The 513681-nt window shown below is 44.5% G+C and overlaps 8 protein-coding genes across 16 annotated transcripts; 5 read left to right on the top strand and 3 right to left on the bottom strand.

The window, feature by feature from the left end:
• Positions 1-31060: 31060 nt before the first annotated feature.
• On the top strand, positions 31061-67234 carry MAP3K14 (mitogen-activated protein kinase kinase kinase 14). 3 transcript variants are annotated; one of them, XM_077252658.1, is made up of 16 exons: positions 31061-31232; positions 42936-43186; positions 44393-44465; positions 44847-45039; positions 46308-46799; positions 47709-47846; positions 49593-49722; positions 53363-53494; positions 54032-54136; positions 55337-55500; positions 56186-56336; positions 62407-62646; positions 63545-63642; positions 63772-63901; positions 64303-64403; positions 66207-67234. In XM_077252658.1, exons 2-16 carry the CDS (start codon positions 42952-42954, stop codon positions 66423-66425), a joined length of 2601 nt encoding a protein of 866 aa, XP_077108773.1. In that variant the 5' UTR covers positions 31061-31232; positions 42936-42951; the 3' UTR covers positions 66426-67234. The 3 variants fall into 3 exon arrangements, with proteins under 3 accessions (XP_077108773.1, XP_077108775.1, XP_077108774.1); XM_077252660.1 differs by lacking the exon at positions 31061-31232 and adding an exon at positions 40214-40244 and having other exon boundaries at positions 66207-67233; XM_077252659.1 differs by lacking the exon at positions 31061-31232 and adding an exon at positions 41722-41850 and having other exon boundaries at positions 66207-67233.
• A 5368-nt stretch (positions 67235-72602) lies between these two features.
• EFCAB3 (EF-hand calcium binding domain 3) lies at positions 72603-170551 on the top strand. Of its 6 annotated transcripts, none has more exons than XM_077252657.1 (11): positions 72603-72748; positions 77474-77534; positions 89302-89701; positions 103145-103224; positions 103530-103834; positions 132724-132867; positions 143331-143402; positions 150341-150461; positions 154979-155133; positions 155221-155408; positions 170420-170551. In XM_077252657.1, the coding sequence occupies exons 3-11, from the start codon at positions 89396-89398 to the stop codon at positions 170492-170494; spliced, it is 1446 nt and encodes a 481-aa protein (XP_077108772.1). In that variant the 5' UTR covers positions 72603-72748; positions 77474-77534; positions 89302-89395; the 3' UTR covers positions 170495-170551. The 6 variants fall into 6 exon arrangements, with proteins under 6 accessions (XP_077108772.1, XP_077108769.1, XP_077108770.1 ...); XM_077252654.1 differs by lacking the exon at positions 170420-170551 and adding an exon at positions 156507-156963 and having other exon boundaries at positions 155221-155378; XM_077252651.1 differs by lacking the exon at positions 170420-170551 and adding an exon at positions 156507-156963 and having other exon boundaries at positions 72604-72748.
• Positions 170489-267786, top strand: LOC143765708 (myosin light chain kinase, smooth muscle-like). 2 transcript variants are annotated; one of them, XM_077252650.1, is made up of 18 exons: positions 170489-170623; positions 218052-218174; positions 221122-221298; positions 222594-222710; positions 222996-223127; positions 240823-240858; positions 242587-242714; positions 251121-251274; positions 258244-258549; positions 259108-259210; positions 259417-259620; positions 259696-259913; positions 261390-261513; positions 261650-261802; positions 263593-263713; positions 264776-264860; positions 264955-265086; positions 266230-267785. In XM_077252650.1, exons 1-18 carry the CDS (start codon positions 170536-170538, stop codon positions 266478-266480), a joined length of 2652 nt encoding a protein of 883 aa, XP_077108765.1. In that variant the 5' UTR covers positions 170489-170535; the 3' UTR covers positions 266481-267785. The 2 variants fall into 2 exon arrangements, with proteins under 2 accessions (XP_077108765.1, XP_077108764.1); XM_077252649.1 differs by lacking the exon at positions 170489-170623 and adding an exon at positions 190647-190825 and having other exon boundaries at positions 266230-267786.
• A 7401-nt stretch (positions 267787-275187) lies between these two features.
• FMNL1 (formin like 1) lies at positions 275188-350498 on the top strand. The gene is made up of 26 exons (XM_077252648.1): positions 275188-275688; positions 300505-300588; positions 314717-314800; positions 316050-316126; positions 326302-326382; positions 326984-327121; positions 327270-327366; positions 327865-327941; positions 328346-328439; positions 328514-328588; positions 333776-333886; positions 334057-334206; positions 338000-338101; positions 338212-338428; positions 338505-339119; positions 339219-339343; positions 339443-339645; positions 339734-339968; positions 340443-340511; positions 340595-340675; positions 343443-343572; positions 343765-343928; positions 344933-345034; positions 348620-348706; positions 349255-349375; positions 349894-350498. The coding sequence occupies exons 1-26, from the start codon at positions 275530-275532 to the stop codon at positions 349992-349994; spliced, it is 3579 nt and encodes a 1192-aa protein (XP_077108763.1). The 5' UTR covers positions 275188-275529; the 3' UTR covers positions 349995-350498.
• A 41288-nt stretch (positions 350499-391786) lies between these two features.
• LOC143765706 (protein HEXIM1-like) lies at positions 391787-393511 on the bottom strand. Its single transcript, XM_077252646.1, has one exon. It carries the CDS (start codon positions 393028-393030, stop codon positions 392128-392130), a length of 903 nt encoding a protein of 300 aa, XP_077108761.1. The 5' UTR covers positions 393031-393511; the 3' UTR covers positions 391787-392127.
• Positions 393512-412935: 19424 nt separating this feature from the next.
• Positions 412936-414862, top strand: LOC143769146 (uncharacterized). Its single transcript, XM_077257725.1, has 2 exons — positions 412936-413776; positions 414194-414862. Exons 1-2 carry the CDS (start codon positions 413408-413410, stop codon positions 414722-414724), a joined length of 900 nt encoding a protein of 299 aa, XP_077113840.1. The 5' UTR covers positions 412936-413407; the 3' UTR covers positions 414725-414862.
• Positions 414863-428498: 13636 nt separating this feature from the next.
• LOC143765705 (uncharacterized) lies at positions 428499-434188 on the bottom strand. The gene is made up of 9 exons (XM_077252645.1): positions 433004-434188; positions 432842-432913; positions 431208-431294; positions 431046-431117; positions 430210-430296; positions 430047-430118; positions 429835-429918; positions 429538-429748; positions 428499-429456 (listed from the first exon to the last, which is right to left on the bottom strand). Exons 1-9 carry the CDS (start codon positions 433487-433489, stop codon positions 429296-429298), a joined length of 1332 nt encoding a protein of 443 aa, XP_077108760.1. The 5' UTR covers positions 433490-434188; the 3' UTR covers positions 428499-429295.
• Positions 434189-470252: 36064 nt separating this feature from the next.
• ACBD4 (acyl-CoA binding domain containing 4) lies at positions 470253-507842 on the bottom strand. The gene is made up of 11 exons (XM_077252644.1): positions 507551-507842; positions 493509-493733; positions 492051-492171; positions 490813-490897; positions 490137-490257; positions 486175-486327; positions 485615-485712; positions 485404-485530; positions 483957-484153; positions 482193-482243; positions 470253-471638 (listed from the first exon to the last, which is right to left on the bottom strand). Exons 2-11 carry the CDS (start codon positions 493588-493590, stop codon positions 471531-471533), a joined length of 1143 nt encoding a protein of 380 aa, XP_077108759.1. The 5' UTR covers positions 493591-493733; positions 507551-507842; the 3' UTR covers positions 470253-471530.
• Between the last annotated feature and the right edge of the window lie 5839 nt (positions 507843-513681).

The raw sequence follows: 513681 nt of genomic DNA, 5'->3' as shown, positions 1-513681 counted from the left end.
ATTGTGGTATTTACTATGTCATTTCAAGTGCTGAGATATATATATATATATATATATATATATATATATATATATATATATATATATATATATATATATATATATATTACCTTCATGCATATGCTGTTCTAGGGAAAGTGGAGTACTGAAGTTGCCTACTAGATGGGGTGCCCTAAAGTAGTGTACATGATATCTAATAGGAGGAGTTAGCTGTGATTAATACATGAGCATTTCCTGAAAGAGTTTAGTGAAGATTGGGAGCTGAGACAGCTCACAGGGCCAGGGAGCCCCAGGCGTCCCAAAGGGCTTAAGAGCCCGGGACAGTGCAGCAGCACCGCAACATGTGCAGTCAAGGGTCCAGCTTTCCAGAGCCAGTGGGTCGGAGTGTTACAGCAAAAGAGGTGCAGTAGGATAAAGATGCAGATTGCTCCGAAAATGTGGCAGCTAACTACATGGGCTGAATCCCTTCTGTCTGGGGTGAAACAGACGAGGAAACCCCTAAAAGTAGTCATGCTGGACAGGAAGAATGCTGCAGTACCGAACGGTTCAGTACGACCCAGGGAAGCACGGAAGGAATAAGAGAAGGCACAGGGAAAGTAACAGATGTGAACGATGCCGTGTGTTGACGCTGTAACTGATGTGGACGTGCAGCAATTGAAACCAAGTAAAGTTCTCCGTTTATAGTTTGAATTGGACTCTGTCTCTTTGTGTTCTACAACTCCAGCAGCCGAGCTTCGGCAGCCCCGATGGGACCCTGACGGTGCAGCAGAGAGTATACAAGAAAAGGGACATTGTTTATATGTGATGGGAGGCAAGGGTACGCTTAACCAGAAATACTCAGCCACGACTACAGCCCTGGCTCTGCCCCTCACAGCCATATATGCCACCAAGCAGCGCAATCGATGACCGTTCAGTCCGCATCACATGACCCCGGCTGATGCCACCACTGATGTCACATCAAGTTTCAGAATCCTTTGCATCACCCAGGCGTAACCCAGTCACAGGTACCCCCCTCTGATTGACCGGACTTTAACCGCACATCACATCCCATTATCCAGTGCGCGCTTGCGGACAATGAAGGAGAGAGGGAAAGCGCGAGCTGGATACCAGGCTGTGACATGTGGTGAAACTAATGCCTCCCACAGCCGAGCCAATCTGGGGGGTTGCCTGGAACTGGGTCACCCCTGGATGATGCAAGGGATTCTGGAACTTGACATGATATGAGCGGATGTCAGCAGCGGCTGCCGCCGGGGTCTCGTAATGCGGACTGAGCGGTCAGTGATAGCGCCACTCAGAGGCACAAGGTTTGAATCGATGGGGGCATTATACAATGTAGTGGACGACCTCTTTAAATAATGCCATCTAATTACCTGCTGATTGCACACACTCGGCAGACATCATTAGATGTGACCTCACCTACCCTTAACTACAGTATGTGTATGCAGCGCCCCAGAGTCCTGGTCGTTGCAGTAACGTCACTCTGCCGCTAAGGGGAGTGATGGTACATCTGATGGCACTAAAAGAGTTCACCTGACCAGGTATCACAGTCACACATTACACTTCACACTCTGGCCACCAGGGGGAGCAAAAGGTTCTATGTATTAGGCCACTCCTCACACTCAGGTAAAACTGGGGGTTGGATAGGAAGTTAGACAGAAGCTGACTGGGTTTTGCCCAGGTAACATCTAGAGAGAGAAGAGGTTGCTTGGAAAGACACAGGGAGGTCCCTGTCAGGGGTGGGATCCTGACAGTGGCATAGCACAGGACAGATCGTTACGGAGCCGTGCCTGCACCTCATTGCGGCGGCATCTTAAGAAAGGACACGAAGCAAAGTATATTGTGGAGAAGTGAGAAACGAGATCACAGCACAAAGGCGATAGAACCAGAAGGAGTCGTGCCCCGAGATCGGCAACATCCTTCTGAGGCGCGTAGCTGGCGGCCAGAACGCCGAGGAAGTAATAGACTCTACGCATTACTTTGAACTACGGCAGGGCAGTTAACTCTAGGTTGGCTGTCTCACCTTTTCCCCTAATGAAGACAACGGAGGCAATTGTGGGAGAGGGGCATCTCTAGGGTCCCTATAAAATAACTCCAGGCCTACCCCATCATACGGGTGCATCCTATCCATATCATCTGGGGGACGGAGAGAGAGAACAGAAACATACACGACAGTTGTGAGGACTATCCCGTGGTGCTCAGCAGGGAGGTACTACAACACCCAGGCGCTAGTAGGAAGGCTACTGATTTCCACCTGCAAAGGGAACTCTGGATGTGCCTTCAGACCGGCCAGTCTCAGCCAGCCCTGTTAGCAGTGCTCTGGATTGCGGATGCCGAAGCCTTCAGTAAAAAGGTAAAGAGACTGCAATCCTGTGTCCTCGTCATTTACTGCGACCTACACCGTCACATACATCTTTAATTGGGCGCCCCCTTAGCAGGGCCACGGACCGGGTCAGGCCACCGTGACATCCCCAGAACCGAGAGACCCGGTACCGAGTACCCCGCTGCCCTGAGTTCGGGGGCCGCTCCATGTAGCATATATTATTATTATTATTTATTTATATAGCACCATTGATTCCATGGTGCTGTACATGAGAAGGGGTTACATACTAATTACAGATATCACTTACAGTAAGCAAACTAACAATTACAGACTGATACAGAGGGGCGAGGACCCTGCCCTTGCGGGCTTACATTCTACAGGATGGTGGGGAGGGAGACAATAGGTTGGGGGTTGCAGGAGCTCAGGTGAGGTGGTAGCTTCGGTAGTAGTGAGGAGGCAGCGGGGTCAGTGTAGGCTGTAGGCTTTCCTGAAGAGGTGGGTTTTCAGCTTCTGTCTGAAGGATCCGAGGGTGGTTGATAGTCGGACATGTTGGGGTAAAGAATTCCAGAAGATGGGGGATATTCGGGAGGAGTCTTGGAGGCGGTTGGGTGAGGAGCGAATAAGTGTGGAGGAGAGAAGGAGGTCTTGGGAGGACCGGAGATTACGTGAGGGAAGATATCAGTAGATTAGTTCAGAGATATATGGAGGAGACAGGTTATGGATGGCTTTGTAGGTTAGTATAAGTAATTTGAACTGTATACGCTGAGGGAATGGGAGCCAGTGAAGAGATTTGCAGACGGGGGAAGCGGAGGAGTAGTGAGGAGAGAGATTAATTAGTCAGGCAGCAGAGTTAAGGATGGACTGGAGAGGTGCAAGGGTGTTAGCAGGGAGGCCACAGAAAAGGATGTTGCAGTAGTCAAGACGGGAGATGATGAGGGCATGCACAAGCCTTTTAGTAGATTGACAGTTGAGGAAAGGACGGATTCTGGAGATATTTTTGAGTTGGAGGCGACAGGAGGTGGAGAGAGCTTGGATGTGCGGTTTGAAGGACAGGGCAGAGTCAAGGGTTACTCTGAGGCAGCGGACTTCCGGTACAGGGGCAATGATGTCGTTAATAGTGATAGGTAGGTCAAGTAAGGAAGGTCTATGAGATGGAGGAAAGATGATGAGTTCAGATTTGTCCTCATTCAGTTTGAGGAAATGAAAGGAGAAGAAGGAGGATATGGCTGATAGACACTCTGGGATTCTGGAGAGCAGAGAGGTGACATCTGGGCCAGAAAGGTAGATCTCAGTGTCATCAGCATAAAGGTGGTACTGGAATCCATGGGACTTTATGAGTTGTCCCAGGCTAAGTGTATAGAATGAGAAGAATAGGGGTCCTAGAACAGAGCCTTGGGGGACTCCAACAGAGAGAGGGTGGTGTTATGGTTCTCAATGGCAAGAGAACATAGCCCAGCATACATAGGAACTAGCTCTTGGAAGGATGGAAACTTAAACTGACCATGAACTAAACCTGCCGCACAACTAACAGTAGCCGGGTAGCGTAGCCTGCGTTTTATCCCTAGACGCCCAGCGCCGGCCGGAGGACTAACTAATCCTGGCAGAGGAAAATATAGTCCTGGCTCACCTCTAGAGAAATTTCCCCGAAAGGCAGACAGAGGCCCCCACATATATTGGCGGTGATTTAAGATGAAAATGACAAACGTAGTATGAAAATATGTTTAGCAAAATCGAGGTCCGCTTACTAGATAGCAGGAAGACAGAAAGGGTACTTTCATGGTCAGCTGAAAACCCTATCAATACACCATCCTGAAATTACTTTAAGACTCTAGTATTAACTCATAACATCAGAGTGGCAATTTCAGATCACAAGAGCTTTCCAGACACAGAAACGAAACTGCAGCTGTGAACTGGAACAAAATGCAAAAAACAAACAAGGACAAAAGTCCGACTTAGCTGGAAGTTGTCTGGTAGCAGGAACATGCACAGAAAGGCTTCTGATTACAATGTTGACCGGCATGGAAGTGACAGAGGAGCAAGGTTAAATAGCGACTCCCACATCCTGATGGGAACAGGTGAACAGAGGGGATGATGCACACAAGTTCAATTCCACCAGTGGCCACCGGGGGAGCCCAAAATCCAATTTCACAACAGTACCCCCCCCTCAAGGAGGGGGCACCGAACCCTCACCAGAACCACCAGGGCGATCAGGATGAGCCCTATGAAAGGCACGGACCAGATCGGAGGCATGAACATCAGAGGCAGTCACCCAAGAATTATCCTCCTGACCGTATCCCTTCCATTTGACCAGATACTGGAGTTTCCGTCTGGAAACACGGGAGTCCAAGATTTTTTCCACAACGTACTCCAACTCGCCCTCAACCAACACCGGAGCAGGAGGCTCAACGGAAGGCACAACCGGTACCTCATACCTGCGCAACAATGACCGATGAAAAACATTATGAATAGAAAAAGATGCAGGGAGGTCCAAACGGAAGGACACAGGGTTAAGAATCTCCAATATCTTGTACGGGCCGATGAACCGAGGCTTAAACTTAGGAGAAGAAACCCTCATAGGGACAAAACGAGAAGACAACCACACCAAGTCCCCGACACAAAGCCGAGGACCAACCCGACGCCGGCGGTTGGCAAAAAGCTGAGTCTTCTCCTGGGACAACTTCAAATTGTCCACCACCTGCCCCCAAATCTGATGCAACCTCTCCACCACAGCATCCACTCCAGGACAATCCGAAGATTCCACCTGACCGGAGGAAAATCGAGGATGAAACCCCGAATTACAGAAAAAAGGAGACACCAAGGTGGCAGAGCTGGCCCGATTATTGAGGGCAAACTCCGCTAAAGGCAAAAAAGCAACCCAATCATCCTGATCTGCAGACACAAAACACCTCAAATATGTCTCCAAAGTCTGATTCGTCCGCTCGGTCTGGCCATTAGTCTGAGGATGGAAAGCAGACGAGAAAGACAAATCTATGCCCATCCTAGCACAGAATGCCCGCCAAAATCTAGACACGAATTGGGTTCCTCTGTCAGAAACGATATTCTCCGGAATACCATGCAAACGAACCACATTTTGAAAAAACAGAGGAACCAACTCGGAAGAAGAAGGCAACTTAGGCAGGGGAACCAAATGGACCATCTTAGAGAAACGGTCACACACCACCCAGATGACAGACATCTTCTGAGAAACAGGAAGATCCGAAATAAAATCCATCGAGATGTGCGTCCAAGGCCTCTTCGGGATAGGCAAGGGCAACAACAATCCACTAGCCCGAGAACAACAAGGCTTGGCCCGAGCACAAACGTCACAAGACTGCACAAAGCCTCGTACATCTCGTGACAGGGAAGGCCACCAGAAGGACCTTGCCACCAAATCCCTGGTACCAAAGATTCCAGGATGACCTGCCAACGCAGAAGAATGAACCTCAGAAATGACTTTACTGGTCCAATCATCAGGAACAAACAGTCTACCAGGTGGGCAACGATCAGGTCTATCCGCCTGAAAATCCTGCAAGGCCCGCCGCAGGTCTGGAGAAACGGCAGACAATATCACTCCATCCTTAAGGATACCTGTAGGTTCAGAATTACCAGGGGAGTCAGGCTCAAAACTCCTAGAAAGGGCATCCGCCTTAACATTCTTAGAACCCGGTAGGTATGACACCACAAAATTAAACCGAGAGAAAAACAACGACCAGCGCGCCTGTCTAGGATTCAGGCGTCTGGCGGACTCAAGATAAATTAAATTTTTGTGGTCGGTCAATACCACCACCTGATGTCTAGCCCCCTCAAGCCAATGACGCCACTCCTCAAAAGCCCACTTCATGGCCAAAAGCTCCCGATTCCCAATATCATAATTCCGCTCGGCGGGCGAAAATTTACGAGAAAAAAAAGCACAAGGTTTCATCACGGAGCAGTCGGAACTTCTTTGCGACAAAACCGCCCCAGCTCCGATTTCAGAAGCGTCGACCTCAACCTGAAAAGGAAGAGCAACATCAGGCTGACGCAACACAGGGACGGAAGAAAAGCGGCGCTTAAGCTCCCGAAAGGCCTCCACAGCAGCAGGGGACCAATCAGCAACATCAGCACCCTTCTTAGTCAAATCAGTCAATGGTTTAACAACATCAGAAAAACCAGCAATAAATCGACGATAAAAGTTAGCAAAGCCCAAAAATTTCTGAAGACTCTTAAGAGAAGAGGGTTGCGTCCAATCACAAATAGCCCGAACCTTGACAGGATCCATCTCGATGGAAGAGGGGGAAAAAATGTATCCCAAGAAGGAAATCTTTTGAACCCCAAAAACGCACTTAGAACCCTTCACACACAAGGAATTAGACCGCAAAACCTGAAAAACCCTCCTGACCTGCTGGACATGAGAGTCCCAGTCATCCGAAAAAATCAGAATATCATCCAGATACACGATCATAAATTTATCCAAATAATCACGGAAAATGTCATGCATAAAGGACTGAAAGACTGAAGGGGCATTTGAAAGGCCAAAAGGCATCACCAAATACTCAAAGTGGCCCTCGGGCGTATTAAATGCGGTTTTCCACTCATCCCCCTGCTTAATTCGCACCAAATTATACGCCCCACGGAGATCTATCTTAGAGAACCACTTGGCCCCCTTTATGCGAGCAAACAAATCAGTCAGCAGTGGCAACGGATATTGATATTTAACCGTGATTTTATTCAAAAGCCGATAATCAATACACGGCCTCAAAGAGCCATCTTTCTTAGACACAAAGAAAAAACCGGCTCCTAAGGGAGATGACGAAGGACGAATATGTCCCTTTTCCAAGGACTCCTTTATATATTCTCGCATAGCAGCATGTTCAGGCACAGACAGATTAAATAAACGACCCTTAGGGTATTTACTACCCGGAATCAAATCTATGGCACAATCGCACTCCCGGTGCGGAGGTAATGAACCAAACTTAGGTTCTTCAAAAACGTCACGATAGTCAGACAAGAATTCAGGAATCTCAGAGGGAATAGATGACGAAATGGAAACCAAAGGTACGTCCCCATGCGTCCCCTTACATCCCCAGCTTAACACAGACATAGCGTTCCAGTCGAGGACTGGGTTATGAGATTGCAGCCATGGCAATCCAAGCACCAACACATCATGTAGATTATACAGCACAAGAAAGCGAATAATCTCCTGATGATCCGGATTAATTCGCATAGTTACTTGTGTCCAGTATTGTGGTTTATTACTAGCCAATGGGGTGGAGTCAATCCCCTTCAGAGGTATAGGAGTTTCAAGAGGCTCTAAATCATACCCACAGCGTTTGGCAAAGGACCAATCCATAAGACTCAAAGCGGCGCCAGAGTCGACATAGGCATCCGCGGTAATAGATGATAAAGAACAAATCAGGGTCACAGATAGAATAAACTTAGACTGAAAAGTGCCAATTGAAACTGACTTATCAAGCTTCTTAGTACGCTTAGAGCATGCTGATATAACATGAGTTGAATCACCACAATAAAAGCACAACCCATTTTTTCGTCTAAAATTCTGCCGTTCGCTTCTGGACAGAATTCTATCACATTGCATATTCTCTGGCGTCTTCTCAGTAGACACCGCCAAATGGTGCACAGGTTTGCGCTCCCGCAGACGTCTATCGATCTGGATAGCCATTGTCATGGACTCATTCAGACCCGCAGGCACAGGGAACCCCACCATAACATCCTTAACGGCATCAGAGAGACCCTCTCTGAAATTCGCCGCCAGGGCGCACTCATTCCACTGAGTAAGCACAGACCATTTACGGAATTTTTGGCAGTATATTTCAACTTCATCTTGCCCCTGAGATAGGGACATCAAGGCTTTTTCCGCCTGAAGCTCTAAATGAGGTTCCTCATAAAGCAACCCCAAGGCCAGAAAAAACGCATCCACATTGAGCAACGCAGGATCCCCTGGAGCCAATGCAAAAGCCCAATCTTGAGGGTCGCCCCGGAGCAAGGAAATCACAATCCTGACCTGCTGAGCAGGATCTCCAGCAGAGCGAGATTTCAGGGACAAAAACAACTTGCAATTATTTTTGAAATTTTGAAAGCAAGATCTATTCCCCGAGAAAAATTCAGGCAAAGGAATTCTAGGTTCAGATATAGGAACATGAACAACAAAATCTTGTAAATTTTGAACTTTCGTGGTGAGATTATTCAAACCTGCAGCTAAACTCTGAATATCCATTTTAAACAGGTGAACACAGAGCCATTCCAGGATTAGAAGGAGAGAGAGAGAGGAAGGCTGCAGTATAGGCAGACTTGCAAGTGATTCAATTGAAAGTACACTCAGAACTGAAGGAAAAAAAAAAAAAAAAAAAAAAAATTTTTCAGCAGACTTCTTTTTTCTCTTCTTTCTCTGCCAATTAATTTAACCCTTTGTTGGCCGGTCAAACTGTTATGGTTCTCAATGGCAAGAGAACATAGCCCAGCATACATAGGAACTAGCTCTTGGAAGGATGGAAACTTAAACTGACCATGAACTAAACCTGCCGCACAACTAACAGTAGCCGGGTAGCGTAGCCTGCGTTTTATCCCTAGACGCCCAGCGCCGGCCGGAGGACTAACTAATCCTGGCAGAGGAAAATATAGTCCTGGCTCACCTCTAGAGAAATTTCCCCGAAAGGCAGACAGAGGCCCCCACATATATTGGCGGTGATTTAAGATGAAAATGGCAAACGTAGTATGAAAATATGTTTAGCAAAATCGAGGTCCGCTTACTAGATAGCAGGAAGACAGAAAGGGTACTTTCATGGTCAGCTGAAAACCCTATCAATACACCATCCTGAAATTACTTTAAGACTCTAGTATTAACTCATAACATCAGAGTGGCAATTTCAGATCACAAGAGCTTTCCAGACACAGAAACGAAACTGCAGCTGTGAACTGGAACAAAATGCAAAAAACAAACAAGGACAAAAGTCCGACTTAGCTGGAAGTTGTCTGGTAGCAGGAACATGCACAGAAAGGCTTCTGATTACAATGTTGACCGGCATGGAAGTGACAGAGGAGCAAGGTTAAATAGCGACTCCCACATCCTGATGGGAACAGGTGAACAGAGGGGATGATGCACACAAGTTCAATTCCACCAGTGGCCACCGGGGGAGCCCAAAATCCAATTTCACAACAGGGTGGGATGAGGAGGTAGTGTGGGAGTCCGAGACTCTGAATGTGCGGTTGGAAAGGTATGAGGAGATCCAGGATAGGGTGAGGTCCTTGATGCCAAAGGAGGAGAGGATTTGTAGTAGGAGGCAGTGGTCAACTGTGTCAAAAGCAGAGGACAGGTCTAGAAGTAGGAGTACAGAGTATGGTCTGTTAGCTTTGGCTGTAAGTAGGTCATTACTAATTTTGGTCAGGGCTGTCTCAGTTGAGTGATGGGGGCGGAAACCAGATTGTAGATTGTCAAAGAGCAAATTAGATGAGATGTGGGAGGAAAGTTCAGCGTGGACGTGCTGCTCTCATTCGCTTCCAAACTCCTGGAGCAGCACGTCCACGCTGAACTTTCCTCCCACCTCTCATCTAACTTGCTCTTTAACAATCTACAATCTGGTTTCCGCCCCCATCACTCTACTGAGACAGCCCTGACCAAAATTAGTAATGACCTACTTATACCACCAGATTCTGGCCATTGTCACACACGACCGTGCCTGGCTGTAGGTTCAGCAGTGTCAGCCACAAATCTGACTGCTCTTTCAGAGCTGTCTACAACTCTTCAGCATTGTGCGGTTTGTCAACTAAGCAGATTAGCTTCAGCACAGCCTGTTGCTGCTTGTGACTGATGTTCTCATTTCAGAGATGGAGGCTGAAGAGGAGGAAGAGGAGAAGGTGCAGGAGCTGCAGACTGTGGGGCAACCCTGATTGACGAAGGCCCCTCAATCCTCAGTGTCGGGAGGACGTGTTGCATCCCAAGGTCTGACTGGGTCTTGGCTTCCACTATGTTAACCCAGTGTGCCGTCAGTGAGATATACTGTCCCTGCACACAAGCACTTGTCCACGTGTCCATGGTTAGGTGGACTTTCCCAGTAACAGCATTGTTGAGGGCCCGGTTAATGTTGTGGGACACATGCTTGTGTAATGTCAGCAGCCGCCATCAGGTTGCGGAAAGCTTCCATCTCCACGAGCATAAAAGGCAACATTTTGAGTGCAAGCAGATGAGCAATGTATGAATTTAGTACTGTGGCCGGTGGGGCATTCGCTGCATATTTCTGCTTGCGTTCCAATGACTGGGGTATGGACAACTTAAGGCTGTGCCGGGACAAGGATGTGGACATGCTTGATGATGGTGCTAGTTGACTCTGGGCAACGACAAGTGCAGGACACGAGGCATCTTTGCATGCACCGTGGACAGGGGATTGGCTTGCACGCACAACAGTGGAACAAGCAGTGGTGTTACCCGCAGACACTGTTCCTGGACCCTGGGGTTCACCCCCACAAAGTCAGGTGCTTTGCTGCCATGTGCCTGATTATGCAGGTGTTGGTCAGGCTGGTAGTTTTGCTGCCCCTGCTGATGCGGGCATGGCAGGTGGTGCAAATGGCCTATTTGGGGTTATCGGCAGAGGCTTTGAAAAACAACTAGACTCGTGAAGACCTAACAGTTGGAGTGGCATCTTCCGTCATGTTGGTGTTACAGGGAACTGATGCACGCCTTCTGTCTGCAGCCACCACACTGCTTCTTCCTGCCTGTTGGGGTGCTATGCCTCCTTCGCCATGTGTGCTGCTGTCCTCACTCTGCATGTCCTCCTGCCAGGTTGGGTCAGTTACTATATCATCCATCACCTCGCCTTCCACATCCACACCGTGGTCCTCCTCCTGACTTTCTGGCAATTGTATCTCATCATCGTCCACCTCTTGTGACACTTTTCCACCATCGCCTTCGTGTGACCGTGGCTGCTCAAATATTTGGGCATCACTACATGTGATCTCATCTTGCCCCGCTTCAAGTGGACCAGCTGAGAGTCCCGAATCTATAAATGGAAAAGTGAACTGCTCTTTGGAGTGTCCAAGTGTGGGATCAGTTGTCTCCAGGCACTCGGCATGGTGGGAGGAAGGAGGATCAGGTTCAGTAATATGCTGTCCAGACTCACAGCTACTCAGACTTGACCGTGTGGAAGACGTGGTGGTGGTGGTGGCAGTGGCAAAGTGACTGGAAGCATTATCCGCTATCCAACCAACAACCTTTTGACACTGCTCTGAGTTCAATAGTGGTGTGCTGTGGTCCCCTAGTAATTGGGACAGGAAGGTTGAGCGAGGAGATGTGGGTGTTTGTTGTGGCCCAATTTCAGCTTACACATGGCCTTGGCCTCTGCATGCACCATCAGCATTACGTCCATTTCCCTGTCCCTTGCCACGTGCCTTGCCCATTTTAAATGGACTACTTCAATATTTTCCACGTTCACTACAAATGGCTGAATTTGTAGCAAACTTATGTGATCAGTGTGTATAAAAACCACAGTTTAAATTATCTGGACTGCAGGTTAAAAAAAAACAACTGTTGTTAATAACTAGGGTAAGGCACAGCAAAAACAGTTCAAAGGAGGCCTCAAATGCCACAATTTTTAGCCCACAGATAGAAGAGGCGTTTGACAGAGATACCACACTATTCAATATGTGAATTGAACAAAACCTGACATCATTTGTAACACCCACTAGCACCTCCACAGGGTGCGGATGCCAAATACAAAACTGGCCAGTAGGACAACTCCCATAGTCATGCAAACCTATAGAGAAACGGAGTATGACGCCCCCAAATAATAATTGATCAAGTGCAAAAACTAACAAACAATGAAAAACTTTATTATATAATATAAAAAAACAAATACACAAAAATATCCAGAGAAAATGACAGGCAAATGGTGATGACACAGAAACAATGGAAGCAGCAATACCATATACAAGTATCAGCACTCTGTAGTGTGCAAGTAAAAGTAACAATTACAATATAAACTCCTTAAACCCAAGATAGCGAAAACTAGATGAAACCAGCATAGAAAGCATTGCCTTTCTGGGAGCCCCAAGCTTGCGGGATTTATTGGGCATGTTCGTTTGTAAATATGCACTTTGAGTAGTATTGGTATTATCTACTACCTTATGGATCTGTTATAGGCACCTGTTGATTGAAACTTATTTTGTATACTGACTAAAGTGCTGGTTTCATCTAGTTTTCGCTATCTTGGGTTTAAGGAGTTTATATTGTAATTGTTACTTTTAAGTACTCCATCATTAGTAGAGTGCTGTTCTCATTGTGGCATTTGCTATTTCGGTACTCCATTACTCCGGAAACTGAACATATGTTCTATTTTCTTTATCTTGGACAATATTGATATCAGTACATCTCATTCACCTACTTACCTTATATTTTTCTTCTGCTTTTTTGCGTGGGGGCATATCCTGGTTCATCTTTGGATGCCCTAGGTACAAAATAATTTTTCTTGTACGCATATTTTTTGTGGTTTTTATTATCTGATATTTTTGGTGTTTGGATGTGTTGGGACACTTCTTTATTTTTTTCTCCCTATTTAGGGATTTTGCAGGGTTCCTAGGGTCAGTCGACGAGGAGTGGGGGCGCCTACCGCTTCACATTAGGGCGCCTACCCCCACTGCCAGGCAGTATTTTTCCGATAGGGAGTTTGTAGTGTTTTCCTAGGGTTCCTGAACCAGGGATTACTAGGGACTCTGTGAGGGCAAGTCGACGTTGAGTGGGGGCACCTACCACAGTAAATTAGGGTACCAACCCCCGCTGCTAGGCAGTATTAAGCGCAGGTACTCCTTAGGACCTTATAGGTACACAATTTGTTGCCTTTTAATATTTTTTTGTTTATCTTTGAAAAGAGGTTTTTACTGTCTAGTAATAAAAGTTATATTTTAGGAATCCTTGTGCTGTTTAGGTTTTGTAGTTTTCGAGGCTTCTGACATATATTGTTTTTTGGTGTTTTTTCATGATCTTAATATCCAAGAAGTCAATTTCACGTGCTGCCAATTTATATGTCAGTTTGATGTTACGGTTATTATGATTAAGTCCACGGATGAAGTCCAAGAAGCCCTGCTCGGGACCCTGCCAGATGATAAAGAAGTCATCAATATACCTATACCAGCACTGCGCCTGGGAGGCGGCGCCCGCGCCATCCCCAAAAATCTCCCTCTCCCAAAAACCGAGAAAGAGATTAGCGTAATATGGCGCGCACGCCACGCCCATCGCAGTGCCACGGCATTGTAGGTATAATTTGTCTTTAAAGGTGAAATAGTTATGCGTCAGGACAAATTCCAATAGCTCCAGGATCAGGGACCGCAGATCCTGGTCCAAATTACTCATGTCAAGGAAGAAAGCCACTGCCTCTAGCCCATCCACGTGACCAATGCTGGTGTAGAGGGATTCTACATCCACTGTTGCTAAGAACATACCAGGCTCTAAATGAAGACCGTCGAGCTTCCCCAGGACGTCCGTAGTGTCCCTGACATAGGAGGGCAGCGTCTCGACTATGGGGTGCAAATAGTACTCAATGAATTTACATATTGGATCGCAAAGCCCTCCTATGCCAGAGACAATCGGATGCCCAGGGGGGTCAATTTGATTCTTATGAATCTTTGGTAGCAAATAGAAGGTAGGGACCACCGGATTCTGTACGCACAAACCCTCCAGAATTTTCTTGAGTATAGTCCCCTGTGACAATGCCCTATCTAGAATCTCAAAAATATCTCTAGAGAAAGTCATCGTGGGATTAGATGGTAAAATGGAATATAAATCCCGATCTCTCAATTGATGTAGGGCCTCCCTTTCGTACTTAGATGTTGGCCAGATGACCACATTCCCCCCTTATCTGCTGGTTTAATAACAATATCCCGTATAAGCCCCAACTCTTTAAGAGCTAGGCGGTGAGCCCGTGTCAAATTGTCTCGTCTATGAGTACTAGATACTAGAGAGTGATTTGAGATCATCTAGGACTAATTTGTTAAAGATTTCAATCGACGGGCATAAAGGGGGGGAATGTGGTAGATCTCGGCACAACAGAAGTAGGAAAGGTACCTGATGAACTTGAGGAATTCTCACGTTCTAGTTCCTCCAAAATAGAGAGAACTTCTTGTTCAGTCACAGTTTCAGAGGCGGTACTATCTGCCGGTTTAGCATGAAGTTTCCGTAGCAGAATTTTTCTCAGAAACAGCTGGAAGTCCTTCATCACTGAAAAATAATTAAAATTATTAGTAGGAACGAAGGTGAGACCCAAGCTCAAGACCTCTAATTGTGCCTTAGTTAACACGTGTGTGGAAAGGTTAATTACCTCTAGTGCGCTATTTGTTTTGGACTTCTTTTCCCGGGACTGGGGTGGAGTTAATTTTCTTTTATTATAGAATTTCCCCTTTTGTGGTCCATATTTCCCCATATCAAGCCTTTCTTGGTGGACATTTTGTAACAAACCACTCGTCGAGGGTTCATCGTCCATTGAGGAGGCAGAGGAGAATGAGTTACGATGGTTTCTAGATACCGATTGGCTGGAATTCTGTTTTTTCCTCCATCTGAATACATAGTTATTTTTATAGTCCACCATGTCCCGTTGGTACTTTTTTGTTTTAGATGCCACTATTTCTTTCTCCCATTTCTGGAAGTCATTTTCAAGTTCTTTATTCAAATTTGACATCGCCTCAGTGGATAATTTATTCATAAGGGTATCTTGTAAAGTATTAATCTCCAACTCCACCTCCTGAATTGTTGTTGTGTTTGATTTGATTAGCAGACTCATATAACCCCTAGAGCAATTCAATATGTGGCCTGTATATTTTTAACTTAAACAGAAAAATACTGTACAGAACTAGGGTAATACAAGGTGAATGTAGGCCTGAAATGACCAAATTTGTAGCCCACAGATAGATAAGTTAGATAAGTCGTCTGACAGAGATACCACAATGCTCAATATGTGGCCTGAATTTTTGTTTTTTTAACAGAAAAATACTGTATAGAACTAGGCTATCACACTGCCAAAAAAGTTGAATGTAGGCCTGAAATGCCCAAATTTGTAGCCCACAGATAGATAAGGCGTCTGACAGAAGTACCACAATGCTCAATATGTGGCCTGTATTTTTTGCCTTAAAATAGTGTATAGAACTAGGGTAACAGACAGCAAATACAGTGGAATGGAGGTCTAAAATGCCCAAATTTGTAGCCCACAGATAGATCAGGCGTCTGACAGAGATATCACAATGTTCAATATGTGAACAAGCAAAAAAAAGGAGGGGGGCTCTGGATTGCTTTGGAATAAAATAATAAGCATTAAGATGCCAGAAAAATTCTTCCTAGCCACTAATACCTGGGGCTAGGCATATATGTAATAGGCAGCAGCAGACAGTAAAGGAATGGACCTTCTTGATGTATGCAATGACATCTATATACCCACATACAGTGTCTGCATGCCTTGCACTGATAGGTATAGGGCCACATACACTCCCCTGCCTACCTAGCACTGCAATCTATATACTCCGTAATTAGTCCTTAGAAGGACTGTTAGTTTAGCTGGATTTGTGTCATATCTGATAGTATACCCATACTAACTGATAAACCCCCAAATCTGACCCTAACTAGGCAGCACCTGTCCCTACACTGTCTGATCAGGAGCTGAATTCGGTGAGCAGAGTGGCTCCAGGTCTCTTATAGACCTGATGACGCTGTGGGGCTTGCCAATCACTGTAATGCCACAACTAAGATGGCTACGGCATTACTGTGTGTGGCAGACAATCCCTGCATGTTGATTTGCTCTGTAAAGAGTGCCAATCATGCAGGGCAGGGACCCGAGCTCCCGCAGAGCAAACCTGGAAATGCTTGGTACTTGCCGAGTACAGCGATGCTCGGGTGAGTAACGAGCATTACCGAGTATGCTCGCTCATCACTAATCGGGTCCCTGCTTATTCGGCAAGCTATAGCGCTTACCGAATAAGCTACAGTGGGAACCCGGACACATGGAGAGCGCCGGCTGATCAGTTGTACGGCTCCATAACTACATGTGTCGTTGCTGTGTCACAGTCACGACACATGCATGGGGAGCCTGTGTGTTGGGCTCTCCATGCATGTATTGTGACTGACACAGCTGCGACACATGCAGCTGTGGAGCCGTACAGCTGATCAGCCGGTGCGCTCCATGTGTCCGGGTTCCCACTGTAGCTTATTCAGTAAGCACTATAGCTTGCCGAATAAGCAGGGACCAGATCAAATTCACTCATCTCTAGCTGTAGGCACCGAAAGTGAACTAATTTTTTCTATATATCCATGCCGAAACATATTTTTGCACTTTATTAGATAAAAATAATTCTATTTGAAGAATACATTTGTAGAGTGTTTTAATTTATAGTGGAACTTAAAAGTTTGTCATTTTTTTTACATTTTAAAAATTAGAAAACGGGAAATGCTAAAGTTTGGGCACCCTTGGAGATTTGTATGCTCAGAACTTTGACTATGGTTTCAGACCTTAATCAGCCTGTTAGGGTTATGGCTTGTTCACTATCATCATTAGGAAAGGCCAGGTGATGCAAATTTCCCAGCTTTATAAAAACCCAGCCTCCTCTAACCTTGTGCCAAAAAACAGCAAACTGCCTAGCACTCTGAAAATGAAAATGGTGGATGCCCACAAAACAGCAGGTGTTTTCAAGTTTCCCTTTCCTCAGTACGAAATGTAATTAAGCAATGGCAGTTAACAGGAACTGTGGAGGTCAAGATAAGGTCTGGGAAAACAAGCAAAGTTTCAGTGAGAGCTGCTGGTAGAATTGCTAAAGAACCAAATCAGAACCCCCACTTGACTGCAGAGAATTTTAGGAAAAGAACATTTCGAATACCATTGAGCATCAATCATGCGTTGGGGTTATGTTGCAGCCAATGGCATGGGGGACATTTCAAGGGTGAAGGGAAGAATGGATTCAATGAAATTTCAACAAATTCTTGATGTAAACATAACACCATCTGTAAAAAAGCTGAAGTTAAGAGTATGGCTTCTACAAAAGCATAATGATCCTAAACACAAGTCAAAATCCACAACTAACTACCTCAAGAAGCGGAAGCTGAAGGTTTTACAATGGCCCTCATAGATCCCTGATCTTAACATGATTGCAAATCTGTAGCTAGACCTCAAAATAGCAGTGTATGCAAGATGACCCAGGAATCCCTCAGAACTGGAAGAATTTTCCAAGGATGAATGGGTAAACATTCTTCAAACAAGAATTGAAAGAAAGAGAATTGTGGACGTTGACAAGTCTGGCTCATCTTTGGGTGCAATTCCAAGATACCTGAAGGTGAAGATAATGGCAAAAGCTGGTAAGATTGTATCATTATCCACAGTGAAATAAGTACTGTATCAACATAGGCTGAAAGGCCACTTTGCCAAGAAGAAGCAATTACTCCAAAAGAAACATAAAGCCAGATTAATGTTTGCAAATGCACACAGGAGCAAACACCTTAATTTTTGGAGACCTGTCCTATGGTCTGATGAAACTAAAATTTAACGTTTTGGGCATAATGACCATTGTTATGTTTGGAGGAAAAAGGGAGAATCTTGGAAACCTAAGAACACCATCCCAACTGTGAATCACGGGGGAGGCAGCACCATGTTCTGGGATTGTTTTGCTACAGGAGGGACTTGTGGACTTCACAAAATAGATGGCATCATGAGAAAAGAAGATTAAATGTCAATACTGAAGCAACATCTCAAGACATCAGCCAGGAAGTTAAAGCTTGGGTGGAAATGGGTCTTCCAAATGGGCAATGACCTGAAGCATACTGCCAAAATGGTAACAAAGTGGCTTAAGGATACCAAAGTCAATGTTTTGGAGTGGCCATCACAAAGCCCTGATCTCAATCCTATTGAAAATTTATGGGCAAAGCTTGGAACCTAGCTACAACCATTTACTGTACAAAGAAGTCTAGCCAGAAGTGGCCTTCATGGAAGAATTGCTGCCAAAAAGCCATTCATTCGACATGTAAACAAGGACAAACAACCAGAGGCGTAGCAAGGGTTTTGTTTCGGGGGGGGGGGCAAAACTTCTCAGTGTGCCCCATCCAGGTAACCTTGATTACAACTCGGTGATGCACCCTAGTAGTGGAGGAGAACCTCAGCAGATGACCGGGCTATTACTGAAAATAATCTCTATATAAAGACCAACATTGATATTACCACTATATGGTCAGTGGTAGATACCAGTCCTACAGAACATATGAGAGATCACAGCATAGTTACAGATAGTGACTTACCGCTGACGTTTTTTTCTGATGGAATCGTTCACTTTCCCCGTCTTTTCCATCTGGCCCAGACTGACATGATCACTGAGCACGGTGGCTTAGTGGTTAGCACTGCAGCCTTGCAGCGCTGGAGTCCTGGGGTCGAATCCCACCAAGGATGACATCTGCAAGGAGTTTGTATGTTCTCCCTGTGTTTGCGTGGGTTTATTCTGGGCACTCCGGTTTCCTCCCATACTCCAAAGACATACTGATAGGGAGTGTAGATTGTGAGCCCATCGGGGACAGAGATGATAATGTGTGCAAACTGTAAAGCGCTGCGGAATATGTTGGCTCTATATAAATAAAAAGATGTATTTATTTATTCTTCCAGCCAGGTCTCAGCTGCAGTGAATACAACAAAGACACGTTTCACTTCTCATATTCCAGGCCCATCACCATCTATTCCCAACCTGCACAAACTTCTCATCTTGCTGATATCCCAATGCTGAGCCGCTGTTGCCATATGTGTCCCTATTACTGCACCTACTGTGTGGTTCTCTGTGCCTTCTAAATTCTAAAGCAACCCGCTATAATATAGTAATGCCGGGTGCAAGTGCCCTAGAAAACAGTGCCCATATTTTGCCCCAGAGAAAGTAATATTGCCCTCTGTGTGCCCTTTTGATAGTCATAATAACCTGAGTTCCCCTACAACAATAGGCCCACTTTACATTTAATAATGTCCCGAGTCTCCGTCCCTGTACAGCTCCCCTATATACAGTATGATGCTCTCTTATACACAGTATAATGCCCCCTCAGTGTATAGTACCAGCCACACAGTATACTGACCCCGTAGTACCCCCAAACTGTTTGATGGCTCCAACAATGTATGATGGCCCCCCTAGATAGCCTCCAAATAGTACAGGGTGGGACATTTATATGGATACACCTGGGTGGGCCATTTATAAAGTTGCATTCAAAAATGGCCAACTTCAAAATGGCTGCCATGGTCACCACCCATCTTGAAAGGTTTTCCCCCTCCCATATACTAATGTGCCACAAACAGGAAGTTGATATCACCAACCATTCCCATTTTATTTCAGTGTATCCATATAAATGGCCCACCCAGGTGTATCATTATAAATAGCCCACCCTGTAGTATAATGCACTCCTTTAGGCCTCCATATAGTATAAAACACTCACCATAGGCCTACTCTATATTGTATAATGCATCCCCCATAGGCAGACTCTATAGCATAAGGCAGCCCCTGTAGGCAGACTCTATAGCACAAGGCAACCCCCATAGGCAGACTCTATAGCATAAGGCAGCCCCCCATAGGCAGACTCTATAGCATAAGGATGCTCCCCATAGGCAGACTCTATAGCACAAACTCTGTAGTATAAGGAAGCTCCCCCATAGGCAGACTCTGTAGCATAAGGAAGCCCTCCATAGGCAGACTCTGTAGTATAATGAATCCCCCCCATAGGCAGACTCTGTAGTGTAAGGAATCCCCCCATAGGCATTGCCTTTTTTTTCCCCTGACTGAAGGGAGACACTGCCCAGATGCTCCTGATAAGGACTAAGGTGCCAATCCCCTGATGAATCACAGTGTTGAAGAAACGTGTCGAGAGGCACACAGGGTCATTTCAGGGCTGGCTAGAAACAGGGTTTGCTGTGGATTGCCCTTGTAAGGGTGGGAGTCATTGGGGTACCAGGGTCAGGCAAAATCAGGGACTGACAGGGATTATATTGGGACCCAGACTCCTCCAACTGCGGTTAAAGGAGAAAAAAGGAAAAGAAAAGAAGCTACAATTGGTGAGATTGTTCCTTTTTCTCTCTACATTACACATGAAAAAATGTATGGCAATCTAATTACTTATTCATTTTTTCTCATATAAGGATACATGTGAATAATATAGACAAGAATAACCTAAGTTGATTTCCCCAAGGTGGGGTTTTGGGTTCTATATTAATTCACGGAATATATGTGAGGTGAAAATATTCATTTACTCTTTATCTCTGACAGAGAATTGGGATTTGGATTATATTCCCCAAACAGGCGGTTGAGATATTCAATTATATCTGTGTGTGTGATGGTTTATTGGTCAATTTATTTTTATGGAGGTTTGGACCTCTTTTTAGAAGACTAACTACTAAAAGTTATGTTTTAACACCACATTTTGATAATTTGCTAATATTCCTATGATCTAGCATACCAGAGGAGAGAGAAATGGGGTCCCCTGAGCTCCCACGGTACCTTTGCCATCCTCAGACACACCTGCCTCCTGCTCTGTCCCTCAGCCCTCCCCGTCATCTTCCTGGAATGAAATGGCGGGTGTATGTGCGGTGCGCACACCGAGATCTGCTGGCCAGCACCCGGAAACATTAGGAAATTTTTCCTATTGGCTCATTTTGATCACAGTGATAGACCCTATCACAGTGATCAAAATAAAAAAAAATAGTAAATCAAACTCCCCTTTGTCACCCCCTTAGTTAGCTAAAAGTAATACATTGTTTTTTCCATTCTCTGCAGTTAGGATTAGGGTTGGAGTTAGGGTTGGGGATGGTGGTATGGTTGGGGCTAGAGTTAGAGTTGGGGCTAGAGCTAGGGTTACAGATGGGGCTAGGGTTAGGGTTGCATTGGGGTTGGAGTTACAGTTGTGGTGTTGGGGTTAGGGTTGTGGTGTTTGGGTTAGGGTTGTGGTGGGGTTCGGGTTGTGTTGTTGGGGTTAGGGTTGTATTGGGGTTATGGTTGTGGTTAGGGGTGTGTTGGGAGTTAGGGTTGGGGTTAGGGCTGTGTTAGGGTTGGAGTTAGAATTGGGAGGTTTACACTGTTTAGGCACATGAAGGGGTCTCCAAATGCAATATGGTGCCCGCCATCGATTCCAGCCAATTTTGCGTTCAAAAAGTCAAACGGTGCTCCCTCCCTTTCCCCCACATACGGGGTATTGGCGTACTCAGGAGAAATTGCACAACGAAGTTTGTGGTCCATTTTCTCATGTTACCCTTGTGAAAATAAAGACGTTTGGGTCTAAAATAAATTTTTTGTGAAAAAAGTTAAAAGTTAACTTTTTTCTTCCACATTGCTTTAGTTCTCGTGAAGCACCTGAAGGGTTAATAGTAACATACTAACATAGTATTTAAGGTTGAAGGAAGACTTTAAGTCCATCTAGTTCCACCCATAGCCTAACATGTTGATCCAGAGGAAGGCAAAAAAAAACATGCGGCAAACACTAAGCTCCACATTGGGGGAAAAAAATCCTTCCTGACTCCACATACGGCAATCAGACTAGTTCCTTGGATCAACGCCTTATCAATGAATCTAATATGTATAACCTGTAACATTATACTTTTCAAGAAAGGCATCCAGTCAAATTCTTAATTTTTAGTAGGGAATCACTTATTACAAAATCATACGGCAGAGCGTTCCATAGTCTCACTGCTCTTACAGTAAAGAATCCGCGTCTGTTATTATGATTAAACCTTCTTTCCTCCAGACATAGAGGTTGCCCCCTTGTTCCCGTCTCAGGACCAAGAGTAAAAAGATCATTATAATGGTCTTTGTACTGTCCCCTCATATATTTATATATTGTAATAAGATCACCCCTTAGCCTTCGTTTTTCCAAACTAAACAGCCCCAAGTGTAATAACCTAACTTGGTATTGCAGACCCCCCCAGTCCTCTAATAACCTTGGTCGCTCTTCTCTGCACCCGCTCCAGTTCAGCTATGTCTTTCTTATACACCGGATACCAGAACTGTGCACAGTATTCTAAGTGTGGTCGAACTAGTGACTTGTATAGAGGTAAAATTATGTTCTCCTCATGAGCATCTATGCCTCTTTTAACGCATCCCTTTATTTTATTTGCCTTTGTAGCAGCTGCCTGACACTGGCCACTAAATGTGAGTTTGTCGTCCACCCATACACCCAGGTCTTTTTCATTGATGGTTTTGCCCAGTGTTTTACAATTAAGCACGTAATTATAGATCTTATTTGCTCTACCCAGAGGCATAGCTAGGGGTTCAGCTTAGGGGGGGGCGAAACATGTGAGTGGGCCCCTAACAGGCAGACATATCATTAGTGCAAACTATGCAGCAGCACATGGGCCCAAGACTTAAGGGGGCCCATTTCTACCTCTAAATAAGGTGCAATTTTGTATTTTTAGAAATTCTTGGGCTGCAAAGGGCCCATATATTGTTCTTGCACATGGGCCCTTTTCTGTCTGTGTCCGCCTGTGGCCCTTAACCAGGTAACCATGATTGTAACTACGGTGGGTATAGGGGAACCTAAGGAGATGACCACACTGTTATTGAAAATTAATCTCTATACAAAACCCAGCACTGATATTACCGCCATACGGTAATACCATATAGTGGTAGATACCAGTCCTGAATGACATAGAGAGATCCCAGTACAGTTATAGATGGTGACTTACAGAGGACGTTCTTTCCGGTGGAGCCATTCACTTTTCCCATCTTTTCCACCTGGCCCAGACTGACAAACTGTGTATACTATTACTTCCACATTTTTCAGTCAGCGCTCTGTGTATAGAGAGTGGCGGCTGTGGCTGTAACTGATGCCCCGGGACAGACTGACAGCCGGTACAGCACTATCTGCCACCCAGTAGTTAGGCTTCAATGCTTCATAAGTGCCTACTTAATATTTAGGAGTCCCCCTATGTACAGTAATAATGGCCCCAGCATCGCTGATGAGAGCAGGAGGTCATGTGACGATTTTCTTCTATTGAGAGAAGTCAAACTTGTCTAGTCAACACGTGCAAATAGCAAACGTGGTCGCATGACCGCTTGATCACACCAGTGATCTTGGGGTCTCATGACGGCAGGTGCACCCCATCATGATTTGGCAGTCTGTAGAGTGACTGCAGACAATTATCCCAAGCCTTTAATAAATTAAAGGGAACCTGTCAACCCCCCCCCCCCCCAGGGCCTATTAAGGTAAAAGAGCCACCTTCTTCAGCACTAAGGCTGCATTCTGTGAAGGTGGCTCTTATGTTTTTTATCCCTAATAATGCTGAAATTTTCACTTTTATAAATTGTGCGCCATACCTGTATTGAGGGTACGTTTTCTCCCCCTGACTCAGCCGCCTCGCAGCCGTTCATCATCCCACCGGGCGGCGCCTCCTTTCTGTCTTGTGCCGTTACCGGCGCTCTGCAATTATTTCTCGGGCATGCGCCGTGCTCGCTGCCCTGGAACTTATATCAAGTGATGTAAGTAGATCGCACCTGCGCACAGCGCCAGATTCCCAGCTCCGCAGTGTGAATAAATCATAACACACTGCGGGGCGGGATCTCGGTCCTCCGCTACATGCAGGTGTGATATCAGTACATCAGCTGATGTGAGTTCCAGGGCAGCGCACACCCGAAAAATGAGGGCCCAGGCATCGGCGGCTGGTGGGATGATGGACGGCTGGGAGGCGGTTGTGTCCGGGGACAAAAGACGTACCCTCAGACTCAATACAGGTATGGCGCGCAATTTATAAAAGTGAATATTTCAGTATTATTAGGGATCAAAAACATAAGAGCCCCCTTCACAGAATGCAGCCTTAGTGCTGCTGAAGGTGGCCGGCTCTATTACCTTAATAGGCCCTGGGGGGGTGACAGGTTCCCTTTAATAATTTAATTATAAGCAATGTATTCTTATAACATAGAATGCAGCCCGTGGTTACTGTATCGTTATACTTGTTAGAGGGCAGACAGACGGACGTATTTCTCATGTGAGGATCGCATCACAATCCTCGGACTGACCGTCGGCTCTCCTGACCTGAGGCTGACAGTTGCATAGTAATCTATCACGCTGTCAAGCTTATGTCAGGAGGGGTGTCAGGGCCAGTCCGAGGATTGCAATGCGATCGTCGCATGAGTTATACAGTGTCAGTCTGCGACCTTATGTTAATACTTATCCTTGTTATAGTAATACTAACCTTCTTTGCTATGCTTGTGTAGCGCCCCCACTGCCGCAGGGCCGAGGGGTACCCGGTACCGGGCCTCTGAGTCTCTGCTTCTGGGGTTGTCACGGCGGCTAGGCCCCGGTCCGTGACCCTGCCGTGGGGCGCACAGTGAATAATAGGTGTGGATGTTGGTGGTGCAGTTGTGAAGTGCCGGTCGCAATAAATAACGAGGACACCAGGTTGCAGTCTCTTTACCTCTTTACTGAAGGTGTTGGAGACCTCAGTCCAGAGCGCTGTTAACTGGGTTGTCAGAGACCGGCCGGTCCAAAGGCACATCAGGAGTTCTCTTTACAGGTGGGAATCAGTGTCTACCTTCTAGCGCTGAGTGTTGTAGTTCTTCCCTGCTGAGCTCCCGGGATAGTCCTCACAACTGTTTCTGTCTGTCTCTGATGTTCGTTTTCTCCGTCCTCCAGATGATATGGTAGGACGCACCCGTTTGACGGGGTAGGCCTGGAGTTCTTCCGGGACCCTAGAGTCGCCCCTCTCCCACAGCTGCCTCCGTTGTCTGCTTAGGTGTTAAGTGAGACAGCCAACCTATAATTGGCTGTCCGGCCGTGGTTTGCAGTGTACTTAAAGTCTCTTACTTGCTCGGCGTTCCGGCCACCGACTGTTTGCGCCTCAGAAGGATGTTGCCTCGGTCTAACAGCACGACTCCTTCTGGTATTAATTCCTCTTTGCTGTATTCCCGTTGTTCACTGGTTTGTTCTGCTCTGAGGAGTCTGCCAGGATCCCATCCCTGACAGGTCCTCTCACTAGCTCTTCCCAGCTACTTCTCCCTGTCTTCCTGTCCAACCCCCAGTTTTACCAGAGTTGTGAGGAGTGGCCTACTAAATAGGACCACCCCCCTGGTGGCCGGAGTGTGAAGTGTGGTGTGAGTGTACCTGGTCAGAGAAACTCCTTAGTGCAATCAGACGTACCATAGCTCCCCATAGTGGCGGAGCCACAGTACTGCAACAACCAGGACTCTGGGGTGCTGCACTTGTTTTACTAATACTTATAAAAGACCCAGCTCGCAATAATAAAAAGCCCCCGACCTCCCCATCTCCAGCCCCCAAGACAGCAACTATTAGGGTATGTTTCCACGTTTTGCTTAGGTTTTTGCTGGGGATTGGACGCTGTGTACATCCGCAGCGTCGAAACCGCAGCTTCCAGATGTTACAGCATAGTGGAGGGGATTTTATGAAATCCCATCTCCACTATGAGTACACAGACGCAGGAGGCAGACCTGCGTAACCGGACATGTGGCGCGTCTTTCTAGACAGCAGCATGTCTATTTATCTTGTGGAGATGCTCCGTCTCCACAAGATAAATAAAACTCTCTATGAATAGGATGCGGTGATTCCTCATGTGTTCAATGAATATATGCGGAATCACCGCGCGTACAACACAGGGGCAGTGCTTTGGGCGGAGCGGGGAATCTGCTGCATCCAAAGCGCTGCCAATACACCTCAAGGACACATACCCTCACATATGATGGAGTGAATATCTCATAACATTAAACAGTATAACAGTGCCCCCTCACCCACGTCAGCCCTCACAATACCCTCAAACTCTCCCATTCACCCCAGTACCCTGTCCCCCTCCCACAATACCACCAGCCTCTCTCATTCACCCCCACAGTGCCCTGTTCCCCTGCACACCCACAATAACCCCCATCGTTTCACATTTACCCCACAGTGCCCTGTCCTCCTCTCCCACTTCAGCCCTCACGATACCACAATCCTCTCACATTCACCCCCACAGTGACCATGCTATGCCTAAATCGAATTACTCTAATAAATTCCATCCCCACTTACTGATGACGTTTTCAGGCAGACAGTGAGGAGAACCAGGAAGTGTCCAGATAGAAGGAGGGCACTAGGACCCAGCTGCCTCAGCCAAACCAAGCGTGCACACACTGCACACACAGCCAGAAAGTATCTGCAGCTGCTGCTGCCAGCCAGGAAGAGATTCCTCAGGTGACACCACATTGCACTCTGCACGGAGGGAGGCTCTGCAGCCGGCATTGTGCTGCTCTCTCCCTGACACCTCAGACTGGGCAGTGGATCTCCCGGAGGGCCCCTTGAGGTGACTGGGCCCGGGGCAATGGCCCCCTCTGCCCCCCCAGTAGCTACGCTACTGAAGGCAAGGAATGAAGGGAATGAGGAAGATGCAAACAGGGGTATACAATGGCAACAGACAATTTACAAGAGTTATGAACTTTAACTTTTCCGTAAAACAGCACGGTGCTACAACTATTGCAGACTCAAAATATGTCTAACAAGCAAATATGAACAATAAACAGGTGATGATGCTACTCTACGTATAACGTCCCTGGCTTTACTAAGCAGGCCACACGGCTCCCGTGTACCCGCTATTGAAGCCTACACTAGGCTCTGACAGGTGCACCAAACAGGAACAAACTCACGGTGATGTTGGAGAATCAGCTCCAGTCCCGGGGGGTCCCCAGCAGTCTAATATGGTGGTGCGCACGGCTTTCTGTCAGCTCTGTGAAACGTGGTCTTCTCCTTGCTTCTGGATCCTAGGGATGCTCCTGGAAACTGTAATTCCCTTTCTCTGTATCTTCGTGGCTCTCTTGCAGCTTTATCAGGACACAGTTCTTCTCTCTTTCAGCTATCAGCACAAAAAGTCCTCTCTGAAGCAGCCTCAGCTCACACACGCTGCTCCAGCTCCACACCTGCACTCTGCACAGACTAGTTCATTCCAATGATTATTGCAGGGGAGAAGCAGAACATTCCATCATGCCAGACAAGGGGGTGCAGCCTCTTAAAGTGACAGCGTGTTCCTTACTGTCCATAACAGCACAACCCTCTTACAGAGGCACCTACTTTTGCCATGAAAAACTGGGTAAGCTTATTGACTCGAGTAGAAGCCGGGTATGCATTGTCCCCTCATCCCTATTGTGGTGTGCATGGCTCCCCCATCCCTGTCCTGGTGTGCTTGGCTCCCCAGTCCCTGTCATTGTATGCATGGCTCCCCAGTCCCTGTCCTGGTGTGCATGGCTCCCAGTCCCTGTCCTGGTGTGCATGGCTCCCCAGTCCCTGTCCTGGTGTGCATGGCTCCCCAGTCCCTGTCCTGGTATGCCTGGCTCCTTATCACTATGTATGATTCCTGTTTAAAAAAAAAAGCAACAAACCATCTTATTTACCTGCCTGTGCTCCCCCAGTGGCTCTGCATCTTGTTCCGGCTTCCAGCAACTCTTCCTGCCGAGCAATCACGTGGCCCCACTCATTATGGTAATGCATATGCATGCAACGCACATTGGAGTGAAGAGACGTGCATATTCATTACCTTAATGAGCGGGGCCACGTGATCACTCAGCTGGAACAGCTGCAGGCGCTGGCGGCCGGAACAGGATGCAGTGCCAACACCGAGGTAGGTGAGTATGATGAGTGCTGGAAGCCGCTGGCACTGTGCGCTATTACAGCAACGGCACAGGCTTTAGCCACAGCCGCCGGCTCCGGCCCGCTGCTCCCCCGGTCCTCCTCCCCCACCTGCTTTCTGGGACCGTGACTTGTGTATAAGCCGAGGGGGGCGTTTTCAGCACGAAAAAGTTCTGAAAAACTCAGCTTATACACGATGTAAGATTGTGCTTACTGCATGTGTTGGGGGACACTCGCTTAGCAATGGGATTCAGTCACACAGGCATGTTTTTTTAACACAAATACAGTCCATGCGGTTTATTATAGCATCATAAACCGGGTTATGCACAGTTCGTTATAAACTCCATAGACCACAACAGGCACCAACTGGTGACATTAAGTTGCAGCTTTGACTCAGATATTTCATATACGGCTTTAACTCACAGTTCAGACACTACACCCCCCAGCCCTCCTTGACTAGTTCCCGAGGGTGTCCGTACGCCGTGTCAATGTCCGTGTCATATAGCGCACACGACATTGGTTCACCATCTCTAAACACGCTGGACCTCACTTCATCCAGTTACAGTGGGAGACCTCACAGTTCATCACTATCCATGGAACACAACAAGCACCAACAGTCTGTTCCACTAGCAGATACGTCTCTGCCGTTATGATAGCCCCCTTTCCGGTGTTACCTTTCTGGTGCTCCTGCTCCACACGCTGACCTGTCAGTCCTCTCTCTAAGGGAAGCTGCCTTACAGGGTTCACCAACTTGCCTGGCAGGCACACATCAGTTAGTCCAGAGCCACCAAGGTCGGTAGCTTCCCCAACACAGACGGTTCAGGTCCACGGTCTCTCAGGTGCTTCAGGAAGACTCCACTCACAGGAGCTTCCAACACAGACTGTCCAGGACCACAGTCTCACTGTGCGCTATTCAGGACATCCATCCCACCTGGGACCGTCCAACACACTAGCATGTGCTCTTCAGAACTCCTACTCCCAGGATATCCAACACAGGTTCAGTCTCACTGTGCGCTATTTAGGGCGTCCATCCCACCTGGGACTGTCCAACACACAGGCATGTGCTCTTCAAGACTCCTACTCCCAGGACATCCATCACAGGTTGTGCTCATCAGGAAACCTACTCCCAGGACTTCCAACACAGGCTACTCAGTGCTCTATTCAGGACGTCCGTCCCTGCCGGGGACAGTCCAACACACAGGCATGTGACCTGTCTGGGTGCTATTCAGGACGTCTGTCCAACACCCCAGGCCACCAGGTCCAAAGCCCCACCACGTGCTCTTCAGGGAGACGACACTCCCAACACATAGGCTCTCCAGGACCTTCCAGCATAGACCATTCAGGTCCACACTCAGAGACATACAGGACCCATGTGACCCACACTCACATTATACACCTGTAACCACTCCCCTAGATAGGAGTGTGTGTGTGTCTAGTTTGACACACCCATCTGTCATAACTAGCCCAGTAAGTCTCCCTTCACAACTATACAAAAACCTGTGGGAATACAGGTCCCAGAACAACAAAATTACTTCAGACTTACCGCGCAGACTCCCTCTGCGATACATATCGGCCACTTACAATTCTGCCAGTCGCTGTTTCACCACCATTATAACCACAGATACGCCTCCGTGCATATCCCGAGGAGGACACATCGCCCCCTAGCTGCCACAGGGGTCACTGCATCACAACGAGTATATACGGTATTTGCTTTAATTCCTTAAATGCTTTCTTTTTGTCACTTATTGCTTCCCTTACAGCTCTATTTAGCCATATTGGTTTCCTCCTATTTTTAGCATGTTTATTCCCATAAGGTATATATTGTGCACAGGTCCTATCGAGGATGCTAATAAACGTTTCCCATTTTCTTTGTGTATTTTTATGTCTCAGGATATCGTCCCAATTTACTGCACTAAGATCATCTCTCATCCGTTGGAAATTTGCCCTCCTGAAGTTTAGTGTCCTTGTAACCCCTCTACTACACATCTTATTAAAGGATATATGAAAACTTATTATTTCGTGATCACTATTCCCCAAGTGACCCCCAACCCTTATATTTGATATGCGGTCTGGCCTGTTGGATAATATTAGGTTTAGCAGTGCCCCCCTTCTTGTTGGGTCCTGAACCAGTTGTAAAAGGTAATTGCGGTTTTGCTCACCTCAAGGAGTGCAGTTTTAGAATGGTGTCACTTTTGGGTATTTTCTGTCATATTGACCCCCCAAAGTCACTTCAAATGTGAGGTGGACCCTAAAAAAATGGTTTTGCAAATTTTGTTGGAAAAATGAGAAATCGCTGGTCAACTTTTAACCCTTATAACATCCTAACAAAAAAAAATTATGTTTCCAAAATTGTGCCGATGTAAAGTTGACATGTTGGAAATGTTATTTATTAACACACTACTCTGTGATTTAAGGGCACAAAAATTAAAGATTTGAAAATTGCAAAAATTTTCAACATTTTTGCCAAATTTCCGTTTTTTTCATAAGTAAACACAAGTCATATCGAATGAATGTTACCACTAAATGAAGTACAATATGTCACGAAAAAACATTATCAGGATCCGTTGAAGTGTTCCAGAGTTATAACCTCATAAAGTGACAGTGGTCAGAATTGTAAAAATTGACTCGGTCACTAAGTGGTTAATAAAACCTGACTAAAATAACAAATATTGATAGATACAAAGAAAAAAAGCCTTCCTCAGAGAAACTTGTTTCTGGTTCCTCCAGAAAAAAATAATCCATGTGTTCTAATAAATAAAAATAATAAATTAATTTCTATAGAGCCAACATATTCAGCAGCACTTTACAATTAGGACTAGTACAGACAATAAATACAATACAAAGTAACACATGGTTCACCAGTTACAGGAGGAGTGAGGCCCCTGCTCACAAGCTTACAGGCTATAAACATTTATTGCATCATCGAAAACTGCACACTTATCTTTCTGATTCTGTAGAAAAAAAAAACAACTTAAAAAGTTGTTGCTTCCTATTAAGAGTGTAAACTTTTTGAATAAGTATTAAAGTGTTAAATTAACCACTAAAGTGCCGAGAGCCTACAGATTCATTGGCTACTGTCTTTTTCTCAGAAGCTTAGCCTTTGCCGGGAAATTCCATGAGTCTGTTGGCCAATCAGCGAGCAGAATAAGGTCTTGAGGGCAGGGGAGAGTGAGATCATCATACATGAGAAGAGGAGGAGGAGGACTGAGCTGTGACTGAGGAAGGAGAAGAAGAAAAAAAACCTCAAACTGTGGTAGGGGGTAGGAAGTGGAGAGTATAGGCTGGATGCATGCATACAGTGTGAAGAAGAGGCAAGTGTCAAGCTCAAGGACATAAAATACAAAGAAGCTGGTAAGTGCGGGTAGAGGTTATGTATGGCCGAGGGGTGTGACTGTAGGTCTGGAGCTTGAGGAGAAGGACTGGGGTTTACAAGGAGACTTTGTACGGAGTAGGTGTGCGTGATTGAAAGCGTGTTCTCGTATGCACCAACAAGCGAGAATTACAACGCTACGTTCAGGATTGTCCGAAGTCTGGTACTGGAATAATGAGCCTGTTCTTACAGACCAGGTAACGCGTGACCTCCGTGATCCGTGTGTTCACCCCGTAAAGATCACTTCTGCCTGTGCATGTCTAGGACTGGCGTGTGTATACCTGATCTCTACATACCAGTCACGTCTTCCTGTACACATACGAGATCGATGGCTTTCGTGGCCACTTCTTCTTTCTCATCGCTATGTTTTCTTTTCTGATTTGTACATGATACACTTTAAGGCTATGTTCACACGTTGCATTTTTCGCTGACAAAAAAATCTCGTGGCAGTAAAGAAGCTGCTTACAAAAGGAAGGTTTTACTGCATTTTTGTTGTCTCTTGTGCATGCTGATAAAGTTTAGTGCCCCCTCCCCAAAAAAATCATGATATAATGTCCTTAAGGTTTTTGCACCAAAAATGCAGCAAAACCTGATACCTGCGGTTTTTGTTGCGTGATTGCACTTACTCATTGTTTTCTACTATGGGTAAAAAAACGCTAAAAGAAGTGACACGCTGCAGTTGGCAAAAAAGCAGCAGGTTTCCAAATCAAACAGGAAAAAAAAGATAATGTGTGTGCATGAGATTTCTGAAATCTCATAACTTTTGCTGGTACTGTAAAATGTGCATTAAAATTTGCGTAAAAAAAAAAAACGCAAAATGTGATCATAGCCTTATATGTGCAATTATAAAAGTAACAAAAAAACTGCATTTTTATATGTACAAAGTAATATTTGAGGCTACTAATGACAATGGTGGATGCATATGTACTATCAACATCAGCAACTATTCTTAGGGTAGAATTTATTATGACAGAAGGATATTTCAGCAACTTTGTTGTTACTTTATGGCTTTACTGTATTTGATTAATGGATTGTATCTTATAGCCTTACATGACGCACTCAATCCTTAAAGGGGTTCCTCAGGAAAAGAAAAAAGAAAATACAAAATGTCATCATGGCTAAATGATATCCAGTAAAGCCCCCATAGTGGTTATCACCTTTCTCCTGTAGGGGTTAACACACCATCACCACATTACTAGGATAGGTGATGAGTTGCTGATTGTTGGCTGGGGCCTTCGCTGATCCTGCTGATCCTGAGAACGTGGCTCTAAAGTCCCCCATTTGAATGGAGTGATGATCCCCCATCATTGTATATGGTAGTAAAGCACTCAGGTGTCTTGTCAGTGTCTTGTCAGTCACATATGCTGAAGCATTAAGGTGCATGCCTTCTTGGAATTAGTGGCGATCCTAGAGGTCGGACCGCCAACCATGACTTGATGTGAAGACTAGTAAAAAAGATATGGTGGGCCAACCCGTTTAAAAAAAATATGGATATGTCGTGATCGGTAGCATAACTGTATTTCTGTATAATGAGGCAGATTTGTTAAAGTCAACAGAGACAAGGTGACATCTTGTATTGGGCTGTAATGTTGGTCTTTTTGGTGGCCACCCAATTTCCTTAGAAATGGATGGAACCGAGATTGAATTCACATGATGTACCCTTGTGGTAGTACTGTGCGGCAAGATCAAGAACCACGTGGTAAATACGCAGGTGATATACCACAAATCGCAGTGGGTTTGTGGCAACTACAGTGGAAACATGATTTTTATGTGCCTCACCTGCACTGTCCACAAAACTGTGGCAATTAACAGTAAACCGAAAGAGATTTTTTGAGCAGTTCTTGGCTGTACAGCACAACACGGCCTAGGGCAGGCGACATGTGATTCCAGCATCAAGATATTTCCGAAGTGATTCTTAAGAACTTGACAATTTGATAAATGTCATCCTTAATATATGTCAACCTTTAGATGACTAAAACTGTGTAGGGCTGTATCTTAGTGTCCATCTAATATCAAGAGGCCAATACATTGGCAAGCCACTTTTAACTCCATCTATCCCCATAGATGAACTCTAGAAATGATCAAATCAATTTGTAGGACCCTGATGCATGTACAACGTCACGTTAGGCCTACTAATCAGAAGAGGTGTTGGGGATTCCGGCTGGTAGGTAGTGGTTCGCAGATCTCACATCCGGCGGTTATGATCCAGTGTCAAGGCCTATGGTCCATGGTTCTGCAAATTGATTTGCTCATTTCTCACACCACTGAGCTGGCCCCATATCACCAATCCCATGGGCTCTTACAAATACCAACACTTGCTTCCTTGAGCAGTATGCTCCCTTATAAAATATAACTTTTTGTTTGTTTCTAAGGGTATGTTCAGATACGTCAGACTATTTTTGTGATTGATCCATGTATCTGAAATACTAATTATTATTAATATTATTATTATTATTATTATCTAAATGGGGGTTACATAAATCCATACATCAGCTGCTGTAGTATCCTTGTTCACATGTATGAGACTAAGGTTGGGGTCACACTTGCCTGTGCAATGCGAGAAACTCACGCATCAATACCCGGTACTGCCGCCGGCACTCGGGACCGGAGCGTTCAGCTGCATAGAAATACATGCAGCCGCACACTCCAGTCCCGAGTGCCGGCGGCAGTGCCAGGTATTGATGCGAGAGACTCGCATGAGTTTCTTGCATTGCACTCGCAAGTGTGACCATGGCCTAATAGCCATTATGTAACAAATCTGCTAAAGGTGAACATACTCTTACATGGAGAGTTTCCTTTTATTAGTAAGTGTGGAGGGATCAGTTGTTTTGTCACTTAAAGTCACTGTACTTGTTTATTGACCGTTGTAAAAAAAAATTGCAACAGCACCTGCTTCCGTGTACATACCGCCAAACCAGATACGCTATCAGTGATCATGGTTACAGCAAACTGTAATTGTTCTTATCAAACAATGCTTCCAGAGCAGAGGTCTGCAAAGTCTGGCTCTGCCAGAAATATCCTATATGCTATGCAAGTGGTACCTGTAGAAGAGCCTTCATGAAAGCCACTAGGGTACACTTACAAAACACAGGAGGCATAAAACTAGTACTATTACACATAGTGACTGATCAGAGTGCAGGTTTGAGTTTTCTTTAACTGGTTGATAAAGGAAAGCGGCAACATAGATTATAAGAAATATGGGCAAATGTAAGGATCTAAGCTACTTTGACAAGGACCAAAATTTGATAACTAGACGAAAGGGTCATCACCATAATGACAGGTCTTGTGGGGTGTTTCCAGGACACAGTGGTTATATCAAAATGGTCCAAGGAAGGATGTGTTCCCAGTACAAAGTGGTTATTACCTACCAAAATGGTCCAAGGAAGGATAACTGGCAACAGGATCATGACTATCCCAGAATCATTCAAGCTTGTGGGAGCTAAGGCTGGTCTGATCCCACAAAATAAATACTACAGCACAAATTTTTGTCAATTGCTGTAAATGTTGGCATGGAAGTCAAGGTGTTGATGCATTTCAGCTTACTTGCATACCTACAGAATGGTCAGAGTACCTATGCTGTCCATCACCGAATACACAATATTAATGTGAGCCATCAGAACTGGATCATGGAGCAATAAAAGAGTCTTTTTCACATATTGTGTATAGTCAGGAGCATATTCATCACAGATAGCACCAATATAAACCATAGAAAGAAAGGAGGCCAAGGAAGTGTGATACTCAAGATGATGTTCTGCTGACCACTGCCCTACAGGAATTTCTGAACGTCAGTGGCCTCTTTTAGCAGAATATTGACTCCTGTCATGCTGCAAAAACGGTACAATAACATTTTTTTTTAAATGTGGCATAGAGCTCAAGACGACGACTCTGTCTCCAAATTCATCAAATTTTAATTAAATTTAGTGTCTATGGTATGAGCTGGAAAATATAAGTCCCTCTAGGCCACAAACCACCACTTGCAGGACTGAAAGGATCTGCTTTGTGCCAGAAACCACATCTTCAGAGGTCTTGTGGAGTGCATAGAGCTTTTTTTGGTAGCATGATAGGGACCTAGACAATATTGGGGAAGTGGTGCAAATGTTATGGCGGGTCAGTGTACATGTGCAACATACAATAATTGGACAGTTTATTACGTAGTTTCAGTGTATATATTAACCTGAGAAGCTTAGGAAGCCAAACATGATGGGAATTTATATTCTGGAGTCCAGTTACATAGCACCATCAAATTCTGCAGCCCTTTACAGACATTATAAGCACTGTGCCCATTGGGGCTCACAATCTAAACTCCCTATCAGTATGTCTTTGGAGTGTGTGAGGAAACCGGAGAACTCGGAGGAAACCCAGACAACCACGGGGAGAAAGTACAAACTCCTTGTAGATGTTGTCCTTGATAGGACTTGAATCCAGGATCCCGGCGCTGCAAAGCAGCAGCTCTAACTATTCAGCCACCATAATTACAAGGACTTCATATTCCCTGCACGATAGTGCTTAACCACAGCGCCATTAGACCTTACTTTTGAGAAGGTCCCACTGTTCTGATGAAGGCCTTGTAATCAGCCGAAACATCAAATCTTTCATACAGTGGATGATCCTGTATAAATAAATATTTAGAATTGAGAGTCCTCAGTGGTTGATACCTTTTAATGGCTAACTGAAAAGATGGTAACAAATTGCAAGCTTTCGGGACTACATACGTCTCTTCATCAGGCAAAGACTAAAACAAATTCTGAAGAATCACATATTTATGCACAACATAGTATAGAAAAAAAAAAAGGGAGAGGGGAAAAAAAACTATGGATAAGCCAGGTGACATGAAGCAGAATTACCATGAGATGTTTAGAATTGAGAGTCTTCAGTGGTTGATACCTTTTAATGGCTAACTGAAAGAAGCCTGTATAATTCACTTGTATAATCGTTCTTATTATCAATGGTGTCCATAGCAGTGGTGACCACTTCAGTGATCAGACATTTACTACCTAACCGGTGTCTTTCATGGAAAAATCCCTTTAATACTTACAGAATTCATCTAATACCTAACCTAAAGCAAATAGTATTTCTGTGGGAGGCAATGACCAGTCCACTCATGTGATTGCGTGAGGTCAAGGTGGCATTGGCCAAGGTGATACATTAGAGTGGCATCAAAGGACAACTTCATATGCATATTAGTCACCCGCCTCATCTTACATGGCAGTGAGCATAACCCTCAACCAATTCCTTTAGGCAACAACTATTTGGATGGCAATGACTAATGTTCCAGAGGTGGTAACAGATCTGTAACAGGGTCATAATTCAAGTTAAATCATCCATAATCATATTTCCTGTACATCAACATATCCATCATCCATTTTTCTTGCTTCATAGGTATGGACATATTTAGTTAGAGGTAATTAATGTATGCAATCTAATTTGCATAAGAAACTCTGGGAGTTATCACTGCACTCCTTGCAACTGTCTCCAAGGTGTGAGATTAATAGAGAAACAGTAACTGGAAGAAAATACATACATGTAAAAATTCGGTCGAGGACCATGCAGAGGTCAGACCCCGGCAGTTTATCTTCGCCCTGCTCTGTTAGACTGACAGGTCTCTCTCTATACATACAAAGTGAAAGACATGTCAGTCATGGGGAACAGGATGGAAGTAGTCACTTGGCCGACTAAAACATACTTGACTGAAATGGCAACACGGGATTCTGATTAACGTGGATCAAACAGCATTAATTGGCTTTCAGGTTTACATTGTTGTGACTCACAGAAGACACCCAAATCTATGATGTCCAGATACCCTACTAAGGCCATGTATAGATTTTGTTAAGATTTAACAACTAAGTCTCTAAGGCCCTAATTCATCGCAAGGAGGATAAGGGGTGACTTTTCTTTTTTCTCTTGTCTGAAGTATTCGTTGCCGTTTTTTGGGCCAAATTTTTCAAGATGGCCCAAGCTGGTTAGTGAATTTTACGCAAACATGCCTATTTTTACTTTACGTTTTTAGTTCATTTTTAGAAGCAAATAAAGCCTTGGGAATCCATTAAAATGTCACACGTTAGTCTAAAACTGGGCAGAAATAAACTCAGACCGATTCTGTACGGTGGTAGGGCACCGGAGTTCAAGTGCGCAAAAATTTTGCAACATTTTCAAAAGCTGCAAATGATGAAATAGACTAAAATATGTGGATAAGAAAAACCTCACCCATAATGCCGAACATAGAAAGAAACAGATGAAACCAAGTAAAGTTTACTTAAAAAAGGCACAAATTAAGGCGCAAACATAAAAGTCACCACTAAAACTATGCAAAGATAATAAAGGATTGGGGCCTAAGGCCACGTTCACACGTTCAGTATTTGGTCAGTATTTTACCTCAGTATTTGTAGGACAAAACCAGGAGTGGAACAATCAGAGGAAAAGTATAGTATAATAGAAACATGTCACCACTTCTGTATTTATCACCCACTCCTGGTTTTCACTCACAAATACTGAGGTAAAATTCTGACCAAATACTGAATGTGTGAACGTGGCCTAAGTCTCTAAAATGTTCCCAGGATCCTTTTACTCAGTTTGTAAAGATGTACAAAATATTACACAATAACATGCTGTTACTTTTTAGATTTAATTCACCACTTTAAATGGCCATTAGAATAAAGTGTAGGGAAGATGGGATCTGCTTTTCATTAAAAAGCCTCAATGAAAAAAAGACGGGTCAGTAAGGGGCCCAGGCATTCTGAGTTACTTACTCATATGAAACATATCCTGCTGTCTCGCTGACTAATCTCCGTACCGCTTGGCAACGAGAAGAGATGGAGGAGGAGGGATCCTGAATACTGTTACACGAGTACATGTACAGGGATACAAAACTAAACATCCAAATTTAACAGCATTCTTCACCTAACACCCAGCATTGGTTTAATATAGTTAGCTTGTGTCCATTGTTCCTCTACTACTTAAACAGAATTTGTCACCAGGTTTTTGCTACCTAATCTGATAGCAGCACAATGTAGAGGCAGAGATCACGATTCCAGCGATGTGTCACTTACTGGGCTGTTTAGTGTAGATTTGATAAAATCAGTGTTTTATCAGCAGAAGATTATTACTAGGGCAATGGAAAACCTGCTGACATGAAGTACAAACATGCCCCAACACTGATTGGCAACTTTCTGCCTATGCACATTGTACACAGAAATCTGCCAATCAGCATTGTCAGAGGGGTTATAGAGAGCTCAGCATTCAGAGAACTGCTCGATCTGAAGCAGAGAAAACAGTTTTTAATCAAAACTGAAACACCTGGAATCAGGGTCTTTGCCCCTACAGACCTCAGATGAGGTATCACAAATTTGGTACAGATTCCGTCTAAATGTACCCCTTTGGGAGGTAAACTGTTAAGGGGAAGTAGTTAGCATATGCAAATGTTGCCTAATCAAGAGGCTGACTGTGTAGTACTTGGTAGAGCAGAATCCATCAGAGCATGAGTCACACTTTGCTGATGCTCTCCATCCTAGCTGATGGGGCAGAAGATTATAGTTCCAACCATCAGTGGTACAGTACCAACATCAAATTGACTGAGTTAGAAAAATATCGCCCTGATTCATCAAAGCAATTTCGCCAGAATTATGGGGTAAATTGCTTTGAAAAGTCACAAAATTTTGTCGCAACTCTGAATTGTGCAAAAATTTTGCTAATTTTTGTATTTTCATGTCAATTTCTCCCAGCTCCTCCAAAAAGGGCGAAACGGGGGCATGGCATGGGCATGATGGTACAGCTTGTCTATTTCATGACGTACTGTGGCGTTCTTTACGATAGAAATCTTACTCCAGTCGGGGATTTGAGGAAGATTTCTGGCGCAGAACATGGAGGTGCACGCCACTCGTCAGATGCTCCAGATTCATGAGGAAACGTGCACCTCTTCAGGAATCGGGAGCGTCCAATAACTTCTCAATCTTGCTAAAAGTAGATACAGCTTCATGAAGGTGTCTTCTGGGGTGCGAAAATGCGATTCAGGTGATGCCACTGTACGTAGCGCTTCTCTGCCTCCTGCTTCCTGTTTATTACACAGATACACTTTCCAGAATAGCAGAAAATATTTTTTTTTCAAGAACTGCAGCTCTTCGCCTAGGAGGCAGAGAGAGGGGGCGGGAGGCAGTGAAAGGCGTAGTATAAGCACTCACTTAACTTTTTCATGTCACCCTTCCGGATGGTAAACTAAAACTGCATCTAGCTATATCTGTTGCACTATCTCCATTACGTTATTTAATCTGGACTTTTTGAAGCTTCAGATCTGATACCACTTTAAAAAATTATGTTACAAAAACGGCAAAAAATGGATACTCTGTATAAAGATGACACAATAGATACAAATATGGATTTTTCCCTCCTTGGTCACGTCTTGTACCTACAGCAAGCAACACATCAATCCCATCTTGGGATTGTGCAGAGCCCCAACAGTTCTGCCATAGTGGGGTTCATGGCAATGCAGTGGCCTCCCTCAATGGTAGCATGCCAGTAGTAGTTTCCTAATTTTACGTCATCTTTCAGAGTTGTCCCGGTAGCCCAAGAAATGATTTAACAACCCAATGACTCTGTGGGATCTTTTACGTTCTTCACTTTAGCCTTTTCACTTTTTTTGTGCGTAAATGAAGAAACTGTCAGATTTGTACCATAAAATGCAAAAATAAAATAATATTAAAACAATTATGATAAGAAAAAGCATCAGAAGCAACTCAGCTAAATATAGAATAGGAGAACAGGATAGAGGGGTGGGAGCAAAAGGAAAGCCAGAAGAGTTAGGTGGGCTGAGGAGTAACGGGAAAAGAGGAGAGGTGCGGCAAAGGGGGGCTGGAGAGGAGGAGACAGGCGAGCATGGAAGAGGGAGGCCCTGTTACTGGCAGGCTTCAGTGACCCTCCTACAGAAACTGAAAGTACCGTAGTTGCTTTATAGTTCTTCAACTCTAGTTTCCAGCACATGGATTAAGCAGACAGCTGCGTGAGTAAGTGCATCTGTTTACATGTACTGTTGGTGGGCTTGGGGCAGGTGTGTTTTTTTGACCACAAGTGTTGATGTAAAATACTTATGAGAATCAGATGATAATATAGTTCTACCTTATATTGATACAATCAGAAAATGAAGTCATATAGTGAATAGCTTTTACCTCTGCAGCAGAAGGGCAAGGAGCACATAATGTAGTAATGTACATCCAACTTATTACGGGGTCTTCAGGAGCTGGCACTATTATTTAAGCAACATGGGGTTGGAACAACCGTAGGGCACCTGCGACCGGCAGTGTGTAAGCACCTGAAGGTTCGCATTGTGCCAGGTACGTTTTAGGCAACAAAAACCTTCCCTGAGTCCATGTCATGTGTAAGGTCATCTATACGATAGAATCAATGGTAATAAATAATAATAATAATAATAATAATATGTGTCTACCCACACACTAAATTGCTTGAATTTTCAATCATGAGCATTTTCTCCCCTATCCATGAGCGAAATGTATGTAGCGGTATAGAGAGCCTGTAGGGTTGGTTTTGTACATTTATTGATATATGCACTTGTTTCTTTGTTTGTTGGTTATATTCTCTATGCTTCGTGCATTTAGACAATGAGCAATTCATTATATTTAACCAATGCACAACGTTAACATTTCTGTCTCGTATGAATTCTTTTCCATACAATCTGACCCGTTTTCTATCCTTGAGTTATTCCACCTTCATATGTGTCTGTTTTATACAATTTTTTTTATGAAATTTGCTATAAAATCACTATTTTATAGTGATCTAGTGTACACAACTAGTGATGAGCGAACGTGTTTGGATAAGGTGTTATCCGAGCATACTTGGGTGCTAACCGAGTGTCTTCGGATTGCTCGAGTCCCCATGGCTGCATGTCTCGGGGCTGTTAGACAGCCACAAAACATGCAAGGGTTTCCTAACAAATGGGCAATCCATATATGTGTTGTGGCTGTCGAACAGCCGGAAGACATGCAGCTGCGATGACTCGGACATATTTTTCGAGCACCCGAGCATACTCGGTAACCCCTTCTCCAATCACTTTCTCTCATTACAATTCACGAAGGGAGTCCCTTTACCTTTTGGGCCCCTGTGCATCTGTACAGGCTGCACTAATATGTCCACCCCTAATATACAGTATCTGTGCTTTCAGTGTAAAATATGAGAAATGTTTGAGTTCTGTATCATTTACTACGAGAGGCCAAGTTTTTTTTTTGTAGGTTTTCATACCACCTAAGACATAGAACGTATTGTACACAGATATATAAAATATAAGCAGATTTAGATCTGTGGGTAATTTTCTTATGGATTGCAAAAATATATTTAAATTTAATATATATTTTAATTAGTTAAATTATATGGTATCCTTTGAAATTCATGAGCTCATTTTGCATAGGGTTTCCCTTTTTATCTTGAAAGGGTATACAAAATGTCCAAAGTGAAATGAGAGTCCCAGACAATGAATTTTGCCAAACCAGCAATGCAATTGTGGATACCATTTACACTGCCGGATTTGCTGTGAGAATTTTCTATCAGTGTGGAATTTACTTTTAACCACAGGATACTTATGAATCATTTATGAAAGAGGTAACGTAAGACGTGTAGAATGCTGCTAATGAATCCACGATAAAATGAAATGCAGACCATCAGGGTGTCAAAGCTACCTGGACAGAATCAGAGACCCCAAAAAATAAGGGATGAGACTAACTTGGTCTTTGCCCTCTCCTGGAGCGCCGTAGCAGCCGCTGCGGTTGGACACCCTTCTTGTCAAGCGACAAAATTTACTTTTTAATATGAACTGAAGATTTAAAGAGGTAGAAAGGGCGTTCTTGACCCCAACAGGCATAATTCACTGTCATCCATGTCATGCAAGGAATAAGTCATATATTTATAGAATGTCAAACGTATAGGAAGCTGTGACCTTGAAAAAAGCATAATTTCCAATCCAAGTGAAGCAATATATGATTTCTCTCCAGATTATGGCAATTTTAGGATTAATAAAAAGTATTTAAACTATAAATTAGAAGAACTGCCCATTGAATCCTCCTTATGAATATGGAGAAGTAAGTGCGTCCTGCACCACATGCTCCTTAATATCATGTTACAACAATAAGGAAACGAAAATTAATTTTGGCAAAACCAGTCCATCCAGTTGTACCAGTTCCGGCCTATCTTATTACTGGAAATATTTGCATTGCACCACAAGGGAGGAGCGTAAATCAGTTACCAATATGTACAGCTGCTTTTAGCTTTTGGTACAGGTTTGCTTCAGGTTTATTTGGCAACATAAAGAAAGAAAACAATAGATACTAAACTGGAGACCAAAATGGTGTTTGATGTAGACGTGATACAAAGTTTAGCACTTTTTGGTTGATTACGAGGGCAGAGATGGTTGTGTTTCTTCTAACGACCCATTTTATAATCCTTCTACTTGTCTCCGTTTTTACATACTCCCAAGCTGCTCCCATATGTCATTGCTGCCAGTAATTTCCTGCTGTAACCACAAATAATTCAGCAACTGTGATGAGCTGCAAGTGGGTATATCCACCACACTGCGCTAAAGATGTAGATGGACACAACACAAACCGAAACCATGTAAAAGAAAAATTATCAAATAAAAAGTCTTTTGTCCGAATGAAAACTGCATGCCTCATACTATCTTTTATCTTTAGTCTAAAGAAAACAAACATGGCCATAGACTGCCACAACGGTCAGCGACAAACCTCCACCAAGACCCCTGTGCACTCCCTCAAGGTTATTAAGCCTCTGGAGCCAGTAGTAAAAACAGAAGTTGAAGCAGGAATACCCACAGCTCTTCTCCAGAATAAGGATGGACACTGGGCCAAACTACTGCTGAAGGGCACCGCCACCGAGACTAAAGAGAGCTCTGCATTGGGAATCTCCATCATAGCACAACCTGAATGTGAGATATAGTCATATTATAAGTCAGATATTTAATCCAAATTCACTTCATATCTTACATAACTTGTTATTTTTTAATTCAAAGTTACAGCTTTATTTTTCAAGTAGTCTATGCATAACTATAGTACCCTACTTATTACTCCATATAACCTCCTATATCTCCATATAACCTTCCCTATATCTCCTCCTATTACTCCTTATAACCTCCTTATATCTCCTCCTATTACTCCATATCACCTCCCTATATCTCCTCCTATTACTCCATATAATCTCCCTATATCTCCTCCTATTACTCCATATAACCTCCCTATATCTCCTCCTATTACTCCATATAACCTCCCTATATCTCCTCCTATTACCCCATATAACCTCCCTATATCTCCTCCTATTACTCCACATAACCTCCCTATATCTCCTCCTATTACTCCATATAACCCCCTATATCTCCTCCTATTACTCCATATAACCTCTCTATATCTCCTCCTATTACTCCATATAACCTCCCTATATCTCCTCCTATTACTCTATATAACCTACCCCTATATCTCCTCCTATTACTCCATATAACCTCCCTATATCTCCTCCTATTACTCCATATAACCTCCCTATATCTCCTCCTATTACTCCATATAACCTCCCTATATCTCCTCCTATTACTCCATATAACCTCCCTATATCTCCTCCTATTACTCCATATAACCTCCCTATATCTCCTCCTATTACTCCATATAACCTCCCTATATCTCCTCCTATTACTCCATATAACCTCCCTATATCTCCTCCTATTACTCCATATAACCTCCCTATATCTCCTCCTATTGCTCCATATAACCTCCCTATATCTCCTCCTATTACTCCATATATCCTCCAAATACATTTCCTGGAATTAAACCTCTTCCTAAAGGCTCCTTCTCACTTGCGCCAGACTCGGATGAGTCTCACATGTTAATACCCGGCACTGCACCTGGCACAGAGGAGCGGAGCGTGCGGCAGCATGTATTCCTATGCAGCCGCACGCTCCGATCTGAGTGCCAGCAGCAGCGCCGGGTATTAACATGTGAGACTCATCCGAGTCTGGCGCAAGTGAGAAGGAGCCCTAATACTCTTTTATTACCCCATGTACCTTATCCCTCTTAGACCTTTCAGTCCTGCCCTCACTATTACTATATACATCTTGTAAACAGAACTTTTCCTCATCACATTCCAGGTGAGAATAATCAGGAGATTTGCCCGACTTCCCAGGAAGGTCCCTTGTACATCACAGAGTCCAAGCAGTACAGGTAATAAATGTGCATATCCTCCTAATAATCAGAGAATGTTATAGTCTGAAATTGTGCTTGATGTTAGTTTAAAATTCATCCTGATAATTGGAAAAAAGGATTTTTATCCCCGAGTACTTTTCATTTGAAAGCACATTCCCAGAAGGATCTTTTGTCCTTCTTCTTGGATTCATTGGGTGTTTTCGGAAAGTGTGAATGACTGTAAGGGCCAATATTTGCTAAAATCTGTACAGCTGAGCCAGGCTATTGTTCAATACAGGGTGGTTCAACCATCAACCTACTTTTATCTAATCATGTATATGGGTTGGTCACCTTTACTTTGTCCCCTAGAGGATTACCGCTCCCTCTGAATTTTTCACACTGCTGTTTATCGTTTTGCAGCTTAGCAGAATTCAATGAGCATATTCCAAATAATGTGGTAAATGCAACTGAAGGCAAATTGGCAAAGCTACCGCCATTTCCAAAAATCAAGAAAAAGAGGCGGAAAAGAAGTGTTAAGAATAACAACGCCAAATCAGCCAGAAAAAACCAGACCACTCCAGAACAGGAGACCCGAATACCCATACCCGTACAGGTAATGTCAGATCTTTAAGTTAGATTTTAATTTATATTTATGTTTTTTTTATTAGTGATTTAATTTTTTCAATAACAATCTGATATAAAAATAGACACATCAAGCAAATTTTCTCATTGGCCACTAGGGCTAGTCTAGAGACTCATACTTCCTGTTCTTTCAGGAAATCCACATATACAGTACATTAGCAGCTATATTCTGTCTTAGACCCTGTCTTTTGTATTGAAGCATCTAATAAGCGGGTGCAAAGGCCAATGTGAAAGTGATCTGCGACATCACCTCTTGTGAATGGTGAATGTTTTGTTATCAGCTATATATTAAGGTATATAAACCTGTAATCCTGTTTGTGATGATAATGAAAGCTCTGAAAAGTCATCTGTAAAAAAAACAGGGAGTTTGAGTCTAAAATAGCCCCAGTGTCCAGTGAGAAAATTGATTAATATCCATTATATATTTTTTAATGCAGATTGTGATATACCAAGAAAAAAAATTTCAAAAGCTTTAAAAATATAATTACCTGTAGTCTAAAAACCTGATTTAAACAGTACATAATTTTCTTATGGTACATTACCATAAAAGAGACCATTTCACTGGATTTGTTAAATTAAACTGAGTACCTCCTCCCAGGGGCGGACATACCGCCGGTGCAGCTGCACAGGGGCCCAAGCTATCTGTGTCCGCCCCTGCCTCCTCCAATTGGTGCTGTTGCACTGATTCTGGAGCAGTTTTTCTTCTGTGCCCCAAAGTTATGTCCCCTATCTTTCACCCAATGGGGCGTATACCACAGACTGTTTCTGTCAGTGTGGTCGGGTTTTGTCCCAGGAGAAAAATGTAACGCCCACTTAGAGGTCCTGTGGTATACATCAAGTAGTTTTATTTCCATCTAATTTCTCAGAGGAGCATTACGTGGCCTAAAAGTCTCCCTATGCCAACTTGGCACTGTCCACAGAGAGAAATGTTACCCTTTAGCTCTCCTGTTAGAGGCCTCTGAACCAGCCAAATAAGACCTCCTGCTTTGCACTGATGTGGGGCAAATGCCCAGAAACATGTGTCTGAAAAAGGAGTTCCTCGCTTGGCTTCTCACCCTATGTCCAATCTCATTGAACGATCGATATTGACTTTTAGCATTGCTACATCCAAGAGATGAAATTAAAGTTTAGACCCTCTGAAGAGGCTAATAGTAACATAAAATGTAGAAAGTTTTGAAATTGAGACTGTTGAATTATTTTTGCTAAATTTTAAATATTGTGTTTTCCGGGTTTCTATAGGATGAAGAATCTCTGTCAAAACAGTGGCATTCAAATGATGAGCAGAATTACAACTTCATCCCTCAACCAGATAAAAACATTCAGTATCCCCCTGTGAACTCACAGCCCTGTGCTGCTGACAATCATAAAGTACTCCACAAGCTGATCAGTCTATCCCAATGCATTTGCCACGTGGGTGCTGGAAAGCTTCAGCCACAAACCAATACTCTATTAGATGTACCACAACAGCGAGATCGAGTATCAGACATTATTCGCGCTTTAGGACATGACGATTATGAAGAAAAACATTTCTCACAATGGGGTTCCTCCAAGTTTACCAACTCCTGTATGGACTCAAAAACCCAATCTGTGGAAGAGGGGGTATTAATGGCTCTGAAGGATAGTGTGAGCTGTGGAGATGCCTACAACTTGTGCACATTAGCCAAATCCTGGAAGAAACACGATGATCAGGATGAACTGGATGTGGACAATGAAGGGATCCTATTGAAAGAGGTATTTCACACTGTTTATAAACACTGGGGTTGTCCAAATTGTATTTTATATTTAAAAGGGTCTCAGCATGGTGCAAAAATTAATAAAGTGTTCTTAACTACCAATGCCCGCCATTCCTCTAATTATGGTACAAATGTCATTGATCGATATCCTTGCTTCCTCAAGGATGTGTATGTTACCACTGCAGTCAATCAATAGCCACAGCAGAAACCAATTGATACCTACATTGTGATTGGCTTCAGTGGTCACATGTCTGTACAACCAGAACTGGATGTACAAAGCCGGTCTCTGTAAATCCAATTTCCTAGATATCACTAAAAGCTTAAAGGGGTTGTCCACTACTTGGACAACCCTTCTCACTTCCTCATGTAAAATAAAAATACCTCTGGCTTGTGCTATCATCTTTGGAACATCATTGAGTCTCCCGGGGCTTGCATAACATTATGTCACGTGAGCCCTGCAGCCAATCAGCGTCCACTAATGGGCTCTTACACTCATTTCCTTCAGACGTAACGGACATGAGCAGCAGTTCTCAGTTCTTCACAGTTTCACCCAAAGGAAGTGAGAGTGAAGAGACCCATTAGCGGCTGCTGATTGGCTGCACAGCTCATGTGACATAACAATGTCCCAAAGTCAGCGCCGGAGGTGAGTACAGGCTGTTCTTATTTTACATGGGGAATATAGCCATTGAGAAGGGGTTCTCCAAGTATTGGACAACCCCTCTAAAGAGTTATTTTCAGTTCCGTATACAATGGCATATCTTTAGAATGTGCCATGATTTAATCATCACTGGAGGTCTGACCTCTGGGATCTCCAAAGATCTTTCTAATGAAGGTGGCATTGTTAAGTATCCCATTCACACTACAGAAACTGCTTCACTACATAACTTACACGATTTATTCTCTGTAGGAACTGAGAATGGAAGATTATGAGTACAGAACGGACACCCACTGGACAAAGAGCAAAGAAGTGCTAGGCAGTGGAAGTTTTGGAGATGTTTTCTTAGGAAAGGACAAGAAAACTGGATACCAATTTGCAGCTAAAATAGTAAGTATGATCTGCATATTAATCCTAAATGTTATATGGCTATAAAATAGCGGCTGCAAGGAGCACTTTGGTGGACTCACGGCATCCCTTTATTAGGATAAGTTCCCATGATGAGTTTTTGGTGATGTATATTTTCGCTAAGTAAGGCCGGCGTCACACTGGCGAGTTTTACGAACGTAAGAGCGCAGAAACTACGTCCGTAAAACTCGCATAACATACGGCACAATTATTCTCAATGGGTCTGCTCCTATCAGCCGTATATTACGGTTCAGTATTATACGGCTTTCTACGGCCGTACAAAATCGCAGCATGCTGCGTTTGTCAGCGTATTGCGCAAAAAAAAATCGCCAATGAAAGTCTATGGGGGCGAGAAAAATACGGATTACACACGGACCAGCAGTGTGACTTGCGAGAAATACGCAGCGGTGTTAGTGAAAAGTCGGTAATTCAATTGCCGGCTTTTCATTTCTCCTGCACAAACCCGACAGGATATGAGACATGGTTTACATACAGTAAACCATCTCATATCCCCTCTTTTTTTGCATATTCCACACTACTAATGTTAGTAGTGTGTATGTGCAAAATTTCAGCGCTGTAGCTGCTAAAATAAAGGGTTAAATGGCGGAAAAAATTGGCGTGGGCTCCCGCGCAATTTTCTCCGCCAGAATGTTAAAGCCAGTGACTGAGGGCAGATATTAATAGCCAGGAGAGGGTCCATGGTTATTGGCCCCCCCGTGGCTAAAAACATCTGCCCCCAGCCACCCCAGAAAAGGCACATCTGGAAGATGCGCCTATTCTGGCACTTGGCCACTCTCTTCCCACTCCCGTGTAGCGGTGGGATATGGGGTAATGAAGGGTTAATGCCACCTTGCTATTGTAAGGTGACATTAAGCCAGATTAATAATGGAGAGGCGTCAAATAATTTCTCTGGCGGAGAAAATTGCGCAGGAGCCCACGCCAATTTTTTCCGCCATTTAACCCTTTATTTTACCAGCTACAGTGCTGAAATTTTGCACATACACACTACTATTAGTAGTGTGGAATATGCAAAAAAAGAGGGGATATGAGATGGTTTACTGTATGTAAACCATGTCTCATATCCTGTCGGGTTTGTGCAGGAGAAATGAAAAGCCGGCAATTGAATTACCGGCTGTTCACAGATATCGCGCTGAATGAAATCTAAATACAGAATATATATATATGTGTCTCAATGACATATATATATATATATATATATATATATATATATACACTGTATATATGTTTTCCCAAACATTTGAGCACATAAATCCATTAGATGTCTGTTTTGCAAGCCTGCGCGAAAATCTCGCAGTACGGATGCCATACGGATTACATACGGAGGATGGCATGCGCAAAATACGCTGAAACACCCTGACTACGGATCAATATTTTGGGAACATTTCTCCGTATTACGGCCGTAGTACGGACGTATAATACATAGCGTATTGTCTTACGCCAAGTGTGACGCCGGCCTAAAAAATGCTGAATTTTACAATTCAAGCAAAGTGAATGGGATTTATAGAAATATCCTTGCGCCAAGTTTTGTGTGCTGATTCTCCTTTTTTGCAATTCAAAATAAGGGTGACTATTCCATACACGAATATCACAAATCATAGGCATATTCATGTGGTCTAAACACTTGCCTTTGTGCAAATATGAAATACAAGTTTACATTTGTTCACTTGCTTCAGGTACAAATTTTTCTTCTCATCTTCCTTTTTTCAGATTAATGTTAACAGTTTTCGACACGAGGAGCTGACATGCTGCCTGGCTGTCAATTCTGAAAAAATAGTCCCAGTGTATGGGGCAGTCCGAGAAGGACCCTGCATCACTGTGTTTATGAAGCTTATGGATGGTAGGTTTCATTCAAGACTGCCAACAATCTTCTTTATAAGCAAGACAAGTTGAAATATGTGGAGGCCTTGGTTAGCTGTTTGTAAGGGATTTTATAAACTATCACTAAGGCTAAATGCCAAAATACTTAAGTCATTGCATCAAATGTTGCCTGTTCTGAATGTTTTATAGCATGGAATAATTAAAAAACAAACCAAAAAAACCCACTTGTTTCAAAGGTTTTCTTCATCCATAGGCATAGCATATTGTATCTAATAGAAAATGTGACCCTTACTACTACGTAAGATGTAAAGCATACTGCCAGTAACAACTTCACGGTGGTTAGATACTCATGCACAGAACTTTTCATGCAAAGTCATTTGTGCTGCCGACCTCTCTTTTCCCCAGATTTACTAAAGATGTATCATTGTCTACCATTTTACAGATACTGAGGGGCTGCAGCCCGGTCACAGCCAATATCTTATATAACACTTAAACCCCCTTTTTCCACATCCATGTCTGAACATACTAGTGCAGATCCTGCCTTGATCACTAGGCAGCACTGCACTAATATCGCGGTTACTGCTGGACGTTGACAGTATGTGGCAGTTTAGCTTTTAGATTGCTGAGACTAGTTGTTCCTTTCTGGTCCACTTGTGTTTTGCTGCAGCAAGCTGGTAATGTAATTAGCTCTCTGCTGGGAGCCATGGCTGGGATTCCTTACTTTATAAACACTGAAGACAGCCCCAGCTGCCAGTTACTTAGTTCAGCTCAGACCTGGTCTTTCGGATCCATTGTGCCTTTGTGCTAATGAGCATATCCTGTTTTCTGACCTTGTCTTGCATTTTGTTCACCTGCTTGCTTTCTGATTTTGTCAAGTAAATCAGTGGTCATTTACTGGTCTGCTTAGACAGGATGGCCGCACTTCCAAGCACACTAAAAAATGGTTAATATCTGTTTATTGCAGCACATCACTTGTTTACACAGGACTGGGTGCAGCTGAAAATTATGATTTTTAAGCTCGCTTGAAAACCACCACCCCTGATGAATGAGCATTTTGCTCATGCAACAAGTGATTGCCGGTTTGTTTCAACAGGCCGATAATTCTTAGGAATGCTCATTCACAATTATCGGTTTGTCTAAATGGGTCTCAATCTTTAACGTTTATATACAGCAGAAGTAGACTACAAGACAGTACACAGGACTATAAGTCAGATTATTACCGATTTCTTGTAGTGTCAGTTTAACCTATGAACCAGACACAGATAAACACTTAGTTACTGGTTTATTATGTATTAACTGCTAGATAACAAAATGAATCACCGCTGAAATCTAGTGAGTCATAAACATTTATCAGCCTTTTTTAAAGGGACATTATCACAAAGAGACAGGCGGTTTTATTTAAAGGGAATCTGTCAGTAGGATCAACCATTGTCTATATGGGCATGTAGGTCATAGGAAGCTGAATAACATGATACCTTGATATCTGCGATCCAATGTCTTATTCCAGAGAAATCTATTTTTTTTAAATTTGTAAATAAGCAGATAAGATCTATGGGCCAGACAGTGATCTCACTGGGAATCTGCCTACAGAGATTATTATAAATGAAAGGAGGCGTTACCAGTATGAGACATGTAAAGCAGGAGAGCAGACTGTCAGTCATTACATGTCTCACACTGGTAACTCCTCCTTTCATTTAACCCATTTCTGCCATCGGACGGAATAGTACGTCCGATGGCAGAACCCCCGCTGTGATGCGGGCTGCGGCTCACATGTGCCCGCCATAGGCGTGGACGGAATTGCGATCCGCCTGTGCCTATTAACTAGTTAAATGCCGCTGTAAAACTCTGACAGCGGCATTTAGCAAGCACTTCCGGCCATCCAGCAAGAAATGCGCTCAACGCTGACCCCTGTCACGTGATTGGGAGTCAGCGGCACATCGGCATGACAACCAAAGGTCTCCTGGAGAACTCTATGGTTGTTGATGCCAGATTGCTGTGAGCGCCACCCTGTGGTCGGCGCTCATAGCAATGCTGTAATTCAGCTACATAGGGGCGATCTGAGCATCGCCTCTATGTGTCAGAGCCGATCAGGCTATGCCAGCTTCTAGCCTTCCATGGAGGCTATTGAAGCATGGCAACAGCAAAAAAAAATGTTTTTAAAAATATGAAAAAAATAAAAAAATTTAAATCACCCCCCCTTTCGCCCCATTCAAAATAAAACAATAAAAAAAAAATCAAACCTACATATATTTGGTATCACTGCGTTCAAGAATCGCCCGATCTATCAATAAAAAAAGGATTAATCTGATCGCTAAACAGCGTAGTGAGAAAAAATTCAAAACTCCAGAATTTCGTTTTTTTGGTCGCTGTCACATTGCATTAAAATACAATAACGGGTGATCAAAAGAACGTATCTAGACCAAAATGGCATCACTAAAAATCTCAGCTTGGCACACAAAAAATAAGCCCTCACCCAACCCCAGATCATGAAAAATGGAGACGCTACGGGTCTCGGAAAATTGCGCATCTTTTTTTTTCTTTTTTTTTAGCAAAGTTTGGAATTTTTTCACCACTTAGACAAAAAATAACCTAGACATGTTTGGTGTCGATGAACTCGTAATGACATAGAGAATCATAATGGCAGGTCAGTTTTAGCATTTGGTGAACCTAGCAAAAAAGCCAAACAAAAAACAAAAAGTGTGGGATTGCACTTTTTTTGCAATTTCACCACACTTGGAATTTTTTTCCTGTTTTCTAGTACATGACGTGGTAAAACCAATGGTGTCGTTCAAAAGTACAACTCGTCCCATAAAAAATAAGCCCTTACATGCCCATATTACTGGAAAAATAAAAAAGTTATGGCTCTGGGAAGGAGAGGAGCGAAAAACGAAAACGCAAAACGGAAAAAAGCTCCAGGAGTTAAGGAGTTAATAAACTTTTTATGGTAAATACCGATCAAAAATACTGCTGTGTGAATATATATATATATATATATATATATATATATATATATATATATATATATATATATATGCAGGTGTATAGTACTGCCTAACCAAGATACGTAGACGGAGAAATGATCCAGCTCTCGGCATGCTGGATGTCAATAAAACAAGTAAATTCTTTATTCCAATCGCTTTAAAAGTAGGTAGGTGTCCAGTAGATGTTCGTAGGTATACACCTTAATCCATAGTAGAAGAAAAAGAGGAAACATGGGGAAATAATATAATTACCAGATGCGTTTCGAACAACACATGTTCTTAAAACTTGGTATGTTCGAAACACGTCTGATGATTATATTCTTTCCCCATGTTGCCCCTTTTTCTTCTACTATGGATTCAGGTGTATACACCTACAAACATCTACTGGATACCTACCTACTTTGAAATCATTTGGCATAAAGAATTTGCTTGTTTCATTGACATCCTGCATACACGGAGCTGGATCATTTCTCCTTCTACCTTGTATCGAGCGTCTGCATGGTCGCTGATCACGGACTCTCAGATTCATCACAGCTGGTGGAGGGTGATCTACCATAGTTTTCCTTTTAATAGGCAGCGTTCACTGTTCTGTACGTTGTGGATTAGGCTTGTTTTGCATTGTGTGCTACAAAAAGCTACTGAAAAACCTTGGAACAAATTTGTGTCGATGTTTTTTAGGTGGATCTTTGGGCCAGCTGATCAAAAGAAGTGGTTTCTTGGCAGAGGATTGGGCCTTATATTATACAGGACAAGTGCTGCAAGGCCTGAAACATCTTCATGCTTCCAATATACTCCATGGAGACATAAAAGGTCAGTATCTCATTTTAGTCTTGGTCTCTTGAAGTTTTATTACACTTATCTTTACTCTCCTCTGAGAGGTTAGAAGGCATTATTGTTGAGCTGAGATGTATTGCTAGTGTTTCTTCAAGTTTTGGGCTCCTTCAGCTTAAAAGGTGTCCAAACACTAACACAAGAGATATTCAAGGAACTGTCTTCTGACTGCTTGCTAATCATACACAGCTCTCTAGGCCTAGTGTTCATGTCTATGCATGCGGAGAGGGAAGAAAGCCACAGGCCACATTTCTCCCCCAATATCATCTGTTGGTCCCTGCACACATCAGAGATGGCTGGTGTTACCGAAAACAGCGGTCACTTTGACCGACTTTACTGTTTTGGGGGCCTTTAGGTTTTGTGATTTCCTGATGACATCTCTCCGTTGAAATGAATAGTACTGTAGCGCACAGATGGACTTGCTATTTACTAATGAGAGAAAGACATTTTTAATTGCTCTTTCTTGTATTCTCCTATTTCTGCCTAATTTCTTCTATGAAAACTTTCTCTTTACAGCGGACAATGTACTCCTGACTGATAATGGAAAAACAGCATATTTGTGTGATTTCGGGCATGCAGCACAATTGCCTCCTGGAGGTTGCAAGACACAGTTATTGACAGGTAGGTGGCAGTGATAAAAAAAAATGCAAATCACGAAATAGAAAAAAAAATACTGAAAAATGACTAGAAAACAAACTAGAAGAACCTCACCAGTGAAAGAAAATTATGTAACTATTGAAATACAAGTTGACTGCCATCCCTCCGACCGCCTAATAAACATTCATGCTCAGTCTATACTATTAGTTGAGTGTTTAAAGGGACTGTGTCACTAGCTTTTACCTACCCCATCAGAGAGCAGTGTGATATAGAGGCAGAGACCCTGATTTTAGTGGTGTCACTTACTGGACTGCTTGCCAGAGTTTTGATAAAACCACTATTTTATCGGCTACAGATTTACCATTTCTCTGAATACTGAGCTCTGTATAGCCACGCCCACACTATTGATTCACAGCTCTATGTACACTGTGCATAGGCAGAAAGCTGGTGGTTGTTTGGGTGAATATGGAGGACAACATGGCAGCAGGCTTACTGCTGATACAGCAGTGATTTTATAAAAACTACAGCAAGCAGCCCAGTAAAGGATACATCACCGGGCTCAGGGTCTCTGTCTTTACATTATGCTGCTCTCAGGTTAGGTGGCAAAAACCTGGTGACAGATTCTTTGTAAAGGAGTTTTCTAACTGAGAAGAAGTTATCACCTTTCTACAGGATTCACACCGACTGGCAAAAAGGGGAGCTTCTTGTTAGAATAGAGGGGCAGTGGTCATGCTTGAGTGGCATACAGTGACAGTGGTCATGCTCTAGTGGCATAGAATGGCAGTGGTCATGCTCGAGTAGCATAGAAGGGCTGTGGTCATGCTCGAGTGGCATAAAGCGACCGTGGTCATGTTCGTGTGGCATAGAGCAGCCGTGGTCATGCTCAAGTGTCATAGAGCGGCCATGGTCATTCTCAAGTGGCATAGAGTGGCAGTCAGGTATGAACACTGCTGTTCCATTCTATTCGGGATCAAACTACTCATGTCTGTCCATCGGTGGGGTTCTCAGCAGTCGGACCCCCACCAATATATAAGTTAGCACCTGTCTAGTAAATAGGCGTTAAGTTCTTTTCTGCTGCCAGATACAATCTGACATCACATCATGCAAGTGTGTGAAAATGAGCAAGAGATTAGAAAGTACGGTATATTTAATTAGAGTGAAGATAAAATTATTACATGTTTGGCTAAAATGAGAACATAGTAATTGTACTATTGTGTCCCATAGGTGACTATGTCCCAGGCACTGAAACACACATGGCCCCTGAACTTGTGCGTGGGGAACCTTGTGACACAAAAATGGATGTGTGGAGTACATGTTGCATGCTTCTTCACATGTTGAATGGCTGGCATCCGTGGAGCCGTACCCACAAAGCACCCTTATGTCTGAAGGTAAGTCCACTATATAAATATCAGACAATAAGTCATACTGAGCAATGAAGGCTATGTAACCATTTCATATTACAAAACATCAAGTCTGAAAATCGACTGAATAACTTACCTTGTGCCGATCCAGAATTACAGCTTCTATTATACTCCAGAGCTGCAATCACAATTCTGCTCATTGTAATTGAATCCAGCTAACAAACTGACCCATCTCTAGCAGCTTAGCTGATCTTCTACAATGCAAAGGGTCAGTCAGTGTTTCTGATATCAGATCACTCTACAATGGCAACACTTCCCAGAAAGCAAATCACCAGAGCAGGAGATGTATAGCCTTTAATCCAGCACAGAATGCTGGGAGATTTCCAATATGAAGCCAAGAAAATAGAAAATACAGCTCTGGAGTGCCAAACATTCTGTAAAGCAGGATTAGTGCTATGGAATGTAATTGAAAAATCTTCTAAACTTTTTCTGTTTGAAATGATGCCTTAAAGATTTATTTTGTAAATGGTTTTATTTATCACTTATCCATATAACTGATGAATGTGATAAATGTATAACTGATGGGCCTCTGTGACTATCCAGTGATCCCACGAATACAAATCGGACCACCAGAGAACTTACAGTTATCTTCTATCATGTGGGTAGCTCATACATATAGTAATGTAGCTCGCTATTCTTTTTCTGTCTTTAGATTGCCACGGAACCACCACCATTGCAAGAAATACCCCCAAGCTGTAACTATCTAACCTGCAGTCTCATAGTGGATGGACTGCAGAAGGATCCTACTAGCAGACCAGATGCGGTCGATCTCATCCAAAAAGTGGAAACTGCAATTCAAAAAAGTAAGCACTGTACTAATGCTTAGTTGATATGAAAACAGGTAAACCATAGCATGAGACTACATGCTGTTAAAGGGAATATGTCTCAGATTTTTAATCTGAGAGTAGCATAAAGTAGGGGCAGAGACCCTGATTCCAGCGATGTGTCACTTACTAGGTTGTGTGTTTATTAAAATCAGTGTTTTATCGGCAGAAGATTATCACTACAGGACTAGGTGTCTTGTGCCTCTTAGTCAACTGCTCTGTGTAACTCCGCCCCAGCACTGATTAGCAGCTTTCCCCCTATGCACAGTATGCCAATGAGTGGTGTGGGTGGGATTATACAGAGATCAGCATTCAGAGAATCGGTAGATCACCAACAAAAAAAAACAGCGATTGTGTCAGTTAAGCTCATTAAGTGATATATTGCTGGAATCAGAGTTTCAGCCCTAACGTCTCGCTGCTCTCAGATTACATAGCAAAAACCTGGTGACAGATTCCCTTTAATACGTAGAAGCAACATTAATTCTGAGAAAGGAATCTATGTATTAACCAATTAACGACCGCCGATACGCCTTTTAACGGCGGCAGTTAAGGGTACTTAAACCACAGCGCCGTTAATTAACGGCGCTATGGAAAAAGTGAATAGCGCCCCCCAGAGTCGGATTTTCTCTGGGGTCTCGGTTGCCGAGGGTAGCCGAGACCCCAGAGAACATGATTCGGGGGGTTTTTACCGACCCCCGAGTTGCAATCGCCGGTAATTAACCGTTTACTGGCGGTCGCAACAACAACAAAAAAAACGCGATTTGCCATTTAATTTCTCTGTCCCCCGATGTGATCGCACATCGGAGGACAGAGAAATAGTGTCCCCGATGGCCCCCAATAGCCCCCCAATACTCACCTATCTCCCCCGGTGCTCCTCGTGGCTCCCGATGGGCGCCGCCATCTTTATTCCAGGAAAAAATGGCGGGCGCATGCGCAGTGCGCCCGCCGCCCGGCACCCGGAAGATCTTTGGGGTCTCGGCTGCCGGGGGTAGCCGAGACCCCAAAGAACATGATCGGGGTCGGTTTTTACCGACCCCTGCTTTGCGATCGCCGGTAATTAACTGTTTACCGGCAACCGCAAAAAAAAAAAAAAAGCGATCTGTAATTCTCTGTCCTCTGATGTGATCGCACATCAGAGGACAGAGAAATAGGGGGATTCGGGGACCCTATCATACTCACCCGGTGTCCCTGAGTCCTCCTGCGTCTCCTCTTGCCGGCCGGCTTCTTCCTCTGCAAAGAAAATGGCGGGCGCATGCGCAGTGCGCCCGCCATCTGCTGCCATCTGCCGGCCGGCAGGAGAGACGAGTTGGGGCTAAAATTAGGGTTAGGGCTAGGGTTAGGGCTAGGGTTAGGGTTAGGGCTAGGGTTAGGGTTAGGGTTAGGGTTAGGGCTAGGGTTAGGGCTAGGGTTGGGGCTAAATTTAGGGTTAGGGCTAGGGTTAGGGTTAGGCTACTTTCACACTAGTGTTTTTTGGCTTCCGTCGCAATGCGTAGTTGGAGAAAAAACGCATCCTGCAAAAGTGCTTGCAGGATGCGTTTTTTTCTCCATTGACTTGCATTAGCGACACATTGCGACGGATTGCCACACGTCGCATCCGTCGTGCGACGGATGCGTCGTGCTTTGGCGGACCGTCGGCACAAAAAAACGCTACATGTAACTTTTTTGTGCGACGTGTCCGCCATTTCCGACCGCGCATGCGCGCCCGGAACTCCGCCCCCGCCTCCCCGCACCTCACAATGGGGCAGCGGATGCGTTGAAAAAACAGCATCCTCTGCACCCGTTGTGCGGTGCTTACAACGCTAGCGTCGGTACGTCGGCCCGACACACTGCGATGGGCCGAGTACGACGCTAGTGTGAAAGTAGCCTTAGGCTTCTTTCACACTTGCGTCGGTACGGGGCGGTCGCAATGCATCAGCCCGATGTACCGACGCACGTTGTGAACATTGTGCACAACGTGGGCAGTGGATGCAGTTTTTCAACGCATCCGCTGCCCAGTCTATGTCTTGGGGAGGAGGGGGCAGAGTTACGGCCACGCATGCGCGGAAATGGCGGACGCGACGTACAAAAAAAAGGTTACATTGAACTTTTTTTGTGACGACGGTCCGCCAAAACACAACGGATCCAGTGCACGATGGACGCGACGTGTGGCCATCCGTCGGTAATACAATTCTATGGGCAAAAAAGGCATCCTGTGGGCACATTTTCAGGATCCGTTTTTTGTCCAAAACGACGGATTGTGACGGATGCCACACGACGCAAGTGTGAAAGTAGCCTTAGGGTTAGGGTTAAAGTTAGGGCTAGGGTTAGGGTTAAGATTGGGGCTAAAGTTAGGGTTAGGGCTAGGGTTGGGACTAAAATTAGGGTTAGGGTTGGGGCTAAAGTTAGGGATAGAGTTGGGATTAGGGTTAGGGTTTGGATTAGGGTTGGTATTAGGGTTACGGTTGGGATTAGGGTTACGTTTGGGATTAGGGTTGGGATTAGGGTTAGGGTTGGGATTAGGGTTAAGGTTAGGGTTGGGATTATGGTTAGGGGTGTATTGGGATTAGGGTTAGGTTTGAGGTTAGGGTCGAGATTAGGGTTAGGGGTGTGTTGGATTTAGGGTTTTGATTAGGGTTATGGTTAGAGTTGAGATTAGGGCTGTTTTGGGGTTAGGGTTGTGATTATCGTTAGGGTTGTGATTAGGATTATGGACCGGGTTGAGATTAGGGTTAGGGGTGTGCTGGAGTTAGGGTTGGAGTTAGAATTGGGGGGTTTCCACTGTTTAGGTACATCAGGGGGTCTCCAAACACGACAGACAATTTTGCGCTAAAAAAGTCAAATGGTGCTCCCTCCCTTCTGAGCTCTGCCGTGCGCCCAAACAGTGGTTTACCCCCACATATGGGGCATCAGCGTACTCGGGATAAATTGGACAACAACTTTTGGGGTCCAATTTCTCCTGTTACCCTTGTGAAAATAAAAACTTGGGGGCTAAAAATCTTTTTTTGTGGGAATAAAAATATTTTTTATTTTCACTACTCTACATTATAAACTTCTGTGAAGCACTTGAGCATTCAAAGTTCTCACCACATATCTAGATAAGTTCCTTAGGGGGTCTAGTTTTCAAAATTTGGTCACTTGTGGGGGGTTTCTACTGTTTAGGTACATCAGGGGCTCTGCAAACGCAACATAACACCCACAGACAATTCTATCAAAGTCTGAATTCCAAAATGGCGCTCCTTCTATTCCGAGCTCTGCCGTGTGCCCAAACAGTGGTTTACCCCCACATATGGGGCACCAGCATACTCAGGACAAATTGGAGAACAAATATTGGTGTCCAATTTCTCTTGTTACCCTTGTGAAAATAAAACTTGGGGGCTAAAAAATCTTTTTTGTGGAAAAAAAAATATTTTCTATTTTCACTACTCTGCATTATAAACTTCTGTGAAGCACTTGGGCATTCAAAGTTCTCACCACATATCTAGATAAGTTCCTTGGGGGGTCTAGTTTCCAAAATGGGGTCACTTGTGGGGGGTTTCTACTGTTTAGGTACATCAGTGGCTCTGCAAACGCAACATAACGCCAGCAGACAATTCTATCAAAGTCTGCATTCCAAAACAGCGCTCCTTCCCTTCCGAGCTCAGCCATGCGCCCAAACAGTGGTTTACCCCCACATATGGGGTACCAGCATACTCAGGACAAATTGGACAACAACTTTTGGGGTCCAATTTCTCTTGTTACCCTTGTGAAAATAAAAACTTGGGGGCTAAAAAATCTTTTGTTAAAAAAAAATATATTTTTTATTTTCACGACTCTGCATTATAAACTTCTGTGATGCACTTGGGCATTCAAAGTTCTCACTACACATCTAGATAAGTTCCATGGGGGGTCTAGTTTCCAAAATGGGGTCACTTTTGGGGGGTTTCTACTGTTTAGGCACATCAGGGTCTCTCCAAACGCGACATGGCGTCCGATCTCAATTCCAGTCAATTTTGCATTGAAAAGTCAAATGGCGCTCCTTTGCTTCCGTGCTCAGCCATGCGCCCAAACAGTGGTTTACCCCCACATATGGGGTGTCGGCGTACTCAGGACAAATTTTACAACAACTTCTGGGGTCCATTTTCTCCTGTTACCCTTGGTAAAATAAAAATTTGGAGGCAAAAAGATCATTTTTGTAGAAAAAATGCGATTTTTTTTATTTTCACGGCTCTACGTTATAAACTTCTGTGAAGCACCTGGGGGTTTAAAGTGCTCACCAAACATCTAGATAAGTTCCTTAAGGGGTCTAGTTTCCAAAATGGTATCACTTGTGGGGGGTTTCCACTGTTTAGGCACATCAGGGGCTCTCCAAACGTGACATGGCGTCCGATATCAATTCCAGCCAATTCTACATTGAAAAAGTAAAACGACACTCCTTCTCTTCCAAGCTCTGCGGTGCGCCCAAACAGTGGTTTACCCCCACATATGGGGTATCGACGTACTCAGGAGAAATTGCACAACAACTTTTGTGGTCTAATTTCTCCTGTTACCCTTGTGAAAATAAAACTTTGGGGGCAAAAAGATCATTTTTGTAGAAAAAATGCGATTTTTTATTTTCACGGCTCTACGTTATAAACTTCTGTGAAGCACTTGGGGGTTCAAAGTGCTCACCACACATCTAGATAAGTTCCTTAAGGGGTCTAGTTTCCAAAATGGTATCACGTGTGGGGGGTTTCCACTGTTTAGGCACATCAGGGGCTCTCCAAACGCGACATGGCATCCGATCTCAATTCCAGCCAATTCTGCATTGAAAAAGTCAAACGGTGTTCCTTCACTTCCAAGCTCTGCGGTGCGCCCAAACAGTGGTTTACCCCCACATATGGGGTATCGACGTACTCAGGGGAAATTGCACAACAACTTTTGTGGTCTAATTTCTCCTGTTACCCTTGTGAAAATAAGAATTTGTGGGCGAAAAAATCATTTTTTGTGAAAACAAATGCGATTTTTTATTTTCACGGCTCTACGTTATAAACTTCTGTGAAGCACTTGGGGGTTCAAAGTGCTCACCACACATCTAGATAAGTTCCTTAAGGGGTCTAGTTTCCAAAATGGTGTCACTTGTGGGGGGTTTCCACTGTTTAGGCACATTAGGGGCTCTCCAAACGCGACATGGCGTCCGATCTCAATTCCAGCCAATTCTGCATTGAAACAGTCAAACGGCGCTCCTTCACTTCCAAGCTCTGCGGTGCGCCCAAACAGTGGTTTACCTCCACATATGGGGTATCGGCGTACTCAGGAGAAATTGCACAACAAAATTTGTGGTTAAATTTCTGTTTTTACACTTGTGAAAATTAAAAAAAATGGTTCTGAAGTAAAATGTTTGCAAAAAAAAGTTAAATGTTCATTTTTTTCTTCCACATTGTTTCAGTTCCTGTGAAGTACGTAAAGGGTTAATAAACTTCTTGAATGTGGTTTTGAGCAGCTTGAGGGGTGCAGTTTTTAGAATGGTGTCACACTTGGTTATTTTCTATCATATAGACCCCTCAAAATGACTTCAAAGGTGATGTGGTCCCTAAAAAAACCATGGTGTTGTAAAAATGAGAAGTTGCTGGTCAACTTTTAACCCTTATAACTCCCTAACAAAAAAAAAAATTGTTTCCAAAATTGTGCTGATGTAAAGTGGACATGTGGGAAATGTTATTTATTAACTATTTTTCGTGACATATCTCTCTGATTTAAGGGCATAAAAATACAAAGTTTGAAAATTGCAAAATTTTAAAAATTTTCGCCATATTTCCGTTTTTTTCATAAATAATCGCAAGTAATATCGAAGAAATGTTACCACTATCTTGAAGTACAATATGTCACGAAAAAACAATCTCAGAATCAGCGGGATCCGATAAAGCGTTCCAGAGTTATAACCTCATAAAGTGACAGTGGTCAGAATTGTAAAAATTGGCTCGGTCATTAAGTACCAAATTGGCTCTGTCACTAAGGGGTTAAACATGCCACTATTAGAAAGAATAAGACCTGCCTGCATAGACCATATACCAGATATAATGCTTTAATAAATTACAAGTCTTTTTTCTTCTAGTTGGAGGTCTGAAATCATCATATAAAACAGAATACAAAGAACCTCGAATGTTCCCTCCTCACACCGTGACAGAGGTCCTGGAGGTCTCCACTTATCAGCTCAAGACTTTTCATGAAGAAGCCATGACTGTTCAGGACTACAGTACTCAGCAGATAACAGAAGATGCCTCCTTCACAAGTCACAAAAGTCTGGAACAAGCCAGGATATCATGTGAAATGGAGATTGAGCGTCTAGAACTAGGTAACGCTCTGAAAATGATGCTTTGCGCAAACTATGTTCCCTTCATTATTTCCATTACACATGCTGTACTTATAGTAGCACCCATGCTTGGTATAGCTGTTTTGTCCCAAATACTTCAATGGGATGAAGGAGAAATACCAAAATCTCCCACTGCTTAAAGCTTGGCCCAAAAGATCAGTATAAACAATGAGGGGACGTTGCTGATAAGTGGAGGTGCAGAGAGTCAGACACCTATGATCCAATATTGATGGCCTATTATATGTGTGGTAGAGCACCTCACTCAGCTGGACACAGAAGTATCTCTGGAACACTGTCTCTTTAAGAAAGTACTTGGTTTATTGTAGCAGCATAAACCAACCTTAAAAGTAAACACAGCCCTCTGGGCAAAACAAAGAAACAAAAGAAAGAAAACACAGTCCTTTTTCCTAGCGGGATCAGACCGCTAACAGGCAGCAATGTACACAGTTCAGTTAGGGCACACAGCTCCCTGAAGTCCTATCTCTCCAGGAACCACTGAACACTGGAAGCTCTGCCACTAAGCCATTTAAGCCCTGACTTTGTGACTCCATCATGTGACTGATCACATGATTCTGACATCACACAGGTCCTGGCAGTTTTTCAGGAGGTGATACATGGACATTCTCCCTCCCGCTCTATGAATGACCACTAAAACCAACCCATTATGTATATGCTGGAGGAAACTAATCTGGTTTCACATCACTGACGCAATCATGCGCAGTGACATGTATCTCCCCTCCATCACTTCACCAGTGACTCTGTCACATATGGTATAGATAGGGCACAATTTTTCTAAAAAAAAAGGTGGATATACACACCAATATATACTTGTGTAACGATCAAAATATTGCTGCTTGATGATGAATTCCTCTTTCCATAGACCTGTACATGGAGAATCTTTCTCAACCTTACTCCCTTGAGGAACAAGAGCACATGTTTCTGAGTGAGACCAGCCTGGAGCCTCTGCCCAGTCGCAAGGTACTTAGTAAAAACTACTCTATCGTAAATGTACAAGTGACCATTTTTCTTGTATTATTGCCCACAGGCTTGAGATACAATCACAAACGCTCATTAACCACCAATCTTTATTTTTACTGATTATTGCAGGACTCCCTGACAACTTTGGACACTAAAAGTTCTGGGATTTATTCATGGGACAGTCAGATGGAACCCTGGAGTTTACATAGTGACTCACTCTTCAGCGGAGGAATCGCAACTACTCCCAGCTGGTTCAATGGTAAGTTGAGATATTTCTAATTTCTGAGGGTACAATGCATAAAGAAGAGAATTCCTGGGTCATGCACAGCCCCTGCATACAGTTGATGTACGGTATATTCGCATCTCAGATACTTAGCTATTTCTGGGACTTCATCTTTCACACATCCTCTGGCTATGCTATAAATGTTCGAGAAGTAAATATTCCCTTTAATAGAATCATAAAATGATAATTTCTTGAGAAGGCAAGATGGCACTTACTGTACCACATTTATATAAATGGCACCTGCAAATTGACAATTTTGAGTTTTCGGCCCTAATAAATGCATCACAAAAAACAGTGGTGCTTGGACAAAACAAATGTTGCACTTTTTTATTATTTTGGTACAGCCAAACTTAATAATCTCATTTTATATGTTTTAGGGATAAAAGTCCATCTGAAGGTCTTCAATGGAGAGACACTGCATATCTGGGAGTCTGGGAGGACCAAATTGGGAGACCTGGCAGTTGGGATCAGCAGTCAGGTACGCCGCACAGTGGCATATGTCACCCACTGACTCCCATGTTAAAAAAAAAAAAAAGCCTCACAGTATGCTGTTTTTGCCATAGTCCACTCTTTTGCCCTCGGTTGTGTAATTGGGGGACTATGGATATGGTCAGTGCATGTGCCGGGAACGTTCCTTGTGCATGCACTGATGGGGTTCACATAACCTGAACTGAGCATAGTCTTGATAGTGGTAGAGTACTATGGAATAACAGTTTGATTGTAAGGGTATGGAGAGAGAGAGATTTCTCAGTCCGCCAGAAACAGCTTTTTTACAGATCCAGAAAAAAATGGATGAAACGTGTGGTCATCAGGCACAATCCAACGCTAATACAACTCGATGAGAATAAAAACGGATCAGTTTTTTTCAAAACTCGCCAGATTGTGCCTGACGGCAAAAACCTGATGTGTAAAAGTAGCCTAACAGAGCTAACCTGTAGTGTGACAGTGAAGCTACCACAGGTGGCAGCAGAATAGTCAAAACAAGCAGGGTCAAATCCTAGACTGTAGCGCAGTACCAAAGGAAAAAGCAAACTCGAGGTCAGAGACAAACCAGGAGGTCAGTAACAGTCAAGGGGAGAAGAAGCCAAAAGACAAATGACCAAAACAGGTCATTATACACGCCAAGTCAAACCAGGGAATCTGCACCCTAAAGGGAAACACTGAGTCAAGACGGGAACAGGGGAAAACAGAGACACGGGTTCAGACAGCGAATGCAGCAGGACAAGTCGTAGAAATCAGAGTCAGCTACAGCAGCACTAGGCAGAAACTATAACTGACATGATCTGCAGGACACAGCGGGGCTAAATAGCATACCTGAGATTAGAATGAGGCTGAGAAAAGTTAACCCCTGACATGATCAGACTGGGAAAAGGGAAGACAGGACTCAAAACCCGGTCTGGATCATGACAGTATGTTCACATATAGGAGAACTGCAGAGCAAATTTTCTGCAGCAATTTCGCAATAATCCACAGGAAAATCTGCAGCTGCAAATTCCCACAAAAATGAATGGATTTTGTTGCTGATTTCTTTGGAAAATACAGTGGAACATGTAAGATATTAAAAAAAATCACTATACTTACCCTCCCTGGTGTAGACATGGCTTCCATGCATGGTCTCATATTGGTCGTTATTCTCCTATTATGAGGCCTTGTCCAAAATGACTGCTGTTGCTGATTAGCTGCAGTGGTCACATGGGATGATACGTCATCTCAGGAGGCTGACTAGTACAGAGACCAGCGGGGGGACTATAAAAGGGAGCCACGTAAGTGCCAGGCAAGGTAAGTAGAGTGATTTGCTTTTAGACTTTGTGAAAACTGCACGTTTGTCAAAACTTGTAGATTTTGCTTCTGAGTGATGGGTAATCCACAGCAAAATCTGCTGTTGAACGGAAGATGAAAAATCCAACAAATCCACAGTGTTAATTGAAGTGTCACAAAGCTGGTCAACTTACTTAGGACATCAATATCATTGAACTGGTACTTTCCAATGATTAGCTGTTAGAGGTGCTGGCGCTGGCAAGGTATACACTTTGAACGTAGTTGCATGGGACTGAAGAACAGCTCCAGCTTCCGGGTACTGAAGAACAGCACCTATTCCTTTGCATAAGAGCTGTTCTGCAGTACCTAGCAGCGGACACTACACATTGATCACAGCAGCACAATGCTGTACCATTCAAAATTTACATCCAGCCACCAGTGAAGCCTTTAATATTGCTTTCATTGTGAAGTCCTCGTTTATTACATGTTACTAACAAGTCTATAAATTCTATCTATTCTACAGATTCTTATGAAATCCTTCACAATAGTGGACTCAAAGGGGACGCCAATCCCTTGGGACACAGATATCGCAGACTGTGGAATTGAACTACAATGTTCTTTAACTCATGATCGGGGAAGCTGGCTATGGCGAGTGAACAAAGGGATGATAGAAGAAGGGCATACAAGGGAGGTATATACAGGCGGAGGGACGGAAACCATAACTTCTCCAACCCCAGAGTGAACCCAATGACTGAGGGGCTACAAAACTCCTTTCTGACACCAAAACATGTGCCTTACTACTTGTCCGGGGTCCTAGATCATGTGCAGAATACACAAGATCATGTTTTGAAGTCAAAAAATGTAGTAACTTTATTTTCAATAAAAAAGTATATTTTCTTGTACATTCATCCAGTGAAGCAACCAAGCAATCAACACATCAACCACAACTGGTTCTTCATGATGTTGGGAGGTCTCGTTATCATGTGGTAGCCCATGGATAGCACTTTTGTGGGGTTTATGCAGGCATTAATAGCACAATGTGGAACCCCCCCATTCAGAGTGCATTAATACAAATTTTATATTCATTCATTCTCCTCAGGGTGAGACCTTATCCCTGCACAAGACACTTTCTCTATGTGGTGAAGAGGAAAAGTGACTAAGTGAGGTTACAGTAGCTGAGGTCTTCTGGACCTTTTCATGTTATATACAAATTATTTGGTTATTTTCTTCATTGACACCACAGTGGTGTATATAAAGTAGAGGGGCCCATAGCAAAGATCATATAGGCCTAATAAGACAAGCAGTGTATCTAGAGCACCAACTTTACGTTACGTAAACTCCACATGAGGAACCTCTACAAAGGCTAGGCCTGACTCTCATCTGGTTGAGTTTCCAGGATTGTTCCGGCAAAATCAGGACGGTTGGCAATTTTGAGAAAGGTTAGAAAATATCTGTAAGGTATATAAAGTGGATGAAAGAGCAGTGACTGGATGAATTATTGTAACTGCATCTCTGTAAACCCTATGCTAAATAAAAATCACTCTGACCACTACTTTGCTTCTGACTTTTGTACATTCTGAAACATCTTAGTTGTGTATTATTTAATATATTTCATAGAAGGGGCAGAGAAGAGAAATGAAATGATGCAAGGAAACCTCATTTTGGGTCTTATTAACATGGTGCTGCTTTGATGACATCTTCTTTCCGTGAACTAAGCCCCGTTTTTATAACTGATGGACTATTTTATATATACACAGTGTAATTTATAGAAAAAATATTATACAAGTCATACTGGAACATTTACAATATTTGTTTTTTCATCGTATGTTTGGATTTTTTTTTTTTAAGTTTGGATGCCAATTTTTATGATACTCATGTTAGTAATACTAAATAAGCACAGGAAAGCAAAACTATGGGGCAAATTGGAGGTTGTCCCATGAACAAAGTACATATTATATGAATTAATAGATCTTGGAATAATAGCTTCCACAATTGGATGTGTTTAAATAAAATGTTCCTGTGCTGAGATAATCTTATACTTGTGCCCCTGCTGTGTACTGTGTAATGCCTGTGTCTGACCGTGCAGGAACATGGTCTGATCATACCGGAGCTCCTGGGCAGGGGAGGAAGCAAAAGAGGGGATAGAAACAGGACAGCACGGGATCACAGCTGAGATAGCAGCTGCTGCTTTCTGTGAGGTTAATCATATTTTTAACCCCTTTACCCCCGAGCCTGTTTTCACCTTCCTGACTAGGCCACATTTTACAATTCTGACCAGTGTCACTTTATGTGGTCATAACTCTGGAGCCCTTCAATGTTTCTCAGTGATTCTGAGAATGTTGTTTCGCGACATGTTGACAGATAATACCCAAGAGTGATGCCATTTTAAAAACTGCACCCCTCAAAGTGCTCAAAACCACATTCAATAAATGTATTAACCCTTCAGGTGGTTCACAGGAATTAAAGTAATGGGGAAGGAAAAAATGAAAATTTTGCTTTTTCCTTCAAAAAGTTGCTTTAAACCCAAATTTAGCATTTTCACAAGGGTAACAGGAGAAAATGGACAATGACTCCATTTTGAAAACTACACCCCTCAAGGAACTTATCTAGTGTGGTGAGCACCTTAAACCCACAAGTGCTGCTCAGAATTTAATAATGTTAAGCCATGAAATAAAAAATGACATTTTTCCCGCAAACATGTTGGTTTGTCTCCATTTTTTTCATTCTCACAAGGGTAATAGGAGAAAATGGACTGTACAATTTGTTGTGCAATTTCTTTTGAGTACACCAATACCCCTTATGTGGTGGAAACTACTGTTTTGGCACATGGCAGGACAAAACAGCATAAATCATCCCAAATTACCCCATTTTAGAAACTGAGTACACAGATACCTCATACGTAGTCAAAAACTACTTTTGCACAGATCAAAGCTCATAAGGGAAGAATCATCATATTGGAGTTCAGATTTTGCTGGAAAGGTATGAGGGTGCCATGTCACATTGGCCGAGCCCTCATGTGATCCCTTTCTCTCAGATGTGGAGGAGATGGAAAAAAAAATGCTCCATCGTCTCCATTCTGTCAGTCAATGGAAATTGGATCGCACTCGGAGCAAAACTATAATCTGCACAAGCCCTAAGGGTTATTGCCCCCAAAGAATCAAGTTATTATCCCCTATCCAATTGAATGAAGGGCTCTGGGACCCCGAAAACGGGTGCTGTGTGTGAATACGATTTAGGAGATGAAAAGGAAAGTACTTTCTTCTCCCCTCTGAACTGGAACTGGAGTATAAGTTGGTATGCATGCAAAATTCAAAAAAGTCATCCCGCCTGCTCGACCCTTATTTACATTGATGTCACTTTGACACATGGTAAGGTTTTAATGCTAGGAGGTTAGGACCATCTCATTTGGGTACACCTTGATGCTGGTGGGATGAATTTTACGCTTTTTTAATCAAAAACTGTGTTTACTAATTACCCTGTATTATTTATATGCACTATTGCTTTTCAATAGGCAAATTTTGGTGGGATTGTCCAACTCTTGTTAAACAAATGGTGTTGGGGGATATAAGGATTGCCTGATTGGTCTGATTTTAAATTCCAAGCCCTTTTGCTATTGGGATAAGATGATGCCATAGGTGTTTGGAAGGGACTTTCTCTGCACTCTTCAATGAAAACACATGAACGTTTGGCCAAGCTGAACACTCATGTTTATGGAGGAGTTGGAATGATAGCTGCCTGTAGAAAACATGAATATGATCAGTTTAAGGCCATCTTTAGACAAGCACAGTATGTAACAATCAAAAAAATACATAAGAACACAACAACAAAAAATAAGTTTGTGAAGGTTTCCCTAATCTCACAAAGCAGAATATACTTTTGGAGAGACTGGCTAGAGTGCCTACAGTTACATATATATAATAGAGCCATTGGCACTTCATAAGTACCATGGGTGGACATTAATAACTACACAATAGGGTATGAGATAGAAGATGCATGAAAATCAGAGGGTATATATATTTATGTGCATCAGGCATTATAGTCATTGTTTTATAATTTATTATGCCTGCAAACATTTTGTACACCACAAATTTACCGGACAGTAGTTATATGGACCCACCTTTTTATTCTTCTTATATACTGGTACCACATCAAGCTATGTGCACAAAGGTGACACTGGTAGAGTTTCTGAGTTTTTCCAGGCAAAGCCACTTCAGTAAAATGCCAGCGGCTTAGTCGGCGGTGTTGCTTTTATCCTTGCTGCATTTGACGCCAAGTCACTTCTCATGGCCAAGCTGCGAGACGGCATAGCCAAGAAGTCAGAGGTCGAAAGCCAGGAAGGTACATCATAACCAGAATGAAGAGACAAAGGTGTGGTCAGGCAATGTTCTAAGGTCAGAATACTAGGAGGATAGTGGATCAGAGCAGTAGGGGTTAAACAGACGGATGGTCATAGCGAGGTCCAAGATCAGGCAATGAAAGATCACAAGACACAGGGAGACAAACCACACATTAGCTGAATGTAAGTCTGGCAGAGGTCTGGGAGTAACAGCCCAGTTAAGTAGCCTGGGGATCACCTGGGACAATGAACACTTGGAGACAGCCAGCGCCTCTCAGATTGGATGGCTGAGCTGTCAATCAACACAATCAACACAATGAGAGCTCAGCGCACCCCTGCATCAGACTGGTTGACTGAGCTGTCAATCAAAGTACTCACTGCTTCAGCACGCCTCTGTTCCAGATTGGACAGCTGAACTGTCAGTATCTGTGTAAGGATTCTGGACTTTCCTGGTGCCTGTTCGCCCTGATCCAAGATGGAGTCTTGGATCTCGCCCTGTCATGGAACTTCCTGTCTGTCCCGATTATTTAAGTCCGGGTTATGTGTTCTAAGGTGCCTGAGTATTTTGTGCTGCTGGCTCCTGAGCTTCTGCCCGTTTGCTGGTGAACTCCTTGCTTCTTCTGCTCACCAATCGGTGGTCTGCCTTTCTCCATTCAGCTACCTCTCGTCTCTGGAACTTCTGCGACGGGCTGCGCACCAGTGGAAGTATCTTCTTTGTTTGCAAAAACTTTTCCCTGTGTTGTGCCTCTTTGCACAACCACACCAGTATGATTACAGTGCAATGATGCCACTCGTTTTTCTTTACTTAGCTGCTTTTTTCTTGCCATAATACAAATTCTAACAGTCTATTCAGTAGGACTATCAGCTGTGTATCCACCAGACTTCTGCACAACACAACTGATGGTCCCAACCCCATTTATAAGGCAAGAAATCCCACTTACTAAACTTGACAGGGCACACCTGTGAAGTGAAAACCATTCCCGGTGACTACCTCCTGCAGCTCATCAAGAGAATGCCAAGAGTGTGCAAAGCAGTCATCAAAGCAAAAGGTGGCTACTTTGAAGAACCTAGAATATAACACATAATTTCAGTTGTTTCACACTTTTTTGTTAAGTATATAATTCCACATGTGTTAATTCATAGTTTTGATGCCTTCAGTGTGAATGTACAATTTTCATAGTCATGAAAATACAGAAAAATCTTTCAATGAGAAGGTGTGTCCAAACTTTTGGTCTGTACTGTATATATAGACTGTATATATGTTTTCACGAATATTTGAGCCCATGGATCCATTATATGTCCATTTTGCAAGCCAGCGAGAAAATCCCACCATACGGATGCCATACGGATGTCACAAGGATGCTTACATGCGAGAAAATCGCATCCTCGCACTGCACACAGATCACTGTTCAGGGAACAGTTCTGCAATTCTTGTCCGTGTAAAACGGTCCAATATTTTATACGTTGTGTGTAACTCCAGCCTTAAAGGGATAGTCGTTCAAATTTCGAAAATTGCAATGTTTAAAAATTTGTTGTCAAATTTCTGATATTTTTATAAATAAGAGCAAAACATATGAACTTAAATTTACCATTATCATAGTATAATGTGCCACGAAAAAACAATCTCAAAATCACTGAGATTTGTTGAAGCGCACCAGAGTTAATATTACATAAAATGATGTGTCAGATTTTAAAAAATAGGCCCGGTCACTAAGGCTAGGTTCTGTGCGCAGCGTATCATCTGCATGCGCAAACGCATGCCAAAACGCATGCTTACACCTCATCATCTTACGCATGACACAAAAAAAATTGTTGCGTGTGCATGCGTTTGCGTTTTTTTATGAGCATGGTAAAGTTGGTGACATCATTTCATGGAAATGCGCAGTCTAAAGCACGCATGCGTACGCATCTCCTTGCGTACCAAGGCATTTCCATAGACAGTAATGCGCTTTTTGACACTCATCCGCAATCATACGCATGATTACACAATATTTGACGCCTCAAAAAATGCAACATGTTGGGTTTGCCAGAAACTGATGCATACCGCGAAATGACGCATGTGGATCTATGCGGATCATACGCTGCTCACAGAAATGCTAAAAAAATGCACAAAAAAAGCCTGTGAAAGAAGCCCTCTGTTACATTTATGCTGGGAATTAACCTAGATGATATCCTGAACGTATCTGTATCCTATAACGGTCCGTACATTTACAAAAATAAGTGTCCTTTGGGCATACATTGGGAGCCATTTTTTTCTTATGTCTTTGATATTCACTTATACTTCCTAACACAAGGGGGCACTGTGCTGTATATGTGTTCATATGGCAGCCATATAATGTATGGCAGCACAGGCCAGGCTATGGCTGGCACTTATAAGGTAACTCTAGCTGTCAGCTTGTTGGGCAGTGGCTGGCACTATCATTTCCGTGAGGGCACTATGTGATATCAGTATGGCCCCCAGAATAGTGCACTGCCGGGTGACGTCACACGACCTAAGGTTCTCTCCGTAGCAGCAGCAGCCGGAATAATACCACGTGATCAGGAAGTACGCAGTCTACTGCCGTACACCATTCCTGCCAGCAGGGGCGCTGTGAGCTGCAGAAATCATAAAGCGGCGCGATCCAGTGAGTCGTTCTGTCATCCGTTGCTGGGCAACAAGCGGGTCAGGCCGCAGACTCCCCGAACTGCAGCACACAAGAGCCGGGGTAAAACTCGCAACATCGCCTCAGGTGTGACACATGTGGCCCTTATTTCCCTCTAATTTGTGCATGTTTCGTTAGGTAGAACTTTTCACCTCCTTCCCCAAAACGTTTATGTTCACACAAAACAATTTTCTGTCAGATTTTGGGGCTGTAATCCACGTATAAAACTGATTCCTATTGTTTTTAACAAAATTCTGTAGCTTTCAATTTATTTCTAAAATCAAATTATGGAAAAAAATCAAAGTGACGTTGCTCACCGGTGCAGTTTCCGCTCACATTCCCTGTAGGCGGCCTGAAGTGTATCAGCACCATTGCTAAACTGTAAGTGTGATTAGGGCCGGTTTTAGGCAAAGTGGGGCCCTAGGCAAAGTTTAAAATGGGGCCCCAAATGCTAACATATTGCACATCACACAGGAGCATTTCGGTTGTATTTACAAGCGCGGAGTTCAGGCCGCTAAACGAGTTTGATCGACAATACTGAAGTCGTTGGACGCTTGTTTCCCGGCCTCTTTCCACCGTCTGAGAAAGAATGATGGGGACAGAACGATCACTAACAGATCACCAGACAGTATCATGTTATCAGCAGCACATCTACAGTTTACACCGGCGATGTGCTGCTGAGAACAATGATTTTTATTCCGGCATAAACAATCCAATCACCCAATGAATACGCAGCATTTTGCTTGTTTAGTATAATACACCCCATACTCCTCCATATATTGTAATGTGACCCATAGTCCTCCATACTGTAAAATGCACACCCCATAGTCCTCCATATAATATAATGTGCCCCATAGTCCTCCATATAGTATAATACACTCCTCATAGTCCTCCATATAGTATAATACACTCCTCATAGTCCTCCATATATTAAAATATACTCCTCAGTCCTCCATATAGCATAATACACTCCTCACAGTGCTCCATATAGTATAATGCACCGCCATAGTCATCCATGTAGTACAATTCACTTCCCATAGTATTATGCACCCCATAGTTCTTCATATAGTATAATGTATTCCCCATAGTCCTCGATACAGTATAATTCAGCCCACATATAGTATAATGCCACCACCCCACAGAGTATAATGCAGCCACCACACAGAGTATAATGCAGCCCCCCCACAGAGTATAATGTAACCCCCCACAGAGTATAATGTAACCCCCCACAGAGTATAAATGTAACCTCCCCATAGAATATAATGCAGCCCCCCCCATATAGTATAATGTAGCCCCCTCATAGAGTATGATGCAATCACCCGTTATAGAATATAAATATAATACAGCCCCCCATAGAATATAATGTATCCCTGAACAGGATATAATACAGCCCACCTCCCCATAAAATATAATGTAGCCCCATCAAAGAGTATGATGCAATCATCCCTCATAAAATCTAATAAAGCCCCCCACAGAATATAATGCAGCCCCCCATAGTATATAACACAGCCTCCTCCATAGAATATAATGTATAATGTACCCCCCAAATATATAACACAGCCACATAGTATATAACACAGCCTCCCACATAGAATATAATATACCCCCATAGTATATAGCACAGCCCACATAGTAGTATACAGCACAGCCCACACAGTTGTATACAGCACTGCCCATACAGTAGTATACAGCACTGCCCACACAGTAGTATACAGCACTGCCCACACAGTAGTATACAGCACAGCCCACACAGTAGTATAGAGCACAGCCCACACAGTAGTATACAGCACTGCCCACACAGTAGTATACAGCACTGCCCACACAGTAGTATACAGCACAGCCCACACAGTAGTATAGAGCACAGCCCACACAGTAGTATACAGCACTGCCCACACAGTAGTATACAGCACTGCTCACACAGTAGTATACAGCACAGCCCACACAGTAGTATACAGCACTGCCCATACAGTATACAGCACAGCCCAAACAGTAGTATACAGCACAGCCCACACAGTAGTATACAGCACTGCCCACACAGTAGTATACAGCACTGCCCACACAGTACTATACAGAACTGCCCACACAGTAGTATACAGCACAGCCCACATCCCCCCTTCCCTCCCCTCCTCTCCCCTCCCGAGAATGGCCCCACAGTCCAGTAAAAAAAACCAACAAAACACAAGCTCCTCACCTCTCCTCATACCCGCGCTGCTCCCTGCTCCTGACGCGTACCTGCAGTGTCAGAGGCAGAGCAGGGAATGATGGGAGGGAGCGTCAGGTGACGCTCTCTCCTCCATCATTGCTTTGAACTGTACCGGCAGACGCCGGTATAGTTCAATGCGGCGGGGGAGTCGGCGCTGGCGGCAGGTGGGCCCCCCTACCTCACAGGGGCTCCATAGCGGCTGCGTGACTTGCCGCTAGCTGGGGGAGCGGGGGCCCCAAGCAGCTGCCTGCCCCTAACACCTGCCCTGAGTGTGATGCAGACAAGGGTCAGCTTCACATTTGTGCTGCAATGGAGAAAGCACTTCAGATTTCTCTACCACTGTCACTCACAACATTTCTGGGGCCTTTACACCCTCTCAGTAAGGAGTCCGTCCACAATCCCTGTTGTTCCCCCAGAAGACCCTGCTTTCCCAGTAACACCTCCGTCCACCCTCGCTCTCCCAGTAACACCTTTGGGCGCCCCTGCTCTCCCCATAATGCCTCCGTCCATCTCTGCTCTCCCGGTACCATCTGCAGCCACCTCCACTCTCCTGGTAATGCCTCCAGATTTTCCCCCTGCTCTTCCGGTAACGACTGGACATTCTCACTCTCCAAGTAATGTCTCCAGGCACCCTCACTCTCCTAGTAACACCTCCAAGCACCCTCACTCTCCCAGTAACGCCTCCAGATGCCCCCACTCTCCCAGTAACACCTCCAGACGCCCCCACTCTCCCAGTAATGCCTCCAGACTTCCCCACTCTCCCAGTAATGCCTCTGGATGCCCCTACTCTCCCGATAACACCTCCGGACACCCTAGCTTTTCTGGTAATGCCTCTGGCCAACATCGCTCTCCCGGTAACACCTCCAGACCATCCCTGCTGCCCCAGGAATGCCTCCAGACACCCCTGATTTCCCAGTAACATCTATGACTGTCTCCACTCTCCTAGTAAGACCTCCACCCACCCTTGCTCTCCTAGTAAAACATCTCTGTCCACTCTCTCCCAGTAACACCTTTGGATGCTGTCATTCTCCCAGTAAGGTCTCTGTCCGCCCTCGCTCTTCCAGTAACACCTTTAGGTGCCCCTGCTCTCTCGGTAATGCCTCCATCCATCTCTGCTCTCCCGGTACCATCTGCAGCTGCCTGCGCTCTCCTGGTAATGCCTCCAGACCCCCTTTCTGCTCTTCCGGTAACAACTCTGGACATTCTCACTCTCCAAGTAATGTCTCTAGGTACCCTCACTCTCCCAGTAATGCCTCCAGACACCCCAACTCTCCCAGTAATGCCTCCAGATGCCCCTGCTCTCCCGGTAACAGCTCCAGACGCCCCCACTCTCAGGTAACACCTCCAGACACCCCCACTTTCCTGGTAATGCCTCTCGCCACCGTTGCTCTCCCGGTAACACCTCCAGACCATCCCCACTCCCCCGGAAACACCTCTGGACACCCCTGCTTTCCCAGTAACATATACGACTGTCTCCGCTGTCGAAGTAAGACCTCCATCCACCCTCCAATTAGCGTCTCTTTTTTTTAAGGCAAAAATGCTTACAACAGACTCAAAATGATGAGGTTTGCTTAAGGCTTTTTTTTAAATGGGTTGTCCAGCCCAAATCGATAAGTCTGCAGTCTGTGTGCCTGCAGACCATTGAATCCTGGCCAGTGGGCGCAGCCTCGCTTCCATACACTTGTATGGAGCGAAGCCATGCCTTCTAGTCGGTCACTAGATTGGGCACGGCCTCACTCAATACATGTGTATGCAGCAAGGTAACGCCCTCTAGACAGACCCTGGCTGGGAGTATATATAAAGTATACATCCCCGGGAAACCGGCAAACTCCACAGCCTTATAAATGCTTATGAGACTGTTGCGTTTAGGTCAGGGGACCCACGGCCAGTCTGAACTGAATAATTCAGCCTAATGCATAGAGCGAAATATGAGGTAGGAGTAGCCCTTTAAAAAAAGATGTCAACAATTAGAAAAACATACCACCTTTCTGCCACACCTGTCCAAAAGTTCAGCCCTATTCAGTTAAGTGGAGCAGAACTGCAATATAATGGATAGGTGTGGCACTATTTTTTGTTAAGAATGAAAAATACTGTATGCTTCATTTTAAAAATTCAAACCCCCAAGCTATGATCTTTGAAACCATATTGATATTATATGTTTGCATAGACATCTCTCCTCAGGGACCTTGTTTGTACAGGAATTACAGAAACCATTCAGTAATCGAAGTCTTCAGCCAAGTCCTACTAAGCAAAACCCCTTTCAATGAACCATGGGTCAATATGAATTGGCGCCATCGTATCCTAAAAAGCTGTCCAAAGATTCTCAGCACTTACATCATTTCTTGTTAACCCAGCCTATTCAGAACCTATATATACACACTTGCCGTTATCAGAAGTCACACAACCTATGAATAGGCAAAGAAACCAGGGTTCCCAGAGAAAACCCATGTTATAGCAGGTAGACCCTACAGCTCAATGTAGATGTTGTACTTTGTTGGCTTTGAATCCGGGACCCCAGCTCTTCAAGGCAACAAACAATTGTGATTGAAGGATAGAGGGTCCAAGAGATGAACGTGGTTTTCCTGTGTAACCTGTATGTTTATTTTCAGGTATCTGAAAACATCTAAATTCCTGTAACTTTATCGTGAATAAAAAGAACTTTCCAGAAGAGTAAGTAGTAGTAGTAGTCAATGCATTATGAGTATTTACTGGTAATATAAAGAGAATTTAGTGTTTTCAGTGGTTATGATATTTACTGTACAATATACAGCCTATTGTTACCCTCCATCATAAATAATAGTTCTTGTGCAAAGAAATAAAGGGGTTGACTTCTATTTTCTTTCCAACGACTGGATGGGCACGGCATGGCCATATATATACTGCATATATATGACCAACACTTTTGGCCACGACTGTGTGTGTATATGTATATATTGTAGAGGTTCGGACTCACTCAGCTGTGGTTGAAGTAGGCACAGGAAGCAGTTTTGTTAAAATGTCCAGGCAGGTCTATTAAGACTGCATAAACCGCTCTGGAAACCAAACAAAGGAACAGCCTTTTCCGGCACAGAATGAAAACACAAATTAAAAGGTCCATACAATATTGCGGGTTCACCCACTCAGGATAGTGTCCAGTTCTTAAGGCCTTAGCACAGGCCAACACACAGGTGATCCACACCTCTCCAGACCCAGGCACCGAATGAGACACTTGGTCTCAATTTTATCTGCCAAATCACTCCACCAGGGTGGGGATATGTGAGCACTCATTCCCACCATCTCTTTTGACTGCTTGTAAAACTCGAATGCCATGTACGAGCTGGAGCATCAACGAAGCTACCAACTTTCTGAGCTTACATTACCGAAGCTACCAACTTCAATGATACATCACATTGTATGATTTTAAATAATTAAATTGCATTTTATTGCAGGAAATAAGTATTTGATCACCTTTCAACCAGCAAGAATTCTGGCTTTCACAGACCTGTTAGTTTTTCTTTAAGAAGCTCTTCTACTCTGCACTCATCACCTGTATTAATTGCACCTGTTTGAACTCGGTATGTGTATAAAAGACACCTATCCACACAATCAATCACACCAACCTCTCTACTATGGCCAAGACCAAAGAGCTGTCTAAGGACCCCAGGGACAAATTATAGACCTGCTCCAGTCTGGAATGGGCTACATGACAATAGACCAGCAGTTTGGTGAAAATGAAACAACTGTTGGCACAATTATTAGAAAATTGAAAAAACACAAGAAGACTGTCAATCTTAGGCTAAGTTTACATTAGCGTCTCTGTCGCAGCGTATCATCTGCATGCGCAAACGCATGCCAAAACGCATGGTTACGCTGCATTTTTTATCCGCATCAGTTTACGCATGATGCCAAAAAAAGCTGCGTTTGCATGCGTTTTTGCCTGCGTTTGTATTGATTGTGTGCATGCGTACGATATTTCCAGGAGGGCGTGTCTGAATGGGCATGTCCTGGACATGCGCAGTCCGAAATACGCAAGCGCATCGAACACATGCATACGCACATCCTTGCGTACCAATGCGTTCCCATAGACAGTAATGCGTTATTTGTGCTAATTTGATGCCTCAAAAAATGCAACATCTTGCGTTCGCCACACACCGCAAAATGATGCATGTGTATGCATCCGCATGCTAATGCATGTCCCTGCGTACACAATGTTAAATATATGTACACAAGACGCTTTCGGATCGGTACGCAGGTATGCGCTGCGCACACATACGCAAGTTTGAACCCGGCCTTACTCGGTTGGAGGCTCCAATGTAAGATCTCGCCTCGTGGGGTAAGGATGATTCTGAGAACAATCAGGAATCAGCCCAGAACTACATGGGAGGACCTGGTCAATGACCACAGTCTCAAATATTACCATTACTAACACACTACGCCATTGTGGATTAAAATCCTGCAGAGCACACAAGGTCCACGTGTTTATGCCAGCACATGTCCAGGCCTGTTTGAAGTTCGCCAATGACCATCTGAATGATCCAGAGCAGGCATGAGAGGTCATGTGGTCACATGAGACTAAAATAGAACTTTCTGGTATTCACTCGCCGTGTTTGGTGGAAGAAGTAGAAAGGTGAGTACAACCCCAAGAACATGGTCCCAACCATGAAAAATGGTGGGGGAAACATCATACTTTTGGGGTGGTTTTCTGCAAAGGGGACAGGACGGTTGCACCGAGTTGGCGGGATGTATGGATGGGGTCATGTATCGCAAGATTTTGGCCAACAACCTCTCTCCCTCAGTAAGAACATTGAAGATGGGTCATGGTTGGGTCTTCCAGCATGGCAATGACCTGAAACACACAGCCTGAACAACTAAGGAGTGACTCAGTAAGAAGCATTTCAAGGTGCTGAAGTGCCGTAGCCAGTCTCCAGACCTGATTCCAATATAATATCTTTGGACAGAGCTGAAACTCAATGTTGCCCAGCGAACAGGAAATGTCTGACCTATGTAATTGCAAACAAAAGTTTCTATACCAAATATTAAGTTCTGTTTTTCTACTGTATCAAATACTTATTTCTTATTTCATGCAATAAAATGCAAGTTAATTATATAAAAATCATACAATGTGATTTTCTAGATTTTTTAAGATTCTGTCTCTCCCAGTTGAAGTGTACCTACCATAAAAATTATAGTCCTCTCCTTTCTTTGTAGATGTGAAAACTTGTAAAATTGGTAGTGTATCAAATACTAATTTTCCCCACTGTATATATACACACAGTCATGGCTGAAAGTGTTGACACCCTTAAAATTGTCCTATAAATTGAAGTCTTTCTCCCAGAAAATTATTGCAATTACACATGTTGTTATACACATGTTTATTTTCTTTGTGTGTTTTAGAACAACAAAAAATTAGAAAAAAAGGCAAATTGGACATAATTTCACACAAAACCCCCAAAATAGGTAGGACAAAATTGTTGACACTCTCCGCTTATATATTGGTTGCACACCTTTTGGAATAAATAACTGCAATCAATTGCTTCCTATAACCATCAACAAGCTTCTTACACCTCTTAACTGAAATTTTGGACCACTTTTTATTTGAAACTGTTCTAGGTCTCTTGAATTTGAAGGGTGCCTTCTCCCAATAGCAATTTTAAGATCACAGGTGTTCAATGCAATTTAAATGTGGACCCATTGCTGGCCACTTCAGAATGCTCCAACGCTTTGTTTCCACCCATTTCTAGGTGCTTCTTGAAGTATCTTTAGGGTCATTGCCCTGCTGGAAGACCCATGACCTAGGACACAAACCCAGCTTTCTGGCTGGCTCTGGGCACTACATTGCGACCCAAAGTCCTTTGGTAATCTTCAGATTTCATGATGCCTTGTGTCATGATCCCAATGGCAGGGAATTTGTCAACATAACACGGGCAAAAACAGGACGAGCTCTAGGGTGATGGAACCTGAGCTGACCGCGATCCTGAACCTCAACACTCAACTAACAGTAGCCGGGGAACGTTCCTGGGGGGCCCCTAGACGTCTCGCGCCAGCCGGAGATCTAGCTTCCCCTATCAGAAGAATCACTGACCTATCTTGCCTCCAGAGAAATATTCCCACAGAAATAGCAGCCCCCCACATATAATGACGGTGAAATGAGAGGAAGGCACAAATGTAGTTATGAAAACAGATTCAGCAAAATGAGGCCCGCTTAAGCTAGATAGCAGAGGATACAAAAGGTGAACTGCGCGGTCAGCTTAAAAACCCTTCAAAATACCATCCTGAAATTACTTGAACTCATGTGCCAACTCATGGTACATGAGTGGTAATTTCAGACCACTAGAGCAACCAGCAGCAGAGAATTACATATCTGCAAGCTGGACTAAAAACATGAAAGCAAACATGAAACAGGGAAATCCAGACTTAGCTTGTCTTGAAGGCTTTAGGAGCCGGTAGCAAAGGTAACAGAGACACACTGATACATTGATAGCCGGCAAGGGAATGACAGGAAAGCCAGGTTAAATAGGAAACACCCAGCCTCTGATGGACAGGTGGAAACCAGAGACCGCAACCCACCAAAGTCACCCAGTACCAGTTGTAACCACCAGAGGGAGCCCAAAAACAGAATCCACAACAGTACCCCCCCCTTGAGGAGGGGTCACCGAACCCTCACGAGAACCCCCAGGGCGATCAGGATGAGCTCTATGGAAGGCGCGGACCAAATCAGTCGCATGAACATCAGAGGCGACCACCCAGGAATTATCCTCCTGACCGTAACCCTTCCACTTAACCAAATACTGGAGTTTACGTCTGGAAACACGAGAATCCAAGATCTTCTCAACAACATACTCCAATTCTCCCTCCACCAGCACCGGAGCAGGAGGCTCAACCGAAGGAACAACGGGCACCTCATACCTCCGCAATAACGACCGATGGAACACATTATGAATAGCAAACGATGCTGGGAGATCCAAACGAAAAGATACAGGGTTAAGAATCTCCAAGATCTTATAAGGACCGATGAACCGAGGCTTGAACTTGGGAGAAGAGACCTTCATAGGGACAAAACGAGAAGACAACCACACCAAGTCCCCAACACGAAGTCGGGGACCCACGCGGCGACGGCGATTAGCAAACTGCTGAGCCTTCTCCTGAGACAACTTCAAATTGTCCACCACCTGATTCCAAATCTGATGTAGCCTGTCCACCACCACGTCCACTCCAGGACAATCCGAAGGCTCCACCTGACCAGAGGAAAAACGAGGATGAAACCCCGAATTACAAAAGAAAGGAGAAACCAAAGTAGCAGAACTAGCCCGATTATTAAGGGCAAATTCGGCCAGTGGCAAAAAGGCAACCCAGTCATCTTGATCAGCAGAAACAAAACACCTTAAATAAGTTTCCAAGGTCTGATTAGTTCGTTCCGTCTGGCCATTCGTCTGAGGATGGAATGCAGACGAGAAAGACAAATTAATGCCCATCTTAGCACAAAACGTCCGCCAAAATCTAGACACAAACTGGGATCCCCTGTCAGAAACGATACTCTCCGGAATCCCATGCAAACGAACCACGTTCTGAAAAAACAAAGGGACCAACTCAGAGGAGGAAGGCAACTTAGGCAAGGGTACCAAATGAACCATCTTAGAAAAGCGGTCACACACAACCCAGATAACGGACATTTTCTGTGAGACAGGGAGATCTGAAATAAAATCCATGGAAATGTGCGTCCAAGGCCTCTTCGGGATAGGCAAGGATAACAACAACCCACTGGCCCGAGAACAGCAAGGCTTAGCCCGAGCACACACCACAAGACTGCACAAAGGTGCGCACATCCCTTGACAAGGAAGGCCACCAAAAAGACCTGGCCACCAAGTCTCTAGTACCAAATATTCCAGGATGACCAGCCAACACAGAAGAATGGACCTCGGAGATGACTCTACTGGTCCAATCATCCGGAACAAACAGTCTTTCTGGTGGACAACGATCAGGTTTATCCGCCTGAAACTCCTGCAATGCACGTCGCAAGTCTGGGGAGACGGCGGACAATATTACCCCATCCCTAAGGATACCAGTAGGCCCAGAATCTCCAGGAGAGTCAGGCACAAAACTCCTGGAAAGAGCATCTGCCTTCACATTCTTTGAACCTGGCAGGTATGAAACCACAAAATTGAAACGAGAAAAAAACAACGACCAACGGGCCTGTCTAGGATTCAGACGCCTGGCAGACTCAAGGTAAATCAGATTTTTGTGATCAGTCAAGACCACCACACGATGTCTAGCACCCTCAAGCCAATGACGCCACTCCTCAAATGCCCACTTCATGGCCAAAAGCTCCCGATTACCCACATCATAATTGCGCTCGGCGGGCGAGAATTTTCTAGAAAAGAACGCACATGGCTTCATCATCGAGCCATGGGAACTTCTCTGTGACAAAACCGCCCCCGCTCCAATCTCGGAAGCATCAACCTCAACCTGAAAAGGAAGTGAAACATCTGGTTGACATAACACAGGAGCAGAAGAAAACCGGCGCTTAAGTTCCTGAAAGGCCTCCACAGCCGCAGGAGACCAATCAGCAACATCAGCACCCTTTTTAGTCAAATCAGTCAAAGGTTTAACAACACTGGAAAAATTAGTAATGAACCGACGATAAAAATTAGCAAAACCCAAGAACTTCTGAAGACTCTTAACAGATGTAGGTTGTGTCCAGTCACAAATCGCCTGAACCTTGACGGGATCCATCTCAATAGTAGAAGGAGAAAAAATGTACCCCAAAAAAGAAATCTTCTGGACTCCGAAGAGACATTTTGAGCCCTTCACAAACAGAGAATTGGCCCGCAGGACTTGAAACACCTTCCTAACCTGTAGAACATGAGACTCCCAGTCATCAGAAAACACCAAAATATCATCCAAATACACAATCATAAACTTATCCAGATATTCACGGAAAATATTGTGCATAAAGGACTGAAAGACTGAAGGAGCATTAGAAAGTCCAAAAGGCATTACCAAATACTCAAAATGGCCCTCAGGCGTATTAAATGCGGTTTTCCACTCATCACCCTGCTTTATCCGCACAAGATTATACGCACCGCGAAGATCTATCTTAGTGAACCACCTAGCCCCCTTAATGCGAGCAAACAAATCAGTCAATAATGGCAATGGATACTGATATTTGACTGTAATCTTATTCAGAAGGCGATAATCTATACAAGGCCTCAGGGAACCATCTTTTTTTGCCACGAAAAAAAAACCTGCTCCCAGAGGGGACGAAGATGGACGAATATGTCCCTTTTCCAAGGACTCCTTAATATAATTCCGCATAGCAGTGTGCTCTGGCACTGACAGATTAAATAAACGACCCTTAGGGAATTTACTGCCAGGAATTAATTCTATAGCACAGTCACAATCCCTATGAGGAGGGAGCGAATTGAGCTTAGGCTCCTCAAAAACATCCCGATAGTCAGACAAAAACGCAGGGGCCTCAGAAGGAGTAGATGAAGCGATTGAATTCAGAGGTGCATCATCATGAACCCCCTGACATCCCCAGCTTAACACAGACATTGTTTTCCAATCCAGGACTGGATTATGAGTTTGTAACCATGGCAGACCAAGCACTAGTACATCATGTAAATTATACAGTACAAGGAAGCGAATCACCTCCTGTTGAACGGGAGTCATGCGCATGGTCACTTGTGTCCAGTACTGCGGTTTATTCATAGCCAATGGTGTAGAGTCAATTCCCTTCAAAGGAATAGGAACTTCCAGAGGCTCCAGACTAAAACCGCAGCGTTTGGCAAATGACCAATCCATAAGACTCAGGGCAGCGCCCGAATCCACATAGGCATCAACGGAAATGGATGACAGTGAACAAATCAGAGTTACAGACAAAATGAACTTAGACTGCAGAGTACTAATGGCAAAAGATTTATCAACCTTTTTTGTGCGTTTAGAGCATGCTGATATAACATGAGCTGAATCAACACAATAAAAACACAATCCATTTTTCCGCCTATAATTTTGCCGTTCACTTCTGGACTGAATTCTATCACATTGCATAGTCTCAGGTGCCTGTTCAGAAGACACCGCCAACTGGTGCACAGGTTTGCGCTCCCGTAAATGCCGATCAATCTGAATGGCCATAGTCATAGACTCATTCAGACCTGTAGGCGCAGGGAACCCCACCATAATATCCTTAATGGCCTCAGAAAGACCATCTCTGAAGTTTGCAGCCAGGGCGCACTCATTCCACTGAGTAAGCACCGACCATTTCCGAAATTTTTGACAATATACTTCCGCTTCATCATGCCCCTGAAAGAGGGCTAATAAAGCCTTTTCAGCCTGAATCTCCAGGTTAGGTTCCTCATAGAGCAATCCCAGTGCCAGAAAAAACGCATCCACACTGAGCAATGCAGGATCCCCTGGTGCCAATGCAAATTCCCAATTCTGAGGGTCGCCCCGCAGGAAAGATATTACAATCTTGACCTGCTGAGCAGGGTCTCCAGAGGAGCGAGATTTCAAAGAAAGAAACAATTTGCAATTGTTCCTGAAATTCAGGAAGGTAGATCTATCTCCAGAAAAAAACTCTGGAATAGGAATTCTAGGTTCAGACATAGGAGTGTGAACAACAAAATCCTGTATGTTTTGAACTCTTGCAGCAAGATTATTCAGGCTGGAAGCCAAACTCTGGACATCCATGTTAAACAGCTAAGGTCAGAGCCATTCAAGGGTTAAGAGGAGGTAAGAAGCAGCTAGACAGCAATTAAGGGCTAGGCAGCAAAACTCTGAGGGAAAAAAAAAAAAAAAATTCCCTTCAACACTTCTTTTTCTCCTGCTTCAGCCCAAACAATTAACACTTTGTGGGCCGGCTATACTGTCATGATCCCAATGGCAGGGAATTTGTCAACATAACACGGGCAAAAACAGGACGAGCTCTAGGGTGATGGAACCTGAGCTGACCGCGATCCTGAACCTCAACACTCAACTAACAGTAGCCGGGGAACGTTCCTGGGGGGCCCCTAGACGTCTCGCGCCAGCCGGAGATCTAGCTTCCCCTATCAGAAGAATCACAGACCTATCTTGCCTCCAGAGAAATATTCCCACAGAAATAGCAGCCCCCCACATATAATGACGGTGAAATGAGAGGAAGGCACAAACGTAGTTATGAAAACAGATTCAGCAAAATGAGGCCCGCTTAAGCTAGATAGCAGAGGATACAAAAGGTGAACTGCGCGGTCAGCTTAAAAACCCTTCAAAATACCATCCTGAAATTACTTGAACTCATGTGCCAACTCATGGTACATGAGTGGTAATTTCAGACCACTAGAGCAACCAGCAGCAGAGAATTACATATCTGCAAGCTGGACTAAAAACATGAAAGCAAACATGAAACAGGGAAATCCAGACTTAGCTTGTCTTGAAGGCTTTAGGAGCAGGTAGCAAAGGTAACAGAGACACACTGATACATTGATAGCCGGCAAGGGAATGACAGGAAAGCCAGGTTAAATAGGAAACACTCAGCCTCTGATGGACAGGTGGAAACCAGAGACCGCAACCCACCAAAGTCACCCAGTACCAGTTATAACCACCAGAGGGAGCCCAAAAACAGAATCCACAACAGCCTTGCACACAATCAAGGCACCCCGTGCCAGAGGCAACAAAACTACTCCAAAAACATCTTTGAACCTCCACCATATTTGACTGTAGGTACTGTGTTCTTTTCTTTGTAGACCTCATTCTGTTTTTGGTAAACAGTAGAATGATTTGCTTTACCAAAAAGCTCTGTCTTGGCCTCATCTCTCCCCAAGATGCTTTTCCATAAGGATTTCGGCTTCCTTACGTACATTTTGGCAAACTGCAGTATAGCTTTCTTATGTCTATGTGGCAGAAGTGGGGTTCTCCAGGGTCTTCTTCCATAGCATTTAATTTTTTTCAAATGTCGACAGATAGTTCACATTAACACTGATGCACTAGGAGCCTGCTGGACAGCTTAAATTTCTTTGGATCTTGATTAGGGCTGCTTATACACCATCCGGACTATCCTATGTTACAACCTTTAATCAATTAGTCTTCTCCCCTTTTTATCTGGTTTCGGGCATGATTTTCATGTTGCCCATACCTGTTACTTGCCAAACGTGAGTTTGAGCGAGCATTTCATGCTTGAAACAAAGTTGTTTACTCACAGTTTTGGAAAGGTGCCAACAATTTTGTCCGGTTCACTTTGTCCGGGCCTCTCTGACCTGAGGGCAGACAAAGTACGCCTGCGCCGGAGCTGCAGCATAAAGACAAGAAGAGGATGTCATTGTAAGAAGATGGGAGGCCCCGGACCGGACCGCGACGCCCATCGTACTGGGACTGCCCCTGGGTGAGTATAATCTAACCTCTTTTTCTCATCTTTCAGGATACATTGGGGGCTTATCTACAGCATTCCAGAATGCTGTAGATAAGCCCCTGATGCTGGTGGGCTTAGCTCTCCTTCGATTTTGGGGGTGACAGGTTCCCTTTAAGGTTTTATGTGAAATGATGTCCAGTTAAGGCTTTGTGTGAAATGATGTCCAGTTTGCCTTTTATCTCATTTTTTTGTGTTCTTCCAATACACACATAGGAAATAAACATGAGTATAACAAAACATATGTAATTGCGATAATTTTCTGGGAGAAATACTTAATTTTCTGGAGGATGCTAAAACTTTTGGCGATGACTCTATACTGTGTATGGACCCACTGTGCCACAGGACCAGGCTTACCTTGGAGGAGCATGGCTAAGCGGCTACCTGGTTTTCCCTTGAGCTCCTGATGGTGGCGTCAGACTTGAGCTGTAGGTAGCCTCCAGGTACTACTCCTTGGCAGTCCCCGATACAGCCTGACGGCAAAAACCTGATGTGTGAAAGGGGCCTTAGGATACCCATTTAACAATGCTGGTATTGCTAAATGCAGGAAAGGTTGTATACTGTAGGTGAAGATACTATTGGCTGTACTCTGGCATCCATGAAAATGGAGAGAACAGGCACCAACTGAACTAAATCCTATTGACTCATATTGACACAAATTACTTGCCTAGCAAATTTCTCAAATCTGTCAAAGATGTTGTTTCCATTGCACCTTTGGGATCCTTTGGCTTGTAGGGTCATAACAGAGCTGTGTTTTTCAGGAGACTTAACTTAGTGAATGTAACAGAGTCCAGTAGTTGTAGCATAACTGGATTTCTCAGGAGACTCACAGGATGAATATAGTAGAGTCCAATGAATGTAGCAGTGTTGGGTCTATAGGGACACTCATTTACTAAAGACCTTAGTAAGACCTTAGACCGCAACATCGGAGGTAATGCACACAGGAGCAGAGGGTACACAGCAAGACTATGATGAAGAGCACAGCGCTGGAGGTAGGATTTTTTAGTTAAAGTTCAGTTGCAATAGTTGACTTTAAGAATAAAAGTTCCACTGTTATTTTACAAAATGTGATTTTTAGGTTTGCAATTCTGTGCCGATTATTTTTTTAATATCGAACAAATTCAGTAAAATAAATTGCATTTATGAAATATAGTACAGCCAATTTAGATTAAAGAATAGAACCATGGGTAGTCCTTTTAATTAAATAGTTATCACATCACCACTAAAATCTATTAATGAATCTGAACAAATCAGTTTCAGGCCTACTTCACACATCTGTATAAAGCAAGTATGTGAAAAACCTGTGACGGTGTCATCAGTGTTTTCCATCAGTGTGTCATCTGAGTGTCCTTGTTTACTATCAGTGTGTCATCATTGTTTTTCTGGTATGGATAAAGTTAGAAGTACGTTACAAAACTTCTCCTATACTTTGCAAAGTTAAACATGGATGGCACATGAGGCCTCAGTCTGGGAATTTGCAATCTCAATCTCGCAATTTAGATGCAAATAAATTAAAACCCAAATTTCTCCTCAAAGTGGTTTTCCAAGAATTTTCAAAAGATGCAATAGACTAGGGAATGTGATAAATAGCCATTACTAACCCCTTGACTCCCCTACTGCTCCAGAGCTGCTGTCCTAGCAATACCTTTCAGTTCTAGAAGTGAGGACTTACCATGCATCAGTCACATGATCATTGCACGTAAAAACTGACCATACTGCCGAGGCAAGTGATTGGTTGCAGCAGTCACTTTCGGTCACTGTTGCTGTAGTTTAGATTGGAGACCAACTTTTTGAAAAACTGATCTGTGTCTGATGCCCAAGGCTGTTTGTTAAGAACAGCCTAAACATTGGGTATCTACAGCGCAAAGAACAACAATCTTCTTCTGGAGCAAAGCCAGCAAAAGACAGTTCACGAAAAGAAGTTCCTTAAATGAGAAGCCTTAAAAGCATGGAAACTGTTAAGGGGTAATAAAGTATTTAAAAATGAGTATATGGGCTTTCTCTTTATCTATTTTGTAGTATATTAAGTTTTATCCTTATTTTGTAGTCAATGCGATTGATTGATTGTTTTTGGTTACATAGGGATTCATCGTTTTACATCTCAAGCAGCTTGGACAACGTGTGGAAAACAAGAACAAATAAGATTGAAAAAAAAAGTAATACAACAAAGCGAAACATGAGCAAAATAATACAGTTGTGCTATAGAATTTGTAACAAAAAGAAAGCAAAATTGACAACAGAGGCTCTACACTTTGAGGGGAAAAAGGACAGCTCAGTGCAGCTACACCACGATGAGAAGACCAGAACAGCTTTGTCAGGAGGAGCACTAGAGGAATGTAAGGAGACTGCAGAGGACACCACAGCTGAGATCATAGATACACCTATAGGGAAACATGAAACAGCGAAAACTATCATCATGGACAAGAAACAAGCCATATATTTCCACGTTAACAAAAGTGAGCTGGAAGCTAAGGAAGATATGGTAAGTTAAGAGGAATCTTAAAAGGCAAAGTCCAACCTGCAGATGTAAAGCCATCATCATTGATTGCCCAAGAATAAGCTGTGGAAATAAAGCACAAGCCAACAGTCACAGAATTAACAAATTTCATGTGATAACTTACTTCTAAAGACTGTAGGCCAAGACGCAGAGCCACAACTTCACCAGGTATTGTCTCAAGACCCAAACGCTGAAAATGAAAAGATCCCAAACACTCAGCTAAAATTGATTTTTGACTAATACACAATTTAGATATATTCCAGGTATAAAAGAGTAAAAGCATAACACTTAAAGATCTAAAGACGAAGCACAAGATAATAGGTGCAAACATACATGCACAGATTAAAAAGTCTCCAGAACAAGACGAAATTGAAAGCCTAGGATAATGGACTAAAAATTGTGGTAAAATAAACATGGGAATGTTGAAAACATAGATACAAAAATTGCAAAAGCAAATGCAAAGGCCCCCAAAAAATAAACAAACGGATAGCCAACCGCAGATAAAGATTCACCTATAAAAAGAATGGTAGCCAAGTATAACCTGATCCCTTTGTTCACAATGTGGAATCGTGGTATGAATCTGTAATACAGCACCAGTATAATTACATGGTATGTTAGTGTGCCTTCAGTCTTATTTATACAGAAGCAGATTCAGAGATTCAGTGAGAATCTATGCAAGAAGAACTTCCATACATACAGAGCCCGGTATGGGTTGGGTTAGCTTACTGAGCTCTGCTGCATTGCTAAATCTAAAAACTCTGATTATGTCAGAACAGCACCCAATAAACTATGTGATACATTGTTGGATTCAGGGTCTCTTTGCGTACATCATGCTGCCAACAGATAGGTATCAAAAACCTTTAAGGTGAATCTGTCAGCAGAATTTTGCTAAGTAATCTAAGAGCAGCATAATGTAGTGACAGAGATCCTGATTCCAGCTATGTATCACCTATTGGTCTGCAAGCTGTCAGTTTGATCTGTTTTCTCTGCTGCAGATTGAGCTCTGAATGCTGAGCTATGTATAATCCAACCCACACCACTGATTGGCAGTTTTCTGTTTACACTGGATATTGACAGAAAACTGATAATCAGTGGTGGGGACGGGAATACACAGAGCAGTTGACTAGAAGCCCTGTAGTGATAATTTTTAATACACTGACTTATTTGTATTATTTTATTGAAACAGCAACACAAAGCCTAGTAAGTAACACATCACTGGAATGAGGAGGGGGGGGGGTTCTGCTCTCAGATTACAAAAAAAAAATCTGCTGAGAGATTCCCTTTATGAGTCAACACCTAGCCAAAGGATAGAAGGATAGGTGGTAAATAGTTTAGTGGGAGATTGACTGCTGGTACCCCACTAAGGGCTCATACTCACTTGCGAGAAACTCGGATGAGTCTCGCACGGCAATACCCGGCACTCAGGAGCAGAGCGTGCGGCTGCATGTATTACTATGCGGCCGCACGCTCTGATCTGAGTGCCGGGTATTGCCGTGCGAGACTCATCCGAGTTTCTCGCAAGTGAGTATGAGCCCTTATCCTGAGAATTAGGCTCTGAAATGCAAGCATGCATGTTATTGTTCCATTCATTCTCTGAGACTGCCAGAGATATCCAAGTGCAGTGCTCAACTATCTAGAAAGTATCATAGAAAATAAATGCGGTGATGGCGCATGTGGAGCGCCTGCTAGGGCCTAGGGGATACTCCCTACTGGACCAGTTCTGTTCATAAAGGGGTGGTCACAGTGGCAGTGACCCAGTCTGTGGCCCTGGGCATCCAATAAAAGGGGATGTGAATGGGGAATAAAGTTTATGAAACCTGTGGTAGTCGGTCAGAGATGACCGACGCTGCTTAAAGGGGTCCTCTGGGGATGACGGTACTGCAGCAGGGATGGTATGACTTTCCACAGGTGAAGCATAGTCCCAGGGCTCCCTGAGTAGTGGGTACAGATGACAGACGGTGTAGTGCCGGAAAAAATTAGAGAACACAAGGTTGCAGTCGCTTTACCTTTTACTGGTAGTAGGCAGCCACAGTCCAGGGTATGGATCACAGGTGATGATGCAGTCTGGCCAGCATGGAAGCGATTCAGAGATCCCCTTGCCAGGTGGGCTTGGAAGCCTTCCTTACTGCGCTGTGTTGTAGTTCCTTGCTGCCTAAGGCTTCACACAAGGTCCTCACTTTCTCTCTGTCCCTTTAGGTAGGACACTACCCGTATGGCAGGCAACTTGAGCCTTTTTACAGGTGTCTCTATGATGACTCCGGGCCCTATGTGCTGCTGTGCCTTCGGGTGTAATGGTGGACAGGCGACTTGCAATCTCCTGACTTCCGATTTCTGCTGTGAGGCATACAGTTACTCGCACAATCTCGGTCTTCCGGCCACAGGTTTCATGCGCTTCAGCGTGGAGGAAGCTCAGTTACAGCTTCCCTACAGCTATTCACTTCTCCTTTGCTTCTTTCACCTTCACAGTTTTCTACAATCTGTTCTGTTCCTCTCTTCTCTTTCCAGGAGCTGCAGAACCTCGCGTCTGCACGGCCTAAACTTTCCTCTCAGGAGCTGCAGAACCTCGTGCCTGCACGGCTCCAGCTCTCTTCCTGAATGTCTCTCTAACTCCTCCTCCAGCCAGAATATATATCTAGGGAAGCTCCCGTAAAACCGGGTCTAGAGCTCCCCCTTCTGGCCTGGAGTCAGAACATGTTGCATGTATGTGCTACCTGTTAAAGGGATCTTTCCTCTCTTTCAGGCATGGCATCACCCTCCCCGTGAGGAAGGCAATACCAATGTGACAGCCGAACCCCCGGGGTGTCACACATGATCAGCCACCACTCTTTTTCATCAGGCCACTTCAGAGCCCACTCACTGGATTGGTGGGGGTCCAAGTGGTTACCTTGCCACTAATCTGCAAGTTATCACCTATCATTGGTGATAAAGGGATAACTTTTTATGATGGGGTTAACTTTGCAAGCCTGAGATTGTCCATCATTAACCCCTTCACGACATCCACCGCACATGTACGGCGCAGTGGGAGGTGCGTTCCCGCAAGCCGCCATACATATACAGTGCGATGAGCGTGTGTCAGCACTATATGAAAGCTGACACCCTGTGGCAACGTCCACTGTCAGTCCTAGCACCTTTGTTTAACCCCTTCACGACATCAGACATATCCATACGTCTACATTGGTCAGTATAGATACAGCCAGGCAATGATTGCCGCTGGGTGTTCAGCGATTCTGACAGCTGACACCCGGCCCTCACTGCCAGGAGCCATGTCCGCATTGCTCCCAGAAGATTAACCCCCTAAATGCTGCGATTGATATCGAACACTGCATTAAGAAAGCAGAGGGAGAGAGCCCCCTCCGGCAAAGATTCCCTATAATGAGGTAGATGTAGGCACTGTGGACGCAGTCTGACTTGTGCTCCAGCAGTGTCCGTCTTTGTAGGAATGCATAAAAGTGCCATCGGCCACAGTTTTGTGCACTTCTGAAAAGAAGGACACTGCTGAACAGAGGCCAGACGGAGTCCAGAGTAACTCTGCTACCTCATTATAGTGAATGGATCCTTTGGGAGTTCCATCTGAATCACATCACTAGGAGATTTAGATGGAAACCCAGATTAAAGTGTTATGTAAAATGTTCCTAACAAACGCTTCAAATCGATCTACAAAAATGCCCTCACTCGGGTCCATCGTATGGCAATGGAAATATAGGGGGCTTCCACGTTACTGGTAGTACAAAGGCTGGAAAAGCAAAATGGCTCCTCACCCACCAAAACAAACTCAGCAAATTCTGCACTCCCAAATCCAAATGCCCCCCTCCCTTCTAATCCCCAGTGTTTGGCATTTTTTTTAGCTATAAGAGCCTACCTAATTTATTGGTTCGTGAAGCTGGGCATAATGTACTGGTCACTATGATGTACTGGGCACTACAATGTACTGGAGACTACAATGGCAGTTTGCAATTTTCTTTCAGCAACATCCACTGCTGGGAAACATCCATGGGGGCAAAATCATCTCTACACCTGTTGATAATTTCCTAAAGGGGCATAATTTCCAAAATGGGGTCAATTGAGGGTGGATTCTGCTCTTCTAGCACTTATGGGCTCTGTATGTAAAGTCCACAAACTATTCTAGAAAAATCTGCTCTCCAGGAGGCAAATAGCTCTCCATCTCTCCCAAATCTCGCTGTATAGCTAAGCAGTTTTGCACAGGAACATATGGGGTAATTCCAAGTTCAGCTGAAATTGTGGGACATGTTTTGGTGCCATTTTTACCCACTTCCACATGTGAAACTGTAAAATCTGGGACTGAAACAACATTTTGGTGGTAAAAATTTTAATTATTTTTCTTCACTGCCCAATGGTATAAAATTATGTGTCAATATGAATTCATTGAGAGGTGTAGTTTGGAAAATGGGGTCACTTATGAAGATGTTCTGCTGCTCTAGCATATCAGGGGCTCTCCCAGTGGGTCATGGCACCCGCAAACCATAACAGTAGACTCTGCACTATAATATAGCACTCTCTCCTATCTGAGCTTTGCATTGTGCCTGAAAAGTATTTCCTGATTACATGAAGAGTATAGGCGCACTCAGACATTTTTACAACAAACTGAGGTACTTTTTTTCTATTAACTCTCAGAAAAATTAAAAACTTGAGGCTAAAACTAAATTTTAGTGGTAAAAATGTAATTATTCCTTCACTACCCAAAGGTATAAAATTCTGTGAGACATGTGTGATTTCAATATGATCACTGCACCCGTAAATGAATTCATTGGGGGCTGTAGTTTATAAAATGTAGTCAGATATGAGGGGGGGGGGGTTCGGCTGTTCTGGTAACACAGGGGCTCTGCCAATGTGACATGGCTCCCTCAAAAAACATTCTTTGTGCCCAAAAAGTAGTTTTCCTCCAAATATGGGGTATCTGTTTACTCAGCAGAAATTGCACAACAAATTTTGGGTTCCATTTTCTCCTGTTACCCTTGTGAAAATAAAAAAAATTGTGGCTAGAATAAAATTTTTGTGGAAAAAAATTATTATTTATTTTCAAAGCTCAACGTCATCAACTTTTGTGAAGCACCTGGGGGTTCAAGGTGCACACCCCACATCTAGATACATTCCTTGAGGGGTCTTGTTTCCAAAATGGGGTCACTGGTGGGGGTTTCCATTGTTTAGGCACATATGGGGCTCTCCAAATGCAACATGATGTCCACTAATGATTTCAGTAAATTTTGCGTTCAAAAAGCCAAATGGCACTCCTTCTGTTTTGAGAACTTCTGTGCACGCAAGCAGTTCCCCCCTTATGGGGTATCGGTATACTGAGGAGAAATTGCACAATAAACTGTATGGTGCAATATCTCCTGTTACCCTTGTGAAAATACAAATATTAGAGCTAAAATAACATTTTTGTAGGAATAAGGTGATTTTTTATTTTCATAGATCAACGTTATAAACTTCAATGAAGCATCTGGGGGTTCAAGATGTTCACCACATGTCTATATACATTTTTTGAGGGGTCTTGTTTTCAATATGTCACTTGTGGGGGGTTTCCACTGTTTAGACACATCAAGGGCTCTCCAATTGCGACATGGCATCCTCTAATGATCCCAGCTAATTTTAAGTTCAAAAAGTCAAACAGTGCTCCTTCTCCTTTCCCTTTTGAGCCCTGCCGTGCGCTTAAACAGTAATATTCCCCCACATATTGGCTACCCATGTACTCAGGAGAAATTGCATAACAATTGTTGGGGTTCATTTTCTCCTTTTACCCTTGTGAAAATAAAGAAATCCGGGTCTAACGTAAAATTGTTGTGAAAAAAGCTGTGTTCATTTTTTCCTTCCACATTGCAAAAATTCCTGTGAAGCACATGAAGGGTTAATAATCTTCTTGGTGTGGTTTTGAGCACCTTGAGGGGTGCAGTTTTGAGAATGGTGTCAATTTGGGGAATTTTCTGGCATATAAGACCCTCAAAGCCACTTCAAATGTGATGTGGTCCCTAAAAAAATGGTTTTGTAAATTTTGTTGGATAAATGAGAAATTGCTGGTCAACTTTTAATCCTACTAGCTTCCCAACAAAAAAATATGTTTCAAAAAGTGGGCTGATGTAAAGTAGACATTGGCAAATTTAATTTATTAACTAAACATTAACTAAACATTAAATAAATGATGTAATTGTGGTATCACTGTAATCATACTGACCAGAAGAATAAAGTTGACTAATCACTTTTCCCACATAGTGAATGGCGTATAAAAGCCCCCCCCCCCCCCTAAGAATAATTCCTGAATTGCTTATTTTTGTTAATTTTGCCTCCCAAAAATCGCAATAGAAAGCTATCAAAAAATTATATTTGATCGAAAATGGTACCAATCTGCCATATGACTCCATTGGCAGAAATCTAGTAAATGTATAGCTCTCAAAATATGGTAATGCAAATACTTTGATTTGCAAATAAAAGCGTTTTTTAGTGTGTGATGCTAGCCAAACGTAACAAAAAAATGATATAAATTTGGTATTGCTGTAATTGCCAGGGTTATGGAGTCAGTAAGCCAGATCTCAGACTCCTCAATTTCCTTGACTCCCGACTCCACGACTCCAACTCCACAGCACTGGCTCACCACTGAGCATGTACATAAAGTTCAGCACAGATTAATCTGAACTAAAAAGCCTAGACCTTAGATCAGAAATAGAACAGACATTTATATGACATTTCATAACTTTCCCAAATTCTTATGAAAAACTTTACATCACATTCTGCATTAAACTACTGTTCCCAACTTATTATATATTTTGAGTTGTCTATTCACTGCACAAGGAACTGTGTAAAAAATAAATAAAAACAATTCTTGACCGCTGTTGATTTGTTACGGTATTTTCGGACCATAAGACGCACTCCCCCCCCCCCCCAAAATCGGGAGGAAAATGGGGGTGCGTCTTATGGTCGCAATGTACCTTTAGATGGGGCATCGCATGAGCGGCACTGCAGGAGCTGGGAGCCTCCGGCGGTGGAGCAGGAGCCGCCAGCGGTGGAGTGGGAGCTACCGGCGATGGATTGAGGCCTCCAGTGGAGAAGTAGTAGCCGACAGGGGTGGATCGGGGCCGCCGGCGGTGAAGCGGGGCCTCCAGCGGTGGAGCAGCAGCCGCCAGCGGTGGATCGGGGCCCCCAGCGGAGAAGCGGTAGCCGCCGGTGGTGGATTGGGGACCGCCGACGGTGAAGTGGGGCCTCCGGCGGTAGAGCGGGGCCTACGGCAGTGGAGTGGAGCCGCTGACGGTGGACCGCGAGCCGCCGGTGTTGAAGCCATGGACGTCTACGGCCACGCTATGCTAGACAGGAAGTAGGGGTTCTCCAAGCCGGTCACATGCTGCAGTGACGTCATACAGACTACAGAGGCCGGATTAGCACAGAACTGTGTACACAGTGCAGTTCCTGTGGCCCTGCCTCTTCATTTACTGTAGTACTGTCACTGCGGCTTGTGATCTGGATGGGAGAACACCTACGGTACTTCCTGTCTAGCGTGGTCAGAGACGTGACGGTAATTTGGACGAAAAGTGAAAAAAAAGTAAAAGCACTATCACTATTGTGGTGAACTATAACTCCCAGCATGCTGCAGGACATGTTGGGAGTTATAGTTCTCCAAAGCACTTGACATATCAAATGTGGCACCTATGAGATCTTATAGGTGACATGTCTGCTGATACAGACTGTCCACAGTCACATACCGGCAGCGCTTTGAATGCAGCACATGCCCGCTCTGTCCAAAGCGCTGCCCCCTTTTGTACTTGCGGTCATTCCGCATGTGTTCATTGAAGCATGTGGAATCACCTCATCTTATACATTGGGTGGTGCGTATCCGCAAGATACGGTAAATACGGTAGACATGCTGCGGTCTATAAAGATGCGCCGCATGTCCGTTTACGCAGGGAAGCCAGAGGCGTTCCTGTACGCATAGTGGAGATGGGATTTCATAAAATCCCCTCCACTATGCTGTAACATCTGGACGCTGCGGGTCGGATGCTGAGGATTTAGGTTTCCATGGTACCCTAAGTGTAGCAACGAGCTGTATGAGTTTAACCACTTTTTTCAGAGAAAAAAAAGTGGCTAAAGTCATACAGACATTGTTACGCTAATACACACTGCCTATGCATTGGACAGCCCGTACTTTAAAAGCCACCTGGAGATTACCGTAGTCAGACACGTGGGTCCCCCGCGGCTTCTCCCTATCCGCTCCCATTGAGTGACAATTTTCTTTCTGCATGCACGTACAGGAAGAGACCTGTCAGTGATGGGCAGCAGGAGGGGAAAAAGTGCCGTACAGTACGGTGTGTTTTTCTCTGAAACGCCGTAGTATTTCAGAGTGAAGCATACCGTACCTGGCTTAGATCATACAGCCAGTGTCTGCTACATGCTGTCCGTGGATTAAGGTAGCATGTATCAGCTGTCAGGTTCCCTTTTAGGTCGGGATCACACTACCGTGTGTGATGCGAGAAACTCGCACAAGTCTCTCACACCAACACCCGGCACTCGGACCGGAGCTGCGGCTGCATGTATTTCTATGCAGCCGCAGCTTCGATCCCGAGTGCTGGCGGCAGCGCCAGGTGTTGATCCGAGAGACTTGTGCGAGTTTCTCGCATCACACATGGTGGTGTGATCCCGGCCATATAGTGTTTATGGTACTGTACTTCCGCATTGGGAGGTGAGCAGCATTCACACATGGACAGATGCATGATTGGCAACCACGGTATCATGCAGGCAGGGGTGGATTAAGGGTAGCCAGGGCCCCGGGCTGTTCAGACACTGTGGGCCCCCCCCCCCGGTCATGTGACGGGGGTCATTATATACCTGAACCAGATTATTCCAGAAAAATGGCCGGGCCCTACTCTACTGTAACCTATTAAATATTTGTTAAAATATGCAATACAATTTAGGTATATTTTGATCAATATCACATACAAAGAACAAATACCACCGCACCATGACCAGACCACAAATTACAACCACAGTGATCGAATAATATCACATACAATGAACAAATACCACCGCACCATGTCCAGAGCACATATTACCACCACATAGTGACTGAATACTACAATACTGATCAGTAATAAACCCCCCCCAAAAAAAAACAAAAACAATACTATACATAAGTGCCAGTATTCACAGGAGATCTGTACTTAGTATGCAGTGTCTGTGTAGAGGTAATACAGAGATCACTGGTGGTATTATACACAGGAGCGCTGTATATAATGTATAGGTAATACAGTGATCACTGGTGTGACATTGTACACAGGACCTCTGTATATAGTATACAGTGTATAGTGTCAGTGTATAGGTAACACTGACTCACCAGTGACGTCTCTAGGTGAAGTCCTTCATCTTTCATCCAGCACAGACCGCCATCACTTCTTCCAGCCAGGACTCGTTTCTGCAGGAAATAACACAGTTATCTCAAGCTTCGCTTGCAGAACACATTACTTAATTTTTCACAACTTCTTCATTACACCACATGAAGAAAAAAAGGCGATATAGTGTCACTCTGCACAGTAACAGGACCCCCCCCATTTAAAACAGTATACTCAAAGAATAAAATAAATACATCACTGCAGTAATAATATCCCTTAATTAGCCCCTATGGTAATAATATTCCCCATCCTGGCCCCGTTTATCTCATTCCTGGCTCCAGCCATATGTTCTCCCATCCTGCCCTCATGAGTATCCATTCTACCCCATATGATCTCCCCATCCTGCCCCATCTGTCTCCATTGTATCCATCTTGCCCCATCTGTCTCCATCGTATCCATCCTGCCCCATGATCCAATCCTGCCCCATGTCTTTCATTCTGCCCCGTGTCTCCAATCATGCCCCGTATCTACATTCTGCCCATGCCTCCAGTCCTGCCCCCAGTGTGTCCAGCAATCTGCCCCAGTGTGTCCAGCATATTACCCCCAGTGTGTCCAGCATATTACCCCCAGTATGTCCAGCATATTGCCCCAGTGTCCAGCAATCTGCCCCAGTGTGTCCAGCATTGCCCCCAGACAGTGTGTCCAGCAATCATCTGCCCCAGTGTGTCCAGCAATCATCTGCCCCAGTGTGTCCAGCAATCTGCCCCAGTGTGTCCTCCAGCATTGCCCCCAGTATGTCCAGCAATCTTCCCCACGGTCTCCAGCATTGCCCCAGTGTGTCCAGCTATCATCTGCCCCAGTGTGTCCTCCGGCTCCAGCATATTGCCCCCAGTCAGACAGTGTCACTGACTGTCCAGCATTCTGGCCCGCCCGGATTGCCGTTAGGTTAGCAAAAAACAAACAAAAAAAAATGGGTTCTCCTCACCTGACCAGCGCTCCAGGCGGCGAGCTCCCTTCAGCAGCGCGCACTCACCAGCGACTGACAATGACGTCAGAGGCCGGCGACGTGTGCGCTGCTGCGCCTGCGGCCGACTTCAGCTGCCAGCCTCCAATTGGCTGGCGGCTGTTGTTAACTATTGACGTGAGGGCGCGCGCCCGCACATCAATAGGAAACCGCCGCAGCGCCGGTAGGGGCCCGGTGAGCAGATGAGACGGGGCCCGATGAGGGCCCCCTCTCTCTGCCCACCGGGCCCATAAATGATACACCAGTCAGGGCACGGGCAGTAATGCCCTGATGGCGGCGAGCAATCTGTGCGGTAGCCCAGGGCCCCCCCACACCACTGGGCCCTGGGCTACCGCCCATATTGACCCTCTTATAATCCGCCCCTGCATGCAGGTGTCTTGGTTGGTTCGCTTTGATGGTAGGAGGTCAGCACTACTCACTTCCCAATCCAGAAGCAAACGGTGCCAGAAAAACCCTTTTGACCCATCAAACAATACAAGATTTCACCAATCTGTGCACATGCTTTTTTCTTCCCGCCAAATAAAAAAGTGGTTGCAAAATCATAAGTACCATATCGTATCATCCCCCAAAAGAAAAAACAAGAAATTCAGCAAATTCTGCACTCCCAAATCGAAATGCATCCTCCCTTCTGAGCTCCAGTGTGCCTAAACCATATTTAGCATCCACATGTTATCATCTCTGTAGTGATGAAAGCCCGCTTAGCTTATGGGGTCCATGACTCCAGAAGCACAAGCTTGGCATGATGTAAGGGCGCTACAATGTATGGGTGCTTGTAATTTTCACACAACAACAACATTCACTGCTGCTTGTTTCTGGCAAAATGTCCATGGAGTCAAAATCGTCACTACACATGTAGGAGTGTAGTTTTCAAAAAGGGAGGGGGATTCTGCTCTTGTGACACTTGGGGCTTTGTTTATGGAGTCCGTAAACTATTCAAGTATAATTTTTTCTCCAAGAGTCAAATAGGGCTCTTCAATTGTGACATTGCATTCACAATCTCTTCCTGCCAAAATTCAATTGCCGCTTCTTCCCTTCTGAGACCTGCTGTGTGCCCAAACAGTATTTTTCCACGACATATGTGGTATTGATGAACTCAGGACAGATTACACAACAACGTATTTGGTCCATTTTCTCCTGTTACTCTTGTGACTATGAAACATTTGAGCTGAAGACAAATTTTTTCAGGAAAAATTTAGTTTTTCATTTTCACGGTTCAACGTTATAAAATTCTGTGAAGCACCTGTGAGTTCAAGGTGCTCATCCCTACACATCTAGTAAAGTTATTTGAGGGATGTAGTTTCCAAAATTGGGTCACTTGTGGGGGGTTTCCACTGTTTAGGTACATTAGGGGCCAGGGCCAGACTGGGACTAAAATTCAGCCCTGGCATTTGAAGTTACACAGGCCCACTTGTCACATGGTGACTGTATAATATCCTTGTACACTTGTAGGCAGGGCTGGTTTTAGGCAAAGTGGGGCCCTAGGCAAAGTTTAAAATGGGGCCGCAAATGCTAACATATTGCACATCACACAGAAGCATTTCGGTTGTATTTACATGCACTGAGTTCAGGCCGCTAAATGAGTTTGATCGACAATACTGAAATTGTTCAACGCTTGTTCCCCGGCCTCTTTCCACCGTCTGAGAAAGAATGATGGGACAGAGCGATCACTAATAGATCACTAACAGATCACCATACAGTATCATGTTATCAGCAGCACATCTACAGTTTACAGCGGCGTTGTGCTGCTGAGAACAAGGATTATTTTTCTGGCAAAAACAATCTGAATATGCAGCATTTTGCTTGTTTAGTAAAATACACCCCATAGTCCTCCATATATTATAATGTGCACCACAGTCCTCCATATAGTATAATACACTCCCTATAGTCCTCCATATATTAAAATACACAGCTCAGTCCTCCACATAGTATAATACATTCTTCATAGTCCTCCATATAGCATAATACATTCCTCATAGTGCTCCATATAGTATAATGCACCGCCATAGTCATCCATGAAGTACAATTCTCTTCCCATAGTATAATGCACCGCATAGTTCTTCATATAGTATAACGTATTCCCCATAGTCCTCGATACAGTATAATGCAGCCCACATACAGTATAATGCAGCCACCACCCTACAGAGTATAATGCAGCCACCGCCCTACAGAGTATAATGCAGTTGTGTTATTAATTTTGTTGGAAAAATGATAAACCGCTGATCTACTTTTAACCTTTCTAACTTCCTAGGTAAAAAGACTATGTTTAAAAAATGACGCTGATGTAAAGTAGAGATGGGAAATGTTATTTATAAATTATTTTGCACAGTATGACTAATTGGTTTAAGGATATAAAAATTGAAAGTTTAAGAATTGTAAAATTTTCAAAATGTTCACTAAAAGTCGGATATTTTCACAAACAAAAAATCTTTCGACCTTAATTTACTACTACCATTAGGTACAATGTGTAAAAAAAAACAGTCTCAAAATCATTGGGATTCGATGAAGTATTCCAGAGTGATAACCTCATAAAGTGACACTGATCAGAATTGTAAAATAGGCTTGGGTGAAGGGGTTAAACCAGAGACCTTACAGTTTCAGGTGGACGGCTTTTATTAGGGTTTTCCCAATAAATATATTTATCGGCTGTACACAGATTAGGTTATAAATGTATCATCCCTGTGACTTTTAATTTTGGAAGCCCCTATGTGAATGAATCAACAGTGCAATTTACTTTTATGGGACTGATGTAGATAGCCACTATATCAGTTTTTTAGAAGTGAATGTGCATGCTCACTATAGCTCCTTTCAAACAGGGCACTTATAAACCCCAATTCCTCAATTCCTGGGATTATTTTCTTTGCATATTCTTATTGTTGCCAAATCTCCTTTCACTGTTCTGAAGTTTGTTCTTTCACAACTCAGCATAGATATGACACATAAGACATTTACTGTTATTTGTATAAAAACTTGGTCATTTTTAACCCATTTCTGCATGTGTTATTAATTAGTAGTATTTTCTATTTTGGTGATGAGAACATGTATTATAAATGTAATTTTGTGCACTTTTATTATGACAAGGTTAATGATATCATTATGAAGACTGGAAAAACTGCTTTAGGAGAAAAAGAAATGACACCAGTGGAGCAAATGAAAGCAGCGTGAGTTATAAGAAAAAAAATATATTTTCAAGCCGATTATAAAAGCATAACTTAAAAACCTAAAAGTCAATGCACATGGTCATACTACGGATCTGTGCTGTATAGATTCTGGTATTCTGTGCCCATGCTTTGTGGATTCACACTGTAGCTCTCCAATGCAAAATTGACAATATGGACCTCTACCTACTAAGGAGCATTAATAGTATTGGCTTCTTAGGCACCAGGGCTTTAGCTGTGATAGAGCAGCAGATTATCTATAGCACTTCAAATCTTGCTCCAATTTTCAATATCATTATTTTTTCTAGGAAGAAAAAATCATCCAAGTCTTCTGTTAACATCCTTTCAGAACAAAGAATTCGTTACCGAAAAGCTTCAGCCAAACGTGGCTTTTTGAATAAGTCAACTAGAGAGGGGAAATGGTGGAAAGTGTCAAAGGCGAAAAACTACAGGTTTACTGGCCACAAAGCACCAGGAGAACAAACCATTCTTGTACAGTCACAACCGGAATTGTTACAGACAACGAAAAACATACAGCATGATGTGTCACCAGAGATGCTGAATTTCAGTGAGATAGTTCCAGACCTATACCTTAATTCTCATTTACTAGAAGGTAAACATTTTGCTTTCATAGTGGTATGTTATGCTATTTGGTTATATGAAACCATTGCTAGAGTAAGCTAACTACAAATGAATGCATTTAAAGGAGTTGTCCACTACTAGGACATCCCCTTCTTGAACTAAATGTTTGGCCCCGATAAAATATTAAAGCCTGTACTCACCTCCCGCCCTTCCCGCCGTTTTGGCACTCGCTTTCCCCGGGACTGTGATGCAGTGTTGTGACAAGTGACGCTGGTGCCCAATAAGTGTTGGCGTTACTGTCCCCGCCTTCGGACAAACTGAACATGAAGAGGAAGTTCAGGCTACAGCTAATCCCTGGCTTCCTCTGAATGTTCAGTTCATACAAAGGCAGAGACAGTGACGCCAGCGCATCACAACCCCGGGGACAGCGAGTGCTGACACCGCGGGAATGGCGCCGACACTAGAGGCGAGCATAGGCTTTATTATTTTATTGGGGCCGAACATTTAGTTTATGAAGAAGTGGCTGTCCTAGACTAGTGGACAACCCTTTTAACTTTACAACTGAATTAAACTGGAGTCACTACATAGTGGCAGTTGCATTTAGCCACTATGACAGTGTCATCAGAATCACGGTTTTTGAAAGCTATTAAAAAGGGTTTTGTGTCGCTAGTCACTACTCACAGACAAGTTATGAGCAGGGTAGTCCAGAGGTCCAGAGTCAGATACAAAGATAACTCATTTTAAACTAAGGGGAAAGACAGAGGTGTAGTCAGGTTACAGTCTGAGGTCAGAATTCCAGGAAGTTAGCATATCAAAACATAGGGTATAGGAAAATAGATAGGCAAATCCAAGGGCAGCAAAGATCAGAATACAAGAACTAAGAGCACAAAGCAAACACACACCACTTGAGCTCAGCTACAACTGGAAGTAATTGGAGTTAGAGAGCCAGCTAAATAGCCAGGTAATCACTTTGAACAGGAGACACATGGATGAAACTTCCGCCCGCCCCAGCACTGATCAGTGGCTGGACTGTCACTCAAAACACTGACAACTCAGCATGCCCAGCCTCCAATTAGATGGTTGGGCTGTCCATTACCATACTGACACTTCAGCACGCCCCGTTTCTAGATTGGACAACTGATCTGTCACTCATTGCGGCTCATTTTTCATTATGCTGACCAGCTTTGTTTTCTAATTTTTTCTTGACGCTGTAAGTGCCTGTGGTCAGTGGGATTACCATCTATTACAAGGAGGAAGGTAGTGCTATAATTACTGTGTTCACTCAACTGAAATCGGCGAGAGAGACTACACTAGATCCCACTGGAGACAGGGAGGAGTGAGAGCAGGGACCATGTGATGCACAGGGCGGGAGACAGGGGAGAAACCCTCATGTTCAGAGTATCAGACCTCACATAAATAGGCCATAAACCTTGGGTATACGCTCATGCAATTTTTCCTGAGGCTGGTTTACAGATGCATTTTTTCTATGGACGTTACATAGGCTGGAATCTTACAGAATATAAATGGATTGCACATCATTTTTAAGAATCCTTTTAGTATTGCAACCTCCACCATAGGCACTTTAACAGATGTATGCCCTACATTTATTGTACATCCCCACTTCCAAAAAAAGTTTGAGTGCTGTGTAAAATGTAAAGAAAACAAGAATTGAAAGATTTAAAAATCTCTTACAGCCATATTTTTTCCCATCTTTAAATAATTGGAAGAGGGTTAGTGAAAGGCTGGAAACGTAATTGGTACTAAGGAAGAACGGTTGCTGGAGGGTTAATTTCCAAGTCATGAGACTGTATATAAAAAGCATGTTAAAGAGGCATGTTATTTGATCACTGTGTGGTCTGGTCATTCTGTGATGGTATTTTTCCTTTGTACACTATGTGATATTACTTTGTCGCATGGTGGTGGATTATATAGTCCAGTCATGGCATGGTGTTATTTCTCCCTTGCATGTGGTATTATTTGGTCGCTATAGGCTTTTAATATGTGGTCTGGTCATGGTGTGGTGGTATTTGTTCCTTGCATATGGTATTATTCAGTCACTATGTGATGGTAATATGTGATCTGGTCATGGTGTGACGGTATTTAACCCCTGTTTCTGGTATTATTTGGTCACTATGTGATGGTAATGTGGTCTGGTTATGGTGTGGCACTATTCGTTCCTTGTATGTGGCATTATTCGGTCGCTATGAGATGGTAATATGTGAACTGGTCATGGTGTGACAGTATGTATCCCCTGTGTGTGATATTATTTGGTCACTATGTGGTGGCAATATGTAGTCTGGTCATGGTGTGAATTTATTTGTATGTGGTATTGTCACGCCGCTCTGTCTGTATCTGGTTTTCAGCGTGACAATTCATGTCTTTGCTTTAACGCTTTGCTCCTTTCCCCCAATTGAGCTGGGATACTGTTGACTGTTACCTGTATGGAGCCTGCTTATTTCCCTGCTCTGCTGCATAGCCGTACATGGGTGGTTAGGTCTTTGCTCTGCTGCATGACCATCCACATGTATGGTCCCTGGTTGCCACTGTGGAAGCTGTCTGTGGGTTGTGAGGTCATTTGCAGCTGGTGCATGACTTTTCCCGTGTGTCTGGGTATGCAGCCGCTGCCAGGTGCCCTGAGCCTCAGTTCCTGCACTGATTGTGCTGTAATGGTTTCTGTTTGTGCTAAGGGCGTGCGCGGCCACACCTCCCCTGCTTTTATTAGGGTTAGTGTGTGTACATGAAATGCTGTCCCCAGCCAATTGCTGAGGGGCAGCTCCTATATATAGTTCCCCTGCCCTATGGGCGGGGCCTGAGCTACTCACAAAGCTACTGAACTTTGCTATGTGTGTTTTGTGTTCCTGCACTCCTCCTGTCTATGTTTTGGTGCCAAAGTCCTTGCCTTGATTCCTGTTATGTCCTGTTCTGGCGCCTGTCCTTGAGGCGGTATATCCAAACCTGAATCCTTGATCCTGTACCTGTCCTGTACCTGACCCTGTCTAAACTGTGTCTGCTGTGTTATGTTCCTGGAATCCCTCTGCGTCTGGAGCCTCGCACCCAGTGACTTTGAGTCTCTTGTAGATGCTGAGCATCTACTACTCTGTGCTCTGGCTACCATGCGGTGCTAGCTCCTGGCAGGCCCAGCAATCCTGCAGTTCTAGCACCATACTGCTTGAGTTCCTTCCTAGGTCCAATGCCCGGAGCCTGACGACCGCAGTCTGGAACCTGATGACCGCTGCCTGGAGCTTGGAGTCTGACTGTGGTGGTGCCTGTAGGTCGTGTCAGATGTCCGGAACCAAACGACTCCTGTCTGATGTCTGCTGGTGATCCTGTGTCCAGATGTCCTATGTCATGTCTGTACCCTGATGTCCTGCCTGCGTCCTGAAGACCTCGTGTACCCTGATGACCTGATGTACCCTGACGTCCTGATGACCTCATGTACCCTGATGTCCTGACGTCTTGTCTGTGTCCTGATGTCTTGCCTGCGTCCTGATGACCTCATGTACCATGATGTCCTGCCTGTGTCCTGATGTCCCGCCTATGTGTGCCCGATTCATCCGTTGGTGCCTTGGGGTCCACTGAGTGGTAACCTTCTGGTAGGTGTGGAATCGGGAGCCTGGCATAGTCATGTTTGGTTTATGTACTGTGCGACTTTACTTTAGTAAACTTTACTTTCTCTATACCTGAAGTTGTGCGGTGTAATCAAGTCCTACGTGTTTCTTTCCTTGTCCACATGCTCAGCTGCCACAGAACCCCGGTCTCTGCCCTTCCCTAGTTCAGGTAGGCCCGGGTCCTCCTCTGCGGTATAAAGGGCCCGTATTGCATTCTAGGGGGATGCACGCCCCATGCCGTCGTGGTCGGTCGGCGTGGGGGCGTCTGTGGGCTGGGCCGCATTAGCGGCTGCAGCTTATCATGACAGGTATTATTTGGTGATTATTTGCTTTAAATATGTGGTCTGGTCATGGTGTGGTGGTGTTTCTCCCTTGTAGGTGGTATTATTGGTCTTGGTATAGTGGATTGTGTTGTGTATGGCAAACATTTGTTCTCTCTGATATTAATTAGGAGAAGATTCTTTATTTCCATGAGAGATTAAATACTTGGAACACAGAGGCAGAGATGCACTTACAGGGGTTCTCTGATGGTAAAAAGTAATCACCTTTCCACAGGATAAATGATAACTAGTGAAGAAAGGCCGTACTGGGCCTCCGGCCCTCAGGGGAGGCCGCCATGACAGGGTGACGTGGGACAATAGGGAGCTCATAAGAAGGTTGGGGGTTATAGGGTTAACAGGAGCCGAGGGGAGGGACAGAGTTTTTTGAATTTGAAAAGGAAGGAGGGTTCGGACACAGGGCAAGGGGGAGGGACCTTATAAAAGGTAGTGGCCACGTGAAGGGGGCAACCATTTTGGGTACTCACCAGCTAGAGAAGTGAAGCTCCGCAGTACTCAAGCGATGGATGTTGAGGCCTTGCTTCAGCAGCTCCGGAGGGAAGCAGCCACACAAGGGACGGATTGGTTGCAGGCTTCAGTCAATAGCCTGCTTCAGGGGTCGGTAGCCAGAGCCTCCATCGCCTCTCCAGCAGGACTCCGGCCGCGGAGGTCCCGGCCTCCGGCGCGCCTTAGCCCTGAGGCTACCCCCCGGGTCCGGCGCCGAATACGGAGCCCCTCCAGGGACCCTCCAGCCAGGGCCGGTGGTCGCATCCCCCCTGCTCCCCGCTCTCAGGCTGGGAGGAATCCATCTGTTAGGCGGGACCTGCATCAGGGGCCGGGTTCCCCCCCCCCCGCAGCACAGAGACGTCAGGAGCCTGGACCAGGAGCGGCGGGTGCCAGCGTCCTCGCTGGCCCTGCTCGGCGTGGAGGAACGCGAGGAGCCAGGGGGCGGGCCCCTGTGCGGCGACGTCCCAGCGGCCGGCAGCAGGCCGGCCTGTCTTCAAGCACACCGGATGGAGCGGTGCGCCGAGGATCCTCAGCCCAGGGGCCAGTGGGGGCGGCTCCGGTGAACAGCGGGCAGCGATCGGCTGCCTCGGTCGGCGGAGATGCAGCGTCGCCGCTCGCCCAGGACAGCAGGCAAGATGGCGCCGATGCAGGAAGTGCGGCACCACGAGGAGCAGGACTTCGGCAAGATGGCGCCGGATTATGGGGCCCGGCGCCTGCGCACCAGCACCCGGGACTTCCACAATATGGCGGCGCCCTGTGGGGACCTCCCCAGGATGGAGGCGCTCTGCAGTCTACGGCGGCAGCTCCGAGGGGCCCTGCAATTCTTGCCGGTTCGCCTGCTTCTGGCGGTGGGCAGCCGGTGAGGCAGGTTGACCCGGGAGCTGCGGAGCCACCAGCGGACAGACACAGCTTCGGATCTGCACGCCTTCATCAGGACCCAGGACCTTCGGCTGCTGGGTTCACAGCGCCCAGGCAGCCAGGTGAGAGCCAGCAGTTTCCTATTTTTAACCCCTCTGTAGCTCCCAGTGATAGTAGGGGTCAGGAATCTTTTCTGGGGGGGGCTAGTGGGGGGATGGGTTTGATATTACATGGCCTTAGAGATCTAGCTAGAATATGGTACGGGGGCCCTCAGGGAGGGGGGTCACCTGCGGCGGCATGGTTAGGGATTGCGGAAGGGTCAGCGGGGATAGGGGGAGTAACAAGTTCTGGGGTAGTACCGCATTCTGGGGGCCAAGGCACAGCGGTATCGGCTGCATTAGGGGGTAGCAGCAGTGAGGCAGAAAGGGGATCAGGGTCAACTGACACGGGAGGTCTTAGTGAAGGGGTTAATAAGGATAAGGAAAGTGAGGAGACGGTGCGTTTGGATGATTCCGCTAGGACTGAGGTATACGTTTGTTTTGAGGGGCCATTGGGGTCACATTTAAAGGAGGAGGTAAAAGAAAAGATCTGGAAGGGGGATTATGTCGATATATTTTCTTTATTGCCATTGGAAAGATTTAATTTGGATAGAATACGGAAAGATGATTCTAAGAAAGATGATGAGGAGAGGAGGAGGTACCGTCTGATCCCTAGATCATTTTCTAATTGGTTACAGGCGTTTGCCATACTAGCGAGTGTGATAGGCGAAAAGGCACCCGAAAATTGTTCGGGACTTTTTTGTTATATGGACGCGATTGGAGAGGCTTACAGGGTATATGGCGGAGTAGGATGGTTAAGGTATGACGAACAGTTCAGGCAGCGTAAAGCGGTACGACCGGGTATGCGTTGGGAACATAAGGATATAGCGTTATGGATGAGAATTACCGCACCGGTTAGAGCGAATCAGGGATCTCAGCCATTTCAAGGGGGCGCCGGGAGTTCAGGACAGTCAGGACACTCGGTCGCGTTGCAGAAGGGACTGTGTTTCTCCTTTAATGAGGGGGCATGTAGGTTTGGGAGCAAGTGCAAGTTCAAACATGAATGCTCAACTTGCGGGGGCACACATGGGGCGGCTAGATGTTTCAAGGGGGGAAAGACAAGAGGGGGAGACGGTGCTGAGAAAAGGGGAGACACCAGTGCGGCTGGACGCGATGGAAGTGTATCTAAATAGATACCCCGATGTAGCAGCAGCGTCACTTCTAAGGGAAGGTTTTGGTTACGGTTTTAAAATTCCGTTTATTGAACAGGAGGCTTGTTTGTCTAGGAAGAATCTAAAATCGGCGTTGCAATTTCCTAGCGTTGTATCGGAAAAGTTACAAAAAGAGATTGATCTGGGTAGGATGGCCTGTCCTTTTCCAACGGCTCCGATCAGTAACTTGAGGGTGTCTCCGCTAGGAGTGGTCCCGAAGAAAGAGCCTAATAAATTTAGGCTTATTCATCATTTATCTTTCCCGAAAGGTCTGTCGGTGAACGACGGTATTGATCCTCAATTGTGTGCGGTTTGTTATACGTCTTTCGATGTAGCGATGAATCTGGTACGGTTATGTGGTAGGGGAGCTTTGATGGCGAAAACAGATATTGAGGCGGCGTTTCGCCTGTTACCAGTGCACCCGGAGAGTATGCACCTGTTAGGTTGTTTTTGGGACGGTGGTTTTTTCATTGATCGTTGTCTTCCCATGGGGTGTTCGCTATCTTGCGCATATTTCGAAACGTTTAGTACATTCTTGGAATGGGTTGTTAAGGATGTATCTGGTTTGAATTCTTGTTTGCATTACCTCGACGATTTTTTGTTTGTAGGCCCGCCACAGTCTGCAGTTTGCTCGATTTTATTGCGCACGATGGAGAGAATAGCAAAGGTTTTTGGTGTTCCTTTGGCGGCCGATAAAACTGTTGGGCCAGTGACGTCACTAAGTTTCCTAGGCATAGAGATTGATTCCGTGGCAATGGAATGTAGATTGCCTGATGACAAGTTGGTTGCTTTTCGGGAGGAGGTTGAAAAGGCAGTTACCCGACGGAAGATAACGTTACATGATTTGCAATCTTTGTTGGGCAAGCTGAATTTCGCTTGCAGAATTATGCCAATGGGCCGCGCGTTTTGTCGGCGTTTGTCTTTGGCGACGGTGGGAGTGAAGTCTCCCCTGCATTTCATCAGACTGTCTAAGGAGTTGAAGCAGGATTTGAAGGTGTGGGCTCTTTTCTTAGAGGAATACAATGGCAAATCTATTTGGATTCAGTCGGTTGAAAATGCGGCAGATCTAGGTTTTTTCAATATCACGGTCAAACGGTAGCAGCGGAGTGGCCAACCAATTGGCGCGAACGAGGTTTGTTACAAAACCGGGTGCTACTTCAGTTGTTTCCTCGAGTAGTGGCGTTGTCGGTCTGGGGCGAGACAGTGAGGAATAAAAAGATTTGTTTCGATTGCGAGCATATGAATGTCGTGGAAGCCATCAACACGTTATCTTCGGCGTCTCCGGAAGTCGTTAGGGTATTGCAGCACCTGGTCTTCTTGGGTTTAAGGCTTAATTTGTGGATTGTAGCGGAGTATCAGTCAAATGGGCTTACTAATGCTGATGTTGTTCTTTTCCATTTACAGTGGGATCAATTTCAGGGGCCGAGGCCTTACTTGGACTTAGTGTGCCGGGAATGTCCAGCGGAGCTGTGGAACCTGCCTTTAGGGCCGTGAGGGATCTACTTGCTAGATCGCTATCAGATAGGTCTTGGCTGCAATATGAGCAGGCTTGGAGGATTTGGGAGAACTGGAAGTTGTTTTATGGGTCCGGGATGGACGACGAGAGCAGATTGTTGTTGTTAGTTGGTCATGTGTGGGAATCGGGTTGGTCGGTGTCTAGAGTGAATAAACTTCTAGCTGGTCTAGCGTTCGGTTTTAAGGCTAGAGGCTTACCGGATGGGACAAAGTCGTTTTTGGTGATGCAAGTGGTAAAGGGTTTGAGAAAAGGGCAGAGGTCGTTCGACGGTAGACGACCGGTGTCGTTTGAAGTGCTGTTAACAATTGGAAGGCAATTACGGGTTGTTTGTTTTTCGGATTGGGAGGTGGTTTTATTTCAGGCGGCCTTTTCTTTGGCGTTTTTTGGTGCGTTTCGTGTGGGGGAACTTGTTAGCCCTTCGAGACGTAAGGGTGGTGGCTTACGGAGGGAAGACGTGGATGTTACATCTGACAAGGTGGTGGTGTTTATCAGGTCATCAAAGACGGACGTGACTGGCAGAGGTTGCAAATTAGTGTTATTCCAAGTCCCAAATTGTTCATTGTGCCCGGTAACCTGCGTGGGTAAACTGATGGGAAGAGAGGGGGTATTATCCGACCCTCTGTTAGTGCATGCAGATGGTTCTTTCTTGTCGCGTTTCCAATTTGTTACCGTATTTCGGAAGTGTTTGGTGGCCGGAGGAATTGCACCCAATAAATACTGTGGCCATTCATTTCGAATAGGGGCTGCTACGGAAGCAGCCAGGAGAGGATTGGGAGAGGAAGTGGTTAAAAGAATTGGGCGGTGGGAATCAGAAAGATTCCGGTCTTACGTTCGCCTGGATATGGTTTAAATTCGTGGGGTCTTGCTTTCGGTAGAATCTTCTTGTACTGATCGGTGTTAATGTTTATTCTCTTACAGAACATAAAAGATTGCTGGTGTGGATTATGGGACACTCATTTGTGTTCTGGGCGGCGGAGAGGGCAGCGGTTCGTCCTGATGGCCGGCAGTTGGGTTTTTCACGGGACGTCGCGACCCTGAGATGGATCGGGAAAAGGGGAATGACTTGGAGTCAATTTCTGCCCGAGTTTCACCGTTTCGCGCGTTGGGATCAGGTCCCACAAATTTTAGTTATTCACCTGGGGGGAAATGACTTGGGGAAAAGACCGTGTAGGGAACTTATAAAAGACATTAAGTTCGACATGTTGAGGTTATGGGCAATGTTTCCAAGGGTTTTGGCGGTCTGGTCGGACATCGTCCCGCGGAAGGTTTGGAGGGGAGCTAGATCACCGGAAGGGATAAACAAGGCGAGGATCAAGGTGAACAAAGCTGTTTCGCGGTTCATGGCAAGGAACGGGGCGGTAGTGGTGCGACACATAAATCTGGAATCCGGCACGGGAGGTTATTGGAGGTTGGATGGGGTGCATTTGAACGCGGTTGGTACCGATATGTGGTGTCTAGCGGTCCAGGAGGGCATCGAAACAGCTTTGAAGGTGTGGAGGGACATAAATGGCTAAGGGTTTAGTGCATTTATGTTTGTGGCAGGGGGTGGTGGTCCTCGAAGTTGGTGGAGGTGGAAAATGGCGGTTTGATGGGGGGGGGATCTCAATAGGTCCTGGACTCCCCGGGGTGATTTGAAATCGGAAAAGTGGTATCGTTAATCCCGTGGAGGGGATTATTAGGGGACCCACATGCAGGTGTGCGGTTTTTGGCCTGACGGGTGGAGTTTGCCTCCGAGCTGGTGCAGAGCGGCTGGGGGTAAGGCGGATATAAGGCCAAATAGGTGGGACGGTTGGCAAAATCATTTATACAGTTTTTTCGGGCTTCGAGGATCATCCACTTCCAGGGTTTATTGTTATACCATTTTGTATGTTAAATGTTAAATAAACGGCTGCTGTGGCCAATTAATCCAACCCATTTGTCGTGTGTTTTAATAGGGGGTATTCTTGGGCCGCATGAAAAGGGGATGTGGCCGTTATCCCGGGGGTGTCATAAGGTAAGGTAAAAAGGTTTATATTACAGCTCGCAGGAGTCACGGATGCCCGTTGTCATGTGTAAAACCCTTGATGTTTGGGACTGGTGAGTTCAGCCGAACAGTTTAAAAAAAGTTCTGTTCAGGTACCAGAACAGTACCCAGACCCCATTCACATGAATGGGAGGCCCGAACATCCAGTGTTTTCCACGCATGTGCATAACTGCCTCTGATCGGCGGTAAGCAGAGGTGTATCTAGGTTTTCTGGCACCCGGGGCAAGAATTCCATCTGGCGCCCCCTCGGAGCGCTGCACACTTTATTTATTTATTATGCTTTGCTTATATAGTGCTATTATTCTGTAGCGCTTTACAGACATTGCTGTCCCCAGTGGGGCTCATAATATAGATTCCCTATCAGTATGTCTTTGGAGTGTGGGAGGAAACCGGAGAGCACGGATTAAACCCACGCAAACACGGGGAGAACACACAAACTCCTTGCAGGTGTTGTCCTTGGTGGGATTTGACCCCAGCACTGCAAGGCTGCAGTGCTAACCACTGAGCCACTGTGCTGCCCTAACTTACAGTCACATGCCGACTAGCTGCTCTCCCTAATTCTGTAAATGTCCAGTGGAAAACTGAAAGAAATATGAAGAGAAGCTCGTTGTCACATGACCATAAGCATGAAAATCGCATATGAATGAAATGGCTGGAGCCAGTGAGCAGAGCTAAATCCTGAAAGTGAGTATATTACATGCTGTTAGGATTGGCTACAAATCTTTATTTTATAAATAACAGGATTGAGATGAAATTCTGCAGTCACTCTAAGGCTACTTTCACACTAGCGTCGTGCACTGCACGTCACTATGCGACGTTGCGGCACACCAACGCTAGCTGTGGAAGCACCGGACAACGGGGGCAGCGGATGCTGTTTTTCAACGCATCCGCTGCCCCATTATGAGGTGCGGGGGCGGAGTTCCGGCCGCGAATGCGCGGTCGGAAATGCTACAGATGACGCACCAAAAAACGTTACATGTAGCGTTTTTTTTTGGTGGCGATGGTCCGACGCAAACGTCGCACGACGGTTGCGACGTGTGGCAATGCGTCGTACTGCATCGTTAATAAAAGTCTATGGAGAAAAAACGCATCCTGCAAGCACTTTTGCAGGATGCGTTTTTTCCCCCAAACGACGCATAGCGACGTGCAGTGCACGACGCTAGTGTGAAAGTAGCCTAAGTGACTGCAGGCTTCTGAATTCTTACAGCTCATGCACTGCACACTTTTAGGATTCTCCCTTGCCGATGGCAAGAGTGGACGGTCATGTCAGCACACATATGCGATTTGAATACTTCAGGCCACATTCCAACTAGACTTGTCCGGCCTCGTTCAATTCATTTTCATTAAGTAAGGCTATGCATGTCTTGTCAGCACGTGACCGCATGTATGTAAATTACCGGCACAAAGGAATCCTGACAGTGTGCAGTGTGAGAATTCAAAAGTCTGCAGTCACATATAATGACTGCAGACTCATCACAAACCTAGACAACCCCTTTAACCCTTCATGACCCCAGCTTTTTTCGGTTTAGCGTTTTCGTTTTTCGCTCCCCTCCTTCCCAGAGCCATAACTTTTTTATTTTTCCGTCAATATGGCCATGTGAGGACTTATTTGCGGGACAAGTTGTACTTTTGAACGACATCACAGGTTTTAGCATGTCGTGTACTAGAAAGTGGGAAAAATCCAAGTGCGGTGAAATTGCAAAAAAAGTGCAATCTCACACTTGTTTTTTGTTTGGCTTTTTTGCTAGGTTCACTAAATGCTAAAACTGACCGGCCATTTTGATTCTCCAGGTCATTACAACACCAAACATGTCCAGGTTATTTATTATCTAAGTGGTAAACAAAATTGACAAACTTTGCTAAAAAAAAGGCGCAATTTTCCGATACCTGTAGCGTCTCCATTTTTCGTGATCTCGAGTTCGGTGAGGGCTTATTTTTTGCGTGCCGAGCAGACATTTTTAATGATACCATTTTGGTGCAGATACGTTCTTTTGATCGCCCGTTATTGCATTTTAATGCAATGTCGCGGAGACCAAAAAGAGTAATTCTGGCGTTTCAAATTTTTTTCTCGCTACTCCATGGGAGGCTAGAAGCTGGCATAGCCTGATCGGCTCTGCTACATAGGAGCGATGCTCAGATCGCTCCTATGTAGTAGATTTACTGCATTGCTTTGAGCACCGACCACAGGGTAAATAGACCCCTGGTTGTCATGTCGACGCATCGCTGACCCCCGATCGCGTGATGGGAGTCAGTGATGCGCGCATTTCCGGCCCGATGGTCGGAAGCGCTAGTTACATGGCGCTGTCAGCGTTTGACAGCTGCATTTAACTAGTTAATAGCAACGGGTGGATCGCGATTCCCCCTCCGCTATTGCGGGCACATGTCAGCTCTACAAAACAGCTGACATGTCCCAGCTTTGATGCGGGCTCACCGCCGGAGCCCGCATCAAGGCAGGGGTTCTGACCTCGGACATATTATCCCGTCCGAGGTCAGAAAGTTGTTAATGTTCCTAACATAAAGAAAAATATGAGAATTAGTGTCACAAAAAAATTTACATCCAGGTACCTTTTTTAGATGAACGACTCCAGAGACATCTCTTTCGTTTTATTTTCTTTTTGTCCAGAAACCATGATGGCTCTTCTCTCTCACAGCTCGTCTCCGCAGACTTCCATCTTCTCCGGTCTTGTGCAGCACATCCCACACGACGCCCTTAAAGATAGCAGTGTCATTATAGTGTTCCCTAATAAAAATATTTGCCCTACACTGAGCCCCTGAATAAATAATTGCCTCTCACTATATACTCTGTACAAAATATGATCCCCACCTTGTCCCTCTTATGATACATGCCTGCCACACTGCCCTCTCCTTTCTATATAGGGGCTCCTCTTCACTCTATGTCCCCCCTATAGGGCCTAGTCTCTATACTGTGGCCCCTCACCACACTCCCCCTCCATGGCTGTGACCTTAAACTTTTCCCCCATGCTACCCCACCACACTACTCAGTCTTTATTCTGTGCCAACTCACACTTCCCCCATACTGTCTCCTCACATTATTCCCCTCAATAGTCTCCTCATACATTTCCCCTTGCCTCCTCATGCTGTCTCCTCTCACATTCCCCCTGCTAACCATACTGTCACCTCACAAATCCCTCTGACTCCCCATACTGTGTCTGCAGCCATCACCCCCTTCTGTGTCTGCACCAATCCCCCACTCTCCATTCGATGTCTGCACCTATCTCTCCCAATCACCATACTGTGAATGCACCTATCCCCCCCATACTGTTCCCTCTCACATGCCCCCCCATCTCCCCACTTGCCTCTCATACTGTGGTTTCAAATATTTCCCTTTTTCCACATTGAGCCTGCACCTGTCCCTCCCTTGCTCCCCAAACTTGTGTCCTCAAAGCACTACCCTTAGTTACACTAAATCTTCCTCCCACAGAATAAATCTTGCCCCCACAGAATAAATCCTCCTCACAGAATAATTCTACTTCACAGAATAAATCCGCACAGAGTAAATCCTCCCCCACAGAATAAATCCCCTCCCACAGAATAAATCCTCCTCACATAATATATCCTCCTCACAGAATAAATCCCCCCCACAGAATATATCCTCCTCACAGAATACATCCCCCGCAGAATAAATACTCCTCACAGAGTAAATCTTCCCCCCACAAAATAAATCCCCTTCCCATAGAATAAATCCTCCTCACAGAATAACCCCCCCCCCCCAACAGAATATATTCTCCTCACAGAATAAATCCCATCCGCAGAATAAATCCTCACAGAATAAATCCCTCACCCCCACAGAATAACCCCTCAACAGAATAAATCCCCTCATAGAGTAAGGCTATGTGCACACGATGCGGATTTTGCAGCGGGTCCGCAGAAGTTTCCCATGGTAACACAAACCCCACACATCATCCATAAATAAAAACACAAAACACAGTAAATTACTTTGGAAAGAAATTGGCCGTGGCGTTTATTTTTGGGTAACCAAATAAGAAATAATTTAATAAAAATTAATAAACCAAAAAACTCCATTAAAATATTACCATATAACAGTATAACTTCACCAGAAATAACGTCCACATCCACCCGAGAGCGGGCGATTTACCCCACAAAATAAACGACACGACAAAAAATATTTAACAAAAAAGAGGGAGGGAGGGTGGGATCTTCAGAGCTTGCTTGAGGTAAACTGCGCTGAGGGACCCCGAAACAGCAGTTTTATAGGTCCAGGATTCTTCCAGGTAACAGAGTTTGATCAATAAAAATCCGTAAAAATTGCGGGAATAATTCCTGAGGAAAAAACTGGTTTGAACCAGTAACAAACCTGCTCGTGTGAGACACACAGCTTACCAAAGAGAACCAATTAACCAAACATATGCCAGAAACTAATGAACAGACAAAAAACATGTAAAACCAAATGCTAACGTGGTGGCTATGTTCCCATGTGCCCCCCCTAAGATCTCACTAAGGGGGGGGCGTTCATGGTAACACAAACCCCACACATCATCCATAAATAAAAACACAAAACACAGTAAATTACTTTGGAAAGAAATTGGCCGTGGCGTTTATTTTTGGGTAACCAAATAAGAAATAATTTAATAAAAATTAATAAACCAAAAAACTCCATTAAAATATTACCATATAACAGTATAACTTCACCAGAAATAACGTCCACATCCACCCGAGAGCGGGCGATTTACCCCACACGCCGAGCCTTATAAAGGCAAGGCCCCCCCAAAACGCCCCAGCCAATTCTCGACAATGGCCTGCATATCCAAGTTGAAGATATCCAGGCCAATGTCGGACAAATGAACAAGGTCCGTCCTATAAAGACCGGGAACTCGACCCTCCAGGTCGACATGCCTGAAAGAAAAGCCTTGAATTAATGGCATAAAATTGTGAATATTCCTGTTTACTCGCTTCCTAATTCTCTCGAGGAATGAAGAACTCTTCTGGAACCATAGAAATCTAGGAACAACTTCGGAAAATACAAATGTAGAATTAAAAAACTCTGCTTTAAGTAAACACAAATCCCTCTTAATGCAGGAAAGGAGGTCGAGAGTTTTCATTTTTCCAATGTCATTACCGCCTAGATGAATAATTACTAAATTAGGATATGGCCTTATCTCAGCTACTTTATGAATTTCATGGATCAAGTTGTGCCAGACCATTCCTCTCCTGCTATGCCAAAAAATTTGGATGAGGGAATTATCAAAGGATAAATTTTCAGTGTAACACCTTACGAAAGCCCTCTTCTGGGCCCAATGTATAAACGAATGCCCGATTATCCAGATAGTGAAAACACCTGAAAGATGAATAATATGTTAATTATACAATTCAGGACGTACGTATAATTTAAAGCGGCTAGATTCCCATCTCCCAATTTTCTTTATGCGAGATTCACTAAGCCCGATCATTGAAGCCTCAGTAGCTGCTCCAATCCGATAGGAATGGGAAGAAATTTTTTGGCCTCCCAAACCCAAATAATTTAACGATTTCTTCAAAATGAAATTAAATTGAAAAATAGTCGCCGGTTCATTATTCATATGTAAAAAGAACGAACCATTGGAATTAGGACGGAGGGACAACCATCTCTTCGCATTTGCAACCGGGCAGATGATAGAGTCCGAGATAGCATTGAGTTTCACCGATGCGCCTCTGCCCAGTTGATCCGTTTTGGATTTTTGAATAAATAAGGTCAGGTGGTGACCGTGAACCGAAACATGCTCAAATGACAAACCGGACGGGGATGATTTTTTGATTGAAACAACTTCGCTCACCCTAAGAGCCCCAAAAAAAGCAAAACAATAGGCAGTAGAAAAAAGAGATGTTTCGAAAAAATCAGAACAAACCGACGGCAAAGATAGGCAAATGTCCTTCAGTAAGTTAACTGAAATCGGACGACGCGAATCGGGTAAAAATGTAGCCTTCCTGAAACCTTTCAAAAATTGTTTTACTACAAAAAATTCCGATAACGGTCTTCTGCCTAAAATTTTTAAGAAAAATGAAATACCCGCCAAATTTTTTGAGATAGCTGAGAAGGAAAGGCCATTCCTTACTAACTGTTCGGCAAAACATAGAGCTATTGAAGGGGTAACTTCATGACAAGAGTAGTTATGCTGATGACAAAATCTGACCCACATATGCCACGCGGCTGAATAATCAGCCCATGTTTTATGTGCCAGCGAAATCTTCACACATGCAAGTATTAGACTTGGATTAATTCCCATAACTGGCGGGGACAAGTTAATCTTCCCATGTCCAAATCTGAAATTCGTCCCAAGGGTCGAGACGCCTGGCGGTGACAAATAAGCTGAGCGTTATTTATGCTACTAGAAGTGGAAAAAATAGCTTTGAGCCAGATATTAAATTTAAGACAAAGAAAGGTCAGATGTCTGAGAATAGCTGCAGATAAATGGTTTTTTGAAGAGAGTGTATTTAGCATGAACACTAGGCCCTGCTTGTTAGAACCGAAAATAATGCGTTTGTTGGCAAAGTGCTCACCCCAAAAATGGAGAGCTACAAAAATGGAAAAAAGATCTAAAAAAGCTAAGTTCCTAGTAATCTTGTCAGCGACCCAAGAATTGGGCCAAGATTCAAAAATCCAAAAATTCGAAAATACCAGACCCATTCCAAGTTGTTCATCAGTAAAGACAAACAAGCCAATTTCTTCAGAAGAAACAAAGGGAGATTGCCAAATATTTATACCATTAAATTCTGAAAGGAATTTTGACCAAATTTTTAAATCGTCTTTAGTCTCTTTGGAGAGACGAATATGTGCATGGGGAGAAGAGTGCCCAGATGTGAGATCATACAGGCGCTTGGAAAAACGCGGCCCATAGGAATAACCTTTAAGGCAAAATTTAACATTCCTAACAACGACTGGAGCTCCTTCAGTAAAACCTTATCCTTAACTAAAAAACTAGCAATAATCGCACGTAACCTATAGATTTTATCGATCGGAAGGGAACATGTCATGGAAACTGAATCGATGTGGATACCAAGAAACTCCAAAGAAGTGCAGGGTTCAACTGTCTTCTCCTCAGCAATCGGGACACCGAAATTCTCACAAATTTTCCGAAAGGTGCATAAGAGTGAAGAACAGGTATCAGAATCCACTGGGCCAACAAACAAAAAATCGTCGAGGTAATGTAAAACTCCCCCTTTAGCTACCGAATGCTCCACCACCCAGTGTAAAAACGAAGAAAATGCTTCGAAATAATAACAAGATAAAGAAAAGCCCATGGGAAGGCATCTGTCAAAAAAGAAATTTTTGTCAAAAACCAAACCCAGGGAATTAAAACCCTGTGGATTGACTGGCAATAACCGAAAAGCAGACTTTATGTCTGATTTAGACATGAGTGAATTCCTCCCGAACCTCTGAAGAATTTCAATTGCATCATCAAAGGACGAATATTTCACAGAACATATATCGGTGTTCACCTCATCATTAAGGGAGGCTCCCCTCGGATAAGACAAATGATGTATTAACCGATAAGAGCCAAGTTCCTTCTTAGGAACTACTCCAATAGGAGAAATCCTAAAATTTTGAAACGGAGGAGATTCAAAAGGGCCAGACATTCTACCCGATTCAATTTCTTTAAACAGTTTCTCTCTTACAATTGTAGGGAATTCGTCAGCAGAAGGCAAGTTCTTAATTATTTTACAACCTTCTCCCTTGAATTGAGGAACGAAAAACCCTTCAGAAAAACCATGGAAGATAAGGGAACTAATCTGTTGATTTGGAAAAAGACCTAGCCACGGTACCATGTTTGGAAGGTTCACTGGGGTCAGCGCCTTTTGAAATGGATTCTTTAATGGACCCTTGCTGACCCGACTGGAATTGTTTCCTATAGCACTTTGACATTGGGTGAGTGCCCCCGCAAAAAGAACATTCGTGCCGAAAGCGGCAATTAAGGGACCATTTGCAATTACCTTCATTGAAGGCAAAGCAAATACCTTTCTTTGGAGGGGCACTTACGTTCTGTCTTGATGCAGGAAACCTCTGAGGCAACATCAAGTTGATCCAAAGTCCAATATCTTTCTTTCCCCATGCTAAATTGGGATACATGGCAAGTTTTTGCCTGAATGATTCGTCATATTGGAGCCATGCCATACCCCCAAAATTTCTGTAGGCTTCTAAGATGGTATCAAGGTGCTGAAATAAGCCGGAGCAAACACTGGGAAATCTTTCCCCTAGGACTGCAGCATATATACAGAAGGCTTGCAGCCAATTATTAAATGATTTAGGATTATAAGCTTTCCTCTTATCCTCATTATCCTCTTTTTTATCGTTCCTGTGCTGCTGCTCTTTAGAGGAGGGTAACAGGGAAAAAATATCCATGTAATCCTTCCTCCAAATTTGCTCTTTTACCGAAGGGCTGAGGTGAAAACCCAAAGGAGTAACCTCACAAGTCATGGACTCCTTTAGCAATATTTCTGGCAAACCTGGTTTCAATACAACACTTCCAGAAACAGATTCATCCCTAGCAGCACCAGGACCAGCAATTGGGGGAAAAGAACTGGTAGAAAAACATTCTAAAATAACCTCCCTAACTACTGATTTAAGATTAGATGAAGAGACAAACGATGGCACATTTAACACCTCACCCTTGTCCTGATGCACGACCTCGTCCTCCATGAAGACCTCTGCACTCGGGTCCCCATGAGTTGGAGAATTCTGATGAGATGGCTGGCATTGATCTTGATCATAATCTGACGCTGGTGATGCTGACCTCCATGAAGCTGCCGCAGCGGCAGCTGCGCTCACCTGCCTTGATTGAAGACCTCTGGCTGGTCTGCTGGCTGTCGCTGCAACTCCCTGGGCCCCCGCAGCTCTTTTATGGCTGCGGTGGCTAGATGAGCCTTTCTCTGTATGTTCTGTTTCCGGTTTCCCGGAACAAAGCGAGCGCCACCTAGTGGAGGATCCGGCGGCTGGCACTGTAGGTACCTGCGACGTGGGCTGCGATCCTCTGAGTTCCCGCGACGGGCTGCGGGACTTCCGGCGCGACGGCCTCCTGCTCCTGCTGCGTGGCTCCGGCCTCAAATCAGACGCTCTGGAAGATGGCGGCGGTGAGTATGGGCTCCTGGGCCGGCGGCTCCTCGCTGAGCTGTGGCATGGAAGAGGCGGTGGCAGCAGTTCCTGGGGTACCGGAGGGCAGAGCGGAGATTGTGGAACAGAAGCTGAAGAAACCCCCGGGGCTGAGGAAGGATTCCTGGTAGGTTGTAAAGAAAGACAGCTCTGTAACCATTCTATTCCTCCTTCACTCTCCGCCCTGCAGAGTAGTTGCTGCATCAGCTCGTCCATCCTGTGATATCTTCTATCTTCAGAGCTTGCTTGAGGTAAACTGCGCTGAGGGACCCCGAAACAGCAGTTTTATAGGTCCAGGATTCTTCCAGGTAACAGAGTTTGACCAATAAAAATCCGTAAAAATTGCGGGAATAATTCCTGAGGAAAAAACTGGTTTGAACCAGTAACAAACCTGCTCGTGTGAGACACACAGCTTACCAAAGAGAACCAATTAACCAAACATATGCCAGAAACTAATGAACAGACAAAAAACATGTAAAACCAAATGCTAACGTGGTGGCTATGTTCCCATGTGCCCCCCCTAAGATCTCACTAAGGGGGGGGTGTTCATGAGTTTACAGTACAATGTGAACCTATGGGAAACCGAAAACGCTGTGCCCATGCTGCGGAAAAAAACATGCGGAAACGCAGCGTTTTACATTCCGCAGCATGTCAATTCTTTGTGCGGAATCTGCAGCGGTTTTACACCTGCTCCATAACAGAAAACCGCAGGTGTAAAACCGCAGTGGAATCCGCACAAAAACCGGGGTAAATCCGCCGTAAATCCGTTATAAATCCGCAGGAAAAATGCAGTGTTTTTGCCCTGCGGATTTATCAAATCCGCTGCGGAAAAATCCACAGAGGACCATTCTACGTGTGCACATACCCTAAATATTTCCCCACAAAATCCTCACAGAATAAATCCCCCCACATTTAATCTTCGGTGTCTTCAGCTCCAAATTGGAGCACTTACCACCGATGCTCTTCGCGCTTCTGGGCGCGGCAAGTGAAGTCAGCAGCGTGATCATATGACCTGATCACACTGCTGATGTCGCTCTGACCCGGCTGTCAGAGCCTCAATTGTACTTGCTTCTGTAAGACACAAGTACAATTGAACACTGGTAGCTGGCGCGCTGCAGCTTCTTTGTGCTGGAAGTCAGCTCGACAGCCAGCTCAGAGAACTGCCGACTCCCAGTCCGAGGGGTGGCAGAACGCAGCTGCCAGGAGAGACAATTCGGACTGCCACATTAGGCGGCCCGACTGCGCCCCTCTGCCAGCTGTGCTCGGGGCTCATGCCCCTGCTGCCTCCCTAGATACGCCTCTGGCGGTAAGATTAATACAGCCGGTCAGAGAGCCGCGGCTCCCACACTGTCAGATGACAGTTTGAGCCCCGCATCTATGACCGGAGATAAAAAAATACTAGCATACAAGTATTATACAGCTGATGCAGGCCATTATTGTTGTGGCAACCCAGCTGTAGTATCTGTTCACCTTAATGACCGCCCTGCCTTCTGCTTCTACCATGTCTGGCCAGTCCTCCTGTGGACAGTCAGCCTCTCCGGGGGAACCACCTAATACTCCAGTTTCTGATGGAACTGATAAGCTCCAGCTTTCACTTCCGTCCCACTACGATGGAGACCCCAAGGAGAGTCACGGCTTCATAAATCAGTGTCTGATCCATTTCACACTCCACGCTCACCTCTTTCCTTCTGGCCAGATCAAGAAAACATTTATCATCTAAGCTGTGTGGATAAGCCCTGGCCTGGGCAAACCCTATTTCGGAGCATGAAGGTCTGGAGACCCACAATGTTGGGAGGTTCCTGGAGATGTTCTGAGCGGTATTCGAGGTTTATGGATGCACCTCCTCTGCGGCTTCATCATTGTTGTTTCTTTGGCAGAGCACAATACAGTGACCCAGTATGCCTTACTTTTCCATACCTTGACGGCGGAGATGGCTTTAAGAGACGAGGCCCTGGTGGTGAGCTTCTGGCAGGGCCTGTCTGGTCCTATCAAGGATGAGTTGTCTGGCAAAGACCTACCATCCTTGCTGGGCACCATTATACACCTAGCCACTAGGCTAGATGTACTGTATGCTTCCATGAGCGAGCTCATGAACAAGCTTCGGCATCTCCTCATGCCAGAAGACCACCCAGACTGGCTCGAAGATTCCAGTTCTCTTTGATACTGCAAATCACACCACCAGCTACTGACCTGATGCAGGTTGAGTGGGACAAATGTTCTGCACAGGAACAACAGTGGAGGTATAGAGAGAACGTTTGTATGTACTGTAGAGGCAATGGACATTTTGTTCGCCAATGTCTTGTGAGACCGGGAAATTACAGCATCTAGGATTGGCCAGAGAGATGACCCTAGGTGAGAGTAATAGCTCGCTAAAGCTACTGACCAAAATTACCTTGACTTGTCAGGAGAGGTCCCTCTCTGCTGCTGCCCACTTGGATTCCGACTCCACTGGTAACTTCATTTATCTGGATCTGGTCCAATGACTTCAGCTCCCAACACAACAGCTAGATCATCCCCTGACTGCTGCCTCCATTGTTGCACAACTAATGGTAGAACATGTTCAATTCATCAAGTTGCTAGTCATTCTGTGGATTGGACTCCTGTATAATGAGAGAATTTCCTTCTATGTGCTACCCAGATCTGTGAATTCTGTTCTTCTTAGCCTTGTATGGTTACGTCTACACGCACCAGTTATTAACTGGTCCACCGGTCAGGTACTTCATTGGGCACCGCAGTTTGCTTCCAAATGTTTAGCTAAGGTCACGTCCAAGACTCCGGCTCCTGTGCATTCAAACCTTGCTTTGCTGATCATCCATTATCGTGCCTTTGCAGATGTATTCTGTGAAAAGAAAGCTGAAGTTCTGCCACCTCACAGGCCTTATGACTGTGCCGTTGATTTTTTTCCTGGCAGTTCACCACCATGGGGGCGGGTATATCCCCTATTCCTACCGGATACTCGAGCCATATCTGAATACATCCAAGAGAATTTAGGATGCATCCAGTCCTCTTCTCCTGCCAGCTCCTTCTTTGTGACTAAGAAGGATGGTTCCTTACACCCCTGTATACACTGTCGAGGTCTTAGCAAAATCACTATTAAGAACAAGTACGCCCTGCCTTTGATTTCTGATCTATTTGACAGAATCTAGGGAGCTAAGATCTTCTTCTCTAAATTGGATCTGCGAGGGGCTTATAACTTGATTTGTATTCATAAGGGCAACGAATGGAAAACGGCCTTTAATACCCATGACAGTCACTACGAGTAGCTCGTTATGCTCTTCGAGCTGTGTAATGCACCCGCCTTGTTTAAAGAATTTGTTAATGATATCTTCATGGATCTCCTCTATGTTTCCGTGGTTGTGTATTTGGATGATATTCTGATATTTTCCCTTGATCTACCTTCCCACAGAAAACAAGTCTGTGAAGTTCTGCAGCACCTCCAGGACAACAATGTGTTTGCCAAATTGTCGAAATCTGTCTTTGAACAAATCTCCTTGATTTTCATCGGCTACATTGTTTCCAACCAAGGTCTCGAAATGAATTCAGAGCAGGTTTCTGCTGTTCTTTCCTGGCCTCATCTCAATGTCTGCATGCCATCCAGCACTTCATGGTTTTCGCCAACTTCTACAGGCAATTTATCCTGCACTTTTCCTGCCTTATGGCTTCTATCTCTGCCTTAACCAAGAAAGGGGCCTATGCCACAGACTGTCCTGAGTCGGCTGTGTTGGACTTCCAGTATTTGAAAGAGGCCTTTGTGAGTGCTCTGGTGCTGCATTACCCCAATCTCCACAAGTAGATGCTTCATCTATCAGTGCTGGTACAGTGCTCCTGCACAGAAATTCTTCTGGGAAGTTTACCTCTTGCTTTTTTTTCTCCAAACTGTTTTGCCAGCTGAGTGAAATTATACTTTTGGGGATCATGAACTTCTGGCTATCAAGATGGCACTCGACAAATGGCGACCTCTACTGGAGGGTGCCAGCTGTCTGGTAATAATATGCACAGACCATAAAAATCTGACCTTCCTGCAGTCCACCCAGGGGTTGAATCCTCTTCAAGCCAGGGGGGCACTCTTCTTTGCTCGTTTTAATTTAAAATTATATTTACGTCCTGCGGATACCATTTCCCAATGATTTGATGTGACCGGTTTCCTGGAGGAGCTTCAGCACATCATTGACCCAGCCAGGCTTATTGAAGTAGCCCCAGTCCTTTTAAGACACTTTCCTCCTGGCAAGGCTTTTGTCCCTACTGCTAATAGGAGGAGAATTCTGTCTTGGGATTACAATTCCAAGTTGGCTGGCTGTATAGACATATGCAAGTCTACTGACTGATTGCTCTCTGATTCTGGTGGCCCTCACTGGTAAAGGATGCCCGGAACTTCGTAATCACCTGTACACATTGGGCCAGGAACAAGTCCTCAAGCAACAAGCATGTTGTTCACCTTCTGCCACTGCCGGTTCCTTCCGCTCCCTGGCAACACTTAGCCACGGATTTCATCACAGATCTTCTCTTTGAGATTTGGAACACCATTTGGGTCGTGATGGTTTTGCAAAATGGCTAGTTTTATACCTCTAGTTGGTCTTTCTTCGCTCCTAAGCTCACCACGCAGTTCTTTCAGCACATTTTTATCTCCATGGCCTTCCTCTCCGCATAGTCTCAACTCGTGGAGTTCAGTTCACTTCTAAATCCTGGAGAGCTCTTTGCAAGTTGCTGAATATACAGCTGTATTTTTCCTCCTCATACAATCTACAGACCAATAGTCAAGTGGAATGGGTAGATCAGATTCTCCAGAATCAACTTTGCCACTTCATCTCTGCCTGTCATGATGACTGGGTACAACAACTACTCCTCTGGGCATAGTTTTTCTACAACAACCACGTTGGGGAGTCTGCCGAAGCATCTCTATTCTTCTTTATTTATCCCAGCACCCTCAGATGCCATCGCCAATGTCCGCTTCCTCTGGGGTACCTTCAACTGATTCTTCTTATGGCAACTTCCTTCAGATCTCGCAGCAGATCCAGGCCTCCCTCCTTAAGGCTTTGTCCAAGAAGAAATCTCATGCAGACAAGAAGAGAGGTTCACCGACCCGAAGATAAAGTTTGGCTGTCATCTCGTAACATTCGCTTGAAGGTATCTTATAAGCTCGCTCCTCTGCATTTCTGGCAATTCAAGGTTCTCAGAGAGATCAATCAGGTGACCTACAGACTTCAGCTTCTGGTGAGCCTGCGGATCCTCAATTCCGTCCATGTCTCACCCTTAAACCGCTTCTCCAAGCTCCTTACTCTTGCCTCTACACCTGTTCCTCAGGGTCCTCCAGATGTGTTTGAGGTGAAGAACAAGAATATTTGGAAGAGGGCCTTTTTTATGGTCAATTGGAAGTGTTTCGGATCCAATGCCCCTACTATTCTTAAGCATTTTCTCCATCTGATTAGCCTAAAGAAGAGGGGCATAGGGGAAGTACTGTCATGGCGGTAACTCTCATAACTCTTCAGCAGCGCCCTACTCCCCATGGTCACCGCGTGGCTTCTCTTCATGGCATTCTGTCTCACTGAGATTATCTTTTGCAGCACTCCTCAGCACTGCTGCTTCTGCAAGTGGCTTCCATTTGGCTTTAAGGTGGCATGGCCATTCTCTGCGGTGTCCTGAAAAGATTAGGTTCTCTTGTCTATCCGTGGCAGCAGGGTCTATATTAGGCAGTTCCTCCCACCACTCTCTGCCCGAACATTGGTTACTAGTGAGTTCATCTGCTAGTGTCCTGTTTATGCATTTGTTTGTATTGATTCTCTTGTTATTGACCCGACTTTTATGCCCATCCTGTCTGACCCCTCTGTTTCTGACCTTGGCTTTGTACTTTGATCCTGTGCTGTCTCCCCTGACCTCAGATCGACTGACTACACCTCTATCTCACCCTCCTGTACCTCGTACCCACGCCTTTGACCCTCCTGTCTGTCCTCACCATCACAGATTCTAGTTAAGACCCGGAAGTCACACCCCTCCAGGGTAAACCCACTCCGTGGCAGAGTGGGTCCACATCCACTAGCCTTACAAACATTTTGTGCATTCTAAAATGAAATATCAAGCAAAGGCCAAGTACTTTTGGGCAGCGAGAATCCTACATCAGACAAGAATGCGTCAACATTCCTTCATGAAAATGTAAGCAATTTGTCTCTTCATTTCCCAGATGTTTACAAACTTTTGTAAAATAAAGAGAGGATGCTTTATAATGGTAGACATGGGCCTGTCACAAATTTGTTCACGTGTTGCTGCCATTGATTTCTAAATAAGTTAATTTTTTCTAGTGAATTGGAAAAATGTATAATGTTCACCTCGTGATCTGTGTTCTATGCTCTGTTCTGAATATAATACAACTATAAGAGAGTTACACAGTGTCCAGACTATTTTGGAATTGGAGTTATAATACATCAATTGAGCTGTGGCCACCTCTAATTCTCAACTTGTTTGTTTGTTTTTTATATATAAACACCCTCATCAAAATGACCAATCAAATAAAAAAACAACATTAATAGATTAATTGAAAGTGGAATAAGAATACTGGAAATAGGAACTTGAATATACTTGGTGAAACAATGGGAAGGAATTGTTATCTCATATTACGTCAGTTTTCATGCATATTTACTCTGGAATGAATAGTTTTAAAACTGAGCCCTAATTCATGAAGGTACAGTGGGTACGGAAAGTATTCATACCGCTTTAAATTTTTCACTCTGTTTCATTGCAGCAATTTGGTAAATTCTCATTAATGTACACTCTGCACCCCATCTTGACTGAAAAAAAACAGAAATTTAGTAATTTTTGCAAATTTATTAAAAAAGAAAAACTGAAATATCACATGGTCATAAGTATTCAGACCCATTGCTCAGTATTGAGTAGAAGCACCCTTTGGAGCTAGTACAGACATGAGTCTGTTAGGGCTGGCGGAACACACCAAATTATTATAAAGATAGTAATAAGTTCACAGCCCGGGGTCCACTGTGCAGAGATGGAACCTGCTGCTAGGTAATGGAGAGACACAAAGGAAACACTGTGCCCTGTTAGCAGTCAAAGGATACAGCAGATGGACTCTAGTGGGATCCCTGAAATTCACCCCCACTACTCTGGTGATTGAACTCGCTCTGACCCTCGGTGGCTTTTGAGCCCGCTCCTGAGGACGCCCTGAGTCAGATGCTGTGATCAAGCGGGAATTCCCACCCTACACTGACCAGTAGTATTAATGTAGCTGAGAAGCCATTATTAGGTGCTGACTGCTTGCTCCACTCACCCTAATACCCAGACAACAACCAAAGGGATGGGGATCATTTAGGAGCATTCACCAGTATCAGTCTCTCAGCTCACACCTACATAGACAAGTCTATACTAGCGCATTGCCGAGAGGCCATGCGAACCGTTTATAGTCGCAGCCTTCCAGGACCTTCCTGGTGGTCCAATCAGAGCTGCTACAGGACCCGGGCATGTGACCTCCGACCTCCAATGAGAGGTCGTCCCACGGGCATGCTCAGAAGATGAAAAGCAGGACTTAGTCCCTGGAACATCTGCTCGCTGCCACAAAGGCTGAACGTGGGACGGCAGCTGTAACCAGATGCACAGTATCAGCTTGAGCCAGACTCTGGGACCGACGTTTCCGCTGAGCAGACTCCACTGCGCATGGGGAAGAATGGGAGACCACAGTGGACATGGTGCGAGATTCCCCCTGTTCAGCGGCGGGAACTCAACATCTAACAGAGTCTTCAGGGGAATGATGCAACAAGTTTTTCTCTCCTGGATTTGGGGATCCTCTATCATTCTTCCTTGCAGATCCTCTCCAGTTCCGTCAGGTTGGATGGTGAACGTTGGTGGATAGCCATTTTAAGGTCTCTGCAGAGATGATCAGTTGGGTTTAGGTCAGGGCTCTGGCTGGGCCAGTCAAGAATGGTCACAGAGTTGTTCTGAAGCTACTCCTTTGTTATTTTAGCTGTGTGCTTAGGGTCATTGTCTTTTTGGAAGGTGAACTTTCGACCAAGTCTGAGGCCCAGAGCACTCTTGAAAAGGTTTTCATCCAGGATATCTCTGTACTTGGCCGCATTCATGTTTCCTTCAATGACAACCAGTTGTCCTATCCCTGCAGCTGAAATCACCCCCATAGCATGATGCTGCCACAACCATGTTTCACTGTTGTGATTGTATTGGACAGGTGATGAGCAGTGCCTGGTTTTCTCCACACATACCACTTAGAATTATCATCAAAAAGGTCTATATTAGTCTCATCAGACCAGAGAATCTTATTTCTCATAGTCTGGGAGCCCTTCATGTGTTTTTTAGCAAACTATGCAGGCTTTCGTATGTCTTGCACTGAGGAGAGGCTTTTGTCAGGCCACTCTGCCATAAAGGCCCGACTAGTGAAGGGCTGCAGTGATAGTTGACTTTGTGGAACTTTCTCCCATCTCCCTACTGCATCTCAGGAGCTCAGCCACAGTGATCTTGGGGTTCTTCTTTACCTCTCTCACTAAGGCTCTTCTCCCACGATTGCTCAGTTTGGCTGGACGGCCAGGTCTAGGAAGACTTCTAGTGGTCCCAAACTTCATCCATTTAAGGATTATGGATGCCACTGTGCTCTTAGGAACCTTGAGTACTGCAGAAATTATTTTATAACCTTGGCCAGATCTGTACCTTTCCACAATTCTGTCTCTGAGCTCCTTGGCCAGTTCCTTTGACCTCATGATTCTCATTTGGTCTGACATGCACTGTGAGCTGTGAGGTCTTATATAGACAGGTGTGTGTCTTTCCAAATCAAGTCCTATCAGTTTAATTAAACACAGCTGGACTTCAATGAAGGAGTAGAACCATCGCAAGGAAATGGACAGCATGTGACTTAAATATGAGTGTCTGAGCAAAGGTCTGAATACTTATGACCATGTGATATCTCAGTTTTTCTCTTTTATTAAATTTGCAAAAAATTCTCCATTTCTGTTTTTTCAGTCAAGATGGGGTGCAGAGTGTACATTAATGTGAAAAAATGAACTTTTTTGAATTTACCAAATGGCGGCAATGAAACAAAGAGTGAAAAATTTAAAGGGGTCTGAATACTTTCCATACCCACTGTATGTAACACAACGGTTCAAGTAGGACCAGTTGCTGCCATATTCAACCTGTATGTGCCATGTAGAGACACATAATGTACCCAACAATAAGCGTCTACACTACAATTTTTGTATGAAGGTCTACCATCTGGTCCAGATGATGTTGGGGTAGGGAAGAATATGGCATTTTATTTGAGCATTCCAATGCATTGGGGAGTCAGGAGGCATAGCCATCAGCCGAATAATCGCTCAGCCTAAAACTACTAATGTGTATGGCCTGCTACACTAGAAGTCCCAGAGAGGTGTCATTTCACATTTCTACCTTTGGAACCAATGGAGCTAGAAATTTCTGGGACTTCTAGTGTTAATGATGTTGGTCTGCCCTAGTGACCAACTCACTAAGAAGCATTACATTACATAAATCAAAGGGCCTGACGTCATTCAGGTCTTCAAGAAAATGTAAGAAAAAGCCAACATAGCCATGACACAAGTAGATCCATTATCACAACTTGTAGGTCGCATGACAATTTGAGTTATATGACTTTCCTATTGTATGGCACACAGAATACGATACGCCATCTCTGTTTTTACATTTGTAAATCATTGCGCTATGCAAGAAAGATCACAAGTCCCTGTTGTAGTTTTTTGATTTCCTTTCTTGCCACTTATAGCTTTCCAAGATGCTTTTCAGTTTTTTCGTAAGGATAAAACTAATCGTGTGGACATGAATGACCTGCAATTCTCACTAAGTACTATGAGGATTTACTTAACTCATCAAGACGCTTTTGAGGCCTTGAAAAGTGCAGATATTGATGGTAAGTACGTACTCACACTGATATTCTATATGTCAGATCATTTGTAGAAAATTTGGTAGAACAGTACCAGCAGAATAGAGCTAAATAAATTAATTTTACACATTGATTAAATGATTTAAACTAACAATAAAAGGAACCTGTTAGTACATTTTTACATATAGAAATAGCATTATGGCTGTATAGGTGCTTATCCCCAATAAAAACTATACCTTTTTGTAGATATTCAAATCAACATACGTCCAATGATACCCAGGGCACTTCATCAAACTGAAACAACATATCCCATATCAATAAATGTATAGGATAAGGAAGAGATCCCAACCAATATAATAAAAATAATATTTATTAATTAATTAAGCCACAATGACAATGAACAACATTAATAAAAAAGCAAAATGCCGTTTAGGGGACGCTAGAATACATCATGAAAAATTTGTCATGGACAAAAGGGGCAAGAGCAAATGTAAAGGAATTATCTATATATTATAGCAACTTATTTTATGGTATACAGTACTAGTATTCGCATATAATCATGCATATAAACCCCTTTTTTTTTTAAGACAAAAACAGTGATCCTATTTTATACACTTGTAAGGTATGACCAGGCAATGTATCCAAACAGATTATAACAACAATCCTGTGTTAGGTAACATCAGGAGACATGTCACTACAGATTAATTACATTATCTCATTCAAAATGTGTGCCACGTAAATTCACCTAGTGTAAGATAGTATTAAAATTGATAATTACCAGATGTTAGATGGTGATCCTAGCGTCCCCTCACCCCGACGCGTGTTTCGCCGCCAGCTTCTTCCAGGGGCGTGTCAGGGTGAGGGGGACTGTGTATTTATATGAACGCCAGCCTATCAGCGGGTATGGGAGCCGGTCAGCTGATGCAGCGCATAGTGAGTCCTCCCTGCCTCCTCTGACGTGCTTCCTAGCGATGCTCAATGACACGCACGCCTCAGTCTGCGTGTCAGTGTAAGAGCATCTCCCGGAAGTGATGGAGGCCGGGCCAGACGCGCATGCGCACAACTTAGTGGCATCACCAGAATCGCCGATAGCTGGTGAACAAAGTGTGGACTAATAATTCAGAAGACTAAAAATAAAGATAAACCTGGTACCATTTTACAATATTCAGGAGGCTCATGTGTGCAGAATACTTATATATAGTTAAAATTAGCAATTAAGCACGATTAAGTTCCTTAAAGTGACAATGCATATCAAATTTGTGGGATAATAAATTAATAAATTCCTATATCTAATGCAATACTATGTGATTACATAACAAATGAAATAAATGCAATAAATAAATAAAATAATCTCTATAAAGTGACCTAGTCCATTCATTTATAATTAATTAGAATCATGTATAGTGATAATATAAAATACAGAATTTATATCATGTGATAAAATAATTAATTTACATAGTAATAAAGTGCAACAATTTCCAATGACATCAAATATTTAAAAGCTCTTATTCCCAGGATTCATTCTTCTTGTAGGGAGGACCAGTGATAGACAATTCATGTCCAAAGTCCCAAGGGACACACTCAAATTCACATAGGCGACTCAACTCTGACAACTCATATAACTAAAGAGATAAAAGAAAAAGATTAAAATAAAAAACAGATGTCAATAAATATTAATATAACACGGAAATGATAACCCCTCCCCCCTATATAAAAAGGATGCCAATCATAAAAAAGCAGAAAAACCCATATTCTCATTCAGTCCAGCCGGACTGAGAGTACCCAGGCGATAAACCCAGCGACATTCTAATTGTGCAAGGAACTTTCCAATGTCTCCTCCCCTAACTCCCAAATCCACCTGGTCAATAGCTTTAATGAGCAGACCATGAGGGTTGCATTTATGCTATTTCTTAAAATGTCGTGGTAGTGTCTTTAGTAGAACATCATCTTCAGCTGTAACCGCTTCTTCAATATCCAGAACATGTTCTCACACAGATTTTTAATTCACTCGTGGTCAAACCCACATACACTTTCCCACACGGACACTTTGCATGATAAACCACCCCCTTAGAGGTGCATGTAAGATGTTTGCGGATGTCTACTTTTTTGTAGATATGCAATGTACCAGTTATGAGAAATCTAGTTTAGAAGTGTGTAAATGCTCTTGACAGAAGCTAAGTGCATGAACAAACTCCCTGAGCACTTACAGCCTGATTTGCATACAATTTTTACACTAGATATATTTAATGACTGGCAGATCAGATCTCTACAAAAAAGCATAACTTTTATTGCAGGACAAGCATCTATGCACCCATACTTGTTTGTTTCCCACAAATGGACATACCAGTACATCATGGCAATCGTGCTAGTACAGGAGCTGTGGCAGCATGATCCCCACCAGGAGCTTGGCTTAAGTGATAGCCGATCCTCATATTCAGTAATTCCCGTGCACTGTATTTGGCCGAATAAAAACAAGATTTTTTACTTCACTCAAGTTTGGATGCTGTCCTCCTATTCTACTGATGATTAATTTTTCCATGTGAGCTCCTTGTAGATTGGGACGCTGCATCTATGTGGGTATGATGACCGGGTTCATAGACGTCGTTATAGAGTGCTGCGGTTAACTTTCTACTTTCAGCCAATCCCTGGCTGTCACGGCTAGGCCATTTAACCTTCTAAATGCCGTGATCAATAGCAATTGCAGCATTTAGAAGGCTGGGAGAGGGAGGGTCTCCCTCTCCCTTCAGATCAGCGCCCCCACAATGTACTGTAAACACAGACCTCGAGGTCTGCCAGATACGGTATCCTTATTAGACTATGCCAAGACATGTCAAGAGCATGGCGTAGGAGGCTTCTGTCAGTGTAACACTGACAGGTATAATTCATTGCAGTGCTGGTGCATTGCAATTAATTATACCAGTGATTAGAGTAATAAAAGATAAATTCCCATAGAGGGACTAAGTTAAAAAAAAGTTTAAAAAAAATTGTACAAATATTTTGCAAAATAATCACAAAATAAAATATTACACTAATAAATACATATATTTATGTAAAAAAAAACAAAAAAGTACACATATTTGCTATCACAGCATTTGGAACAACCCAATCTATAAAACTGTAACACTATTTAACCCCTTGAGAGAACACCGTAAAAGAAAGAAGTGTGAAAAAAAACTAAGCTTTTTCATCATACCACCAAAAAAAAGTGGAATAAAATGCATTCAAAAAGGTAAATGTAAAGACAAACTGTATTGCTGAATGTGTTATCTTGTCTCACAAAAAAAAGCTTCCATACAGCTCTGTCAGTGGAGAAATAAAACAGTTATAGCTCTCGGTATATTGATATGCAAAAACAATTATTTTTTCTATAAAATAGTTTTATTGTGTAAAAGCGGCAAAACATTAAAAAATTATACAGTATAAATGCTTCATCACTGTAATCTTACTGACCTGAAGAATAAAGCTGAGTTATCGCTTTTACCAGTCGGTAAACGTCATAAAAAATATAAATAATTCCTGAGTTTTTGTTCATTCTGCCTCCCAAAAATTAGAATAGAAAGCTATCAAAAAATGTTGCCAGAAAATGGTACCAATAAAAGCATCAACTCGTCCCGCAAAATACAACCCCTCATTTGACTCTGTCGGCAGATATAAGGAAAAGTTACAGCAGCTCTCAAAATGTGACAATGAAAAAACTTTTTTGCAACAAAAAAGGTTTTTTTAGTGTATGATAGTAGCCAAACATAGAAAACGGATATAAATCTGGTATTGCTGTAAACGCACCGATCTGAAGTACTGCACTAGGAACGACGTAAAAAATAAATAAAATCAATTCATGACTCGCTGTTGATTTGTTTATTCTGCCACCCAAAGATCGTAGTACAGTAAGGCTTGTTTCACATTTATCCTGTGATCTATACTGAGCGCCCACACGAGGGTTTCCTTTTAAATATTTGAAATGCGTGATTCAGATGGAACCCTGGAGGAAGATTCCCTATAATGAGGCAGATGGAGGCACTGTGGACGCTGTATGGCTATGATCCGGCAGTGTCTGTCTTTATAAGCGTGCTTAAGCAGTCGGCTACAGGTTTGTGCACCTCTGAAAAGAAGGACACCACTGAACTGAGCGCAGATGGAGCCCAGAGTAACTCTGCTGCCTCATTATAGTGAATGGATCCCTATAGGGATTTCATCGGAATCACATCACTCAGCGATTTAGATGGAAACTACCATGTAAGTGCTCAAGGTAAAGCGCAGGATAAATGTGATCCTAAATGTTATGTAAAATCTTGCCGATAAAAGCTTTAACCCAATCCACAAAAAAAGTCCCCACTCAGGTCCGTCATTTCTCAATGGAAATATGGGGGGCTTCCATGTTACTGGTAGCACAAAGGTGGGCTGTGGCTACTTGCCCCCCCCCCCCCCCCCACAAAAAAAAGAAATTAGCAAATTCTGCACTCCCAAATCAAAATGCCTCCTCCCTTCTGAGCTCCAATGTGCCTTAACCATATTTAGCGTCCACATGTTAGCCATTTCTGTAGTGATGAAAGTCTGCCTAATTTATGTGTGCATGTCTACAGAAACAGGAGCTGGGCCTAACATATGGTCACTACAATGTACTAGGCACTACAAAGGCAGATTTGCAATTTTTACTCAGCAAGGTCTACTGCTGCTTGTTTGTGGCAAACACCCTTGGAGTCAAAATCATTACATTTGTAGATGATTTCCCAGAGTAGTGTAGTTTCCAAAATGGATTCACTTGAGGAGCGATTCTGCTCTTCTGGCACTTAGGGGCTCTGTATATGGAGTCTGCAAACTATTCAGCAATAATTTGTTCTCCAATAGTCAAATAGCACTCTTGCCTCCCAAATCTTAAGAAAGAGTAAAGAGGCAATGTAAAGATAGAAAACAACAGTGGAAAGAAGGATAGAAACTGTGTGGAAAATTCTTAAAGTCATAACTGAAACGTTCATAAAAATAAGTAAAAAATGTTTTTTTAAATGGTGGTCTCCCTCATTGAACTGTCCAAAACCTGGTCGTTGCAAACCAGGAACATCAGTTACTTGCGACCTGTGTGGGTGTAGCACCCTTATATGATTTTTACATTATTAACTAGCATTTTATTGCATGAAATAAGTATTTAGTACAATAGGAAAACAGAACTTAATATTTGATGCAGAAACCTTTGCAATTACAGAGATCAGACATTTTCTGTAAATTTTTACCAAGTTTGCACACACTGCAGAAGGGATTTTGGCCCACAATTCCATCCAGATCTTTCTGGTTTTGAGATTGTTTCTGGGCAACATTGAGTTGCAGCTCCCTTGAAAGATTTTCTATTGGGTTCAGGTCGCTAGACTGCCTAGGCCACTCCAGGACCTTGAAATGCTTCTTACAGAATCACTCCTTAATTGCCCTGGCTGTGTGTTTCAGGTCATTGTCATGCTGGAAGACCCAGTCATGACCCATCTTCAAAGCTTTTACTAGGAGAAAGAGGTTGGGATTGTGTTCTTAGGGTTGTATTCATCCTTCTTCTTCTTCTAAGCACAGCAAGTGGAGTTGATACCAAAAAGTTCTATTTTGGTCTCATCTGACTATATGACCTTCTCCTATGCCTCCTCTGGGTCAAGCAGATGGTTATTGGTGAATTTTAAATGGGCCTGGACATGTGCTGACATGTGCAGGGGACCTTGCGTGCCCTGCAGGTTTGTAATCCATGATGGCGTAGTGTGTTACTAACGGTAATGTTTGACACTGTGTTCCCAACTCACTTCAGGTCATTGACCAGGTCCTCCTGTGTAGTTCTGGGCTGATTCCTGACCTTTCTCAGAATCAGCCTTACCCCATGAGGTGAGACCTTACATGGAGCCTCCGACCAAGTACGATTGACAGTCATCTTGTGTTTTTTCAATCTTCTAATAATTGTGGCAATAGTTGTTGCCTTTTCACCAAGTTGCTTGCCTATTGTCCTGTAGCCCATCCCAGCCTTGTGCAGGTCTACAATTTTGTCCCTGGTATCCTTAGCAAGCTCTTTGGTCTTGGCCATGGTGAAGAGGTTGGAGTGTGATTGATTGAGTGTGTGAACAGGTGTCTTTTATACAAGTACCAAGTTCAAACAGGTGCAATTAATACAGGTAATGAGTGCAGAGTAGGAGGGTATCTTAAAGTAAAACTAACAGGTCTGTGAGAGCCAGAATTCTTGCTGGTTGCTGGATGATCAGATACTTATTTCATGCAATAAAATTCAACTTAATTATTTAAAAATCACACAATGTGATTTTCTGGTTTATATTTTTAGATTCTGTATCTCACAGTTGAAGTGTAGCTATGATAAAATTTACAGACCTCTCAATTCTCTGTAGGTGGAAAAACTTGCAAAATCGACAGTGTATCAAATACTTATTTTCCCCACTGTATTTAGGGTATTGATGTACTCAGGAGAAATTGCACAACAAAATGTGAGGTCCATTTTTTCCTATTAGCTTTTATAAAAATTTAAAATTTGGGGCTAAAACAACATTTTAGTGGTAAAAATGTAATCATTCTTTCTTCATCACCCAATGGTGTAATATTCTATGAGGCACATGTGTCAACATGCTCACTGCACTCCTATATGAATTAATTGGGGGTTGTAGTCTGTAATATGGTTTCACGAATGGGGGGGGTTCCGCTGTTCTAGGACCTCAGGGGCTCTGCCAATGTGACATTGCACTCTCAAAACCATTCCAACAAAGTCTGAACTCCAATATGGCGCTTATTCTCTTCTGAGCTTTGCACTGTGCCACATATGGCGTACTGGCGCACTAAGGAGAAATTTTGTAACAAATGATACCATTCATTTCCTTCAATTATCCCTCTTGGAAATTGAAAACTTGGGGCCAAAGCAACATTTTAGTGGAAAAAAATTTTAATTTTCTATTTACTCAGCCCAATGTTATGCAATTCTGTGAATCGCCTGAGGGTTATAAATTCTCACTACACTCCTATATGAATTCCTCAAGAGGTGTAGTTTCCAAAATAGGCTCATTTGTTGGGTTTTCTGCTGTTTTGGCATGTCAGAGGCTCTTCAAATGAGACATGGCATCCGCACTCTATTTCAGCCAAAATTGCTCTCCAGATTTCAATTGACATTCCTTCCCTTTCAAGTCGTGCTGTGTGCCCAAACAGTAGTTTTCCACAACATATGGGGTATCAGTGTACTAAAGAGAAATTGCACAACCAATTGTATGGTCCATTTTCTTCTGTTAACCTTGTGAAAATGAAAAATTTGGGGTTTAGAAACATTTTTGGAGGAAAAATTTATTTTCTCATTTTTGCAGCTCAACATTATAAAATTCTGAGAAGCAACCTGGGGGGGTTCAACCTGCTCACCACACCTCTAGATACTTTTCTTGAGGGGTGTAGTTTCCAAAATTGGGTCACTTGTTGTTTTTTTTTTTTAGTGCTTAGGCACATCAAGGGCTCTGCAAACAGAACATGGCGTCCGCTATCTATTCCAACCAATGTTGCACTCCAAAAGTGAAATAGTGCTCCTTTCCTACCAAATCCTGACATGAGGCTAAACAGTAGTTTTCCACCACATATGGGGTATTGGCGTATTTAGGAGAAATTGCACAAAAATTGTGTGGTCCATTTTCTTCTGTACCCTTATGAAAATGCTAAATTGGGTGCTAAAGCAACATTTTGTGGAGAAAAAGTAAAATTTTCATTTTTTTATTCCACCTTAGTTTATAATTCCTGTGAAGCACCTGAACAGTTAATAAACTTCCTGAATGCAATTTTGAGCACTTTGAGGGGTGCTGTTTTTAAAATGGTGTCACGTTTGGATAATTTATATCATGTAGGCTCTTCAAAGTCACTTCAAATGTAATGTGGTCCCTGAAACAATTGGTTTTGTAAATTTTGTTGGGAAAATTAGAAATTGCTGATAAACTTTTAATACTTGTAACTCCCTAACAAAAATAAACTTTGTTCCAAAAATGATGCAGATTTAAAGTAGACATGTGTTTAATGTTACAGTGGCATGTAAAAGTTTGGGCACCCCTTGTCAAAATAACTTTTATTGTGAACAATTTAACAAGTTGAAGATAAAATGATCTCTAAAAGGGCTAAAGTTAAAGATGCCACATTTCCTTTGTAGTTTAGGAAAATATATATATATTGTAATTTTTTTTACATTTTAAAAATTACAAAAAGGAAAATGGGCCGATGCATGGTTAGTACCTAGTAGCTCCCGCTTTTGAAAGTATCACAGCTTGTAAATTCTTCTTGTAGCCAGCCAAGTGTCTTTCAATTCTTGTTTGAGGGATTTTCATCCATTCTTCCTTGGAAAATTCTTCCAGTTCTGTGATATTCTTGGGTCATCTTACATACACTGCTATTTTGAGATCTAGCCACAAATTTTCAATGATGTTCAGGTCAGGGGACTGTGAGGGTTATTGTAAAACCTTCACCTTGCACAATTTGAGGTAGTCTATTGTGGATTTTGACATTTGTAGAAGCCATCCTCTTTTCAACTTCAGCTTTTTTACAGATTGTGTTATGTTTGCATCAAGAATTTGTTGAAATTTCATTGAATCCATTCTTCCCTCTACCCGTGAAATGTTCTCCGTGCCACTGGCTACAGAACAACCCCAAAGCATGATTGAGCCACCCTCAAGCTTAATGGTAGAGATATATTTTTTTACTCCACACAAACCTTTGATCATTGTGGCCAAATAGTACTATTTCAACCTCATCGGTCCACAGGATTTGTTTTCAAAATGCATCAGGTTTGTTTAGATGTTCTTTTGCATACTTCTGATGCTGAATTTTATAGTGAGGATGCAGGAGAGGTTTTCTTCTGAAGGCCATATTTGTACAGGTGTCTCTGAAAAGTAGAACAATGTACCACAACTCCAGAGTCTGGTAAATCTTTCTGAAGGTCTTTTGCAGCCAAGAAGGGGTTCTGATTTGCCTCTTTAGCAATCCGATGAGCAGCTCTCACTGAAATTTTGCTTGCTTTTCCAGACCTTATCTGGACCTCCACTGTTCCTGATAACTGCCATTTCTTAATTTCATTTCAAACTGAGAAAAGAGCAACTTGAAAAAGCTTTACTATCTTCTTATAGCCTTCTCCTGCTTTGTGGACCACCACTATTTTCATTTTCAGAGTGCAAGGCAGCTGCTTAGAATAACCCATGACTGTTGTATTTTGGCACAAGGTTAGAGGTGGCTAGGTTTTTATAAAGCTGGGAAATTTGCATCAACTGCCCTTTCCTAACGATGACAGTAAACAAGCCATAACTCTAACAGGCTAATTAAGGTCTGAAACCAAAATTATTTTAGCACAGAAATATCCAAGGGTGCCCAAACCTTTGCATAGGCCCATTTTCCTTTTTGTAATTTTTAAAATTTAAAAAATAACAATATATTTAATTTTTTTGCCTAAAATACAAAGGAAATGTGTCATCTTTACCTTTAGGCCTCTTAGAGATCATTTAATCTTCAACTTGCTTAACTGTTCACAATAACAGTAATTTTGACCATGGGTGCCCAAACTTTTACATGCCACTGTATTTATTAACTGGTTTGTGTAATATAACTCTCTGGTTGAAGGGCATAAAAAAGTAAAAGTAAAAAAATTTAAAATTTCCTGAATTTTCGCCAAAAATAACGATATTGTCTCAAATAAATGTAAAAAATATGAACCTAAATTTGCCACTAACATAGTACAATGTGTCATGAAAAAACATTTTCAGAATCATAGGGATACATTGAAGCGTTCCAGAGTTATTACCTCATAAAGTGACACAGGTAAGAGTTGTAAAATTTGGCCTGGTCAGGAAGATGGAAATAGACTCGGGGGTGAAGGAGTAATATTTACGTATTTAAGCATTTGTTAGGCACTGCTTACATCAGCATCAGGAGGTAAGAATAGGACAGAATATTCATTAGGATAGGACAGTTCAGACTCAGGATAGGGAATAATCATCCGATCGCTTGTGTTCCCAAGACCTACATAATGGTCATAATAATAGGAATACTATGTCCCTTGTAAGAATTACGGTAAGTGGTGGTCCTGCATGCTTGACCTCCGCTCTGAACTTATAACCTCCATTTTTGTGATAAGTGGAGCTGCCAGTAGTGGGACCGACCGCCACCGATCAGACACATATATCCTGTGGATATGTAATACATTTTTTCTAGATGTCCATTGCAGTTAGTATTTTTTGACAGTACAGAATCACTCACACTTCTTTTCCTGTTATTTTAATATCACCACTTCATGGGTAATTTTTTTTATATTTCTGCTTTGAAAATTTTTCTCTTCGGTATCAGGTATTTGAGATTTCTGAACTATTTTAAGCCAGACTAGAATTATTTTTTCTGTTAAAAAGAAAACCTCCAATTATTTTCATTAGATTTTTTAAATCCTTGAACTATAAGGAGCTGCCGAAAGGGTCAGGAACTGATAATCAAATCTGATAGAATTTTATGTTTCCATTTAGGTGATGGGAAGGTGAATTTTTCTGATTTCCTTGCAGTTTTGACAGACAATCAGCGATTTTTGATAACTATTGGTGAGTTCAGTTTTATATATATGAATTTATTGAATTGTGTGCAGAAGACAAAATAAGGAATACTTTATATGGGTCCTATCAAATCCAGGATTGAGACTAAGTAAACAATATCATTTATTTAGGGCAATACATTTCAATACAAAATTTCTGTTTTCAGCATTATATTGATATGATGAGGGGAAGCATTGAGTGCTGATATTCTCACAACTCTTCACTCTCCTAACTTTATCCCCAAGTAAAGGACACTGCCTATTTGTATTATTTATTTGTATTGTATGCAGAGGTAAGTTTGAGGATTTCTTTTTAGCATCAATTTTATTTCCTATCGTTTGCAGACAATATCTAGAGATAAGAGATGCCTCTAATGCTACAAAACCCTTAGGTGTTGTGAATTTGGATTCTGGGCTCCCCCGGTGGCTACTGGTGGAATTGAACTGGTGTTTTCATCTTCTCTGTTCACCTGTTCCCATCAAGATGTGGGAGTCGCTATATAACCTTGCTGCTCTGTTAGTTGCTTGCCGGTCAACAATGTTATCAGAAGCCTCTCTGTGCTTGTTCCTGCTCCTAGACAACTACTAGATAAGTTGGACTCTTGTCCATGTTTGTTTTTGCATTTTTGTTCCAGTTCACAGCTGTAGTTTCGTTACTGTGTCTGGAAAGCTCTTGTGAACAGGAATTGCCACTCTGGTGTTATGAGTTAATGCCAGAGTTTTAAAGTAATTTCTGGATGGTGTTTTGATAGGGTTTTCAGCTGACCATGAAAGTGTCCTTTCTGTCTTCTGCTATGTAGTAAGTGGACCTCAAATTTGCTAAACCTATTTTCATACTACGTTTGTTATTTCGTCTTAATTCACCGCCGATACATGTGGGGGGCCTCTGTCTCCTTTCGGGGTATTTCTCTAGAGGTGAGCTAGGACTAATGTTTTCCTCTGCTAGCATTATTTAGTCCTCCGGCTGGTGCTGGGCATCTAGAATCAACGTAGGCATGCTACCCGGCCACTGCTAGTTGTGCGTTAGGTTTAGTTCATGGTCAGCTCAGTTCCCATCTTCCAAGAGCTAGTTCCTATATATGCTGATGCTATGTTCTCTTGCCATTGAGAACATGACAGTTTGACCGGCCCACTAAAGGGTTAAAATCCTTGGCTGAGAAAGGAGAGAAATAAGAAGTCTGCTGAGAATTTTTTTTTTTTTTTTTCTCCTTCTAATCTTTGAATGGCTCTGTGTCCACCTGTTTGTAATGGATCTTCAGAGTGTAACTGCAGGTTTGAATAATCTCGCCACGAAGGTACAAAATTTGCAAGACTTTGTTTGTCATGCACCTGTATCTGAGCCGAGAATTCCTTTGCCGGAATTTTTCTCGGGGAATAGATCTGGGTTTCAGAATTTTCGAAATAATTGCAAATTATTTTTGTCCCTGAAATTTCGCTCTGCCGGAGACCCTGCACAGCAGGTCAGGATTGTGATTTCCTTGCTCCGGGGCGACCCTCAAGACTGGGCTTTTTCATTGACACCAGGGGATCCTGCGTTGCTCAATGTGGATGCGTTTTTTCTGGCCTTGGGGTTGCTTTATGACGAACCTCATTTGGAGCTTCAGGCAGAAAAAACTTTGATGTCCCTATCTCAGGGGCAAGATGAAGCGGAAATTTACTGTCAAAGATTCCGTAAATGGTCTGTGCTTACTCAGTGGAATGAGTGCGCCCTGGCGGCGACTTTCAGAGAGGGTCTCTCTGATGCCATTAAGGATGTTATGGTGGGGTTCCCTGTGCCTGCGGGTCTGAATGAGTCCATGACAATGGCTATTCAGATCGATAGGCGTTTGCGGGAGCGCAAACCAGTGCACCATCTGGCGGTGTCCACTGAGAAGTCGCCAGAGAGTAGGCAGTGTGATAGAATTCTGTCCCGAAGCGAGCGGCAGAATTTTAGACGGAAAAATGGGTTGTGTTTCTATTGTGGTGATTCTACTCATGTTATATCAGCATGCTCTAAGCGCACTAAAAAGCTTGATAAATCTGTTTCCATTTGCACCTTACCGTCTAAGTTTATTCTATCTGTGACCCTGATTTGCTCTTTGTCATCTATTACCACGGACGCCTATGTCGACTCTGGCGCCGCTTTGAGTCTTATGGATTGGTCCTTTGCCAAACGCTGTGGGTATGATTTAGAGCCTTTGGAGACTCTTATTCCTCTGAAGGGGATTGACTCCACCCCATTGGCTAATAATAAACCACAATACTGGACACAAGTAACTATGCGTATTAATCCGGATCACCAGGAGATTATTCGCTTTCTGGTGCTGTATAATCTACATGATGATTTGGTGCTAGGATTGCCTTGGCTGCAATCTCACAACCCAGTCCTCGACTGGAGAGCTATGTCTGTGTTGAGCTGGGGATGTAAGGGGGCTCATGGGGATGTACCTGTGGTTTCCATTTCATCATCTATTCCCTCTGAAATTCCTGAGTTCCTGTCTGACTATCGTGACGTCTTTGAAGAATCCAAGCTTGGTTCATTACCTCCGCACCGAGAGTGCGATTGTGCCATAGATTTAATCCCGGGTAGTAAATACCCAAAGGGTCGTTTATTTAATCTGTCTGTGCCTGAACATGCTGCTATGCGAGAATATATAAAGGAGTCCTTGGAAAAGGGACATATTCGTCCATCGTCATCTCCCTTAGGAGCCGGTTTTTTCTTTGTGTCAAAAAAAGACGGCTCTTTGAGACCATGTATCGATTATCGGCTTTTGAATAAAATCACTGTAAAATATCAATACCCATTGCCGTTGCTGACTGATTTGTTTGCTCGCATAAAGGGGGCCAAGTGGTTCTCTAAGATTGACCTTCGTGGGGCGTATAATTTGGTGCGAATCAGGCAGGGGGATGAGTGGAAAACCGCATTTAATACGCCCGAGGGCCACTTTGAGTATTTAGTGATGCCTTTTGGTCTTTCAAATGCTCCGTCAGTTTTCCAGTCCTTTATGCATGATATTTTTCGCGATTATTTGGATAAATTTATGATTGTGTATCTGGATGATATTCTGATTTTTTCGGATGACTGGGACTCTCATGTCCAGCAAGTCAGGAGGGTTTTCCAGGTTTTGCGGTCTAATTCTTTGTGTGTGAAGGGTTCTAAGTGTGTTTTTGGGGTACAGAGGATTTCCTTTTTGGGATATATTTTTTCTCCCTCTTCCATTGAAATGGATCCTGTCAAGGTTCAAGCTATTTGTGATTGGACGCAGCCCTCTTCTCTTAAGAGTCTTCAGAAATTTTTGGGCTTTGCTAACTTTTATCGTCGATTTATTGCTGGTTTTTCGGATATTGCTAAGCCATTGACCGATTTTACTAAGAAGGGTGCTGATGTTGCTGATTGGTCCCCTGACGCTGTGGAGGCCTTTCGGGAGCTTAAGCGCCGTTTTTCCTCTGCCCCTGTGTTGCGTCAGCCTGATGTTGCTCTACCTTTTCAGGTTGAGGTCGACGCTTCTGAGATCGGAGCTGGGGCAGTGTTGTCGCAGAAAAGTTCTGACTGCTCCGTGATGAGGCCTTGTGCCTTCTTTTCCCGTAAATTTTCGCCCGCTGAGCGGAATTATGATGTTGGGAATCGGGAGCTTTTGGCCATGAAGTGGGCTTTTGAGGAGTGGCGCCATTGGCTTGAGGGGGCCAGACATCAGGTGGTGGTATTGACTGACCACAAAAACTTGATTTATCTTGAGACCGCCAGGCGCCTGAATCCTAGACAGGCGCGCTGGTCATTATTTTTCTCTCGGTTTAATTTTGTGGTGTCATACCTACCGGGTTCTAAGAATGTTAAGGCGGATGCCCTTTCTAGGAGTTTTGAGCCTGACTCGCCTGGTAACTCTGAGCCCACAGGTATCCTTAAGGATGGAGTGGTATTGTCAGCCGTTTCTCCAGACCTGCGGCGGGCCTTGCAGGAGTTTCAGGCGGATAGACCGGATCGTTGCCCACCTGATAAACTGTTTGTTCCTGATGATTGGACCAGTAGAGTCATCTCTGAGGTTCATTCTTCTGCGTTGGCAGGTCATCCTGGCATTTTTGGTACCAGGGATTTGGTGGCAAGGTCCTTCTGGTGGCCTTCCCTGTCACGAGATGTGCGAGGCTTTGTGCAGTCTTGTGACGTTTGTGCTCGGGCCAAGCCTTGTTGCTCTCGGGCTAGTGGATTATTGTTGCCCTTGCCTATTCCTAAGAGGCCTTGGACGCACATCTCGATGGATTTTATTTCAGATCTGCCTGTTTCTCAGAAGATGTCTGTCATCTGGGTGGTGTGTGACCGTTTCTCTAAGATGGTCCATTTGGTTCCTCTGCCCAAGTTGCCTTCTTCTTCCGAGTTGGTTCCTCTGTTTTTTCAAAATGTTGTTCGTTTGCATGGTATTCCTGAGAATATCATTTCTGACAGAGGGACCCAATTCGTGTCTAGATTTTGGCGGGCATTCTGTGCTAGGATGGGCATAGATTTATCTTTTTCGTCCGCTTTCCATCCTCAGACGAATGGCCAGACCGAGCGGACTAATCAGACCCTGGAGACATATCTGAGGTGTTTTATGTCTGCTGACCAGGATGATTGGGTTGCTTTTTTGCCATTGGCAGAGTTCGCTCTCAATAATCGGGCCAGCTCTGCCACTTTGGTGTCCCCGTTTTTCTGTAATTCGGGGTTTCATCCTCGATTTTCCTCTGGTCAGGTGGAATCTTCGGATTGTCCTGGAGTGGATGCTGTGGTGGAGAGATTGCATCAGATCTGGGGGCAGGTGGTGGACAATTTGAGGTTGTCCCAGGAGAAGACTCAGCTTTTTGCCAACCGCCACCGTCGTGTTGGTCCTCGGCTTTGTGTTGGGGATTTGGTGTGGTTGTCTTCTCGTTTTGTCCCTATGAGGGTCTCTTCTCCTAAGTTTAAGCCTCGGTTCATCGGCCCGTATAAGATATTGGAGATTCTTAACCCTGTTTCCTTCCGTTTGGACCTCCCTGCATCCTTTTCTATTCATAACGTTTTTCATCGGTCATTATTGCGCAGGTATGAGGTACCGGTTGTGCCTTCCGTTGAGCCTCCTGCTCCGGTGTTGGTTGAGGGTGAGTTGGAGTACGTTGTGGAGAAAATCTTAGACTCTCGTGTTTCCAGACGGAGACTCCAGTATCTGGTCAAGTGGAAGGGATACGGCCAGGAGGATAATTCTTGGGTGAATGCATCTGATGTTCATGCCTCTGATCTGGTTCGTGCCTTTCATAGGGCCCATCCTGATCGCCCTGGTGGTTCTGGTGAGGGTTCGGTGCCCCCTCCTTGAGGGGGGGGTACTGTTGTGAATTTGGATTCTGGGCTCCCCCGGTGGCTACTGGTGGAATTGAACTGGTGTTTTCATCTTCTCTGTTCACCTGTTCCCATCAAGATGTGGGAGTTGCTATATAACCTTGCTGCTCTGTTAGTTGCTTGCCGGTCAACAATGTTATCAGAAGCCTCTCTGTGCTTGTTCCTGCTCCTAGACAACTACTAGATAAGTTGGACTCTTGTCCATGTTTGTTTTTGCATTTTTGTTCCAGTTCACAGCTGTAGTTTCGTTACTGTGTCTGGAAAGCTCTTGTGAACAGGAATTGCCACTCTGGTGTTATGAGTTAATGCCAGAGTTTTAAAGTAATTTCTGGATGGTGTTTTGATAGGGTTTTCAGCTGACCATGAAAGTGTCCTTTCTGTCTTCTGCTATGTAGTAAGTGGACCTCAAATTTGCTAAACCTATTTTCATACTACGTTTGTTATTTCGTCTTAATTCACCGCCGATACATGTGGGGGGCCTCTGTCTCCTTTCGGGGTATTTCTCTAGAGGTGAGCTAGGACTAATGTTTTCCTCTGCTAGCATTATTTAGTCCTCCGGCTGGTGCTGGGCATCTAGAATCAACGTAGGCATGCTACCCGGCCACTGCTAGTTGTGCGTTAGGTTTAGTTCATGGTCAGCTCAGTTCCCATCTTCCAAGAGCTAGTTCCTATATATGCTGATGCTATGTTCTCTTGCCATTGAGAACATGACACTTAGGGTACCGTTACACTAAACGATTTACCAACGATCACGACCAGCGATACGACCTGGCCGTGATCGTTGGTAAGTCATTGTGTGGTCGCTGGGGAGCTGTCACACAGACAGCTCTCCAGCGACCAACAATGCCGAAGTCCCCGGGTAACCAGGGTAAAACATCGGGTTACTAAGCGCAGGGCCGCGCTTAGTAACCCGATGTTTACCCTGGTTACCATCGTAAATGTAAAAAAAACCAAACAGTACATACTCACATTTCGGTGTCCGTCAGGTCCCTCGCCGTCTGCTTCCCGCACTGACTGTGACTGCCGGCCGTAAAGTAAAAGCAGAGCACAGCGGTGACGTCACCGCTGTGCCCTGCTTTCCGGCCGGCACTCACAGTCAGTGCGGGAAGCAGACGGCGAGGGACCTGACGGACACCGGAATTTGAGTATGTACTGTTTGTTTTTTTTTACATTTACGATGGTAACCAGGGTAAACATCGGGTTACTAAGCGCGGCCCTGCGCTTAGTAACCCGATGTTTACCTTGGTTACAAGCGAACGCATCGCTGGATCGGTGTCACACACACCGATCCAGCGATGACAGCGGGAGATCCAGCGACGAAATAAAGTTCCAAACGATCTGCTACGACGTACGATTCTCAGCGGGGTCCCTGATCGCTGCTGCGTGTCAGACACAGCGATATCGTATGGATATCACTGGAACGTCACGGATCGTACCGTCGTAGCGATCAAAGTGCCACTGTGAGACGGTACCCTTATTGTCTATGAAGATAAAACAGAGCTATTATCACTGGTGGGAATACGTGACCATGCTTGGAAGCACATATTACCCTGCAGTTCACACTTGCTTTTGTGAATGGTTTAGTATTTGTTGTTGTTTTTATATATATTCTATGGCTTGTGTTGCAGACAGAAATCTGCTTTTGCCAGTATCTGAACAGGAGTATTTGGATACAGTTTTATTTGATGCCATCTCCAGAATGTTACAAAAATCTTGTCTTCCTGCAAGATCCATTGCTGAAATAGCAAAGTGAGTAGAAAACTGACTTTTAGCAATTGTAGATTTCTGTTAAAAATTAGCAGGATGCTGGTCCATCAGCCATGTTGATAGTTCACAGATCCGAACTGGTGATGAGCACTAAGGGGCATGAGCCCGCTGTCACAATGGACCACCTGGCTGATTTATGCGTAGTCCAGCCACACTACATTCAGAAGCTGGCAGGACACATAAGGTGCAGCGTTTGAAAGCTTAAATATTTATGTCTCGAGAAGCTTCAATAATGATGTGTCTGCCTGATAGAAAACTGCCTGATAGAAAACTATTGTGTCCAGCAGGTAGAAGCATCAAAGATTGATGCCAGAAGCATGTGGAGTACAAGAAAGTCCCCAAGCCTCCTTGATATAGAGGAGAAAATCATTTAGTGCTTATAATGGCATTTATATTGTGTATATACGTGTGTATGTAGTATAGTGTATATAGTAGCATGTACAGTGGGTACGGAAAGTATTCAGACCCCTTTAAATTTTTCACTCTGTTTAATTGCAGCCGTTAGGTAAATTCAAAAAAGTTCTTTTTTTTTTTTTTCATTAATGTACACTCTGCCCCCCATCTTGACTGAAAAAAAGAGAAATGTAGAAATGTTTGCAAATTTAAAAAAAAAGAAAAACTGAAATATCACATGGTCATCATAAGTATTCAGACCCTATGCTCAGTATTGAGTAGAAGCACCTTTTGAGCTAGTACAGCCATGAGTCTTCTTGGGAATGATGCAACAAGTTTTTCACACCTGGATTTTGGGATTCTCTGCCATTCTTCCTTGCAGATCCTCTCCAGTTCCGTCAGGTTGGATGGTGAAAGCTGGTGGACAGCCATTTTCAGGTCTCTCCAGTGATGCTCAATTGGGTCAGTGGCTTGGCCAGTTAAGAATGGTCACAGAGTTGTTCACTCCTTTGTTATTTTAGCTGTGTGCTTAGTGTCATCGTCTTGTTGGAATGTAAACCTTCGGCCAAGTCTCAGGTCCAGAGCACTATGGAAGAGGTTTTCATCCAGGATATCTCTGTACTTGGCCACATTCATGTTTCCTTCAATGACAACCAGTTGTCCTGTCCCTGCAGCTGAAAAACACCCCCATAGCATGATGCTGTCACCACCATGTTTCACTGTTGGGATTGTATTGGGCAGGTAATGAGCAGTGCCTGGTTTTCTCCACACATACCGCTTAGAATTATCACCAAAAAGGTCTATCTTCATCTCATCAGACCAGAGAATCTTATTTCTCATAGTTTGGGAGTCCTTCAAGTGTTTTTTTTAGCAAACTGTATGCGGGCTTTCATATATCTTGCAATGAGGAGAGGCTTCTGTCGGGCCACTCTGCCATAAAGGCCCTACTGCATATCTGGAACTCAGCAACAGTGATCTTCGGGTGGCTTCAGAACAACTCTGTGACCATTCTTGACTGGCCCAGCCAGAGCCCTGACCTAAACCCGACTGATCATCTCTGGAGAGACCTGAAAATGGCTGTCCACCAACGTTCACCAACCAACCTGATGGAACTGGAGAGAATCTGCGAGGAAGAATGGCAGAGGATCCCCAAATCCAGGTGTGAAAAACTTGTTGCATCATTCCCAAGGAGACTCATGGCTGTTCTAGCTCAAAAGGTGCTTCTACTCAATACTGAGCAAAGGGTCTGAATACTTATGACCATGTGATATTTCAGTTTTTCTTTTTTAATAAATTTGCAAAAAGTACTACATTTCTGTTTTTTTTTCAGTCAAGATGGGGTGCAGAGTGCACATTAATGTGGAAAAAATGTACTTTTTTGAATTTACCAAATGGCTGCAATGAAACAAAGGGTGAAAAATTTAAAGGGGTCTGAATACTTTCTGTACCCACTGTATGTTATAACAGTAGCACCATATAGACATGAATTAGGTTTAGATAAAAGTTAGAGAAATACTCTACATAACGGTGTGCACACCTGATATCATATAATATGCAGAAAGTGTATTGAACAACAAGACACATCGTTAAAAACATTTAAAACCAATGAATAATACATAGGACATCCCCAAGCAACAATAAGCCCACAGCAGTCCCTACAGACCAATGTTATGAAGAATAATATCCCCAAACAATAAATGTGGCCTTCAAGAAGGGGTTCATACGTCCTCTTGATATAGAATGAAAAGCAATATAGCCCAGTGTAGAGGTTACAGTATGACAGTCCTACATTCGATGGGCATGACATTCAACTAGTGCATCCTAAAAACTTCTTGTGCAAATGTAGCGCCCCCACTGCCGCAGGGCCGAGGGGTACCCGGTACCGGGCCTGTGAGTCTCTGCTCTGGGGTTGTCACGGTGGCTAGACCCGGTCCGTGACCCTGCTGAGGGGCGTACAATGATAGGTGTGGATGATGGTGGTGGTGCGGTGCAGTAAATAACGAGGACACCAGGTTGCAGTCTCTTTACCTCTTTACTGAAGGTCTCTGGGTCCTCAGTCCGGAATATGGTTCACCAGGCTGCGCAAGTCCGGCCGGTCCAATGGCACCTCCAGAGTTCTCCTTGCAGGTGGAAATCTGTGCCTTCCTGCTAGCGCTATGTGTTGTGGTCCTCCCCTGCTGTGCTTACGGGATAGTCCCCACAACTGTTGTGTCTGTTTCTCGTGTTCCCTCACAACTCGATTAGATGATCTTCTGCTAATCTTCTGTCCCTCCCAGGTGTTATGGTTGGGACGCACCCGTATGACGGGTAGGCTCGGAGCTCTTCCGGGACCCTAGAGTCGCCCCTCTCCACAGGTTGCCCCCTATGTCTGCGTAGGTGATTTAGGTGAGACAGCCCGCCTGTGACTGACTGTCCTGCCGTTGGTTTGAAGTATTGCCTGAAGCTATATATATAGAAATACTTCCTCGGCGTTCCGGCCGCCGGTTGTGCGCCTCAGTAGGATGTTGCCTCGGTCTTACAGCACGACTCCTACTGGTATTCTCCTTCTTGCTTTGATCTCGTTTCTCACTCAGCACAATATTTCTCGCTTCTGATCCTTTCTTAGGGCACCGCCGCTATGCTGAGCAGGCACGGTCCCGTGACGTTCTCTCTCATTGCCAGGCCTCTGTCAGGGTCCCAAACCTGACAGGGACCCTACCGAATCTTCCCCCACAACACCCTCTGCCACAAGGTGTTGCCTGGTTCCAACCCAGTCAGCTTTCTGTCTAACTTCCTGCCTGACCCCCAGTTTACCCACACGGTGAGGAGTGGCCTAATAAATAGCACCCTTAGCTCCCCCTGGAGGCCCGACTGTGAAATGTATTGGTGTCTGTGATACCTGGTCAGATGAACTCCTTCAGTGCCATCAGACGTACCATAGCCCCCCTTAGCGGCGGAGCCACAGTACTGCAACGACCAGGACTCTGGGGCGCTGCACAAACAGTATTGGATGACAAATGAAGCAAATAATATCCATGAAACTGCAAGTAGTATATACTACACATGCAAAAAATCCCTGGTGATAGAGCAATGGTCCAAGATGATACAAAGGTAACAATTTAGTCAGTGTGATATCCCCATTATGGCCATACATTTTCTTTATTGTGCTAACTCCTGCTGACAGGTTCTCTCTAAACTGCTGGAGCTGCACAGTATTGCACAGCTATTACATACAACAGATCAACAGTGCTCATACAGGAATCGATACACTGGGCCACCAGCACAATACCACAAAGGATTAGGTACATGGGTACACTCAACTTCACGGAAAAGGAGACAAGGTGTGGGAGGAGAAAAAAGGGTCAATCCTGATAAAACGGTGGAAATTCTGCATTCAGCCACCACTTGGGTCAGCCGTGCTGCATGTATATTTGTACAGCTAAGGCTACGTTCACATTTGCGGTCAGCGCCGCAGCGTCGGGCGCCGCCGCATGCGTCATGCGCCCCTATACTTAACATGGGGGCGCATGGACATGCGTTGTGCTGCGTTTTGCGCCGCATGGCCGCAAGCGTTGGACGCAAGAAACGCTTCAAGTTGCATTTTTTTGCGTCCAACTTGCGGGCAAAAACGACGCATGCGGCGCAAAACGCAGCGTTTTAGCGTGCGTTTTGCCGCGGTTTTGTTTGTGTTGTGCGCTGCGGCGCCGACGCTGCGGCGCACAACGCAAATGTGAACGTAGCCTAACAAGGAGAGCTGTAAAAATCTGCATGTTGGGAGTTCCCCCTAGTGGCGACTGCAGGCAATTGATGTGTAAAGGGAAGTTATTCAGTGCTGAGCACTATTGCAGCTGATTGGCCTGACTGACTGTATGGAAGATACAACACTGAGGTTAACATCATTTAAAACCCTACGAATGGTGGAGTATGAGCCCTGATCCTCATAGCCCATTTATCTTAGATTTTACAAGGTGATGACCCCAAGCATCTTGGCTTCCTGAAAACCAACAAGTGGGATATTGGGGTATCTCCGTCATTTTAAGCTAGATTTTAATTAATTGACTTATCTGTGTGAAGACTCTGACTCACCAAAAAACTCTGTTCTAAATCCTTATGATTTACTTTAACAGATACTACCAGGAAAAATTTGAAGCCATTCCACCATTCCCCAAGAAAGAGAGGTCAAAGTCCCACATAATAGTAAATTTAGCCAGTGACGCACGCATCATGAGCATGACAGACAAACAACTAGTGCAGTACCTTAAGAAGATCAAGACAAATAAAGGTCATTACATGGAGAAATGCAGGTAGCATGATGTATAATTTTGGGTGTATACATGAACTACCTAATATTCTACTGTTTCATGTATAGGTTCATGTTCTAGTAGCCCCTATGATGTGATACCATGTGTTCCCCTGAGCTCAAGGAAAGAAACAAAACTCTCTGGACACCCACAACTCCACAGGCTGATGCAGAAAACCATCTATAAGAGACATAAAGAAATCTCAGACGTGGACATGCAGAAGGATGTAAGGGGTAGGAAGCTCCGTGGCATTCAGGTTTGTCACCTTAGGGCTTGATGCTGATTTTGGCAAAGCCAACCTTTGTTACATGGAAAGGATAAAACACATCAATCTATCAAGTTCCTCCTATTATTTCCATGCAATTCTTTTTGTAAAAAGCACAAAAAAGTTCTTGGTCCGTAGATGCAAATTTGTAATTATGTAAAGCAAAAACGTCCCTTCAGACTTCAGATTAAAATGAGAGTCGAGCAAAAAGATTTGCAGGACCCTGGTCCATCAGTCATGTTGGCAGTCCATGACAGTTGGACCAGAGCCCTGCAAACCTCCCCCTACCTGCTAACATTCCCAGCTCCTTCTCTGATTAGTAAGCCTAGCTCGATATCATCTTCTCAGTGAGTATGACGTTTCACCGGGCCTACTAATCAGAAGAGGCATCGGGGATGACGGCAGGTAGGAGGAGATTCGCAGGGCTTTTCTGGTCTGGCAGGCATGGATTACTGACAGTCAGTGGACCAGGGTTTTGCATATCTTTTTGATTAGCTTTAAATAAAACCCTTGATTTTCTTTACAGGAGCAGGACCACACTTGTCCATTGGTTTTGTCTATAGCTCAAGCCTAGTGACTAGTAATTGGGTGACTTTCTATATCAGACGTAGTCTATATGCAAGAGTAAACTGCTTCTGGGAAAAAAATAAAAGGCCTTTCATTATTTTTATTTATGAGACAATCACAGACAAACTTTTAAAACATTGGATAATACATAGAATATGAATGATTCATGTATTTTCATCTTTATCCCATTTTACGTGGACATCTGTATTCCAGGATGTAAACGTAAAACAAACCTCATTCCAATTGACCTGAGATTACCTACAAATAAGATACAAAAGCTGGACATGAATGACCATGACTGGTCCGATGCGGGGAGTCTCATCTGTACATGCGACTGGCATTGCAGCTCAACCCTACTCAGGTGAATGAGACTGAGCTGTAACACCAGACAGAGCCATGGGCATCATTCTGTCACAACAAATATACCAACTTTATTTTCACTGCTTCTCATATTTCAGCTCAGCTCGATCTAAATTCACTATCGTTTGCCATAACCGATAATGTTTCCTTGCTTGAGTATAGGTGGACCTGGGAAAAAAACCTTTCTTGGAAAGAGCTGTTCGGAGAAAGCAATCCACTACTCTCCATTTATGGGATAGGATTCAGGGAGAACAGATCGAACAGGAAACCAGAAACCCAGTATTTTACGACACGTTCTCTACCTACTCTTGGTCTTGGGATGCCCAGCGAGAGCTTTTAGCAAAGAAGAAACTGTATCAAAGGGAGACAAAGAAACAGTGGGAGACAGCCTCGGCACCTCTTGGCCCTGGCATACAGCAGAGCCACGTGGAAAAGAATGCTGAGCATAGTATATGGGAGAAGAGTGATGAGCAGCGCACAGACATCCTTAGTAAATCATCCCTGGACTTTCACCAGAATCCAAATGTGATTGAGAAACCTGAAAAAAAAGACTTTGTGCAAGAATGAACAACCACCGTCGTGTGTACCCACAGCTTAAGTTCAATAAACAGCATGTTCAGCAGCATAAACTTTGATTGAGTTTTTTCTGCAGTGGGATGCTAGAAAATTTTTTGGGAAAACAGTAATTATTACTGCAAGTTCATAAACCAATACGTGCAAAGTGCACGTTGGCTGTAGGTAGATGCACCGAGTCTTGTATGACTTCGTACTACAGGGCTGCAGTGACTCTGTGCCACCATGTTATTGTCTACTGTGTGCCGAACGTACAAAGCTATCGAATGGATAACAAAAAAAAACAACAACAGAAAACACTGCCTGAGACCAATCAAAAAAACATCCAAAAGAATGATGAACATACAGCTCTGGCAAAAATTAATAGGCCACTGCAAAATTTTCAGTTTGTCTCATTTTTCTTTTTATAGGTATAATTTATAGTAAAATATAAATTGTTATTTATTCTATAAACGTCTGACAACATATCTACGAATTTTCAAGCAATACATTTTGTATTTATTTTCTAAGAAAAATGGTCAAAATAAAAAAAAAACCCAGTGCTTTCAGACCTTAAGTAATGCAAAGAAAACAAGTTCATAATCATTTAGGAACAACAATACTAATGTTTTAACTCAGGAAGGGTTCAGAAATCAATATTTTGTGGAACAACCATGATTTTTAATCACAGCTTTCATGCGTCTTGGCATGCTTTCCACCAGTCTTTCACACTGCTTCTGGCACAAAAATGTAAGCAGTTCTTCTTTGTTTGATGGCTTGTGACTATCCATCATCCTCTTGATTACATTCCAGAAGTTTTCAATGGGGTTCAGGTCTGGAGATTGGGCTGCCCATGACAGAGTTTTGATGTGGTGGTCTCTTAATTTTTGCCAGAGCTGTATATAGAGGTCTATAAAAAAAAACTACATTGCTGTGCATGAGTTCTATCTTTTGTTACTTGTTTTACTCGCTTCAGGGTTCAGGAACTCTGGAGTGGTAAAAAGAAGTGTCATGTTCATTCTTCCAGCGACTTCTGATAAGAAACCATTTGCTCAGCTCTTTTAATAGAATGTATAGTAAAAAGCTGCCAGCAGTGAAGACTACAACAAAACCACCAGCAGATCTGCTTGAGGAAGAAGCCACCGGGTTTTTCCTGAAGCGACTTTATAAAATTCCGGCAGCACAATGTGCATATACCCCATGTATGGTTCCATAATAAATTGAAAGCATGCAGTGGAACATTAAGACCCCATGCACTTATATGTACACAAATGTATACAGCCATATACATAAGGGCTTAGGGGTAGTTACAGTTTCGTTAAAGTGTACCCATAGTAATAAAAAAAAAAATTTGATATGTCATAGAGTACACTGAGACTAATGTATTTTTGGTTCTGTCCACTTGGAGAAAATTTATAGTGAGAAAACCCTTCCAGTTCAGCCTATATTCCGTCAGAATAAATCCCCAGATTTACGTCCTTCTAAAGAACCTAATAACTGTAAGATACAATATTGTTACGCTCCAGGAAGACATCCAGGCCTCTCTTGAACCCCTCAACTGAGTTCGCCATCATCACCTCCTCAGGCAAGCAATTACGGATTCTCACTGCCCCAACAGGAAAGAATCCTCTTTAGGCTGGTTTCACACGTCAGTGGCTCCGGTACGTGAGGTGACAGTTTCCTCACGTACCGGAGCCACTGACACACGTAGACCCATAAAAATCAATGCATCTGTGCAGATGTCATTGATTTTTTGCGGACCGTGTCTCCGTGTGCCAAACCCGGAGACATGTCAGTGTTCGTGGGAGCGCACGTATTACACGGACCCTTCTCCATGTGCAGTCCGTGTGGCGTGCAGGAGACAGCGCTACAGTAAGCGCTGTCCCCCCCACATGGTGCTGAAGCTGCGATTCATATCTTCCCTGCAGCAGCGTTTGCTGCATAGAAGATATGAATAATAGTGTTTAAAAGAAAGATCTATCTGTCCGCCGCCCTCCCACCCCCTGTGCGCTGCTTCCTGGTCTGGCCGCCCCTTCTACTGTATGCGGTCACATGGGGCCGCAGATTAGAGTCATGAATATGTGGCTCCACCTCCCTTAGGGGTGGAGCCGCCTATTCATGACTGTAAATGAGCGGCCCCACGTGACCGCATACAGGAGAAGATGGGGCCAGACCAGGAAGCAGCGGCACACGGACACGGATAACTCCGGTACCGATTTTTTCCGGTACCGGAATTATCTGGACGTGTGGGACAGCCCTTAAACAGTAAAGAATACTCTTTTAGGCACACGTTCAGGATTTTTCACGTTTTTTTCCTGCTGTTTTCCACGGAAAAAAACGCTAAAAAAGCTTACATAAGCATCCCATCATTTTTAATGCATTCCGCAATTTTTGTGCACGATGCATTTTTGCAGCGAAAAAAAACGCATTGCGGTAAAAAAACACAGCATGTTCATTAATTTTGCGGATTTTTCACGTTTTTGCCGCTATATTATTGCATTGGGGAAGCTCCGGAAAAATGCGGTAAAAACAAGGAAAAAAACGCGAACTGATTTCTTGCAGAAAAAGTTCGGTTTTGTTCAGGAAAATTCTGCAGAGATTCCTGAACGTGTACACATAGCCTAAATGTTATCAAAGTGTTGATTTGAGGGAAAGGGAAGTTCAAAATGAATTACTAGACATATCCCACTAATGAGTGCAGCAATTTTGGGGAAAAATAAAACACTTTTTTTTTCAAAACCCATAGGCTGGCATAGGGAAAGACAGAACAAAAGCCTATCTTTAGTAAGTTAATATCCCATTTACACACAATTACCCTAAAGGATATGAACAGCTTCAAAGAAGTTTTATTTTATGCATGTATTTTTGGCTAAAAATAATTTTGAAATGGAATTCATTATAAATATTGGCTTCTACAGCCTTTGTGTATCATAGTACAAAACATACTGCAGAATTAGTTAATAGTCAAATCTGTCAGGTCTCCTTAGAGCAGAGCCTGCAATGTTAACCTTCTCTTCTCCTCAACCACTGTCTAAGCTGATGTATGACCAGTTACAAGTTGAACTTTGATGCTGTCATAAATAAGCTTAGAAGATGGTTCAGGAGAGGAGAGATAGAAGTTGTTGATCGTAGTGCCACATTAAGCTTTCTGATGAATTCACTGGTATCTTATTTTAGAGTCTGTTACTTGCAAAACTGAAAACTGGCCACAGTAGGAAGGGGTCAAAGATCCTGATTACTAACAAACTGAAAACTGTTCAATAGGTTCACATAGAAATCTCATGTCTAGTTTTACTCCTTTGTTCACTTAACAAGCATTTTTTATTTTGCAATTCCTCTTTTCAGTGACTAACTAGAGTTCTATGGGGCCAGTGCAGAATTTGGACCTGGGCCCCCACTAGCATATTGGGCAGATGTACGGGCCCATGTGATTATGTGTCCCATCCTGGCCCCTATCCTGTAATAAGGACCTTAGTTCTGGCCCTTGTTCTGTAATAATGGCCTCTTCCCTGGTCCTATCATGTAATAATGCCCATCATCCTAATCCCTTCCTGTAATAATGTCCATCATCCTACCCCCTTCCTGTAATAATGCCCCCTGTCTTGGGTCCCCACTCTATAATAATGTCCCATGTCCTGCACTTCCATTCTGTAATATTGTACCCCTTCCTGGGCACCCCATTCTGTAATAATGTCCCTGTCCAGTGCCCCCATTCTGTAATAATGTCTTCTGTCCTGGTGCTCTCCTCCAACGCAATTTAGGGGGAAAAAAATAAAGATTTTTCTCACCTGACTCTACTTCCACGGCGAGCAGTGTCCTCTTGCTGATCCATAGTTGGTGCAGGGAAACAGACAGCACATTACAGTGACATCATGTACAGCCAGCGATGGACCCACCAGAGTCAGCTCTCAGCCCCTGATTATACAGTGGCATCAATAGCTATTGCGGTGCAGGGAGCTGGTGGCTCTCTGCACCGCAATACCTTAGTCCGGGGACACACATTCATCTGAAGAAGACACTAGTGTCAGCAGGTTCCCTCACTCCACAAGCACAGTCGCTTTCTGTTATTACAGTGATGTGCTGCAATGTTAAAGCCAGGGGGCATCCTTATTCCACAGGCAGTGTGACTGTGAATGAACCAAGGTATTCAGCTTTTATTCTTCTTCCCTGTGCTCCGTTCTTTGTCATGATGGCATATTGGAGGCCGAAGAGGAGGAAGCAGAAGTATTTCTTATGTATAAACAGAAATATTGCTTCCTACTAATAAAGACAGAAAATAAAAACATAAATTTACATTCTAACACATTGAAAAAAAGAGAATAAGGGAAGTGTGCCTTAAGCATCATGTACACAGCAGACAAAAGTGCACAAAGGCTGAATGAAGCCACATTCGATGCCGTACATATAAAGGATCTCAAACAAAAAGGCAGCACACTGTAGCACCATAGCATTTAAATATGAAATATGAAAATTGAATTGCATTACTGCATTAGAAATATGAAAAATATAAAAATCTGAAAAATGAAATATGAAAAATTGAGAAAGTTTAGCGCATAAATTGGCCAATTCATGTGTACCTGGAAGCCATGATAAGGCATTTCTCGTTTCCAGGACCTAACAATGCCTTTCCTCACTAAGAAAAAAGTATTCATCTGTATGGGAACATAAATCCTCTGTTAGACTAAAATCTCTCTCTCTGTGGAGGGGTAGTGGTCCTGCTGTGATTAAAAACACCTGTGGCTAAAAATATTTAGAATTGAGAGTCCTCAGTGGTTGATACCTTTTAATGGCTAACTGAAAGGATGGTAACAAATTGCAAGCTTTCGAGACTACATACGTCTCTTCATCAGGCAAAAAGGCAGAGTGCTCATTCAGAAGGCTAATAAATACAAACTTCAAAAAACTGACCGTCACATCCAAATATATAAAGGAGGCATAGGCACTTGTATGCTGTGTATGTTTCTCAGTACAGCCCCATATTATAGAGATAGCTCTACAATACAGTGTCTGAAAGAGCATGGCATCATTCCTTTTTCTGACTACATTGTACAGAATGACCAAAAATTTCTGCATGGCTTTGGAAGAAATCAAAAGGAATATGGGAGTAGAACATCATAGAAGTCTATGGTTAGTGTAATATGGTTCTGTACAACACAGAAGTTGCCTGAAAAGTTCTTGAATGTATCTATGTGCAACAGTGGGGTTTGAATAAGGCTGAAGTCATACATTCATGAAACACGGTCGGAGTGCGGACTGTGATTGACTGCTGGTCTCCTGACCCCAACATAACAGTCTAATAAGCCGTGTTCAGGGCCGGCCTTTGCCCTGTGCGTCCTGTGCGGCCGCACAGGGCGCCAAGGCTCGTTAGCATACAAGGGGCGCATTTGAGCTCAGCAGATTAATGTCACATTACATCACAATGTAGACGCTTAATGGCCTGAGGGCGCCCGCACCTCTTGTGGCGCCCCCCGCCGCGCCATTTGAGCTATCTGTATCTGCTGCTCGCCTGCTCCTGCCCAGTGCCGCCCGCCCGGCGCCCGCCCTGTCGCTCGGCTCTCTGCGTGTGACGTAATGTCACACGCGCAAGCCGTTCTCCCCGCTGGGCAGGGACAGCACGCAGAGGAACTTTAGTTCCGCCTTCTGCTGTCCCCGGCGGGAGAGAACGGCTGCACAGCGTGTGACATGATTACGCCACACGTCCCCGCTCGTGCCCCGCCGCTCTCTTCCCGGCACTGAAGAGCAGAGCAGAGGTGGACCTGAGGAGCCAACTGTTACTCAGCCAAGCAAAGCGTGAGCAATAACCACCTCACATGGCCTCCACTATGCTGGCGGTCGCCCCGGGGGGGGGGGGGGGGGGGGGGGGTTGGGGTGCAGCTTGCTTTTTTGCAGTGTGCGTGTGTGGGGGGGGGGGGTTGGGGTGCAGCCTTATTTTTTGGTGTGTGTGGAGGGTGGGGTGGGGTTGGGGTGCAGCTTGCTTTATTTTTTGCAGTGTGTGTGTGGGGGGGGTGGGGTTGGGGTGCCGCTTGCTTTATTTTTTGCAGTGTGCGTGTGTGGGGGGGGTGGGGTTGGGGTGCAGCCTTATTTTTTGGTGTGTGTGGGGGGGGTTGGGGTGCAGCCTTATTTTTTGCAGTGTGTGTGTGTGGGGGGGGGCGGGGGGGGGTTGGGGTGCTGCTTTATTTTGCAAACGTATTATGTGTGGGGGGGGCGGGGGGTTGGGGTGCAGCTTTATTTTGGAAACGTATTATGTGTGTGGGGGGGGCGGGGTGGGGTTGGGGTGCAGCTTTATTTTGGAAACGTATTATGTGTTGCCGCAAGCAAGGGGCCCATCCGCAAGCATGGTCGCTGTGACTGGGTCCGGACACTGTGGCTGGGCACCATTGCTGTGACCCTTTTGCTGTGGGGCCCATTGTGTGGCTGGGCCCTGTTGCTGTGGCTGGGCACTGTGCTTGTGGTGGGGCCTAGCCACAGCAATGGGGCCCAGCAGCAAGCACGGGGCCCAACAGCAGCAATGGGGCCCAGCCACAAAAAAAGGGGACCAGCCGCAAGAAAAGGGCCCAGCGACAGCAATGGGGCCCAGCCACAAGCACGGTCACTGTGACTGGGTCCGGACACTGTGGCTGGGCACCATTGCTGTGACCCTTTTGCTGTGGGGCCCATTGTGTGGCTGGGCACTGTGCTTGTGGCAAAAATAAAAAAAAAGGACACACCATGGATGCGGGCGGGCGGCACTGGGCCCCCCCAAGCCACGGGCCTGGGTGCTTCCGCATCCGTCGCATCTATGGTGTGTACGCCACTGCATATGGCTCTAGGAACACAAAAGGGTGTTTAGCCTGATTTTCAGGCGTCCTATGGGTCTACCATGTAACATACTACCATGTCCAGGGCAGAAGGGGCTAAAATAGCCCTATGGTGCCTAACCTAACCATGGCAACCGGGGGGGCAATTGGGGGTTAGGTGCATTGCTCAGGAGCCACCCTACTCTCACTTCCTCCCGCTCCTCTCTGCTAAATGTATTCATCCATCCTTCTCCTTCTCCTTCTCCCCCTCCCACTCTTCCCAGACTTTGTGCAGTGTACAGTGGCTTACTTGTTTCTAGTTACTTATCACCTGCTCACCTCTGCCACCTTAGGTTTAAATGAGCAGATAGATGGTTATAGTAGCATGTGGACTGCACTAATAAGACTTTTGGTCCACACCTAACCTTTTCAGGGAAGAATAACATTTGTCAGGCAAGATGAGCCCTAAGAAAGCATCTGGTGCACAGAACAGAAAGCGAAAGGCCTTAGCAGAACAGGCAAATCAAAAGCAAGCAGGGTCTTTAAAAAGACTGTTCGAAAAATCTTCTGAACATGGTGGCACCAATGTACCGAGCACTGCTGAGGAATCAACATCAGATATTCCACAGCAAGAATGTGAAATAAGGAGTGGTATGGATACAATCCCATTGGAGCCAGGGGAACCATCAACGTCATTGAAAATTAGGATCAGCGAAGTTGACCAAGAGTCTACCATAGCAGACGTTTATGAGGTTGCAGTAGAACAAGATCAGTCTACCACACCAGCCCTCACATCAGAAGGGGATAACACATGCCAGCATGTGGAGGGCATTGATGAGGCTGAAAGCAGTGAAATTTCTGCAATCATTGACTCAGATCCTGCACTTTGGCCTACATTAAATTCTTCATCAATTGATCTAATCGTAGAAGCAGGCCCTGTGCAACTTAAAAATATAGAATTTAAGAGAGATGAGAGGAATCGACATTTTTCAGAGGACTTTTACTCTAGAATTTTGGACAATGGCGTGAAACGAGCAAGAAAGTGGTTGGTGTACTCCAAAAGTTTGAACAAAGTATTTTGCTTTTGTTGCAAACTGTTTGATAGAAGATCCCGTACGGCACTTGCATTGGATGGATCACAGGATTGGAACCATATGAGTCAGATGTTAAAGGCCCATGAAACTTCCATTAACCATTACTCAGCAGAAACAAAGTGGATAGAAGTTCAGCTTCGCATGAAAAACAAAAAAAACAATTGACCATCAGTTACAGAGCAGAATACAGAAAGAGCAGCAGCACTGGAGAAACGTACTGGAAAGACTCATGCGTATTACTCAGTTGTTGGCTGAACGGAACTTGGCATTTCGAGGATCTTCTGATCGTCTATACACCGCAAATAATGGAAATTTTCTTGCTATAGTACAGTTATTAGGAAATTATGACTTTGTAATGGCAGAACATCTGCGACGAGTCAAGTCAAAGGAGACATCTGACCACTACTGTAGTAAAACTATTCAAAATGAAATAATTAATTTGATGGCCAAAAAGGTTATTAGTGAAATTCTTGAAAGATGCAAAAAGGCAAAGTATTATTCCTTAATTCTTGATTGTACAACTGATCTAGCCCATCAAGAGCAGATGTCTTTTACCATCCGTTTTATTGATGTTAAACTTGGGTTATGCCAGATCAGGGAACATTTTCTTGGATATGTTGCTGTAACAGACACAACTGGTAGAGGATTATCAGATATTATTCTTAATTTCCTAATTAGCAAAGAGCTAGATATTGATGACTGTCGTGGCCAGGGCTATGACAATGGTGCCAATATGGCAGGCAAAAATAATGGTGTTCAAGCCAACATACTAAAAAAAAATCCAAGGGCGTTTTTTGTACCATGTGGATGCCACAGCCTCAATTTAGTGGTTGGAGATGCAGCAGAATCTAACATAGATTCTATAACCCTGTTTGGAATTATTCAGCGTGTATATACTATTTTTGCTGGGTCAGCCAAGAGATGGAAGGTTTTGACAGACCATGTATCAGGTCTTACTGTAAAACCTCTATGTACCACAAGATGGGAATGCCGGATAAACTGCCTCAAACCACTGATCCAAAATCTAGCAGGTATACAGGAGGCATTATTTGCCCTTTCTGAAGACAGCAGTACAGAGCCAAAAACAAAACATGATGCTCTAGAGTTGTCCCAACATATCCTTAATTTTAAATTCATGGTGTCCTTAATTGTGTGGTATGACATATTATTTCAAATCAATATTGTGAGCAAAGCTTTGCAAAACCAGACCGCCAACCTCATCACAGCAGCAGACATGATTGAAAAAACCCATGATTTTCTTAAGAAATTCAGGGAGAATGGTTTTGAAGGCTCTTTCCAAAGAGCAAAGAATATAGCAGAGGAAAATGGTGTGGACCCCATATTTAAGAGTACCTCACGTGTTAGAATTAAAAAACCCACTTTTAGCTATGAAGGACGGGATGAACCAATTGTGGATGCAAAGCAGAAATTTAAGGTTGAGTTCTTCAATGTGTTGGTGGATACTGCTTTAAATTCAATGGAGGAGCGTTTCCAGCAACTCAGTATTCATAATAAAAAATGGGGCTTTTTGTACGATATAAAGAGCCATGAATCACGGGAAGACTTGTTGGCACATAGTGTAGAACTGCAGAAGTCTCTGACTTATGGCAATAAGTCTGACATAAATGGTGCTGAACTTTCTGATGAACTCTGGCACATTCGGAATGTGCTCCCTGATGATGTTGAGACTCCGCTGCAGATACTTGGTTTCCTCACCAAAAATGAGTTTACAGAGCACTTTCCACAAACCTGGACTGCACTTCAGATTCTGTGCACCATCCCGATTTCTGTGGCCTCAGGAGAGCGCAGTTTTTCAAAACTTAAGCTCATTAAGACATATTTAAGGTCCACTATGACAGAGAGCAGGTTATCCTCACTTGCAGTCTTGTCAATTGAAAATGATGTGTTGGCATCTCTAGACTTAAATGAAACTATTGATGAGTTTGCCAAAGTAAAAGCACGGAAAGTTGCTTTTTAAATCAGTTTATGTAGCACGTTATTATGTTCTTGTTGTTGCTGGATTACAGTATAGTGCACTTTATTTTTATTTTTTTGTCTTGAAGGTTGAAAATTGTGCACATATTTAATGACAGTTTTTCTCATGTATGTTGCATATTTATTATATTATTTATATTTGATATTTTAAGATATTTTATTTAGTATTAAGGTGGATCAAAAGTCATAGAATGACTCTTGGTCCGCACGGCACCCGACCTGCTGCCACCCGTCCGGAACTCTTCTCCATGCTGGCCATCATCTCTGCACTCCAATTGGCTGTCAGCGTTGGGCTGACAGCCAATCAGAGTGCAGGGCGGTGTTTGGCCTTGCAGGCCGCCGCTCTGCACTCTGATTGGCTGTCAGCCCATATGGCTTTGGACCAAGCGTCATTTTTTCCTTTTGGTCCGCTTTAAAGCACTTTATAATTCCCGTTATTGCAATATTAGTGTTTCTTCAAGTGTTTTGCAGGGAAACACAAGTTTTCTAAGTAAACGTGTTGTTGTGAATATTAAAGAGTTATTGTTTTCTTTCAAAGTTTGGAGGGGGGGGGGGGGCGCCTTCCTGCAGTCTCGCACAGGGAGCCTTTTGGGCTAAGTCCGGCCCTGGCCGTGTTTCACACATGTCTGAATTTGACCTAAATCTCATTCACAGTCTACAGCGTAAATTAACTGATGCAGTGGATTTTCCTTTTTATTGCAGATATTTTTCAGTATATCCGCAACTGAAAACAGAGCACAATTTAATGCAGATTTTGCCACTGCGTAAACTCTGTAAATACCTTCCAAGCCCTAATGTTATTTCACATGTGGTATTTTTGCAGCAGTTTTTGTTCACGCAGCCTATTTTCTGCGCAACTTACAGTATGTAGCGTTTCACAGCACCAGCATAATCAATGAGATTTCTGAAATCTCATGCACATGCTGAGCTTTTTTTCCCTTTTGAGCTCTGCTGCACTTTTGCCAGGATACATCATGCCAATTCTTTCTGCCTTTTTGCAGTGGTTTTTCCACTTGAATGGGTAAAAAAAAATGCATGTAAAAATGTATGTATCGTACACAGGGGTGGATTAAGGGTAGCCAGGGCCCCGGGCTGTTCAGACACTGTGGGCCCCCCCCCGGTCATGTGACGGGGGTCATGATATACCTGAACCAGATTATTCCAGAAAAATGGCCGGGCCCTACTCTACTGTAACCTATTAAATATTTGTTAAAATATGCAATAAAATTTAGGTATATTTTGACCAATATCACATACAAGGAGCAAATACCACCGCACCATGACCAGACCACAAATTACAACCACAGTGATCGAATAATATCACATACAATGAACAAATACCACCGCACCATGTCCAGACCACATATTACCACCACATAGTGACTGAATACTACAATACTGATCAGTAATAAAAAAACAAAAAACAAAAAAAAACAATACTATCACCATAAGTGCCAGTATTCACAGGAGATCTGTACTTAGTATGCAGTGTCTGTGTAGAGGTAATACAGAGATCACTGGTGGTATTATACACAGGAGCGCTGTATATAATGTATAGGTAATACAGTGATCACTGGTGACATTGTACACAGGACCTCTGTATATAGTATACAGTGTATAGTGTCAGTGTATAGGTAACACTGACTCACCAGTGACGTCTCTAGGTGAAGTCCTTCATCTTTCATCCAGCACAGACCGCCATCATTTCTTCCAGCCAGGACTCGTCTCTGCAGGAAATAACAGTTATCTCAAGCTCCGCTTGCAGAACACATTACTTAATTTTTCACAACTTCTACATTACACCACATGAAGAAAAAAAGGCGATATAGTGTCACTCTGCACAGTAACAGGACGCCCCCCCCCCATTTAAAACAGTATACTCAAAAAATAAAATAAATACATCACTGCAGTAATAATATCCCTCAATTAGCCCCTATGGTAATAATATTCCCCATCCTGGCCCCATTTATCTCATTCCTGGCTCCAGCCATATGTTCTCCCATCCTGCCCTCATGAGTATCCATTCTACCCCATATGATCTCCCCATCCTGCCCCATCTGTCTCCATCGTATCCATCCTGCCCCATCTGTCTCCATCGTATCCATCCTGCCCCATGATCCAATCCTGCCCCATGTCTTTCATTCTGCCCCGTGTCTCCAATCATGCCCCGTATCTACATTCTGCCCATGCCTCCAGTCCTGCCCCCAGTGTGTCCAGCAATCTGCCCCAGTGTGTCCAGCATATTACCCCCAGTGTGTCCAGCATATTACCCCCAGTATGTCCAGCATATTGCCCCAGTGTCCAGCAATCTGCCCCAGTGTGTCCAGCATTGCCCCCAGACAGTGTGTCCAGCAATCATCTGCCCCAGTGTGTACAGCAATCATCTGCCCCAGTGTGTCCAGCAATCATCTGCCCCAGTGTGTCCAGCAATCATCTGCCCCAGTGTGTCCTCCAGCATTGCCCCCAGTGTGTCCAGCAATCTGCCCCACGGTCTCCAGCATTGCCCCAGTGTGTCCAGCTATCATCTGCCCCAGTGTGTCCTACGGCTCCAGCATATTGCCCCCAGTCAGACAGTGTCACGACTGTCCAGCATTCTGGCCCGCCCGGATTGCCGTTAGGTTAGCAAAAAACAAAACAAACTGAGTTCTCCTCACCTGACCAGCGCTCCAGGCGGCGAGCTCCCTCCAGCAGCGCGCACTCGCCAGCAACTGACAATGATGTCAGACGCCGGCGACCTGTGCGCTGCTGCGCCTGCGGCCGACTTCAGCTGCCAGCCTCCAATTGGCTGGCGGCTGTTGTTAACTATTAGGAAACCGCCGCAGCGCCGGTAGGGGCCCGGTGAGCAGATGAGACGGGGCCCGATGCGGGCCCCCTCTCTCTGCCCACCGGGCCCATAAATGATACGCCAGTCAGGGCACGGGCAGTAATGCCCTGATGGCGGCGGGCAATCTGTGCGGTAGCCCAGGGGCCCCCCCCCCCACACCACTGGGCCACCGCTCATATTGACCCTCTTATAAACCGCCCCTGAGATTCGTACACAGTGTTTTTTCTGTCCACCACTCACATTTTTACTGCAGAAAAAATGCAACATGTGGAACAATTAGAGAAAAAGTATAATAGAAACACGTCACCACTTCTGCATTTATCACCCACTCCTGGTTTTGGCTTACAGGTACTGATGTAAAATACTGACCAAATACTGATAGTGTGAACGTGGCCTCATATGCATTTTTTACTCAGATGAAATTCATTTGCTACGGATTGAAAAATCCACAAAACAAATGCAACATATGGATAAGATTGAAAAGATCTTAACTAATCTGATAGGACTGCATGCCTTTGAGGATTTTCTGTCCTTGTACATTTATATGCTTCTGAGTTCATGCAGAAATTGCTGACCGCATTGTTACACAGTCCTGAATGATCACATTTAATAAGCACGGTACATTGTTTGTTTTTTTTTGGGGGGGTGTAGCTATCACATTGCAGAAAATTGTTTGTGTAAAATTAACTTAAATGTGGTACTTCTCAATTTAGGAGTAGAGCATTAAAAACATATCACATTTTGAAGTAAAATAAAATTTATATATATTGTTATAGGGGAAGATGTAACTTTGGAATGAAAATAAATAATATAGCATTGATTTCATGCCTGCAGGATAGCATTAGAGGTTATAATGAGTGGTATCGCATTGCACCTTATCAAATCACAAGAGCGGATGCATCCATCTGACATGGCACTCCTCCTCACTGCTGCAAGTTTAGGTTCTGTTTATGGATAAGATCCCCACCCTCCATCGACAGGTGTGCCATAAATACCGAAGATACCACGTGGGAGCTGTCGCTATATGCCAGGAGAGAGGTGAGCGGTTCTATCATGTGAATATAACCAAAAGCAATTCATGAATGTTCCCATTAGCCCCCTTTCTAGTGCTCTTCCATTAGATTTATGACACTTAGGCTCTGTATGCACATAGTATTTTTGTTGAGTTGTAGGAACAGAAACTTAGCTAATTGGGTTAGTAAATTACTTTTTTTTTTTTTGTGGCTTTTAGCATGTTTGTCATTTACCTGTATTTTTTTTAGCACATTTTTGCCGCTGCTTGTTTTTTCCTCAATTTTTTTTTTTTGGGGGGGGGGTTTGTCAATTCCTAAATAAAACGACTTATTTTTGAAACTTTCCATGCTGCATTATCTAGCTTTGATAAAACTTTATTAATAAGGCTATGTTCCGCCTACATGTATTTCAACTCTAGAAATGTAATAAGAACGCGTATGCAAACAAAATTCATATTAGGCTATTATGGCATGCGTTGGCGATGCGCCCGATAATGGGGGTTAATGGCAGCGTTAACAGACTGTGTTACATCGCTTTATGCCGTGGTGTAACGCAGTCTGTCTAACAGACTGCCATAACGCAATGAGAACCCCGAAGGGGTCATTCATATGTCCATTTTTTTTTTTATTTTTTTTTTTTTTTTATCTATAAAAGTCAATAGAGCCGTTCACATGTCTGTGTTTCTTATTTATTTATTTTTTAAAGATCCATGCAAACTAGTGGAGGCATGTCTGACCTTGACCAGAGTGTCATATCAAAACTGCACATCTATGGTTCCGTTAAGAAAAAAATCCGACCATTGGGATCCTCCAATTTTTTTTTTATTTTTTTTTCTTCACATGAATATTCTAATCAACTGACTAACATTGATCATAGGGCGGCCCATTACTAAAAAGCAATCAGCTTCACAGTAGCCGTGACTATTATGATGTGTTTGCGTCTTGGCTGCAATTGGCGACCGCTATATTTGACCCTTCTATGCAGCAGGAATCACACATGCAGGAAAATCTTAACAAAAAAAAATAAAAAGCCCGGCTACTTATCCTCTAAAAAATGTGCAGATAAGCTGCCATATAGTTCAGGTTTTACACATATTCAGCATGTCCAGTTCTGATCCACAAGAACTGATGACTGAGACCAGCACTGAATGAAATGGAGAGGCTGTGTGGATCTGATAAGAAAAGGATCTGTGAACTCTATGGGTCAGCATGCTGTCCATATTAAAAATGGATGAGAAAAGTGTGAATGTAGCCTTTGATAACATAGAGCCTTTTCTTGGATTACATATGTACAAGGATAATGTCTAAGCAATTCATCTCTGTACATAGGAAGCCGCATGGCTTCAAATGGAGGTCCTGTAATTCAGTATTTAGGAGCCGTATGACCGTGTACAGACTGAGGGAAGAGTCAGACGGCCGTTTTTCTTGGGCGTGGATCACAACGCTCGCACAAGCCGGAGCAGCCGCATAGAAATACATGCTGTGACGCTCGGGTCAGGAGAGCGACTGTCTGCCTGCGTTGCGATCCTTGTCTGAGTTGTTATATAGCAGTCTGACTCTTCGCTAGAGGCACAGTTTTATTTGATGCTTGACCTCAAATAGGTTTAAAAAAAAAAAAAAAAAAAAAAAATATGCCTCTTTAGTTGTTGTGCAACTACAACCCTCAGCATGCCCTGACACTGAATCCTCACAAGTAACGCATGTCGATGTGTTAGAACGAGTTACCTGTATTTGAGGTGCTTGGTGTTGTTTTTATGCCATCCGGGCTTTGATGATCAGTGAAGCCTAATTAGAAAGGCATCAGCCTGAGAAAATAAATATACTCCCAATCCACTGAGCGCTCCGACAGGTGACTACACCTGCACAGAATAACAAACCCAGCCCCTGCTTTATGTACAGGCATGACCCTGGCCTGTGGGCATGATATCCTGCTGATATCACTTACTCCTACACATGATGGAGGCACAATGTGTGATTTGTGCTATGGATCTGAGGTAACCTGAGCAGCGCTGCTGTGGAAGTGTACTTTCTGGTAGCAACTAATCAAATGAGGAGTCATCTTGGACCACCAATAATTTCCAGAATATGACATCTCTATAGAAGGCACAGACCTGTAAAAAAAAAAAAAAAATGGTCTAAATTTCATCAGTATTTTGGATCAGATTTTCATCAGTTTGGTCCGTGTCAGTTTTTACAATGAGATTTAGGTCTCCTTCATATGTCCGTATAAAGTACATGAGAAAATACCAGTACCTGTGTCATTAGTTTTTGTTTTTTTCCATCACTGGTTGAATTTTTTTTCTGGTATGGATAAAAGAAATATATTACAAAGCTTCTTCTATACTTTGTGATGTTAAACAAGTACAGCACATGGACTGTACAAAGTGCCATCCATGTGCTGTAGGTACTTTTCACTGACCCACTAACTTGAATTGGCCCTTGTCCTCCATGCTGCCGGAAATAAAATGGACATGGTTTGCATAGACATACAGATGTGATGCGAGCAATCCTATATAATAATCGCCAGTTGGGACTTCCATCCGCTGTCCCCGAATCCCATAAGGCATCGCGGCAGTGTCACTTGCGCAGGCACAGTTTGTGGTTGTGAGGTCACGAACTGCGCAAGTGCATGAGTGTGTGCAGCGGCATGGCCTGTGTCGCTGCACACGGGAGGGGGAGGGGAGCTGCTCCAAGTCGTCCTCCCTCCTTATTGTGCGCATTTGACCTGGGGACTGTCTGGACTGTGAGGCATGATCTGGCAGGAGACACGGCAGGGCCCGCCGCTGTGCTGCCTCCATTGTGTTATACCCCCAGATGTGATGTAGGGGAGGGGCTAATGTTACATGCCCGATGCAGCTGCTGATCTCCACTGCTTTACACCTGCATGGAGCATGTGCCAAGTGGTGGACAAAAGTCAGGGCACGCACCGACCCCTGTAACAAGTCACAGCCAGAAACGCAGGCAGCGGCTCTTCCATATAAGAGCCAAGAAACCAGTCACTGATCCGATACATAATCTGTAATAAGGCGCCACATGTGGAGTAGAGGTGTATGTAATATATACTGTGTGCACAGGGTGATCTACAGCAAGTGTGGGAGTAACCCCGAGCTGGCCGGTCCACCCTGATAATATCCAGTCACTGATCTCTGTACATCTCTATGTATAATCACCAGTTGGGACTTCCGGCCGCTATCCCTGAATTCCATAAGGCACCGCGGCAGTGTCACTTGCGCAGGCGCAGTTTGTGGCAGAAGTGACATACACGTCTCCGCTATTCCCATGCAGGCACAGTAACAGCCGCGTCGTTACTACACATGCGCAGGAATAACGGTGACGTGTATGTCACTTGCGCAGGTGCAGTTTGTGGTCGCAAGGCCACGAACTGCGCCTGCGCCAAAATGCAGAGGGATGATATAGAACAGATTTGTTGGAAAGCGCAAACGGTGTGAGGCATGTCCGCCGCTTCTGTCAGCATCACTAAGCATACACCTACATTAATTTCACCGCACTCCCGATGCGACAGCATCGGGCCTATTTCTAGTTGATTATAAAAGTGTGTACATGAAAAATGCCACACGTACTGGAAATGCAGATGTGTGATGGAGGCTTTGTGGCGCCTGTTGAGATTTACTTTTCTTTTTACTTTTCATTTTCATTAGATTTTCTTCAATGTGCTACCCGTGTATCCGTTATCTATTTACTTATGGTGCATAATAGAAATCTAATCCTCTGAGTGGCATCTGATGTTTACTGGACGTGTGGGATCTGACCTTTTTTATTTTTACCTTGAGTAAAAAAAAAAAAAAAAAATTCAAAACCTTGACTTGAATTGCAAGGTATGTAGCTTCTTCTTGGTGGACAAACTCCTTAAAAATGGACATGGCACTTCTTTTAAACACTTGGCATCTTTGAAAGACTGAAGTGTTTAAAAAAAACCAAAAACATTCAAACGGCTGAACCGATCAAGTCATTTTCTCATCTAATATATAATTGCCTAGAATACTACTTCCTGCAATTTGTGCCAACTTCCGTGGCTTTGTCCGGAGCTAATGTCCGGAGATAAGTGACGTCACCAGTGTCCTACACCCAGGCAGAGCACAGTGGCCCCAGGCAGCATATGGGGCCCAAGGCAGAGCACAGGGGCCCCAGGCAGCATATGGGGCCCCAGGCAGAGCACAGTGGCCCCAGGCAGCATATGGGGCCCCAGGCAGAGCACAGTGGTCCCAGGCAGAGCACAGGGGCCCCAGGCAGCATATGGGGCCCCAGGCAGAGCACAGTGGCCCCAGGCAGAACATGGGGCCCCAGGCAGCATATGGGGCCCCAGGCAGAGCACAGGGGCCCCAGGCAGCATATGGGGCCCCAGGCAGAGCACAGGGGCCCCAGGCAGCATATGGGGCCCCAGGCAGAGCACAGGGGCCCCAGGCAGCATATGGGGCCCCAGGCAGAGCACAGTGGTCCCAGGCAGAGCACAGTGGCCCCAGGCAGAACATGGGGCCCCAGGCAGAGCACAGGGGCCCCAGGCAGCATATGGGGCCCCAGGCAGAGCACAGTGGCCCCAGGCAGCATATGGGGCCCCAGGCAGAGCACAGTGGCCCCAGGCAGCATATGGGGCCCCAGGCAGAGCACAGTGGCCCCAGGCAGCATATGGGGCCCCAGGCAGAGCACAGTGGCCCCAGGCAGCATATGGGGCCCCAGGCAGAGCACAGTGGTCCCAGGCAGAGCACAGGGGCCCCAGGCAGCCTATGGGGCCCCAGGCAGAGCACAGGGGCCCCAGGCAGAGCACAGGGGCCCCAGGCAGAGCACAGGGGCCCCAGGCAGAGCACAGGGGCCCCAGGCAGAGCACAGTGGCCCCAGGCAGAGCACAGGGGCCCCAGGCAGAGCACAGGGGCCCCAGGCAGAGCACAGGGGCCCCAGGCAGAGCACAGTGGCCCCAGGCAGAACATGGGGCCCCAGGCAGAGCACAGTGGCCCCAGGCAGAACATGGGGCCCCAGGCAGAGCACAGTGGCCCCAGGCAGAACATGGGGCCCCAGGCAGAGCACAGTGGCCCCAGGCAGAGCACACACCAAATCGGAGGCCGAGGGGCCCCGCCCACCAAATCGGAGGCCGAGGGGCCCCGCCCACCAAATCGGAGGCCGAGGGGCCCCGCCCACCAAATCGGAGGCCGAGGGGCCCCGCCCACCAAATCGGAGGCCGAGGGGCCCCGCCCACCAAATCGGAGGCCGAGGGGCCCCGCCCACCAAATCGGAGAGCCGAGGGGCCCCGCCCACCAAATCGGAGGCCGAGGGGCCCCGCCCACCAAAAGTAAGTGCGGCCCCAAAAGTAAGCGCGCCCCCGGGTGCAAAAGTAAGTGCGGCCCCAAAAGTAAGCGCGCCCCCGGGTGCAAAAGTAAGCGCGCCTCCGGGTGCAAAAGTAAGCGCGCCCCCGGCCCCGGGTGCAAAAGTAAGCGCGCCCCCCAGTCCCGTGTGTGAAAAGTGCTGCTGTAAAGCTGGTAGCGCTGTTCAAGCACCATGTATTTCCTTCAGGAAATGCCCATCTAATATATAATTGCCTAGAATACTACTTCCTGCAATTTGTGCCAAGAAAGAACATACCAATATACATAGTTATTGATACATATTATTTATTATTTACATTATTGTTCTTAAGCAAAGAACCGTTGTTGTGGCATTTGCCACAACACGCAAAGTTGTTGTCTGATGTCTTTCATCACTCCCCTCATAAGCATGTTCATGGATCCTGTGTAACTGTACCTTAAATAACAAGAATTGTCAAGAGCTGGTGAGTGCAGCCATTTTTTCTTTCTTACTATTATTTATTAATTGTATTATTCTTACATTTGAATAAATAAAGTATATATGGATTCTAGACTCCCGATTCTTTAGAATCGGGCTGCCATCTAGTACAAATGAATAAGACCATTGTTGTGATCGTTTTGTTAGCGATGTCTTTTTAGATCCGTTCCACAAAAATTCAAGGTTTTACCTGTTTTTCTACAATTATTGATAACTTTTTGAAAGTTGGGCATGGCTTAGTGGTATAATATTGGGTGCCTGTTTTTCAGCTAATATATTTATTACTTTTGTAAGAAATGTGACTTTTTGATGCCGACAAGTCTGAGGTTTTTTGTCACATTGATGCACGAAAGTTAAAGAAGAATTTAACGCCAGCTAGTTTGATTTCATTTATGGATGTTCAAAAAACCTTATTGGTATTTCCAAAAGATGATGGAAAAACTGTAATGGAACCACTGTGTGTGGATGCACCCAGATAGGGTGTGGACATGACTGACTGATTTGTTTAAAAGTCTAGAATAAACCCGGCACTCAAATGTCGTGAAAAGAAGAAACTTCAATTTATTTTGCGTCCAGACATAGAACCAATTGTTGAACGTTTTCGGTCCAAGATGGACCTTCCTCAGAACAGTTCAATGTAATCTGGAGTATTAAAGCGAAACGTATGGCCAGATGAGGGAATCCCTCCAAAATTTAAGCTGTCCGCAATAATAAGTGCAGTATAAGGACCCGGGGCTGCTGGTGTGCTTTGCCGCTAGGAGATGGTCAGCACGTTGTGGAGCTCCAGCGCTGGTGGCATTCTATGTCGCCTGGACAGCGACATATATTATGTTTGTATGAAAAATTTCACAGTTTGACATTAAATGAGTCACAGGAGAATTTACAAAAACATACAAATCACTAGACAGTTGCTACATGGTGCCAAAAGATGTCCTTGTACAAAATCTGTCCCTCTGTGCCCCAGTATAGTTGAGATATTCATGCACATGCCTGGATCACGTCCTGAACGCTACAAGTAATAATAAATTAACAACTATTAGCTTAAACCTGTGTAACTAATGCTCAGATGTTTGTGTCTCTGGGTAAGCCTAATATTCCATGCATGACCTTTCACACAAGGTCTTTACATCTACTCACAGTGCAAGTGATATAAGGCACCACAATTAAATTCTGTACAATGGAATTAAAAATGGATACTTTGTTGATGTGACTTCTACCTGCAGATCATGACTCTGTACAGTGTTTTCTAAACGCAATAACTGCGTAATGTGAACAGTGTCTTGCTGTTTTATACAAGTGTTGCCATGTGAAGTGTAAACTGTCCTACAAGGTTTTTGTTTGTTTGTTTTTTGGTTTATATTGTGTAGTAAGTGATACAATGTGAATTGCCTTGTATTATGGTAATGTATAGTGCAGGATGAGACCTAGTGTGATATGCTTAGTGCCTACTGTTAGAAGATGGTGACTGTAGTTAAATAGTGATGTTAGAATGTAGCTGAAAGGTTGTCTGCCCAGCAACAGACTACAGGACAGTTGATTTTTGGGACTAGACTATAATGGGAGGGTCCTTGTAAAGAAGATTACGCCCTGATAATAGATCATATAGAGATGAATTTGTTGGTGACAAAGTGAAGTACAAGGTGCAATGGGCTGAAGCAATGACTAGTACATATTCTGGGCGATATGGGTCATTACAAGACTGCCTATTAGTGATGAGCGAGTGTACTCGTTGCTCGGGTTTTCCCAAGCACGCTCGGGTGACCTCCGAGTATTTTTTAGTGTTCAGAGATTTCGTTTTCAGCACCGCAGCTGAATGATTTACATCTGTTAGCCAGCATAAGTACATGTGGGGGTTGCTAGGTAATCCCCACATGTAATCAAGCTGGCTAATAGCTGTAAATCATGCTGCTGAGGCAATTAAATCTTAATCTCTGAGCAGTCATGAATACTTGGAGACCACCCGAGTGTGCTCGGGAAAACCGGAGCAACGAGTACACTCACTCATCACTACTGCCTATGTTTCTGCAATGTCTGGAGTCTATGACTTCATAGAGGTACTATGGAGAGTACCTTAACCACGTCTGTACAGCAGAAGATGGATGAGGGAAAGGTAATGGATCTTGGATATACTGTTTGAATGGGAATCCCTGGGGCTGACAGGATCAGTGGATGTAGGGATAGTTCATGAAGAACAGAAAGTAAAGGAAATGTACTGTATTACTGAAACCAGAAACTTGGGGTTCTGTGCCCAATACTGCGTAATACAATCTACAGTACTTGAATTGTCCTGTTAATTTATGCATTGAAACGAGCTGGGTGTCCCCTGAGTTTTGTGCGGTTGTTCCTGAATGTTGAGAATTGAAGACAGTGGAGGCCTGCACCCTACACGAGATGGCACACTGGGACACTATTTTCCTGTGAAGTACCAGGGCGTTATGGAGCAGCAGCTTGACCGTGGCTACCGCCCTCTGGAACAACTGCACTTTAGGTTTTTTGCCAGCCTTATTCAGATGAATAAAACATTAACAAAAATTTCTTCAGAAAGTCTGTCGCATGAGATTATATCCATAAAGGGTTTCCCACAAGTGAGATCTCCAACTTATTCAAAATAAATGTCTGATTGTTGGGAGGACCAACCAAGCACAGGGCTACTTTTGTTAGCTCCTTCAGCTGGGTTTACATAGCTTTTGCCATTGTGATTAGTGGCTCCATCGGGGCTTACATCCCAACCACCGCAAAACAGGATTTGGGCAGATGTGCTGACAGTACTATTGACACTGATGATGCACAGAGCCACTGTCGCCAATAAGCAATCTACATGACAAAAATACAGTAATACCAAAAACTCATTGAAACCCCATGACGGGGGTGAGAGGAGCAGTCTCTGCAAAATCTTTGTTAAAGTAATCTGGAGATCATCATTTGCCTCCTATATGTATATTGTCATTGTTATCACAGCCATAGCAATGCCACCAGAAAGTAAGTACACCCCCACCTCTGTACAATGACCAAGGAAATAATATGAACATACACTGAGGGATTACTGTAAATGTTTTTGGCGTATGGTGGCAGGAGAGACGTTGTCCCTCCTGCCAGAGGTTCTCTTTGATAAGGTATTTTAAAGGCCTTTGGGCAGACTGGTATTTGGTTCTTTTAATGACTACAGTGAAAAAAGGGGATGTAGCTGTTATCACTGTGACAATAGCTACTGTGGTATTTCCTTGTTTGCTTCCCTACCTCATAAAAGTCACTGCCACCAAATATGTAGTAATGCACCAGCCTTAAGTCATTGCGAGAAGTTGGGGGCTTCCGGCTCTTGGTTTACTTAAGTCCACCCTCTAAAACTACAGTCACATAATCAGCATGGTGACTCAGTGGCTAGCACTGTTACTTTACAGTTCTGGTTTCAAATCCCACCAAGGACAACATCTGCAAGGAGTTTGTGTGTTCTCCCCATGCTTGTGTCTGTTTCCTACAGGTTCTCTGATTTCCTCCCACACTCCAAAGGCATCCTGGTAGAGAATTCAGCTTGTGAGCCCCATTGGGGACATTGAAGTGTCAAATGGAGCGGAATAAATGGTGATATATAAGTGAGGGAAATAACTGTATTTTTGGTCCGAGTGCTGTTTGTGAAAAATCTGACATCACACACAGGACTATGACCAATGTTATTCCATAAGGCTGTGCAGATGAAAAATTGTACAAAGTTCATCCAGAAAACTAACAATTTTCCTTGATATTGTCATCCGTGAGTCTGTTTTTGTTATTTTCCAAAATCTATGCAAAAAACTGCAACATTTGAATAGATGTAAAGGAGGCCAAAATAACAAGGCATGAGTTTCATGCAAGTAATGTGCAGATCACACGATAGCTTGTTTTTAGAGCTACCATACATAGAAAATGTTTTGGTTTTATTTCCCCTCTGGCTGGCCTCCACAGAAGCATGGAGACCTATCCAGCATTTTTTCGAGTGTTGGATCAAAGTCGCCAATGCAAGTCTTTGGATCCATCAAAAAAAAGATCCAACAGCACTCAGATGCCATCTGTGTGCTGTCCATTTTTCATGGACTGTTTGATAGATGTTTTGAGAAACCTCCATCGTGTTTGCTTTTTTTCTTCTATCCTAAAACATTGATGAAACAGTGACCAACCGCTGAAGGTAAAAATTGACACTGTCCAAACTCTGATCAAAAACACTGAGGAAAATTGACCCTTTTATTGCGTACAAGAAAAGTCACTGAGTCCTAAGGCTGTGTTCATAGTTTAGTTTTTAGGTGTGAAAAGCTAAAATTCTCTTGGCAAACCCTACCTAATTCACCTCTGAGAAATCTACGTTGCTGCTCATGAGTCTTTTCAGCGTGTGTGTGTGTGTGTGTGTGTGTGGGGGGGGATGTGCAGTGACAGTTCTTTTGAAACCACTCTTGATAGAATCTTCTCTAAGTTAGCACTGTCCAATTTAAAAGGCTGCAAAGAAAGTTATTCTGGAAAGGAAATTTTCCTCCAAAAAAAGGAGCATTTTCTGAATCTGTTACATTAAACGATCACTTTCAGGTATGGAAAACACTTTTTAAATCATGTGAATAAGGGCTCGCTCACATTAGCGTATAATACGGAGCATCACATTGCACTCTGACCAATGTTCTTCAATAGTTCAGTACTCCTCTGAAAGATTTTAGTTTTATTTTCCCTTCTCCCATGACAGCACCACCTGAGAGGGTATCTGCCCACAAGGAAAAGAAACCTACTGAACAAAAAGGTAGTACCTCTCCTCCGCATCAGTTTGGTTTCCTGTCCTCATGGGAACCTGCAGAGAGAAGCAGTACTTAATTTACCGAAGAGGGTGTCCAGGACGAGGTAAACCCTGCTTCCCAGCGGAGGAGACTGACAGGCTGGTCAGGGCAATAAGGTCTACGATGGGCATTTCTGATCCCAAGACTACCAGAACAGTCCAGGACATTATGTTCAATGGCCTGGAGCAGAGGAAGAGACTGTCCTCTCCAGTTAATGGGAATATCAAGATGCTAATTAGTTGAGAATAGAAAAGGCCACAAAGGAAAGGTCCACTACCATCTTCTTCAAAAAGGAGATATCCTTTTAATGAAGAAGAGGTGGGCATATGGGAGAAAACCCAAAAGATCGACATCACTGTGGCAAAGTCAGTGAAAAGATCAACGTTGCCCATTGAGGACCTAGGTGCTCTCGGGGATCCCTTGGATAAAGTCAGAAGTTTTTCTAAAACACAAGCCTGGGAATCATCGGCAGGCTCATTAAAACTGACAATAGCGGCAACCTACACGACCAAGTCTATGATGGTGTGGCTACAGCACCTTGAAGGCCATCTTAGAGACAACACCCTGAGAGAAAAGATCCTGGCGGACCTTCTGATGTTGCAAGGAGCAGCTTCCTCCTTTGCTGATGCCTCCACCGATTCTGTTGGATTAGCAGCCAGATCGGCAAACCTGTCCAATGCTGCCCGCAGAGCCTTATGGCTCAAAAGCTGGCCGGGAGATGCCCAGTCTAAAACTATACTATGCTATGAAGTGAAATATCTGTTCGGTCAAGCCCTGGACGATACACTAGACAAAGCAGCAGATAAGAAAAAAGGCTTCTACAATGTGTCCTGTTCTCAGTTCAAAAGCTCATTTCGTAGGAGAAGGTATAGCAGGAATAGACCCTCCAAGGAACAGGGAGACTGGAAGAACAAGAAACTGAGGAGCAAGGGTTTCATGTTTGGGGCTTGCTTGGCGAGGGACCGAAAGTCCTCCCAAGTGATGGGTTGTCCCACTTCCAACCTGTCTGGGAGGAAATCTCGGCCAATGCCAGGGGGCTCAGTATAATAAGATCAGGTTTGAGACTAGAGTTGTCATCCACTCCCAGGCACAGCTTCAGAATCTTGTCCCCCAGATCCGAGAAGAAACAATAGGCCCTAGAGGCGGAAGTATTACTGTTACTGCAAAAGAGTATTGGTGGAGGTGCCTGCTCAGCAAAAGGGGAGGGGGTTTTATTCTCCCCTGTTTCTGATAAGGAAGCCCGACCAGTCGTTCGGGACAATTATCAATCTGAGGTCTCAAGTTCCTGGGCTACAGACCATTCAAGATGGAGTCAGTAAAATCCGCAATAAAGAGCTTGTTCCCAGGCTGCTACATGAGTGACATAGACTTGAAGGATGCATGCTACCATGTCCCCTTCCATCAGGAGGACCAGCAGTACCTGCGGGTAGCAGTGTATATAGGCAGACAACTCAAACATTTCAAGTACAGGGCTCTGCCCTTTGGTCTGTCCATGGCCCCAAGAGTCTTGACCAAAATAATACTGGCGGTGACTGCACATTTGCGGGAAAGGAACGTGTTAATAGTGCCATATCTGGATGATTTTTTTTTTTTTTTAGTGATCATCAGAACAGAGGACGAATGCAGTTCTCAGCTAAGGCACATCCAAGCCACTATCTCAGTCTCACTATCCAAGCCATTATCAGGTCTCAGTTGGATGATAAATATCGAAGTTGAGGCTGCAGCCCTTGAAGGTTCAATCCTTCTTGGGGCTTATTATGGACTCAGAGGCAGGTCTGTCTCCTACCAGAGAAGACAGACTTGTAGCCTTGGTATCAGCATTGACCAGGCCGATCATGTCCCTGAGGAAAGCTATGTCCCTACTAGGATCAATGATGTCATGCATTCCAGCAGTACAGTGGGCCCAGAGCCATTCCAGGGCCTTAAGGCCCCGTCTCACATAGCGAGATCGCTAGCGAGATCGCTGCTGAGTCACAAGTTTTGTGACGCAACAGCGACCTCCATAGCGATCTCGCTATGTGTGACACGTACCAGCGATCAGGCCCCTGCTGCGAGATCGCTGGTCGTGTCGGAATGGCCTGGACCTTTTTTTGGTCGTTGAGGCCCCGCTGACATCGCTGAATCGGTGTGTGTGACACCGATCCAGCGATGTCTTTACTGGTAACCAGGGTAAACATCGGGTTACTAAGCGCAGGGCCGCGCTTAGTAACCCGATGTTTACCCTGGTTACCAGCGTAAATGTAAAAAAAAAAAAACAGTACATACTCGCCTTCTGATGTCCGTCAGGTCCCTTGCCGTCTGCTTCCTGCTCTCACTGACTCCCGGCCGTACAGTGAGAAGTGAGAGCACAGCAGTGACGTCACCGCTGCGCTCTCACTGTACGGCGGCACTCAGTCAGAGCAGGAAGCAGACGGCAAGGGACCTGGACACCGAAAGGCGAGTATGTACTGTTTGTTTTTTTTGGTAACCAGGGTAAACATCGGGTTACTAAGCGCGGCCCTGCGCTTAGTAACCCGATGTTTACCCTGGTTACCCGGGTGCTGCAGGGGGACTTCGGCATCGTTGAAGACAGTTTCAACGATGCCGAAGTCCTTCCCCTGATCGTTGGTCGCTGGAGAGAGCTGTCTGTGTGACAGCTCCCCAGCGACCACACAGCGACTTACCAACGATCACGGCCAGGTCATATCGCTGGTCGTGATCGTTGGTAAATCGCTATGTGAGACGGGGCCTTTACAGCAGGATGACCTAGAGGGAGAAAGGAAGCTTGCTAGGCACTTAGATGGGAAGATTATGCTCTCCCAGGAAGCCGTAGACTCCATGACCTGGTGGCGGGATCAAAGGAATCTGTCGCGGGGAGTTCATTGGTCCTACCGGATATCAGATGTGACAGACGGATGCAAGCACAGAAGGATGGGGCGCACATCTCAGGGACCACATACTCCCAGGGGTCCGGTCAGAGGCAGAAGCTGGTCATCCCTCAAACTACAAGGAGCTGCTGGCAATAAAGGAAGCAATAATAGGGTTTCTTCCCCATTTTAGAATGAAACCAGGTTCGCATAATGTCAGACAACCGAACTTCAGTTGCCTATATCAACCACCAGGGGGGCACAACATCCGGGGCACAACATCCCGGCCCCTATTGCGGCTAGCCTGAGCAATTCTCGAGGTCATGGAGGAATATCCCCTACAGCTATCAGCTCTGCACATAAAGGGGAAGGAAAATGAAGAAGCGGATTTCCTCAGGCGGACAACCCTAAAACAAGGGGATTGGGAACTGGATCCGTCAATTTTTCAGCAGATGGTGGATCTTTGGGGTAGCCAGAGATTGTCTTCCTGTTGGCAAGCAACTCTAAGATCTTCTGCTCTCTAGACCCAAGAGAAAAGCCGTACGCAGTGGACGCACTACAGATCCCTTGGAGTTTCCAGCTGGCTTATGCATTTACCCTGTTGAAATTGATTCCAGCAGTTCTGAGGAAGATTTGGGAGGAAGGAGTAAATGTCATCCTCATTGCTCTGTTTTGGCCCAAGAGGCCATGGTTCTCATGGATCAGGAAGATGTCCTTGTCAGATCCCTGGATTCTCCTGGACGTTCCGGGTCTCCTCAGGCAGGGCACAGTATCACATCCTCAGAAGTCAGGTCTACATTTGACGACCTGGATTTTGAGAGGGCACTGTTATCACAGAGTTCTCCCCGGCCTTAATCGCTACCCTGATGCAGAGTAGGAAGCCTGTACCAACTGGATATATGGCAGGATATGGACTAAGTTTTTAGCTTTTTTTGGGGGAAGGGACAGTCTGTTGGGGGTAGGATCCCAATTGGAGCTATATTGGAGTTCCTTCAGAGGGGCATGAAGATGTACCTAGCCACCAGCACCCTTAAGGTGCAGGTATTTGCCTTGGTGACCCTATAAAACTATAATCTAGCGGTGGATAAGTGGGTGGCTAGGTTCATTAGAGCAAGCCATAGGTCAAGACCAATGCCAGGTCCAATGATGCCGCCTTGGGACTTGAATCTAGTTCTTGAGGCCTTAACAAGATTGTCCTTTGAGCCCGTTCATGAAGTACCAGCTAAAATTCTGATACTAAAAACAGTGATACTAGTGGCCCTGACGTCAGCCCACAGGTTTAGTGATTTACGGGCTCTATCCATTAATCATCCTTTTATGCAGGTGTTGGATAAGCTGGATCTGGCCTCAAGATTACTCTATCTCCCCAAAGTGGCCTCAAAATTTCATAGAAGTCAGGAGGTAGTTCTTCCCTTCTTCTGTAGAAGACCAAACACTGCAGAGGAATGCAGTCCTCACACACTAGATGTAAGGAAGGTCTTGACACAGTATTTAGACAGGACAAGGCAATGGAGGAAGAGTGAGGCCTAATTTGTCATTCCAGGGGATCAGGAAGGGGCTTAGTGTTATATTGGGGACCATAGCTAGATGGATCAGAGACGCCATTAGCTTACCATACATCTCTAGTAAAAGGCCGCTTCCTGAAAACCTGAAGGCCCATTCAACCAGGGCCATGGTGACCTCCTGGGCTGAAAGAGCGGAGGTGTCAATCGACAGAATATGTAAGGCGGCCACGTGGTCTTCCCCTTCCACCTTCTATAAACACTATCACCTTAAACTGTCCTCCTCAGTTGACCTATCCTTTGGGAGAAGGGGAAAAATCTTAGTTACTTACTGGTAATGGGATTTTAGGCTACGTTCACTCTTGTGTTGCGGGGCTTTGCGGACAGCTACGTACGTCCCTGAAGCTCCACCCACTTCCGCACTTCTTTGGTTTAGGTCCACCTACTTCTGCATGTGTCTTGCGTACCTATCTTTAAAATTGGATACACAGGACATTTTTTTTTGCGTTGCGTTCCCGTGTGGTTGGCGGGCACGTCAAAAAGATGCATCTGCATGTCATGAACCTAAACTGGAGTGTGGAAGTGGGTGGAGCTTCAGTGAGGAAGTATGCAGCCGTCCGCAAAACCCCGGTGGGCAAGTGTGAACGTAGCCTTACAGAGCCCATGACGGAACCCTTATATTCCCCCCCCCTCCCCCCCGCTTTGTCACTTGTGTGCACTTTTAAGGGTGTTAAGAAAAATATATTTAGTGGTTGTGTTACGATTACGAACTGTCTGGCGGTCCTCTCATGTTCTGAAACCCAAACTGATGCAGAGGAGAGGTACCGCCTTTTTGTTCAGTAGGTCTCCTGTCCTGGTGGTGCTGTCATGGGCTCTGTAAAATCCCATTACCGGTAAGTAACTAAGATATATATATATATAATATTTTTTTTTTTTCTTACAATACAAAGGAAATGTGTCATCTCTAAATTTAGGCCTTTTAGTGATTGTTTAATCTTCAACTTGCTTAACTGTTCACTGACAATAATTTTGACCAGGGGTGCCCAAACTTTTTCATGCCATTAGTTTAAGGTATAAAATCCTGATGACCAGTTCTCGTAACAATGCCTGCAGACGAACGTATGATTTTAATTTTTTTTTTTCCCATCAAACCGAGAAACAAAAATCATTCATATGAACAGCACTATTGAATAACATGGGTGAATGTGCTATATTAAAAATGGGATAGCACTAGAGATGAACATTTTGTTCGTCCCACGTACTCCGTCCTGTTTTAGGCCCAAATCCTTCTAGCATTATAAGCTCAGGATCTCGTGGCTAGGCATCCTCTCCTAGGACCCATTTCCAGACTCGCTCTGCCTTTTAGTAACCCTGTCTTCAGTCTAGTCTCACTTGGTCACCCCAGAATGTGGCACTGCTCATCTTTTGGTCCACTCTCTATGCACTCCAGGCCCTATCTGACTTTCTGACAGGAAACTCTCACTTCACCTGTAACTTAGCCCCTCTCACTCTGGGCTAGTTCCAAATATTAACTTTAACTATCCCTATGGTCAAACTACACACATTACTAATTCACATAACCTTATATATTACACTATACATGACATTTTACGTTACATTACATAACACATTTTAGTAATAAAACTTGTTTCTTCAGAGGGAAACGTGGGCAGCATATCCATACCCTTATACATGAGCCCAAAGGGGTGTTCATATCTGGGATACTTGACATATTGTTAGGATATGCTATGCATTTCCAAAAGAATGCTGCAACGCCATCTATCTCAAGAACAGGGCTCTATTGCACTCTGTTAGGAAAGGAGAGGTGGGTGCGCGTGCAGCAATTCTTGAACGTACCATATAAACAGGAGCTAGGTGTTGGCGGCACAAATGCAGCCCTCCCCATTCTGACTTAAGACAGGGCCCAGTGCTCGAAATATATTCAAATGTCAGTAGTGAACCCACATCTATTGAACACTTATGCTATATCCTGTTAATATGCCAGAAATCCTACCTCCCGACTTTTGAAGAAGGAAAAGAAGGACAAAGGCTGCTGCGCGGGCAGTGGCAAATTTTAGGCCACGCCCCAACCACACCCATTTCACAACTAGTCACACCCATGTCCACGCCCCAACCGCACCCATTTTGCACTGCTGATCACACTGACTGGTACTGAGGAAGAGAGAGACCAGAGAGAGAAAGAAAGAACAGAGATAGAGAAAAGGAGAGTGGGGGAGAGAACAGAGAAAGAAAAGGTGAAAGAGAAAACCGAGAGAGAAAGAGTCTATAAAGATACAGCAGCCCGGCTCCCATTGTAATGCCCACCTGAGCCTCCCGATGCAGGACATATCATGATCCGCTCACATGGCCGGCATCATTCCAAGGCGATCCTGCTGTCGGAGGACACGGTGATGAATCTGAAGCATTCCCTGAAGTGCCTCCATGGTTCCGTCACAATCTCCTCCCGAAATGACCTCACTTCTGGTCAGCTTCCAGCACATCACTTCCGGTGGAACGTCACATGTGAGTTTTAAAGTGCTCCTCGGGGCTCCGCCGTGTACTCCTGTGTCTGCGGGAAAAGTAAGCTCCCGGCCGGGACAGCAGGGTAGATTATCAAAATCGGGACTGTTCCTCTGGATCCGGGATGGTAGGGAGGTATGCAGAACTGTCTTGAATCTGGATAACCCCTTTTAAAATGGTGAAGTGTGTTGTTCACATACAGAGTTCAGCTCTGCTCACATCTGGGTTGAAGGCTTTGATGAAGACTGGCTAAAATTACTGTGGGAAACAGTAAAGCACGCTGCGCTATTCTGTCCGGTAATATGCACTGATCCCATGGTGGTCCATGGAGTCTGCCTGGCACCCACAGGATCTGTGAAGCGGAGCATGTGGAACTTTCTTAATTTCTATATTCTGTTCCTATAGTGAAACAGAAATCTGGAAACAAGAATGCAGGTGTGAGCAGAGCCTATTCCCTAAGGCAGGTGCTGCTGCTATATTGCAGTATAAAGCAGATTTTTTTTCTTTTTTACTTGCCTGTTACCATGTGACTCAATTTACCGGATTTCTTATGCTTTGCTTGTTGGGTTACTCCATTTACTTTTCCTGTGCTGTGATTTAGAAGTGGCGATCTTTTGCTGCATGACCTGTCATGGCCAAAGTCTCCAAATAATCCCAGTGTGAAGGATATGGGGGGGGTATTTAATGACAGCTAACAACCCTCCTTCAGCGTATGCAGTTCAAACAGGACACCTGGCTTAGCAGGTGGTCCAGCCACACCAGCAGGTATCAAAGATCATATGAGATGGAAGCCTGTGGAGCCCACGCTGTGTAACTGCTTTGTCCAATCAGGTAGGATTTTATAAAGAGTTTTAAGGAGAATACGGAATTATCGTACATCATAGCCACATGCCGAATGCCTTCCAGGGTCTCAATCCGTTCTAGCACCACTGGGTGGGGAGATGTGCAGAACAGCTAGTAGAAGCCAGGTAGCAAAGCAGTATTTGGACTCCAAGTGTAAAGGGGCCTTGGCTGGATCCGATGGTGCCAAAACCACTACCCTATGACCTTCCATAGAGCAGTTATGATTCATCTTGGGTTTTGGAGTTTCAGCTGCCAGAGCAAGTGGGAGGGAGAGTAGGGTCATCCTATGGGGTGGGGAAGGGAGTGTCTGACCAAGGGGATAAGTGCACATGCGACGAAGTGAGCCTTTGTTCTCTGCCAAGGGAGGTCACACAGCGTGTTGGGGAAAAAAAAATAGTTGGCGCCCACACCTCCCATGTGCCTATCTGCATCCAACGGCCGAACATCAAGCCGGTAACTGACTTTTGTATTATCTGCTTAAATTTTTTGTACTTCACCTGTATTTGCATATCTGACTGTTGTGTGTATTGTGTACGGTCTAGTGTGCTCTTAAGGTGATTTAAATATACAATTTAACCTTGGGCTGCTCTTTTGCCTCGATCCAAGAATCCACAAGTGTTCTTGGTTTTAACTTTTCATGCTACCGGGGCTGGTTTCCGGGCCAATATAATCCTGTTAACAGACAGAATTTATATCGAATGAGGAACTGGTGGCAGTACCGGGCTAATAAGCTTCTGTTTTACTGGTACTGAAGAAGGGGGCCTGTCAGGGCTGTGAGCGAGTGTGGTGTCACATCAGTGACTGCATGAGCCACATCCTCTCGTTTCCTGTGCCTCTGGGCTCATGTGGACAGAGGGGGTCTGTGTAAATGTGCCAAGCTGACCTTGCGTGTCCCCAGGGGGTGCAAAATGTCACGTTGGTGCAGGTGAGGAGACCACATTACATGATCCCTCTTATGTAACAGTGACATCAGGAGGGGTGGCGAGGCGCGGATTCATCATGCCAGCCTAGTGTTAAATCTCTACATCATATAGGACATGCTGTAGATTTGTCCGTGTCATTCCCTATATCGGTGCATCGTAGCTGGGTTGCCAAATGTCCAGAAATTCCAGGACAGTCCATGAAAATAGGAAACTTTTTTACCCTGTCTGTAAAATAAAATTTATAGCGTTCCTGTTTTGTTTGTTTTTTTTTGAGGCTGAAAAGTTCTACTTATCATTTTTACAGTAAATGCAGCTGGTGTCTTCATATCAGAAATAAGAGTAAGCAAGGGCTGAAGACATGAATCACTTATCAATAGTTTAAAGGTTTTTCATTGTGACCATAAAAAAAATCTGGCTGTCCCCCAAAAAATAAAAAGTAAAGTTGGCATCCCAGATAGTCCGTGATGATCCTAATGAACATGCGGTCCCTTTACAATGGTGGTCCGGGCGTTGCAGTTGTGTCCTTATTATACCCATGTGAGTTCAGCCGCTTTTTCCCGGAAATTCTACTAAAATGTTGGCACCTGTGCCAACTATAAATGAGTGTAATCTGTCCCTGGTACTGGGGTGACAAGGTGTAATCTGATCTTCGTGTCTGTTGCCTCGCATGAAGCCATGGACTATGACAGGTTGGTATATGTCTATGACAACATGTGTAACAGGGCTGCCCCTGGGGATGAAGCTTCTGCTGGGCTCAGCCCTGTTTCTTCTGCTGTGTGTACAGTGATTGGCGGTGAGCGTTCCCAGCCACTGTGCCCTCATAACTAGTTCCTCAGAGAGTTGTGGTGACACTCCAGGCAGCCTGATGAGCCAGGAGAAGACAGGAGCCTCCAGGACCATGAGCTACACATCCACCCTGAGGATCCAGCTGGGGAGCCCCTCCTTGAAGGGCAGCAAAGAGGGGCAAGCACAACGTTCAGAGCACGGCTGCAGAGGTCTACAGCACATAGGTGAGTACTAGAGACCTGCAGATGGAGCAGACTTAAGTGCAGTAAATCCCCTTTTTCCTCCTGGTAAGCTACATATTAACCAAAAACCATAAAGCCATTTACTTCTCCATCTTTGTGGGCTCAGTGATGGATTTATAGGGCATAATTCACGCGTGGGACTTATATGATGTCTTTGTAGCTGTCATGTGCTTGTTGATGAAGCTGTTTAGCCCCATTCATTTTTTTGCATTTTTTTTTCTGCTGGTTTGGCTGTAGTTTTATTAGCAGCATGTCGGAGGGTTGTGCGCTCGCCATCCCAGATGTTGTAAAGGCTGTGTTCTGTTTTACGTCGTGGTATGACGTAAATTGAGAATGTTTGTAGGTGCATACCGACCATGAAGAGGTGTATGGCAGAGTTCACCCCTTTTTTTTTTTTCTCCCCCATTTTGAGTAGAAACACCATTCACGCCAGGAATGGGTCTGGTACATAACGGATGTAACAGCATCTGAAGGATCCGGTTGACTATAATGAGGTCCGTCTAGATTCGTTTATGGTGTCCATAATCTATAAAATGCATTAGTTCTTCCAATAAAATGACCAACCCAATACCAAAAACTAGACAATTTCCTTCTAGTCATTGAGGTTTGTCTGGTGCCAGCTTCACCCATTTATATATCGGATCCATTTTCCACAAATTCTTCTTCACAAACTGAATTGCAAACTGCAGGTGTGAACGCAGAATTAGAAAGGTCTCTTATTTAGTGAGGTGCGCCAAATAGATTTGCACTTGTAAGTGAGCGCATTAATATGGCCTTATGGATGGATCTCCATCAGCATTTGTAGCTTCTGCATGTCACATTTGGGGAAAAGCTGTGTCTTTTGGGGTATGTGCACACTGCATTGTATAGATGGCGCTGAGTTTTTGCTTTAAAAAGACTCCTCAGGAAACCGCTGGCAGCTTGAAGAAGCTAAAAGAAGTGACCTGCCTATTCTTTGAGTGAAAAGACGGAACATCTACACAGTGCGGTAGTTTGACATTGCTATCCATATCAGCGTGGCAGCCATTTTCCAATGGGAAATCTGGGAGTTCCAAGGGAATCTGTCAAGTTTTTGCTATCCCATCTGAGAGCAGCATAATGTAGGGGCAGATACCCTGATTCCAGCGATGTCTTACTTGGCTGCGTGTTGCAGTTTTGATAAAATCACTGTTCTCTGTTGCAAGTCTAGCAGTTCTCTGAAAGCTGAGCCCTGTATAACCCCGCCCACAGCACTGTCAGCTTTCTGCCTATGCACAGTGTACACAGAAAGCTGCCAATCAGTAGAGACTGTGTGGTTATACAAGCTCATGAATAAGGAGGGCTACATGGTAGAGGTTTGCTAGTCCTCTAGTGATGATCTCCTGCTGATAAATCTGTGATCAAAATTTCAGCACGCAGCCCTGTAAATGAAACATTGCTGGAATCAGGGTCTCTGCTCCTACATTATGATGCACTCAGATTAAGTGTTGAGAACCTGGTGTTATTGTTGTTGTTTTTTTGTTTGTTTGTATAAGTACACGTTCTGTCCTTGGAAAACACGGAATGAACACGTATGTGAAATATCTTTTACAGAAGTGTAAAAGTGTGTCGGGAAAAAAAGTTCAAGGGGGGGGGTTAAAATTAAAATTACAGAACGCCATCTAAATGTTTATAACAAATGCACAAAAACATTTGTTTTCTTCATACAAACTCAAATGAAGCCAATGGATATGCCAAAAGTGTCACAATTTCAACCGTCTGATGGAGACCAGTCCTTATTTGTTCGCCCTCCAAAGCTTTATTTTTCTTTATTTTCTTTAACCTTTTGATTTCTGTTTGTGTGATGCCGGGTGCGTGTTTTACCTTTTCCTGTTTGGAAAGGAACCATGTCCCATAACCAGTATTTCAGAGGGCTGTGGCCATAGGGGCTGCATTTATCCTGTTCATATCAGATTTTCTACCTTCTAGCCCTCTGGCTGTGGTGGCGCTCCCCCCTGTGTGCTTCATGGCCAGATGTGATAGGAAGGACCTGAAATCTGAGAAGCTTGATATGGAATGGCTTTCTTGTACGGTGTACCCATGTGTAACGATGTGTAGACCCTCTGTCAACATTGGCCAATATTAATTCTGGGTTAATGTCAATTTTTCTGGACTAAGCATGCAGGTTCTTTATGGAAGGGGTCTCTGGTGAGATTTATCTACAACTAGTCTGGAGTTCTTTCACTCCACTGTTGCCATGTTAAGGGAAGGACCACAAAGCCTGCAGTTGCCCTTGAATGTGCATAGGGAAAAATATTACATGACTGCCTGAAATGCCTGTTGTCCGCATACAGTGCCATTCACTATCACTCTGGAACAAACCACATACCTGGAACAAAATCTTCTGAATTTTTTTTATGTATGGGTGAGTGCCGTAATTTAATTTCTTGTACATTAGTGTGAGCACCATCCCAGTGGATGAGGTAACATATTAGCGTGAAGTGCTGATATTATTTTTTAGAATTTCCATCCTTCACACTTACAAAATTTTATAAAAAGGAGAATGGGCCAATGCAAAATTTTGAGCGCCCTTGGAGATTTGTGTGCTCAGATAGCTTTGACCAAGAGTTCAGGTCTTAACCCCTTAATGACCCCAGCTTTTTTCAATTTTGCGTTTTCGTTTTTCGCTCCCTTTCTTCCCAGAGCCATAACTTTAATTTTTCCGTCAATATGGCCATGTGAGGGCGGGACGAGTTGGTTTTAGCATTTCGTGTACTAGAAAATGGAGAAAAAAATTACAAGTGCAGTGAAATTGCAAAAAAGGTGCAATCCCACACTGCTAGGTTCACTAAATGATAAAACCGACCTGCCATTGTGATTTTCCAGGTCATTACAAGCTCATAGACACCAAACATGTCTAGGTTATTTTTACCTAAGTGGTAAAAAAATTACAGACTTTGCAAAAAAAAAAATAAAAAAAAATAAATTGCACAATTTTCCGTTACCCGTAGCGCCTCCAGTTTTTGTGATCTGGGGTCAGGTGAGGGCTTATTTTTTGCGTGCCAAGCTGACGTTTTTAATGGTAACATTTTGGTGCAGATCTGTTCTTCTGATCACCCGTTATTGCATTTTAATGCAATGTCATGGCGACCCAAAAAAGTAATTCTGACATTTTTAATTTTTTCTCGCTACGCCGTCTAGCGATCAGGTTAATCCTCTTTTTTTTTTTTTTTTTTTTTTTTTTTTTTTTTATTGATCAGGCAATTCTTAACACTGCGATACCAAATATGTGTATGTTTGTTTGTTTTCTTTTTGTTTTTTTATTTTGAATGGGGTAATTTGAACTTTCATATTTCTTTATTTTTTTTTCATATTTTTTAAAACCACTTTTTTTTTTTAATTTTTTTTATTTACTTTTGCCATGCTTCAATAGTCTCCATGGGAGGCTAGAAGCTGGCATAGCCTGATCGGCTCTGCTACATAGAAGCGATGCTCAGATCGCTCCTATGTAGCTGAATTACAGCATTGCTATGAGCGCCCACCACAACCATAGAGATCTTCAGGAGACCTCTGGTTGTCATGCCGACACATCGCTGACCCCCGATCACGTGCCGGGGGTCAGCGATGCCCGCATTTCCAGCCTGATGGCTGGAAGCACTAGTTAAATGCTGCTGCCAGTTTGACAGCAGCATTTATCTAGTTAATAGCGGCAGGTGGATCGCGATTCCACCCGCCACTATTAAGGGCACATGTCTGCTGTACAAAACAGCTGACATGTCCCGGCTTTGATGCGGGCTCACCGCTGGAGCCCGCATAAAAGCGGGGGTTCTGTCCTCGGACGTACTATTCTGTCCGAGGACAGGGGTTAATGAGCCTGTTCAGGGTTAAGGCTTGTTTGCCTTCATAGTTCGGAAAGGCCAGGTGATGCAAATTTCCTAGCTTTATAAAAACCCAGCCTCCTCTTATCTTGTACCAAAAAACAGCAGTCATGGGTTCTTCTAAGCAGCTGCCTACCACAATGAAAATGGTGGAGTCCCACAAAGCATTTTCAAGTTGCCCTTTCTACAGTTCGAAATTAAATTAAGAAATGGCAGTTGACAGCAACAGTGGAGGTGATAAGGTCTGGAAGACCAAGCAAAATTTCCGTGAGAGCTGCTCATGGGCTTGCTAGAAAAGCAAATCAGAATCACCGCTTGACTGCTAAAGACCTTCAGAAAGATGTAGCAGACTCTGGAAGATGTAGTGAATTATTCTACTGTTCATCGACACATACACAAGTCTGGCCTTCATGGAAGAGTCATCAGAAGAAAACCTCTCCTGCACTATCACCATAAAATTCAGCATCAGAAGTATGCAAAACAACTTCTAAACAAGCCTGATGCATTTTGGAAACATGTCCTGTGGACTGATGAGGTTAAAATAGAACTCTTTGGCCTCAAAGATCAAAGGTATGTGTGGATGGATTAAAAAGGGTGCAGAATTTCAGGAAAAGAACATCTCGTCAACTAGTAAGCATGGGGGTGGATCAATCATAATTTGGGGTTCTGCTGCAGGCAATGCCAAGGGAACATTTCACGGGTAGAGGGAAGAATGGATTCAATTAAATTTCAACAAATTCTTGATGCAAACAGAACACCATCTGTAAAAAAAAAAAAAAAAAAGATTGATCCTAAACATGTCAAAATCCAGAACAGACTACCTCAAAAAGTTGAAGGTTTTACAAAGGCCCTCATGTTCCCCCGATATGAGCATCATTGAAAATCTGTGGCTAGACCTCCAAAATAGCAGTGCATGCAAGATGACAAAGAAATCTCATAGAACCGGAAGAAATTTCCAGGAAAGAATGGATGAAAATCCCTCAAGAATTTAAAGACTTTTGTCTGACTATAAAAAGCATTTACAAGCTGCAATACTTGCAAAAGGGAGTGTTACTAGGTACTAACCATGCAGGGTGCCCAAACCTTTGCATCAGCCCATTTTTCCTTTTTGTAACTTTTAAAATATAAAATGTGTATTTTTTCCTAAAATACAAAGGAAATGTGTTATCTTTAACTTTAGGCCTTTTCAAGATCATTTCATATTTAAGTTGCTTGACAAAAGCAGTCATTTTGACCAGGGGTGCCCAAACATTTACATGCTACTGTATGTATTAAGGACTGGAGAAGATTTATATGATACAAGGAACAAAGGCAAAAAACCTGTTTGACAAGAGTCTGCCCCCACTTGTGTAACTCTGGTCTGTAATTAAGGGGTTTTCTGTTCCTTAAAATCATTTAGGAACTCCATAGTAACCTGTCATTTACCGTGATTGAGATTTGGAGTCTTTGATTAAGATTGACCTCGATTTCTCAAAAAAAAAAAAAAATTGGTCAAAGAAATTCTCAAGATTAAAACTCAAAACGCCTAGAAAATCTGCAATCTGCTGGCACTTGCACAATCCTGAATTTTTGGGTTTCAATGGAGCCAAGCAAACCACCTGCATGGTGCATCTCGCCCTCCTAGCTTGGCTATTTATTAGGAAGTGTTGGTAGATGTTTTCTTTCCTTTGTTTTATTGCAGCCTCTAAATTGCACATAAATAAACCTCAGATAACAAAAGTGATGTGCCACTCCATACATTGGGCTAATCTGCTTATAGAAACATAAGATTTTTATTGATGGGGCTTAAAATTACAATATCATGATGTGATGAGTGGGCATTCTCTGGACCCTTTACTGGTCAGTCTGTCCATCTGGGCACACGGAGGCTGAACTGCTGTGCCAGGCACAGCGTGTACAGAAGAGTCAATGTGCCAGGATAGACAATGATGGGTGCACGGCATCTTATTCTGTTGTTCTGGTAGGGTTATGCAAGTTAGGATATTCGTCTCCCAGAAAACCTCCATTTCTGGCGAGTTTAATGTCTATGGGTCATGGTTTTAGATCCCCTGTCAAGGACTGCCATGAAAAGAAATCTGAATCTGATGGATCCCCCATGTACCTCCAACTTAGAGGGTATATCTCTAATCCTACCATATCTTTATTACATGATTGCATTTTTTTTTCTTTTTTAATTTTGCGGAATCATTTCTGTAACTTTATTCCTGCTATTTTTTTTCCAGTAACTTATACTAGAAATTGATTAAATTGCTATCTGCGGGTTACAAGTTGGAGGAGGGTTCCTCATACTATCATTATCCAATCAGTGCTGCCCATGTCGTGTAGACACACCCCTTTGACAAAGGGGAAAATCTAACACCTAATTGGATATTTAACCATAAATATTTATGGAATTACAAAAACATGAGAAAAGGTGCTCTATAATTCTTATTTCATGGAAAATACAAGTGGTTTCTAAAGCAGACTTGTTGGAAGTTGACAGGTCTAATTACAGTATATGTCATAAGTGTAGCTATGAGTTCTACAAACCAAAAGCTGGGGGCATTGGATCACTGCCTGCATCCCTTGCTGTAGACGGGTAATTGAAGTGGGTTAGGTGATGAAGAGCAGACATGGAGTGAGAGTACACAGAGTAAATAACAGGTAGGCGTCAATGTTGGACGACCATGTGGGCCAGCAGATGGCCTTGTATGCCTCCACTAGCACGCAGGTGTTTAATGCATGGGTGTCCATGCTTTCACCTCGTGTAGTCTGTACTGCACATTTTAATTATAATTCTAGTTTCTCAGAATTCATGGATACATGCATAATCTATTCACATCTCTGGGTGAAATGGCAAGTTTTTGTAGCTTGCAGCCCACAGGAACGCAATATCTCCCTGATTTATGGATATATCATATTGATGTATGATATGTATAGAATACTTGAAGGATGTTTAGGAAGAGGATGGCCATTTGTTTCTCTAAAACCTAAAGATGTGAACTGGAATATAAGGTGGTATGCATGCAACATCTAGGCGCATGTTCACACTGGCCACTAAACAGACAAAACCTAAGATCAAAATAAAATGAGCAAATTCTCTGCAGTAAAATAAGGCATTTGTTGTTATTTTTATCTTGGGTTTTATATTGTTCTTCTAGTAGGTTTCAGGGGGAAAATATGACCCAGAGCAGAAATAAAGGCTAAAACTGGAGGATTGCTGACAAGATTCTATTCTAATCCACTTGCCTTCAGGAGAGGGATCAGTGAGGGGTCTGGAGAGCCTCTTTATAACATGTCATCCAAGGAATATCCTTGTCAGACCCAAGGAGATGCAAGTATTGCTCATCTGTACATATCTGTTCATATGTACTGGGAATTCACCTCTGCCAGAAGCTCTAAGGCCGGCCTCACACTTGGCGTAAGACAATACACCACGTATTATACGTCCGTACTACGGCCGTAATACGGAGAAATGTTCCCAAAATATTGATCCGTAGTCAGGGTGTGTCAGCGTATTTTGCACATGGCATCCTCCGTATGTAACCCGTATGGCATCCGTACTGCGAGATTTTTGCGCAGGCTTGCAAAACCGACATCTAATGGATTTATGTGCTCAAATGTTCGGGAAAACATATATACAGTGTATATATATATATATATATATATGTCATTGAGACACATATATATATATATATATATATATATTCTGTATTTAGATTTCATTCAGCGCGATATCTGTGAACAGCCGGTAATTCAATTGCCGGCTTTTCATTTCTCCTGCACAAACCCGACATGATATGAGACATGGTTTACATACAGTAAACCATCTCATATCCCCTTTTTTTTTGCATATTCCACACTACTAATGTTAGTAGTGTGTATGTGCAAAATTTCAGCGCTGTAGCTGCTGAAATAAAGGGTTAAATTGCGGAAAAAATTGGCGTGGGCTCCCGCGCAATTTTCTCCGCCAGAGTGGTAAAGCCAGTGACTGAGGGCAGATATTAATAGCCTAGAGAGGGTCCATGGTTATTGGCCCCCCCCCCGTGGCTAAAAACATCTGCCCCCAGCCACCCCAGAAAAGGCACATCTGGAAGATGCGCCTATTCTGGCACTTGGCCACTCTCTTCCCACTCCCTGTAGCGGTGGGATATGGGGTAATGAAGGGTTAATGCCACCTTGCTATTGGAAGGTGACATTAAGCCAGATTAATAATGGAGAGGCGTCAATTATGACACCTATCCATTATTAATCCAATTGTTGGAAAGGGTTAAACACACACACACATGATTTAAAAGTAGTTTAATGAAATAAACACAGCGGTTGTTGTAATAATTTATTGTTCTCTCAATCCATCAGGAACACCCTCGCTTGGAAAAATAAACGCACAAGATACATACCTTCTGGTGAACCGTCTCGTCCCACGAGGTAATCCATCTGAAGGGGTTAACTAATATTACAGGCAGGAGCCCTGCTATTGCAGCGGTGTGCTCGTGCCTGTAATTCCCCGGCGAATGAAGGAAATGTAGGTCATTGACCTACATTTCCTTCAGTCGCGGTGATGCGCCCCCTGGTGGATGTCCTCATATGACCTGGAACGTGGGAAAAAGTTCCCAGGCTGCAGTTCATGAGAACATCCACCAGAGGGCGCCTCACCGCGACTGAATGTAAGTATAGATCACTCTGCTTTCCTTTCAGCACCCGGGGATTACAGGCACGAGCGAGTGGTTTATCGCAGCTCGTGCCTGTAATATTAGTTAACCCCTTCAGATGGATTACTTCGTGGGACGAGACGGTTCACCAGAAGGTATGTATCTTGTGCGTTTATTATTTTTCCAAGCGAGGGTGTTCCTGATGGATTGAGAGAGCAATAAATTATTACAACAACCGCTGTGTTTATTTCATTAAACTACTTTTAAATCGTGTGTGTGTGTGTGTGTGTGTGTGTGTGTGTGTGTGTGTGTGTGTTTTTTAACCCTTTCCAACAATTGGATTAATAATGGATAGGTGTCATAATTGACGCCTCTCCATTATTAATCTGGCTTAATGTCACCTTCCAATAGCAAGGTGGCATTAACCCTTCATTACCCCATATCCCACCGCTACAGGGAGTGGGAAGAGAGTGGCCAAGTGCCAGAATAGGCGCATCTTCCAGATGTGCCTTTTCTGGGGTGGCTGGGGGCAGATGTTTGTAGCCAGGGGGGGCCAATAACCATGGACCCTCTCCTGGCTATTAATATCTGCCCTCAGTCACTGGCTTTACCACTCTGGCGGAGAAAATTGCGCGGGAGCCCACGCCATTTTTTTCCGCCATTTAACCCTTTATTTCAGCAGCTACAGCGCTGAAATTTTGCACATACACACTACTAACATTAGTAGTGTGGAATATGCAAAAAAAAAGGGGATATGAGATGGTTTACTGTATGTAAACCATGTCTCATATCCTGTCGGGTTTGTGCAGGAGAAATGAAAAGCCGGCAATTGAATTACCGACTTTTCACTAACACCGCTGCGTATTTCTCGCAAGTCACACTGCTGGTCGGTGTGGAATCCGTATTTTTCTCGCCCCCATAGACTTTCATTAGCGATTTTTTTTGCGCAATACGCTGACAAACGCAGCATGCTGCGATTTTGTACGGCCGTAGAAAGCCGTATAATACTGAACCGTAATATACGGCTAATAGGAGCAGCCCCATTGAGAATAACTGTGCCGTTTATTTTGCGAGTTTTATGGACGTAATTTCTGCGCTCTTACGTCCGTAAAACTCGCTAGTGTGAGGCCGGCCTAATAGATCAGTTCGTGAGCAATAACTGTATCTCATCCCTTTTTTATTTTATGCTATTTTTGCTATTATGCATGTCTTTGTTTCACCTCTTGTAACTTTTATTTTTTTACTTTTTTTAACCACTGTACTTTTTTGTATGTTAAATAAAAAATTGAAAAAGTTTGTTCCTCGTTGCGCTAATGTACTGATGATCTCAAGGAGAGAAAATACCTTACTTGTGTAGCCTTGTAGCCAGATCGCAAGTGGTGAACCATTCAGGAGCTTATAAAAGTTGGGTGTCATGTATACCAGGGTTTCCCAGTGCATCACTGGACTGGTAAAACAGCAAGTGGTAGCAGCGTAGAGTGTGCTGTGGATGTGGGAGACAGTCTGTGATGCCCTTAGCTCATTGTTGGGCTGTTGCGATATGTGAGTGGGAAGCGGATTCCCCCTTGACGGTCACATCCGAGGCACGTGTGTCGTGAGCGAGTGGCGATGGTGACAAATGTTTATTCAAATCATTAACATTTCTTACGTATCCATAAGAGGTACCCCATATCTGATAATGTGGCAGCCATCATTGCATCCAAATGAAAAAAAGTGAGGAGAGCCGTAGCAATTTACATGTGCAGCTCTATTCATTCACATTGTAATGCAGCGGCTTTCATGACAGCGGGGGTAATGAGCCAGTGACTCAGGTTAGTACAACTTAAATGTCTTTATTTTGGCAACTTACAAAAATAACTCAACCTTAAAGCTATGTGCACACGTCCGGATTTCTTGCAGAAATTTCCTGAGCAAAACCAGACATTTTCTGCAAGAAATCCGCATGCGGATTTTTTGCGTGGATTTTTTGCTGATTTTTCCGGAGGTTCTGGGACGCAATAATATAGTGGGAAATCCGCAAAATAATGAACATGCTGCGTTTTTTCCACGATGCGTTTTTTTCACAAAAAATGCGGAATGCATTCTAAATGGGATGCATATGTATGCAGAGTTTAAGCGTTTTTATAGCTAAAAAAACGCAAGAAATCCTGACGTGTGCACATACCCTAATCCGTCGGTTTGCAGCAGGATCCTCCCTAACAGTCTGTATCAAATATGTTGCCGTGGGTGCATCAGTGGCTTTGCTTTCTCTGGCCTGTGTTCAGTCTCACACAGACCTGACATACATAGTCTCCTGTTCTGATGTTTGCAAACCAAACACTTACACCCAAATCTTAACTTAAAATTTAAATGGGAACCGTGGGCATGGGCCACTCTGAAGACCCAGAGTGGAGGGAGAGATCCGCCCCACTACCATCCAAACCATGTCGGGTATTCTTAAAGCCGGTTTCACACGTCAGTGGCTCCGGTACGTGAGGTGACAGTTTCCTCACGTACCGGAGACACTGACACACGTAGACCCATAAAAATCAATGCATCTGTGCAGATGTCATTGTTTTTTTGCGGACCGTGTCTCCGTGTGCCAAACACGGAGACATGTCAGTGTTCGTGGGAGCGCACGTATTACACGGACCCATTAAAGTCAATGGGTCCGTGTAAAACACGGACCACACACGGGACGGTCTCCGTGTGCAGTCCCTGTGGCGTGCAGGAGACAGCGCTACAGTAAGCGCTGTCCCCCCCACATGGTGCTGAAGCCGCGATTCATATCTTCTGTGCAGCAGCGTTTGCTGCATAGAAGATATGAATAATAGTGTTTAAAAGAAAGATCTATCTGTCCGCCGCCCTCCCACCCCCTGTGCGCCCCCCCCGCTGTTCTGAAAATACTCACCCGGCTCCCTCGCAGTGTCCTGTGCTGGCTTCAGCTTCTCCTGTATGCGGTCACGTGGGGCCGCCGATTAGAGTCATGAATATGTGGCTCCACCTCCCATAGGGGTGGAGCCGCCTATTCATGACTGTAAATGAGCGGCCCCACGTGACCGCATACAGTAGAAGGGGCGGCCAGCACAGGAAGCATCGACACTCACCCGCCTCCCTCGTTGGCTATTTTCAGAACAGCGGGGGGGCGGCGGACAGATAGATGTTTCTTTTAAACACTTATTCATATCTTCTATGCAGCAAACGCTGCTGCACAGAAGATATGAATCGCGGCTTCAGCACGATGCAGTGTACCACACGCGTGGGTACCACTCGCTCCGTGTGGTACCCACTCGGCACACGGGCGGCACACGTGTGCCGCACGTATGGCCTATGTGAGCTCACGGGCACACGGACACGGATAACTCCGGTACCGATTTTTTTCCGGTACCGGAATTATCTGGACGTGTGGGACAGCCCTAAATCTGATTTGGTCAAATAGCTTGACAAAGTCCACACTCTCCTTTATTTTGCATTGTAACCACCGCTGTGGCTGTAATTACAATGCTCTCTAGCGGGTTTGGTATGCCTCTATGGGCATCCTGAAGGACACAACATCCTTCTTATGATTGCCCCTCACTGCCTCACGACCTCTATCGCAGTTATGGAAACATGGAGACTGCCATCTGGTCACCTAGAAGTATGAATATGCCATAAATGTAGGAGATTAGACAGTCCCTTTAACGTTTACTGGTGACTTGGCGGAAAATGCTCCTAAAGAAAAATGATTTGTTCTGTTTTTTTTCTTTTGTGTTCCTTGTTTCTGATTCAGATCTTGGTGTGAAATCCTGTCCACTGAATTCCAGGAAAAATTATTTTCCTTTTTTAAAGTCCACTGTGAGAGGGGAAAAAACAAGTTAGGACTTCCTTAAAATCAGTGCACAAATCTGAAATTCTTTTGAAGATTGAAACATTCCATCATGTACAAAGGGAGAACAAAAACATCTCTATAAAATGGCAGAAAAAAGTGTAAGGGGAATGTAAAAAGCCTGTGCATCGGAAGTGAAATTGCATTGATTGAACTGTCTGAACTGAGTTAATCGTGAATTAATAAAGATAGAAAATTTCGGACTTTATCTTGAACAGCTAACGCAATTACTGTAAAAAAGAAATTAGAGGAAAAAGGGAAAAAAGGGGGTTGAGTGTGATACACAGATCATTGGCACATACTTTCAGTTAGTGGCATGCTAGGCCCCTTGCGTCCTGGAATGTGATTTCCTTTTAAAATACTTTTACTTTCATGGTTTTCACTTTAACAATAAAGGTCATGTCCTAGGAAGTCATAATTCTATATACATAATTTTTTTTTTTTTTTTACTAGTTTTCAATCATTTTTATGACATGCCACAGCAATGCTATGCAAATTAACTCTGGCTGATTTTCTTTTTTTTTTTTAATAGGAATGTTATGCATACAAAAACTATTCTAAAATTATTAGGCAACACGCACGCGGAGTTTTCTAAGGAGTCTTTCGGTGCTGATCAGCCCCAAAAAGAGGGGGGAGGGGGAACACTTCAAAAACTCTTCCTATTAATCTCTATTGAATAACCACTTTTTCTCTGTCCCCCATGACGGCACCACGGAGAGAGGGGATCCGCCCACCGAGGACAGGAAACCTACAGATAAAAAGGCGGTACCTCTCTCCCGCATCAGTTTTGGTTTCCTGTCCTTGACGGGACCTGCAGCAGATCTTACCTCAGATCGTCGTTGGATTCCGGGGCCAGTCAGACCGGTTCAGGCAGCGGGGGTTCCCTGCCTCGGCTAGGCTGGGCAACCCGATGCGCCACCGCTGGGATCAGTAGGTCTCTAGGGTGAGCGGGGGGCTGCAGCAGCAGCGCTGCGGCTCCTAGAGGAATCCTCACTGCGTGGGGGTTCCACATGGCACACACCCGCGAAAACCACGGTGAGGGGTCCCTCCATAAGGTGGTGCACGGCGCGACAATGCGCGCGTGAACAGCGCTCCAGGAAGCATCAAGCGGCATGGTGCCGCACTTCCGGGTTGGTAACGCGCATGCGCGGGTGCCGCAATGCCTGCTGGTCGAAGCAGGGCATTCTGGGCGGCGCAAAGCTTGCTGGGACGGCGCGGTGCATGCTGGGATTCGCGCATGCGCAAATCTAGCATCGGGGAGCGCGCGGGAACCGGCGCGCTGACTATTTAAATGAGTCCTGTCTCCCTGGCTAGTTGCTCCATTGGAGTACAGCCAGCGTTCCTCAGCAGCCATGAGTGACCCGGAATTGCAGGGCTCACCAGCGCAGCAAACGCAGGCACCGCAGCAGCAGCAGCAAAAACGCCGGCAGCAGGGGCAAGCTACCTCTCATGTCCAGCGGCGTGCAACTGGAGCACGGTCTGGATCTCAGCACAGCAAAAATTCTAGTGCTACATCCGGATCGAAGGAGCACCATACTGTCGATACGGACCATCCACAGCCGGTACTGAGGGTTCTCAGGTGGTGAGTGATCTCCGTGAATGCTCCGGCTAATAGAGCCTACCTTTCTTTTGTTGTTCTAGGGAAGGAAGAGCGCAGGGAAGTCCAAACATAGGATCTGCGCCCTTTGTAAAGAAGATTTACCTGCCTCCTGGGAAAAAAGATTATGTAAATCCTGTATGGAAGAGACTCTATGTGAAGGGCTTCCAGGGTTCGCCACAGAACTCAAAACATTAATTAAAACTCAGGTGGAAGATACCTTTAAGTCTCTCCAGGAGGGTAAAAAACGTAAAAAGATTAAACAAAATATCCCTATATCTGACTCTAGTCCCTCAGATAGTGGGGAGATTAGTTCAAATTCCTCCGATTCTTCTTCATCATCCTCTTCATCATCCTCTTCTCAGAGAGGTCGTAGTTGTTTCCCATTAGAAGAAACAGACTCCCTAATTAAAGCAGTCAGAAGTACCATGGGCCTCGCTGATTCCCACACTAAAAAATCAGTCCAAGACATCATGTTCGGTGGACTGGAGCAGAAAAAAAGAAGGGTGTTTCCCCTTAATGACAAAATACAAGCCTTAATAAATAAAGAATGGAAAAAACCTTTAAGAAAGGCCCTACTTACACCCAAAAGGAAATACCCTTTTGAAGACCCTGCATGCTCCTTTTGGGAAAAAGCACCTAAATTAGACGTGGCAATCGCTAAAGCGTCAAAAAAGTTTGCCCTACCTTTTGAAGACATGGGGGTCTTAAAGGATCCCATGGATAAAAAAGCGGATGCTTTCCTAAAAAGTTCCTGGGAAGCAGCAGGAGGGGGCCTAAAACCAGCGGTGGCCGCAGCTTGCACGTCCCGCTCCCTTATGGTGTGGCTTGACCAGCTGGAATCCCAGCTCAAAGATAAAGCATCCAGAGACAGTATACTGAATACCCTACCAGTAATGAAAGGGGCAGCCGCTTTTCTGGCCGATGCGTCGGCAGACTCAATCAGGCTTTCGGCCAGGTCAGCGGTGTTCTCCAATGCAGCCAGAAGAGCCCTCTGGCTCAAATGTTGGCCCGGAGACCTCCAAACAAAGGCTAAACTTTGTAATATTCCTTGTGAGGGAGAATTTCTTTTCGGCTCTACTCTGGATGATATTTTGGAAAAGGCAGGGGACAAAAAGAAGTCCTTTCCCGTCCTGCAATACCCATCTTATAAACGTCCTTTTCGGAGTAAAAAATTCTTCCGTAGGAAGCCACCTAGACCGCAGGACAGATGGGAAGACAAAAAGAATAAGAGCAAAGGGTTTATCTTCAACAAAAGCCCCACCGATCCCAAAAAACCATCACAATGAACTTTTGCCCCAGGTGGGAGGAAGATTGTCCCTCTTCCTTTCAGCCTGGGAAAAGATAACCAGCAGTGCCTGGATTCTGGATTTGGTACAGTCGGGACTAAAATTCAAATTTCTTACGTTCCCTCAGCCATCCTTCCTGGTGACATCCCAGAGAGCTTCTCCACAGGAGCGGATAGCTCTGGAACAGGAACTCGCAACATTGCTAGACAAAGGGGTTCTTCTGGAGGTCCCCCCCCCCGAGAAAGAGGGAGAGGGTTCTACTCTCCGATTTTTCTCAGGAAAAAGCCAGACGGATCTTTCAGGACGATTATCAATTTAAAAAATTTAAACAAACACCTGATTGTGGAACCTTTCAAAATGGAGACAATAAAGACAGCAGTCAAAATGTTGTTTCCGCATTGTTTCATGGTAGTGCTCGACCTAAAGGACGCATACTACCACGTCCCCATTCACAAAGACTTCCAAAAATTCCTCAGGGTGGCAATCGAAATAGGAGGGATGGTAAAGCACTACCAGTTTACAGCCCTACCATTTGGTCTCGCAATAGCCCCAAGGGTATTTACCAAATTGATAGCCGAAGTCATGGCAGACCTGAGGAAACAAAACACCCTAATCGTCCCATACCTGGACGATTTCCTGATAATGGGCAACTCTCCCCAACATTGCAAAAACCAGCTACAGTTAGTTATGGACTCTTTGGAAAGCTTGGGGTGGCTCCTGAATCTGAAGAAGTCCAAACTAATACCGAGTCAGATTCAGGAGTACCTGGGGATCACGTTGGATTCCATCTCCCAGGAATGTCGCCTACCCCAAGAAAAGATCCAAAAGGTGGTGGGGTTAGTGTCCAGGGCAAGAGATCTTCCCTCTATATCACTTCGAGAGGCAATGTCTCTCCTCGGGTCCATGACGGCCTGCATTTCTGCCGTCCAATGGGCCCAGGCACATACAAGGGAGCTGCAATGGCAGACATTAGCGGAAGAAATTTTCCTGAAGGGAAATTTAGAAGGTCGGTTCACCTTCTCATTAAACACAATTCTCTCGCTAGATTGGTGGACAAAAGACAGCAACTTGGGCCGAGGTCTACCATGGGTGATTCCAGTGTCAAAAGTGGTAACCACAGACGCAAGTCCCTTCGGGTGGGGGGCTCACCTACACGATCTAGTGGTTCAGGGGACATGGTCAGACGACGTAAAAGAAGCATCCTCCAACATGAGGGAGTTACTGGCAGTAAAATTCGCTCTTACAGAATTCCAAAAACCCCTTCACTCACATCATGTAAGACTGTTTTCAGACAACAGAGTGGTAGTGGCCTACATAAACCATCAGGGGGGAACACACTCTCAACCACTGATGGAAGTCACACATTCAATCTTACAGATGGCCGAGGAAAATTTAGCATCTTTGACGGCACTTCACATAAAAGGGGTGGACAATGTCAAGGCAGACTACCTAAGTCGGGTCTGCCTAAAACAGGGGGAATGGGAACTGAACCAGTCCATATTCAATCGGATAACGGAGATGTGGGGGGTTCCGACAATAGATCTCTTCGCGAACAATCTAAATCGGAAGGTGACCCCCTTTTGTTCCATAAACCCAGCAGGGAACCCGGTGGCGCTGGATGCTTTCATGATTCCTTGGAAGCACAAGCTAGCATATGCGTTTCCCCCTATCACACTGATACCAGCAGTTCTGAGGAAAATAAGGGAGGACAGCGCCCGGGTGATATTGATTGCCCCTTACTGGCCGAAGAGAACTTGGTTTTCCTGGGCCAGAAGGATGTCCATAACAGACCCTTGGATACTCCCAGACCTGCCCAATCTCCTATTCCAGGGACCAGTAACACACCCGCAGGTAGCGAGGTTACACATGACAGCCTGGAATTTGAGAGGGGGTTACTGATAGAGAAAGGTTTTTCTCAAGGTCTAGTGTCAACCCTCTTAAAAAGTAGGAAATTAACAACTACTAGACAGTATGGTAAAATCTGGAAGAAATTCCTCTCTTCCTCAGGGGCAAAAATCTCCGAAGGAATCCCTCTCAAATTAGTGTTAGAATTTCTGCAAAATGGGCTGGAAAAAGGCCTAGCCACTAACACACTAAAGGTTCATATTGCCGCACTGGGGGCACTATTTAATTACAATCTAGCAAAGAATCGTTGGGTGTCCAGATTCATTAAGGCGGCAGAAAGATCTAGGCCTCTACCCTCACGTAGAGCCCCACAGTGGGACTTAAATCTAGTTCTTACGGCCCTCACCAAAGCACCCTTTGAGCCCTTAAAAGAACTTCCCTTAAAGATTCTATCCTTTAAGACCTCCCTCTTGGTAGCCCTCACTTCAGCCCGAAGAATTAGCGACATACAAGCCTTGTCAGCCGGGCCACCCTTCACGCTAATATTGGAGGACAGGGTGGTGTTAAAAACTGATCCAGCATACTTACCAAAAGTGGCCTCCCGGTTCCATAGGTCCCAAGAGATCTCTCTTCCCTCCTTTTGTCCTAACCCTAAAAACGAGGGGGAAAAATAACTACACACATTGGATGTTAGAAGGTGTCTCATCCATTACCTGGAGGCTACTAGGGAGTGTAGAGAGGAAGGTTCTCTCTGTGTGTTTTCAGGGCCCTCGGAAAGGCAAGAAGGCCTCCAAGGGTACGTTGGCAAGGTGGATCAGAGATGCCATCAACCTTGCCTATACTTCAAGTGGGATGCCAGCTCCAGGGGAAGTTAAAGCTCATTCAACTAGGGCGATGGCGGCTTCCTGGGCAGAGAGAGCCGGAGCGACAATAGACCAGATATGTAGAGCTGCTACTTGGTCTTCACCCTCAACTTTCTTTAGGCACTATCGGTTGGACTTAAATTCTTCTTCAGACCTTACCTTTGGTAGAAGGGTTCTGGAAGCGGTAGTCCCTCCCTAATGTAGACAGTCTCTGCAATTCTCTCCGTGGTGCCGTCATGGGGGACAGAGAAAATAGTAGTTACTCACCGATAACGGTGTTTCTCTGAGCCCATGACGGCACCCGTACATTCCCTCCCTCACGCGTGGGTGTGCACACATTTATAATGTTTAGTTATGTATATAATCTATAAGCACGCGGTATCTTTATTAAAGGTTTAGTAATGTAGTAACATTTGTAATCATTAACCTGATGTTCCCTTTATGCTCTGTAAACAAACTGATGCGGGAGAGAGGTACCGCCTTTTTATCTGTAGGTTTCCTGTCCTTGGTGGGCGGATCCCCTCTCTCCGTGGTGCCGTCATGGGCTCAGAGAAACACCGTTATCGGTGAGTAACTACTATTTTAATTGTGTTCTTTTTGGGTTTGTTTTGTTTTTTATTGGCTTCAGGTTTCCCAAAAAACTGGCAAGTGGTTAAAAGTAGTAGTGACCTGACAACATCTAAATAATTTTCGCCCTACAAAGCCTCTTAGCTTTCCCTTTGACTTCTATTGTAAAAGTCATCAAAAACACCTTGGCGTGTGTGTTTTTTTTTTTTGTTTTGTTTTTTTTTTCTTTGCGTTTTTGCCTCCAAAATGCTGTTGTATTCTTTTTTAAATGTACTGAGAAAAAAGAGTGAGAAAATAACCCTAAAAAAGCTTAAATGTTAAGCTTTTTGACTTCACATTGTTAAGTTTGGAGCAGATACCATAAAGAGTCCACCTCAGAAGTGACGTGTCATGAGGTTTTCTGTACTCGATGGGGTGAGGTAGGGTGGTGAATAATAAGACAAAAACTCTCCATATTAACAGCGAAGCCTATATTCCATTGACATGAACAGAAGTATTCAAAGAGTGCTTGAAGTGGTTTTTCATGTGGATTTTGGAATGGACCTGCTTCAATAGCAGCCAAGCCTTACTGTGAATTTGTGCGGCTCACAATGTTATACACTGTAATAATGTAAAGTCTCCAGGAATGGCTCGAAGGCAGGTGTGGGCAATTGGTTTTCCCAAGAGGCCACCTGAGAAACTGACTGTTGTGAATGGCACAACCAATAGGCTGCATAATTAGTCGTACCCACGACAAGCTGGGGGAAGTGGAGTAACTGCTTAACCTATTTTCATGCAGCACAATCCATTGCACAGCAAAAATATTTATTGAAAACCCACTACTAATCAACCAATTTTAAATGCCCTTAGACTGCTGCAGATGTGTTTTCCAGTTATAGATTTCTGTCTTTCAATGGACTGCGCTGCGTTAAAATAAAATAATGAAATCTGATTGTACTTGCCCTCCACAGTTCACTGCCTTTCAGCTGTGAGCAGACGTGAAATCCCGACTACCATACAGTTTACCATTGCAATCGATCATGTCGTTCAGCAGTTCATTCTGTCTACATTTGCACAGCTGCTGAGCTCCGTGATTGGAAGCAGCGGTGATGTAAGCAGTAATCGTAAAACTGCAATGATAAAAAAGTTTACTTGTCCCCTGTAGCGGCACTGTTTAAAGCAAATGATCCCTATATATAATATAGTATATAAGAGTGGATGTACAACATTAGACTAAAAACACATGTACATATTAATTCCATAATCATACTTGTACCAAGATATTCGGACCTTATGCATGTGACATGTGGATCCATGGATGTGGAATAAGGCTCTGGGATCCTACAGTCAAGGTGTGTCCCAGTCCTGGTATGCTGCTGAGTATGTGGTGCTTCCCACTTTCATTTGGCCTGCAGGCCTCTTCTGAGCCCAGAAATCCCTCTTCTGGAACCAGGGCAGCAAACAATCCTGGAGACACGTGGTTAATAAAAAAAATTTCCCTTAGAGAATGGCAACCTGTACCATTTTTTTACAAGCCGGTTTAGATAAGACCCAACGGGTTGTCATCTTTCCCTCAGGTACCGGATACAACTTTAGCCCTGGTTCTCGGGATAGGTGGCATATCCCTCTCTCTGGCTTTCCTAGCCCTTGGGGATCATCATCTCCTCTAGGAGCATTTCTGGATTGCAATACCTTCTGCCCCTTGTAGTCTGAGTCCATGCTTTCCTGTAACTTAGCAAGCTGAGTGTGCCCCTGGCCCCCCGACATCCACCTTGAGGTTGCCCTTGGCTGTTAGATGGAAGCACATGAAGGGTATTTATGGCAATCTGCTGCCTTGAATGTATTAGGCTCCTATTATCCCTAGCAGCCCACTATTCCTGCTGCATATGCACTCCTGCCCTCGCATTAACTGACTGTCACTTGCTGCCTCTGTTTCTAACACTCAGTTCCCCCTCCCATCTGGGTTGGCCACTTCAGTTAACAGTGTCCCAGCCAACTGCAGCCCCAGGGGGTATTTTACTTGTACCACATGAAAGTACATAAAACACATTTAACTCTTGGGGGTGTAGAAGCAATCCGTGAGCTCATACCACCGTTACATTCCCACACACTTTGATCATGGTCATCTCTGACCATGTTGGACCTTTAAAAAGAAACAATAGGGTCTTATAATGCATTGTCTCTGCTCTATCACACAACAGACTGTAGGTTGGTCCTGTCATCTTCTTAAATCCAGCCCTTTTCGGTAATGACCCCGGAACAGTGTCAAAGTCCAGTTATATCAACAGTCCCTTATGCTAATGAGTCGCCCACCAAGGCCGTGGGGTACTCTGTACCTGGTCCGGTCGCTCTTAAAGGGCATGTCACGGTGGCTGCGACCCGGTCCGTGGCCCTGGGACTCAATTAAAGAGGAACGGTCTTTAAAGGGGTATTGTGAAAGTCTATTCTCGTGACTCCACCTGTGGTTCTTGGTCAGTAGGGACCGACGCCGCTTAAAGGTCCTCTGGGGTGATGGTTGTTATGACCCCAATGGCGAGGGTCTCAGAGGAACGTGGAAGTCTGCAGAATACAAAAATCCAGCTCATAGGGCAGTGGTAACTGGGTTGACCATATATCTACTCCTAACGCCAACACTAGAAGTAGCCGGGGATCATTCCTACGTTGATTCTAGATGACACGCGCCAGCCGGAGAATCTAGCTACCCCTAGTAGAGGAAAACAAAGACCTTTCTTGCCTCCAGAGAAGGGGACCCCAAAGCTGGATAGAAGCCCCCCACAAATAATGACGGTGAGGTAAGAGGAAATGACAAACACAGAAATGAACCAGGTTTAGCACAGAGAGGCCCGCTTACTGATAGCAGAATAAAGAAAGGTAACTTATATGGTCAACAAAAACCCTATCAAAATCCACACTGGAAATTCAAGAACCCCCGAACCGTCTAACGGTCCGGGGGGAGAACACCAGCCCCCTAGAGCTTCCAGCAAAGGTCAGGATATAGATTTGGAACAAGCTGGACAAAAATACAAAACCAAAACAAATAGCAAAAAGCAAAAGGCAGACTTAGCTGATATAACTGGAACCAGGATCAGTAGACAAGAGCACAGCAGACTAGCTCTGATAACTACGTTGCCAGGCATTGAACTGAAGGTCCAGGGAGCTTATATAGCAACACCCCTAACTAACGACCCAGGTGCGGATAAAAGGAATGACAGAAAAACCAGAGTCAAAAAACTAGTAACCACTAGAGGGAGCAAAAAGCAAATTCACAACAGATGGTATGGCGGCTGGATGGTGATGCTTCCCACAGGTGAAGCGGGCTCCCCAGGTATATGGCAGGGATTATGTGTTGCCAGTAAATAACAGATGACTCAGGGTTGCAGTCTTTACCTGGTTTACTGTTGGTAGCAGGCCACAGTCCAGTGCATCAGCAACAGGTACAGAAGGAGTCCAGGCAGCCCGGAAACAAGAAGTCCCCTTGGCAGGTCAGGTTGGGAGCCTTCCTCTATGCCCTTGGTTTCTGGTACCTTGCTGTCTGTGGTTTGCAGGCAAAGTTGTTATGGACTGGTAATTTAGGAGCGACATGCGACTAGCTCTGAGCAGGTGGTAACTATACAGACCGCAGTTCCTGATCTTAACACAACACTAGCAGTAGCCGTAGGATGTTCCTGTCACTCCCTGGACACCTCGTCACAGCCGGAGAACTAGCTACCCCTAAAGGTAGGAATAGGAAAGCTATCTTGCCTCAGAGAAGATCTCCAAAGGATAGGACAGCCCCCACAAATATTGACTGTGAGAGGAGAAGGAAATGACATACGTAGTATGAAACAAGATTTAGCAAAGGAGGCCACTTCTAGCTAGATAGAATTAGTACAGGACAGAACACTGTGCGGTCAGTAATAAAAACTAGAAAAAGTCTACCGCAGAGATATGCAAAAATCTCCACACCTGACTAAAGGTGTGGAGGGCAAAATCTGCAGCCCAGAGCTTCCAGCTTAGCTGAATAGATCCATACTGATAAGCTGGACAAATGAGCAAAACATAGAATGTGCTGAGCAAATAAGTCCACAACAAGTGGACTGCAAAAGGACAAGCAAGGACTTATCTTTGCTGAACTGGACAGAGTGTCAGGGAAATCCAAAGAACAGTGGCTCCAAGCAGGAACAATTGACAACTGGCATTGATTGAGGGATAAGGCCAGACTAAAATAGCCGAGCCAGAAAGACGATCAGTGGAAGCAGCTGCTGATGCTAAATCCAAGAAGCAGCTATACCACTCAAAACCACAGGAGGGAGCCCAAGAGCAGAATTCACAAAAGTGCTACTTACAACCACCGGAGGGAGCCCAAGAGCGGAATTCACAACACAAAGTATTCCTTTCTCTCTCCTGTCCTGGGACAGAACCTGCACGGCAGGCAGCTTGAGCTGTACTCTTGGGGGTCTCTGACACTGTGACTCCAGTCTCTATTTGCTGCTTTGCCTCAGGTATCATGTGGGCAGTATACTTCTAGTCCTATGCCTTCCTGCTCTGCTGTGGACCTTACAGCTATCCACAACCTCGGGCTCCCGGTGCCCGGTTTCTGTACTCTGGCTTTTAGGGGCCTAATCGTCGCCTCCTTGAGCCCCTCAATCTCTCCTCTGCTCCTTTCATGTCTGCTCCAGACTGAACTCTCTGGTCTCTCTGGACCAACTGACTCCTCCTCCAGACCAGGATCTTTATTCAGGGAAGCAGCCCTAAAACTGGGTTTTGAGCTACCCCTCCTGGCCTGGATTCAGAAGGGGTGTGTGTGTGTGTGTTTGTGTGTGTGTGTGTGTGTGTGAGATTACCTGCCAAAGGGATCTCTCTTGTCTCCAGGCATAGCATGACCCTCCCCGAGAGGAAGGCAGCACTACTGTGGTACCCGAACTCTTGGGGTGCCACACGAACACGTTCATAGCCTCCAGTTGCGACACAGTCCAGAGGTACAATCCTGCTTGAAAAAGATTGTAATAACTCGAACATTGTCTGCTTCCACTATTCCAGCAGAAAAAGGTGCAACAAAAAACAATATGTAACAGTCACTCAAAACAATTATCCACTTGAATTTTGGCAGCTTCTGGCCCGTAAGTGAAAAGGAACCTGGTTTTTCCTTATATGAAAACTCTCTAAAAAGTCCTGAAAAAGCCCCAACAGAGAAGCCACAATTCAACAATTTTCAGCAGCTTCCTCCAACTCTGACTAAGGCCTGTTTCACACGTCAGTCGCTCTGGTACGTGTGGTGACAGTTTTCTCACATATCGGAGACACTGACTCACGTAGACACATTAAAATAAATGTGTCTCTGCACATGTCAGCATGTTTTCACGGACCGTGTGACCGTTTTAAAAACACAGAGACATGTCAGTGTTCGTGGGAGCGCACGTATCACACGGACCCATTAAAGTCAATGGGTCCGTGTAAACACGTACCGCACACGGATGCTGTCCGTGTGCCGACTGAGGACCACACGGACAGTGCAGGAGACAGCGCTACAGTAAGCGCTGTCCCCCCTGCGTGTGATGCTGAAGCCGGAATTCATTCCTTCTTCCCAGCAGCGTTCGCTGGAGAGAAGGAATGAAAAATCATTGGTGTTTTTTTTTTTTTTTTTTTTTTTTTTTTGTGTGGTTAAAATAAAGTTCCCGGTAACCGCCCGCCCGCTGGAAATAAAATACCCAGCTCCCTCGATGCTTCCTCTCAGCGTCGCAGCTTGTCCTGTATGAGCGGTCACGTGGTGCTGCTCATTAGTGATGAATATGCGGCTCCACTTCCCATAGGGGTGGAGCCACATATTCATCACTGTAATGAGCGGTACCACGTGACCGCTCATACAGGACAAGCTGCGACGCTGAGAGGAAGCATCGAGGGACCTGGGTGAGTATTTTATTTCCAGCGGGCGGGTGCACAGGGGGTGGGAGGGGGGAGGTTACCGGGAACTTTATTTTAACCACAAAAAAAAAAAAAAAAAAAAAAAAATTTCATTCCTTCTCTCCAGCGAACGATGCTGGGAAGAAGGAATGAATTCCGGCTTCAGCACCCAAAGCAGGGGACAGAGCTTACTGTAGTGCTGTCTCCTGCACGATCCGTGTGGTACTCAGTCGGCACACGGGCGGCACACAGCTGCCGCACGTGTGCCACACTGATGTGCCACGTGAGCACACTGACACGGATAACTCCGGTACCGTTTTTCCGGTACCGGAATTATCTGGACGTGTGAGACTGGCCTAAAAGAGACCACCTGCCCTGTCACCTGATCAGGGTTTGGCTCGGGCCTTCCTCCACTCCTCCATAAAAGCAGCCCAAGCTATGGGAGATGATGGGCCCCTTCCACTTCCATGACTGGTCTGGGAATTTTTCTGGACCGGGGTCTGCTTGTGCTGACGTAAAGTTGGCATGTGGGAAATGTGATTTAATAACTATTTTGTGTGACACCACTCTCTGATTTTAAGGGTACAAAAATTAAGTTAAAAAATTGTATTCCTTTTTTTGCCAAATTTCCATTTTTTTTTCATAAATAAAAGCAAGTTATATCACATTAATTTTTTACCACTAACACGAAATACAATGTCACGAAAAAAGAGTCTCAGAATCAGTGGGATACATAGAAGCGTTCGGGAGCTATAACTTCATAAAGTGACACTTGTCAGAATTGTAAAAATTAGCTTGGTCATTAAGTACCAAATTCTCTCTCTGTCTCTCTAAGGCAGGGCTCCCCAACCTGTAGCTCGGGAGCCACATGTGGCTCGCGGCCCCATGAATTGTGGCTCGCGGCCCCATGAATTGTGGCTCGCGGCCCCATGAATTGTGGCTCGCGACTGTCTCCCAGCTTGATGCATTAGGTCCAGGTCTAGTAAACAGGTATGAAGACTACATCTCAAAATGGTGAATTTTGTGAGTAGCCCTGCACAGAATTGCAGATCTGGATGCACATTTACTGGTCTTAGGGGTTTAGAGATGTTTTAGGTATGGTACGCTGGTGGTTTGTACTACATGTTAGAGGAGGTGCTGAAAGCTGGATGTGACAGTGTGTTGGGAGAATACAGAATGGGGGTATTGTGGGAACCCCTGGATCTCGGTGTACTGCTCTGGAGTGATTTCTGTGGAAATGCTTTGGTTATCATTATACCTGTAATGGGGGCTTTGGTTGACACTAATTTGAAGGGGGTGGGAGCTGGATGTGGCTCGCGACCCTCTCTCTAAGCTGAATGTGGCTCTCAAGGTCAGAAAGGTTGGGGACCACTGCTCTAAGGGTATGTGTCCACGTTCAGGAAACTGTTGTGAATTTGGTTTCTGGGCTCCCCCGGTGGTCACTGGTGGTACTGAACTTGTGTGCTTCATCGCCTCTGTTCACCTGTTTCCATCAGGATGTGGGAGTTGTCTATTTAGCCTTGCTCCTCAGTCATTTCTATGCCGGCCAACAATGTTACCAGAAGCCTTTCTGTTGCATGTTCCTGCTCCTAGACTACTATCAGCTAAGTTGGACTTGTAGTCCTAAGTTTGTTTTGCATTTTTGTTCCAGTTCTCTGTGATTGTTTATTTCTGAGGCTGGAAGCTCTTGTGAGCTGGAATTGCCACTCTGGTGTCATGAGTTGATATTAGAGTCTTAAAGTAATTCCAGGATGGTGTTTTGAAAGGGTTTTCAGCTGACTGTGAAGTTCCCTTTTCTGTCTTCCTACTATCTAGTAAGCGGACCTCAATTTGCTAAACCTATCTTCATACTTCGTATGTCAATTTCCTCTGAAATCACCGACAATATATGTGGGGGCTACTGTCTGCCTTTTGGGGAAAATTTCTCTAGAGGTAAGCCAGGTCTGTATTTTCCCCTGCTAGGGTCAGTCAGTTCTCCGGCTGGCGCTGGGCGTCTAGGGATAAAACGTAGGCACGCTACCCGGCCACTGTTATTTGTGCGGTAGGTTTAGCTCACAGTCAGCTCGAGTTCCCATCTTCCAAGAGCTAGTCCTTTTTGTATGCTTTACTACGTTCTCTTGCCATTGAGAACCATGACAGGAAACGCTGCGTTTTTGACGCAGCATTGAGCAGCATGCATAAAAAACGCAGCGTCCAGATGTTACAGCATAGTGGAGGGGATTTCATGAAATCCTGTCTCCACTATGCAGTAAAAGACGCATGCGGCACACCCGAGAAAACTCACATGCGGCGCGTCTTTTAAGAACGCAGCATGTCCTTACATTGCAGAAAAAACTCAAGGACAACGCAGGTGACCTGCCAGTGACCTCAGGTGCAGATTTGGTCAGGATTTTACCTGCATAAACTCCTGACCAAATCCGGAAGCAATCCTGAACGTGGACACATACCCTAAGGAGTTAATGATATGGTAAATTGATTGGTGCCCATTTTCTCATGTTTGTTTGTATACATTATTATGAGGGTTTTCAGATCATTTATTGCTACCCCTCCCCCATGCAGTTTTAATTACAAGCGTCAGGCTGATGTTTGTTTTCACATGGGGATGTTATGGTGGCAAATATATAGAAGATCCATCAATGTCAAACCAGGAAATTCTCATTCATTATCTAATTGCTGGATATACTTACACGGGGTAATGATTGTAAATGCTCTATCAGTGTTTCTCTCCTATGCATATTGGAGCACTGTGAGCGATATTGCAAGATTTACAAATATTTGGTAAATAACTGTGACGTGCACTGGAATTCCTGACCAGATTATTTTTATAAGCTCTTGCCTTTTTAATGTGTATATGGTTTTTTTTTTTCCCCCTTCTAGACGTGTTTTGTGCATCTGTAGAGAAATCAAAAAGAATGGTTTTGCCTGGAGAGATGCACATGAAACTGGATAAAAACTGGGAGAGTAAAGTAGTCAAGACTGCAGAGGACACTAGACGAGAAGGTATTGGACCTCCACCTGCATCAGTGGCTTAGGAAATGGTAACCCTAACTGCTCCACCTTCTCTTTTTTTTTGTCTTGTTTCGGAAACGACTCCCCCTTGTCCTTGGGCTGAAATTGCAGCTCACACTAGAGGAAAAAAGGCAATCAAGTTTGTCTAATCCCATACAACTCTTTAAAGGGGATGGCTTACCCAACTTATCTCCTATTCACAGGTTACATGATAAATTAAGGATTGCTGGCTGTCCAACTGTTGGGACCCTCACAGATAAGAACAGTGCTGTAGAGTTCCCTCCATTTCAGTGGAGTGATGATCAAACATGCAGACCGCAGCTCATTCTTTGTCCATGGGGTTGGGATTGACCAATACTCTAGTGCTGAACTGGGCTATCTTCATCAGTTACTTGGGCAGTCAGCGTAGTGATGGAACACGACCATCACGCCATTCAAAGCCCAGTCCTTGATCATCAGCAGAACGGATAGTTAATGCTGGTATAAAAAATCTATTTTGTTGGCAGAACGCACCCTGTGTAAACGGTGCTGTCAACAACATGGGTGCTGTATGGGGACAGAATGATCGTATTAATGGTCGCTCTGTTCCCATCATTTTGTATTGCCCTCTGTGATTGGACCCTTTTATAGGTGCGCCAGTCGACTAAAATATTTGCTCAATATATAAGCCAAAAATAGCCTGTGTAAATGGGCTTTAACCCCTTTACGACATGCGTTGTACTAGTACTGCACATGTCGTGTCTCGCCCTTTGATGTGGGCTCTGACGATGAGCCCACATCTTTCCTGGCACATGTCAGCTGTTTTGAACACCTGACATGTGCTTCTAACAGCCGCGGGTGGAATCGCGATCCACCCACAGCTGTTAACCCCTTTCTGCCATTGGACGGAATGGTACGTCCGATGGCAGAACCCCCGCTGTGATGCGGGCTTCATCAGTGAGCCCGCATCAATGCCGGGACATGTCAGCTGTTTTGAACAGCTGACATGTGCCCGCTATAGGTGCAGGCAGAATTGCGATCCGCCCGCGCCTATTAACTAGTTAAATGCTGCTGTCAAACTCTGACAGCGGCATTTAACAAGCGCTTCCAGCCATCGGGCCGGAAATGCGCGCATCACTGACCCCCGTCATGTGATCGGGGGTCCGCTATGTGTCTGCATGACAACCAGAGGTCTCCTGAAGACCTCTATGGTTGTTGATGCCAGATTGCTGTGAGTGCCACCCTGTGGTCGGCACTCATAGCAATGCTGTAATTTAGCTACATAGGAGCGATCTGGGCATCGCTCCTATGTAGCAGAGCCAATCCCATGGAGGCTATTGAAGCATGGCAAAAGTTAAAAAAAAAAATAAAAATGAAAATATGGAAAAAAATATGATATGAAAGTTCAAACCTCTTCCCTTTCACCACATTCAAAATAAAACAAAATAAAACAGAAAAAATCAAACATACACATATTTGGTATTGCCGAGTTCAGAATCTCCCAATCTATCAATAAAAAAAAAAGCTAACCTGATCGCTAAACGACATAGCGAGAAAGAAAAATTCCAAACCCCAGAATTGTGGTGTTTTTTTTTTTTTTTTTTTTTTGGTCGCCACGACCTTGCATTAACCTCTTTCTGACCTCGGACGGGATAGTACGTCCGAGGTCCGATACCACGCATTGATGCAGGGCTCCGGCGGTGAGCCCGCAAAAAAGCCAGGACATGTCAGCTGTTTTGAACAGCTGACATGTGCCCGCAATAGCGGCGGGTGAAATCGCGCTTCACCCGCCGCTATTAACTAGTTAAATGCCGCTGTCAAATGCAGACAATGGCATTTAACAGGCGCTTCCGGCCGGGCGGCCGGAAATGAGCGCATCGCCGACCCCCGTCACTTGATCGGAGGTCGGCGATGCGTCAGAATAGTAACCATAGAGGTCCTTGAGACCTCTATGGTTACTGATGCAGGCCTGCTGTGAGCGCCACCCTGTGGACGGCGCTCATAGCACACCTGCAATTCTGCTGCATAGCAGCGATCTGATGATCGCTGCTATGTAGCAGAGCCGATCGCGTTGTGCCAGCTTCTACCCTCCCATGGAGGCTATTGAACCATGGCAAAAGTAAAAAAAAAAAATGTGAAAAAATAAAAAAATATAAAAGTTTAAATCACCCCCCCTTTTGCCCCATTCAAAATAAATCAATAAAAAAAAAAATCAAACCTACACATTTGGTATCGCCGCGTTCAGAATCGCCCGATCTATCAATAAAAAAAAGATATTAACCTGATCTCTAAACAGCGTAGCGAGAAAAAAATTTGAAACAACCAGAATTATGGTTTTTTTGGTCGCCGCGACATTGCATTAAAATGCAATAACGGGCGATGAAAAGAACGTATCTGCACTGAAATGGTATCATTAAAAACGCCAGCTCGGCATGCAAAAAATAAGCCCACACCCAACCCCAGATCACGAAAAATGGAGACGCTACGGGTATCGGAAAATGTCACAATTTTTTTTTTTTTTTAAGCAAAGTTTGGAAATTTTTTTCACCACTTAGATAAAAAATAACCTAGTCATGTTAGGTGTCTATGAACTCATAATGACTGGAGAATCATAATGGCAGGTCAGTTTTAGCATTTAGTGAACCTGGCAAAAAAGCCAAACAAAAAACAAGTGTTGGATTGCACTTTTTTTTTTTTTGCAATTTCACGGTACTTGGAATTTTCTCGTTTTCTAGTACACAACATGGTAAAACCAATGGTGTCGTTCAAAAGTACAACTCGTCCCGCAAAAAATAAGCCCTCACATCGCCATATTGACGGAAAAATAAAAAAGTTATGGCTCTAGGAGGGAGGGGAGCGAAAAACAAATGCAAAAACGAAAAAGGGCTCCGTCATTAAGAGGTTAAATGTATGGGTCCATGAGATGTATCCTCCTAACTTCTTTCAATCTTTTATTCAGTGTCTGAAATTACAGTGACCTCCAGAAAAATGCAGCCTCCAACCTGTAACCTCCAGGTGGTGAAAACCACTGACAAATACCTGACAGTCATGTTTGAGCTCTGCCCTCAGAATGGAGGCGGTCTATGTGTGCGAAGAGTCAAGTCTCCAGTGCCAATCCTTTCCACATCTCCCAATGGTGAGAACCTACATTTATATACCAGATTAATTTTTTTTAATATATAGTATTTTAAGGCATAGTGCGTAGTGTAGGAAAATCTCACTGTAAGGCCTCACTGAGTCTTCATTTTTTTTATGTGCGTGTCCTATCTATGTTTTCCATAGATATCGCTCATACATCTTAGGGTATGTGCACACGCTGCGGATTTTGCTGCAGATCCGCAGCGGATTTGATGCTGCGGATCCGCAGCAGTTTTCCCAAAGTTTACAGTACCATGTAAACCTATGGGAAAAAAAACCCGCTGTGCACATGCTGCGGAAACGCAGCGGATTATTTTCCGCAGCATGTCAATTCTTTCTGCGGATTCCGCAGCGGTTTTCAACATGCACCAATAGGAAAGTGCAGTTGAAAACCCGCAGAGGAATCCAAAAAATTACTGCACTCTGATGCAAGCCATGTGCTGTTCGATATCATTTTTTTCTTTTTTTTTTTCTTCATGTTTGTGTGGTAGGTGAAGCTTACGGAAACGTCTTGTATACATAAAAAAAAAAAAAAAAAAAAAAAATGGTAAAAATGACCATAACTAATCACTAATGAAAAGCGGATCCAAAACAGCGTAAAAGTGATCTGTTTTTAGCGAACAAGAAAAATCCGAGGTCTGAATGAGCCGTTTTAGTCCCCTGCAGTGCCCCCAGCAGAGAAATGAAGCCTTGCACTCTCCTTCTGATAAATGGCTTTCATGTGTAATACAGGTCAAGACACGTTCTTCAGATGTTCTCATTAGGATCTGGAGATGAAGATCCTAAATGGAGGACAACTCCCCATATTAGGTTTACTGATAACTTTTATATGAGAATAGGGTTTTTTTTTGTTGTTGTTTAAACTGGACAACTCTATAAAAGCGAGAGGACACTTCTCTTTCCAGATACGATGATCTTGGTCGCCATAGTATAGGTGCAGGAAGATCAGAGGTTCTGTAAAGTTCCCATTTTTTGTGACTGGGACCTTTTTTATTAGCACTACACTATTTTAAAATGAAAAAGGAACCTCATACGGTTTCTTATTGTTATATCTACAATGATCTCACCAGCAGCTTATGTCGCTTGTTCTCTGGTCACCCCACATAGATGTTTGCTTTCCTCCTCGCCCTCCTCAGCCCCTCCTTAAGAATTTCCTTCCCTCAGGGCATACAGGTTACTTGCAAGCCTATGAGGGGAGATGCATATCTGTGGCCAGCAGTCCCTTATACTAGACTGGGAGCACAACGCCTAACTCTCTGCCATTCCAGCATTTGACCTCTAGTGGTTTTTCAGCTACCAGTCGGCTAGTTACAGACGGACCACTCGCTACCGTACAAGAGGCGTCTGAACCAGAAAGCTGCCCTACTGCTACCCCAGAGATCGAGAAAGTTAAAGCCACAACTACAAAAGGTAAAGTTTTTATGTTTGTGATTTTTCTGCTTCGATGTCATAAATCGGCCATAATCTTTCATGGGCCACGTTCACACGTTGAGTTTTTTACCTCAGTATTTGTAAGCCAAAAAAATTGTGTGAACATGGTTTAACGGTTACAATTTTTTTTTTTTTTTTACATTGTTTTATAATCGATAAAATTTGTACAAATGTCAGATATTGCATTGACAGTCAACCAAGATAAAATATTTGATTGCATGTCCGAAGTCCGGTAGGAAGTGACTTTCCTGTTTCTTCTCATAGCTTGGGAGAACAGAGAGAGAGAAGGAAAGCGAGCGTCTTGTACTGCACTCGAGTCTCCGCACAAGAGCATTCTTAGTAACTTTCGGTCGGTGTCCTTCAGCCCTGAGCCCAGTGCCAGCAGTCCTTCTACAGGTAGGAGCCTATAGTAAATGTGGTGACCGTAGAGGTGTGCAGAGTTTATGAGGAGTAAGGGAAAGGGTTACTATAAGTAATCTATAGCATGTTAAGTGACAAGTTTATAGGGACAAGTCCCATTTTATCTATTGCTTTCCTGTGGTTTGGATGGGCAATAGTGACTAAATGCAATTTTTTGCATTTTTATATAGTAGAAAATCCTTGTAGTATGAAATAACTTTTTTTGTTTCTTTTAAATCTAAACCGATAGGGCCTATTTCCAGAGCTCTTCCTGCAGAACAGGACCCCTGCAGTTTAAAAACTGAGTGTAAAGTGAGAAAGTTGATAAGAAATGTAGCAAAGATTAAAGAGGTTCTCCAGGCGATTTGATATTGATGTCTTATTTTTAGGATGGGTCAACAATACTGGAGCAGTGGGGGGTCCGACACCCACCGATTAGCTGCTATTGGCTCTGGAAGTGGCAGGATTTTAACATTGACAATATGGCTCCTGGACTCTTGAATAGGAGCTGTTCTTACCCGGCAGTGACCGCTACACATCGAATGGAGTTGTGCAATGTAGAAATGTCTACATCCAAGCACTGCCAGAGTTATAGCCGCTGTTCCTTGACTGTGATAGGTGACTGACCTCCAACAATCCTAAGGATAAGTCCTCAAAGGCATGGATCACTTTTCACTGGTCTGATCTACAGTATTCTTATCTAGCACAACCTTTTTTTATTTTTACTTTGTAGTGTTGTACTTGTGAGCACATCACCTGTTTTATAGAGGCACATACATCTTATTTCTATATGGAAGATAAAAATGGTTGTTTTGGGTATGTGGGATATTCTACACTAGGGTTCGGCCATTATACAGGTACCGTGCAACTGGCTGTGCCGTGTGCATGAGCCTGGTATTTATATTCTGGATCTGTGCTATACACCGGCAGATCAGGGTGCAGTTTGCCCAGTTCTGTAAAGGGGTAATCTGCAATGTTTCCATCCAGAATTAAAGAGGCATTCCTGTTAGACAGTTCTGACAACTGCATTGCCGATGGTACCAGTCTCACGTTTTATATCTGCAATTGCTTGTATCCATAATAAACCTTTAGTCCCCCGAGGGCCGTAAGCCGCTCATCTGCTTCGTGATTTGATATGTTTTCCTTTAATTACCAAATATTTATTTTCATGAGAGTTAATTATATTATTTCATGGTGTCGCACCCTGGTGAGGAACAATAAACACTTCTCAAGCAGTAATACAATGATGTAATATTCTTATTGATCTTGAAATGAATATTCTCCATGGACAAAAATGTGAGGCTGATATTCAGGAATCTTCTGGGACTTCTTCCATAGATGACTTCAACCCTTTCAAAACCTAGCGATTTTTGTCGTTTGTTTTAAGGGACAAAATTTTTTTAGATTTTTCTGTCCACATAGCCAAATGAGGGCTTATTTATTGCAGAACAAGTTGTAGTTTTGAATGATCTCATTAATTTGTGTACTGAAAGATAAGGGGGAAAGAAAAAATTCCAAATGAAAATGATGAGCGAGGGAGAAAAAAGGCCCATAATTCCACTTTTTTTTTTTTTGCAGTGGGGGTCACAATGATTATAGGAATAGCAAAAGTATAAGGCTACTTTCACACTAGCGTCGGCCCGACGTACCGACGCATACTGTGCAAGCGCCGCACAACGGTGGCAGCGGATGCTGTTTTTCCAAGCATCCGCTGCCCCATTGTGAGGTGCGGGGAGGTGGGGGTGGAGTTCTGGCCGCGCATGCGCGGTTGGAAATGGCAGACCGTCGGCATAAAAAAACGTTACATGTAACGTTTTTTGCTGCCGGCGGTCCGCCGCAATACGATGCAACCGTCGCACGACGGTTGCGACGTGTGTCAATACGTCGCAATGCGTCAGCAATGTTGGTCTATGGGGAAAAAACGCATCCTGCAGACAACTTTGCAGGATGCGTTTTTTCGCCAAAACGACGCATTGCGACGTAGGCAAAAAAACGCTAGTGTGAAAGTAGCCTAAGGCTTTTTAATTCTAAACTTTGTAAAAAAAAAAAAAAGTCACCATATCAGTTTTTTTTCCCATTGAGTGAGCTGTGTAAGGAATTATTTGCATGCTGCACTGTTGTTTTTATTGATACTATTTTTGATTACATGCAACAATTGATTTTTTTTTTGTGGGGTGGGGGTGGGGGAGGAACAGTGACTGAGGGGGGGAAAAAAGCCAATTTTTTTTCCTTTTTTATGTTTGATAGACGTTTTAAACAACTTTATACTTTGATATATTTGACTTTTACAGACCTGTAATTATAAATTGGGGTTTTTTTTTAGCCCCCATAGAGGACTTGAAACCACAATCATTTGATCGCGCATCCTAATTTCAGCAGCATTTCAACATATAGTATAACTGCCACTCTCCTATGAAGCTTGACTGATGCTAAGTTTCATAGAATGGCGCTAGATGGCAGCCGCACCCTCTCCAGATGACTTTCCAGGTGACAATTGCATCGCAGTGGACTGATGGAAGCCAGTGCGCAAGCTCAACAGTAGGTAGGCCACTGGAATTCTGGGGTCAGTGATTGACAGTGGCATTTACGTGGTTAAATGACTGCAGATCAGAGCTAGCCCTGATCACTACAGTTAGAGGCAGCGGCTCTCTGTGAAACCAGCTGGCGTCTGCCCATTGTGGAAGGGGCTCCACTCCAGAGCATGCTCTGTACATCCTGTATACTACCTTTGATGACCATATAGGTTACCAGTTGTGAAGGCCTAAGGTTCCCCGTTGCACAGCATTTTACCACTGATGAGTTCTGGTGGCCATACACATATGATTGTTGTCAGCCAAACCCACAGTGGGGGGACTTCAAGCTCTTCCCCTTCAATGACAGCTGATTGAGGTGTTGGATTTTATTATGCCCAAACATTTTGTCCTCAGAGAGGATAAGCATTCTCTGAGTGCCTGGCATCAGTTTTCACCACTCTCCCTTTTTCTGATTACACGTATGGTCAAACATGCATGTTTTTGAGGTGGGGTTTGGAGTGATCGGTATACAGTTCAGCATCTAAAGTCTAAGTCCCTTGGCTGATCTTGAGTTGCAGCCCAGAGAAGCATTTGTAATTTTACCAGTTGCTGACTGAATCCGTGATCACTGTGCTTTGTTGACGCACTAGTAGACCAGAACAGTTGTCCCACTGACACTTTGCCCTATACAACCTTAAAAATCTATAATCACTTTTATAAAGCTCTATGAGGTTCAGATTTTGGATAAAACGGATCAAACTCTAGCTTGTGGACAATAAATGCCTGATGGAATAAAATAGTCAAAATCAGCCTTTTAGGGCTCATTCATCTCAAATCTTTGGCTGGCTTTAGCTGAGCTCCTATTAAGCAATGTTTTCTGCTCTACAAAGTTCTTGAAGATTGTTTCCCATGTCAGATCACACGATAGTGTGGTGTAAACATTACACTTCCCAGAACACAAAACATTCTCTAGAGCGCAGAATGCAGAACATACTCTATACAGATGCAAAACGAGCCAGGGTGGCTATAAGGCTGGAGTCACACTAGTGAGTTTTACGGACGTATGAGCGCAGAAAATACGTCCGTAAAACTCGCCAAACAAACGGCACAGTTATTCTCAATGGGTCTGGTCCTATCAGCCGTATATTACGGCGACGTATTATACGGCTTTCTACGGCCGTAGTAAATCGCAGCATGCTGCGTTTGTCAGCGTATTGCGCAAATAATACGCCAATGAAAGTCTATGGGGGCGAGAAAAATACGGATTCCACACGGACCAGCAGTGTGACTTGCGAGAAATACGCAGCGGTGTTAGTGAAAAGCCAGTAATTCAATTGCCGGCTTTTCATTTCTCCTTCCCCAACCCGACAGGATATGAGACATGGTTTACATACAGTAAACCATCTCATATCCCCTTTTTTTTTTTTTTTGCATATTCCACACTACTAATGTTAGTAGTGTGCATGTGCAAAATTTGGGCGCTGTAGCTGCTAAAATAAAGGGTTAAATGGTGGAAAAAATTGGCGTGGGCTCCCGCGCAATTTTCTCCGCCAGAGTGGTAAAGCCAGTGACTGAGGGCAGATATTAATAGCCAGGAGAGGGTCCATGGTTATTGGGCCCCCCTGGCTACAAACATCTGCCCCCAGCCACCCCAGAAAAGGCACATCTGGAAGATGCGCCTATTCTGGCACTTGGCCACTCTCTTCCCACTCCCCTGTAGCGGTGGGATATGGGGTAATGAAGGGTTAATGCCATCTTGCTATTGTAAGGTGACATTAAGCCAGATTAATATTGGAGAGGCGTCAATTATGACACCTATCCATTATTAATCCAATTGTTTGAAAGGGTTAAAAAACACACACACATGATTAAAAAGTATTTTAATGAAATAAACACACCGGTTGTTTTAATATTTTATTGCTCTCTCAATCCATTTGAAGCCCCTCGCTTGGCAAAATAATAAACCCACAATATACATACCCTCTGAAGAACTGTCAGGTCCCACGAGGTAATCCATCTGAAGGGGTTAAAATATTTTACAGGCAGGAGCCCTGCTAATGCAGCTGTGCTCGTGCCTGTAAGCCCCGGCGAATGAAGGAAATGTAGGTCAATGACCTATAGTTACCTTCAGTCGCGGTGATGCGCCCCCTGCTGGATGTCCTCATATGACCTGGAGCGTGGGAAAAAGTTCCCAGGCTGCAGTTCATGAGGACATCCACCAAGGGGCGCATCACCGCGACTGAAGGTAACTATAGGTCTGACTACATATAACTTTACATGTAAGCATTATCACTATTTCTCTTAAGGCATCATTATACTTTTAAGTGCTATGGGTGAACGTTCCCTTTAAGAGGGGACCAAGTCTCTATGAGGTAGTGCAACTTCTCAAGCTGCAAGTCCGTGTGCAGCAAGGACTCCAGTACTGCTTCCAGGAACAGTTTCTTCGCAAAGAGTCCTTTCCTTTATAAAACCAGTAGAGGGCACCTTTAAGAAGGTGCAAACTATTTACAAGGAGTTTGTAATCATGCAGTGTTCATGATCCAGCAGTTCTTTCAACAATGATAAAACAGGAAATCAAAAACAAAAAGCAGAAGAAGGGATCCCGGGTAAACAAAGGGATCCCTTTAAGAGTTAACCTGATCGGGTCATAAGGACCCCCTGACGAAGGAAAAGTGTCCGAAACGCGCGTTGGGGTGCGCCAACACGGGACCCGGCCATCCTAGAGGTAATAGATTGACAACTATTGGTTGTCCCCTCCTGCCTGCACACATATGTGTGGCTTTGTTGTAGCACTGTGCACTTTATTGCTGTCTCTTGGCACTATATATACACATACAAAGGAAATCTTTTTTTGGGCACTATTGCACCTTAAAGTAATTGTTTTGTGCAGTCTAGCACACTATATGGTGGTTATAGTAGCACTATTTTTGCACTTTAACCCCTTCCCGACATTTGACGTACTATCCCGTCGAGGTGGGGTGGGCCCGTATGACCGCCGACGGGATAGTACGTCATCACCGATCAGCGGCGCTCACGGGGGGAGCGCGGCCGATCGCGGCCGGGTGTCAGCTGCATATCGCAGCTGACATCCGGCACTATGTGCCAGGAGCGGTCACGGACCGCCCCCGGCACATTAACCCCCGGCACACCGCGATCAAACATGATCGCAGTGTACCGGCGGTATAGGGAAGCATCGCGCAGGGAGGGGGCTCCCTGCGGGCTTCCCTGAGACCCCCGGAGCAACGCGATGTGATCGCGTTGCTGCGAGGGTCTCCTACCTCCTTCCTGGCTGCAGGTCCCGGATCCAAGATGGCCGCGGCATCCGGGTCCTGCAGGGAAGGAGGTGGCTTACCGAGTGTCTGCTCAGAGCAGACACTTGGTAAGCCTGCAGCCCTGCACAGCAGATCGTCGATCTGGCAGAGTGCTGTGCACACTGCCAGATCAATGATCTGTGATGTCCCCCCCTGGGACAAAGTAAAAAAGTTAAAAAAAAAAATTTCCACATGTGTAAAAAAAAAAAAAAAAAAAAAATCCTAAATAAATAATAATAAAAAAAAAATATATTATTCCCATAAATACATTTCTTTATCTAAATAAAAAAAACAAAACAATAAAAGTACACATATTTAGTATCGCCGCGTCCGTAACGACCCAACCTATAAAACTGCCCCACTAGTTAACCCCTTCAGTAAACACCGTAAGAAAAAAAAAAAAAAAACGAGGCAAAAAACAACGCTTTATTACCATACCGCCGAACAAAAAGTGGAATAACACGCGATCAAAAAGACTGATATAAATATCCATGGTACCGCTGAAAACGTCATCTTGTCCCGCAAAAAACAAGCCGCCATACAACATTATCAGCAAAAAAATAAAAAAGTTATAGTCCTGAGAATAAAGCGATACGAAAATAATTATTTTTTCTATATTTTAGTTTTTATCGTATAAAAGCGCCAAAACATAAAAAAATGATATAAATGAGGTATCGCTGTAATCGTACTGACCCGAAGAATAAAACTGCTTTATCAATTTTACCAAACGCGGAACGGTATAAACGCCTCCCCCAAAAGAAATTCATGAATAGCTGGTTTTTGGTCATTCTGCCTCACAAAAATCGGAATAAAAAGCGATCAAAAACGGTCACGTGTCCGAAAATGTTACCAATAAAAACGTCAACTCGTCCCGCAAAAAACAAGACCTCACATGACTCTGTGGAGCAAAATGTGGAAAAATTATAGGTCTCAAAATGTGGAGACGCAAAAACTTTTTTGCTATAAAAAGCGTCGCTGGTTTCACACTTGCGTTTTTGTCTGCAGCGTTTTTTGCACAAAAAAACGCATGCGTTTTTTCCCTATATTTAACATTGAAAACGCATGCGGTTTTTTTGTACGCGTTTGGTCGCGTTTTCAAACGCATGCGTTTTTTTTCTGCATGCGTTCATTTTCAGAAATACAACCTGCAGTATTTTCTTGCGTTTTTAAGCACATGCGTTTGTTTGCGTTAAAAACGCATGCATTTAAACACACTGAAAAGCCACCCACCACCATCAAGGTGATAAAGGGATCCAAACCCTAACCCTAACTCTACCCCTAACCTCACCCCTAACCGTTTAATGAACATTTTCTGACAGTCATAGTGCCACGTATTTCAGTGCCACGTATTTCAGTGCCACGTATTTCAGTGCCACGTGTTTCAGTGCCACGTATTTCAGTGCCACGTATCACATATTTCAGTGCCACGTATCACGTATTTCAGTGCCACATATTTTAGTACCACGTATCAGTGCCACGTATTTCAGTGCCACGTATTTCAGTGCCACGTATTTCAGTGCCACGTATTTCAGTGCCACGTATTTCAGTGCCACGTATCACGTATTTCAGTGCCACATATTTCAGTGCCACGTATTTCAGTGCCACGTATTTCAGTGCCACGTATTTCAGTGCCACGTATTTCAGTGCCACGTATCACGTATTTCAGTGCCACGTGTTTCAGTGCCACGTATTTCAGTGCCACGTATCACGTATTTCAGTGCCACGTGTTTCAGTGCCACGTATTTAAGTGCCACGTATCACGTATTTCAGTGCCACGTATTTCAGTGCCACGTATTTCAGTGCCACGTATCACGTATTTCAGTGCCACGTATTTCAGTGCCACGTATTTCAGTGCCACGTATTTCAGTGCCACGTATTTCAGTGCCACGTATCACATATTTCAGTGCCACGTATTTCAGTGCCACGTATTTCAGTGCCACGTATTTCAGTGCCACGTATTTCAGTGCCACGTATTTCAGTGCCACGTATCACGTATTTCAGTGCCACGTGTTTCAGTGCCACGTATTTAAATGCCACGTATCACGTATTTCAGTGCCACGTATTTCAGTGCCACGTATTTCAGTGCCACGTATTTCAGTGCCACGTATTTCAGTGCCACGTATTTCAGTCACGTTTAGGGTTAGGGTTAGGGGTAGGGTTAGGGTTAGGGTTAGGGCTAGGGTTGGAGGTAAAGTTAGGGTTGGGGCTAAAGTTAGGGTTGGGGCTAAAGTTAGGGTTAGGGTTTGGATTACATTTACGTTTGGATTAGGGTTGGGATTAGAATTATGGGTGTGTCAGGGCTAGGGGTGTGGTTAGGGTTACCGTTGGGATTAGGGTTAGGGGTGTGTTTGGGTTAGGGTTTCAGGTAGAATTGGGGAGTTTCCACTGTCCAGGCACATCAGGGGCTCTACAAGCGCGACATGGCGTCCAATCTCAATTCCAGCCAATTCTGCGTTGAAAAAGTAAAACAGTGCTCCTTCCCTTCCGAGCTCTCCCGTGCGCCCAAAAAGGGGTTTACCCCAACATATGTGTTATCAGCGTACTCGGGACAAATTGAACAACAACTTCTGGGGTCCAAGTTCTCTTGTTATCCTTAGGAAAATAAAAATTTGGGGGGCTAAAAATCATTTTTGTGGGAAAAAAAAGATGTTTTATTTTCACGGCTCTGCGTTATAAACTGTAGTGAAACACTTGGGGGTTCAAAGTTCTCAAAACACATCTAGATAAGTTCTTTGGGAGGTCTAGTTTCCAATATGGGGTCACTTGTGGGGGGTTTGTACTGTTTGGGTACATCAGGGGCTCTGCAAATGCAACGTGACGGCTACTGACCAATCCATTTAAGTCTGCATTCCAAATGGCGCTCCTTCCCTTCCGAGCTCTGTCATGCGCCCAAACAGTGGTTCCCCCCCACATATGGGGTATCAGCGTACTCAGGACAAATTGGAAAACAAATTTTGGGGTCCAATTTATTCTGTTACCCTTGTAAAAATACAAAGCTGGGTGCTAAAAAATCATTTTTGAGAAAAAAAATAAAAATTATTTTCACGGCTCTGCGTTATAATCTGTAGTGAAACACTTGGGGGTTCAAAGCTCTCAAAACACATCTAGATAAGTTCCTTAGGGGGTCTACTTTCCAAAATGGTGTCACTTGTAGGGGGTTTCAGTGTTTAGGCACATCAGGGGCTCTCCAAACGCAACATGGCGTCCCATCTCAATTCCAGTCAATTTTGCATTGAAAAGTCAAATGGCGCTCCTTCCCTTCCAAGCTCTGCCATGCGCCCAAACAATGGTTTACACCCACATATGGGGTATCAGCGTACTCAGGACAAATTGCACAACATTTTTTGGGGTCCAATTTCTTCTCTTACCCTTGGGAAAATAAAAAATTGGGGGCAAAAAGATCATTTTTGTGAAAAAATATGATTTTTTATTTTTACGGCTCTGCATTATAAACTTCTGTGAAGCACTTGGTGGGTCAAAGTGCTCACCACACATCTAGATAAGTTCCTTAGGGGGTCTACTTTCCAAAATGGTGTCACTTGTAGGGAGTTTCAATGTTTAGGCACATCAGGGGCTCTCCAAACGCAACATGGCGTCCCATCTCAATTCCAGTCAATTTTGCATTGAAAAGTCAAATGGCGCTCCTTCCCTTCCAAGCTCTGCCATGCGCCCAAACAATGGTTTACACCCACATATGGGGTATCAGCGTACTCAGGACAAATTGCACAACATTTTTTGGGGTCCAATTTCTTCTCTTACCCTTGGGAAAATAAAAAATTGGGGGCAAAAAGATCATTTTTGTGAAAAAATATGATTTTTTATTTTTACGGCTCTGCATTATAAACTTCTGTGAAGCACTTGGTGGGTCAAAGTGCTCACCACACATCAAGATAAGTTCCTTAGGGGGTCTACTTTCCAAAATGGTGTCACTTGTAGGGAGTTTCAATGTTTAGGCACATCAGGGGCTCTCCAAACGCAACATGGCGTCCCATCTCAATTCCAGTCAATTTTGCATTGAAAAGTCAAATGGCGCTCCTTCCCTTCCAAGCTCTGCCATGCGCCCAAACAATGGTTTACACCCACATATGGGGTATCATCGTACTCAGGACAAATTGCACAACATTTTTTGGGGTCCAATTTCTTCTCTTACCCTTGGGAAAATAAAAAATTGGGGGCAAAAAGATCATTTTTGTGAAAAAATATGATTTTTTATTTTTACGGCTCTGCATTATAAACTTCTGTGAAGCACTTGGTGGGTCAAAGTGCTCACCACACATCAAGATAAGTTCCTTAGGGGGTCTACTTTCCAAAATGGTGTCACTTGTAGGGGGTTTCAGTGTTTAGGCACATCAGGGGCTCTCCAAACGCAACATGGCGTCCCATCTCAATTCCAGTCAATTTTGCATTGAAAAGTCAAATGGCGCTCCTTTCCTTCCGAGCTCTGCCATACGCCCAAACAGTGGTTTACCCTCACATATGGGGTATCAGCGTACTCAGGACAAATTGTACAACAACTTTGGGGGTCCATTTTCTCCTGTTACCCTTGGTAAAATAAAACAAATTGGAGCTGAAATAAATTGTGTGTGAAAAAAAGTTAAATGCTCATTTTTATTTAAACATTCAAAAAATTCCTGTGAAACACCTGAAGGGTTAATAAACTTCTTGAATGTGGTTTTGAGCACCTTGAGGGGTGCAGTTTTTAGAATGGTGTCACACTTGAGTATTTTCTATCATATAGACCCCTCAAAATGACTTCAAATGAGATGTGGTCCCTACAAAAAAATGGTGTTGTAAAAATGAGAAATTGCTGGTCAACTTTTAACCCTTATAACTCCGTCACAAAAAAAAATTTTGGTTCCAAAATTGTACTGATGTAAAGTAGACATGTGGGAAATGTTACTTATTAAGTATTTTGCGTGACATATGTCTGTGATTTAAGGGCATAAAAATTCAAAGTTGGAAAATTGCGAAATTTTCAAAATTTTCGCCAAATATTCGTTTTTTTCACAAATAAATGCAAGTTATATCGAATAAATTTTACCACTAACATGAAGTACAATATGTCACGAGAAAACAATGTCAGAATCGCCAAGATCCGTCAAAGCGTTCCAGAGTTATAGCCTCATAAAGGGACAGTGGTCAGAATTGTAAAAATTGGCCCGGTCATTAACGTGCAAACCACCCTTGGGGGTGAAGGGGTTAAAAAGTTTTTTTGATATTTTGCGATTTTTAGCGCTTCTTATACAGAAGCATAGCACATTTTTTTGCACTTTATTTCCTTGCAATTGAGCCTTGGTATTTTTAGAGCAGTGTGGGTGAGGGACTACAGATAATATAAAAGATACTAGGATATCGTGGCCTGCATATTATATGCAATTATTTTTTGGTCCTGTGTTTTGGTTTTAATATGATGTAGTTTTATGATATTTTACTATGTGTCGTTACTCCTGTTAAATGAATTATATATTCAAATAAAGATCTTTGTTCTGATATTTTCTGGTAATCCTTAGTAGGGTGTTTGGGCCTTTTCTTCTGATCGGGTCATAGCAGCAAGAGGATAAATAGTTAACTATTTACATGTGATGAAGCATTCTTGCTTACTCAGTTTCTGGCTGGCCAGGAGGCGGCCTCCTCCCGGGCCTCACCGGACAAACGGGCCGTGATGGTGTAGCAAAGACCGGTCCCAGTAACGATAGGATCCCTCGTCGGGACACCCTCCTCGCTCGTGGGTGAGCACGACCCATAGCCACACGGTGGGCCTGGATTCCCTGGGGTTCCGCGGGGGCAGGTTCCGGCACCTTCCCTGCAGGAGGCCCGTCCTCCGACGTTCCGGCAGCAGCCTGGAGTGCGACGCACCGTTGGACGCCCCGAGCTATCCAGCCAGTTTCCCTCCTCCATCGCGTGTAGGTTACTGCATCCCCGGGCTCCAGGTCGCGGCCATACCTTCCTCCGCAGGGCTCCACTTCTTTCCGGTCAACACGGACCTGCAGTGGCTCTCCAATTTCTTGGATGACTCCCCTTCCTTCCCGGGAGTTGAAGAACACCACCACACCCCAGTGTGACGGCGGAGCCTCCTCACAACTCGTCAGGTCGACCTGGGCTGCAGGTTGGGGTCTGTTCCGCCATGCCGCCATCAGGCGCCGCAGGTGTTCTGCCTCTGGCAGGATCCTCAGTCCCTGGGCCTGCAGCTCACACTCTGCCGCGGCCGGGATGGAGGAAGCAGGGGACACCGGAGTTAGGCGGACCTCCGTAGGCTGGCCCAGTCGAGCGGTCACACGAGCGTCGGCCTCAAGGCGACGTGCTATCTGCCGGGCCTTGGCTACGGCCACACACTCCTCAGACGGCGGCCAGTTGGGTCTGCCCATTGGTAGCTCCGTAAGGGCCAGTCCCTGCAACGATGGCGCATCTGGGGCTGTGTCGGGTGGTGCAACCTCATGCTGGGTCGGGTCGTCCCCGCGCGGTGCTCCCGGCGTCGCCATCTTTGCTTCCTCTCCAGTGTCTTCTTCCCGCGGTCTCTTTCGTGGGCGGCCCCATCTCCCTGGTCCCCATTCTCCAAAGAGGATCAGAAGGCGGACCTCGGCTGTTGACGGACACGTCCTCAAGATGCAAAAATGTTTGGACTGGGCGGCCATTGTTTTCGCGCTCTTCAGCTTGTCCACGCCTACTCCACGCCCCTCTTCTTCTCCTGCGCTCTCCTCAGCGCTGTAATGGCGGCGGTTTTTTGGCGGCAAGTGGCACTGCACAGTCTTTGCAATAAGTCCCAGTCCAAGCACAACTAATCAGTTCCAAGGCACACATGACCTGATTCTTCAGGCTTAAGTAGATCCTGTTCGTGACGCCAAGTTGTAGCGCCCCCACTGCCGCAGGGCCGAGGGGTACCCGGTACCGGGCCTCTGGGTCTCTGCTCTGGGGTTGTCACAGTGGCTAGACCCGGTCCGTGACCCTGCTGAGGGGTGCCCAATGAAAGGTGTGGATGGTGGTGGTAGTGCGGTGCAGTGCTGGTCACAGTAAATAACGAGGACACCAGGTTGCAGTCTCTTTACCTCTTTACTGAAGGCTCCAGGATCCTCAGTCCGGAATACGGTTAACCAGGCTGCGCAAGTCCGGCCGGTCCGATGGCACCTCCAGAGTTCCCTTTGCAGGTGGAAATCTGTGCCTACCTTCTAGCGCTTGTGTGTTGTGGTCCTCCCCTGCTGTGCTTACGGGATAGTCCCCACAACTGTTGTCTGTTTCTGAAGTTCCCTCACAACTCGATTCTGATGTTCTTCTTCGTCCCCCAGATGATATGGCTAGGACGCACCCGTATGACGGGTAGGCTCGGAGCTCTTCCTGGACCCTAGTGTCGCCCTTCTCCTGTTGTTGCCCCCTGTGTCTTCGTAGGTGATTTGTGTGAGACAGCCCGCCTATAGCTGACTGTCCTGCCGTAGGTTTGAAGTATTGCTTGGAGCCTAGTACTTCCTCGGCGTTCCGGCCACCGGCTACGCGCCTCAGTAGGATGTTGCCTCGTTCTTACAGCACGACTCCTACTGGTGTTTCTCCTTGTTGCGTTGATCTCGTTTCTCACTCAGCATAATAAACCTCGCTTCTTGTCCTGTCTTAGGGAACCGCCGCGATCAGGTGCAGGCGCGGTCCCGTAACATTCTCTCAGTTCGCTAGGTCTCTGCCAGGATCCCACCCCTGACAGGGACCCCCCTGAGTCTCTCCCCGCAACACCCTCTGCCACAGGATGTTGCCTGTTCGATTCCCAGTCAGCTTCTCTCTAACTTCCTATCCAACCCCCAGTTTTACCAGATTGTGAGGAGTGGCCTAATACATAGTACCCTTAGCTCCCCCTAGAGGCCAGACTGTGAAGTGTATTGGTGTCTGTGATACCTGGTCAGGTGAACTCCTTCAGTGCCATCAGACGTACCATAGCCCCCCTTAGTGGCGGAGCATCAGTACTGCAATGACCAGGACTCTGGGGCGCTGTGTATATATCTAAATCCATTAGATGTCGGTTTTGCAAGCCTGCGAGAAAATATCGCAGTACGGATGACCTTTTGGATTACATACGGAGGATGCCATGCGCAAAATACGCTGACACACCCTGCCTACGGAGGACATACGGATCACTATTTTGGGAACATTTCTCCGTATTACGGCTGTATTACGGCCGTAAAAAACGAACCTTATTGTCTTACGCTGAGTGTGACTCCAGCCTAAGGCCTCCAACCTGCACAATTTCTAGTGCTGCTGAAAACCTCTCCTTATTATATGTAAGTTGAGCACTGGATTGTATATATGTAAGTTGATTGTCTGGATGTGCCCCTTGCCTATTGCTTGGATGGGTGCCTTACCTAGTGTCTGGCACAGTCGGTGGACAAAGGACAAGGCACCGAGATCTCCTCCTCAGTGTTTCTGTGTTGCGCAATGTCAGCGCTGGTTGGTTCTTTTCTTCTTTTACCATCATCGAGGTTCCAGCGGACCTGACTTGCATGCAACAGCTTCAGGTTTAACTTGATGAATGTGACTATAACTTCCATGTGCCTGTTGGACAAAGTAGCAAGAAAAACCATGGGTTAAAAATGGCCTTTGATGTGGAAAAATGGCCATAGATACTCATGGCTTTGAGCGTCACCACTGTCTTGGTGCACTTTGTAAATCCAAAGCTGCTCAGTTTCAAGTAAAGTATATTAAAATGTCAATATTTTATTCCAAAATGTTTAAAAGTGATAACACCAATCCATAAAAATTCCATACTACCAATGCGTGTCTAGCATCAAGTGCCTTTAGTGCTTAAATGGAACAGTATTCATCTTTTTGTACACCTTTTGGTTGCAATTTAACACAAGTGGGATAGTTAATCTACCGTATATGAAATTTTGTATTCAACACACATTTGATTATAGTGATGGAATCCAATCATGAGCACACCCCAGTGGTATTGGAACTCTAGAAGGAAGCCACCATAACATTAAGCATTAGAAAAAAACAACGATTTTTAAATTACATATTTAGTTGAGGGGGGGGGGGGGTATAATGCATAGTACTATCTGAAGAAAAAAAAAAAAGCATTAAAAAAAAACACATAAAAGAGCTCTAAGAAATGCTCAAAATACACAAGAAAACGCATGCACAAAAATGTAGTTTGTATCTTTCCTAGTGTGTGGATGCTCCCCTTGCCTATTGCTTGGACGAGCGCCTTACCTAGCGCCTGGACAGGCACCTTGTCTAGTGACAGTATATCCTATAATTAATGAGTAATGTCTCTGCTTGTGAAGAGTAACATGGCATAGCCATGGCATGCTCCTTTGGGAAGCATTTCATGGCCTATAAGTCTCCTTACAGAGGCATGTTGCTCTCCACAAGGAGAGACGTTACCCCTTATAGCCCAGTCAGGGGCCTGTTATACAGCCAAACTATGCTTGGCCCTGAGGGGCACAACATCCCAAAACTCAAGTCTACAAATGGAGATTCTGGTTCGGCTTTTATCCTATGTCAAGTGGCAAGGCTCGTTAAAAGATCGATATTGGCTTTTAGGATTGCTACTTTCAATAGGTGGCACTAGAGTCAAGTCCTCTTCCTCTCTTAAGAGGCAATTTGCATGTGCCAATAATAAAAAAAATATCAGTGTGCAGGTCAGATTTGAGGGGAAATGGTCCCACCTATGACCTGCTGAATTAACTTCACATAACCTGTGCCCTTTTCCATCTTAAAAATTGTTTGCTTATGCTCGGACAATGCACGTTCTTCTCCTGATAACATGGATAAGATCATGTTGCCTGATCCTGAATCTATGTAAAAAAATGCTAAAGTTCAATTTCTTAACTTGTTCTGGTCTGTTCTGAAGAGCCTGTTCTGACATCATTTCGTCTGGACTTTGACCTTTTTGGACTTTGACCCCTGTAACTGATTTGTTTGTAGATCACTGGTGTTGGAATTTTTGCATTCTGTTAATACAAACTTGTTCTTGGCATCTCTGGTGTTATCTGATTATATTGATCGGTTGCTAACATTGCACTTGATTGCACAGGAGACTTTGATTTATTTATTTTTTTCTTCCACTGAATATTTAAATAACGGTGTCTATTGTATGGATACATTTTAACTGTAGAGGAATGTGTAAAAAGTAAATGTATATCAGGGAGATTACTTGAGACTGGATGAAGTGGAATATTGTATTGTCATTCCATGTCTCTCAGAAGATATGCTCTTTTGACCACCTTCTGGTGGCATGTTTTGTTTTTTTTTCCCTCTGCATTATGCCTCTTGCTTATGATTGGTCGACTACATGAAGGGGAAAAGTACGCCCCCCCTCTGAGATGAATCCCCCCCCCCCCCTTTTCACGCTCCCTTTGATTTATCATAAACTATAACCTAAACTTTACAAGCGAATACTTCTGCAACAGAGCGAAGAAATGTTAAAATATAAAAAAGATGTTTTATTCAGCTCTGCGACCACTATTCCTTGTTCTGGCCAACTTAACATGCTGAAACTGGTAAAAGGTCTTCTTTTTAAAATAAATTGTTATAATAATTGTAACATTTAACTTTACGGGTTACAGAATGTCAATTTCAGAATTGAGGGACACAACCACCCAAGACTGGCCTCCTTCAATTCAGTCTAATCCCTATTTTGGTTGTGACGACCAGGTTTTTGTTGGGTGTATAGTATGAGAAATGGTATTTCTGTTCTTGGCATAAGTCAAAGGAAGATGTTCTTGGTGGCATAAAGTTGACTGTTTTTCCATCTGATGTTCTCTAGATCCGTTTTATGAATTTGCATTCAATGTAGATTCCCTAGTTAGTTATGGAAATCTAGAAACCTTGGGGTGACATTTCATTCTTGATAACATGGAGGGTCGTCGGTTAATTACAGGGAGAATTAACATAAATTTTTACTAGATGACTTTTTTTTTTCCTGCTTACCCAAAGGTCCTGGAATATAACCGAACCCATTAAACCCAAGTCCCTAAGCTTAGGAGTCGAGTAGTGAGGTAGCCAGCACATATGAGACCTAGTGCCCCAGGGAAGCCAAAAGCTGCTTTTGAACAAAGGAATAAAGGAACACTTTGACATGCGGATAATCGGTACAAACAAGATGCTCATTGCCTGAGTGTTGGGCTCTCCATGCATGTCCTGTGACGGTGACACAGCCGCGACACAAGTAGCTGCGGCACCGGACAGCTGACCAGCCGGAGCGCTCCATGTATCCAGGTGCCCTCTACAGCTTATTCGGCAATAAGCCCAATAAGCAAGGACCCAATCAAATTCGCTCAACTCTATCGAGCAGCGCTGCGATCAGTCCATTTAAGTGGGCAATAAGATGCCAGTATTCTGAATGGCACTTGGTAGTGTATAGTCCTATTAGGCTATGTTTACACATCAAAAATATGAGACCGGTTATGGTTTGAATTTTGCTCTGAAATCCACATCAAATCGGCTTTCAATCTGTCTCCTTATGAGTGAATAAGTATAATCTGTATATTTATTACGGTATATTCTATGGACCTCACTGGGACTGGCCAACCTTATAGTGTGTGTGTGTGTGTGTGTGTGTGTGTGTGTGTGTGTGGGGAGCCTCACTACTCTCCCATAACGCGAGATATTACAGAGATGAGGATTACTTGATCCTTCTTTTTTTTTTTTCTTGTAACTCATACTTTGGGTAGAGGAATAAAGTACGAAACGAATATGCTTTTTTTTTACAAGGTCTACACAAATGTCCCAATGTGCATGTTAGGATGAGTGCATACTTAATGAAAAAGCTGGGAGCTAAGCAAAAAAAACAAAACAAAGACATTGTGGTGTTTTATTTCTTGTTAGTTTGTGTTTATTACTCATTCCTAGGAGTTTAAGATTAATTTTATATTACACTTTGTGTTCCAGAGCCGGTTTCTCCAAAGAGAAGGCCTCACAGATCCGGTAAGTTCCCACTTAGTGTTCTGTTGTCATCTTCTAATAATTTTACCTTTTTATAAGAGCTTTAATGGATTTTTCACCAGGTTTTTGCTACCTCATCTGAAAATAACGTGATGTAGGTGCAGAGACCCTGATTCCAGCGATATTACTTATTTACTGGTACTTTACTGATCTAGCAGTTCTCTGAATGCTGCGCTCTGTATAACTCCGACCACACCCCTGATTGGTAGCTTTTCTGTGCATAGGCAGAAAGCTGCCAATCTGTGGTGGTGGTGGTGGGGGGGGGGAGAGTTGGACTACATGGCAGCAGAGCAAGTAGTCTTTTTTTTTTTTAAATAAAAACTACAACAAGCAGCCTAGTAAGTGATACATTATGTTACTCTCAGGTTAGATGGCCTAAACCTGTCCTGACAGATTCCCTTTATATGGGTTGATCACTACTGGACAAAAATGCTGGCATCAAAATCCAGAGGATGCAGCATTCACATTTAACCAACCCAAAAGAAACTGCTTTGTGTGCTTTTGACAAAATGTCTGTGTCCAATCACAGCCCATAAGTGAATGGCCCCTTAATGTAGCCAGCTCTTCACAATATTGAAATTCAGGTGTAACTGCAGTTCTCCCTCTCCACACACCCATTGTCATAGGCATATGATCTCAAACACTTTGTTCCCGCCATAATGTACGGAATGCTAATCAGGGAAGAATCTAATCTGCAACTATATTAACATTATATTAATAATAAAGGTTCAAATACCGCTGGGGAAGTTTAACCCAGAAGTGCACTTGGTAGTATTACTTGCTAGTCATACAAATAAATGGCCTTTCTTGGATTAGGGTCCACATGTCCTAATATACCCTTTAATGAGATACAAATAAAAATGCAAGTTTCTCTGAGTATCTAAACTGTAGGGTTAGCTTTTTTTGTTTTTTTTTAATATTGCACAGCATGACCTTCCACAGCATATACAGCTGTGCTTACATAATGTTGTTACCGTGTAAAACAAAAGAGGAGCTTAAAGGGTGATGTGAAATATAAATTAATTTTAATCCTAAATCCCAATCTATTTAATGCCACAATCTAACTATTTTCTAATATACTTGAATTTAAAATCCTTCCCTAACTATACTAATGTCTTTTTCTCTACTTTTTGATGACTTTGAGGATCCCGGTGCTTAGGCTGACCCTGCGCAAAGTTCACTGTATGATATGCATAATGACTGTGCGCTCCCTCACCACCTCAGATCAGTAGTAGTAGTAATTTGCTGGCAACAGAGCGCACTGTCAATGCAGGTTGTAAGGATACCTTGTTTGCAGAGACCAGCACCACCCTCACAAATAACTTCACTTGGGGAGGTGGTCTCTGCACACCGGGTATTCTGACAATGTGCTCTGTTGCTGCTGATCTGAGCTGTCGAGAGTGCGCTATCCTTGTGCAGGGAATAGCCCAGACCCTGAAACACAAGTCACTGACTCTTTGCTTCAGGAAGGGGGCAGGAGCAGCAGCTGTGACAGTAATCAAAAAGTAATTGGGGGAGGGGGGATAAAAGCACTTGGTGTAGATAAGGAAATATAGGGAATTTTTAATTCAAGTACATTAGAAAATAGTTGTAGATTATGGCATTAAATGGATAGGGATTTAGGATAAACATTAATTTCTATTTCTGACCACCACTTTAAAAACATAGTGGTAAAAAGTAGTGAAAAATAACCTGCCTATATCCTCACAGGGGATAGTTTAAGAATCCTGGAGGCTCTCTCCCATGTAGAAGTGAAGAAAGGGGAGCAGGCAGAATTGCGCTGTTCAATCCAGGGAACCCCACCACTGGCTGCCTCATGGGTGCGGAACAAGAAACCGGTATGGAAAACTGAATGTGTGATTATAGCTGGGTGTGAGCGGACTGTATATGGCGTTTCACTGGAGACACGTTGTCGTTAGGCTGGAAACTGAAAGTGATTGTATCTCCATATCAGGAAATTGGACATATCTCTGTGCTTCTCAGTCTTCTTCCTTCCTTCAGCTGCTACAATGTGTATTCAGTACAGTGGGTTTTGTCAATTTAGCTGTGGGTCCAATTTTGGCTTTTGTATTGGGACTCGGAGCTTTGAACGTGTTGCAGGAGATTAGAAAAAAGGGTCCTGGTGCTTTTCCACTATTTGGATGCAGTTACCATCCCTAAACTAATGGCGGTGCCCTCCCTTCCATGTATCAACAGCTTGTTGTTTATTATCCCCAGATAGGAGAAAATGGGGTCCCAGAGGCTGCATCCCTAAAAAAGCTGAGCCATCCGTACTATCCTGTCCCACTTTGTCTGACCACCACCTGGGCAACAAGGAGGGTGCTCCCTTAACACCAGCAGAAGCGGTAACAATGGGTAGTGCCACAGAAAGATGGTTTGATCTCTCCATGGACACCACCAGGAGCACCATGGATGAGTGATTGCACCTAAGAGAAGTACACAGGCTCTTCACGAATATTGTTCATTACAACACTCCACCTAATAGCTTCAGGGTGGCAGTGGGGTCTGGATAATGGAAAAGAACAGAGTCTGCGATTCCCACAAAAAGGCTGAAGTCCATTGATTGAGTGCTATGCAGCTTTATCCCGTTCACTTCAATAAGGTTAAGCCACCATATTGGATACAGTCCATAGACTAGAGTGGCGTCATGCCTGGGAGGCAGGAGGAGAGAACCTATATTATTCTTTTACATCCCCTATAAGACATACACTTGGCTTTTTGAGAAGAATTTTCAGAATTCTTTTCTAAAAATTTTCTTTGAAAAGAAAAAAAAAAAAATCATAGACCTTGTGAATCCTACTACTTGAGCTGGTAATTAATTTTAATGTCGTAAAAATGGCAGTGATGTGATATATATTGCGAAGAAAAATAGCAAAGGGACAGATCGCCCCAAAATCTCTCTTATTCAAATGGCCAATAGCATAGAGAAAACAAAAATATAAAAGTTAACTTTTATTATAAACTTTTTTTTAAAAACTACCTCATAAAAACTAATCCAAGTGCAAAATTCCTAAACACTTGGCCATATGTGTCCAATTGGACCAAACAACATAGGATCTTGTGTAATGGTATTCAGGATTTCTATTTGGTATATTTGTAACCAGTTCCAATTTCAAACTACATTAAGATTAGATGTCAAAATCATATGTTTTTCTTAGACTGTGTAAAAGGGATCTTTTTGTCATGTACAACATTCAAGTTACGCCAATCACAGTCTCTATGTGGACTAGCTTATTTGGGTAGGTCCACATATACCCATAATATTTTGCAAAGCAAATAAGTTGGAAAGATCTCACCCATTAGTAGCTCTGGTGCCGATCATTCATTCTTCCCCTCCAAATAATCGCTCTGCAAGCTGGGAGAGATGAGGTCCTCTTGCCCTACTTTGCCCTGTATAGGCTATTGCGGCCCTGACCCCAAATTGCTCCCGCCCTTACAAGGGCAGTCCACAGCTGACCCTTTTAGCAAATAGCCCTAACCATCCCTGTACATCCCGACGCGTTTCGTCAGTGTATAGACTCTTCAGGGGACCTCACACTACGTTAGGGTACATAACTAGCTAAGAGAAAAAACAGCGGTCTTTCCTCTTTAGTTCATGGGCTTCGCGTGGTCATAGCACGCCGCCCGCCCCGTTCACTTAAATAGGTCTCATCCTAATTGGTCAGGAAATCCATCATGATGAAACCTCCAATCATAATGACTCCCCCATTAATCATTCCGCCGCTTCCACACGCCATGAGTGCTCCTCTACGTGTGACAACAAGATGGCCGCTATACAGGTCCTTCTCAAAAAATTAGCATATAGTGTTAAATTTCATTATTTACCATAATGTAATGATTACAATTAAACTTTCATATATTATAGATTCATTATCCACCAACTGAAATTTGTCAGGTCTTTTATTGTTTTAATACTGATGATTTTGGCCTACAACTCCTGATAACCCAAAAAACCTGTCTCAATAAATTAGCATATCAAGAAAAGGTTCTCTAAATGACCTATTACCCTAATCTTCTGAATCAACTAATTAACTCTAAACACATGCAAAAGATACCTGAGGCTTTTAAAAACTCCCTGCCTGGTTCATTACTCAAAACCCCCATCATGGGTAAGACTAGCGACCTGACAGATGTCAAGAAGGCCATCATTGACACCCTCAAGCAAGAGGGTAAGACCCAGAAAGAAATTTCTCAACAAATAGGCTGTTCCCAGAGTGCTGTATCAAGGCACCTCAATGGTAAGTCTGTTGGAAGGAAACAATGTGGCAGAAAACGCTGTACAACGAGAAGAGGTGACCGGAACCTGAGGAAGCAGTGGACTGAGTCTGGTGTGGAAACATCCAGAGCCACCGTGCACAGGCGTGTGCAGGAAATGGGCTACAGGTGCCGCATTCCCCAGGTAAAGCCACTTTTGAACCATAAACAGCGGCAGAAGCGCCTGACCTGGGCTACAGAGAAGCAGCACTGGACTGTTGCTAAGTGGTCCCAAGTACTTTTTTCTGATGAAAGCAAATTTTGCATGTCATTCGGAAATCAAGGTGCCAGAGTCTGGAGGAAGACTGGGGAGAAGGAAATGCCAAAATGCCTGAAGTCCAGTGTCAAGTACCCAGTCAGTGATGGTGTGGGGTGCCATGTCAGCTGCTGGTGTTGGTCCACTGTGTTTCATCAAGGGCAGGGTCAATGCAGCTAGCTATCAGGAGATTTTGGAGCACTTCATGCTTCCTGGCACCTGCTCACAGTGCCAAAACCACTGGTAAATGGTTTACTGACCATGGTATTACTGTGCTCAATTGGCCTGCCAACTCTCCTGACCTGAACCCCATAGAGAATCTGTGGGATATTGTGAAGAGAAAGTTGAGAGACGCAAGACCCAACACTCTGGATGAGCTTAAGGCCGCTATTGAAGCATCCTGGGCCTCCATAACATCTCAGCAGTGTCACAGGCTGATTGCCTCCATGCCACGCCGCATTGAAGCAGTCATTTCTGCCAAAGGATTCCCGACCAAGTATTGAGTGCATAACTGAACATTATTATTTGATGGTTTTTTTGTTTGTTATTAAAAAACACTTTTATTTGATTGGACGGTTGAAATATGCTAATTTATTGAGACAGGTTTTTTGGGTCATCAGGAGTTGTAGGCCAAAATCATCAGTATTAAAACAATAAAAGACCTGACAAATTTCAGTTGGTGGATAATGAATCTATAATATATGAAAGTTTAATTGTAATCATTACATTATGGTAAATAATGAAATTTAACACTATATGCTAATTGTTTGAGAAGGACCTGTACTTCCGGTTCACAACCTGTACGCCGCCATACTAGCATTACTGACTCACCATGGTTACCATTCTGCCGCTTACTCACGCACGCCTCTGTGTGGCAGAAGCACGGCCATAGTGTTTCCGGTACACGACCCTCATTGCTCGACATATTAACATCTGTCAGGGGGGTAATACAAGTTCCATTAAATTTATGGGTATTGAAAAAGTGGCAAAACCTTTGAGAGGTGGGAACTGGGACAAAAAAATACTGCAAAATGAAACCAGATGGATCTTCCACCTAAATACAGTAACTCCAAGGGGGCTCAATGATCAACTGAATTACACAGGTCAACAAAAAAAAAAATTTTTTCTGGTGTCCAAAATATTTTAATGAATTTGGGGTATTTTTGGGGTGCTGATTCTGAATATGCTATCAGTTTTGCCAGATTGGCTCAAGTTTTTGAGATTTTTGGTATCTCATTTATAGCACTTGTTGGTAAATGCGACGCATCATCTCATTAATTTCTTTGGATTAGTACTTGAACTGAGCAGTTCTCAATATAGTTTTGTGTTAATTAGTGTTCTAAAAGTTTGTTCATAGCTTGATTTTTGCACTAACTTTATGTTGTTGTCTGTTTTCCAGTGAAAAGCATGAACTCATCAAGAAGAAGTTGTCTTAACGATCCAGACTCATTCTGTTACATTTGTGGTGAATACACACTGCCAAAACATAGAAGAAACATAACAGACTTCGTAAAAAAAAGTGTATTTTGCCTATTTTGGGGTTATGCTTGGGGACCAAGACAAGTTTTGGGCACCACACATAGTGTGCAAAGCATGTATCGAATTATTACGAAAATGGAGCAAAGGACAAAGAAAAAGCTTCAAATTTGGTGTTCCAATGGTGTGGAGAGAGCCAAAAAATCATCATGATGACTGTTATTTCTGTGCAGTACAAGTGCAAGGATTCAATAAGCATAAGAAACGAAAATGGGAGTAACATGGAATCTGCAAGAAGGCCTGTCCCTCATTGTGAAGATGTGCCTGTACCTGTGTTTACCATAAATAACAGTCATCATGATGATTTTTTGGCTCTCTCCACACCATTGGAACACCAAATTTGAAGCTTTTTCTTTGTCCTTTGCTCCATTTTCGTAATAATTCGATACATGCTTTGCACACTATGTGTGGTGCCCAAAACTTGTCTTGGTCCCCAAGCATAACCCCAAAATAGGCAAAATACACTTTTTTTTACGAAGTCTGTTATGTTTCTTCTATGTTTTGGCAGTGTGTATTCACCACAAATGTAACAGAATGAGTCTGGATCGTTAAGACAACTTCTTCTTGATGAGTTCATGCTTTTCACTGGAAAACAGACAACAACATAAAGTTAGTGCAAAAATCAAGCTATGAACAAACTTTTAGAACACTAATTAACACAAAACTATATTGAGAACTGCTCAGTTCAAGTACTAATCCAAAGAAATTAATGAGATGATGCGTCGCATTTACCAACAAGTGCTATAAATAAGATACCAAAAATCTCAAAAACTTGAGCCAATCTGGCAAAACTGATGACATATTCAGAATCAGCACCCCAAAAATACCCTAAATTCGATGAAATATCTTTGGCACCAAAAATGCTGTTGACCAGTGTTATAGTTGCTTCATCTAGAGTTCAATTAGTGAAGGTCAGGCTTGCAATACCCTATAGCCATGAGACTGTCAAGACTGGAATTTGGGAATTAAAACTACCTGGCAGAGCCAATTTTGAAAATTACACCCACTTAAGAAAAACTATATTGATGGAGTATAACACCTCCTTATTTTCGGATTGAATTTGATTTTTTCAGCCATTGGCGGGTCTAACAGTATAGTCCGATGAATCATCTTTAATAAGGTCTTTTCCATTTTACAACTGGGATTTTGTGGTGTAGAACTCCTCTTTATGTAGATATTTAGATTAAATGTAAATGTAATTCCCCGCTGTCTGAATTATCCCCGTAGATAAAGAATCGGCAATGTGATGTCATTTCTAATGGCCGTAATAGATATCTATGTGGAGCGCAAGTCGCGTTCCAGAACAAACATCCGGAATTGAAACCCGGAAGATGTGGTAGCCGTATTTGAATTATATGCTTACGGGGAATGGTAACCATGGGGATTCTGCGATGCCAGTATGAGAGTTTCCGGGGCGTGTACCGGAAACACTATGGCCGTGCTTCTGCCACACATAGAGGAGCGCGTGAGTAAGCGGCAGAATGGTAACCATGGTGAGTCAGTAACGCTAGTATGGCGGCGTACCGGAAGTATAGCGGCCATCTTGTTGTCACACGTGGAGGAGCACTCATGGCGTGTGGAAGCGGCGGAATGATTAATGGGGGAGTCATTATGATTGGAGGTTTCATCATGATGGATTTCCTGACCAATTAGGATGAGACCTATTTAAGTGAACGGGGCGGGCGCGTGCTATGACCCCGCGAAGCCCATGAACTAAAGAGGAAAGACCGCTGTTTTTTCTCTTAGCTAGTTAGTTATGTACCCTAACGTAGTGTGAGGTCCCCTGAAGAGTCTATACACTGACGAAACTCGTCGGGATGTACAGGGATGGTTAGGGCTATTTGCTAAAAGGGTCAGCTGTGGACTGCCCTTGTAAGGGCGGGAGCAATTTGGGGTCAGGGCCGCAATAGCCTATACAGGGCAAAGTAGGGCAAGAGGACCTCATCTCTCCCAGCTTGCAGAGCGATTATTTGGAGGGGAAGAATGAATGATCGGCACCAGAGCTACTAATGGGTGAGATCTTTCCAACTTATTTGCTTTGCAAAATATTATGGGTATATGTGGACCTACCCAAATAAGCTAGTCCACATAGAGACTGTGATTGGCGTAACTTGAATGTTGTACATGACAAAAAGATCCCTTTTACACAGTCTAAGAAAAACACATGATTTTGACATCTAATCTTAATGTAGTTTGAAATTGGAACTGGTTACAAATATACAGTTAGGTCCATATATATTTGGACAGAGACAACATTTTTCTAGTTTTGGTTATATAGACAATACCACAATGAATTTTAAACAAAACAATTCAGATGCAGTTGAAGTTCAGACTTTCAGCTTTCATTTGAGGGTATCCACATTAAAATCGGATGAAGGGTTTAAGAGTTTCAGCTCCTTAACATGTGCCACCCTGTTTTTAAAAGGACCAAAAGTAATTGGACAGATTCAATAATTTTAAATAAAATGTTCATTTTTAGTACTTGGTTGAAAACCCTTGGCTGGCAATGACTGCCTGAAGTCTTGAACTCATGGATATCACCAGACGCTGTGTTTCCTCCTTTTTGATGCTCTGCCAGGCCTTCACTGTGGTGGCTTTCAGTTGCTGTTTGTTTGTGGGCCTTACTGTCTGAAGTTTAGTCTTTAACAAGTGAAATGCATGCTCAATTGGGTTGAGATCAGGTGACTGACTTGGCCATTCAAGAACATTCCACTTCTTTGATTTAATTAACTCCTGGGTTGCTTTGGCTTCATGTTTTGGGTCATTGTCTATCTGTAGGATGAAACGACGACCAATCAGTTTGGCTGCATTTGGCTGGATCTGAGCACACAGTATGGCTCTGAATACCTCAGAATTCATTCGGCTGCTTCTGTCTTATGTCACATCATCAATAAACACTAGTGACCCAGTGCCACTGGCAGCCATGCATGCCCAAGCCATCACACTGCCTCCGCCGGGTTTTACAGATGATGTGGTATGCTTTGGATCATGAGCTGTACCACGCCTTCGCCATACTTTTCTCTTTCCATCATTCTGGTAGAGGTTGATCTTGGTTTCATCTGTCCAAAGAATGTTCTTCCAGAACTGTGCTGGCTTTTTTAGATGTTTTATAGCAAAGTCCAGTCTAGCCTTTTTATTCTTGATGCTTATGAGTGGCTTGCACCGTGCAGTGAACCCTCTGTATTTACTTTCATGCAGTCTTCTCTTTATGGTAGATTTGGATATTGATACGCCGACCTCCTGGAGAGTGTTGTTCACTTGGTTGGCTGTTGTGAAGGGGTTTCTCTTCACCATGGAGATTATTCTTCTATCCTCCACCACTGTTGTCTTCCGTGGACGCCCAGGTCTTTTTGCATTGATGAGTTCACCAGTGCTTTCTTTCTTTCTCAGGATGTACCAAACTGTAGATTTTGCCACTCCTAATATTGTAGCAATTTCTCGACTTGTTTTTTTCTGTTTTCGCAGCTTAAGGATGGCTTGTTTCACTTGCATGGAGAGCTCCTTTGACCGCATGTTTACTTCACAGCAAAACCTTCCAAATGCAAGCACCACATCTCAAATCAACTCCAGGCCTTTTATCTGCTTAATTGAGAATGACATAACAAAGGGATTGCCCACACCTGTTCATGAAATAGCCTTGGAGTCAATTGTCCAATTACTTTTGGTCCCTTTAAAAACAGGGTCGCACATGTTAAGGAGCTGAAACTCCTAAACCCTTCATCCAATTTTATTGTGGATACCCTCAAATGAAAGCTGAAAGTCTGAACTTCAACTGCATCTGAATTGTTTTGTTTAAAATTCATTGTGGTAATGTCTATAACCAAAATTAGAAAAATGTTGTCTCTGTCCAAATATATATGGACCTAACTGTACCAAATAGGATCTTGTGTAATTGTATTCAGGATTTCTATGTTGTTTGGTCCAATTGGACACATATGGCCAAGTGTTTAGGAATTTTGCACTTGGATTAGTTTTTATGTGATATATTTTGCCAAATATGTGCTCTGGATGTGTTCTTTACTTAGAAATTGTGAAGGGCATGACGAGGGAAATGACACCGGGGTGAAGTGTTAATCTGCCTTCCTCTCCTATACACACAGGACATTGGGTATAGAGAGATTAGGGTAGCTCCTAGATATATCCGTACCATTTTCCTCATCTTCTCCTCTCATAATCCTGTAATTTTTAAATTTTTGAGGTTGTTGACAGCCCTCGTATTTCTGTACGGACATCAGAGACCGAGAGCTGCCTGGTGATTAAACAAGTGTGTGAGGAAGACGGCGGGAACTACACACTGTGCGTGCAAGACCAGACCGGGAGCATACAGCATCACGCAAGCCTCGCTATTGTGGGTGAGTAAGGAGAATGGGGCGTGGAGTCAGATGACAGGAGTCAATTCTACACTAGAAAAGGTGGCGCTGTCTGAGGCAGCTCATTGGATAATGCAATCTGTAGGTATTTAAAATGTGGATATTATTATATTGCCTTAAAAGAAAAAACCTACATTGGTAACCTTTTTCACTTTTCTGTCCCATGTCTGGCACATCAAGAAGCCATTACAATATGTAGTCCACAAGAAAGGAGGTGTCTACCACTTATAAACTGATCCTTGAAAACTTCATTCTTATTTAAAGCACTCCCGTCAAAGTGTTTATCTTTTTAATATATTGCAATTCTCATACTATATGGCACTGTGTACTTAAAATGGCTTATTAACCCTTATTCCAGCTAATTCATCTGTTCTCCATTAGGTCTGTTCTGTAACTTCACTTGATTAAAAACTGACTAGTTAAATCATTCTAAGCTCTATGTAGCAACAGGAGGTCAATTTTGCCTCTTTGACTAATCAGTCACAGCAAAAGTCCCTGACAGGGGCAGAGCAGCTGGGTCAGGAGTTGAAGAGGGGAATGATAAATGCAGGGACAAGAAACTTCCTGTTTCTACATCGAGCAGAGAAAGGAGAGGAGTTAGCTAGGTAGAAAGGTAAAATGAGCAATTGTAAGTACACAGTGCTATATAATATGATGACCCCCTTCATGACCGGAGCTTTTTTTCAGTTTTGAGTTTTCATTTTTCACTCCCCTTCTTTCCAGAGCCATAACTTTTTTTTTTTTTTTTTTTTCCCGTCAATATGGCCATGTGAGGGCTTATTTTTTGCGGGACGAGATGTACTTTTGAACGTCATCATTGGTTTTACCATGTCAGAATTTTTTTCCCCATTTTCGAATTCATGACATGGTAAAACCAATGATGACGTTCAAAAGTACATCTCGTCCCGCAAAAAATAAGCCCTCACCCGACCCGAGATCTCGAAAAATGGAGACGCTACGGGTATCACTTTCACCACTTAGATAAAAAAAAGAACCTAGACATGTTTGGTGTCTATGAACTCGTAATGACCTAGAGTATCATAATGGCAGGTCAGTTATAGCATTTAGTGAACCTAGTAAAAAGCCAAACAAAAAAACAAGTGTGGGATTGCACTTTTTTTGCAATTTCACTTAGAATTTTTTTCCCCATTTTCGAATTCATAAGTGAAATTGCAAAAAAAGTGCAATCCCACACTTGTTTTTTTGTTTGGCTTTTTACTAGGTTCACTAAATGCTATAACTGACCTGCCATTATGATACTCTAGGTCATTACGAGTTCATAGACACCAAACATGTCTAGGTTCTTTTTTTTATCTAAGTGGTGAAAGTGATACCCGTAGCGTCTCCATTTTTCGAGATCTCGGGTCGGGTGAGGGTTTATTTTTTTCCACCGAGCTGACGTTCTTAAATTATAACACTTTTGTGCAGATACGTTCTTTTGATTGCCCGTTATTGCATTTTAATGCAATGTTGCGGAGACCAAAAAAAGTAATTCTGGCGTTTTGACTTTATCGGTACGCCGTTAAGCGATTAGAGGCGATGCTCCTTAGATTGCCTCTATGTAGCAGAATTACTGCATTGCTATGAGCACCAACCACAGGGTGGCGCTCATAGCAATCCGGCGTCAACAACCATAGAGGTCTCAAGGTGACCTCTAGTTGTTATGCCGATGACCCCCCCCCATCCTGTGACGGGGGTCAGTGGTGTGCATATTTCTGGCTCGATGGCCAGAAGCGCTTGTTAAATGCCGCTGTCAGTTTGACAGCAGCATTTAACTAGTTAATAGGTGCGGGCCGATCACGATTCCGCCTGCGCCTATTGCGAGTACATGTCAGCTGTTCAAAACAGCTGATATGTCCCAAATTTGATGTAGGCTCACGGCCAGAGCCCACATCAAAGCGGGGGTACTGCCATTGGACATACTATCCCATCTAAGTAAGGGGTTAAAGGAGGTTTCTGGGACTTTACAAAAAATGTATCTATCTATCTATCTAAGCACTAAGGGTATGTGCACATGTTGCGGATTCCATTGCGGATTTTTCCGCGCGGATTCTGAAAAATCCGCAGGTAAACCGCCCTGTGTTTTACCTGTGGATTTACCATAGATTTTGTGCAGATTTCACCTGAGTTTTTACGATTATGGAACAGGTGTAAAGCGCTGCGGAATCCGCACAAAGAATAGCATGTGCACCACGGATTTGGTTTACATGGTACTGTACAACGCATGGAAAACTGCTGCGAATCCACAGTGTCAAATCCACAACGTGTGCACGTAGCCTAACAGTCACGTAATTGCAGCTTACCTGCCTGTTATGCCCTGCGTCGAAGTCCCACCCCGTCGACAGTGGAGCAGAAAAGAAGCCTCTGCTCTGTAGATGTGATGTCGGCAGAGGCCTCTGAATCCCCAGCAGGAGTGTTTCTTGCTATATGCTGGGGGAGAATGGTGCTGGGCACAAAAGGCAGGTAAATTGCAAATACCTGCCTGTTAGGGCTTTGATACATTTTTTTATTTATTTTTTTGTTGTAAAGTCCCAGATACTCTTTTTTTAAGAATATAAAAACTTTCATGGGAGTGCTTCTTTAAAGTTCAATGTAATAGTCACAGAATGTCATCTTGTTCTTCGTTTGACATCACCGTTCTGGCTTTGCGTTTTTTTGTCAAGCCGAACTATTCTGCTTTGGCCTGGTTATTTAGATACAGGGCTTGGGGAGTAAACTGAATCTAACTGAATCTTTTAACCTTGGTTAAATTGGTTAATTTTTTTGTTATTAGAGTAGATGGACATCCATCTGCAATTCACTTAATTTCCTGGATGGTTAGTGCAGCAAGCTACTTTATTCTGAACATGCAATGGAACCAAGAATAACCTAAAATTCTATGGGGGTAGGGTTATGGCTTTTGGGTAGAGATCCCGACCTAAATAACACGTGGGAAGGTGTGATTCATGATTGGGATGGTTGATATATTTCAAAGGAATTACAGTGCACCTCTAAGTGACTGCTTTGCATCATCCTTTGACTATCTCACCACCATGGTTTGCTTTGATGTGTCCTCCTCTGCAGACTGATGATGTATCTCCACCTCTTCACATTCCTCCAGGTTGTTGTCTATTGCCTTCATTATTCATTGACTGCATGACTAATTACTATGGAGTGGTATGCAAAACTGTGTGTACAGTGCTCAGCACAAATGAGTACATCCCTTTTTGAAAAGTAATATTTTAATCATTATTTGCGTCCTTATGTGGGACTCAGAGTGCTCCTGGTGTTGAAGCTACATTTCATTGATGGTATCATGAATTCGTAGATGTACTGCTCTATACTGAGGCACAATGCCAAGTGTCAGATAAAAGCACTCCGCCACTGGACTCCAAAATAGTGTTTTGTGAAATCACACTTTTGTATCAGACAGTCTGGTGTACAATTTTTGATGAATGCCAGAAGACTGTTATCTGCAGGGGCGTAACTACCGCGGTCGCAGCGGTCGCCATTGCGACCGGGCCCCGCAGGTCAGGGGCCCAGGGCCGGCCCCTGACCTGCGGGGCCGGACTGGCCATCGGGCACTTCTGGCACATGCCAGAAGAGCCGGTGCCAGTAGTGGGCCGCCCGCTGTACTGTTCCCCCCGCCAGTGCCGCCGCCGCATTTAACTATACCGGCGTCTATGACACCGGTACAGTTCAATGCAATGATGTCGGAGAGAGCGTCTCCTGACGCTCCCTCTCCCATCATTCCCCGCTCTGCCTCTGACAGTACACTGCGGGTGCGCAATGACGTCATATCATCGCGCACCTGCTGTGTCCTGCGCAGACTGCAGCCACCGAGACAGGAGCAGGGACGAGCAGCGCGGGCAAAAGGAAATGTGAGGAGAGTGGTTTTTTTTTTTTTTTTTACCGGACTGTGGGGCCATTATCGGGGGTGGTGGGATGAGATGTGGGCTGTGCTCTATATACCCCTGTGCGGGCTGTGCTCTATATACCACTGTGCGGGCTGTGCTGGATATACCACTGTGCGGGCTGTGCTGTATATACCACTGTGCGGGCTGTGCTGGATATACCACTGTGCGGGCTGTGCTGTATATACCACTGTGCGGGCTGTGCTGTATATACCACTGTGCGGGCTGTGCTCTATATACCACTGTGCGGGCTGTGCTCTATATACCACTGTGCGGGCTGTGCTCTATATACCACTGTGCGGGCTGTGCTCTATATACCACTGTGCGGGCTGTGCTCTATATACCACTGTGCGGGCTGTGCTGGATATACCACTGTGCGGGCTGTGCTGGATATACCACTGTGCGGGCTGTGCTGGATATACCACTGTGCGGGCTGTGCTGGATATACCACTGTGCGGGCTGTGCTGGATATACCACTGTGCGGGCTGTGCTGGATATACCACTGTGCGGGCTGTGCTGGATATACCACTGTGCGGGCTGTGCTGGATATACCACTGTGCGGGCTGTGCTGTATATACCACTGTGCGGGCTGTGCTGTATATACCACTGTGCGGGCTGTGCTGTATATACCACTGTGCGGGCTGTGCTCTATATACCACTGTGCGGGCTGTGCTCTATATACCACTGTGCGGGCTGTGCTCTATATACCACTGTGCGGGCTGTGCTCTATATACCACTGTGCGGGCTGTGCTGGATATACCACTGTGCGGGCTGTGCTGGATATACCACTGTGCGGGCTGTGCTGGATATACCACTGTGCGGGCTGTGCTGGATATACCACTGTGCGGGCTGTGCTGGATATACCACTGTGCGGGCTGTGCTGGATATACCACTGTGCGGGCTGTGCTCTATATACCACTGTGCGGGCTGTCCTGGATATACCACTGTGCGGGCTGTGCTCTATATACCACTGTGCGGGCTGTCCTTGATATACCACTGTGCGGGCTGTGCTGGATATACCACTGTGCGGGCTGTGCTCTATATACCACTGTGCGGGCTGTGCTCTATATATACCACTGTGCGGGCTGTGCTGGATATACCACTGTGCGGGCTGTGCTCGATATACCACTGTGCGGGCTGTGCTCGATATACCACTGTGCGGGCTGTGCTCGATATACCACTGTGCGGGCTGTGCTCTATATACCACTGTGCGGGCTGTGCTGGCACCCAACACCATGTTGCAGTGCAGGAGATTCCTGCAACAGTCCGAGGCGTATCTAGGGGAATGTGGGTGGGGGGGCCCATTTGGAAGTTCGCACCGGGGCCCATAGCTTTGTAGTTACGCCACTGGTTATCTGCCTAACTGCATTGTGCCAGCTGTAAAGTTTGAGGCGGGAATAATGCTATAGGGTTGTTTTTCAAGTATTGGCCTAGACCATTAGTTCCTGTAAAGGGAAATCTTAGAGGTTGTCTACTGCTTTATCAGTGATGACCTATCCTCAGCATCAGTCAGGGTTCGACATTATGCACCCCCACCGATCAGATGTTATCGATGCCAGCGGCGGCCACCCGCCGGAAGTGCTCAAATGCAAAACTGTTCCGTCTTTTGATAGTGGCCACAGCCACTAAGTACACATCCGTCTAATATTCAAAGGAATAGGAGGTGGATGTGCAGTAACCATCCGCGGCCACTATCAGAAGATGGAGCAACTTCACAATTGAGCATTTTCGACACAGAACAGCTGATCGGCAGGGGTGCCAGTTGTCTTATCCTGACTTCTCAGACATTGATGACCTGTCCTGAGGATAAAGTAGTGGACAACCTCTTTAATACATCAGTATCCAAGACATTTTGGACAATTGGGCCTTCACCAAACTGTTGTCACAAAGAAGGAAGTGACTTTTCTGCTCCCCATGATTGTGCCCAGTGCACGAAGCAAGGTCCTTAAAGGCATGGTTGGAGAAGCTAGCTGTTGAAGAACTTAATTGGTTGCACAGAGGGCTGACCTCAACCCAATCCAACCCCTCTTGGGATGAACTAAAATAAGATTGTGAGCCTGATTATCTCCCCAACAGTCTCTGACCTCACAAATGCACTTCTGGAAAATCTTGTAGAAAGCCTTCGCAGTGTGTCACTGGGAATTTTTGCTCATTTGTGTAGAAAAGTGGACGTGGACAAGGGCAGTAAATACTGCGGCCTTTTTTTTTTTGTTTGTTTTAAATTCTTGAATTTTTGGAGTAATTTTTTTTTTTTTAATTCCTCTTTTGGTGGCTTTGCTTTTAATTTTAGTGTGAGGACCCTTGGTGCTGTTTGCAAGCTTGCATATCTTGACCAAAATATCAACCAATACCTCATATATTATGTACATTATTTTGCATTTTTCAGGGTGCAGCCAAGCAACTAATTTTTGGCCTTGTAAACTAGGGTGTCTGTTCTCATGAGGTGCACTTAGATAATGATGGGGAGCCCGCCAAATATAATAGTATGTGCGTCATTAATAGGCTGTAAGCCAGACACTGTGCACTACCTGTGTGTGATCAGAGCCCTATACAAGCCACTTTTGTGCAATTTAATACTAGGCAATCGCCCCCTCCATGAATTGGTAGGTTCAGTGGTTGTCTCATCAGTATTTTGCATCGGCATTGCCGCCATCTTTACTATATGGGTTTTCTGCATCCTGAGTCTGCAGGCACTCTGTTTCTGCACAGTGCTGAATTGTGACAGTGTGTGATGCACACATTTTCATGATAGAAAAGAAGATAGATGAGTCCAATCAACGCATGACTGCAGGTAGAAACGTTGCCACGTGACCTCTCATCCTCCCTCCCTCGTGGCACTACTATTCATCGCGCCTGTGATACAGCGCATACGTGTCCTTTTTCTATGGCTGAGAATGGAGCTTGGACCTCTTATTTTCAGTAATGGGACTCGCAAAAGCAAGACCTCTGTCTAATTTTTGTGGACTTTCAGATTTGTTCAAAATGGCTTTTTAACGTTCATTTCAATGTGTTAACCAAGAATCCCTTTTTTTTTTTTTTTCTATTTTCTCTGGTACAGATCGCCCATCTCCACCCTCAGGGAAGCCCCTCATCTCGGCCTTGCAGCAGTCCTCTCTCACGCTCTCCTGGTCGGGGCCAAGCTATGATGGTGGCAGTGCAGTTCTGAGATACAGTATAGACGTAAAGCAGGTTGGAGAGGTCAGCTGGAGGCTACTGACAGATGCCTGTACCAGCACCTCTTTTCATGTGAGGGAAGGACTGGTGCCTGGAGAACGATACCAGTTTCGAGTGAGAGCCGCCAACGTGTATGGAATGAGTGAAGCCGGAGCTGAGTCTGACGCTGTTATCATGGCGTCTAGTGGAGGTAAGACATACAGAGGTTGCTCTACTAAGATGAACTACTCTGGGCAAGAATTCACTACCAGCCGATTACAAAAAGGCAATGTTTGAGGGCCACTGTGGTGGCTATAGGCCCAGGACAGAAGCCAGTTTGTTCTTTCAATTTCTTTGGTGTATAAAATTAGAAAAAAGGACTGCTTCCTTAATAAACAGTGCCCCCTTTTGGCAATAGGCTTTGTCTGTTATTGCAGCTCACAGCTGCGGCCTGGAGCTTGAATGGGGCAAAGGTCCCTTTTAGCCAGTAAGCAAGGAACAAAAAGACATCTGTGGTATTTGGAGTTTTTAATGCTCATGGATCCCAATAAAATATCTCCAAATTACGCCAGTGCAGAACCATGGATGCAAAAGGGGGCTATGCAAATTTGACAGCCATAGTGGCTTTTCAGGCTTTTTTTTTATTTTTTATGTAGCACGTGCATGGATTTGAGAACCTCACCCAGATATATAGGCTAATCAAGGACATTTCTGTAATCTATCTGCCTCTTACAAACTCATTCTAGTATTGATCTCTATTTCTTCACAGATGGAGATCATGAGTGTGAGGAACCCACTGAATACACAGTAGTCTCAATAAACACCACTGACCGGGTGGATGATCTTTATGTTAGACTGGAAAAGCTAGGAATGTAAGTGAAGACCGGAAGAACACTTCTTTGAAGTCCTTATGGATTTTCATTGTAATTCCAGTCACAATCCTAACCAAGTGAACCTGCAGGAATCTTGTGCCATCTAGTAGCCATATTTTGAGTAGAAACTCTTTCTAATTACAGGTAACTGAGCGGAAAAATGTGATTCACGATTGAGTATAGTGCACTTGTGTGTTTTATTTTAGGGGAAAATTTGGCCAAGTCTACAAGCTGCAAGAAAAGACCAGTGGCAAAATCCGGGCTGGGAAGTTCTCTAAGGCACGGATGCAAAAAGATATAGCAAATGCTCGGGCAGAGGTTGAGTTGATGAATAAGCTCCACCACCCTCGTCTGGTGCACTGTGTGGCGGCTTTCCAGGAACCTGGCTGGGTGATCCTGGTGCTTGAGTAGTACGTTCGGTCACATCGCTCCTTCCTTTCATTGATGTCTATTCTTGTTTTAACTGTCTTATCTCTGTCTCTCAGTATCGCAGGTGGCGAGCTGTTTGAGAGGATTGTTGCGGATGATTTTGAGCACACGGAGATAACAAGTATTGAATATATGTCACAGATTCTCGGTGGGGTGGGCTATATGCACCAGCAGAGCATCGTCCATCTGGACCTCAAACCAGAGAACATTGTCTGCGTCAGCAAAGTTAACGCACAAGTCAAAATCATTGACTTTGGCCTGGCCAGGAAGCTAGGTGAGAGATTTCAGTCCTAGGTGAGCCATCAATATGGCACATAGGTTCAGTAGTGAGCATTTTGCAGGCACTTTTCTATCTGTAAGATAAGAACTGGGTACTTCTGCTATGCCTGCCAGTGCAGATACATTCATAGCCATTGAGGAAGTCACTCGTAAGCTGTTTCGGATCATGTATAACTGACAAATATAATGAATGGCCAAAAAATGCTGAGTTATAGTATGAAGCTTTGCATATTTATTTCCCAAAGCAGCATTGTAATGCCTATAAGTCTCCTTACCCTGGCATGTCACTCTCCACAAGGACACAAGGAGAAACTTTCCCCCTCAGCGTACCAGCAGAGGCCTCATACAGCCAAATCAGATCTCCTGCTTCGCACTGAGGAGGATCAATGCTCCAAAACGCGTGTCTGCAATTGGAGTTTCTGGTTTTGGCTTCCTATCCCAAGTCATGTGGCAAGACTCGTTAGACGATCAATATTCACTTTTAGGATCGGTACACCCGATAGATGGCACCAGAGATCAAATCCTCTTCCTTCTGAAGAAGCTATTTGCAATATAAGAGACAGTAATGGTCGGTTCCCGGGATTGCTAGGACAAGGCAACGTGAACTTTTATGTGCAGGTCTTGTAGATAATTTTTTTTTTGTTTTCCTTTTTTTTTTTCCCAAGCTGCAGACATATAGACTAAAGGATATATGCAAAAGGAACATAACCATCTGCACATTTAATTGCAAAAATCCTGCCAACTTGTCACACAACTATTCCTTTGCAATTCCAAGACGTCTTTGGCATAAATTTACATTTCTGTGCATTTCAAATCCACAGCAATGTTAACCCCATTCCCCAAATAGATTGGACTGCTGCGTCCTATGTCAGGTATGTGTGTGGAGCAGGCACAGGAGCTGAGCCTGGTCCATACATTGCGGGTGCAGTTGTTACATAGCCGGCATGTGCCTCCTAAGCTTGGCTCCAATTGCTTTTGTTAACCCCTTAAATGCTACTGTCAGTTTCCAACAGCAGCATTTGTCATCGGTCTGGTGGAGGTTGAGGGGCACCATAATGTGCTCCTGTTGCTCTTCTTCCCCATGACTCGATAATAAGAGGAGTTGATGGCTTGTCTTCTTAATGACCCCATTGCTGCCATGGTGGTACCCCTGTTAGGCCCAGCCAAAAGCAATTAAAAAAAAAAAATACATGTTTGAAGCTCTGGATTTGTAGTGATCTCGAGAATCCTGTTGATGGGTCATTTTTGCTTCAAAATGAGAGCCTTCTAAAAAAAAAAAAAAAAAACCCAAAACAATGGCAGATTGGCACATAACTGGACCTCATCTCTTAATTAGTAAATTGAAATACTTTATTATTAGTTTACTCTTTTTACAGCTTAATTGTGAGCGTAAGTTGCTCAGAAGAAAGTATTTGCTCTAAGAAACTATAATGTCTACACCCGGATGGTCTGATATTTTTGTGTTTTTTAGAACCCGGCGTGCCATTGAAGGTGTTGCAGGGCACAGCCGAGTTTGTGGCGCCTGAAGTTATTGCATTCGAACCAGTTGGATTCACCACTGATATGTGGAGCCTCGGAGTAATCTGCTACATCCTGTAAGTTATTCTGCGGAATGGTTTTCTGTAGACCATTCTCCTTTGATTGCTGTGAATGCTGGTTGTAAAATGGCCTATCAAAATATATTTTTATTTTCTCAGTTCTCTAAATTTAAATGTTTTCATTAACTTTTAGCTTGAGTGGAGATTCTCCTTTCCAAGGCGAGAATGACATGGAGACACTGCGGAACATCACCTCCGGGAACTGGGAATTTGATGAAGAAACGGACGCTCTGTTATCTGACTCTGCCAAGGACTTCATCCGGCGACTACTGCAGAAGAACATGAAGTAAGCAATTTGCATTAGGAAGATGAGATGTGGGAGTAAAGTCGGTAAGGTCAATGAAGCCGAGCAAATCAATGCACAGATGGAGACTTGCAACAGATAAAAATAGTTTCAATAATGCTGGCCTGTACTATCGACTTTGGGAATGTTACATTAGTGGAATTTTTTTTTAATAATAATTATATTTTTATTGAAAGTTTTTCATATTTAACAAGCGACAAACCTCAAAGAATTTAACATTACAGTATCAGGGCCAGAAATACTAAACATTCAAAATACATGGCAAAAAAAAAAGAAGAAACCGCAAATAGACACAAATACAATAGAAAGGGGAGGAAAAGAGAAAAACCTGAAACGTTCAATGGTAAGATGCAAAAAAGTATCCCGTGGGGTTCAAATAAGATTGAACCTCTTAACATCAGGAAATTTGAATATTGTTCTTAATTCTATCTTACATCTGAGCACACAGATCAAAGATGGAGCAGTTTGCTTCCTGTGATAGGCTAATAAACAACGCGCTGACATCAATATACGCAGGAGCAACCCGGTGGTCCTCTTGGGTATAGTTTTGGACTTATTAAATATTTTTCCCCATGGTACATAAGATTTGTTCAAACCAATGTTTTTTGGCTTGTTTTAATTACCATGTTCACTATATGGTAAAACTGACCTGGCGATTCTGCAGATCAGTACGAATACGTAGATGTCAAACGCGTAGTGTTTGTTTATTTTATTATTGAATGGGTGAAAAAAAATAAAATTTGAGATTTGTATGAATTTTTTATTTTTTTTTGCCAGTTCCCGAAACCCATAGCGGTTTCACTTTTGCTAGCTATACGGCAGTGTGCGGGCTTATTTTATGTGTTCCAATATGACGTTTTTACTGATATCATGTTGGGGTAGATATGGTTTTTTGATTGCCTTTTATTGCAGTGTTGTGGTGACCAAAAAAACCATAATTCTGGCTACTTTTTTTTGTTACACTGTTTACCTGTTAGATTAATTTATTTTATTCTTTGATAGATTGGACTTTTACGAACACAACAATATCAAATGTGTGTTTTTATTTTTTATTTTTTTTGTCTTATTTTCAATGGGGGAAAAAAGGTGGTTTGTATTTTTGTTTGTTTTTTTGTGTATTTAATAGACACCTCAAGGAGCTTGAAGCTGCGATTGTCTGATCTATTGTGCTATACATAGCAGTGCATCAGCAATGAGATGGGTATAGATTATACACAGTGTGAAGTTTGGTCATCCATTTTTGAACCCAAGGTTAAGCTCATTGAGCCCTGAACCTTGCTGATCAATTATGTCTGCATATCTGCTGTGACTGGCGCAAACGTGCTCATCTGCATAGTGGACAGGACCTGTCTACAATTTATATGCATTAGTCTGCTCCGTAAATCGGACTTGATGTCCATGTGAGAAAATGCCCATACGCTACAGTTGGTCCATGTGCTGTCTGTTATGCACAAGAATTGAACATACCCTAAATAACACCATTATATTGTGTACAACTAACCATACCATACTGCCTAATATACACTGCCCAATCCATGTACTAGGGAATGTAGTTGTCTCCACTATAGCAGTTTTTCCATAGGTACGGGTGAACGGAAACTATCCTTTGGTCCTATGCCAAGGCTATCAGGACCAATGGTGCTCCCTCCGGTAGTGATAAGATACGCCCCAAGTGTAACAGTATCTTATCTTGGTGAAGAAACTATTGTAATTGACTTTACTGCCTAAAATCTTGTACAGATCATACATTATTGATATCGACTCTTTGCTAGATCTCGTCTTACAGCAGAACAAGCCATAGATCACCCCTGGATTAAGGACAAAGCCATTTCCAACAAAAAAACTCTGTCAAAGGAAAGAATGAAAAAGTTTTTGGCCAGGCAAAAATGGCAGGTAAGTAGTACAAAGGGTAGAATGGAGGCAGGGGCAAGAAAAAACAAGTGAAACATAGGCTTTAGCACCCTATTCACATCAGACTAAGGTCAACTGAACTTGCCAATATTGATGGGTTTGTTGGAACATCTAATGTGTATGGGGGGCCTCCAACTCTTTCCCTGACAGATGATGTTGGGGATGATAAGGATCCGGAATGTCCGATTTTGGAATGCCGATCCTTTTGTTCTCTAAGATATGTCTGGCAGTGGCGCTCTCATGGAGAATGCATCAGCGCTTGGCAGAGCGCATGCTCCTGTGTATGGGAAAGTCAGATCGGACCATCATTTTTTTTTTTTTTACCATTGTGTAAGTGTATGGGTGCCTTACAAAGTGTGCGTTGACTATTCTGTGAGACATGCAGTTTACCACTTAGGGTTCTGAGAACATGTACGGTAATCTAATTAATGCTGTATATTTTCTTACAGGAAATGGTGTATTGCTATCTCTGCGCAACTCAGATCTACATAAAAATTATAATTACAGACTAACTTTAGATTAGTAGTAATGTACCTCGGAGCTGGATTCATAATACAGCATGTCTTCTTGCTAAGGTCCATTTAGATTGCAGATTTCTGCTCATAATGAGTGCCGGTTGACTAAATACAAATCAATCTGTGTTTTATTTAATGGCCATTCACATGGGCCGATGCAAACTGTATGGGGAGAAAATGATCGTTCTGTCCCCATACTGCAGGAATGCTATTGGCAGCACATCCCATATTTATGTGGGAAGATGGATTGCTGCAAACATGATTTACAGGACCACAAATGATCCAGTCAGCTGATGAACGAGCATTTTGTTTGTATGTGCAGCGCATTTACGAAGACTAGTGCCATGGTTATAGTGGCTATAAATGACATAAGGTCACCTGCTCTTGTATAAATTGCACGATAACATGAAAATGGATTTTATTTGGCTTCCGGTATCCTAAATGGATGAAAAATGGACTCCAAACTTTCATGTAATATTAGCCTGAGTATGGTGAAAAACCTTTTGTAGTAATGCAATCTCTTCTGCAGAAAACTGGTAAAGCCGTCTTGGCTCTGAAGAGGATGGCGATGCTGAGCCACAAGTCAGATTCCAACTCCTCCCCAACCACAGACGGTAAGTCATAATTTTATGAGGGGGGTCTGTCTGTCCGTCAAGTCCTCTCGTTTTACTTCTCAACCACTTATTTGCTTCTGTTGTGTTATTACAGATGACTCTGAAAGTAAGAAGGTGTTCAGCTTCCTGCAGGAACAGCTCCAGAGGCCTCCTATCTTCTCCTCCTTTCTGCAGGACCAGTCAGAGGTTGTAGGAAGTTCTGCTCGATTCCATTGCCACATTGAGGGTAAGTTGATGGCGATTGCCTTGTGACTATCTACATATGAAAAAAAAATTATATAAATTAATATATAGATATATATCTAATTAGGCTGTGTACTTATAATCAGGGTTTTATTCACAGTGCAAACGATCCCTGGTCCATAGTATTAGAGTTGTAGTTTGGATCACAATTTCTTATAGCCTTTAAAGGGATTTTCCAGTACTACAATAAGAGGAGAGCTGTGTTTAGTAGAATAGGCCATTGGATAGGTCATCACTATCAGATCAGTGAGTGTCCTACCCCTTTAATCGTCTATCACCCCATTATCACCCCCCACTGATCACCACTCAGATGTAAACAGTATAGAGAGGAACACCAGAGCTCCATCACCCTGTTTAGTAGCAAGTCCCAGGTGCTACAGATCCTGAAGCTAGATCATCGATATGGTATTGGAAAGCCCCTTAAAATTGTAATGGGATTATTGGTAAAGTTCCTGATAGTCCAGGGCAGTGACCATTCTTTTGAGGGAAATTCTAGGGAAGGCGGCCTTGTCCAATTGCCCTTTTTTCCACCTTTAAAATGTACCTTTATTAACAGTGGCCCTGCATAGATTCCTACCAGGTCAACATCTGCTTAGAAATTGTATATTTCCCATGTTTGTGGGTATACTGCCGTCTTCTAAAATCTACAGAACAGTTTACATTTGCCTGTGTGAGAGGTGGGATGGTCCCACTGGGATTAGGGACTGATGGAAGGGATTAGTCTATAGAATATGCTAGAACTTAAAAAAACACTACAAAATAAAGGTGCATCTAGTAGAGCTAATTTTGGCCCATCAAGGCACCTTTTTTTTTATGAGCGCTGATCGACTATATATGAAACCGCTGGACAAATATGGGCACAGATCAAGTGCTAACACGATCGTTCGGTGCTCATACAGTACATGTTACCGGCAGCACTTTCCCTGTATTCCCTGATCCAACCACCCAAGCATTTCTTGTTCATTAGGTAATCATCATGTGTTTACAATGGCCGATAATCCGGAACTGGTGACACCATTTACGCTCATTCAAAACTTTATTTTCTTGTGTAAAAATGCATCTTAGGAAAATCATTTTTTTCACCCTTTTTTTTTGTCCCCTCCCCATACTTTTTTCTTCAATCTAGGTTTCCCAGACCCCGAAGTCTTGTGGTTTTTCTCTGGATCCCCAATCCAGGAGTCTAAGCGATTTGAGATTGAGTATGAGGAGTCGGGGAGCTGCACCCTTATTATATCCGATGTTTCGCCCAATGATGCTGGGGTGTATACATGTCAGGCCTCCAATTCCCATGGACAAGCAGAAACATCAGCCAAATTGACTGTCCACTGTCTACGGGCGGAGCGTTCACCAAGGGATGGGACTGTGAAGTTTGCCTGATCTGATGGATGCGGCAAATTACAACCGAACGTCTATCTCCTACCAATGCCAGACCCAGCGCATTGGGTTTATAGATCTGGCCACGAGGAGCCACTACTATACTAATGTGTTATTGGAGAAGGCCATGTAGTGTCATAGCCAGCAGGTGTATATAACAAGAGTGCATGATATACATATACAGCAGACCTCTCAGCGCATTACATCTACTGCACATTGCATGTGAGGAGCACTAATTTATTAAAGGGGTTGCAAGCATTAGAAGAACATGGCAGCTTTCATTCAAAATCAGCAACTCCCCTAACCAAGGGTTGGGCCTGGTATTACAATTCAGCCTAATTGAATTGAATGGTGCTGAGCTGCAATACCACTTACAACCCCATGATCAGGGGTGGCACTGTTCTTGAAAGAAAGTCTGCATGTTTTTCTTATCCTGGACAACCCCCTTAAATCAATTTGTATCTTGCCTATGATCATCCTATGTTGTGCTACATGCAGTATGTAGATGTATTCACGAATATTCAGAATGGAAGTTCTCTTCCCTGCAGACGGTCCTACCTTTGTAATTTTCAGGACAAAATGGAGGACTAACCTACAACGTCCTGTATGTTTGCTTGGGATCTTCTCATAAAGGAGAGGGCCTGCAGAAATGGTGTTCCCCCTTGTTAATGTACTGTCACATTCAGCATCTCGGCCTTGTTTAAATGGAGAAGCGGTGCAATACCAAACAAAACCTAGAGACTAGAGAGGCGCTATACTTTTTTTTTTTTTTTTTCGTTTGTTTGTTTTTTTGTGTGGAACTTTCTTTGTAATTGCAGACCACCATTAAAAATGTATTTTATCTGATTACTAAAATGTTGTGATGGGGGATTGTGGGGAGTTGAACGTTTACTCCTTCTCTGATGCCAAGATTGGTCTCAAAGTTTTGGAGACTGACTGGTAACTAAAAAGGCACAGCCTCCGACTACGTTCACATTTCCATTCGCGCATTTCGTTTACAGGAACAGACTAACGGAAAAACAGAATTTATGTACAAAATGGAATATGCAAAAGGAAAGGTCAACTTGGCCTAAAGACTGGATTGTCGGGCAAAATGTCTATATCCAAGCTGTCTCTGACTACTGACATTTGTAAAAAAAAAAAAAAAGTGCCAAATGTTGTTGTTCTTTCTATGATCATTTGTGTGTTTTATACCAGAACTGAATGTGACGTTTTTGTCTTCATTTTCTACTATGAGTGTCAGTGATTTTACAGTTTATTAAAGAATAATATAAAGATAACTGAGTGTAAAGTTCATTAAATAGTAACCCCTGAAATGCTTCGACCAAGTTTTTGCGACCAATAATAGCAAACTGATGCATATTAAGAACGGCTGCCCTCTAGTGGTAACATCATGCAAGTTAGTAATATTATGGTCTGCACCCTGGTTGAAATAATTGAGGATGATGGTAAGGAACAGTCCTATCAACGTATTTTCATGAATGACTACAGCACTTAAGATGAATATTTTACTGAAAAGTACTTGCAATATGGAAGGCAGTAATTCGGATGCTTTGGGATTCACAAACCCACGTTTTTCTCTATCCCCATGATGGCACCACGGAGAGAGGGGTCCGCCCCCAGGGACAGGAAACCTACAGGTGAAAAAGGGCGTACCTCTCTCCCACATCAGTTGGTTTCCTGTCCCTGACGGGGAACCTACAGCACGTACCTGAAGGATTCTTCGTGGAGTTCCAGGGGCTGATGCAGTCGACTTTCTAACAGGGGGCGCCCTGTTACGGCTGGATCAAGCGGTTTTTTCCTCTCTTTTTTCTCCCTTTCCTGAAGCACCACCACAGGGGTCGGCGGGCCTCATGGGTGAGTGGAGGAAGGCAGTGAAAGGATCCAGTCTGCCTTCCATGAAAAAAAAAAAAAAAAAAAGAGAGGGGGGGGGTAAGGAGCAGGTGACGGCGGTCACCGGAGGACTCTTAATGATAATATGGAGGTAGCGGCGGCTATCTTTCCATAAAAGGCCAAGTAAGACGGGCCAGAGGACACCGGCGTAATTACCGGTAAATCGGTGTGGGCGTCGGTAATGGAGCGCTGGTGCGCTCACCGGCGCCATCATCGCGAAAACGCAGCGCTACTGCGCGCGCGCCGGCGTCCCAGTACATTCATTCCCTCATGTGAAGCTGGCAGAGAACCGGAAGTTGGGCGGGCGCATGCGCAAACAGTCACTTCCGGTTTCGCCGGCACTAATGCATAAAAGCAACGCCAGCACAGGGAAAATGGTGGCAAATTCAAACTCCAAGTGCACCTTACAGTGCGGAGGCCACCATGAGCGAAAGCGAGCAGCAGGTTATGCAGGAAGCCGTCCAGCGATCTCCTGAGCAGGCACAAGTGCAGCGGCGTCTGCACCCACAGCAGCAGCGCAAAGGAAACTCGTCCTCTGTACAGCGCAGCAGCAGCGGACGATCAGAGTCTCAACGCAGTCGGGGGTCTGCAAAAACCACACGGCCGGCGACGATTCCAGCGGATACAGTCACCAGGCCTGAGACGGTATCTCTGATCCACAGGGGGTGAGTGATCTACGTGAAAGTGCTGACTTTAATGTAGGGCTCTTTCTGTTCTAGGGGAGGAAAAGTACAGCCAAAACTAAGCACAGAGAATGTGCCATATGTTCAGACGAGCTGCCTTCCTCCTGGGAGAAGAGACTATGCAGCGTCTGTATAAAAAAGACGATTCAGGAAGAAACCCCATCATTTGCATCCGAATTAAAGTCACTAATAAAAAGCCAGGTGGAAAGTGCCATTAAAGGCATTAAAGCCACAAAGAAAAAACATAAGAAAACACCTGAGTCCCCCGTATCCAGTGCGGACGAGTCAGAGAGTGAACTATCTGACTCGAATAATTCGTCAGATTCTGACACCTCTTCAGTATCCTCTGAGGGGGGGCGCAGTTGCTTCCCTATCGAGGAAACAGACGCTTTAGTGAAAGCGGTCAGAGCAACAATGGGTCTAGTGGAGGAGCGACCTAAAAAAAAAAAACAGCGCAGGACATAATGTTCAGCGGTCTGGAACAAAAAAGAAAAAGAGCATTTCCAGTAAATGAGAAAATTCACTCTCTAATTAAAAGAGAGTGGAAAAAACCAGACAAAAAAGCTCTCCTCACCCCCAAAAGAAAATACCCGTTTGATGACCCAGCCTGCTCATCCTGGAGTAAGGCACCAAAATTAGATGTGGCCATAGCAAAGGCCTCAAAAAAGTTTGCCCTACCTTTTGAGGACATGGGTACCTTAAAAGATCCGATGGACAAAAAAGCCAAGGTTTTTCTAAAAAACTCTTGGGAAGCGGCAGGAGGCGGACTTAAACCAGCGGTCGCGGCCACCTGCACAGCTCGCGCGCTAATGGTGTGGCTTGAGCACTTGGATTCCCAATTAAAAGGAAAAGTCTCTAGAGACACGATTCAAAAATCAGTGTCCGTAATGAAAGGTGCAGCAGCCTTTTTGGCGGATGCATCTGTAGACTCAGCCAGACTAGCAGCCAGGGCTGCCGCCTTTTCGAACGCCGCAAGACGTGCCCTGTGGCTAAAATGTTGGCCAGGGGACCTTCAGACAAAGACAAAACTATGTTCAATACCCTGTGAGGGGGAATTCTTGTTCGGCACAACGCTAGATGACATCCTCGAGAAAGCCGAGGACAAGAAAAAGTCTTTCCCTGGTTTCCCCAACCAATCATACAGACGTTCCTTTCGGAATAAAAAATTTATGCGGAGAAAACCTCCGAAAGGGAACAAAGAAACATGGGAGGAAAAAAGAAATAAAACCAGAGGGTTCCTATTCAACAAACCCACTCCCGACAACAAGAAAACTCAATGAAGGTGTCCCCCAGGTTGGCGGGAGACTAACAGAGTTCCTCCCAGCCTGGGAAAAAATTTCAAGCAGCCCCTGGATACTAGGCATAGTACGAGAAGGGCTCAAGCTAAAGTTCCGCATTCCCCCCAACAACCTCTTCATGGTGACACCACAGAGACAGTCTCAAGAACAGTCGGCTCTTCAGGAAGAGATTCTAGGCCTAGTCCAGAAGGAAGTCCTACAGGAAGTCCCTCACCAGGAAAGAGGCATGGGCTTCTACTCTCCCCTCTTCCTCCGAAAGAAGCCAGATGGATCATACAGGACAATAATAAATCTCAAAAAGTTAAACAGTTTTCTCGAGATCCCACACTTCAAAATGGAGACAATAAAATCTTGCGTAAAAATACTCTTTCCCAGGTGTTTCATGACTGTTCTAGACCTACGAGATGCATACTATCATGTACCGATCCACAAGGATCATCAAAAGTACCTCCGGCTGGCAGTGAATATCCAGGGGGAGGTGAAACATTATCAGTTTCGGGCCCTCCCTTTTGGGTTAGCTATCGCACCCCGGGTATTCACGAAACTAATGTCGGAAGTGATGGCTCATATACGAGAGCAGAATATCCTGATAGTCCCATACCTGGACGACCTCCTTGTGGCAGGGACATCATTCCATCACTGCAAACAGCAGTTGGATTTGGTTATGACTTCTCTGTCAAGCCTAGGTTGGCTGTTGAACCTTACCAAATCCAAAGTAGTCCCATCACAGGTACAGGAGTACTTGGGGATAGTCCTCGACTCGACCACACAAACGTGTTATCTTCCTCAGGGGAAGATTCAAAAGATGACACAGGCAGCGGTACAGTTGTCATCATCCCCAGTCACCACACTCAGGAAAGCCATGTCCCTGCTGGGCTCCATGACATCCTGTATCCCGGCAGTGCAGTGGGCACAATGCCATTCCCGAGACTTACAATGGGAGACTTTAAGTTCAAGCCTGTGTCTGGGAGGAAATTTAGACGGGCGGTTAAGCATATCACCAACTACGATACACTCCCTACAGTGGTGGGCAGATCCGATAAATCTTACCAAGGGGGTCCCCTGGTCACTACCAACAGAGAAAATCCTAACGACCGATGCAAGCCCCTGGGGGTGGGGTGCTCATATAGACGGTCAGGTGACACAAGGGAACTGGAACAAAAATCAGGAGCTAACCTCATCAAATATGAAAGAACTGCTAGCGGTAAAACTCGCCCTAATACACTTCCAAAACATCATCCGCTCCCACCACGTAAAAGTCTTTTCGGACAATCAGGTAGTGGTAGCATACCTAAACCACCAAGGGGGCACCAGGTCACAAACACTGATGGAAGAAACCCGGTCTATCTTCTACATTGCAGAACACAATCTGAAGTCCCTAACAGCCCTTTACATAAAGGGTTCAGAAAACCAGACCGCAGACTTCCTCAGCAGAACACGCTTGAGACAGGGGGAGTGGGAGCTGAAACAGTCGGTATTCAACCAAATAGTGAAACGTTGGGGAGAGCCAGAAATAGACCTATTTGCGGACTTTCAGAATCGGAAAGTGAGGAAGTTCTGCTCAATCGACCCCCGGGGAGGGCCAGTAGCTCTGGACGCTCTCACAGTCCCCTGGAACTATCGCCTCTCCTACGCGTTCCCTCCAATATCCCTCATTCCCCTAGTCTTGAGGAAAATTCGGGAGGAGGGAGCAACAGTGATAATCATAGCTCCATTCTGGCCTCGCAGGATATGGTTTTCTTGGCTGAGAAAGATGTCCTTAGACAGTCCGTGGGTTCTACCAGACACGCAAAATCTGTTATCCCAGGGCCCAGTGTGTCACCCCAATGTGAAAAGCCTACATATGACAGCCTGGCTTTTGAAAGGAAGCTATTAAGCAGCAAAGGGTTTTCATCCAACCTGGTGTCCACATTACTACAGAGTAGGAAACCCGTAACCACCAAAATATACGGCAAAGTGTGGAAAAAATTCATGTCTGTATCAGGGGTTGACCCAGGGGGGGAAATCCCAATAGATAAGATTCTCGAATTCCTGCAAAAGGGTTTGGAAAAAGGGCTAGCTACGAGTACTCTAAAAGTTCAGGTAGCAGCCTTGGGAGCACTATATAATTATGATCTAGCCAGAAACCGATGGATCGTGAGATTCATCAAAGCCTCGGGTAGATTAAAACCGGTTCCTTTGCATAATGCCCCTCCATGGGATCTAAACCTTGTTCTAAATGCACTAACCAAATCTCCTTTTGAGCCCTTGGCAGACGCACCCCTAAAGATTCTATCTTTAAAAACAACACTCTTAGTGGCCCTAACCTCAGCCCGTCGCGTTAGTGACATACAAGCATTGTCCGCGGGCCCTCCCTTCACTCAAATTCTTGAGGACAGAGTCATTCTAAAAACGGACCCGGCTTACCTCCCAAAAGTCGCGTCTCAATTTCACAGGACACAAGAGGTCTCCCTGCCCTCATTCTGTCCCAACCCCAAGAATGAGGGAGAAAAAACACTACATACCCTTGATGTTAGGAGGTGCCTACTCCAATACTTGTCAGCCACTAGAGAGTGCAGGAAGGATAGGGCTCTGTTTGTCTGCTTCCAGGGTCCACGGAAGGGACAGAAAGCGTCAAAAGCTACGCTAGCGAGGTGGATAAGAGATGCCATCGCCCTATCCTACTCTTCCAGCGGGACGGCCATCCCGGAGAATATAAAAGCGCACTCGACCAGAGCAGTGGCATCATCCTGGGCGGAAAGAGCGGGCGCTTCAATACAACAGATATGTAGAGCGGCCACTTGGTCTTCCCAGTCTACATTTTTCAGACACTACCGCTTAGACTTGACCTCCTCTGATCTCACCTTTGGTCGAAGGGTTCTAGAGGCAGTGGTCCCTCCCTAAAAAATTACAATCTATGTAAATCTCTCCGTGGTGCCATCATGGGGATAGAGAAAATCGTAGTTACTTACCGATAACGGTATTTCTCTGATCCCATGATGGCACCCGTATATTCCCTCCCTTTTCACACACAGGTGTGCACACTATAATGTATAGTTAGTTACCTTTAGTCACGGTGCCTCTGTTAAGTAAAAAATTGTTAAGTTTAATTTGTGTAAATATCAAATTGCAGCTGAAGTTCTGTATAAGGCTCTGTTAACCAACTGATGTGGGAGAGAGGTACGCCCTTTTTCACCTGTAGGTTTCCTGTCCCTGGGGGCGGACCCCTCTCTCCGTGGTGCCATCATGGGATCAGAGAAATACCGTTATCGGTAAGTAACTACGATTTTTCGGACCATGATGCACAGACTAGCTGAGGGTCTTGTGATCCTACCTCTACAGGATCATAAGAATATATATGAAGCTGCTCAATTTGGGTAAGGAGACAAGCAAATTCTTTTTTTTTTTTTTTTTTTTTTCTGGATTGAAACAGAATGACTTTTCTTATGATTGTCTGCACAAACTATTTTTCACCTCTATAAAGTTCTGTATTACATCCTTTTTATATGCCAGCATTTTAAAATATAGTCCAAATATGGTTTACTATATTAATAATTGCAATAGATACAGAAGACAGATGTCGTATAGATGGTGTCGGTATGGTATCTGGTTTTTAATGCACCCATTGAGTTTAATGGGCGAGTCTGATCAAAAAAAAACCCAGATCAAACTAGTGCATGCTGTGACTTTTTTGTGTATATGTATGTACTATACATGGGTGATACATACATAATTATATATCACAGACCATTGGCCCTACCAATTTCTTAAATGCTGGTATTCTAAAATAATGTAAAAGAAAAACCACATTGCAGGCAGTCGCACGTTCAAGTCCCTTTAAAATGATAATTTAAAAAAAATATGAAAAATGAAAACTATATTTAAAAATAAATGTAAAAGTTTAAATCTTCTTACTTTTCACAAAAAAAGATTAAAATATGAAAAATAACATTAAGTATCGCCACGCACATGTCCGAACGATTAAAAGCATATATTTATCCCATATTCTGAATCAAAGAAATGCCAAAAATAGTCAAATTAATGTTTGGGATATTTTACCTCTTATCTTTTTATCCCATTTTTACCAGATAGATGTATGAACACCAAACATGGTACCAATAAAATGTACATCAAAATTAAAGCTCTTGGAAAAACAAAGGACAAATTGAAAGAGGGGCTGCATGTACTTAGTGCCTGGGTACCAGTACAGAGATGCAGCTGATCTCAAAGTTGGGAGGGTTTTATGAGAACAGTAGAGTTTTTCATATTTGACTACGCTTAGCTTGTTCACAACCAGCTACAGCATTCATCTTGCTTCTTGGGAGCATAGAGATATGGCCAGATAGTTTCTGTTAATTTGTGTCTTTAAGATTTTTAGAGAATCCTTTTTTTTTTTTGTACTTTTATTTACTTCCTATCTGTAAAATGTTCTGCAAATTAAGAAACCTCAAGCTTTCCTAGCAGGGTTTTAGGGTTAACAGATCCTGAATATTGAAGGTACGGAGATCCTATAACCTGTTGTGGTATTTGGTTTCAGCACATGCACCTTGCCTTTCTATCACCGCATACACCATTCTCTGTGTCTCCACCTCGCTCCCTGCATTGATCTTCTCCTGCTGTATACTACTATTCCTCTATATACTTTTTAGACAGCATCCTTTGGACTTCGGAAGAAAAAATTAAGAACCTAAACCAACTATCCTTCCTCTCTCTCAACATCTACCATCTGATTTTGAAACCTTACTTCCTCCTGCCTTGTGGTCAGCTGCGTCGTACGTCTTCCCTCCTAAACGTCCAATAAAAGGGCCAGCCACACAAGCAAGTTCTAGCAACCAGACAAGAAGTGAATCTTGACACAGTAGAGAAGAACCTCAGCATGAAAGGAGAGGGCGAGACACATTACGATGTCATTTCTGCTTCTGTACCTCAGTAAATCACTTATTTTGCTTGCAAAAATCTATTGCCACACCTTCCTTCCTTCTGCTTGTACCCTTTGGTCGTTGTGGCAAGCATGTGATGCATAGAAGACGACCACATAATCGGAAGTTGGGTGTGTCCATGTCAAACCTTACTGCTACTTTGTAGTAAGTCTCCTGTACTTTATACATCTTCTCCTTGTCTTCACATAACCCTTGTCCCCCATCACTGTAAGTATCAAGGCTGGAGCTAGGAGCGTGGAAACAAGGCGCAGCTTGGATTATGGGGAACGCAGCTGGGACCCTGGATATGTTCCAGGCCCGGGACTCAAAGACACAGCCAACAAATGGGACTCCACCTCAAAAACAAAGAGAAGGATCATCTTCCAAGCTTCCAAGACCAAATTCGGAAGAACTGGAAGAAAAATTCAATGTGGTGCTGGTAAGCAGACCTTATAAATAAAGCTGACTGTATGTATAGATTTAAGGGTGTGAAATACGATATAGAATGGATGGAGGATCTGTAGCTTCATATCTACTTGGGGTAAATTTACTGTATGTCTATATGTAGTGTTAAGAGATAAGCTGAAGGAAATTAGATTCTCAAATTAATTTCATCATGCTTGGTTCCAAAAATACAACCTTGTGAACAATATAGTTCATGCGTTCTTGTATCTCCTTGGGTTGTGTAGCGCACCAGTATGATGCAACATGCTTCTAAACTTCCAACCATTTTCACAGTAGTCTTACTTACATGTGATACACATTGCTTCATCATAAAATGTGATTTTGAAGGGACAATTCCAATCTGTTCAGAACACTGGTTATATTGATAATCCAGCCAAAACACTCCAGGAAGAATAATGGTACCCAGGGACCATTACAGATCCACACCATAAAATGACCACTGATGGACAACAGACAAGCTGTTCGGCAGTTTATTACTGGTCGGTTTAAACAGGCCAATTAACATTTTAGGTCAGGGAATAGTCACTAATACAATTTGCTTTGCTTCTTTGTCAGGTGGTTACTGGAAGATTGACTTGTAATAGCTTATTTCCTAGAACTGTGATCTATAACCTGTGGACCTCCAAGTGTTTAAAAAAAAACTACAACTATTGTTAGGTGTCTCTCTGGTAGAACCACAGGTTGTCCTAACATGAATAGAAGTTAACCTTTTGCTTGCAATTCCAGCAGCATGAACCTTTTTATATTTTTAGGATTTTTCCTGAGAATCCACAAAGAGATAAAGGATTGTATAAACTAGAGTAAAATAGCAGGTGCATCAAAGACTAACTTCTCACAAGGAGGCTTTTTAGCCAGATACTTCCCCAGGGGAACCACAATGTAAATGCATAGTTTGCCGGCTGCATCACTGCTGGTGCCCGTTAATTTCCAAGATGCTTCACACCACATCTCTGCAAGCTCTAATAAGGACTGAAAAAATGGGCTGTCCAAAATTTGCATTGCTATTGGGTTCATAAACCTTTCACATGGCTTCCAACATATCCAACAAAAAGTGCCCTGATTTCCTGGCACAGCCCCAAGCACAATACCACAATCAAACTAGTATTATGTTTAGTTTTGGACGTGATACTATATACTTAGGCGGTTGAGTTGAGGGGCATTAATCTGTATGTGTGATCAATGGGATTGCAAGAATTAAGTTGTCAGACGGTGCTGTAGAGGAAAAAATACTGTCTGCAAATTACCGTAAGCATAAAACAACTTGTAGTCAGAGCTGTACTAGCCCTCCCATCACCAATGACACATGCCATTCAGCTTCTTACACACTCCAATCACTTCCTTTTTCATTCTCTCACACTGGTACTCTACTCACAAAAAGGGACTCACCCCGTCCCTGATTCCCTGATTTTTACCTACCTTTGTATCTTGTCAATCCTTTTCAAATGTATTTCATATCTAACCACAATCTACCATACTTACAAACTCTCATGTTCCCCCTAGTTCAGAAACTAGCACATCCACATAGGAATCTTACAATCTGACGGTCAATATCACGGCGTCCCTCCAACTGCACACAGCAGAAATTGGCTTACTATCACCCCTGGCATACCAAACAAAAATTTGAAGTGACCATATATGGCATTCCCTTATGGTCCATTTACACTGCACAATTATCGTGAACAGGTGTTCCTAGGAAGAAAAATGCTAATTTGTTGGGCAAAATGACCTTTTGCGCTGCAGAAAAAATCCTCGTTCTCTGCAGTGTACGTCGCTCTGTGTAAACAGGACTTAAGCTGATGAGAACAATGTCCACCCATGCGCACTGAGTGATCTATTACAGATTGTTCAGCACAGATTGCCTGTATGAACAGGCTAATAAAGTGAACTTGTCAGCAGGATTTTGCTAAGTAAACTACAGGCACTGTTAAGTTGGTGCTTTTACACTGATTAAAATGATACCTGAGATGAAGAAATCAGTCTTTTGGTTCTTGTGTAATCAGTGTTAGAAGTTTTCAGTTAATGATATTACCGTGCTCAGGGGGTGGCCTGTGGGCAGGTCTTATTATTCCTCCTCTAAGCCACAGAAACCAGGGAAAGACCTGCCCACAGGCCCGCCCCAAAGCACAAACCTGTTCCTCATTATTGAGTGCGAGAGAGACAGTCTGTTCTTCGGGACAGGCCTGTGGGCAGGTCTACACAAGAACCACAAGACAGATTTCTTCACCCCCAGGTATCATTTTTATCAGTTTAACACTGCCAACCTGACAATGCCTGTAATTTACTTAGCAAAATCCTGCTGACAGTTTAGGTTTAAATAACCGCCGATCAGTAAATACTATCCAACTGTAACTCTGGTATCTCCCATTAACACACCAGTTCCTCATATTGCCCACCTCAGGACTTTGCCCTAGGATCCCTCTTCCTTTCCATCTAAACCTTGAGATGTCTCATATCTGCTGCCCAGAATTCCATAGTGTCTATCAGCCATATCTATCAGCAATATCCTACTCCTCCTTCCACTTTCTCAAACTTCTTGTGGCAAAAATTTAATCTATCTTTACATAATGTCCACCACATACTGACTCCTCAAATATTGCAAATCTGCTCTTTTCCTAACATTGAATCAACAAACATGGTAGTGCATGCCCTCATCTCACTCCTTGACTATTGAAGCATCCTCCTCAGTCCGTTCATTTGCTAGCCACAACTCGGAGAATTCAGTTCAAATGCTGCACGAAAACTCATCTCCACGCAAAAGCTTACAACCTGCAAGAACTCTGCTGCAACCACAATGCCATATGAGCAGCTTGTACCCTCACTTGTGGTTCCTTTTAAGACTGTGGACAGTCTCCGGTCACTATACCAGTGTGCCAGTTTGTAAGATGTCCATATCCAGTTCATAAACCTTAGGATAAAAAAATTGTCCAGTAGTCACTAGTGACTATTGGACAATTTTCTATGCTAAAGTTTATGAACTAGATATGGACATTTATCTTTCCATTTTATAGCCATCACACACGTGAGGGAGTTGGGAGAGATGGCTTTTCACCTTTGGTGTCTGTGCTGGATAAATTTTGGGCTCTTTTTTTCCGGTGTCTAAAATGCCACTGATATTACAATTTTCTCTTCGCCACGACAGCACCCACTGAGAGAGGGGATCCGCCCCTAGGAACAGGAAACCCTACGGAGAGATAAAAGGGGCGGTCCCCCTCGCTCCCACAGTTTGGTTTCCTGTTCCTATGGGAAATCCACGGAGAAGAGGATGCCTAGCCTGGATGCCGCTTGCGCGGTTTACCTGTGAGGACGGCAAGGGCTCCAGAGCTGGAAGCAGCGTCGGGGGTCCTGGTGTCAGCTTCCCCCCTCTGCTGGCAGACGCTGTGAGGCCAGGGCTGGAAGGTGGCTGGCTCACAGAAAGTCATCCGGAACGTCTGCGGGGAGTTAGCGCTGTAATTGGGAACGCTGCGCCGTCCTCGGCGAGCGCTTATACGGCGTGGAGCCCCAGTATGCCCCCCGGAAGTATAAGCTGAAAAGCTTCCGAGGAGAGGGAGGAGACGGCGCCGGCGCTGGTGCCGGTGACAGCGCGGGCATATGGAATATGGCCGCGACCCGGAAGTGATTAGCACTTCCGGGTTCAACAGGAAGAAGATGGCGGCCCCCATGTGAAAAGGACGCCGGCGGTAACGCTCCGGCGTCCAATATGGATTCGGCACAGGACCCTGCGATGTCTTCTATTGAGGCCACCGCAACTACTCCTCGCAGCCATGCCAGCAGCAGCAGCCGATCCAAGCGGAGTGGATCTTCTAAAAAGAGCAAGCCTCTGCAGTCTCCTCCCCGTCAGCCGGTACCTTCACAGACGCTTCACTGGGGTGAGTGTACATCTACCCTATTAAGCTGATTGCTGTCCCCTCTTCTCTAACACTCTAGGCAAAATGTACTGAAAAAACGAAACACAAACAGTGTGCGATATGTCTTCAGCCCCTTCCGGATAGTTACACAAAGAAACTTTGTAAACCATGCATTGATTCCACCTTACGGGAAGAGGCCTCGGTTAAATCTGAGGACATTAGAGTGTTGATTAGAGAAGAACTACAAGCCCTGCATAGTTCGGGAAAAGAAACGCGTCCTAAGGGGACAAGAGAGTATGTTTCACCCATATCTGACCAATCTTCCGAATTAGAGAATGCAGATTCGGATGTTTCTAGGGATTATGTTTCCTCGGATGAGGATCAAGATACGTGCTTCCCCACCGACAGTATAGATAACCTGGTGAAATCCGTCTGTAACACTATGGGCATCGAGGATTCTAAGACCCCTAAAACACAGCAGGACATAATGTTCGCTGGGCTGTCCGAAAGGAAAAGACCCTCCTTTCCGGTAATAGCAGCAGTTAAAAATTTAATTAAAAAAGAGTGGGAAAGCCAGGGGCAGAGGGGACTACCACCATCTTCAAAGAGACGTTATCCCTTTAATGATGAGGAATTCTCGACCTGGTCAAAAGCCCCGAAAGTAAACGCAGCAGTGGCTTCCACATCTAAAAAATCCCTGCTACCTGTGGAGGATTCAGGTTCACTACAAGATCCTTTGGACCGCAAAGCCGACTCTCTCCTTAAAAGAGCGTGGGAATCTTGTGCGGGAGCCCTAAAACCGGCTGTGTCAGCTACATGCACCGCTAGGTCCATGCTAGTCTGGCTAAATGACTTGGAAGAAGGACTTAAAAACGGTCTCTCTAGAGACAAGTTGAGAGCCTCTATACCTTTAATTAGGGGTGCTACAGCCTTCCTGGCAGACTCATCTGCTGACTCAATACGATTAGCGGCCAAGTCGGCGGGGCTGACTAATGCAGCACGTAGAGCCCTGTGGCTTAAGGGCTGGAAAGGCGATCCCCAGACAAAATCCAAATTGTGTGGTCTTCCATGTCAGGGTGAGTACCTATTTGGTACTAAGCTGGACGAGATCCTGACCAAAGCAGGGGAGAGGAAAAAGGGCTTCCCTAATAATAATTACCTTCCATCTTATAGGAGGGCGTTCCGAAAGCCCATGTTTAACAAGAGGAAGGATTTCAAGAGCCAAGATCGCTGGGCCACTAGAGACACCAGACAGAGAGGAGCACTTTTTGGGAAGCGCCCTTACAAAACTGAGGAAAAACCCCGTTAGAACAGATCTGCCTGTCGGAGGTAGATTGTCTTCCTTCTCAGATCAATGGCAGAAAATAACTTCGAACATTTGGGCAAATAGTATCATCGCCTTCGGCCTAAAATTAAAATTTTCCCGAGTCCCGCCGGACTCCTTTCTATTGACTTCTTTAAAAACCCAGTTACAGCAGGAGGCTTTGGAGCAGGAGGTATTGAACCTTCTAGCCAAAGGGGTTTTGGTGGAAGTCCCATTTCTTCAGCAAAAAAAGGGGTTCTATTCCCCTCTATTTTTAATCCCAAAGCCAGATGGATCTTTCAGAACCATATTGAACCTTAAAAAATTGAACACCTTTTTGCAGAATCAAACCTTTAAAATGGAGTCTATCCGATCCACCATAAAACTGTTGTCTCCCCATTGTTTTATGACGGTACTCGACCTAAAAGATGCGTATTACCATCTGCCAATTTTTATAGAACATCAACAATATCTCCGCGTGGCGATTGTGTTGAATGGACGTATACGACACTTTCAGTATACAGCAATGCCCTTTGGACTATCAATAGCTCCAAGGGTATTCACTAAGTTAATGTCGGAAGTAATGTCATACCTAAGAGTAAAAGATACCCTCATAATTCCGTACCTTGATGATCTTTTAGTGGTAGGAAGTTCCCCGTCACAATGTCACCAACGATTGTGTAATATGGTCTCGTCCCTGCAGAGACTAGGGTGGTTGGTGAATTGGGAAAAGTCTAGACTTCTTCCAACTACTCGACAAACATTCTTGGGGATTATAATAGACTCCATAAGCCAAAAATGTTTCTTACCACAATCCAAGCAATTGACAATAAGAAATAAGGTACAGTCGGTAATAGATAAACCTCTAATATCTTTAAGACAAGGCATGTCCCTCCTTGGCTCCTTCACGTCATGTATCCCAGCAGTACCATGGGCCCAATTTCATTCAAGGTGTTTACAATATGCAATTTTACATGAGGAAATAAAATTACAAGGTCATCTAGACAGTAAAATTTCCCTTTCTGAAGACGTAATTAAATCTCTATCCTGGTGGCTAGAACCAGATCACTTGGTTAGTGGGGTCCCCTGGGTAGTTAAACCTTCAAACACAATATTCACGGATGCCAGTCCTAGTGGTTGGGGAGCACATATGAGAGATCAGGTAGCCCAAGGTCTATGGTCGGTTACGGAGTCAGACGACTCGTCTAATATAAGAGAGCTAAAAGCTATCCATCACGCTCTTTGTGAATTCCTTCCGCAGCTACACGGAACACATACAAGGATTCTGTCAGACAACATGACATCAGTAGCGTATATCAATCATCAAGGAGGAACAAGATCAGGAACACTCATGTCTATAGCCGAAGACATCCTAACTATAGCCGAGAAACATCTACTATCTCTATCAGCACTACATGTCAGAGGAGTGAACAATTCAAAAGCGGACTTCCTCAGTCGCCATACCCTCCACCAAGGGGAGTGGGTTTTAAATCATCGAATCTTCAAAATGATAACCGTAAAATGGGGTTTACCAGAGGTAGATCTCTTCGCTACCAGAGACAACAGGCAATTAAAAAAGTTCGCTTCAATGTTCCAATCCGACAAACCCGATTTTCTCGATGCTCTCCAGGTACCCTGGACATTTCAGAAAGCGTATGCCTTTCCTCCTCTGATACTTCTACCAACAGTAATCAGGAAGATAAGAGAGGACAAAGCCAATATAATCCTGATTGCCCCATTTTGGCCAAAGAGACCATGGTTCTCCCTGCTCAGAGCTATGTCCATCTCAGATCCATGGATTCTCCCAGAGGATCAGGATCTTCTTTTCCAGGGGCCATTCAACCACCCTCATGTGAAGGGTCTACGGTTGACAGCCTGGAATTTGAGAGGCAATTGTTGAAATTAAGGGGTTTCTCTGATCAAGTAATTAATACTCTATTATTAAGTAGGAAAAGATCCACTACTTCTATATATGTAAGAGTATGGAGGAAGTTTCTAAGTCTTTATCCATTGGCCTTGTCAAACGAAATTCCTATACTTAACATTTTAGAATTTCTCCAGAAAGGACGTGACTTAGGTCTTTCAGTTAATACCTTAGGCTACGTTCACACTAGCGTTGTGCGCCGCTGCGTCGGCGACGCAACGCACAACGCACGCAAAAACGCGTCAAAACGCACGCAAAAACGCTGCGTTTTGCGACGCATGCGTCGGTTTTTGCCGAAAATCGGACGCAAGAAAAATGCAACTTGCTGCGTTTTCTTGGTCCGACGCTTGCGGCAAAAAAGACGCATGTGTCGCACAACGCAACACAAAAAAACGCATGCGTCCCCCATGTTAAGTATAGGGGCGCATGACGCATGCGTCGCCGCTGCGTCGCCGACGCAAACCCGACGCAAATTAGCTTAACGCTAATGTGAACGTAGCCTTAAAAGTACAAGTCTCTGCTCTAGGGGCATTGTATAGTCACAATGTAGCGGGTGATAGGTGGATAACTAGATTTATTTCAGCCTGCCAGAGGTCAGAACCAGTTCAGATTCCCCGCATACCGCCTTGGGATGTTAATCTAGTCCTTGAGGCCTTGACAGGTCACCCATTTGAGCCACTACACTCAGCTCACATTAAACACGTTACTCTCAAAACTACTCTTCTTGTCGCATTAGTATCGGCAAGAAGGGTAAGTGACATGCAGGCACTATCAGTAGATCCTCCCTTTCTGTCGATATTTCCAGATAGAATCGTCCTGAAAACAGACCCTTCCTACCTACCTAAGAGATGTACTAAGTTTCATAGATCTCAAGAAATTCTTCTTCCTACTTTTTATGATAATCCTACAAATCAGGAAGAGGAGAAATACCATACCTTAGATGTGAAAAGGGCTGTAATGACTTACTTAGACAGGACTAGCGCCTGGAGGAAGAGCAGGGCTCTCTTTGTTTCCTTCCAGGGTCAAAGGAAAGGAGCTGGTGTCACAAAAGGCACATTATCTCGATGGATTCGGGAGACGATATACCTGGCCTATTCATCTAAAGGGGAAGATCCACCCGAGACTGTAAAGGCACACTCAACCCGGGCAATAGCATCATCCTGGGCAGAGCGAGCAGAGGTTCCAATAGAACTCATATGTAAGGCCGCAACCTGGTCTTCGCCTATTACCTTCTATAGTCACTATAGATTAGATCTATCTGCTTCCACTGATTTGTGTTTCGGTAGATCAGTTCTTAACACGATAATCCCCCCCAAATAGCTATCTCTGAAAGTCTCTCAGTGGGTGCTGTCGTGGCGAAGAGAAAACACCGGATTACGTACCGGTAATGCTCTTTTATAGAGCCACGACAGCACCCCTTCACTTCCCTCCCTTATATATTAGTTTACATATGAGCACTGATAAGGGTGATTGGTTCTTGTAAATATACGTGATTAAGTCAAAGATGAAATGTTAATATAGAATGACCTACTAAAACTTGTGGGCGGTTCCTCGCAATCTCTGTAACCCAAACTGTGGGAGCGAGGGGGACCGCCCCTTTTATCTCTCCGTAGGGTTTCCTGTTCCTAGGGGCGGATCCCCTCTCTCAGTGGGTGCTGTCGTGGCTCTATAAAAGAGCATTACCGGTACGTAATCCGGTGTTATTTTACAGATGATCAATGACATTGAGTAGAAAGATGGCTGAAACACCACCAGTTATCTATTAGTTATTTTTACTTGTAACTTGGAAATTACTTAGTTAACATGATGTTTATATTTTACCCTGTATGCTACACAAGTCCTTTTAAGTCGCTGTTTGCCAAATAGTAAAAAAAAATCACATTCAGAAAGCTTAGATACCTGTTCACCTTGGATATTTTTCAGCTGATTGTTAAAGTGGCCATACAAACTAGATAGCTGTCGGTAAACCATTTTCCCGCCCATGCATGGGAAGACTCGTCTCCACTCCTGTGTACTCTTAGTGAGCCACTGCCTGACTTCTCTTCCTGGCTGCGGCTTATCTCCCTGCTGAACAAAAGGAACAACCATTTAGTGATTGGATCCTTCTTTTCCCCAGCATTAAATGTCAGGGACAGTCAGAAGGTCCCCAAACACGTAAAATAGGGCAATCCCATCCAAATATGTCAGGTTTTAGATAATCAATTTGTTTGTACGGCATGTGGGGGCTTTTTTGGAAGGACTTTTTTTTTACTGTGTCTTGGATATTCTGGGAGAGTAGCACACTCTGATAGGGGCCCAACTGTACACTTATTGCCTACATGCACTGGCTTGGAAGTTGCATCTTTGTTTTTATCCCAGTCTTAATTTGTGACTTATAAATGTCTTACGATTGTTAAATGCTGCAATCTCATTGGTTTGTTAAAATGATTTTGCGGATTGGTTCTAGAATCCTAGCAGATTGTGGAATATTTCTTACCAAACAGATGTTGGGTGTGACCATAGATAGAGCAACATGTCGTAACGCACCCATCTGGGCCTCTGTTGTTGATCACTTTCTAACCAGCTGGAAACTACGTGTTCAATGACTGTGCTAAATATCCCTAGAGGTCATCATTTCATAGTCTGTAAATCATGGGGACACGTGATTTTGACGCTATGTTTAAATACAAATTAAAATAATACAGTAGTGTCACAATCTGTTGACAAACTACATCACCTATCGGGACCATGGCCATATTGCAGCCTATACTTGGGACAGTGCGCCCAATATGATCCAACCATAGCAAAATTTTATTATATTCAACATTTGTTGTCTTCAACCTGGAAATGGACATGTTGGGAGTTGTACTTTTGCCAGTGCTGTAGAGCTAGTGTCGGAAATCACTGATTTATACTTGGATCATATTGGAAGGGGTAGTGTTCTGATTGCTGTACATGATTATAATACAATTATATCAGGCTTTGTACTGTAGATAGAATACTACACCCCCAACATTCACCATACTTGCTAACATTGCTGAAAATATTGGCACCCTTGAAATGGTTCCAGAAAATTGAGTATTTCTCCCAGAAAAGTATTACAGTTATACATGTTTTATTTTATTTGTGTGTACAGGAACAAGGCAATACAACTGAGGGAAATTAAGGCAAATTGGACAGAATTTCATACAAAATCCCAAAAATGGACCAGACAAAATTGTTGGCACCTTTCCAAAATTGTGGGTAAACCATTTTTTCAAGCATGTGATGGTCGTTCAAACTCACCCTTGGCAAGTAGTAGGTGTGGGCAATATGAAAATCACATCTGAAACCAGATAAAAAGGGGAGAAGTTGACTCAATCTTTGCATTGTGTGTCTGTGTGTGTGTGCGCGCGACACTAAGCATGGAGAACAGAAAGGGAAGAGAACGGTCTGAGGACTTGAGATTGTTGAAATTGTTCATCTATTTTGGTTCTCAAGGTTACAAGTCCATCTCGATGTTCCTTTGTCCACAGTGCGCAGCATAATCAAGACGTTTTACAACCCTTGGCAGTGTGGCTAATCTACCTGGACAGCAGAGAAAAACTGACGAAAGGTTGCAACACAGGATAGGCTGGATGGTGGATAAGCAGCCCCAATCAAGTTTCAAATAAATTCAAGCTGTCCTGCAGACTTGGTTCACACCAACACTGATGCAATCTGTTGACATTTGAATAAAATTAAACTCTATTGCAGGAGACCCAGGAGGAACCCAGTGCTGACATAGAGACCTAAAAAGCTAGACTTCAATTTGCCAAAATGTAAGCCAAAATAATTCTGATAAATCGTCTTGTGGACAGATGAGACCAAGCTTTTTGGTAAAGCACATCACTCTACAGTTTAGCGAAAACCGAAAGAAGAAAATAGCACAGTACCTACAGTAAAATATAGGGGAGATTCAAAGATGTTTTGGGGTTGTTTTGCTGCCTCTGGCACTGAGTACCTTGACTGTACAAGGCATCATGAAATCTGAAGATCACCAAAGGATTTTGGGTTGTAATGTAGTGCCCGGTGTCAGAAAGCAGAGTTTGCATCCTAGGTCATGGGTCTTCCAGCAGGATGATGACCCCAAACATACTTCAAGAAGCACCAAGAAATGTATGGAAACAAATCTCTGGAGGGTTCTGAAGTGGCCAGGAATGAGTCTGACTCTGTATCTCATTGTACACCTGTGTGGAGAGATCTTAAAATTGCTTTTTGGGGAAGGTACCCTTCAAATATGAGAGACCTGGAGAAGTTTGCAAAAGAAGAGTGGTCAAAAATTCCAGTTGAAAGTTGTAAGAAACTTGTTGATTGATGCAGGAAGCGATTGCAGTTATTTATTCCAAAGGGTGTGCAACCAAATATTAAATTGAGGGTGCCAACAATTTTGTCCAGCCCATTTTGGGGGTTTGTGTGAAACTATGTCTAATTTGCACTTTTTGGTTTGTTTATTTTTTACTTCAAACGTGTATATCAAAATATCTGTAATTGCAATCATTTTTGGGGAGAAATACTTCATTTTCTGGAACAATTTCAATCATGCAAACACTTTTGGCCATGACTGTATGTCCTAGTTCACTCACATTTGGAGAAACCAGATCCCGCTGTGATCATGGGACCCGATAAAAATTTGCCTTGTGAAGGGCATGAGATTTAATTTCTTATCTCTGAATGTGTTGAAGTGTGCCATGGTATAATTTTAGGGACCAGTAGGATCTAGCAATAATATAAGTCTACAAACTCCTACCCATGGCACAGTTGTAGGTATACCTACCTACAAAAAGAGATCTTCCAAACTCCTGGTTATCAAGTCTCCTAGGTGCCACTGCAACCTAGAGACAGCTGCACTTCTCTTAAGTATCTTGTGAATGATGGTGGACTGCACCGTCCTTCGACAAAGCTTAAACACACATTCACAGGGTGTGAATCAAGATATGGACTGATAAAAATACATGGTTTTAAACCCTTTTTTCCCCCCTCCACCAGTGCATTTTATTACATTGACTGGCATCCATAAAATTTGGCGTGCATGGTTAGTGAGGGTGTAAAGGTGGCAGTTCCACCCAAGCCCTAGAGAACAAGGAGGCCTAAATGCCACATAAGCAGGAGCCAGTATTACACATGGCTTGTGATGGGTAGGATTACAGTTACAGATTTGGGGCACAGAAGCTTAAAGTTATGTCTCTGTCCCCACCGTAACTAAAATATGACAAACTGACTTTAACGTACAGTTTAAGCAGGAAAGCGTCCTATAGAGGTTTGGCCTCCAAACTGAAATTGATATGGAGGTTAGTTTGAGGTTACACAGAAATGCTTCATATATAATTGATGCTGTCATTCATCTGCTGTTTTGTATTATGCTGGGAATGTTGTGTGCAGTTTGTAGAAGGCAGCGTGTAAAGCCGGTTACTGTGTGTGATATGGTCTTAAGTTTGTTTTATAGGGATGCTCCACTTTTGTGTGATTTTTGCATGAAATGCGAAGCATAAAAAAATGAAGGTACACTGCAATACATTGTAATGTAATCTGTAGAGACGCCATGGCAGCGGTGGGTATTTTAAGGAAGGTGAACATGCTGGATATTGGTGGCATTCGATGGACTTTATTGACTAAAATTGGTCCTTTTAGGTGTCCCACATGGGGCCAGTCAATATACCATGCAAAATTTTTCTGTATTTTCATGACTATGAAAATTGTACATTCACACTGAAGGCATCAAAACTATGAAGTAACACATGTGGAATTATACACTTAACAAAAAAGTGTGAAACAACTGAAAATATGTCTTATATTCTAGGTTCTTCAGAGTAGCCACCTTTTGCTTTGATGACTGCTTTGCACACTCTTGGCATTCTCTTGATGAGCTTCAAGAGGTAGTCACCGGAAATGGTTTTCACTTCACAGGTGTGCCCTGTCAGGTTTAATAAGTGGGATTTCTTGCCTTATAAATGGAGTTGGGACCATCAGTTGTGTTGAGCAGAAGTCTGGTGGATACACAGCTGATAGTCCTACTGAATAGACTGTTAGAATTTGTATTATGGAAAGAAAAAAGCAGCCAAGTAAAGAAAAACGAGTGGCCATCATTACTTTAAGAAATGAAGGTCAGTCAGTCTGAAAAATTGGGAAAACTTTGAAAGTGTCGCCAAGTGCAGTGGCAAAAACCATCAAGCGCTACAAAGAAACTGGCTCACATGAGGACCGCCCTAGGAAAGACCAAGAGTCACCTCTGCTTCTGAAGATAAGTTTATCCAAGTCACCAGCCTCTGAAATCGCAGGTTAACAGCAGCTCAGATTAGAGACCAGGTCAATGCCACACAGAGTTCTAGCAGCAGACACATCTCTACAACAACTGTTTGGGCTCATTTTCACATGCGAGGCACACATCCGTATCTCGCATGTGGAAACCAAGCTCTGGCGCCGGCACTTTGGAGCGGAGCTGTGCAGCTCCATGTGTTCCTATGCGGCCGCACGCTCCGCTCTGGAGTGCTGGCTCCACAGCTTGGTTTCCACATGCGAGATACGGACGTGTGCCTCGCATGTGGAAATGAGCCCTTAAGAGGAGACTTTGTGCAGCAGGCCTTCATGGTAAAATAGCTGCTAGGAAACCACTGCTAAGGACAGGCAACAAGCAGAAGAGACTTGTTTGGGCTAAAGAACAGAAGGAATGAACATTAGACCAGTGGAAATCTGTGCTTTGATCTGATTAGTCCAAGTTTGAGATCTTTGGTTCCAACCACCGTGTCTTTGTGCGATGCAGAAAAGGTGAACAGATGGACTCTACATGCCTGGTTCCCACCGTGAAGCATGGCGGAGGAGGTGTGATGGTGTGGGGGTGCTTTGCTGGTGACACTGTTCTGGATTTATTCAAAATTGAAGGCATACTGAACCAGCATGGCTACCACAGCATCTTGCAGCGGCATGCTAGTCCATCCGGTTTGTGTTTAGTTGAACCATCATTTATTTTTCAACAGGACAATGACCCCAAACACACCTCCAGGCTGTGTAAGGGCTATTTGACCAAGAAGGAGAGTGATGGGGTGCTACGCCAGATGACCTGGCCTCCACAGTCACCAGACCTGAACCCAATCGAGATGGTTTGGGGTGAGTTGGACCGCAGAGTGAAGGCAAAAGGGCCAACAAGTGCTAAGCATCTCTGGAAACTCCTTCAAGATTGTTGTTAGAAGACCATTTCCGGTGACTTCCTCTTGAAGCTCATCAAGAGAATGCCAAGAGTGTGCAAAGCAGTCATCAAAGCAAAAGGTGGCTACTTTGAAGAACCTAGAATATAAGATATATTTTCAGTTGTTTCACACTTTTTTTGTTAAGTATATAATTCCACATGTGTTAATTCATAGTTTTGATGCCTTCAGTGTGAATGTACAATTTTTGTAGTCATGAAAATACAGAAAAATCTTAAAATGAGAAGGTGTGTCCAAACTTTTGGTGTGTGCGTGCGTGTATGTGTGTATGTATATATATATATATGTGTATATATATATATATATATATATATATATATATATATATATATATATATATATATATATATATATATATATATATATATATATATATATATATATACAGGCATAAATGTACTCATATATGCCCTCGTAACCTGCAGGTAGACAAAACTTCTATCATGGAAGTCGTCCAACCTGTGCCTTTCCAGTTGTAATGGAGCTATAGCAACTGCATCTGTATGGGGGATTCTAGGAGTATTAGTTCCACCAAATGTTGGACACTTTTCACCTACATAAATATCAAATCTAGTGCAAGAACTTCAAATATGATGTAATATTGCATTGTAATCACATACATGTGTATGGAGGTCATGGGACAAGGCTGACGAGGAGACATGATCGGTCTGCCTGCATATTGGCCAATATTTCCTTCCTGCATTAGTGACTCACTGAGTGTCGCCATCAGGCAGCTCAGTCTCCAGATGAAATTAACTCCAGATCTCTGAATGGCTGGTTAATGTAGCCATATAATATAGGGATGTGGATGACCCAGCAGAAGCAGTACTTGTCTGCAAAGATCTCTCCAATTCCTTACAAGTCCTGTCCTCCTTAATACTTGTCAGGAGATAAAAATACTACATCCATTTCTTAAGGAGAATCTGTCAGCAGATTTTTGCTGTGTAATTTGAGGACAGTATGAGGTTGGGGTTAAAACACAGATTTCAGTGATGTCACAGGTCAGGCTGTGTGCTGTTTACTTTCAATGAATGTGTTATCACCTGGTGATTATATTGCCTGGGCTACATTACCTATAGCAACATGTGCATGCTAGTCTGACTCCGCCCCATCCTGTGATAAGCAGCTCACTATCTATAGAGAAAGCTTGGTTTGGAAGGGGGCAGCTTTCTCAGCTTTACTGCATTGCTAAATCTAAACCTGTGTCTGAACCGTTGCACCCAGTAAACTACATGATACATGGTTGGATTCATGTTCTCTTTGCCTACATCATGCTGCTCTCAGACGAGGTAGCAAAAAAAATCTGCTGACAGATTCTCTTTAATTGCTCTTTTGAGCTACAGATAGAATGACCAAATTAAGTGTCCATATTCCACTAGTGGGCAGAATTCAGAAGTCCATGAAACAGTTAGGTCTCCTGACCCAAACTCGGCAGCATTATGGAATTGCACCTGAATTTTAGGTAAAACAAAATGATTGCTTTCTTTGAAAACCAAAAGTGTCACCACTGTCCAACGTAGTGTGCAGTTATTTAGGGACGTTACAATTTGAGTGCCACTAAGGCGAGAAAGAAAAGCAACTCTTGTTTTTGCTTCATCTAATTTCCATATATTAAAACATAACTTTTAATAATCCATTTCAAAAAGAAAAACCAAGCTGGTAGTCTAAGAAGTCAGTACGAAACTCTGTGATCCAGATTGTGAATACATAGAATGTGCTATTATCTTTAACTACATTAAAAACTTATTGAGCTGCCCTCAACATGTTTCGCCTATGAAGGCTTTCTCAAGAGGAGCTATGTGGCAATGACCAATGGTGAAACCTGCCAGTGGGGCAGCGCATTTATTTTGTAAAGATACGCGGTGGTTTAAACGTATATGTTTATTTTGCAAACACATTCTATGAAAGGGACAAACTACTAACTAATAATATGAAACAGCTACAGATAATATTACATTATATGTATTGGGAATCTAACTAGATCACTGAACTCTGCAGTGACTGTTCTTAAAGTATTACCTTGGTTTTCCTCTTAACTTTTAGTTAAAGGAATGTTTTAATACACAAAGTTTTGAAACTGTCACAAATTTTGCTTTTTACAAATCTCACTGCTTCACGGTCTTAAGATCTTTTAGGTAGATGTTTCTATAGTTACTAAAGGGGGCTTCACCACATAAAATAACTTTACCCCAGTCCTCTGCAGTCCAAACCCTGTACTTCCTGACAAGTTATTTTCTCTGATGAAGCCCCATCCAGACTGTTTGGGACATCAGGAAGAATGAATGTCCGGAGAAGAAAAAGTGATCACTACCATGAGTCCTGTGCATGTCAACAGTAAAGCATCATGAGACCACTCATGTGAGGGGTTACCTTTAATCCAAGGGCTCACTCACCATTTTGCCTAAGATCACTGCCATTAATAAAAAAAAAAAAGTGAGATCTAAATATCAGAAACTGTGCTAAAATCCAAGCACAGATTGGGCAAGAACGGGTTTCCTTTGTTGGAATTTGGCCCAGAAGCTGATATCCAGCTGCCAGGGCAAAGAGCAAAAGACTTGAAAAATAAGGGGCAACACTTTAAATAGTGAGTCTTTGCATACATTTGTCAATAAAAGTTTGAAAACTCATTAAATATATAACTGTTCTTCAGTAACCATGTAAATATCTGACTAAAGTATTTTATAACACTCAAGCAGCATACCAGTACTTTGTGAAAATTTTTATTTGTTTTCCTGCATGGTGAGCTGACATTTTAATTGATACCCATTTGAGGTACATACATTTTGATCCCTTTTTTAAGGGAGGTAAGGTCCAAAAAAAAACACAATTCTGGCATTTCTATTTTTATCCTCAAAGGGTATGAGTTGAAACAAATGTCTTTCTTTTTTTAAAATTATTAATAATAATAATATAATCAAAAAATATATATATTTTCTATTCCTTTCACGGGGGTTTAACCTACAATGGTCTGATCGTTTAGACCAGGGATCCCTAACCTGTAGCTCGGGAGCCACATGTGGCTCACGGTCCCATGAATTGTGGCTCGCGGCTGTCTGTCAGCTTGGTGCATGAGCTCCAGTTCTAGCAAACAGGTATGAAGAGCACATCTGAAAATGGTGAATTTTGTGAGCAGCCCTGCACAGAAGAGCAGATCTGGATGCACATATTCTGGTCTTAGGGCTTTTGAGATAATTTAAGTATGGTACGCTGGAGACAAGATGATACCACCTGTCAGAGGAGGTGTTTGAAGCTGGATGTGACAGTGTCTTGGGAGTGCTTTTTAGGAGAATACTGAATGGGGGGTATTTTGGGAACCCCTGGACCTTTGTATACTGCTTTTGGGTGATTTTTGTGGAAACGATTTGGTTACCATTATATCTGTAATGGGGGCTTTGGTTGCCACTATTGTGAGGGGGGCGAGAACTGAATGTGGCTCGCGACCCTTTCTCAAGGCTGGATGTGGCTCTCAAGGTCAGAAAAGTCGGGGACCTCTGGTTTAGACTATATACTTCAATAACACAGTATTGCAGCATATGAGACAAATCACAGTCTTCTATTAAGTTCAGCCTGAAGCAAAGGAGAGCCAAAAGAGTAGGGGAGGGGCCTACAAAGATTTAATGCTACTAACATAAATACAGATGTAGTAATCCATAACTTGTCAGACAGTACACTACTTTATTAACATAGCGATGTAGCTTGTCATCTGACAAGTTATGGATTACTATCTTTGGACAGGATCAGAATCACTATCAGCAGAGGGATAGATCACTAGAACCATAATCAGTACATGAATGCAGCAGCAGAATCACCATCGCTACATGAATGCTGCAGCAGAACCACCACCAGTACATAAATGCAACACCAGAACCATCATTAGCATACATACACAGCACCAGAACTACCATCAGTACATGAACACTGCACCAAAACCACCATCAGTACATTAAAACAGAATCACAACCATCATCCATATATGAACACATCACCAGAACTATCATTTATACATGAATCCAGCATCAGAACCACCATCAGTTTACGAATACAGATCCAAAGCCATCATCAGTACATGAATACATCACCAGAATCACAATCTGTACATTAATACAGAACCAATCTTAGTACAATTGCAATTTCAAGCCCGCTACCACCATTCTTTGTTTTCTTGTCCATCTTGTCCAGACTCCTTTGACGTTTCACAGCCACAGCTTGTCTCTGCAGATGTTCCTCTTCTGCAGTGTTCTGCAACACATCCCAACACAGTGCTCTAAAAAATAACAGTATTATAATGCTCCATTATAAAAAAAATCTGCCTGTGCTGTGCCACTAGATAAATAAATGTGCTTTACTGTGCTCCTTGCACAAATTATGACCCCTCCCCCACACTGTCACTCTTATAGTTCATTGTCGTTATCCGGTTCTCTCCCACAAAATATTGCCTCCACACTTTCCGCCTTTATGAACTATAACCATGTCCTCTCTTATGAGCCATAACTACTACACTGTTCGCCCTTACAAATGATTACAGCCAAACTGTCCTAGGGAATGAACTGTAACCTACACACTGTCCACCTTCATGAACTATAACCTCTATACTTTCCCCACTTCATGCTGTCCCCTCTCTGGTTAGCAATATCTCCCACCGCCCAATCTTCCCACTGTCCCCTCACACTGCTCCCCATGTTGCCACCTCTCCATACTATCTCTCTACACTGTACTCCATGTTCATTAACCCCTCTATATATTTTGCTCCTCTTTCACACTATTCCCTCCATAATTCCTGTCTTCCTCATGCTGTTCTAATCACCACGCTGCTCGCCCATACTCTGCCCCTCTCCATACTGTGCTCCCCTCAAACTTTCCCCACCACGCTTACTGTCTCTTCATACTTTACCCTCACACTAAACCCCCCTTCTTTTACAATGAAAGTTGCTTGTTTTTGTTTTTTTATCTCCACTACAATATAAATACCATCCCTTCTTTTTTGCCACCTCTGCAGCGCAGAAGTGATGTCAGTGGAATGATCAGGCAACCTAATCACATTGCTGTTTTTGAAGCAGAAGACGCTTTAGGAAAGTGCTGGAGTGTTTTCCCTGAAGTGCCCTTTCTGCCACCAGAAGATTGGTCCAGAAGAATAGACCAGTCCCTTCTTTCAGCCGTGTCACAATTTTAGAAGCCTGAAGCTGTTCAAATAAATTAGAAAAGTCAGAACATATGCTTGGCAAGTCATTTTGACATTTCTGTGCACATGTTCACTTTTTTTGTGTTTACTTAGCTCTTTTTCAGGTGCGTTCATGAACACATACCCAAAGGGTTTTATGTCACTGCATATGTGTGGAATTTACCTTACTTCTTTCTCACTGGTTATTACATTGTACATTATGAGTGTTCACTCTGTTTTAATGGAGAGCAGCTCTAAGGCTGCGTGTCCACGCTCAGGATGGCCGGCAGTATCGCCACTGCGGCGAAGCCGCTCGGCGCTAAGCCCCGCCCCCTTTCTGGGACGCGATCATGCCGGATGTGTACAGTACACATCCGGGATCATCGCACCCCTCGCCATAGGGCCCTGTGATATTACCTGCGGCGACGCAGCGTCGCCGCAGGTAGCACGGACATGCTGCGATCTGAAAAGACGTGCAGCATGTCCGGAGTCGCAGGGCCGCCGCGTGCGGGTTTCCACGCATAGTGGACACGGGATTTCACAAAATCCCCTCCACTATGCTGGAACATCTGGACGCTGCGTGTTTGACGCTGCAGCGTCAATCACGCAGCGTTTACTTACCGTGGACACTCACCCTAACTGATGAGTATGTGGTGGGCTTGTGCTTTTATCCAGGAGACAATCTCAGCACGCAGAGCTGCAGTATTATGGATATGGTAAAGGAAAGCGAACCACAGATATTGCTTCCCTGTAGTTCTCTGCCGTTTTGAACGATCTGTTGAACAGTCTAAGTTCTCCTCATTTTTTATACTGAAGGGGTCTTAGCTTACAGACACCCTTGATCTTTCCTGTTTTCTATTAATGAGAACAGTATCCATCAAACAGTAGCACTACAGACACTTAAAGAGTATTGATACATTCTATTACCACTATCGGATACAGACTCAAACTCGGCAATTTAGTAATGTCAGTGGCGGTTGCTTTATTTTTGTCTAATTTTTTGCATTGACTGTTTACGCCTCAGCCCTTCCCCCTTAACATAACTCAGCCACAGGAAGATGACGCTACCGGACTATGAAGCAGGAAACCCACAGGGAGGAGGAACAAACTGACACCTGCTTCAGAGAACTCTGCAAACAGATATACTGAATACAACTATGTGCAGAGACCCACCTAGAGCCTTCATAGTCAGGGGTAGACTGAGGGTGGCCTGAACCCCGGACATTATGGGTCATGTCCACTGTAACACCTACACAAGTCATTAAACCCTTGAATTGGGATAACACATTATATGTGTTTGTTTTGTTTTTTTTACTGTTGCAGGCCTTGCCCTTAAAGAAGCCTGTCATTTTTATTAAATCGCTAGCATACATGAAGAGAAGCAACGTTGTAATGCATACTATGAGAGAAACCACCTCCTGGACTGATCTTTTACTGTCAACTCATGGGTAAAATGTGTATTCAGTGGAGACAGATTTTGCCATTACTGAGATAGGAGATGGCAGGTAGTGCTTTTAAAATTCTATGGAGAAGGGAGAGGGATTAGCTGGAGGCTGGCACAAACATGCTGCTGTACCTTCTCTATAGAACTTTATGAGCACCAACTGTCATCTTCTATCTCAGTGATGGAAAAATCTGTATTCACCGAAGCCAGATTTTACCCTTGAATTGAGAATTTTGAGGATGAGAGATCAGTCCTGGAGACGATAGAAGCAGGTTTCTCTGATAAGATATGGTATGCTTATTTTCACATGTACTAATAATTTATAACATAAGAATTAAAAATGCAGTTACTCATTAAACCTTAACAGTTTTTTTCTCTTTTATTATAAAACAAAATAATTTAGATATTGAATTGTATAAGATGATCCTTTTTGAAAAACAGAACCAACAATTATTACATCTAGATAATATACAAATGCATCAAGGGGTGTAGCTATATAGGGTGCATAGGTAAGTCAACCTGGGCTTTGGTTTCTAAGGGGCATTAAATACTCCTCTGTGATATAATAGAGAGTATTATAAATGACATATGGCAGGGGGCTATAATACATATTTTCTGCCCTTCAATTGGCTCTAGACCTGATTGTCAACCTATGTAACGTAAAGGGACTCTGTCAGCACAGAATGACTGTTCAAACTAAGTCCCACCGCTCTGAGCATCACGGCGGGGCCAAACATTTACATGCACCTTCCCACCTGCTTGTTTCCCTATATCTCCACCCTCCCTCCTTATCTGATTGACAGCTCTTTCTTCATAGGGCCAGAGAAGGGAGGAGATAGGTGGAAACCAAGCAGGTGGGAAGGAAGATAAATGTCTGGCTCCATCGTGAAGCACCGAGCGCCTGGACTTGGCTTAAACAGTCATTCTGTGCTGACAGCGTCCATATAAACACCCCATACACATTAGACTAAAGTCGACCAAGTTCACTAATAATGGTGGGATCAGACAAAAGTCTAATGTGTATAGGGCCCTCCCGACTACCCTCCAACAGATGATGATGTGCTAGATATACAGCGAGTACGGAAAGTATTCAGACCCCTTTAAATTTTTCACTCTTTGTTTCATTGCAGCCATTTGGTAAATTCAAAAAAGTTAATTTTTTTCACATTAATGTATACTCTGCCCCCCATCTTGACTGAAAAAAACCCCGGAAATGTAGAAATTTTTGCAAATTTAATAAAAAAGAAAAACTGAAATATCACATGGTCATAAGTATTCAGACCCTTTGCTCAGACATTCATATTTAAGTCACATGCTGTCCATTTCCTTGTGATCCTCCTTGAGATGGTTCTACTCCTTCATTGGAGTCCAGCTGTGTTTAATTAAACTGATAGGACCTGATTTGGAAAGGCACACACCTGTCTATATAAGACCTCACAGCTCACAGTGCATGTCAGACCAAATGAGAATCATGAGGTCAAAGGAACTGGCCAAGGAGCTCAGAGACAGAATTGTGGCAAGGTACAGATCTGGCCAAGGTTACAACAGAATTTCTGCAGTACTCAAGGTTCCTAGGAGCACAGTGGCCTCCATAATGCTGGCCATCCAGCCAAACTGAGCAATCGTGGGAGAAGAGCCTTGGTGAGAGAGGTAAAGAAGAACCCCAATATCACTGTGGCTGAGCTCCAGAGATAGGGAGATAGGAGAAAGTTCCACAAAGTCAACTATACCTGCAGCCCTCCACCAGTGGGGCCTATATGGCAGAGTGGCCAGACGGAAGCCTTTCCTCAGTGCAATACATATGAAAGCCCGCATAGCGTTTGCTAAAAAACACATGAAGGGCTCCCAGGCTATGAGAAATAAGATTCTCTGGTCTGATGGGATGAAGATAGACCTTTTTGGTGATAATTCTAAGGCTGGGTTCACATTGCGTTGGTGCAGTCCGTTCAATGCATGCGTTAAACGGAGTGCACCAACGCTAGTGCCTTTTAAAGATCGTGTTATGCGATCACGATAACGCAGATGCTCCACCTACGCTATCGGTGACGGACACGGAAAAGCTGCAGACCGCGCCCGCGGGTCCATCACAGAATGACGGCACATCGCTAACGCATGCCGATTATGACATGCGTTAGCGATACGCTACATAATGGCAGTCAATGGGTGCGCTAATGCATCCGTTACATAGCGTTAGTGCCGCTGTGTAACGGATGCCTTCAGCGCATTGCCATTGACGCAATGTGAACCCTGCCTTAGGCCCCTTTCACACATAAGTTTTTTGCCATCAGTCGCAATCAGTCGAATTTTGAAAAAAACTGATCCGTCGCACATTGTGAAAAACCGATGTGACGTATCCGTTTTTTCACCGGATCCGACTACCTGATCCGGCTAATTGGACCCTAAAAAAATCGGAGCATGCTTAGTTTAAAAAAATGAAATCCATTGCCGGATTCCATCATTTGACGGATCCGGCACCATAGGCTTCCATTCTAGCAAATGACAGACGGCGTCGGATCCATCGCTGTCCATTTTTTTCGACGAACACAAAAAACGTTACTTTGTCTCCGGCCGCCGGACAGACAATCTTTGGCGGATCCAGTGAACGACAGATGAAACGTGAGGCCGTCCTTCGCTAATACAAGTCTATGAGAAAAAAACGTATCCAGCAGCATCAGTCGCTGGATCCGTTTTTTTCAAAATTCGACGGATTGCGACTGATGTGTGAAAGGGGCCTATGCGGTATGTGTGGAGAAAACCAGGCCCGGCTCATCACGTGCCCAATAAAATTCAACAGTGATTGTCATTGCAGGAAACATGAATGTGGCCAAGTACAGAGATATCCTGGATAAAAACCTCAACCAGAGTGCTCTGGACCCCAGACTTGGCTGAAGGTTCACCTTCCAACAAGACAATGACCCTAAGCACACAACTAAAATAACAAAGGAGTGGCTTCAGAACAACTCTGTGACCATTCTAGACTGACCCAGCCAGAGCCCTGACCTAAACCCAATTGAGCATCTCTGGAGAGACCTGAAAATGGCTGTACACCAACATTCACCATCCAACCTAACGGAACTGGAGAGGATCTACAAGGAAGAATGGCAGAGGATCTCCAAATCCAGGTGTGAAAAAACTTGTTGCATCATTCCCAAGAACACTCATGGCTGTACTAGCTTCAAGCCATCCACAACCTGTCTCCTCCATACATCTGTGACATGGTCTCCCGGTACTTATCTACACACAACCTCCGATCCTCTCAAGATCTCCTCCTCTGCTCCCCTCTCATCTCTTCTTCCCACAACCTCATCCAAGACTTCTCCCGTGCTTCCCCCATACTCTGGAACTCTCTACCACAACACATCAGACTCTCACCTACCATAGACACCTTCAAAAAGAACCTGAAAACTCACCTCTTCCGACAAGCCTACAGTTATGAATAGTTATGACCATGTGATATTTCAGTTTTTCTTTTTTAATACATTTGCCAAAATTACTACATTTCTGTTTTTTTCAGTCAAGTTGGGGGAGCAGAGTGTACATTAATGAGAAAAAATTGACTTTTTTAAATTTACCAAATGGCTGCAGTGAAACAAAGAGTGAAAAATGTAAAGAGGTCTAAGCACTTTCCGTACCCACTGTATATCACCTCTGTCCTTTTAAAACATAGTGGGGATATGAATAGTGAATAAATATTTGCTAACATCTGGCCCATTGTGGCCTCTGGCCAAGGAGGAGGAAGTCTATTCTACAACGACAAACTGTACAAGATACCAAGGCGACAAGTACAGCGGCAAAGAATTTCTATATCACAGGCTGACAGATGGATGGAAGATACATTAGATATGAGATCTCAGATTAGTCACACTAATAAACTGTATATATTTACTCCGTGTCTACAATATCTGCTTTCTCTTCAGAACGCCATGAATCTTCCACCAGATAAGATCAGTGTTCTTCGGCAGTATGACCAAGACAAGAAATGGGAGTTGGTGTGTGATCAGGTAAAGGCTGTGTTCATAGATGGTAGCCAAATGGAGAAGAATGAACTGAGTGTGTATCAGAGGTCATGACTCCAGCTCTATGGATGTCAACAATTATCTGGTGAAGAATTTGCGGTAGTATGAACTCTATATCTATATATATGAGGCATCGTGATTACTCGCTAATCCCGCCCCCTGCACAGTAGCTCCGCCCCCACTACATCACACATAATCCCGCCCCCACCCCATTACCACACACAATCCCGCCCCCACCCCATTACTACACACAATCCCGCCCCCACCACATTACCACACACAATACCGCCCCTCCACATTACCACACATAATCCCGCCCCCGCAACACATTACCACACATAATCCCGCCCCCCACCACATTACCACACATAATCCCGCCCCCCCACATCACCACAGATAATCCCGCCCCCAACACATTACCATACATAATCCCGCCCCCCTACCACATTACCACACATAATCCTGCCCCTGCACAGTAGCTCTGCCCCCACCACGTCACCACACATAATCCCGACCCCCACCCCATTACCACACACAATCCCGCCCCCAACACATTACCACACACAATCCCGCCCCCCCACCACATTACCACACACAATCCTGCCCCCCACCACATTACCACACATAATCCCGCCCCCCCACCCCATTACCACACACAATCCCGCCCCCCCACCCCATTACCACACACAATCCCGCCCCCCCACCCCATTACCACACACAATCCTGCCCCCCCACCCCATTACCACACACAATCCCGCCCCCCACCACATCACCACACACAATCCCATCCCCCACCACATTACCACACACAATCTCGCCCCCCCACCACTGTACCACACACAATCCCACCCCCCCAAATCACCACACATAATCCCGCCCCCCCAAATCACCACACATAATCCCGCTTGCCCACCACATCACCACACATAATCCCACCCCCCACCACATCACCACACATAATCCCGCCCCCAACACATCACCACACATAATCCCGCCCCCCCAACACATCACCACACATAATCCCACCCCCAACCCATTACCACACATAATCCCGCCCCCCACCATATCACCACACATAATCCTGCCCCCCAACACATCACCACACGTAATCCCACCCCCCCGCCATATTACCACAGATAATCCCGCCCCCAACACATCACCGCACATAATCCTGCCCCCCACCACATTACTGCACATAATCACACCCCCCACCCCATTACCACACATAAAATTACCGCACATAATCCCGCCCCCACTCAATAACCGCACATAATCCCGCCCCCCACCCCATTACCACACATAATCCCGACCCCCACTACATTACCACAGATAATCCCACCCCCCCACCACATCACCACACATAATCCTGCCCCCCACCACATCACCACACATTATCCCGCCCCCACCACATCACCACAGATAATCCCGCCCCCCACCACATTACCACAGATAATCCCGCCCCCCACCACATTACCACACATAATCCCACCCCCCCACCCCATTACCACACATAATCCCCCCCCACCCCACTACCACACATAATCCCGCCCCCCACCCCATTACCACACATAATCCCGCCCCCCACTACATTACCACACATAATCCCGCCCCCCACTACATCACCACACATAATCCCGCCCCCCCCACATCACCACACATAATCCCGCCCCCCCACATCACCACACATAATCCAGCCCCCACCACATCACCACACATAATCCCGCCCCCACCACATCACCACACATAATCCCGCCCCCCACCACATCACCACACATAATCCCGCCCCCACCACATTATCACAGATAATCCCACCCCCCACCCCATTACCACACACAATCCCGCCCCCCCACCCCATTACCACACACAATCCCGCCCCCCCACCCCATTACCACACACAATCCCGCCCCCCACCACATCACCACACACAATCCCACCCCCCACCACATTACCACACACAATCTCGCCCCCCCACCACTTTATCACACACAATCCCGCCCCCCCAAATCACCACACATAATCCCGCCCCCCAAATCACCACACATAATCCCGCCCCCCCACCATATCACCACACATAATCCTGCCCCCCAACACATCACCACACATAATCCCACCCCCCCACCATATTACCACAGATAATCCCGCCCCCAACACATCACCGCACATAATCCCGCCCCCCCAACACATCACCACACATAATCCCGCCCCCAACCCATTACCACACATAATCCCGCCCCCCACCATATCACCACACATAATCCTGCCCCCCAACACATCACCACACATAATCCCACCCCCCCACCATATTACCACAGATAATCCCGCCCCCAACATATCACCGCACATAATCCCGCCCCCCACCACATTACTGCACATAATCCCACTCCCCCACCCCATTACCACACATAAAATTACTGCACATAATCCCGCCCCCACTCCATTACAGCACATAATCCCGCCCCCAACCCATTACCACACATAATCCCACCCCTCACATCACCACACATAATCCCACCCCCCACCACACATAATCCTGCCCCCCACCACATCACCACACATTATCCTGCCCCCACCACATCACCACATATAATCCCACCCCACAATACATCACCACACATAACCTCGCCCCCCACCACATTACCACAGATAATCCCGCCCCCCACCACATTATCACACATAATCCCGCCCCCCCACCCAATTACCACACATAATCCTGCCCCCCCACCCCATTACCACACATAATCCCGCCCCCCCACCCCATTACCACACATAATCCCGCCCCCCCACCCCATTACCACACATAATCCCGCCCCCCCACTACATTACCACACATAATCCCACCCCCCCACTACATCACCACACATAATACTGCCCCCCCACCACATCACCACACATAATCCCGCCCCCACCACATTATCACAGATAATCCCGCCCCCCACCACATTACCACACATAATCCTGCCCCCCACCACATCACCACACATTATCCCGCCCCCACCACATCACCACAGATAATCCCGCCCCCCACCACATTACCACAGATAATCCCGCCCCCACCACATTACCACACATAATCCCACCCCCCCACCCCATTACCACACATAATCCCCCCCCACCCCACTACCACACATAATCCCACCCCCCACCCCATTACCACACATAATCCCGCCCCCCCACTACATTACCACACATAATCCCGCCCCCCACTACATCACCACACATAATCCCGCCCCCCCACCACATCACCACACATAATCCCGCCCCCCCACATCACCACACATAATCCAGCCCCCACCACATCACCACACATAATCCCGCCCCCACCACCTCACCACACATAATCCCGCCCCCACCGCATTATCACACATAATCCCGCCCCCCCACCACATCACCACACATAATCCCGCCCCCCACCACATCACCACACATAATCCCGCCCCCACCACATTATCACAGATAATCCCACCCCCCACCCCATTACCACACACAATCCCGCCCCCCCACCCCATTACCACACACAATCCCGCCCCCCACCACATCACCACACACAATCCCACCCCCCACCACATTACCACACACAATCTCGCCCCCCCACCACTTTATCACACACAATCCCGCCCCCCCAAATCACCACACATAATCCCGCCCCCCAAATCACCACACATAATCCCGCCCCCCCACCATATCACCACACATAATCCTGCCCCCCAACACATCACCACACATAATCCCGCCCCCCCAACACATCACCACACATAATCCCGCCCCCAACCCATTACCACACATAATCCCGCCCCCCACCATATCACCACACATAATCCTGCCCCCCAACACATCACCACACATAATCCCACCCCCCCACCATATTACCACAGATAATCCCGCCCCCAACACATCACCGCACATAATCCCGCCCCCCCACCACATTACTGCACATAATCCCACTCCCCCACCCCATTACCACACATAAAATTACTGCACATAATCCCGCCCCCACTCCATTACCGCACATAATCCCGCCCCCAACCCATTACCACACATAATCCCACCCCTCACATCACCACACATAATCCCACCCCCCACCACACATAATCCTGCCCCCCACCACATCACCACACATTATCCTGCCCCCACCACATCACCACATATAATCCCACCCCACAATACATCACCACACATAACCTCGCCCCCCACCACATTACCACAGATAATCCCGCCCCCCACCACATTATCACACATAATCCCGCCCCCCCACCCAATTACCACACATAATCCTGCCCCCCCACCCCGCCCCCCCACCCCATTACCACACATAATCCCGCCCCCCCCACCCCATTACCACACATAATCCCGCCCCCCACTACATTACCACACATAATCCCACCCCCCCACTACATTACCACACATAATACTGCCCCCCCACCACATCACCACACATAATCCCGCCCCCACCACATCACCACACATAATCCCGCCCCCACCACATTATCACAGATAATCCCGCCCCCCACCACATTACCACACATAATCCCGCCCCCCACCACATTACCACACATAATCCTGCCCCCCAACATCACCACACATAATCCCACCCCCCACCACATCACCACACATAATCCCGCCCCCCACCACATCACCACAGATAATCACTCCCCCACCACATTACCACACATAATCCTGCCCCCCCACCACATTGCCACACATAATCCCTCCTCCCCACCCCATTACCACACACAATCCCACCCCCCACCACATCACCACAAATAATCCCGCCCCCAACACATCACCACACTATTGTTATTAACTTCATTTTAAGTTAATTTACCACCTGCGTAAGCGCTATTGAATGTTGTCATTATTTACTTTAGTTTAATCACCAGCAGCGTTAGTTAGATAGCAATGAGCATGCCGAGTGTTAGCTGGCTGGAAACAGCTAGTTCTAGAATAAAACCGATAGATCAGACGTTGAGTATTCGACTGTGTGTTTATAGAATAGTTGACACCAGAGTTATAAATTGTCATGTGGTAGAAGACATCGTTCCAGGGTTAGGTTATGGAAGACAGTCCACAAAATTTCTACTTAAACAACAATTGGGAGGGGGCTCTCAAACCAGGTAACACATGTTTACAATGATAGAGGCAAACTCTAATTATAGTGAGCACTTCCGCAGACAACAATACTGTTACTAAGGCTTCACAGTTTGCAACACAGACAGGTTTCTCTTTTCACATTTACATAACTGCGCCCCATCTATTTCCAAAGTAGATTAGTTCTCCATCCTACCAATACCACTGTTGTGGCCCATGTTGTATTGTACGATTCCCAAAATACTATACTGAAGAATATTTGCTGTTACTCTAATGACCTCTTTGTGCCCCTAAACATTAATGAAGCTCTACATTGCCTTGAAAAAGTATACATACCCCCTGAACTTTTCCATATTTTTTCATGTTACACCCACAAATCGAAATGTATTTTATGCAATCTGACAACACAAAGTAGCAAGTATTTGTGAAGTGTAAAGGAAATGACACTGGGTTTTCTATTTTAAAAATATAAACTGAGATGTGTATTGTATTCAGCCCCCCTGAGTCAATACTTTATAGGACCACCCTTCACTGCAATTACTGCTGCAAGTCTTTTTGACTCTGTCTCTACCACCTTTTCACAGTTACAAACGTTTGCCCATTCTTCTTTCCAAACTAGCTCTAGCTCAGTGAGACTGGATGGAGACGTCTGTGAACAGCAATTTTCAAGTCTTGCCACATATTCTCAATGGGATTTAGGTCTGGACTGTGACTGGTCCATTCACACACACGAATATGCTTTCATATGAACCATTCATTTTAACTTTGACAGTATGTTTAGGGTCATTACCCTGTTTCAAGGTGACCCTATGCCACAGTCTTTTGCAGCCTCTAACAGTCTTTCTTCCAGGATTGCCATGTATTTAGCTCCATTCATCTCCCCATCAACTCTGACCAGCGTCCCAGTTCTTGATGAAGAAAAGTATCCCCACAGCATCATGCTGCCACCATGTTTGATGGTGGGGATGGTGTTTTCATGGTGATATGCAGTATTAGTTTTCCATTATATGTTGCGTTTTTCATTTGGCCCCAAAAGTTCAACTCTAGTCTAATCTGACCACAACACATTCTTCCACATGCTAGGTGCACGCCCTACATGGCATGTGGAAGTAGGTGCTCTGGCCAGATGAGTCCAAAGTAGAACTTTTTGGGCTAAACTTAAAAAACTATGTGTTGCAGAAAGCTAACACTGCACATGTGTGCCCCTTCTGTTCTGTAAACTGAAGACTGAAAGCCACCTGGGGCCTACAAGAAAGATAACAGATTTTAACTGTATCAGTATCCTGCAAAGTCAATATATTTGAAAGCAGAGCTAACTCTGTGAGGGGGCCCAGGGTGGCTGCCCTGTTATCTTGCCTCCTCCGTTAGTTAAGGTACCGTCACACTCAGCGACGCTGCAGCGATATAGACAACGAGCCGATCGCTGCAGGGTCGCTGTTTAGGTCGCTGTAGAACCAAACACAGCAGCTCCACAACGATGCAGGAGCGATCCTGTGACGTAACGGTGACTCACTTATCGTTCTCACAGGTCGTTAGCTCCATGTTTAACATTGCTGGCATCGTTGCTTTTGCTGTCAAACACGACGATACACGCCGATCTGACGACCAAATAAAGTTCTGGACTTCTAGCTCCGACCAGCGATATCACAGCAGGATCCAGATCGCTGCTGCGTGTCAAACTCAACGAGATCGCTAACCAGGACGCTGCAACGTCACGGATCGTTGTCGTTCTCGTTGTCAAGTTGTTTAGTGTGAAGGTACCTTTACTGTATATGTTTATACAGTAACCATATAGCCCAGAATTCATCACTCCCAGTGGTTCACACTTGACAATTAAAATGGGAAAAAGAAAAATGCAAAGGAAAAGAAAGTCATGGATTCACTAAACAGGTTAGCCGCATTTCTTCCTCTTGTCATGTTATGATGATAGTTCATAAGTATTTGGTGCCTCCAGTACATGGAATATATTCCCCTTACACTTCTCTACATTGAATTTGCAACACCAAGAAGGAAACGTCATGGACTTATGGAAATCACAGGATGGATAGACATGTTAATGATATGCAAATGATGAAAAAATGAAAACAAAAATTTCAAAACATCTTGATTTATTCATTATCGAATATGAGTAGAAATCCCGCACACTTACATGTCTTAGCTGCTATCAATGAGGTTATCAATGGTTGTCTGAAGAATGTCATGCCATGCTGAACGCACTTGGGAACACAAACCATAAAGATCCGCTGCTGGCAGCTCCCTTTGCAATTGAAGACCAAAGACATCCCAGATGTGCTCAATGAGAGACAAGTCCGGAGATGCTGCAGGCCATGGCAGCACGCTTAGGAAATGCAGGTTGTTCATAGTAGCACAAGTAACATGCAGTGTGAGGGTGTTGTGTTGAAAAACGGCTCCTTTGACACTTTTGAAAAGGGACCGTATCACTGGTTCCACTACAAAATCAATGTAACGCTGAGTGTTGTGAATTTGGATTCTGGGCTCCCCCGGTGGCCGCTTGTGGAATTGGACTTGTCATCCTCTTTCCTGTTTCACCTGGTTCCATCAGTAGTGGGTGTCGCTATTTAAGCTCATTTCTCTGGTGGTTTCTTGCCGGTCATCAATGTTATCTGATGCCTCTCAGTGCTTGTTCCTGCTTCTAGACTACTACTAGATAAGTTGGACTTTTGTCCATGTTTTGTTTTGCCTATTTGTTCCAGTTCACAGCTGAAGTTTTGTTACTGTGTCTGGAAAGCTCTCGTTGATCAGGGATTGCTACTCTGGCGTTATGAGTTAATGCCAGAGTTTAAGGTAATCTCTGGATGGTGTTTTGTTAGTGTTTTTCTGCTGACCATGAAAGTATACTATCTGTCTTCTGCTATCTAGTAAGCGGACCTCAAATTTGCTAAGACTATTTTCCTGCTGCGTTTGTTGTTTCATCTGAACTCACCGTCATTATATGTGGGGGGCTACTGTCTTCTTTGGAATATTTCTCTAGAGGTGAGCCAGGTCTTATATTTCCCTCTGCTAGCTATTTAGGTCTTAGGCCAGAGCTGGGCATCTAGCGATAAATAGGAAATGCTACCTGGCTATTTCTAGTTGCGCGGCAGGCTTAGTTCATGGTCAGTATAGTTCCATCTTCCGAGAGCTTGTCCCTCTATAGGCTTGCTATGATCTCTGCTTGCAGAGATCATGACAGTTTGACCGGCCAATAAAGTGTTAAAGACCCAGGTTGAGAAAGGAGAGTTATAAGAAGTCTGCTGGAATTTTTTTTTTTTTTTTTTTCCTCCAGTCTGCCTTGCTGCAGTCTTTTTTCTCTCTCTCCTCCTAATCTCTGTATGGCTCTGTGTGCACCTGACAATAATGGATCTCCAGAGTGTAACTGCGGGTTTGAATAATCTCATCACGAAAGTACAAAATTTACAAGATTTTGTGGTACATGCTCCGGTATCTGAGCCGAGAATTCCTTTGCCGGAGTTCTTCACAGGGAATAGAGCTAGCTTCCAGAATTTCCGAAATAATTGTAAGCTTTATTTGTCCCTGAAGTCTCGTTCAGCTGGAGACCCTGCTCAGCAGGTTAGGATTGTGATTTCCTTGCTCAGGGGTGACCCTCAAGATTGGGCCTTCTCATTGCCAGCAGGGGATCCTGCGTTACGCGATGTGGATGCGTTTTTTCTGGCCTTGGGCTTGCTTTATGAGGAACCTCATTTGGAACTTCAGGCAGAAAAAACTTTGATGGCACTATCTCAGGGGCAAGACGAAGCTGAAGTTTTCTGCCAAAAATTCCGTAAATGGTCTGTGCTTACTCAGTGGAATGAGTGCGCCTTGGCGGCAACTTTCAGAGAAGGTCTCTCTGATGCCGTTAAGGATGTTATGGTGGGGTTCCCTGTGCCTGCAGGTCTGAATGAGTCCATGGCAATGGCTATTCAGATTGATAGGCGTCTGCGGGAGCGCAAACCGGTGCACCATCTGGCGGTGTCTATGGAAAAGACGCCAGAAAGTATGCAGTGTGATAGAATTCTGTCCAGGAGCGAGCGACAGAATTTTAGACGGAAGAATGGATTGTGTTTCTATTGTGGGGATTCTACTCATGTTATATCAGCATGCTCTAGGCGTACAAAGAAGCTTGATAAGTCTGTTTCCATTGGCACCATTCAGTCTAAGTTTATTTTGTCTGTAACCCTGATTTGCTCTTTGTCATCCATTGCCACGGACGCCTATGTTGACTCTGGCGCCGCTCTGAGTCTTATGGATTGGTCCTTTGCCAATCGTTGTGGTTTTGATTTAGAGCCTTTGGAGACTCTTATTCCTCTGAAGGGGATTGACTCCACCCCATTGGCTAATAATAAACCACAATACTGGACACAAGTAACCATGCGTATCAATCCGGATCACCAGGAGATTATTCGTTTCCTGGTGCTGTATAATTTACATGACGATTTGGTACTGGGATTGCCATGGTTGCAGTCTCACAACCCAGTCTTGGACTGGAGAGCAATGTCTGTGTTGAGCTGGGGATGTAAGGGTATTCATGGGGACTTACCTTTGGTTTCTATTTCGTCGTCCATTCCCTCTGAAGTCCCTGAGTTCCTCTCTGATTATCAAGACGTCTTTGACGAACCCAAGCTTGGGTCGTTACCTCCGCACCGTGAGTGCGATTGTGCCATAGATTTGATACCGGGTTGTAAATATCCAAAGGGTCGTTTGTTTAATCTGTCTGTGCCGGAACATGCTGCTATGCGGGAATATATAAAGGAGTCTTTGGAAAAGGGACATATTCGTCCATCTTCTTCTCCCTTGGGAGCTGGGTTTTTCTTTGTCTCAAAAAAAGACGGCTCTTTGAGACCATGTATTGATTATCGGCTTCTGAATAAGATCACTGTTAAGTATCAATACCCATTGCCATTGCTTACTGATTTGTTTGCTCGTATAGAGGGTGCTAAGTGGTTCTCTAAAATTGATCTTCGTGGGGCGTATAATTTGGTGCGGATCAGGCAGGGGGATGAGTGGAAGACCGCATTTAATACGCCCGAGGGCCACTTTGAGTATTTGGTCATGCCTTTTGGCCTTTCTAATGCCCCTTCAGTTTTCCAGTCTTTTATGCATGATATTTTCCGCGATTTTCTGGATAAATTTATGATAATATATCTGGATGATATTCTGATTTTTTCTGATGACTGGGACTCTCATGTCCAGCAGGTCAGGAGAGTTTTTCAGGTTCTGCGGTCTAATTCTTTATGTGTGAAGGGGTCTAAGTGCGTTTTTGGGGTCCAGAGAATTTCCTTTTTGGGGTATATTTTTTCTCCCTCTTCCATTGAGATGGATCCCGTCAAGGTGCAAGCTATTTGTGACTGGACTCAGCCCTCCTCTCTTAAGGGTCTTCAGAGATTTTTGGGCTTTGCCAACTTTTACCGCCGATTTATTGCTGGTTTTTCGGATGTCGTTAAACCACTGACTGATTTGACCAGACAAGGCGCTGATGTTGCTAATTGGTCCCCTCATGCTGTAGAGGCCTTTCAGGAGCTTAAGCGCCGTTTTGCCTCTGCCCCTGTGTTGCGTCAGCCTGATGTGAATCTGCCCTTTCAGGTTGAGGTTGACGCTTCGGAGATCGGAGCTGGGGCAGTGTTGTCGCAGAAAGGTTCCGACTGCTCCGTCATTAGGCCTTGTGCCTTCTTTTCTCGCAAATTTTCGCCCGCAGAGCGGAATTATGATGTTGGGAATCGGGAGCTTTTGGCCATGAAGTGGGCGTTTGAGGAGTGGCGCCATTGGCTCGAGGGGGCTAGGCATCAGGTGGTGGTATTGACTGACCACAAAAATTTGATTTATCTTGAGACTGCCAGACGCCTGAATCCTAGACAGGCGCGCTGGTCTTTATTTTTTTCTCGCTTTAATTTTGTGGTGTCATACCTACCGGGTTCTAAGAATGTTAAGGCAGATGCCCTTTCTAGGAGTTTTGACCCGGACTCTCCTGGTAATTCTGAACCCACAGGTATCCTTAGGGAGGGAGTAATTTTGTCGGCCGTTTCTCCTGATCTGCGGCGGTCCTTGCAAGAGTTTCAGGCGGATAGACCGGATCGTTGTCCGCCTGATAGACTGTTTGTTCCGGATGATTGGACCAGCAGAGTCATCTCTGAGGTACATTCTTCTGCATTGGCAGGTCATCCCGGAATTTTTGGTACCAGGGATTTGGTGGCAAGATCCTTCTGGTGGCCTTCCCTGTCACGAGATGTGCGAGTCTTTGTGCAGTCATGTGACGTTTGTGCTCGGGCCAAGTCTTGTAGTTCTCGGGCTAGCGGACTGCTGTTGCCCTTGCCTATTCCTAAGAGGCCTTGGACACACATCTCGATGGATTTTATTTCAGATCTGCCTGTTTCCCAGAAGATGTCTGTCATCTGGGTGGTCTGTGACCGTTTCTCTAAAATGGTCCATTTGGTTCCTCTGCCCAAGTTGCCTTCTTCTTCTGAGTTGGTTCCTCTGTTTTTTCAGAATGTTGTCCGATTGCACGGTATTCCTGAGAATATTGTTTCTGACAGAGGTACCCAATTTGTGTCTAGATTTTGGCGGGCATTCTGTGCTAGGATGGGCATAGATTTGTCTTTTTCATCTGCTTTTCACCCTCAGACTAATGGCCAGACCGAGCGGACTAATCAGACCCTGGAGACATATCTGAGGTGTTTTGTCTCTGCTGACCAGGATGATTGGGTTGCTTTTTTGCCATTGGCAGAGTTCGCCCTCAATAATCGGGCCAGCTCTTCCACCTTGGTGTCCCCGTTTTTCTGTAATTCGGGGTTTCACCCTCGATTTTCCTCCGGTCAGGTGGAATCCTCGGATTGTCCTGGAGTGGATGCGGTGGTGGAGAGATTGCATCACATCTGGGGGCAGGTTATGGACAATTTGAAGTTGTCCCAGGAGAAGACTCAGCGTTTTGCCAACCGTCATCGTCGTGTTGGTTCTCGGCTTTGTGTTGGAGATTTGGTGTGGTTGTCTTCTCGTTTTGTCCCTATGAGGGTCTCTTCTCCTAAGTTTAAACCTCGGTTCATCGGCCCTTATAGAATATTGGAGATTCTTAATCCTGTTTCTTTCCGTTTGGACCTCCCTGCGTCCTTTTCCATTCATAACGTTTTTCATCGGTCGTTATTGCGCAGGTATGAGGTACCTGTGGTACCTTCAGTTGAGCCTCCTGCTCCGGTGTTGGTTGAGGGTGAGTTGGAGTACGTTGTGGAGAAAATTTTGGACTCTCGTGTTTCCAGACGGAGACTCCAGTATCTGGTCAACTGGAAGGGTTACGGCCAGGAGGATAATTCCTGGGTCAATGCATCTGATGTTCATGCTTCTGATCTTGTTCGTGCCTTCCATAGGGCTCATCCTGGTCGCCCTGGTGGATCTGGTGAGGGTTCGGTGCCCCCTCCTTGAGGGGGGGGTACTGTTGTGAATTTGGATTCTGGGCTCCCCCGGTGGCCGCTTGTGGAATTGGACTTGTCATCCTCTTTCCTGTTTCACCTGGTTCCATCAGTAGTGGGTGTCGCTATTTAAGCTCATTTCTCTGGTGGTTTCTTGCCGGTCATCAATGTTATCTGATGCCTCTCAGTGCTTGTTCCTGCTTCTAGACTACTACTAGATAAGTTGGACTTTTGTCCATGTTTTGTTTTGCCTATTTGTTCCAGTTCACAGCTGAAGTTTTGTTACTGTGTCTGGAAAGCTCTCGTTGATCAGGGATTGCTACTCTGGCGTTATGAGTTAATGCCAGAGTTTAAGGTAATCTCTGGATGGTGTTTTGTTAGTGTTTTTCTGCTGACCATGAAAGTATACTATCTGTCTTCTGCTATCTAGTAAGCGGACCTCAAATTTGCTAAGACTATTTTCCTGCTGCGTTTGTTGTTTCATCTGAACTCACCGTCATTATATGTGGGGGGCTACTGTCTTCTTTGGAATATTTCTCTAGAGGTGAGCCAGGTCTTATATTTCCCTCTGCTAGCTATTTAGGTCTTAGGCCAGAGCTGGGCATCTAGCGATAAATAGGAAATGCTACCTGGCTATTTCTAGTTGCGCGGCAGGCTTAGTTCATGGTCAGTATAGTTCCATCTTCCGAGAGCTTGTCCCTCTATAGGCTTGCTATGATCTCTGCTTGCAGAGATCATGACAGCTGAGCTGTTAATTACCTGGGATGAAGTCTAGAGAGGTCCAGCTGTCGAACATTATACCACCCATAACATAATCCTAGGTCGTCTGGTCAGATTTGAAGAACTGCATATGGTGATCCATCCAAATAGAAAGAGTCAGAGTCTTCACAAACCATAAGAGGGCATTTGCACGACATTGGGCTATGAGCCAAATGTCCAAATACAGGTGTTCCTTTGACCTCACACCAACGATCTCAAAGGCTATCGTAGTGCACAGCAAGACCGAAATGGAAATCTATCCTCTTCAGTGATGAGTCCTGCTGTTGTCCTGAATGCAATAATAGACAGTGATTGGTCTGGAGACCACGTCAGTAATGCCATGAAAAGGCCTCCATGAGGGGACATGAAAGTGTCTCAAACGATGTTTATAAATATGACACAGGCCACATGTTATTCATGTTTCTGTGAGCGCCCTGCATGGCCTAAACGTGCTACCATGGCCTGCAGCATCTCCAGACTTGTCACCCTTCGAGCACATCTGGGAAATTATTGGTCGGCAATTGCAATGGGAGTTGTTAGCAGCGATCTTTATAATTTGCGCAAGTGAATTCACTTATTTAACGGGGTGGTTGGATTGTCTGCTGTAACTCATTGTTATCACAGCGCACTGCCCTGTGTGATTTAGGACATGAGCTGCTGATAACAAAATGCAGTATGTCGACAGAACGGTCATATTAACGATCATTCTGTTCCCATCAGTAAATGGCGTATGGCAATCTGTGCTCAGTAACGGGCTGAGAACAGCCCATCTGAAAGCACCTTTATTTACCTTATTTTCATTCTCTGGCACACATTGTAACAGTGGTGGACATTAGTGATAGCCTTAAGTTTATTCTCCAATATTTTACCATCAGGAAAGATTCCAGGTGAAGAACCCACCAGCTGCTTACATAAAGAAACTGAGGAGTTGTGGGGATACAGGCGGGATCAGTCAAAAGGTAAGAAACAGACAATGGACACACCTTCGTTCTCTCTATACAGCAAGAGGAGTAGACGATCTCGCGATTCTTGGGGGACCGGGGTTTTGACTGAACTGAATAAGGCTATTTTGGACTTCCGACTTTCATGCCCCAAGTAAGAAGCGCGATATCCAGATTTGCTGCAGGTCTACTGGCTGGAACTCAACAGCCTCTTAAGCATGTATGACGCTGTTGAGGTTGAATCAAGAGACCTGAGGACGGTCCAGACATCGAGGACAGAACTTGGACTATGAAAGTGGGATGTGTGAAACCAGCCTAGGTCACATCATTGTGAGCACTACACTGTTCTATTTAAGTGACAAACAAGAGATTGAAGCCCCACAGTAAAAGATGACCAGGGCTTCTTTTTTAACATTGGGGCAGTTTACGACCTTCCTTCCCCTCTCACTTTAGGGAAGTTATTGGTTTATGATATATCAAAAGTAGCCCTCATTATATATAGCCAACTAGTTCCTGCCTTAGTCAATTCTTCTATGACACTATAGAAGCATGAAAAAGGGAGCTTTAATTGCAGTAATAGGAACACCTCATATGTTCCACATATGTAGCAAAGGTGAATCTCATTTAAGGTACTGTGAAAACCTCCTGCACAATCTAAGCTCCGAGAGTTGAGGATAACCTCTCACTTTGACCATGGTCCATATTATGGGTCAGAAGAAGCTGAGCAGATTGTTCTATAGATTTGTGGGAAATTATATGGTATAACTTTTATTTTATTCACATAAATTTCTACTTGTTCTGAGCTAGAACTCAAGTGGGTGGTCTTGCTCAGTGATTTACCACCTTCATATTAATGTACACACCAATTTAGCTCTCATATTGATTAGGACTACTACATGATTAAATAGCAGGGACAAAAATATAGTACAGGGTATAATGAATTCTATCCCATAAATCGATGTATCAACTTACTCTGCTCCTCCAGCATTATACTAGTTGGGTAGGAGCTGAGCTGCATTTCTTGGCAATGGCCTTTAGCCAGTGAACACAGTGTGGTGAGCCAAGCGGAGCTGTTCTGGCCACCTGAGCTTAAAACGGCTATTAGTTGGGGTTGCGGGATGGTGACGCCTACCACTCTGATATTGATGACATAGGTAATCAAAATCATAAGCTCAGACAATTTCGTTATTACAAAATCCTTTTGGACAACCCTTTACTTTACTCAGTATTTGGATAAATTGAAATTTGTATAATTTGTTTATTTTAGTTTAAGAGGAAAGACCGGGAAGAATCCACCAAAGTTCTTCGAGAACTGGAGATCTCCCTGAGGACCAATCACATTGGGTGAGTTTTCATGTTGCAATTTTTCATGATATTAATAGTAGACTAATATGGTTTGTTTTATCCGTTCGCTTTCTCTTATTACAGACATTATATTGGCATTGCTTATATAGCGCCATTATATTCTCATTATCGTCGCTGTCCCCGATGGGCCTCACAATCTAAATTCCCTATCAGTATGTCTTTGGAATGTGGGAGGAAACCGGAGAACCCGGAGGAAACCCACACAAACACTTTGCAGATGTTGTCCTTGGTGGGATTTGAACCCAGGACCCCAGCGCTGCAAGGCTGCAGTGCTAACCACTGAGCCAGCATGCTAATCACTGAGCCATCGTGCTGTATGAGATCATAAATCCTACAAATGATGTACTACACTTCAAGATAGTAAAAAATATATTATTTATTGGGACTATTAAAAAGACATATATCACATTCAAAAGCATGTATGCCAGGAAAATACAAAACCTATAAGTAGACTAATAAGGGTATAATAGAATGCCAGATCATATAATTAATGATGAATAAATTATGCTGAGTTATACAGAAAATAATATATGCTCAATTTATCAATTTACACTGTAGGTGCAGGTATGTACATCTATACATGATACTCTATCAAACTGAGTATGATCATTAGGATGATAATTACCTAAACCACAAGAGAAATTACTGCACCCCGACACGCGTTTCTCACATTGTATCTCAACTGTGTGAGATTGGTCAAAATTATTTTTTCCTCCAGAACCCGTGTTGTTCTTGTTTGCAGACTGTGTCTAGTATTGCAGCTCCGACCCATTGAAGTAAAACCAGTATAAACCCAACTTAATAAGAACAGCGCCATTTTTGAAGGGGAAAAAGGGCAAATCATTTTTATTCTAAACCACATTTAAACTCCATAATTAATCTTTAGAATGAATCAATTGTTTATTTCATTATAATGCATCTTAAAGCCAGTCCTGTAAAGTAGGAAGTGGGAAAATCTTTGTTACAGAATGGAGAGCATCGGTAAGCAGCTGCTGACTGATTTTTATAACCAACTGAAAGCCAGGACTTATAATTGTGAGTTAGGCCGGCCTCACACTAGCGAGTTTTACGGACGTATGAGCGCATAAACTACGTCCGTAAAATACGCATTACACACGGCCCAATGAATCTCTATGGCCCAGCTCCTATCTGTAGTATATTACGCATCCGTAATATACGGTCTTGTACGGCCATAGAAAATCACAGCATGCTGCGTTTGTCACCGTATTGCGCAAAAAAATCGCCAATGAAAGTCTATTAGGGCGAGAAAAATACGGAATCCACACGGACCAGCAGTGTGACTTGCGAGAAATACGCAGTGTTGTTAGTGAAAAGCCGGTAATTCAGTTGCCGGCTTTTCCTCTCTCCTTCACAAACCCGACATGATATGAGACATGGTTTACATACAGTAAACCATCTCATATCCCTTTTTTTTGCATATTCCACACTACTAATGTTAGTAGTGTGTATGTGCAAAATTTGGGCGCTGTAGCTTGTAAAATAAAGGATTAAATCGCGGAAAAAATTGTGCTCCCACGCAATTTTCTCCACCAGAGTGGTAAAGCCAGTGACTGAGGGCAGATATTAATAGCCTAGAGAGGGTCCATGGTTATTGGCCCCCCCTGGCTACAAGCATCTGCCCCCAGCCACCCCAGAAAAGGCACATCTGGAAGATGCGCCTATTCTGGCACTTGGCCACTCTCTTCCCACTCCCGTGTAGCGGTGGGATATGGGGTAATGAAGGGTTAGTGTCACCTTGCTATTGTAAGGTGACATTAAGCCAGGTTAATAATGGAGAGGCGTCAATTATGACACCTATCCATTATTAATCCAATAGTACGAAATGGTTAATAAAACACACACACATTATTACAAAGTATTTTAATTAAATAAAGACACATGTTGTTGTAATATTTTATTAGACTCTTAGTCCACCTGAAGACCATCGTCCTGAAACAAAGTTAAAAAAACAAACAACAATATTCCATACCTTCCGTCGTTATGTCCCACGATGTAAATCCATCTGAAGGGGTTAAATCATTTTACAGCCAGGAGCTGTGCTAATGCACTCGCTCCTGCCTGTAAAACCCCGGGTACTGAATGGAAAGCTGGGTGATCTGTAGTTACCTTGAGTTGCGGTGAGGCGCCCTCTGCTGGATGTCCTCATGAACTGGAGCCTTGGAAAAGTTCCCATTCTCGATTTCATATGAGGACATCCAGCAGAGGGCGCATCACCGCAACTCAAGGTAACTACAGGTCACCCTTCTTTCCATTCAGTACCTGGGGTTTTACAGGCACGAGCGACTGCATTAGCACAGCTCCTGGCTGTAAAATGATTTAACCCCTTCAGATGGATTTACATCGTGGGACATAACGACGGAATGTATGGAATATTGTTGTTTGTTTTTTTAACTTTGTTTCAGGACGATGGTTTTCAGGTGGATTAAGAGTCTAATAAAATATTACAACAACATGTGTCTTTATTTCATTAAAATACTTTGTAATCATGTGTGTGTGTTTTATTAACCATTTCGTACTATTGGATTAATAATGGATAGGTGTCATAATTGACGCCTCTCCATTATTAATCTGGCTTAATGTCACCTTACAATAGCAAGGTGACATTAACCCTTCATTACCCCATATCCCACCGCTACACCGGAGTGGGAAGAGAGTGGCCAAGTGCCAGAATAGGCGCATCTTCCAGATGTGCCTTTTCTGGGGTGGCTGGGGGCAGATGTTTTTAGCCAGGGGGGGGGCCAATAACCATGGACCCTCTCTAGGCTATTAATATCTGCCCTCAGTGACTGGCTTTACCGCTCTGGCGGAGAAAATTGCGCGGGAGCCCACGCCAATTTTTTCCGCAATTTAACCCTTTATTTTACAAGCTACAGCGCCCAAATTTTGCACATACACACTCCTAACATTAGTAGTGTGGAATATGCAAAAAAAGGCATATGAGATGGTTTACTGTATGTAAACCATGTCTCATATCCTGTCGGGTTTGGGAAGGAGAAATGAAAAGCCGGCAATTGAATTACCGGCTTTTCACATATCTCGCGCTGAATTAAATATAAATACAGAATATATATATATGTGTCTCAATGACATATATATACACATACTGTATATATGTTTTAACGAACATTTGAGCACACAAATTCATTAGATGTCGGTTTTGCAAGCCTGCGAGAAAATATCGCAGTATGGATGCCATACGGATTACATACGGAGGATGCCATGCGCAAAATACGCTGACACACCCTGCCTACGGATGACATACGGATCACTATTTTGGGAACATTTCTGCGTATTACGGCCGTAATAAACGGACCGTATTCACATATGCTGAGTGTGACGCCGGCCTTAGGGTGCGCTGTGCATAATGAACTGATCCATCAGGAAACACAGCATATGGGAACTGCTATGTGTTAACCCAGCCTTAAAGGGAATCTGTCACCAGGTTTTTGTTAGCCCATCGGAGGGCAACATGATGTAGGGGCAGAGACTCTGATTCCAGCGATGTGTCACTTACTGGGTTGCCTGCTGTAGTTTTGTAAAAAAAAATCACTAATTTATCTGCTGCTGAGCTCTGTAAAACCCCGCCCCCACGATTGATTGGCAGTTTCCTGTGTACTCTATGCATAGGCAGAAAGCTGTTAATCAGTGGTGGAGGCAAGGTTATACACAGCTCATGAATATGGAGGACTAAGTGGCAGCAGGTTTACAACTCCTCTAGTGATAATCTCCTGCTGATAAAGCAATAATTTTATCAAAACTACAGCAATCAACCCAGTAAGTGATACTTCACTTGAATCAGAGTCTCTGCCCGTACATCATGCTACTCTCAGATTAAGAGGCAAAAATCCGATGAGAGATTTCCTTTAAAGGTGTTGTGCAATAGTGATGGCACGATTGTAACATGTCACCGCTGCAGCCAGTCACTCATCTTAGCAGTTCAGCCAATGTATATGGCACATTCCGCTGAGCTCAGGGATTGGCAGCATCACTGAGGTGCACTGTAGTTCTGGCATCACCAATGCTGCGAGTACATGGAGACGGGAGTATCGGCAGAGAGCCAACACTGGAGCCGGGGAGGGTGATTACTGGCTGATTTTGCTATTTTCACACTACTCTGGTCAAGAAAAGCCAGAATTCTCTATGTGGAATACCCCTATATCCCCTTAATCTGGAATATCACAATTGTGGCAGGTGTGCTGCCATTTTTGGATTCCGGACATTTGTTTAGCTCTATTAATCAGAGTAAAAAGTTGCTGTAAAGAGTGTATTTCGTTCTGGAGGACCCGACACATCCCTGCATTAAACTGACAAGCTGTTGATTTTAATCAGTAGCATGTAATGCCTAATTTTTCCTGTGGCGGCGCTGCAGGAAAATGGAATACTTGCTGCCTGGTTCCCCTGCAGATTACAGCTGACCACTGGTGGTGCAGCATTGAGACACTGTATGGACAAGTGATCGCAAAAAAAGATATAGCCCCTGAGAGAGGAGAGTAAGCAGAACTCTGTAGAACTGGCGCAGGTATTATCTGTTTGAGGATGTAAGTAACAGATGAGTAACTTCCAGAAACAAGTTATCGGCTTATTACTTCTATTTTCGGCGTTTTACCACATCGGGTTATCACGCAGACATCCTTTCAGTGAGCGAATGTTATAGAACCTTAAAATAAGGATTATTCTAAAAATGAGCTATACCGAAGGGGAAGTCGATGTACATGTGGTCTGAGTCTGACTTCTATCATTTGTGAATTCTGTATGTCCAATAAAAAGGAAACATTTAGTCATTTTGTTTCTTATTTTATATCCATAATTTGGATGATTTCTAAATGATTTACAACCAGTCTTTACTTAAAGGGTTATTTCTGGGACTTAAATATGCTAATGATAGATCATGAATATTAGATTGATTAGGGTCCTGTTCCCAGAAACTCCTAAAGTCAACTTATTGAAACCCATGGTCCATTGACCATGAATGTTACGGCTTGATCTTTCCCATGCGCGTGAGATAGAAGTTGCAATACCACTAATGGCCACTACACACTGCATAATCACTTCCAGTGCACCGTGGTCCTATTAGTAGGTTGTCGGTTGCCAGACACCCACCAATCTGATATTAATAATAATAATAATCTTTATTTTTATATAGCGCTAACATATTCCGCAGCGCTTTACAGACATTATCATCACTGTCCCCAACGGGGCTCACAATCTAAATTCCCTATCAGTATGTCTTTGGAATGTGGGAGGAAACCGGAGAAACCCACGCAAACACAGAGAGAACTCTTTGCAGATGTTGTCCTTGGTGGGATTAGAACCCAGGACTCCAGCGCTGCAAGGCTGCTGTGCTAACCACTGAGCCACCGTGCTGCCCATGGAGAACTAATCCTAAATGGATGTTCCAGCTTCAGAAAACCCTGGTCACCTACCCGTGGTTTGTTTTAAAAAAATAAGCTTTACTAACCCTCCCCAGGTCCAAAAATGCGTCTCTGCTGCTGCTCCCAGTGTCTGTCATCATCTGCTAGTTGTCAGTGCTGTGGCTAAGAACTCGTGCTGTCAGTGCAGGCAGAGCCGCTGAGCTCACTGATTGGCTGCAGCGCTGCTGGCGTGATGTTAGCGCTGCAGGCAATGACAGACCCTGAAAGCAGCAGTGGAGCCTCCACGCTGGACCCAGGGACTTGGAGTAAAGGAAAAGCCACTTTTTTATTTTGCTTTTTTAAACAAACTGTAGTGGGGAACAGGGATTTTCCAAAACAGAAAAACCCCTTTAGGCTACGTTCACACAATGCGCTTTTGGTGAGTTTTTGATATTGCAGATTTTCTGCACCCATTAAGTAAAATAGGTTACTTGCATTTTAAAGTAAAAAAAACTAATTGTGGGAATGTAGCCATAATGAAAGGCCATCAATATTAAACCATACCTCACTTTCACAAGAAAAATAATTCTAGTACAGAAACTTTTTTTGCTAAATCACTCTATAAGAGGATTTTGCTGTTCACCAAAGTGTGAATCTTCTGAAGTTTTGCTGCACTAAACTAGGCAGTGTCTTACTCGTTGTTTTTACCTACTGCCTTCAGCGCAGGAGCGAGCACTGTAATGTCCGATGATACTCGCTCCTGCATGGTAGGGAGCAGGAGCAGGACGTTGCTTAGTTTAGTGCAGACTTCTGAAGGATAAACAGCAAAAACGTCTAACAGCATGATAAAAAAATGATGATACCTGAGACCCTGATTAGAGTGATATGTCACTTATTGGGCTGCTTAATATACTTTTGATAAAATCACTGTTTTATCAGCAGGAGATTATCACTAGATGATTAGTAAACCTGCTGCCATGTAATCCTCCATATTTATGAACTCTGTATAACTCCGCCCCCACCTCTTATTGGAAGCTTTCTGCCAATGCACAGCGTACACAGGAAGCGGGCAATCAGTGGTGTGGGCAGGGTTATACAGAGCTCAGCTTTCAGAGAAATGCTAGATTTTATCAAACGGACAGCAAGCAGCCAATTAAGTAATACACCGCTGGAATCAGGGTCTCTGCCCCTACATTATGCTACTCTCAGATAAGGTAGCAAAAACCTGGTGACAGATTCCCTTTAAAGTCTCTGAAAACCCCTTTAAGGGGACTCTGTCAGCACAGAATGTCTATTCAAACCAAGTACAGGCTCTTGGTGCTTCACAGTGAAGCCAGACATTTATATACACCTTCCCCCCGCTTGGTTTCCATCTATCTCCTTCTTTTTCTGGCTCAATGAAGCCAGAGCTGTCAATCAAGGAAAAGGGAGGGTGGATATAGAGGGAAAACAAGCAGGTGGGCAGGTGGAAAAATGCACCTCATGATGCACAGAGAGGTGTAACTTAGTTTGAACAGTCGTTCTTTGCTCACAGAGTCCCTTTTAAAGGGACAATTCATCCTTTCCTAAGTTATGGGTGCATATAAAAAGATAACATTGGGGTCTCAACCACCGATCATTTCACTCAGTGAGTGGATTCTATAGATCAACCCCTTTGGCACTGTGCAGAGATTTCTATCCTAAAAATCTAATATTACTCTAAGCTAATGCCATTCAAGTCAATATCTATCACTTTTTGAGAAACAGAAATCTGGGCAGAGGCAAAGTGGTTTAAAATCTATAGAATCCCTTCATTCTGGAAATAAGTGGTGACCTGAGATCACTGTGATATGATATGTCATAGAAACAGGAAAAGATAATTTGGTCTGGATTTCCCCTTTAAAATACAGTATACAGCTCTGGCAAAAATTAGGAGATCACCACATCAAATCCCTGTCATGGGCAGCCCAATCTCCAGACCTGAACCCCATTGAAAACCTCTGGAATGTAATCAAGAGGATGATGGATAGTCACAAGCCATCAAACAAAGAATAACTGCTTAAATGATGCTATACAATGCTCAGTGAAAATAGGTTTAATTTATTTAACCACATTGTGACTAATCTGCAGGATGAGACATTAAACTTTTTACTTGAAAAACATTGATTTCTCTTGTACAAAATCATTACATGACATTTTTGAGCAGTACACACTGATAAAGGGGTATTCCCAGCTCAGACATTTATGGCACATGTTGCATGCACGCCACTCAGTATAGAGAGGTAGTACAAAGGAACATGATTTTACTCAGAGCAACCATTAATCGAAGTCTTACACAGTGGATGTGAGGTCACAGTCTTCAGACATGCAGTTAGATTACACTGTCCTAGCAGAAGTTGATCACACAGTTTTATTGAAGCTTCATTCCAACACACCGAATAACTTTTCTTCATACAATGTCCATACACAGTGTAGTACATAATACCTTCTGATGCAGTGAAGTGGGGGGGGAGGAAGGGTGATGAGTCCAGTGCTGTAGCTCTCTCACCTTCTTATCTTGAGGCAACAAAGATTGCTCTTTGCTGTCCTGAATACTTTTATGATTTCAGCAGTCACTTCTCTGAACAAGCTAGTCTCTATAGCATATCTCAGTCTAGTCTGACAGGACTCTTTCCCTGGCACAGCTTTCTCTTGGAGGTCCCCAACACATCAACAACTTTCCCAAAATCCCTTTGTGCTGACCTAACTACTCCCTGTATCCTGTAACAACTTTAACCCCTCTAGTTGCTGGTTGATTCTCAATCATAAATTCAGCTTCTACTTGTCACACAGATCTATTCGTCTCAAGAATTGGATTACCTGTATCCACTTTCTGGCCACTTTGAATAGAGGGGTTGCCATGCACGCATTCATCGTTCCATTCAATTCTACTTTGGTGCTTGAAAGTTTGTGAACTTTTCAGTATTCTTCCTATTTCTGCATAAATTTGACTTACAACTATACTAGATTTGTACACAAATTCTATAAGAGGAAAATAAGAACAAAATGAAAAAAGGAGTCCAAAATATTAGACTTTGTCATTTTTTTCATGGAAAGTCACAAGTCTGTTAGTGGGAGAAGTATGTGAACCTTTGCTCACATGCCTATTCTGTACAGAATCAAACTGTCCTAGCTCGGCTAACAATTCCCCTGCTTCATTTCTCCTCTGGTCCACAGAGCAGCACCTTTCTTCTGGTCTGCTCTGTTGATGGGGTGCAACTACAGATGTACTGCTGTTTGACAACTGGCTCCCCGCAGTTAAGTAACTGGGAGTCAACTGTCAATCAGCATGACATCGATAGAGACGTCCTGTTGACAGAGCAGCGTGGAAGAGAAGATGCTGCTCTATCAAACTGACGTCAGTGGCTGATGAAAAATTTCCAGTAAGAATGGTCTGTGAAGGCTATGAGCCGGCAGAGATCAGCGCTAGGCAGAACAGGCATGTGGTTAACAACTACCTGCCTATTCATTCTTAGCCCCATACGCAAAAATAATAAAAGTTCCAGACAACCCTTTTAAGTGGAAGGAGTTGTTTAGAATGGCCAACTCTCTAGACAATGCACAAAAGAAATAGAGTTTGGATGACCCATGTTCTGAAGATAGATGCAGGCCCAAGAGATGAGACTCTCATCTACTGTATCAGACATTGATGGCAAATACCTAAGATTGGAATACCCCCTTTAAATTATAAAATATTTTATATACATGTTACTTTTCAATTACTGGTCCTGTGTTGCAGTCTTTTATTATACTCCAGAGCAGCATTTACAATTCTGCTCTAAAACATTAACATGTTTACAGACCTATCCCTTAATGCAGGGGCTTTGTTTTCTTAGAAGGCAGAAGGAAAGAATTTAACATAAATGTTTATGTCAAAATCATTTTCATAATTTGGGAAAAAATCATTTCTACAATAAAAAGGGAACTTCCCCGTTCATCCAGTATTGCTGCTTGTTTATGTGATCTTTGTACAATGTGGAAGTCAGAAGAGTTACAGGTTCACTTAAAGGAAACCTGTCATGTAAAATAATGCTATTAACCTGCAAATATGGGGTTAATCAATAGATTAATAGCAATCTGAAACTGCAGCAAGATCCCAGTGGCTTTAACCGTGCCCCCTGCACTGACTGACGGTCGACTCTAATGCTGAGCCTATTCAGAAAAGTAGGAAGAAGACTGCCAATGTTGGGTGAGAGGCAGGGATGGATTGTGACTATGCAGGAGTGATAAGAGAACTTTGTTCAGGAGATGAGATGGAGATGGAGGGCAAGGGAGATGAGCAGCTAAATGCTGTAAAGAAATGAATGGGCTGGATTGAGCTGAGTGTAATATTAAGAGTTAATTCCTTTCTTGGAATGTACCTATTGTGCATACTCGGCCAGGCTCTGGTGGCCGAGCTTCTTGGAAACAAGCTTTACACAATGTAAGATAAAAACAATCAAACCAGGAGAATTGAAAACAAATAAAAAAAAAAACCAAGTTAATTGCAAACGTGCTTATTTTCAGCAAAGCAATTTAATAATAGGGATACCTCTTTAACTTCTATTCATTGCAGCTGCCATAAAGCACAGACATCATTCAGTGCTGTCTATAAATTCAAATTCAGAAAGGAAGCATATTACTCCAATATGCTCATTCTCAGGGATGTTTTATCAATAAAAATATTCCTAGATTGCACAAGCTAGCCATAGATTAAAAAAAAAGCCTTATGATAAACCACCGTTCATACATACCTAAAATGTAAAATTCTGGTTCAAATCACAGGTGGGTGGAAGAATTTCTCAGCAAAGAGGTTGGCGGTCTGGATGCTTTGGTGGAATACCTGTCCTATGCTCAGGGCTTTCCGTAAGTCAAAAATATTCTGAATTGTATTTATATTCTCAAGTTTTTCTATTATGTAATAACTGTGATCTGCAAGTTACATTTCATACATACTGGGTGTTATACAGGAATCAAGAGAACAGAATGCTGGGGTTGTTATTCCTTCGGCCCCTCCACACCTACGGCCACAACATACCACAACGCCGTTTTAAGGCATGCAAGGATGTCACTTTCTACTCAGTGGCCCTAATAGTGTTATATGTAGTAATTAAATTGTAAGCGCTTGTTATGTCCATAATATATCTAGATATGAAAGATGCCTCATCCACTTTGTATTCTTGATTCTCAGCTCATCTGTACTTCCATCATGTTGGCTCTATATCAAATTGTGTTAGGGTGTTATGTTTGGCGCATGGTAAATCATCTGATATATGTACTGAATATGAAGACACCCTATACCACACCAAAAATAGCAACCAATATCTGATGATGGTTACCAAAAGGGCATCATTGAGTGTTTGGAGACCTATGGCCCTGTTCAACATAAGCACCAAGTGAATTCCTTGGCAGATACACCAAATGAGGAGTGTCTTACATAATGTTAATAATCCTTTATCTTTTATAGGTATGATCTAGATAGCTCTGATAATGGCACACTGGAAAAACCCAAAGCCTTACAGAGATCCATGGAGGATATCAACAAAAGCAGCGCATCTTCTTCCCCTTCAAACACTCCTTCAAGAGCTCGAAACCGGACAACCAAGTATTATTTGTTACTATATTCTTTTTTTTCTTTCTAATTACATGTCACCAGTGGTTGTTTGCTTTTCTCTATGACTGGCCATGATGTTCTGAAATCAGTATTCATAGCATTAGAACATGATTTACCCTTGCACTCTGTATCCTACCAGACATAACCGCGCCACAATGAGAAACTCTCGACATGCGAACATGAAGGATGATATACACGTGTGTATCATGTGTTTGCGGGCGATCATGAACTACCAGGTGAGCACGATTTAGACACACATTTGGTAACATATACTATGTAGTTTACACCAGTTTTGTTGAAAATAGCACAAAAAGTTGCACATTTTTGCACAAAATTGTCACAAGTCATGACTTACAACTTTTTTTAGCGCTTGACTTATTTAAAAAGCTCTGAGAAAAGAACGCATAAGTTTCACAGAGTGTGTGCAATCAACCAAGATTAAGACTTAAATTTTGAGATATATTAACAGAAAAGCAAACATAAATTTTGGCACAAATCTTCATGGCATGGATTTCCTGATGAGTAGACCATTTTAAATGCCTGAATGTTATATTGGAGTGATTTGCGCCTTTTAATACATATGGTGCATATCACTCCAGATTTATTTTTTTCTTAGACTGGCATTAGGTCCACACTTATTCCGACTTACAATTCTATGCGGAAAATAACAGGATCAGCCTCCCATATATATGGTGACATCTTGGCCTCATAGCCTCCCTCTTCTTTATTTTCAGTTGGGCTTCAGCATGGTTATGTCTCACTCATCTTGTGTCAAGCAGATTACCCTCAGCCTCACCAACAAAAATGCCCGGTGAGTAAAGGCAAGCCTTTTTTTATCTAAAAAAAAAGTGATATCATGTAGGGTCATGGTTCGAAACCTAGACCTAGTTGAGAACCACAGTGTTTTCAGATCAAAAATTGGTCATTGAGAATTTAGGTCCCATTTATACAATACAGTTTCTTATGAATAACATTTTCTTCGAAGACTTTGTTAGATGATGGACAACCTCTTTAGGATACGATGGACATTATTTCTGCCTTAAAACCGATCACAGTTGCGTAGGTTGCATCTGCTATTATAGCTCAATGCTATAAGAATGAATAGCAGTCACACAACTATGACCGCTGTTTTTGGACCAAACTCGTATTACAGACACCTCCTTCAGTAACAGAGAATGACAATGCTTTATTATCCATCATCTATTTTGTTTCCAGCACTAAGGCCCTAGTCCTGGAGCTGCTGGCTGCGGTGTGTCTAGTCCGTGGAGGACATGAGTTAATTCTCTCAGCTTTCAACTACTTTATGGAGGTAAGAAGAAGAGGCATCTGTGTAATCCTACATTAAAATTTCTATTCTGCGTTCTGACCTTGATTTTTGTGCAGGTATGTGATGAAAGCTCAAGGTTTGAAAAGCTGATGGAATATTTCAGAAATGAAGACCACAACATCGATTTCATGGTGAGCGTTAAAGCTTGATAACAAATGTGAAATTGGGCCCTTTTCAAATGATGGCCACAAATGGACAAGGTGTGAATGCACAATTACACACTGTACTTATCTAGCTTTAGTTTTTTTTGTACTTTGTACATACAGGCATGTGGCTCCCATTTTTTGGGCTGGGCATTCTATCTAGGTATATAGCTTTCCACGGGCAGGTATTAAAACAGTTAGGTCTGGGTCCTGCTCGACCCTTCTCTATTTTGAGGCATGTTTGCAAATAGTGAGATGAATTACAAGAGGTAGGGGGACCATCCTGATTGGGTACACCCAGGAGTGGGATTCAGCCTGTTCTTCCTGGTTCAGTGGAACCCCTAAAATAGCAACCAGTTCCCCAAATCCAGAAGAAGCAGTGCAATGATCCAGTTCCAAAGTCTGATGCTATAGCGGCACGTGGTTACCGGTGGCTGCCGGGCAGAGGAGTGCACTCTGCTCCATCTCTCTCTGCAGTGAGGACCAGAGCGAGGGCGGTGCGGTCTTGTGTGGGCCACGGTGAATTTGCAGCTGCAGGGTCTCTGTAATCACAACTGTGCTTATGTAACAATAAGCAGTGAAATCCCTGAAGAACCCTTGCAAGATGTGCCATTAATGAGCAGCGACTGCCATCTTCTGGCCAGGCGAAATAAACCGGAACTAACCAGTTACTCACTTCTTTTCTATTGGCTGGCAGTTAATGGTGTCCTGTCAGCCAATCAGAAAAGCAAATGTTACTGTTTGAGGGGAAGGGGTAGGAGGAGCATGGAAAAAACAAAGCAACAATTGGATATGTGCACAGAGTGACAGATATAAAGGGGTGGAGGGCGGTTTAGTTCTGGCAGCCATTTTACAGGATATACATAGAATGTGAACAAAATGGTTCCTGTAAAAAATTATTTATGTGTGGTCCAAAGCAGCTGTCCCTAACCTCATTATATTAAATGTGTTGGAGTAGAGCAGCAGAACCAGGGACATAGTTACTGAAAGGGTATAAGGACAGGGATGGCCCTGGACAGGAGGGGAGCATTATTATAGGAAGGGACCCAAAACAGGGAGATTAGGCATTATTACAGGAAGGGACACAGGACTGGGGGATTAGGCATTAGTACAGGAAGTGGCCCAGGAATGGGAGATTAGGCATTATTACAGGAACGGGCCCAGGACTGGGTATTAGGCATTATTATAGGAAGGGGTACAGAACTGGGGGATTAGGCATTATTACAGGAAGGGGCCCAGAACTGGGGGATTAGGCATTATTATAGGAAGTGGTCCAGAACTGGGGAATTAGGCATTGTTACAGGAAGGGGCCCAGGGCTGGCTGATTAGGCATTATTATAGGAAGGGGCCTAGGAATGGGGGATTAGACATTATTATATGAAGGGGCCCAGGACTGGGGGTTAGGCATTCTTATAGGAAATGACCAAGAACTAGGGGATTAGGAATTATTATATGAAGGGGTCCAGGGTTGGGGGATTAGGCATTATTATAGGAAGGGGCCCAGGATGGAGGGGGGCACATCCTTTAAGTTTGTTTCTATTTAAAAGGTTCAGTTATATTTGATAAGGACCTCCTCAATTGTAACCTCCTCAATTGTAGTCATGTTTTTAATAAATATTAAAGATGGCCCGCAATTTTGTCCAAATTTTTAATTTTGGCCCTCTGTGTATTTGAGTTTCACATCCCTGCATTAGAGTTTCCGCTGAACCTGTTGGTATCGGCAGGTTCGGACAACATTAGTCTAATGTGTATGGGGGAAGGGATATAGACCCTCTACTACATTAGGTTTAGCAAAGCATGACACAGTTTGCTAGAAAACATACAAGAATCATAACTCCATCCCCTCAGGTCCAGCACGAAACATAACACAGCCTTAGCTTTGACATACACTGTGTTCCAAATTATTATGCAAATTGGATTTAAGTGTCATAAAGATTTAATTGTTTTGTTTTTCAAATAAATTCGTGGATGGAATTGTGTCTGAGGGCTCAATGAATCACTGAAATCAATCTTAAACACATGTGATAATTCGTTTTCCAGGTGATTCTAATTAAAGGAAAACTACTCAAAAATGATGTTCCACATTATTATGCAGGTCACAGGTTTCAAGCAATATGGGAAATAAAAGGATCTCTCTGCTGCTGAAAAGCGTTAAATAGTGCAATGCCTTGGACAAGGTATGAAAAAATTAGATATTTCACGAAAACTTAAGAGTGATCATCATACTCTGATGAGATTTGTGACTGAAACAGAGCACAGACAGAGTTCATGCAAACAAAGGCATAATGAGGAAGTTTTCTGCCAGACAAATTCATTGGATTAAGAGAGCTGCTGCCAAAATACCATTACAAAGCAGCAAACAGTTATTTGAAGCTGCTGGTGCGTCTCGAGTCCCTCGAACCTCAAGGTGTAGGATCCTTCTATGGTTTGCTGTGGTGCATAAACCTACTATTTGGCCACTCCTAAACAGTGTTCACAAGCAGAAACAGTTGCAGTGGGCCCAGACATACATGAAGACTAATTTTCAAACAGTCTTGTTTACTGATGAGTGTCGAGCAACCCTGGACGGTCCAGATGGATATAGTAGTGGATGGTTGGTGGATGGCCACCATGTCCCAACAAGGCTGCGACGTCAGTAAGGAGGTGGAGGAGTCATGTTTTTGGCTGGAATCATGGAGAAACAGCTGGTAGGGCCCTTTATGGTTCCTGAAGGTGTGAAAATGACCTCAGCAAAGTAAATAGAGTTTCTGACTGACAACTTTCTTCCATGGTCTAAAAAGCAGAAACGTGCCTTCAGGAGCAAAATCATCTTCATGCATGACAATGAATACCTCTGAGTCATTGGCTGCTATGGGCATAAAAGGGGATAAACTCATGGTGTGGCTACCATCTTCCCCTGACCTCAATCCTATAGAGAACCTTTGGAGTATCATCAAGCAAAAGATCTATGAGGGTGGGAGGCAGTTCACATCAAAACAGCAGCTCTGGGAGGCTATTCTGACTTCATGCAAAGAAATACAAGCAGAAACTATCCAAAAACTCACAAGTTCAATGGATGCAAGAATTGTGAAGGTGATATCAATGAAGGGCTCCTATTTTAACATGTAACTTGGCCTGTTAGGATGTTTTGGGAGTTAAATAGCTTTTTTGTTCAGTGAATGTGACCTCCTAATGCTGCAAATTCCACAAATGAGCATTTTCAGTTCTTAAAAACATATCAAATGTTTAGAAATACTACTGTGCCTAATAATTTGGAACAGTGCATTTTGAGTTTTTATTCATTTTGGAGATTATACTGTTATTATTGGGAGGTTTCTTCAATAAAATTCGATGTATACTCTAACGGGTGATGACTTTTATTAGACTGACTGTCATTTGCACTGACCATTTAGGAAAATCTGAGAAAAATGTCATTTGCATAATAATTTGGAACATAGTGTAGTGTTCCTTTTTAGCATGTTTTACTAAAATGCAATTCTTATCTAATTTTCATGAATACCTATTATTATAATTATTATTATACATTTTTATAGCGCCATTTATTCCATGGCACTTTACTTGCGAAAGGGGCAAATATGAACAGGTACAATAAACATGAGCAAAACAATACACTTACAAGTACAGAAGGAGAGATGACCCTGCCCTCGAGGGCTCACAGTCTACAGGGGATGGGTGAGGATACACTAGTAGAGAGTAGACTGCGGCGGTTCAGTAGACTGAGGAACACTGCAGGTTGTAGGCTTGTCGGAAGAGGTGAGTCTTCAGGTTGTTTTTGAAGGTTTCCATGGTAGGCGAGAGTCTGATGTGTTGGGGTAGAAAGTTCCAGAGTATGGGGGAAGCACAGGAGAAGTGTTGTATGCGGTTGTCGGAAGTAGAGATAAGAGGGGAGTAGAGAAGGAGATCTTGAGAGGATCAAAGGTTGCATGTAAGTAAGTAGCGGGAGACCATGTCAGAGATGTATGGAGGAGACAGGTTGTGTATGGCTTTGTATGTCATTGTTAGGGTTTTGAACTGTAGCCTCTGGACAATAGGAAGCCAGTGAAGGGCTTGGCATAGAGGAGAGGCTGGGGAATAACGGGGAGACAGGTGGATTAGTCGGGCAGCAGAGTGTAGGATAGATTGGAGGGGTGCCAGAGTGCTAGAGGGGAGAGAGAGTAGGAGGTTGCAGTAGTCGAAGCGGGAGATGATAAGGGCGTGCACTAGTGTTTTTGTGGTTTCATAGTCAAGGAATGCACGGATCCGGGAAATATTTTTGAGTTTCAGTCAGCAGGAGGAGGCAAGGGCTTGGATATGTGGCTTGAAAGAGAGGGCAGAGTCGAGGATCACCCCGAGGCATCAAGCGTGCGGGACTGGGGCAAGTGAGCAGCCATTGACATTGATGGATAGTTCTGGTGGAGGGGTAGAGTGAGATGGGGGAAAGTTGATGAATTCTGTTTTGTCTATGTTCAGTTTTAGAAAGCAAGCAGAAAAGAAAGCTGAAATAGCAGACAGACATTGTGGGATTTTGGTCAGTAAGGAGGTGAGGTCAGGTCCAGATAGGTAGATCTGCGTGTCATCGGCATAGAGATGATGCTGCAGACCGTGGGATTCTATGAGCTGTCCGAGGCCGAAGGTATAGATGGAGAAGAGTAGGAGTCCTAGAACTGTGCCTTGGGGAACAGCAACAGATGGGGGTGGGAAGGAGGTGGTGTGGGACAGGAAGACACTGAATGTTTGGTCAGTTAGATATGACGAGATCCATTATAGGGCCAAGTCTGTGATGCCAAGAGATGTGAGAATCTGTAGCAGGAGGGAATGGTCCACAGTGTCAAAGGCAGAAGACAGGTCCAGGAGAAGGAGTATAGAGTAGCATCGCTTGCTCTTGGCAGTTAGTAGATCGTTGGTGACTTTAGTTAGGGCAGTTTCAGTTGAGTGATGAGGTCGGAAGCCAGATTGTAACAGGTCAAAGAGGGAGCAGGAGGAGAGGTGGGAGGACAGTTCAAGATGGACATGCTGTTCCAGTAGTTTTGAGACATAAGGGAGAAGAGATACCTATTAGCACAATATTGAAAAAAATAACAAAAATAAAAGAAAAATATATATAATCCCTTATCAATGTAAGCTGTGGCCTGATGTGTCCAAAATGTCAATTTGTTCATGAACATATATTGTTTAACTTGTTCTCTCCTTTTGCAGGTGGCATGCATGCAGTTCATCAACATTGTGGTGCATTCTGTGAAAAACATGAATTTCCGGGTTTACTTGCAGTATGAATTCTCCCTTTTGGGGTTGGATGAATACCTTGAGGTCGGTTCCCGCATATTCACAATATAATACATTTACAAGTAATGGACAGGACATGTTATGGTCGTAAATGTAATTAGAGTTATATAATTGGCTTATAGAAAGGAAATTTCTTCTGGAAGTTTACTGTCCTTGTGTCCCTTAATCCTCAGGGTTTTTCTTCTATATTTCAGGGTCTAAAGCATACAGAGAGCGAGAGGCTCCAGGTCCAAATCCAGGCTTATCTTGATAATATCTTTGATGTGAACAACCTCCTAGAAGATACAGAGAACAAACATGAGATGTTGGAGCATGTAGAGGACCTACAGGGAGATGTAGCACATGTAAGTGATGTCAGGAGGACCACCATTCTACAACATAGGCACGGTCTGCAGCTACATTCACAGTTGTGCTGAAGGCTGCTTTGCTTATATATTGCTTTGTGGACATGGTTTCTTACTAGCAAGGTCAGCTACGCATTTGAACAAGCAGAAGATATAGAGCGATTTAAAAGGATCGTCCATATTAAGACTGGGGTTGAAGGGTAACTTTGGGAGCAGCGCACTAGAAGATTGCTGTATGCCACTGTAAGGTACACAGGGTGGTAGTCATGGGCGAGGGGCTGCTGTGTTCCTACACCCTGGCACCCCATAAGTAAATAGTGTCCCATTTCCCTTGCACTGTGGGTGTACGTTATAACTCTCAAGGTTTTTCTAATACACTTATTACTTGCCCTGCTCCTGTAAGCTCATCTATCTGGGTTATATAGCCTTCTGTTTTGATTCTGGCTCTGCAAATTCCAATCTAGAGACTGGAATCGGACGAACAGACCAGGGCACGTCACAGGTGGGGGTTGGGGCTACATCTATTTGAGTGACACCAGTCGAGCACGCATGGTCAGATCAGACTTCACTCTCCTCTCTACTTGGAGATGGCACTTCAAAGCATCAGCAGACGCAGTCGGCACCACACATGACCAAGCTTACAGGTGCCGTCCCTTAAGCTGACAAGCTTTGTGATATACTTTCTAATGATCAGCAATCATAGGGATTGCCAGCTGAATGGATGGCAATGTAAAGCTGGTAAATCGATGCAGTAACACAGAGGCGCAGAGCAAGGCTTAACAGAGGTATGGTAAAATTAACACAGGAGGAATTCTCTTCGCAGGGAAAAAAAGGGTTTTAAGCTAAAGAACAGGATAACTTAAGGCCACAGTCTATGCATTTAACTGTTTGACTTATCATGAGTCCGATGCTGATCACTTCTCCAAAAACGAAAGTTGAATGCCAGCTGATGCCGGCGTTACGACCTTCAGGCTTCCCCGCCCAACAAATCCGTGTGCACTCTCCTGGCGGCAAAGGGCAGTCACCGGCCTGACCTGTTGAGCCCCTAATCCATCACGCTGCTCTGCAGCCGGGAGTGTTTTACCACAATCTCCCGCTCGGCATGCTCTGCAATCGGGAGTTCTGCACAACACTCTCCCACTCGATTTGCTCTGCAATTGGGAGTCCTGCACAATACTCTCCCGCTCAGCGTGCGCTGCCCTTAATCCCTCTCACTAGTGTGCGGACTAACTCTACCTGCGGCACACAACAGGTGCCTCCTCTCTCTCCTCTCTGGAGAGAACTTCTCCTGTCTTCCCGTGCAAAACCCCTGTCTTCCTCTCGCTTACCATGCCCCCCTCCCTCAGCAGGTCATCAGTCCTCTCCTTCTCTAATTTCCGTCCCCCCCATGCAACAAGAGGCGTGGCCCCAGCAGTTCCAGATACGGTGCTCGGCCAGCACCCTCAGCCCGGTCTTCTTCCTTACAGCACTTCAAAGCAGCATTCAAGCAGAGAGGAGAGTGAAGTCAGCTCTGAACATGCGTGCTCGACTGCTGTCACCCACCTATACGTATCACCGCCTCTACCAGTTACATTCCCTGTTTTGCTTGTCCGATCCCAGTCCCCATATCAAAAGCAGCAGAGCCATAATCAAACCAGAAAGCTATATGACCCACAGAGATATGAGCTTGCAGAAGCAGGGCAGGTACTAAGTTTATTAAAATATGGCAGTTGGAAAGCGTTAGGACTAGTGATGAGCGAATGTGCTCATTACTTGGGTTTTCCGAGCATGCTTGGGTGGTCTCCAAGTATTTTGGGCCTGCTCGAAGATTATGTTTGCGTCATCACAGCTTCATGATTTGCGGCTGGTAAACAGCCTGAATACATGTGGGGGTTGCCCGTTTGTTAGGAAAACCCGAGTACCGTGTACACTCGCTCATCACCAGTTAGGAACAATGAAATGGGGTGAAATTAGTAATGGAAAATCTATTTAATAATGTCCCCTAAGTTCCCCCATGTACAGCTCACCTACACATAGTATGGTGTCCTCAGTGCGCCCCCAAAACAGATTTGAATGCTCATCAAAGTAGTATTCACACTGTATGATGTTCCCCTCTGTAGTCCCCACACTTTGAAGGCCCTCACAGTTGTCCTCACACTTTATGATGGCCCCTACATTAATCCCCACTTTAAAAGCCCCAACATTAGCTTCCATACTGTATGAGGGCCCCCACAATAGTATTCACACTATATACTGACCCCCACATTAGTCCCCAAGTTATATATTGGCCTTCACATTAGCACCTATACTAAATAAGGGCCCGCCACAATAGTCCCTACACTATATGATGGTTCCCACATTGTATAACGGCCACCACACTTTGAGGACCCCCCACAGTTGGCCATAAAATATATGAGAGTCCCACTCCCCACCATACAAGGGTCACCCTCAATATATAATGCAACCATAATTACACAATAAGTTTTAAAATAACAAAAAATCATATACTCACCTAATCCAGGATCCTGGAGAGTCCACCGGCAGACCAGCGTGTAGTTGTCCCTACTCTACCGCTCTCATACACAGCAGGTTGATGCAATGGCCAAGGTGCCAGCACACTTACAGAACGTCAAAGTCCCAACATGCGACTCTGCACGCCGAAACAGTAAAGTGTAGCGTAGAACCGGGTGGGTTCCTCTGAGCGCAGGCCCCGGGCCACTGTGCACTCTGCTTCCCCCCCCAGGTAGCTACACTACTGGCGGAAACATAAGCCACCAGCAGAGAAGACTCTGATGAAATACCTACCGTAGTTGTGCTACAAGCAGACATTTCACTTTCTGAGCTCCAAAAGCAGCAAATGGAAATATCTCCATAATGAAGGGACATAGCACAACACGGAAACGAGCCACAGACTCCTCAGAGCTGCTCAAGGAATTTTAAAATGTATTAAATGCAATTGTTTTGAGCAAGTAATAGGTCTTCTTTAAGGCTGCCCTAAAGGAATATTGATTGCATGAGGTATGGTTCAAGCACCGATTAAAAATGTTTCCCTACAGTAATGCCTATAAATCCTGACGACAACACATCTCTTCCTGCCTCTGGAATATGCAAGTGGTTGCCATTTCTCCATCTAATGATAGAATAGCACAAACATGAGACCCTTTGGAAGCACTGGTGCACCAAGATTCACCAACTTTTTGGAGAACTGTAGTTTGCAGAATTGAAAATTCAGCTCTGGAGTACATGGTTATAGTTACACATGGCAGAGTATTGTAGAAATCTTTAGCTAGCATGGGTTCACAGATGCAAATATTATTTCTGCATAATGATTTTCTGAAAGACTCATTCAGCTAAATGGATCCGTTCTGTTGTGCGAATTCACTATAAAACTGATGGTAACTTGTGATCGTCTACTGCAGTGCAAAAAGTTCAATGTTCTGAAATCTGCCTTCTCCACTCAGGACTGCAATCTGTATTCATGCAGTACTCGGGATGAAGGGGTTGTACACAGAGTGAATATTGATTGCAATTCCTACTTGAGGAAACAGTTGCCAGAACTGTTCAGAAAAAGGAAGTCTGAAAGAGACTCTTATAAGTTTACTCAGTTATATAGAAATAACAGTTTCATACTATGCACATAAAAATATTCCAGTTTGCATTTTACTATACTACCTACAGGGCTTTCAGGTTTTTTTTTTTTTTGTTTGTTTTTTTTTTTTTGTTTTTTTTTGGGGGGGTGTATTGTGAGTGGATGACACCATTAATAACATGAGGTTTGCAATGTGGTTGTAAATCTCTGCCCCTCTCTCTTTAGCTGACGATAAAGTTACAGCAAACAGAGAATGAGTACATGAGAAGGGTGGCAGAGCTGGAGAAACAACTGGACCAAACTCGAAAAGAGCTGCGTAAATCAAAGGTAACTGTAATTTATATTAGGGCATGACCATTTGACATCATCACGCGACATCCTGTGTCATCATAAACATGAGTCCTTTACCATTAGAGTATGCCTCTATTATTCTGCAGGAGACACGTCAATCACAATCCTTCCTCCTTAGTCATCAGACAGTTACAACCTTGCAGTCAATTGACCAAGGAGAAGGAGTCCTCTGGGTAGAACCTGCAGGAGACACCTGCACAGAGGAACCATCATCCGTTGGTTACAACATAGGGTCTCCTGTTACCACCAGTGTATGCCCAGCTTCACCATCAACCATCAGGTTGACTATAGTATCGGAACCAGGTAAGTCACATAATACACATTAATTGTCTACATTACTAAAAAATATGAAAGAGTTACATTGTGTGTTCTGTTCCAGATATCACTTCTCATAAGCCAGAAGAATCACTTGACACCCATGTGTCCACATTACCATTATTAACAGCACTGGAGTCAGACATCCCGACTGCTTCACCTGCTCCTCTACTTCGAGAGCCAGAGTACAATGAAAACTCTGCTTCCAAATCACATACAGTATCATGGTCTACCACAATACCTGCTGCTCCTCCACTTTTTGGATACAAGAATGAGGATGAAGATGCTATCTGCTATGCACCAGAATTAATGCAATCTCAGGCTGTACTTAGTGGTAAATCTAGAATTCCCTCAACACCTTCTGATGCTACAGATGGTACTTCCGCACCACCACCACCTCCACCGCTACCACCATCCCCACCACCATGCGGACCTCCCGCTCCACCACCACCACCTGGTGCCCCACCTGCTCCACCACCCCCATTTGGTGGTCCACCTGTTCCACCACCACCTGGTGCTCCACCACCAACATTTGGTGGTCCGCCTGCTCCACCACCACCACCTGGAGGCCCGCCTGCTCCACCACCACCACCTGGAGGCCCTTCTGCTCCACCACCGCCCCCTGGTGGACCTCTTGCTCCACCGCCACCTGGCATGCCTGCTCCATCTATGCCTAATGGTAAGATTAGGAAATTTTGGAGGTCAAATTGCCAAATTTGTTGCAATTTGTTTTGATTTATTCAATCAATTTTCTTATGTTCCAATGTCCTATTCTTAGGTGTCAGCATAAAGAAAACAATCCAGCCAAAATACAGAATGCCTGTTCTCAACTGGGTGGCTCTAAAACCCACACAGATCAATGGAACTGTATTCACACAGCTAAATGATGACAAGGTGCTTCAGGTATTGAAAATTCTACTACTTCACTTTGATAGATGGATAATAAGATCATCGTAGTTACTTTACTCTTTAATTGGTGTTATATTTTTCCCTCATTATCAGGAACTTGATATGAGTGACTTTGAGAACCAATTTAAGACCAAAGCCCAAGGTACAGGTCCAAGTAAGTTCTCACAGAAAGTCGGTTCTGCACAGAACAAGCCAAGTAAAGTGTCTCTCATTGACCCAAATCGAGCCAAGAACCTTGCAATTACTCTCAAAAAAGGAGGTTTGACACCCGAAGCCATCACTGCTGCCATTCAGTCGTAAGTGGTAAAAAAAAAAATAAGGATGCGACATCATCTGCAGGTTAAAGGTTTCCCCATCTTGGTACTAATAACTCTCTGACTGTAGGTATGATATGGAGGGCCTTAACGTGGACTTTCTGGAGCTCCTTTCCAGATTCCTACCAACAGACTGGGAAAGACAGCAAATTTCTCGTTATCTGAAGGATGAAAAGCCTCTTGACCAGTTGGGGGCAGAAGACAGATTCATGGTTCATCTTTGCTCCATACCTAGGCTCTCTGAGAGGGTGAACACCATGATCTTCATCGCCAGCTTTCCAGACACCACTGCACGCCTCACACCGGTTAGTGCACATGGCCTTATGTAAAAGACTATTTGGAGGATAGTAGCGACTGATTGACATTGGATATATCTACAGTATGTTCTAGTTAACTTAAATTAGAGAAAGGCAAGGGTCTGTGTGTTAGAAATTCGAAGACTTGGTAAAATGAAAGCAGATTGAAAGTGAAAAGGCAACTATCAAAGGGATAGCTACATCTGATGCATGGCATAGCCATAAGGTTTGCCAAAAGAGTGAGAAAACAGAGGTTTCAAGTGAAACTGCCTGAAATCCAACAGGAGGACTGGTGTCCTGGGCCTCCTGTCCTCTAAACTCTGTGTGACCGCTATCAGGGTCTTTAGAATGCTCCCAGAGTTCATCTGGAATCGCTCAAACTTTAAGAGATGAAAAAATAATCAATGAAATAAATAACCTAAACAAATACAGTAGATAAAATTTAAATAAGACTAGTGACGTTCCACTTGTTCTTTTCTCTAGCAACTTAATGCCCTCATAGCGGCATCGATTTCAGTCAAATCTTCAGAAAAGCTAAAAGGGATCCTGGAGGTAATAATTGACAATTATACATTATATGCCCACTACCGTTGCCTGTCTTCTTTAACAACTGGGTTGCTTAACTTTTTTGGCAGTTGGTTCTGGCATTTGGCAATTTCATGAACAGCAGTAAGAGAGGAGCAGCATATGGATTCCGGCTCCAGTCTTTGGATGTGGTGAGTTCTTGTGCTTGGATGTTCACTAGTGGGTAATCTTGGCATGATCCTGTGATATATATGTTCTGGGCCCATACTCTACTTTGTGTCTCTCTACAAAATTTAAGGAATCGGATATTTTATTTCTGTTTAAAAATACACAGATTAGAACCCAATTCCGACAGAGTATATTTACGTGGTAGAATTACATCATGGATGGGCCCTTAAGTGCCTACAGCACCATAGGTGTTCTGCTGTCCCCTATAGTGCAGAGTATAACTTATGAGGCCTTACATGACTTAAATCATAGCAGCACCTCATGAAATACATAATATTGGGTAGAATTCCAAGCAATACATTTTGTATTTATTTTCTGAAAATGAAAAATGGTCAAAATAACAAAAAAAATGCATTTTGCTTGCAGACCTCAAATAATATAAAAAAAAAACCAAGTTCATAATCATTTAGAAATAACAATACTAATCAATATTTTGTGGAATAACCATAATTTTTAATCACAGCTTTCATCTGTCTTGGCATGCTTTCCACCAGTCCATCACCCTGCTTTTGGGTGACCTTATGCCACTCCTGGTACAAAAATGTAAGCAGTTCTTCTTTGTTTGATGGCTTGTGACTATCCATCTTCCTCTTGATTACATTCCAGAGATTTTCAATGGGCTTCAGGTCTGGAGATTGGGCTGGCCATGACAGGGATTTGATGTGGTGGTCCTTCATCCATACCTTGATTGACCTAGCTGGGTGGCATGGCGCATTGTCCGGCTGAAAAAAAACAGTCCTCAGAGTTGGGGAACATTGCCTGAGCAGAGGGAATCAACTGTTTTTCCAGGATAACCTTGTATGCGGCTTAATTCATATGTCCTTTGCAAAGATTAACCTGCCCAATTCCAGCCTTGCTCAAGCATCCCCCCAGATCAACACCTAGTTCTTTAATGGTTAGACAGAGACCTAAAGAGGCATACAAGCCACAGTGTCTTGCACTGTGAAATTTGGTGAAGGATCACTGTTAGCCGCAGCCACCGGCTTCCTGCAGTGGCTGGGCGATCACGTGTGCACGCTACTAAAGAGAATGAATATTCACTGCTCTCCTCTCCTAAGAGGGTGGGGAGCAGTGAATATTGATTCTCTTTAATAGCGAGCACACGTGATCACCCAGCCCCTGCAGGCAGTCGGTGACGGCAGTTACTGTGCTCCCTATTAAAGATCAATGAATATTCACTGCTCCCTACAGCCATAGTCCCTTCAGTGCAGTGGAGGGACTATGGGCGTGGGGAGCAGTGAATATTCATTTCTCTTTAGCAGTGAGCACAGGTGTGTGCCAACTCCTGACTCCTGTGACACGTTGCTCTGCCACTGCCGTTCTCTTACCTCCCCCATCCACAGCCAGTACATCCGAACTACAAGACACACCCACCCTCCCATTTTCCTCCAAATTTTTGGAGGAAAAAAGTGCGTCTTATAATCGAAAAACACGGTAAATTGCATTTTACTGTATGAAATAAGTATTTGATCACCTGCCAACAAGCAAGAATTCTGGTTCTCGCAGACCTGTTAGTTTATCTTTAAGAAGCCCTCCTACTCTGCTCTCATTACCTATATTAATTGTACCTGTTTGAACTTGTTAGATGTATAAAAGACACCTGTCCACACACAAACAATCACACTTCAAACTTTCCACCATGGCCAAGTCGGTGAGAAGGTAACAACTGTTGGCATAATTATTAGAAAATGGAAGAAATACAAGATGAATGTCAATCTTCCTCAGTCAGGAGCTCCATGTAAGATCTTACTTCGTGGGGTAAGGATGATTTTGAGAAAGGTGAGAAATCAGCCAGAACTACACGGGAGGACTTTGCCAATGACTTGAAGAGTGCTGGGACCACAGTCTCAAATATTGCTGTAACGCACTACGCCATCATGGATTAAAATTTGCAGGGCATGCAAGGCCAACCTGCTCATGTCCAGGTCCATTTGAAGTTCGCCAATGACCATTGGCATGATCCAGAGGAGGCATGGCAGAAGGTCATGTGGTCAGAGTAGACCAAAATAGAACTTTTTGGTATCAACTCCACTCACCGTGTTTGGTGGCAGAAGGATTAGTACAACCTCAAGAACACCGTCCCAACTGTGAAGCATGGTGGGGAAACAGAAACATCATTCTTTGGGGTTGCTTTTCTGTAAAGGGTCCAACAACCTCTTTCTCTCAGTAAGAGAACTGAAGATTAGTCGTGGCTGTGTCTTGCAGCATGACAATGACCCAAAACACACAGCCAGGACAACTAAGGAGTGGCTCCGTAAGAAGCATTTCAATGTCCTGGAGTGACCTAGCCAGTCTCCAATAGAAAATCTTTCACTGAAACTCGGTGTTAACTAGCAACAACCCCAAAACCTGAAAGAACTGGATAAGATCTGTAGGGAAAGAGTGGGCCAAAATCCCTGCTGCATTGTGTGCAAACTTGGTCAAAATCTACAGGAAACGTCTGACCTCTGAAATTGCAATCAAAGGTTTCTGTATCAAATATGTTGTTTTTCTATTGTATCAAATAGTAATTGCATGCAATAAAATGCAAATTACTTATATGAAAATCATGCAATGTGATTTTATGATTTTTTTTTAAGATTGTCACAGTTGAAGGGTGCCTACTATAAAAATTACAGACCTCTCCATTCTTTTTAGGTGGGAAAACTTGCAAAATCGGTAGTGCATCAAATACTTATTTCCTGCACTATATTGTAGTTATGTCTAAAATTCTTTTTTTTTCCTTTGTAGCTTTTGGATACCAAATCCACAGACAGAAAGCAGACATTGCTGCATTACCTGGTGCGAACAATTAAAGAGAAGTATTCGCATCTGGCCGATTTTCAGTCAGAATTGCACTTTTTGGAAAAGGCTGCTACAGGTATATTTGGAATTTTGTATAAATAAAAGTTTTTGTACGTGAAACAAGTCCCCGAATAACACACAGAGCTTATCAGGCAATCCCTCATCAGTATAAAGTGCTGTGAAATGTTTTCCTACCTACTTGATCTCTAATGCCCACTTCAGCCCAGAGGAAGTCCAGATGACTTTATTATGTGCATTCTCTCCTTAGTGTCTCTGGATGCTGTGCTGTCCAACGTCCGCTCACTCCAGACTGGGATGGAACAGGCCCAGAAAGAATTTACAAAGCAAGATGACAGTGTCACCCTCAAGGAGTTTCTGAAATCCAGCATGGATGTTATGTCAAGGCTTGCAGCTGATTCCAAGACGGCGCAGGTAACTACAGGCTACACACGTAAGAAATACCAAGGAATGTACAGCACTCCTGTGATGGTCGGTGCACACTTGTTGGAGGACTTGGTCCTATACATCCACTATACCACAGATCCAAGCTAAACACTAGAAGATTATCTTCTAGGGTGTAAACACTACATAAGGGCGTCATACATAAGGGACTGTATGGGGTCCTTGGACACAGGGGAGTGGGACCCCAAACAAAGTAGAGGAACTGCATTTTTAGCAAGGAGGTTGGTGAAGAATTGTCCCATGAGCATGAGTCATCAATGGGGTAACAATTGGGAAACAAATACCAGACTTCTCTCTCCTGGGCAGCAAAACTCAACAGAGATCAAAATGGGACCCTAATATGGTGTAATGTGGTCCTCTAGTCTATGTATGCTACAGATTATCTAAGTTTGACTACCGGAATAGGAAGCATTGATAATTCAGTGATGGTTTTGGGGCCTCCTAAGAGCCAGAATGGAAGAAGGGCGAAGAAGACAGACAGGAGCATGTAAAGGCCGCATGATACACCTAGAACTCGTGCTTATAGTCAGTCCGTTTGTATATCTGTTTCTTAAACTGTAATATGTGTGTACTTTCACTGCTTGAATCCCAGGACCTGCTCTTCTACATGGCAAACTACTTAACAGGCCATACACCTTAGATAGCTATCTGCCAACAGTCATTTCTGAAGTTTCCCCACCACATTTACAACAGTTCTTAACGGAAACAGGGCTGTAAATGATGACAAAAAGGTATCTCCCATGAGAACAAATGGATTTGGCATATTAAAGTCCAACACTGCCAACCCTTCTTTCTTCCAGCCTTCTTCTCCCTGGTTATCTGCCGCTGAGGAAGAAATCAGTAAACCCATACACAAACAAAACTGACAAATAATGCACATGGCCACTGTAAGAGACAGGGTTTTATGAACTAGTGTAAGAAACAATGTCACAATGACATACATTTAATAAATATTTGTTATTTTTCGCTTTCAGGAAGCCTATGAAGCAGTTGTTGGATATTTTGGTGAGAACAGCAAGACCACTGGCCCATCAGCTTTCTTCCCCATCTTCCTACGCTTTCAAAGAGCATATAAGGCAAGAATATTTTTCATACAGTGGTGACTAAACCCCCTAAAGACACAATATTGAAAGATTTAACAGCCAAGAACAGATGGTGTAAAATTGGGTTCATATTTACCTCACGTAAAATGGCTACTGGCCAAGAGTGCCACATTTTTTCCTAAAATTAATTTTCATGCTAAGTATGTATATGTATTACATTTACCCGGCAAAATTTTTGCTTTCTTGGCCTTTTTTTCAGAGAATATGAATAATAACATTTTATCCACACACACTGATTACAAGCAAACAGGTCACAGGTGAGAATGTTACCTTTAGTAGCCATTCAATCCCATTTGTGTCAACTTCTGTGCATGTTATCAGGCCAAAATCACCAGGGTTTGTAAACTTTTGATCAGGGTCATTTGGATGTTTTAGGTTGTCACTATGATTTAAAAAGAGAAAACACAGTAGTTTGACAATAAATGGCTTCACCCAACCACTAACCAAAAAGCTTTGGTGTTATCATGCATATTCTCGGAAAAAAGGTAATGAAAGCATATGTAAACTTTTGAGCACAACTGATTATTTATGTATATATATAATCGTCTAAGGTCCACTTCCGTCTGTTTCTCTGTCACGGAAATCCCGCGTCGCCGATTGGTCGCGGCCGGCTGGGTGCGACCAATCAGCAACAGGCACAGTCTGGCCGCGAACTGGCCTCCCTACTCCCCTCCAGTCAGCACCCACATAGCATTTTCGCAGTCCGTTAATGCTGCCATTAACCCTGTATGTATGACCAACTTTTTACTATTGATGCTGCCTATGCAGCATCAATAGTAAAAACATATAATGTAAAAATAGTTAAAAAAACCATTATATTCTCACCTTCCGGCCTCCGCGGCAGCCTTTCCCGCTCCTTGTGATGCTCCGGTCCCAAGAATGCATTGAGGCAATGACCCCAGATGACGTAGCGGTCTGGCGGCATGAACTCATATGAACTGTAGCGTGGGAAAATATTCAGAAACTTTCTCATATCCTGTCGGGTTCGGTAGTGATTTAGCAAAAGCCGACAATTGAATTACCGGCTTTTCTGCTATCTAGCTCTGTATTAAATATCTATATATATAATCGTCTAAGGGGCACTTCCGTCTGTTTGTCTGTCTGTCTGTCACGGAAATCCCACGTCGCTGATTGGTCGAGGACGGCTCTCTGTCAGTGCCCCCCGGTACTCGGTCAGTGCCCCCTCCAGTCTGCGCTCACACAGGGTTAATGGCTGCGTTACACTGCGTTATGCCGCAGTGTAAAGCAGTCCGTTAACGCTGCTATTAACCCTGTGTGACCAACTTTTTACTATTGATGCTGCCTATGCAACATCAATAGTAAAAAGAACTAATGTTAAAAATAATAAACAAAATAAAAAATCATTCTATTCTCACCTTCCATCGCCTTTCCCTCTGCTCCTCGCGACGCTCCGGTACATGCATTGTGGTCTTGCGAGATGATGACGTAGCGGTCTCGTGAGACCGCTACGTCATCATCTCGTGAGACCGCAATGCATTCTTGGGACCGGAGCATCGCGAGGACCATCGGTAAACGCCTGAGCTGGATCTGGGGGCTGACGGAAGGTGAGTATATAACTATTTTTTATTTTATTTTTTAACAGGGATATGGTGCCCACATTGCTATATACTACGTGGGCTGTGTTAGATACTGCATGGGCTGTGTTACATACTACGTCTCTGTGCTATATACTACTTGGCTGTGGTATATATTAGGTGGCTGGGCAATATACTACATCGCTGTGCTCTATACTACATGGCCTGTGTTATATACTGCATGGGCTGTGTTATATATTACGTGGCTGTGCTATATACTATGTGGCTGTGCAATATATTACGTGGCTGTGCAATATATTACGTGGCTGGGCAATATACTATGTGGGCTGTGTTATATACTTCGTGGGCTGTGTTATATACTATGTCTCTGTGCTATATACTACGTGGCTGTGGTATATATTACGTGGCTGGGCAATATACTACATCGCTGTGCTCTATACTACGTGGCCTGTGTTATATACTGCATGGGCTGTGTTATATACTACATCTCTGTGCTATATACTACGTGGCTGGGCAATATATTACGTGGCTGGGCAATATATTACGTGGCTGGGCAATATACTATGTGTCTGTGCTATATACTATGGGGGCTGTGCTATGTACTACGTGGCTGGGCAATATACTACTTGGGCTGTGCTATATACTATGTGGGCTGTATGCTACTTGGCTGTGCTATATTTCTCTGCTGTATCTGTGCATCATGAATCGTGGTACGTGTTAAAGAGGGGGGCCCACTGAGACTCTTTTGCCCGGGGCCCTCAGAAACCTGGAGCAGGCCCTGGCTTCACTGATTGTTCACGGCTGGGCGTGACCAATCAGCGACAGGCGCAGTCCAGCCGTGAATTGGCGCGGAATTTGAACCACACTTCGTTAATTGGTCACGCCCGGCCGGCCGAATCCTGTGTATAAATTGCATTATTCTGAAAATTTCATAAATAAACTACATACATATTCTAGAATACCCGATGCGTTAGAATCGAGCCACCATCTAGTAAATATATATATATATATATATGTGTCTCACTATTCTATTCTAAGCTGTCACTGTGATTTTACTGTACACCGCACTGAATTGCCGACTTTTCTAAAGGACACCGGTGCGTATTTCTCACAAGTCACACTGATGGTCCATGTGGTATGCGAGTTTTTCTCACACCCATTGTCTCTCAATGGCAATTCTCGGCTGATATACGGTGAAAATCGCAGCATGCTGAGATTTCTTTTTCATGTATAATACGGCCAAGAAAACAACGGATGATGGGAGCTGCTCCATAGATTAACATTGGTCCAAGTGCTATGCGATTTTTTTATCGCATAGCACTCATCTGTATTACGGTCTAGTGTGACTCTGGCCTTACAGTCCGTATAACTGCAGGGATCCGCCAGCTCAGAAAAATGGGTTCAGCGCTCTTTAGCAAGAGCACACCTCTGTAAGTCAGCTTCACTATCAGAGCACACACAGAACAAACATTCAGTCCAGAGACTTCACCTTTACCTCCTGGATCACACCCTATGGCAGAGATATGGTGAACAGCTTTACTCTTTAAAGAAAACCTGGCCATGTCATGGCTGATTAACCCCTCTCAGCACATAACATGCTGGAGCAAACTTCCAGGTACATATCACTAAAGCTAATAAACTCAGTGAAATGTATCTCCCCTTAAGTACATTCCTGTGACTACCTCATTAAGCAGTTGGGTGGGCTGATCTACCACATATAATTATATATATATATATATATATATATATATATATATATATATATATATATATATATATATATATATATATATATATATATATACATACATACATACATACATACATACATACATACACACACACACACACACACACACACACACACACACACACACACACACACACACACACACACACACATCGATGTAAGATTTCTAATTCACTTGGGTATTTGTCTTTTTTTAATTTTTTACCATGGAGCTGCACATCTCATTTGATTTTCCCATTTCGTCTCCTTTAGCAAGCTGAGCAGGATCTGGAAACGTGGAAGAAGCAAGAAGCAGCAGTCACTGAAGAAAAGACTCAGGCTCCAGACAAACCAACCACGGTATGTAATTGGAGAAGTTATTTATCATGCTTGCCTATATATCGCCATCATATTCTGTCCCCACTGGGCCACTGGGGCTCACAATCTAGATTCTCTATCAGTATGTCTTTGGTGTGTGAAAGGAAACTGGAGTACCTGGAGGAAACCCAGGCAAACACGGGGAGAACATACAAACTCCTTGCAGATACTGTTCTTAGTAGAATTTGAATCCAGGACCCCAGCGCTGCAAACCAACAGTGCTAACCACTGAGCCACTGTGGTTAGCAAGGTATTATGTCCTTAAAAATATAACATTGACCAGTCACTATTCACATTGGTTATCCAGTTGCTCTAAAGCCATTGTCTCCGAGCTGTGGAATGACTATAATGCTCAGTATGACGTGGTACTATTAGGGCATGCTGGAGTTATAGCCATGTACCTGCTGGAGACAAATGTTGTATAGGAATGGAAACAGCTAGAAGGTAAGAAAAGTATTGCATTCCGTAGAATGTTGCATGACTACCTTTTTAGGATAAAAAATCTTAATGTGTATTTTTTCTGATTTCAGTCTCCACCAACTAAATCCTTAAAACCACAGATCAATCTGATGGCAGAGTTGAATAAGAAGCTGCAAATGAAAGAGCCAAGAGTGTATGAGGAAAACTGGGTTATAGAAGACATCATAACAGGTGAAGATATTTGGGACTTCATTACTAGGTCACAGACCATAGGCTGTGTGTGTGTGTGTGTGTGTGTGTGTGTGTGTGTGTGTGTGTGTGTGTGTGTGTGTGTGTGTGTTTGTGTGTATTACGCTACAAATCTTACTTACTCCAGTAGAGTTTGGAGTAGGATTTGTGGCGAGGTAAACGCCACTTGTCCGACGCTACTGGTTCATGCGCCTTTTTATGAATCCGGGACGTCTGACTCTGGCACATCTCCTCATCAAGAAAGACGTGACTTGGCGGTCTTGATGAATCGAGCCCATGGACTTTACACTTGCAAACTTTTGGTTAACAGTTATCACACTAAGCCTAATATTTGTGCACCATTTTGAATAATTTGTCACAAAAACAGTCAGCGAATACAAGAAAACCGACTTAAAAAAAAGAATTGCATATACGGTAATTGGGCGTTCTGAGTATATTTTTAGCCATTTAAAACAGTCCAGAATTTTCATGTTGTTCTTCACCATTTTTCTTCCTATCAGATCTGAGGAACCAGCCATATAGAAGAACAGACATTTCCAGGAGAAGCGGGAAGAAGCCAAACAGTGGGACGTCAGTGACCACTACAGACGTACCAGTCTAAGGCCCAGGACAGGGGAATATATGGAGTTTCTGCAGCAGGGATCCCATTCCAGTTCCCACCAGATGGACTTGGTGTAAACTTTCCCAAAACTATTAAAAAAAAGCCAAAATCCTATTTCACAAACCCTGATCTGGAAGACAACTCGATACTGGACTCGATACTGAATATAAGCCAAATCTATTCTGTTAAAGCAGAGTGGCTGATCTGACAGGGGACGAAGAATAGGATCAAGCACAAAATGATAAACCCGTGCTTCCCTTTATAACTCACATTGATGTTAATGGGGTTTCCAGATCATAAAGGCAATTTCCTGACACTTAATGTAAAACTTCCAGAAATAATCACTTTTATTGAAAGAATGTGGAAAAAAAAATATCTTTACTCTCTTCAGACACTCAGGAAAAGCAGTATCTATCCTCAGCCAGAAACTGCGACCAATCTTTATGGATTGCTAATCCCATCCACAAGAAATGGGTTGGCACAGGGGTCCTGTAAGGTGCGAAATTATTTTATCATCGGGAAAATTGCAAATACATTTGGAAAAGGCCATCCAATGTGTCATGATGACCCCGATCACACGATATTACAGTTTACACATCTTCCCATGGCCTTTTATTGTGTACCCTAGTGTAAATAGGACAAGCGGCTTTATATTTCGTGCGGTATTGTATCTACCCTATTCTGTATATATAGCATATTGACTCATATGGCATTCATTGTGCCCCACTACTTTTTAGGGGAGATGTTATACATATTGGCTTTTGACTATAGGCTGCAGAGATTAACAGGTTCTAATTCCTTGCATATGACCGCAGCTAAACTCCCTTTTAGTGACAAAAACACACATCCTGCAGTCACCACTAGGGGGAGCACATTGTATGCTGTGATATTATGTATACAGTTTAACATTATGCCACCAGCATAGTCTAGTGGTGGCTGCAGTCAGCAAGTTAAAAGGTTAACATCTTTAAACGGACCATTATCATAAAATTGTTTTTATGTTAAAGGTGTTGTCCGGCCTTACTTAATGCAAGTGCACAATCTTGTCTATAATTTTAGCATGGAGACGTGAATAGCACCATAGACTAGCCGCGATAAAAATGGATACAAGACGTATGTCTGAATAAGGCCTAAATAGGATAACTGACTCCACCAAACCAATAACTGCCTCCACTTCCACCTGTCTTATTGGCATGTCAGCATGTGGTCAGTATTTGTCATCAGTACTTATTAGTCAAAATCAGGAGTGAGTCCTACATAGGGAAAGTATATATGAAAGATTCACACCTCCATCTCTTATGTGTGTTGGATCCACTCCTGGTTTTGGCTTACAGACAGTGATGAAATACGGACAATAAAGTCTAAACTCAAGATACATAAAGAAATAGTTCTAGTAGAGAAAAAGTACAACATTCTTGTCTATTCAAGGTATGGCACTATGATATCATAGGTGAGCAGACAGCCTCACAGTGCTGTGGCAAATTCACATTAGCCAGTGGGGCTACAAGTGACAGATGCTGCCAAGTATATTAGAAGAACCTCATGGTACGTTCCCACGGACATTTAAATAACACAGGGGACTTAAAAAAACAAAAACTTCAAAGCCATCCCACCACGACAAGGTGTACCCAATGGGGACAGTACCTAACTCTTGGAGTTCACCTCACTATGTGTCAGCAAACGTCATAATAGATAAGGGCAGAGTAGGACTTGTGTCCCGACTGTTCAGACACCTGCCTATGGAAAGCTAGATAAACAGAATTAATAGCCCAAAACAGAGGCGCCACATGTCTTTTTGTACATAGTACAAAAAACTAAACCAAAACCTAAATAAATTGACCCAAAGCACACATTGGAATAAGTGCAACTTGTAAGTGCACGTTCACACTGTGGCCATTTAGCAAACAGAAGCTAAGATAAAAATCAAAATGAGCAAATAATTGGATACACCTTGTCATGGTGGGATGGCTTTTACGTTTTTTGGATCAAAATAGTGATAACTAAGTACCCCATGTTATTTACATGTACTACTACTATTTACCGTACTTACGTGCTCATTTTGTCTTTATCTTAGGTTCTGCTGTCAGGGAGATTAATCCTGTGGTTAATCATAATGCGGAGCATTCTGTATATTGCACGCTACTAATATAAAAACCATCAGGTTTGGAACGCTTAGGCATTGATGCCTGTAAACCTCTGCCGGCTATACCTGTAGGCCTGCAGAAGCCGTCTCTAGCTCTCTAGCGGTTACAAAACTAAAACTCAGAGCATGTTAGGAGTTGTAGTTTTGCAACAACTGGATTAGATCTATGTAGCTTATTATACCCCATATACCTTGTACAGGTCTATTATATACCATGTATTCCATTACACATTGACATTGCGCTTGGGCTTAGATCATCAATTTGTCATTCTCCTTGTATATCAGTGTGGGGGTTTATATCACATTTTTGTATTAGTATGTATATTAATACAATAAAAAATGCAAAAACAACATTCTGAATAAAACCAATGCAATATTTTTATGCTCTTGCTGTGAACATGATATCAGGAAGGAAGGAAGGAAAAAAAAAAGTCAAGATTTCCACTTTTATTTGATTATATCATTTATAGAGGCCAGGAAGGTGTGGGTGGTAGATCACAGGAGCCTGAAATTATGATGTTAGTCTATCAATGGCAGCGAGGCATAAATCATGCAGAGGCCGCTCACTGTGCTACACATATCATATTAGATATACAAGTGCTTCTCACTGAAATAGAATATTATCAAAAAGTTATTTTATTTCAGTTCAATATAAAGAGTGAAACTTGTATACTGTATAGAGTCATTACAAACAGAGAGATCTATTTCAAGTGTTTATTTCTGTTAATGTTGATGATTACAGCCAATGAAAACCCAAAATTCATTATCTCAGTAAATTAGAATACTTTATAACACCAGCTTGAAAAAATGATTTTAACATCTGAAATGTTGGCCTACTGAAACGTATGTTCAGTAAATGCACTCAATACTTGGTCGGGGCTCCTTTTTTGCATCAATCACTGCATCAATGCGGCGTGGCATGGAGGCGATCAGCCTGTGGCACTGCTGAGGTGTTATGGAAGCCCAGGTTGCTTTGATGGCAGCCTTCAGCTCTTCTGCATTGTTGGGTCTGGTGTCTCATCTTCCTCTTGACAATATACCATAGCAAGTTTGCTGGCCAATTACGCACAGTGATACTGTTGTTTTTAAACCAGGTATTGGTACTTTTGGCAGTGTGGACAGGTGCCAAGTCCTGCTGGAGAATGAAATTTCAATCTCCAAAAAGCTTTTCAGCAGAGGCAAGCATGAAATGCCCTAAAATCTCCTGGTAGACAGCTGGCTCTCATTGGTCTTGATAAAACAAGGTGGACCTACACCAGCAGATGACATGGCTCCCCAAACCATCACTGATTGTGGAAACTTCACACTAGACCTCACTAGACCTCAAACAGCTTGGATTGTGTGCTTCTCCACTTCCTCCAGACTCTGGGACCTTGATTTCCAAATGAAATGCAAAATTTACTTTCATCTGAAAACAACACCTTGGACCACTGAGCAACAGTCCAGTTCTTTTTCTCATTGGCCCAGGTTGTCTATTGGTCATGAGTGGCTTGACACAAGGAATGTGACACTTGTAGCCCATGTCCTGGATACGTCTGTGTGTGGTGGCTCTTGAAACAATGACTCCAGCAGCAGTCCACTCCTTGTGAATCTCCCTCAAATTTAATTGCCTTCTGTTAATAATCCTTTCAAGGCTGTGGTTATCCTGGTTGCTTGTGCACCTTTTTCTACCACACATTTTCCTTCCACTCAACTTTCCATGAATATGCTTGGATACAGCACTTGGAACAGCCAGCTTCTTTAGCAATGACCTCTTCTGGCTTATCCTCCTTGTGGAGTGTGTCAATGACTACCTTCTGGACATCTGTCAAGTCAGCAGTCTTCCACATGACTGTGGAGCCCACTGAAAGAGACTAAGGGACCTTTTAACGCTTAGGAAGCATTTGCAGGTGTTTTGGTTAATTATTCTAATTTACTGAGAAAATGACTTTGGGGTCTTCATTGGCTGTAAGCCATAATCATCAACATTAGCAAAAATAAACACTTAAAATAGATCACTCTGTTTGTAATGACTCTATATAATATATGAGTTTCACTTTATAAATTGAAGAACTGAAATAAATTTACTTTTGATGATATTCTAATTTAGTGAGAAGCACTTATATATATATATATATATATATAAGATCATGTTAAGTGTGCTTACAAAAATGAATTAAATATTTCAAATCAATGTCAAAGTTAGAATCCCTCCTCCCTACTCATGATGATGCTGCCCAGCTTGTGCATAATGCCCATGATTTTGTATGGTTTGTTTTCTTGGATTCTAGATGAATCCATCAGATTGTGTGTGTGTATGGAAATAATATCAGCATTAAATCCAGGGGTTAATAGCAGTAAACACATATCGACAGACACACTGTACAGCTCTACACAAAAGTAGCCATGTAGGCTCTGTACATAGAGGGTTGCTGTGTGCATAAGGCCCAAGGTCAATGTCATGTCCTTATGGGTCTGCATGAATTCTAGTAAATGCTTTCTGTATCCCAACAGACTGTTGCCACGATATTTGTGGCTGACTGCTGTACAAGAAATTTCAGTAGAGTTGGTGACCCCTTGTGCTTCCATTCTATAGACTTGTTTGGTCTCCGGATTACAGGGGTTAACTCATGTTACATCACCTGTAATAATTAGAGAATAGTAGTCTATTTGATTTTCTCTAAGCATGTCTAAATTCTCTTGGCTAGATTGCTAGCGACATGTTTTTTGCTCAGGTGTCAACATTTGTGGCACATTTTGATTATGGTCGACATAATCAAAACATCATGACAACATGAATGATATTGGAAACTGTGCCAACTGAGAATCTCAATTCAAGAGAGAACACTGACTGATTTCCAAAATCATGGCCTCCACATTTCCTCTGAAGAAGGTTCAACAGGTTGCCCTGAAAGTGGGTCATCTTCAATTGATTCTCTACCCTATTCAAACGGCTTGGCCCAAAACTTTACTTGGTAGTAGGAAGGTACATCATCCAGGGCCGGTTTTAGGCAAAGTGGAGCCCTCGGCAAAAGTTTAAAATGGGGCCCCAAATGCTAACATATTGCACCAACAGAAACATTTTGGTTGTAGCTACATGCGCTGATTTCAGGCCACTAAACGAGCGTGTTCAACAATATTGAAGTCATTCGCCACTTGTTTCCAGCCTCTTTACACTGGCTGGGGACAGAATGATCACTAGTAAATCAATCTGTCCCCATACAGTATCATCTTAGCAGAATATCTGCAGTTTTAACTGGGCGATGTGCTGATGAGAATAATGATTTTTGTTCCGGCATATACTGTACATACATACACCGTACATACACACAGATACACATACCGTACATACACAGACATACACCTTACATGCATACACACATACAGTTATATACACAGATAGTATACACATACCGTACATACATATACCATACATACACACAAATACACATACATACACCGTACGTACACACAGATACACATACAAATACAGTATATGCAAACACATACATATACCATACATACACACAGATACACATACATATACCATCATACATACACATACCGTACATACACACATGCATATACCGTACATTCACACACATACCGTACATACAGATACACACACATATACCGTACATACACAGATACAGTTATATACATATAGTACACACATACCGTACATACATATAAAATACACCCAAATGCACATACCGTACATACATACATATACCGTACATGCATACACACACATATACCGAACATACAGATACACATACACGTACCGTACATACACACATACAGTATATACACATACCGTACACACATATACATACACATATACTGTATGTACATGCACATAAACATACATATATACCATATAGCCATACAAATTTATTTCACATACACACATAATGTACATGCATACACACACAGCCATACAACTATACCATACATACACACATATACTGTACATACACAGATACACACACACAGATAGAAACATACACATACACACAGATGCACACATACATATACAAGCATATACATACATACATACTAATCTTGTATAGGTGATTAGATGAGCCCTGCAGGTCAGTTCAGCTGGAGAAGGCTGCAGACCCCACTGTGGGGGATGGGGCACAGAGCAGACAGCACCTGATGATAAATTCCCAGTAAGGGAGGAAAAGACTCAAATTCAAAAAGTTCCATGACTAAAATTATAAAGAGATAAGTTATAAAGAGCACTATAACTGCACATTACTTTTCAGGTCACTTCACAGCATACATTTTGCTGCCATGCTGTCCCCTGCAGTGAGCTCATCCCCCATCTCTTCTCTGTGAGGAGACGCTGCAGCCTGCTCTGAACAGAACAGTGGAGGGAGCAGAAGACCCCCTGTAAGTCCTGCTCTTCCTCCACTGATGTCCCTGTGTGCTGTGCAGCCGGGGCCCCTGACTGTAGGCGAGTACTCACGATTGGGACGCTCCATGCAGGGGGACAGACGGCAGCCAGTGAGCGCTCTCCTCAGTCTGGTCACTGTGAGGTAAGGAAAGCGTTCATTGGCCAGCGTCTCTCCCTGCATGACACGCCCCCTTTTTGATCTCCTGCACTTCGCGCCCCGCTCTCTCCCCGACACTCGGTGTTCCATGATTACAGGAGGGAGTGAGAGGGGCCCGACCCTGCATGATACCGGGCCTGCCTGCAGGGGCCCCCTCCACCTCTGGGCCCTGGAGCAGTGCCATCAACAGTATGTCTGCCCCTGGCTGGGGGCCCCTAGGGCAGCGGGGGCCCCAGGCAGCTGCCTAGTCTGCCTGCCCCTAACGCCGGCACTGACATCATCACCATATACAGCAATCATCCTTTCATGGATTTCTCTAGGCTTCTTTTAGTAAGGAATTTAATCACAGAACTAAACTCCAGATTATTATTTATAATTATAGCGCCATTTATTCCATAAAGCTTTACATGTGAAAAGGGGTATACATAATAAAAAACAAGTACACTAGTCTTGAACAAAACGAGTCACCGACTGGTTACATGAGACAACCCTGCCCATGAGGGCTCACAGTCTACAAGGGATGGGTAAGGATACAGTAGGTGTGGGTAGAGGTGGTTGAGCAGCGGTATGGTGGAACGAGGGTTACTGCAGGTTGTAGGTTGTCAGAAGAAGTAGGACTTCAGATTCCTTTTGAAGGATTCCATGGTAGGCGAGAACCTTGATGTTGGGGAAGAAAGTTATATAGTAGGGGTGATGCACGAGTGAAATCTTGTATGCATAGCATAATTCTGCCAAGACGTCAGTCTGCCCTGTATATCATATAAGTGTATCATACAAGTGTGGATCTCAGAATTAATCCAGAATTGAACCAGAAGGGAACTGATGGTAACTGGATACAGTCACTGTAAACAATGTTTCTGTTTGTTTTCACTCTCACCCATATAATCCTTCACTTTCTGCTAACTCCCCTAATCCCTACACCTAGTAAGGAACTGTCCATCTCTTCTTCAATCCTCCTCATCCATCTCACCTCCTCCTCAGAACTGTTCCTGAACATACAATCCTCTATCTCCAAACAGACAGCCCCCTCATGCCCTCTCCTGCTCCCACCTGCTAGTGCTTTCTCTGCTCCTCCTCACTGCCGGTGATATTTCTCCAAATCCTGGTCCTCCTCACCACATTCTCACAGTCATTTCTTCCACCCATCCACACTCTATCACAACTTTTACAACCTTATACCCATTCGCCCAGCCTCTGCTTCCCCAGTCCCACTAACAGGAGCACCATGGAACGCTCGCTCTGTCTGCAACAAACTTTCCTACATCCATGATCTCTTCATTACTCAAACTTTCCTTCCTCGCCATCACCAAAACCTGGCTCACCCCCTCTGACACAGCCTCTCCTGCTGCACTCTCGCATGGTGGATTCCACCTTTCTCACCCCCCCCCCCCCCCGCCCCAGTACCAAGCATGGCGGAGGAGTTGGTTTTCTCCTGTCAGATAACTGCTCCTTCACCCACATCCCACTGCCACCCTCCCTTCCTTTGAAGTGCACTCTGTGCGCATCTACTCCCCCTCTAACCAGCTATCATTTACCACCCCCCCAGGGCCAGCCACCACCTTCTTCAACCATTTCAACACCTGGCTACTTAATTTCTTCTCAGCTGACATTCCCACTATCATTATGGGTGACTACAACATACCCATTGACACATCCCTCTCAGCTGTCACTAAACTTCTACAGCTCTGGCAAAAATCAAGAGACCACTGCAAAATGTTCAGTTTGTCTGATTTTTCTCTTTATAGGTATATTTTTGAGTAAAATGTAGATTGTTTTTTCAGTCTATAAACTTCTGACAACATGTCACTGAATTTCCAAGCAATAATTTTTGTATTTTTTTTCTGACAAAGTAAAATGGTCAAACCAAAAAAACAAACAAACAGTGCTTTCAGACCTCAAATAATGCAAAGAAAACAAGTTCATAATCATTTAGAAACAACAATACTAATGTTTTAACTCAGGAAGAGTTTAGAAATCAATATTTTGTGGAATAACCATGATTTTTAATTACAGCTTTCATGTGCCTTGGCATGCTTGCCACCAGTCTTTCACACTGCTTCTGGCGCAAACATTTAAGCAGTTCTTCTTTGTTTGATGGCTTGTGACTATCCATCTTCCCTTTAATTACATCCCAGAGGTTTTCAATGGGGGTTCAGGTCTGGAGATTGGGCTGACCAAGACAGGGCTTTGATGTGGTGGTCTCTTAATTTTTGCCAGAGCTGTATCTCTCACTTCCTCCTTCAGCCACAATCAATGGTCTTCTGCAGCCACTTACAAAGATGGCCACATACTGGACCTCATCTTTACCCACCTCTGCTCCCTATCTAACCTCTCTAACTCACCTCTACCTCTTTCTGAGCACAACCTGCTTACATTCTCTTCCGTCTCCCCTCCTTGTCTACAAACCCCACTCCACAAACTTACACACCCTTGCAGAAATCTTAAACACCTCGATCTACACTCACTGTCTGAATCCCTTCTCCCTCTTACAGACATAAGTTCCTTACACAATGTGGATGCCGCTGCTGCTTTATATAACACGACAATAGCTGTAGCTCTGGAATCGGTTGCCCCTCTCACACATACCAAAGCTCGCAAAATCTGCAGACAGTCCTGGCACAATAGCCTGACCAAAGAACTGAGACGGGCTACCAGGGTTGCTGAGCGGAGATGGAAAAGATCACACTCCAATGAGGACTTCATTGCATTGAAACAGTCCCTCACTACTTTCAAGGCTACACTCGCTGCATCAAAACAAACATACTTCTCATCTCTCATATCCTCCATGTCTCACAACCCTAAACAGTTGTTCAACACTTTCAATTCTCTCCTCCGTACCCCAGCACTCCCTCCCTCTCCACTCACATCGGCAGAAGACTTTGCCCCATTTTTCAAGCAGAAGATTGATAACATCAGAGACAGTTTTGGTCAACAACCCCAGAGCCCTTCCTCCTAACTGCTCAGCCCTCCTGCTCCAAAACCAACTTCTGCACCATTACAGAAGATCGACTCTCCACTCTACTCTCAAGATCACATCTCACCCCCTGTGCACTTGACCCGATCCCAACGCACTTCATCCCTAACCTCACCCACATACTTCATCCCAACCCTAACCCATCTCTTCAACCTATCACTAACAACTGGTGTTTTCCCCTCAAGCTTTAAACTTGCCTCAGTCACACCTATCCTCAAAAAGCCCTCTCTTGACCCATCCCCTGTGTCTAGCTATGGCCCCATATCACTTCTCCCCTATGCCTCAAAACTACTGAAACAACACATCCATCTTGAACTGTCCTCCCACCTCTCTTCTTGCTCCCTCTTCGACCGCTTACAATCTGGCTTCTGGTCACATCATTCCAATGAAACTGCCCTAACTAAACTCACCAATGACATATTAACTGCCAAAGCCAAGCGACTCTACTCTGTTGGAGTCCCGCAAGGTTGAGTCCTAGGGCCCTTGCTCTTCTCCATTTACACATTCAGCCTGGGACAGCTCATAGAATCTCATGACTTTCAGTATCACTCTTAGGCTGGTGACGTACAGATCTACATCTCTGAACCAGATATCACCTCCCTACTAACCAGAATCCCACAAAGTCTGTCTGCTATTTCATCCTTCTCCACTAGATTTCTAAAACTTAATGTGGACAAAACAGAATTCATCATCTTTCCCCAATCTCACTCGACCCCCCAATGGACCTATCCATTAAAGCAAATGGCTGCTCACTCTCCCCAGTCCCACAAGCTTGCTGCCTCAGGGTAATCCTTGACACTGATCTCTCCTTCAAACCACATATCCAAGCCCTTTCCACTTCCTGACGACTTCAACTAAAAAATATTTCCTGGATCCATATATTCCTCAACCAAAAATCTGCAAAAGCCCTAGTCCATGTCCTCATCATCTCCCGACTACTGCAACCTCCTGCTCTGTGGCCTCCCCTCTAACACTTTCACACCCCTCCAAGCTATTCTAAACTCTGCTGCCGGACTAATACACCTGTCCGCTATTTCCTGATCTCTCCCCTCTGTCAATCCCTGCACTGGCTCTCCATTACCCAAATACTCCAGTTCAAAACCCTAACTATGGGATACAAAGCTATCCACAACCTGTGTCTTCCATACATCTGTGACCTCGTCTCCCGGTACTTACCTGCATGCAACCTCTGATCCTCACAAGATCTCCTTCTCTACGCCCCTCTTATCTCCTCTTCCCACAATTGCATACAAGAATTCTCCTGCACATAACCTCTACTCTGGAACTCTCTACCACAACTTATCAGACACTCACCTACCATAGAAACCTTCAAAAAGAACCTGAAGACCTACCTCTTAAGACAAGCCTACAACCTGTAGTAACCAAACCAAACCACTGCACGACCAGCTCTGCCCTCGCCTATGTATCCTCACTAGTGATGAGTGAGTGTGCTTGTTACTCGAGATTTCCGAGCATGCTTGGGTGTTCTCCAAGTATCTTGGGCATACTCGTAGATTATGTTTGTGTCGCCGAAGCTGCATGATTTGTGGCTGCTAGGCAGCCTGAATACACGTGGGGATTCCCTAACAAACAGGCAATCCCTGCATGTGTTCAGGTTGTCTAACAGCCAAAAATCATGCAGCTCTGGCGACACAAACATAATCTACGAGCACGCCCAAGATACTCTGAGAATACCCGAGCATGCTCGGAAATCTCGAGTAACGAGCACACTTGCTCGTCACTAATCCTCACCCATCCCTTGAAGATTGTGAGCTATCGCGGGCAGGGTCCTCTCTCCTCCTGTACCAGTTGTGACTTGTATTGTTTAAGATTACTGTACTTGTTTTTATTATGTATACCCCTCCTCACATGTAAAGCGCCATGGAATAAATGGCGCTATAATAATAAATAATAATAATATACGATTGTGGGAAGAGGAGATAAGAGGAGATCTTGTGAGGATCGGAGGTTGCATGCAGATACTCGTAAGTACCAGGAGACAGGTTGTGGATTGCTTTGTAAGCTAAGGTTACAATTTTGAACTGGAGTCACTGGGCACTGGAGAGCCAGTGAAGGGATTGACAGAGGAGGGGCTGGGGAATAGGTGGAATAGTTGGGCAGCTGAGTTTAGGATAGATTTGAGGGGTGTGAAGTGTTAGAGGGAAGGCCACAAAGCAGGAGGTTGCAGTAGTCAAGGCGGGAGATGAAGAAGGTATGTGTTTTTGTAGATTCTTGGTTGAAGAATGTGCAGATCCGGGAAATATTTTTGAGTTGGTGTCAGCAGGAAGTTGTAAGGGCTTGGATGTGTGGTTTGCAGGAGAGTTCAGTCACGGGTTACCCCAAGTCATCGAGCTTGTGGGACTGGGGAGAGTGGGCATCCATTGACTTTGCTTGATAGGTCTGTTGGGGAAGGGAGGGTGGGTGAGTGAGATGGTGGAAAGATTATTAATTCAGTTTTATCCATGTTAAGTTTTAGAAATCTAGCAAAGAAAGATGAATGACATTCTGGGATTCTGGTTAGTAAGGAGGTGATATCACGTCATCTGTGTGTCAACAGCATAGAGGTGACACTGAAAGCATTGGGACTCTATGAGCTGTCCCAGGCCGAAGGAGTATATGAAAAAGAGCAGGAGTCCTAGAACTGAACCTTGGGGAACACCGGCAGATAGGAGTCCAGATGATGAGGAGGTGGTGTGTGAGTGGGAGACACTGAATGTCCGGTCTGATGGGTATGAGGAGATCCAAATAGGGCCAAGTTTGTGATGCCAAGAAATGAGAGAATCTGTAGTAAGAGGGAATGGTCCACTGTCGAAGGCAGATGACAGAGAAATGTTGCTTGGATTTGGCAGTTAGTAGGTCATTGGTGACTTTAGTCAGGGCAGCTTCAGTGGAATAGTACGGTTGGAAGCCAGATTGTAAGCAGTCGAAGAGGGAGCGGGAGGAGAGGTGGGAGGACAGTTTAAAATGGACATATTGTTCAAGTAGTTTTGAGGCATAGGGGAGAAGTGATATGGGGCGATAGCTAGACACAGAGGATGGGTCAAGAGAGGGCTTTTTGAGGATAGGTGTGATTGAGGCATGTTCAAAGCTTGAGGAGAAGACATCAGTTGTTAGTGACAGGTTGAAGAGATAGGTTAGGGTTGGGATGAAAACATTGGTGAGGTTTGGGATGAGGTAGGACAAGATTGGGTCAAGTTCACAGGTGGCAAGTGATTTGGGGAGTAAAGTTGATCTTTCATAATAGCGGAAAAGCTGGTTTTCAAGGAGGGGGCTGAGTAGTTATGATGAGGGGCTGAGGGGACTTCAGGCAAAAGCTTAGCCTGATGTTGTCAATCTTCTGCTTGAAGAATGAGGCAAAGTCTTCAACTGAAATGAGAGGAAAGTGAGGAGGCTCTAGGGGACAGAGGAGAGAATTGAAAGTGTTGAATAGCTGTGTAGGTTTGTGAGACGGAGGATATAAGAGATGAGAAGTATGTTTGTTTTGCTACAGCATGGACTTGAAAGTAGTGAGGGACTGTGATTGTGATGAAGTGCTAGTTGGAATGGGATCTTTTCCATCTCTGCTCAGCAACCCTGGGAGCGCGCCTCAGTTCTTTAGTCAGGTTGGTGTGCCAGTGTTGTTGGTCTATTGTGCTAGCTTTGGTATGTGTGTGTGTGGGGGGGGGACTGATTCGAGAGCTGCAGCTGTTGTGGTGTTATATAAAGCAGCATCAGCATCTACATTGTGTAAGGAACTTATGTCTGTAAGAGGGAGCAGGGATTTAGAGTGAGTGTAGGTCGAGGTCTTTGAGATTTCTGCGAGGGTGTGCAAGTTTGTGGAGTGGGGATTGTGGACCTGGAGAGGAGAGGGAAGAGAATGTAGTAGGGATTAGGGATCCAGCGGTGCAAAATTACAGAGTCTCACCTTTTCACTGACTCGTCGAGATTAGAGGAACTGTGACTTCGGCGCTTCTAGGGCAGACTACCCCCACCTGTGGCATGCACATAGAGGAAATAACAACAAGCTTAGGAAGTTGACAGCCCATTGAGGTACCTGACTAGGTGACCGGAGAGTCACAACCTGGTTTCTCTGAACATCTCCATGGAACCAGGTGACTGGTGGGTCCCAATCCTGTGTTCTCCAAACATATCAATGGGGTTCAGGTGACCAGTGGGTTGAAACCCTGGCTTCCCCAATCGTACCCATGAGTTTAGTGATGGTCAATGCAGCAGATCTGTATTCTTCCAGCTGGGGCCATGGTCCCCTAAGCGGACATCCTGTAGAATATTAAATTTGTGTCCCTCGCGATTGGGCCATGACATCCTTGCTGCTGTCTTATAGTGTGTTCCTGGCTGTGGTTTTGTAAAGAGTCTCTGGTTCTCCTTGCAGAATGATAGAAATTGTTTATACCCACATCTGTGTTTCAGGTCATCATCCACATGTCAGGGGGAGCTGGGATGAGTTTAACTCTCATTGTTTGAGTATTTATACAATGTGCAAATTTTTTCCTCCGTTTTGCAAGTCAACAAGCCACAGGGTTTCACACAATGGTCAATCAACAGGTTATCAAACATCGATTGTTCAATGACTCTGCATCTCTCTATTGCAAAGATTGCAAACAATAAGCTATAGGCGCTGATATAATAGGCAAATAGCAGCCATTCAAAAATATAAAAAATTAACATTTAAGACTCATATGACAACAGTCTATGGTTTTTGACCAACTGAAAATAGAAATCTGGATAATTAAGATCAAATGCGGTGTCGTCACAGGGGGGTGGTGCAGTGGGGTAGTGCAGTGGTCAGTTTAAAAAAACATACCGAGTTAATGCACACAGGAGAGGTAAGAGGTATCACAGAGTTTGAAAAGCTGGATGACATACCTAGAGGAAGAATAGATAAATAGACATGCTGATTAGAGTGCGATGGTTACAGATGACAATTATGAGATCTCTCACTTTCTTTGTAGAGCCACACTGTACTGTACTTGCCATCCTGTCACTTCCAATACTTTCATCAGAGATAAAAATCCAGTGACCCCAACGTATTGTTATCCCGCTAAAAATCACTTTTGAGGCCACATCTAGAGTATGGGATCCAGTTCTGGGCTTCACATTTTAAAAAGGATATTCAGAAGTTAGAGTCAGTTCAAAGGTGGCAAACAAGACTATTACAAGGGATGAAAGCCCTTTCATATGGTGAGAGGTTGGAAAAGTTGGATTTATTTAGCTTAGAAAAAAAAACAAGACGTCTCAGAGGAGATCTGATTTATATGTATAAATATGTGTGTGGTCAATACATCGGACTGGCACACAACTTATTCCTCCAAAGACCATACTAAGGACCGGAAGGAGTGGAAGAAGGTGATTTTGACAGCTAAATAGGAAATGGTTCTTTACAGTTAGAGCAGTCAGACTGTGGAGTGTCCTACCACAAGAAGTAGTAATGGCAGACCCTATACAGAGGGTAAAAAATGGCGGGATGATTTCATGATTACATATAACATTGTGGGTTATAGATAATTTAGTGACAAAATGTATAATTAGTGAATAAAAGTTGAACTTGATGGACCTAGGTCTTTCTTCAACCTATGTAACTTCTAATGTGCCTGCTGCAAGTCCAGACATGTCTCAACATGCAGAAAGCAACTCAGCACATACACTGGCATCATTATCAATAGTTAATAATGTCTTTGATCGAAATCATATTATTCATTATAATGCCCCAATAATGGACCAAAATCCCGGACTGATCATCAATGTCATAAATAACAAAGCAAATGAGGCAAAACGCTAATCAAGCCCAAAAGATATATGAAAATATACAAAAAAATAGAATTATTCTTACCGTTAATTCGGTTTCTAGTAACCCACCACGACAGCACACCTGGAGGATGTTACCCCTTTCCTAATAGGGACAGGAAATGACAAAGAGGTTAAATAACCCCTCCCTCATCCTCCCCTCAGTGTTATTATAAAGGACCACAGGAGAAGTAATGCTTCAAATTATATTTATGCTTTCCAGAACGCATATTAAGCAAAGGGAGGGATTACTCCTGCTGTCGTGGTGGGTTACTAGAAACCGAATTAACGGTAAGACTAATTCTATTTTCTCTAGTAACCCCCCACATCAGCACACCTGGAGAAGTACCCAAGAGTAATATTTAGGGAGGGACTATAGCTCTAAGGACTTTTTCTCCGAAGGCTAAGTCTTCCTTTGACATCAGGTCTAGCCTGTAATGTTTGGAAAATGTATGGACCGAGGACCATGTAGCAGCTCTGCAAATTTGCTCGATGGAAGCACTGGCTTTCTCGGCCCAGGAGACAGCTGTTGCTCTGGTAGACTGAGCTGTGAATTTTTCTGGCGGTGGAAGGTCTTGGATCTGGTAAGCCTCCAAGATTGCTCTCTTGATCCAGTTGGCAATTGTAGATTTGGAAGTCTTCTTCCCTTTATTCTGGCCGTGAAGATGAATAAACAAATTCTGATCCTTTCTAATTTTGTCTGAAACTTGAAGGTAATAAAGTACCATTCCCCGAACATCCAAAGTATAAAACTGTTCTTCTTCCTCATTCTTTGGTTCCTGATAAAAGGAGGGGAGAATTATCTCCTGCCACTTGTGGAAGTCAGAGACGACCTTTGGGAGAAATGATGGATCCAATCGCAGGATAAGTCTGTCTTGTAGAATCTTCATGTAGGGCTCATTGATTGACATGGCCTGTAGTTCACCTACTCTCCTGGCTGTAGTTATTGCTATCAGGAAGGTGGTTTTCCAGGCGAGTCTATCCATTCCTACTGATGACAAGGGTTCAAAAGGTGGGAGTGTAAGTCCCTTCAGGACTATATTGAGGTCCCAGGATGGGACTATATTTATGGATCTTGGAGATATGCGGGATGCTGCCCTCATAAAACTTCTTATCCATCTGTGTTCGGCTAAAGGCTGGTCAAAATACGAGCTCAGGGCCGCCACCTGTACCTTGAGGGTGCTGGGTCTGAGACCTTTTTCTAGCCCATCTTGTAAAAAATTCAAGATCCTGGCTAGGTTCGGCCTGTCTGGGTTAGGCCGCTCAGGAGCACTCCATGTGATAAAGGTCTTCCATATTTTCTGATAGATGGAATTGGTTACTGCCTTTCGGCTTTTCTGTAGCGTTCTAATGACGTTTTTTGACAGCCCTCTGGTCCTCAGAATTGAGAATTCAGAAGCCAGGCATTCAGGTGTAATCTCTCGGGATCTGGATGAAGTATTGGCCCCTGATAGAGAAGGTTCTTGACCGGGGGTAGTGCCATCGGTCCATCTACTCTTAGGCTGATAAGGGTCCCAAACCAGCTTCTTTTGGGCCAAAATGGAGCCACTAGGATTACCCTGACCTTTTCTGCCCTTATCTTTTGTAGGACCTTTGGTAGAATTGGTAACGGCGGAAAAGCATAGGCCAGTGAGAAAGTCCATGGCTGGGCCAATGCGTCTACACCTAGCCCTGGATTGGTTGGATCTAGTGAGAAAAATTGGTCCACCTTTGTGTTCTGACTGTTTGCGAACAGGTCCACTTCTGGCTGTCCCCACTTTCTGGCCAAAATTTGAAAAATTTCCGGGTCTAGACCCCATTCTCCTGGATGGATCCTTTCCCTGCTCAGGAAGTCGGCCTGTATATTTATTTCCCCTTTTATGTGTAGGGCAGAAAATGAGAGAACATGTTCTTCGGCCCAGGAAAATATTCTGGTTGATATGGCCTTTAGATCCTCGTGTCTTGTACTTCCCTGATGGCGAAGGTGGGCAACTGTTGTCATGTTGTCCGAGTAGATTTTGATATGGGAATTTTGAACAAGAGTTACTGCTGCTTTGAGAACTTCCTCTACCGCTTTTAGTTCTCTGAAGTTCGAGGATCGTTGGCTTATCTCGTTTGGCCAGTCTCCTTGAAATATGTGTTGGGCCACTGTAGCTCCCCAACCTCTTTCGCTGGCATCTACTGTTATAGAGATTGCTGGATCCTGCGACCAGGGAACTCCTTTGATTAAGTTCTCCTTTCGTAGCCACCATGTCAATGAGGACTTTACGTGCGGTGGTATTCTGATCTTTTTGTCTAGAGAATCTGGGGATCCGTCCCAGTTTGACAGAATATGAGTTTGGAGTATTCTGGTGTGGGCTTGTGCCCATGACACCATCTGGATGCATGATGTCATGGTCCCGAGAACCGACATGGCCCATCTTAAAGATACTATCTTCTTGTCCCGCAACATTCTTATTTTTGCTATAAGCAAGGTCCGTTTTTGTTCTGGTAAGAAAGATGTTTGGCTGTGAGAGTCTAGTAGGACTCCTAAAAAGACCTTTGTTGTTGACGGAACCATATCCGATTTCTTGTGGTTCACTATCCAGCCTAGGGACGATAAGATCTGGACTGTCTTTTGAAGGTGTTCTTGTAGAATGGGAACTGCGGGAGCCACTATCAGGAGGTCGTCGAGGTATGGAATTATGCATATTTGTTGACCTCTGATGTAGGCCATTACTTCGAACATAATCTTTGTGAAGATTCTTGGGGCTGAGGATAGCCCAAACGGGAGGACATTGAATTGAAAATGGTCTATGTTTTCTCCCCTGGCGACTGCAAATCTTAGGAATTTTCGATAAGTTGGATGGATTGGGACATGGTAGTATGCGTCCAGTAAATCTATAGTTGCCATGACGAAATCTTGTCCTATGAGGGGTACTGTAGATCTTACTGATTCCATCTTGAACCTTCTGTAAGCGACGTATCGATTCAGGGGGTTTAGGTTTATTATCACTCGATGAGACCCATTCGATTTCTTTATTAGGAATAAATTTGAATAATGTCCTCTGTTCCGCTCGTTCTCCGGGACTGTGGAGATCACATTGTTGACTAGGAGATCTTGTACTCCCGCTATCAATGTGGATTGTAGCCTTGGTGTGGACAAAGATGTTGTCTTTGACATCTTTTGAGGATATGAGACAAACTCTATTTTTATCCCGTCTCTGACTGATCTTAAGGTCCATTGGTCTGAACCGATTGTTTGCCAGTATGGGAGGAAGTTTGAGATACGACCCCCCACCGTGGTGGCGTCATTGTTTTCTTTGATTTTCGGGTTGAGGAAGAAAAAGATTCCTGTCTTTTTCCCCTTTTGGATAACTCCAACGCCCCGACTTACCCTTACCTCTGTATTGAGGGGTATGCTCTTGTTGAGAGCGAAAGGGTCTCTTTCTAGGGTTTCTAGGCTCTGGCAATGTCTTCTTTTTGTCTGAGGCTTTCTCCAGCAGATCATCCAGGGCAGGCCCAAACATATATTTTCCTTTAAAAGGAACAGAACTCAGCCTCATCTTCGAAGTCATGTCCCCAGACCAAGATCTCAGCCAGAGTGCTCGTCTTACGGAATTTGACAACCCTGATGATCTTGCTGCCACCCTCACTGATTCAGCAGAGGCATCTGCTAGAAATCCTGTCGCTTTCTGGAAGATAGGTAGGGAGGCTAGAATATCCTCTCTGGGAGTGCCTGAGGATTGGTGCTCTTCTAGTTGTCCCAGCCAATGGTGCATTGACCTAGCCACACAGGTAGATACAGAATTGATGTTCAGTAAGGACGCTGATGTTTCCCATGATTTCCTTAGTAGCCCGTCCATTTTCCGTTCCAGAGGATCTTTCAACTGGGAGGCATCTTCAAATGGTAGCGTGGTTTTTTTTAGCTACCCTAGCGATCTGGACGTCCACCTTTGGAATCTCCGACCAGCATGAAGCAGTGACGTCATCTACCGGAAACCGATCCTTAATTTCTGCTGGGGTGGTCAGCCTCTTTTCTGGGGATTCCCATTCTTCTAGGACTAAGTCACGGATATTTTTGTGAATGGGAAATACTTGTTTCTTCTTAGAACGGAGACCCCCGAACATCTCTTCCTGTACTGACTGAGCCGTTTTTCCTTCTTCAATCTCCATAGTCTTCCTCACTGCTGTGAGGGGTTCTTCTATGTCACTGGAGAAGTAATATCTCTCCTGTTGAGAAGCCTCCGAGTCTAAGGATATTTCACCTTCCTCTGGAGGTTCATCCGACATCTTCCCTTGAGAATCCTCATGCCCTTCATCCTCTGGATTAAGCCTTCTTTTCTTAGCCTCCGGAGGAGCACTAGGGGAGGGTGTGGGTTGGGAAAGGGTGGCCAGAGAGCTTCTGATCTCGTGCTGGATTAAGCCTTTAATCTCTTCCATGAGAGATGGCTGCTCTTCCCTAATAATCTTCTCTGTGCATTCTTTGCACAATGTCTTCTTGTATGAAGAGGACAATTTCTTTACACAAACTGCGCATTTGCGCGTAGCTTTGGAATTGCTTCCTGATGCGGGTTCCTTGTCCCCCTGAAGTAGAGGGGAGAAGGAATCATAAGTTTGCAACCCGCATCAGGGAGTGGACACCCTGGGCCAGACTACTTACTGGGGCCGGGATGGTGCTGCGATCTGCAAGAGCAGAGCGTGAGGCAGAGGACATCTCCATGACTTTCACCACACAGTGTGGCCCGGTGTCACGTATCCCAAGAGACGCGGAAAGCCAACAGACAGAGGAAGGAAGAAGGCATGCGTACACGGCCGCAGATCACCGCATATGAATACTATGGAGCAAGGGTATATCAGCAGGGGGACGTACATATGAATTTAGTACGACAAAGGACCACTGTCACAACAAAGTAAGTAGATAATAGATATCAAGAAACCCAATGACAATCGGAATAATACAATAAATTTGAAAATAAAAAACACAAATAGACAACATGGGCATAAATATACCAATCTTGTAACAGATTAAGGTAAAATATTGAGTAAATATTGAGTCAGGGGACAACGAAAGAGATTTTTTCCGAAACGCGCGTCGGGTGTGCGCAGGCACGGGACCCAGCTTAGCCCCCAGGTATATGTCATATACATTGCTGTGCTGTCTTATACATTTTTTGCAAATATTTTTATTTGTGTATGGTTTGCACATTGTCTCACCTCTATATAGGTCATTACACTTTTACACCTTTAACTATTTAGTTTGTGTATCTCTAATTCTTTATACACACAATTATATAATGATGCAGTCTGGCACTTTATTTTTGCTGTTGTCATTTTTTTAGATTTATATATAAAATTTTTATACACAAATTTACACCTGTTTTTTATTAAAAACTTTTTTATTAAATTTTTTTGGCACGTTTTGATATGCACAGCTGAAATAAAAATCCTTATATTGCTGGGGTTGTGCTGGTAATAATTAGATCTATTATCTTATGTAATCCTGCTCTTGCGCACTTTTGTGTATTTACACATTTTTGTATCTATGTAATCATTGCCACTTTTATAAATAAAGGCTTATTTTAATTATTCTTCGGGCTTATATACTATCTGGTGATCTTTTGTTCCGTATTGTTTTGGTTTTAGTAACATAGAAATAATATTTAAATACACACTGAAGATGAATATCAAAAATAAGGCACGATAATAGCGTAATCTTGAGTGTAGATGATAAGTCTTCATGGAGCAGGAGGTCAGCGTATGATAATGCAGACAATAACGGGAAACACCGAGAGAGAGCTAGCATACCTAAATCAAATAGTGAAGAGTTAAAATTGAAATACTTAAAAATATTTTTTTTAAAAAGAAGAAATGGTCATAACACAAGATGGAAAAGCAGACTACACAGCCGTCAAGAGTGAAAGGAAAGGAACAAAACTGATTTGCTCGTTTAACCGATTAGGATGTAGAGTGTTAAGAGTCCATATCCATCGGGACTCCGGCTGGGCCAACCTCTGTGACACCCTCCCTCCACGGATAGTGACATCAAGGGTCTCAACATGCAGAAAAGTTCAGCTCCCTAGCCCTGACAGAACGTGCTGTCGCAGATAACTTACTGAAGTGTGTGTACACACACGCGCGCACACACACGCGCACACACACACACGCACACACACACACGCGCGCGCACACACACGCGCACACACACGCGCACACACACACACACACACCGCGCGCGCGCACACACACACGCGCGCACACACACACGCGCGCACACACACACGCGCACACACACACGCGCGCACACACACGCGCGCACGCACACGCGCGCACGCACACGCGCGCACGCACACGCGCGCACACACACGTTAAGATCCACATTGATCTCTAGAGTGAACCCCAATACAATCTAGGGAAACCTCAACATAACAGCAGTGTGGTGTTTCTCAGAGAGGGGGCGAAGAAATTAAAAGTTTTTCATGCAGTAGTTGATTCAAAAGGAATAGGTAATAGAAAACAAAGACTTACTTCTTCCTGCTAAGGCCTCTACTGACTTTCACTCTTTTAACTGTTTCTGAATATAAGCAATTTTTCCATTCATTTTTAACAAGGAAAAAATCATCTTCATTTCCATAGGGCACAGTGTTCTTGTAGTCAGAGTAACTACTGAGCACCGTTTCCAATTCAGACAGAAATAAGGTCAAGACGGAGGTCAGTGCCTGGATAACTACTCCCATTGTGCTTTAAGGGTTTATTTACACAAATCAGAATTTGTCTTATTCTCCATTTTGCAACAGCTCTTGACTTTGATCAAACGCTGACAGCGGCATTTAACTAGCGCTTCCGGTCATCGGGTCGGAAATGCTGCATCGTTGACCCCCGTCATGTGATCGGGGGTCAGCAATGTGTCGGCATGACAACCAGAGGTCTCCTTGAGACCTCTATGGTTGTTGATGTCAGATTGCTGTGAGCGCCACCCTGTGGTCGGCGCTCATAGCAATGCAGGAATTCAGCTACATAGGAGCCATCTGAGCATCGCTCATATGTAGCTGAGCCGATCGAGTTATGCCAACTTCTAGCCTCCCATGGAGACTATTGAAGCATGGCAAAAGTTAAAAAAAAGTGTTTAAAAAATATGAAAAACATTAAAAAAATATAAAAGTTTAAATCACCCCCCTTTCGCCCCATTCAAAATAAAACAATTAAAAAAAAATCAAACATACACATATTTGGTATCGCTGTGTTCAGAATCACCCGATCTATCAATAAAAGAAAAGTATTAACCTGATGGCTAAATGGCGTAGCGAGAAAAAATGTGAAATTACGTTTTTTTGGTCGCTGCGACATTGCATTAAAATGCATTAACAGGCGACCATAAGAACGTATCTGCACAAAAATTGTATCATTAAAAACGTCAAATAAGCCCTCACCCGACCCCAGATCACGAAAAATGGAGACGCTACAAGTATTGGAAAATTGCGCATTTTTTTTTGTTTTGGAATTTTTTTTCACCACTTAGATAAAAAATAACCTAGACATGTTTGGTGTCTATGAACTCGTACTGACCTGGAGAATCATAATGGCAGGTCAGTTTTAGCATTTAGTGAACCTAGTAAAAAAGCCAAACAAAAAACCAGTGTGGGATTGCACTTTTTTTTGCAATTTCACAACACTTGAAATATTTTTCCCATTTTCTAGTACAAGACATGGTAAAACCAATGATGTCGTTCAGAAGTACAACTCGCCTGCAAAAAACAAGCCCTCACATGGCCATATTGACGGAAAAATAAAAAAAGTTATGGCTCTGGGAAGGAGGGGAGCGAAAAACGAAAACAAGAAAGGGCTGCGTCTTAAAGGGGTTAATCAGGTGATTTGGCTATTGTTTGGTAAATAGCATAGGCTTCAATTTCTGCAATATTACAATTTGGTCAGTAGATGGCACCAGACTACAGCGAATGCTGTAACACACAACAGCTCGGACAAGGAGGGTCACATTTTTGCCAGGGAGATCAGTGCCTTTTTAATGCCAGTGTATTATTATGCAGCACATATTTTAGGCCTGTATGACGGAGGGGGCAGATTCCATGAGGAGGTATACTGGAAGATTATACACCCCATATTGTTTAGGGTGCCAAGAGCATCCATATGGATGAGCAGCATGTATACAATTAGGCGGCTTCCTCTTCCTCATATACTGGTGCCCCCATGAGCAGACCACTAGAAGACGACAGCCTTTGTGCTTCCTTTTCCTAATACCAGAGAACTCATTTAACAATGTACATGAGATTAACACTAAAGGGAGCAGCAGGGGGAAAAATCAGGGCGCCTTCAGACCGTGGTCTCTGGGATTGCTGCTCCTCCTTCCTATCATGTGTTAAAGCTCCAGGGGTCTCAAATGTTCACAACACTGATGTAATGAGTGAAAGTGTCGCCATCTTGTGGCCGAGTGACCACATTACAGTAACCCTGCCCAGTAAGATTATTTTTGTGAGTCGGTATCTTCAGCTGTCCTCTGAATCTGTAGCAGAGACATCACTATTCATACACAATGGCCGAGAACAGACGAGACAATAGTCAATGAGGATTCCTACAGAGACACAGGGGCCATTGTTACTGAATGTCCCCTCAGGCACTGGCTCGCTCCATGTGGGAACATGTACATAGAAGGAAACTAAACCAGAAAATAAAAATACACTGTACTTAGCAGAAAACTATATAAATATGGTCACAATACGTATAGCTACAGGTTTACGTGGGCGACAGGGTCCTCTTGGGCCCCTTTTCGAGGCGAGTGACATCAGCAAGAAAATAGTAGAAACTCCAGATATCAAATTTGTGATAATGCCACAGTATAGCATCCACCGGGGCATGTGTTAGTCGGAAGCCTAAATGTGATGCCAAAAAATGGGCCCAATTCACCATTTTTGTGCTTAAGTCATTTGTCTAATTTTATCTTGTGGCATTCGTTAATGCTGATGGAGCCAAATGCTTCAAAATGGTGCACGGAGTTTATCAATTTAGGCAAAATGAAAATGTTCTGATTAACTTTTTTGCCACTTTTTTTAGAGAGCAAAAAGACACATGTAGCTCTAGCACAGTTGAAACGTCACACGTAGCCCTAGCATTTGCGGAAGCATTTAGTCGCTCCATTTTTTGCTAAATGTTGCCAAGTAAAAAAAAAATTAAATAAAAATAATCACAATTGATCAATCAGCCACAAAGATTCGGAAAACAAATCAAGCCCACAATGGGTAAGAAGGGCAGACAAGAGACAGGTGAACGCATAAGAGGCTTCAAAAAAAGGTGTCAATTCTAATAAGAATTTGGCACAAATTAAAAAAAAAGGCTTAAGACTGCAAAATTGTGACATAATAAATAAAAAATTAGGTGCAAACGCAACAATGATCTGGGCACAAAGCTTTACGACTGAGCTGGACTTGCTCGTTTTTGCTGCCGTACCTGCCAGGATCCATGACTTTGTTGTGTTAGGGCTTTGATTTCTTGCAAGACGAAATGTGACTTTTAATGACATTATTTATTTTATCATATGATGCGCAGAAAAATGTACAGGGGAGGTTGGAATTGTAAAACAGCAGTTCTGCCTTTGATTTTGTTTTTAGTTTAGTATCTTTGTTTCATGATTGTGGCTATATCATTTTTGTAAGATTTTATTTTTCCTATTTAAAAAATAAATACTTTAAAAAAAAATAATAATTTTTGTGGGTCACGCTACAGTCTTATTGGTGCTATTTTGGGGTCCTAATGTTTTCATATTACAATATTTGAAGTGACCACGACTAGCATTTTTGCTATTTCTGTTCTTCTAATCCCAGACAGCCCCCTTGAATTATCACTGTACGTCAAGCAACTTGATGTCACTTAATGTGATAAACAGACAATCTGCAAAATGATCACGTGGTCTTATCTCTGAAAAAGTGCCGGACGCTAGGAGAAGATTCATCCGGGTTTCTGCTAAAATTCTGACATAAAACACTTTGAAATGTTGCAAAATTTTTGCGACAATTTCAAGTTTTGTGACGTTTGGCATTTTTACTCCAGTCCCTCCCAGATCCTTTAGAGTGGGTATGGCTTGGGCAGAACAGGGATGTGGGGAAGCTTTCAGAATTTCTGCCACTAATATGGTGTAAATTAAGGCACATGCCTCTTAATGAATTAGGCTTATCTTATTACAGTACTGCCTTCATTAAGATTGGCATCCAAAACACCAGTGTTAACAAATCAGGGCCTAGTTGTGTCCTCTTCTGTCTGCCGAACTGCATACAAGTAAAAAGAAAAAGACTGATTTTCAGTTCAGGACAGGTGAGCCATTGAGAATTCATGCTGAGAAGGGACGTTCCAGCGCCTATAGTGCTGTCAGAATGCTTACACATAGGAACCATACACTCTCAAAGAATGAATAGGAAGTTAAAAAGCATGAGAATCGGGATAGTTCTAGGACATATTAGACTGGTATGTTCAAAAATAGCAAATTTTACATTGTGGCACGTAAGGGCAGCAAGACCATGCTTTTCTAAGGCTGTGCGTGAGACCTTTTTGTATGCAAAAAGCTATTTCAATGCTGCCAGAACTAATTCAGTGTAGGTTGGAGGCTAAGGGAATATGATAAAGCTGCAATACCAGCAATAGTCTATAGACAGAAGTGGCGCTGTTTCCAGGGAAGTGAACAAATTAGAACTGATCGTTAGCGAACAGCATACAGTCTGGCAGGCAGGAGTGTAGGTGACATGGTTCAGTGACTACTGATATGTAAACTTCCACTAGCAGAGTCATCAGGAGCAGCCGTCAGCTGCTGTACTCAATGTCAGTGAAGGATACAGCCTGCTGAGCTAGGTGTAGACATCTTACTATGACCATGTAAACAAACATACTGCCACCTGGTGGAAGGAATGCGACTACAGGCCACAACCTGCCATCAGAATTTCATTAGTGTTTCTACTGAGGCGCAACACGAAGCTCCAGATTCCCCAACTATAATCAGATGCGGTGTCTTCTCATGTGGCAGCGGGTACAACCGCTTTCGCTATACCTCCTAGCTAGCCCCTGTGTTTGGATGACATTTTGAAGAAAAAGAAAATGATCACTATATATGACTTTTACTCTATGCACTGAGATACGAGGATAGTACAGGCTGCCACATAGGTTTGTTAGTTAAAATCATCCTAGGATTAGATTTTCATGCACGCGTTTCTTTGCCAGATAGAGTACACAGCGGTTGTAATAAGTATTGAACACGTCACCAATTTTCTAAGTAAATATATTTCTTAAGGTGCTATTGACATTAAATTCTCAGCAGATGTTGGTAGCAATCCATCCAATCCACACAGGCAAATAAATCAATCCATAGATGTCCATAAGTTATGTGTAATAATGAGAAATAACACAGGGAAAAAGTATTGAACAAGCTAACTGAAATGTAATACTTCATACAAAAGCCTTTGTTGGTGATGACAGCTTCAAGATGCCTGCTGTATGGAGAAACTAGTCGCCTGCATTGCTCAGGTGTGATTTTGTCCCATTCTTCAAAACACCCTTCAAATCCTGAACGTGCCATGGGCTCCTTCTCTTCCATAAATTTTCTATTGGATTTAGGTCTGGTGATTGGCGGGGCCATTCTAGCAGCTTTATTTTCTTTCTCTGAAACTAATTGAGAGTTTCCTTGGCTGTGTGTTTGGCACCATGCTCTTGCTGAAATGTTCACCCTCGTTCCATCTTCATCATCCTGGTAGATGACAACAGACTTATCAAGAATGTCTCGGTACATTTGTCCATTCATCCTTCCTTCAATCATATGAAGTTTGCCAGTGCTGTATGCTGATAAGCAGCCCCATACCATGATGTTACCACCTCCAAACCTCACTGTTGGTATGGTGTTTTTGGGGTTATATGCAGTGCCTTTTGGCCTCCAAACATGGTGTGAATTATGGCATCCAACGAGTTCAATTTTGGACTCATTTGACCAGACTATATTCTACCAGCATTTCACAGGCTTGTCTAAATACTGTTGTGTGAACGCACTTAAACATGCTTTTTTTATGTTTTCCAGCAATTGAGTCTTGCGTGGTGAGCATGCATACAGGTCATGCAGGTTGAGTGCACTACCTATAGTTTTCTTTGAAAAAATTGTGCCTGCTAATTACTGGTCTTTCTGTAGATCTCCACAGGAGGTCCTTGGCTCTTGGACAACTCTTCTGATACCGTACTTTTTGGACTATAAAAACACACCCAACCATAAGACGCAACCCAAATTTTTAAAAAGAATATAGTGTAAATAATACGTCAAATGGTGGTCCATCTTACAGTTTGAATTCAGTTTACGGGGGAGGGGGGATTTAAATCGACAGCGCTGGTGGAGTGGGGGTCATAGGAGGTGTTCGTTGCAGAGATCTGAATATGCACATGTGCCACCTCCGGCGTCCATTTTCCCAGAGGCCATTGCATTGCAGCAATGGATGTGTGGAGGCTCAGAGCCTTCACAAAATGTCGGCGGAGCCCCCACACCACCAAGCACTGCCAAACCTGCTGCACCAACCTGGGATGGTAGTCAGATCATTGCCCTGCAGCATTGGGCCACCAAACACCCCCTCTTCCCAGCCCGGGGCTGGCAGAATCGCCCGACTACTGCTGCCACCACACACCTGGCAAGTACAATCGGACTATAAGACACACCTCCATTCTCCCCCCAATTTTTTGGGGAAAAAAAGTCTGAAAAATAAGGTAACTCATTTCACACTACTGTCTGAAATCTAGCGGGGGGCACCTGGCTGTGAGCGTTTTTTTGGTGAAATGATAGTATTTCCACTTCAGGATTATCACCCCTACAGTGCTCAATAGAGTCTGCAGCAGTTTAGAAATTCTTCTGTAACCAATGCCAGCAGTATGTTTTGCAACAATAAGCTTGAGAAGGTATTGAGACAGCTCACTGGTTTGACCCATCATGAGATTTTTCTTGTGTAGCATCTTGGTCTTTAAAAAGGTGCCTCATTACCATCAGTTGAGTAAGCTATTATTTTTCAATAAGAGGCAGCATTATTTTCCAATTACTGATAGATTTCTGCTGGTGTCATGACTTTCCATGGCTTTTTGCACCTCTCTTTCTTCATGTGTTCAATACCTTTTCCCTGTGTCATTTCTCATTATTACACATAATTTATAGACATCTATGGTTTGATTCATTTGCCTGTGTAGACTGGATGGGTTGTTACAGACATCTGTTGAGAATTTCAACAGCTAATTTAGAAAAAGATTTACTTAGAAAATTGTTGATGTGTTCAATACTTATTTCACCAGCTTTCACAAGGATGAAATGCACACGTTCAAGGGGATGGGACAGCAAAAACCATAATAAAAAAAATTAAATTATTTTAGCACTGTTGCTTTGCAGCTCTGGGGTCCTGGGTTTAAATCCCACCAAGGATAACATCTACAAAGAGTTTGTATGTTCTCCCTGTGTTTGTGAGGGTTTCCTCCGGGTACTCTGGTTTCCTCCCACACTCCAAAGACATAGTGATTGGGGCTCACAATCTAAATTCCCTATGGGGACAGTGCTGATAATGTATGTAAAGCGCGGTGAAATGAATGGCGCTATGTAAGTAAAATAAATGAAAATAAATATTTAGACAAAAGTCCCGGGACACAGCGCGGTCCTCCTAAATAATCCAGCATCAACAGAGTGGTATTAATGAGAAGTCAAAGTAAAGGCAGCAAATCAGCCATAGAAATGGAGACCACAAAACGTTAGATAGTAGAAGGGGAGGGGGGGGAGATGTCACAGAGAGCACAAAAGTCACCAACACCCTGCTGACTCCATAACTGCAGAGTCTAAACCTCTTCGGACATTAACAAATACAGAATTGTGTGCCAACAGCACCATGTAAGGTCTCCATGGCCAAACAGCTGCATGCAAGCCTTACATCACCAAGCACAATGCCAAACACTGGATGCAGTGGTATGAAGTAAGGCCTCTTTCACACTTGCGTCGGTACGGGTCCGTCACTATGCGTCGGGCCGACGTACCGACGCACGTTGTCAAATTTTTGCCTGACGTGGGCAGCGGATGCAGTTTTACAACGCATCCCCTGCCCATTCTGAAGTCCGGGGAGGAGGGGGCGGAGTTTCAGCCGCGCATGCGCGGTCGAAAATGGTGGACGCGTCGGACAAAAAAAAACCGTTCACTTGAACGTTTTTTCGTGCCGATGGTCCGCCAAAACACAACGGATCCTTTGCACGACGGATGCGACGTGTGGCCATCCGTCGCTAATACAAGTCTATGGGCAAAAAACGGATCCTGCGGGCACATTTGCAGGATCCGTTTTTTGCCCAAAACGACGAATTGCGACGGATTGCTAAAAATGCAAGTGTGAAAGTAGCCTAAGCTGTCACCGGACTCTGGAGCAGTAGAAACATGTTCTGGAGAGTGACTGATCAACTCATCTAGCTGGCATCTGATGGATGAGTTCGGGGTTGGCAAATACCAGGAGAGCATTGCCTGTCTGACTGCATTGTGCCAGCTGTAAAGTTTGGAGAAAGGAGAATATGTAGTTGTATTTGAGGGACTGGCTTTAGGTCCATCACTCTAATGTAGGTCATGGGCAACAAAAAAAAAGGATCTTCTCCAGACTGTTCCCACAAAGTCATGGTTGGGCGACATTGGTGTTGGAGAACTTGACTGGTCGCACTTGACTTCAATCCTCACCCAACACAATTGGGATGAACTAGAACACAGATTGGGAGCCCGGCCCTCTCCGCCAACATCAGTATCTGACCTCACAGATGCGCTTCTGGATGAATTGGCAAAAATTCACATAGACATCACTAAAATCTTGTAGAACTCCTTCCCAGAGGAGTGGAAGATGCTATAGCTGCAAATCCATATTAATGTCTATGGATATAGAATGGGACATCATAAAAGCTCCTATAAGTGTAATATACAGAATCCAGGGAATGAGTGGCATTTGACCCCGAAACTGATAATTACGCTATCAGTGTCTATATGATTGAGATGAATGTTTGACAGATTTGCCGACAAATGAGTATGCTCTAAATTTACTATTTGGAGTCCTTATCGAAATTTGTAGCCTTAGGCTGCCGTCACACTAGCAGTATTTGGTCGGTATTTTACCTCAGTATTTGTAAGCAAAAACCAGGAGTGGGTGATAAATGCAGAAGTGGTGACGTGTTTCTATTATACCTTTCCTCTGATTGTTCCACTCCTGGTTTTGGCTTACAAACACTGATGTAAAATACTGACCAAATACTGCTAGTGTGACGGTAAATGTGTCATGTGTAAATGTGTGTATATGAATCCTTCTGTGTCTAGAAGGAAAGGAGGCCTTCCTAATCTCATAGGACAGAAACCAGCAGAAGTGATCACGTGTCAGATGTATGATAAATGCCTTCTGCAGAGGCAGATCATTACAGCAAGTATATAGATCACTGGACGCTGTATACTTCTTATGCACAGGTCTTCACTAGTGTTGAGCGATACCGTCCGATACTTGAAAGTATCGGTATCGGAAAGTATCGGCCGATACCGGCAAAGTATCGGATCCAATCCGATACCGATACCCGATACCAATACAAGTCAATGGGACTCAAGTATCGGACGGTATTCCTGATGGTTCCCAGGGTCTGAAGGAGAGGAAACTCTCCTTCAGGCCCTGGGATCCATATAAATGTGTAAAAGAAAGAATTAAAATAAAAAATATCGCTATACTCACCTGTCCGACGCAGCCTGGACCTCAGCGAGGGAACCGGCAGCGTTGTTTGTTTAAAATTCGCGCTTTTACTTGGTTACGTGAAGTCCCGGCTTGTGATTGGTCAGGGCGGCCATGTTGCCGGGACGCGGACCAATCACAGCAAGCCGTGACGAAATTACGTCACGGCTTGCTGTGATTGGTCCGCGTCCCGGCAACATGGCCGCCATTAACCAATCACAAGCCGTGACGTCACGGGAGGCTGGACACGCGCGCTTTTTAAAATGGGCGCGTGTCCAGCCTCCCGTGACGTCCCGGCTTGTGATTGGTTGCGCCGCGGTCAACCAATCACAAGCCGGGAGGCTGGACACGCGCGCATTTTAAAATTTTAAAATGCGCGCGTGTCCAGCCTCCCGGCTTGTGATTGGTTGCGCCGCGATCAACCAATCACAAGCCGGGACGTCACGGGAGGCTGGACACGCGCCCATTTTAAAATGCGCGCGTGTCCAGCCTCCCGTGACGTCACGGCTTGTGATTGGTTGCGTCTCCCATGTGACTGCGACGCAACCAATCACAAAGCCGGGACGTAATTTTAAAATCCTTAAGGACCTGAAATTACGTCACGGCTTGCTGTGATTGGTTGCGTCGCCCATGTGACTGCGACGCAACCAATCACAACGCCGGAACGTAATTTTAAAATCCTGAAGGACCTGAAATTACGTCACGGCTTGCTGTGATTGGTTGCGTCCCGGTCACATGGGCGGCACGCAACCAATCACAAGCCGGGACTCACGTAAAGGAAAGAAAAGCGCGAATTTTAAACAAAGAACGCTGCCGCTTCCCTCGGTAAGGTGCAGGCTGCGTCGGAGAGGTGAGTATAGCAATATTTTTTATTTTAATTCTCTCTTTTACACATTTTTACATTAATGTTGTTTCGATACCGATACCCGATATCACAAAAATATCGGATCTCGGTATCGGAATTCCGATACAGCAAGTATCGGCCGATACCCGATACTTGCAGTATCGGAATGCTCAACACTAGTCTTCACATCACCAAGTGGTCATCAGAATCTTCTTTTCACAGAAATGCAGTTGCAATTTGGGAAAATAATCCAAGAGCCATCGCTCCTTTATTCTAGGCTTCAGTGGAGAAACAATAGTCACTAGGCCGATATGATGGTCAGTAGGACATTATTGTTTTTCATGAGAAATCCACGTCGATGTGGTTCACATGAGGCCCATGGCTTTTAAAGACCCAAAATATTCCTTTTTGCTCCACATGTTCTGGTACCCCATTAAAATAAAGGATTCAGCCACCTTGGTCTAGATAGCATTGCTCAGGCAGTCACATTGGAACCACTTAGGCTATGTGCACACGTTGCGGATTTTGCTGCGGATCTGCAGCAGTTTTCCATGCATTGTACAGTACCATGTAAACCTATGGAAAACAAAATCCGCAGTGCACATGCTGCGGAAAAAGCCGCACGGAAACGCTCCGTTGTTTATTCCACAGCATGTCAATTCTTTGTGTGGATTCCGCTGCGGTTTACACCTGCTCCATAATAGGAATCCGCAGATGTTAAACCGCAGGTGAAATCCGCACAAAAACCGCGGTTAATCCGCGATAATTCCACAGTAAATCCGCAATGCGGTTTACCTGTGGATGTACAAAAACAAGTGCGGTAAAATCCGCAGACATCCCACCTACGTGTGCACATACCCTTACCATGAAGCCCTTTGCCTGGGCATGGTGGCTCAGTGATTGGCAAGGCAGCTTTGTAGATGGTGACCTTGGGCTTTGAACCTAGGAGTTTGTATGTTCTTCCCGCATTTCCTCCCACACTCCAGTCATATGATCAGAAACTTAGATTGTGAGCCCCAATGGGGACAGTGCTGATAATGTCTGTAAAGTGCTGTGGAACTTATGGTAAGAGGATTAAAAATTGCCTATATATAGATTTTTTGCAACTTCATCCAAACTAAAACATGGATTTTTGGGATAATTGCATTCCATGTAGACCCAATGGTCTATAGCAGAATAGCACCCGATATTGTGAAATTTAGAAGATGAATAGGCCTCTGTGGGGAAAGCCAAAAAATAGGATTCAATTCAGTCATCTGTAATTAGGAAAGCTATTTAAAAAAATAAATTGTCACCTCAACAAATGGCGGTCCTGATCACACATGACTAGATGTGACCGGTTCTCAACATGCCTTATAGCTGCCTGAAACCAGCCCGGACCCGGCCATTATTAGGTCTACACTCGATGGAAAGGGCAAAACAAAGATCTGGCAGCACGTTCCTATACAGAGGGACCCTGCAGGGGAGTGTATACAGAGCAAAATTAGGGGTTTGTTTTTTAATATTACATTTCTATGGTGGGACACATGCCTAAGCATCCCACTGTGGCCTATGCTAAAGGGATGGAGGATAACACCAAGTTAGTGTGAACAGATGAGGCCTATACGCAGCCTAAGGCCGGGGACACACTTAACGTATAAAAAAAGGTCCGTTTTTCACGGCCGAGAATCGCACAAATGTTTCAAAAACAGTGATCCGTGTGCAGTGCGAGGATGCAATTTCCTCGCATCAAATGATCCGTGTGACATCCGTATGGCATCCGTATGCCGAGATTTGCTCGCAAGCTTGCAAAACCGACATCTAATGGATTTATGTGCTCAAATGTTCGGGAAAACATATATACAGTATAGATATATAGATATATAGATATATATATATATAGAGAGAGAGAGAGAGAGAGAGAGAGAGAGATATGTCATTGAGACACATATATATATATTCTGTATTTAGATTTCATTCAGCGCGATATCTGTGAAAAGCCGGTAATTCAATTGCCGGCTTTTCATTTCTCCTGCACAAACCCGACATGATATGAGACATGGTTTACATACAGTAAACCATCTCATATCCCCCTTTTTTTTTGCATATTCCACACTACTAATGTTAGTAGTGTGTATGAGCAAAATTTCAGCGCTGTAGCTGCTAAAATAAAGGGTTAAATGGCGGAAAAAATTGGCGTGGGCTCCCGCGCAATTTTCTCCGCCAGAGTGGTAAAGCCAGTGACTGAGGGCAGATATTAATAGCCAGGAGAGGGTCCATGGTTATTGGCCCCCCCCCGTGGCTACAAACATCTGCCCCCAGCCACCCCAGAAAAGGCACATCTGGAAGATGCGCCAATTCTGGCACTTGGCCACTCTCTTCCCACTCCCTGTAGCGGTGGGCTATGGGGTAATGAAGGGTTAATGCCACCTTGCTATTGTAAGGTGACATTAAGCCAGATTAATAATGGAGAGTGTTATGACCCCAATGGCGAGGGTCTCAGAGGAACGTGGAAGTCTGCAGAATACAAAAATCCAGCTCATAGGGCAGTGGTAACTGGGTTGACCATATATCTACTCCTAACGCCAACACTAGAAGTAGCCGGGGATCATTCCTACGTTGATTCTAGATGACACGCGCCAGCCGGAGAATCTAGCTACCCCTAGTAGAGGAAAACAAAGACCTTTCTTGCCTCCAGAGAAGGGAACCCCAAAGCTGGATAGAAGCCCCCCACAAATAATAACGGTGAGGTAAGAGGAAATGACAAACACAGAAATGAACCAGGTTTAGCACAGAGAGGCCCGCTTACTGATAGCAGAATAAAGAAAGGTAACTTATATGGTCAACAAAAACCCTATCAAAATCCACACTGGAAATTCAAGAACCCCCGAACCGTCTAACGGTCCGGGGGGAGAACACCAGCCCCCCTAGAGCTTCCAGCAAAGGTCAGGATATAGATTTGGAACAAGCTGGACAAAAATACAAAACCAAAACAAATAGCAAAAAGCAAAAAGCAGACTTAGCTGATATAACTGGAACCAGGATCAGTAGACAAGAGCACAGCAGACTAGCTCTGATAACTACGTTGCCAGGCATAGAACTGAAGGTCCAGGGAGCTTATATAGCAACACCCCTAACTAACGACCCAGGTGCGGATAAAAGGAATGACAGAAAAACCAGAGTCAAAAAACTAGTAACCACTAGAGGGAGCAAAAAGCAAATTCACAACAGGAGAGGCGTCAATGATGGCACCTATCCATTATTAATCCAATTGTCTGAAAGGGTTAAAAACACACACACACACACACATGATTAAAAATCATTTTAATGAAATAAACACAGCGATTGTTTCAGTATTTTATTGCTCTCTCAATCCATCTCAAAGCCAAATAGACATCTATCTATCTATCTGTCTATCTATGTGTAATGGAGTGTGGGTTGGACAAATGTAAAAGAGGAGGATGGACAGAAATGACATCACAAATCTTTTTGAAGATAGAGGAGGGAGGGGTTGGGGTGTGTTTTGGAGTGGGTGTGCCAGGTGCAGCGTTACAGGCGAGTGCAATGCATCATGGAACTTGTAGTATTAGAGCACAGTAAGTCAGGAGAAAGGAAGTTGTCGATTAACCCCATGAGAGCTGGATCCAGCACTAAAGATGTGCTGCTACAGCATGATAAAAGGTAATATTGCTAAAATAAACACAGTAGATGTTTTCAGTGGCACATAATAGCAAGATTCATGAAAAAAAAAAAAAAAGGTTATAGTAGTGGACAACTTCTTTAACCCCTTCAGATGGATTTACTTCGTGGGACGTGACTGATCATCGGAAGGTATGAGATATTGTTTATTTTTTATTTTTACTTTGTTACAGAACGAGGGTCTTCAGCTGGATTAAGAGAATAATAAAATATTACAACAACCTGTGTCTTTATTTCATTAAAGGACTTTGTAATAATGTGTGTGTGTTTTATTAACCATTTCGTACTATTGGATTAATAATGGATAGGTGTCCTAATTGACGCTTCTCCATTATTAATCTGGCTTAATGTCACCATACAATAGCAAGGTGACATTAACCTTTAATTACCCCATATCCCACCGCTACATGGGAGTGGGAAGAGAGTGGCCAAGTGCCAGAATAGGCGCATCTTCCAGATGTGCCTTTTCTGGGGTGGCTGGGGGCAGATGTTTGTAGCCAGGGGGGGCCAATAACCATGGACCCTTTCTAGGCTATTAATATCTGCCCTCAGTCACTGGCCTTACCACTCTGGTGGAGAAAATTGCGCGGGAGCCCACGCCAATTTTTTCCGCGATTTAACCCTTTATTTTACAAGCTACAGCGCCCACATTTTGCACATACACACTACTAACATTAGTAGTGTGGAATATGCAAAAAAAATGGGATCTGAGATGGTTTACTGTATGTAAACCATGTCTCATATCCTGTCGGGTTTGTGAAGGAGAAATGCAAAGCCGGCAATTGAATTACCGGCTTTTCTATAGAACACCGCTGCGTATTTCTCGCAATGCACACGCATGGTCCGTGTGTAATCCGATTTCTTCTCGAACCCATAGACTTTCATTGGCGAGTCTCGGCCGAGATACGCTGACAATCACAGCCTGATGCGAGTTCCCTCGGATCCGAAATACGGTGGAGAAAATATCGGATGATGGGAGCTGCACCATAGATTAACATTGGGCCGAGTGCTATGCGATTTTTTATCGCATAGCACTCGTCCGTATTACGATCTAGTGTGACCCCGGCCTTAACCATGTAAAAGGGTCTGATTTCCATTATTATTTTATCCTAACCTTGAATCCAGTAACTGATAACATGGGGTCCCATCACAGGATCTTTAAAGGGAACCTGTCACCCCCAAAATCGATGGTGAGGTAAGCTCACCGTCATCAGGGGCTTATCTACAGCATTCTGTAATGCTGTAGATAAGCCACCGATGTTACCTCAAAGAGGAGAAAAAGAGGTTAGATTATACTCACCCAGGGGCAGTCCCGCTCCGAAGGGTGTCTCAGGTCCGGTACAGCACCTCCTATCTTCATCAGTTGACGTCCTCTTCTTGTCTTCACGCAGCGGCTCCGGCGTACTTTATCTGTCCTGTTGAGGGCAGATAAAGTACTGCAGTGCGCCGGTGCCGGTCCTCTCTGACATTTCCCGGCGCCTGCACGCTGCAGTACTTTGCTCTACCCTCAACAGGGAGACAAAGTACGCCTGCGCCGGAGCGTGAAGACAAGAAGAGGACGTCATGGAATGAAGATAGGAGGTGCTGTACCGGACCTGAGACGCCCATCGGAGCGGGACTGCCCCTGGGTGAGTATAATCTAATGTCTTTCAGGTAACATCGGCGGCTTATCTACAGCATTACAGAATGCATTACAGAATGCTGTAGATAAGCCCCTGATGACAGTGAGCTTACCTCACCATCGATTTTGGAGTTGACAGGTTCCCTTTAATATGAGGTTATTGTTCCTCATCTTCCAATTTACTTTGAGCTAGCACAGATCAGATTTAAAATTTGTTTGCCTTCCCCCTCCCCCCTTCATAAAACCCTTTGACACCATTTGTTTAAAAAAAAAAAAAACAAACACACACAACAACAACTTGGCTTTGCAGACCCTCCCTGGGTCCAGCACCGAGTCTCCGCCACAGCTCCCAATTTCTGTTATGTCTGCTGTGCATCAGCCCAGCAGCCTACATCTGAGCTCTGCGGCTCAGAACGGGGAACCCCAATTGCTTGGGCAGAGCTGCTGCATTCACAGATTGGCTGCAGCATTGCCAACATGACGTCAGCACTGCAGACAATAACAAGACCAGAAGCAGCAGCAGAGACTCAATAATGGACCCCATGAGGGTGAATAATGCACAGGGATGTTGTTTTTTTTGTTGTTTTTTTTTTTAAATAAAAACACACACACTGAAATAGTAAACCCCTTTAAGAATTAAAGCAGCGGGAGATCAGTACATTAATAAATACCATTAGTATAATGGCAGAAAGGGAAGGAATCCATTCTTAGCCCCAAGAGATCAGACAGTGGGGCCTCCCTTACCAGACTCCTCATACTTACATGGAGCAGCACTGTCCACTTCCATACGATCCAAAAAACCGTATAAGCTGCATGGACCTTTTACTGGTTTACCCCCTCATGGATCTTGCAGAAGTTACATTGGAGTTCCTATTTTCAGAGTTAAAATAAATCAGAAAGCCTTCCGTCTGTGGCACCCCAGCGAGGATAGGCAGCTGCTCAGCATAAATCCAGCCCCCCGAGGTGCCCACTCTAGAGCTAGTGGTTTTTTTACAGGCGTGAGTTGCATTTTTCTTACATCAACTCTGCCAACTTTTAGAACTCTTAGAAGGGCGGCGTATGATAAAGCTCAGCCGACAAATCCTTCATAATTTTGACACAGAAGTGCATCACTGGCATCCATTTCTGCACGTGTCTGCTGAAAGATACCCCCTTATCACTAGGAGGAGCATCGTGTAAAGGGCTGCTTCAGATGTCTGGGCAAATCGAGCCGAGCAGACTGGCCGCAGCGTCACATATGTCTATGAGGCTGGGATGCTCAGGTTGGGAGAGCCATGGACAGGCCAAGCTCAGACTTCTCTGAAGCAGCCCTTATGCCAGCGGTCTGTCAAGGGTAGGGGGGGAAACAAAAAAAAAAAGAAAAAAAGAAAAAGTGGTGCGCCTCCCAGGTAATGTGTACTAGAGTTCTTGCTCATCTGGACAGGTCCTGCGTCTTTAGGCAACCCCACAACTATGCCAGGATCCTTAAAGGGACTCAGTTAGCAGAAAATGACTGTCCAAACCCTTGGTAGATTATGGCGGGGCCAATCAGTTACTACACCTTCCCACCTGCTTGGTTTCCATCCATCTCCTCCCTTCTCTGGCTCTATGAGGCCAGAGCTGTCAGTCAAATAAGGTGGGGGGGAGGGAGATTGAGGGAAAACAAGCAGGTAAGGTGTATATAAATGATTGGCCTCATCATGAAGCACTGAACGGTGGGACTTATGATTGAAGTCATCCTGTGCTGTCAGAGTCCCTTTAAACACTAGTCACAGTTGAGGATTTCAGGGGGGGAATAAATATTTTGGGACAAAATCTTTTATTTGGCAATGCGCCTCCAAGGTGAACTGCAGTTAGTCTTTGAAATGTGTTGCCAAGGAAAATAAATACATTTTTATTCCATAATATTTAGTCCTCTCGAAATCCTCATCCTCCCCTATGGCGCCCATATCTACTCAGTTTTTTTTCTATCCTTGAATTGTCACTCCAGCAAGTCATCAGGACTGGCATGCTAAAGTCGACTCTTGAGAAATCAGGGGCCATGTGTCTATAGGGCAAGAGGACTAGTAAAGTGTGTTACCGAAGCGATACCAACACATCACTCCCCTGCATTATGCAGACCGGCACTAGAACAGCAGATGTAGGTAAATTATATGCCTTCTTTAAATAGGAAGGCGACGTGGGCAACCTGCCAACTTGTGTCTACATCACAAGACACTACACGGTACCAGAATAATATCAGGCAATTAACAGCTTACAGAAGTTGGACAGGACTTGGATCTTCAGGATTTATCCCTAGGAGAAATCAATATCAGATTGGAGGGACTCTGACACCCAGCCCCCACTAATGAGCTGGGAGAAGCTCCCCTGGCCACAGGAGGTAGTAGACAGAGCTGGACCACCACAGCTCTACACACTGATTACAGCTCAGCTCCCATTTACTTTGATCGGGGCAGACGCAGCACCTGAGAACATCCACTGCACAATGTATAAAGCTGTGGGCTTCTGGCTCCATTCTCCACTTACAGGGGTCAGGGGACCTGATCAGTTGGGATGCAAACCCCCCCCAATCCAATATTGAGGACTTATCCCATGCATCAATATCACACTCCTGTATCAGCCCTTTCAGAAACCTTTAATATACCTCATGTTTTAAGCTCATTGCTTGTTACTAAGGGTGAGACCACCTATTGCTTACCTTAGGGCAGAGACAGACTGCCGTATTTCTCGTGCCAGAATCGCATCGTACACCTCGTACTGGCTGTCGGTCCTCCTGACCTGAGCTTGAAAGCTGCATAGTTATCCATCATACGGTCTTGCTCGGGTCAGGAGAGGTGGCGGCCAGTCCGTGCACTGCGATGCTTGCACGAGTTATGCAGCAGTCTGTCTCTGCCCTTAAAGGGAACCTGTCACCCCCAAAAATCGATGGTGAGGTAAGCTCACCGTCATCAGGGGCTTATCTACAGCATTCTGTAATGCTGTAGATAAGCCCCCGATGTTACTTGAAAGAGGAGAAAAAGACATTAGATTATACTCACCCAGGGGCGGTCCCGCTCCGATGAGTGTCTCAGGTCTGGTACAGCACCTCCTATCTTCATTCCATGATGTCCTCTTCTGGTCTTCACACCGCGGCTCCGGCGCATGCGTACTTTGTCTGTCCTGTTGAGGGAAGAGCAAAGTACTGCAGTGCGCGGCGCTGGGACAGGTCAGAGAGGCCAGACACCTGCGCACTGCAGTACTTTGCTCTGCCCTCAACAGGACAGACAAAGTACACCTGCGCCGGAGCCGCGGTGTGAAGACCAGAAGAGGACGTCATGGAAGGAAGATGGGAGGCGCTGTACCGGACCCGAGACACCCATCCGACCTGACCGCACCGGGACCGCCCCTGGGTTAGTAAAATCTAACGTCTTTTAGGTAACATCGGGGGCTTATCTACAGCATTAAAGAATGCTGTAGATAAGCTCCTGATGACTGTGAGCTTACCTCATCATCGATTTTGGGGGGTGGCAGGTTCCCTTTAAAGTCCTTCCCTGTGTAGCGGAATAGTATCCCAATTTTTGGCTCTCCAATGACTTCCAGCAGCCACATGTGTGCATAATACCTACAATTATACCTACTCACAGACTCCTTTGGCTCAGTTTCTTTCAGGTGTGCATCATGGAGATGCTGGTGCCTGCTGTTTTAGGAAAGTTATAATTTTCATTGGAAAGATTGCAGCAGCCTCATACCCCAGACGTGTTTACATCAGGCAGCCATCTTGTATTGCTGCAGATCTTTGTGGATTGGCTGGCAGGTCCCCATAATTGAGTGAACAGCAGCCATTTTAGGTCTCCCCGCCACATGTTCCCCAGGCCACCATGAGGGCGGCAATAAAATGGCACTCAAAACAAATATTGGCAAATATTCAAAGACTCATACACATTAATGAATGCAGTTGCCCCATATTAAAAAGCTCAGATATGGAAACCTTCTTGTACAGTAAGGACTGGTTTGGCAGTTCACACATATAGTATTTTTTTGCACAGCCAGGAACTGCAAGGAAAACCACTTACAGCATTTTGCGATGCATTTTTTTTTTAGCTGCGCGGCTTGTAAAGGTGAAGAATATGAATACAACATATTTCACATACTGTATACAAGTCGTGATGCTGTGGAAAAAAGTCACGGTAAAGCCATGTGCAAGGGTCCCATCCTTAGGCTGGATTTACATAGTGTTACTGTAGAACTGCATCAATTTGAAAACCACATCCATCAAATTGTCAGCAGTTTTCGGGCTGAATTGTGGTCGCACCTTAGCTGCAAATTTACATGTCACCCCTTTGTAAAATAGCTTAAAAATTATATATATATATATATATATATATATATATATATATATATATATATATATATATATATATATATATATTGCAATAAATACCAAGCCCTCCCTTATTAACCAATCACCCACTGCAAATACAAAACCTTGAAGTGTATTTACTTACCAACAATAAAAGTTAACACTATGCTGTGACAAAAATCCCAAACTACTAATATATCAAATACATTTGTCAATTTAAGCATTTATTTTTAAAAAAATTCAGAGAAAAAAAAAAAGTTAATTAATAAAAAACTGGAAGGCGGCAAAAAAAAAAAAAAAAATTAACCATGAAGACCAGAATATATATAAGGACACAAGGTCTCTGTAACAAGAAACAAATAGAGCCCTACAAACATAAAAGTCAGAGTCCATCTTAGGATCACGCTCTCTGGCAAGGTGATCCAAGAAAGTCAGGGGGAAGTCTGGATGACATTAACCTTAGGACATGGGATCATGGGTCGGGAGTCTTTTTATGGCTCTCAGGGAAACAGTCAACATTGAAGGGCAGGCTCCTGCCATGGGATCAGTGTCCTGAGGGATCTGCCACCACCTGCTCCCTCTCCCACAGGAGGCGGCGGTGTTCTTCCTTCAGCTTCTCCAGTTCCATCTCCAGGTCCTGGATCCTGGAGTCTTGGGTGCCGGCCACCTGGATGGTGCTGATCTCCTTGAGCCTCAGGCGATTGTTCTCTTCTTCCATACGACTCAAGCACTTCTCCAGCTCCAGGTACTCCCGGATCAGCTCCTGCTTGCTCATGTCCTGCAAGCTTTCCGCATGGTATTTCTCATAGGTCTCAGAAAAGTCCTTTTGTAAAAACTCGACCCCATCATCACTCTCCATGCCATCACTACCAGTCCCATCATCCTCTTCCTCCACATCCTCCTCTGTGCTGTCCCCTTTGGCAAACGAGTTGGCATGGAGGGTTGGGAGAGAAGCAAGACCTCTCCGCTGAGGGGGGCACAGGTCAGGTTCCTCCTGGTCGTGGTCCTCCATCAGGAACTGGGTGGTATTATAAGGGGCCACCGGCTGCCCTTTGGCGAACATTTCAGCCCTCATCCTGGCTGCCCTCTGGGACTCGCGCTCCTCCAGACGCTTCTTCTCCTCCCAGGTCAGCTTATTGTAAGGCTTCCACCTCCTCTTCTTCTTGGACGGGCGCCTTCGATGCCTCTTCTTGCCCAGCTCTTTCCACTCTTCGTCTTGCTGGGATTTGCCACGGCCCAGCTGCCCGGGCTTGGGATAGTCGCCCACCTTGACGCCTTGGTCCTCTTTTACAGGGCAGGCCAGGGTGGAGGGATTTCTCTGGCACTCCCCTCTCTCCTCCTCTGCTCTGGGTTGCCACCCACTATCTTCTTGGCTGGCCAGCAGGGATCCCCCACCTGCCAAACTTTTGCAGGGCAGGCTTGGCTCCTGAACTCCTACTTCTGCCATGGCACCCCTACAAATGCAGTGTGGGGTGGAAACAGTCACTCCTGAGGGGAAAGCTTCTGCTAGTAAATGCAGCTCGGTTCACCAGGAAATTTAAAAATGTCCATGAGGCTCTAGGGGCAGAGAGATCAACTTGCCTGGAGGCGGCATCCACCTTGCCTGACAGCAGCTGTGTCTTGATAGAAGCTCTCCAAGCTGCACTGTGTTCTTCCCACTTCTGCGTGTTGACTACAGGCTGCACTGGAATGCAGTGGTTCTGCACTGCCACCAACTGGCGGCTGCTGCTACCACACGCAGGAGAAGCAGTCAAGCCCCCGCCTCCTCCTCCCTTCTCTCCTTCGCCTGAACCTGCACACTCGCCAACCAACCTCCAACTGTTACTCCCCAGCCTGGGACGCGAGCTTTTATAAAGAACCCGGCCCCCTAACTGAAGCGCACGCGCGTACTTCACCATGCCAATGCAACATGGGAAATGTAGTCCAGGTACGCACTCGCTGATGAAGGGTCAGAGTCTATTTGACTACCACTCCCACAAAACCTCTGATGTCACTTACCTGCTGACCAATGAATGCGGACAAAGCCACATCTGCCTATTCCGTGTGGCGATTGGCTAAGATATCAACGGGCTGTTGCTAAGCCAGAACTCAAAAGCTACTGGTGCAACTTCCTGTCTTTCAAGGATTTTTAACCCAATCAGCGATAGCGGGCCGTACCACTTGGACGACTGAGTGGGTGTAATCTGATATTTCTGTAGTGTATGTTTTTTTCCTTCGGTCTGTAGTGCGGGAGCCATATGTGCATTTTTAATGGTTTGAAATTATAAGAATTATCGATTAAATGTACAATATAATCATATTATTTGGAAGGTGAAGATTTATCGTCCCCCCCCGCGCCTCCACATAACGCGAACCGAACAGCTGGAGATGAAATAGTTCCATAGAGAGACGTAGCTAGTAAACCCTCCGTGTAATGTGTGCTACGGCCGGTGATAAATCGCCATGTGGCCAAGAAAACATTGAGGAGACATTGGAAGCGCGAAAGGAGGGATTATCTCCCAAACTAGCAAAGGCGGAGTAATACTGTCATAGCAAAGTCAGTTACAATGAGTGTGTGGATCTCTCCGCGGTGGTCTGTGTAAACATACACCATATGTAGTTCCGTCTTAAAGCGGAAATGACACTACAGGGCAACTAACAGGAAGTGTGTGTTGTGGCCTGCACATGGTCAGTCAGGCCCTGTTAGATTTGCTCTGCTTGTTAGATCTGATTCCTGATCGTCAGTGCGACCCAGAGAGAGTTCAAACCTGGAAACAGGACTTGTCTGCAGAAAATACACAGAACAGCACTGATCTCTAAACCTAATAACGTGGCCCCTAATAACAGAGACACATACATTCTGTGACATTCTGCTGATTAAATCAGCCATCAAGTGTGGGGAAAGATGAGCCCGCATCAAAGTTAGATACACAATTTTTGATGTGTCTGCATTTCAAAAGTCGCGAAGGGGTTAAAAAGAGGCGCAAAAGTGTAGTAGTTGCTCATAGCAACTAGCTTTCTTTAAAAACTCGTTCAGCCAGCACAGTCCGTACTTCAATCATGTATTCCTGTCACTTAAAGGGAATCGGTCCCCAGGTATTTGGTACCTGATCTGACAGCAGCACGATGTAGGGGCAGAGAGTCTGATTCCAGCAAAGTGTCACTTAGTTTGCTGAGTGCAGCAGTTGTGATACAGCCAGAGTTTTTAGATGTAGCAGAGCTGAGAAAGCTCTATGTGTACATAGTCTATTGAGGAGGAGACGGACCAGGGCTCACGTAAACTGTGGTCCAAATAGTGATTATCATTGTATAGTAACAGCAGAACACAGCCTAATAAGTGACACATCGCTGAATCGTCATGCTGTTCACAGGCTACATAGCAAAAACCCGCTGACAGATTTATTTTAAAGCTGGGGTTATGTGTTGATATTCGCTGTGACACGTCATGTAGCCAAAGATCACGTTAATCCGCTGCTACTTTGCAGCATAATGCAAGTGACCCACAAAGTATGGCGACAATCAAGTCGCAAAAATCCAATTGGCTCTGACTGTTATGGTACCTTGCAGGTCGCATCGCAATTCCAATAGCTTACAATATAGCAGCAGCTTACAGTGTGACCTGTGCCACGGCCAGAGTCACCATGTAGCATCACTAATGATGCGGGAGTGTGCTTGTTACTCGAGTTTTCCGAGCATGCTCGGTTGTTCTCCGAGTATTTTGGGCATGCTTGGAGATAAAGGGCATGTGCACACCTTGCGGATTTGCCTGCGGATCCGCAGCAGTTTTCCATGCGTTGTACAGTACCCTGTAAACCTATGGAAAACCAAATCGGCAGTGCACATGCTGCGGAAAATACCGTACGGAACAGCTGCGTTGTATTTTCAGCAACATGTCAATTCTTTGTGCGGATTCTGCCGTGTTTTACACCTGCTCCTCAATAGGAATCCGCAGGTGTAAAACCGCAGGTGGAATCCGCACAAAAACGGTGCAGAAAAATCCGCACACAAATCCGCAACGTGTGCACATAGCCTTAGGCCGGCGTCACACTGGCGAGTTTTACGGACTTATGAGGGCAGAAAATACACCCGTAAAATACGCATAACACACGGCCCAATGATTATGGCCCAGCTCCTATCAGCCGTATTTTACTGATCCGTATTATACGGTCTTCTACGGCCGTACAAAATCGCAGCATGCTGCGTTTGTCACCGTATTGCGCAAAAAAATCGCCAATGAAAGTCTATGGGGGTGAGAAAAATACGGATTACACACGGACCAGCAGTGTGACCTGCGAGAAATACGCACCGGTGTTCTATAGAAAAGCCGGTAATTCAATTTCCGGCTTTTCATTTCTCCTTCACAAACCCGACATGATATGAGACATGGTTTACATACAGTAAACCATCTCATATCCCTTATTTTTTTGCATATTCCACACTACTAATCTTAGTAGTGTGTATGTGCACAATTTTGGCGCTGTAGCTTGAAAAATAAAGGGTTAAATGGCGGAAAAAATTGGCGTGGGCTCCCGCGCAATTTTCTCCGCCAGAGTGGTAAAGCCAGTGACTGAGGGCAGATATTAATAGCTTAGAGAGGGTCCATGGTTATTGGCCCCCCCCTGGCTAAAAACATCTGCCCCCAGCCACCCCAGAAAAGGCACATCTGGAAGATGCGCCTATTCTGGCACTTGGCCACTCTCTTCCCATTCCTGTGTAGCGGTGGGATATGGGGTAATGAAGGGTTAATGTCACCTTGCTATTGTAAGGTGACATTAAGCCAGATTAATAATGGAGAGGCCTCAATTAGGACACCTATCCATTATTAATCCAATAGTACGAAATGGTTAATAAAACACACACATTATTACAAAGTCCTTTAATGAAATAAAGACACAGGTTGTGGTAATATTTTATTATTCTCTTAATCCAGCTGAAGACCCTCGTTCTGTAACAAAGTAAAAATAAAAAATCAACAATATCTCATACCTTCCGATGATCAGTCACGTCCCACGAAGTAAATCCATCTGAAGGGGTTAAATCATTTTACAGCCAGGAGCTGTGCTAAAGCACTGCTTGTGGTTGTAAAACCCCCGGGAATGAATGGAGTGCAGGGTGACCTGTAGTTACCTTGAGTTGCAGTGAGGCGCCCCCTGCTGGATGTCCTCATATGAACTCGAGCGTGGGAACTTTTAACAGGCTCCAGTTCATGAGGACATCCAGCAGAGGGCGCATCACCGCAACTCAAGGTAACTACTGGTCATTCCCCTGCACTCCATTCATTCCCGGGGTTTTTACAACCAGGAGCAGTGCTTTAGCACAGCTCCTGGCTGTAAAATGATTTAAAGGGGTTGTCCACTACTTTCAATTAACCCCCCAATGTATCCCCCCGGGGCCCCTGATGAATTGTGTAATTATCTTCTGTTGCCATTTTCGCCTCTGAGCGGCGCTATTCCGGCGGCTGAGTTCGGGTCACGTGACCCCCAGGCTGCAGCCGCCGCTTATTTCCGCCGACGTCACGTCAATTTCCAGACTCTGGAAATTGACGTGATGTCAGTAGCAGGCGTGAGCCAGCCTCACAGTCAGCAGTCACTCATCAAGAGTGACTGGGCTGTGGGCGGGGCTGGTGGCTGCAGGCCTGTGCTGGGGGTGGGCGGGGCTAGGCAGGGATGATTGTGCGGGCACCGGTGCTCTGCGGGCCGGCGCCGGTGCTGTGCGGGCCGGTGCTGTGCGGGCCGATGCTGTGCGGGCCGGCACCGGTGCTGTGCGGGCCGGTGCTGTGCGGGCCGGCGCCGGTATGTGCGGGCCGGCGCCGATATGTGCGGGCCGGCGCCGGTATGTGCTGGGGTCTGCTGGGGGGGTGGTCTTTGGGGTGTGTGTGTGTCTCTGTGCAGGCATCGTCCGATGGGACTACAAGTGCCATCGGGCTCTGCCCGCTACAGTGACAGTGAGTGACACATTAGCCAATGATGGGACAGTAGTAGTCCCATCATCCGGCTAATGTGTTGATTGTAAAAAATAAATAAATAAATACACATATGCAGTACATACATACATGCATACAACACACACCATGTGACATGTGACAACATGCACCATGCGATATGCGAAAACAAGCAACATACGACATGCACCATGCGATGACATGCACCATGCTGCGACATGCACCATGCGACGACATCCAACATGCACCATGCGACGACATGCGACATGTACCATGCAATGACATGCACCATGCGACGACATGCAACATGCACCAAGCGACGACATGCGACATGTACCATGCAATGACATGCACCATGCGACGACATGCAACATGCACCATGCAACGACATGCGACATGTACCATGCGATGACATGCACCATGCTGCAACATGCAGCATGCGACGACATGCGACATGTACCATGCAACGACATGCGCCATGCACCATGCGACGACATGCGCCATGCGACGACTTTCACCATGCGACGACATGCGACATGTACCATGCGATGACATGCACCATGCTGCGACATGCACCATATGACATGTGACATGCACCATGCGGCGACATGCACCATGCGGCGACATGCGACATGCGGCGACATGCGACAGACATGCACCATGCGACGACATGCACCATGCGACAACATGCACCATGCGGCAACATGCAACATATGACATGCGACATGCAACATGCCACATACAGTACGTACATACATACAACATACATACAGACATACAGTACATATAACATAGAGTACATACCATCACTTGTCACCTTGATCCCCGAAGCCAGTGTCATCTGTAAAAAATATTAAAATAATAAACAACCAATATACTCCCTGATCCGCAGAAATCCAATTAAAACGAGTGTCCCTCGACGATCTCCCATGGAGAGCAGGAGCATCTGCTGATGCGACTGCTCTCCAGGGGCTCCAGGAACACAATGATGAAAGGTATCCTTCCACAATGTATTCCTCACAATGTATTCCTATGCCCCTGTGAGAAAATAGTCCCTAGTCTCACTTTATGGCATTGCTGTATGAGACATTTTCCCATGCAGCAATTATATAAAGTGACACTTACATTATATAATTATTATATAAAGTTACACAGGTAACCTCAGTGATGCACTGCAGGAGCCATTGTCTCCTGTCAGTGTGTCACTGAGGGTCCTATAGAGCAGTGACGTCACCCGATGTCACTGTTCTATAGGGGAGATCGTCGTGGGACACTCGTTATTAATTGGACTACGGCGGACAGGTAGTATACGGTTTATTATTTTACGTTTTTTGCAGGAGCTGAAGTATGGTAAGTATGGTGAAATTAAGAATATTAAAATACTTTTTTCTAATGTGTGTGTGTTTTATTAACCCTTTATTACTATTGGATTAATAACGGATAGGCGTCTTATTGACGCCTCTCCGTTATTAACCCGGCTTAATGTCACCTTACAATAGCAAGGTGACATTAACCCCTTATTACCCCATATCCCACCGCTACACGGGAGTGGGAAGAGAGGGGCTAAGTGCCGGAATTGGCGCATCTCACAGATGCGCCATTTCTGGGGTGGCTGTGGGCTGGTATTTGTAGCCGGGGGGGGGACCAATATCCATGGACCCTCTCTAGGCTATGAATATCAGCCCGCAGCTGTCTGCGTAGCCTTTCTGGCTATAAAATATAGGGGGACCCCACGTCATTTTTTGGGGGGAGTCCCCCTATTTTAATAGCCAGTAAAGGCTATGCAGACAGCTGCGGGCTGATATTCATAGCAGGCTACAAATATTGGCCACGGCCGTCGGCTTTCTCCCTCTGGCGCAGAAAATTGCGCGGGAGCCCACGCCGGTTTTTTCCATTTTTTAATTAAATTAAACGCTCATTAAGGCCTCTTTCACACTTGCGTCGGTACGGGTCCATCGCTATGCGTCGGGCCTATGTACTGACGCACATTGTGAAATTTGTGCAACGCATCCACTGCCCATTCTGAAGTCCGGGGAGGAGGGGGTGGAGTTTTGGCCGCGCATGCGCGGTAGAAAATGGCAGACGCGAGGGACGTGCCAACGGTCCGCCAATACACGACGCATCCGTTGCACGACAGACGCGACGTGTGGCCATCCGTCACGATCTGTCACTAATACAAGTCTATGGGTAAAAAACGCATCCTGCGAGCAACATTTGCAGGATCCGTTTCCCAAAAAGACGGATTGGTAAAAACGCAAGTGTGAAAGTAGCCTTAGGCTGCTTTCACACTAGCATCGGTAAGGGGCCGTCGCGCTGCGTCGCTAATAAAAGTCTATGGAGAAAAAACGCATCCTGCAGACAACTTTGCAGGACGCATTTTTTCTCCACAACGACGCATTGCGAAGTGCAGTGCACGACGCTAGTGTGAAAGAGGCCTTAGAAACATCGGCTTTTCTATTATATATCTATGGATATATCTATCCATAGATATATTTATAGATAGATATATCTATAGATACATAGATGTATCTATCCATATATTTGGCTGCTTTCACACATCAGGTTTTTGCCGTGAGGCACAATCCGGCTAGTTTTGAAAAAAACGGATCCATTTTTTTCCGCCGAATCCGTTTTTTTCTCATAGAGTTGGATTAGCGCCGGACTGCGCCTGATGGCCACACGTTTCATCCGTTTTTTGCCAGATCCGTCAAAAAAGCTGTTTCCGCCGGATGGAAAACACATACAGAGGAACGTTTTTTCTGTCCGGCGAAAAAACGCACAGCGACGGATCCGGCAAAAAAAGTATGAAACTGAGCTGTGAAATGATGAATCCAGCCTTGGAATCCGTTTTTTCATGCATGTTTCCATTCAAATCATGCACATTTTTCGTTTATTTACTTATTTCCAAAAACGGCATTAAAACCGCGCATAAACCGCACCAAAAAAAGCATCAAAACTGCACCAAAAACTGCATCAAAACTGCACCAAAAACTGCATCAAAACCTGGTGCAGTTTTGCAGTTTTGGTGCGGTTTTGATGCAGTTCTTGGTGCGGTTTTGATGCAGTTCTTGGTGCCGTTTTGATGCAGTTCTTGGTGTGGTTTTGGTGCGGTTTTGATGGAGTTTTTGGTGCGGTTTTGATGCAGTTTTTGGTGCGGTTTTTGCGCAGTTTTGATGCAGTTTTTGGTGCGGTTTTGGTGCAGTGTTGATGCAATTTTGGTGCGGTTTTGATGCAGTTTTCATGCGTTTTTTTCAGTTTTGATGCGTTTTTTTATGCAGTTTTTTGCACGGTTTTGATGCATTTTTTAATTCGCTTTTGGTGCGGTTTTTGCGCAGTTTTTAGGCGTTTTGGTGCGTTTTTCAAAGCTAAATAAAGATGTATTATTGAACAAAAAAAAAGGATTTGTGATGTCATTATTGTCCAACCTACTCTTTTACATTTGTCCAACCCACACTCCATTAACCCCTTCACCCCCGGAGCTTTTTCCGTTTTTTCATTTTCGTTTTTCACTCCCCTCCTTCCCAGAGCCATAACTTTTTTATTTTTCCGTCAATATGGCCATGTGAGGGTTTATTTTTTGCAGGACAAGATGAACTTTTGAAAGATACCATTGGTTTTACCATGCCGTGTAACAGAAAACGGGAACAAAATTCCAAGTGTGATGAAATTGCAAAAAAAAGTGCAATCTCACACTTGGTTTTTGTTTGGCTTTTTTGCTAGGTTCACTAAATGCTAAAACTAACCTGCCATTATGATTCTCCAGGTCATTACCAGTTCATAGACACCTAACATGTCTAGGTTATTTTTTATCTAAGTGGTGAAAAAAAATTCCAAAGTTTGCTAAAAAAAAATTTAAACAAATTGTGCGATATTCCGATACCCGTAGCGTCTCCAATTTTCGTGATCTGGGGTCAGGTGAGGGCGTATTTTTTGCGTGCCAAGCTGGCGTTTTTAATAATACCATTTCGGTGCAGATACGTTCTTTTGATCGCCCGTTATTGCATTTTAATGCAATGTCACGGTGACCGAAAAAACGTATTTTGGCGTTTTGATTTTTTTTCTCGCTACGCCATTTAGCGGTTAGGTTAATCCTTTGTTTTTATTGATAGATCGGGCGATTCTGAACGCGGCGATACCAAATATGTGTATGTTTGATTTTTTTTTAATTGTTTTATTTTGATTGGTGTGAAAGGGGGGTGATTTGAACTTTTATATATTTTTTATTTTTTTTATATATTTTTAAACACTTTTTTTTTTAAATTTTGGCATGCTTCAATAGCCTCCATAGGAGGCTAGAAGCATGCACAACTCGATCGGCTCTGCTACATAGAGGTGAAGTACAGATCACCTCTATGTAGCAGAAATCCAGGTGTACTTTGAGCGCCGACCACAGGGTGGTGCTCAAAGCAATCGGCCATCAACAACCATAGAGGTCTCAAGGAGACCTCTGGTTGTTATGGCAATGCACCGATGACCCCCGATCATGTGACGGGGGTCAGCGGTGCGAGCACTCCCAAGCGGCCAGGAGCGCTAGTTAAATGCCGCTGTCAGCACGTGACGGCGGCATTTAACTAGTTAATGGGCGCTGGCGGATCACGATTCCGCTCGCGCTCATTGCGCGCACATGTCAGCTGTACAAAACAGCTGACATGTCGCGGCTTTGAGGTGGGCTCACCGCCGGAGCCCACCTCAAAGCAGGGGATCTGCCAGCTGACGTACTATTCCGTCAGCTGGCAGAAAGGGGTTAAACACACAGATAGATGATAGATTAAATGGATAGACAGATCTACATATACTGTAGATAGATCTATAGATGCATACATCTATCTATTCATATATCTATCTGTAGATGTGCCTGGATAGATATATCTATAGATAGATGTATGGATAGCGTAGGGTGTGTGTCCACTGTCCGGATTACATCTGAATGAGCTGCAGATTGGATGCTGCGTACTTGTAGTCCCATCGGATGATGCCTGCACACACACCCCAAAAGACCCCCTGCACAGCCCCGCACACACCTGAACAGTCCTGCACACACCCGAACAGCCCCGCACACACACGAATAGTTCCACACAGGGCTGTACACATCTGAACAGTCCCGCACACATCCGAACAGCCCGCAGACCCCGCACACACCTGAAAAGTCCCGCACACATCCAAACAGCCCGCAGACCCCGCACACACCTGAACAGTCCCGCACACATCCGAACAGCCCGCAGACCCCGCACACACCTGAACAGTCCCGCACAGCGCCGCATACATCCGAACAGCCCGCAGACCCCGCCCGCACACACATACACGCACACCGTCACCGCCCACACACTTCCATCCTCCCGAGCTGCAGCGTTTCTCGGACCCACATCCGCAGCAAAACTGCAGATCTTTTTTACATCTGCAGTTTTGCTGCGGATGTGCCCAACTCAATGAAAGTCTAAAGGTGCAGAAACTCTGCAGTTCGGCACAAAAGAAGTGACATGCTGCGAGAAAAAAAAGCTGCGTTTTGGTGCGGCTTTTTCCGCAGCATGTGCACAACAAGTCTGTGGCTCCCATAGACTTACATTGGTTGTGCACTACACTGCGGATTTGATGCAATTCAGTGCGGCAAAAAATGTTGCGGATCTGCAATCAGATCCGTAATGTGTGCACACAGCCTTAGCATTTAGTGAACCTAGCAAAAAAGCCAAGTAAAAAACAAGTGTGGGATTGCACTTTTTTTGCGATTTCATTGCACTTTGAATTTTTTTCACATTTTCTGTTACACGACATGGTAAAACCAATGGTGTCGTTCAAAAGTAGAACTTGTCCCGCAAAAGAAAAGCCCTCACATGGCCATATTGACGGAAAAATTATGGCTCTGGAAAGAAGGGGAGCGATAAACGAAAACAAAAAAGCTCCAGGGGTGAAGGGGTTTAGAAACATGGATATGGACATATCTATGGAAATAGACATAGATATATCTGTATCTATCTATCTATCTATCTATCTATCTATCTATCTATCTATCTATCTATTTATCTATCTATCTGTCTGTATGTCTATCCCATATCTATCTAGGATTTCCAGCCATGGCAGATGCTATTGCAGCATCGGCCATGGCTGGATTGCAATATTTCACCATTTTCATAGGTGAAATATTGCAAATTGCTCTGATTGGCTGTTGCACTTTCAACAGCCAATCAGAGCGATCGTAGCCACGTGGGGGCAAAGCCACCCCCCCTGGGCTGAAGTACAACTCCCCCTCTCCCTGCAGATCGGGTGAAATAGGAGTTAACCCTTTCACCCGATCTGCAGGGACGCGATCATTCTGTGACACAGCATATGCGTCACAGGTCGGATTGGCACCGACTTTCATGACGCATACGCTGTGTCACAGGTCGGGAAGGGGTTAACCCCTTCAGATGGATTTACTTCGTGGGACGTGACTGATCATCGGAAGGTATGAGATATTGTTGATTTTTTATTTTTACTTTGTTACAGAACGAGGGTCTTCAGCTGGATTAAGAGAATAATAAAATATTACAACAACCTGTGTCTTTATTTCATTAAAGGACTTTGTAATAATGTGTGTGTGTTTTGTTAACCATTTCGTACTATTGGATTAATAATGGATAGGTGTCCTAATTGACGCTTCTCCATTATTAATCTGGCTTAATGTCACCTTACAATAGCAAGGTGACATTAACCTTTAATTACCCCATATCCCACCGCTACATGGGAGTGGGAAGAGAGTGGCCAAGTGCCAGAATAGGCGCATCTTCCAGATGTGCCTTTTCTGGGGTGGCTGGGGGCAGATGTTTGTAGCCAGGGGGGCCAATAACCATGGACCCTCTCTAGGCTATTAATATCTGCCCTCAGTCACTGGCTTTACCACTCTGGTGGAGAAAATTGCGCGGGAGCCCACGCCAATTTTTTCCGCGATTTAACCCTTTATTTTACAAGCTACATCGCCCACATTTTGCACATACACACTACTAACATTAGTAGTGTGGAATATGCAAAAAAAAAGGGATATGAGATGGTTTACTGTATGTAAACCATGTCTCATATCATGTCGGGTTTGTGAAGGAGAAATGAAAAGCAGGCAATTGAATTACCGGCTTTTCACATATATCGCGCTGAATTAAATATAAATACAGAATATACACTCACCGGCCACTTTATTAGGTACACCATGCTAGTAACGGGTTGGACCCCCTTTTGCCTTCAGAACTGCCTCAATTCTTCGTGGCATAGATTCAACAAGGTGCTGGAAGCATTCCTCAGAGATTTTGGTCCATATTGACATGATGGCATCACACAGTTGCCGCAGATTTGTTGGCTGCACATCCCAAAGATGCTCCATACAAGGCAGGATGGATCCATGCTTTCATATTGTTTACGCCAAATTCTGACCCTACCATCCGAATGTCGCAGCAGAAATCGAGACTCATCAGACCAAGCAACGTTTTTCCAATCTTCTACTGTCCAATTTCGATGAGCTTGTACAAATTGTAGCCTCAGTTTCCTGTTCTTAGCTGAAAGGAGTGGTACCCGGTGTGGTCTTCTGCTGCTGTAGCCCATCTGCCTCAAAGTTCGACGCACTGTGCGTTCAGAGATGCTCTTAGGCCTACCTTGGTTGTAACGGGTGGCGATTTGAGTCACTGTTGCCTTTCTATCAGCTCGAACCAGTCTGCCCATTCTCCTCTGACCTCTGGCATCAACAAGGCATTTCCGCCCACAAAACTGCCGCTCACTGGATTTTTTTTCTTTTTCGGACCATTCTCTGTAAACCCTAGAGATGGTTGTGTGTGAAAATCCCAGTAGATCAGCAGTTTCTGAAATACTCAGACCAGCCCTTCTGGCACCAACAACCATGCCACGTTCAAAGGCACTCAAATCACCTTTCTTCCCCATACTGATGCTCGGTTTGAACTGCAGGAGATTGTCTTGACCATGTCTACATGCCTAAATGCACTGAGTTGCCGCCATGTGATTGGCTGATTAGAAATTAAGTGTTAACAAGAAGTTGGACAGGTGTACCTAATAAAGTGGCCAGTGAGTGTATATATGTGTGTGTCTCAATGACATATACAGTGGGGCAAAAAAGTATTTAGTTATTCAGCAATAGTGCAAGTTCCACCACTTAAAAAGATGAGAGGTGTCTGTAATTTACATCATAGGTAGACCTCAACTATGGGAGACAAACTGAGAAAAAAAAATCCAGAAAATCACATTGTCTGTTTTTTTATCATTTTATTTGCATATTATGGTGGAAAATAAGTATTTGGTCAGAAACAAAATTTCATCACAATACTTTGTAATATATCCTTTGTTGGCAATGACAGAGGTCAAACGTTTTCTGTAAGTCTTCACAAGGTTGCCACACACTGTTGTTGGTATGTTGGCCCATTCCTCCATGCAGATCTCCTCTAGAGCAGTGATGTTTTTGGCTTTTCGCTTGGCAACACGGACTTTCAACTCCCTCCAAAGGTTTTCTATAGGGTTGAGATCTGGAGACTGGCTAGGCCACTCCAGGACCTTGAAATGCTTCTTACGAAGCCACTCCTTCGTTGCCCTGGTGGTGTGCTTTGGATCATTGTCATGTTGAAAGACCCAGCCACGTTTCATCTTCAATGCCCTTGCTGATGGAAGGAGGTTTGCACTCAAAATCTCACGATACATGGCCCCATTCATTCTTTCATGTACCCGGATCAGTCGTCCTGGCCCCTTTGCAGAGAAACAGCCCCAAAGCATGATGTTTCCACCACCATGCTTTACAGTAGGTATGGTGTTTGATGGATGCAACTCAGTATTCTTTTTCCTCCAAACACGACAAGTTGTGTTTCTACCGAACAGTTCCAGTTTGGTTTCATCAGACCATAGGACCTTCTCCCAAAACTCCTCTGGATCATCCAAATGCTCTCTAGCAAACTTCAGACGGGCCCGGACATGTACTGGCTTAAGCAGTGGGACACGTCTGGCACTGCAGGATCTGAGTCCATGGTGGCGTAGTGTGTTACTTATGGTAGGCCTTGTTACATTGGTCCCAGCTCTCTGCAGTTCATTCACTAGGTCCCCCCGCGTGGTTCTGGGATTTTTGCTCACCGTTCTTGTGATCATTCTGACCCCACGGGGTGGGATTTTGCGTGGAGCCCCAGATCGAGGGAGATTATCAGTGGTCTTGAATGTCTTCCATTTTCTAATTATTGCTCCCACTGTTGATTTCTTCACTCCAAGCTGGTTGGCTATTGCAGATTCAGTCTTCCCAGCCTGGTGCAGGGCTACAATTTTGTTTCTGGTGTCCTTTGACAGCTCTTTGGTCTTCACCATAGTGGAGTTTGGAGTCAGACAGTTTGAGGGTGTGCACAGGTGTCTTTTTATACTGATAACAAGTTTAAACAGGTGCCATTACTACAGGTAATGAGTGGAGGAAAGAGGAGACTCTTAAAGAAGAAGTTACAGGTCTGTGAGAGCCAGAAATCTTGATTGTTTGTTTCTGACCAAATACTTATTTTCCACCATAATATGCAAATAAAATGATAAAAAAACAGACAATGTGATTTTCTGGATTTTTATTTCTCAGTTTGTCTCCCATAGTTGAGGTCTACCTATGATGTAAATTACAGACGCCTCTCATCTTTTTAAGTGGTGGAACTTGCACTATTGCTGAATGACTAAATACTTTTTTGCCCCACTGTATATATATATATATATATATATATATACATACAGTATATATATATATATATATATATATATATATATATACTTTATATATGTTTTACTGAACATTTGAGCACATAAATCCATTAGATGTCGGTTTTGCAAGCCTGCGAGAAAATATCGCAGTACGGATGCCATACGGATTACATACGGAGGATGCCATGCGCAAAATACGCTGACACACCCTGCCTACGGATGACATACGGATCACTATTTTGGGGATTTTTCTGCATATTACAGCCGTAAAAAACGGACCGTATTTACATACGCTGAGTGTGACGCCGGCCTAAAGCAGATTGTGTTTGAAAAACTTGAGTTTTTTTAACACCTAAAAAAAAAATTATGTGCGAACATAGCCTCACAGTTCAGATAGAAAATCTGGACAGCAAAGGAATCCATATCATAATCTACATCAGACTCCTCGCTGGTCATGTACTGCAAGATTTTAGATGGAAATTTCACAAAACTGCCAGCGTCAGCATTTGTCCAACAGGCAAAAGAAGGGTGGTTCAGGCTTTCTACAAGGCTTTTCATGAGAATGTGACAGACATTTTGGAAAAGGCGCATAGGGGCCACCAAGCAGAAAACACAGTGGCAGCCTTGCAAAACAAGGGCACAGGGTATGAGGACTATACACCAGTGTAATCAGTTTTAACCCATTCGCATTGGGGCCAGCTCAGGAGCTGTGCGCGCTCCATAAAGGGCAGATGACCACTGCGATACTGGTATCAATGAAACAACTCCACATGCAACAAATAAAGGCCTTAGGGTATGTGCACACGTCAGGATTTCTTGCAGAAATTTCCTGAAGAAAACCAAAAATTTTCTGCAAGAAATCCGCATTTTTTCTTTTGCGTTTTTTTCGCGTTTTTTTAGCATTTTGCAAGCCTAATTAGCTTGCAGAATGCTAAAGTTTTCCAAGCGATCTGTAGCATCGCTTGGAAAACTGACAGGTTGGTCACACTTGTCAAACATAGTGTTTGACAAGTGTGACCAACTTTTTACTATAGATGCTGCCTATGCAGCATCAATAGTAAAAGATAGAATGTTTAAAAATAATAAAAAAAAAAAAAAAAATGGTTATACTCACCTGCAGGCGTCCGTTCCTATAGATGCTGTGTGTGTTCAGGACCTTCTATGACGTCGCGGCTTGTGATTGGTCGCTGAGCGGTCACATGAGCGGTCACGCGACCAATCACAAGGCCGCGACGTCATCGCAGGTCCTGAACACAGACCATCTAAAGGAACGGAAGCGGCAGCATGCCTCCGGGGCCATCGAAGGTGAGTATATCACTATTTTTTATTTTAATTCTTTTTTTTACCAATTATATGGTGCCCAGTCCGTGGAGAAGAGTCTCCTCTCCTCCACCCTGGGTACCAACCGCACATAATCTGCTTACTTATTGCATGGTGTGCACAGCCCCGTGCGGGAAGTAAGCAGATCAATGCACTCCTAGGTGTGCGGAATCCCCGCAATTCCGCATTTTTAATGAACATGTTGCTTTTTTTTCCGCAATGCGATTTTTTTGTGGAAAAAAATGCAACATTTGCACAAGAAATGCGGAATACACTGTAAATAATAGGAGGCATATGTAAGCGTTTTTTTCGCGTTTTTATCACGTTTTTATAGCGAAAAAACGCAAAAAAAACCGCAAAAAAAACGCGAAAAATACTGAACGTGTGTACATGGCCTTACACAGCTCCAACAGCGGAAAAGTATAAACATTACTGGTCTCTGATACAAACCTTCTTTTTAATACAGATATCAGATATAGTTTTAAAGAAACTATGCTAGTTTTGTATCATAATGTAACTGAAAACTCAGGTTTCCAGGTTTATTACAATAACAAAACCTGAAACATAATGGTAAAAATTGCATTTTTTTCACCATTTTCGCCCCACTTGGATTTTTTTCCCTCCCATTTTTCAGTAAATGCTATAGGGAAAAATTTAGACAAACTGTCGTACAGCTATAATGATGGAAAAGAAAAAAAAGTTATGGCTCTTTGAAGACTGGAAGTAAAAAAAAATAAAAATAAAAGTGAAAACGTGAGAAAAAAAAACATCCCAGAGAGGATAATTGCAGAGGTTTAGGTTCACTTTAATAATTAACGTTATATGTATCCCAAAACTGTGCCTTCAAAAACCTTTAGGCCGGGGTCACACTTGCGAGTGTAAGGCTTCTTTCACACTTCAGTTGTTTGGCGTCAGTCAGCTCCGACATCGTGACGGATCGACGGATCCGTCACAATTGTTGAGAAAACGGTTCTAACGGATCCGTTTTTGTGACGGATCAGTTATACTGATCCGTAACAAAAACGGATCCGTTAGAACCATTGCGACCGTTTTTCCATCCGTTGTAACCGTTTTTTGACGGATCCGTTTTTTAAAAAGGGAGGATCTCAATGTGATTGGCTACTGGAAACTACTGGAAAACTATATATACAGTGTATTTACACCACATCTTTGAAAGGTTGTAGAGAAAGTGGCAAAGATGGAAGGGGTGCTGGCAAATATTGTGAAGATATGTGCGGATTTCACTTTTGAGGCTAATCGGTTGGCAGTCATCGTTCGAGACAAGGAGGAAGAAAGACTGCGCATCTTGCGGCAACGGCGGAAGGGAAGGCTGTGGATCCATCCTATCACAGCCCAATGCATGACCCGTGGTGTTTATTCCACACTTTACATTGAATTGAGGGAAAATCCTCAAAAATTCTTTAGCTATGTGAGAATGAAAGCCGAAAATTTCAAAATTTTATTGGGCCATGTGGAGGAATCTATATGGAGACGGGACACCCAGATGCGCTTCTCCATATCACCAGCGGAGCATCTCATGGTGACTATTCGGTAAGTAATTTTTTTTTTTTAATGATTCTCATTCATCAGACTTATAACTGTAATGTTGTTTTTTGAAGTTTTTATTAATTATTGTCTTTTCCTTTTGTTAACAGATTCCTTGCAACTGGAGAGTCGTTTTCATCCCTACATTTTCAATTCAGGCTTGGGATATCCACAATCTCAGGGATCATCAGAGAGACCTTCCGGGCATTGTGGGAGTGCTTACAAGTGGAATACATTCCAGAGCCATCACAGGAGAGGTGGCTGGAGATTGCCCACAATTTTGAACAAATATGCCAGTTCCCAAATTGTGTCGGAGCAGTCGATGGGAAGCGTATAAGGATCGTCAAACCTTCTGGCTCTGGATCAGAATTTTACAACTACAAAAAGTACTTCTCAATTGTATTGATGGCCATAGCCGACGCACACTGCAAGTTTATCGCTGTGGATATCGGTGCCTATGGACGCGCAAATGACTCCCAGATTTTTAAAACTTCACCAATGGGGCGTCGTTTGTATGGAGAGACATTTGACTTTCCACCGCCTAGACCTCTCCCTGGAACCACCGGTCCACCATTACCATTTGTGTGCGTTGGAGATGATGCCTTCCAGCTTTCCCCACACTTGCTTAAACCCTATGGAAGTAGTGGACTGACCCAGAGGAAGAACATTTTTAATTATCGCTTAACCAGAGCACGAAGAGTTGTGGAATGTGCCTTTGGCATCTTAACTGCTAAATGGAGAATCCTACTAACTGCAATTAAACTGCAGACTGAAACTGTTGATGATGTGGTGAAGGCTTGCATGGTACTTCACAATTTTGTTTTATCCAAAGAACATGTTTCCCTTGTGGATAAATGTTTCAGAAACCACCTTGCGGGATTACCAAAACACAAGTTTTCGCAGTCCAGTAGCAGTCTCCAGAATGCGGGACAATTTTGCAGACTACTTCATGTGTCCTCAAGGATCAGTTGACTGGCAGTACGAAATGGTGTAAAAAAAAAAATTTTTTTCACACTTGTAAATATACCATGTTTTTTGTTTTGTTACAAAACCTTTGCAGTATTGTATGTTTTGTACCGGTACCCTTTACACATTTTCTACTGTTACTTTTACCATAACCTTGGTGGTTTTTATACAGTTTGAAAAAAAAAAAGGAAAGACAATAAAATTGTTTTTAAACCAAAAAAAGTTTTATTTATTACAGGTTCTCATAATTTGGGGTGGAGATAGTAGTGGAGGGGCTGACAGGGTGGACCACGTCGATAGCGGGGGACAGGACATCACGGGGAGGAACAGAAGTTGAATGGGTGGTGAAAACATGAGGTTGGGCAGGGAGTTGAGGTACAGATGTGGTCTGTGGGAGGTATGGTGAAGGTGTTGGTGGGATTGGGAACGGTGAAGTTAAAGGGGAAGAATGGAAAGGGGAAGGTAGGTACTGGGAAATACTGAGGGGGAAGGAAGGAATGGCGAAGGAGTAGAAGTAGGATGGACGGGAGGAGGATGGACGGGAGGAGGATGGACGGGAGGATATACGGCGGCTTGAGAGGGGAAAGGTGTTGAAACATGAAGGGTAGGTTGAGGGGCTTGGGACATCGCCTGCGCTAGAGCAGTGTGGCAGCCTTGCATCACATGCATTTGCAGGTCAGGAGTTAGATTTTCCATGTGCCTGAGGACCGACTGAAAAAAACAGTGTCTTGGTGACTGGTTTGCATCTAAATGCATCCTATCCAGACGACTGCTGAGTTCAAGTATGCTTTTGTTAAGGTACCGTCACACTCAGCAACTTTGCAAAGAGAACGACAACAATCTGTGACGTTGCAGCGTCCTGGATAGCGATTTCGTTGTGTTTGACAAGCAGCAGCGATCTGGATCCCGCTGTGCCATCGCTGGTCGGAGCTAGAAGTCCAGAACTTTATTTCGTCGCCAGGTCAGCGTGTATCGTCATGTTTGACATCAAAAGCAACGACGCCAGCAACGAGCATAGGGGGCGTCGCAGTGTCTCCTTCTAGCCAGGTAGGCGTGTTACATTACAAAAGGAGACGCCCTCAGCCGCGACGACCTGAGAGGGAACTTGCAGCAGGAACAATGGTTGTTAGCTGGGCAGAAATGAGTTGCTGTGACGCCGTCTCCCTGTGAACGCTGATAGGCCACAGCGGGATCATCTGTAGCTGCGTTCCGGAATATAAACCGCGACTCTACTCAGTCTTTCATTTGCGATCACTTGTGCGTCGTGTCCGGAACGTCCCTCCGCCACCTACGAGCCTCACGGGAGCGTCCTGTCCAGAACTCTGCATCGTCCTCTATCTCTTTCAGCTTATCAACGGTTAGTAATATCTTTGTGCTGTTTGTTTCATCTGCCATGCAGCAATGCTAATTTATGTGTATTGTAGAGTGATGTATACGATATCTCTGCAGAGATCTGTTTGAGCTTGCAAGTTTGTAAACATTTGTAAACAAATACGTTTTTGCGCTGGCTGGCAGCCATTTTGAGCTTTCGCTTTATGGAAAGGTAAACAAATACGTTTTTGCGCTGGCTGGCAGCCATTTTGAGCTTTCGCTTTATGGAAAGGTAAACAAATACGCTTTTGCGCTGGCTGGCAGCCATTTTGAGCTTTCGCTTTATGGAAAGGTAAACAAATACGTTTTTGCGCTGGCTGGCAGCCATTTTGAGCTTTCGCTTTATGGAAAGGTAAACAAATACGCTTTTGCGCTGGCTGGCAGCCATTTTGAGCTTTCGCTTTATGGAAAGGTAAACAAATACGCTTTTGCGCTGACTGGCAGCCATTTTGAGCTTTCGCTTTATGTAAAGGTAAACAAATACGCTTTTGCTCTGGCTGGCAGCCATTTTGAGCTTTCGCTTTATGGAAAGGTAAACAAATACGTTTTTGCGCTGGCTGGCAGCCATTTTGAGCTTTCGCTTTATGGAAAGGTAAACAAATACGCTTTTGCGCTGGCTGGCAGCCATTTTGAGCTTTCGCTTTATGGAAAGGTAAACAAATACGTTTTTGCGCTGGCTGGCAGCCATTTTGAGCTTTCGCTTTATGGAAAGGTAAACAAATACGTTTTTGCGCTGGCTGGCAGCCATTTTGAGCTTTCGCTTTATGGAAAGGTAAACAAATACGCTTTTGCGCTGACTGGCAGCCATTTTGAGCTTTCGCTTTATGGAAAGGTAAACAAATACGCTTTTGCGCTGGCTGGCAGCCATTTTGAGCTTTCGCTTTATGGAAAGGTAAACAAATACGCTTTTGCGCTGGCTGGCAGCCATTTTGAGTGTTCGCTTTCTTGCTTGCTGTAACTTTACTATTTCTTTCTTTCAGATGTCTGCCAATGACCAGGAGATGGTCGGGAACTCATCGACATGTACCGCTCCCTGCCCTGCTTGTGGAAGATCAAGTCTGTGGATTACAGCAACCGCTACAAGAAGAAAGCTGCATACGAGAAACTGGTGGCCCTCTACAAGCAGCATCATCCCACTGAGACGGTGGATGAAAACATTGTGCGGAAGAAGATCCAGGCTCTCCGCACAGTCTACAAAAAAGAACTGAACAAGGTGGAAAAGTCCGTGAAGTCTGGGGCCGGAACCGACGACGTGTATGTGCCAAACATGTGGTACTATGACCTGCTGGCGTTCACTCGGGACCAGGAAATCCCTCGCCCGTCCAAGACCGTGACAAGCCTTTGTGCGCCATCTGCTGAAGAGATCCTGCCCGAGTCTCCTGACGAGCATGTAAGTACCCCCTAGCTTCCCTGCTTGTAGCATGCCCTGTGTCTTGTATGTTTATGATACTGCACGGTTTCCAATAATAATAATTCCCGTTTTTCATGTTTAGTCCACCAGATAATAACAGTTGCCACTTCCTGTTCAGATAAGTATAGTCCAAACAGTCCTTCCCTACCTTTAAATGCTGTCTTATTTCAAAAGTCGAAAAGAAAATTAAATTTTGTGTCTTCCGCAGATTCGTACAGTACAGCCGGCAAAAGTAGTTCAGCCCGGCTCTGTAACCCCTGTGGTTTGCTACCTAGATGACTGTTCCTCATAGCTTCCCACGGACGGGCATAGAAGTGTTGGGGAGGTGGGGGGCTCTCTAGGGCTGATGTGTTTTTATGTTATTGACTGTTTTTTTTTTGTTTCCTGTACTCGCAGGTGCCTCCTGAACATCTCCAAACACCGGAAGGCAACGATGACGAGACCCCTCAGTCCTCCATAAGCCCGTGTGTCGAGGAGCAGACACGCCCACAGCGCCCATCTCGCAAAAGAAAGGTGACTGCGGGCACACCTGTGGATCTCCTGGCACTGGCCAGCAACATAATGAGCCAGCATGCCACCACCCAGCTCACCGGATTCCCATCCTTCGTTGCGGAACGCTTAAATAGATTGGACATTACCCAGCGAATGTACGCGGAGAGAGTGATGTTCGAGGTTTTGAACACGGCAGCCGCAGGCAAACTGACTGAGACAACAACGTTGACCAGCAGCGACCGTCAGCCCAGTGGCCAGTTTTCTTGGGGACACCAGCAAGAGCCCATGCACAGCACTCCTGTCCGCAGACCGGCCCCACATCATTTCCAGTTCCGGCCAACACCTACACCCCCTTCTTTTGGTGACTTTTCGCAAGGACCTTCTACGCCCACACACCAGTACAGCGAGATGGACACCTACTATCAACATCTGTAGTGTTCTTGGACTGAAAACGATAGAGACTTCTTTTTCCAAAGCACTTCCTGCGTTCACACTGCCGTTTTTTTGGGGGCTTTCATTTACCGGTAGTTTTGTGGGCCACAATTTTCTATGAATTTTGGTCCCTATACACACGGCCGGCAACTCGCTGTGGTTAACCATGGCCGTACATACGGGAGGAGCTGACATCGGCAGAAGGAACGAATATGCGTCCCTCCTTCTGCCGATGTCAGCTCCTCCCGTATGTACGGCCGTGGTTAACCACAGCGAGTTGCCGGCCCTGTGTGACCAAAATTCATAGAAAATTGTGGTCCGTATACACATGGCCGGCAACTCGTAGGAAAACACGGCCGTAAATGCGGGAGGAGCTTTCATCAGCAGAGGGACGCATATGCGTTCCTTCTGCTGATGTCGGCTCCTCCCGTATTTACGGCTGTGGTTAATCACAGCGAGTTGCCGGCCTAGTGTGTATACGTACAGAAATTCATAGAAAATCTGTAAATAAACGATTTGTTGCATGTATCATTACGGTTTGTGTTGAGCGACCAGTTAACTGCTCTATCTTAACATTTAGTTCGCATGGCCTCGAATTTCTCGTTACTGTCACTTGTTACTGGTTTAATATGTCAATAAACTTTATTAGCTCCACATGGTCTCTTTTCTTTAGATTTATTGTTTACATATTCACATAATGTATAAGTGAATATAATATATATATATATATATATATATATATATATATATATATATATATATATATTAAAATCAGGAAAGCTTTAGGGCTGAGGATGCTGCGGACTCCCAGGATTCGTATGTTTGCTACAGAACTAGAGTATGTGCATAGATAGATATATTTATGTAGACATTGAGACAGAAAAAGGAATTGCATGGGTGATCAACAAAATGGTACACGAGAGCACATCAACCAAAAAAAATTAATTCCATAATACATGGAACAAGGAAATGGCAACAGTTTTGCTACTGCTGGAGATGCTGCCATGGGACAGCCCCTGGCCCATTGAAAAAGTCACAGTTCTTCTCCCTGCAAATCGTCACATCATCAGAGTTCCTTCCGGATCCAAGACTTTCCAAGCCTGAAACCCTGTGCTCGTCGAGACGCCATTCACCCTGGGTTACATCTCCGTTTGCAGGGTCAACAGAGTCTACAAATTGTGGAGGGCTGTATGCAGTGGCATCACGGCGGCGTAGAAAGTTGTGCAGGATGCAACAGGCAAGCACCACAGAGTCAATAGATGAGAGCTTCATGTTGAGTGGACTGGGGAAAACCCGAAATCGGTTTGCCATAATACCAAAAGCATTCTCCACAACGCGTCGAGCTCTGGAAAGTCTGTAATTAAAAATGCGTCGCTCCGGTGTCAGAGTTTTCTGGGAGAAGGGCTTCAGAAGGTTGGGATGCAGTGGGAACGCCTCATCTCCGACAAAAGTTCATGTTTTCAGTAGTGTCGCTTTTGGGCAGCAAGGCCAGTTTGTGTTCTTTCAAGCGGTCCCCAAAATCGGTGTGCTCAAAAACTCCGCCATCAGATACTGTCCCGTTGAACCCTACATCCACACTTATAAATTCATAGTTTGCATTAACGAGGGCCATCAGAATAACGCTGAAATAACCCTTGTAATTGTAGAAAAATGAGCCGGAGTGTGGTGGTTGGGTGATGCGGACATGTTTCCCATCCAAGGCCCCACCGCAATTTGGGAACTGCCATTGCTGCTGAAATCCATGGGAAATCTGTTTCCAATCATCCTGGGTCTCCGGGAAAGGCATGCAAGTGCGGTGTAAAGCTGAGACGATTGCATTACATGTCTCATGTCATTACATGTCTGGGATGATGACGCTGAGCAGGGATCGGGAAATAGCTGCGCAGTAATGCAAGTCTTGCATAGACCTGCCAGTCGCCAGGAACCGCAGCGTGACAGCCAGTCTCTCATCCACAGGGACAGCAGCTCGCATCCTGGTATTTTGCCGCCTGATAAAAGGTTCCACAGCAGCAAGTAGCACATTAAAGGAATCCTCCGACATTCGCAGGTAGTTCCTGAAATCATGCGGGTTGTTCTCCAGAGGGGGGGCTGTAGGAACGGAGTTAACAAAAGCCCCCCATGACTGCGTTGCCAAGGGAACGCAGGGGAGCAATTTTTAAATAATAATGCGGGTGGAGGTGATTGGTTTAGAGGAGGGGGGAGGAGTAAGGGGGTGGCTAGAGTTATGGGCGGGCTATAGGAAAGTGCGGGAAAGGGGGGCCATTATCGTTAGACATTCTGACCTGTGAAGCCCACCCACCCTCCCTTTGTTTTTGGTCCTTTCCTTGGGCGTTTTTGTAAGGGTAACGGAGGTATAGTTGGGAGAATTAGGGGCTAATTTTGTGTTTTTTGTTGGGGTATATGTCATACTGTCGTCACAGTGGCTGGTTTGGCGGGGGGCGGGGTTCTTGGAGTTGGTTTTATGGGGCTGATCTGGCTTTGGTTTACTGGCTCTGGACGGGGATTTTACCTCGGGAGCTTTGGGGTTGGTTTGCCCGGTAAACGGGTTACACGGTGCCCTCGAGCTGGTGGTTACGGCTGAGGGTAAAGAAGGGTTTTTTCATGTTGGTTTTGGGCTTTTGCCTATTAGGTGCCAGATTTATTAGCTCCAAGAACCCTCCCCTCAAGTTTTTATACAAATGTATAAATGGTTGTATATGTTTGTTATTAATAAAATGGCCGCTGTGGCCAAATTATCCAAAAAGAAATAATTGTCGTGTTTTTAATTTTGGGGGGTATTTATAGTTACGGGGTATAGGGATCAGGGGGTAGGAGATAGGCCGGGTATCTCGGAGGTCCCATCTTGGAATGCGCAGTCATGCAGTTCCCTTATTAGGCCCATATGGGACAATTGATTCCTCTTCTACAGCCACTGTCTGGTCCACATGCGGCGCTGTCGCTTAGTACGAGTGTTCCGCACATGAGCCTCCTGCTGGCGGTGAGCTTCAACCAACAACGCAGCCGCTACAATCACAGGTACATCTGTAGTAGACATGGCAACCTGAAAAAGCAAAAAAAAAAATTAGTACTTATGATTTGCTAAACTGACACAAGACATCCAATACTGTAAGGTAGCGTTCACACATCGCGTATTTGTCGCATATTTTACATCAGCCGTTACCCATAGACACCCTTTGTTTGCTAATAACAGTAGTTCACACACTGCATGCGAAAATACGCTGCGTATTTGTACGCAGGTGCGTATTTTTCATACGCAGCATGTCAATTTGTGCAGCATATACGCAGCGTACTTTCCATGCTGCATACTGTACGTCTGTAAAATACGCACGAAAAGATGCACAAAATACACAGCTAACTTCTGAGCATATTCTTCTACGTCTTTTTGTGCATATTTTACAGACGTACAGTATGCAGCTGAGTTGCAATGTGTGAACGTACCCTAAAATCACTGTACAAGCCGCTGCAACGCTGAAACCAGGACGATGAGCGCTGCGGCTTGAAACTGGGACAGCCAAAGAGTGATTTCTGGAGCCGGCGCCACAACCGCAACGCTGTGTACACCGGCGCCACAACCGCGAAGCTGTGCATAAACGGAGATGCTATAGCGATGCGGATCGCGCGGCATCACGCCTGAGTCAAGGACCTCCTCTGGGCGTGGTTGGGCCGTGTGTTATGATCTGGTGGCCCAGGAGTAACATTGGACGTACTCTGGAGAAGGTGGTATCTGTACTGACCGCGGACCCTGAACTTAACACCGCAACTAGAAGTAGCCGTGGGATGTACCTACTGATCCTAGACACCTCGACACAGCCGGAGGACTAATTAACCCTATAGATAGAAAAGGGAAAACTATCTCGCCTCAGAGAAAATTCCCAAAGGATAGGCAGCCCCCCACAAATATTGACTGTGAGAGGAGAGGAAAAAACATACACAGGCTGAAAACAGGATTTAGCAAAGGAGGCCAATCTAGCTAAATAGGAAAGATAGGACAGATAACTATGCGGTCAGTATTAAAATACTAGGAAATATTCACCACAGAAAATACAAAAAACTCCACATCTAACTAAAGATATGGAGGGTATATCTGCCTCTCCAGAGATTCCAGCTTGACTGCATAAATCCTTACACAGATTAAGCTGGACAAGAAAAAACATGAAATGCACTGAACAATGAGGCCCACAAAATGTGGGCTGCAAAACAAGCAGAACTTATCTTGGTGAAAAGACCAGGAAGCAGGAGAAACCATGAAGGGATGTGAATCCTCCAGAATACAATGGACAACTGGCACTGACTAAAGGGTGAGGCCAGACTAAATAGCCCAGTCCAGAGTGGACACACCTGATAACATAATTTGCATGATGTTGTTGTGCTGGGTTTTCCATGGTTACAGGTACATAATCCAGTGCTGGATTGGCGATCTATGTCTGTAACTGGTTGGGGTTGTCAGGGGATACATAGATACATTCCTTTGATGTCCATTTCCTCGTCCCCTTCTTCTGAAGTTCCTGAGTTTTTGTCGGATTTCCAGGATATATTTGATGAGCCCAAGTCCAGTTCCCTGCCTCCTCATAGGGACTGCGATTGTGCCATTAATTTGATTCCTGGCAGTAAGTTCCCTAAGGGCCGACTTTTCAATCTGTCTGTGCCAGAGCATGCCGCTATGCGGAGTTATGTAAAGGAATCCTTGGAGAAGGGGCATATTCGCCCATCTTCGTCACCGCTGGGAGCGGGATTTTTTTTTGTTGCCAAGAAGGATGGCTCCTTGAGACCCTGTATAGATTATCGCCTTCTCAATAAGATCACGGTCAAATTCCAGTACCCTTTACCTTTACTTTCTGATTTGTTTGCTCGGATTAAGGGTGCCAGTTGGTTTACTAAAATCGACCTTCGAGGGGCGTATAATCTCGTGCGTATTAAACAAGGTGATGAATGGAAAACAGCATTTAATATGCCCGAAGGCCACTTTGAATATCTTGTGATGCCATTCGGGCTCTCTAATGCTCCATCGGTATTTCAGTCCTTTATGCATGATATCTTCCGGAATTATCTGGATAAATTCATGATTGTGTATTTGGATGATATTTTGGTGTTTTCCGATGATTGGGAGTCTCATGTGAAGCAGGTTAGGATGGTATTTCAGGTCCTTCGTGCTAATGCGTTGTTTGTGAAGGGGTCTAAGTGCCTCTTTGGAGTTCAGAAGGTTTCTTTTTTGGGTTTCATTTTTTCTCCCTCGGCTATTGAAATGGACCCTGTTAAAGTCCAGGCCATTCATGATTGGACTCAACCCATATCTGTAAAGAGCCTTCAGAAATTTTTGGGCTTTGCTAATTTTTATCGCCGCTTTATTGCTAATTTTTCTAGTGTGGTGAAGCCTCTGACCGATTTGACGAGGAAGGGCGCTGATGTGATAAATTGGTCCTCTGCGGCTGTTGAAGCCTTTCAGGAGCTTAAACGTCGTTTTACTTCTGCCCCTGTGTTGCGTCAGCCAGATGTTTCTCTCCCTTTTCAGGTTGAGGTTGATGCTTCTGAGATTGGGGCAGGGGCCGTTTTGTCTCAGAGAAATTCTGATGGCTCTTTGATGAAACCATGTGCTTTCTTCTCCAGAAAGTTTTCGCCTGCTGAGCGTAATTATGATGTCGGCAATCGGGAGTTGTTGGCTATGAAGTGGGCATTTGAGGAGTGGCGACATTGGCTTGAGGGAGCCAAGCATCGCGTGGTGGTCTTGACTGATCATAAGAATCTGATTTACCTCGAGTCTGCTAAGCGGTTGAATCCTAGACAAGCTCGGTGGTCTCTGTTTTTCTCCCGTTTTGATATTGTGGTCTCGTATATTCCGGGATCTAAGAATGTAAAGGCTGATGCCCTTTCTAGGAGTTTTTTGCCTGATTCTCCGGGAGTTCTTGAGCCCGCTGGGATTCTCAAGGAGGGGGTGATTCTTTCTGCCATCTCTCCTGATTTGCGGCGGGTACTTCAGGAGTTTCAGGCTGATAAACCTGACCGCTGTCCAGTGGGGAAACTGTTTGTTCCTGATAGATGGACTAGCAGGTTAATTTCTGAGGTTCATTGTTCGGTGTTGGCTGGTCACCCTGGGATTTTCGGTACCAGAGATTTGGTGGCTAGGTCCTTTTGGTGGCCTTCCTTGTCACGGGATGTGCGTTCGTTTGTGCAGTCCTGTGGGACCTGTGCTCGGGCTAAGCCTTGCTGTTCCCGTGCCAGTGGGTTGCTTTTGCCTTTGCCTATTCCTGAGAGGCCCTGGATGCATATTTCCATGGATTTTATTTCTGATCTTCCTGTTTCTCAGAAGATGTCTGTCATCTGGGTGGTTTGTGACCGCTTTTCTAAGATGGTCCATTTGGTACCGTTGCCTAAGTTGCCTTCCTCCTCTGATTTGGTTCCATTATTTTTTCAGCATGTGGTTCGTTTGCATGGTATTCCGGAGAATATTGTGTCTGATAGAGGTTCCCAGTTCGTTTCTAGGTTTTGGCGGTCCTTTTGTGCTAGAATGGGCATTGATTTGTCTTTTTCTTCGGCATTCCATCCTCAGACAAATGGCCAAACGGAGCGAACCAATCAGACCTTGGAAACCTATTTGAGATGCTTCGTGTCTGCTGATCAGGATGATTGGGTGACCTTTTTGCCGTTGGCCGAGTTTGCCCTGAATAATCGGGCTAGTTCGGCTACCTTGGTTTCGCCTTTCTTTTGTAACTTTGGTTTTCATCCTCGTTTTTCTTCGGGGCAGCTTGAGCCTTCTGACTGTCCTGGTGTGGATTCTGTGGTGGACAGGTTGCAGCAAATTTGGACTCATGTGGTGGACAACTTGACGTTGTCTCAGGAAAAGGCTCAACGTTTTGCTAACCGTCGTCGGTGTGTTGGTCCCCGGCTTCGTGTTGGGGATTTGGTCTGGTTGTCCTCTCGTCATGTTCCTATGAAGGTTTCTTCCCCTAAGTTCAAGCCTCGCTTTATTGGGCCTTATAAGATTTCTGAAATTATCAATCCGGTGTCTTTTCGTTTGGCCCTTCCACCTTCTTTTTCCATTCATAATGTGTTCCATAGATCCTTGTTGCAGAGATATGTGGTACCTATGGTTCCCTCCGTTGATCCTCCTGCTCCGGTGCTGGTTGAGGGGGAATTGGAATATGTGGTGGAGAAGATATTGGATTGTCGTTTTTGGAGGCGGAAGCTTCAGTATCTGGTCAAGTGGAAGGGTTATGGCCAGGAGGATAATTCTTGGGTTGTTGCCTCCGATGTTCATGCTGCCGATTTGGTTCGTGCTTTCCATTTGGCTCGTCCTGATCGGCCTGGGAGCTCTGGTGAGGGTTCGGTGACCCCTCCTCAAGGGGGGGGGGTACTGTTGTGAATTCCGTTCTGGAGCTCCCTCCTGTGGTTGCTAATGGTATTTTTGTGAGTTCTGCCCTTGGGCTCCCTCTGGTGGTTTCGAGTGGAACTGCTGCTCCTTTAGGTGGCTGTAGCAGCTGCCTTCACTAATCGCCTTGCCTGGGTTTGTTATTTAAACCTGCTCTGGGCTTCAGTTCATGCCAGCTGTCAATGTTCTTGGTTGGATTTGGTTCTCTCCTTGGATTTCTCATATGGCCTGTCCTTGTCAGCAAAAGATAAGTTTTTGCTAGTCCTTGTTTGTCCATTTGTTTTGGACTTTATTGCTCTGCAAATATGTCTCTTTTTGTCCAGCTTGTCACTATGTCATATTCAGGCTAGCTGGAAGCTCTGGGAAAGCAGATTTGCCCCTCCACACTGTGAGTCGGTGTGGAGTTCATTTTTGTAAACTCTGCGTGGATTTTGTAGTTTTTAATACTGACCGCACAGTATCCTTTTCTCTCTGTCTATCAAGTTTAGTATTGGCCTCCTTTGCTGAAACCTGATTTCATTTCTGTGTACGTCATTTCCCTCTCCACTCACAGTCAATATTTGTGGGGGGCTATCTTTCCTTTTGGGGTTTTCTCTGAGGCAAGATAGCTTTCTATTTACTTCTTTAGGGGTAGTTAGTTCTTAGGCTGTGAAGAGGTGTCTAGGGAGAGTCAGGAACATCCCACGGCTATTACTAGTGTTGTTGTTAGGATTAGGGACTGCGGTCAGTAGAGATACCACCTTCTCAGAGCTCATCCCATGTTGCGTTTTAGCCACCAGGTCATATCAGTGCGGCCTCTTAACCACCAGGTCATAACAGCCATGCAAACGAACCACATGCTGAAAAAACAACGGAACCAACTCAGAAGAGGAAGGCAATTTAGGCAAAGGCACCAAATGAACCATCTTAGAAAACCGGTCACAAACCACCCAGATAACTGACATCCTCTGGGAAACCGGAAGATCTGAAATAAAATCCATAGAAATATGCGTCTAAGGCCTCTCAGGGACCGGCAAAGGCAAAAGCAACCCACTGGCGCGTGAGCAGCAAGGTTTGGCCCGCGCACAAGTCCCACAGGACTGCACAAAGGAGCGCACATCCCGTGACAAAGAAGGCCACCAAAATGACCTACTAACCAAATCTCTGGTACCAAAAATCCCAGGATGGCCAGCCAACACAGAACAGTGAACCTCAGAAATCACTTTGCTAGTCCATCTATCAGGAACAAACAGTTTCCCCACTGGACAGCGGTCAGGTTTATCAGCCTGAAATTCCTGAAGAACCCGTCGTAAATCAGGGGAGATGGCAGAAAGAATCACCCCCTCCTTCAGAATGCCGACCGGCTCACGGACCCCAGGGGAATCAGGCAAAAAACTCCTAGAGAGGGCATCAGCCTTAACATTCTTAGAACCCGGAAGATACGAGACAACAAAATCAAAACGGGAGAAAAACAGGGACCATCGGGCCTGTCTAGGATTCAGCCGTTTGGCAGACTCGAGGTAAATCAGATTCTTATGATCGGTCAAGACCACAATACGGTGTTTAGCCCCCTCAAGCCAATGTCGCCACTCCTCAAATGCCCACTTCATAGCCAACAACTCGCGATTACGACATCATAATTGCGTTCCGCAGGCGAAAATTTTCGAGAGAAGAAGGCACACGGTTTCATCAAGGAACCATCAGAATTCCTCTGAGACAAAACGGCCCCTGCCCCAATCTCAGAAGCGTCAACCTCAACCTGAAAAGGAAGAGAAACATCTGGCTGACGCAACACAGGGGCAGAAGTAAATCGGCGTTTAAGCTCCTGAAAGGCAGAAACGGCCGCAGAGGACCAATTCGTCACATCAGCGCCTTTCTTCGTCAAATCGGTCAGGGGTTTAACCACACTGGAGAAGTTGGCAATGAAACGGCGATAAAAATTAGCAAAGCCCAAAAATTTCTGAAGGCTCTTCACGGATGTTGGCTGGATCCAATCATGAATGGCCTGAACCTTAACCGGATCCATTTCTATAGATGAGGGAGAAAAAATGAAGCCCAAAAAAGAAACCTTCTGTACTCCAAAGAGGCACTTAGACCCCTTCACAAACAAGGCATTATCACAAAGGATCTGAAATACCATCCTGACTTGTTTCACATGAGACTCCCAATCATCCGAAAAAATCAAAATATCATCCAAATATACAATCATGAATTTATCAAGATAATTCCGAAATATATCATGCATGAAGGACTGAAACACAGATGGAGCATTAGAGAGTCCGAATGGCATCACAAGATATTCAAAATGGCCCTCGGGCGTATTGAACGCAGTTTTCTATTCGTCGCCCTGCTTAATACGAACAAGATTATATGCCCCTCGAAGGTCAATCTTAGTAAACCAACTAGCACCCTTAATCGTGGCAAACAAATCAGAGAGCAAAGGCAAAGGGTATTGGAATTTGACTGTGATCTTATTCAAGAGGCGATAATCAATACAGGGTCTCAAGGAGCCATCCTTCTTGGCAACAAAAAAGAAACCTGCTCCCAATGGAGAAGAAGATGGCCGAATATGCCCCTTCTCCAAAGACTCCTTAACAAAACTCCGCATGGCGGCATGTTCTGGCACAGACAGGTTGAAAAGTCGGCCCTTAGGGAACTTACAGCCTGGAATCAAGTCAATAGCACAATCACAGTCCCTATGCGGTGGAAGGGAACTGGACTTGGGCTCATCAAAAACATCCTGGAAATCTGACAAAAACTCTGGAACTTCAGAAGAGGGGGAGGAGGAAATTGACATCAAAGAAACGTCATCATGAACCCCCTGACAACCCCAACTAGTCACAGACATAGATTTCCAATCCAACACCGGATTATGCACCCGTAACCATGGAAACCCCAGCACAATAGCATCATGCAGATTATGCAACACCAGAAAACGACAATCTTCCTGATGGGCTGGCACCATGCACATGGTTAACTGTGTCCAAAACTGAGGTTTATTTTTAGCCAATGGTGTAGCATCAATGCCCCTCAAAGGGATAGGACTCTGCAAAGGCTGTAAGGGAAACCCACAATGTCTGGCAAATTCTAAGTCCATTAAATTTAAAGCGGCACCTGAATCCACAAATGCCATGACAGAAAATGATGATAATGAGTAGATCAGGGTCACAGATAACAGAAATTTAGGTTGTACAGTACTGATGGTAACAGAACTAGCGATTCTCTTGACACGCTGAGGGCAATCTGAAATAAAATGAGCAGAATCGCCGCAGTAAAAACACAACCCATTCTGACGTCTGAATCCTTGTCGTTCAGCTCTAGACACAATCCTATCACATTGCATAGGCTCAGGACTCCACTCGGAAGACAACGCCATAGTGTGCACAACTCTGCGCTCACGCAAGCGCCGATCAATTTGAATGGCCAGAGACATAGAATCACTCAAACCAGCAGGCGTGGGGAACCCCACCAAAACATCTTTAACGGATTCAGAAAGACCCTTTCTGAAAATTGCCACCAAAGCATCCTCATTCCATTTAGTCAACACAGACCATTTTCTAAATTTCTGGCAATATGATTCTGCCGCTTCTTGACCCTGACACAGGGCCAACAAGGTTTTCTCAGCATGCTCTACAGAGTTAGGTTCATCATACAATAACCCAAGCGCCTGAAAAAAGGTGTCTACATTAAGCAACGCCGGATTCCCAGGTTCCAGGGCAAATGCCCAATCCTGGGGGTCGCCACGCAACAGAGATATGACAATTTTAACCTGCTGGATGGGATCACCAGAGGAACGGGGCTTCAGAGCAAAAAACAGTTTACAGTTATTTTTAAAGCTCAGAAAATTAGACCTGTCCCCAAAAAACAGATCAGGAGTTGGAATTCTAGGCTCTAAAGCTGGAGTCTGATTGATATAATCAGAAATACCCTGTACTCTAGCAGCAAGTTGATCCACACGAGAAGCAAGTCCCTGAACATCCATGTCAGTGCCAAACTCCTGAACCACCCAGAGGTAAAGAGGGAACAAAAAAACACAACAGAGTACAGAAAAAAAAAAATGGCTCAGCACTTTCTTTCCCTTCTTCTGAGATGCGGTTAACTCATTGTTGGCCAGTTGTACTGTTAAGATCTGGTGGCCCAGGAGTAACATTGGACGTACTCTGGAGAAGGTGGTATCTGTACTGACCGCGGACCCTGAACTTAACACCGCAACTAGAAGTAGCCGTGGGATGTACCTACTGATCCTAGACACCTCGACACAGCCGGAGGACTAATTAACCCTATAGATAGAAAAGGGAAAACTATCTCGCCTCAGAGAAAATTCCCTTAGGATAGGCAGCCCCCCACAAATATTGACTGTGAGAGGAGAGGAAAAAACATACACAGGCTGAAAACAGGATTTAGCAAAGGAGGCCAATCTAGCTAAATAGGAAAGATAGGACAGAGAACTATGCGGTCAGTATTGAAATACTAGGAAATATCCACCACAGAAAATACAAAAAACTCCACATCTAACTAAAGATATGGAGGGTATATCTGCCTCTCCAGAGATTCCAGCTTGACTGCATAAATCCTTACACAGATTAAGCTGGACAAGAAAAAACATGAAATGCACTGAACAATGAGGCCCACAAAATGTGGGCTGCAAAACAAGCAGAACTTATCTTGGTGAAAAGACCAGGAAGCAGGAGAAACCATGAAGGGATGTGAATCCTCCAGAATACAATGGACAACTGGCACTGACTAAAGGGTGAGGCCAGACTAAATAGCCCAGTCCAGAGTGGACACACCTGATAACTGCTGTGAAGGACAGACAGACAGCAGCGCTACCACTTATAACCACCGGAGGGAGCCCAAGAACAGAATTCACAACAGCCGTGCCGTTCAGCGTCTTTCCATGAAAAATGGCAGCGAGACAGCGTTCTGCTCCTCTGGGGCAGACAGAGCTTCGATTTTTTATTAAAAAAATGTATGCGTGGGATTACGAGGGCCTGGAGACTGCACCAGCCCACAGGAACCTCCACAAGCAGGAGGTGCTGCGCCGCATTGGGCGCATCATGGAGAGGCGGTTTGGCATCCGCCGCAGTGCGCTGCAGCTGCGCAAAAAGTGGGCTGACTTGCGGTACAAGACCCCACAGCATCTGGCCGAGTTGCGGGCGGAGATAAGGTGTGGCAAGTACCAGTATGGGGGAATCGGGAGACGCACGCTGCCGGGAGGGGGGAATCGGGAGACTCGCGCTCGTGGTTGCCAACTTGTCCTGGAATTCCTGGACATCCCGTAAAAACATGCCACTTTTTCCTCATGTCCGTATTGTCCGAGAGGAAAATGCGGTATCCGTGATAAATGGTCAGGTCAGGGGTTCCAGAATCTCCACTAACATTTAAAATTTTGGGATGTCAGCAATTTTTAGCTAGATTGTCCAGAAATCATTTAGGAGGAGGTTGGCAACCCTGCGCGCGCTGCCAGGAGGGGGGAATCAGGAGACGCGCGCTGCCGGGAGGCGCTTCCTAGTGATGCAATACTACGAGTCCCAGGCCACGCATAGCATTGAACACCAGAGCCCCCAGACAATGCAGAGTATAGCATCACTGGGAAGAGTGATCTCTATTTGCAATATATGTACGTACATTTGGTGACTAAAAATTTCATTTGGCTCCTAACTTTTGCCACCAATGGCGCCTAGGTATTTTTTTTTAGTCTGTATTCCTGTACTTTTGTTGTCTATGACAGGACCAAATTGAGTGTGTAGTAAATCTCAGGGTATGTTCACACATGCCGTATTGGCAGCGTAATCTCCATCCGTTCTGTACGCAGGACAAAAATATAGTTCATACACTGCGTACGAAAATACCCTGTGTATTTGAACGCAAGTGCATATTTTGCATACGCAGCATGTCAATTTTAGCACCGTATACGCAACTGATTCTATAACATGGAGTCCTATGGCCCGGCCAAAAACGCATAGAAATGAGGTACAGCAGTTGCGGATGCTACACGGAGCGTAGAAAACGCTGCAAATACGCCATGTGTCTACATACCCTTACTGCTACCTCTTCTATCCACAGAATGTTTGCTAACCGCCTTCTAAAGTGCCTCCATCTTGTGCGTTCGCTTGCCTGATGCACAAGATGGCTGCCAGAGATGTTTTATACATCATTTTACCAAGTACATAGATAAGTGTTGCTGCATAGCCATAACTATACACAGAAGAAACAAACAACAACTCAAAGATATTTCATACCGTTGATGAGCAAGAAAAGATCCGATGAAGACGACTGCAGTATACTGAGTATGGCGTTTCCGGACAGGACGCTCCCGGGAGAAGAGGATCGTAGCTGGTGGAGGGTCGTTCCGGACAGGACGCTGGAAAGGCAGAACGTGTAGACGCAGCTCGCAAAAAATATGGAAAGACTGAATCTCTGTAGAGTCGCTGTTTATATTCCGGGACGTCACATCCTGGGTGTCTCCCTGTGGAGAAACACGCCTATCTGGCTACGCTGCAACGCCCCTAGATGTGTGTCGAGTCGGTACACTCCGGCTGTTTGACATGGAGCTATCAACCAGCGAGAACGAGAAGTGAGTCGCCGTTACATCACTGGATCGCTCCTGCATCGTTCTGGAGTTGCTGTGTTTGACGTCTCTACAGCGACCTAAACAGCGACGCTCCAGCGATCTAGTTTAGGTCGGCTCGTTGTCTATATTGCCGCAGCGTCGCTGAGTGTGATGGTACCTTTAACCATATTGTACCCAGCAGATGTTTGCTCACCCAAAAGCTTGATGGCATTCTGGAAGGCTGCATTCAGATGCAAAAACTCAGGCGCATAGCTTCTTTCCTGACCCCTCTGGCGCTGCCGTCCTGACCCCAAAGGTGGTCTAGATGTTGCGGCAGTGTCAGAGGGGTGGGGTAAAGGGAACTCTAACTCATCACCTGCAGCTTCAAGTGACGAAGTCCGCCCTGCTGCTCCAGCGCTGGTGGATGGGGCCGAGGGATCAAACAAAAGGGAAGGTACAGATACAGAGGGGTCGACGTGGTCCCCGGTGGCGGACTCCTGAGAGATCGCTTCAGAGGGGTGTAACTCTGATGCAGGCCCCCGAGTGCTGCAGACAGTGCTGTTAAAGAAGAAGAAAAAAAAAAAATTAGTATCTTGATATTACAATTGCCCTTGCTGCCAAAAAAATATGAAGGTTACACAATTTAACTGTTTGACTCAAAACATGTGGTGTTGAATATTTACCTCCTGCTCAGCAGCATCGACCGGAGGAACGACAGGGCTCTGGCATATTTATACCTGCTCCTGCGTCCTCTAGATCCACTCGGGGCCTGCATCTCCTTGTTAAACTCCCTCTTGAAGCAATCCCTGAGTGACCGCCACCGCACGATAACCCTGTTACCTGGAAAGATAAAGCAAAAATTGGTTACTATACAACACATTAAATCATGCTAACATAAGGTAATGAAGTGTGAACACTTACGCGCTAGATCCTGAGCCCCAGCGTCAAGTTCCTCCCAGTTATCCAGAACAGCACTGCACACTTCCTCCCATAGCCGTCGGGTGACGAACTGGTCATCATGGCGGCGGTCCGACATGTTCCACAGCGGCTCCCGACTTTGGACCGCTTGGATGAGGGTGTCTACATCTATCCCCTCCTCTTCCTCAGCCTGTTCGGGAGCACGCTGTGAAGCCTTTAACAAAAGAAAAAATAAAAAGGGAAAGATTATACCACATGAATTTTACAGTTTACTAAACACCAAACCAAAAAGGAACTTACTCTTCGGTGACCGCCGTGAATAGCATTCCGACGACAATGGGAGGTGCTTTGAGGAACTCTACGTCGAGCCCCGAATTGTGAAGACTAATAAAAAAAATAAATAAATAAATTATGTGCTTGGATGGAGGCATATGTACTGTGTGTGTGCTGTGCTGAATGTTTGTGTGGGGTGTAGTGTGTTTTATGTGAGGATCTGTCTCTGCAAAACTTACATTATGTGCTCCCGCTCCTCTCATTTCTCCACCCTGCCCGTCTCCTTCTGGAAGCCCCTCTGCTTCATCTTCCTGTGAAAACAGAATAAATACATATAGGGTTCAAAAACATATGTTACCAGAGATGTACCCAAAAAAATTTATGAAGAAAAAAAAAAATCACCTCAGGTGGCTGACGATGTGAGGGGGGGATCCCAGAAGAAGACATTATGGTCCGGTTTTCTAGCGTCTGTCTTGGGTCCCTAAGAATCTGCAAGTATAAAGAGAGTTCTAAGCTTCTGGCTGCCCTCTGGGACTCGCGCTCCTCCAGACGCTTCTTCTCCTCCCAGGTCAGCTTATTGTAAGGCTTCCACTTCCTCTTCTTCTTGGACGGGTGCCTTCGATGCCTCTTCTTGCCCAGCTCTTTCCACTCTTCGTCTTGCTGGGATTTGCCACGGCCCAGCTGCCCGGGCTTGGGATAGTCGCCCACCTTGACGCCTTGGTCCTCTTTTACAGGGCAGGACAGGGTGGAGGGATTTCTCTGGCACTCCCCTCTCTCCTCCTCTGCTCTGGGTTGCCACCCACTATCTTCTTGGCTGGCCTGCAGGGATCCCCCACCTGCCAAACTTTTGCAGGGCAGGCTTGGCTCCTGAACTCCTACTTCTGTCATGGCACCCCTGCAAATGCAGTGTGGGGTGGAAACAGTCACTCCTGAGGGGAAAGCTTCTGCTAGTAAATGCAGCTCGGTTCACCAGGAAATTAAAAAATGTCCATGAGGCTCTAGGGGCAGAGAGATCAACTTGCCTGGAGGCGGCATCCACCTTGCCTGACAGCAGCTGTGTCTTGATAGAAGCTGTCCAAGCTGCACTGTGTTCTTCCCACTTCAGCATGTTGACTACAGGCTGCACTGGAATGCAGTTGTTCTGCACTGCCACCAACTGGCGGCTGCTGCTACCACACGCAGGAGAAGCAGTCAAGCCCCCGCCTCCTCCTCCCTTCTCTTGTCTCTGCAAAACTTACACTATGCGCTCCCGCTCCTCTCATTTCTTCACCCTGCCCGTCTCCTTCTGGAAGCCCCTCTGCTTCAACTTCCTGTGAAAACAGAATAAATACATATAGGGTTCAAAAACATATGTTACCAGAGATGTACCCCAAAAAATTTATGAAGAAAAAAAAAATCACCTCAGGTGGCTGACGATGTGAGGGGGGGCTCCCAGAAGAAGACATTATGGTCCTGTTTTCCAGCGTCTGTCTTGGGTCCCTAAGAATCTGCAAGTATAAAGAGAGTTATAAGCTTCTGGCTGCCCTCTGGGACTCGCGCTCCTCCAGACGCTTCTTCTCCTCCCAGGTCAGCTTATTGTAAGGCTTCCACCTCCTCTTCTTCTTGCCCAGCTCTTTCCACTCTTTGTCTTGCTGGGATTTGCCACGGCCCAGCTGCCCGGGCTTGGGATAGTCGCCCACCTTGACGCCTTGGTCCTCTTTTACAGGGCAGGACAGTGTAAGGAGGTTGCTTTCCCTGCTCCTTGCCTGGAACCACTTAGCCAGACAGCTGGGTTGTTGGGGGGAAGACTTTCTGCCCTGGACAGAGGGGACAGGTTGACTGCTGGGAAAAGAGAGGGGAGTGGTCAGAAAAGTGCGGGAGAGAGAGCGCGCCAGAGAGGGGACAGCGTGCCAGAGAGAAAGCAGGCTGCAGTGCCGCGCTCCCCATGACAGAGTGCTCCCCGTGAGGGCACTGAGGCTGAGATACCCACCAGAGTGACGGCTGGATGTGAGGGTGTAGATTTGGAAGCCTCCAGAATCAGAGACAGTGACTGTGCAGCCCTGGTGACCGCAGTGACAAGCAAAGAATCCCTGGTGACCGCAGTGACAAGCAAAGAATCCCTGAGTGTGATAAGTAACTACCCAGAGTGTGTGTGACAGCGTTAATACAGGGAGACTGTCAGCCTGGTGCATAGAGGCTCTTGCAGAAGCAACGAGACTGTGCTATTTCCTGGTTTCACTTTCACTTTGCGAAGAACAGATTGCAGAGAGACTTAACCCCGGACCTTCCAGGAGACACAGAAGAGACTTCAGGATCCCAAGCCCTGCTGGTGACTGTATCCACATTGGGAAAAGGACCCTCCAGTCAGGACCTCCCTGGGCTGATAAGTTACAAGAACACTCGTTAACCCTTTGATTCCATTTAACTGTTTACTGTTTTACTTGACTATTAACCCCGTTTACTCCATGCGAGGAGAATTTTACCCCTGTTAATAAATCCCCTTCAACAGTTGGTCTGTCTGTTCCGTGGTGACATACGCAACCCTGCACTCTATTACAACAGGGTGGAGGGATTTCTCTGGCAATCCCCTCTCTCCTCCTCTGCTCCGGGTTGCTACCCACTATCTTCTTGGCTGGCCAGCAGGGATCCCCCACCTGCCAAATTTTGCAGGGCAGGCTTGGCTCCTGAACTCCTACTTCTGCCATGGCACACCTACAAATGCAGTGTGGGGTGGAAACAGTCACTCCTGAGGGGAAAGCTTCAGCTAGTAAATGCAGCTCGGTTCACCAGGAAATTTAAAAGTATCCATGAGGCTCTAGGGGCAGAGAGATCAACTTGCCTGGAGGCGGCATCCACCTTGCCTGACAGTAGCTGTGTCTTGATAGAAGCTGTCCAAGCTGCACTGTGTTCTTCCCACTTCAGCGTGTTGACTACAGGCTGCACTAGAATGCAGTGGTTCTGCATTACCACCAACTGGCGGCTGCTGCTACCACACGCAGGAGAAGCAGTCAAGCCCCCGCCTCCTCCTCCCTTCTCTTGTCTCTGCAAAACTTACACTATGCGCTCCCGCTCCTCTCATTTCTTCACCCTGCCCGTCTCCTTCTGGAAGCCCCTCTGCTTCAACTTCCTGTGAAAACAGAATAAATACATATAGGGTTCAAAAACATATGTTACCAGAGATGTACCCAAAAAAATTTATGAAGAAAAAAAAAATCACCTCAGGTGGCTGACGATGTGAGGGGGGGATCCCAGAAGAAGACATTATGGTCCGGTTTTCTAGCATCTGTCTTGGGTCCCTAAGAATCTGCAAGTATAAAGAGAGTTCTAAGCTTCTGGCTGCCCTCTGGGACTCGCGCTCCTCCAGACGCTTCTTCTCCTCCCAGGTCAGCTTATTGTAAGGCTTCCACTTCCTCTTCTTCTTGGACGGGTGCCTTCGATGCCTCTTCTTGCCCAGCTCTTTCCACTCTTCGTCTTGCTGGGATTTGCCACGGCCCAGCTGCCCGGGCATGGGATAGTCGCCCACCTTGACGCCTTGGTCCTCTTTTACAGGGCAGGACAGGGTGGAGGGATTTCTCTGGCACTCCCCTCTCTCCTCCTCTGCTCTGAGTTGCCACCCACTATCTTCTTGGCTGGCCTGCAGGGATCCCCCACCTGCCAAACTTTTGCAGGGCAGGCTTGGCTCCTGAACTCCTACTTCTGTCATGGCACCCCTACAAATGCAGTGTGGGGTGGAAACAGTCACTCCTGAGGGGAAAGCTTCTGCTAGTAAATGCAGCTCGGTTCACCAGGAAATTAAAAAATGTCCATGAGGCTCTAGGGGCAGAGAGATCAACTTGCCTGGAGGCGGCATCCACCTTGCCTGACAGCAGCTGTGTCTTGATAGAAGCTGTCCAAGCTGCACTGTGTTCTTCCCACTTCAGCATGTTGACTACAGGCTGCACTGGAATGCAGTGGTTCTGCATTACCACCAACTGGCGGCTGCTGCTACCACACGCAGGAGAAGCAGTCAAGCCCCCGCCTCCTCCTCCCTTCTCTTGTCTCTGCAAAACTTACACTATGCGCTCCCGCTCCTCTCATTTCTTCACCCTGCCCGTCTCCTTCTGGAAGCCCCTCTGCTTCATCTTCCTGTGAAAACAGAATAAATACATATAGGGTTCAAAAACATATGTTACCAGAGATGTACCCCAAAAAATTTATGAAGAAAAAAAAAATCACCTCAGGTGGCTGACGATGTGAAGTGGGGCTCCCAGAAGAAGACATTATGGTCCTGTTTTCCAGCGTCTGTCTTGGGTCCCTAAGAATCTGCAAGTATAAAGAGAGTTCTAAGCTACTATACAAAAGGATAGATACAGCTTTCGGGACTTTATACTTACATCTGTTTTCCAAACTCTTGGGTCCTTGCTGCGTCTGTCTTGGGGGGCCTGCCTGCGTCTGTCTTGGGTCCCGTCTGTCTTGGGTCCCTAAGAATCTGCAAGTATAAAGAGAGTTCAAAGCTACTATAACAAAAGGATAGATAAAGCTTTCGGGACTTTATACTTACATCTGTTTGCAAAACTTGGGGGGCCTGGCTGCATCTGTCTTGGGTTCTTGCTGCGTTTCTCTTGGTTACCTTGCTTGGTCCCAAGAATCTTCCAATTTAAACACAGTTTTAATTAGAATGATTATGTATTGGTATGCCAACATACATTTTTATTCCCCTACAAAAAGATTATTACAAAAAAAAAAAAAAATGTGTTAACTGTTCCCTTCAAACTTGATATGCTTGATGCACAAGCTGCAAAACCGTCCACCTCCTGTTTCCCCAAAAAATTCCTTGAAAGCAACACCAAAACTACTTCAAACTTGATATGCGCCATGCGCATTTTGCTAAACCTACCCCACCCCCCCCCCCTCCAGACACAGTTTCAACCTTATAAAAAATTTCCCTCATTCACAGTTAAAATACCAATACCCAAAAATGATAATTATGGTTACCCTACAGTTACTATTTTCTAAAACCAGATAACATTTTCTAGACCAAAGGTTTGCATTCCTCATTTGTATATAGAACCTCAAACACCTTTATTGAATGTAGACCCAGTTTTAAATTTATCTTGAAATCATACTACGGACAGTTTTGTGGAATTTTTATTACAATTTTTTTATGTTTCTTATTTTTTTTGGTGGAAAGTAGGAGCTACACTGCTCTTTATTTTAAATACCAGTACAGTATGTTAATGTATGAAAAATAACAAAAATGCAGGGCACACATCACACGGCATTTATACACACACCACACACATGTCACAGCACAGCCATTCAAAATACCAGCACAGTTTGAAAAATAAAAATATGCAGGGTGGGCACACACACACACACACACACACACACACAACTCATGCTGGATGGCAGTACTCACATCGCAGGCTCTGGCAGGGTCTTGCTGGCTGCTAGCAGGGTCTGTCTTGCTGGCAGGGTCTGTCTTGCTGGCAGGGTCTCTCTTGCTGGCAGGGTCTCTCTTGCTGGCAGGGTCTGTGTTCTCTCTTGCTGGCAGGGTCTGTGTTCTCTCTTGATGGCACATTGAGGAATGAGGCCCACCTGTCCTGTTTATATAGTTTTGGGGTTGTCTGGGCAAAGTATCTACTTTTTGGAGCATGCTCAATTGAAAAAAACGGATTGGGGCGAGGGATCCGCCAAATGACGGTTCGCGACGGATCCGTCGCCCATAGACACCCATTCTATGAAATGACGGTCGCGACAGATCCGTCGCGAACCGCCAATTAGGCGCAGACAAAAAATGTTACAATGACCGTCAATGTCTAGACAACGTCCGCCAAATTTTGGCGGATCCGTCGCATGGCGGATGGAACGGACGACCATCCGCCACAATCCGTCGCTAATGCAAGTCTATGGGAAAATAGCGGATCCGCCAAAAAAAAAATGGCGGATCCGCTATTTGAGGAAAATGGCAGTTTCTGACTGATGCCAAACAACTGAAGTGTGGAAGAGGCCTAATGCGAGAAACTCAAGCATCAATACCTGGCACTGCCGCCGGCACTCGGGACCGGAGCGTTTGGCTGTATGTATTTCTATGCAGCTGCACGCTACGGTCCGAGTGCCGGCAGTAGTGCCGAGTATTGATGGCCGAGTTTCTCGCATTACACTCGCAAGTGTGACCCCGGCCTTAAGCTCTCATACATTTAGGTAGAACACCTGGCACTGACTGACAGCTCGCTGAGCAGCGTATCAGTGCAGAGCCAACTGTCAGTCAGTGTCAGGGCGCATTTACAGGTGCTGATCGCCATGCTTCTGTGACTGAAAGCTGGAGGCTGCTGGGTGGAATAAAGTCCATTTCCTCCCTGTAGCCGGGACCTCAGTGCAGTAGCCACACAGCTATAGAACGCTATTAACCTGAAGATTAACGCCTTATCAGGACAGTAGCGTTTTGGGACATGAAAGTGTAGCGCCCCCACTGCCGCAGGGCCGAGGGGTACCCGGTACCGGGTCTCTGAGTCTCTGCTCTGGGGTTGTCACGGTGGCTAGACCCGGTCCGTGACCCTGCTGAGGGGCGTACAGTGATAGATGTAGATAGTGGTGGTGGTGCGGTGCAGTAAATAACGAGGACACCAGGTTGCAGTCTCTTTACCTCTTTACTGAAGATCTCTGGGTCCTCAATCCGGAATACGGTTAACCAGGCTGCGCAAGTCCGGCCGGTCCGATGGCACCTCCAGAGTTCTCTTTGCAGGTGGAAATCTATGCCTTCCTGCTAGCGCTATGTGTTGTGGTCCTTCCCTGCTGTGCTTACGGAAATTCCCCACAACTGTTGTGTCTGTTTCTTAAGTTCCCTCACAACTCGATTAGATGATGTTCTGCTAATCTTCTGTCCCTCCCTGATGTTACGGTTAGGACGGCACCCGTATGACGGGTAGGCTCGGAGCTCTTCCGGGACCCTAGAGTTGCCCCTCTCCACAAGTTGCCCCCTATGTCTTCGTAGGTGATTTAGGTGAGACAGCCCGCCTATGACTGACTGTCCTGCCGTTGGTTTGAAGTATTGCTTGAAGCTAGATTTATGAATACTTCCTCGGCGTTCCGGCCGCCGGTTGTGCGCCTCAGTAGGATGTTGCCTCGGTCTCACAGCACGACTCCTACTGGTATTCTCCTTGTTGCCTTGATCTCGTTTCTCACTCAGCACAATCTATCTCGCTTCTAATCCTTCCTTGGGCACCGCCGCTATGCTGAACAGGCACGGTCCCGTGACGTTCTCTCAAGTTGCCAGGCTTCTGTCAGGATCCCACCCCCAACAGGGGCCCTACCGAATCTTCCCCCACAACACCCTCTGCCACAAGGTGTTGCCTGGTTCCAACCCAGTCAGCTTTCTGATCTAACTTCCTGCCTGACCCCCAGTTTACCCACACGGTGAGGAGTGGCCTAATAAATAGCACCCTTAGCTCCCCCTGGAGGCCCGACTGTGAAATGTATTGGTGTCTGTGATACCTGGTCAGATGAACTCCTTCAGTGCCATCAGACGTACCATAGCCCCCCTTAGCGGCGGAGCCACAGTACTGCAACGACCAGGACTCTGGGGCGCTGCAAAAGGTTCCCTTTAAATGTCCGAGTCTGATCAGGATAGGATATGCTTCGAGCCTCACAGATCTCAGTCTCGGATAACAGATATGGGATTACATCCATTGTACACTATGGGGACTATGCTGCCTAAGGCCTGTCCCACACGTCCAGATAATTCCGGTACCGGAAAAAAATCGGTACCGGAGTTATCCGTGTCCGTGTGCCGCCTGGGTACCACACGGACCGTGCAGGAGAGACAGCGCTACAGTAAGCGCTGTCCCTCCAGCATGGTGCTGAAGCCGCCATTCATCCGTTCTCTCCAGCGCTCGCTGGGGAGAAGGGATGAAAATTCTTTTTTTTTTTTGTTTTTATGTGTTTAAAATAAACTTTAGGGCATCCTCCCCCCTCCCACCCCCTGTGCGCCCGGCCGCCGGCATTAAAATACTCACCTGCCTCCCTCGACGCTTGCTCTCCGCCCCGCAGCTTCTCCTGCACTGAGCGGTCACGTGGTGCAGCCCATTACAGTTGATGAATATGCGGCTCCACCTCCCATAGGGAGGCACACGGAGACACGGTCCGCAAAAAATCAATGACATCTGCACAGATGCATTGATTTCAATGTGTCTGCGTGTGTCAGTGGCTCCGGTACGTGAGGAAACTGTCACCTCACGTAGCGGAGCCATTGACGTGTGAAACCGGCCTAATGAAGTAAAAAGACGGACATTGATTTTGCCAGAGGAGTTTCATCCAGACACATGTTTCATGTTAGTATGAGACTTTCTCCCGTGCAGAGGCTCCTAACCAACAAGAAAGATAAGTGGCAATTTAGTAGGACTGAAGTCCAGCTTATCTGCAGGCCTCAGGGTAGGATCACACAGTAGGCGCATGGTGTGATATGGACGCTTTCTGACAGAGTGTACATATAGAAGGCGGTGGTTTGCTTCCACTATAAGGCCTAATTCAGAAGTCCCAATCTTTCTCATACATAAAAACGATCAGTGTTATTGATCAGATTTATATCAGAGTTTGATCACTGTCAGTTTTTACCATCAGTTAAGAATGACGGATGTTTCTCAAGCTTCTATCAAATAATGAACGTAGAACAGACAGCACACAGATGGCATCTGAGTGCTATTCGATATTTTTTTTCTAGGACCTATAGGCTTGCATTTATGAGTTTGATCCGTAGCGTGAATCAAAATGTTACATTTCTCTGTGATTTTGAGCTGACCACTCAGTCCACAGGCATAGACGGACATGAGAAAAGCCTCATAGACTATGTGCGAGTAATATCTGCAAAACTGAGGTCTTAGGGTACATTCACAGTTTTTGCAGGTTTTTTTTTTCTCTGCATGAAAAATGCAGTTGTTGGCAGGAAACCTGCTGTCTACATTACGCTCATTTTCATGCTTTTCTAGTTACATTATTTAGGCATAGATTTGAATAAGTTAAATATGCACAGACTGCTGTGCAGTGACTGTTTGCAGTTCTCCTGGCCACAGCAGGACAGCTTCAAGTATTGCTATAACGCTGTCACTATCGGGAGAGCTGCGGCCAGTCCATGCTCGGATGTCTGCATGAGCCGCTCAGCTGAGTTCCATCAGCAGACTTTTCACATTGGAAATGCTGCAGTGGAATTGTGAAGAATGAGCAGTATCGTAGTTACAGAGAAGAGGGGGCAGCCGCCCCGTGACCACCCACGCGGAGCAATGTTCTCATATCTGTATAGGCGTGTACAGCACACTGACACAGCTAAGGCTACTTTCACACTTCCGTCTCTATAAAGACGTCGCAATGTGTCGTTCTGTGCAAAAAACGCATCCTGCAAAGTTGCCCGCAGGATGCGTTTTTTGCACATAGACTTGTATTACCGACGCATCGCGACGTATGGACACACGTTCCATACGTCGTGCACTGGATGCGTCTGTAATTGGCGGACCGTCATCACAAAAAAAGTTCAATGCAACTTTTTTTGTGCGACAGGTCCGCCATTTCCGACCGCGCATGCGCGGCCGGAACTCCGCCCCCTCCTCCCCGATCATCACAATGGGTAGCGGATGCGTTGTAAAACTGCATCCGCTGCCCACATTGTGCTAAATTTAGCACAACGTCCGTCGGTACGTTGGGCCGACGGTTTGCAACGGCCCCGTACCGACGGAAATGTGAAAATAGCCTAAACTGATATGCCGCTCTCTGATCTGAACAGCAAGGTGCGCGTGATGACATATTCACATCAGTCTGTGACTCTTTAAAATGCTAAAAAAACAGGCGGCTGGAATGCAGCACTTTAACTGCCCAAAGAGCAGATTGTGACTGCAGAAAAAAATGCTGCGTGTGAACATAGTCTTATAGCGCAGGCGGTCTCACCAGGATCTGGGTTTAGGCGAGTATATGAGATTTTTTATTTTGTGCTTGTAGGGAGAACTGTGGGGGCATCATACTATGTTGGGGTCATACAATGTGTGGGAACATTAAACCGTGTGGAGACTAATGAAGGGCTATAATACTGTATATGGGGAGATCATACTGTGTGGGTGGGCTGTGGGACCCTTGTGTTGTGTGTGGGAGATCTTGCTGTGTGTATATGTGCAGCGCCCCAGAGTCCTGGTCGTTGCAGTAATATTATTCTCCTCTAGGGGGGGGGGGGGTGACGTCTGAGGGCAATAAAGGAGATCTCTTTACCAGGTATCACAAACCATACACCACACTTCACACTCCAGTCCACCAGGGGGAGGTACGCTCCTATTTATTAGGGCACTCCTCACAATTAGGTAAAACTGGTGGGCTGGATAGGAAGTTAGGCAGAAGCTGACTGGGCGTTAGGCAGAAGCTGACTGGGCTTCACCCAGGCAGCACCCTGTCAGGCAGCCAGAGGGGAAGGAGGAACATCAAGGAGCTGCAGACAGAGAGGTCCCTGACAGGGGTGGGATCCTGTCAGAGGCCTAGACAGAAGGCCACGGAGCTGCGCCTGCCCCACGTGCGGCAGCATCCTAAGAAAGGACACGAAAGAGAACTGTATTGCGGAGGGTGAGAAACTAAGTCATAGCATTAGGAGAGGAATCCAGAAGGAGTTCTGCCCTGCAAAAGGCTGCCTCCATTCTGAGGCGCAAGAATCCGGAAGCCGGAACACCGAGGGAGTAACCGTCTCCAAGCCTTGCTCCAGAGACCGGCAGGACAGGCAATTCCACTTTACCTGCCCGACCATATACTGAGGAGGCATGGTGGCAACTTGTGGGGGCCGGGGCGTGATAGAGTCCCTGTAAAAAGCCTCAGGCCACCAGTCATACGGGTTTGTCCTATCCATTCCATCAGGGGGACAGAGAGAAAGAGAAATAACATCTAGAACACCAACATCAGTTGTGAGGACCTTACCGAGAAGCTCAGCAGGGGGGTACTACAGCACCCAGGCGCTGGAGGAAGGCTACTGATTTCCACCTGGATAAGGGGACTCTGGATTTGCCTTCAGACCGGCCGGACTCTGCCTACCCTGTGGTCTGTACCCTGGACTGTGGATGCTGAAGCCTTCAGTAAAGGTAAAGAGACTGCAACCTTGTGTCCACGTTCTTCACTGCGCCTCACACCATTCACCATCTACACTCTGGGAGCCCTGGGGATATACTTCACCTGTGGGAAGGTTTACCATCTAGCTGCCATCACATCACCCCAGCGGACCCCTAAGCAGCGTCGGTCACCCTGACCGAATACCACAGGTGGCGTCACGAACATTATCCCTTTAAAGACCTTTCCCCTCATTTTACATGGGACGTCCCTAGGGCCACGGACCGGGTCAGCCACCGTGACATCCCCACCGAGAACCGAAGGACCCGGTACCGAGTACCCCATTGCCCTACACGGGGGCGTTCCATATGCATTTTATTTTTTAATTTTCTGGCACACTATTTTTTTTGTGAGGGAACTCGAGGGTCTTCATTACTGTAAGTAGGGAAAGAGGGGGGTGGGACTAAGGGGACATTATTAAGTGAGCACTTGAGGGGCATTATGACATTATAGAGGCACTCGGTGGATTCTAACCATCAAAGGGGCACACAGGAGGCCTTATTACTTTCTCGGGCACTCACAGAGGGTATTAATATTTTTGGGGGACAATTTTACCATCTGGAGGGCACAAAGGAGGCATTTTACTTTGTAATGGGCACAGTGGTGGATATTATGTGGGGCAGTCAGCGGAGCACTGTTTTTGTGCCAAACAAAAGGGTGTAGTAATAGAGACACATATACGGCAGCACCGGCTCAGTGACAGTACGATGGAACGTTTGTGCAGGTTGGGGATAGATGGGGACGATGCTGGCAATGTGAGAAGTCAAATGTTTCTTTGTTGTAAATTCTGCAGACGAGTCGTGGCTGGAGAAGAGGTCATGTCGGTCTGGGCCCAATGGAAAAGTGAACGTCACATGTAAGTCTCCCTTTAAAATTGTACCGTCATCTCTTTTATGGTCTGCAGGAGTAATATCTACCATTATATGGTCATCATATGGCGGCAATATCGGTCTTGGAATAGTTTTTTTCAGTCACGGTATGGTCATCTGCTGAAATTCCCCTTTACCCACGATGATCAGGATGTGCCACTGTAGCTCTAAAAATGGTTATCTGGGTTAGGAACCCTTTCAGATATCTTTCACTCCTCCCTAAACTGAGCCCATAGCTTTGCCTCTGTTGCACAGAGTAACATTTTTCACCTACATCTGCAGCATAAATTGACATGTTGTGGATTTAAAACCTGCAGCTGTTGTCACTTTACATCATGGATATGTTTTGCAGCATGTGCATGAGATTTCTTAGCATTTCATACACTATTTTACAATATTGTAAAACACACAAGATTTTCCACATGCTATTAGGCAGCGGGAAATCTGCTTTGTTCTTGCACCATGGGACCTTAACCTGAGTATTTTAACTCAATAATTGTATTTTTCCACTAAATTATCCAGTACCACACTCGCCTCTCACTCCACACATCATCCTATACACCTACTTGTACCTCTGCCAGCATTTCAGAACCTGGAGCCAGAAGTCTTCGCTGTCTCCCAATGGATTGTTTGCACCTGTGTCTTCAGTTTATGTTCCTATTGTTCTAACCTGGTGGAGGTCAAAGTACTAACCAGAAGCATAGTAAGTGGGCAGTCAGACGGCCATATAACACGGACGACGATCGCATTGCAGTGGTTGGACTGGCCGGCGGCTCTCCTGACCCCAGCATGACATCTGCATAAAAATACATGCGGTCACTCTCGGGTCAGGAGAGCCGCCAGCCAGTCCGAGCATTTCGATGCAGTCGTCATCTGTGTTATATGGCCATCTGACTGTGCCCAATTCAGCAAGGTGTGTTTGAAATGTCACCAAATTTAGCATGTTTTGGTGATTTTACACCACTCCTGGCCAGTTCAGTAAACTTTTAGAAAAGTGTGTGATGAAGCTTACCCGACTAATTCACGATAATGTACACCAAGACCGTGGCATAAATTACACTAGAGATGTATTCCAGTCACTGGACTAACATTTCTGGCGGTGATGCATAGGAGCTGAAGAATGTGCCAAATTAATTGAGGCGCACCTTATGTCACAGTTAATCAGATCTGGGGTACAAAAAGCCAGTCCTGATAAATTAGGCCCACAGGGATTGGTTTTTTTAAACATCACTCATGAAGGCCATGACCAAGGTCCAAAGATTGTTGTGTGCCGTGGCTATATCGCAGCATAATAAAAGTGAATGGGGTCACAAGCGAGCGCAAGATAACTGTTGTGAGTGCTTGTGCAATATGTCCCAATTATGCTGTGATGTAGCAGCATACAGTAATCTTTAGTCACGACACCCGTGTCTCAGCCAAACTCACTGTGAATAAAAGATTTAATACGCGCACGAAGGCCTGGGGGGCAGGGACTCCCTGTGTTATGCTGCTGCTCTGCCCCTCAAACCGTCACACTAGGACTAACACACTGAGAAAGATTTACTAATCCTGTGTAATAGTTAGGCTAAGCTCGGACGAGCGCTAAATTGCGCAAATTACAGAGCTGACCGCCTTCGGGTGAAGGATCAGTTTTGTTTGCATGCACTGCTATGGTCCGCAAACCTGAGGTTCTGGTTAAAAATCGCCTCACACAGTTACATTTGGTGTGTCTACTGTCAGTGTGCGGTATATTGAACACACTGACTGCATTTGTTTTTCAGGGAATCTGACAAACTCTAAAATAGTGCTCAGCAGAGAACACTGTATTAGTGTGAACCTAGCCTTAAAATCCACCACTATTATCACAGGCTCATGACAGTTGGTATACGTGAAACCCCATGAGTTTCTCTACCCACCTTTTTTACTCCTCATTTTTACCCTTCAACCAAACGGCCCGACCGCTTTATCTGAAATAAAAAACTGACCACAATGGTATTTGGATAAGTTGGCCACAGCAGCCGTTTATTAACACATAATAACAGTTTATTTATTAAACATTAACCACGGGGAGGGTGGTCCTCGAAGCCCCAAAATGTAATAAACTTGGCCTCCAGACCATAAAAACTTGTCTTCCATAACCGTAAAACTTGGCCTCCAGGTCACGTCTTGCCTCTAGCCGCTACGCTCCAGCTCAGAGACGCCCAGACTCACCCGGCCAATTTCCTCCAAAATTACCCATATATCCTAATTATCACCTCCATGTGATCTTTTTGTTCCATTCCAAATTTGTTCACCCACGGGGGAGTCCAGGACCTTAGAGATCCCCCCCCCCTCCGATCCACCATTTCCATCACCACCAACCTCGAGGACCTCCCCCCCCCACGCCTTGCTGCCGCGACAAAACAACAGAAAACATAACGCAATAATTCGAGCAATACAACGATAATAACCCCTTTTTCTTAACGACCTTGACATCACCTATGAACGTTTCCGAAGCAACCAACAAAAAAGGGAGGGTGGGTGGGAGCTTGTTTCTAGTACGGTGGGGGACCTAAAATGGTTGCCCCACTGAGATGGCCGTTGCCCCTTATACTGCCCGCCCTTACTCCGCCTCTTCTCCCCATTCCCCCTCCCCCTAGCCATACATCATTCCCCTGATTCAAATTTATTAACCCTTCCCCACCCAAAATTCCCTCAACCCAATGCTTTCTCATGTATTATCACTTAACCCTGTCATGGCGTCCTCCCTTTGAAGGCCTGCGGCCCAGTACGGCCTTACTCATGTGAGGGCGAGAATTATATACCGTACATGGCAACTGCTCCATACAGCGCTGTATTACGAAGTTCTGTAATAAAGGCTATGCATGCCTCCATATGAAAAGAGGCAGTACAGGAGGCCCCAGCCGTAGTCCGTGCTCCCTGGCTTTACGCAACCTGTGGTTCTTGTAGAGATCCAACTATCCCGGGTGTAGTAGTTGAGAGCCGCAGGTTGCAGATCTCTGGCCTAATGCATCAATAGCTATACACATAATATAAAATGAATACTAATGATTCAGTATGTTATCTATAAATCTATATATTGTACAGTATCCTAGTTGGCCATCTCATAAGTGATATTCATATGATCCATGCGGTTCTGCAGCACTGAGGCTCGGTGATGACAATCACTAATATATTATAGATGATAGTGATACATGGGAGTGTTCTGTTTTTTTTTTCACTTGTATTCCTTAGTGAGTGGCATCGCCCTTTTAAATTCTTCCTGTAGTATTGCACGTGATAAGGGGCAGAACTAAACAGTCTGAATATAATCGACAACTCAACCGGCCAATCGCAAAAGATTCAGTTGCTTCATGTGTACTTAACCTTTGCTATGCCACATAGGCCTTTATTGTCAGCTGTGCAGTAGCCTGAGGACATCCTCAATTGCAGTTATTCAGAATTGTTTTCTAAAAGGGGTTGTCTGGTTAGGACAGCTCATCCTGATACTGGAAGTCTGAACTGAAGGGGCAGTGGAGGTTATAGGGGTTCTTTATTTCAGGTCCATTATGTATTAGCTAGTAGCCACAAACAGCATCTCTAGACCTGGAGGATTCAGCCCATCCAGATAATATTTCAATAGCCCGTGATTAACAAAAGGGGCTATGTAATTCATCACTAACCTGGTGGTGGCGCTGCAGGAGAATAGATCACTTGCTGCCAATAGCTCATGGGTGTCCATTGTCCAATACGAGTGAACGTGCTCGGATACATGTTATCGAAGCATGCTCTGGTGTTATCCGAGTATCTTGGGCGTGCTCGGGTAATATGTTCGAGTCCACGCGACTGCATGTTTTGCAGCTGTTAGACAGCCACAACACATGCAGAGATTTCCTGTTTGTTAGACAGCCACAACACATGCGGAGATTGCCTGTTTGTTAGACAGCCACAACACATGCGGAGATTGCCTGTTTGTTAGACAGCCACAACACATGCGGAGATTGCCTGTTTGTTAGACAACCGCAACACATGCGGAGATTGCCTGTTTGTTAGACAGCCGCAACACATGCGGAGATTGCCTGTTTGTTAGACAGCCTTGCCTGTTTGTTAGACAGCCGCAACACAAGTGGGGATTGCCTGTTTGTTAGACAGCCGCAACACATGCAGAGACTGCCTGTCTATTAGACAGCCGTAACAAATTCGGAGATTGCCTGTTTGTTAGACAGCCGCAACACATGCAGAGATTGCCTGTTTGTTAGACAGCCGCAACACATGCAGAGATTGCCTGTTTGTTAGACAGCTGCAACACACTAGATGATTACCTAACAAACCCAAAATGTGCAGCCGCATGGACTCGAACATATTATCCAAGCGTGCCCAAGATACTCGGAAAACACCCGTGCATGCTCGGATAACACGTTATCTGAGCACGTTCGCTCATCACTACTACCCAATGATCGCCACACTGATAGATTGACAAAGAATGTCTCCTGCCTCAGTCAAAGATCATCGATCCCGTGTTCACTATAAATCTAAGAGGTGAAATGTTCGTGATCAGAGTTAGCTTCAATTCCAGTAATTATAGTAGGAGCCTGGTTGTATATTACTGCCATGTTCCTCCTGTGATCTCCATGGTACAGTAGCCATTAGGGTTGAGCGACTTTCACTTTTTTAGGATCGAGTCGGGTTTCGCAAAACCCGACTTTGTCAAAAGTCGAGTCGAGTGTAATCGTCCGATTATCGCCAAAAGTCGGGGATCAACCGAAACACGAAACCCAATGCAAGTCAATGGGGAAGCATAGTCGGCAGTGAGTGCAGGCCAGGAAAACACCTACAGTGCCCATTGTAATGGCAAAAACATCCATTCTTGTTACTGAAGCTTGTCAATCTTAATTTACTTTATAATAATAGTTAGGCATTGGAAATTGGGGGTCATTTGGCTAAAGTTGTGGGGGTTAGGGCTGGTTCAATTTTTTAGTGGCCCCAGGAAACGTGGACTACGTCACGGCGGTGGAGCAGTGAGAGGTAAGTATTTCAACTTTGCAAGTGCTGTGATCCTGAGCAAGCAGGGGGGGCCCACTCGTTCGCATTGGCACTGGCACAGGGCCCCTCAAAGTACAGCGGTGTGTTTGCACGGCGGGGGCGCCTCCCACCGGCAGCGACATATTTGCGTACTCTGAGGGGCCCTGTGCCAGTGACGTCGCCAATGAGTATGCCCCCCCCACCTGATGAAGGAACCTGCACTTTCATCTGCACCTTCCTCTTTGTCCCTGTGTAAGTTGGTATAGTATGCAGGAAGGGGAACCTGACTTTCAGCAGGGTCAGATTGTGGCTGTGTAACGTGCAAGGGGAATGTAGTGGTCTGGGTCAATGTACCACAAGACTCATCTAGCACTGGCTGGGCAATGGGCAGGATGAGGAGGAAACACAGATATAGGCCCAAATAATAAAGTGGGCTAAATGCAGTTCAAAATTGGAAACAGGACTAACCAGGCGGCATTGCTTTGTTCAGTGGAGTAGAAAACCCAGGAGCGGCAGACACCGTTTTAAGGGCCCAACCACACTAGTAGGCCCAATGCAGTTTAATATTAAAAATATAGGCCGAAAGCCTGAAGATTGAAGCTCAGGAAAATAACACAGGACAACACCAAGGTGCGGCAGACACCGTTACTAGGCCCAACCAAAGTAGTAGGCCAAATGCAGTTTAATATTTAAAATGTAGGCCGAAAGCCTGAAGATTGAAGCTCGGGAAAACAAAACAGGAGAAAACCCAGGAGCGGCAGACACCGTTTTAAGGGCCCAACCACACTAGTAGGCCCAATGCAGTTTAATATTAAAAATATAGGCCGAAAGCCTGAAGATTGAAGCTCAGGAAAATAACACAGGACAACACCAAGGTGCGGCAGACACTGTTACTAGGCCCAACCAAAGTAGTAGGCCAAATGCAGTGTTATATTACCAACTACTTAATGAGAGCCTGAAGATTGAAGCTCAGCTTTGTTCAGTGGAGGACAACACCAGGGAGCGGCAGACACCGTTAGTAGGCCCAATCCAACTAGTATCCCAAATCCAGTTTCATATTTCAAATATAGGCCGAAAGCCTGAAGATTGAAGCTCAGGCAAGTAAACCTGGAGAACACCTTGGAGCGTCAGACACCGTTAGTAGGCCCCAACCAAACTAGTAGGCCAACTGCAGTGTTATTTTAACAACTACTTAATGAGAGCCTGTAGATTGAAGCTCAGGAAAATAACACAGGACAACACCAAGGTGCGGCAGACACTGTTACTAGGCCCAACCAAAGTAGTAGGCCAAATGCAGTGTTATATTACCAACTACTTAATGAGAGCCTGAAGATTGAAGCTCAGCTTTGCTCAGTGGAGGACAACACCAGGGAGCGGCAGACACCGTTAGTAGGCCCAATCCAACTAGTATCCCAAATCCAGTTTCATATTTCAAATATAGGCCGAAAGCCTGAAGATTGAAGCTCAGGCAAGTAAACCTGGAGAACACCTTGGAGCGGCAGACACCGTTAGTAGGCCCCAACCAAACTAGTAGGCCAACTGCAGTGTTATTTTAACAACTACTTAATGAGAGCCTGAAGATTGAAGCTCAGGCAAGTAAACCTGGAGAACACCTTGGAGCGGCAGACACCGTTAGTAGGCCCCAACCAAACTAGTAGGCCAACTGCAGTGTTATTTTAACAACTACTTAATGAGAGCCTGAAGATTGAAGCTCAGGCAAGTAAACCTGGAGAACACCTTGGAGCGGCAGCAACTGTTAGTAGGCCCCAACCAAACTAGTAGGCCAACTGGAGTGTTATTTTAACAACTACTTAATGAGAGCCTGTAGATTGAAGCTCAGGCAAGTAAACCTGGAGAACACCTTGGAGCGGCAGCAACCGTTAGTAGGCCCCAACCAAACTAGTAGGCCAACTGCAGTGTTATTTTAACAACTACTTAATGAGAGCCTGTAGATTGAAGCTCAGGCAAGTAAACCTGGAGAACACCTTGGAGCGGCAGACACCGTTAGTAGGCCCAATCCAACTAGTATCCCAAATCCAGTTTCATATTTCAAATATAGGCCGAAAGCCTGAAGATTGAAGCTCGGGCAAGTAAACCTGGAGAACACCTTGGAGCGGCAGACACCGTTATTAGGCCCACCCAAACTAGTAGCCCAAACGCAGTTTAATATTTAAAATGTAGGCCGAAAGCCTGAAGATTGAAGCTAAGCTTTATTCAGTGGAGGAGAAAAGCAAGGAGTGGCAGACACCGTTACTAGGCACAACCAAAGTAGTAGGCCAAATGCAGTTTAACCCTTTCGCGACATGCGCCGTACATGTACTGCGCATGTCGGGTCCCCTGCTTTGATGTGCGCTCCGGCGGTGAGTCGCGACATGTCAGCTGTTTTGTACAGCTGACATGTGCGCGCAATAGCGGCGGGTGAAATCGCTATTCACCCGCCGCTATTAACCTGTTAAATGCCGCTGTCAAATGCAGACAGCGGCATTTAACTACCGCATCCGGCCGGGCGGCCGGAAATGACGTCATCGCCGACCCCCGTCACATGATCGGGGGTCGGCGATGCATCAGGATGGTAACCATAGAGGTCCTTGAGACCTCTATGGTTACTGATGCCGGCCTGGCACACCTGCATTTCAGCTACATAACAGCGATCTGATGATCGCTGTTATGTAGCAGAGCCGATCGGGCTGTGCCTGCTTCTAGCCTCCCTTGGAGGCTATTGAAGCATGGCAAAAGTGAAAAAAAAAAGTTTTTAAAAATGTGAAAAAAATATTAAAAATATAAAAGTTTAAATCACCCCCCTTTCGCCCCATCCTAAATAAAACAATAAAAAAAAAAAAAAACCTACACATATTTGGTATCGCCGCGTTCAGAATCGCCCGATCTATCAACTAAAAAAAAGCATTAACCTGATCGCTAAACAGCGTAGCGAGAAAAAAATCCGAAACGCCAGAATTACGTTTTTTTGGTCGCCGCGACATTGCGTTAAAATGCAATAACGGGCGATCAAAAGAACGCATCTGCGCCGAAATGCACCCGACCCCAGATCACGAAAATTGGAGACGCTACGGGTATCGGAAAATGGCACTTTTTTTTTTTTTTTTTTTTAAGCAAAGTTTGGAATTTTTTTTCACCACTTGGATAAAAAATAACCTAGACATGTTAGGTGTCTAATGACCTAGAGAATCATAATGGCAGGTTAGTTTTAGCATTTAGTGAACCTAGCAAAAAAGCCAAACAAAAAACAAGTGTGGGATTGCACTTTTTTTTGCAATTTCACCGCACTTGGAATTTTTTTTCCCGTTTTCGAGTACACGACATGGTAAAACCAATGATGTCGTTCAAAAGCACAACTCGTCCCGCAAAAAATAAGCCCTCACATGGCCATATTGACGGAAAAATTAAAAAGTTATGGCTCTGGGAAGGAGGGGAGCGAAAAACGAAAACACAAAAACGAAAAAGGGCCGCGGCATGAAGGGGTTAATATTTAAAATGTGGGCCGAAAGCCTGAAAATTGAAGCTCTGGAAAACCAAACAGGAGAAAACCCTGGAGCGGCAGACACCGTTACTAGGCCCACCCACACTAGTAGCCCAAATGCAGTTTTAAATTCTAAATACAGGCCAAAAGCCTGAAGATTGAAGCTCAGCTTTTTCAGTGGAGGACTGCGGGATTGAGTGGCACAGACAGACAAAGGTAGTATGTGTTAAATAAAAAAGTTGGCTCTATGCAGTTTTAAATTGGTTACAGGGGTACACAGGCAGCATTGGTGTGTTCAGCGGAGGACGATTGCAAGGAGGGACCGCAGACAGACTTACTAGGTCTAAAATAAAAAAAAGTAGGCTCTATGCAGGTTTAAATTGGTTACAGGGGTACACAGGCAGCATTGGTGTGGTAAGCGGAGCACGATTGCAAGGAGGGACCGCAGACAGACTTCCTAGGCCTAAAATGAAAAAGCAGGCTCTATGCAGTTTAAATTAGGCTACAGGGGAACACAGGCAGCATTGATGTGTTCAGCGGAGGACGATTGCAAGGAGGGACCGCAGACAGACTTCCTAGGCCTAAAATAAAAAAGCAGGCTCAATGCAGTTTAAATTAGGCTACAGGGGAACACAGGCAGCATTGGTGTAGTCAGCGGAGGACGATTGCACCGAGGGGCAGACACAGTTAGTAGGCCCAAAAAAGTAATAGGCAAAATGCAGTTAAAAATAGGTTACAGTTGTACGCAGGCGGCCTAGCTTTGTTCAGTGGAGGACAACTGTAAGGAGTGTCTGACACAGTTAGTAGGCCAAAATAATAAAGTGAGGTTAATGTCTGGCAAAAAAAAAAATTCACAAATAAACAGGTGGCATACCTAGGTACAGGGGTGGACTCCTCTGCTGACTTGCAGACAGTGGTAGTTGGCGCAAAGTATTAACTGGTGTAAATGTAGGGCAGGGCCCCTGAATATTTTTACTATCATCAATCATGTCGACAAATTGGTATTGGCAGTGCCATTGAAGGATTTAACAGCACAGACTAAACAGTGGTGAAGCAGTGAGAGGTAATTTTGCAAGTGGTAGAGCACTGTTTGAGCTGGGGGGAACACTCTCTCGTGGGCGGCGGTACTGGCCCAAGGCCCCTCATGTTACGATGGTGTGTCTGACGTTGAGTGTGCACCACCACCGCCAGAGACAATTCATTGTACTATGAGGGACCCTGTGCCAGTGCCGTCGCCCAAAAGTGGGCACACCCACCTGTTCAGCCAAACAGTACTCGCTCGGGTGCTTGCGCCAAGTGGTGACCACGGCCCCGTGGGGGGAGTCAGCCCATTTAGGGAGGTGTAAAAAAGGCCTATGGTGGACATGCAGCAGCTGCAAATGGAGAAATTGGAGCAGTCAGTAAGACCAGTCCAAAAGCAACACCTTTTTACAGGAAAGCTAGGTGTCAGCAGGGAAAGGTGGAGCAAAATAATTAGAAATCCATGATTGGTTCATTTTAATGAAGGTTAGATCATCAACATTTTGGGTAGCCAGACGAGTCCTTTTTTCGGTCAGTATTGAACCAGCAGCACTGAACACTCTTTCTGATAGCACACTAGCAGCTGGGCAAGCGAGCTCCTGTAATGCATATTCTGCCAATTCAGGCCAGGTGTCTATTTTAGATGCCCAGTAATTAAAGGGGAATGACATGTGAGGGAGAACATCGATAAGGGAGGAAAAATAGTTAGTAACCATACTGGACAAATGTTGTCTCCTGTCACTTTGAATTGATGCTGCAGTACCTGTCGTGTCTGCGGTCATTGCAAAATCACTCCACAACCTGGTCATAAAACTACTCTGTCCAACGCCACTTCTGATTTGTGCCCCTCTAACACCTCTTGCATGTTGCCCCCTGCAGCTCGTGTGAGAACCATCACCGCCGCTGTGTGCTGGGAATGCCTGAAACAAACGGTCTACAAGAGTTGCTTGTTTGGTAGCCAATATTTGCTCAAGGTTCTCATGTGGCATGATATTTTGCAATTTCCCTTTATAGCGTGGATCCAGGAGGCAGGCCAACCAGTAATCGTCATCGGTCATCATTTTGATAATGCGGGGGTCCCTTTTTAGGATACGCAATGCATAATCAGCCATGTGGGCCAATGTTCCAGGTGTCAAATCAATGCTTGTGCTGGGTTGATGAGCACTTTCTGGCAAATCCACATCACTTGTCTCCCACAAAAAACCTGTACCTGACCTTGCACCACCAACACTTTCTATTCCCCCCTGAGATGCTTCCTCCTCCCATAAATAATCATCCCCATCTTCCTCCTCCTCCTCCTCTTTGTCTGCAACCTCGTCCCCGTGACTTCCCTGACCAGACAATGGCTGACTGTCATCAAGGCTTCCCTCCTCCTCGGCTGCAGACGCCTGCTCCTTAATGTGCGTCAAACTTTGCATCAGCAGACGCATTAGTGGAATGCTCATGCTTATGATGGCGTCGTCCGCACCGACCAGCCGTGTGCATTCCTCAAAACACTGAAGGACTTGACAGAGGTCTTGGAGCTTCGACCACTGCACAGCAGACAACTCCATGTCTGCCATCCAACTGCCTGCCCGTGTATGTGTATCCTCCCACAACTACATGACAGCACGCCTCTGTTCGCACAGCCTCTGAAGCATGTGCAGTGTAGAGTTCCACCTTGTAGCAACGTCGATTATTAGGCGGTGCTGGGGAAGCTTCAACGATCGCTGATGGTTCTGCATACGGCTGGAGTGTACGGGCGAACGGCGGATGTGAGAGCAAAGTCGTCGCACCTTGAGGAGCAGGGCTGGTAACCCCGGATAACTTTTCAGGAAGCACTGCACCACCAGGTTCAAGGTGTGAGCCAGGCAAGGTATGTGTTTCAGTTCTGAAAGGGCTATGGCAGCCATAAAATTCCTCCCGTTATCACTGACTACCTTGCCTGCCTCAAGATGTACACTGCCCAGCCATGACTGAGTTTCTTGCTGCAAGAACTCGGCCAGAACTTCCGCGGTGTGTCTGTTGTCGCCCAATCACTTCATTTCCAACACAGCCTGCTGACGCTTACCACTACCTGTTCCATAATGGGACACCTCATGTGCAACACTGGCAGCTACGGATGGAGTGGTCGTGTGACTGCGCTCTGTGGATGAGCTTTCGCTTTGGTTGGAAGAGGAGGAGGAGGAGGGGTGGCGAACAGCTACAGCCAACTGTTTCCTAGACCGTGGGCTAGGCAGAACTGTCCCACTGTGGCTGTCCCCTGTGGACCCTGCATCCACCCCATTAACCCAGTGTGCCGTGATGGACACGTAACGTCCCTGACCATGCCTACTGGTCCATGCATCAGTTGTGAGGTGCACCTTTCTGCTGACTGATTCCCTCAGTGCATGGAGAATGCGGTCTTTGACATGCTGGTGGAGGGCTGGGATGGCTTTTCTCGAAAAGAAGTGGCGACTGGGTAGTTCGTAGCGTGGTACTGCGTAGGTCATCAAGGCTTTGAAAGCTTCACTTTCAACCAAGCGGTAGGGCATCGTCTCTAACGATATAAGTCTAGCAATGTGGGCGTTCAAACCCTGTGTACGCGGATGAGAGGGTGAGTACTTTTCCTAATGAGAGTCTCTTGGAGGGTGAGCTGGACTGGCGAGGTGCATATGGTGGGACTTGCGGTGGTGGTGGTGGTGGACATGGCGGATTGAGAGAGGGTTGGTGATGGTATTCTCGATGTAGGCCTACATGCTGTGTTTCCTCCACATTTGCTGCTGTTGTTGTTCTAACCGTTGGGCTTACAGTGAGGGAAGGAATGTAGCGTAGCAATTTGCACCCGCTTCATTGTGAGCAGGTGCAACAACGTTACGGGACGTTTGGTAGCTAGTCCAGGCTTGCAAGTGCATGGTGGTTAAATGTCGACACATGCAAGTTGTATTTAAACTTTTGACATTCTGACCTCTGCTAAATGTCCTTGAGCATTTCTTACAGATCACTTTGCACTGATCATTCGGATCTTGGTTAAAAAATTGCCAGACTGCACTCTTCCTACTATTGAATACCTTTTCAGGCATTGCACACTGTGCTGCTTTAACCGGATGGCCACGCTGTCCGAAAAATGGTTTTGGTTTTGCCAAACTTTTTTGTCCAGAGACGGGCCTGCCAGATGAATGCAAATGTGATGTAGATGGCTGCTGCCGATCCTCCTCCTCCGCTTCTGAGCTACTGCCAGCGGCACCCTCATCCCCCAATGGCTGCCAATCTGGGTCAACAACTGGGTCATCTATCACCTCCTCTTCAATCTCATGTTCAGCTATCTCTGTGTCACCGTGTAAGGTGCTATAACGTTCGGGAATGGGCCCCATCGTCTCATCTGGGTCAGTTTCTGGCTCAGTACACTGCGAGGGCAATGTAGTGATGTGAGTTGATGGAACAGCATGACAATCTAACTGTGGCTGTGCATCAGTGCACTCCATGTCCGAATCATCTTCTAGTGGGCCGTTAACTATTTCCCTTTCTAACCCAGGCACGGTATGTGTAAAGAGCTCCATGGAGTAAACTGTTGTGTCGCCTGACGCATCCTTCACTGTTGTTTTGGGGGAAGGACACAAGGAATCAACTTGTTCCTGAACGGGAGCATCCACCGACGACTGGCTACTTTTCAATTTTGAACTATCCGAAGAGGAGGCGAAAGAGCTAGAGGCAGAGTCAGCAAGGAAAGCCAAAACTTTTTCCTGCTGCTCCGGCTTTAACAGCGGTTTTCCTACTCCAAGAAAAGGTAGCGTTCGAGGCCTTGTGTAGCCGGACGATGACGCTGGCTCAACAACTCGAGACTTAGGTGCTATTTTGATTTTCCCTCTACCACCCATGCTCCACCAGCACCACCACCACCACCATCAGCATTACCACACGGCCACGACCTCTTCCACCAGCCTTCCTCATTCTTGGGAAAATGTAACCAAACTAACAACCGTTATATGGTACTGAAAAACAAGGTAGAAGGTGTATGTTAACTTGTTGTGAATATAAATCTCCCTTTTTATGTGTGGGTGAGTGCTGAATAAATCAGGCCTACTGTATGACAATATAGTTTCTGTGGCTGAAAATGACTGACAGAGATACCACAGACACGACTGGCACAGATGCACAGATTTGGCAATATTATTCTCCCTTTATTTTTATTTTTTTTATATGGGAGACTAGTGAATAAATCAGGCCCAATGTATGACAGTATAGTTTCTGTGGCACAAAATGACTGACAGAGATACCACAGACAGGACTGGCACAGATTTTAATCCAAAACTTGTAGGAGTACAAAAATAACCTATTATATATATAATCAAATTACATTCAAGCAGACAACAAACTATAATACCAAAAAGAACTACTTGAAAAAATACATAAAATCAAAAATAATCACATACACAATAATGTTATATTCCAAATATAAATAGATTTATTAAAGACACCAATCTGAACAGACACAAAGACACAATTTAAAATACATACAACAAGTCTAAAAAACAAGGGAGCAGAACAACACCTGTAATCCAATACGGTTACCAATATAACATGCGGTATTATATATATGCAACTAACCATAAATAAGGAAATACGTATTTCATACTCATAATTTACATGTATAGTAAGTAATAAGGTGCTGCCAGTATATAACCGAACCCTGGTAGTATAATATAAAATGCATAAATAATAAGGTGCATATAGCCCTAAAAAATATCATATAAGGTGCATACATGTGAATTACATACAATAATTCCCAATATGGGATTTACCAAACCATGATAAACACACTCACTCCCTGAGGAAGCAACGTGTGAAACGCGCGCTGGAGTGCGGGTAGCAGTCGCACCACGTAGGAAATGAATACTGGTCAGTATATGGGTGTTTGTATTATGGCTTAGTAACTTTCTTATTGGGGATTAGTGTATATAATTTTCACTTATGTGTTTTTCATGGATTGGTAAATCCCATATTGGGAATTATTGTATGTAATTCACATTTATGCATACACAGGCAGAGATACCACAGAGATACCACAGACACGACTGGCACAGATGCACAGATTTGGCAATATTATTCTCCCTTTATTTATTTTTTTTTTAAATTGCAGACTACTGAATAAATCAGGCCCAATGTATGACAGTATAGTTTCTGTGACAAAATGACTGACAGAGATACCACAGACACGACTGGCACAGATGCACAGATTTGGCAATATTATTCTCCCTTTATTTTTATTTTGGGGGGAGACTAGTGAATAAATCAGGCCCAATGTATGACAGTATAGTTTCTGTGGCTGAAAATGACTGACAGAGATACCACAGACACGACTGGCACAGATGCACAGATTTGGCAATATTATTCTCCCTTTATTTATTTTTTTTTAAATTGCAGACTACTGAATAAATCAGGCCCAATGTATGACAGTATAGTTTCTGTGACAAAATGACTGACAGAGATACCACAGACACGACTGGCACAGATGCACAGATTTGGCAATATTATTCTCCCTTTATTTTTTTTTAATATGGGAGACTAGTGAATAAATCAAGTCCAATGTATGACAGTATAGTTTCTGTGGCACAAAATGACTGACAGAGATACCACAGACACGACTGGCACAGATGCACAGATTTGGCAATATTATTCTCCCTTTATTTTTATTTTTTGGGGGGAGACTAGTGAATAAATCAGGCCCACTATATTACAGTATAGTTTCTGTGGCACAAAATGACTGACAGAGATACCACAGACAGGACTGGCACAGATGCATTGATTTGGCAATATTATTCTCCCTTTTTTTTTTAATATGGGAGACTAGTGAATAAATCAGGCCCAATGTATGACAGTATAGTTTCTGTGGCACAAAATAACTGACAGAGAAACCACAGACACGACTGGCACAGATGCACAGATTTGGCAATAATATTCTCCCTTTATTTATTTATTATTTATATGGGAGACTAGTGAATAAATCAGGCCCACTATTGTTATGATCCCAATGGCAGGGGACCTCAAAGATTACAGCAAAGTCTGCAAAACATAAATACCAGCTCATAGGGAAGTGGTAACTAGGCTGACCATATACCTGATCCTAGCGCAAACACTAACAGCAGCCGGGGAACGTGTCTACGTTGGTCCTAGACGTCTCGCGCCAGCCGGAGAACTAACTACCCCTATCAGGGAAAATAAGACCTCTCTTGCCTCCAGAGAAAAGACCCCAAAGTAATACAAGCCCCCAACAAATAATAACGGTGAGGTAAGAAGAAAAGACAAACGTAAGAATGAACCAGATTTAGCAAAGAGAGGCCCACTGACTAATAGCAGAATATAGTAAGAAGACTTATATGGTCAGCAAAAAAACCCTGCAAAATATCCACGCTGAATATCCAAGAACCCCCAAACCGACTGACGGTGTGGGGGGAGAATATCAGCCCCCCTAGAGCTTCCAGCAAAAACAGGAATCACATATTGTACAAGCTGGACAAAAAATATGAACAATGCAAATGATCAAGAGTACGAAAGCAGGACTTAGCTTATCTTGCAAAGAACCAGGACCTGAAGACAGGAGCAAACAGAAGTGAACTGATTACAACGATGCCAGGCACTGGACTGAGAATCCAGGAAGTTTAAATAGCAACACCCCAAGCCTAACGAAGCAGGTGAGCACCAACCTGGTAAAAGACAATCCAAGTGCCAAATCACTAGTGACCACAAGAGGGAGCCAAAAAGTATAGTTCACAACACACTATATTACACTATAGTTTCTGTGGCACAAAATGACTGACAGATACCACAGACAGGACTGGCGCAGATGCACTGATTGGCAATATTATTATCCCTTTTCAGGTGTGGGACAGTGCAGAAAAATACAGGCCCACTGTTTTACACCACACAGTTTCAGGGGCTGAAAGTGGCTGGAAGATATATAAAAAAAAATAAATAAAAGGGACTGTACTACAATTACTATCTCCCTACAATAATCTCTGAAAAGTATGCCAGGCAGCAATAAAAAGGACTGCTGCACACAAAAAGTGTGGACAAACAAACAAGATAGCTGTGCAGAAAGGAAGGAGCAACAGGATTTGTGCTTTTAAAAAAGCAGTTGGTTTGCACAGCGGCGTACAAACACCAATGCAGCTATCAGGGAGCCTTATAAGCTACAGAGCTGATGAAGAGAAATCTAGCCTCCACTGTCCCTGCAAAGAAAAGGTGGTGTTGGACAGTGGAAATCGCTACAGCACAAGCGGTTTGGGGGTTAATGTACCCTGCCTAACGCTATCCCTGCTTCTGACGAAGCTGCAGCAACCTATCCCTATGCTCAGATCGGTAGCAGTAAGATGGCGGTCGGCATGCATGCCCCTTTATAGCCCCTGTGCCAATCACTGTCATGCCCTTCTCTAAGATGGTGGGGACCCCGACCTATGTCATCACGCTGCCCACACTCTGCATCCACCTTCATTGGCTGAGAAAAGGCGCTGAAAGCGTCATACGAAACGCGACTTTGGCGCGAAGTTCGCCGACCGTGTGGCCGACCCCACACTCGGATCGGGTCGGGTTTCACGAAACCCGACTTTGCCAAAAGTCGGCGATTTATGAAAATGACCGATCCGTTTCGCTCAACCCTAGTAGCCATTAGCTATGACGTCCCAGTGAGTCACTTGCCTGTTATAGGCATGTAGCACTCTGGCTGTTAGGCCGTGTTCACAAGTTCAATATTTGGTCAGTATTTTACCTCAGAATGTGTAAGCCTACACCAGGAGATGAACAGTCAGAGGAAAAGTATAATAGAAACACGTCACCACTTCTGTATTTATCACCCACTCCTGGTTTTGGCTTACAAGTACTGAGGTAAAATACTGACCAAATACTGAATGTGGCCTTAAGGTAGGTAGTATACCTTAAGATTTATGTTACTTGTCATTGAAATAAAAACAAAAGAAAGAGTTCTTGAAAATGTTCGTTCAAAGAGTGACCAGTTTTTGCTTTGTTTTCCTGGAAGATCCTGAGTATTCTTATTGTTTTTTTTTTTTAATCCACCATACAGTTCCAGAGTTTATGTAAAGCTAATTTTTATTGCCGTTACAAAAAGAGGCGTGGCTGATTCTGTGGGGGCGTGTTTTTGGGCGTGTCTTTGGGCTCCTCTGTATAATTACCCTGTGACCATGTATATATATCTGAATACTCAGGAGAAAAGTGGGAATAAAACAATTTAAAAAAAGGCCACTTTTGACCTGGTGCCAATATCCTCTTTGGGTTAAGTTTTTACAATGAGTTTTTGATGCTGCGTATTTTCACTGCGCAAAATAACACAGTGTCTTACAGTGGATGGGATTTATAGAAATCTGATGCCCAATGTGGGTCTTTTTACTCAGTGTAAACTGACCTGCGGTGCGGGTTTGAAATCCACAACATACAATTTATCTTGTGGGTATGCTAAGTTTGTGTGGATTTCCCCATAGGATTGCATGAGATGCGGAAAATCCACAGGTAAAAAAAAACGCATATGGGTTTTTAGTGCATTTCCTTTGTAGAACTGTACTAAATACCCATGTAATTCGCACAACTGTTCAAATTTTTGGCAAAGCCAAATTCCAGGAGGCATCAAAAACAAAGCAACGTTATTTAAAGAACGACATCCCAAGAACCGCAGTGTCAAAAACACATTTACATAATAGGTTCAGAAGATCTGCATCATGAAAAACTCACCAATTACTCATATGAACATAGCCTTACAGTAGCAGCTCTGCAGTACCACATCAATGACACGCAGTTTCCCCGCAGAAATTGGGGCATCTTATTCTTACAACTGGAAACTTTGTTTTATACTGGAATTCACCTTTTATGTTAGTCTGAGTCAAAACAGGATATAGGCTGTGATGACATTTCGAAAACCTCTGCACCAGGCTGTAAAGAGCATGAAGCGTCGCTGTGGAGGATGAATTGTTCTGTTAGTCTTTTTACTTGTTGTATTTCATAGATTCCAAAAGTTATGGTGAAAACCCACCTCAGTGAGTCATGGACTGGTGACAGCTCTCTGAAAACGGAAATCCAGTTTCTAAAACCTTATACAGCAACTCATAGACATGGGAGAAGTTGTCACCTAGTGACAACAGGACAGGCCAATGTATTTTAAGGGCCCATTTTCATCTTCCGCATGGGGATGTGACATAAATGTCTTGCAAAATGTCCCTTAAGTGCCAGAATGATGGGTATTTCTCCCACAAAGCCAAATGTTTTAGTGGATACTCTTTTTGATGATAGCGATCAGCAAGAAATCCAATGTGTCTGATCCTTCTTTTCACCTATGACAACTGTGGTCAGTGGAGAGTCTGGTGAACCCTTTACATAGTAGATTATTGGCCAAAAGTTGATATTGTTCAGTGAAGAGTCTAGTGAACCCCATACATAGTAGATACAAGTGCTTCTCACAAAATTAGAATATCATCAAAATTTATTTCAGTTATTCAATACAAAAAGTGAAACTCATATGTTATATAGAGTAATTACAGAGTGATCTATTTCAAGTATTTATTTCTGCTAATGTTGATGATTATGGCTTACAGCCAATGAAAACCCAAAAGGTCCCAGAGTCTGGAGGAAGAGTGTAGAGGCACACAATCCAAGCTGCTTGTGGTCTAGTGTGACGTTTCCCCAATCAGTGATGGTTTGAGGAGCCATGTCATCTGCTGGTGTAGGTCCTCTGTGTTTTATCAAGACCAAAGTCAGCGCAGCCGTCTACCAGGAAATTTTAGAGTACTTCATGCTTCCCTCTGCCAACTAGATTTTTGGAGATGGAAATTTCATTCTCCAGCAGGACTTGGCACCTGTCCACACTGCCAAAAGTACCAATACCTGGTTTAAAAACAACAGTATCTCTGTGCTTGATTGGCCAGCAAACTCCCTGACCTTAACCCCATAGAGAATCTATTGGGTATTGTCAAGAGGAAGATGAGAGACACCAGACCCAACAATGCAGAAGATCTGAAGGCTGCTATCAAAGCAACCTGGGCTTCCATAACACCTCAGCAATGCCACAGGCTGATCGCCTCCATGCTACGTCACATTGATGCAGTAATTGATGCAAAAGGAGCCACAACAAGTATTGAGTGCATTTACTGAACATACATTTCAGTAGGCCAACATTTTGGATTTTAAAGTCATTTTTCAAGCTGGTATTATAAAGTATTCTAATTTACTGAGATAATGACTTGTGGGTTTTCATTGGCTGTAAGCCATAATTATCAACATTAATAGAAATAAACACTTGAAATAGATCATTCTGTTTGTAATGACTCTATATGAGTTTCACTTTTTGTATTGAAGAACTGAAATAAATTAACTTTTTGATGATATTCTAATTTTGTGAGAAGCACCTGTAGTTGGCCAAAAGTTGATGGGGTTCAATAAAGAGTCTAGTGAACCCTATACATAATAGTTGGTCAAAAGTTAGTGAAGTAACTGAGATATACCTTAAGGGTTTGTCCAGTCAGAATATATTGAGGAGCTACCCTTGTGATTGGTCATCAATATCAGATCAGTAGGGCTTCAACCCTGGTAACCCCACCGATCAGCTGTTACAAGCTCTGGTGGCTGCTGGATGAAAACACTGCGCGGCTCCTTTCAATGTGTAGGAGCTGTTCTGTAGTAACCGGTAGCGGCAACTACCGTACCTATTGAATGGAGCTTTGCAGTGCCGCTCCCACAATAGCTTGTAACAGATGATCGTGGGAGTGCCCCACTTATCTGATATTGTTGATCTATTCAATTTTATTATTATTATTATTTATTTATTTATATAGCACCATTGATTCCATGGTGCTGTACATGAGAATGGGTTACATACAAGTTACAGATATCACTTACAGTAAACAAACAATGACTGACTGATACAGGGGGGCGAGGACCCTGCCCTTGCGGGCTTATACTCTACAGGATTATGGTGAAGGAGACAGTAGGTTGAGGGTTGCAGGAGCTCCGGTGTTGGTGAGGCGGTAGCTTCGGTAGTGATAAGGAGGCAGCGGGGTCAGTGCAGGCTGTTAGGCTTTCCTGAAGAGATGGGTTTTCAGGTTCCGTCTGAAGGATCCGAATGTGGTTGATAGTTGGACGTGTTGGGGCAGAGAATTCCAGAGGCTAGGGGATATTTGGGATAAGTCTTGGAGTCGATTGGATGAGGAGCGAATAAGTATGGAGGAGAGAAGGAGGTCTTGGGAGGACCGGAGATTACGTGAGGGAAGATATCGGGAGATTAGTTCAGAGATATATGGAGGAGACAGGTTATGGATGGCTTTGTAGGTCAGTATTAGTAATTTGAACTGGATACGCTGAGGGAATGGGAGCCAGTGAAGAGATTTGCAGAGGGGGGAAGCGGAGGAGTAGCGAGGAGAGAGATTAATTTGTCGGGCAGCAGAGTTAAGGATGGACTGGAGAGGTGCAAGGGTGTTAGCAGGGAGGCTGCAGAAAAGAATGTTGCAGTAGTCAAGGCGGGAGATGATGAGGGCACGCACAAGCATTTTAGTAGATTGACGGTTGAGGAAAGGACGGATTCTGGAGATATTTTTGAGCTGGAGGTGACAGGAGGTGGACAGAGCTTGGATGTGCGGTTTGAAGGACAGGGCAGAGTCAAAGGTTACTCCGAGGCAGCGGTCTTCCGGTACGGGGGAAAGCAGATATCATTGATTGTCATGACATCAAGGAAGATCTATGGGATGGAGGAAAGATGGTGAGTTCAGATTTGTCCACATTGAGTTTGAGGAAGTGAGAGAAGGAGGATATGGCTGATACACACTCTGGGATTCTGTACAGCAGAGCGGTGACGTCTGGGCCAGAGAGGTAGATCTGAGTGTCATCAGCATAGAGGTGGTACTGGAATCCATGGGACTTTATGAGTTGTCCCAGGCCAAGTGTATAGATTGAGAAGAGTAGGGGTCCTAGAACAGAGCCTTGGGGGACTCCAACAGAGAGAGGGTGGGATGAGGAGGTAGTGTGGGAGTGGGAGACGCTGAATGTGCAGTTGGAAAGGTACGAGGAGATCCAGGATAGGGCGAGGTCTTTGATGCCAAAGGAGGAGAGGATCTGTAGTAGGAGGCAGTGGTCAACTGTGTCGAACACAGAGGACAGGTCTAGAAGGAGGAGTACAGAGTATTGTCTGTTAGCTTTGGCGGTAAGTAGGTCGTTAGTGATTTTGATCAGGGCTGTCTCAGTTGAGTGATGGGGCGGAAACCAGATTGTAGACTGTCAAAGAGCAAGTTAGATGAGAGGTGGGAGGAAAGTTCAGAGTGGACGTGCTGCTCCAGGAGTTTGGAAGTGAATGGGAGCAGCGATATTGGGCGATAGCTGGACATAGCAGTTGGATCGAGGGTTGGCTTTTTAAGGATAGGCGTGCTTGTGGCATGTTTGAAAGCAGAAGGGAAGGTGCCAGAAGTTAGTGATAGGTTGAAGAGGTGAGTTAGGGATGGGATAAGTGTGGTGGGAGGTTGGGGAGGAAGTGGGATGGGGTCAAGCACACAAGTGGTGAGGTGCGATTTGGAGAGGAGACAATTAAGCCCCCCTTCAGTGATGTTGGATAGGGAGGTTATGGGGTTTGGGCATTGGTCTGGTATACAAAGGGGTTGTGGTGGTTGAACAATGAAGACTTGCCTTGTCTGGTCGATCTTATTTTTGAAGTGTGTGGCAAAGTCCTCAGCAGCGATGAGGGAAGTTGGAGGGGGCAGTGGGGGGCGGAGGAGGGAGTTAAAGGTTTTGAATAACTGTTTGTGGTTGTAGGATAGGGAAGATACAAGGGTTGTGAAGTAGGCCTGTTTAGCAGAGGTGAGGGCAGATTTAAAAGCGAGTGTTGCTTGTTTGAATACAGTGAAGTCATCTTGCAAGTGTTTTCTTCCAACGCCGCTCTGCAACTCTGGACTTGCTGGAGCTTTTTAGTGGTGTTATTGTGCCAATGTTGTCTATTGATACATCGCACTCTGCCATGGACGAGAGGGGCAACCGTGTCACCAATATAATCCGACTAGACAACCACTTTAATTTGTATATGAACTTTTAGTGGAAATGCTGTAATAGGGGCAGTCCTATAGGGCCTGGACCAGAACTCCATTCACTACTGTGAGCCTATGGGAGCAATGACGCACCAGCATCATCCAGAAGGAAGTCAGACATATTTGAAATATTCATTATACTGTCATGACCGAAAGTGTTGGCACCCTTGAGATTTTTCCAGAAAATGAAGTACCGGTATTTCTCCCGGAAAATTATTGCAATTACGCATGTTTTTTATACAAATGTTTATAATAATTTTCTGGGAGAAATACTTCATTTTCTGGAAAAATTTCTGTATAGTCAGATGAATGATCTCCCAGAAATATTGTTCTTCCTTTGCCTGATATAATTAAAAGTGTATCCCCATTTTGTAATTGTCCATATGAACTAAGATGGATTTAAGGGCGTCAGGGTAATGAGACATTCACATAGAGGACCGTTTATGCAACAGTTGTCCATCTACCTACTTCTGTCAAAGGGCTCCTTTTCACTTGCGAGAAATACGTCCAAGTCTCGGAGGTTAAAACCAAGCTCTGGCGCCGGCACTCGAGGGCGGAGCGTTCGGCTGCATAGCAATACATGGAGCTGCACGCACCGCTCCCAAGTTCTTGGTTTTAACCTGCGAGACTCGGACGTATTTCTCGCAAGTAAAAAGGAGCCCTAAGGCTAGGTTCACATTTATACTGTGCATCAATTAAGACATATGCATCAGTATAGCAAAAACCTGTACTTGGCTGTGTGTGAAAGTCAGGAGATTAACTATAATGGGTGCAGGCGTTGCCATCGAACCTGGCCCTGGAGCCTAGGTGACCCAAAAGGTCCCTTTGGCCCATATGAAAAGACCATTATTATTATTATTATTACTAAAGAATTGCAATAGTTGGGGGTGCCCCATTGGAGCTCTCGCAAATATTGCGTCATTTTTTACCAGTTTTTTGTTTACCGTAATTTGATGGAAAAAATAAGATTGACTTCAATGGACTCCAATCCTGGTGGATGCACAAGTTAAAAAAAAAAATAAATATATATATATATATATATATATATATATATATATATATATAGGTTTTTTTTTATATATAAAACAGACTTACAGATGTGAATAAAGCCTCATGTGTAAACCGGTCTATAGGCAGCATATGGTTTAACTATACAATATATATATATATATATATATATATATATATATATATATATATATATATATATATATATATATATATCCCGCCACCAGTGACAGTTGTGTTCCCCATAGTGACCACAAACATAAACATTGCATTCACAATTGAAATGTAAATGGGGCACAAAGTCCTGCAATGTTCAGTTGTAAGCAAAACAGAAGGCCTGCATGTGAGAGGTGGGACCTTGAGGGACAAGATCACATTATTGGGAGGGATGGAGGAGCAGGCCTCTTCCAGTGTAACACAGAGGTCCCTTTAATTCTTATCTTAGGCCGGTTTCACACGTCAGTGGCTCCGGTACGTGAGGTGACAGTTTCCTCACGTACCGGAGACACTGACACACGTAGACCCATAAAAATCAATGCATCTGTTCAGATGTCATTGATTTTTTGCGGACCGTGTCTCCGTGTGCCAAACACGGAGACATGTCAGTGTTCGTGGGAGCGCACGGATTACATGGACTCAATAGAGTCAATGGGTCCGTGTAAAACACGGACCTCACACGGACGTTCTCCGTCTGGGGTCTGTGTGCGTGCAGGAGACAGCGCTACAGTAAGCGCTGTCCCCCCCACATGGTGCTGAAGCCGCGATTCATATGTTCCCTGCAGCAGTGTTTGCTGCAGAGAAAATATGAATAATAGTGTTTAAAATAAAGATCTATGTGTCCGCCGCCCTCCCACCCCCTGTGCGCCCCCCCGCCCCCTGTGCGCCCCCCCGCTGTTCAGAAAATACTCACCCGCTCCCTCGTTGGCTGTCACTCCTTCCTCTCTGCCCCGCGCCTTCTACTGTATGCGGTCACGTGGGGCCGATCATTTACAATCATGAATAGTCGGCTCCGCCCCTATGGGAGGTGGAGCCACATATTCATGACTGTAAATGATCGGCCCCACGTGACCGCATACACTAGAAGCCGCGGCCAGACCAGGAAGCAGCGAGGGAGGCGGGTGAGTATTTTCAGAACAGCGGGGGGGGCGCACAGGCGGTGGGGGGGCGGCGGACACATAGATCTTTATTTTAAACACTATTATTCATATTTTCTCTGCAGCAAACGCTGCTGCAGGGAACATATGAATCGCGGCTTCAGCGATGCAGGGTACCACACGCGTGGGTACCACACGCTCCGTGTGGTACCCACTCGCCATACGGGCGGCACACGTGTGCCGCACGTATGGCCTACGTGAGTTCCCAGGCACACGGACACGGATAACTCCGGTACCGATTTATTCCGGTACCGGAATTATCTGGACGTGTGGGACGGCCCTTATGCTGGTGAAATGTGCAGTATATCCTTACTGCAGGGCATTCAGGTTTCAGCAAACATCTCAGGCAGTGGTGGGAACACTTTTTTTTTTTCCAGGATAGTATAAGTGCTGCCTGTTACATAATTTACATACGCTTCACTGACATAGCTTTGTTTTGGATATATGAAACTCCTGAATACGATCCTGTCCTATGTCAGCACATATTAGTGACGTGATCTCTCCAAAATAGTCAACCGAGTTTGAAAAACTATAGACGACTCTTATTGTAATCTTGTGAGCCTTGTATAAGACTGGAAACAGCGCCCCTCCTGTTCACAGGAAATGTCTGGCATTACAGCTCATATCAATACTGTCAGACACAGCCGGTATACAAGAGTAACGCATTTTTTAAAGGGAGCTAATTGAAAATGATATCTAATCTGCAGGCAGGATGTTATAGAGCAGGAGGAGCTGACCTGATTAATAGAGATTTTTGTGAGAAAAGTTTAACTAAAACTTGCATATTATTAAAATCCCTGATATTTGTATGCATACGAGTCCAGTGGGCAGTCCTACTCAATGATGGATATGATAGTCTTCCCTCTATGACTGCTAGCTGTCAATCACTAGTAGGACCGCCCACTGGACTCATGCATGCAAATATCAAGGATTTCAATAAATGAAACACAAGTCATACTGATTTTTTTTCCATAGCAAACCTATGTATAATTCTGCTCAGCTTCTCCTTCTCTATAACATGCCGTCCACAGATCAGACTGCATATATAACATGACAGGTTCCCTTTAAGGCCACAAAACATTTGTTATCGGACTAAAAATGAAGACTGTAAGCTATAAACAAATCTGATCAAGAAATTAAATTAAAAAAATGCAGCATGCCCTGAAAACCCATATTTTTATGGTATTCCTAAAAGCCCCAATCACAACAATCGATCGCCTGTAAAAAAAAATAATTCCCCAGTAGTTTACAGCCGGGAGCGGTCGCATTAGCAGTGCTCCCGCTTGTAAACTGTATATACCCCAGATATGGATTACAGCGTAGGACTGAGTGTACGCCGGACAGGTATGGGTATATTGTTGGTTTATTATTTTGACATTTTTCACAGGCGATAGAGGGCTTCGCTTGTAATGGCAGACTAATAAAGATGGAAAAACTGTGTATATTTCATTAAAAGACTTTTCTCTTACTGTGTGGTGTTTGATTAACGCTTTAGCAACTATAGGATTAGTAATGGAGAGGTGTCTTATTGACACCTCTCCATTATTAAGCCGGCTTAATGTCACCTTACAATAGGAAGGTGACATTAACCCCTCATTACCCCACTTGCCACCACTACAGAGCAAGTGGGAAGAACCAGGCAAAGCTCCAGAATTGGCGCATCTAATAGATGCGCCTTTTCTGGGCAGCTGCGGGCTGTTGTTTTTAGGCTGGGGGGCCATATCCTTGGCCCCTTACCAGCCTGAGAATAGCAGCCTGCACCTGTGAGTTTTGCCGGGTTGGTTTTAAAACATAGGGGTGACCCCACATAATTTTTTTCTTTCATTTATTCTCCCCTGCTCGCCGGCCGAACAGTGAAGAAGGGATGACAGCCGGGTTCAGCACCACACGCAGGGGAACAGCGCTTACTGTAGCACTTCTTTCCCGACGGCCATCCATGTGGTACTGATGCAGCCCACGGTTGCCATACGTGTGCCACATGTAGGACACACACGGACATCTCCTGTACCGTGTTTACCGATACCGGAAATATCAGGACGTGTGAAACCGGCCTTATTGTGATAGCGCCATCTGGAATTAATCTTGTATGCTTAGCATAATATATTACACCCCTCTGCATTGCCTATAGTGTTATTCTATTATGTGATAGGGGGCTATGATCCCTCCAGATGAAAAGTCGCAGATGCAGCGTTAAACGTTCATCCTGTGATGTCACCACCACTGATATACTGCATCAATATAATGTACTAGTCCTGGTGATGACTAGACACACTAGAGATGTCAGAGCCAAACCTATTTTTTCTTCAGGCACATGGAATATTGATTTAGAAAATACAATATAAACCAGTAACTAGGTCGATCTATGCAAGGCTAGAGGCAAGGGATGAAATGTATGTGAGAATCTGCATATTATGGTGCCAAAAAGCGAAGAATCCTGAATATGCTGCTATCCACTGATAAGGAGTACTCAATTCTTAGCCTACCTTAGGACACATTAAATGTACAGTATGGTAAATATAGATAATCCACAATTGTGTAATAACCAGTGCAGATCTAAGGGAGAAAGTGGCAAAACGATTGGTTATTCCTGTTTTCCTACTAGTGATGAGCGAATGTGCTCGGATGAGGTGTTATCTGAGCATGCTCGGGTGCTAATCGAGTGTCTTTGGCGTGCTCAAATAATATGTTCCAGTCCCCGCAGCAGCATGTAAAATTACCTATTGTTTAAATCAGGTTTATATACTGCATTTCCATGTTTGTTTGTGTTTAAATACAGATCATGAAAAAAAAATACACAGAAACCTTGCAAGTTTTACACTAGGCTTAATACCAGACTTACACTTCCTGTCCTTTTTCCACAGCCACACAGCAATAGATTGGCTCTGACTTCTATGGACATATTTTCTAGGCATGCTCTGATCTGGGCAAAGGTCACTGTGCAGGAAGTGGGTGGAAGTGAGCTGTGACATCACCTACGAATGGTGGGTCCTGCGTTATCTACTGTATCTGTAATAATAATGAAACTGCTGATAATTCCTGATCCGTCTGTAAACTTCTGTCTAGTATTAGGTTTAGTGGTCAGAGTGAGTGAAAACTGCATCATTTCTGATTTTTTTTAAATTTTTTTAACTATATTGATATGGAAAACAGTACATTTAACATAACCTGGATTTAAATACAAGGTTGTTTTCTGATTCCTTTTAAACTTTATTGTGATTCTTCGTACAATCCAACCTTGTCGCCCACTGACTAGGAAAGTTTGTACACCCCTGCTTTACATGCTATGGGATGTTAATTGATGGAAATATATTGCAGAGGAGATTTGATAACATATTCTCACACCAGAGCATGTTCAAGAAATAGAAGTCAAGCGAGATCGTTTGCAATGGATTGGTTTGTCTTGAAGCTTCAGACATATGTAGTCTCTGTGTTCTGTATTTGTGTGATCGTACCTTGACAGCTAAAGGCCAAGCTCCCCACCATTGGTATTGTACCAATCCCTGGTTCTGGTTTATATGTGACCATGCGCATTAGAATAACGTTGGCAGTACCCACTGATGTGTATGGAAGGAAGGAATGGGCTGTTTGTTGTCAGCATGTCCAACCCTTTTGTTCCCAGGAAAGATAAGTCACGGCTAGAGATGTCTGACATTGAGTTACTCCACTTTCCCTATTCAGAACACATACATGCTCTGCCAAGCCAATGTATATGTATGAGGGGGATCGGGAGAAATGGCGCTTGGAACGTTTGACCCAAGAAGTATAACAACTATAGGACAGATATATAAAGCCTGGCAGGCAAATGTGCCCTAAACAGATCCATGAAGAAGGCTGTGGTATAATCATTTTATTACTGAAGCTCTGTGTTAAACGCGAGAAGAAAGGCGGGAGTGTAATTACTAGGATAAAAGGTAGGATGTCACTAAATGTAAATATAGCCATACAATATCTCACCCACGGTGTCGGGTGGTATACAAGAATGGCAGGTTTGCGCTAGAACCTTGACAAACGTCCCTGCAACCCTGTAGCCCTGGGCTATTATGCAGCCTCCCCTCCATGGCCTTCCTTCTTGTGCTTGCACACCTCCCTGTTTTCCCTTGTTGTTCTTGCACTCCTCTATGGCCTCTCCTCCTGCCTTTTGCACGCCCCTGTGACTTCACCTCCTGCCATTGCACTTCTCCTCCATGGCATCTCCTCCGGCCCTTGCACCCCTCCTCCGTGGCATGTGCTCCTGCCCTTGCACTTCTCCTCCGTGGCATCTCCTCCTGGCCTTGCACCCCTCCTCCGTGGCATCACCTCCTGCCCTTGCACCCCTCCTCCGTGGCATCTCCTCCTGCCCTTGCACCCCTCCTCCGTGGCATCTCCTCCTGCCCTTGCACCCCTCCTCCGTGCCATTTCCCCCCTACCCTTGCATGCCCCTGTGACTTCAACTCAAACCCTTGCACTCTCTGTGGCCTCACCTCTTGCCTTTAGACGCCCCTGTAGCATCTCCTCCTGCCCTTGCACTCTCCGTAGCCTCCCTTCCTTTCCTTGCACTCTCTGTGGCCTCCACTTGCACACCTCTATGGCTTCCCCTCCTGTGCTTGCACACTTCTGTAGCCTCTTCTCCTGCCTTTCCCCACTACTGAGCCTCTTCTCCTGCCCTGTCTTCTGCCTACCAGTCCAATCCATATACCAAACCTCTCTCCAACTCTGCCCAGCGATGCTCTCTCTGATTCTACTATTCTCTATGTGTAATATCATGCTGTTTAACTTTCTCTTGGTTACTGTGTTTGTTTTGTGCCTTTGTTGCTATGGACTATGTACGAGTATACTCTTGTCTATCAGCAATAATGGCAGCTGTGCTTAAAGATTGTCTAAGAAGCAGACAGGATTAAGGAGATTATTCAAGAAAGTGGTGAAAACGGGATACAATTCTTAAATCAACAAGGAAATATTAGAATAATAATAATGATTATCCTATTGGACATACAATAGTCACTGAGCTTCTTGGATTATTTTTTTAGCAGCTGTCTCGTTTTGAAAACAACAGGCTGATGAAAGTCTGATTCATTCTGTCCACTCCAGATATAGTTCTGTACAGGGGACAATACGGGCCAAAAACAACAGGTCATCTCTTCCTCCAGAACAGTCTGCGCAGCAGCCAGTGCACGACGAATGGCCAGACAACTATGAACAGAAACGTCTGAGACCTGGCCAGTGCAGGACGTCGCCTTTTCTGGAAAATGAAACAAAACAGTAATATTAGAAAAATACATATCGTGCTATAACTGTTTTACCATTCAAAAGACATCTACAGACAGATTTTTCTTTAAAAAAACAAAACAACCCTCCTCCCCCAAATCTGTCGTGTTGAATTTTTTATTTTTTTTTTGTATGATGAGTGGTGGTTTTAAAATGACACCATTCACTTTATCATACAATGTTCTGAAAAATGGGGAAAAAAAAATCCAACACAGCATTCTCTGTTAAAAAAAAAAAGGACCTGGTGGAATGGTTCTCCAGGTCAGTAGGATTACAGTGACAGCGAAGTTATAATATTTCCTCTAGAATTTGGTTTGTGTTGCCTTTTTTAATTTTTTTTTTTTTTTTTTTAAGGACCCTTACCCTTTGTTACTTTTCTGTTCATGGACATGTATTAGGGATTGCTTTTCACATACTGAACTGCGATTTTTATTATCACCATCTAGGGATACATACAAGTTTTTTCCTTTTATTCCTTTTATAGTTGGTAACTATTTTTTTTCTTTTATTTTCACGCTCCTAGACAGGAACCTGCAATATTTTGTGCAATAATCATAGGATACTCAACAGGGGCCTCCAATAGGCTGCTGGCTGGTATGGTAAGTCAACAGTACCCCACAATCATGTCAGGGAAAGAAGGTTGGTAAAAAAAAAAAAAATAAACAATAGCCATCCCACCAAGAACTTATCACTTAAATGATACTATAAGTAACTGACAGCGGCATCGGAGTGTTTTTACAGCAGCAACTGACCAGTGCTGTTAGAGGCAGGGGCTGGCTATCCGGTTTTTATGTCCGTATGCGGTCCAATTTTAAGGACCACGAATACAGACACACGGTGGTGGTGCTCATGTCAGATTTTTCACATCAATCGTGTGTCAGTGTAAAAAAACAGCAGACATGTCCTTTTTTTTTTTTTTCACGCACCACGGAGAAATGGGAGTCGGAGTCAGCACCCGCTACGTGTGTATATCATGTATTAAATAAATAAAATGAATTAATTAAAAAACAGCATGGAGTCCCCATCCCCCATCATTTTCCTAACTAGCTGAGGGAAAGTCGACAGCTGGGGGCTGATGTTAATATTCTGGGAAGGGGCCAAGTCATAAAGGTTCCCAGCGTATTAATAACAGCTCGCAGCTGTTTGCTTAATCTTTACTGGTTATTATATGGGGCACCCATATTTGTGGGCTCCCCCCTACATTTACTAACCAGCAAAGGCTAAACAGACAGCTGCAGGCTGATATTAATAGGCTGGCAAGGGGCCATGGGTATTGGCTCCCTCCCAGACTAAGAACATCAGCCATCAACTGCCCCAGAAATGGCGTATCCCTCAGATGCACCAATTCTGGCACTTAGCCTCTGCTCTTCCCACGTGCACTAGTGCGGTGGAAAGTGGGGTAATAGTTGTGGGGTTGATGTCAGCCGTTTACTAGTCGCTGACATCAAGCCCAGCGGTTAGTAATGGAGAAGCATCTATAAGACACCCCAATTACTAACCCCATTGTCAAATTTAATAAAAGACACAGAGTAAAGACCTATAATTGAAATACAAACTCCCCAACCCTATTTTAACCATTTATTCACCAAAAACTAAAAAAAAGCTCTACTCACCTTTCCGCTTATGATCTATAATGCTCATGTCCCATGAAGATCCCCAACTCAGCTACATCCAGATGGTGTGGTGAGTGGTGACACCCTGATGCAACAGCTCACAACGCCGGTCGGAACACACTGAGCTGAGCATTAGAACTGCTGCCTGGGACCGGCGGTAACCTTAATGATGCTCAGTGGGTTGCGGCTGGAATGGTGAGCTGTCGTTTCACTGATGTCACCACTCAACACACCATCTGGATGTATAAGAGTTGGGGATCTTTGTGGGATATGAGCATTATGGATTATCGGCGGAGAGTATACTTTTGCTTCTTTATTTATTTGGTGAATAAATGCGTAAAAGAGGGTCGGGGAGTGTTTATTTCTATTAAAGGACTTTACTATATCTGTGCTTTTATTAAATTGGGCTATGGGGTTAGTAATGGGGGTGTTTGATAGACACCTCTCCATTACTAACCCCTCAGCTTGATGTCAGCTACATTTTAAACCTGATATCAACCCCACAACTATTACGCCACATGCCACCACACCAGGGTAAGTGAGAAGAGCGGAGGCTAAGATCCAGAATTGGCGCATTTAATATTCATGGCCCCATCCAAGTCTATTAATATCAGCTCACAGATGTCTGTTTAGCCTTTGCTTGTTAGTAAATATAGGGGGGACTGTGATGAGGGAACAGCCGCCATCTTGGACGGGCCTACTAACACAGATTGGCGTGACTCCATTTTGTCTCCTGGTCACAGGTCTGCAGAGAGGAGTGCTCCTGGCCCCCACCTTTTCTAATGAACATAGTGCCTATTAGTATGGTAATCGGCTGAGCTCAGAGGAGATTGCAGAAGGTACTTCAAAGCTCAGTTAGGAAGCCACACCAGCAGGGGGCTTGGAAATGCTCAAGGGCTTAATTAAAGCACGCATGTCAAGGGGCCACTGGATACACATCTAGTATGGTCGTCCAGCCGAACCGTCTCTGACATGGAATCGTGAATTATGGACGCATCATTCGAGGTAGCGGCTCATAAAAAATATTCCCCTCGTCCTAAAGAAATGGTGCATCTAATGGTGCGACTCCTGTATCCGTGGGAGGTCTGAAACCCGAGATATAGAGATCAGCCTCCCACAGGGACCGAATGGGTCCAGGTTTGATCCCAGTACGACCGGCAGAACAAACCACAGGCGCTGGTACTGCCCGTGTGCTGATCCGATCATCCTGAGAGCAGTTATCCCATTTATTAGATATTGGGACAAATATCGCAGGGAGGCAGAGGGGTGGAGATTGCTAAGCCCACCCAGCTACAGGGGGAGGGACACGGCAGGGTTAAGAGCTGGACCATGTGGAGAGTGACAGACACAGAAGATGACCAGCTAAGAAACAGGGCATGCCAGCCAGACGGGGGCAAGCACACGCTTTCTGGGGGCTGCCCGGCAACTAAAGTTTTGGACCTGCGGAACGCTGCGCCCCCCGGCTTCCACAAGCGACCTCTAACCTGGTAAAGTGACCTCCAGCTTTATACCTTAAGCCTTGTATCATTGTTGTTATATTGTACTCTGACTGTAACTCTTGATATATTGTGATTGTATATTTCTTGTAATTACCTAGTGCGCCCTTAAGGCAATTAAATCATAAATTAATTTTGGGCTGATCCTTTTACTCTGATTGCGAATCTTAGAATACCCAGTGTGGGTAACAGGGCAGTCCTTCCGGCGGCCATTTGCTCTAGGCGCAGTTCCCTTACTGACCTGAGAGACAAAGGGGGCGCCGGAGAGCTGTGCCTGTGTAGTGACGTCACGGATTGGTGACGTGGAAGGAAGGGGCTTCCTTCACAGTGGTGGCAGCGTACGTGGGATCAGAGTAATAGTGTGCGTGGGACCCCTACTCCCAGACACTAAAGGCTACCAGTGGTAACTTTCACTGCTGGGGTCTTAAGGTCAGCCCAGCACTAGACGGTCAGAGTGTAAATATAATAAGTTGTGTGCAAGGTCAGGGTTACAGCTGTGTCAGTAACCAGAGGTTCCAAAGATGGCAGAGGGCACCAGGAGTGCAGTGAGGGCGCAGGCCAGTGCTATGGTCGAGGGGGAGGTGGTGGTGGATGGTACTGTTCAAGGCGAGGGGGAGCTCAGCCCAGACTCCCCAAGGAGCCAGCCACCTGTGCTTAGTCCGGCAAGGGACTACCCACCACCTACCCGCCCCAGCCTGTCCACATCAGCGACCCTTGTTGCAGCGGCAGTGGCACGTCTCGAGGCGGGTAATGAAGACGCCTATATGAGACTCATGGCAGCTGCAGAGAAAGCAGCGGAGGCCGAGCGTGCAGAACGCCGTGAGGCAGCGGAGCGGGCAGAGAAAGCTGCAGAGCGGGCAGCGGAGCAAGCGGAGGCCGAGCGTGCAGAACGCCGTGAGGCAGAGGAGCGAGAGCGGGCAGAACGCCGTGAGGCAGCGGAGCGGGCAGAGAAAGCTGCAGAGCGGGCAGCGGAGCAAGCGGCGGCAGAGAGAGCAGCGGAGCGCCAGCACCGACTGGAGATGGCTCAACACGGGCTCCCGCTGGACGCCCCAGCACCACCAGAGTCCAGGGTTTCCAAAGTCCGGGCCGAGGACTTCCCTCTGCTTGAGAAGGATGGAGACCTGGATTCCTTCTTGCTGGCCTTTGAAAGGACCTGCCTTCAACACCATCTGGCCCCGGATCAGTGGGCAAGATACCTGACCCCCCGTTTGAGGGGTAAGTCCCTGGAAGTTTTGGGGGACTTACCTGCCGGGGCGGAGCAGGACTACAGCAGCATCAAGCGGGCCCTGATCCAGCACTACAACCTCACCCCGGAGTCCTACCGCAAGAAGTTCCGGAGCCTGCAGCGGGGCCCAAAGGACACCTGGACCGACCACATGCGGGCGTTGCTGAGAGCTGCAGAGCACTGGACCTCGGGTCTAGCGCTCACCACCCGCCAGGAGGTCCAGGAACTGTTCGTCACGGAGCAGTTCTTGTGGAACTGCCCAGAGGACCTCCAGCAGTTCCTCCGTGACCGGAAACCAAAGGGGGCTTCTGCTACAGCCGCCCTGGCAGATGAGTATGCCAATAACAGGGCGCCTGAGCCGAAGAAGCCTGCCAGCAGCACCTGGAGAGGGGGTAAGCCCAATCCTGCCCCTGTTTCCCCAGCCCCCAGAGTGCAAGGGGTGTACCCCCCTGCTGCCCTCTCCAGGCCAGGCGCAGAACCCAGACGTTGTCATCACTGCAACCAGCTGGGACACTTCAAGTCTGCATGTCCCCAGCGTCTTAAGGCCCCATCCCTGTCCCCGAAACCGTCCACTGTTTTATGTGTGGGAGGGGGTGGTGGGAGGTCCCTGGACAATTACCAACCCGTCACTATCGGCCGCACAGCGGTCATGGGACTGCGGGACACAGGCGCTGAACGAACCCTGGTACGTCCTGAGGTGGTGTCCCCTCAAGACTTGGTACCGGGAAAAACCCTTTCCGTCTCCGGAATTGGAGGCGTGGAACCGGCGCTGCCTGTCGCCAAGGTGTTTTTGGACTGGGGCGCCGGGAGGGGAGTGCGGGAGGTGGGAGTAACGTCAAATATTCCTGCCAATGTATTACTTGGGACCGATTTGGGGCGGATAGTGTCTCAGTATGTGGCCACTGAACCCCCAAGTTCGGCTCCCCAAGAATGTCATGACTCTACTGTGAATGTTGATGTGTTGAATGTGCCTCCAACAGTGGAGGAGGGATTGAAACCTGAGGGTAATCCATACACTGACACCACACACACAGGGCTCACAGGGAGGACAGGTGAGGAGACTGTAGGGGAGAGCTCAGAGGTGGAGGGAGGGGCTGCTATGGGCAGTGTAGGGCCCCTAAGTGAATCCAGCCTGCTGAGCCTAGGGCCCCTGCAGGAAGAGGAACAGGCCATGGGGGGAGGAGGCGTCCCAGGAGAGGAGCCACCAGGTAAGACCCCAGGGCAGGAGTTCCCCACACCCGGGATGTCAGGAGGGCAGGGAAGTCTGCCTGACCCGGCGACTTGGTCAGGAGCCGGGGGGAAGCAGGCGCTACCCATGGGCACAGCGGTCGTGGCCGCTGTCACCAGGAGTGGGAGCGCCGGAGCCCAAGGAGCCTTGCAGAGGTCCGAAGGCTTCCCCCTCTCTGACCAGGTGGCGGCCGAGTCAGACAGCGGCCAGGAGACAGATCCCAGGGAGCTGACAGCGGATGTGGCAGTGTCGTCCATTCTCGCCACATCGAGTCAGGGATTTCAGGCAGCGTTGGAAGCTGACGCTAGCCTGAAAGCTCTCAAGGAGCAGGCGGCACAGCCTCCTGGTGAGTCAGACCGCGAGCGGTTGGTCTGGGACCAGGGACGGCTGTACCGGGTATCGGTCCAGCAGGGTTCACCGGAGGCGTGGCCCAGGGACCGACAGTTAGTGGTACCCTATCCGTTCAGGGCGGAATTGTTGCGGATAGCACACGAGATTCCCATGGCCGGACACCTAGGGATCGCTAAAACCAGGGCCAGGCTAGCGCAGCATTTCTACTGGCCTGGAATGAGGACCGAGGTAATTGCCTACTGCCGTTCGTGTGACACCTGTCAGAGGGTGGGGAAGGCGGGGCGGCGCCCCAAAGCCCCACTGGTAACTCTGCCCATCATTGAAGAGCCTTTCTCGAGGGTGGCTGTGGATCTCATTGGACCTCTGTCCACTCCCAGTCGCTCCGGGAAATGCTTCATATTAACGGTAGTGGACTATGCCACTCGGTACCCGGAGGCGGTCGCTTTGTCATCCATTCGGGCTGACAAAGTGGCCACTGCCTTACTGGAGATCTTCTCCAGAGTGGGGTTCCCCCAGGAAATGCTCACCGACCGAGGGACCCAGTTCATGTCACAGCTGATGGAGTCTCTCTGTAAGCAGATCCAGGTGCAACATCTGGTAGCCAGCCCGTATCACCCACAGACCAATGGCCTGTGTGAGCGGTTCAACGGCACCTTAAAGCAGATGCTTAAGATGTTGGTCGACTCCCACGGGAGAGATTGGGAGCGGTATCTCCCACACCTTCTATTTGCCTACCGGGAGGTTCCACAGGCCTCAACGGGGTTCTCCCCCTTTGAGCTCCTGTACGGGCGACGTGTACGGGGGCCCCTTGCTCTGGTGAAGGAAGCGTGGGAAGGAGATTTGGCCACCCCTGGAGTGTCGGCCATTGAGTATGTTGTGCGCTTCCGGGACAGAATGACGGCCTTGACACGGCTGGTGCATGACAATATGGCCCAGGCCCAAGCTGACCAGAAGCGGTGGTACGACCAGAATGCTTGTGAGAGGACCTACCAGGTGGGTCAAAAGGTGTGGGTACTGGTCCCCGTCCCACAAAACAAGCTTCAGGCAGCCTGGGAAGGTCCATACCTCGTGCACCAGCAGCTCAACGCCGTCACCTATCTGGTCACCCTGGACCACGCCCGTGGAAGGAGGAAGGCCTTCCACGTGAACATGATGAAGGCACATCATGAGCGGGAGGCTTGTGCCCACCCAGTGTGTAACCTCCCGGAGGAAGGGGAGGTAGAAACCCTCCTGGATCTGCTCACCCAAGCCAAGGCGGGTGGATCCATCGAGGATGTGGGGGTTGGCCACCAGCTCTCGGAGGACCAACGTTCCCAGCTGGGGGTCACCCTACACCCCTTTCGGGAGCTGTTCAGCAGCCTGCCCGGAAGGACTGAGGCAGCCGTCCATGATGTGGACACCGGCAATCACCCCCCGATCCGGCGTTCAGCATATCGGGTCTCTCTCGAGGTGCAGCAGCACATGCGCCAAGAGATAGACGAGATGCTGAAGCTGGGGGTGATCCAAGCATCTAACAGCGCGTGGGCTTCGCCGGTAGTCCTTGTCCCAAAAAAGGACCGAACTACGCGGTTCTGCGTGGACTACCGGGGGCTTAACGCTGTGACGGTCACCGATGCGTACCCAATGCCGCGCATCGATGACCTGCTCGATCAACTGGCCGGGGCCAAGTACCTGACCATCATGGATCTGAGCCGGGGATATTGGCAGATTCCCCTGACCCCTAAGGCACGGGAACGCTCTGCCTTTATCACCCCATTTGGACTGTACGAGTCCACGGTGATGCCCTTCGGCATGAAGAATGCCCCTGCCACTTTTCAGCGGATGGTCAACACGCTGCTCAAGGGACTGGAAGGGTATGCGACCGCGTACTTGGATGACATTGCCATCTTCAGTCCCACCTGGGAGGATCACCTACAGCACCTGGCGCAGGTGTTGGGGAGGATCCAGAGGGCAGGGTTGACCATTAAGCCGGAAAAGTGCCAGGTGGGTATGAGTGAGGTCCAGTACCTGGGACATCGGGTAGGTGGGGGAGCTCTGAAGCCAGAGCCCGGGAAGGTGGATGCCATCACCTCCTGGCCCTCCCCCAGGACCAAGAAGCAGGTGATGTCCTTCTTGGGGACTGCCGGGTACTATAGGAGGTTTGTTCCACACTATAGCACCCTGGCCAAGCCCCTGACGGACCTCACCAAGAAGAAGCTGCCCGTCGCAGTCGACTGGACAGTCGCCTGTGAGACAGCTTTCCAGGCGCTCAAAACCGCCTTGTCTAGCTCTCCTGTACTACAGGCAGCCGACTTCACGCGGCCGTTCGTAGTACAGACCGACGCCAGTGACTTTGGCCTCGGTGCTGTGCTCAGCCAGGTCGACACTACGGGACATGAACACCCCGTTTTGTACCTGAGCCGGAAGCTCCTGCCGAGGGAAGTGGCCTATTCCACGATGGAGAAGGAATGTCTGGCAATTGTATGGGCCCTGCAGCGTCTGCAGCCGTACTTGTACGGACGCCACTTCACCGTGGAAACAGACCACAACCCCCTCAGCTGGTTACACTCGGTCTCTGGGACGAATGGGAGGTTGCTACGCTGGAGCCTGGCTCTCCAGCAGTACCACTTCAGCATTCGCCACAGAAGCGGCAGAGACCATGGTAACGCTGATGGGTTGTCCCGGCAAGGAGAAGGTGCGGAAGGGCGCATGGGGGAACACAGGAATGTGATGCCCCCTAGCGCCCTCTAAAGCAGGGAGGTGTGATGAGGGAACAGCCGCCATCTTGGACGGGCCTACTAACACAGATTGGCGTGACTCCATTTTGTCTCCTGGTCACAGGTCTGCAGAGAGGAGTGCTCCTGGCCCCCACCTTTTCTAATGAACATAGTGCCTATTAGTATGGTAATCGGCTGAGCTCAGAGGAGATTGCAGAAGGTACTTCAAAGCTCAGTTAGGAAGCCACACCAGCAGGGGGCTTGGAAATGCTCAAGGGCTTAATTAAAGCACGCATGTCAAGGGGCCACTGGATACACATCTAGTATGGTCGTCCAGCCGAACCGTCTCTGACATGGAATCGTGAATTATGGACGCATCGTTCGAGGTAGCGGCTCATAAAAAATATTCCCCTCGTCCTAAAGAAATGGTGCATCTAATGGTGCGACTCCTGTATCCGTGGGAGGTCTGAAACCCGAGATATAGAGATCAGCCTCCCACAGGGACCGAATGGGTCCAGGTTTGATCCCAGTACGACCGGCAGAACAAACCACAGGCGCTGGTACTGCCCGTGTGCTGATCCGATCATCCTGAGAGCAGTTATCCCATTTATTAGATATTGGGACAAATATCGCAGGGAGGCAGAGGGGTGGAGATTGCTAAGCCCACCCAGCTACAGGGGGAGGGACACGGCAGGGTTAAGAGCTGGAACATGTGGAGAGTGACAGACACAGAAGATGACCAGCTAAGAAACAGGGCATGCCAGCCAGACGGGGGCAAGCACACGCTTTCTGGGGGCTGCCCGGCAACTAAAGTTTTGGACCTGCGGAACGCTGCGCCCCCCGGCTTCCACAAGCGACCTCTAACCTGGTAAAGTGACCTCCAGCTTTATACCTTAAGCCTTGTATCATTGTTGTTATATTGTACTCTGACTGTAACTCTTGATATATTGTGATTGTATATTTCTTGTAATTACCTAGTGCGCCCTTAAGGCAATTAAATCATAAATTAATTTTGGGCTGATCCTTTTACTCTGATTGCGAATCTTAGAATACCCAGTGTGGGTAACAGGGCAGTCCTTCCGGCGGCCATTTGCTCTAGGCGCAGTTCCCTTACTGACCTGAGAGACAAAGGGGGCGCCGGAGAGCTGTGCCTGTGTAGTGACGTCACGGATTGGTGACGTGGAAGGAAGGGGCTTCCTTCACAGGGACTACCCAATTTTTATTTTGGGGTACCCCTAAAATAACCAGTGAAAAGCTAAGCATACAGTTGCTATTAATACGCTGGGAACCTTTATCGCTATTGGCCCCTTCCCAGAATATTAACATCAACCCGCAGCTAGTTAGGAAAATAGAGGGGGACCCCACACCGTTTTTTGTTATTTATTTAATATACGATATATACACACAGCGGTTGCTGACTCCAGCTCCTATCAGCGTTGTCTGGTCGCAGGGAGAACAGTCAACAATGATGAGAAGCACCCGATGCTTGGAAACAGCGCCAACTGTACTGCTTTTCCCAGGCGCTGATGTGCGTCACATGGATGCCACACGTAGGTTACACACGAACACTGATAGCACCAATACTAGAAAAAAACAGAACCGGGAATATCAGGACGTGTGAAGGGGACATAGTCAGCACCCACCATGTATGGAGCAGGCTCTGTGCTATTTTGTATATTTGTAGATGATATCATTATACTGTTCACATTTGCACCACTGCATAAACCTGATAGACCTTAATAGGAGTCAATTTGTTGCTGTAGTAACTGTCATATGATGGACCCATCAGAGCGTTGTGACTTTCGTTATGAATGGAAGTTGCAAGTGTGAACAGAGCTTTATTTGTCTCATTTTTCCACTATGGTAGTTAGTCATAGACACTGGTCCGATTCTGTCACACTTTCTGACTACTGACATACCGGCAGTTTATGTGATCGCAGCGTTTGCCCTTCTATATATTGTCGCTGATCCTGTGAGGGAAGAAAAGATCTGTGTTCAGTATGAATGCTAAATGACAACCATAAACCTATTGCTTATTTGATCAGATCTGATTACACAGGTCAACAAAAAAAATTTTTTTTTCTGGTGTCCAAAATATTTTAATGAATTTGGGGTATTTTTGGGGTGCTGATTCTGAATATGCTATCAGTTTTGCCAGATTGGCTCAAGTTTTTGAGATTTTTGGTATCTTATTTATAGCACTTGTTGGTAAATGCGACGCATCATCTCATTAATTTCTTTGGATTAGTACTTGAACTGAGCAGTTCTCAATATAGGTTTGTGTTAATTAGTGTTCTAAAAGTTTGTTCATAGCTTGATTTTTGCACTAACTTTATGTTGTTGTCCGTTTTCCAGTGAAAAGCATGAACTCATCAAGAAGAAGTTGTCTTAACGATCCAGACTCATTCTGTTACATTTGTGGTGAATACACACTGCCAAAACATAGAAGAAACATAACAGACTTCGTAAAAAAAGTGTATTTTGCCTATTTTGGGGTTATGCTTGGGGACCAAGACAAGTTTTGGGCACCACACATAGTGTGCAAAGCATGTATCGAATTATTATGAAAATGGAGCAAAGGACAAAGAAAAAGCTTCAAATTTGGTGTTCCAATGGTGTGGAGAGAGCCAAAAAATCATCATGATGACTGTTATTTCTGTGCAGTGCAAGTGCAAGGATTCAATAAGCATAAGAAACGAAAATGGGAGTAACATGGAATCTGCAAGAAGGCCTGTCCCTCATTGTGAAGATGTGCCTGTACCTGTGTTTACCATAAATAACAGTCATCATGATGATTTTTTGGACCGCTCCACACCATTGGAACACCAAATTTGAAGCTTTTTCTTTGCCCTTTGCTCCATTTTCGTAATAATTCGATACATGCTTTGCACACTATGTGTGGTGCCCAAAACTTGTCTTGGTCCCCAAGCATAACCCCAAAATAGGCAAAATACACTTTTTTTACGAAGTCTGTTATGTTTCTTCTATGTTTTGGCAGTGTGTATTCACCACAAATGTAACAGAATGAGTCTGGATCGTTAAGACAACTTCTTCTTGATGAGTTCATGCTTTTCACTGGAAAACAGACAACAACATAAAGTTAGTGCAAAAATCAAGCTATGAACAAACTTTTAGAACACTAATTAACACAAAACTATATTGAGAACTGCTCAGTTCAAGTACTAATCCAAAGAAATTAATGAGATGATGCGTCGCATTTACCAACAAGTGCTATAAATAAGATACCAAAAATCTCAAAAACTTGAGCCAATCTGGCAAAACTGATGACATATTCAGAATCAGCACCCCAAAAATACCCTAAATTCGATTAAATATCTTTGGCACCAAAAATGCTGTTGACCAGTGTTATTAGCCAAATACATGAGCCACTGATAGAAAGAAGAAGGGCTCACAGACTTGTAACATAATAGATACTGTGAGACCCTGCTTTGTTGTCACAGTAAATACATCACTTTATATGTGACATTTAGTGGTTGTATGAGATTACTGTAAACAAACAGCTCCCCTTTTGTCCTCTGGCTGTGCGTGGCATTGCAGCTTAGCCCCATATATAAAGCAGAAAATGTGACACAGTCGCTTTAAAAATGGGCTTTGCATGTAATACAAGTTACTGTATGTTTTCCATAGATCATAGCTAACTGATAAGGCTGCAGAGTCATAACCTGTAAAGCTCTCTCCAGGCTTTCTAGCCGCTGACAGAGACTCTGGATTGATGCTTGCAGAGCCTCTACCGTGGCCTTAATCTGAGGGCTCAACTGGTGCGGTTCACTTCTGTATCTGCTCTGTAATCCATGTGATGTCTCTCCGCTGTCTTCATCACTGGGTTTTCTTTGCCAGACATCACTAGTTGATTGAGGAACTAAATGGAGGGAACAAAACACTTTATGAAAAAATATACAACACAGCAAAACTATTTGTGAAATCGGATATACAATTGTAAATCACGAAAAAAAAAAAAAGGTAAAGCTCCTAGTACTTGTGGCAGAATCATAATACCCCTTGCAGCCATCCAGCTCTCTCTGCTAACAGGATACTTGCCAAAAAAATGTAAGAAGTTTCAAAAGCAGGCACTAGACGAGCCTGTGTCAGCATGTTATCACTGTTGTGTGTGAAGGGGGCTGGCTGACAGGCTCATTAATAGCTCATCAGGGAACTGACATAGCTATTAAAATGAGTTAGTCAGCCAGCCCCCTCTACAAAGCAGACAAAATAAACTCTACTGGGACACTGGACTGGAGTAGATATATTTAGACCGAGGCACTGTGGATAACTGAAGTATATTTTCGTCATTTGCTATGCAAAGTTCATTTTAGTATATTTCTTTTAACTGGACAACCCTTTAAGAAATACCAGGTTTCCTAGAAAATATGACACTGTCTTATATTATCTTTTGTTCTGAAATATGAGTTAGCGTTTATTTTCAGGGGATGTTTTATTTATTTATTTTTTTTTATATATACACACACACACACACACCCACACACTGACCCATGTATATAGACACACATGTATATACACATTCTGCTCATACCAGCCTATCTCCTCTTCAGTTCCTCTAGACTTCCAGTTACAGGACCTTTGATGACATCATGGTCACATGACCGTGATGTCACCAAAGGTCCAGTGTTAACTCGGAATAGAAACACTTGTGGACCCTAAGAGAGTGTGGAGAAGCTGCTTAGTTTGCCTTCCCCCACGCCCCCCTAAGGCCGGCACTGCATACCAGACTGTCTCCTTTTCAGTTGCTCTAGTCTTACGCAGTTAAAGGACCTTTAGTGACCTCATGATCACATGACCATGATGTCACAAAAGGCCCTTAAGTCAAACTCGGATTAGAAATACTCGGGGCCCCAGTTTTCCCTCCCAGCCCCAAATGACTGTAAGTAGGGCTTATTTTTGGAGTAGGGCTTATAATTCAAGCATCCTGTAAAATCATGTTAGGGCTTATTTTTGGGGTAAATCTTATTTTCGGGGCAACACGGTAGCAGGAAGGTCCGGCTTTGGCTTCAGCTTAGAAGAGGACCTTCATTTTTTGTTTTCTCACCTGAAGTAGCACTTTCAATATGAACAAACACTTAGCGTCTTGCTGTTACGTATATACTTCTATACCTGTGTAGCAATCCTCATCCTTTCGCCTGTCTGCACTTCTCCTTGATCTAGCCTTGGTCTTTTTGTGTGAAACATCAGATGCTTGAAATAAGTGCGGATAAATCCTAGAACCATTGTCTTCACAGTCCTAAGAGGATGCGCATACATTATATATACACCAATTCACATATTGCATAGTGTCAGTAATGTATTTATTACATTAGCGTCCCACCTTATCAGACCCCAGCTGCTCTTCGCTGTCAGAATTATCATTTTCTGACCCCCAGCTCTGCAATCTCTGCTCAGCTTGCACTGGACGTGTTGCCTCACCTGAATGCGCATGCAAAAAAAAAAATAAAAATTCAGCAAGCTAACTTGTAGACAATCCACCTAACTATAGGACTATATACTAAATGAGAACTGGCCAGTGACCATACAACATGCAATAAACATATAAGTGCCCCACTCCAACTGGTGCCTATCAACCATAAGTAGAGTGGCAAAGTGGTTGACGTTGTAATGTTTGTGTATGTCTGTACTTTAGAGAGATCAGATTCTCAGCCTGCAATGGAGAGGGACTGATGGGTGATGGCCATCTCCGCTGTCTGGAGAACAGGATCAATGGCGGTGAGTATGCCATAGTGTGGAGTTAGTCATTTTACAATAGGAGCCCAGAAGCAGCACCCGATCTGCACTTCCTAAAAAGGTCCTCAAATTGTAAGACGACATCTAGCAACTAGTGCAGATTTTACATTATGGTGAAGAAATCACATCTGGTCTGTACTCGCCAACCTAAAGGATATCTTCTTTGTTCTAGCTCTTCCTGCGCAGACACTACCCCCGGCTCTATCTCCTCTGTTATAGCGTCATGGAGTTGAGTCTCTCGAGGACGTTGGTCCCACGTTTCTTCACTCTGCTCCTTCGCATCCTCTGAACTTTCATCATCTGTAAGACGAGGGCATTTATGGACAATGTAGATGGTAGAGAAAATATCAGTCACATAAAGGGGTCTACAAATGGCAAGGATAAACATGGGTAAATGCTGTATTTGTGGCCGATAACTTAGGCCACCCATGCACATTACATCGGTGGGTCCGGCCACCCATGAATGTGTTCTCAGTAAGAACAGAAGAGTTGTCTGGTGGCAACTTATCTCCCCAACAAGAAAAGCATTGGGCAACTGAAATTCCCCTGCTTGATCTTAATCCCCACCTTGACGCCTGCCTTCGGTGAATAGAGGGTAGGCCCCAATACACATTAGATCGTCATTGTCCTATCCATCTAGGCATGTGGCCAGCTTTACATCTCATGACTTCATATACCTATGTACAATCATATGCTATATAAAATCTGTATACATAACATACTGTCTATATAGTCAGAAAGGAAAATCGGACTCCTGTTTTGGGTTCCCTTCCTTACCATTTTCTGCAGATCATTTGGGGCCTGCAGCTTCCAGAACACCAAGTGCTCACACAGGACGTCAGTGTCACCAGCAGAAGAAGCAAGATGTCACCACATCGCTCCACCTGTGCTTGGTGCCAACACCAAGGGCTCACACAGGACATCAGCATCCCCAGCAGAAGAAGCAAGATGAAGTCACCACAACGCTCCACCTGTGCTTGGTGCCAACACCAAGGGCTCACACAGGACATCAGCGTCCCCAGCAGAAGTAGCAAGATGAAGTCACCACATCGCTCCACCTGTGCTTGGTGCTAACACACAGGGCTCACACAGGACATCAGCGTCTCCAGCAGAAGAAGGAAGATGACATCACCACATCGCTCCACCTGTGCTTGGTGCTAACACACAGGGCTCACACAGGACATCAGTGTCACCAGCAGAAGAAGCAAGATGATGTCACCACATCGCTCCACCTGTGCTTGGTGCCAACATCAAGGGCTCACACAGGACATCAGTGTCCCCAGCAGAAGTAGCAAGATGGAAGTCACCACATCGCTCCACCTGTGCTTGGTGCTAATAACAAGGGCTCACACAGGACATCAGCGTCCCCAGCAGAAGCAAGATGAAGTCACCACATCGCTCCACCTGTGCTTGGTGCTAACACCAAGGGCTCACACAGGACATCAGCGTCCCCAGCAGAAGAAGGAAGATGACGTCACCACATCGCTCCACCTGTGCTTGGTGCTAACACCAAGGGCTCACACATGATGTCAGCGTTCCCAGCAGAAGAAGCAAGATGAAGTCACCACATACGCACAGTCACCATTAATACTTTTGAGGGGCATTTGTAGCATTATTACTTTTTTTGGTGGCAGAAAGGAGGGGTGAGAGCACTTATTATATTGTCACTTTTGGGGAGTTAATCAGAGGGCGCTCTAGGGACAATATTTGTTAAGGTGGAATTCTAAGGGCATTATTACTTTATAAGGTGGCAAGTTGAAGCATTATTAGTTTATAGGAGGCAGACTCAGCATTATCTTAAAATTATGTATCCGGTAATTATTAGGGGCACACAAGGGACTTTATTACTTGCTATTATTGTCTACTACCAAAGACATGGTATACAGCACTATTTGCAATTTTTTAGGGGGTTTATGTGGCATAATTTGGGGTAGTTTTAGTAATGGAACCAAAATTTCTGGAGTACAGCATTTGGGGGAATTTTGAGACATCGCAGGTGCAGTGATGAAATAAATGGGGTGGCAACAGGCACAGACTGAGCAGAAACGGGATGGGAAGTCTCTGTAGGTGGTAGAAATGTAAGAAGTCAAATGTGTTCCTGTTCGAAACTCTGCAGACCAGTTGTGGCCACAAGAAGTCATCAGGCTAACACCAGACAAAAAAAGGGGATGACAACTGGTCAAGTCAAATATAGAGAGCCATAAACTTTATTAATAATGTATAACAATATTAAAACCAGGTGACAGGTTTTTACCTGTCACCTGGTTTTAATATTGTTATACATTATTAATAAAGTTTATGGCTCTCTATATTTGACTTGACCAGTTGTCATCCCCTTTTTTTGTCTGGTGTTAGTCTATCTCTGATGATAGGTCTTGTTGGTCCTTTTCACATATGGTACAGATTTCTGCTATATTATGTGTTACCATGGTGAGTAGTCATATAAGTTGGTATTTAAGAAGTCATCAGGGTGGTCTGGGCCAGATGGAAAAAAAGGAAGAAGCAAAAACTCCCATTAGAAAGAACATTACTAGTGAGCCACTATATCTAATGCTTCTGTAGTCATTTGGATGATCTGGATGGTCTGAAGGACTGGCATCTAACACTATATGGTCACTGTATGGTGGTAATATTGGACTTATTCATGGAAGTGCCCATTATACTTACTAGGGCGCACCTATGTAGCCACAAACTAGCATAATCTGGCTTGGGGCTCCACACAGATGTATTGTGCCCCCCTGTACTGAAGCCCTAATTTACACCACTAACCTGGTACGTCAAAGAAAACCATCAAAAACAGGAGCAATATTTGTTGAACAGATGTATTTACTGTATCCGCTGAACATAGAACCAGACCGCTACAGTTTTTTATCTTATGGATACAATAAAATATGTAATTTTTTTCCACTGACGGCAATCAGTGATTTGTAATACTATAATGAGCAGAAACAGAAAATATATTAGGAAACTAGAAGCTCTCTTTAAATAAAACCAGTAAATCCCTTTAAGCAGCTACGTGCGTCTGTGTGTGTGTATTTGCTTTCTGTCTGCATTGTATTCATAAGCCAGGCTGCAATATTGGCTCACTTGCAGATGTTTCTTTCATATGGAAGATAGCTGCTCTCTAGTGATAAGATAAACTTTCACCAGGTTACAGTATATCCGCTTATCTGCCAGATCTTTAAACTTTAACCCTTTAGGCTATAAAAAAAGTAATAATCTGCTCATATACAGAGTCACAAAGGTACTGTAGTCTAGGTGAAGCCAAGGCTGCTTGTAAAATCTTGTATATACTGTATATGTCAGTCTACAAAATACTGCCATATACTGCCAACGTATCACCGGCATATACTTGCAAAATAACAGTTCTAAAATCAAATAGCCAAATAACAATACAAACAGCATACTGCTAAAAACACTGAGTGCTTTTATTTTTCCCCGTGAGTTCACATTTTTGGGGGCTCCGTATTAATCCTGGGCTGACCACTTATAAAGCACACTATGCCATTAAGAAGCATGCTTCGGTTCGGAATGCGTTAGCGTAGATCCTACGATGTTCTTGCTATGTTTTTATAGATGATTTATTATATATTGTTGTTATTGATTATTACAATATGAAGCTTATATTGTTAATACTGCTAATGATCTTAATAATCTTATTCTTGCATGCCCCTCATTAAGATTGGCGTCCAAATTAATGGCCTCAAAGGGGAATTCCCATCTCCAATACATTATCTCAATATGCAGTAGTTGCAATAATAATAATATAAGCACATACCTCCTTTTTCAAATGTAATATAGTTCTTCTGATTAGCTATGTTGCTTACCCCATGTGCAGGGCATTGCAGTTGCTTAGGTATCCATGGTTATGGCGACTAATGTAACGATAGCTAGATAGCCATGGTTAGGACCACTAACAACTATCTAAGCTTCTGCAATGCCCTGCCCTCGGGGTAAGAGACATAGCTAATCAGAAGAACTACACAACATTTCTACTACATATTGGGATAGGATTTTGGAGATGTGAATGCCCCTTTCATGAATCAAAGTTTAAAAAATAAGTGTAGAGGTCATGTTTGAGGTTTTGTAATAGAGGAGCGTCCACCTACCATTGCTGGCCTCGAAAAAGGAGTCTGGGGGACGTGGCATGTCAGGGATGACATCATACAGGGGACGGAAATGCTCAAACATCTCCGGTGATGTGTCTTCCAAGGGGATTGTGTCTATAATCTGATACATACAAAACAGAAGGGTTTTCACTGTTACCATATAGATTATTCCCGTACATATTAAAGTCCTGCACGTCAAGAAAACATGTAAAGGCAGGAGAAAGATCTACATTCTCCAGTACGTAATGTATTTGGTGTATACTGGTATATATCGGCAAAACTGATTAACCATTAAGCTGACTGACCTAGCTCTGCCTCCGCATGCCCTGACCAGAGCAGAATGACTTGCTATTCCACCTTTGGCACCCAGGGCACATTATATTTTCTACCCGCCATGGCGGTGTAGTTCATGTGGGCCAGTACATATACCACTCGCTAGATTCTGATGATATGCAACAAAGTCTATGGCGACCATCTTGAACTACCACACCCCTATGGGGCGATCCGTAGACTAATGCTATGGCTATATAATGGACATAATATCAGAACCTCATTTTAGTGGCTGATAATAAACTGTCGGGAATAAGGTGACATCAGATGGGAGCCGTGTCATGACAATGGCTTTATTCAATTTCTCCACCATTATCAGACAAGACATCACACGTTTATACTGTACCTTTTGTGCCACCATTTTCATTTCTCTGATATAAGCACACATGGCGTCCTCTTGACTCATATCACCAAGCTTGCTCCAGGCATCCCTGCAAAAGACATACCAAAATAATGTATGCAAATTGCCGAAGAGGGGCTTAAACTCTAGTGCCGCCCACAATAATAAAAGTCAATATCAACCCTTTAATGAGTCTTGCCACCTGACTTAGGATAAAAGCCTAACAGGCATCTCAATTTGCAGAGACATGTTTTGGTGGTGGTGCCCTTCCAATAAGGGGCACTAGCAGTCAAGCACTCTTCTTCTCTGATAAGACAATTTGCATATTTAATTTCCCAGGAGCTTTTCATGGCCTATAAGTCTCCTTACACTGACATGTCACTTCACAAGGAGAAAGGTTACCCCTTAGACCAAAATAATGCAAACTGGTATGCAAAAAAGGAGAATTGTCCAGTGGAAATTAAGAGCCAAGATGCATGGAATGAATCCTCCTGGGACCCTCCTATAATATATTAGAGAAAACGCTGACCTGGGTCGGATAGAAGTCTGGGCTTTGTAAGCCCAGACTTCTATCTTATTGCTTAGTGCTCACCACTGTTTCACTTCTGCATTTGCCGTATTCTGCAGACATTTGCTAATGTCTGTACAAGCTATATTGCCAGTCCCTGAAGAGGACCGATAACTTGCCATAAATATGTATTTTTTACCTAATGCAAGTTGCAATTTTCTCCTGAATTTGGCATTATTTTTTGTTCCTGCTCCTCTCTGTTACTGAAATATGGCCCCCTCTTCCTTGTATATTAATATGGAGGGTTTGTTTTTCCAACTGGGCGTGGTCATAAAGAATACACCCAGAAAATGGAGAACCATGCCCACTGGGATAACAAGATTGGATGTATATATATATAGGGAAGAGGGGACCCTATATAAGGAACGGAAAGGCGCACGAAAAAAATTTAGATTCAGGAGAACAGTAGCATTTACACTAGGTACAAAAAAAATACCTGTTTATGGTAAGCGACAGGTGCTCGTTAAAGGGGTTGTCTCATTATAACAACACTTTTAGAAACCCTGTTGCTGGGGAAATGTAGCATTACATAGCATTCATAATAGTTATCCAAGTATACATGAACAGGTCGAATGCGCCAACACTTATCGCCACTCCACTGTTTCTCACAAATGAGAATTCTGGCCCTTTAAGACGTTCACATAAGGGCACATGAAATAAAGTATAGTGTTCATACCACTTGTACTTCCCGATAGGATCCCAGAACCCGGGGCGAGATATATTGCAGGGTCCCATGGTAGCCTGCTTGTAGTAGCTGTAGAATCTGAGCATTTCTTCATATGACGGCCGGTAAGCGCCTAGGGGAACCAGGATAAAAAGTCCAGTCATTCAGGGGATGGGGAGACAGAAGGTGAATACACATAGGACCCTATACACAGAGTAAGGGGATAATGATAAGCAAAGGTGGCTTTTATATGTCTTCCTATTAACATCTGTCTAGATATATTCTTTTTGCACTTCTATCTACATGACCCGCCTATAATTGTAGTTTGGATAAGTGGAAACCAGGACATGGTGTCAGAATAATGGACAGCATACAAGTAGATAGCCGTCAGCGGAGATAAAGAGATTTTCCTACAAACAAAGTTCATTCTAATCAATACATCTTGGAATAATAAAAATTTCCACAATTGGATGTGTTTAAAAAAAATGTTAATGTGCTGAGATAATCTTATACTTGTGCCCCTTCTGTGTACTGTGTAATGCATGTGTCTGACCGTACAGGGACATGGTCTGATCATACCGCAGCTCCTGGGCAGGGGAGGAAGCAAAAGAGCATACAGACAGTAGTAGCAGAGCCGATCGAGTTGTGCCAGCTTCTAGTCTCCTATGGAGACTATTAAAACATGCCGAAAGTAAAAAATGTGTTTAAAAATATACAAAAAAATAATATAAAAATAAAATATAAACATAACATATATTTTCAAATCACCTCCCTTTCGCCCCATTCAAAATAAAACAAAATTAAAATCAATCATACACATTTTTGGTATCGTGGCGTTCAGAATAGCTCGATCAATAAAAAAAAATTAACCTGATCGCTAAACGGCGTAGCGAGAAAAAAAAAGTCAAAATGACAGAATTAGGTTTTTTTTTGGTCGTCGCAACATTGCATTCGATCAAAAGATCGTAACTGCACCAAAATAGTATCATTAAAACGTCAGCTCGGCACACAAAAAATAAGCCCTCACTCGACCTGAGATCACAAAAAATGGAGACACTATGGGTATCAGAAAATGACTTTTTTTTTTTTTTAAAGCAAAGTTTGGAACCTAGACATATTTGGTGTCTATGAACTCATAATGACCTGGAGAATCATAATGGCAGGTCAGTTTTAGCATTTAGTGAACCTTGCAAAAAAGCCAAACAAAAAAACAAGTGTTGGACTGCACTTTTTTTGCAATTTCACAGCACTTGGAATTTCTTTCTCATTTTCTAGTACACGTCATGGTAAAACCAATGGTATCGTTCAAATGGCAGAAAGGCTGGTGGGGTCTGCAGGTATATAGGTCCATAAATCATGGAGGAGTAGGAATATAATGAGTGCGATACATTACAGACACATAACTGGTAGCATAAAGGGACATTACATGGACTTGTGACATAACACGGGGTCACATAGGGCTTTACATACCGTTTTTTGGCAAGCTCTGAATAACGGACACAGCTGCATTAAATTGCCTCTGGTATCCAGTTTCATCCTGATCCGTCCCCATGGGTCCAGAACGCAGCGCTGCACAATCCCAGACTGCAGCGTACAAAGCTTCCTCTACAGGACAAAAGTGCTGCCAGGTACTGCCGTGGCACTGCTCCGCTGCACCATGCCCTGATAACAGGTGAACTCTGATCCGCCTGTTGACTTGGTTTGTAGAAAAAAAGACAATGAGAAGACCAAAACCTACAAGATACAGAACCATAAAGAAAAGCATTGCTGTAGAACACGGGAGACAGGCAAGCTTGAAGGAAATATCTCTGTAGTGATTTCTGGGAAATAATGATGAAAACCGTCAAACTATCACTGCAGCAATCACAGGAGTGATCATCCAGCTTTCCAAGAGTCCTGAATGGCAAACAGATTCCTGCATAACTAGCGGAGTGAGAAACTGTATTAGGACTGCAATAATGGCCCAAATAGTGGCCAAACAGAAGAAGGTAGAACTAAAAACAAGAACGGAGTTTTCTTCATTAATTTTTATTTTAGAGTGAAATATTATTTAAGCCAAATTCAGAAGTCTATAAATTATGATCAGAGGGAGGACTTTGATGTCTTGGGAAGCCTTGGGTCTCCTGATCCAAACTCAACAACCTCAAGTCAGGCCAAGAGCCCATCCAAATATCATGTGGCATACTAGGACACTTTTTCCACGGATGTCTGAATTCAGCATTATAGGGAGGAGATCTACATTAAATTACCTGCACACAGTGGATTTTCACAGCAAAATCCCAGTGTGTTGCAAGCGGATTTGGTAGTAAATTTCAGGACTGTGGAGTCTGAGCCCATTTTGGTGGAGTCTGAGCCCATTTTGGTGGAGTCGATGTCATGGAAATTGAGGAGTCGGAGGTTTGGCTTACCGACTCCACAACCCTGGTAAATTTCACCCGATACATTGCAAAGTGAAAAATCTGCAAAGAAAATTTTCACAGCAGATCTTCAAATATCTTCCTCCATGAAGGAAAGATGGATTCCGACTATTTGTTATAGGCCCAGGACAAGTCATTGATTTTTATGAACCCCCACCCAGTAGGCTCCCCTAAACAGTGCCACCCAGACTGTGTTAGTACCTGATGCCAGTCACAGTGCTGTGTGCATGAGTCCCTGAAAGACAGGATCCAGACGTGCCAACGATGCAGCCACTGACTTCAGTTAGGCAAATGGAGTCCAAACCATAAAACTCTACTGAAAATGAATGTTTATTCTGCTATCGGGCCAGGCTAAAAAGACGCACACAGCCAAAAAAAGTCAACAGGAGTCCAAAATTTCCTGTTTTGGACTACATTTGCCTGACTTTGCACTTGTAACTTTCACAGTCCAAATGCGGACCAAGGGTCTCCTGCCCCTAGCGTAACAGCCTCATATATGCCCATGAGGTTGTTGAGTTCGGGTCAGAAGACCCAAGGCCGGTCCAGACATCACGACCCCTACTCGATCCTTGAATATCATTTGTGTGAAACCAGCCTAACTAAAATCAATGGTTCCGTCAGAAGCCCTTCTGAATCCTGTTTTTCGGGAATTAAGGTAAAAGCCCCCAACGGAGTCATGAGCAGTGAAACAGACGTGATCTGGGCATAGCCTTCAAGTGCTGTCAAGCGGTTGCAGCCAATACAAGATTTTCCGACCTGATGATATCCAGCGATATCATCCACCTGAGCTGGGAGCAATGACTGCACTTGAGTGGTGAGGTGTAATGTCATCATCATAGAAGACAGAGGAGTCCATCAGCTCCCTACACTGATTATGGGATGGAAAGTGATCTGTCAGACCATCTATAGTAGACAGGGGCACAGAAACTTTTCTTACAGAAGGTCTGTGGCTACAAAAAACATTTTTAGGGTAAGTTCACACTGGGTGAGTGCTTGAGTGGAAAGAAGCTGCTTTTTTTGCAGTGCTTTTGATGTGTTATTGAGTGAAACACGCTGAAATACTGCTGAAAGAAGTGACCTGCTCTAGGTCCAAAAAACCATGCAAAGCACAAAATACTGATGACAAAAAAAACTGTGTACATGAGATTTCTGAAATCTCATAGACATAGCTGGTATTGTAAAACGCAGCTGAAAATTAGCATAAAAAAAGCAGCAAAAACGCCCAGTGTGAACTTACCCTTAAAAGGGTTTCGATGCAGATTTTCTCCTCCACTACACACATACACTGAAGATCATATTTTTATCTATTAGTAGAAAGACTTACAGGCGGATTTACGTGATATACGGCAGGGAGAATTAGATAAATGTAAAGTATCTATGATTCCATAGACAGTGGGGTTTCGACAAGAAGTGTGGCATCGATAGATATTTAAAGACGTCCACCCTAGTGATTTTTATTCTCAGGAGCGTGAAAGAACTGTTTACTACATGCGTGAACACCTTGGGAATGCACACTGGAAAACAACCCGTACAACTAAAGGATCGGGGAATGGTCGTCCCACAGCAGCAGCGGTGTACAGAGGTGGCGAATGCAGTAAGTGGTAGGACAAGCCCTGTCCTACATCAGATAGCGCAGATATTTCAGATTACTGACAGCTTGTATGGGTAAGATAACATGGCGTATTTAGTGCGGATTTGCGTGCAGAAAATCCACAGAATAATCAGTAATGTTAACGAGATCCTAACAAATCTCATCTACAAGTCTCAGACAATTGCCGCACAGAAGCTGATCTGCGATTCGGATTGTAATGTCTGCAACACAGGGCTGTGGAGTCGGAGCCCATTTTAGTGGAGTCGGTGTCATGGAAATTGTGGAGTCGGAGGTTTGGCTTAGGCTGCTTTCACACTAGCGTCAGTATGGGCCCGCCGCAGTGCGTCGGCCCGACGTACCGACGCATGCTGTGAAATAAATGCCCGACGTGGGCAGCGGAAGCAGTCTTACGACGCTTCCGCTGCCCCATTGTAAGGTCCGGTGAGGAGGGGGCGGAGTTTCGGCCGCACATGAGCGGTCGAAAATGGCGAACTCGACGCACAAAAAATCGTTACATGTAACTTTTTTTTTGGCGGCGGTCCGCCAAAACACGACGCAACCGTCGCACGACGGTTGCAAGGTGTGGCAATACATCGCAATGCGTCGGTAATGTTAGTCTATGGGGAAAAAACGCATCCTGCAGACAACTTTGCAGGATGCGTTTGTTCTCCTGAACTACGCATTGCAAAGTATTGCAAACGACGCTAGTGTGAAAGTAGCCTTATGAACTCCACAGCCCGGCTGCAGTGGGTCAAAACTTTTCTGCATTATTCAGACCATAAATGTCGGACAGTTAAAAATGACCTAAAATTGTTTTGATGGAGGACTGGAGTCATTATCCATTTCAATCAAGCTCACAACCTCCCTCAGAGGCGCTAGGAGGCTTTAAAGGGAACCTGTCATCTGATTCATGATGGGAGGTGGAGCCGCATATTCATCACTGTAATGAGCCGCACCACGTGACCGCTCATACAGGACAAGCTGCGGCACTGAGAGGAAGCATCACGGGAGCTGGGTGAGTATTTTAATGCAAACGGGCGGGCGCACAGGGGGTGGAAGGTGACAGGGAACTTTATTTTAAAAACAAAAAAAATTAAAAAAACATGATTTTTCATTCCTTCTCTCCAGCGAACGCTGCTGGGGAGAAGGAATGAATGGCAGCTTCAGCACCACACGCAGGGGGGACAGCGCTTAACTCTAGTGCTGTCTCCTGCACGGTCCGTGTGGTCCTCAGTCGGCACACGGGCGGCACACGGCTGCCGTACGTGTGCCACACTGATGTGCCACGTGAGCATACGGACACGGATAACTCCGGTACCGATTTTTCCGGTACCGGAATTATCTGGACAAGTGAGACTGGCCTAAGAACGGACACACGGACCGTACACTGACGGTAAGAGCGGACACACGGACCGTACACTGACAGTAAGAGCGGACACACGGACCGTACACTGACGGTAAGATCGGACACACGGACCGTACATCGACAGTAAGAGCGGACACACGGACCGTACACTGATGGTAAGAGCGGACACACGGACCGTACACTAACGGTAAGTGCGGACACACGGACCGTACAATGACGGTAAGAACGGACCGTACAGACGGTAAAAGCGGACACACGGACAGTACACTGACGGTAAGAGCGGTCACACTGACGGTAAGAGTGGACACACAGACCGTACACTGACGGTAAGAACGGACACACGGACCGTACACAGACTTGTGAATGAGGCCTTATAATGTTAAGTTTGGTTCTGGAAACCCCACGGCCGGTTCATACACTGCAGTCTGTACGCAAAGCACGGATGCGTGAAACCGGGCTAAAACTTCGAGCATGCTGTGGCAACCAGTCTGACAGTCTGGCGTATCTCCATTGGACAGTGCTAGGGCTTCCTGCTGGGAGACAGACCTTCTTCACAGCTTGCTGCTCCCTGCATTGTAACTTGTATTTTTTTATTCCTTGAGGGGGGCCATTTCCATTTTACCATTTTTATTGTGTCCCATTGAAAATAACACAATTTGCAATGTCCTCAATTATTTTTCTGCTCAGTCATGAACAGCAGAAAGAACTAGTATTATCAACTACTCTACAATATACTCGGCGCTGCTATATCAGCACTGCTACAGGAATTCTAGCAGGTAAGTGGTATGCATGTATATTTCAGTCTGAGGACAAATAGTCATATTCTGTCTTGGTGGAGATTAGGCTTGGTCTTCAGTAAATGGTGCAATACAGCGATCCTGAGTAGGTAGCCTGGTTTGGTCAGTCTCCTATTGGAGGAGAAACCAGAATTAAGCTGCAAACACGACAGTCTGTACTGTGGGGCCCAAACTGTCTGCTACGGTCAGGTGCATGCAGCCATGCGCCGTCGTCTCCGAAACAACACAGCAAAAATGCAAAGTGTGAACATAGCCTAAGGGTATCTGCACATGGCAAGTACCGTATTTGCTGCATTCTCTGCACCAAAAAAACAGTGTTGTCATGAAAAGCGCTAAAATGAACACGGATCTAAGGCTTGTTTCACATTTACGTCGGCAGTGTCCCGTCATAATGCGTCGAGGAGACGTATCGACGGACGTTTAGTAAATACTGTTAAAACGGTCGTATGCAGTAGTTTGACGGATGCGTCGCCTGAATCTTTCTAGTGTAGAAGGAGAGAGAAAGAGAGGAAAAAAGAAAGAAAGAAAGAAAGAAAGAAAGAAAGAAAGAAAGAAAGAAAGAAAGAAAGAAAGAAAGAAAGAAAGAAAGAAAGAAAGAAAGAAAGAAAGAAAGAAAGAAAGAAAGAAAGAAAGAAAGAAAGAAAGAAAGAGAAAGAAAGAAAGAAACTTGAAAATTATTCTGGGCATGCTCAGACTGAAAAAAACGTTCCTCTGAACGTTTTCTCTGCATGACGGACTGCTATTTTCCGACGGATCCAGTGCACGACGGATGAAACGGATGGCCATCCGTCACAATCCGTCGTTAATACAAGTCTATGGGAAAAACAGGATCCTGCAGAAAAATTTGCAGGATCCTGTTTTCTCAAAAGTCGACGGATTTCGACGGGAGAGAAAAGACGGAAGTGTGAAAGAGGCCTTACCTGTTTTGAGAGTTTTTAAGTGCATTTGTTTCCCCATTCATTTTAATGGGTGAAAAACGCTGCAAAAACTCTGAAAGAATTGACATGCTGCAGATTTGAAAAAATGCTCAAATTTTAGCATTTCTCATTAACTTTGCTGGTGCTAAACGGCAGCATTTCTACCCTTGAAAAACATGCGGGAAAAATGCAGCTTGTGAATAAGTCCTAAGAGTAGCGGGACATGGCTACGACAGTTCGCTGCCCAAGTGCAAACATATTCTGGAAGCGCTTTTTCCAAGTGATGAATACCCCTTTATAAATGGCATGAACTCAGCCTATAACGGACAGGGCTTTAGAGTTAATACAGAAATGAACAGATGTAATGTGAGAAATCACATCAGTAATCTGTGATAACGTCCTTCTCAGCGGAGGAAGCGGCTCCACATGTTCCAACAGCGCTAGCTCTGCAGATGCGGAAATACTGCTGATCTAGCACTAGGGGAATACATGGACACAGCTAGGAAAGCAAGGCAATGTAATATATATATATTTTTTTATCAGGCTGTGAATTTGGGGTACATACAGTACAGACCAAAAGTTTGGACACACCTTCTCATTTAAAGATTTTTCTGTATTTTCATGACTATGAAAATTGTACAATCACACTGAAGGCATCAAAACTATGAATTAACACATGTGGAATTATATACTTAACAAAAAAGTGTGAAACAACTGAAATTATGTCTTATATTCTAGGTTCTTCAAAGTAGCCACCTTTTGCTTTGATGACTGCTTTGCACACTCTTGGCATTCTCTTGATGAGCTTCAAGAGGTAGTCACCGGGAATGGTTTTCACTTCACAGGTGTGCCCTGTCAGGTTTAATAAGTGGGATTTCTTGCCTTATCAATGGAGTTAGGACCATCAGTTGTGTTGTGCAGAAGTCTGGTGGATACACAGCTGATAGTCCTTCTGAATAGACTGTTAGAATTTGTATTATGGCAAGAAAAAAGCAGCTAAGTAAAGAAAAACAAGTGGCCATCATTACTTTAAGAAATGAAGGTCAGTCAGTCAGAAAAATTGGGAAAAATTGAAAGTGTCCCCAAGTGCAGGTGCAAAAACCATCAAGCGCTACAAAGAAACTGGCTCACATGAGGACCGCCCCAGGAAAGGAAGACCAAGAGTCACCTCTGCTTCTGAGGATAAGTTTATCCGAGTCACCAGCCTCAGAAATCGCAGGTTAACAGCAGCTCAGATTAGAGACCAGATCAATGCCACACAGAGTTCTAGCAGCAGACACATCTCTACAACAACTGTTAGGGCTCATTTCCACTGGCGAGAGACAAATCGGTCCGTAATCTGGACCGAAAAAAGGGATGTAGCGTATGCGATTGTCATGCGATTGTCATGTGAGTGTAATGCGAGTGCAATGCGATTTTTATTCGCACCATCCGTTTTACATCCGTATGACATCCGTATGCAATCCGTTTTTTTTCTCTGCAACTATTTTTATACAGTCAGTTACAGGACCATGGACAGTGTTCTAGGCCTCAGAATGGTGATGTATCCGTAAAAAATGGACGGAATACGGTTGGTCCGTATTCCGTCCGTTTTTTTTCTCGCACCCATTGACTTGCATTGGCGAGTCTCGTCCGAGACTCACAGCAAATCGCAGCATGCTGCGATTTTTTTCTCAGTCTGATTTCGGCTGAGAAAAAAATCGCAAATGAAAAGACACCTATTGAATAACATTGGTCCGAGTGCAATCCGATTTTTTATCGGATTGCACTCGTCCGTTTTCCTCGCAAGTGGAAATGAGCCCTTAAGAGGAGACTTTGTGCAGCAGGCCTTCATGGTAAAATAGCTGCTAGGAAACCACTGCTAAGGACAGGCAACAAGCAGAAGAGACTTGTTTGGGCTAAAGAACACAAGGAATGGACATTAGACCAGTTGAAATCTGTGCTTTGGTCTGATTAGTCCAAATTTGAGATCTTTGGTTCCAACCACCGTGTCTTTGTGCGATACAGAAAAGGTGAACGGATGGACTCTACATGCCTGGTTCCTCCGTGAAGCATGGAGGAGGAGGTGTGATGGTGTGGAGGTGCTTTGCTGGTGACACTGTTGGGGATTTATTCAAAATTGAAGGCATACTGAACCAGCATGGCTACCACAGCATCTTGCAGCAGCATGCTATTCCATCCGGTTTGCGTTTAGTTGGACCATCATTTATTTTTCAACAGGACAATGACCCCAAACACACCTCCAGGCTGTGTAAGGGCTATTTGACCAAGAAGGAGAGTGATAGGGTGCTACGCCAGATGACCTGGCCTCCACAGTCACCAGACCTGAACCCAATCGAGATGGTTTGGGGTGAGCTGGACCGCAGAGTGAAGGCAAAAGGGCCAACAAGTGCTAAGCATCTCTGGGAACTCCTTCAAGATTGTTGAAAGACCATTCCCACTGACTACCTCTTGAAGCTCATCAAGAGAATGCCAAGAGTGTGCAAAGCAGTCATCAAAGCAAAAGGTGGCTACTTTAAAGAACCTAGAATATAAGACATAACAAAAAAGTGTGAAACAACTGAAAATTAAGTATATAATTCCACATGTGTTAATTCATAGCTTTGATGCCTTCAGTGTGAATGAATGTACAATTTTCATGGTCATGAAAATACAGAAATAGCTTTAAATGAAAAGGTGTGTCCAAACTTTTCGTCTGTACTGTGTGTATATATATATATGTATATATATATATATATATATATATATATATATATATATATATATATATATATATATATATATATATATATATATATATATATAATATATACGCTGTTAAGTTTGGGTCAAGAAACCTGCGGTGGGTACATACATGGTGGTCTGTATGCAGACCATGATTTGTGGACGTCTGAATTTGGCCTTATGGGCATGAAAAGTCCCAAACTTTTTCTCAGATGTTCCCCAAATTTGGCACAAAAATACTGTTGACAAGGTGGCAAAACTTAAGAAAGTGCGCTAGTTCTCACAAATTTGCCCAAATTGGGCCATTATTATCCACATATTGCTGACTTGTCACAACACTATTGCTAAATATACCCTCTGAGTTGTCTAGATGCAGAAAAATCGTGCAATTACATACGAAAATAACTAATCGCCACAATGATTCATTTTTTTCACGCAAGTTATTTTTAAATACTTTTTGTTGCTTGCGACCACTAGCTTTGTGGTGCACGCCTCTGGAGCAAATTTTTAGGCCGGAGTCACACTCAGCGTATGTAAATACGGTCCGTTTTTTACGGCCGTAATACGCAGAAAAGTCCCCAAAATAGTGATCCGTATGTCATCCGTAGGCAGGGTGTGTCAGCGTATTTTGCGCATGGCATCCTCCGTATGTAATCTGTATGGCATCCGTACTGCGATATTTTCTCGCAGGCTTGCAAAACCGACATCTAATGGATTTATGTGCTCAAATGTTCGTTAAAACATATATACAGTGTATATATATATATATATATATATATATATATATATATATATATATATATATATATATATATATATATATATATAATGTCATTGAGACACACATATATATATACTGTATTTATATTTAATTCAGCGCGATATATGTGAAAAGCCGGCAATTCAATTGCCGGCTTTTCATTTCTCCTTCACAGACCCGACATGATATGAGACATGGTTTACATACAGTAAACCATCTCATATCCCCTTTTTTTTGCATATTCCACACTACTAATGTTAGTAGTGTGTATGTGCAAAGTTTGGGCGCTGTAGCCAAAATAAAGGGTTAAATAGCGTAAAAAATTGGCGTGGGCTCCCGCGCAATTTTCTCCGCCAGAGTGGTAAAGCCAGTGACTGAGGGCAGATATTAATAGCCTAGAGAGGGACCATGGTTATTGGCCCCCCCTGGCTAAAAACATCTGCCCCCAGCCACCCCAGAAAAGGCACATCTGGAAGATGCGCCTATTCTGGCACTTGGCCACTCTCTTCCCATTCCCGTGTAGCGGTGGGATATGGGGTAATGAAGGGTTAAGGTCACCTTGCTATTGTAAGGTGACTTTAAGCCAGATTAATAATGGAGAGGCGTCAATTATGACATCTATCCATTATTAATCCAATTGTTCGAAATAGTTAATAAAACACACACACATAATTGCAAAGTCCTTTAATGAAATAAAGACACATGTTGTTGGAATATTTTATTAGACTCTTAATCCACCTGAAGACCCTTGTCACCTGAAACAAATTTTCAAAAAAACAAACAACAATATTCCATACCTTCCGTCGTTCTGTCCCACGTTGTAAATCCATCTGAAAGGGTTAACTAATTTTACAAGCAGAAGCCTGTTAATGCAGCCGCTTCGGCCTGTAAAAACCCGGGGACTGAATGGGAAGCAGGGTGACCTGTAGTTACCTTGAGTTGCGGTGATGCGCCCTCTGCTGGATGTCCTCATATGAACTCGAGCGTGGGAACTTTTCCAAGGCTCCAGTTCATGAGGACATCCAGCAGAGGGCGCATCACTGCAACTCAAGGTAACTACAGGTCACCCTGCTTTCCATTCAGTCCCCGGGGTTTTACAGCCACGAGCACTGCTTTAGCACAGCTCCTGGCTGTAAAATGATTTAACCCCTTCAGATGGATTTACATCGTGGGACATAACGACGGAAGGTATGGAATATTGTTGTTTGTTTTTTTAACTTTGTTTCAGGACGATGGTCTTCAGGTGGATTACTAGTATAATAAAATATTACAACACCATGTGTCTTTATTTCATTAAAATACTTTGTAATCATGTGTGTGTGGCTTATTAAACATTTCGTACTATTGGATTAATAATGGATAGGTGTCATAATTGACGCCTCTCCATTATTAATCTGGCTTACTGTCACCTTACAATAGCAAGGTGACATTAACCCTTCATTACCCCATATCCCACCGCTACACGGGAGTGGGAAGAGAGTGGCCAAGTGCCAGAATAGGCGCATCTTCCAGATGTGCCTTTTCTGGGGTGGCTGGGGGCAGATGTTTTTAGCCAGGGGGGGCCAATAACCATGGACCCTCTCTAGGCTATTAATATCTGCCCACAGTTACTGGCTTTACCACTCTGGTGGAGAAAATTGCGCGGGAGCCCACGCCAATTTTTTCCGCGATTTAACCCTTTATTTTACAAGCAACAGCGCCCAAATTTTGCACATACACACTACTATCATTAGTAGTGTGCAATATGCAAAAAAAAAGGGATATGAGATGGTTTACTGTATGTAAACCATGTCTCATATAATGTCGGGTTTGGGAAGGAGATAGCAAAAGCCGGCAATTGAATTACCGGCTTTTCTCTCTAACACCGCTGCGTATTTCTCGCAAGTCACACTGCTGGTCCGTGTGTAATCCGTATTTTTCTCGCCCCCACAGACTTTCATTGGCGGTTTTTTTGCGCAATACGGTGACAAACGCAGCATGCTGCGATTTTGTACGGCCGTACAAGGGTATGTGTCCACGTTCAGGAAACGCTGCGTTTTTGACGCAGCATTGAGCCGAAGCGTCAAAAACGCAGCGTCCAGATGTTACAGCATAGTGGAGGGGATTTAATGAAATCCCGTCTCCACTGTGCATTAAAAAACGCATGCGTTTTTCCCGCAAAAACGCACATGCGGTGCGTTTTTTCAGAACGCAGCATGTTGCTACAATGAGCAAAACACGCAGGAACACCGCAGGTGACCTGCCAGTGACCTCAGGTGCATTTTTGGTCAGGATTTTACCTGCATAAAATCCTGACCAAAGCCTGAAGCAAGCCTGAACGTGGACACATACCCCAAGACCATACCTCCCAACCGTCCCGATTTCAGCGGGACAGTCCCGCTTTGGCACCGGGGTCCCGCTGTCCCGCTTCGGGCATTTAAAATCCCGAATTTGCGGCCGCCGGTGAAGCCCCGCCCACTTCCGGGACGTAGAGACGATTAGGACTAGTCCCGCACTCCGGGCGGGGTCAGTGACGTAAGCGGCCGGCATGATCACACTCTGCAGCCTTTGTTTAGTAAATCTGGGCCAGGAGATCGGGGAAGGAGGGACCAGCTGCGTGCGCGGCGCCGACTCCAGCCTGGTGTCTCCCCCACCACGCACCGCAACGCGCATGCGCGGGAATCTGTGGTACCCGATGCTGAGGCGCAGAGTCTGGTCCTTGTGTCACTCGGAGGCGGCAGCGGCGTGTGAGGGGGAGGGAGGCGGTCATCATTACCGGCACACACCGGCATGCATTGTGTATGGCGGATAAGGGGCGGCAGGGAGAAGCCTGCAAACCAGATAGTGCAGTGTGTCCATGCACCTCTCCATCCACAGGTAGCACTGTAACACCTCTAACAGTGCCAGCCAGCACCCTCCTAGTGCCAACCTGGCTGTGGGTGTGTGTGTGTGATGGCTGGGTGTGTGTGTGATGGCTGGGTGTGTGTGTGATGGCTGGGTGTGTGTGTGTGTGATGGCTGTGTGTGTGTGTGTGATGGCTGGGTGTGTGTGTGTGATGGCTGTGTGTGTGTGATGGCTGGGTGTGTGTGTGTGATGGCTGCGTGTGTGTGTGTGATGGCTGCGTGTGTGTGTGTGTGATGGCTGCGTGTGTGTGTGTGATGACTGCGTGTGTGTGTGTGATGACTGCGTGTGTGTGTGATGGGTGTGTGTGTGAAGGCTGCGTATGTGATGCATTTGTGTCAAAGCTGCATGTGTTTGTGAGCTGCGTTTGTGATGCTGCGTGTGTATGTGTGATACTGTGTGTGTGATGCTGCATGTGTGTGAGCTGCGTGCGTGTGTGAGCTGTGTGTGTGCTGCGTGTGTGTGGGCCGTGTGTGTGAGCTGTGTGCGTGTGCATGTGTGTGAGCGTGTGTGTGTGAGCTGCGTGCCTGTATGTCATTATACAGTATGGAGAACTGTGGCCATTATACAGTATGGAGCATCATGTGCGGTCATTATACAGTATGCAGCATCATGTGCGGTCATTATACAGTATGGAGCATCATGTGTGGTCATTATACAGTATGAAGCATCATGTGCACCCAGCATACAGTATGGAGCATCATGTGTGGTCATCATACAGTATGGAGCATCATGTGCGGTCATTATACAGTATGGAGCGTCATGTGCGGCCATTATACGGTATGGAGCATCATGTGGGGCCATTATACGGTATGCATGCCGTCATTATACAGTATGGAGCGTCATGTGTGTTCATTATACAGTATGGAGCGTCATGTGTGGCAATTATACAGTATGGGGCATCATGTGCGGTCATTATACAGTATGGAGCGTCATGTGTGGCAATTATACAGTATGGGGCATCATGTGCGGTCATTATACAGTATGGAGCATCATGTGCGGTCATTATACAGTATGGAGCATCATGTGCGGCCATTATACAGTATGGAGCATCATGTGCAGTCATTATACAATATGGAGCATCATGTGCAGCCAGTATACAGTATGCAGCATCATGTGCGGTCAATATACAATACGGAGCATCATGTGCGGTCATTATACAGTATGGAGCATCATGTGCGGTCATTATACAGTATGGGGCATCATGTGCGGCCATTATACAGTATGGAGCATCATGTGCGGTCATTATACAGTATGGAGCATCATGTGCGGCCATTATACAGTATGGAGCATCATGTGCGGTCATTATACAGTATGGAGCGTCATGTGTGGCCATTATACAGTATGGAGCGTCATGTGTGGCCATTATACAGTATGGAGCGTCATGTGCGGTCATTATACAGTATGGAGCACTGTGTGGCCATATTTTTTTGTTTATAACTATTGTATATGAAACAGTGTGATCAGCAGTGCTAAATGGGTGTAGTTGGGACGTGGATATGGGTGTGACTAATTATGAATGGGTGTGGTCAGAGGCGTGGCCTAAAATTTGTCCCTCTTTCCCATCTTCAAAAGTTGGGAGGTATGCCCAAGACTGTATAATACGGGTCAGTAAAATACGGCTGATAGGAGCTGGGACATAGGGAATCATTGGGCTGTGTGTTATGCGTATTTTACGGGTGTATTTTCTGCGCTCATACGTCCGTAAAACTCGCCAGTGTGACGCCGGCCTCACTATGAGGCGATGTCCGTGAGTCTATGGCACATGTCTGCCATATCCACAATGACAAAGAAAAGGCTGGCCATGACAGACAACACCTGACGGACACACGTCCACTGTAATTTAATGAGCCGCGTTTACTTTTCGCAGAGACGCCCATTTTGCATCAGCGTAAACCAAAGTGTCACATAAACAACATTACTAATAAATGACTCAATGCTGAGGCTTATGGAGTCCTCCAGTCATCTTCATCCCATTAATAAATATACTGTGAGATGGCAGCTTTATTACATCATTATATTATATACACTGCTGTACTGCATTGCTGCAATGTCATTACCTACACAGCGTCGGGCATTCAGGCTCAGGCCTCAGGCGCTAACAGCATCTCCTCCTCCCAACACTCGGGACTCTCGGCCCGCCTGTGCAGCCCAAAAATCCGGACACAGCAATCACGCAAGGCCGGGGATTATGAGGTGAAATTAGGCCTGAGGAACGAGGCGGGGGAAACCTGCATTGTGGGAGGACCTTGTGCTGACGTGAGGCTGAGCCTGGCAGCCTCTCTCCATTATGACTACGAGAATAAACAGAGCAGTGAGCATGTGCTGCTGAGTCCTGTCACACAGAGACATGATGGGATAGGTCGTATCGGCCATTTTGTTGGGTGATATGGGCAGTAATATATGTGCAGCATACAGTGATCATTACCAAGTGATATATAATTGTACAAATCAAGGCTGCACACCCAACTTTCCTAGAGTTCTGACTGGCAAAGCTATCCTATCTATCCTCTATTGTTATTGTCTACTTATTATCAGATATATATATATATATATATATATATATATATATATATATATATATATATTTATTTATTTATCATCTATACATATCTATCTATAATCTATATATCACTTTCATTTATTACCTATTATCTATATATCTCATATCTATCATTTCTATCTATTTCTCTCTATCTAGAAGCAAAAAAGCAGGCCGCAGCACTCCAATATTTACCCGAGGATAAAGTGGACTTTATTTAGGCCATATGGCGTGGCGACATTTCGGCTGACATTTATTCAGCTATTACTACTTGAATACATTTTCTATATAGGACACAGTGTTGTGTCTTGTTGGAGCTGTATTGGCAGCTGAGATGGTTGTCACCCAGCTTTCCCAGGTACGCGAACTTGTGCTATTCTTGTAAAAGTTTCCTAAAACGTTTCGGAGGGGGTTCGCCCTGCTGATATTCAGCATCATACACGCCCTGCAGACTATGGTTATAAATGATGGGAGATGTGTGAGAATTATAATGGGGGGGCATGCTAAAATTGAGTGTCTGCCTACTGGAAAACGCTGGAACAATGGACATGTCATTTTTAGCCACTTGGCATCTTTTGCTTTAATAAAAGCTTAAGACCTTTAACATGTACTTTTTTTTGCATAAAAATAGCAGAAAAAACTGTGTGAATATATCCTAAAAATCATTTCTAAATCATGTGAAAGACTCTTCTATTTATTTCACCGTTTCATCTGCTTTGCTGTTCACACGTTCAGGTTTTTTGAGCATTTTTGTCGTATTCAAGTTTGTAAAAACACCCTGTGGAAAAAAAGAAGGTGCACAAGACTTTGAGAGGAATTCCTTTAAAGGGAACCTGTCACCTCCCCCAGGCGTTTTTAACTAAAAGAGCCACCTTGTGCAGCAGTAATGCTGCATTCTGACAAGGTGGCTCTTTTAGTTCTGGGTGCTGTAACTGCCGAAATAATCCGTTTTGTAATTTGTCCTAAATACCTTTTCTTCAGTCAAGGAGGCAGGCCTTTCCCCCCCTGCTGCAGACGCCAAACAGCCGTCACTCAATTCTTCTTGGCGCCGGGCGCCGCCTCCTCACCACTGTTTTGAAATCAGCCGGCGCCTGCACTCTTTTCCCCTGCCTTGGGCAGGCGCAGTGAGCGCTGCCCGTCCTCTGTCCTCATATGCAGTCTAGCTGACTGCGCCTGCGCGGCCGCCCTGCCTGTGATTCCCAGCCCCGCAGTGTCTTCTGATTTATTCACATTGTTGGGCTGGGATTCACAGGCAGGGCGGCCGCACAGGCGCAGTCAGCTAGACTGCATATGAGGACAGACGGGCAGCGCTCACTGCGCCTGCCCAAGGCAGGAGAAAAGAGCGCAGGCTACATTTGTCATGCTGATAAAGTTTTGCGCAACAAAAAATCTTAGGGTATGTGTCCACGTGCAGGATTGCTTCAGGATTTGGTCAGGATTTTATGCAGGTAAAATCCTGACCAAATCTGCACCTGAGGTCACTGGCAGGTCACCTGCGTTTTTTCTGCAATGTAAGGGTATGTGTCCACGGTCAGTAAACGCTGCTTGTTTGACGCTGCGCAGAGCTGCAGCGTCAAACACGCAGCGTCCAGATGTTCCAGCATAGTGGAGGGGATTTTATGAAATCCCATGTCCACTATGCGTGGAAACACGCATCCGACTTCCCTGCGACTCCGGACATGCTGCGCGTCTTTTCAGATCGCAGCATGTCCGTGCTACCGCAAGTAATATCACAGGGCGCAATGCGAGGGTGCGATGATCCCGGATGTGTACAGTTAACACATCTGGCATCATCGCGTCCCAGAAAGGGGCGGGGCTTAGCCGATACCGCCGGCCATCCTGACCATGGACACGTACCCTAAGGACATGCTGCGTTCTTAAAAGACGCACCGCATGTGAGTTTTCTCGGGTGTGCCGCATGCGTCTTTTACTGCATAGTGGAGGCAGGATTTCATGAAATCCCCTCCACTATGCTGTAACATCTGGACGCTGCGTTTTTTATGCATGCTGCTCAACGCTGCGTCAAAAACGCAGCGTTTCCTGAACGTGGAAACATACCCTTATTCTACTTCATCAGGTTTTGAGGTTTTGGAACAAAAAAATGCGGCAAAATCTGATACCTGCATTTTTTGCAGTGTTTTTTCACCACCCATTACTTTCAATGGGTGAAAAATGTTGAAAGAAATGACATGCTCTATTCTGCAAAAACTATGCAAAACCAAGAAATAGCACAAAAAAAGCAAGGAAAAAAAACAACCAAGGTTTGGGCATGAGATTTCTGAAATCGCATAGACTTTGCTGGTACTGTAAAACGCAGCTGAAAATTTGCATAACGAAACCCATAAAAAACGCTGAAAAACCACCCTAGTGTGAAATTAGCCTAAGCTTGACTCAAGTAAAAAAAAAAAGCTTCAGAAAAAAAACTTAAGAAAAAAAAAAAAAAAGCATTTCAGGAAAATCGAAAATCAAAACTCCCCAAAGAACTAGCTTTTCCTGAAGGGGTTTCCACTTGAAAAACTCATTGGGCCTGATTAAGGCCGGGATTACACATACGCGAGATACGGCCGAGTCTCGCAGGTGAAAACCAAGCCCTGACGCCGGCACTCCGGAGCAGAGTATGCAGCCGCACAGCAATACATGGAGCTGCACGCTCCGCTCCGGAGTGCCGGCGCCAGAGCTGGGTTTTCATCTGCGAGACTCGGCCGTATCTCGCGTATGTGTGATCCCGGCCTAATGAAGACCTTCATTACTCACACCAGCCATGATGAGGGGGTGTGAGGAAATCAGATGCTCCTGATTCATGAAGAGATGCATGCCTCTTAATGAATCTGGAGCATCTGAGCAGTGGCTCAAACTCTCATTCCATGAATTAGAGTCGACTGTGGCGTACCCCCATACCTCAATCCCGCCCCAACTTTGCCCTTTCCATTGAACTGGAAAAGGCCAAAAGTTACAAAATGTAGGCGCCACTCACAATTTTGCAACCTTTCAAAGCTTTTATGCCAGAATTCTGCTGTGAAAGCTTTGATGAATCTGGTCCATTGTTATTGAACTACTCAAAAAACTCCTGACTATGGCTGCCGTCACACTAGCAGTATTTGGTCAGTATTTTACATCAGTATTTGTAAGCCAAAACCAGGAGTGGGTGATAAATGCAGAAGTGGTGACGTGTTTCTATTATACTTTTCCTCTATTTGTTCCACTCCTGGTTTTGGCTTACAAATACTGATGTAAAATACTGACCAAATACTGCTAGTGTGACGGCAGCCTATAACTTTAGGCTATGTTCACGTGGAATTGGATCTGCCCAATAATCCTCATTTTAAAAAAACGCTTCAGTAACACTTTGGCCGGCGTCACACTGGCGAGTTTTACGGACGTATGAGCGCAGAAAATACACCCGTAAAATACGCATAACACACGGCCCAATGATTCCCTATATCCCAGCTCCTATCAGCCGTATTTTACTGATCCGTATTCAGGGCTGCCACTAGAAATTTCGGGGCCCCATACTGGCAAAATTTTCAGGGCCCCCTTGAGACTCCGCCCAGGCTCCACCCCAGCCCCACCTCCACGCTCCACCCCTCAAACTGTCCACAGTCCCACCGCTCTCTCTTGGAAAAACTCCACTTCTCACCTATCACACATTAACAGTTCCCATCACCAGATCACACATATAGCCAGCAGATTTTGTTTTGGCCAAAAGATTTTTTAAGCCGCCACCATAACACGGTAGACACTTTTGGCCGGACCCTACTCTGCTGTAACCTATTAAATATTTGTTAAAATATGCAATACAATTTAGGTATATTTTTATTTATGATGATGTGTGCAAAACTGTAAAGCGCTGCGGAATATGTTAGCGCTATTGTCATGTCTCACGACTTGGGAAATCATTCAATGTTTGCATTGCTTGTGTTCTATCCTTCTTTCTAGGCAGAAGTTTGCTTTTCCCTGTATTTTGTCCCAACTCTCTCACTGTAGTCCTGTGATGTATGTTTGTTCACGCCCTTATTCTCCATTTTGTCATCATTCCTCCATCTGTATGCATCCTACTACATGTCCTCTGTTGAATATTCCTTTTTACCTGCTACTTTCATCATAATACAAGAATTTCAGTTAAAGCAATCCTCTTTTCCTGGAGTCTTCTTACATGAGATCGTGGCTGAGTTAAGCTATCTGATAAATCGGTATGAACGTGAGTACAGGTCAATACGGAAGCGCCCAAAATAAAGGCCTATCCAGGCACCACTGCGTTCTACATATCCATGAGTCAGAATAGCTATATAAAAATAAAGATTTATTTATTTTTCAATTTTTAAAATTACCAATAATATCACATACAAGGAACAAATACCGCAACACCATGTCCAGACCACATATTACCACCACATAGTGACTGAATACTACAATTCTGATCAGTAATAAAAAAAAAAAAAAGCACCATACTATCACCATAAGTGCCAGTATTCACAGGAGATCTGTACTTCGTATGCAGTGTCTGTGTAGAGGTAATACAGTAATCACTGGTGACATTATACACAGGAGCTCTGTATATAGTATACAGTGTATAGTGTCAGTGTATAGGTAACACACTGACTCACCAGTGACGTCTCTAGGTGAAGTCCTTCATCTTTCATCCAGCACATACCGCCATCACTTCATCCAGCCAGGACTCATCTCTGCAGGAAATAACACAGTTATCTCGAGCTCCGCTTGTAGAACACATTACTTAATTTTTCCCAACTTCTACATTACACCACATGAAGAAAAAGAGGAGACATAGTGTCACACTACACAGTAACATGACCGCCCCCTCATTTAAAACAGTATCCTCAAAAATAAAATAAATACATCACTGCAGTAATAATATCCCTAAATTAGTCCCTATGGTAATAATATTCCCCATCCTGGCCAACGTGTGTCTCATTCCTGGCGTCAGCCATATGTTCTCCCATCCTGCCCTCATGAGTATCCATTCTGCCCCATATGATCTCCCCATCCTGCCCCATTTGTCTCCATCATATCCATCCTGCCCCATGATCCTGCACGATCTGTCTCCAATTCTGCCCCCAGTGTCTCCAATCATGCCCCCATGTCTGCAATCCTGCCACTTGTCTCCAATCATGCCTCCTGTGTCTCCATTCTGCCCCATCTGTCTCCAATCCTTCCCCATCTGTCTCCAGTCATGCCCCAGTGTCTCCAGTCATGCCCCCATGTCTTTCATCATACCCCCTATCTCCATTCTGCCCGTGTCCAGCATTCTGCCCCTTTGTCCAGCATTCTGCCCGTGTCCAGCATTCTGCCCGTGTCCACCATACTGCCCCTGTGTCCACCATACTGCCCCTGTGTCCACCATACTGCCCTTGTGTCCACCATACTGCCCGTGTCCACCATACTGCCCGTGTCCACCATACTGCCCCTGTGTCCACCATACTGCCCGTGTCCACCATACTGCCCCTGTGTCCACCATACTGCCCCTGTGTCCACCATACTGCCCCGTGTCCAGCATTCTGCCCCCGTGTCCAGCATACTGCCCCCGTGTCCAGCATACTGCCCCTGTGTCCAGCATACTGCCCCTGTGTCCAGCATCTCTGCCCCCGTGTCCAGCATAATGCCCCTGTGTCCAGCATAATGCCCCTGTGTCCA

This window comes from Ranitomeya variabilis, chromosome 4 (assembly GCF_051348905.1).
Source record: "Ranitomeya variabilis isolate aRanVar5 chromosome 4, aRanVar5.hap1, whole genome shotgun sequence".
Taxonomy (NCBI): Eukaryota; Metazoa; Chordata; class Amphibia; order Anura; family Dendrobatidae; genus Ranitomeya; species Ranitomeya variabilis.
This window is presented reverse-complemented; position numbering and strand designations above follow the sequence as displayed.

Coding starts and splice junctions, on each gene's coding strand:
- EFCAB3 (XM_077252651.1), top strand. CDS start 89,396: ATGAGCAAAATAATACAGTTGTGCTATAGAATTTGTAACAAAAAGAAA. Junction 103,835..132,723: donor TAATTCTCATTTACTAGAAG/GTAAACATTTTG, acceptor TGCCACTTATAG/CTTTCCAAGATGCTTTTCAG. Junction 132,868..143,330: donor GAAAAGTGCAGATATTGATG/GTAAGTACGTAC, acceptor GTTTCCATTTAG/GTGATGGGAAGGTGAATTTT.
- LOC143769146 (XM_077257725.1), top strand. CDS start 413,408: ATGTACCGCTCCCTGCCCTGCTTGTGGAAGATCAAGTCTGTGGATTAC. Junction 413,777..414,193: donor CCGAGTCTCCTGACGAGCAT/GTAAGTACCCCC, acceptor CTGTACTCGCAG/GTGCCTCCTGAACATCTCCA.
- LOC143765706 (XM_077252646.1), bottom strand. CDS start 393,030: ATGGCAGAAGTAGGAGTTCAGGAGCCAAGCCTGCCCTGCAAAAGTTTG.
- ACBD4 (XM_077252644.1), bottom strand. CDS start 493,590: ATGGGGACGGATCAGGATGAAACTGGATACCAGAGGCAATTTAATGCA. Junction 484,154..485,403: donor GGATGAGGATTGCTACACAG/GTATAGAAGTAT, acceptor CCCTCCATTTAG/TTCCTCAATCAACTAGTGAT. Junction 471,639..482,192: donor TGCGATCACATAAACTGCCG/GTATGTCAGTAG, acceptor TTCATTTTCCAG/AAAAGGCGACGTCCTGCACT.
- FMNL1 (XM_077252648.1), top strand. CDS start 275,530: ATGGGGAACGCAGCTGGGACCCTGGATATGTTCCAGGCCCGGGACTCA. Junction 338,429..338,504: donor GACTATAGTATCGGAACCAG/GTAAGTCACATA, acceptor GTTCTGTTCCAG/ATATCACTTCTCATAAGCCA. Junction 343,573..343,764: donor TTTGGAAAAGGCTGCTACAG/GTATATTTGGAA, acceptor TTCTCTCCTTAG/TGTCTCTGGATGCTGTGCTG.
- LOC143765705 (XM_077252645.1), bottom strand. CDS start 433,489: ATGACAGAAGTAGGAGTTCAGGAGCCAAGCCTGCCCTGCAAAAGTTTG. Junction 430,119..430,209: donor CACATCGTCAGCCACCTGAG/GTGATTTTTTTT, acceptor CTGTTTTCACAG/GAAGATGAAGCAGAGGGGCT. Junction 429,457..429,537: donor TGGGGCTCAGGATCTAGCGC/GTAAGTGTTCAC, acceptor TTATCTTTCCAG/GTAACAGGGTTATCGTGCGG.
- MAP3K14 (XM_077252658.1), top strand. CDS start 42,952: ATGGCCATAGACTGCCACAACGGTCAGCGACAAACCTCCACCAAGACC. Junction 45,040..46,307: donor GAATACCCATACCCGTACAG/GTAATGTCAGAT, acceptor GGGTTTCTATAG/GATGAAGAATCTCTGTCAAA. Junction 47,847..49,592: donor ACCAATTTGCAGCTAAAATA/GTAAGTATGATC, acceptor TCCTTTTTTCAG/ATTAATGTTAACAGTTTTCG.
- LOC143765708 (XM_077252649.1), top strand. CDS start 190,681: ATGAGCCAGGAGAAGACAGGAGCCTCCAGGACCATGAGCTACACATCC. Junction 221,299..222,593: donor CCTTTCCACATCTCCCAATG/GTGAGAACCTAC, acceptor GTGGTTTTTCAG/CTACCAGTCGGCTAGTTACA. Junction 258,550..259,107: donor TATCATGGCGTCTAGTGGAG/GTAAGACATACA, acceptor ATTTCTTCACAG/ATGGAGATCATGAGTGTGAG.